Below are 518,205 nucleotides of genomic sequence, written 5' to 3'. Positions count from 1 at the left end.
AGTCTTGGGCTACAGGGTGACATGGCTGCTGACAAGGCGCACAGGGACGTAAAGAGGTGTTGGTGCATTGGTTGCCTTGTCCATCCTGGTAAGAATAAGTAAACCTACATGGCAACTTAATTCACCTCTGTACATTTCTCATTTATTGATTGTTGTTTTTACTTTTTTCCCAGTAAGAGGACATGGCCACACACCCGGCAGCCTGAAGATCATGTTCAAATTACTCTCACTCAATGTTAAGTACATTACCGGTACATGAAGACAGTCTTTTGTTTGTTTGTTTGTTTTTGAACCACAGTTTCTGTTATAGTGGACAAATAAAGGTTTGTGTTTTCACTATGTCCAATTACATCTTTTGACCTTTAAAAAAACACCACATTTGTATGCCTGAAATATCCAGGAGCTGGAGCTAATCCCAGCTAGCACAGGCCAAAGGTAGAAAATCCCCCTGAACAGGTGACCAGTCTGTCACAGAGATGACACACACAATATAGCCTCTAGTTCCTGATTAACTATACCTGCATGTGCGGAGGACACTGGTGAAACCCACAGCAACACTGGGGAAACTATCAATCAGGAAATATGAAGTCATTTGTAGTCTTACATAGTCATTTTTGAATGTAAGCCCATTGTGTGTGTACAGTATATATATATATATATATATATATATATATATATACTTGTCTATTCAGTAAATATATGGATATGAACAACCATATTCTCTCTAGACTAGAGACTAGATGTATATTATATTAGCACATAGACACAGATTGCTCCAAATGGGCCCAGTGAGTTGAGTCTAGAGAAAGTGAAGAACCACTACTGCATTAATGCATAAGAACATTTGGTAAATACCGTAGTAGAATTATCAAATATTTACCCTTGTATAGTCAAACAATGCTTTTAATAATACAAAACAGAGAAGTTTTTCAAATAATAGTGCTGACACATCCCTTCTGATCAAATTCAATTGGGTGACAAAAAGTTATAATGTATATTTAAGATGAGAGAAATTGTGGGAGGAAATAACTGTTTTGTAAAAATATTATTTGCAGTCTTATAACATTGTATGTTATTATAGTTTTTATATATGTTCATTATAGTTCAACTGGTGAGATAATAATGGAAAGGTTGAAGGGTTCATTTCCAGGAAACACAGAAGTGATTAAATGTATACCTTTAATACACTATAGATAGGCCTACACTAAATATTACAGAAGGACTTTGGTCAAGAAATTCTGCAACGCTTTAATAATTATCAGACTTTTTTTGTAAGGAAAGGGGAAAAAAAGTTCCACTGTAATCAACAAATCTTTTGCTGCATCAGGTTAAACCCACAATGCAATCTGTCGTTTTGATATTTAATATTTAGCAAGTTTATAGCTAACTGGGTAGCAATTGTGAACAGTTTTAATAGAGAATTCAACAATAATTTGGATTTCTTCACCACTACTACTAACCGGTTGGATGACGCATTAGTGATACTGAAAGCTGATTGGCCTTGATGGTTATATATGCGGAAAAGGGCCAAATTAATTCATTTATATGTCCAATTTATTCTCCCTTGTGGCATTTTCCACGGGTTTTAATAATAAAACTGGTATGAAATAATGAATATCATATTAAAGAAAACATCAACATTAAATTTGTAACTATTTAATAAATCAGAGTCGATGTGCGCGTGCATGCGTGATTCGAATTTTGGTTGCTATAATGACGCATTTTATGAATTCTGGAATCTGTATGTATCCGCACTTCACGATCGACCGCTGTCTGTTGGTTGAGAGACGAGGCGAATTAACAGACTTTTGCAGAGAATTTTCTGACACAAAACTTGAGACTTTGAAGCTGGTTTCTGACATTTCTGAGGAGACTTTTATTCTAGAAGGACATCGGAGAATATATCCTTACATTTTTGAAAGCATTATATAATTTCTGAGAGTATTTGTATTTGTTTGTTTGATATTTTTTTCAGGGGTGTAGCAGCTATTTCTGAGGAGATTTCTATTTTATTGTGTTGTGTTGTGTTGTGTTGTGTTGTATTGATTTTTGTTGCAGTTTGGAGGAGGATATCGATGGCTCGCATGATGGGCGAAAGAGGAGGTGAGTGCTTTAATTGTTAATTTATGGTTTATGGTATGATGTTGTACAATGACTGACTACATTAATTTGAAGAACCCATTTGATCACATTTATTTGATTCCTTGCATGCGAAATAAAGTTTTGAATTTGAGTAAGTCAAGTCAAGTCAAGTCAAGTTTATTTGTATAGCGCTTTTCACAATACAGATTGTATCAAAGCAGCTTCACAGTATTAAATTTAAATAATACAACAAAGTTTGTTTCAAGAGGAATTTATTGATTGATAAAATTTAATTAAATATCCCCAAAATATCCCCAAAATAACTTAACTGAAGTAAAAATTTGTAATTGACCACAGACATTGATTATTTATTATTATTATTAAAATATTACTAACTATGTGATATGTGAAATATCCATCCTAAGATCACTCCAGATCCAGGAGAGCTGCTTTCCCTCAGACGGCTGGTGGTCAGGAGGTTTGGAGACCCGATTCTGATGACCGTGATGATCAGGATCCGCTGCCCCGAGATGGACAAAGTAAGTTACACAATTTCCTTACTTGAGTGAAAGTAAGTTACAGATACTACTGGTCAAATATTACTCAGTTACAAGTAAAAGTTGAAAAGACTGATTTTTACTTAAGTAAAAGTACAGAAGTAACGTTACTTGTTTTTAAAAGTACTTAAGTATCAAAAGTAAATTAATGTCAATGCATTGTTTTATTATTGTTGTTTGTAATACTTACAGTACCTTATGCCTCTGAATCTATGCCTGCCTGCCCTCATATCAATATGAAATGTATTTCTAGAACACAGTTCCTGTAGTGGGATTGAATGAGAGATTGAATAAGTGCTCTCAATAACGTCCACAATAGTTTCGGACACCCTGTTTCGGGCTGTTCCCTCAAATAGTGCCCTATTTAAAGTTTTTTGGCTTTTAGTATGAATATGTCAGCCACTGTTATAAGCTAGTGTGCTCCAAAACAATGACATTTAGAAGACCAAACCCAACGTTGAAAATGAAAATCAGATTGATGTCAGAATCCAACTACTTTCTACTCAAGGACCTTGACAGAAATGTAGTGGAGTAAAAAGTACGATACTTTCAAGTGTAGTGAAGTTAAAGTAAAATGTTTCCAGAAAAAATAATACTCAAGTAAAGTACAGATGCTCAAAAAGTGTACTTAAGTACTCAAATAAATGTGCTTTGTTACTGTCCACCTCTGCCAGACCCGACCCAGACACAGAGTCAGGATCTTCCTGGATATCTGAGTTTTCTGTTTCTGTGTCCACAGGTCAGGCTCACGGGACGAAGGCGAAGGGGAACCCAGATGATGGACGTCCGTCCACTTCATCTAAACACACTCGCAGAGGTCAGAATAGGCTTTTAATAAAGAAGTTTAATGGCTTAGTTTGTATTTCTATTTTCAATGTCTGATTTGTCAACTAAAGTAACGGTAACACTTTATTTTGATGGTCCCTTTTGAACATTCTGTCGACTATAAGTAACTTTGCAACTACAGACGGGTCTAATAGTTGTTTTCATTCGTTTTTTCTTCATTTCACCAGGACGTTGGAAGAGGCCTGATTGTTTCCTCAGGTTCTGGAAGGCTTTTAAGGCTGTTTTCTGCTGCTGTTCCAGTAATGTTGTGGAGCCTTTTATTCCTCCAGCTGATCCTGTTCCTGAACCATCATCACCCGCTCCAGATCACTCCGGCGTCAAGCCAAATAATGGTAAATCATTATTTCTCCAACATTATTTTAAACAGTATTATCTTGTTTTCCACTCAAAATAAGGCTTGTTTTTACAGAATATTAAAATTATTTCCCCCATTATAAAATTATTTTCTCGACCTGCGCTGACAATTTTTAAATAAAACAATGAATCTAGCAACAGACGCTCTACTGACTATAAGTAACTTTTCAACTACATGTCAACTTATTCTAACCCTAACAGTCTACTCTACTAATGTACTAATACTCTACTAATGAGAGTTAGTAGGCATGTAGGTGCAATGTTACTTATAGACTTATAGAATGTCTTAAAGGGAATAAAATAAAGTGAAACCAAAGTAACTATTTGATGTGACCACTGACATTGATAATTAATATTATAAAAAATAAATAAAACAAAAACAGTTTTTGATGTCTGAAATGTTCCATCCGCAGGCCGCTCCAGATCCTGGAGAACTGCTTCCAGAGATTCTTCTCCGTGCTTCACGTCATCCTCAGCTTGGTCCTCACCCTGGTCCTCACCCCGCCCTGAGACCCATGTCGAGAGGATGTGTAGAGAGTCGCTGAGTCTGAGCAGCCGAGGCTCGTACTGCTCCGAGTGGAGGTGGAGTGGCGATGGATCGGAGAGCCCAAAGCAACAGGGTTTGTCCAGGTCCGACAGCCTCGAAGGGTTTCTGTGTCCTCCGCTGCCGGGTCAAGTTCCTGTCGAGCCAACAGAGACATCAACTGGCCGAACTGCTCAGGGTGCCGTGGAGGCTTCTCCAGTGAACAAGAGCTCAACAGGTGAGACTGAAATAAGGCCGGGCAGTGTAAAGTCTACAGATAGAGATTTTGCTATTTCATGCATAACTGAGTCAAGTTAAAACAATACAAATAACAATAAAACAATGGATCTAGCAAGCTAATAATTGTCTCACATTTTTCTGTTTGTTTTTCAGAGTCCTTTGAGTCTTTCTATAACGTGGAAAAGATGATTGGATCCGGAGGATATGGCAAGGTGTTCCTGGGAACACGCAAATTTGATGGCAAAAAGGTAAATCTTACTGAATTGTACAAACATTTTGCTCTTGCATGCATCAAAACACATTTAAAACAATTTACAGATGGTTTAATAAGATGGTTTTTGTGTGTGTGCAGGTTGCCATCAAGCGGATGTGCAAGATTGACAATGATCTTTATCTTAATATTGTAAGTTGGCCAAAACCTGAATGTGTATGGAGTTGTTTAAGTGCAGATTACTGTAGTTAATACACCCGTAGGAAGCATTAGGTATAAATGTGATCAACAAATAAGCCTAGAGGCACCAAATAACTTTGAGCTGAAAAGGCTCTTTTGAACGCATCTAAAAAGATCAAAGAAAAGTACATTTCAAAATGATGTTTTCTTCAGATTTTTACCCAGCTAACCTTCTGTCTGCTTCTTCTCTCTAGCCTGGGAATCCCGAACCTCTCGTTACAGAAGTGGCGCTGCTGATGATGATGAGGCGAGAATCCATAAGCCCCTTCGTCATACAACTGTACCAGTGGTTTGAAGAGCCTAGAGGATTCACTCTGGTTATGGAGTATCCGGAGCCCTGCGAGAGATTGCTGGACTCAATCACTCGTGATCCTTGGAATGACAGGTTCTCACAGGTCGTCATGAGACAGGCTGTGCAAGCAGTGCAACACTGCATCCATCATGGTGTTTTCCATAATGACATTCATTCACAGAATTTCCTGTTGAAGAAAGACACGCTAGAACTCAAGCTGATAGACTTTGGCTGCGGTCAGCTATTTAGCAGTGAAGGCTACGAGAGCAACATATACAGGGGTGAGCATTTTGGGAGTGTGGAAACCTGAAGCTAGTGACTTACTAATTATTTGATGATGCTTAAAAAAAAAAAGCTCTACGATGTGCAAATGTGTTTCTTACAGGAGTTCCGGATTACTGCCCACCTGAAGTCTTGACAGAACCTCGATTCCACGCCGTCCCTGCAAATGTCTGGTCTCTAGGAGTGTTGATGTACGAGGTGTCGAACGCATGTCTTCCTTTTCTTAATAGAACGGAAATCACACAAGCCAAAGTAACATTTGAGAACCGCAACTTTTCCAAATGTGAGTGAATAATGATGAGAACATTGATAAACACACACATAAAGCAAACGATTTGTATAGAAAGTTTAACGGCTGAAGTGTGTCAGAATTTTTATATATAGCTCAACGTATAGCGAAAATGCCAGGTCACATGGTCATGACTAACCAGCTCTCTCCTTATTAAAATGTGTACAGACTGCAGGGATTTGATTGGACAGTGTCTATCCCGGGATCCAACAAAACGCCCCAGCTTAGAGCAGATGTTACAACATCAGTGGTTTGATCGTGATCTACACTAGACTGGAGAAGCTGAGGAGATTCACTCGATCAGTTTCAGGTGTGTGGAAGTGTAACAGGCAGAGTAGGATTATTATCTTTTGTCTTAGATTCTGGATTATTTGTAGTGAGATTTTCAAATTTTGTTCATTGTAATGTTCTTGTTATAGTCAAATCACCTTCATTTATATAGCGCTTGATACTATACAGATTGTTTTAAAGCCGCATCCCTGTAGTAAACAGGAAAATAACAGAATCAGTAAACCAAACAGAATTCAATTCTGTTCTAGCTCTAAAAAAACATGCTATACTCTTTGTTTTGGATAGGAAATAACACACTTGCTGAGAGCTCTGAGCTGGAGACTTGATTCGAAGCCAGAAGTCCAACACCAACCTGACAGAAACTCAGAGCCTGTCCACGTCTGAGCAAGAATGTGTTTATTTTGTTTAACGTGTTTATATTTTATTTAACATTTGTATCTCTTGAATTGGAAATGTTGCATGTATATTTGTAATAAATGTTAAAGAAAATCGTAAATGGGCTTTTTCGTTGTGACTTGTTTTGGGATCCTTTATTAATTTGGATGTATTTTTTTTATTATTAATATGGATTTATTATTATGCAACAATAACAAATACAAAACAAGACAAAACAGTAACAAACAATAATAGACAAAATAGATACAAATTAAATGAAAACAATATCACAGGCAGAAAAATGACACATCTTTCACACTGTTTACATGTCTGACATTTATGTATATTGTGACATTTGTTAAACGCTATTTGTTTATTTGTCCATCCTTGGTTGTCAGTGATATATTGACTCACTCACTCACTCACTCACTCACTCACTCACTCATCGCCATCTACTGGTGTAATGATGGAACAGAGAGGAGAAGAAATCAGGAAAGGACTCTGAAATATGAGTGTTTTCGGTGCTAAACAGACACTGAAGAGGACATAACTGGACAACACTATTATATCACATAATAAACTATTATTTTAAGTCATTAGTGCAGTTCATGATAAGAATCATATTAATAAAAATGAGAGTTACACAACTGGCTACTCGTGCCCAGACTGCCCACACACAGATTGGCATTGGAGGAGTTTCACTTTTATATTTTATACACTTTTTTTATATTTAGTTTCAACAAAATATCCCTACAAAGATGACAGTATCGGAAATCCTTTTCCTGCTAGAACCATTTTTTGGTCCCCATGAGGAAAACAGCTTAAAGGCGTGGTATAATGGCCTTTTCACAAGATGTAAAATAAGTCTCTGATGTCCCCAGAGTGTGTATGTGACGTTTTAGCTCAAAATACCCCACAGATAAATTTATATAGCATGTTAAAGTCAAAAACCAAGCGGCAAACAACCTCCCTGTCCCAATTCGCCTACTTATACTCCGCCCTAAAAGTATGTACTCTTTTTGTGAAGAAAAAGTACATACTTTTGAGTGTGTAGCAAAAGAGTAGGCAAGCTTTGGGACATACTACTTCGTCATCTTTAACGGACAGATCTGTGTCGCGTGCGTCCTGTCACCGTAAACTGCCCTGTCAATCATCTTGTCACAATTAAAATCCTCCATTCAAGCTAATTTAATTTCTTATCGTTTCGGAGAGAAATGCAGTTGCACGTTGATCTGCCAGTCGTGGGTCTTTCATGCGGAGACTCTCCTCATGTGTTTGCAGTTTGAATATAATGATGCATTTAAAAGTTAATGCCTAAACGTATCTTTACAAAAGTTCACAATGCCGCTGCAGATGCAATATAATGTGGACAACATTGAAAAAAATACATTTTCTTCAGGTTAGATACCAGGGCCGTGCAGAGACCTCTGGAGGGGCAGGTGCTCAAAGTATAAAAGGGGGCACATGGAACAAGGCTTTAAATAGGGCTGTGCTCAAAATATCAATACAGCAATATATCAATATGGATGATTCTGCATCGATACGGCAGCAAATGCATTGATGCAGTTTTGAAAAAGAAGCAGAACAGCAAAGACAAATTTTAAGTTTAAAAGTTAAAAAAAAATTATAATTGTGTGCACCTATTAATAACTCTGGGATTAGAAACTGAAGTATCTTAAGTTGTCCCAATCTGATGGCTTTTCCTTCTCTGTTATAGCCTACAGAATAATAAAGAACAGCTGTAATAGTAAACTGTGTAGGACAAACTCAACGTGGCCCATGTTTCGTTCAGTACAGTATAGTTTTATTTAATGCCATGTCAGCATCTGTGGCTATTTTCATGGCATAAACTGATTTACAAAAATACAAGAGTTACATTTATACAATGAAAATAAAAACAAAGCTAACAGAAAAAAATACAGCAATTAATACTTTACAATATTTTTAACATTAATGTGATACCTGTTCTGGTAAATGCTTACTAAAGTCCTTAAGTGAGTTTGCTGCCTTTGCTGTTGTTGTTACTGCTGATGCTGATGATGAAGATACTGCTGGAGCTGATCTGAGACTGTAGACATTAAAACAAACAGGAGATATATTAGCTGATTAAAACATTTTTGTGTGACCATGACAAGATGTAAAGATAGCTGACAGTGTTTGGAACTGGCTCACTAGCTCACTGACCTGCTGTAAAGCTGCAGATTCTGCCCAGGCTGTTAGGGGAGATGTTCACAGAGGCTGCTGCACACAAAACATAAGATACTGGTAAGCCTTACCAGTGTTGTGATCATTTTTAAGGCACTCTACGTTTTTTAAATAAATATTGTAATAATAATAATAGTTTAAAGTATAAATAACATAAAAAGACCAGACCCCTCGACACCCGTGAAACTTTTCTCCCTAAACAGCAAGCTAACGTTACTTCTACAGCCTACACACAGCAATATAAACAACATTTCTGCATGCTCTCTTCACGTCGTTCTTGTAAAATAATAATAATAAGTAAACAAACATCATAAGCACTTCGCTGAGAATGAAACACCACTTACCAGCAGCCACAGAGCTGAAGATATAATCTGGTAGTGCGCGTAGCCGCGCGAAATTAAAAAAATGCGCGTGCAGTGTGAGGAATCGTCCCGGTTGAGTTCGTCAGGTGAAAGGTCATCATGTGGGTCATTTTATTTACGGCTAAATTATTATTCGTTAATTTTACTAATAGTTAGATTGGGCAGGCATCCACAAAAAGGCCTTTAATTACAAAAAAAGGAGAGGAAATTTTGCCTTGACAAAAGGGCACTTTGGGCACCAAGGGGCAAAAGGGCAGGTGCTCGAGTCACTTTAGACCGGACCGGGAAGAAGCCAAGTGTGACCCCTAAACGAAGAAGCCCAGAGGGTTAACCCTTCAGGTGCTCTTCGTCATTTCTGACCGGAAAATATTCTGTTTTGAATTTTTTTAAATCACAGCTTCATCGGAATGTTACGAAACTTGGTGACTTTTATGGCATTAGATATACGAGAAAAATCTGAGGTCATGATCCGAACATGCTAAGTGGTCGTAAAAAAATTGACAAAAAGTTTCTGAGAATTTTTGTGTGTACAATCTTCAAATCGGCCATGACGCAGAAAAGAAGTGCTCAACAATGAAGGAGTGACACTCTTAAACATCAAGAGTGCAAAACACACACACACACACGTCTCACACACACACACACACACACACACACACACACACACACACACACACACACACACACACACACACACACACACACACACACACACACACCAATGAATTGTGATAAAAAATAAATAAAAAATCTGTTTTGAATTTTTTTAAATCACAGCTTCATCGGAACGAAACTTGGTTACTTTTATGCCATTAGGAATGTGAACACACACAAAAAAAATGTAGGGCATGATTCGAGCAGGTTTAGTGGTTGTAAAAAAAAAATAGTCACACTTTTGGTCTTTGGTCAAAAATGACCGACCATAGGAAATGAATGGGAAATTGACAAAAACACAAAAATTCTCCACAAATCGGCCGCGATGCAGAAAAAAAAGTGCTCAGCAATGAAGGGGTCAAACTCTAAAACATCAATAGTGAAAAACATAACAATTAATAATTATAATTAATATATATATATATATATATATATATATATATATATATATATATATATATATATAATTAATATAATAATTGTTAAAATAATTAAAATAATAATTAATATAATGTTTACAAATAATAATAATAATATAAATAAACCTCTGATGTAGAAAAACTGGCCACGGGTTGTAATTCAAGCCCGAGTAGTAATTTATGTATTGTTGTCATTTATCCTGCCCATATAGCCAGCTGATGCAAAGCGTAGGTGAATTTATATACACAGAAGAAAGCCCCATCTAGTCTATTCCCCGGTACGGGTTGTGTCGAGACATTCGTTAGTCTGGTGGTTTGATGAGAAAAAGATTAAAGGTCCCGTTTTATGCCCCTTTTCACAAGATGTAAAATAAGTCTCTGATGTCCCCAGAGTGTGTATGTGAAGTTTGAGCTCAAAATACCCAACAGATCATTTTTTACAGCATGTTTAAATTGACATTTTTTGGGGCTCAGAAAAACGAGCTGTTTCAGTGTGTGCCCTTTAAATGCAAATGAGCTGCTTCTGGACGACACAGGGGGCGGAGCTTCATGAGCTCGCGCTCAGTCTGTCAGGAAAAATTCATCTCATGGAATGATGATAATATCAGAAACTCTCAGTAACGGCGTTCATTTCGAGTCGGACAATAATGCCTACAGAGTCAGAGTGCTGTATAGAGATGAAACAGGTATGGTTTAGTAGTTTAATTACGGTTATTATAACGTATTTGTCATCTGCTTGTAGGCTATGTATCCATTATTTATTAATAGCCTACAAGCCTACAAGTCTGCTGAATGATGATCAAACATGTACTGATGAGTTTAATAAAGTTTATTGTACATCACACAAAAGACGAAGCGTCAGTTTTACTTCAGAAAATCACCGTAAGAGCTGAGTAAACACAGTAGCCTAAGTTATAAGAAGTGTGCAAGTAGCCAGTAGAGTTGAGGGAGCATTCCTGTGGGCGGAGGTTAGTCAAAAAACGGTTCTAGTGACATCATTAAAGAAGGAAGTAGAGGGATGTAGTCCAATCGAGCCGTTTTTTGTAGTCAACTTCTGTTAAATAAAATATCTCGCTTGGCATTGAACTTTGAGCTTTATAATTTTACAGATATTATTTATGCTCTAACAGCAACATTACACACTAACTAAAGTTTGAAACATGGGATCACGCAGAACGGGACCTTTAAATGTAGTTGCAATAAATGCGTTAAGAATCCACACAACGGAGGACTCTTATTCTGCTGTGCAGAACTGATGACGGAACAGTTTGATCTTCGGCTGACAAATCAGAGGAAATGGGCGTTTAATTCCCGCCCACGTGTAGAAATCGAATATTCAAGCTGTTTATTCTTTTTTCTAACTGAGAACGAAAAACGAAAAATCCAGCTGAATTCTTGTTTTTCGGTTTTTGGAAAAAACGAAAAAGGAACTGTTTTCAAATTTTTCTACTTTCAATATTAATTCAAAAAACGACTGAACGAATGATACACGGATTGGCGCCGCTGAAACGTCCCTTTCATCTGATTGGTCAAACAGCTCCGCCTTCAGTAAGAATCAGGGTATCTTCCGTCCATTTCATTTCCTATTTGAAATGAAATAAGCAGAAACGAGAAACGGCGCCTTTATTCGTTTTTTCGTTTTTTCCAAAAAAATGAAAAAACGAGATTTCGGCTTGATTTTTCGTTTTTTAGTTCACGGGCAAAAAACGAATAAATGACTTAAAAATTCGTTTTGCACATGTGGACGGTCATGAGGCGCCCCTGTCAGCCGATTGGTCAAGAAAATCTGAGCATGTGACGTCATCGGTAGTTCCCCAGGTTTATTCAACAAAATAATAGTCCTATGGCTCTGCGTACCGCATATTAAACTGTTCAGGGCAGGTCCTGGGCTTACTTATGTGCAACTTAACGCGTTTCAGAGAAATATTTATATATCAGAAATATTAAATATTAATCTGCACCCAGACGGTTTTATTAGCTGTGCGGAGTTAAATCTGTGTGGTGAAGCACATACGCAGCAGTCATAACTCTTCTTTTAGACAATACGCTCAGTTTTGGACAAGGGGTGGTTATTGCAAATACTGTAATGCAAAACTGCTGATGGTGGTGGGTACCGCGATGATGGTAAATAAAATTGTACTGTAACTGTAGCTAATCATAGCTGCGAGAGCGAGATGATTGACAGGACGATAGCGGAGGAAAAAGCGCAAGATTTTGTTAGTAAAGAAGTGAGTTTGTCTTTGAAAACAACAACAACAACAACAAAAAGTTTTAATAACAGTGTTCATTTTAAAGGGACATTTCCAAATATATTTTATTTATTTGTTAGCCTATGCTGTTGTTATTCTGTCTTAATCGTTTTGTTAATTCAAGTTTAATACTATGCAGGAGTTTTTTTAATTTTTTTATTGTAGCCTACTATTTTATTGTTGTTGTGTTTTCATTAAAAAATAACAATGAACCGCATTCGTTTGAAAGGTTAATCCATAGGTCTTTCATTTACTTGTGTTATCTCATCCGTCTTATTCTCTTTGTTAATAACGAATAGGCTAATGTTAATTAAAATTGTTCAAAGAGTGGAGGAAGATGTTGTCAAACATTAAAAAAATCTAAAATAAGCGCTATATGCTGAACGTAGCCTCGTGCACTGTTCGATTTCCGTGTAGGCTACTTACGGAGCGGGTCCAATTGACAAATTTGGTCAAATTGTTTTTTTAACCATTTTTTAAAACCGTTTTCTTTTTATAAACAGTGTAGGCCTACTGACTTTTTTTTTTTGCATATTTTTTTTTTTTTTACGTTTTCATTTTTTCTTATACATTTTATGCTTATAACATCATAACTGAACAATTCAATGTAGCTGTATGAAAATAATGTTGACTTTTCCTAAGTTAACTTTCCCTTTAGTTTCCTATAGACATAGTTCCCTAGTTTCCCTAGTTTCATTCTTTTTCTGTATCTTAAACAACATTTTCCTCAATCTCTGAAGCATCCTCTAACTCGGAAACATCTTCATCTGTATCAGTATCATCAAAAACCTGTGAAATTACTTATTTAAATGTCAATTTTTGGGAGCTCATTTTTCCTGCTGTCTATGTCAAAGTCTTGTGCCACACTGAGCAAAATTGTGGGAAAGCTCATTATTCACTCACATGGGAGTGAGAAACAAAACATAACAAAAACATACATCAAATAAATGTTTTTTATTCATTAATTGGCTCTGTAAAGCTGCCTTTGAAAATCATAAAAGGTTAAAAGCTAGGTATTTCAGATATCTTGAATATAGAAATGAGAGCTTATTTGTCTGACAAAGATTTTCATCTGTAATTTGCAATTAATTCTGAACAACGTGATTTAGCTTTTTCATAGGGTTAGATCACTTTAAGACACTTGCACTTTAGAACTGGAGTTGAAGTGCCCTGTCATCCAAACACATGTGTCCGTACAGTTGCATTTTAATAGCTGAGGGACAAATTGACCCGGGCGGGAACATCACAAATGTAATAGTAATTTTGTTTGTATGTCAACACACATCAGCATGTAGAAACTTTGCATGCATGATCATGATGATAAATGAAAAAAAGTCACAAAATACCAACAAACAAAGGTTTAATATTATTTCAGGTAGATTGAAAAAATAAATGATGGCTCATTTTTACCATCTGTGGCTGACAAAATATTTTTCTGTATTAAAATAAGTGTGGAAAAGCTAATTTTAGCTTCATAAGGTTGTAAAAAAACAAACAAAATAACAAAATATAACCAAGCAATTTTATTATTTTGGGTCAGTAGCCTACAGTTGCATTAGAGTGTTAAAATGTTTGGGTCAAATTGGCCCGTGAACATCAGGAACGTAGCCTAGGCTACTATAGTAATTTTGTTTGTATAGGCTATGTCAAAACACATCAGCATGTTGAAACTTTGCATGTTCGTCATGATAAATGAGAAAGTCACAAAATATCAAGAAAAAAACCATAGGGTTAACAGTATTTCCAACAACTAGAAAATCTAAGGGTTCTTACTTCTTTCACACCTGCCTCATTTAGTTCTGTTGAATCGCACTAGAGTTCGTTTTCCCCCTTGGTGCGGTTTGCTTGGGCAGGTGTGAATGCAGCAATCGCACTCGGGTGCGCACCAAAAGCGGTACGCTTTCAAACGAACTCTGGAGCGGTTCGTTTGTGGTGAGAACGTGATCCGACCTCGAACAGACCCAACTGCCAAAGAACAGGCTATGATTAGCTACAGTTACAGTGCAATTTTATTTACCATCATCGCGGTACCCACCACCATCAGCAGTTTTGCATTACAGTATTTGCAATAACCACCCCTTGTCCAAAACTGAGCGTATTGTCTAAAAGAAGAGTTATGACTGCTGCGTATGTGCTTCACCACACAGATTTAACTCCGCACAGCTAATAAAACCGTCTGGGTGCAGATTCATATTTAATATTTCTGATATATAAATATTTCTCTGAAATGCGTTAAGTTGCACATAAGTAAGCCCAGGACCTGCCCTGAACAGTTTAATATGCGGTACGCAGAGCCATAGGACTATTATTTTGTTGAATAAACCTGGGGAACTACCGATGACATCACATGCTCAGATTTTCTTGACCAATCGGCTGACAGGGGCGCCTCATGACCGTCCACATGTGCAAAACGAATTTTGAAGTCATTTATTCGTTTTTTGCCCGTGAACTAAAAAACGAAAAATCAAGCCGAAATCTCGTTTTTTCGTTTTTTGGAAAAAACGAAAAAACAAATAAAGGCGCCGTTTCTCGTTTCTGCTTATTTCATTTCAAATAGGAAATGAAATGGACGGAGGATACCCTGATTCTGCTGTGGTCCGTGTAACGCTTCACAATTCAGTTTTCAGACCATACAATGCAAATGCAAAAATGAAAAATTGAAACCAGACATTCATTTTTCTTGTTTTTCCAGTTACATTATCAATGGATATTTGCCTTTTTCTCCCCTTTTTCAATTTTACTTTTGCTAAATTGTGACTTCAGAAACAAACATTCGAGTAAATGAAATCTAACCGATTTTCTATTTTCCCATTTTTCGTCTTGTAATTTGTGCCGTGGGCGGTACCATTAGCACGGGGGTGTGGCCGTGGACTAACTTTACTATCATTTCATTGATGTAACTGCTTTATTTACACTGCATGCACGTTTGAGGAGAAGTTTAAAAGACGGAACACAGGACGACATTTTTCACCCGAAGTGCCATCATTTTTAATATTAATAGTCTGTGCTAAATTATAAGGCAGTCTTGGACCGGCCATCGAGAGCAGCCGGGAAAAGTGAAATCCCGGTGGCCTGGGTATGATTTGGCACATTTCCCTTGTTCCCCGAAAAATTTCGTCCTGTGTTCCGTCTTTTAAATTTCTCCTCAAACGCAGTGTAAATAAAGCAGTTACATCAATGAAATGATAGTAGCCTAAAGTTAGTCCACGGCCACACCCCCGTGCTAATGGTACCGCCCACGGCACAAATTACAAGACGAAAAATGGAAAAATAGAAAATCGGTTAGATTTCATTTATTCGAATGTTTGTTTCTGAAGTCACAATTTAGCAAAAGTAAAATTGAAAAAAGGGGAGAAAAAGGCAAATATCCATTGATAATGTAAAAAAAAAAAAAAAGAATGGTTTCAATTTTGCATTTTTGCATTTGCATTGTATGGTGAAGCGTTACACGGCAGTGTTGTAGTCGAGTCACCAATTGTCGAGTCCGAGTCAAGTCTCGAGTCCCCGTGTTCGAGTCCGAGTCCAAGTCCGAGTCACCAAAGAAGAGACCGAGTCGAGTCACCATTACCTGAGTTCGAGTCCGAGTCGAGTCTCGAGTCCCCAGTGTTCGAGTCCGAGTCGAGTCATCAAGGTTGAGTCTGTGTTATATTTCAAGACTGCCAACATTTCTCTACTCTGGCACCTTTAAAGAGCTGATATAATTATAAAAGAGGGTCTACATTAAACAAAAATGACACCACTGTGTTGACAATTATAAATAATAAATACAATATAAATATATATAAATAAAAAAAAAATATTTCAATAATGTAGGCTATTAGTAGGCTAAATGTTGAAATTAACATTAACAATGCAGTAGAAGTGCAGTTTATTAATAGTAGCCTAAATGTTAACTAATGTAGTTAACTAGAGTTTAATAAATGGAACATATTGTAAAGTGTTACCGGTTTGTTATACACCGATTCAGACGTCTCGTGAGTTCGTTGTTGGACAGATGGTCAGTTGTTTTAACCATTCATTAAAGTGAATCGTTCAAAGGAGTCATTAGTTCGCGAATCGGACGTGTCATTAATGGACGTGTAGCCTATAGGCGGATCTTTTGTGACGTCATTGTTTATGTTTGTCGCGTTGCATCATGGGAATCGTGTGGCAGGAAACACCGCTAGATACCTCTAATTTGATTGTTTTGCACGTTTGGAGGAGGATTTAGAGAAGAGGATGGTTCACTCTTGCTGTGTGGTCGAGTACGGCTCGTTGGGGGCCTGATAAAAAGTTTTTTTCGAATTCCCTCCGAAAAGGATCGCGAAAAACGAAAGAAATGGTTGCGTGCAATTAGGCGATTGAACCTGGACGCTCCGAAGAAAGCCTGGATTCCTGCAGCTAACGTTACTGATCGAGTTTGTGAGGCTCATTTTGTTCATGGTAGGCCTAAGTCTTAGTGACTATGTATTTATAGAAGATTGAATAAAAAAAATAATAAAACTGAGTCAAATCAACCGAGTCATATGTTTTCGCGTTCTGATTCAGGTGTCCCAAACCGCGATCCACAGCACCCAGACTATGTTCCTCACATCAAAATGGGCTATTCTGGATCGCAAAACTTAAAAGCAAAAGAAAAGGCTGTTCTAACCTCTGCTTTTAGCACGATCACTGCTTTCTGTTTGGCAGAAAAGATCGGCCCAACTTTTTGAAAAAACAAAATAATCATAGGCCTCCAGACTTTTGAAAGCCTTTAATCTTTCATGAGTGAAGGGTCCAGGGGTTTCTATTAAATAAGAATAAATGTCTCCCCAGCAGATTGGTGGCCAAGACACGGGCAAGTCGGACCAACGTTTTTTGTCATCCCAGATCTCATATGGGCTTTGAATAACTTCGATTTTGTCACCAATACAAATTTTGAGCTTCTCTCCAAACCTCCTCCGGTCTTCAGATGTTAAAGTGCTTATATTGTGGATTTCGCCCGCTAACTCTCTTGAAAGTGCTCGTCGCGTCTTTACTGCCCGCAATACTGTTTGTTTTGTTGCCACACAACCACTCGCGCATGCGTATAAAGATGTCAACAAAGATCCTCCTATACGGCACGCCTTGTGTGATTATCTCGGCAGTTTAGGACAGGACAAGATTTGTGTCAACACAGAAAACATTTCATCACTAGATAGGTCTTTTCGTTTATTGAAATTGTGGCTAATGTCAGCTGAATGTGCGGAACGCTTTTCAGAGAAGATAAGGCAAACGTTTTTTGTTTTTTTTCAGCACAATTCACACCTCGCGGTAATTCAGGAGAAAAAAATCTCTGAATGATCTACGTGAAACTTCGGTCTTCCGACCTTTTACTATCGTGTCAATTGATTTTGATTAATATGCGTGAGGAGGGAGCACCGCTCGTGTTGTTTGAAGACGGTGAGAGCGCGCGCGCGGCTGGGGCTTTCTCTCTGCTCGTTCATATATGCAGGAAAAAAAGAGATCCCGTCCGGTCTTGGAGCCCAAAACAGGAAAAGTGTAACATCTTATATCAAATTTTAAATCCTATTTAGTCAGAAACTTCATCCAACGTCATTCATTTGATGAATGCTCAAGTCCGATTTTATATCCTCGAGTCCGAGTCCAAGAACGAGTCATCAGTCCGCGAGTCCAAGTCAAGTCACGAGTCCTGAGAATAGAGTCTCGAGTCGGACTCGAGTCCAGAGAATAGGGACTCGAGTCCGAGTCCAGGACTCGAGTACTCCATCACTGTTACACGGACCTTATTTCCACATGTGATGTGTGAAAGCAGACATTGTTCATTCAGTCCACAAGGGGGTGCTTTAGATTGATTGTTGTGTTGAGACTGCAGAAGTAGCAGAGAGAAGAAAAAGAGCTTTAACCAGGGGGGCAGGGTTTCATATTATTTTGAAGTTTCCCCGGGCGCCGCCATTGGCTAGCGGACCATCACCTGCTGTTAGCATCCCATTGACTCCCATTCATTTTGGCGTCACTTTGACAGCGAATAACTTTACATCTAAGGCGTTTAAAGACTCCATTTGTCCATTATTTATTTCTAAAGAAACACGAAAATGTATAAAAGGCTCCATTACCTTGTATCTTACGTTACGGCCCTGTAGAAGCAGTTTTTGTAAATATAGGCTAACGATTGCGTCATAACCACGCGACTCTCTGTCGCACAGTAGAGAGATTACCGTATGGACAGGAGGAGAAGCTCGCGGGCAGTCGGGGGGACGTGGAGGCAAAATGACAAAGTAATTAATCAGAATACTTAGCAAAAGTTTCTCCTGCTTCTAGCTCATAGACACCTCCTACTCACGATCTCCGTCTCTGCAAGTTTCGGAAGGGAATGATTCAGATTTCTCTTGGTACAGCTACTAGTAGATAGACGGGTTGCTCACGTCACATCTACGTCGTCAAGCTCAGTTTGAGTCTGTGCAGTACGGTCAGCCATCAGGAAGTGAGTGCTTCTAATTGACTTCACTTGTCTCCGTTGAATCCAATGGGGTCGCTGTGTCCAGTTTATATACTGTCTATGGCTTTAACCTATGGCTTTAACAGAAATGTAAACAATTGTAACGGAGATTTATAAGTTCACTAAAAGGTCTAAAAGCTGCTTTGCTGTGTCAGAGTTTTATTCAGAAACTTTACACTGTCAAAAAGAGAATGTGACAGAGATTGTAATAAAACAAGAATTAACATTGACATGGGTTCTCGGAGATAGTGATATTTGAGGGATTTGACATGTAAAAGCGACGTGGATATGCCGTTTTTATTACTGAACAGGTGATTAATAAGGTATTTTATTAAACAGATAAATTGCCATATGTAGCTCTCTAACAGAGTTCAATAAAGCATTATCTATTATGAAAGGTCATTTCATTATGGTTGCTGTAGCGCTGTGCGTGCTGGAATTTATTTTCAAGAAAGTACCCTGTCTATGGGTAAAGCTACAGCAACGTGTTTAGCTAGTCAGCATGAAATCTATTCCATATAAACTGGTTATGTCTCCTAAGCCTGGTAGTGAATGAATGTTTTATGAGCAGCAGGATAACTGTATTTATCCGCAGTCACACAGAGCCGAAGCTCTACCAAAACTATTCTTCCGCAAAATGCATGCAGTTTTAGTTTTTTTTAACCACAAGAGGGGCAAAAGTTACATGTTAACTATCAATTACTTTACTAACTTTCAATGACTAGTCAAGTTGTTTTTTGAGTGAGCACACATATACAATTTGTTTGTGATCAAAATTTATTCTTTAAAAGTGAATAACTACATTTGTAGTGTTCTCATTACAATGCAATCTGCACTTTATCAAACGCATATATATATATGTAAACACATTAAAGAAATATAATCTACAGACATTCCTAATACAATAAACATACATTTAAAATGTGTCTCCAAATATCTGTTGAGTTCTGCTACTGTGACAGTTGGTGAAAAAGAGGAAAATGTCTCCAAATGAAAACACACAACCTTACTTGAGTTTACAGTGCTTAAAAAAAGCTGTCATAACAGACAGGAAGTGCTGCTCAATTCAAACAGTCTCGCACAAACACACATGTGAGTTTAGGTTGGAAAAAAAACTACTTGTAGAGTAAATTGTGGTGATGAAGAACAAGCAACCAATGGAATGTGAGTAACATTAAAGGGATAGTTCACCCCAAAAAAAAGAAATTAGCCCATGATTTACTCACCCTCAAGCCATCCTAGGTGTATATGACATTCTTCTTTCAGACGAATACAATCGGAGTTATATTTAAAAATGTCCAGGCTCCCAAGCTTTATAATGGCAGTGAATGGCCGTTTCTGTTTTAAAGTCCATAAAAGTGCATCTATCCATCATTAAAGTGTATCAGTCCATCATAAAAGTGCATCTATCCATTATAAAAGTGCATCTATCCATCATAAAAGTGCTCCACACGGCTCCGGGGAGTTCATAAAGGCCTACTGAAGCGAATCGGTGCGTTTGTGTAAGAAAAAATATGAATATTTAACACGTTACAAAGTAAAATTCTAGCTTCCGGCCAAACGACCATACGCAGTCTACTTACGCCTAAAGCGCAACTTACACAACTTATGACGTCAGAAGTAGTGTAGTGCATCATGGCGTAGCGTAAATATCAGCTGTACGTCGCATTACTCGCACAAGTTGCACTTTACACTTAAGTGCAATCCATATGTTCGTTTGGCCGGAAGCTAGTTATTTTACTTGATAAAGTTTTAAATATGGATATTTTTCTTACACGAACGCATCGCATCACTTCACTTCAGAAGACCTTTATTAACCCCCCAGAGCTGTGTGGAGCACTTTTATGATGGATAGATGCACTTTTATGGACTTCAAAACAGCCATTCAATGCCATTATAAAGCTTGGAAGAGCCAGGACATTATTTTTTAAATATAACTCCGATTGTATTTGTCTGAAAGAAGAAAGTAATGTACACTTAGGCTAATTTTCATTTTTGGGTGAACTATCCCTTTAAAGCCATGTGATAAATAAATCTGATATCTGACTCTGGCTGTTGCATAAATACAAAAAAACAAACAAATTGGAAGTGCAATAAAGGAAATGCAGCAAAAGGTGATCAGAGGTCTTCATTATCCTCATCATCATTGTCATCATGTGGAAGTCCAAAAGACAGTGAGAATAAAAGCACCACGTGAAAAAGAAAGAAACATGGCAAAAGAGATTGTCTTCTATTCTTCCTCCTCCTCCTCCTCCTCCTCCTCCTCTCCACCCATCACTTCTACGATGAGTTCGGCGGTGCAGATGGCCTCCCCGATGCTGTTCATGGCCTTGCAGGTGTACTTTGCGTCATCATCACCGTTGACCTCAGAAATGACCAGACTGCAGTTTCCATCTTCATCATAATCAATCTGAAAATGGCGCGTCTCTTTTATCGGCTGGTCGTCCTTATACCACACCACCTCTGGGTCAGGATAACCTGTTTGTACACCATAAAAAATATACATAACTATTAAATAAAATATATGAATAACTTGACACAAAAAGCATGACTATTAAAAAATCTTAATTACTGCATTATTACTACTGTTAAAAGTTTGGGGTCAAAGGATGCATAAATTTATCAAAAGTGACAGTAAATTTCTGAAGGATCAGATAACACTGAAGACTGGTGTAATGATGCTGACCATTTAACTTTGCCATTACCTGAATATCATAAAGGGTTTGTTCAACCAAAAATGTTATATCCCATAATTTACTCAAGCTCAAGCCATCCTGGGTGTATATGACTGTGATACTAAAAAATATCCTGGCTCTTTCAAGCTTTATAATGGGAGCGAATGGTACCTTTTTTTTTGTGCATCCATCCCTCATAAAAGTAATCCATACGACTCCAGGGGGTTAATAAAGGCCTTCTGAAACGAATCCATGCGGTTTTTATAAAAAAAATCCATATTTATAACTTTATAAACAAACACTGGCTTCCGATAACGGCCGCACACAAGTCTAGATCCGGCGGAAGAGTGACATCTGACTCGACGACCTCTGACCCGACGCATGACGAGTCAGAGTGACCTCTGACCCGACGCATGACGAGTGACCTCTGACCCGACGCATGACGAGTGACCTCTGACCCGACGCATGACGTAGGATGTAGGAGTAGCGTAAGCTCAGGTGAGAGTCGACGACCTCTGGCCCGACGCATGACGTAGGAGTAGCGTAAGTAAAGTCAAATTTATTAAACCGTGATGTCATCGTCCAGCTCAGTTCAGTTCTGAGTAAGCACCTAAGTAAGCGCAGGTGAGAGTCGACGACCTCTGACCTGACGCATGACGTGGTTCAGACAAATAGAGCTGGGCAACAAACTCAAGCTCCTCCCACATTTCTCTTTAAAGGGGTCATATGATGGTTCTAAAAATAACATTATTTTGTGTATTTGGTTTAATGCAATGTGTTTACACGGTTTTAGATTAAAAAAAGTCATTATTTTACACATACCGTACATTATTGTTGCTCCTCTATGCCCCGCCTTTCTGAAACGTGCGGTGTGCTCTGATTGGCCAGCGATCCTGTGAATTGGGATTGGCCCGAATACCTTAAGCATGTGACGGAAATGTCACGGCCCTTACCATATATGGAACATGAGCTCCCAAAGCAATAATGACAGGTGAAAATGTCGGTTCAACCTATCAATTCGAGCCCGAATCTGATCCGGAAAATGCAGATGAACAACTTTGCCAGCGCGACTGGACCAGAACGTATCAGATTGGTAAAGTTTTATTTGTTGCATCCATTGGGGACATAATTACTGATTATAATGACTTATACTGTCTTTTTATGCGTAGCATCGCGCCGCGCTACAGGGGGGGAGAACACTATGTAAACATAAAACCACGTCTGCATTTGTGATCGTAGAAACGACAAACAAGCGCTACTCTATACTGGTCACAACTCGCGTTTGAATAGTCAGCAGCAAATTCTTAAAATATGAGAACATACTTACAGGCTGTGTTTGTGAGTCAGAAGCGCCACACTGTACTTGCAAAGATGGAATTGCCCCACTTTTTAGAATCAGCCTTTGTGCACAGCTGGCCTTGTACTCTCGCAGGTTCTGGAAACAGTCCTCCGAAAAATGTGCAGCACACAGTCGAATATTTAAGTTTTACTGTTCTGGAACAGTGTTGTAAATAAAGCTTAACCACTGTTTTCTAATTGTGTCCTCTTTTGGAAGGCCAAACAAAGTAGTTTGGCTTTCGCAACGAAAAACACAGCGTCTCCACGACATGGCGGCGCTGGCGGCAACAATACAGCGAGAATAAAAGTTACGCCTTCTTTCTTTGCGTATTCGTTTGGGTGGTGTTATGAAATTCTGCCCCCACACACTGATGTAGATTTGTAGATTTGAACGAAGCGTTTTAGGAAGGCATGGCTGAGCCTTAACTTTTACAAAGAATATCTCTTTGGGTGTGAGACTTTGAGCTTTGTAACTCTGCAGATCTTATACATGCACAGACAGCTACATAACACACTAAAGAAAAAGGAAAACAAGAAATCACATTATATGACCCCTTTAAAAATTCTCGTTTTAGGCTTCTAATTTTTGACCGGTGTTTTCTTTTGCTCTGTCCTCGTGAGTCGGGTCAGAGGTCGCTCTTCTGCCGGAACTCGACTTGCATACAGCTGTTACCAGAAGCCAGTGATTTTAAGTTATAAATATGGATTTTTCTCACAAAAACGCATAACTTTGCTTCAAAAGGCCTTTATAAACCCCCTGGAGCCATATTCATAAGTAAATGCTATTCATAATATTTATGGAACAGGAAAATTGGCTGTGGTAAACATTTCAACACATTGGGCACCCGGTATTAAGTCATCTTTAAACCTGTAATTTTATTTTACACCGTGTTTAATCAATGCACCATGTTTTATCCATAGACTGTTTCAGCATTATGTAACCATATAATTTTACCTTCAATTTTGCAGTCGAATCGAGCAGCGCTGCCCTCCACCACCTCGACGTCTTTAATAACAGAGCTGAACGTGGGTTTCATTAGCGTCTTCTGCTCCAATTCAGCAGAAAACTGTTTGTCCTCTATGATAGATAAACAGGAAGATTTTGGACATTAATAACAATGTTAACGACTTTAACATTTACTAACTCATTTGTATGAATTTAGTAATAAAGACAGAGGTTTGAAATAAGAAAGATTTTTACACATAAGGAGTAGTGCAGTATATCACCTTTAAGACAAGACATAGTACAGGTATGATAACACAATGTTTTTCTTTTTTCTCATCAAAGACAGCCTCAATTTATTTATTTGAAAAATACACATTTTCAATAAGCACACTTCTTTAGCACAGTGTCTGACTGTGTTAAAGAGGACCTAGCCTATATGCACTTTTAAACAAGGCTTGGTTTTGTCTTTTGGGTCTACTAGAATAGGTTTTCATATTTGAATGTTAAGAAAAAAACAAAATTCCCCACATATTTTACATTGTTGCAGCGCCTCTCTTCCCAATCTGTCAGTAACGCTCTGGGGTGTGTTTCCAGAAAGCATCGTTAGCCAACTATGGTCGCAAGTTCCGTCATTATCAACATAGTTCAACGATTTGCCATTTCCTGAAAACCATAGTTCCAACATTCAGTATATACTATATATTTTATTCTATTTAAATAGAGTAGGCATGTGTGTAAAATGCGCAAGAGAACTATGTTGTGTAAGGGAACCTGCAAGGAATCAAACATCAAATATATCAAAATAACATGGAACAAAAACAGTGAAATAGCACTGTCATGTTCATTACAGCTGCATCTCAGATCTCAAATAGATTAATTAGTAGAAATTACTGGTACTCCTCCACCTGTGCATGATGTCATTAACGACAGTCCTACTGTGTATTGTTGAACCAATATGGTTAAAACGAAAAGAGGTGCGACTATGTTACAGTTTCGGGAAACATTCAAGACTAGTTGATTCGTTTCTCAAACGATGTACTATGGTAGTTAATCAGCGAGTTACATCGTTGTACGGAAAACGCTCAACTTTTTAGTTTCTGCCTCTATGAAGCCCCTCCTCCTGAAAAGCATGTCCTTTGATTGGTTGGCTGGACCAGTGTGTTGAGATTGGTCAACCGCTTCGAGCGTGTCAGAAATGTCATGTCCCTTACCATAACTGCATTAGATCCAGGGTGGGGGAAAAAACAGCGTCTCTTGGACATGGCGACAACACACTACTAATGCAACTCCGCCCCTTTAATTTGCATATGCCTTAGCTGGGAAGTAATTAAATGGAATAAAACTCAAAACTACAGTCGAGGTCCTCCAGGGAGTTCAGAAACAGTGATACAGAGAATACTGTGACTCCCTTTGGAGTGACTTGGTGCTTTGGAACTTTGCAGACCATTTCAATGCTCAAACAGCAACATTACACACTAAAGAGCATTAAAATGTAAAAAAGCATATCATGTCCTCTTTAAAATTAACTAGCTGAATCACTACAAGTCTTTTATTTAAGGGTCGGTCATTCAGAAATGTTGTACCTTCAGTGGGGGAACCCTTTTTGGCATGAACCCCTGCCATCAATGCCATGTTAGACAGTCGACCAATAGCTCGTACCGCGTGTCCTGTTTTCTGGAGAAGAGATTGCAAAACTATCAGTTATCACTTTATTCACCAACAAATCAGTAACAGAACTGTGATAAACACACCGCAAGAAGATCTTTAGCTCGTTTTAATCAGACTTTCAATAATAGAAGAAACAAGGAGAAAACCAGCATTTTATGTCACATTATTATTATTATAGATCCTAACCTGCCACTTTCTTCTCAGAATATACTTCTTCATCCTCTCTTTAGAAAGCTTCTTGGCCTCCATGATGGAGGTGTCCTGTTTGAGCCATGGGTGCTGGAAACACTGATCACAGGTCAGACGAGCTCTGCAGACAAAAAACACAGACACTGATCTTTAACTGCTTAGAGAGAGAGAGCTTTGAGGGGAAAAAGTGTGAAAAAGAAAATGTATAGTGTCAGACAAAGATTTGTACCTCAGAGAGCACTGATGCATGATGCAAGACGGGGGAAATCAAGTAAATCAGACATTTAAAATTACTCACCGTATAAGGCAACAAATACACTTTCAAGTATTTTTCTGAATAAGGATTTGGCATTGTGAAAGTGAAGCAGAGATGTGCACTCACTTCTTGTCTTTCTTCAGCAGGCTACTGATAAAGTCTTTGGCCTCGTCTGAGATCTCATCAAATGCATCGTCTTCAAAGTCCCACGTCGCTGAGGTCACATTAGACAGCGTCTCATTATCATTGTCCCCCATGAAGGGAGACAAACCACTGACACTAAACACAACAAGAAACAATGAAAAAAATAAAATAAGTAGAGCTATAAAAATTTTCACACTAATGTGACAGAAAAAAATCTAAGTTGTTAAGTGTTCATCTTGAAATATTACTAACAATAATATAAGTTATTCTTACGTGTACTTTATACAAATTAGAAAAGATTTCACAGCAAAAAGACGTATACCATGACCTGAAAGCGGACATTTTTACAATTATACTAAAAGGCCTTTTACTTGCTTCTTGATGCCCAGATTAACACTGGAGAACTGAGGAGATCACAGAGAAACACAAAATATCTACAGCTCCATCTTTCTGTTACCAAAGATACTGTACACTCTTATCACATACATACTGTATAAACTCATACAACTCTGACAGATAGCTGATAAAACAGACAACAAAAAATACACGAGGGACTGTAGTATTCCTCTAGTTTCCAAAAGTAAAAATGCAAACACCATGCCGAAGTGTTTTCCATTTAAAACAGGAAAGACTGTTGAGCAACAAAATCTCACACATTCTTCCCAACAACAATAGTGTGGGACGATCACCCCTGTGGAAAAGAAGTGTGCTTAAGTGTACTGAATATGCACTTGTACTGTAGTTCAAATCTTAAAAGTATTACCATATTATTAAAGGGATACTTCACCTCTGGAAAGATGAATGTGTATTTAAAATAGGTCATTTGTGTAGAAGAAATGTGAAGAAATTTTTGAATTTGGAGCTTTCTAGACTGAGAAAAGCCAGAAAATGTATTTTTGGCTTATGTGGATGAAAGACAACAACTCCCAGAATGCACTTGCTTCGCTGCCCTAGGAGGCCACTCCCAAGCCACGCCTACCGGTAAGAGAGCGCAGTTGAAAACAAGGCTTGGCTACTATTTGAGACTCCGTGACGAGTTTGCCAGGGATTTCGAGATTGCCCAAAATGTCCGGGATTCGGCTTTTGCGTTCTACAGTCGCCATTCATTATATTTACTGTGGCGAGCAGGACGAGGCTGACGGCCGCGGGAGAACTCATTACTGAGACGCGCCGATCTCGTATCTCTCACGGAGGAGCGGGAATTTTCTTAGCAATGTTAAAACGCACATCAACCGATCACTTGTTTAGCGTTCATGTAAACACTACATTCACATTCACCAATCGGAATGAATTCAGTTAGATTGAAACAAAAGGTGTGCATGTAAACAATGAATGGCGACTGCAGAAAGCAAAAGCCGAATCCCGGACATTTTCAACGATCTCGCCCGCCGGACAAGTCCGGGAAAAAGAGGATGGTAACCCCTACTACTCAGCATTCTCCTACTACTCAGCTTTCTTCACAGAACAAAAGCCTGTTAGCTTAGCTTCCAAAGAAAGATGGCTGACACTGTGTGTACATTCTGTGAGTGAGATCCCACCTCCTGTGGGCGGCCTGAAAACATGCGGAACAACGCCTTCTACTGGCTGTAGTCTTTAGCCTCTGGCCAGAAAATCCTCAAATGACGCAAAATGACGATTTTTGCGTCATCGGAGGATTTTTTCCAGACAAAAAATACATAAATCTCTTGTCTCAGGGGGATATGAGGGTGGAAAGCACGGTAATTCGAAAATACTACAGGTTTTCTACTAATACAAAGCTTAATGCTAAATCCTGAAGTATCCCTTTAAGTGTCAGTACTAGGGTATATTCTTTTAAAGTATATTGTTTCTGTAATAGTCTTTTTAAAGAATGATAAAGTATACTTGATTTCCACAAAATTGGAACATGTCAATTATGAGGCTCAACAAATTGGGACCATAGGCAAGGACACACCCTGGACAATTATATACAGTCAAACCAAAAATTATTCAGACACCAGATAATTTTTTTTATATTTCTTTACTAGTGGGTGCAGGATACTTTAGTTAATTTATATAAGGATAGCAAAATAAAGTAAACTGTGACATATGATACCAAAAAATTCTTCATACAGTGGCTACCAGTAAAATGTATAAAAATTTGGGACCAAAAATTATTCCGACACTTTGACCTGACCATGTTTTGCTTAAGTGTTTTTTCTTTAATTGCTAATGTGACCTTTTTACACCACAGACTGAACAAAATTAAGCATTTCTTGGTAATTGGTTGACCTAAACTTGTGTAATCTAATTGTGTAGTTAAATCTAACAGCTGACAGCTATTCAACCTAATTCATTTGTGAGACAGTCTAACAGAAGGATGGCCAAAACCAGTGAAGTATCAACCGATTTGATATTAGTTCTTGTCATATTTTATTGCCATTTTCTAAACTATAGCAACTAAACGGTGATAATGTGAGAAATGTTGAAAGTGTCTGAATACATTTTAGTTTGACTGTAATTACTTAATTGTTTGGATAATTTAGGCTTCCATCAACCAATAAGAGTGTAGTACTTCTTAGCACGTTTACATTTATTCCATATTATTTTGCAGATTTTACACCAAGATCAGCACAGAAAATGGGAAAAAAAATCCATTGGCCATAAAGGTAATTTCTCTTCAGAATGGATGTGATATGTATTGAGCAAAACAACGACACTATTGCCTTCTGTAGCGCTGCTTTACAGCACAATTTGATGAAGTTTGCATCATTGATCATTATTTTCCTCTTTATTACTATGAAGCTTTCTTTAAACAATCTGAAACAATTGTATAAAGTACATAAACAAGGGTGACTTGACTTGTGTACTCACAGGATGTAGCAGATAACTCCTATACTCCACATGTCTGTAGTGTAACTGATGGCCTCATAATTAATCACCTCTGGAGCCACAAACTCTGGGGTGCCAAAAAGGACTTTCAGAGATCCAGCATTCTCTACAGTCATACACAAGACACAAACCAATTTCATGATTTAATTTTAAAACAATATGTGATATAAAAAAAAAAAAAACCAAATGACTATAAATGGCTGCTCAGTTGAAATTATAATTGAAAAGCATTGGAAAATGTCAAAATGATATACTGACCATCATTAAGTCTTAAATAAATTAAAGTCCAAATACAATCTTTTTTCTAATTATTATTCCTGAATTAAATTATTAATTAATAATTAAAAACATGCAATTACCCAGTCTGCGTGCCAGTCCAAAGTCAATTAGTTTGATTTTGCTGCCAGTCTTATTGACACACATGATGTTCTCAGGTTTGAGGTCCAGGTGGACGATGCCTTTCTTATGGATGAAATTTACTCCATCCACAATCTGGAGCATGTATTTGATCACCTCTCTCTCTGTCAGCTCAAAGTCCTCATCTATTATCCGATCAAACAGTTCCCCTCCAGAGATCCTGAAGAACATCAAAGTTCAGCCAATACACCAGACACATTATATTAAAAGCTTCAAACCCTGTAAGAGTTTATCTTTGAACTGTCCTTCACTTAACCTCTTCTTAACTTCTACTAAAAGCGACTTAAAACAAAGGGGACATATGGAATAATGCCTAAAATGTATTACATCCCAGTCTGACATACAGTGGCAAGAATGAGTTACAACAGCTTCCAATCTACTGGGAAGGCTTTCCACAAGATTTGGAAGTTTTTCTGAGGGGAATTGTTACCCATTCATCCAGTAGAGCATTTTTGAGGTCAAACACTATGTTTCCATCCACCTACTTTTATGCACATTTTGGGATATCCCATAAAAACATTGGACAGAAACGGCAATATGCGCATAAATAAATAAAATAAAAAAAACACACAAAAAACATGCGCTCAATTGAGTCGGATAAACTTTTTGTGCAAAACGTGCATAAACTACAATGGAAAAATGGATTGCGCATCAAAAAAGACATGTGACTTTGCGATGGGACAGCATAACTGGACTAACCAGTGGACCGATCTCATTGCACTACATCTGAAATGCTGCTTTGGTTGTTCTGAAATGCAAAGTCTATCGTCAAAGTGGTTCGGTATAATTACCTCCCAGAACTGTCTTACATGACTGTGTTCCCAAACAGCAGGTATCCACCTCCGAAAGCAAGATAACTTTATTGGCGTTTTGCCTACGCGCTCTGAGGCGCAAGTCATTTATTATATACAACATTATTATATACAGTGGCTTACTCTGCCTACTGTAGAAACATCCATTTACTGATATTTAGCGCCAGTTTATCAGGAAGTGATGGTTTTGTTATCTTCGGCTCACTGGACGAAAACATTGCTTTATTCTCAAATATTCTAAGTTTTATGCCATTTTCCAATTTTGCACCCAACTTAAATTCACAACTTTGTATGGAAACATACTGATGTTGGACCTCTTGGTGTGAGGATTGCATAAAGCGGCTTGGCCATGAAAACCCATTCCATGAAACTCCCGCCGCACAGCTTTTGTGCTGATATTAATGCTTTATATGGTCTTCCGATTCATGGTTGAGATTCTGCAGTTCCTAAACGCTTCCACTTTTAAATACCACTTACAGTTGACCGAGGAATAATATCAAACTGACTTATTGCATAGCTGGCATCCTATCATAGTACCACGCTTGAATTCACTGAGCTCTTTAGAACAACCCTTTTTTCCCACAAATGTTTGTACATGCGGACTGCATGGCTAGCTGCTTGATTTTGTACACCTGTGGCAATGGGTTTGATTGAAACACCTGAATTCAATAAATAAGAGGACTTGACTATTGAGGGGCTGTTTATACAACATCATTTTCAACTAAAAACGTAAAACTTGTTATGCGTTTTGGCTGTCATTTACATGACAATGGCGTTTTGGGTGCCTAAAAATACAAACTTTTGAAACCGGGTTTAAAAGTGCACGTTTTTGAAAACGGTCTCCGTGTGTACACAATAAAAACACAAATCTTTGAAGATGAGGACGCCAAGCACATACGTATTACGAGTTCAGTCTACAGTGTTTCATCGCCATCTAATGGCCTGGCAGCAGAATACAGGGGTTTTAGTCTTTTTCGCGGATCCGTGTGAATGGGGATCGTTTTGACAATGGTGTCGTCTTTACGCGGAAAACTCACAGGAAAAAACGTCTCCGTTTTAAGCATATCGTTGTCGTGTAAACGTACCCAATTTTTTTTAATTGAAGACAGTGAGTAATCATTCAGTGAAGGGTGGATAAAATAAGCAAACCTCTGTGTTATGAGTTTTCAAATTGGAGTCAGTTAAGGAGATGAGATTGGAAGTGTGTGTTGCACAGGTGCACTGCCCTTTACATAAAGACACACAAAGCCTAACAAATCTGGTCTTCTTGAGAAAGATTGGTTAGTGTGCATCATGCCTTGATCCCAAAAGCTTACACAGTACCTTACATTTTTTTTGTATTTTCCTTAAACAGGGCTGTGTTATCAAGAAAACTTATTGAAACTTATTGAACTTATTGAAGACATATTGATACATTAGAAGAGATTTGTGATGGTCCAAAATTGGTCAGAGAATCTACTGTACAAGTTACTAAATTCAAGAGTTTACTTTCTCCACCCTGCACTCGGAATAATGAAATAAAAATGTGAAAAAAGGTTGATTATTTGTGCCTTATTAGTTTAGTCAGATTGTGTATGACATTTTCAAAAGGTTCATAACTTATTGTTGCCACTGTAACTTGACAATGACAGTGCCAAGTAATTTCTGTTAAAACAATTGTGTTATAAAAATTGGTATACTTGAAAAATTATAAAACCGCTTTTCAAATCACTAATACTTGGGTTAACATTCTGTTGTGAGTTGATTACAGGCTTAGAAAACAGTCTCATTCTCTAATCTGAGAACTGCAATTAGAAGATTAAAGCTCATAAAACACATATCTACTTACATTTCCAGCACCATTACGATGTCTGTCTTTCCCTCAAAAGCGTCGACACACTGCACAAGCTTTGAGTGATGCAGGTCATTCATGATCGCAATTTCCTGTCTGACATTTTCTTTTTCTTTGGCAGAATATGCCTTTATGAATTTCCCAGCCCAAACCTTCTTAGTGGTCTTTTCTATCAGTTTGAAAACAGTCCCGAATTTCCCTCTGAAAAATGAAAATATTTTTTTTATATATCAAATGTTCCTTCATTGTACAATAATATACATTTTTTACACCATTTTATTGATCTGCTGTCATACTCACGTGCCCAGTCGTTCTTCCACATCATAAAGGTCCTTCACTTTTACATCTGTCTTGATCATCACGTCTCTGTAGTTCAATGCCTTCTCTTCTGTTGTGGAAAGAGGAAATAGATCCATATTATTCTGAATTGTCTATAATCAGTCATATTGCAATATTTAACACTTTTAAAAAAAAATGAAAATGAAAATAGCAAAAACCCTGATAGATATTCTTTTTGAAAACCTTCCTTTTGTTGTTCTCAGTCACTTTGGCACATTTTTTATCTTAAAATTATCTAAATTGTAAGTGCAGTTGTCACTACTGTTTGCTGCAACATCAGAACTCTATATGTCTCCGAAATGTAGTTGCTCACCAAACCATTGAATTAATCCTTCAAAACCTAGTTATTGTGTCAGTAAAATGGCCAATGCCACAAATTGACTGGGAAAAGTCAATACTGTAGTACACAAAAAGAAAATTAACATTTATATACAGTACATTTTTGTAGAAATGTTTTACATGTAAACTGAAAATTCACAGTTGTTTGGAGATATGTCTTCTCCTAACATCATCACACTTATAATTTACTATTGCTCTTCCATGGCATGCAACTATGAAATTTCAGTTTACGTGTAACACAAGTCAAAGCAATTGAGAAAAACTGTAATAATTCAGTAACACTTTACCTGATATTATCAGAAAATATCAGTAAATGCAGTTGAAGCATAAGGTAAATCATCTATGCATATTCTAACAGCACAAAACGTAGAAGCATGTGCATTTTACATGCATGTAATCTATGTCTCTGATTACTAGCATGAGAGAATCATATTTTCAAATATACATCAGACACCACAAATATGACACATACCATCATCTGAGGGCTCAACTTCATCTTCTTTATTTCCTGTAAAATCAACAGACTGTTTTTATAACACATTTTAAACTGAAATAACTAAAGTTAACAGCATAATCCATGCTTTGTTCCTAATACAATACTATTGATGTCCACCAGGTGGCGCTCACCCTCTTCGGCCTCCAGTCCCACCTGCACCGGCACAGACTCAGCACTAGGCTCCCCGACACCATAGATATTTACAGCTCTCACTCGAAACTTGTACTGTCTGTCTGGAAGCAGGTTCTGTACGTTATAAGAGGTGCTGTTACAGGACGCCAGATCTGTCCACTTCATGTCCACAGAGTTCCACAGCTCCACGTTGTAGGAATGGACAGCGCAGCCCCCGTCGTATGTCGGCCCATACCAGGACAGTGTGAGGCTGGACTTCCGGATGTCTGAGGTTGCTGGGACGCGGGCAGGGGGGTCAGGCTTATCTGTGAAGAAACAGACCAAGACTGACATCGACGTCCTAAAATTCATCAAAGAGTTCAGATTCACTACAAGTACACTACTTAACTGGCAAAATGACAGCCAGCATTTCAGCCCATCTATGTGTTTTTGTAACCGAGAAAACAGGCAATGTTCAATGATTATATTGTCTTTTTAATCTTTAAAGATGCACCTAATTCTGTCTTCAAATGGAATTGCAGTAAATATGACTTCAGGGGGCAAAACCTGATTCGCAATCGCAATCACGCCTGGGAAACTCAGCACTCTAAAAAATGCTGGGTTGTTACAACCCATGTTTGGGTCAAATATGGACAAACCCAACCATTACGTTACATTATATATATAAAATGGGAATGAAGGCTTTGTCGGGACAGCATTCCAGCAATGCACGGAGAAGAGCAATTACACAACATTTTAAGATGAACAAGCACACTTTGTGCTAACTAATGTGTTCACTCACAGAATCAGACACTGCTACTTTTTATATAACACATTTCCTGTTATGAATTATGATACTGTTTGATCCGTTGGGTCGGATAGCTTTCTCACCTAAACCGAACCACCCCAGAGTTTGTTTTCAATCGGACCGAGACCACCCCGTTCAGGTGATCTCGGAGCGATTGTTTTGGTGCAGATCTGAGTGCGATTGCCATGTTCAAATATGCCTAAATGAACCAAACTATGGGGGCACCAGGTTCCGAAACAAATGCTTCGAACGAGCCAAGTGTGAAAACTCTCTAAATGTGTTTGTCACTCCTGACATTTTTTAGTGTGCAGATGGCCTCAGTGGCTCATGGGGCCTGTACATTATTTAAATAAACTTATAGTCAATAAGTCAAATAAAAGTCATGTAATTTAGTTTCAGGTAAAACAAATAATTTCTGTATATTTCTACATTAATAGTAGAAATATAAATGTGCCCAACTGCTCTGTTTTTAAATAGTTTTAATAGTTTTTCTATGTAAACGTGCTGGACAGACAAGAACGTGTCCTGTGTGAATGGATCCTTATTTTAGTTTCCATTTTACAGGGTTCCTACACAGTTTCCATTTCCAAATTCGATTCTTATCCAGACTCAGATTTCCAATTCTGTCTGTAGATTTTTCAGACCATTTAAACTAATTGGTTCAATACAGCATTATTTTTAAGCTTTATATTTGGTATAGTACAGTCATCTGTACATTTTTTTTTTTGTGGTTTTCTTGAAGTGATAACATGTGTTTACTTGATGAGTAGAAGCCTAAAATGCATAATAACCTGCATTTCTCCAAACTCTGTTTTAATTTTTCCATTCTTATCCAGACCTGGAAATGAATCAAATCCAATTCCATAATTTTCGAAACTACGTAGGAACCCTGATTTTATAGTACACTTTGGGCGTCATCAGATGTTGTGAAACTCCTTTCATGTAATGACTTCCATATGCATATGGCCAGATGTTCAAGTTTTCACTAGTGTTCGCACTTACCGACTATAGTGAGGTTGAGGGCGTCCTGTCTCACGCCGTAGCTGTTCCTGATCTCGATGGTGTAGCATCCGCAGTGCTCCTGCTGTCCTTCTGTGATGGTCAGCTGACTGCTGCTGTCTGTGCTTAATACTGAGATGCCCTGACCTTCCTGAATCTGAAGAAGCAGAGGATGCGGGTAACCAACATGAACACAAGTGCTTGTTTCAGGCGTAGGCTACTTCAAGTGTTCAGTTCAAACAATTTAGAGTGGAAAGTCAACTAACTGAAATAAATGGCAGTAATAAAAAGTTTTTGTGTTTGAGCCATGTGTACAGAGGGGTATGCCAGTGCTTGCAATATTTAGTCATTGAGGATGATGGCTGTTTTGGAAAAGCTGTGAGCTGCCAACCTAGAAAGCATTTTTGGGCATCATAGCAACTCCCAATCCAAAGACCATATTAAATAGTAAAAACAAATGAATGTTTAAAGCATTTAAAAGGGACTGGCAAGTGAATTCATGTGCCATCTGTGAGTTAAAGAATCAAACATTTAGAAGTCTTTCTCTCTGGTTTTTACACGTTAAAAGGTGAAAAGACTCTTACTGGTTTGCGGAACTTGAGCCAGGTGCAGCTGATGGGCAGCGCTCCAGTGAACTTACACAGCAGACTGACCTCTTGGCCCGCCAAGATCTTCATATCATCAGGAAACTGCAGGATCTGAGGAGGAGCACCTAACACACAATCCACTTGTAGAATTTAGGCTAAATTTACAGTATGTTCGCCACAAGATCCATTTGCTCTCACAGGGGTTAAACATTTATTGAAATGGCACAACAGACTTTCTTGTCACTTCCTGGTATGTTTCCAAGGTGAAAAAAATTAGGGGAATTTATTTATTTATTATTAGCTTGTTATGGCATTAGCTATGTTTCCATACAGCTATTTTACATGCATTTTGGGGAAATTGCATAAAAACACTCTATGGAAATGCCAAGATGCACGTCATACATTTTAAAAATGGACATAAAAAAATAAACATTTGCACTCAATTGAGGTGGATACATTTATCCAATAAGAAGACATGCACATAAACTACGGTGGAAACCCATTAATTGAATAAATTAGTGATGGGTCGATCATGAACAGTTTGTTCATTTTAAACAAATCTTTATGACTCGGCAACAACGAGTTGTCTCAGAGAGTGATTCGTTCATTTTTTGTTGACCGCTTATGCGCAACATTCCATAGGTTCTGTACAGGAAACAGAAATGATTTGTTTCAAACAAGCACATATTTCCTTTTTTGCTTACAGTTACGTGATGCGTTTCTGGTCTAAAATTTCTTAGAAATTATATATTTGTGAATTTCTGTCATGATGGTTCTTTTCCAAAACTCGTGATGAACGAACGACTCAGACCCGAAGACTCGGGAGGTAAACTAATAATTTCTGTTTCCTGTACAGACAGCATACCTTCAGTCTATGGGGATGTGACGTGGCAAAAGAACAAATGACTCGGATCAGAAGGTGAGGTAAACTAACAGACTGAATATCCTGAAGATCCAGCTACGCAATGAATTAATCATTTCTGTTTGTCATACTTTGGCCTTGGATGCAGTATAGTTTTTTGTTATTCTAAATGTGATCAAAGTTTGCGTAAGTTGATGTGTTGGGGAATCTGGTTAACATGTAACATATACTGCTGAAATGAACGAAATTACTTTTAATTTTGATTTTGCTGGAAGAGACATTCACATGACTTTCCCTCAACAGTGGTTGTGATTGGATAACTTGGCTAACCATTGGATCAGTTTCATTACACAGCATCTCAAACGTTGGTTTGATCATACTGAAATGCCTAAACCAAAGTCTATCATTAGAATATTGTGGTTTAAAAAAAAGTTTGCACACTCTGAGGCGCAAGTCATTTATGATGGAGGAAAAAAGAGCCACTGTGGCTTCCATTTTTATTACAGATATTTTGCACCGATTTCCCAGGAAGTGACGATTTTGTTCTCTTGAACACATGGGATGGAATCACTGCTTTATTCGCAAACATTTTCATGCGATATTCCAATTTTTAAATCTGCACCTTGGATTTAAAGGTATTGATGACATGAGTTAAAAGATTGGATATAACTTTGTATTCTATCTCTCCCAGTCGCATGCAAAGTCCAAGATAAACTTTTTGCTACTTTTCCCCATGGAACGTATAAAGTAGTTAGCTATTGTTAACAAATTAAACTTTATTGTAAAGAGTTACCAAAATTTCTTAACAGCCATGAAATATCTTTACATTATTTTTATTATATATATTGTTTACCATGTGATTAGTTCTTCACTTTTCCTTGCCCCTCAATTGACAAAACGTAAATTAAAAAAAATTAAAATAAATGAATATAAAACATAAACCATGGTTATAGTTATACTTTCAAAACAGTGATATAGTTGCAGAATTTAAATGTTTAATCATGGTGCTGCACTTGCCTGCTAGACTTTCATTGTAAGTGTATTACTATACCACTGGGGTGCTCATTCCTGTTCCTGGAGATCTACCTATCTGGGGTGTGTTTCCCAAAAGCTTCGTTGGCCAACTATGATCGCAATTACCATTGAACTCTATTGGTAACGACGGAACTTGCGACCATAGTTGGCTTTGGGAAACGCACCCCTGCAGAGTTCAGATCCAGCCCTGATCTAACACACCTGTCTGTACTTATCAAGTGTTTGTAAAGATCTTAATTAGCTGGTTCAGTTGGACTTGGTCAGGGTTGGAGCTGAACTTTGGATTGGGCACCATATAAACTATATTTTCTTTGGTTGTACAAACTCGGGACACAATTATTATCTGTTGTAATCAACAACATGTCACATAAATAGCATGTGTACTGTTTATTTAACCCAACATGTATCTTTAAACTACGCAGATGATGACTGATTTGATCCTACCTTGTTTAGCCACTGTTTTGGGTGGGGGTTTCTTTATTTTAGCCTCACCTGAAGTGAAAGACACAGAAATAAAACACAGATGAGATACCACATGACTTTCAATTAACACAGAGAAAATGGGCTCAACATACAATCTCAGTCCAGAGAACTGATCATAAAACATCAGCCTAATATGTTGCAATTTCATACATTCTTTAGTTATGCTACTTTCATGTCTCTCGTATCGTTCCACACTCTCTTTCTTCTTACCCAATAAAATATTTCAAAATCAACTTCAATTGCATGTCCATTTCTAATTGGGGGATTGGCTGGCTGTACATTATCCCTTACTTATTTTATACCAAAATGGTTTTGTTGATGCTTCATATCAACTTTCAAGTCACACACACACACACACACACACACACACACACACACACACACACACACACACACACACACACACACACACACACACACACACACACACACACACACACACACACACACACACACACACACACACACACACACACACACACACACACACACACACACACACACACACACACGTTGGGTTACATGTTATGTATGGGAACAATCAACATTCTATAGACATAATGATTTTTATACTGTACAAACTGTATATTCTATCTTCTTACCCTAAACCTACCCATCACAGAAAACCTTCTGTATTTTTACACTTTAAAAAAACATCACTTAGTTTGATTTATAAGCTGTTTTCTTCATGGGGACCAAAAATGTCCCCACAAGGACAAGGATTTAATATATGGCCATTGTGGTGGGGTCGTTTTGTTCCCATAACGTAGGGTTTATCAGGACCACACACACACACGCACACACACGCACACACGCACACACGCACACACACACACACAAGCAAATGTTAACATCAGCCACCAGATCTACTCACAGAATCTAGTGTATTTGAGAGAACATGCACTCTCACGTTTACAGAATGGTAAAAGGGAGGGTGGAATGAGAGGAAAGGAGAGATGTTTTTCTCTGGATGTACTAGGAGAGATCAGCTGCTAAGGTTCTTTGCTCTTTGCCTTTTTTGGTCATACTAAAAATATCCCCAACAAGAATCCAGGAAATAGCTTTTGCCACTATTTATTTTACATCTGATCGCTGTCATGAAACAATGTGATGGCAAGGCCAACAAACACAAGCCTAGAGCTGCAGCACTGGCAATGAAGCTATTCTGATCTGAAGCAATGTCAAACTTCTGAGGAGTTTTTCTGTTGGTTGTAAGACATTCCAATCTCATCCCTCTCTGAGAGGCCATTCTCTCATTCCTCTCTCTTTTCCTCTGTAGCCGTGGAAATGAAAACATCCTCTTTCCAACACAAAACTATTTTTGTTTCATTGAGCATTCACCTGAATCCATAAAATTTGGACAAAACATCTCAAACTGAGTTTATAAACAGAGATTATAATGAAGCTGATCAGATCTTCCTATCTGTCCTTTCATTATAAATCAATTGTGTCGCAAGACATATATAGAACCTTCAACCCCCAATTGAGACTCACACAAGACGTTGCATAACCTGCTATTTAGGAAGACTAGCGGGCTTTGACATTTTAGGGCTGTTGAGGCAACATGATCATGTGTAACCTTATGGATTTTATGTAAAGTGTAGTTTTAGCACATGTTGGACACTAAAGTCTCACTTAAAATTGTCTACATTTTACTGAATTAGATATAAAATATCAAGCCAAGTGCATCTGTCAAAGTCAAGCCAATGTTCTTTATCCACTGTTTAACTCAAGATCTCTAATTAGTCTCAAGGTAATTTTTAGTGGATGTATGAAGTCAGTTCACACTACTGGTGAAGTTCATTGTATTACCTATAAACATGTTCCACAAAGTTTGACACCCAAAAAGTGTCCAGGACTTTTTGTCTTTACTTTGAACAATATATTTCATGTATCATATTTTAAATTTTTTTGTAAAATTGATTGGTTGACATCTGCACTTGTGCTATATTTCTTTAAAATAAATGCCACTTGGTTTGATATTTTGTTATACAATGTAAATTGATTTGTATAATTGCATTCTGGCTTAAGAGTCCAATATATTTGGGGCCATAATATATTTTTGTAAGTTTGTATAGACAGCTAAAATGTAAACCTTATTTGACAGCATCTAAAATTTAAGCATTTTACATATACATTTTTTTTAGAGATGTTTAGGTACACTGAATATTGGAATAACTGGATTTAATAGGTACATTTTATTGTAATCTACCTACCTATATGGGAACTTCAGGGCCCTAATTTCACCATCCTATGAAAATCCTATTTAACACCCCCTTAAAACTTCTAATAGGGAACAGTAGTCTATTATTCAACCTTACTAAACTCTCGTAAAGGGAGGACATTCACAAAACGACATTCACAAAATGGAGGCCTATCACCATAATAGCACGAAAGAGCACACTTACTACCAAACCCGACGCCAGACCTACAGAAGGGTTCCAAATTAAGTATTATAAAAATAAAGTATTATATTAGCAGATATGGAGCAGACAGACTAGTAATACTTTAAAGGGATAGTTCACCAGTGGAAAGATGAATGTGTATTTAAAATGGGTCATTTATGTAGAAGAAATGTGAAATTATTTTTGAATTTGGAGCTTTCTAGACTGAGAAAAGCCAGAAAATTTATTTTTGGCTTGTGTGGATGAAAGACAACAACTCCCAGAATGCACTTGCTTCGCTGCTCTATGAGGCCACTTCCAAGCCACGCCTACCGGTAAGAGAGCGCAGTTTAAAACAACAAGGCTAGGCTACTAGTGAGTCTCCATGACGAGTCAGCCCAGGATTTCGAAATCGCCCAAAATGTCCGGGATTCGGCTTTTGCGTTCTACAGTCGCCATTCATTATGTTTACTGTGGCGAGCAGGACGAGACTGAGGGCCGCGGGAGAACGCACCGGTCTCGTATCTCTCACGGAGGAGCGGGAATTTTCTTAATGTTAAAACGCACATCAACCATTCACTTGTTTAGCGTTCATGTAAACACTACATTCAGATTCACCAATCGGAATGAATTCAGTTAGATTGAAACAAAAGGTGTGCATGTAAACAATGAATGGTGACTGCAGAAAGCAAAAGCCGAATCCTGGACATTTTGGACGATCTCGACGGCCGGACATGTCCGGGAAAAAGAGTATGGTAACCCCTACTACTCAGCTTTCTCCTACTACTCAGCTTTCTCCACAGAACAAGAGCCTGCTAGCTTAGCTTCCAAAGAAAGACGGCTGACACTATGAGTAAATTCTTTGAGTGAGATCCCACCCTCTATGGGCGGGTTGAAAACATGCGGGACAGCGCCTCCTACTGGCTGTAGTCTTTAGCCTCTGGCCAAAAAATCCTCAGATGACACAAAATGAAAATTTTTTCGTCATCGGAGGATTTTTTCCAGACAAAAAAATACATAAATCTCTCCTATCAGGGGGATATGAGGGTGGAAAGCACGGTAATTCGAAAATACTACAGGTTTTCTACTAATACAAAGCTTAATGCTAAATCCTGAAGTTTCCCTTTAATGACTTGTAGTTGACATGTAGTAGCAATTCTACAACTGTAGTAGAAGTAGAATAGAGCTGTTAGTAGAATGTCTAAAAAGTGGACAATCATATAAAGTTACCAAACTAAAAAACTTGATGTATGATGAATGACAATAAGGCTTCAAGAATTGGAAGTATAGTCCAGTTGTACTGTTGTGCTCCTGGGTTTGACTGTTCCGCCAACAAATCATCAAAATACTTTCCAATAAATTCTAGTGGAAAAAAAATTTATAATAAAAAAACAGTCTACTCACTGTAAATGTGCAAAAGAAGATTTTCTTACATATTCTGCATGCCTGAGTTTATGGTAATGTTATGTTAGTAGCATAATAAACAAATGAACTCAGTGTAAGTTATTACACATGGTAGTAGAGGGTAATCCTGAGCTCAAATTAAGGTGTTTCTAATTTATTCTGCATGCTGAGCTACCCGTCTTAGGACCAGATTTACTAAACAGTGCAAATTAGCGTGAGAGCGCTATTCCAAAAAAGTGACAATGGGAGTGGAAAGTTCTGCATGTGATCTACTGACGACACACAAATCAAAGAACACAGATGCAGTCAGATCATTTCCATAACGACCAATGCAATTTACCAGTTAGCGTCTGGTTTAAGACGTGCTTTTTTTAGGCGGTAAATAATGGGTCAAACACCAGTAAATTGAAGAGCGCAAACCTTAGTAAATCACCTTGCATGATTCATTTAAATACTCTCCTCCCATAAATTTTGCGTCTGAAAGGGAAACACTACAAATGCATATGCAATAAGTTCAGCCGCAAAAAAAAACTGGGTCCACGCCTTTTCAGCGCAAATTTTTCACTGTGTCTTTAGTGAATCCTAGTTTTTTAAAGGCAAAAGAGGGTTTGCGCTGTCGCAAGCTGTCAGTAAATCTGGCCCATAGTATTAAAGCAAGTTCTTACACTCCCAACAATGCAACATTTCCAACAGTATGACATTGGCTGTTTAATTTAAAATGTTGGGAACATATGTTCACAATGCCCAAACAAACAATAAACATACAGATCCAAAAAAATAAATAAAAAAATAACCTTTGTGGTTAATAATAATAATAATTCATTACATTTATATAGCGCTTTTCTCGGCACTTGGGTTAGGTGTTTGTTTACTGTGTGACTGTGAACCAGACTTTTTTGAGCTTGCCTTGGTATGAAAGCATATTCTTTGGACATAAATTTAAATCACAGGATTATTAGACAAATATGGAACAAGTGAGTAAAGACAAAGGTAGAGCAAATGCTTTAGGATAATGCTGGAAATGCTGAAACATCACACAGACACACACATAGGCCACCCCACTTCCATATTTCATAATGTTTAGGCTTTAGGCCACAGGATCAAACGTATCTGTTTAAAAGCCTGACAACCTGAAGACACTTAGAACACAGATAATCTCTGCCCTCCACTGCTTCAACAAATCACACCACTTCACACTGTCAACCACTGCAGAAAATAACCAGACAAAAAGAAAGACAGAGAAAGCAGGAAACAGATCACTGTTGCTATCTTTAACATTGCTTCATCATGTTATAAATGATCGAAAAAAGCAGGTGAATTAATGGAATCACTGAAACATCTGCATGGTGATGTACTGTATAGAGAGACATAATAGAAATTAGAACTTTTATTTAAAAGTTCTGTATATGACATAGTAGAAGATATGAAAAGGGGAGAGCGTTTAATGACCAGAATTTCTTCACAGTACTTGAAGTGTCCTGTTATACTTATTACTAACATGGAAAGGTCTGCCGCAAAACGTTTACATGATTGATTTTATTGGCTTCCTATATCATCCTGCTGCTTAATTGCTTGCACTTGTGAAAAATAACTACACTTCTACAAATAAATTAAACATTATTATTGTTTAAATTTACATTGAATGCAATTAGCTGAACTTTAAAGTGCTTTTTTTTTTACCCACTTAGTTAAGACTTAAGTATATTTATACTGTATGTAATTTCATAATTACATAGTTTATTGTTTTTTTTTTAAATTTACTGTCAAATGCACAATACTGATGTGTACAATTTGTTGTACTAAAATGTCATTTTAATGTAATTTCTCTTGAAACTTGTAAATCGTGTTTTTAAATATATGGTCATATTTTATATTAGATGACTTTAACTGCTATGTACTTACGTCAAAAAAAAAAGTTTGATACAATGTACTTATTGCAATATCATGTATTGCAAAATACTTTTGATACTATTGAGGTTTAGGGACAGTATACTACAAGTGTAAATTAAGTAATAATACGTTTTATTTATATACCGCCTTTCCAGTGCTCGAGGATGCTTTACAATGTACAAGCAACAACGAAAGGATAACACCAATGTTACACATTATATAGACAAGGCAGCATACAACGAACACAACTTAAGAATGATAACATTCAGAAAATAAGTGAGTTTTGAGTAATGATTTAAATTCAGAAAGATTATTAATACAACAGAGTGATCGGGGGAGAGAATTCCATAGTTTAGGTGCAACAACAGACAACACTGAATGACCTGCCCCACATTGAGAGAGGCGATACCGAGCGAGAAAGAGAAGGCCAGAGTCAGAAGATCGCACTGACCGAGTCAGGGTGTAGGGGAGGAGCAGGTTACAAATATAGGGAGAGGCAAGCCGTGCAAAGATTTAAAAGTGAGCAGAAGAATTTTGTATTTAATACGGTAGGCCACTGGGAGCCAGAGGAGATTATACAAAACTGGGGTGATGCGAGCAGAACACTTGGTACGGGTAAGTATTCTAGCAGCAGAGTTTTGAATATATTGTAATCTGGAAATGGAGCTGGAAGTTAAACCAATGAAAAGGGCATTACAGTAATCAAGATGTGATGAGACAAATACATGGATAACAGTTTCAGCGTCTTTGACACTGATGAAGGGACAGAGCTGGGCAGTGCGACGTAGTTGAAAGAATGCAGATTGGGTGATAGAGTTAATATGAGCCTGAAAGGAGAGAGGAGTCAAAAATAATACCTATATTTTTAACAGTACTTGGTGGTTTGATGTGAGAACCATCAATCTCACAGGTGAAATCAGTAGGAATATTGCTAGTGAGTGACAGAGTTCAAATAAAAAATATCGTAGTTTTGTCCATGTTTAGTTTCAGAAAATTTGAATTGAGCCAATCTTTTTCATGCACACAAGCAGAGATTTTGTCAGTTTGGGCAGATAGAGCAGATAGAGAAGGTGTACAGATGTATATTTGGATGTGATAATCCAAAATGGATAAAAATCCATTCTAAAATGCAGTCTAAAAGTAATAATTAAAACAATGATATGTAAGATCTGACCCAGAGGTAGTATGTAAATTATGAATAATAATGGCCCGAGAACGGATCCCTGGGGGACACCTTGCTTCAGCGGGACAGTAGGTGATCGAAAATCCTGAACTGAAATGTAGAATTGTCTGTCAGAGAGATAGGAAGAAAACCAAGAAAGAGCAGCACCAGAAATACCCACATCCGAGAGGCGAGAAATAAGTAATTCATGGGAGACGGTTTCGAAGGCAGCGCTGAGGTCAAGTAGCAGAAGTATAGACAGAGAACTAGTCACCAGAAAGTAGTAGAACACTCACTACCTTAACAAGTGCAGTTTCAGTACTATGAAGTGGGCGAAAACCAGGATCAAAGAGATTATTTTCAACTAGAAAAGTACATTTGAAATAATTATAGAACTGATGGATCAAGGTTAGGTTTCTTGAGAACAGGGGTAACTGCAACAGTTTTGAGTGGCAGAGGGAATGAAGCAGAGGTAAGAGATGCATTGATAAAATGAGAAATAGGTGCAGAGATGACAGAATGGCAAAGTTTCAGGAGAGAACTAGGAGCAGGGTCAAGTCGACCGGATGAATTGGATCTCAAAATTAACTCAGAAACAGAAGATGGAGTAGTCAGAGAAAAGAAAGTCAGGGACTGACCAGATAGATTTGGCAAATAGCTAAGCTTTGTAGCATCATTAGAGAATCACCGGTGGAAGGCATCTGTCTTTTCTAGCAAGTGAATAAGGAAGGAACAGAAAAGCTCATCTGAAGCTAGAACATCATGGGATGGAGGCTTGGTGAGCTTGTCTATTGTGTTAAATAATGCTTTTGGCCTGTTGCTTGATTTGTTAATTGTGGCAGAGACAAAACTAGAATGAGCCCAGTTCAGAGCAGATTTGTATTTTATGAGATGTTCAATTAAAGCTAAATAGTGAACAGTGAGGCCAGTTTTCCTGTAAAGGCGCTCAAGCCGTCTACCAGTAGCCTTTAGGATACGAAGCTCAGGGGAGTACCAAGGAGAAGGGTGGGTGAAAGGGACACTTCTGGTCTTAACAGGAGCATGCTCCAGCAAAATTAAAAAAAAATATGGAGTGATAGTTAGATATTATCAGGGAGGGAGAAGAGAAATCAAAGACATCAGAAAGATTCAAAGAAACAATGGAGGTGCAAAATGATGCAGTATCAACAGCATTGAGATTGCGATAGGATATAACAGTCATAGGACATTTTTTATGCTTAGGCAAGCTTAGGCTAAAACAAATAAATGTATGATCAGAGATACCAGTGTCAGAAGAAGAGATGGAAGAGATATCAACCCCTGATGTACAGATCAAATCAAGGATATGACCATGCGTATGAGTAGGAAAATTAACATTCTGAGTCTGATTAAAACATTCAAAATTAGACAGTAATTGATAAGTGTTAAAGCAAACAGCATCAACATGAATATTGAAGTCATCAAAAAGGAGAAAGGGAAAGGAAAATGAACAGGCAAGGGTCAAAAGTTCCCTGGGTTCATAAAAAAAAAGTTAGACAAAGCCTTAGTAGGACGATAGACCAAGATAATTATGAGAGAGTCAGCCTTCACTACCATATAATTCAAATGTATTGGAGTCGTGAAAATCTAATTGTGTGAGTCGAAGGTTATCTTGATATATGACAGCGAGACCACTACTGTGCAGAGGTGGACAAAGAACACAACTTCCTTACTTGAGTGAAAGTACAGATGCTACTGGTCAAATATAACTCCATTACAAGTATAAGTTGTAAAGACAGATTTTTACTTAAGTAAAAGTACAGAAGTACTTGTTTTTAAAAGTACTTAAGTATCAAAAGTAAAAAGGAAATGTCAATGCATTGTTTTATTATTGTTGCATTGTTGTATGTAATACTTACAGTACCTTATATGCCTCTGAATCTATGCCTGCCTACCCTCATATCAATATCACATTTATTTCTAGAACACAGTTCCAGTATAGTGGGATTGAATGTGAGATTGAATAAGTGCACTCAATAACGTCCACAAAGGTTTCGGACACACAAATGGCTGATCCCTCAAATAGTGCCCTATTTAAAGTTTTTTTGGCTTTCAGTATGAATATGTTTGCCTTACTGTTATCTATAAGCTAGTGTGGTCCAAAACAATGACAAAATTCACATTAAGAAGACCAAACCCAACTTTGAAAATGAAAATCAGGTTGATGTCAGAATCCAACGCCAGACTGACATTAATCTCCAACGTTGGACAGACATTGTATTGTGGTTGATAATGAAAATTGGGTTGACGTCAGAAACCAACATCAGTCGTGTTCTGACGTCAATCCGACTTTCATTTTCAACCAAAATGCAACCCCTGCAACCAATGTCATCCCCTGACTGACGTTCTACATTCTACTCAAGGACCTTGGCATCACTGTAGTGGAGTAAAAAGTATGATATTTGTCTTTCAAATGTAGTGAAGTTAAAGTAAAAAGTTTCCAGAAAAAAACAAAAAAGTGTACTTAAATACAGTACTCAACTAAATGTACTTTGTTACTGTCCACCTCTGCCGTGCAGTCAAGTAGATTTAATTGCAGAAAATCGCCAAGAACTTGTCAGGTTTCAGAGAGAAGACAAATATCAAGCTTATTGTCAATGATAGTTTCATTAAGATAAGGGTCTTTGTCCAAGATTGATAGACAATTCAGAAGTGCAAAGTGAAGATGCAAGACATTCAAATTAAACAATGAGGTATGTTGCTGATCGCTACCAGTGAGATAGATTCAGAAAGCACTGCATGTTGTTACCGGCAGGCAATTGTCTGGGCAAGGACGACAATTTGTAGTTAGTCCAGATGCATGGAAGAGCATCAGGCTTAAAGCGAAAGGTACTCTTGAAGAACTCTTACAATTATGCACACTTCTTTACGTGTACCTATGAATATTAAAGAGACCATATTGAAAAACTAATGAGATCAAAAGAAAGAATAATTTATCGCAATTACATAATTTATGCACACAAAAGTGGCCTTATTTTTTTATTTATATTATATTATCTGCAAGTACAGTTTAAAAAAATATATATACTTTTAAGATATGTAGACTAAAAGTGCACATTCAAAACAATTGAGCACATTTTTAGCAGTGTTCTTTTACTTTCTTTGAGTTGACAGGTTTGTGGATTTTTTTTTATTTGACCTTTTTCGCCTTTATATAGAACTAAATTAGTAACTGTAGACTAAAAGTGCACATTCAAAACAATTGAGCACATTTCTTTTTCACAAGGGAGTATTTAGCAGTCTTCTTTTACTTTCTTTGAGTTGACAGGTTTGCGGATTTTTTAAAAACATTTTTCGCCTTTATATAGAACTAAATTAGTAACTGTAGAAACCATGATGGTTTTTTTCCTTAACGCTAAACTACACCCCCAATATAGATACAATGTCAACTGTATCTAATGTTTGTTTTTTATGACTTAAACAAAAAAATACTAACACAAAGCAGAGTGTTGCGACAGGATAAACAGGGAAAAATAAATGTAGCAACACAATAAACCCAGAAACAAAAGAAAAAATACATAAATATACATAGATCATACATACATAAATCCTATAGTAGATCTAGGCATGTGGAGCTGGGGAGGACTGACTAGCTTACAACAAACAATGACAAACTATCTTTGATGCCTGAAGTATTTGTACATGTTGGTACCATAAACATACGGGGTGAGGTGAGTTACAAGGCGAAGTTTAATATTTAGTTAGGTTAAGGATTCAACGCTAACAGAGATGCTTTCCTAACAAGCACAACTAATAACATAGAGATACAAATATAAGCCATTAGAACAGAGGAATGTAACAAGCATGACGTAAGTTGCAGTGGTTGTTTCTGAACTGGTCATGAAAGCACAGAGTCCTTAAGGACACCAATTGGGTTTTCAATTTCCACCAGCGATTCAGAGGTGCTTTGGAGGTTAGAATTTTCCATCATCCACGACACCACTGCTTATTTTTATAGCTTCATGATTTTTAATCACAGATTTTCCATGACTGCAAACAACTCAATGACGCAATGTAACCCCTTATAATGTAGGACCTACCTAAACCTTCAGTTGCTCCAAAATCACTATCAATCTTTTATTGTCAGCCTTGTTGATGTTCACGTGTGGACAAGAAGAAATGTACAACATTAAAAGCATATCTGCATGCTTTCAGTGCTGGTACAAATGCACTGCTGTATCTCTCCTTTGAGGAATCTGGTTCTGCAGGTCCATCCACAACAACTGCATGTGCATTACAACATAAATGCATGCAGGAATATTATATAAACATTCTGTTATTGTTTAAACAGATGGTTTCTGGAAAACTATTAATTTCACCCATTGCCAGCTCACTTGTGTATTCTCTTTTCATGACATAAGCTAATCAGCACAGAATACCCAGATAACTTGGACACAGTTTTGAATAGTTTCCTAATAAATGAGTAAAATCCACTGCCCCTCTAAAACAAAGCATCAAACTTGACTGACTGACTAATGGTTAACTATTAAAGTTGTAAAATTAGGGCTCAACATCGCTGTGTTCCAAATCTAGTGAGCTACCCCAATGTCTACTGTCTACACATTTTACCCCATTTTTACCATTTTGGAAACATCGTAAGTAACTGATTTGATATCAGGTCAATACTGATACTAGACAGCAGGTGCATTAAGACCAACTCAAGTTTGCCAGCCAAACATCCTCAAAAATAATTCTGATACACTTTGACTTTATATCGCATGTTACAAAACAAAACTAAAGTACCCTTCAAATGGTTTTCAAGTACGTACAGTATATGCATCATGCAACACTTTAACCTGCAAGTTAAATCACAAACAAATAATGTCATGGAAGAGTGATTTCCTTTTTTCTCAGCAGAATTTGCTTGTAACCTTTGAGAAAACCTTTGTAAATATACCTTTCTCACTTCTCCTTTCTTTTAAGAATAAAGAAAAACATATGGGACATTTCTCATGTGCACATATCAACAGTTTCAACAGTCTCAGTTTCAGCCATTTCGAAAGAGTCTGCTAAAAGAGTAGGCGAAAAGTAGACCCACTAGTATACAAAAGCTTCACAAAACATTCTGAAGAATGTCAGGCATGTTAAAAACATTGATGTTAGAAAACTCATACAACACTCCTCGTGGTCTGGAGAGTGAGAGAGAGTCTTGACTGAGCCCATACATGGAAATCTAAGTGGGTTTTGCCAAGCAGTCATGCAGTAAAAGTCATGATCTCTCTTGCTCTACTGTCAGAAATCTCCTTATAATCTCTCTTTATATCTCTCAAACACACTTTTGTTCACCCCTCATTCTCCTTTTTGCTCACTGAGTTTGTTTAACATTAAAAATCAGTCAAAGTCAGCTATCCAGCAGCCTTTGTCAAACAACTCAACTGATGAAGAGTGTGAGAAGTGAATGACTGGTTCACCAGTGAACACGGACCGTAGTTCATCTATAAAGTCGTATACCATACTACAACTAAAGACCATATGGCAACAATAGAAAATAGTGCAAAGGCTAAATCTTTAACAATAATAGTCCAGCTTAAAACGTTATTTAAAAAAAGTGTCGAGATAGAGAGTGGAAAACTATTCACTAGTTTTCATCTTTCCCTGAATCTACAGATATGTATGAACTAGGTTACATGCGGATGGATGTCTTTGTTTGTGTGTATTTTTAATCTGATTTTAAGCAAGATATATTTACAGCAAAAAGTAGCAACCTACTAAACAATCTCTAACAATTGAACAACTTTGCAGAAAATTGCAAAATTCACTCTAATTAACCTTATCAGAAATCAAATGGAGAGCTTCCTGCTAGGCTTTTGACAAGTGACCTTTCTCTTTCTTTCTTTCTTTCTTTCTTTCTTTCTTTCTTTCTTTCTTTCTTTCTTTCTTTCTCTTCTAAAACAAAGTAATTTAATAAGTAATTATTCTTAGTAAAATATATCCCGAGTTAAATTGTCTACAAAAGCTACAAGCAGCTTAAAAGTTTGTGTGTGTGTGTGTGTATGTGTATGTGTGTGTACAGCAGTGGGAAAGGTTCACATCTCCCACGCCACTCCATATTGGGATATAAAAAAGGAAGTACATATTTTGGAAACTCACTCTCTGTGGTCGGGGTAGAGGGCTTCCTGCTCCGCTTATCAGCTGGTGTGGAGACACTGGGATCTGAACACAGACAGTCAGAGAGAAAGAAATACAGAGAGCAAAATTAGAATCAAATTCATGTGAGCCCCATGAAAGCAGCATATTATGCCTCCTCTTCAACTTCTGCACACTAAAAAAGTTCCACAAATAATATAAGCTAATTAACTATTTTGAGAGTTTATTGTCATTCTTTCATTGCCACTTATTGCTAAGACCAAGACAAAGGTCAACATGACAAACCTGAGTTTAAAAAGAGGAATTTGACAGTTAAAATGACAGAAGCCACTTAAGCACAAGCTACATGAGATGTTTATGCAAGAAAATTATAACATTAAAGTATTTAAAGGGATAGTTCAGCCAAAAAATTGTATTATGTTATCAATTACTCACCCGCATGTCGTTCCAAACCAGTAAAACACAAATGAAGATCTTTTTGATGAAATATGAGAGCGTTATGTCCCTATACAACATCCATTTTGATGCTTCAAAAAGTTCATAAAGAGATTGTAAAACTAATCCAAATTAATTGAGCGGTTCAGTCCAAAATTGAACCTTGAAAATTGAAATTCAGAATACTTCAGATTACTTGATGAACATTGAATTTAGGCTTTAATTCACATATTAAACATTCATCAACTCATACATCAGTTGTGATAAACGGAAGCTCAAGCATGTTTGCCTGACGTGCGAGAACCAATGAAGTTCATTCTTGTGTTAAGCAGCACGTTTGAGCTTCTGCGAGAACCAATGAGGTTCATTCTTGTGCTCCAAGAACCAAGGAGGTTCATTCTTGTGTTACGCAGTATGCTTAAGCTTCCACAAGAGGTTTGTTATCGCTCGTCAAGCAGGTTCGGTTGAGCTTCTGTTTATGCTCACTGATCAATATTTATATTTGAATAAAAGCCTAAAATTCAATCTTTTTATCATTTAAAGTGATCATGTATATCTATCTATAAATTACAGAAACGTCTGTCTGTCTGTCTGTGTGTGTGTATGTCTGTTAACCACATATCTCTCGAACCGTTAGTCCGATGGATTTCAAACTTGACAGGTGTCTCGCTACGGTCACGAGTAAGTGCAGCGCCAAGTTTGACGTTGTTTGGATGAGAAATGCTAAAGATATTGTTAAATATATCATTTTTTAAAGGTCAGACTGATCTCATGAAATGGCGTATGTATGACACGCCAATTCGTATTTCCATTTTTGGCGTGTTATCAACACGCATAATTGATTTCCAGCGTGTTTATCAACGCCGGTGACTTAACGTTACATTACTGTATATATAAATATATATGACCTACCCCAACCGCGTCCCTAAACCTACCCGTCACTGGGGTTAATACCATTTATGAGTGTTCCCCTACCATCCTAGGAAAAAAAATATTGCTCCCCAGATGTAGATATACATTTTGCTCAGTTTCGCTCGGACATTTAACGGCGTACACATACACGCGGAATCACTCTGACGTTTAACGGCGTAGACATACACGCGGAAGATGACGGTTCGTTTCGGCGTGGACATACACGCGGATAGCTCAAAATGCGTATAAATAACACGCCACTTGACTTGAAAGTGGCGTGTATGTTTACGCAAAGTCATGATGTCATGTTGCAGAGGTTGTGGTTTAAAAATAAACATTCTGACATTAGAGGGTTGTATCGGTCAAAGAAGCCCCAAGAAGGTTGTGGTTTAAAAATAAACATAGTTTGGTTCCTTCTGAATATTATAGTTTGGTTCCAGAATGTGATAAATCCATTTTGATTAATTTGAGTAAAAATGTGTTTTCTTTACAAAGAAAGTGGCAAGATGAAAAACACTATTTTCTGGTTCCAGAATGTGATAAATCCATTTTGATTAATTTGAGTAAAAATGTGTTTTCTTTACCAAGAAAGTGGCAAGATGAAAAACACTATTTTCTGTTTAAAACTTTCACATAGTATCTTTAGGTTATAATATCATATAAAATTCAAATCCAGATTTGGATTTTCAAAGATCTATTATAAAAACGGATTATTTTCCCCAAAAAATGCAATAAATTCATGACACTTTTTTTTCAAAATGCTATCATATTGAAACTGTTGAAATCAGCCATCACTAAGAAATATCTCCTGAACTTTTTTGACGGCGATCAGCTCACAAAAACTGATTTTGCACGGGCACTTTGCACTGCTCCCTGAATCGACGCGTTTATTCATTTGTGGATGTTAACAGAATCTGTAAGTCAGCTATGCTGTTTACTTCTGAATATTATATTTCATTCTGGTGCGCTTAAAGTTATCGCTACTGTGTAACGATAGCCTATGCTATTCACCAACTAAACATATCCTATTCAATGTGTTCACAGTCTCTTTCACGGGCATCATTTGTAGTAGCCTATTCACAAGCTTCCTCAAGCATAGCGTTTTCTCGGAGTTCACTGTGTGCTTTCTACCATGCACAAATATGTGTGTAATTGTAACAATGAGCACTCAAACACACCAAACCAACAATTACTAAAAACACACTCAAAAACTGATTTTGCACGGGCATTTTGCACTAGCACTTAGAAGGTTGTGGTATTCATAAACACTCAGTCAGCTACACTGTTTACTTCTGAATATTATAGTTTATTCACAGCCATCATTTGTAGTAACCTAGCCTGCTCCCTGAATTCAATGCATTCACAGTCTCTTTCACGGGCACCAAACCAACAATTACTAAAAACACACACAAAAACTGATTTTGCACGGGCATTTTGCACTAGTTCAGAAAATTTGGAATAAACCATTTGATTCATATGGATTAATTTTACAATCTCTTCATGAACTTTTTGAAGTGTCGTTTGGCGCTTTTCCATTACCAGTACTACCAGCTCAACTCAACTCGACTCGGCTCGGCTCGCTTTTCGCTCCGTTTTCCATTGCAGATAGTACCTCCACAATAGTACCTGGTCGTCATAGCGACGCCGCAGGAAACTGCCGTGACTTAATCTTTTACGCGAGACGCGCAAGACACCCGCTACCCACACACACAGGACAATGGAGGAAATCGAGTGTATGCTGTTTTTGGATGTTTTTTTTTTGGATGTTTTTTATTCAGGATACTCCGTCTGGCGCATGCAATGATGACGCAGTGAATAGTGACGATTCTCTCTGACCAATCAGCAGTCTGCCGTGTTTTCACGTCACATTTTAGTATCGCCTCAGCTCGCTTAGAACCTCACCGGAGGTGGTACGAAAAAAAGTACCTGGAAGCAGGTACGGGTATAACTTTTACACAGTGGAAAACCAAACAGAGCCGAGTCGAGGCGAGGCGAGCCGAGGCGAGCTGGTACTGTGTAGTGGAAAAGCGCCAAAAGTGGTATTTGTGTAACTGTCAATGGAGGGACAGAAATCTCACAGATTTCACCAAAAAGATCTTCAGTTGTGTCCCGAAGATTTGGAACGACATGAGGGTGAGTAAATTATGACATAATTTTCATTTGTGGGTGAACTATCCCTTTAAATAAAACTAACATGCCACCTTTTGTCACTGTTAAGCAGGAAAGAGATGCCTAGAGTCAATGTTAATGACATATTCTATAACATAAGAGAAAGACATATCAAAAGATTTCTGTAGCAAAGATGTGTCCTGTAAAACTGGACGCAGAGATCTAGAGAAGCTATAGGGAGATGTCCTATTAAGCATGACCGAGATATCTAGATACAACAGTAGGGACATGCCCAGTAAAGCAGGACTGTGAAATCTGGACACAGCTTAATAAGGAACACATCCTTTAAAGTGGGACATAGAGTTCTATGAACAGCTGTAAATGCGTGTCCTGGAAACCACAACAAAGATTAAGAGATAGCTGTAGGGACTTGTTGACTGCAGGGGTATGTATTGGAAAGCAAGACACTAAGATCTAGAGATGGATGACAGAAACAGTACACAGGGATCTACAGTGGATAAAATGGAAAGAATATTGAAATTGGACATGGACATGACCCTGTTAAGCTGAACAGAATCAAGTCTTGTAAAGTGGGACACAATTATTATGAACAGCTGTAAGGACATAACATGGAAAGCAAAACAGTGACATAGAAAGAGCTGTAGGGACATGTTCATTAGTTAGGACAGAGAAATCTAGATATGACTGGTAAGACATGTCCTGTAAAGCAGAAAAGAAACAAGAAATCACTGTTTGAATATGCTATCCTGTCCAAATGGATCTAGAGATGGTTGTGGGAAGATGTCCTGTCAATTAAGACAGAGAGATCTTGAGATCTTTTCGAACTTGACAGGGAGATCTAGAAATGGCTTTATTGTCTTGTTAAATAGGATAAATACATCCAAAGACAGCTAAACACATCCTCTAAAGTGGAAAAGAGAGATCCATAAATGGTTGTAAAGACATATCCTGGAAACCAGAAGAGAGAGAAAGAGACATGTAATTTAATCAGGACGGAGGGATCTAGAGCCGACTGCAGGGACATGTCCAGCAAAGCAGGACACAGAAATCTAGAGATGGTCATTGGGACATGACCTGTAAAGTCAAACAGAGATCCAGAGATGATTGTCAAAACATGTTATGCAGGTCATAGAGATTTAGAGACAGCTGTAAAGACATATCCTACAAAGCGAAACGAGGAGATCTCAGGACATGGCATGTAAGGGATGCAATGCAGCCTGATCTGGTCAGTAATTACCGGAAGCTGCAGAACCCAGGCAGAGACTCTAGGGAGGGAGACATACTGCCCAGCCCAAAACAGACAGACTCAAACCATAATATTCTCAAAGAAACCAAGTGTTTTGACATAGTTCTCAAGTAGAGAGAGAAATAATTTTGTTGTGTTGCACAATTCAAAACTTTGAGTTGTAAAAAATAAATCACTAAACAAAAAAATACAGACACTCTTGACACATAGGGTTAGAGTACGCCTCATCTCTCAGAGATCCTATTGAGTTTCATAGAGTAGATACAGGAAAAGCATGCTGCAAACACATTTATTGTACTGGAGTGTTATAATACAAACTCACCGTCCACTAGGACCATACAGGAACATTCTGCCTTTCCCTCGTTGGTCTCTGCCCTGCACACATATTGTCCTTCATCCTCAGGTAGAGCTTTATCAATGGATAGAGAGCACTGACCACCTGCTTACATACACATATGAACACATATTAAACAGTTATGCTCAGAGGGTTGAAGAATCCCCTACTTTTACAGGAAAGTTAATCTACAGTATATTGATAGTATCTGCTGCATGCTGGAAATTACCACAGAAATCATTTGGACTGGTCCCTTAATCATAAAAGCAGTTGTGGTCTTATAATGAGTGTCTATGGGGCAAATGCACAATGACAGATGAGTTTGGTACTTCTAAACATGAATTTAACCTGGAATATTCCTGCAAACCACACATGCATATTCAATCAGATATTCTTCAGGAACACAGGTTAAGTATTTGTCACTACATTGATTATGAAAATCAGATTAAGAGTTTGTGAAACTCTTTTTCACTCGAGTTTGTGAATACATTAGCATGCTATTAAGAACACAGGAGGCCAAGCCACAGAGATATATCCCTCGCTGTACAGCTTCACACTACTTATTCATATCATTACTGATAGCCCTAATACATCATGAAACATCTTGAATAAACTTTCATCCTATCACAGTCCTGCCGGCTGAGTGTCATGTGACCACTGTTCAATGACAATAATGTAACAGTTGCTTCTGGTCCTCTTGTCTGATTGGATAAGTGGCATTCTAAAAGTGCTCATCTTTGTTTGTGGCGTTTCAGCCAACCACTGTGTTTCTCAGCAGAACAAAAAGTTGGTCCAGCATTGGCTTCATTTGGAGCTATTTTGGTTAGTGGACCAAAAGTCAACTGTCTGTAATGTCAGGTACTCAATATAAACGTATTGTTTGTATAAAATTAATGTCAAACTGTGATTACCTCTGGTCTGCTGATGCTTGAAACTTGTACACATGCATATAACATAATAGAGCCCCTGATAAACACCACAATAACAAACTTTATCAATGAGAGAATGCAACAAATTAGTCCTCTTACTTGGGTAATTTTAAATTGTAAATGCAACACTGACCCTCATTAGCAATAATGATGAATTTAGATGGTTTGATGAGTTTTCCATCAAGCGTCCATGTCACTTTAGCGGGAGACTCAGATGAAAGTTGGCACTGTAGATGCAAACGTTCCCCATCCAATACCGTCACGTCAATCAGTTTCTCTGTAAAAACGGGCTCTTTTTTCCCAACTGAATTTGTTTTCTCTTTTATCCCTCCATCCACACAATTCACGTCATTTTCCTTTTCTCTGGTGTCTTTATCACCGTGGCTTTCTCCATTCCTGTCCTGGCTTGGTTGTTTTTTCTTGTTGCCTAACACTGATCTAAAGTCAACAGCTTCATTTTTGTTGGGCTGTGTTTTCACTAAGGATCCAGGACCAGGTTTGGGGCCTGGGGTTCCTTTCTTTCCCAGCACTGCTCTGAAGTCCACCTGTTGTGGAGAGTTGACTTTACGTTCCTCTTCCGTCAGCGTCTTAGGCTTGATCTGCCGTTGAAGGTTCCCCCTGAAGTCCATCTGCTCGGCCGTGATCTCCTTCAGGTCTTCCTCAGAGACACTCTTAGTGTTGACCTTGCGGCCGAGCACAGTTCGGAAGTCAATCTGTTCAGCCTCCTGTTGTCGGATTTGGTCTTCTCTGTGTTCCTTTGTCTCTACACGCCGTTTGAGAAGCCCAAGGGTGGCACACCCCTCCTCTTCTTCCTGATCTGTCCGACTGTTGAAGTCCCAGAGTGGCTCAGAGCACGACGTTGCAGGGCTGGGAGTCTCTGGATGTCCTCCCCTGCCTGGTGCAGTCCTCTCCACCCCTCGGCTGCCACAGGAAGAGTGGAGAAAAAAAACATACAGAGACGTTTAAAGCCCCAGCTAGCTCAGCCCACACTGGAGAGCAGCTTAATCAAGAGGATAGTTAGTTCAACACGACAGAGTTGCATCAGAGATGACTTCAGAAGCCTTATAGGGAAATGAGACCAGAATGGGGCCCCTAGACTAACCCACACTCCTCTTTAGACAACAGCACAGCTGAGTGAGGAAGCATAAACAGAGCATTTGGTTATGTAGATATATTATGTAGATTTAGTGCAGGGGTTAAGGGGAAAAGGCTGTAAATATAGCTTCGGGGTAGAGGAGAGCAAGAATAGAAGGAAAACGTACTGCTTATGAGAATCGTCACCAGACAACATGGGGTCCTCGCTGACGTGCAGAGTGGCCACTGATCTGCACTCTCCTACTTTATTCCTGAGAGCAACAGAAGATTTATGAACACTGAAGTTCATTTATGGTAAACTGCAGAATTGAAAAAGTAAATGAAGAACTAAAAAAACAACCCTTTCTGATATGACAGAATGTCGCTTTACATGTACTTAAATGTGTGGATCTCATTAAAATTTTTTTTTTTTCATAAATAAACAATTAATTACAACATAATTACAATACTACCATGGTGTATCAATACTTTTTAATTTAACTATTTATATTTAAAATAAAATTCTTATTTTCATAGTTATATTATTTCATTATTTTTTGTAACATACAATATTATTCTATATGGAATTTTTGACCATTTCATAAAAATATTGATTGATTTTTTTTTATTTTGGGTAAAGTGTCATTTTCACATCTTTTCACGTAAACTATTATGGAGACTGAAATCGTTTTCGATTGATAAAGAATCAACAAAATAAAATCCATATTGTTCACCTTGAAAAAAGGAACTCTATAATTTATTTTGTTTTTTTTTATCACTAAGTGAAATAAAGCCTCTTGAGTACTATGTTTTAAGTAGGTACATTTTTTATTTTGTAATGTTCTCAAAGTGAGTCAACATTACCAAATAATTTACCAAAAATATAGAGAATGTATTGTAAACTATAAAGAATGTTTTTTGAATTAGTAAATTAGTAAATCTTTTTTGAAACAAGTGTAAAAACTCTTACTTCAGAAGAATCTCATAGTTTCCAGCATGATGTGTCTTCACTTCCCTGATGAGCAGTGAGACTACATCCTCCTTCTGTAGGATCTCAAAGTCACTGCCTCCAGATATTACCTGCCCTTCCTTCATCCAGAGGAATTCTGGGAAGGGGTCACCAGCGATGGCACAAGAGAGCAGAGCGTGTTGACCCAGGAAGGCGGCAGAAGACTTGGTTTTAGTGATGAACCAGGGCTGAACTCCATCTTGAGGCTCTGTGACCAAATAAACCAAAATATTATTTTACAATATTTAACTATTATATTATTATAAAAAGCTCTGGCAGTATCTATTTGCAGATCACACTATTTTGTAATGCTGTTAGTACTTAGTATGATTTGTACCTTGTACAGTCAGTGAGGCTTCAGTCCGAGCGTCTCCAGCTTCATTCCACACCTCACAGGTGTAGGTGCCTGTGTCTTCAGGAAACACTTCCTGTATGAAGAGAGTATACTGACAGCCCTTCTTCTCAAAGTGGAAATCCTCTGATTCTTGGATCTCTTTTCCATTATGCAGCCAGACCACCTCAGGGGCAGGATTACCTACATACAAAACACATCACACTTGCAAATGATTAAGCAAGTTTGGGTTAGAGAAAATGTATGGAAGACAGTGGGACAAAATAAAGAATACTGAACAGCGGAGCGTTCCAGTGCGTCACAGAGAGTTAAGAACAGTGTCTTACAAGCCACACTGCACACACTTTGTTGTGACTTCAGCAAGTTCATGTGTTGTTGAGGTCACATGTTCATGCAAATACACAGTCAAGAGACTCCTCAGATGCGGTCGTTACACAGGAAGTGCTCACCATTATATAATCACTAGAACTAAATCATCTGCACAAACATACTCTTGAGGGAGTACAAAGGAAATTCCATTCATTACAACTAAACACAGCAAAACACACAATCTATTGAAAAATAAGGATTTAGGAAATTGTGGCGCAATTTAAATTTTACAAACCTGCATTAGAACATGGTATGCTTAAATTAATCGCTCAGGGCAACAGTGGCATTGCAATCTTAGTGACCACTGGTTTTAAATAAATAGCTTGCAGAGAAGCCCTGACGGCCACCAACTGATGTATGTACACTATATATGTATATCATAGATGTTGTTGTTTGATGTTGGTCGTATTTGTAATGTGTGAATTTCCGAAAGGACAATAAACTACACTTAATCTTACTCTGCCTTCCTCCTAGATTGAAAAACTGAAGGTTGTTTCATACCTGTCACCTCCACGGTCATGGTCACCTGACTGCCGTCCATGACTCTGAGATCCTGCAGACCTTTGAGGAACACCGGGGCAGACGGTCTCCTCACATCAGTCACAGAATGAGCAGCAGACCTCTTAACACTTTGCTTAGCTGGCAAACCACATACAGATTACATGAATGATGCTAAATTGACTTCAAAAACATACAGACAAACACTATATGGAAAAGAGCTGCATTCCCTATTGTGTTTCACGGAAGAACAAATATCATACAATACAGGTTTTAAACAATATGAAGGTGACTAAAAGAAGGTAGAAGTTATTATTTTCAAATGGTGATCTATCCTTTCATAAACTGTATACAAAGACTAATGTGAAGTATTCTGCAATCAATAAACCGGGTGTATTTAAGAGACACAACCATTCATACTGTATCTTCAGTAGTCCACACACAGGAGCATCTGTGCTAACAGTGTCCTGCACTGCTCTTCAGTACCGCATCAGAATCAGTCACACATGATTATTTTACAGAGAAAAGTTGTGCGACATCGTGTGTCAAACATGTTAGAACTATTAGATGAAGCATCTGTAAGTTAATGGATGTTGCAGACCGTAGGAGCCTATGGAGATGCTGTATCATTAGGTCAATTGGAAATATTTATATGGTAACGCTTTAGATTACAGCCCGGAAAATACTACGTAATTAAATTGAAAGTACAGTGTAACTTTCGGTAATTACAGTGTACCTATAAAGTACTTACGTGTAAGTATAGGGGAACAATACGTAAAGTCTTGGGAATAAAGGTGTAACAACCAGGAAAATACTGCGTAATTAAAACGAAATTACAGTGTAACTTTTGGTAATTACAGTGTACCTATAAAGTACATAAGTGTAAGTATAGGGGAATAATATGTAAAGTTTTGGGAATAAAGGGGTAACAACCAGGAAAATAACAAATTATTTAGGCAAATTATTTAGACTGTAAGTATTCCATGTAGTTACAGGGTAAGTATGACATTGCGGGCTGTAAATTAAAGTGGTGTTTCTTACCCTCTTGTTTCATGTAGTTACAGGGTAAGTATGACATTGCGGGCTGTAAATTAAAGTGGTGCTTCTTACCCCCTTGTTTCATGTAGTTACAGGGTAAGTATGACATTGCGGGCTGTAAATTAAAGTGGTGTTTCTTACCCTCTTGTTTCATGTAGTTACAGGGTAAGTACAATAAAAACACATGTAGGCCTACACCAAGGGGCAACATTCTGATCTGAAAAATGAAGCCTACCCGGAAGTGCGAAAAACTGCAATACATCGAAAATCCGCTAGGGGAAGGTCCCAAAAGGGAGCAAATGTCCATAGCCCCCATGTTAAAATGTCCGTTTTCACAGCATAAAATCATGTTTTTACAGGTTGGTCCCATGGACTTTTATTGGATTTTTCGATAGGTTCCGAGTGCCTGACAACGGCGAGGGTAGTGAATTTTTTTCTAACTCGTTAGTTTAGATAGTATTTAGATATAAAATGTATGACAATAAGGGCGTGGTTAACTTTGATTGACAGCTTGATTGACAGCTGAAAGGCAGAATGACAACATAAGAAGCGCCATTTTTTAATACAGTTGACATATAATACTACTGTTTCTGTATCATGAAATGTAGTTTTAAGAGTTTTTCAGGCGAGAATGTAGTTGTTTAAAGCTCAAATCTGTGGTTTATTTATAAAGATTTATGAAAATTGTATCCAGTTGTGAGATCCAGCGATGACCGGGCGCTCGGCGCGATGTACCCCGCCTGGAGCAGCCTTTCATCGGCTAGACGTTTTGAGGTTTGCCGCTGACTCTGGCGTCTCTGTAGTGGTTAAACATGAGATATAATTCGTCTTGTCTATATCTAACGGGCGATTTTTGGTCTCGTGGGCAATCGTTTTGGCTGAGGGGAAGTTTCATAACTTTATAAGCTATATTTAACTTGTACCGTTGTATGGTTAGACTAGATCGAGCGCATGACTTTTTATGTTTGACTGAATTGTTTGCTTTATTTGTATAGCTTATTGTAACTTTACCTTTTACTTATACTTTTATAATAGCTAATATTGATAAAACTGAAATTTAACAAAAAGAGACTGGGTTGAGTTTTGTCATTTTAAATTTTAATACAACGAAGATGATCTGTAATGTTGTTTACTGCAACATCTGTTGTTTAGTACAAATGCACATATTGCCTGGACCATATTAAAATGTTTAATATTTTTATATTATATTTAAAACGAAAAGAGGCAGGTTTGTGTTTTATATTTCGTTTTGTTATAAATAGGCAAACGTTATGTGCAGTGAATATAATCAATACGCGTCGCCTGAACCACATTTGTGTGGCTATAATGTTTAAGATTTCTTTAAATGAAAACGAAAAGAGTTAGTATGGTGTTTTATAACATATTTCGTTGCCTAAAATATACACAGAGATAACCGGAGTAGCAGAGCGAGCTGAGTGACGCGCGCTGCGTCAGAAGGTGGGCGGGGTTAGGGTTTCCCAAGATTTTCCAAGATGGCGCCGCCCATACCCCCCATAAACGGCTTCAAACCCGTTCTTCAGAAAGTCTATGGGTGACGTCACAGACGCTTTGTCCATATTTTTTACAGTCTATGGCCTACACACACAATCTGACATCACTTGGAAAACCTTTATTTGAAAAACAACTTATTTCAAAACAGATTTACAACATATTACACTTCTTATTCTTTATACATTTTTTTTAAAATTAACTTTTCATTTCAAATACTAAAGTCCTGATAGAAAGTAGCATGTTTTGTCCTGTTTTGTTTCTCTTGCATGGCTTCCTCCTCCTCTTGGTCCTCCTCTTCTTTTTCTATCGTTCCACTGATTTGCCTAATCATAAGAAGGAGTATTTTTCTATTCTGTGTTATGTATTAAAAGAAAATACAGTACACCCAGAAATGTTCTCATAATTTACTCATCTTTTCGCTACCGACCAACTGTCACCAGCGAGTGCATGAGAGTCGGCTTGAATGGCTTCGCTTTTGCTGAAGCTTTAAGCGTCCATTGCATCCTCGCGGGAGTTTGATGTGAAACTCGCGCGAGAACTGGTGTCTCTGTTCTTCTGCATGGTTTGTTTTTCATTAGTATTATCTGTTATTGTTTGTATTTTGTTGTGAGCAATAATAAAAACATTAAAAAAAATAATAATAATTCGACATTCGGTTTTTCGGTGCGCTTACGTCAAGCTTTAAATTTTCAAGCGTAAACGTACTCAACCCTCTCATGAACGCGCAGGTGACAGTTGGTCGGAAGCGATAGTCTACAGTTTAACATTTTTAAATATTTGGTATTTTTCTTAAAAACGTTTATCGTTTCACTTCAGAAGACATTGATTCATCCATTGGGGTCGTATGGATTACTGTAGTTATTGTTGTATGTGCTGTTGTCAACTTTTAGGAACACATGAGCTTGCATTATATGCATTTACAGAGATTATTTATTTTTCTAAAAACTTTTGTTTGTGTTAATCTGAAGAAGGAAATTTGTATACATTTCGGATGACATCAGGGTAAAAGATGAGTAAATGGTGAGGACATTTCTGTAGCCTACTGTAGGCTATTTTCTTTTAACACATAATACAGAATAGCAAGAGACATGTCATGGGATTCCTTCTTAAGATTCATCAGTGGAAAGAAAGAAAAAGAAGAGGAACAAGAGGAGGAGGAAACCAAGCAAGCGAAAGTGCTGTAAATCCGTTTTGAAATATATAAAGTTATATAAAGTTTTCCGAGTGATATCAGATTGTGTGTGTGTACATGTGTTTTTATTGTACTTACCCTGTTACTACATGAAACAAGAGGGTAAGAAACACCACTTTAATTTACAGCCCGCAATGTCATACTTACCCTGTAACTACACGGAATACTTACAGTCTAAATAATTTGCCTAAATAATTTGTTATTTTCCTGGTTGTTACCCCTTTATTCCCAAAACTTTACATATTATTCCCCTATACTTACACTTATGTACTTTATAGGTACACTGTAATTACCGAAAGTTACACTGTAATTTCGTTTTAATTACGCAGTATTTTCCTGGTTGTTACCCCTTTATTCCCAAGACTTTACGTATTGTTCCCCTATACTTACACGTAAGTACTTTATAGGTACACTGTAATTACCGAACGTTACACTGTACTTTCATTTTAATTACGCAGTACTTTCCGGGCTGTAATCTAAAGCGTTACCATTTATATATATTTATATATTTGTTTTTTATTTTTATTTGTTTTTTATTTGTTAGTTTTTCCCATTTACACTACAATGAACGCCACAAATTAATGTAAAAAGGCTCATATTTTAACCATACAGTAGCTATGAACTACAGTTAAAACATATACAGTATGTGAATTCGTTTGGAAGATTTTGAAAATATGTATACTATAACAATGAGCAATGCAACAAGATTGTAGAAAAAAGGTAAGACAAGTGAAGTCGTATTGGAGTCTTTTTGTTGCTTGCATTGGATGAATCTAAGTATATTTGTATATATCTGTAAGTGCTTGTGGGTGTGTTTATGTGTACTAGCTGATTGATTTGATAAATAATCAACTGGGTGCATTTTCGTATCAAGGCATCAGTGTGTGTGGAGTTGCTGTGTATTCACTTATTTCACGTTCACTTTTTCTGTCTCTCACTAAAACCAAAAAGTAAATGACAGTTTATAGTTCTTTGAGAACAAATAAAATCATATTGGTAATATTAATAATGAATAAACAAGAATGTTCACAAAACATTAAAATTACAATGTATAGCTCTGTATTTTAGATTTTAAATGCTTCTTTCAACACCTAATGTCCATTGGACATTACACTTTAAAAAAATGGTGGTTCTACAACTCTGAAAGATCTTCTAATTAACTTTTAATATTATTCCTTGATACTATTACGATTATTATAGATGCAGCTTAGCATATACAAGGTAAAAATGGGTAATTCCTATAGAGTTGGTGAGCCATGCCTGTCTTATGTGATGCCTGAAGCTCAATTAGATTATTTAGGGGTCATACAGTATATTCATTGTGATTGGCTGATCAGGGACAAATCAGTGACCAAGCATTACTCATATTATTTAAAAAAAATTATACATATATTGGTTTAAACCAAAAAACATATGATGTCCATTCCAATGGACCCAGGGTCTGAAGGGGTTAAATTTAATAGATATTTATTTTATTTTATTAAAGTAATTATGGACTCATCTCTACATTTTAATAAGCAGATTCGTGCTGTTGTTAAGAGTAGCTTATTTGATTTGAGATCAATCACTGAAGTTAAACACCTTCTTACCAGGAAAAAAATGGAAATTGTGGTCCATTCACTTATCTCAAGGTTAGACTATTGTTACTCTTTGTACATTGGTCTCCCGTTAGCTCACCTGCAATTGGTGCATAATGCAGCAGCATGGCTTTTAACTGGGATGAGAAAAAGGGAGCCTTTTACTCCTATATTAGCACCTTTACATTGGCTTCCTGTGAAATTTAGGATTTATTTCATAATGATCCATTTTGTTACACTAGCAGGCCATGTGCTCCAGTATATTAGTTATCTCTTTCTTCAGTCTCGCTCTAGAACCCTTATAAGTGTGACAGCAAACACCAATCAGATTCTTATCCTGAACATGTACAAAACAAAATGTTTTACTTACATTTGTGTTCTGGGAGGACTTATTCTGGCTGCGCTCCCTGTTATCTCTGTCACGGCCAAGAACACCAAATATGAACTCTCTGCCTGCCCTGTTATAGCCAAGGAGGCCATCTATGAACTCTCTGACTGCCCTGTTATGGCCAAGGAGCCAATCTATGAATGCTCAGCCTACCCTGTCATAATCAAAGAGGCCATCTATGAACCCATTGTTTGCCCAGTCACAACCATGAAGACTGATTATGACCATTCTATGCTATCTGTTGATTCTGTTACAGCCACAGAAGCCGATTATGAACTCTCTAAACTTCCTGTAATGGCCATAGAAGCCGATTTTGAACTCTTTGAACTCTCTGTTATGGCCATTGAGGCCGTCAATAATCTCTCTGTGCTCTATGTTTCAGTTTTGCCGCGGTATCCAGCTCAGACAGTCCCGTCATGATTCCAGGCTCCAACGTGGCCTTCTGCTCTGTCGTGGGGGTCTTCAGTCTTGTCTGCTCTGCTGTGATGGTCTTCTACACCGCTGTGGTGATCTTCTGCTCCACCAAGGGGATCTTCAGTCCCATCTGCTCTGCTGTGGTGGTCTTCAGCTCCACCTTGGGGGTCTTTTGCTTCGCCTGTGCCACCACAGTGGTCTTCTACTCTGCCTGCTCCGCAGTAGTGGTCTCCTGCTCTGCCCTGGTGATCTTCTGCACCTTCAAATCCACCCTGGTGTTCCTCAACTTTATTTGCTCCGCTGTGGTGGTCTTCAGCTCCACTCAAGTCTTTTGTTTCTATTACTGCGTTATGCTGTTGTGATTTTGAACATGTGGGTCTTGCCCCTGAGGGGTACCAGCTCATAGATTCCGATTTCTCAACTGGGGTTGTTGAGACCATCCTAAAGGCTAGAGCTCCCTCAACTAGGAAACTTTATGCCCTAAAGTTACATCTATTGAGAGTCATAGTGTTTGTAGCACCATATATATCCAGTCCACTGCCCAGTTGGTTCAGTGCTGGAGATTTTGCAGGGGCATCAGAGCCCACTCTAATAGCAGTGTGGCATCATCTTAGCATCACCCGACCGCGCTGTTGGCCAATAAAAATGAGCAGGTCTTCACATGTGCTTCAGACACCGGCTCACGCAAAAATGTTTCAATAGCCTTAACGTCATGACTAAGGCCACATCCACACGAAGCCAGAGCTTTCCCTATCCGATATTTTTTTTCCCTGTTCCAAAAAAAAATTCCGTAAACACGGCGTCGTCTCAAGAAATATCTGCGTACACACGAAACCACTGAAACCGAGTCAAACCGATGTAGTATACATGCCAGACCAGTATGTGGCGCTGTAATTATGCCACAGACATACACTAAAAACGGAGAAGAAGACTTTGCATGCGCATAAACCAGGCATAAACCTTGCGCGCAGTATACAACAATAATATTAGGCACAGTAGCTTTTTTTTTCCCTTTTCTTTTTTTATCAAGAACTTTGTTGAACAATATGAAAAACCATAAATGGCCTGGTACAAAATATGAGTCACGATATTCGATAGTTAGCGGACGCGTAAAGCTTGCCACAAAGAACCGGCAAAAGTAATAATTCTGAATGTGTCAAACAGGGTGCGAACTACGGGGGAGCTAGGGGGAGCTCGGCTCCCCCTAATAAGAGATGGGCTCCCCTGAAAACGTGATTTGTGAAATTTTGGGGGGTCTCAAAAAATATTGACAATGTGTGATTTTGACGTGCAATTTCAGTTTTGTGTAATGTGATCATCGTGGACTATTATGTGTAAAATAGAAAAAAATATCATTAATTCATGCATGATGGCGATTTAAACCTAATTCACTTCAATAAAGATAACTATACATGCTATTCTTGTCATGAGCATCAAAGTGTGGTTGCGCTGCGGTGCAAATTCCAATCATGTTTAGCACATGTGTTATCTGCGCGCAAAGTCCTTAAAATCCATTCTGTGTTAAGGTAAGGCATCAGGGGCGGAGTGGGACCAAAAAATCTACCGGGAAATTTCGTAGACCACCGGCCCTAGGTGGTCAAAAATAAAATAAAATAATAATTTTCTCAAAAATAAAGTGGTGAATGAGAGAATATTAAATATAGGCTATATTTTTTATTCTCATTTGCTCAAATAGTTTTTTCACAACTTTCAAAAAGAGGAAAAAAATTGCTAGAGATGGGTAACGGCAGTCAGAACTCATAACAGAGAAATATGTCAATTTGTCATCACTCCCACAGACGCTGTATTAGAAACCCTCACAGCAGCATTAACTAGTTTTTTTTTTAAATTTTATAAAAAGGTAATAGGCCTATAATATAAAGTATAAAAAGGTAATAGGCCTATAATATAAAGTATGTTATAAATGTAAATACATATTTTTTTTAATTGAAAAAAAAAAACTTTCCAGGATTTATGCTGATGATGACCGTTAAAACGCGTCATCATCACCCTGTTGAAATTGGTCTATAGAGAGAAATCACATAATGGATTGATTACATAAGAGAGTGGCCTTTTTCTTTTCGTTTTGAATTATTTCGTTTAAAGACATTACGAGCTTTGTGTATTTGATGTATTTCTCGTGTCTGTGTGAGGCATACACTGAGTTTCATTAAGTTGCAATGCAAGTGACCACGCGGGCGCCTCCATGATTATATTGTCTGTTGTATATTTGCTTCTTATTTATTAAATCCAGGCAATTGGTTGATGAAAAATGGATTAAAATTAAGATACAATTTATACAAAACGAAATTCACTTTAAAGAAAGGTTTTATACAAAACAAAACTTAATGTGGTCAAAATTATCTCCCGATATATTGCGCATCTTATGATTAGCCTACATGCTGTTCACTTTTCATATAATCAACATAGATCAAATAAAAAAAATAACATATTATTCACACATAAATATGAAACTAAATACATTTTCTTTAATGGCTACAACACGTAGGCCCTACAGTACAGAGAAATTTAATGTCAGAGTGGAATTTGAGCGAACGCCGTTTTACCGGTGATCATGTGGGGCAGGGGTGCGTTTTTTGAATAATAATCAAATAATTCCCAGCGTTCGTCGAATATTATTTTTTCTTGAAACGCCCATCCCTACAAAATGTCTTAATCAGACAACAGACAAGCATCATAGCATAAGAAAGAAAATATAAATAGGCCTAAATAAAGAAGTAAAAACAAAAACAAACAAAAAAACATTAAAGTAGGCCTAAAATAAATTAAAGATGCTCAGTAGCTTCTGCAGCACGAACACAAGCATGTAGTCTGCAATTGTTGCTGTGACTTGGCGGTGTCTGACTAGTTGACACTTGGTGTGATGACATCATCGTTTCACAGAATGTACGGATTGGCCGTACACACGAAAACGCAAGGGCGGCGTTTTCAGTTTTATCCACCTTGGGACCCGGTTTAAAAAAATAGCGGTTTCAGTCTCCGAAAACGCCGGATCCGTGTGGACGAAACGCCAATACGATAAAAATTGTATACGTATACAGCGAAACGTGTCTTCGTGTGGGACGGGCCCTAAGCGTCTCTCTCGTTCCCTCTCAAGGAACCAGGTTACATACAGTATGTACTGTAAGCTGTGACAGTTTAGGGTTATGTTTGTTACTGATAAGAATGTAAATGTGTACCTTGAAATGCAATGTAAGTCACTTTGGATAAAAGCATCTGCCAAATGCATAAATGCGGTAGCTAATTTTAAATTATTATTAATTTTTTTTTTATTATTACTGAGTGTTTACTTGTCTTTAATAATGCTTGTAATTTATATTAGTTAGGCTAGTTGTTATTCTATGGTATTTTTTAACCACAGGCAAACATTATTTGTGTAAGTGTTCTTTAGCCTGTTAATTTTTGTTCATGATATTCAGCTAATATGAAATGTTTTGCAATAAGACTAAATGTGAATGATATCTAAGTTTTTTTTAATCTAATTGGAATCGAAATTAGGAATCGATAAGAATCAAAATCGATAAGCAGAATCGGAACTGTTAAAATTCAAATGATACCCAACCCTAATTATCGCCTACCTCTTTATATAATGTTGGATATATATTATATCCAACTTTATCCACATGCATACAGTATATATCATGTAGGGCGATATATACTCCATTGCAAATAGCAACTTTGTGATTGCTTGTATCATATTGTGAAGAGCACAATACAAATAAAATTGACTTGACTAAATAGTATGTACATGAGAACTGTAAAAATGAAATGCTACCGGGAATTTCTTTACTTCACTGTTAGGTACTGTATATATTTATCATATAAAATAATGTATATTGAATGCATATTTTCTGAAAATACAACAAAAAAGTCATGGAAAAGATTTCAGAGGGTAATTCTCTTCAAGTTGTCCTCTGAGACTCAGATGAGATCCAGCCACTGCAGTATGTGTATATGTCTGTGTGTGTGTGTGTGGGAAAAGACTGGTATTTTACATTTTTAACCCACTTGAATATGGAACCTCCGCCATTAGACAGCCTCACAGGCTGCAAAAGAGCAGATGTTTCTCTAATCCCATCCCGAGGATCTTAAAATAACTCTTCAAAAAAAACGTATAAATTCACTTATCAACGGAGCACATAGCAAACGCCTCCTACAGTGTATATGAGAGAAGTTAAAATTTACAAGAGTCTTTACGTTTTTGTGATTTAAATGCCCTCAGAGTTGACAAGCAGAGTCGAGGGGCAAAAAATGTAGGAGACTTTTGACAGAATAATATGAAAACACCAATTCAGTTTAATTTAGACTCTCACACTGAAAAGTCTAAAAGTCTATTCATACAAAAAGATTATGAAATTGAATTTGGGAATAAAAGTGGGATTAGGCCTACTAATTTTGAACATTTTGTAAATTGTATTAATCACTGCCAATACCTAATCAAATGTCATTTGTGCTCAAATGCTGCTAGAGCTTTTCCCAGAGCTAAGATTTTGCTCAATGACTTTTAATCAGTTGGCTTTTTAATGACTTTTAGACTTGAATTTAATATTCTTTTATCATTGAAAATCTCAAAAACAACTTTTTGTGAAACGGTTAGGTTGAAAAGTAAGTTTGAGCTTCTTTAAAAAAAAAAATAAAAAAAATCATCACTCTGGTTAGATAGGTTTTACAATCTAATGCAATGACATTCAGACATTTTTAAGTGTGACTTCAGCAACCAATACATAAAACATAAAACATAAAACCTGAACTGTACTGGCAAATAAGAATAGAAGAAAGAGATGTGTGTCTTACCTTTAACCAGCACACGAGCTGTACACACAGCTCTGCCATGATCATTCACTGCTACACATGAATACACTCCTGCATCCTCCAAAACAGCTGCCTTAACTTTCAGCTGAGCCTTACTATTCTCAAACATGGTGTGGGAATATGGAATGGGTTTATCTGAAAAGACAGAGACAGAAAAAAAAGACTGTATCTGTAATTTATAATAATTTTAATTGCTGAGAACTTCACTGAGAAAGGAATCTAAATGATTCTTAATCCATTATTTAAAAGATGAGATGGACAAGGTGGGGTTATCAAGACATACAGATACAATTACAGCTGAAATACTGACAAAGTTATCTTGGAGTGATCATAATAAGAAAATAGAGTGGTGCAGTGATGACAGTGATGATATTTTTATAGGCCAACCCAGAAGTGTTGTCCCTCCTCAACATAAACCCTTTATAGGATTGTTCTATTGGCTTTTAGATTATTGCAAAAGATAAGCTCTCTGACTAACAAAAGTTTGTTTAACGGTCATGTTCTTTTTTAAAATTTTGTTTTCACTGTTCTGATTGCCTTAAGCTGGGTTCACAATGTACGATTTTGGCAACAATTTGGCTGTCTGGGGCAAATTTGGTGTATCCTAAAAGATTCCTCAGATCTTAGATCAAAATCTGAAGTCTTTGATTGTTAGTTTGTCATGTTCACTGATAGCGGATTAATGACCATTGCGATCAAATTTTACCTCAGACAAAATTCCTGTAGTCCTGTAGCGTGACTTCTACGACAACCGTTAAATCAAAAACCAATAGGATTGCTGAATTTTGCTGATGATGCAATTAGTGAGACAGCAACAAACCACCACTTGCTCCACCCACATCGTCTTCGGGGTTTTTTTTTTTTTTTTTTTTTTTTTTCATGAGAAGCCATGATCAAAATTAACCCTAGAGATTGTTCTCACTGAACGTGTCACGGATTGATGATGTAAAACTCTGGACGAGTCTTCTTGCATACAGTCTGCCACAAAGTCTGGCATTAATGACAACTGAGATCCCACAGTGTGACATGGCTTACAGCGAGGATCATATTCGTACAGTCTGACAAGCAGCAGTCTTAAAGGACTATAATAAATCGTACAGTGTGCACCCGGCTGTAGTTCTTGTCCCAGTTTGTTATGGTTTCTGATTAGTTTCACACCTGTTCCTTGTTTTGTTAATTATCATTCACTGTGTCCATAAGTCCTAAGTTTTCCCAGTTCAAACATTCATTTTAGTCTAGGACTAGGCTTAAGCCTCGTCTGTGAAACTGGGGGTGTGATTCTTACACATTTAATTCATCATGATAATCTTTACAAATGAACACAGCTTTTATGAATTTTGAAGCCCAAATACAATCACAAGAAGTAAAAAGCTATACGTAGCCTATAAACGAACTACACCAGGGTTGCATGACTTCAAGATTATAACCATTATGCTTGAGAAAACTTTTTCAGACTTTATTTAAAACTATTTTCGCTGAAAGTTTGATTTAGAATTGTTTGCAAGAGTGCAATTATAAACATAATGAGGCTTTAAAAGCGATGTGATGACGTTTAATGTCCCTGACAAACTCTGTATGTAGTCCCATTTAGTAAAAGCTTAAAATTTTTTTTTTTTTTTTTTAAATCACAATGGCACTGGAAAGATTGCTGTGTGAATGTATCTGTCAAATGGGAAATGCATAAAATAGCACTTTGTTATGCATTGTTAAATGTTTTTGCTTGTAAATGGCTAAATGTTCTCGGCTAAATGTCCCTTGCAAAATGTCCCTGAGGGCCGAGACCAACAGGATTCAAAGAGCATTTTTCTCAAAATCATGAGGAAAAGCATATTCTTCTTCTTTTTCCGACTTTCCTTTCTTTTTGTACAACCCCCTACTTTTCCAGGGATTGTAAAATCAGCCTGTACAGATGCAGTAACCCCTCCCTCTCTCTCTCCCTCTCTCTCTCTCTGATATCTGACTTACCATGTCCATCTGTGTGAATATTTCAGGGTGAGTGATGCATGTTTTGCCTTTATATGGTTGTAAGGTCTCATATTTGCTCAAAGGCTCCTGCTGCGGCTCACAGTTTCTCGGGGAAACCCAGAGTCAAACTCAAGAGACTTTCAGCTAGTCTGTAAGAACACCACCATCAGTCTTACAGTCCGATTCTTATAGGACAACACACAGAATCAGTTTATCAGTACAGTTTATATAGAATTAAAACTGTTACACCAAAAGGTCCTTTAGCAATGATTGAAGAGTCAGTGTATAAAAACAGATTATGGAAATACACTACATTAATTTTGTCTCATTGAAGGGAATCATGAATAACATGAATCTTCCAGTGCAGTGCAATTTATATCATTATTAGTAGTATTAAATAAAGAAGAAGATGACCATCTCGGAGCTACGGTCGAGACTCTCATTCCTGCAAAGGGGTTGAAAAATTTCAAGATGTTTCCAACTCTAACTTTGAACCAATTCTGTAAAATGGCCCATATAGCCTATTTGAACAGGATTTGTTTCCAGGTATGACTATATATTTGGATTATATATATACACTCACCTAAAGGATTATTAGGAACACCATACTAATACTGTGTTTGACCCCCTTTCGCCTTCAGAACTGCCTTAATTCTACATGGCATCGATTCAACAAGGTGCTGAAAGCATTCTTTAGAAATGTTGGCCCATATTGATAGGATAGCATCTTGCAGTTGATGGAGATTTGTGGGATGCACATCCAGGGCACGAAGCTCCCGTTCCACCACATCCCAAAGATGCTCTATTGGGTTGAGATCTGGTGACTGTGGGGGCCATTTTAGTACAGTGAACTCATTGTCATGTTCAAGAAACCAATTTGAAATGATTCGAGCTTTGTGACATGGTGCATTATCCTGCTGGAAGTAGCCATCAGAGGATGGGTACATGGTGGTCATAAAGGGATGGACATGGTCAGAAACAATGCTCAGGTAGGCTGTGGCATTTAAACGATGCCCAATTGGCACTAAGGGGCCTAAAGTGTGCCAAGAAAACATCCCCCACACCATTACACCACCACCACCAGCCTGCACAGTGGTAACAAGGCATGATGGATCCATGTTCTCATTCTGTTTACGCCAAATTCTGACTCTACCATCTGAATGTCTCAACAGAAATCGAGACTCATCAGACCAGGCAACATTTTTCCAGTCTTCAACTGTCCAATTTTGGTGAGCTCGTGCAAATTGTAGCCTCTTTTTCCTATTTGTAGTGGAGATGAGTGGTACCCGGTGGGGTCTTCTGCTGTTGTAGCCCATCCGCCTCAAGGTTGTGCGTGTTGTGGCTTCACAAATGCTTTGCTGCGTACCTCGGTTGTAACGAGTGGTTATTTCAGTCAAAGTTGCTCTTCTATCAGCTTGAATCAGTCGGCCCATTCTCCTCTGACCTCTAGCATCAACAAGGCATTTTCGCCCACAGGACTGCCGCATACTGGATGTTTTTCCCTTTTCACACCATTTTTTGTAAACCCTCGAAATGGTTGTGCGTGAAAATCCCAGTAACTGAGCAGATTGTGAAATACTCAGACCGGCCCGTCTGGCACCAACAACCATGCCACGCTCAAAATTGCTTAAATCACCTTTCTTTCCCATTCTGACATTCAGTTTGGAGTTCAGGAGATTGTCTTGACCAGGACCACACCCCTAAATGCATTGAAGCAACTGCCATGTGATTGGTTGATTAGATAATTGCATTAATGAGAAATTGAACAGGTGTTCCTAATAATCCTTTATATATATATTTATATATATTGTCCTCGCATTCTTTCTTTTGGTACCCTCTCAGTGACATACCTGACTGAAAGGCTCATTATTCAGCTCATTATGTGGGTCATTGTCTTCTCAGTTGTGAACACAGCACTATTCATGATCATTCACTCCCCCACGCATATTGCCTTTCCAAACAAAAAGTGTCTTACAAAATTTAAAACAATGTATTGTTTTATGTGAATGATTAGGCAGGATGATTTTCAGATAATTTTGAAGCAAAAATTCTAGGCGACAACATCCATTAGTCAAAAGTCGCGTGGACACATATTTAGTATGTGTTTTGTGGCCTTATTTCAGAAACTTTAATTTCAAATTTTTTTCAATAACCATGCACACACATTTTTCAAAAATACAAACATGTACATACAAGTTGCTCACATATTATGGTAGCCCTGTTTGTGCTGAATAGAGTGTAATGACAGCTTTGCCATTAATATGTTTATAAGCAACTGAAAAAAAACACAAATGTCAGGGCATGCCAAAACATCTCAAGGACCCCAAAAACACCTTAGACCCCAGAGGGTTAAAGTAAGTGGCTGGTGAAGTGTGAGAAGAATAGAGTAAATTTTATAGTTACCTACACAATGTGTATCTAAACACGTCATTAATTTATAATTGAAAGGATTGTTATTGCCGCTTCCATAGACATCAGTGTGTATTTTACAAACTATAAATGTTTTGCTAGTAGCCTACTTATGTGTATTTAAATGTCTGAAACCTAAAGTAAACTTTATGTGGTTGAAAACACTGAATAGTTGTGATATAATATGCAGCGCTAAGAGCGTATGTCTCTGGCTCAGCGCCAGCCAACACACGAACGCAGATTTGAATTTAGCAGTTGATGATCACGCGATCTGAACGTTCTAATCAAAACAGTGAGAACGATTGTACGCGTGAAGTAGTTAAAGGTAGGGTCGGCAGTGTTTTTCAACCATTTTTTTTTCAAAATTTGTTTCAACTTTCTTTATATACCAATACATAATTAAAATGTAAGTACTCTGAAAAAGAGAGTATAAAAAATCGAGTGTCTGTAGTCCTCTCAGGGCGCAATAAACACAGCTACTTATTTCCATTCGGAACGAATGAAATGATTGGCTGGGCGACTGTCACTCTCCCTCGCTACCATGGCTACCACCCCTGCTGCTAAAGGAGCTGCCCACATGCGCGAACCCGTTTGACTCGAAGAGGGGAAGAGGCACGGAGAGAGGCACGGAAGCTAGGAAGAATCGCAATAATGGCAGAGAAAGAGCAGTCAAAATTCCCAGTACCTGCATATACAGTCAGCCAATGCAAAAAAAGGAACAAGTAATGTAGAAAGGTAGGCTACTTGTCAGGGGAGTGTAACGTTAGTCCTCATCAGAGCCAACAGTGCTTTCATTGTGGAAGCTCTTACATGCAAAACACCGTATATGTTATGAATCTTACATGAAATTCACCTTCATCACAGTGTAACTGATGGTAATGGGAAAACGTGCATCAATGCAACCTGTTTTTAGCTTTGCCTTATGTTACTAGCTCGTTACGAATCAAACTCAATATATTTTTAACTTTACCAGTATCGATATGCTAGCTTGATAGTGAGTACTAACAGCCATGTAAGTTGTTTATATTCATAATGATAAAGTTAGGTATTTTATTACATGTGATTCTGACATGATGTTACTACATGCACTGCACTCCTCTCCGCTCTGCGCTGGCAAACGCGTCCTCCAGCTGTGAGCGGTCGGCATCGCAAGTTCATGTGTTTTGGGGGTGTGGCTTTGGAAGGAGCCCAGAAGGGAGGGGGTGGGAGTGAATGGAATAAGTAGCTGTGTTTATTGCAGTCCTGAGAGGACTACAGACACTCGATTTTTATACTCTCTTTTTCAGAGTACTTACATTTTAATTATGTATTGGTATATAAAGACAGTTTAAACTAATTTGGGAAAAAGTTTTTTAGAAAAATCCTGCCTACCCTGCCTTTAACTAGCTATCACATGCGGTGATGATGCTTCTTACGTCTGTTTCGGAGAACCAGAGGGCAAATATTTCAACCGACAGATGAGGCATTTAAGTGGCACCGAAATGAGGCACCGAAGTCTGCGTTTTGATTTGGTCCGGTTACATACCAGTTACTTAGGTACCAGTTCCAAATCGGTGCCCGGATTCGGTACCCAACCCTACCTAAGGGTTACACGCGTATCCCACCAGTGGAGGGGACCACTGCTATGCAACTATGCCATAACTCCTCTTGGCACGGAGAACCGTGTCTCCCTTCCCGGGCCTGTAAGTACTCGTCGGACTTAACCGGCAAGGCTTACAAGGCCTGTGGGGGAGCTGCCTCTGCCATACACGCCATGGCGTTGTTGCAGGTCCATCAGGCCAAGGCACTGAAGGACCTGCACGAGGGTGGTCATGATCCTCCAAGAACTTTGTGTCGCTTCGGACCTTGCGCTTCATACGACAAAGGTGACCGCGCGGTCGTGCGATGTCCTCTATGGTGGTCCAGGAACGCCATCTCTGGCTGTGTCTGGCTGACATAAGGGAGACCGACAAAGTCAGGTTCCTTAACTCCCCCGTGTCCCAGACCGGCCTCTTCGGCAACGTGGTTGAGAACTTCGCCCAGCAGTTCTCGACTGTACAAAAGCAGACTGAGGTGATTAGACACATCCTGCCGCGGCAGTCAGTTGCTGCCTCCACCCCATCGCCTGCGGCCCCTTAGTCTGCTCGTCGCAGGGGGCGTCCTCCTGCATCTGCCCTAGCTCCCACGGCTCAGTAGCAGCCTCCACCTAAGTGGTGCTGAGGAGCCAGTCGCAGACAGGCTGCCCCGCCCGTCCAGGCCCCGGCCAAGAGGGGCAGCAAAGCCAGGGGTAAGCGACCCTAGGACGGGTGACCCGGAGATGGGACTGCTCTCCAGGAAATGGTGACCGCACCGCTCCCTCCCCCAGAAGAGGGCCGGGTGAAAAATCTTTTGTTCCCTTTTATTAGTGTTCCGCCGCTGGCCTTAAAACCAGCAGTACCCAGATTTTCAATAAAAAGAGCAGTTTCTTCCATCTCTGGGTCTGAAGAGGGCCCGGAGAGCAGTGGGAGGAGAGAATCCTCACCACTCTCATCCCTCCCTATCGCCAGTGGACAGCAGCGTGCAGTTCGAGAACGCATCCAAGCCGCCTCCTGCACCATGGAACCAGGTAAGTGTTGCACAGCACACTCAGACACCGATACGGGCCGCCTCCCAGAGAGAACCTCCTGAGCCACGTCTCTGCGTTCCACCTCGCTGCTCATTCGGACCATCAGGCTCGGCTATGCGATTGAGTTCTCCCGGGGTCCCCCAAGTTTCGGGCCATCCACTCCACTACAGTGAGAGCCGCCGATGCCCATGTCTTGCGGGCGGAGATCGCAGTCCTACTGGCGAAGGACGTGATAGAGCCGGTCCCTCCAGTCGATATGAGGTCAGGGTACTACAGTCCCTACTTCATTGTACCCAAGAAAGGCGGTGGGTTATGACCGATCTTGGACCTGCGAGTTTTGAATCTGTTCAACTGTTCTACTGTTCAAAAATTCGCACGCAGAAATAGTGTTGCTTTCATCAAAGAAAATTATGACGAAATATTGTCGTCAACGAACCGTTATCACCTGACGAAAACGAGACGAGACGTAAATGCTGGTCATGTGACGATGACTAAAATACATGTATAATGCAATATCGTTGACGAATAAAAACGAGACTAAATGTGGTTTACAAAATAAAAACTATGCTAAAATGTCTCTTCATTTTCGTTGACCAAAACGAGACGAGACGAAATGTTATAACGTCACGACGAATGAGAGAGTTGTGCGTGCCCATAGCTTTGTCGGGTTTAAATTCTGGTTTGCGATCTGGTCGATTATCAGCGAATTTAACAATATTACTCTAGTTATTCTATTAAAATGTCTCATTGATATGTTTGACACATTCATAATCATTACTTTTGCCGGTTCTTTGTGACAGCTGTATGTTATTGGCAGCGTCTTACATGAACGCGTCACCGCATCAGCACCAGAACATGGAGATTTTATTTTAGAGAATAATCGCACAACCTATTCGATATTCTATAATTAAATAAACTAATCGAATATCCAAAAATCGTGACTCATCCCTGCATGGAATCTCGTTTCTTTTCCCAAATCTTCACTCACGTCTCACCCATTTTCTAAAGGGATTATAAACGTTTCTTCATTGGCTCGCTTTTAATTAGAACTATTATATTCGTGTTCTTTACTGTGGTAAAGTAGAAAAACGCTGTAGGACAGATAGCCTACATTTGTACTTGCATGTCAAAATCTTTTTAACACAGTTTGTGCTTGTTATATTAGACGGCGCGTCAAGTTTAGTTGTAAAGCGCGTTTCACACGTGCGGGTGATTTTTAGTTTCACTTTCTCTGGCAGCGCAATCTCAAACATAGCCTAAATATCTCACCCTTGTGGAGGATAAAATTCGCTCTTCAGACCAATTCACATCAAGTAGAAAACACGAAGATATCATGAAGAGATCGATGGTCTCTTTCCTGCTCGTGTCCCACATCCCTCTCAGAGCGCAGAGTATAGGCTATATCACGCGTCTTTGTGTGGAAATATAAAACGATAAAAAAAAAATAAAATAAAAAAATAACCCCCCAACCACCGCCGGTAGTTGGTCCATTACCGCGGTGGTCAAAAAAACGACCACCGTCACAGCCCTAAATATACTAAATATAATAAGATAATCTTGTTTGAAATTCTATATTGACTGGGTTAAATAGAATTGCATTACTAAAAAGAGACTAAAATACAATTTTCATTGACTAAAACTAGACTAAAATGTCATCAGTTTTCGTTGACTAAAACTAGACTAAAATGTCATCAGTTTTCGTCGACTAAAACTTGACTAGACTAAAAAGAGTATGAACGTGACTAAAACTAATAAAAACTAAAACGACAGCTTGACACAAAGACTAAAACTAAAATTAAAACAGGCCACCAAAAACAACACTACGCAGAAACACATTTTCGAATGCAACCGTCCCGAGATTGGTTTGCTGCGATCGACCTGAAGGACGCGTACTTTCATGTCTCGATTCTTCCTTGACACAGGCCGTTTCTGTGCTTTGCGTTCGAGGGTCAAGCATATCAGTACAAGGTCCTGCCCTTCGGGCTGTCCCTGTCTCCCCGTGTCTTCACGAAAGTCACGGAGGGGGCCCTTGTTCCCATGAGAGAACAGGGTGTTCGCATCCTCAACTATCTCAGCGACTGGCTCATACTAGCACACTCTTGAGATCAGTTATGCAAATACAGGGACCTCGTGCTCAGGCACCTCAGCCAGTTGGGTCTTCAGGTCAACTGGGAAAAGAGCAAACTCTCCCCCAATGTGTGATGTTCACAGATGCCTCTCGGGTGCCACGTACAACAGGCATGCAGTGTCAGGGGTGTGGACGCGCCCCCAACTGCATTTGCACATCAACTGCCTCGAGTTGCTAGCAGTACGTCTCGCTCTGAGCCGCTTAAAAAGGCCACTACAGGGCAGGGACGTGCTGGTCCGTACGGACAACACTGCGACCGTTGCGTACATCAACCGACAAGGTGGTCTACGGTCCCGCCGCATGTCGCAACTCGCCCGCCATCTCCTCCTCTGGAGTCAGAAGCATCTGAGGTCGCTTAGCGCCATGTATGTCCCCCGGTGTGCTCAACCGTGTGGCCGACGTGCTATCACAAGCTGTGCTCCCGAGAGAATGGCGACTCCACCCCCAGGCAGTTCAGCTGATCTGGAGAGAGTTCAGGGAGGCTCAGGTAGACCTGTTTGCCTCCTCAGAGACCTCCCACTGCCAGCTGTTTTACTCCCTGACCGAGGGAACACTCAGCATGGACGCACTGGCACACAGCTGGCCCCGGGGCCTCCGCAAATATGCGCTTCCCCCAGTGAGCCTATTTGCACAGACTCTGTGCAAAGTCAGGGAGGACGAGGAGCAGGTCCTTCTGGAGGCTCCCTATTGGCCCACCCGGACCTGGTTCCCAGAACTCATGCTCCTCTTGACAGTACCTCCCTGGCACATTCCTCTGAGGAAGGACCTTCTGACTCAGAGAAGGGGCACCCTATGGCATCCATGACCGTGGCAACCAGCTCATCGGCTCGGCTTCTCAGCAAAAAACTGAAGGGCAATCGCACCTGGCACTCATTATATACCCACACTGCGTGGCTGAACAGCTGATGCAAATGATTGCACGCCAATGTGCATTGGCTCGTTTAGTTTCACTCAAAGTAGATTCGCCTCTCTAGCGAGATTCCTATTCGTCGGTTACAACATACATCTCCGTTCCCTCCTCCAGGGAACGAGGGTTACCATACGTGACCGAGACGTTTTCTATTCACCAGTAAATAACACTGTAGTAACTGCATAGCAACATGCTAAAAATAACTCCAAACTCCTTAGCAACTCTCTAGCAATCCCTTAGTAACGACCCAGAACACAGATCCAGCATTGACCTTGCAATATCCTAACAACCATTCAGAACACTTTAGCAACCACATAGCAACACCCTGCTAATCCCCCAGAAAACACTAGCATTTATGGGGTGAGTTTTTCACTGAGGTTTTCTTCATAACATGTAACAATTAAACAGAAGAATTGTGTTTGAGATATAACAGTAAAGATATATCACACAACATTTCCACACTTGTGGAATCTAAGATGTTTCTCTCGAGATGCTGGGATAGGCATAGGTCTAGCGATTTGGAAAAAGAATTGATGGACAGAACTTTTAGGATTGTTTTACATTGTGTTCAGACGCTGGGATAAATGTTATATTTTGGATTATTGCGGTGTTGTTTTAAAGGTGGTAGATTGGTTATCATTATTCAGGCTCTTTAAGAACCCAACAATTAAAATGTCAATACAATGCAAGTGTTGCTATGAAACTCAGCTGTAAGACTTAAGATGTAGTTGTATTTACAATTTCACATGGAAAACAGTTATAGGCTAACAATAAATACAGCCTATTTTAGCTTTACAGAGAACAAACACACACTTACTAACCTTTATAACCAGATATCTAGCAATTTATCACTCATGGCATGCCATAAAAAGAGAGTAAAGAGAGTAATAAAATGGTGAAAAGAGAGTAATTTTAATGCTTTTTTTGCCCAGTAGGCTACTTTCTCTTTTTATTTTTTGAAAACAGCACTAAAACAGCAACACTATTGCCCTCTACTGGTAATAAAGAAGCTGCATAAAGGGATAGTCATCATTCAAGGAATTCTGTCATCATTTACTCACCCTCAAGTTGTTCCAAACCTGTATGAATTATACTATGGAAGTCAAAGGTCCCATTTACTGTTTAATTACCCACATTCTTCAAAAATATCTCCTTTTGTGTTCAGCAGAAGAAATAAATTCAGTTTCACTTTATTTTGATGGTCCCTTTAACACATTCTGTTGACTATAAGTAACGTTGTACCTACATGTCTACCAATTCTCATTAGAGTGTTAGTTGAGTATTAGTAGACTGGTAGGGTTAGGGTTAGATTAAGTTGACATGTAGTTGCAAAATTACTTATAGTCAGTAGAGTGGAGTTTGGTGTTTGTTAGTGTTTGCAGATATTAAGCAGACAGTCTACTTATACTCTAATGAGAGTTAGTTGTCATATAGTTGCAAAGTTACTTATAGTCAACAGCATTTCAAATGTGAGAGTACATGGCCAGGTGTCTCTTGTAAAAGAGATAATTTGCTCTCAGTTGTACTCTTATTTAACTATATAAACCCTGGTTTTATGTGAAATTTAGGGGCGGATACATTTACATGTATTCATTTAGCAGATGCTTTTACATAAAGTGACTCACAAATGAGAATTACTGGTTAGATGATAATTGGATGTCTCGCTCAAACAGTGCGTCATCTTACCATTGTGCATCCAAGAGAGCTCAGGCAGTGGTCTGCCCTCTACTGAGCACTGCAGGATAAAGTCCTGTCCCTCTGATAGCGAACAGTCTTTCAGAGAAGAACTGAACACTGGGGCTTTAGCCTCCACTCTCGCACCTACAACACACGTACACGAACACACACATACAGTATAATTTGGCATTTAAAACCACAAAACATCTGAAAGCAATTGGTTCCACCAATAGGTGGCACTGTCAGACTAATAATAGCATTATTATCATTATTATTTGTAAATGACTGTTGACAAATAACATGTCCATAAACTTTTCCATCAAGACTTTCAATTAGGTTAAAATATAAAATATTTTAGTTTTTTTAAGAAATGAATACCTAACCCAATAAGAGTAAATTATGCATAGCTACAAGCAACTAACTCTAAACCAAACCATAACTCTAATTATATAGTAAGTGCATGCTTTTATTAATTTTACTTATTAATTTTTACTTTTACTTTATTTGTATAATTACACTGCAACAAGGGCACCTTAAAATAAAGTGTAACATTTTTATTCAGAAAGGACACATTAAATTGATCAAAAGAGATGGTAAAGACTTATGTTTCTAACAAAAGATTGATTTTCAAATAAATGCTGTTCTTGTGAACTTTCTAACCATCAAATAATCTTGGAAAAATGTATTGCGGTTTTCACAAAAACATTAAGTAGTAACTGTTTTCAACATTAAATAATACAAAATGTTTATTGAGCACCAAATCAGCATATTATAATGATTTCTGAAGAACCATGTTAATGTATAATCCATGTATGAATTAATGAGCTCATAAAATTGAGAATTATCTAAATTAGGAAAATCTAAAATCATGGCACAATACAGCACAGTGACGACACAACATAACATGTAATAATCTTATAAAGTTCAATAAATTGTTTTTGTTATTATACCTGTTAACCCGAACTGAGGAGTTCTGTTTACATTAGTTCAAAGTTACTGTTAATTTTAATGTAAAAGAATGCAATTAACTTGACAAAATATACATTATTAAAAAGATCTAATACTCAAGCTTCAATTTTTGTCCTTTGTTTTACTAAATTAATTTCATGGTAACCGTAATTTCTTAATTTGTGTCGATACCTTTAATATGAAATGAGCCTCAGCCACATCCATAAAAAAAAAAAAATGTAAAAAAAATCCTGTAAGTTCTCCATGAAAGCACTAAACAACATCCCTCTGAGCTTTTAGTTCAAAAGTGTGCATATTTAGGGAGATATTGATTAATTATGTGTTTATTTCAAATTAATATAGAAAGGAGAAATATTTATTTATTTTTTTTCCCAAAATGAGGCGATGTGAGCATTATGGAATGCTAAACCCTCTCATGTAATGTTTCATTCATACTGGAAGCCAGAGGGCACCCTCACGCAGAAAGTCCACAAGTGAGAGAGTCATAAATCTTATGTCCATTGTCACGAACTGGTCCGAGACAAGAAGGTTGAGGATCCAAATGCAGTATTTATTGAACTTGGTAATCTAAAGACGTAATCCAAAGTACAGGCAAGGGCAGGTAGTCCATACAAACAAACACAAGGCAGGGAACACGGGCAAAAGAGTAATCCACGGAACAGGCAAGAAATCCAAAAACCAAGAGACATGAAACCAAGGGAGAATTCTCGGAATTGCAGTGTAACACTAAACAAGACGTCACAGGGAATGAATGAGTGTACATGGTTTAAATAGGCTGAGGCTGACAAGGTAATGAGACACAGGTGGATGCAATCAGGGATGAGACTGGGCAGTGAGTTATGGGAAATGTAGTGTTATGAGGGACTGACAATAGTCTGATGTGGAGTGCCCTCTGGTGGCTCTCAAGGGCACTCCAGCTGGAGACCGTTACATAGCCCCCCCTCTAAGGAGCGGCTTCCGGATGCTCCTAAAATTGTCCAGGAGGGAGGTGGAGCGGAGGCAGACCCGGGGGCGGGATGAGACTCTGGAAGGGCGGCCAATGACGGGACAAGACTCTGAAAGGACGGCGGCCATCTTGGCCAAGGATTCACGGGCTAGAGCCGATGTGGGTACTGCCCACACACTCAAAAAAAAAACAAAAAAAAAAACACGCCGTGGTGACTATGATGAGTGCTGTCTTCTTCAGAACTGACTCAGGCTCGGCAGGCATGACGTGAAGAAGCTCAGGCCCGGCAGGCATGATGTGAAGAAGCTCAGGCTCACCAGGCATGAAGAGGCAGACCTGGGCATGCTGGTGACTGTGGTGGGCCATGCTCTGTGGCTATCGGAGTTTGATGCATGGTGCCCACCCCAAAGAAACTTAAGAGGAAGAGTCCTCCTCAGCTTCCCCAACAGTCAAGGAGGAACCAGTCAAATGAAGGGCATAATCTAGAAACTGAATGAGTGACCCTCGAGGACCATCATGGATTAGTGTGGATTGTAAAGTGTTGTTGAGTCCATAACAAAAGAAGTCAATCAGAGCATAGTCTGGGAGGTTAGTGAAATTGGCAATGTTCAAGAAGTCCTGGATATGGTCCTCGAGTGGTCGATTACCTTGATATAGGCGGATGATCTGAACTGCTGGATCCATAGTGGCGAAGTCTTCTGTCACAAACTGCTCCGAGACAAGAAGGTTGAGGATCTAAATGCAGTATTTATTGAACATGGTAATCCAAAGACATAATCCAAAGTACAGGCAGGCAGGCAGTCCATACAAACAAACACAACAAGGCAGGGAACACGGGCAAAAGATTAATCCATGGAACAGGCAAGAAATCCAAGAGACATGAAACCAAGGAGACTGCTCGGAATTGCAGTGTAACACTAAACAAGACTTCACAGGGATGAAATGAGTGTATATGGTTTAAATAGGCTGAGACTGACAAGGTAATGGGATACAGGTGGGTGCAATCAGGGATGATGAGACCGGGCAGTGAGTTATGAGAAATGTAGTTTATGAGGGAATGACAATAGTCTGATGTGGAGTGCCCTCTGATGGCTCTCAAGGGTGAGATGACTCCAGCTGGTGACCGTTAACACTATAAAATACTATATTTTCTGCCTCATTCTGTGAAGCACATGGGATCACAGAATGCCATTTCACTCAGCTGTTGTTATAAAGTTAAGAGCAAAAACCCTTTTTTAATCTCATAAATTGTTGTGTTTTGATGATGTGCTAAGCTAACATGCTAGCTAGCCCTTATGCACCTCTTAACAGGAGCGATTATGTTTTATGACTAATTTTGAAAAGTAAAGAATATTGGAATGTCTGAATCAATGTTCTTTTTTTAAGAAGGTCATTTGATACAAAGCCAAAGAAGGTGAAGTGAGAAGTTTGGTCAAAGAAACGAGGGATTAAAACAGTGTGAGTAGAAAGTCGTCAGTAAATATAATAAAGACAAAAGGAAAATAATTAGAGGTGATCAGGCCTGTGACTTTAGCTGCACTGCATTTCTAGACTGCAACAAGGCCAATTTGGTTTGTTTTTCCCCCATAAAGATATTTCATGCAAACTAATTTCCAGTAACTTTACGTTTAAGCCCTTGTGCCTTTGCCATTTCTTCTTTGTTTCAAAAGGTGTGTATATGTGTGTGGAGGAGGGCTAACAGGTTAAATGGCAATCCAGAAAATGTAGATGTAGAAAATGAGAACTCAATTCTTACGCTTGACAGTCAGACTCCAGTGGACTGCAGTCTTTCCTTTTTTGTTGGTAGCAGTGCAGCCATACTGTCCCGTGTCAGTAATGTGAGCATTCTCCAGACACAGGACATGCAGACTGCCCTCCTGGCGTGTGCTGACGCCTGATCTCTGTCTGAGAGGAGCACCATCTTTCACCCAGCTCACTGTTGGCACTGGAGACCCAGACACTGAGAGAGCAAAGAATGAGATCACTCATTTAACATCATGTACATAACTTTACACAACTTTGTGCAACATCTACAGTTCCTCTTACATATTTTAAGAGGTTAAGGGTAACTGCCGAATGTACTGATAAACATTTATTTTAAACTAAAATATACTTTAATGTCATTTCTATTGAAACGTATATGTTATGTTTTTTTAATACACAAAAGTAATGATGAAGTTGCAATTTAGTACATTTAATATATATATATTAACTTTAGTACATTTAATATATATATATATATATATATATATAATTATATATTAACTTTATATATATTAAATAACCCACTACAGTTAAAATTGTATTCAAGTACTTTACATGTGCATTAATACATTAGTCAACACATACAAATGAGTGTAATTTAAATCATACAACTTTTTTTTTTTTAAATAGAAAAAAAAATTCTTCAAATTTTTACTTTAAAACTTTTGAAAATAGCACATAGTGTGAAACATAGTCTATATGAGTAAAATTTTATTTAATGAATAATATATTATCTGCAAGTGCAGTTTATTTTTCCAAATATACTTAATATTTATTTGAACTACAACTGCATATTCAATACAATTAGGCGCACTTTATTTTTAAAAGGGAATTCATGAAGTGTCATTTTTCTTCCAGAAGATAAAGTCGAGACATGTGAACAGTGGTATAGACAGCAGCTGGTCAGATCATAGCAGCATTGATCAATCAGCCTTCAAGACCAGAACTAAATACTAATACTGACTAAACTCTAAATTTGATCCCAGTCACTTCAGTTCACTAGACTCACCTTGGCATCTGAAAGTGACCTTTTCTCCCTGCATGACCTCTTGGCTCTGAGGCTGATAGTCAAAACTGGGCAGAGTTTCTAAGACATCCATGTTGCTCTCTCTGGTTTGTTGGCTTTTGTCTCTGCTGGACTCCACCCGTGACGGTTCAGGCATCTGTCCTGGAGCTCTGAACCTATCCGAAACTCTCTTTGTGCCATGTGACTCAATCTTTACAATGTTTTGACTTCTTACATTGACAAAGTTTGATGTCTTGTCACTAGCTGGTGATCTTCCATCTGTGGATTTGCTGATGGGTTGTGAGGATAGGGTTGATGTTATTTTTGGTGTGTCAGTTCTGGTCATGGGGGGAACACTGGCTATAATGGTAGTGGACAGTGGTGTGCGTGTTTCTGTAGTTACGGTTTGGACAGATGTGCTAGAAGTTTTCTGTTCAATGTCAAGACCGTTGGTGCTGTGCTTGACCGGATCCTGAAATCGTTTGGGAACGCTAAGGAAAGAAAGATCCTAAAGTCAAGTGAACAGTCTTGTTGCTGTGTTTCCACCCACCCATTGTTATGTGCTTTTTGGGATATTGCATAAAGAAACAACTGGATGGAAACGCCAAGATGCGCATGAATTAAAAAAAATTCAATCGTTTGAGTTGGATTTTTATTAGATTAGGAAAACATGCTCATAAACTATGATGGAAACACATTTACCGAATAAAATAAAATAAATGTGCATAAAAAAAAACATGTGACTGTGCGATGGAACGGCATAACTGGACAAAACAGGGAACCGATTTTTTTGCACAGCATCTGAAATGCTGTTATGGTTGTTCTGAAATGCCTGAGCAAAATCTGTTGTCAAAGCGGTTCTGTATAATTACCTTCCAGAACAGTCTTACACGACTGTGTTCCCAAACAGCAGGGATCCGCTCCAGATTATTATTATTAGCCAGAGAAAAACTAATGTTTAAAAGTCAAGGGTCAGAAGCCCACCTAAAGCAAACACTAAATAAGTCACATAATGGTGACATCAAATCAAATATTTTCAATAAAACGTCAACATCTAAATATCTGTTAATTCTCAAGTCAAACTGGTTAGTAATAAGTGAAGCTGGTAATGCGGTTTGTGGAGTTCAATAGTCCACGTCCAGTACCTGCTGGGAAACTTCCCGCTTAATGTTTTTTGCTAAACATTTTTAGAATGTTTTTAGATAATGTTATCCTACCATTTAGGAAAACGTTCTGGGAACAAAAATTAAACTTGCCACTGAAAACATTACTAGAACAAAACATTTTCTAGCTGGGTGGTCAAAATTTAGATGATCAAGTCTCTTCTCGTCAACTAACGTTTAGTCGACTATTGGGGGAACTAGAACAAGTTTTTTTTTTTTTTTTTTACTGGACCAGGACCAGGGGTCCGCAAGGGATTACTTGGGGATCAGTGTAAATGTTTAGAAAAAAAGTGTACAAATAAAAATATACAAAAAATAGATATAAAGAATAAGTAAATAGACTAATACAAAAAATTTAAATAAACAAAAAACACAGCGATGCAAAGAAATTAAATATATTATATCTTGGCTGATATGACTGTAATCTTGGACTTTATACAGACACCTATTGCTCTAGATGTAGCATCACACAAAAGATACGCAAAAGATCTTGATGCTATAAAAATACTGCATTCAGCCAGTTATATGATTCAACATGTAGATTGAAACAGATTTTTCTAGGCCAAACACATGACAAGTCTTCAACTCATGTGCATGGACATTATTGTAGAAAGATTTATTAAAAGTACTATTCATTTCTTTTTAGATCTTAAAAGAAAAGAAAAGGTCAAAAAAGAAAAAAGAAGAAGTCTTTACTTACATGGCTGTCTCAGTGTCTCCATCTGCAACAGATCAATCAGAATTTCAGACTTTAAACTGTGACTTTTATTTATTTATTTATTTATTTTAGCTGGATAATATTAAGACATTAATGAAACACATATTGCTATAGTTACTGCCCTGACATCTGTGGAAAATTCTGTAACCAAAGACTGAATATGATCCAACAAGGATCCAGGGCACCAGCCTCATTGGTGGCTCTCATTTGTCGCAATATTGAAATATAATATTCATACAATGAGAATTATTTTAAAAATATGAGAAATAAAGTTGCAATTGTGAGCTATAAAGCTGCAATAATGCCAATGAATTCTGCATTTACAAAACACTTTGCCAAAGTATACGTTTTAAAATTTTACATGAGAAAAAATTTAGATAGATGGTGGTAGTTAGAGCCCATGGGGAAGTGGCCTACATTAGCCTGGTCTAGAATCCATTCGTAATCTGTTTCTGCACCCTTCTCTTACCTTGTACAATGAGTTCAGCAGTTGCAGAGGCTTTCCCAGCACTGTTGGCCACCAGACAGGTGTACACGCCAGCGTCCTCTGAGCACACATGGCGAATCTCCAGGAAATGCATTCCTGATCTCTCAAACATGTTATAGTGATCCGATGGCTGGATCTTATCTTCTCCCTGACAGAGGAAACACGGGGAATGAATATTCCCACACTACCTGCACTTGACCCAAACTGTGATTTCAAATATTGGTTAATCATGTCTCACCTTACACCACTGCACCAGTGGCTGGGGTCGCCCCGTGATCTTGGCAGAGAATTTGCCACTCTGTCCAACTTTGAGATACAGGCGAGAAGGTTTAGTCACAAACTTTGGGGGGCTTTCACCCCAGATACTGGGTCTATTCTCTACTGCAGGAACACCCATAGATCCGCTGGTGACAAAAGAGAGAAAATGTATGTAATGCTTCTGATTCACACGACTAAACCCAGGAACATACATTTATTGCATGCACATGCAGTTTTTTTTTCTTCAAATTAGCTCAATTATGTCCTCAGGTGGCAGGCAGCAATGGCCAAAATGTTGGCCAAATGTTAATTGAGAATGCATATTTGACAAAAATGTCATAGCTTATACATTTTTGTCAGGTGTATTTTCATTACCAACCAGCTCCAAGATAAAGTGCAACAATACATTTGATTTTAAGCTGAGAAAAATATGACTACGATACTTTTGTGAATCATATTCTTCACATGATGATAATTTAACAAAATGAATGAACAAAAACAGTAACAGAAAACAATGTATAACTAACTACCAAAATGATATGGCATGTTGTGTATTTCATATTCACGCATGAAATTTCCTTGTGTGGTGCTTTTCGGACAGTGTGTATGTATCTCACCCTGCTCTGTTGGAGGAAGGAAGATTGTATTTTTTCACAGCATTTCCTGTGTGGGATGGAAAAGGTTATTCATGAAGCTCCAAATACAATGTATACACTCATCCGTAAACACACAGAATTCATTAGAAACATAAAAAGCACATATTTCCCCTTTCCTCTTTCTCTCCTCCCTTCATAAACATGCAACAGCTGCTATTATCTGCTGCTAGTTGTAAAATATTTGAATGGCTCCATATGTTTGTGTTTTTGTGAAGTATGCTGGAGGAAGTTTATTAAGCATTTATTAGTCTATAAATCAGTACAGATGTAGTGCTGCATCTCTGTCTGTGAAGACTTTTACTGCAGGTAAAAAGTGGAAAATGAGAAATGCATTACACCGTAATGTAAACTTTTAAGTGCAGTTGTAATCAAAATTATTCAATCCCCATTGCGAATCAAGTTTATTGGCAGAATTTACAGACTTAAATAATTGCATAAACTTGAATATACCACCCAAGTCATGTTGACAACTTTTTTATGGTTCCTTTTGTGAACTTGACAGCCTCACCGTGTGTAATGGAAAAGAGCAGCTTGGACATTCTGCCTAACATCTTCAATCTCTAAAACACACCATCAGAACCAACTGCTCTTGTTTTTGAAAGATTATTTTCTTATTCACCATTTTTGTCAGTAAAAATGTCTAAGATTAGTTAAAAGGTTTTTTGTTGTCTTCTGATTGTATTTTATTTAATGTGTTTATATTTTTTACGCTGCATGTTTTCCTTAAATGCTTTCTTTTTATATGCTCAAAGTTTTATTGTACAGCACTTTGGCACAAATTAACTCTATTGCTTTTAAATGTGCTATAGAAATAACTTGTTTACTTTTTTGTGACTTTTTTGACTTGACTGATAGTAGACTTGCCAGTAGACGAGATGTACGCAGATGTGTAACATAGGGCCTGTTATATATTCTAGATATCCTGGCCATATATTCTCCAATTTACTTATTTTTCTTAATCTACAGCGTAGATTATCCCATAACCCAAACATTGATCACTGACCCTGATCTTTCTAGAACACTGTCTCAAAATGAGCCTCAAGCCCATTAAGATGATTATTTACCTTCCACAACGATCTCCACGGTAACCTGGCAGCTCCCAGCATCATTGACAGCTTCACAGGTGTAACGTCCTCTATCGTCATCCTGGACTTCCTGAACCACCAGACTAAAGGTTCCACGAGCAGTTTGTTCCATAGAATAATGATCCCCTGCTATCAGCAGCTTCCCATTCCTAAACCAGCAGACCTGGGGCTCTGGAAATCCACGTACCTGACAAAGATCACATATACACAGGAAGCTAAGAGATCAACACTCCAACAAATGTAAAATTAGTCAAACATACATAAAGAGAAATGAACGGCATTCTGGACATGCTTGAAAGCCAGTGAACAGAATCGGGAACAGCCTTAATTATTAGTTACTCAGTAACTGATTATCAGCGTTGCCCAGCTTATAGACCAAGAGGGAAAAAGCTCTCCTACTTATTTCCTGAGATTTCTGCATGTGTGTGTGGTGTGTGATGAACAAGAGAAACTTCATATCAGCCGCAGTACCTCTATTTCTGTCATTACTCTTTCTTGATTATAATAATTTATGATTTTGCCAGAAATTCAAACCAACAGCAAAAAAGTGCAAAAAAGGAGCCATTTTACTCATGTAAATCCAGGGGTTCCCAATCCTGCTCCTGGACAGTCAACTTTTTTGAGTTTTGCTCCCTTGCACACAAAGGTATCTCCTGAAAGGGCAGCATAATCTGATCTACAGCTAAAGTTGGTTATAACTGAATGGATATTTAATTACTAAAGTACTAATTACATTTCCTCTCTCCTGAGATTCCTTCAACTGATCGATTATTAAAGTCAGCATAGATGTATCCATCGCTGCCTTTGATATCCCACAATCCTGTGCTTTCCTTTCTGTGACAGTTGAGCTAAAAAAAAGAAGAGAGTGTCTAAAAGTTGCGGTTGGTGGTCAGTCTGTGTGTAAATGTACGTTTTTGACCAACATTTTCCATTTTGTGTATAATTTCTAGCGAGAAATTACTATATTAGTAATTAAATATTTGCTTTGTTTTCACTAAAGCTCTCTATTTTGCTGTAGATCATTAAACCATTGTGCTGCCTCACAAGTCTGTCTGAAATCAGTTTTGTGAGATACGTTTGGGCGCAAATGCTGCCTGCAAAGTTATTGCCTGATAGTCAGCTGCCAAGGTTTTCGGACACAGCCCTTTATTAGCTGGTTCAGGGGCTAACCTTAAACTTTGCAGGACGTTGGCCCTCCAGGAGCAGGATTGGGCACCTCTTTAAAGACTATGTTACTACTATGATAATACTATGGTTTTGGTCATGGAACAGTAGTACTAAACATATTTTCCTTGAATTACTTTGGAATACTGTTTAAATACCATGGTAAACAAATATGGCAATCATTTGGTTCCATTGTATATATCAAAGTTCCATGGTACCCATTTTCAGAAGAAATGTTTACCAACACATTGTTAAGGTAGTTGCCAGGTTGTTACACACTTACTAAGGTGTTTTTTTTATTCAAAACCTCCCCCCCAAAAAAACAGCAAACTAGCCTTCCGGATCAGCTTATTAACATCATGACTAAACTTGTCTTGCCTCAGCAAACACCATGCATTATTTTCATTTGCCCTGAGAATTCTTTTGTAGTAGTGAAATGTTTATCAGTTATAGATCAGCACAAAGAAAGGAGCACCTGATCCGTCTATAATACAATAAACACAAATGCCTGAGTCATTTTGATGGGAGCGGTACTACTGTGCTTCTTGTGAAGAGCTCATACTCACTCCTGTTCACTTCATTGATCTCTTTCTACTTGTTTCCTCTCGGTTCTATCAACCATTCCAAATCTGTGTGCTGACCATGTCTAATAAGGACACCATATGGATAATCTCCCCCATTCACCCTGTCTTTTACTAATGTTGGCCTGTCTTGTTTCTGCAGATCTCAGTGAGATTGTTTAACATTGTACATTGGAAGTGGACCAATCAAATCATGAAACACAATCTACCTCTCTGTCTGCAAACCAGCAGCGCCACACATCCACTTCACATGAAACTAAAATCAGAGGAAACTGCTAACTACTACAAGCTGCAACAGATTTCAGATCGAATACACAAATTTATACAGCTCGATAGCTAGTAGACAATAGATTGATTCCAGATGCCCTTCCAAAATTCCAAGGCTAAAATGAAAGCAAAAACTTTACCATACAGCAAAGGTTTCTAGGAGCGTGTCAAGACTGGCCTCTCTTCCTTTCAGGCAAACGGACCTCACAGTGACAGGTCCACTTCACTGCAGATTTGCCCAAAAATAGCAATATTAGCTCAGAATTCTTTATTAAATCAGTGCCGTGCTGGTATTTCCTCTATGTCGGCTGCTGTTTTTCTTGTGTACACTCTCTCGGTTTGAAGCCTTTACTCTGAGACATGTGGTCAAGAGCTCTACCTCAAAAATCCAGCAGGACTCACTTCCGATGCTGAGGGGAGGAAAAACACAGGGTTGTTTGCACAAAACATCTGCTTTTTTTCGTGTTTCTCTCACACAATTCATACTGACAGCACAAGTAGGGCACAAGTCTTAAGCAAGACCAGACAAAGAGAGGACTATTGTATTCACAGTCTATTGCCCTATAAAGAGAATTGGCCAAACAATGATAAATTGATACATTTTTGTACATGCTAAACTCCCCACCAACTGTTCTGGGGTGCATTCCTCGTAACTCTCTGCTTAACTACCATAGTACAATGCATCTATGGAGAAATTAACTAGCTAGTCACAAGTTTCCCAAAACCATAGTAACTTTTCTCATCTGTTTTTTTAACCTTGTTGGTTTAACTATACAGAACTCTCATTAACTCTTTCACCGCCATTGAAATTTCCGTATTTCCGTGTTTTCACTGTTGTACGGTAGGGCGCGCTACTAGGCATTTTCTGAAAGAGCACTGAATTTCCTGATCAAAACATGCGAAAAAGAAGCAGATATCATATGTACTGTAAGCAGATGCATATGTAAAATAACACAATCATCAAAATTAAACAGCATATAAATCAAAACTGCCTAATTTGAATGCATGAAATGTCGACCCAGGACGAGCTACAGGACTGTGAAGCTTTGGGGGTGTTGATGGACTCGATCTACTCCATCTGTGTTTTAATCATCATTCTGAATCCGATCTGGATGTAGTCTTTGAAAAAACGCGATTTTCTCAGCTTTTTGCTAAAACTGTTGCTTTTTTTAAAGAAACTTACCCATATTCAAGTGTTGATAAAAAAAAATTAAAAAAATTTTTTAAAAAAAAAGCATAAAATAATGCTTTTTTTTGTTTAAAGGTACAATATGTAAGAATTTTGTATCAAAATATCCAAAAACCACTTGCACAGTGTTATATATTTCTTTAAATTGTGTACTTACATTATCCTAAATGTTTCCAAGAATTAGTAAATTCAGAGAAATTCACAATTTTAAATAGTGCCCGTCACTTGCGACAGCGTGTTCCATGCACATTTTAGAGTGGCCTTTTATCTGCTTGACTGCAAACAGTACTAAATACACCCTTGGAACATATGAGTAGATGTACCGTGGCTAGTGAAATGACAGGAGTACTCTTCATTTTGGCTTTGGGGCACTGCGTGTGTACATACACAAAGAACAGCAACAACATGAGACAAAACCACATACCCAGCTTGTTCTAATACATCAATATTGTTTGTTATGCTACAAGATCACTAGCAATCAAAATGCACTCTTCTTTTAATGATTCCTTTAGACTGCTGCCCAGAACTCATTCCAGGGAACATCAGACTCCACAGACATGCTCTGAGGCGTCTCACAAGATTCCTCATCTAGAGGCCAAACTGAGACACAATGTAGAGTGGTTTTTTTTTATTTTTTTTTATTTTTTTTTATGTTTTTTATGTTATATAATTTGTTTTTTATGATGGCTTGTTTTTGTAATCTAAACATGATGACAGCGGCTCAACTGAAACAATGTTGACAAATTCTAGCGTCTGAGATGTTGATTTCCTAAATAAGAGTGCAGACTGATGGTACATGCAGAGTTCGGAGGTTCTCTGGCTGATCTGGAATCAGCACTGGGGATGTTCCACCTGGCTCTCATTATGGGGCCTCAGACAAATATTCACTAATGACCTGCTGTTGATGATATACAGCCAAAACTTTACATAGCACATACTTACATAGCTACTAACCACATTCTATAAAACAAGTTATATACTATATGCTCAATTTAGTGTATTCTGAGTTATCCATTCAGTAATGTACACATGCCACACACTCTAAAAAGCAATACACTCACAGACTTTAAGTGAAATCTGACTATCATGAGAATAAACTAGACTTGCATTTACTGAAACTTTTGCTGACTTGAACTAGCCCTAGTGAGAAAAAAAAGTATACTTTATTGTATTTGAAATATATTTCCTTTTTCAATAGTACATTCAATATACTAACACAAATTGTACTATCTTTAATATATTAATAGTATATTAGCATCATGCTTTTACCTATTTTCACAATACAACTTTTAACACACTTTAAAATAATTGTACTTTGGTATAATTTCTAAAAATATATTTTAGAAAAATATACTTGAAGTGAAAATGTAGTTTATTTGTATTTATTTGCACTTTATTAAAAATATATTTTATGTATATTTTAACTGTGTGCTGGAAATATATACTTTCAAAATACATTATAGTATACAATATTATTTTGTACAAATTATAGCTAAGTATTATTTGTCTATTAATGTGCATTTGTTATGAAGACAAAGTGTGCAATTTGAAGCGCCGTTGTGCTTCAGGCGACCCGAGTTCGAGTCCCGCCTCGCGGAGCTTTCCTGATCCCATCCCCCCTCTCTCTGTCCCACCTCACTTCCAGTCTAGCTACTGTCCTATCCTAATAAAAGGCAAAAATTAAAATGGCTCGGGTCTGGGACGACACTATGTTGCTGTCTGGGTGGTAGACATGTCACTTTGAAAAATCACAAAACATACAACAACCAGCATAATATTATTTTGCAGAAATATCTTCACAGGGAAATTTTTCTATGTTGCTGTCTGGGTAGTGAGTGGCATTAAAAGCCACGAAGACGAACGTGAATCTGGCAACATTTTATTCAGTTGGTTGTTGTACATATCGCAGCAGTTTTAAATGAAATCGTGTTTGATAGAGCGACCACATTTGCTGATAGAGCAAGAACACATTCGTTAAAGCAACCATGGCATTTTAGTTTCCTCCCACAAGTCTCTTTTTTCACAGGACTCATTCCCGAGTGCTCCGGCTCATGCAATTCTGGACCAGGTGAGGTGGAACTTTGCATTCGCCTGAAAAAATCTTTGCGTTCCCACATTTGCGAGAGAACGCAAAGGCAGTGCCAAATATTTTTTCCTCCCATATCATTTTTTTTTCTTTACCAAGTCCCTTTAAGGTCTCCATAGTTTTAGTAGTATAACCGCATGAAAATGTCATCATAATTTGCATCAACAGGAATAAAAGTTGTGTTTTTTGCTGCCACTACAGTGTTCATTTCAGCCGATATCTGCAGTGAATTTTAAAGGTAACTTTTTGGAGTTTACAAAAAAAAAACAAGTAGGGACAGTATAAGCACACTTTTCAAGGAGCCTATGTTGGTATTAGCCTTTAGTTTTATGTAGATGAAATGCTGAATCACCAACACATTACAGTATGTATGCAAAGCACACAATATGTCCTCGCTGTTGGTTACATTTAACAATATAATACCGCATTCATATTATGTTCTGTTTCTGTTTTTATCATTTAGACAGTAAATGATAAGTCCAACAATGTGAACAGCTCAGAGTACAATTTGTTGTCAATACGTAAGCATGCACAGTAGTTCCAACTTATGCATAAATGCAACATAAGTCTTGAGGAGATTCTTTCATTTTAATCAAAAAAAAAAAAAAAAGAAAGAAAGAAAAAAAAAGAAAGAAAGAAAGAAAGAAAAAGTTTTAATAGAGCATGTACATATACAGGTTTCTTATTGAGCAAGAAGCTAGTGAGTCTTTTTCTTTCTTCTACAAAGTTAATTATATATGTTTCAAGGTAAATCATTATATAATAGCCATTTAATATAATTAATAGTGTTAACTGATAGTAAAAACAAATACATGTCTGGTTTGGTGGGGGTTAAGTGGTATTGAGCATGACTGGTGAACTTTGATGAGAACAACAACAACAAAAAGAAAACACTACATTAAACGGTTTAAGTTGAAATAATTGTGAGGAAAGAGAACCAGAATTGAGATGAATTATAATGCAGTGCTCCCTTTCAAGCATTGTAAATAACTCTCCTAGCTCAAACGGGTGGCATACCGTCACTCATGGCCCTCAGGTCATGAAGGTTTATATAGTAAACTGATACACACCGCTCACATTCCACTGGGTAGTGGGCCGAAAAATCAGGCTGTTGTTTGACAGTGAACTCAACCTCATGTTTCTCCCTCTCTCTCTCTCTCTTTCCTGTTATCACTTTTTCCTGGCTTCACCTTCGCTGTTAAAACCTGGCGAGGTCACGCACCTGAAATACTGCGTACAATCAGTCTAGAGGCTCCCAGAGCCCTCAAACATTCTGATATCATTAACATATGCTCAGCTTCTCTGTTAAACACAACTCATTCTGCTTCCCTATATTCTTATCCACAGTGTCCATTTCTGTAGAAATATCACCAAAGTTTCATTAAAAAAAGCCTGTTTAATATACATGTAAAACATGGTTTTATACCTGGACACAACGATTTTTAGATGAATGCATTATCATGTATACTATATGTTTGAACATACAGATGTTGAGGATCTTAATCCTTTTGATCTTATGCTTAAAGGGACAGAAAGGAATAGGGATAGAAAAATTGAATTCTGTCATCATTTAGCCTACCCCTCAAGTTATTCCAAAATGAATTATGAAGTATTTTCTTTTCCATACTATGGAAGCCAACTGTTTGGTTACTCATATTCTTCAAAATATCTTCTTTTGTGTTCAGCAAATTCATACAGGTTTGGAACTACTTGAGGGCGAGTAAACGATGAAAGAATTTGTTTATTTTATAATTATCGTGTAAAACATTTCCGCCTCTTTCTCCCCTTATCAACAAACCTCTTTAAAACTGCATTCAAAGTTCTTTATTAAACTAGCATTTTAATGTTTAAATGGGATAACTGGAGGAGCAGACAGTAAAGAACAGCAGGCAACACATGTGGCAGAATACATGAGAACTTCTTCAATACTGTTTAAAAAGGCATCCTAGGACGCACTTAAAGGGATAGTTCACTTTGAAATTAAATTTTGGTATGTTTTAGCTTACCTCAAGGGCATCCAAGATGTAGGTGTCTTTTTTTCCGCAGTAGTTTCAATTTTGATATTTTTAGGTCAAACCGTTCTTGTCTGTCAGTCATATAATGCAGGTCTATGGTCACTGTCTCAAAGAGCATGCACAGAGTCCAAATTAAAACAATTTCCCATCGTCCAAATTAAACAATTCCCCATCGTAAGTACACATTGATGGCCTAAGACACGAAACGAGCGGTTTGTGTGAGAAAACGAACAGTATTTATATCGTTTTTACCTCTTGAATACAGCTGCGTCCAAGTGATCTGAGAGCGCGGGCGGGTATAGATATCTACACTAGATGTTGCCTTGGCTACTGCAGTTCATTGGAAACCGTAGCCAAGGCGACATCTAGTGTATAAATCTATACCCGCCAAAGTGGGAAATTAAAGTATATTTAATTTCAAAGTGAACTATCCCTTTAATGATGCACTTATTTGCATGCATTACTTTATGATTAAGTTGTTGCCTACTGACATGCATCCACATTTTTTTGTGTCCTTCCTTTGTTTTTTGTTTTTATTGTTTCCTAAAAATATAAATACTATAAATAAATACTGAAGAGAGAGATACTGCAACCTAAAAAAAAACAAAAAACAAAAAAGATATTTAGATGCCTGCTGAGTTTTCCAAATGTTGAGCAGTTATTAGTTGTGGAAGAACATTGTCTTGGCACAGCTTTTGAAGTGCCTGTTTATTTTCAAAAGTGCCTAATCATGTCAGTAGTGTGTAATTATTAATGTCACAATTGGACGCAAGCTTCACAAACACATTTAGTGAAAGATGGATGTGAACACCATGTTCATTCTAAAGCCTGATCTGTGATAAATGATTGCTTTGATATGCAAGGTTTCAGGGGTAGCGATGTCACAAAATGGTTCAATCCATCGACTGAACAGTCAATTTCACATTGTTTCTTTTAGTAGCATGAGAAACAACTGTTATCCCAATAGTTATTAAATTATTTACACAAAGAGATCAAAGAAAGCTCACTTTATAATCACTGGAGCTGTCAATAACTTTAGTTCAGTGCAAGTTCTGCTCTCCTGCCAAAACTCCTGTTTTAATTCATAAAACAGTTCATTAAAATTGTCTTAAAATTGAAGCGACGTAACTGACGCTGTTAGGTCACATGATAATGACAGCATGGCAAATGTAGTGTGTCCGGATTATATTCACACACACACTCATGCTATACAGAACGTACTTTAGCGGTCATGAAGTAATTACTTTTTCAAAATAAGTACCTACTCAAGAGAGTATACGATGTTGGACACAGCCAGTGTTTTCCTCTCGCTCGCTCGATTTCTGGGAGATTCACAGAACTTCTGGGAGAGGTGGGATATATCAGTGTAAAGATAATGCAGAATATGAGTATTGGAACCGTTTCAGATATTTCAGTATCCATATGTATTTTTTTTTTAAAACAATATTTTTGACAGCATTATTGAGTTGGCTCACCCGATTTATGTTTTGTGTTTCATAATTTCCGGTAAGGGAACATAGTGAGCATTAATGCTCCCTTGTTTTCACAGTGCATTGTGAGACTTTTTAGGGAGCAAACTTTTCAGTGCACTGGAAGGAATTTGCAATTGAGACTAGGAGCAGATCGACACGCACCCAGCGTTTGAACACTTATAAAAATGTCTCTTGCCTTAAAATGGTGTCTAGGTAGCCAGCTGACTTATGCCACAGAAATAACATTTATCTCTGTTTAAGAGATTTAAGAGATCTATTTAAGAGATCTATCCTTATCAATTCATTTATCAACATATTTTGGTACACATATACAGTATATATATAATGAAAAATTAGGGACAACAGATTTATTAGGACTGCTGGAAGTGGGAAGCATAAGGATGAATTGAGAGAGAGAAAAAAGTAAGAGGAAAAGCAGTAATTTTATGGAAGTGAAAGTTTACCACGTCTGCTTTCAATAAGCTCCTGTTCTGTACGATTTTGTAAGTCACAGAGAGAGAGAGAGAGAGAGAGAGAGAGAGAGAGAGAGAGAGAGAGAGAGAGAGAGAGAGAGAGAGAGAGAGAGAGAGAGAGAGAGAGAGAGAGAGTGAGTGTCATCATTACTTTTCCTATTGCTCATTCAGGTTAGCGATAAACCAATAACTTTAAGTATTTAACTTTAACAAGTAATTATTCTCGTACGTTACCCTAAAGACATGAATGATCCTCACATCATCTACCGTTTTCAGGATAGGTGTGCTGTTTTAAGTAATCACATCTACAATTAATGCATGCTGGATTATAAACATATGAAACCCAATATCTAACCCCCATATCTGAAGACAAGTATATTAGACACTTGGGGGTGTGCTCTTTTGACTTGGGTCAGCCCCTAAGCAACTAATGTAACAAAATCAACAAAACCAAACCAGTTTTTTTATAATAGACACCACTCCAAAAAACTTCCAGCATAATGATTGATATTGTATGTCAGAAGTCGCTTCTATACAATATGAGTGGAACAACTGCAGACACTTCAATCTTACAAAACTAAAATAAGGCGAACTCATGATATACCGATGCCACTGTAGCTCTTTCCAGCCATTAGAAATGAGATATGTGCTTCTGTGTCCCTGTGAGAGAGGTGTCTGACATTTTTATTGAGGATTCTCTTTCCTGATTAGATTCCTGCTGAACTGGATCGTGCTGAGGTCCTATAAAGAGTTTTAGAGCATGTCTTCCTTTACACTCCAAATGTTCTACTTCAGTTTGTAATGGTCTTTGTCCCTGTGTCTGTGTGTGGTCAGTTATCTGAAACAACATAGCCACAGGTTGCCTCCAATCTGTTTATGTACTGCTGATGCATATTGTAAAATATGGGGAACTTGCCAAAAGCACATGCTACAGTTAAATTTTTATCTTGATTACGGTTATATAATTAATTTCAGATAAACTAACCCCTATTGTAAAATACACACACTGTTGATCACTTTGCATGTCACTCAGACAGTCATTGCCTGTCTAATGGGTGGTTCTTCGACAGAATACACTGCAGTCTAAAAGTCTGTCTCTGTGAGACTATAGGTCATTGTGTTAGATCACACTGTAACATGTTCTCTCACACTCTTGTCTCATGAGAACCAGAGAAACTTCTCTGCACATGGTGCCCCTGAACCTTCACACTTCACAATAAATCTAGCAAATAGAGGTACAAGCATGTGCATGCATGTCTGTTTAAATCTATTTTATTATATGCAAGGTTTACCCAGTAAATATGCCTACTCCTTAAACCAAGAGTTCCCAAAGTACTCCAAAAAAACATTTACAAAATAGTGTAATCCTGTCACGCTGTAGTGTAGATCCAAAGCGCAAGACGAAGGGAGAAATCCAATGAAAACTTTATTTAAATTCACCCACTCAACTAAATATGACTAATACCAGACAAGGAGCTAACTGAAACTAAGGGCTTATATACACAGAGAACAAAGAGAGCTAATGAGACTAAATTAACAAGACACTCCTCAACAGAATACTAAAGCAATCAGAAACCATGGTGACAAACAGGTTTGGGACAGAGGGTGACAGAACTAGCTAGCAACCTAGATTAACAAAGAAACTCAGACTTGAACACACAAACTCAAATCGTGACAAATCCAAAGTGTATATAAATTGTCCAAACCTCATTTTAAAACATGAATCACTGCCCTTGTGAAAAAGAAGTGTGCTTAATTGTATTGAATGTGCACTTGTAGTGTACTTCAAATCTTTAAAGTTTATTTTTAAAAACCTGCACTAACAAGTATAAATTTATAAAATTATAAAATATAATATTAATTAAATAAAAGGCCATTTACGGAGCACACTTTGACTAAGACAATGGGCCCTATCTTGCACCCAGCGCAATTGACTTTGTACACCGACGCATGTATCATTCCTATTTTGCACCCGCACAAAGCGGACTTTTCCCTCCACAGAAGCACGTCGGTTAACTAAGAAATACACTTGCACTCCCCAGGGCGGTTCAGCGCAAAGAGGAGGCGTGTTCCGGCGCAAATGTTCCTTCATGCTATTTTGCAGGTTTAGAAAACAATTGCGCCACTAACCAGGAAAAAATAGTTTAAAGTCAGTGGCGCATGTTATTCATATGCTATTTTAAGGGCGCATGCTTGGCCATAATCAATGTAGCGTGTGCACAACGCGCACTTTGATTCTCTCATCTACACAGAAGCAGCAGTTTTCATTTTTGCAAATCATACATTATTACGATAGATAGATAGATAGATAGATAGATAGATAGATAGATAGATAGATAGATAGATAGATAGATAGATAGATAGACAATTTATTATAAAAGCATACATCTAACTTACACATTTACCCAAATTATCATACGCCTGTTTAACCGAAGTTAATTTGGGTGGGTTTCTCCATCCCCAATGTCCCTGACGAGAACGTCGGTCTCCTCGGCTGTGAACCGCTCCTGGCGCGCGCCTGGCAAATCCACCGTTATAATAGGAATCCGCTTTAGAACAAGCGCGCCTGCTCTTAAAGGGAATGTGAGATGTCGCTCAGATTGGTTTATTTCACGTTACGCCCAAACCACACCTATGAATAATGAAGCTACTTCAGACCAACCCCTTTTAGATTTGCGCCGGGCGCAAGAGGCATTTATCCCGCCGGGAAAATAGCAACAGCGCCCAAGACCCGCCCACAAAGTTACTTGCGCTTTGCGCTTGACACTTGCGTTTCAGATCGTTAAAATAGGGCCCTATGACTTGCATGACTACTTTTAAAAAGTGCCCTTTGTAATAATGTCAAAGTTTTACATTTTAAATAATTGATCTCATAATCTTTTGTCATGCTTTAAAGTACACTTTTGATGTGTTGACTAACATAAAGCACATGCAGAGTATTTGAATATCATTTTAACTGTGGTGTATTTGATGTTACATTTAAAGTTTAGTTTAATATATATATTAAAGTTTATATACAGTTATACATGTACTTAATTGCAACTTCATTACAAATGTGTAATTAAAAATATATTTAAAAACATTAAATATAAGCGTCAATAGAAATTAACATTAAATTGTATTTTAGTTTACCATAAATGTGCCAGTATATCTGGCAGTGCACTTTAACCAAAGACAACTTTATTTCAAAGACAATACATGTAATTCTGAAAATGTTCACAAGGGTGCACAAATAGTTTTGATTGGACATTATCTAAACAAGGGGGTTTGGGGTTTGGTAACCTTTTTCTAAAATTCTGCAGTGAAACCTCCACCATGCCTAACTGTTGATGCTTGACTTCACCTCTCAGTGCCCTGAAAGAAAACAGCAGTACAACAGGAAACTAGGAGTCACAAGACAAAGGTATTTTAATCCCTGTTTGTGCTGTCTCACAGAACGAATAGAACAGACCACAACATACTGAAAACTCACAACTTCAGAGTCAGTCAACCTTTTACTATGACAAATATTTCCTTCATCTGTTAAAGGGGTTATATGTAACAATTTTCATGTATTAATCACTTTTTATTGCCAATATGTGAACAACTTGTAACAAAACTTTAAAAATGGGTTCATAGACAGGTTGTCTATGATAACCTGCAAACTGAATTTGGTCTCAGTTACTACTGAGAATGGTCTGGTTTTAACCAGGCTAGTGTGAACCAGCCCTAAGAAGCAGAATTGGCCAAATAAGTATTTTCATCAGTTCTAGTTCTTATGCAAATACAGCTGTACCTTGATTCCAAGTAAGATAACCATCTCATGTGAAACTAAACAAGATACCACACATATTAGACAAGATACCACACTGAGCAGAAAACAGAAAAAAAAAAATTCCCCACTTTTACAAAGGTACGTCGAGAATGGCAGTATAGCGCGATTTGCCAATACTGCATAACCTGCACGAAACATATCATATGCCCGCTGCTTGTGTGAATGCACGAAACATATCATATGCCCGCTGCTTGTGTGAATGCACGAAACATATCATATGCCCGCTGCTTGTGTGAATGCACGAAACATATCATATGCTCGCTGCTTGTGTGAATGCAGTCAGTTTTGACCGCAAAAGATGAGGTGATTTGATCGGATGTCAAGTTGCCTATTTACAGCATTTTACCTGCTAGAAATAAATGCTAAGTTGTAATGTTTTAAACTTTAAACTTCGCGTCTTTTGCAGCATCTCGCGCATGACACAATGTTCTAAAAACGCGGCACTCAAGTTAAAATAAGTTCAACTTTTAAAAGATGCGTCTCGAGACCTTGCGCATTTTCCCCATTCCACATTTTTCAAAGCAAAGCCGCTTTCTGTGTGAACCAGCCCTAAGAAGCAGAAATGACCAAGTTCTAGACCTTATGCAAATACAGCTGTACCTTGATTCCAAGTAAGATAACCATCTCATGTGCAACTAAACAAGATACCACACATATTAGACAAGATACCACACTGAGCAGAAAACAGAAAAAAACAAATAGCCTAGCATGTCAACCCACAAATATACGTACATTTGAACACTTTAAAAAGTTGTACCAATAACAAGTGTTTCTGAATTCTACAGAAACCCCTTTTAAAACAAAGAGTTACTTGTTAACTCTAAGATGCTGCTATTTTAAATGCAAAGTTTTCTTCAGTCAACAGCTAAAAGCAAATTAAGTTCAGTGCATGAAAAGGCCTGTTAAAAATGAAGCTGGGTCATGTGTGTTGTTTTCAGGTGTTGTTCTCAGCCTAGGAATGTCAGCTAAGAGCAAAAACAGTTACTGTCTGTGTATGTAAAAATGTATGTGAATTCAGCTAGTGCTGATTCATGAAGATAGAGGAGATCCTGTCAGACTTTCCACTGACAGCCATAGCAAATTCACTCCAATCCAGCAGCTGTACCTGCGCTCAGGGCTTTCCTGTGTCTGCTAGAACACTTTACGCTTTAGGAGAAATTCTGAATTACTCGCATAAAACATGCCATAAGGAAGCACTGTAGGTAGCACACAGTTTTAAGACTCAGGTCTGTGTGACCTGAAATGGAATGTCTGTTATTCTGTGTGTCAATAAATTACACTAAATTACAAAGACAATTCAATATTTTATTTATATAATCTGAAAGAAATGTGAGTGGTGTTTGCCCTTCCAAAACTCGCTGGCACAATACTAGGGTGCTTGCTGAGATATTCTAAAAGGTTTTAATGCTGTGTAACTAACCTGGCATCAAAGAACTAGTGGCAATGAAAATGGTGTTGCCTCATTACCAGCAACTGTGAGAAAAGGTTGAACTTGAATACACTAAAAAAAAAACTAAAAAAAACCTTTAGGGGGGCGTTGTGGCCTAAGGTTAGAGAGTCAGACTTGTTCTCAGTATCGGCAGGAAATGTCGGTGTGGAAGTGAATGAACAGCGCTATCTTCCACTCTCATTACCCACAACTGTGGTTCCCTTGAGCAAGGCACTGAACCCCCAATCACTCCCCGGGCACCTTGGATGGGTGATATGCAGAGCACAATATCCGAGAATGGGACACCATATTTGGCTCCAGAGAGTTACACGTCACTTCACTTCACTTATAAACTACGGCTAATGGCCAGTTAGCAAGTATTTTGGAAATAACTCTCCATAACAGCAGGAGGCTGAATTTTTCATTAAAAAAGTGAAACCAGATGAACCAGGACCATGGATACACAGACAGCACTTCCACACCAATCTGACTCATCACAGACGGATTTATAATATAGCTTCTTTGAATACGTCTGATAAAGAGACTTCCATGTATTGTGCTGCCTTTAAAGGGGACCTATTATGCAAATTTCACTTTTATAAGGTGCTTGGACACCGATGTTTGTCCGCAGTGAGTGAGAACAACCAGGCTATAATGGTAAAAATCCACTCACTTATTTTAAAATAATTCCCATGAATCAAAAACAGCCTCTTTCTGATTCAGAGCTGATTCAGATCTCTTCAGCTCACAGTCTGTAAATTCTACCTTATTATATGTTGTTTGTTTGAATCCCTATTTGTTTGTATCTTTAACCTAGCTTTGTAAGTGACCTCTCTGTATTACTTTCTGCCCTTGATATGTGTATTGTGCTTTAATCTTGATTTTGTTCTATTCCTTAACCCAGTGGTTCTCTTAGAGTGTTGTACCCCCTGAGGCCTTTAACATCCTTCTGCGTACCCCCTCTCTGCAGTCACTCCTTTTTCAGTAGGGGACAATATTTGCCCCCTTAAATCAATATTTCCAGTGCATATTTTACCTTTATAAAATAAATAATGCTTTAAATAAAATAAAAATTCAATAGAGAAATATGCAATGATTGTAAAAAAGTGATGCTTTTAAATATTAAATTAAATCCGCCAGTAGGTGGCGGCAAGTGACGGTCTTTATGAGCGAGTCATCGAGTCATTCATTCATCAGTAATGAAGCAAGTGGCAGAAATTATGAATGAATCATTGACTCTCACTATTTGTTCAAAGCCGCAGATCCGTTCACAAACACTGCTGTGGCTCTCGTTGGAGCTATTGTTTTGTCGCAAAAAATACGGACAATACTGTGTATAAAATGAACTGTGTATGTGTCTATATTAGTTCATCGTGCTAGTAAGTGCTAAATCCCCACTTTTACAAAGGTACGCCAAGAACGGCAGTATAGCGCGATTTGCCAAGACCTTAACCATAACCTGCACGAAACATATCATATGCTCGCTGCTTGTGTGAATGCAGTCAGTTTTGAGCGCAAAAGATGAGGTAATTTGATCGGATGTCACGTAGCCTATTTACTACATTTTACCTGCTAGAAATACATGCTAAGTTTTAATGTTATTTTAAGGTGGAGTAGAATTGAATGAACGGCAAAATTCAGCATTGTTTGCCTAGGCTACCCCCTTCTGTCACCTCAAGTACCCCAGTTTGAGAACCACTGCCATTTGAAATTGAACTCAAACTGTGTAACATTAGTTACTTTCTCAGACAGGTGCTTCATATCCCTCAATCCGGTAACTGTCCATGCTGGATCTGTCCCCATTGTTTTAAAAAGTAAGAATGGAAAGCAAAATAAGGCATTAGCATGACCACATCCAGCTAGACAGGCCTTTCTAGTGTACCAGCTCAGAGAGAAACCTTGCACGCACTGCTTCCCTTTATCGCTAGCCTGAACACACACCAAGCCGACGGTCAGCCGTCGGGCAGTTTTTGTGCGTCGGCCGACTAAGTTTTCTCAGTGTGTTCCGCACCATCGGCAGAAATTGGTCCTCGTTGGCTTTTTTCCAGCCGATTCGACATGTTGAATTGGCGTCAGGCCGTCGGTGAAAGATGGAACTCTGATTGCCTGTTCAGCTTAGTGAACGAGTCAGTGCACGAGAATAATAGCAAAACAGCGAGCAAAGAAGTCAAAACGGTACAGATAGAAGGCTGTTCTAATGTTACGTCATCTAACCTTAGTGTTCCTTGGCGAATATTTAAATATTAACATGAGTGGAGTGGAATAAAGAAAGAGTTTAGCAGGATTGATATTCAAAACGGTAAGCATGCACTGCTTTGTTTATGGTTTGTGTATCTGCAGCCTGCAGCGTCGGTTTCCCTTTTTGAATGACAAATGTAGACGAATTATCTGCAGAAATAGACAGTTGTCTCATTTACACGCAGGGCGCAGAACGTGCATTCTAGCTAACAGTCGGCAATAGTTCTCTTGGTGTGTTCAAGTGCAGCTTTTTACCCCGATGCGAGGCAACAACACAGTCGGCTTTCATCAGCGCTAGTTCGTCGGCGTCGGTTTGGTGTGTTCCAGGCTATTCATGGATTTCATCCGGTCCCTTTCCACAGGTGTATTAATCAAGCACAATGCAGTCTGCATTCATAATCTAGGTGCTTGATTTTATACACCTGTGGAAAGGGACCTGATGAAACCCATGAATAGAGATTGGCGCACAGAGGCGTGGGCGCGCACTTGGGGCGCTAAAAGAATCACCCATAGAGACAGAGCGTATTTAGGCCACGCCCACACCCGGGGGGAAAACAATCAAACCGTCTCCATTGACTTTGCATTGCGAGAGGCTGCCTCCTTGTCATTTCTTGCTTCTAACAAAAGACAGAAAAATGCCTAAAAGCTGCTGTGTGACAAGGTGTACAGCAAACAAGCTAAAAAAAACAGAAATACGTTTGTATTAGCTCTCGACCCCAAAAAACGAGTGTTTTAGGACATAAAAGTGGATACAGGCAGTTGAGACAGAGCGTCACGTGTCTCATTACTCTGAGAACTAACGTACGCCACTGGAGGAGACCGTGATCGACAACACATGATAGTTTATCTTACAGAAATATAATATATAAAACTGACATTTGGATATTTGACTCACCAGTGACCAAATGTTTAACTTACTGCACACGTAGTGTATTTTTAGTGCATACTGAGTGTCAGGATCCCACAATTTACCCATTCGTTCCAGCCTGTATCCACTTTTATGTCCTCAAACGCTCGTTTTTTGGGGTCGACAGCTTATGAAAACTTATTTCTGGGTTTCTTAGCTTGTTTGCTGTACACCTTGTCACATAGAAGCTTTTAGGCATTATTCTGTCTTTTGTTAGAAGCAAGAAATGACAAGGAGGCAGCCTCTCGCAATGCAAAGTCAATGGAGACGGTTGCACCGTTTTCCCCCCCGGTGGGCGTGGTCTTCAGATTATGACGCGTTGCGCTCTGTCTCTATAGACTACATTTGAGCTCGCTGATTGGCAACAGTTTATGTCAAACATTTATTTAATCAGCAATTGGCTAAGCTGCTCCAAAGACCCGCCTCCCTGGGGCATTTCTCCAGCGCCCCAGAGCTGATGAGACGTGCACACAGAGGACGTGTAGAAAAAGCAGACATTTTGAATTTCTATCATATTTTTCACATATACCTGGGTGCATTTAATGTCTCAAACACACAAATATTGCCAATTTGTATTTACTTATTTATGCATGCTAATCAATGACTTGAAGATAGTGAAATCAACTACATAAATTCAACTATTAACCGTTCAGAAATGTCCTGTTGCATTCTACTGTATATGTTGTCACTTCTTCTTGAGTCTTTCCATCACTGTCCGACTTCAGTTCGAACATATAAGGCAGAACACTACTACTGACAGTTTCTAACATTTTCAGTGCGTGAGATTGTACTGTTTTGTTGTTGCTGGTATGCCGTAGTGTGGGGTCGGTCATGAATGATTCGTTCATTTTGAACATATGTTCACATTCATGGCACAATTCAAACGGGACCAGAAAATAATTATTTTCTCCCATTCAATTGCATTGACGATTTTTCAACCTAGAGGTCCACTTGGGGTTTTATGGGATGGGCGGGACTTACCAGCTCTATACATAAATTAGTTAATGATTCCCAGACTTCCTTACAAACAAGTGCGTAATCAGTTTTTTTTTTGATGATGCGTTTCTGGTGTCAGTCTCTTGTAGCTTTTTTATTTATTACAATTTATTTTTAGAATTTAGGTTAGTGCAACTTTTTCCCACGGGTTCTGAAACCCTGCTCAGGTTCATTTTGCCATGTTAACCCCACATTGCTCTGCTGAAAAATCCAGCATAAACCAGCATAAATTCCCTGTTGGTCCAGGCTAGTTTATGCTTTTTAGAGCTGGTATAGTGCTGGTCACTCCCGCTACCCATGCTGGTGACCAGCAAACCAGAAACCAGCATCTCATTCCGGTCTCAGCTTGCAAAACATACTTTATGCTGGTGATACAGCAGGCTGTATTTTTCAACTTGTACAAAGCGAAAAAATGTGGTGTTAGAATATAATAGCTAGATGATTAACAACAGACACCAAATCATATGCCAACCAAAACGCTGAGTTTAAACTATTTGGTAAGGAAGCTGGGTTCGGCCCAATTTCCATTTAAAATAAATAACTCATCAGTGCTGGGTTGGGAGTTTAAAGCGTAAATGGTTCTCTGTATACCGTTACCAATTTGCCTATCTGTGTTTCACGAGTTCACACTTACAAATAAGTCGGATAGAATAAATGGTATGCATATTTGGCGTGCTGTCCGAGGAGAGGGCTCCGGGCTCGGTATTCGGACCGAACCCAGAGTACTCCCCCCGTATTCCTGGCTGTGGAAGGAACAAGCCTAGAGTGAGGAGTCGGGGTGGTGGAGGGATGCTGAAAAACTGTCAAGGAATGTAGGTGAGTCGACTGAGTGAATATACATGTATGCTTCCTCTCATGCTGATAGGATAGACATGATGATTGTTGATGACAAGTTGATTGGATTGATTATTTGAATGTGATCCTCCTGAGCTTTGTTTAATGAAATATTATTTGTGGCGCATATGACAGGAATATTTGTGGAAAACAGAATAAAAATAATCGAAGCAGAGAGCTGAACATGAACATGAACATGAACATGAACAGACATGAACTCATTTTCATGTCTAAAGCACAAAAAGTGCTTTAATTCTGAAGTTTACTCTCTCAGACTCTCTTAAAATGTAAATTTTCTCTGGCCTCAGACAGCACAGCTTTAACAGACACTTTATTGGAGTATCTGCCTGCTGTGTCAGTCTGAGACTGCAAGTAAGTGTCCAAATGCACTGTCCTCAACACACTCTGAGAATGTAATAAAACACAGATGTTTGCCTGATAAAAAAATCTTCAAAAGAAAAACTAATCATATAAACTTACATAACATTTTATATTTCTTTGCTATCTCCTTAGGACATAGGATGAAGGCTTGACAAATCAAAAGAAGGGACACATATTTCTGTAAATTCTTAGAAAAACAGGGCCATCCATTCACAACTGTCAGCTGCCTATGCGTGCAGCAGACAGCAAGGCAGCACACTCGGTTTTGGAATAGAGCTAGTGTCTAAAATAGATTATTGTTGGGAGTCTTAAATGAAATTCATTGGCAGACACAGTGTCTGCTTCATTACACTATGAGGATCAGTTGAGGGTCTGGATCAGGATAGTTCTGAAGATTCTCTCTCACCTTCCCTTCAAGGCGTGCGGTACCCCCTTGGCAGATGCGGGTATTACGTGGCGGGAGTGTAAAAACGGGGGGCTCTTTGCTGGGGGAAGCTCGTCCCAGAGTCATAGTCGTCTTGGAGACATGAGATCCTGTAACAAACTGAACGTCACCCATCATTCTGTAAATACAAGAAAAACAGAAAAGTTTTGAGTTCCATGTCAAGTTCATTTAGCTTTTTGAAATTGTGGCTGATGCAATAGCTTTGAGCTAGAAAGGGGAAAAAAAGTTTTATATATATAGGGTTAACAGTGAATGGTCTGAAAATGAGAAAATATCCAGTGAGCTGCAGTTCTGTGGGCGAAAATGCCTTGTTTAAGCCAGAGGTCAGAGGAGAATGACCAGACTGGTTCGAGCTGATATAAGGCAACTGCAACTCAAGTAAAAGCAGATGAAGCAGATGAGCTACAGCAGCAGAAGACACACCAGGTGCCACTCATTTCAGATAAGAACAGGAAACTGAGGCTACAATTCACACAGGCTCACCAAAATTTGACAATAGAAGATTGTAAAAACGTTGCCTTCTCTGATGAGTTGATTTCTGCTGCGATGGTAGGGTCAGAATTTGGCGTAAACAAAATGAAAGCATGGATCCATCCTGCCTTGTATCAGTGGTTCAGGCTGCTGTTGTTGTAATGGTGTGAGGGATATTTTTCTTGCCACACTTTGGGCCTCTTAGTAATTGAGCATCATTTAAACGCCACAGCCTAGCTGAGTATTGTTGCTGACCATGTCCATTTCTTTATGACCCATGAGTGTTACCTATCTTCTAATGGATACTTCCAGTAGGATAACGTGCCATGTCACAAATCTCAAATCATCTCAATTGATTGAACATGACAATGAGTTCACTAAACTCAAATGGCCTCCACAGTCACAGTCCACAGTCCGATAGAGCAGCTTTGGGATGTGTTGTAATAGGAGATTCACACCATGGATGTGCAGCCGACAAATCTGCAGCAAATGCGTGATGCTATCATGTCAATATGGACCAAAATATCTGAGGAATGTTTCCTGCACCTTATTGAATCTATGCCATGAACAATTAAGGCAGTTCTGAAGGGGCCCAACCCAATACTAGCAAGATGTACCTAATGTACCTAAGTGGCCAATGAATGTCTATAATCAGGTTCAATCGATTTTTAAGCATGTATTTAAAAAAGGGTTATGCTCCCTCCAATGAGTTTCAGGATTTTCATATGACCTACAGTACACTAAATTCTTGTTCACATAAAATTTAGCACCATATATGTCCATGTTTTCAATCAGGCCTCTAGAGTGATATATGTTCCATAATGTCCTACACAATATTGTCTCAAAGCAGCTTTACAGAAAGTGCATTTCAGAAATGTACATAGAACATTAATAACATGCATTTACTCCAAACTCACTTCATAACGACAGCTGAGCTCCTCCTTCTGTGAGATGATGTGCCTTCTTACACAGAATAAGGCAGTCGTGTATTTATAAGTCATGTTTAATCAAAGCATTTCAATCTTATGTTTATTCAGCTACAGCGCTAGGGATTTCCTGGAATGATGCGCATTATTGTACTTCTGCGGCAGGGCATATTTATCGTGTTTGCGTGAGAGCGCCCTCTGGCGTTCAAATGGGGCAGTATTTACTACCGATCAGCCGCACTCCACCGACAAGCTGCGCCTGCGCATAAGATAATCGCAACGGTTTTGTTGCGATTAATCGTTCAGCCATCAAAAGATCCATGTTTAGATTTATTACAGTTCATCATTGAAACTGCTCATGAAGGAACACACTTTAAGCAGAAAATTCTCAAATGGAGATGGAGATCACTGAACTGCAGCTTTGTCAGTGTTTTCAGATCATCCGCTTCTTCCTCAGTGTAGAGAGAGCATGTGCAGACTGATTGGGGGGGATTTAAATTCTTGAAAACAGTCTGTAATATTTTGTCACTTTTATTCAACAAAAGAGTTATTCTTGTCAAGTATTTAGTCTCGTCTTTTTTTCGTCAACAACATTGTATGTTAATATAGACAGTTATTGTTTAATGACGTTGGTGTTGTCTTTTCATCGTATTGTAGTCATGGAAAAAAAGGTTGTCAACAAATATTTTTCGTCATACATTTCGTTAACGAAATTAACACTAACAATGACAAACAGGCTCAGCTTCACACCAAAAGCTCTAGTCTTGGGAACGCACCCTGAATCTGTCACTATGCATTAGTTATTATTGCATCTGGATCTGCCAAGAGGATGCTTTATATCTCCAATTAAATGGTTCAAATGTGACAGAGTGCAGCATGCATGCAAGGCATGCAACCTCACCAGATAGGTAAATACAGCTGAATGTTTGATGGGCCCTCCTCTTTTTCTCTCTCTGTCCAGACTTTTTACCATTATGCTTGTTTGCAGACTCTAGACAGGCTTTAACATGGTTGTTTCGAGTAATGGCTTCTTTTGTATCACTCTCACATACAGACCAGTGTTATACTGAACTCTTGATATGTAACGGTCGGCACCTTCAGTATATTCTCAGCTACTGTACTTAAAGCTTTTTCAATGTAATTTGTGGTAGTTATATTAATAATTTACATTAACCAGTGTCTCCTTATGGAACAGACAATGTCCAACATTCCCCAATTCCGGTGGTGGACAGTTAAAAAGTAATTTAAGTATCTGTACTTTTTCAGAATATTTTTATTTTGCGAAACTTTTACATCATAAATTCCAAAGCATAATTTTGTACTTTTTACTTCTTTACATGTTATGAAAACATATAGTTTATTCCTCATTATTTCGAACTGAAGAAATCTCCACCCCCTCTGAGCAATAGTATCCAACTGCAGAGCCGCAGCGCCATACATCACAGTAGTTTCAGGACAGCAGCGCCAGGCCAGCAGTCTCAGACCGATAGCCATGTCTGATTCATAAAGAGCTGATTCTTCTCAGTGAAACTGTTGAATTATTTCGCTATTCACACTGAGTGATTCATTCACGAATCAGACTGATCCGCTTGCAGCTTTTCTCGAGTCAACAACTCACTGATTCAATGATCTAGTCAGAGTGATTCTTCATGTCTCAAAGGCCCTGTCCCGAAGCCCTAAACCCTCACAATCTTCCTCCGAGTCCACACATTTGTGACGTAATGCCGCTTTGACTGTCAGGTAAAAATCTGCAGCGGAAACCGCGGGCTTGCAGGCTCTGCAAAAGTGTGCATCGAGGGCGCGTGCCGGCCGCAAAGGTGGCGTTCGCGAGCACCCTTCTGAAACCTAAAATGACAATTGGGACACCCCATGGCAGGGTTCCTCAAATCCCATCCTGGAGGGCCAATGCCCTGCAGAGTTTAGTTCCAACCCTAATCAAATGCACCTGAACAAGCTAGTCAAAGTCTTCAGAGTTACTAGAAAATTGCAGGTAAGTGAGTTTGATCATGGTTTGAACTAAACTCTGTAGGACAGTGGCCCTCCAGGGCTTGATTTGAGGAACCTTGCCCTACGGTCTTGTGCACTTAACGTACATGTGCACACGGCGGACATTGTAAGCCCACATGACCGCAAGTGCATATGAAGTGTGCCATTTGGGACAGGGCCAAAATGAGCCAAGAACCAGGGTACCTTCAGGGTGCACGCAACTGATGACACGAAAAGTTACTAATATTACATTTTAATTTTGGTTATTTTAAGTAAATCTCACAAATCAGTGCGAGCTGTTTAAGCACTTTGAAATGCTTGAATGTGGACATAGCTGCATTTATATGAATTAATCTGTACTAGACAGGCCATTTTAGTTAAAATAGCACAAATTATTGTCCGTGCATCTTCCCTGCTGCACAAGCAGTTTAAAAGAATATAAAACTAGTATGCTTGCACACCATTCCTCTTAAAATGTTTACTCATTTTGCCCCACAAGACATCTGCACATTGTATTTTCACCAAATATTTAGACAAATGTAGTTTTTCCTTATTTTTAGAATACTATATGAGAGCCTGTACTTGTTTTACTTGTTTGGACACTTGAATTATTAGTAAATTAATTCGATATTTTAGTATATTGAGTTATACAGTTAAAGTTTTTGATAGTGTATAATAAAATGTTTGCTTATTTGCAGATCAATGCATATTTTGCATACATGTCTATATATAAATCTTTCTTACTGACTGGTGCTGGAAAGAATAAATAATAAACATGGTTCATGTCACCAGTTGTGTTTTCTGTTTCATTTTTTAAGGACTTTAAGTCTGTTTATCATAATTTCCTGTGTTTGTCTTCAGTTCACTTCCGTTGCTATGGTCATTTATTGGGTGTTTCTCAAATGGAAGGCTGCATCCAACCGAGACTGTGTCCTTCCTAGTCCAGTCCTTCTGAGGCTTGTAGTCTAGTGTCCTCCTCAGTAATTAAACGCTAGAATGAGACGGTCTAGTAAGAGCGCATGGCTTCGTCGCACGAAAATACTATTAAAACTTAATTTTGGACAAATACTTGTATTACAAATGTTTATAGTAACTGTCTTTTTATCAATGCTATACAGTGAATGACAGCCGTCTGCGGTCTCCTAGTTGTTTACATTATTGTCAGTTTAGTGTTACTGATTAATTTACAGCAAAACAAAAGATAACAGATGCTTTCATGTCCAAAAACATAATTTTTGTCTTACATTTCATAATAAACTCAGACAAGCTTTTTTTCGTCAATTTTTTTTCGTGAATTGGAATGTGTACAAAGGATTTAAGGCCGCGAAGGATTCATCCGATGCATCCTTAAAACAGGCCGAACAAAGGACGTAAAATGAAGGCTGCCTTCCAAGGATCCATCAAATTGAGATGGCCTTCAGCAATGTTTGGCCTTCAGCCCTTCATTGGATTTCACACCTGTTCCTCATTTAATTATTAGTTATCTTAGTATACAGTATATTGCCTTCTGTTTAGCTATCTCATTGTCTGGTGTTGTTTTTGTGTATAGTACACAGTTGCATTATCTTTTTTGTTGTTTGGATTGTTGTATTCCATTGTTGTAATATACTCTTGATTTGTAAAAGTCTACGCTGAAATATAGATCAGCTTTGCACAGCCTCATCTCCATTCAAGCCGTGACTGTTCATCTATTAGTATTTTAATTTGACTTCTCAGACCCCATTTGAGTCCAATTCAAACAGTTCAGTTCTGTTCATTTTGAGCCATGTTTTCAAGATTTTCTTTACAGTAGTTGCAAAGCAAACACTCAAATGTTGTGTCAAGATAAAGTGTGAGCTCTTGGACCTGTTTACATCTGGTATTAAGATGCGTTTTGGTTGATCAGATCACAAGTAGACGAGGGAGACACATTCCCGTTTACACCTGGTGTTTTAATCTGTCTCTTTTGTCCACTTTCAACCACTTCTGTCCTGATTTCTTTGAGGGGAGGGACTATGACTATGAGGGGAGGGACTTTTGAACCAAGATGGCGGCGCGAGTACATCGCGAGGCTCGCGGTCTCTCCAGATTCTGCAATTTAGTAGTATTTTTCTTGCTCATTTCGGGTCTGTTCGTGCAGAACAGTTGTGCCTTAACATCGTACACCCAAGGTGAGCTTTTGGATATTGGTTTGCGAATTTCCGACAGTTTTATGGACAACCTTCGAAAACACCCGGGGCTATGCACTCTGCCCGGCCGGGCGGAAGTGCTCGCAGGCGGCGTTGAGATCGTAAACAAAGGCGGGGGAAGCGCGGAGGACTAAGAGCTAAGCTAAAGCTAACACCACACCGGCTCTCTTTACCCAGCATTTTCCTTGCCAATGTACGGTCGCTGTTGAACAAAATGGAGGAGATTCGACTCAACATCACATACAGCAAGAGACTTTTGAACTGTAATGTTCTAATTTTCACGGAAACATGGTTAAACAGCGGAATACCGGACAACGCTATTGAGCTAGCGGGACGCCATACATTCCGGGCGGATAGAACATTAGATGGCTCCGGTAAGACCAGAGGTGGTGGATTGTGCATTTACATTAACAAAGCTTGGTGCACAAACTCTGCTATTGTTGGGAGACATTGTTGAATTGAATTGAATAGACCTTTATTGCCCCAAGGGGAATTTGTTTTGCACTCATGGGAGCCACATTAAACATCAACACAGCCAACATGATATAGCAATAAGACAAGAAACAGAACATGTACAACAACAACAATAATAATACAACAAAGGCATGAATTCATCAGTTCAACAGCTTAAAAGAACCAATAAATAAATAAATATTCAATATTCAATAATACGCATTTAAAATATGTCTATGTGCCTATGGATGATCTATTTAGTAATTGAATGCTCCTCGGCAAAAATGATGTAATATATCGTTTAGTTTTTGTTCGGGGCATTCTAAATCTACGTCCAGAGGGGAGGGGAGAAAATTCTGAACAAAGTGGATGCAATGGATCCTCCAATATTCTCAGTGCCAAATTAAGGGTATACTGGTCAGTCAGATTTGTGATGCTTTTAGTGTCTGATCCAGTAATTTTTCTACCCATTTTTGTCACCTTGTCCAGCATGTTCCTGTTCTGGATAGAAAGACCCCCCCCCCCAACATTGGATGGCAAAAGACACCACACTCTGAATAAAGGTTAAATAAAACAATGTCAGAGTACTAGTCTCTGCATTAAAACTGCGCAATTTTCTTAAAAAAAAGAGCCGCTGCTGTGCTTTTGAGTATCTTGCTAATGTGTTGGCTGACCATGTGAGTTTGTGATCAATAATAGTGCCCAAATACTTGTACTCCTCCACAATCTCAATAACTGTCTCTTGAATAGTAACAGATTGCAGTGGAGGGGGCCTTCTCCTAAAGTCGATCACCATTTCTTTTGTTTTTGAAATGTTTAAAATTAGTGAGTTTTCACTACACCATTCATGGAAATGGTCAACCTCAGTCCTGTATTCCTGTTCGTTGTCTGTTAAAAACCCAACCAAGGCAGCATCATCTGCAAACTTAATCAATGAACATTTGGAATGGTGGCTGACACAGTCATTAGTATACAGAATAAATAACAACGATGATAAAACACATCCTTGTGGCACTCCTGTGTTTGTCATGATGATTTTTGACTGGCTGTGACCCGCTCTCACAAACTGTAGTCTGCCTGTTAGAAAATCCTGAATCCACTTTACCAGATTGAGATTTACACCCATGATTATCAGCTTCTCTATCAACATGTGTGACTGAACGGTGTTAAAAGCTGAAGAGAAATCTGCAAATAGGATGCGTACATAAGAGGCAGGTGTTTCAAGATGTTTATAAATTCCATTCAGGAGGGTTGTTACTGCATCTTCCACACCTCTTTTCTCTCTATAGGCAAACTGTAATGTATCCATGTGTTCTTTGGTTTGTTTTTTGAGATGAGTTAAAATGATCCGCTCAAAGCATTTCATAGCAACTGAAGTGAGCGCTATTGGTCTAAAATCATTCAGTCCATCTGGTTTGTGTTTCTTAGGAAGTGGTACAATTTCCGCAGTTTTCCATATCTTTGGGACTTTGTGTGTGTCAAGTGATTTCTGGTACAACCCTCTGAACACCGGGCTCAGTTGTTCTTTGCAGCTCTTTAGGATGGTGCCTTCCAGCCTGTCAGGGCCGGCAGCTTTCCGAGTCCTTACATGGGAGAAGATCCGCCCCACTTCCTCACAGCTTACCCTGATTGAGGCACTTGCTCTTCCTTCAAGGCTGATTGGATTAACTGGCGCGTCATTCTCCCATCTCGCAAAGTGTTCATTCAGGGCATTTGCTTGCTCGACTGTATGTACCGTACCGTTGGAGTGGTGATTTTGACCTATGATAGTTTTTATGCCCCTCCATGCCATACGCGAATTATTTTCCTGAAGTTGTCGCTCAATTTTATCTTTATATTGTCTTTTACCTTGTTTAATTTTCTTCTGTATTTCCTTCTGAATCAGCTTTCCTCCATACCGATAGCTTTTTACCGAAGTTTATATACCGAAGTTTTTTAATTTCGGTTGTAATCCATGGTTTTGAATTAGCAAATTGTTTCACGCGTTTTGTCGCGATCACATTATCCACACAAAAATTTATATATGACGTGACAACATCCGCATGCTCATCAAGATCTGCACACTCAAAAACGCTCCACTCTGTGCAGTCAAAACATCCCTGAAGAGCTGTCACACCGTCATCATCCCACACACGCACCGATGTCATTTTAGGTTTTTCCCTTTTCAGTTTTTGTCGGTAAGAGGGTAACAAAAAAACAGTATTATGATCAGATCCACCTATCGCTGCTTTGTTAACTGCTTTATAGGCATTTTTTATATTACCATAGCATAGATCAATTATTTTTGATCTGCGAGTGGCGCACTTCACATATTGCTGATATTGGGGTAATACAGATGACAGGGAGCAGCCATTAAAGTCACCCAGAATAAGTTTGGGAGTATCTGGGGACGCTGTCTCTAGTTCTTGTATGTGGTGATATATCGCATCTGCAGCCTCTTTGTAGTTTGCGTCAGGGGGAATATACACTAGACATACAAATAGTTGCCCAAACTCTCGCGGTAAATAAGTAGGTCTTAAGGAAACTGATAAGAGTTCTAAGTTTGGGGAATTGATGGTGTGTCTGATGATATGGTGTCTACACCACTTGTTGTTAATATACATACATAGTCCTCCGCCAATCGATTTCCCCGTGGCTTGTTTTTCTCTGTCAAGTCTTAACGGTGTACCAAAGCCAGGTAGGGAAAGACTGTCATCATTCACTGTTTGGTTTAACCAAGTCTCACTGAAACATAACAGACAACTGTCTCTGAATTCATACCGGTATTGCGTGGAGGCATGAAGTTCATCTAATTTGTTCCTTAGCGATCTCACATTAGAGAGGACTATAGTTGGAAGTGGGGGTTTAAATCCTCTTGCACGAACACGGCGTTTAATTCCTCCTCTCGAACCACGCTTTCTCTTTGTCCTGTCAAGTTGCTGTTCAGTTGGACGTAGGCATTCCAAAGGAAAGTCTGTTGGAGGTGTTGTTCAGCTAACCTTGAGTTTCTCATGGTTAAATGTAGACCGTTTTATCTACCGCGGGAGTTCACTTCCACTATTATAACTGCAGCCTATATTCCCCCGGATGCTGATGCCAAGTTTGCTATGAAAGAACTTCACGCAGCCATCAGTAAACAACAGACCGTTCACCCGGAAGCTGCGTTTATTGTTGCGGGTGATTTTAATCATTCAAACTTAAAGTCAGTGCTACCGAAATTTCACCAGCATGTTTCCTGTCACACCAGAGGAAACAAAACCTTAGACCATGTTTACACAAACATGGCTGGAGCTTACGTCGCGACACCCCTCCCCCACCTGGGACAGTCAGATCACCTTTCTTTGTTCCTCACCCCCAAATATGCACCTCTCATCAATCGCGTGAAGCCATCAGTGAAGACCATCAAGGTGTGGCCTGCGGGGGCAGATTCCTCACTCCAGGAAAGGTTTCTACACACAGACTGGAGTATGTTTGCTTCTCAAGCCACCAGTGGCTCTCACACGGACATTGACTGCTACACCTCCTCTGTACTGGATTATATCAATACCACCATTGACAGTGTTACAACCCAGAAGCAGATCACCACATACCCAAATCAGAAGCCATGGATGAACAGGGAAGTGCGACTCCTATTGAAGACACGCAACACTGCCTTCAGATCAGGAGATGCACAAGCCTATAGCACATCCAGAGCAAATCTGAAAAGGGGCATCAAAGAGGCCAAGCACTGCTACAAGCTTAAGATAGAGGGACACTTTTCCAACGCTGACCCTCGGCGCATGTGGCAGGGCATTCAGGCCATCAGTGACTACAAACCCTCTCACTCCACCCCCGCAGCCACTGATGTCAACTTCCTGAACGAGCTAAATGACTTTTATGCTCGCTTTGAAAGAGACAACAGAGAAACTGCCACCAAGCTCAAATCCTCAGCTGACCACCCGCCGATCACACTCTCCTCCACAGATGTCTGCAATGCACTGAGCAGGATCAGCGCGCACAAGGCTGCTGGACCAGACAACATCCCTGGACGCGTACTCAGGGCATGTGCGGAGCAGCTCGCTGGGGTTTTTACAGACATTTTCAACCTGTCTCTTGCCCAAGCAGCTGTACCAACATGCTTTAAATGCACTTCCATTGTGCCAGTGCCAAAACACTCCAGCCCGAAGTGCCTTAACGACTACCGCCCTGTAGCACTCACACCCATCGTAATGAAGTGCTTTGAGCGGCTGGTCCTGGCACACCTAAAAGACTCTCTTCCATCCACATTGGACTCACACCAGTTTGCCTACCGTAGCAATAGGAGCACAGAGGATGCAGTTTCCATGGCACTGCACTCTGTGCTCACACATCTGGACAATAAGAACACTTATGCACGCATGCTGTTTGTTGACTTCAGCTCAGCATTCAACACTGTCATCCCAACTAAGTTAATAGCCAAACTTGGAGACCTGGGCATCAACACCTCCATGTGCAACTGGATTTTGGACTTTTTGACCAACAGACCCCAGAATGTTCGATCAGGCTCCAACTGCTCCACGTCCATCACACTCAACACTGGTGTACCACAGGGCTGTGTGCTAAGCCCGTTTCTCTACTCCCTCTTCACCTCTGACTGCAAGCCTGTGTACGGATCTAATTCCATCGTCAAGTTTGCGGACGACACTACGGTGATTGGTCTCATCAGCAACAACGATGAGACTGCCTATAGGGAGGAGATCAAGCACCTGGCCACATGGTGCACTGAAAATAACCAGCTCCTCAACACCACCAAAACGAAGGAGCTCATCGTGGACTTCAGGAAAGTGTCAAGAGGCACACACGACACCATCCACATCAATGGAATGGCTGTTGAGCGTGTCTCCAGTTTCAAGTTCCTGGGGACCCACATCTCGGCGGACATGACCTGGACAACCAACACCTCCAGCCTGGTCAAGAAGGCTCACCAGCGCCTTTTCTTCCTGAGGACACTGAGGAAGAATCAGCTTTCCTCCACTATCCTGGTGAACTTCTATCGCTGTGCAATAGAAAGCATCCTGACCAACTGTGCTACAGTGTGGTATGGGAGCTGTTCTGTTGCAGAGCGCAAGGCACTGCAGCGGGTGGTGAAAACCGCCCAGCGCATCACTGGGACTCCACTACCTGCCATCGAGCACATCCAGAGGAAACGCTGTCTGCATCGAGCTCGCAGCATCCTTAAGGACTCCTCTCACCCAGCCCACAGACTGTTTTCTCTCCTGCCCTCCGGCAGGCGTTTCAGGTGCCTCCGGACCAGGACCAGCAGACTAAAGAACAGTTTTTTCCCCAGAGCTGTCTCTTTATTAAACTCTAACCCTCATTGATCCCACTCCCCTCATATACTGATTGACTCCTCTCCCTCCTCACACCTGCCTCCATTTTGTTATTTGTTATTTGCAATACTATAATGTTCATTTGCACTGCTGACTGTTATTACAGAAACAACTGTTTACATATGCATCTTGCACTACTACCTTGACTGGAATATGCTCAATTTGCACTGCCGACTGTTTATTTACAGTACCGACTGTTTACATATACATTTGCAATACCATACTTTAACTGTAATATGCAATTACTTCCACTGCACTTTCACTCGGATAGCTTCTGTCCAAACTTTATTTGCACTACTTTAAATCCATTGTTATACTGCTCATTTTAGCCTAACTTATACATATATCTATTTGTAAAATTCTGTTTATAGTAATAGCCATCTGTATATTATGCTCACATTCTGTTTATAGTAACACCCATCTGTATATATATATTCATAGTACATATCTATCTGTAAAATTCTGTTTATAGTAATAGCCATCTGTATATTATGCTCACATTCTGTTTATAGTAACACCCATCTGTATATATATTCAGTACATATCTATCTGTAAAAATTCTGTTTATAGTAATAGCCATCTGTATATTATATTCAGTACATATCTAGCTGTAAATTCTGTTCACAGTAATAGTTATCTGTATATTATATTCATAGGACAAATCTATCTGTAAATTTTTGTTTATAATAGTATTCAACTCTATATTTATTCAGTACATATCCATGTTCTGCACTTATGGAACCACTGTATATCCTGCACTTGCTGCTATTGCACTTCTGGTTAGACCTAAACTGCATTTCGTTGCCTTGTACCTGTACTTGTGTAATGACAATAAAGTTGAATCTAATCTAATCTAATCTAATGACATAGCCACCAGCCATATCACCATGTAGCCCAAGACTGGTTGCCCACTGAAGTTAAGCAGGGCTGAGCCTGGTTAGTACCTGGATGGGAGACCTCCTGAGAAAACCAGGTTGCTGCTGGAAGAGGTGTTAGTGAGGCCAGCAGGGGGTGCTCACCCTGTGGTCTGTGTGGGACCTAACGCCCCAGTGTAGTGATCAGGAAACTATACTGTCAAAGAGCACCGTCCTTCGGATGAGATGTTAATCCGAGGTCCTGACTCTCTGTGGTCATTAAAAATCCCAGGATTTCCTTCGTCCTTCGTCCCTGGCCAAATTTGCACCTTGGCCTCTGTCCATCATGGCCTCCTAATCATCCCCATATACTGATTGGCTTCATCACTGTCTCCTCTCCACCAGTAAGCTGGCGTGTGGTGGGTGTTCTGGCGCAATATGGCTGCCGCCACATCATCCAGGTGGATGCTGCACATTGGTGGTGGTTGAGGAGATTCCCCCTTCCATGTAAAGCGATTTGAGTACCCAGAAAAGTGCTATATAAATGTAACGAATTATTATTATTATTTATAATTATGGGCAGGTAAATCTTTCGATCTAATGGTTGTATTAGGTTGTATTAGGCTAGGGATGTCCAATCCTGCTCCTGGAGGGCAAATGTACTTCAGAGTTTAGGTCCAAAATGCCACAAACACATTTGCCTGGAAGTTTCTAGTTAATTCTGAAGACTTTTATCAGCTGATACAGGTGAGTTTAATTAGGATTTTAGCTCAAATCTGCAGGAAAGTGGCCCTCCAGGAGCGGGCCCCCCTGTATTAGATAGTCACTCTTAAACGGATATACAATGACATTTACAAAAAACCACTTTTCAAACCACTTTTCCTGTAGGGTCACAGGAATGCTGGAGTCCATCCCAGCATCTCTGTCCGTAGGCAGGGAAATATTTAATTATTTCTGGCAGCTCCAAAAGACATTAGCAATAAAGAAAACACACACAACCTTAAATTAGGGAATGGTTCCAAACAACCTTCACATGTATGGGTGTCCCAGTGGGCACAGCTAGTTCAATAATCAAGTAATGAGTTACAAGAAACGACCCAAATACTCTCTGCACTAACAAGACAGAGACTTGTAAAGGACCAATGAAGGTAAGTTACCAAGAAGCGCCACCAGTCAACCAAACTGAGAGTTTTGTATATTAAAAGAAAGTATTGCATGCTCTAGCTTGCTTAGCTTCTGTGGGCCACCAGCCTTGAGCTACAGGATGATATGGATGCCCAGTGTCTTGGCTACCTAATAAAGCTGGTCAAATCATATCAGCTCAAAACAAAGCCGAAAAACGAAGGAAGCTCTATGGAAATCAAGTTATACTTTTAATTGTCATTGCACAGGTATAAGATTATGTGAACAATGAGATTAATAAATGAATCAACATTAACTCCAGAAGTATCCACATACTTTAATATGTTACATATCAATCAGAATCAGAAGAGAAAACTTTAAAGTAAAAATTTTAATTTGCCATTATTACAAAGTGTACTTTGAGTAAAAGTTAAGAAACTAATGCCTGGTTTCACAGACAGTGCTTAGATTAAGCCAGGATTAGTTCAATAAGGCCATTTAAATGTACCTTAGAAAAAGACATTACTGGTGTGCATCTTTAAACAAAACGATGGCACTAACATATTATAAAGGCCCCCTGAAATAAAAATTTAAGTTTTTTAGCTTTTAGTATGAATATGCTAGCCTTAAGGTTATGAATAAGCTGGTGTGTTTCAAAACAATGAAAAATCTGCATTTAGGAGATATAAGCATTCAAAACTTACAATCTCTCACTTCTGCTAGAATGGATCACAGATTTTTATGACATCACCGCGGACTTCAGCTTCTCATCACATCTTCTGTCCAATCAAATGCTCTCGAGAATCTAAAGCGCCCCGCCCCCTATGCTATAAATACCACCTGGCTAAAGCGACCATTGACACGTTGTGTGTCCAGTGGCTCAAACACTCTAATTTTATTCTGTTTTCCAACTGTATGTTGGTTGAGTGTCTAGAATTTATTCACAATTCTACAACTGAATCCAACGTATCATCAGCACTCGGATTCGCTTCCATGGTGCTATCAAGTACGACTTGCAGTCTGAGGTAAACTAAATGCTATTGGCTATTTGAAAAGGGTGAGAAGCCATTCAGTATGTCCCACCTTAGCATATTTTTATCTGTAGCCTAACCATTTACAAAGTCAACAAATATATGATGCCCAGTGTTCTAAAATATGTTTATATTATATGTTTAGTTGCCTTTTATATACATTTATGATTGTATTTAGCTACAGTTCATGATGACCCTATCTGGTCACCCATCAATGTAGAGCCACAGCATACTAGCTCATGCATACTTATCAGGTACCACAAAAGACTTGATACTATCATGGATGGTGCATCTACAAATTGTGAATTTCTCATCATGCAATCAACACACTGGTAAAGTGTAGCACCATATATGGTGAGGTGTATTTATATGTGGCTGTAAACATGCCATTCTTTAGAAATAATGGTGTATTATCAGCACAGCTGCAGTCAGGCGTATGTTTTTGTTTCTGGGTGTCTGTTAAAGCACTGATAACATGAAAGGAGCCAAAGCTTTATCACATTATCACTACACAGTACATATTCCAGTGACTCTCAATGAGTGTGTGTGTTGAGCAGATGCTGTTTGAAATGGCTCCCAGTCAATAATGACCTGATTCAATAAACACACATTAATGTGTGAAGTAGCTTGTAAAGTCTGTGAGGCCAGGACTTTCAGGACAGGATAGTGTTTCACAAAACTTTATGATTGAGTTTTTATTTTTATTTTTATAACATAGTGTTGTCTACCTACTGGTGATATATTTACTGAATTCACTCTTCACTTGGTTACAAGTATTTCATCCAGACTGTAGTTAAACCGTAATGCAAATGCCATGTGAATAATCACTCTCAAGCAATCATGACAGCAGTGATTGACTAATGCTGCCAAGAACATGCACAGTCTCATACATTTCAAATGCAGCAGGACAGGGAAAATATAATTCTAGTTCACACTTTTAAGAGCCTTCCAAAACCAGTTAGGCTCTGGGAACACATGTACTATAGTATATTAAACTAATTGTGCTTTTATTGTCATTACTGAATTATGTTGCATAGCAGGACTAGCTACCAAAGCTAACTTTGCCAAACTGGCCAGACCTGGTCAGACCTGGTCACCCCCTTGCAGATAGCTGAATTTATTTTTTTGACCCACTTAAAAAAGACCTGAAGCTGCAGTAAGCGATTTCTGGTAAACACTGTTGATATTTGAAATCACCAAAACAAACATGCCCCTACCCAAAAGGATCACACCCCTATCTTGATGCCTCCGTTCCCACATTCACGCACACACTATCACAGCACGACTATCGTGGAATCTGATGTACCTGCCGCCCGAGGATATGATGTCATCAATAAGTAGGGTTACAAGACGTTCTGGTTTTCCCAGGACAGTCCCGTATTTCAACTCTATTTTTAATGTCCTGATTTTTTATAAAAAAACATATTTCTTCTTTCATAAATTATCTTTGCTAGATGATCATAAAATAGATATAAAATGCTCACATGAGAATAGCCTAATCTATGGTAGCCAATCTCATCCAATCACATTTCGTCATAGATTACCTTGCAATTAGTGAAGGTGGGATATTAGAGAGTGCAGAGATCAAGTCAGACACTAAGAAGTCAAAGAAGTGCGTGTACATTTTAAACTCAAAAAGAGTTGATCAAGTTATGCGCAGTAAGTTGAGAAAAAATAACCCAATGTGGTTTTGTGCTGAATGACACATACCAGAAGCGTGCTCTCACACAGGTCACAATCCCGAATTTAGTTCTCTTTGGGCCTGAATGGTCAAATACAGACACAGGTGTCAAAATGCCCATCATGTGGAGTATACACAGGATATGTAGCATTCAGGCTTAAAGTGACAGCAGCCTATACCCGTCTGTGTCATTAATGTTCAAGCAGGCGTGGCGAAAGGTCTTTACAATTGGAAAAAAATATAAAAAAAATAATACAAATATTCAAAAACAAATGACAATTATTATTTGAAGGATACAAATGTCTTAAAATAACACTATTAGAGTCAGTGCCATCTTCCAGTCTAAGGAATGACGTATAGGTATGGTTAACACTGATTGGCCAACTAGAAGCTCCTTTCATCACATGTCCATCCCGTCTCGTATTCAACCATGAGAAATCTGATCACCCTGTGAAGGCTATGATAATTCATGTCAAATGTCAAATTGTTATTTATCTCCTCTACTCCTTCGATGGAAAAGTCATCCCTTCCATCCAAAAAAAAACCCCCACCACTTTCATGAACAGCTCCCCACATAACACGATAGTCCAACTCACTAATATATTATAAATGTGACAAGATTAAGGGGATATAGCGATCACTAAAAGGGGAACCAAAAGAAAAAACAAATTAGGAGTATGTTATCTCACTTTTTGGACACACTTTGGGAGCAGATGCTTGAAACAGGCGGCTGATAAAGGTTTAGACATTCCAGGCTTATAATAATAAAGCAAATGAACAAGCAAAGATGACACACGAGTATATTCAAGCAAAATACACCGTAACCACAGCAAAACCAATGTTACACATGTATCGAGAATAAATAAAGCAACCTCTGCGTCCGTTTTCAGGCCTTCCCACTCCTCAAGAGCTCTCCAGCGCTGAAAAGCTTCTCTGATATTATCGCTGGTCCTACCTCTCGCCTGATCATAACCATCTTTTTAAAAAAAGTTATATTACCTGCATGGGTCTTTCCCTCTTTTGCATTTTCTCTGCCACCTCCCAGTTTCTACAGTCGTTCTGCTAATGTCTGTCTTGTGCATTGAGCTCTCTCCCCTCCCCATCATGAGCGGACACACCCCTTACTGCTAATTGGCTACAAGTGTGTTTTGGTGCTAGGTCTTTTCAACAGCATTTTTCAAAAAATGCTTACTGCTCCTTTAAATACATCTTTATAGTAATTTCATAATTACTATTGTTGTATTTGAAATATGTTTATCGTGTGCTGCTGAATGTACTGACAAGTATTTATGGTAAACTAAAATATACTTTAATGTCATGTCTATTTAAACTTGTCTATCATGCATTTAAATATATTTGTGATTATACATCTGTAATAATGAAGTTAAAATATTTGAACTTTCAACGTAATATCATAATCACATGCTTTACCTGTGCTTTCGAAGTACACCATAGTGCACATTCAATATAATTAAACACACTTCTTTGTGTAGGGCCAGCCTGACCCTAGATTAGAGTTGTAATGTGACATCAACAGAACAATTTCACAGACAGTTTCTAAAAATGTGGTCTCTGACATGCACTCTAGGCTGATTGATTCCTCCAAAAGCTTGTCAAATCTATTCTAAATGTATTTTCAGTGAGGTTTTCAATGATCGGCTGGTCATTTACCTCCCATAGCTGTGTTCATATAAGGTAAACTATTTACACACAGGTGTCTACTCATCCACACCACAGGTTAAATACCTGAACTGAGTGAGATCACTGTGAAAGAATGAGAGAACACACATACCACTTTCTTGCTGCTCTCTGTAACATATTGTTCTGAATGCCACATACTATCAGCAAGGGTTGTTGTAAAGCAAAGATTCATGCAAACAGTCTTTAATAAACTCCCAAGTTAAATCCAAGAACAGGTAATCATAGAAAACACAAACAAGACCAGACAAATGAGAAATGAAATGACTGCAACTTAAATGCATGGTAAATGAGGGTAAAATGACAAACACCTGTACAGATCAAATTAATCACTATGACAACTCATAAGTGGTGGGAAAAATAGACAAAGGAAATCAGGAAACGAATGAAAACAAACTAAAAGTCCATGAAAATGAAACTAAGGTCAAAATAACTAATTATCTGTGGCACAAACAGACACTCAGATGTCTCTAACTCTAAGTAAAATTCAATTATATCATGACATTTCTCAAAACAAATGACAGGAAGATGGCCTCATGTTAATTAAGTTCAAATCAATCCCAAAAGCATGAAAAAATTAATAATATCTTAAATCAGTGTTACACAAAAAGTCTTGCATCATGCAGAAGCCATCTCAAAAACGAAATACTTCAGTAGCTTGTAGAACTACTGTAGCTTTAGTAGCAACAACTCTAATAAAAACCATTTTAATCTTATTTTGCTGCGATTATCCTCTACTCTCTTATGGCAAATTCGTAACTATTTTATCCCTCAAATAGCGTATTGTCTAGTGTCCTTGGGATCATCAGTTTTGGCAATCAAACAGATGACATCATATTTGTCTCTTGGGTACTTTACGATAAAGAGGGAGTCCATGTGTGACTTGATGACAGCAAGGTCTTCTGGTCCTTTGGCAGCAAAACAAGGCTAAATCATCACTCCTCCATGCAGCAGAGTGTTTGACAGTAGGTTTTAGGTGTTTTTGGAGAGACATTTTGTGAGTATTATAACTACTTCAGTCTGTTCTAATGACATTATTCTACAAATATTGTAGCTTGTTTAAATTTAGCTTAACATTTGTCTCTTATGATTACCAAGGCTGCATTTATTTGATCAAAAACAGTACTACTGTAAAATATTATTACAATTTTAAAATAACTGTTTTCTATTTAAATATATTTTAGAATATAATTTATGCCTGTGACGGCAACGCTAAATTTACAGCATTATTATTGGAGTCTTCAGTGGCTATGCTTCCAAACAAAGTTGTGAATTTAACTTATGTCCAAAATTGGAATATCGCATAAAACATTTTTAGCGAATAAAGAAGCGTTTTTATCTTATGTGTTCAAGAGAAAAATATCACTTCCTTGGAAATGTATGCAAAATATCTGTAATAAAAGGGAAGTTGCTGGAATCGGCAAAGCCACTGTGGCTCTATTTTCCTACATCAGCACGCAAACAAAACACAATAAACGCTGTCATGTTACCTTGCATTTGGATGCTTGATGTTTGGTAACAAAATCATGTGAGACATTTCTGGGAGGGAATTAAACCAATTCATACTGATGACAGACTTTGGCTCAGGCATTTCAGAAGGACCAAACCAAATTCTGAGATGTTGTGCAAGGAAACTGATCTACTGGTTAGACCAGTTTATCCAATCACATCCACTGTTGAGGCAAACATGAGTTTTTTAGTTGCATGAGGGATTTTTTCAGTAAATGTGTTTCCATTGTAGTTTATGCGCATGTCTTCTTATCGGATAAAAAAAAAATCCACCTCAATTGAGCGCATACGTTTTTTAAGCGCATCTGTTATCTGAGAATATAGCGCTTTATAATTATATATCTGGTGAAGACAGATGATTGTTGTTTATGCTGTTTTTAAGGGTTAATTCACCCACAAATAAAAATGTATTTCATTGATTAAAGCTGCCGTCGGCAAGTCTGGCAGATTGGGTCGATTAGCCAAAATTTTGAATGTTTACAACTCTCATGCCCCTCCCCACTACCAGCGAGCACCTTCCCATCGAGGTCGTGCTCGTCAGTGCGTCACTGTGCGTGTGTACCTGATTTTCTGTGAACGCGTCCGTCTCTTCAGCATCTATCAACACCATGGACTCGGAGGTAGGCAGCCCTGGCTAATCTATCCATAGATAGCAATAACCGAGGAATTGGAAGCTTGTTAGTAGATTTTCTCTCCGCCATCATGCTTCATGCAATCTCCAGGCGAACTTCAGGCGTGGCGTGTGCATGTGATATTAACGTGCGCGAGTGAGGGGGGATCTGTGGCGTGTGCACGACCTGTGATTGACAGTCAGATATCACACCCCCCTGCGCTGATTGGACCTGATGAAGCGGGAGCGCTGGATTTTTGCAAAACAAATAACACGCTCCAGGTGGAGTTAGAAGCTCGGGTTTTTTTCTAAAACCACCTTATTTATGTTGTTCTGTCGGATTATAGTGTCGATTACACTGAATATGATCAAAAAAATGTTGCCGACGGCAGCTTTAACTGGTCTACAGCTTTCCTGTAGCTCAGTGGTTAGAGCATTGTGTTAACAACGCAAGATTGTGGGTTCGATCCCAGGGGATTGCACATACCTATATATAAATGTATAGGATAATGCAATGTAAGTCGCTTTGGATAAAAGTGTCTGCCAAATGTATAAATGTAATTACTGACCCGCATGTCGTTCAAAAACCTGTAAGACTTTTGTTCATCATCTTCATCTTTTTAATGAAATCTAAGAGATTTATGTCCCTCCATTGACTGCAACGCAACTACCACTTTGACTAGTTCATAAAGAAATTGTAAAACTAATCCATATGAATCGAGCGGTTTAGTCCAGAATTTCTAAAGAGACACGATCGCTTTATATGATGAACAGATTGAATTTAGGCTTTTATTCACATATAAACATCCATAACATCAGTTATGATAAAAGGAAGCTCAAGCATGTTTGCTTGACTTGCGAGAACCAATGAGGATCCTTCTTGTGTTACGCAGCACGTTTGAGCTTCTGCAATAACCAATGAGGCTCATTCTCGTGTTACACAGCATGTTTGAGCTTCAGCAAGAACCAATGAGGTTCCTTCTTGTGTTACGCAGCACGTTTGAGCTTCAGCAAGAACCAATGAGGTTCATTCTCGTGTTACACAGCATGTTTGAGCTTCAGCAAGAACCAATGAGGTTCCTTCTCGTGTTACGCAGCACGTTTGAGCTTCTGCATGAACCAATGAGGTTCATTCTCGTGTTAAGCAGCATGTTTTTTGCTTCAGCAAGAGGTTTGTTCTTGTGCGTCAAGAAGGTTCGGTTGAGCTTCTGTTTATGTTCGCTGATCAATGTTTAAATGTGAATTAAAACCCAAATTAAATCTGTTCATCATATAAAGCATTCAAGTCTATTCAGAAAATTTGGACTAAACTGTTCAATTCATATGGATTTGTTTTACCTTTACCTTCGTTTCTCTTTATGAACTTTTTGACGCGTCAAAGTAGTAGTTCCATAGCTGCCAATGGAGGGACAGAAATCTATACAAAGTGTTTGTGCTGCTGGCTGGAATTATGTTTAACAAGACGCCTCATCACTAGTGTGCGTTTTCTGACAGGATAAAGCATTTTTTTTAGCCTGATTACATTGTTTTACCTGAGGCAGAACCTATACATGGCATGTTTAACCGTCATCTTCAACTAGGCTATTTGTTGTCTCTAGAGGTAAAGTCATGTGAAACACCTTTTTTTCTCTTAAAGGGATAGTTAACCCAAAAATTTTAATTCTGTCATAATTTACTCACACTCCTGTCGTTCCAAACCTGTGTGACATTTGTCTTCTTCGGAACACAAATGAAGATCTGTTTGATGAAATCTGAGAGATTTGTCTACACAAAACAAAAGGAAACAATTGTGTCCATTGATTCACTCACAGGATTCTGAACAAACACAGATAAGACACAGAAGAGCCTGTCACTGTCCTCCGATCACACCAGCTCTAAAACACAATATAGCCAGTAAACAAGAGCATAACCTGCATGACCATTAAAGCAGTGAATCTAACACATCTGGAGGGTGGAGATGGAGGGAGGTATAAAAACTGATCTTAACAGTCATAGTTCAGGAAAAAAAACAGCATGTGAATCAGCATGAAGGGGCTTTATGGAAAGTAACGCCCTCTAATACACCTCACCCTTTATACATAATAAACATAATAAAGGGCAACCGTCGATTCATTAACCTCACAAACCCCAGGTTTCATTCATTCTCATGGGCATTGTTTGCTGTACATCATGCATTCACTAGGACACTTTTCCTGTTCTGGGAATTTAACCTCAAACCTTTGATCAAAGAGATCAAACCGAATAAACGTCACATTTATGATGATTAATAGTAATTATATGCATGCGACTGTGGAATAACTGGAAATGTTCCCACATGAAACACTTACAGTGTACTGTGTGTTTATGGACATCCTCAAATTTCATGTGTTCATCAAAATAAATATGAATTGTTTTGTCCTCAAATGCTTGAGTCAAACATGTATGATTGTCATTGCATGAAATACCAAATATCAAAGCAAGTGTGTATGTGTGTGTGTGCGTGCACTGCAGGACCTATTCTTCATCTCATTTGCTCAATGTCTTTTAATCAGCTGGTGATTTTAGTGGATGTATGAAGTGGACTTACTGAGAAACAATTTTCACTCAGATATTACAAGTAAATTTCACAAATAAATCACAAAGAAACTGCAAGTAACATTGAATTAAATGTGATATTTTGAAGTAGAAAGACGTTGAAGTTGAAGTTCTTATAAAACGTACCTTTAGTTTATTTACAAATAAAAATTAAAATAAAAAATCATCTTCTTTTTTTTACAGTGTAACCAAAGGTGTAGAGATTCACATTAACTATGACCATGATCCACTAACATTGAAAGTGTGTTCATTTTGATCAGTAACTATCATGCATTTGACATTTTTTTGTTAAGTGTGACTTTTGGGACCACTTTTGGGCAGTGTTGGGGGTAACGCTTTACGAGTTTCGTAATTACTTTTCACTAGTAAAGTCACCAAGTCACTAGTAAAGTAATGCATTACTTTTAAATTTACAAGAAAATATCTGAGTTACTTTTTCAAATAAGTAACACAAGTTACTTTGTTTTCCCATGAATTGACTGGCAGCTCTCCTGAGAAATCGGGAGTGAGATGCAGCATTGTGTGCGCTGTGTGAACATGATTGTAGTCCTAGAGTAGACTACATTTACTCACTGGCATGAAAAACAGATTCAGTATTAAAATTAAAAATAAGCTAAACAATATTAACAGCAAACTCATAATATTATAAAAACCAGCAATAATTAAATATGTTAAATAACACAAATATACTTTATGTATTTAATCAGGCTTATTCCTTTCACTTTGGGCTGCCTTTGCTATTAAGAAACAAACAAGCAATCCCAGCCCAGGTGAGAAAAAGTAATGTAACACAACTAAGTAATGCAATTTGTTACTGTTTTTAGGGAGAAAAGCAATATTGTATCGCATTACTTTTAAAAGTAACGTTCCCCAACACTGTATTTAGGGATAGTTATTTTAAAATGCATAATATATATTTTTTTTTTACATAAAACTGGTCTAGCATAATACACATTTGACTTTGTAATACAGAAGAACATATCTAAAACAAAAAAAATAACGTTTGCTTTCTGTTTTAATGCTAAACTTGATTAGAGAAAGTTCTCACTCTTCATTCAAAAAGTACATCAGATGTACCATCTGAACGAATAGCTGACTGAGTGTGAGATTAACATTTCTTACAGATGAACTCAAAATGCTTAAACATCTTCCCATATGAACCTGAGAACATACAGAGGCAGAGCAAACTCACCCAGACAGCCGAGTTGAACTCTGGAGAGATTAGTGTCCGTCTGCTGCACGTCTGTCATTCACAGGAGTTCAGACCCGCTGTCCTGACTCTGCTCTTAAAGTGTTTTCCCTGTCGGCACCGAACTTGCTGGCATGGATCCTAACATCACAGGCTGAGAGTTCCTCATTGGTCGCAGGGTTATAGGAGTTGAAGGGGGAGGACTGAACACTGCACAGACTAAAAATGAAATGTGTGCCTCACTGATTTCTGTTTTCCTTTAAAGCCAGAGGATTGCAAATCCAGTTTTTCATTGCTTACGTAATATTTTTACCTTTTACCTTATCCTCTTTTGGATATGTGTGTATAGCATAAAATGAGTTGGTATTATACTTAAACTATCTATCTATCTATCTATCTATCTATCTATCTATCTATCTATCTATCTATCTATCTATCTATCTATCTATCTATCTATCTATCTATCTATCTATCTATCTATCTATCTATCTATCTATCTATCTATCTATCTTACCATAAGGAAGACTTTTTAAGAAATTAACACTTTTATTCAGCATGGGTGCATTTAATTAATCAAACGTGACAGTAAGGGCTTTCACATTTAAATTTCTATTTCAAATAAATGTTGTTCTTTTGAACTTTCTATTGATCAAATAATAATAATAAAAATGTATCACAGTTTCCCTAAAAAAAATTAAGCGGCACAATTGTTTTTAACATTGATAATAATCAGAAATGTTTCTTGAGCAGCAAATCATCATATTAGAATGATTTCTGAAGGATCATGTGACACTGAAGACTGGAGTAATGATGCTGAAAATTCAGCTTTGATCACAGGAATAAATCATATTTTAAAATATATTACAATAGAAAAAAAAATCACAATATTACTGATTTTACTGTATTTTGATCAAATAAATGCAATTATTTTTTAAGTTTAAGTTAAGACCCCATCCTTGAAAAATATGTGAAATCCAGAGAAAATGTATAATCTCCTGTCAGCATGTTGGCACATATTAAAGCAAAGCTGCTGGACACATTACCAAATATACAAGAGTATTGCACATGTTCCAGTGTTGTGGCAAAGCAGAAACAGCTCATGAAGATGGATGCATGGCAAGTATTTAAAAAAAAGAAGACCTATATGCAAACCAGCTGCCCACTACACAAACCCAACATCTGGCTCTGCACCAGTGACACTGATTGGCTATCAGACTTTCAACAAAGCATAAACCAAGTCCTGCTGCATTTGAAAAGACTTTGAAAGAAATATTACTGTATATATGTTCTTGGACCCAGCACTTAGCAGTAGAGAAAGTGCCGGGCTATAGATCGCCTCTAACATGGAATGGCCATCTTGTGTATGTTTGGGTTTGTGTATGGATCTTGACTTAGTCCTTCCTGTCAACACAGAAAAAAACAGTGTCTGTGCATGTGTCATTTAACATAACACTCTGAACAACATCTTCAAAAAATCAGTATATACAAATTGATAAAACAGATCTGTGTTGTTGTGAAGGACCGGTCAGCCATTGATAATGAATAAATGACAATTAAAGGAATAGTTCATTCAAAAATTATGAGATTGCATGTGCATTTACAAGTACAATGGAGACATTCACAAATCTACTGATCATATGATCTAAAGTTAAAATATGGAATGCTTGAGGCTCTTTACTGAGAAAACTGTTGCGCCATCTAGAGGATCTGAAGAAATATTTGTATTCAAAGAGCACAGCAATAAAGAACCTGTAAAATGGAGCCTAAAAAATGTGATTTCACCAAATGTTTTCTTTTAAAAGTGTGTAGTATATGTTACTTGGGCGTTTATTGTAAACATCAGATGTGTGGGTCTTATCTGTCAATTTGTTCCAGTAAGAGGAGGTTCCCGGTGCATCGGCTGCACTTCGAGGGACACAAAGCGCCCACAGGAAACATGAAGTAAACACTCTCTGGAAGCACTGCCCTGAACCCTAGACAAAACATCTGCCTGACAGAGAGAGAAAGAGATGGACTGATAGAGGATTATTTAGTGTCAGTACATTTTCAGTACATTTTAACCATATTTCTATGAAGATAGAAGAAATTATGAAATTACATTTAAGTTCTACTTAAGTTGGACAAAAACGCACTCTTCAGCTAATTGCATTTAACATAAACTTTAACCTATACATTTTCATTGCATTGCAATTAGCGTGCACTTAAGCGTTCAAAAACATTCAGTTACGTTACGTTCACACGCTAGTTTATTCTTTAAAGTAAATGATTTTCATAAGACTTACACTTTTTTCAAGACATCAGTAAGGAGCAACTTTGTCAAGCTTATGATATAGAGTAGAATGGCTAAATGCCTACAGTTAAACTTCTTTTGAAAAAGCAGTCTACATTAGGCTACAAGTTAGTAATGAAAAGTAGATAAATACACTGAAGATACATAAGGGAGCAATATAGCCTACTGAATATGCCCTGTCTTAACAGCAATACCGGTTTTTTTTATTTAATAATCTCTATTAGAGTGAAAGTGTTACACCAGAATAGATATAGTAGATACTGAAAAACAGAATATTAAATAACAGTATCATAATGCTGCTATAAAAAGGAGCAGGGTCCCTGATGGGACTTCGGCGCACTGGGACTCCTTTCTTGTAACTTTAGGCTCCACAGTTCATATCTGATTGTCTTCCTGTTGGCTCTCAGTGTAGTTAGTGGTTTGATTCTCATTCATCTAGCCCTAGTTATCACTGCAGTGCCCACAGAGGGATTTCCAGCCTGAGTCAGCAGTGCTTCCAGACTCTACTGATAACAGCCATGGTAATTTGCTCATGTTACATTTAAATGTAAAAAATCTGCAATTATTTACTGACCCATGATGTGGGTTGCCAGAATAATTCTGTAAAATATACAGTAAAAAGTATAAAACTGTAATTAATAAACAATAAAATTGCAATGCTACACTGCACACTGCTACTAGTGATGGGCACTTTCAAAACACTGCTTCATGAAGATTTGAAACCTTTACAAATTTTATACTTGTTTATACTTCACCACAACGTCTACTATATCGTCCTGTTGCAGTTGATGATATTCGCTAACATTGTGTAGCACTGAGGATGTCAAAAGGGACAGATACATTTGCACCCCCTTTAAATTTTTAACTTGGTAAAGACATTATTGTTACATTTATTTGTATTACTGGATTGCACTTTGTTCATTTTGGTTAAACTCTGGATCGTCAGCAGGGGGCACCCAAGAGTTAGGCCCAATCCCAATTCTATTTTATACCCCTTCGCCTACCCCTAACCCTTGCCCCTTGAAACAGAGTGTCAAGGTGTAGGGGTGAAAATATTCCCCTAAGAAATGGGACACCACTACGACACCGTTACATGCCATTATACATCGTCGCTAGCGCCTACGTCACAGGAGATGCGCCAATGTTTATCACAAACTAAAGCCGCGTTTCCACCGCAGGAACTTTCCCCAGGAACTAGGGACTTTGGGCTGGTACTCGATGTGTTTACACCGCAGGAACCAGGGTCTAAATGAAGTTCCGGGTAAATATTTCCCCCTCCGATAGTCCCTGCTCATGAGGTAGTACTTTTTCAAAGTTCAGGAACTTTCAGGGGTGGGACTTGTGCGCTGCACAAGCTGATTGGTTGTGTTCACGCCGCATTTTGGTTGGATGATTCCACGCAGCATTTTATTTATTTTTAACCTCCCTTTTTAAAAAATCTATTGCGGTTCGTGTCGTGGCTTCATGCAGTAAGAGTTGTCTGTCTGCAAATATGGAATTTAATAAAAAAAACTGGTGGACTGGCGACGAGTTTCAGGCTTTATTAAGGGTATTTGTGGAAGAGTAAACTTTCTGCGCGTTCGTCCCAGCCATCTCACGTTCAATGTCCGCAATAGCTGATAACATACAAATTTTATATCTAACGTTAGCATTACGAGCTTACTGAACACGCTTTATCAGTGCTCGTCTCTTTTCTGCCACAGCTTTTATTATTAAGTCATTATGTTTACACATTGTCATCTATTGCAAGGCACTCCAAACCATGTTACAAATTTACTATAACAGGATTGAAATAGCGCTTTTGAGGTTAGTAACAAACAACTATTTACAAGATTGTCACTATTTATGATTGATAGACGGGGTTCGGGCTTTTTTTAAGCGTATTTGCGAAAGAGGAATTTTTTTTGCGCGTTCGTCCCAGGCATCTCACATGATAACACTGATAACATACGTTGTCTAATTTTATACGCATACGAGCTTTCTGAACACGCTTTAGTATCAGTGCTCGTCTATTTTGTTTTGTTAATTACCTCGTTAGTAAACCAATACATAACTGCAGCACAGTTTGAATCTCCTCCATAGCCTACTTATTATAAATGTGGCGCTCAAAACTGATTACTGTCCGTCGCAGACTGGGAGGAGCAGTTGCGCGCAGTTTACCTTCCCGGTACTTTAGACCGCGGTGTAAACGCATAAAGCAACCGGTCTGGGGCGAAAAAAGTTCCTGGGAAAAAAGTTCCTGGTACAAATTGTTCCGGGTAATTTCGGTGGAAACGCGGCTTAAGATGCCGTCGTCAGCTGTAGTCTTGCGTGAGTTACAGCTATTTTTTGTATTTTTCTTCTGAAGTTTGCAGAAAACAACGGAGATGACGATATCTTCGACGCCTAAAAGCTGCGTTCACACCAAACGCGAATAGAGCGTCTGGCGCGAGTGATTTCAATGTTAAGACGCGTTTACGCGCGTCTGGAGATCTTGCGGCGCGAATGAGGCGTTTAGTGTGGCGCCTCATTCGCGCGTCCACTTCGCTTCAAACTTTTGCTTTTTACACGCGTCATATTGTAGACGAACTTTAAAGATTTTTTTGCAACCGTTTCTTTGAAGAACATGACCATAAATATGAACACAAGATTGAATGTGACAAAGAAAATGAATTGGCAGTCATGTTGCCTGTAGCCGGTGTATGCAGGTACATTTCTCATACCCCTTCGTTTGAAGTGTGGTCCCGAAAAATCTTCGTTTCAAGGGCTATCTGGCCCTTTCCCTTACCCCTACCCCTCCAACCAAAAGAGAATTGAGACAGCCCTACCCCTTCACGTGCACACGCAAAACAGAGGGGAAGGGGAAAGTGAAGGGGTAAGGGGTAGAATTGGGATTGGCCCTTACGCATCAGTAGCTGACTAACAGAATAGAAGTAGCATTCAGTACGAGTACGTGATGAAGTGCGGTGTACGTGCAGAGAAAAGTGCTCCTTGTTTGACCTGTGTTTTCCATGTATTTTCTACAGGTAAGCTGACAATAATAGTAATTACTGCCTAACAGTATTGTATTTTTATAGAGCCGTAGTTCGTGCCTGAGACGTTAAGAAAAGTTACATTTTGACTGTGATTAAGAGTGTCGTACGTAAAATGGCGGACGAGAGTGTTAACAACTCAAGAGAAAAATTAGTCACTTTTGACGTGAGCAAAACGGAGGAATAAAGGCCTAAAAAGATATATACTCGAGATGTGAGTGCGAGACGAGGGATAATTAACCAAATAGATATGTACAAACATTGATTAATTCGTGTGTACCTCATTTAGCGTTACTTTGTCAGCCACATGTAAAAGCGCATTCAGTACTGTTAATAAGAACTCCAGTCAAATTCAGTGGTAAAATGCCTTTATTAATCATTTTGTGAGCTTATTATGAGAACATAGTAACTGGTGATTGGTTGAAATCTAGTTCATGACATAGTCAGTTTATTAGCATATTTCATTGAAGACTAAAAACAATTAAAACAGTGATTAGAAAGAGTATTAAAATACGTATGTGCAGTTATCAATGCTAGAGTAATGTGAATTTATACTAAATAGCTATTTACATGGTTATGTTTATTGAGTTTAAATGCATGACTCGCTTGTTTTCATTTTAAAAGAATTTGTGATACTTTAATGACGTTATTCATCAGACCTTTCCTTTATGCCATGTGAGAGCGGGCACAGCACATGTTCAGATCTATGTTTTGATGTTTAAGTATTTAGAGCATGTATTTCTTGAGAATTGAGTGTGGTATGAAGAGTAATGTGTCTAGTGCTATGTACCTGCTTAGACATTTGCATCAGACATGTGATTGTTTATGATAATCTGTTAAGGTATCACACAATAACAGAATAGAAGTAGCATTCAGTACGTGATGAAGTGCGGTGTACGTGCAGAGAAAAGTGCTCCTTGTTTGACTTGTGTTTTCCATGTATTTTCTACAGAAAAAAATGTGTTGCCCTAGGAAGTGACATCGCATCCTTCTTAAAAGTATAACAATTGCAATTTGATTTTGCTACATGGTGCTGTTCCTGAACATAAGTACTAAGAATTGCTGTAAGCTCGATTGAAATATGCAAATACAAAACCGAATGCCTATTTCAGTTTAAAGTCCCAGTGAACTGGAAGTTCCAAACGAATTTCCTTCAGTGTTGTGTAGCAAATTAGCTCAAAAATGGGAATATATAATTAATAATTAATCATAACCCAAAAAGGGGATACATAGCCCATGTATTTGTATCTAATTATATATATATATATATATATATATATATATATATATATATATATATATATATATATATATATATATATATATATATATATATATATATATATATATATATATATATATGGATTATTAATTACAACAAATTACAATCAATTATGAATATACAGATAGGCTAGAATAGATACATTTTCAGAATAGCCTTTAACAGAATTAATTCCACATCGAATAATCTGTTCGTCCTCCGAACCAACAGCACAATCTTCTTATCAACTCTCAAGGAAGATTCTTCTTCTTATCAACTTTCAAGAAAGGTAATTTTTTCTGGTCATGAAGACTAACTTTACTGTTCTATTAGATTACTATAAAGTACTCCACAATATAAAAGCTTGTAGCGTAAGATATCACATTTAAGATACTTTGTTAGGTGAGCAGCAGACAGAGACAATCAAGCGTATAATGGGTTTTATTAAATGAAACTACAACTACATACGACTATACTTAAAACAAAGAATACATAAACAGAATGACGAAAAGTAAAGAAAGAAAGAGAAAGTAAATCACAGAATGGAAAATGTCACAAACAGTTAACCTTTGAGAGCCAGCAAAGAATCAAATCATCTTAAAGCAGGGGCAATCAATCTTAAATGCATCTAAATCTCGCTATAAATAATACTTGCATGGATCCTTGGTGCGGAGCAAGAATGCATGTTTGTGTAATGATCCTCGCTGTGTCCGTGAGTTTGAAGCGTTCTTTCTGTTCTTCCGGAGAGCGCGTCGTTCGTGGGAAGTTTAAAAGGTTTAGCTACTTGAAAGCAAAGTTCCTGGAAATTCAGGCTAAGTCCATTTCACTCGGAGATAGAAATGAATGAGCACAAGACTAAAACAAGGCAAGAAGCCGGAGATAAGACTAATACAAAAAGCTAAGAAACAGAGGTAAGACAAAGAACTAAAACTCGGAGAAAAACTAAGAACCTCATCCTTTAAAGCAAACTTAGTCCACACCTACTTTGGGTGAATTGACCAATAACACTCAGAAAACTTTTAGCGATAGAGTTTCTTTGTCTCCTTCTGACAGCCTAATGTTGAGTTAAGATCTTTTTGAAGCTCACCAAGGAGTTTGGAGGTGTTTCTGTTTAACCTCTACCATGTCACTAAAGTGTCTATAGGGGAATTTGATCCAGACTCATTGGTGCTAGGACTCTGATTTACATGAATGAGTCCAGTGGGTTAAAAGCTTTCTGAAGCTTAGAATGAATAAGTCATTGTGATTTCGTCCATGTGGAGTTACAAATTTACGAATCTGTATAAGATCTCCTGATCTTATGTCCTTACATAACATAACATAACATGAAAAACTAAGGTAGCGCACACTGAATTTAGCATTTAAGGTTATGATGATAGCATCAGCTGTTAATCAATGTTTCCAGATAGAGATTCCTGCCAGTCCTGTTCTCTATTGTAAGTTAAATGAGTCAGATTACTGACTCTCACCCTTTGTCTTTATTAGCTCTTGGAGCCCCTGTCCCAGTCTTTGAATAGTTATGCTGATTGGATTAGGATTGGTAACACTCTAAAGTCTGGGCAGGTTCCTAAACATGTATACTTAATTTGCATGCTTTGTTTAAGGTCATCACCCAGGTGCTTTGTCTCCATATCTAAGCACTGCCCTCTAAATGTATATAAACTACAATGTACACTGCCTTAGTTAGACTTGATGACTGCAGCTACCGACAGCTCGTGTTCTCAATAAAGAATCCTTCTGAAGATACAACCAAGTCTCCTGGTCTTCGCTTCTGAGTTTCCAACAGTTTTTGGTGCCGTGACCCGGATAGAGCTCCTCACCTGAATCCAGATTGAAACTTCAAGCTCAACAAAGATCTGACTGTGTTCCAGACTGAATCTTTCTGTACAACCAAGGGTTGGTGAGTGCCACTCTATCCAAAAGAACCTTTAAGACCAGTACAAAATTTGTTATCCTCTGCGCCGTCAGAGAAGAGTTAACAGACAGCTGTTGGATTTGGTTAACTAAGTTATCCTCTAAAGTTTTCTTTTAGTTTCTTTTATCCTCTGTTCAGGCAGGGAAAATTAGCATTACGTGCTAATATTGGTTATCCTCTGTCTAATCAGGGAAGGTTGGTTAACAGACTAGTTATCCTCTACATTGCTAGAGAAGGTTATCCTCTGAAAAGTTAGGGGAAGATTTATCCTCTGCTTTACCAGGGAAGGTAATTTATCCTCTTTGTAGTCAGAGAAGATTCATCCTCTGTTCAACCAGGGAAGGTTAACAACAGCTACAGTGTGTTAACAGTAGTTTATCCTCTGCTTTGCCAGGGAAGGTGGTTGAGCCTCTGCTTTGCCAGAAGTGTTTCATCCTCTGTATAGTCAGGGAAGTTGGTTTATCCTCTGTCTAACCAGGGAAGGTTGTTTAATGGAATAGTTGTCCTCTGCTTTACCAGGGGAGGTGATATATCCTCTGTACAGTCATAGAAGATTAATCCTTTGTTCAACCAGGGAAGTTTAACAACAGTTAAAATGTGTTATCAGTAGTTTATCCTCTACTTTGCTTGAGAAGAATGTTCATCCTCTGTTTAATCAGGAAAGTTTAACAACTGTTAAAAGTGTGTTAGCAAATTGGTTCTCCTCTGCTTGCCAGGGAAGGTTGAATACATTATGATGAGTATTCATTAATAGCTATCCTTTTCTTTGTCAGAGAAGTTATTGGTTTATCCTCTGTTTTGTCAGGGAAGTACCGTGTCAGGAAAACATCACAAAATGGTTAGAATGAATTCTAGGCTGGTTCCAACAACTGAGAAAGGTGGACTAGCGACCCCTTTATGGACAGACAGTAAGTTCAAGTCATTGTTAGGAGAGCACATGGACTCCATAGTGACTGAGTCAGTCAGATTGGATTTGACAAAGAAATTTGGTATTCACCCTGAAAAAGTATGGTCTATTGAAGATTGCAAGAAGCTGTTGGGTGCATGTATCAGGAAGAAAAACATAAAAGGCATTATCTGCTGCCACAGAGAATTCAGCTTATCCATTGCACAAGAACAAGCTCTGTGTATTGGTAAGTTAAAAGAACAGAACAAACAATTGCACACTCAAGTGTCCTGTCTCACGAAAAAGGTGGGCCATAACAAGGCCTCAACCAAATGTGACTCAGAAAACCAACAGTTAGATATAAGTTGATTTACAATCTTTCTATAGAATAGAGGACAATGTCAATGCTGGATTGATGAATAAAGATGTAAATGCAGTTGAAGTGTGTGGAGCAAGACAAAAGGCTCAGAGTAGGGGAAAAGGGGTTGATACAGTTCCATCTGCAACCCCCATACTGCAGTTACAAGCAGTCAATACAACTTTAGGTCCTGAAGCCATAGAGAGACTTCTTGAGAGTTTGGCATCAGTGCATATACATTTTTCTGAGTTTAGGAGAGAGTTGTCCAGAAAAATGCGGCTCTATGATATGTCTCTAGCTGAAGTCACCCAGCTAATATCACAGATCTTGACTGAGTCAGAATTCAGTGATTTTGAAAGTGCTGTAAACAATTCTGATTTACAACATGCCAGAAAAGATGAATTGAGGGAGGGAGTTCTGAGAGTGTTAAAGAACATTGTTGGACCAAACATGGACTGGTCAAAGATCAGTTGTGAAAAAAAAAAATTGTGTTCAGAAGAAGGATGAAAATGTGTGTGAGTACACTAAAAGATTTTGTCAGTCAGCTGCAGCATACAGTGGGATAGCTGACACTTCGGAGAAGGTGCTAGATGGTAATGGTCCCCTAGTTCACACATGGTTTGATGGTCTTTTGTCAAAACATAGAAAGGCATTCCCTTTCTTAGACTTCACATGGTCCACTAGAACCCTGCAAAACAACTTGGACAGGTTAGCTACTTGGGAAAGAGACTCTGATGTCAAGGCAAGAGTAAAAATTGCAGCAGCATCCTTTAAGGTCAACACAGAGAATCAACAGAAACGCAAATGTCCTAAGAGAGAGGGCAGTTGTTATTACTGTGGTAAGCATGGACATTGGAGAAAAGAGTGTAGGAAAAACAAAAATAACTTTAGAGAAGTTAACAATGTTACTTGTTGAGGTGTTAACCATTTAGGCTGTGAGTGCTTAATTTCCCCAATTAACCCTCTGAGGTCGAGAAACGCGCCGACGCGTTTTGCTGGATTTTTTTCACATAGCAGCAACATAAACTTAAATTACTCCGTCATTTATGGTTATACAGAAAAAAGAAATATAAAAAAATAATCTGTGACATTTCTACTTTTGTATGTGTCCACTTACAATCAAATCAAAACATTGTGCTTTTGTAAAATAAAGAAAATAAACAGGGTGTGCGTTCTGCCTCTCCGTCGCGGTGAACTTTTTTTTCTTGAGCACGTCTATAAACTGAAACAAAACTCAGCGAATTCTTCTCACACATTTATGAGCCATATATACCTTTATACACATTTAAGTGTGTACTTTTAAATGATCGGATTCAAACTGAAAACAAATATTCTCTGTTTAAGTAATTTGTATAAAACCAACAGGATGTCCAGTATCTCAAATGCTTGCTAATTACTTTTTAATTCGACACGCCCACTCGCGCGAAAGAGATTCACATGCAAATCTCCACATGGGACGCGAACGCCCTCGTTACCTCAAACACAAAACACCAAAACACTTCACAAGTCTCTGCTTTTCGTCGAGTTTGGAAGACACGTCTGAGCTTACATTGGATTTACCTAAGAAGAAGAAGAACGCGATTTGAAGACAAGAAAGATGTAAGGTAAGAAATTCTTACTTATTAGTTTATGGTATTGTTGCATAAACTTCACATTACAGTTTAACTGTTGCTAGATATATGGTGAATATTATACTATTTAGACCCGTGTTTCCTGTTAAATACTGTTTGTGGATATCTGCTCAAACATAGATATGTATAACCATAATGTTTAATATTTTGGAGCGCGATGGCGTTTGAATGTATCATATTTTGGAGCGCGCTGTGGGTTTGAATGTATCATATTTTGGAGCGCGAGCGCGTTTGAAAGGAAAAATGCACCAAACATTAGGCTTTATGTTTTTACTATTATCTCATTTCATATCATCATAACGAATGGAAACATTTAGCGTAGTTGTTCTTGAAATCTTTTGGAAGATTTAATTTATTGTTATTATTATTTTATGCAGCACTGCGTAGCCTATGCCTACAAGGCAGGGATGGAACTTAGCACCCGCCACCAGCCAAATGCGGGTGATTTTGTGTTGTGGCGGGTAAACTCGCTTCACCTACCGGCCACCGTGGCGGGTAAATAAAAATAGCATACTGTTTCACACGGACGGCGGACACTTCTAGAGGAGGACACCTTCAAAGAAAATGTGGCGTTACATCGCAGGCTTTAAGAGCTGGTTAAGAGGTCTGCAGAGAAAACATCTTTGCATTGACTTAACATTGAAATCACTCGCGCGTCCGGTGTGAACGCACCGACGCGACGGTGGAGCGTTTTTAAGATTTCCACTCTGGAGGATGGTTTCACTTTTTTGCGTTTTTAAGCCCCAAAAACGCCGTCGCCGTCTAAACGAAAGGCACATCTGATCAAATATTTTTACGTTTTCACCCGCGAGCGTTCTCGTGTAAACAGGGCCTATTAGTTTCATTTTTGGGACTAAAAACGTAAAACTGGAAGCCATAAAATACCACGAATCATCCAAATGCCACATCCAGGTAAAAAAGAGAAATATTTATAAGAGAGAAAGCGTGTATAAGAGAGAAAGAGAAAATGTCAGTATTTCATTGAGACTTGAGATTAAATAAACTGCTTAAAGGGATACTCCACTTTAAAATGAAAATTCTGTCATCATATACTCACCCTCATGTTGTTTCAATCCTTTATGAATTTCTTTCTTCTGCTGAACAGAAAGGAAGATATTGAGAAAAATATCAGTAAACAGACAGTTTCTGGTTTCATTGACTTCCATAGTATATATTTTTTCCTACTATGGAAGTCAATGGTACCAGAAACTTTCTGGTTACTGACATTCTTCTAAATATCTTCCTTTCTGTTCAGCAGAAGAAAGAAATTCATACAGGTTTCAAACAACATGAGGGTGAGTATATGATGACAGAATTTTCATTTTAAAGTGGAGTATCCCTTTAAGTATTGTAGATCTTGTACTATTAATTTTCACATGCAGTTACATTGTCGGTTAAAAACAAGAAAGTGGCTGGTAAAAACATTGAGTGGCTGGTAGATTTTGAAATCCACCAGCCACAGTGGCCGGTGGACAAAAAAGTTAATTTCCATCCCTGCTACAAGGCACAACAAACCTGGTGTTCATTATATATTGTTGGAAACGTGTGTGTGTGTGTGTGTATTCTGTGAATTTTAAAAAGAAATTTTAACCAGAAAAATCTAAAATCTATTCCCAAAATCGTGCAGCCCTATAGTTTCTCTTGATATCAGTATGTTCACGGTTTTTTCTTTTTTTCTTTTCTTTCAGGGACCAGATGCAACTGAGTCCTGCTGACTTCAACATTCACATGAGTCTCTGTATATGAACATGGTAAAGTGAAAATCAAACACCTTGGAAATGAAAGGTATGTACAATGTTTTTAGGAATGGCACAAAGGTCTCTGTCTTTGGATCATTGTTTTCAATGTGCTCTTTTGTCATTTGTATTTTTGGATTGTGTTGTGTTGTAAATAAATCCAAACAATCTAAAAGCCATTCTTTTTTAAATCTCCTCATTCTTTGTGCAAGGTTGCTCTGAATGACAGGGCCTGATCGCTCCTAATAGGGCAGTTAGGGGAGTGTCTTTGTCTTTCTCAGGTGTTGAAGGCTTACATATTCATGAGATGATCACGCCTCTTCGCATATGGCTTTGTCACACAAAACACGTCTTAGAAATTTTAAATCAATATATTGTCTTATCTGAATGAGCAGTCAGGGTGATTTTCACATAGTTTTGGAGCAAATATTCTAGGCTATGTCATACAATTTTCAAAAGTCTTGTGAAGAAATAATCAGTATGGGTTTCATGGCCTTATTTCAGTGAGAATTTTTTTTTTGTATTTTCACAAACCACGCATAAATGTCATTATCTCAAAACTACAAACTTTTACATACATGCTGCTGATATATTATTGTAGCAGAGTTTGTGCTGAATACAGTGTAATTAGACTTTAGCCATGAAAATGTCACTAGTAACAGAAAAAACCACAAATGTCAGAGCATGTCAGAACACCTCCAGGGCCCAGAAAACAGCTCAGACCTCAGAGGGTTAAAACAAAGATTAAATCCCCCCCCCCCCCTCTCTTCAGGGAAGAACTGAAGTGCAACAGGCCTCGGGGGGCAACCCTGTGGTGAAGACTTCCTCATAGGTTTCCCCTTCTCAGTAGTTTATTCCCACCTTACTGGTCCATAGATGTCAACTCAATTAAGACTAGGTTAAGGAAAAACACTATATGATCAAACAAATTTATGTAATACGGTTATATGTGAAAACTATACGATCACCAGAAGCTTACTTTGATAAGAGTTAGACTTAAAACCACAATTCGATCAACAGACGTATGGAAGAATGAAGTCCATGCATGAATACTTCTGGCCTGCCGTTTCTTTGTTTTCTTGTGTTTCAGGTATATGTATATGCCGTGATGTCTTCACAAGCGGCAACCTGGTATAAAGCATCACCTCAGATATCCATGAACAAGCCTCATGAGGGACGAGTCATCGGAGCAACTCTACGTGGGAAATGGACTCTACAGGAAACAGACTTCACAGCTATTCAGGCGACATGGATTTTCAAGACTTCCACTACATGGATTTCTGTGTTCTCATGTAGTTCATATGACATGTTAACACCCTGCGTCGTATACATGTGTCAGTTTACTTTAAAGAACTACACTTACGTAAAACCAGGACACAACACAGAATAAGTGATTTGTGCCTGTAATTTTTTTTCAAGTTACATGATTAGAAGATCATGATGCTAACAAACATAAGCTACAGAATTAACTTATGAAGGTTTACATTTGTATTATGTGAGAGTTATTAGAGCTCTCAAAGGGGGTACTGTGGAGTTACAAATTTAAGAATCTGTTTAAGATCTGCTGATCTTATGTCCTTACATAACATAACATGACAAACCTAAGGTAGAGCACATTGAATTTAGCATTTAAGGTTATGATGATAATATCAGCTGTTATTCCAAGTTTCCAGCAAGAGATGCCTGCCAGTCCTGTTCTCTATTGTAAGTTAAATGAGTCAGATTACTGAGACTCTCACCCTTTGTCTTTAATAGCTCTTGGAGCCCCTGTCCCAGTCTTTGAATAGTTATGCTGATTGGATTAGGATTGGTAACACTCTAGAGTCTGGGCAGGTTCCTAAACCTGTATACTTCATTTGCATTAGGGCTGTAATCTCCCAGTCGATTAGTCGATTATTTGGTCGATACGTTCTGGTTCGACCAAAATTCTGATTGGTCGATTTTTTGCCGCGTTCAGTTAATCAGTTTTGCCGCGTTCATTTCATCAGGTGGAAAGCACTAATTGCTAATGGGGGTGTTTTCAGAGCACCGCTGTTTCACAGGTAACAGTCTGTCTTCAGAACACCCCCCTTGTTTTCACGTCTTTTGGATTAGCCCAACCCACTGGAGAAGAAAGACAGATTGAAGAAAGTAGGCTACTAGAAGGTTTGCTGAATATTATTACTTGATCTGGTTTGTTTAATAAATATAATTTTTGTTATTAAAGTGGACGTGCCTTTTGTGTTTAAGAGTAAAAGCTTTAAGTTAATAGTCTATCTATTCGTGTCTCAGCCGCGAAGCTGAGCTCCTATGTTCAGCCTCGCACAGAGCGGCTGAAATTATAGTGTCTGTCAGTTATTATAATACATATGAAAAAAACAATTGTCTAAATTATGTTACATATTCCTCAAAAGTTCTTGTCATGATATCACTAGTTGACAACATCGTACTATTTTCGGAAATCATAGGCTATGATATTGCGCAGGTGCACGTGATGCAACGCTGTCAGAGCCGACAGACTCGTGTGTCAGACTCATTTCAGTGCAAAATAATTACGTCAAAAACGATTTAATACTGCAAATAGCCTACTAGTTTTTTATGTTTATTTATAATTCATTTAGGCGGACAACAAGGCGCACAGTGCGCAGCTAATTAATTTAAAGGGACAATGTGTAGCTTTTTAGGTATTTTATTATCTAAAATCTATATTTTTATTCATAAATATGCCCTCAATGGTGTACAAATACCTATGCCAATGTTCAGACTAATCCTCGTAAACGAAGAATTTATTATCTTTATATACATGGGACGGGTAAGTCCACGGAGGCTTCCATGTAGTTCCGCCATCTTGAAAAACTATAATAGCAGAGAGGGACAAAAAGTACTAGGCCAACGCATTTCCACAACGCGTTTCGTTCAGAGCCAGCGTCACGTGACTGAAGCCAGCAGAAGGAGGAGCAGAGCAGTGAGAGGCGCTTGTCACTGCCGCGGCAAGTTTAAAAGGCTGCACTGCACGGTTATTTATACACCGTTCATTCATACATACATATGAGTCACAGGATAAGGAGTCCTCGTCGTCGAAAAAGTCCAAAATAGATCGTAAAAGGAAACGTGACCGGAGATTACAAAAACAAGGGTTACTGTCAGGATAGCTAATGCAGGAGAAAGCTTTCAAAAGAGACCCTGAAGTTGCCTGCTTTCTTCTCGACAGGTAAGTCAATGTTACAGTCTTAATTACAAGCTTTTTTTTCATTGCTTGGTTGTGTACTTTATTATATAGACAGTCGAACATTTATAGTTAAAAGTTAAACAGGCTCTTTGATGAATAGCAGCTATTGAGTAAAGTAACGTTAGAGAAGGCTCTGATGATGATGATATCTAACAATGCACATACTTCAAAAAATATAACGAGTAAAGAAGGCATTACTACTAATTACCATAGTTAATGTTTTTGACAGTCAGTAGTTCATACTGTAACATTCTTTTTTTCGTTGTTTCAAGTTTCAGTTTGTTTTAAATAACAAACATGTTCACCCGAAGAAAAACTCGAAGTGCTATTATAAGACATCCTGTCATAGCTTTTAGGTACATAACGGCTACCGTAGATGCAACGCGCATTTGAAAAAGTGAGGCGCTGGAGAGCATTATTCGTTTGAATGCAAAATACAATTTCACCACTAGATGGGAGAAATTCCTACACAATGTCCCTTTAAAGTTGTTGTTTTTTCCTAACGTAATTTTTAGTCGATTTTTTGTCGAAAATTTCAGGGCCCGTATTCATAAAGATTCTAAGAATCCTCTCAGAAAACTCTTAATTTAGCTTAAAAACTTTTACGTTGGACTCTTAGCTTAAGAGCAATTCGGGACTGATCTGAGAGCAACTCTGAGTAAGGAAAAGACAAAAACTTTCATCTCAGTAAGGAGGCGGGGTTGACCCCGTTGCTATGTATGACACAATCTTTTGAAGACTGTGATTGGTTGGTTGTCCAAGAAGGGAAAAAAAAGTGATTTTAAGTATAGGGTCTATTCTAAGCCTTCACTTTGAAATTACATGCGTAATTTTTATTTTTATTTTTATTTACCATTCTGTTAATTTCCTATAAGGTATTTGCTTGGCTTAGAATGATAAAAATTGTTCCACTCTTTCCAATTACACTGATTGCTGGCATGTCTATTTAAGTGGTGGTTTGAATGTTGGTTTTAATGTATCAAACATGGAATTTTCCCAGTTGCCAAATATCGTAATGTAGTGATTACTTTCATTTCTGGCGCTATGGCATTTCTGTGCTGTGTCGGAGATGTTAGCGTGTCTCTAATAAGATCAGTCACAAACATGATCCCTGCACGATCTAATCTATAGCGTCTTATTAACTCACTGTTATTCATTGTCTGCAACACATTTCTTCTCCCTCTTCGTCTTTCTGCCACATCTTTCTGCCACATTTCAGAACATCTGACTGTGTTAAATAGGAATCCATTGTAATAAAGTTATTCTCATTATTATGCAATAGGCTATTGCTCTACCTGCTCTCCTCTCTCATCTCCTTCTCTCGTTCTTCTTCTCTCAGTCTCTTTATCTTTACCTGTAAATCTCCCCTTCCTGAAGATGAGCTTAGATTGATACAGTCTTTGTAAAGTGATTATTTATGTCGGTCGTTTAAAATTTCTATCGTAAAACAGCTGTTTAGTTTAGCCACTTGCACCTTATCTCGTGAAAGCGTTGCGTTGGGATTCGCGCGCGGCTGCGGCTCGCGCTTCTGTGAACATAAATTCCACTTGCTTTGATCGGTCACATCAAACATTTTGCCATTGCCGACGAGCGGTGTTTGAGTGCTGAAGCAGCTCAGATGATGAGGTCGGTTATCGTCGCGATATGCGAATCATTGCAACAGTTAATATTAGGCAATTATTTCACAACGTACATTATACACTCAGGAAAAATTACCGAGGTCCGGACCTCGGAGACCTCAATGGTCGGTACGGCCCTGACTCGAAGGCTATTTGGCCGCTTGAGTTTCTAGAGATATTTTATTATTCTGGCCTTTTCAGCGCCGCCTTTGCGCCTATAGGCTATTATCCATGTTTTGTATCTCTTATTTTTTGTTCGCACATCTCTAACAAAGTGACTTTATTTATTTTTTTGTGGGGCTGCGATAAAATAATAATAAAAAAAATAGTGGGGCTGCGCTATGACTGGAGCCTATAAGGAAAGCATTCAACCCAGTGCCATGACAACACCGGCCCTCCAGGCCAATAAAACAGACCGGCCCACCGGGAATTCTCCCGATGCTCCCGATTAGCCAATCCGGGCCTGCTGCCCTCTAAATGTATACAAACTACAATGTACACTGCCTTAGTTAGACTTGATGACTGCAGCTACCGACAGCTTGTGTTCTCAATAAAGAATCCTGCTGAAGATACAACCAAGTCTCCTGGGCCCGTATTCATAAAGAATCTTAATGCAAAGAGTAGCTCCTAGTGACAAAATTCGAAGAAAATTCTTAGAAATGTGGGCGTTTACTCTTAAAATTAAAGAAAAAATCCTAGTAAAGAAAAAAGTAATTCAGAAAGCATCTTAACCCTTAAAAGAGGTCTTAAGGTCAAAATTGTTAGGAGCACGGACGAGGACTTTTAAGAGGCTTAAGAGTTTCTTTAGCAGAGGAGAAAATGGCAGAAATGGTAAATGGACTGCATTTATATAGCACTTTCACAGACCCAATGGCCACCAAAGCGCTTTACAATATTGCCTCACATTCACCCATTCACTCACTCATTCATACACCGACGGCGGTGTCAGCCATGCAAGGTGATCCAGCTCGTCGGGAGCAGCTGGGGTTAGGTGTCTTGCTCAAGGACACCTCGACACTTGGTCAGGTGGAACCGGGGATTGAACCACCAACCTTCCGGTTTGAAGACAATCTACATGAACCACTGAGCCACTGCCGCCCCGAAAGAAAGACGAAGAGGGAGAAGAAATGTGTTGCAGACAATGAATAACAGTGAGTTAATAAGACGCTATAGATTAGATTGTGCAGGGATCATGTTTGTGACTGATCTTATTAGAGACACGCTAACATCTCCGACACAGCACAGAAATGCCATAGCGCCAGAAATGAAAGTAATCACTACATTACGATATTTAGCAACTGGGAAAATTCCATGTTTGATACATTAAAACCAACATTCAAACCACCACTTAAATAGATATGCCAGCAATCAGTGTAATTGGAAAGAGTGGAACAATTTTTATCATTCTAAGCCAATCAAATACCTTATAGGAAATTAACAGCATGGTAAATAAAAAATAAAAAAAGGATGTATATACAAATATATAATGTGTGTGTGTGTGTGTGTATGTGTGTGTGTGTGTGTGAACGGTCAAATAGGAAAAATGACGCATGTAATTTCAAAGTGAAGGCTTAGAATAGACCCTATACTTAAAATCACTTTTTTTTTTTTCTTCTTGGACAACCAACCAATCACAGTCTTCAAAAGATTGTGTCATACATAGCAACGGGGTCAACCCCGCCTCCTTACTAAGATTAACGTTTTTGTCTTTTCCTTACTCAGAGTTGCTCTCAGATCGGTCCCGAATCGCTTTTAAGCCAAGACTCCTACGTAAAAGTTTTTAAGCTAAATTAAGAGTTTTCTTAGAGGATTCTTAGAATCTTTATGAATACGGGCCCTGGTCTTCGCTTCTGAGTTTCCTACACATACTCTACAGTTGTGACGTATTTCCCTAATATTGAATAGGGTTTTATTTTAGCCCTCGCTCATAGCAGACTGATGATGGCTGGAGGGGAGTGGTCGAGGATATTCAAACCAAGCCATCAAACTGACGTCATCAGAGAAAGAACACCATTCCAGAGTGGAAGTACATGTTCAGAATTTGATTAAAGATTACCATGACAAACACATTTTTTATGTGCATTAACAAAGTTAACTGACAACAAGAACATTCCAAACAAGAACATTCCAATGAACAAAAAATTTATAAAAAAAATCTCCCTACAAATAATCCAGAATTGAAGTCAAATGATAATAATCCTACTCTGTCTGTTACACTTCATCACACCTGAAATCACTGATCAAGTGAATCTCCTGAACTTCTCCAATCTACAGTAGATAATTTCTAATCCATTTATGTTGTAACATCTGCTCTAATGTCGGCCGTTTCGTTGGATCCCGGGCTAGACACTGGCTAATCAGATCACTGCATTCTGAACTTAAATTTTATTAAGAGAGAGCTGGTTAGTCATGACTGTATTGTTCAAGAGACATCAAATAAAGAGAAAAGGAATGACTGATACTGGCGTCTTTATTCCATGTGGAACACTCGGCATACATTACAACAACTCTCTTTCTTAGCAAATGCACAAATCATCTTATGCAATACATTACTGCCACCTGCTGGAGTAACTCAGTACTCATCACATAATAGATATACTCATTACATCTCTTTTCCTTGTCTTGTCTTTTTTTCTTTTTTTTTCTTTCTTTTTTTTTACACAATTATTTATATTAGTATAACATAATTACCAACAATTCACACCAGTCCAACCGTAAAAAAATCAGCAATCAATTAATCAAAAAAAATTTATTTTATTTTTTCGTTCAAACTATAAGTCCATTTGAACAGGTGGTTTTCGAACTCGATTAGATCTCCGTAAGACAGGAATGTCAGTCTTTGGCACAGATAAATCAAGTTCAGGAATTTGGCCTGCAGAGTAAAGCGTATCCGAACATAGCATTTCATTGCAGATCAACAGAGGGCATTTCACAAGACTGCATTTCTGGAGACAGCAGCTCCAAGGTTGGCTCAACCAAAGGACATTTCTCTGCAGTCTTAAGCAAACTCTGTCGATTTCTCTGTAAGGTCTGCCCATCTTCTGTTTGAACAAGATATGATCTTGGTTTTACCTCTTTTAGGACTGTAGCTTTCTTTCTCCATCCACTAGGCTCCTCAACTCTAACTACATCTCGTTCAGAAAGAGGTTTCAGTTGCCGAGCTCCCTTGTCATAGTATTCTTTCTGCTTCTCTTTAAGATGTTGCATCTCTTTCAATGACAAACTGTTGTTTTCTTTTTTCAGGGATGATTTTAGCAGTGTGTCACGCAGTTTACGATTCATCAATAAATCAGCAGGAGATAATCCACAACTGAGTGGAGAGGAACGGTAACTCAACAGAGACAGATTTTCATCAGAATTGCTTGCTGTGCTTTTTTCAAAACTCTTTTTACAATTTGTACCCCTTTTTCTGCTTTACCATTTGCCTTTGGATAAAGGGGGCTTGAAGTAGTATGCTTAAAGCCATACTGTTCTGCAAACAGTCTGAATTCACAACTATTATACTGAGGACCATTGTCACTTTGCACAATATGAGTAATTCCATGCCTTGCAAAAATGCATTTCATGCACTGAATCATGTCATTCGATGTTGTATGACGGAGCCGTTCAACTTCAGGATAATTGGAATAATAATCGATAACCACCAAATAATCCTTACCATTCAACTGGAAAAGATCAGTTCCTACTTTTTGCCACGGTTCAGTAGGATGAGCAGCTATCATCATAGGTTCTTTAGCCAGTTTATATTGATGACTCAGACAGACCTGATGATGAATTTCTCAATGTGCACATTAATTCCTGGCCAAAAAAACAGCTTGTCTAGCTCTTCTCTTGCATTTTTCAATGCCAAGATGCCCCTCATGAATTCGACGAAGCATATCTTGGCGCATTGACACTGGAATGACAATTCAGTTTTTTCTCAACAGCATGCTCTCAACCACACTCAGTTCTGCCCTTAATGGAAAATACTGTGGACACTTGCCTTTGATCCATCCATGACGAAGATGTGCAATAACCCTCTGTAGTTCAGCGTCCTTTGCAGTTTCCTCCGCAATGAGTCTTGACATCTCATCTGAGACATGGCTCGATGAAAAATCTTTGGGACTTGATCCCAAATGGAAGTTGAAGAAAACAAAATCGTCCAAAGGGAGTATTAAATGTACAATACTTGCTACTCTCAGAATCCAATCAGATCTGCCAGAACCCTTGAGATGCTCTAATTTACTAAAAAACTTAGCACCTGACATTTCACTAATGATCTCTTCACGGGTGGGCATCTGGTAATGTTCTCTTTTGATGCTATCATTGAGGTCTTTAGGGTCTAAGCACACTCTTAAGTCACCATTAGGCTTCTTTACACAAGTTATGGACTTCACCCAATCTGTAGGTTGTTCAATCCTTTGTATGACTCCTGATTGGGTCATGCAATCCAATTCCTGCTTCAAGGGACCTCGCAGAGGTGCAGGGACCCGCCGAGGAGCATGCATGACTGGTGTAGCATCATCTTTCAGTTGTTTTTTATAGGTAAATGGCAATGTGCCTTGACGTTCAAAAACAACTGGAAATTGTTTGACAATGTCAGTTACATTGTCACAGACAGTCTGTAAGACTGCAGTTTCCCTGTTGACTTGATACAGTCTTTTAACCAAATGAAGGTCTTCACAAGCTTTATCTCCTAGAAGAGATTCATGGCCATTGGGAACTACAACAAACATCAAACTTTCCATCTTTCCTTTTACTTGTAGTTTTAATCTACATACTCCTTGTGTCCATTGTAGGCTTTAAGGGGAACTGTATGATTTTTAATTAGAGGTTTTTATTTTAATGCTTTGACATCTCTGATGTTAATTAAATAAACTTTTGCACCCGTGTCTAATTTAAAAGGCACTATGGTCCCATTAGCCACAAGAGGAACAATCCACTTCGAAGACTTCACTGAATCCTCACTGGATACACATGTTGCAGCATCCTGATTTGTATTCTCTTCGGAAACCATGTTCACATAAAATGAATCACTCAAGGAGTCACTGTCATCTGCCTCCTCCACTACATACACTTTATTTTCCCTCTCCATGTCTTTTGAAAAACACATTTTTGCAAAGTGGTTCGGGTCATTACACTTCGAACACCTTTTACTGAAAGCTGGGCACTGTCTGAACTTATGTTTGGTCCCACAACGCTTGCAAGAGAATGTTTCATTGTCATTATCTCTGAAACTTCTTGAGTTACCTCTTTTCTTGTCTCTGAATTAAATGGTGTCTACTGCTGCACTCTGAAATGACATGGCTGACGAATTAGCCCCATCAAACTGCTTCACTTGCTGTCTCGCTACTTCACTGGACTGGCAAAATTTGACAGCATAATCCAAGGTGAGTTCTGATTCTTATAACAAACTTTCTCTCAGTTTCTTATCAAAGATACCAAAAACAATCTGATCACGAATCATTGAATCCCTCAATTCATTAAAATTACAAGTCTTTGCCTTTATCTTGAGATCTGTAAAAAAGTAATCAAAAGCCTCTCCTTCATGCTGCATTCACGTTCTGAATACATACCGTTCATATGTCTCGTTATTCCTTGACAAACAATGAGCATCACATTTTTCCAATACCTTGTCCAGTTTCTTCTTGTCTGCCTCTTCCTCAAATTTAAAGGTGTTATAGACCTCCACGGCATCAGCTCCAGCAATGGTAAGTAACAGGGGAATCTTTCTTTCATCCACAGCAGCTCCTTGTCCAACAGCGACAACATACAACTCGAACTGCTGTTTGAAAGTCCCCCAATTTGCATCAACATTTCCACACAGCTTCAATGACCCTGGTAGTTTAATGGCATCCATTGCACTTTTCTGACCCCACTCCTGGTACCATGTATTGTTCAAGAGACATCAAATAAAGAGAAAAGGAATGACTGATACTGGCATCTTTATTCCATGTGGAACACTCAGCATACATTACAACAACTCTCTTCCTTAGCAAATGCACTTCATCTTATACAACACATTACTGCCACCTGCTGGAGTAACTCAGTACTCATCACATAATAGATCTACTCATTACAATGTCCATGTAACTCTGCATCTATGAAAACATAATCTAAAACATGATTCATTTAATATATAATTTCCTTATCTTTACTTTTAAAGTGAAGTATGTAGTTTCTGCGACACTAGTGGCACCAAGTGGAATTACAAAATAAAGCATATTTTCAAAAAACCTTGCAAATACCCCTTTTGTGCATCGCATCTTTTTTCTCTAACGAGTGACGAATGTCATCTTGTCTTATTTCTGGCCCTGTTTTGACGTAAAGGAAATGGAGTCGATTCCTAAGAGATCTCAGTAAAACTAGAAGTGGGAGGGGTAACTTGATTTACGCACCGCCGTCACCCTCATGTCGTCTTTTTGATCTGAATGGTATGTGGAAAACACTTGAGTTTTGCCACAGACTTGTCCCACCGCCTAGAACGCAACTGTGCTTTTTCAAGCGTCTCCATACTTGAAAAACAGCGGAAAACTACTTTTAAACAGGAAATGACGGAATATTTACATATATATTTACACAGGGTCTTACGTACATATTTACAGAGGGTCTACTCGCACAGGATTTGTATTACCTGAGGTCATTTTTCCGGACCTTTTTACAGAAGGTACAAGTCGCTGTGACCTTTACTGACAATGTCCGTAATAATTACTGAGATGGCACATTCAGACAGGACTAAAATCACTGAGAAGCTCTGGTGATAATTACTTTACCCCACCTCTCCATGTTAAACTAGTCATGTCCGAATAGGGCTTAAGAAAAAAAGAGAATGTGTGAAAAAAATAAACCATGTTTTTGTCTTTTCCTGAATCACTACGGTATGTCTATAATAAGGAATAATTGACGACGGGCCGTTGAACTATTAGAAAAATAATGCACACCTGAGGTGGTAATGCCGTTAAACCTTGGTTACCTTTCAGAGCAATCCTATTGTTTACTATATTTATTTGCTGGATCAGTGTCGTTGTTGGCTTTTGTTCTTTTGCTGTTGTCAGCTAGCCTAGAAATCTAGACGCACCCTAGCGGCAGCAAAATTGATTTTGCAGCCAGTGTAGTCTAGCAACTCTCCATTGACTTTCGAGCTGGAAAAACCAAACTCTAGTCAGGCCAATCACATCGTGTATAGAGTCGGTGGGCGGGCTTTACATAATGACGGCAGAGTTGTGTCGGTTACGCGTGAATTCCCTGCTACTTGAAAACAAAGAAGAGCTGCTGCTGGCGAACAGCGGTCTTTCGAATCGGCTTTGTCCGTGACTCTGGAGGACTTGGAGTTAAGCTTTTCTTTGAGAAAAGAACAAAAAACTACACTTAAGTCATTCTTAAAACAGGAAGATGTGTTCGTAGTTTTGCTGGCCAGATACGGCAAAAGTTTAATCTAGCTCCTCTGTTGGGAAAATGCTCTGGTTGGTTGTAGCGCTGTCCTATTGCATGCAGAGCGAATTTGAAAGACAGCCGTTTATCCCGCCCCTCGGATTGAGCCGTGACAATGGTGAGTTGCCAGACCTAACATCTTGACGTAGGTCTGGTTTGCCAAGCTAGTTGTCAGCTGTAAAGACATTTGAAATAACTGTAATCATTTGGTGAAGTGATAGGGAACTGTAACTGTAAATGTACACTCAGGATGTTGGGGTTTCCAGAGACCCCAGACAATGAAATGTGATTTTGTGATATAATAATGTAATTAATTTTTTTTAAACAAATATAATAATAAACTCACTTTATTAAAGCTTTTACTTTACATTTGTGCAGTGCTGGGTGGGATTTAAGGTATTGTTTAAATTTATATAAATAAATTTAAAAAAAAATTTAAATAGGGTATGTATATATATATATACACATACATATCAACTTTTTATGTACAATACACTTTTAAAAAGATCTACATTTCTCATTGTCTCATTTGCGGTGTATGTGTGTGTGAACCCTAGGATGTGCTATAGGGTTGTGTTGTGGCTGATTTTGTTTTTTTATATATATATATATATATATATATATATATATATATATATATATATATATATATAAATAGTTTTCATTTCCCCAATTCATTTTAATCGAACATCCTGTGAGGGACTTTTTTTCATGCTAACATACAACCAGATATCATTCCAATTTATTTTTAATCACAACATCAAGTCTCATTTTATGTAGATGAAGGGGATTGTTTTTGTAAAAAAAAATTAAAGACCCCAAACAGTGCATAAGGGTTAACTGATTTAATTCACTTTGTTTATTAGACTGTGAGGACTGATTTTATTTTTATTGGGAGACAGCTAATCAGACAAGTTGCATTGAGCTGCTTGGAGTTGGAGTTCTGGACTTTTTAAGGCAAATCTTCATATCTCTTAATAACTATTACATGTTTTATTAATAATATTTGTATTTGTGAAGTAAACATTTATTTTAAAATCAACAACATCAGTAACACAATAGTTGAAAGAGTCCAGAAGGTAAATACAAACTCCTAAGCAGATATTTGAATTTTGAATCGTTATCCCAAAATCAAACATATCTCAAAAAAGATAACATATCTTATCTTGGATGTCTTGTTGTAACTATGAAGGTTAGACAGTTTAATAGGGATTGGTTTCCGCCAATAGAGGGCGCTTGTGCAACCAAAGCAACGACATACATCCGAGTCTAGAAGAAGAGAGAAGTGAGCGAGTGAAGGGAACATAAATGTGAAGTTGAACACAGCCGTTCATTCTGCTCTAAATCTAATGTTTTTCAGACTGTGAGTACATTCATTTTATCATTTATTCGGAGAAATCTTAATTCAAGCTAGCCTACTAAACGAGTGATTCATGGAAATGACGGAATATTTACGTATTACAGAGGGATTACCTTAGGTAATTTTTCCTGAACTTTTTACAGAAGGTAAAAGTCTCTGTAATCTTTACTGACATTGTCTGTAATGATTACCGAGATGGCACATTCGGACGGGACTAAAATCACCGAGAAGCTCTGGTGACCTCTCCATGTTAAACTATAGTCCCGTCCGAATAGGGCTTAAGAAAAAAAGAGAATGTGGGGAAAACAAACAAACAAACAAACAAATAAATATGTTTTTGTCTTTTCCTGAATCACTACGGTAAGTCTATAATAATTAAGGAATAACTGACGACGGGCCGTTGAACTATTAGAAAAATAATGCAGTCTAGAAGAAGAGATAAGTGAGCGAGGGAAGGGAACATAAACATGTGAAGTTGAACACAGCCGTTCATTCTGCTCTAAATTTAATGTTTTTCAGACTATGAGTACATTAATTTTATCATTTATTAGGAGAAATCTAAATTCAAGCTACTAAACGAGCCAGTTCATTGAGTGATTCACTCAGAAATGATCCGACTGATGTTGTACATTACTCGGCTTGTGAAACTTAAAGGTGCATTGCGCAAGTCTCTGAGTTTTTGCAGAACTATGCCCCCTCTGGCGGCAAGCGAAACTGCAGCCAGAAGTGTGCACGCTCACGGACAAAAGTTTTCTTTTTTTTATCTTACGTGGAGTTTGCGTTGGTGTTTGAAATGAACTACAAGCCGGTCTCTTAGAATCCCTCTTCTACGGAGAATGGCGGCGAATACACAAACCTGCCAGACAGCCAGGTGAGCGTGCCGTGAACGCGCATGACGTCACGCCCAGTCTAAAATTCCGGCCCGAATCCCTCTTATTTATTTTACTTTACAGGATTATAGAGACAATCTCAGTGATCAGAGAAGGGCTCATTCAGCCCATCAGGCAATTTTTTAAGCATGTATGGGTTAGAAAACGGGTATTTTTAACATGAAAAGTTATATATAATATATATATGTATACAAGGTTAAACATTGAAAGCAATCTTTGACTTTTCAAAGACTTTTTGTTTTTTATGCCCATCAAAGAAAAAAACATAGTAATTATAGTCTACTAGAAAAATAGACGGCAGTGGGATCTTGGCCAAAAATTTGCATTTGTGAATAACATTTTTACCAAGAATCATAAACAAATGAACAATGTACTGAATATGCGAATTTGGATTATGATAAAGAAAAATAATACTGAAGGTGTTAATACATATTTTGGCATTGTTTTTTTCTGAGAGATAGGTACACAACTCATTCCAAAAAACTTTAACACAAACACATTCACAAAAAAAGATGTACAATTGTCTCTTCAACATCACAGAAAGTGCATTTATCTTCTATGTTTTGGATATACTTATTGAGTACACTATCACAGGGGTAATATCTATGTAATATTTTAAATGTAACTTCTTTTATCTTGTTTGTTAACAAATATTTGTGTGGAAGAGACCAGACCACTCTCCAATTAATATTGTATAACGCCATCCACTTGAAAGATGATGCTGGAATAGAGTTGCTGTTCATAAGATTACGAACAAGATGGTTATTGAATTTGTCATCAGTAATCAAAATCCCTTCAATTGAAATAGAAGTGTTATACAAAGATATAGGACTATAAGTTTGCTCTACTTTCAAGAGAGTTTTTATACCACTAGGAATGGCGTTTAATACAATATTATATTCCTTTAACGAAGCCCCAAAAACAAATTTTCTGGAGAATTCTGGAAATGAATAAAACTGACCATTGTCATCCATCAGCTGAATAACAATATATATGTTATTTAAATACCTTCTCTCAAAAAAAACAATGATTTATTTCTGTAAATAATATTCTGATTATTCCAAATAAAACAACGGTGAGGTGAAAAATTATGTTTGTAAACCAGTAACCATGATAATAAAACCTGTTGGGGATGTTTTGCTCATTTAATGGGTAGTTTACCAAGTGAGAAGGGGCACTGTAACAAAAATTCAATACCTCCAATACCTCCAAGCAGGCGTAATGATATGACGCAGCGCCTGAAAATAGTCCCCAGCTCGATAACTTCCAACGTGACCGGGACTAAGTTTGTCTAACCTATTAGACCTATTTTCAGGCGCTGCGTCATATCATTACGCCTGCTGCACCCATGGCACGGCAGCAAAGTTTCTTGATTAGCCTATTACGCAGGAATGAGAGTATAGTTCCTAGCCATATCAGCCTAGAAAATCGCAACTTTTCATTTTCCGTCGGTCTTAGTACACGATATAACTACAGAAGAGTCAAGTTTTAGATAGGAAAAATATCAAAACTCTTTGGTCATTTTTTTGAGAGAGATGCTAATGGTCCTGTCCGATTCAATGATCTATGCTAAGCTATGCTAAAAGTGGTACCGCCAGACCCGGAGATTGGCTGAATGGATTCGAAAACGGTAAAACTCAACTGTTTAACTCTGGGGTAGTTGTAAAATGAGCCTATTTCCCCCAAAAGTGGAGTGTCCCTTTAAAGACCATATTTCACATTTTGAAATGTTGAGAGAGAGGCCAGAGATCTGAGAAAATTCTTGAATGGTCTCCAATGCTTTAGGAACTTTCGTTTAATCTTTTAGGAAAATGGTGGTGTCGTCTGCGAATTGGGAAATTTGTATTTCTTTATAATGAATTCTAATACCTTTAATCATATTATTCTAGTTGACCATTAAATTTAAAATCTGAGTAACTATCAAAAAAAGAAAGAGTGAGATAGGGAACCCCTGTCTTATTCTTCTGTGAATAGGAAATGTAGGTGTTGTTCCAGAAAAAAGTTTAACACAACTACTTCCTCTAACATATAATGTTCTCACTGCATTGATAAAATAATTATTAAAGTCAAAGAAATGTAATTCACTAAAATGAAATTATGGCTAACTGTATCGAAGGCTTTTTAGAAGTCTAAAAACATAATTAGAGCAGGATCCAAAACCAAATCACAATAATCATTCAGATCGTTTGATATGTGTCGTCCCTTCATAAATCCTGACTGGCACTCATCAATAAAATCATCCAGGCCATATTTGAGTAATTTTGCCAGAACAGATGCCAAAATTTTATAGTCGTTATTTAATAATGTGATTGGGCGCCAAAAGAGTGTCTTTATGGGATTTTGGTACTAGAGTAATAACACCCTCTCTCACTGATGGAGGAAGGCATCCATTGACAAATGATTCTTCATATTCTGCCAATAAATATTTAGATAAAGGGTCACAAAACTGAAGTTAACCCATCACTCCCTGGAGATTTGTTATTTTTCAAGTTATTAATCCCTTCTTTAACTTCTTCCAATTATATATTTTATGAACATATAGAATTAAAATCATTACTAACCGTTTTTATCGAAATAATAGAATTTAGAACAGGAAAAGGGAATCCATGATGTTTCTAAAATAAAAGGTTCTAAGTCTGAGGAAACCAACCAAAGGTCAATACGCGACTGTAATGAGAAATTTTTGTTGCTTCAAGTAAACTGTTTAGTTGAGGGTTTTTTTAACCTCCAGATATCAATCAAGTCAAGGCTGTAACTTAAACGTAAAAGATCACTGGATTCACTGTTTGCTCTAGGAGGAAATCTATCCATTGAACCATTCATGACCAAATTAAAATCACCACCAATTATTAATTTAGCCTTAGGGTTATTACCATAGACTGTAAAAAAATATGGACGTAGTGTCCGTGACGTCACCGCAAAAGTGGGCGGAGTCGGCTGTCGCCATCTTGGCCTCGTGTCACCTTGCGTCACTCTCGGATAACAGAAAATGGGCAAAGAGGCGGGGCGTGGTTGAAGCTGGAGGAGCCTGGCTATGAAACCACGCTCTCGCGGCTCACCGCTCGACGTGATTGAGTTAGCTCAGGCTTGGGAGGTAATGCTATATGCTACTGAAAGTACCCTATGGAAAGTACTAAGTCTGCGACTGCACAGGGCCTCGCACTAAAGTGACAGTTGATGATGTAAAGCCAATGAAAAGTTCCTTTTTTTGCCCTTCGAAATATTATTAAAAGACATGGCTACAAGTGAGACTGTGTATCGTGATTCTGTACTATTCTGCTAGTTGAAAATGTATTATGCAGTAACTTAACTATTATTCTGAGAGAGTGTGTCTGACAGTGATTTATGTGCATAACAGTTACATGTCAGTCATTCTTTTTTTATAGTCTATGGTCCGTCAGCGCGGAATCGCTCGTCAAGTTCGTAGAGAGCTTATTCAGTCCATTTTAAATTCTGATTTTGGCCGCCTCTCAAATGGGTTAAACCATAGATATATTACCTATGAAGTTCAAGTAAATGCGCTAGAAAATCCGCGCTCATTCAAGGATGTGCATTTATTGCATGGACGGAGAAAGCGCCGACACCTGCAGGATTTCATCTGACGGTACATAAACATGTTATAATCTATCTGTTCCGTGAGAGCAGAACAAACGAGCCTTTATATCTATAGACGTTTTTAAATCTGAAAACTCCAAAAACCAACGAAATTGTCAGACATCCATTAGTGCATGTTCACAGAGGAAAACAACTGAAATACAGCGCTGGTTGTTCTCTCGAACGATACTCGACGACAACAACGGAATCCTAAGTCGTGGGCGAAGTAATGGGTGTATTAAATTGTATGAAATAATCCCGAAAAAAAGCACATACACTGCAGAGATGGCAAGTTCAGCAGCTAAAATTTGCTGAGGTGAAGTGAGTAGTGACGCGGCTAACAGCAAACAAACGGCTAGCATTGACATCAGCGGCAATCCACCTGTCACTCAAAAGTGGACACACCCTTAATTATGCAGAACTTTAAATATTAATCAACTAAACGGATGAGTTATAAAAAAAATTCACCCCCCTCACAGTTGTTATGAAGGGCAAAATTAGCTGTATAGACCAAAGCCACATAGAGATCCAGGCTGTAAACATGTTTTTTTTCTGCTGTAAAGTTGGTAATTTTAACATGGGGGAGATACAGATTTGACTCACTTCTGCAGCCAGCCTCAAGCGGCCAGTCAATGAATTGCAGTTTAACTCACTTCCGTGTTGGTTTCAAGAGAGAGACGGGGAGGTTGCCGCTTGGTTATTACTCATGGCAGAATTGACACAGTCTTCAATTTCACCTAATAACAAAGTGTTTGCATCTTTTGAACAGTACCCATAAACATTAACAATAATGAATTTACAATCATTTATATCAATCAGTTGCATTATCCAATGACCTTTAGAGTCACCCTTGCTCCATACACATTTTCCATGGAAAGTACGTGACACAATTGCAACTCCACCAGAGTGACTTTACCCGTGAGCTAACCACATCTCACCTCCCCATTGGTTTTTCCAAAATTTAAAATCCTCAGGGCACGAATGAGACTCTTGAATGAAAATTAAGTCGCTTTTGCACTCTTTGCAAAAAAGAAAAAAAATCTTTTCTGTAGGCGATTTGTTCTTGAATTTTTTTCCGTTATGCTGGTTGAAAGTCTCTTCACATCCAGATAGCAATCAAGTTAATATGGAGCCAGATCAGTCTTTTTAATATTTCATGCAAAAACTTGCACTTGTAGCCAATTTCACACGCATTAAACCTAATTCACATGCCCGAAAAAATATATTTATTCACAAAAATCATATATTCATATATTATATTAATAAAATACATTTCACAAATGTAAAACTACTTTTACCTCACCTCCCGATCTGAGTCTTTCGTTCATCCCGTGACATCCTCATAAACTGAGCTATGCAGTCTGTAGTACCGGATACAGAATTGATTAGTTCACGTTTCGGGTCTATCGACTTTGGGTTCGAGTCGTTCGTTCATCACGTGACAGCCCCATTGGCTGAAGCTATGCAGTCGGTACCGGATACAGAATTGATTAGTTCATCTCTTGGGTTTGAGTCGTTCGTAATGTCACATAACTGCTGTATGTTGTTATTAGGCTAGGTATCTTTATCAAAGTTTTCCCCACCATAGATAAAGTTTAAAGCATTACCAACTCTTTAGTACACAGAGGTGAACTAATCATTTCTGTTTCCAGTACAGAACCTTTAGGATCTTGCGCATATGCAGTCAACACAAAATGAACGAATCACTCTCTGAAACAACTCGGTAGTCCAGAGTCATATTAAAATTTGTTCGTGAATCTTCCATAAAATAAAAATTTACTTTAGAGTTTCATATTTAAAATACTTTAAAAACTGAAGAAAACAAACAAGAAGACTTACGGTGTCTGGTGATTCTGTTATATGATCTGTATGCCTTATCGCTTGTGGCAAATAGTGAAGCTTAAAAAGCGAAGAAAGTGAAGCGGAAGAAGAGCACTAGTGATGACATCTGCAAATCCAGAGGGACGGGCTCTGATGACATTGCAAATGGCTGTTTCTTTATAGGGGCATAACTTGAGGTAGGGGGTGTAATTTGTAGGGGTTTGGTTTGTAGTACTGCAGGACGCAGTCTGAGACGTTCTTTTATTTGCTCCCTGCTGTCACAGTGTCTAGTTTGTGTTCCCTGGTTACCACTAGATGTCCTCCTTCCCCACGGTGTCTGTCACATTCTGAACTACATTCCCCACGATCCCTGTTTCCTCATTGCACACAGCTGTCCCTTGTCACTAATCATTGCACTCAGCCTATTCCCCATTAGCATTGTCATTTCCCTGTGTATATAAGCCTGTCTGTTTTAGTGTTTGTCACGGAGTCGTTATTATATGTCACAACATATAATAATGGGGATATTTTGGGGATATTTAATCTAATTTTATCAATCAATAAATTCCTCTTGAAACAAACTTTGTTGTATTATTTTAATTTAATACTGTGAAGCTGCTTTGATACAATCTGTATTGTGAAAAGCGCTATACAAATAAACTTGACTTGACTTGACTTGACTTCCGGGTCAAAGTGTCTGTTATCAGCGAATTCTTTTCATGTGTGCCCAGACATTTTTGAAATCCCAACCTGCTGTTGTTTTACGGCCATGTCCGGAATAAAGAGTAGGCCTATGTATGGTAAACCTATATACATACAGTAAAGATGATATAAAAGGACATAAACCGTGATATAAGGTTTTGGCCATATTGCCCATCTCTAAGTCATTTGTTCCCTGCGTGACCTATTGCCCATCTCTAAGTTATTTATTCCCTGCGTGACCTGAAAAGTCACGTCCACAAACCTCTTGCATATTGTTTGGTCACACCACAAGGTGTCACTGTGGCCTCAAAGCTTCAGCACTGCCACTCTGAGCTCGATTGCTATGTCTGAGGTAAAACACACCCCCTGCATTAGCATACAGAGCAATAAATGTATAAATAAATAAATATTTAAATAAATAAAGGTAGAAATAAATACATTTACATAAATGTGAAAATAAATAAATGTGGAAAAAATATATAATTATACATAAATAAGGAAATAAAAGTATAGTAATTTAGTTTTGTTTGTTTTTTTTACATTTCTTCGCATATTTATGTATGTATTTATTATTAAGTCAGGTTTGGCATTCCATAATATCTTTCCTATGTACCTGGAACCTAATTATCTGGGGCGTCTCCAATCGAGACCCAAGCGTCTGCAGTCGACACTTAATAAATATATCTGGGGCGTGACGCGTCTACAATCGACACCCAATAATCTTTATACTTTGGCTCTGTGTCTACGGTCGACAAATGGCTTCGAGTTCGACGACGTCTCTCCCTAACTTGCTGCGCACCAATAATAAACAGACAGACTTGTTGCCTTTGGCTTGCTCAGTTGGGGATATTTTGGGGATATTTTATTTTATTTTATCAATCAATAAATTCCTCTTGAAACAAACTTTGTTGTATTATTTTAATTTAATACTGTGAAGCTGCTTTGATACAATCTGTATTGTGAAAAGCGCTATACAAATAAACTTGACTTGACTTGACTTCTGTTCTGCGTTTCTGGTCTGTTCTTGTTTGTTTCTTTTGTATTTGGACTGCTATGATGGATTTTGACCCTTGCATGGACGACTATGAGTTGGATTGCCCTGATATTAAAAATACTGTTCATGGATCTCTCTGTTTCCCAAGTGTGTTCTGTGACAGAACGACTCCGTCCAAGCAGAGATCCAGCGGTATAGATTTTTGTGGCGCTTCTCCAACCACGAGGACAGAGAGGAGGCAGCAGAAATGGAATTCGCCAGTAGAAGAGGTCCCTGCTCAAATGAACATCTTTATTGTGAAAACAGCTAAGATGGCGGCGCACACAGTTGCAGCAGCTCAGTGTCTAACCGGTCGTTGCAATTTATACCTGTTTTTGTACATGACGTTTCTTTTTGCGGCTGAAGGCTTTCCTGGAGGCTTTGGAGGTTCGGCTGCAGGCTTTCCTGGAGGCTTCGGAGGTTCGGCTGCAGGCTTCGGGGGTTTGGCTGCAGGGTTCACTGGCAGTTCGTCTGAAGGCTCCGGCGGTTCGGTAGAAGGCTCCGGCAGTTCAGCAGAAGGCTCCGGTAGTTCGGTAGAAGGCTCCGGCAGTTCGGCGGAAGGCTTCACTGGAGGCTTAGGAGGTTCAGCTGCAGGCTTTCCTGGAGGCTTTCCTGGAGGCTTTGGAGGTTCGGCTGCAGGCTTTCCTGGAGGCTTTCCTGGAGGTTTGGCTGCAGGCTTTCCTGGAGGCTTTGGAGGTTCGGCTGCAGGCTTTCTTGGAGGCTTTCCTGGAGGTTCGGCTGCAGGCTTTCCTGGATGGATACAGATAGTCAACTTTAGTCAGTCCGTTAAGAGGCATTCAGTCTCAGAAACAGCACAAAACCCAAATACCAAGTTTTACTCCTCTTAATTATTAATCATGATCGTATTAATTAATTTTGTAAAGCCATCCTGTGCTTTAAACCATGCTATTGGGTGAATTTCTTTTACATTGATAACGATTAGTTATAAAACAAGACAAACTGAAATGAGGAAGCTGACCCAAACACTAATATAATAACATAAATACCTGCAAATGGATCCATACACTGATGTCCACATCCATTGTAGCAGCATTTCTCATTGTTCGGACAGTCACTGTCATAGGAACACAACTCTGCACACATTCCTGCTCCAAAATTTGTGCTTGGACACTCCCCTGCCTTTGCTGTTATAGAGACACATGACAGAAACCACGTTTAGTTCAATGTGTTACTTGCGGTTTCTTTGCAATTATTTGTAAAACTTACTAGCAATTCCTGAGTGAAAACATTTTTTCAGGGTTTTTTTCTGGAAGACGTATAGCATGCATCAATAATTAGAACTCACTGAAAACAGGCGGCACACAAGCGGGCCCACAGGGAAATTTACAGCATTTGTGTCCTCCAGAGCAGTCTCTATCAGAAGTGCATCCTCGTCGGGAGGGCACGACCGTCAGCGTCGCCGGACACTGACCAGACACTACAGAAGAGGATTCAAGAGGATCATTAGGGGAGACCAGGAAGTGCTGTAATAGTTTGCTTCAGCATTTGCAAGTCAGGGGTTTTGCAATGTGTGTCAAACTTTATAATAATATTCACACATTTATCTGCTTCAATTCAAGTAGCTTAGAAATCTACCATTTTTCACTAAACTGCATCAATCGGTTTCAAAGACTGAGAGTGCAGTTACAACCTACCCTACTGTAGTAGAGTGAGTAATAGTGCAATGCTGATAGAAAGCATGGACATTTATTCATTTAGCTGACGCTTTTATACAAAGCGACTTACAATTGCTATATGCATGGACATCGGTTAATATGTTGTATACAAATTTACTGGTGTACATCTTCAAAAATGATGCCATCCCCATGACCACCCTCTTTTCCTTAAGCATTTTAAGAAGCTACTCAACAGAAAACAAATTTAGAAACCCACTATGTATGTAAAATGCAGAGTTATCACTTATAATTAACTCCCCATGTTATATTGTAGGCTTATGCATTTCATAAAAAAAAAAAAAAAAAAAAATTTAGGCAAAAGTTTAAACTCAGGATTGATACAGTCCGGTAACAATTTTGTAGCCATATTATAACACTAATGTTCTTGTTTTACAGTAAACAAAAATGCCTATTAGTGATTATATGGGTTTTACTTGTACAATGAAAAATGCATAAACTTATGAGAGCTTGCATATTTATACTTTGCTTATTATTAAAACTAAACCAACATACAAAGATGAACTTCCACTTGACGTCTGTACTGTATTTTTGTAAGCAGATGTGTCTGAAATCAAATTTTGTAAGGCACTTTATTTATGCACTTCTTCGGGCTGCGTAATGAAGCTAAGAGAACTTCTCACCTACCCAGATAGCAATGAGTCGGCGGCCCACCGTCGGCGCTCCGGCGGCAGTAGAAGCGGCAGAACGGCGACATCGCAAACACGTTGGACGGCGCACCGCCGGCGGCAGCCGCTTTTTAAAAGCGGCAGCCGCCTTCCTACCGCCTTCGTTCCGCGGCCGGCCCGCGGGCCAACCGCCGTCCCGCCGCCTTTATATTGAAGGCGGCCCTTCCGCGGCCCGCCGGAGGCTAGCGCTATTTTCGAGCGATCTGCCGCCGCTTATTCTGGCTATATATAATATTTAATATTTATAGCATGCAGTTTATCAAGAATAATGATTGCTCAAACCAGACAAAAATCCATTTGGCATTTTTATTCCACATTTCAAAGTACATTAACTGTCACTTAAACAAGATGTGTCAGATCACTGAAACATAACAGAAAAATAAATAAATCAATATACTAACATGCAGGTTTCTTATTAAATTTTGGTAAAAAAACAAAACAAAAACAAAAAACAGCCTTACAAGCAAATTACAACTCTTACAATAATTGTTCATATAAAGAGGACAGCTCTAGGGTGAAAAATATTACCTGTAAACATTATGACAAGTAAAGAGAATACTTGATACGAAATAATGTGCAGGATACCAAATAAATCAAAGTATGACATCACATTTACAAGCCATTTCTAACAATAGGTTAAGTGGTAGTAATTTATAGTAAAGCTCTGGAGTAGAATAGACCATTATAGCTGCAATGCTGACCTGTGGCACAAGGACTTACAAGCATTATTTGAAAAAAGAAAAAAAAGAAAGTAATTTCCACAGTTAGTGAGTATAGTGTGACACTTCTGACTTCTTTAGGGGTCTTGATGTTACTGACTGCAAGATAAAGAAAGGATTCCAGTTGTCAGTGATTCTGGGGTGTCAGTAGTCAGCCTAAGTGGTCGGCTGTGGGTCCCTCTCAGCTGTGCGGTGCCTTTTTCTGCCTTCACGGTCAGATGCTCCTTTCAGGTAACGCGAAACGTTAACCTAGACCGCTTCATCAGTGGCATCCTGGGTTGCCAGGTTCTTCCGGATGGCTAATTTAGAATATACAGATCTGTCATTTCATTTGAATTGCATGAGGCCATACACATCTACTTAAATATAATAAAAAAAATATCCAACTTACTTTGAACAATGGTCTAAAGCAGTGGTTCTCAATTCCAGTCCTCGTGACCCACTGCTCTGCACATTTTGTATGTCTCCCTTATTTAACAGACCTGAACCAGATCATCAGCTCATTAGGAGAGACTCCATGAACTGAACTGAGTGTGTCAGATAAGAGAGACATACAAAAAGTGCAGAGCAGTGGGTCCCGAGGACTGGAATTGAGAACCACTGGTCTAAAGGAACATGTCTCTAAAACATTCTTTATCCCCTACACCGAGCTGAAAATCCAAAAAAGTGTTACAAATTACATTTCTCTGAAGCTTCTCATAAATAAATAAAAAATGTGAAAGGCTAAGGATTCAGACTGTAATATATGCAGTTTACAATCTTAAATTTTACTTTTTAGATTACTCTATGGCGTTATAATCAGCAAACTTACAAATTGTTCCTGGAGCTTTTTATCCTGCTTCAAACTGTTGTCAAGACACGGCAAATCTTCCTGGGTGTGTAGGGGGAGTAACAGATCCCCTGACAGGGATAACTCCAACATCGCCAAACTCTGCAAGACGTCACAGCATAAGGGTCTGATCTGCACCTACAGGGTTTCCCAGAATAAAATAGTCAGTCCTGGTCCCTCAACTACTAAACTATGACATTTATATCTAGGTCTACTACATGTACAGGTAGCCCCAGTGGGAATTAAACGTCTTCAACATTGTTTGTTGAACTTGCTTCACCTGCTCTTGAAGTGAGCCGCTGTCATCCAAAGCTACAAAATGAAAGGCATATGGTCATTTTGGACTTACATCACACACAAAAAAGTACAATTTAAGAAACAGTGCAAGTTCTCACCTGCTCGTGCATTGCTTTCCCTCAGGGCTTGGTTCTACATTTTAAAAATAAAACAAACAACTAAAGGCACTATTTGCAATACTGTTAAAACACTGGACATTAAGACATAGGGCTAGAATATACCTTCACAGCTGAAAACTTCATGCTTGACACGAGATGCCATTGGAGTACAAGGGCCAACAATAGAGCAATGACTTTCTCCCTCCTATTGATAATCATTGACATGTAAAAATATGTTTGAAGTTATTGCATACATTTAATGAATTGGACTTAAATGTAACACTTAGTTAAGCGCAACGTATTACATACCTCCAGAGTTTTCACCCATATGCTGCCAGGGTAAATTTGCTGCCGGGGGAGTAAAGCTTAGTACTTGATGAGCTGGGGGAGCAAACATAACAGCTTTCATTTCAATGCAGAGTATTGCATATTCAGTAATGAAACAATAATTGAACTGTGCAAAACTAATGGAATGTACAACACACCTCAACACCTTTCATCCAGAAACTGCTGCAGCGAATCCCATCAAGTGTCCTAGTGAAAAACAGATTATGATTAAAGGATTCATCATCTTAAAGTCAGCATGAAATCAAATTTTACAATTTGTATTTTTATATGTAATATTGTAGTGTTTATGTAAATGATTCATCTGTGCACTTCATTTTTTATTCATGTACCCTTATAATATTTAATCAAATACGTTACCCTTCCCTCCCCCCTCGAAACGACTTCTCTTCCGGTCATGTGCAATGGCGTGAGGGCGTAGCAACTCCCCTCAAACCATTAGTCTGCTATAAGCAGAGATGGAGAGGAGGAGCGCTAGAGTAAAACCCTGCTCCTCTATTCAATATTCCCTTTCACTTGGAAATACGTCACAACACTGGAGAAAAGTCGTTTGTAACTTCCAGTTCATGCCAACTTTAAATAGAAGCAATAGTTTCCAAGACAAAAAAACTTCACAAATAACATCACTTACTTGTACTCAAACTCTTGGCGGATTCTGGATTACTGGGGAGAAACCTGGTTCTAAGAAAGAGGAAACAGAAATTTGATGATAATAATAATAATAATAATAATAATAATGAATGAAAGATTCCGCTATCCACAATAAACAGACAAATAAATTACACAGATGAAATAAAGGAAAATCAAATGTACAAGTCAGACCCATTTACCTGCTCCCTTCATGAACTTAAAATGATGTTTCTCCCAGGTGCTGTGTGGAGGTGTGCAGCGGATGGCTAAATTGTTCCTTTGTCTTTTTTGCGGAGGTTAAATGGGGGCCAGTGGCACATGCCCTTCGCTGAGCCACTCTTGTGGAACCACTGCAAATGGCAGATCCTCCTTGTTGATAAACTGAACAATGTGAAGCATCTAAAATAGAAGAAACATTAGCATAAAGTATACTTTTTGATAAAAAAAATTTCAGGCAAAATCAACAACATTAAAATGCTCACACCTTCGAAAAAGCAGTAATTTTCACAAATGGATCAACAGAAAACCATGTTCAGACAAACAAAATCATATAAAAAACCTATATACATCGTTATTTTTGTAAGAAAACACCAAAAGTTAAACTATAGTCTTTCTAGATGTAAAGTTTGGCTACCTACTGTAGCTAGATACATTTAACATGTAACGTTAGAAAATGCTTGAACTCAGTGTGTAAAAAAGGTGAAACAGCATGTGGTAGCGAACACTGTAATATAGACTAGCAGCATAATCATGTTTAGTTAGAAAACAACACAAGTTATACTGATCAGTCTTTCTTGTCGTGAAGATTTTGCTAACGTTACCATTCCCACCGTAGTTCAGGAACTGTAACGTTAGTTAATTCGACTGACCAATACTATCTTAAACCACATGTACTCACACTTGTATAAACATACATAACAGTTAAACATACTTAGAAGAAGAAAAAAACTCAACGCCAGGAAGAAACTAAGTAACGTTAGCCTAGCTATGGCGGAAGCATGGCGGAAACTTTGCAAACAAGGCTAACTTACTTTAGCTTGACTAGTTAGGCAAGAACAGATTTTAAGAAGAAGAACTAAAAACAATGTAAAAAATGAACATAGTAATATTGCGTTAAACAAAAAGGAAAAATGTACTTACTTAAAAGATCGTATATTTCCTCTCTCCAAATACTGAAACCGTGTGACGAGACGAGTAAATCTGCTTCAGTTTTTTAGGTGCTGCCCCTCTCGACCGGTGGAGGTACTTCTCTGTTTGTGCTTTAACACTTTCTTAAACATTTGTACAGGTCGCAAAACTCGCAATTGCAAACTGCAAAGTAATCCCTTATACATGTAAAATGTAAAATAAATTAAAAATTGAGCTTGTAAAACAATGAAAGACATAACCACAATTTCCTGGAGTGACAGAGAGACAAAATATTTATAAATATTTCACTTTATCCTTCAGGTCAAAACAGGGATTTTCATGTTTCTCATAGACATTACCATGGTTGCAAATTAATAAAAAAAATATAAAGCAAACCCAAGATTTTGGCCAAGTTGCAGATGTCTTTCACTGTTCACTGATTTCAAGCATTGGTGAAAAATCTAACTTCATCCATTTATTCTGCTAAATTGTTCATACCATGAATGAAATATTTATTTTAAAAACTAATCAGAATCAGAAAGATATTTATTGCCAAGTAAGTTTTACAAAAGGAATTCTTTTTGGTCTATTGGTGCATCTCAAATTGTGCATAAATCAAAGAAATGTAAAGAATTGTCACCTTAAGTGAATAAAATAATTCTATATATTTTACATATTATCGCTTCAGAGTTTCAAAGTAATTTAAATGTAATTTCCTAAACCTTATCATGGAATCAGAGTAAAATCTGTTATAACCCCTAATGGCTTTGGAGCAACAACAAAAATGTATATAATTCACATAATAATTATAATCGCTTTAAATGTGAAAAGTAGTTAAGATGCTGTCAGTTTCACTCATGGCTGGTCGATTTCAAAGCGTCTTGCCGCCAGCCGGCCGCGGTTCATTTAGACGGCGGCAACCGCCAGAGAGAATGAAGTCGGCGGCCCGGCGGCTGTTCGCCGGCGGCATCTCGCAAGAAATGGGAGTGACGTATTCGGCGGCAAACGTTTCATCGCCGCCAGCGGGACGCACCTATAGCCGACAGCTTGGGGCCGGCGGCAAAAAGAAGCCGTGCCGATATTTTTTGCTATCTGGGTAGGACTCCAGCGTCTGTTGTGCTCAAACAAGCAGACAGACACAATAAAACAGCACTAAACGAGCAGTACACTTGAGCTGTCATCCTCTCGACCTGCAATCTCAAAATCAACTCTGCTGGAAGATGCACTGAATTAGTGAGTCAGGAGGGGCAGACAGCAAGTACCACAAAACTACAAAGAAAAACCCCTGTTGCTGCACAAAACATCAGCTGAGTCCCACAACAAACGCTATCAAAAGAGTTTAAAACACTTTTTGAAAATGCGTTTTTAAAGATCCAATTGGGGGCCTGGGTAACTCCAACCCTAATGAAAATCACTTGCCTGTAGCTTTCTAATATAGCCTAATCTTGAAGACCTTGATTAGCTTGTTCAGGTGTGTTTGATTAGGGTTGGATGTCGTAATAATTACCGTAATTAGGAGATGATTGGTTGTTTTTATGGCAACACTATCAACGGCAAATTAATCTGCAGTGGTCAGGTGGTACAGCGATCACGTGGTACAAGTCGGAGTTCTACCACAAGTTACAAGTTGTAATTATGGCTAAACTCCTACACCTAAACTCTCCAGGAAATGGATCTCTACTGGAGACTGGCATAAATCTGCATTGAACATCAAGAGACACAGGGGCATGTCTAGAATTTGAATCAGAATTTTTCAATTGCTGATTGATTTGCGATGTGAATCCATGCAAGTAATTATGAATGAAAACAATGTTTCCAGCCACTGTAGTGAAAATAGGGGGAATACACAGCCGTGGTTATATCATTGCCAATTTAATATTGGATGGTTTCATATGGATTGCATAATCAGATAATATTTGTTCACTCAAGCTTTCTATAGACATATTTCTTATCGTGACCGAGGCAAGTAGCCTATAGAGTTTTGGTTCATTTCTGTGACGGAGACCGAGACGGCAGAAAGCGCACCCTGTTTGTTTGCTTTATTTGACAAAAGTACAACATTTAATTGTTATTATGAGTGTACATAAATAAAAGTTTGTTCGCGTTTGTCGAACGCTAATTTAACATGCCCGAAATAAAATCAGATTTCAGAAGAATTCGTAGCGCCACTCGGACAGGTGTGCCAAAACACTTATTTATAAACTAACGACGTCTTCACCTACACAAAAACCTGCTCACTTCAGGCTTGAAAAGAGATGTGGGTTGCCCAATTTTCCGTGTTAGAGAAAAAAGCAGCTCGTACAAAGCTCCTGGATGTCACAAACAGACAAAGTGACAAGGAGCCACGTAGTCGGCAGGGTTCGAACCTGCGCGGGGAGACCCCAATGGATTTCGAGTCCATCGCCTTAACCTCTCGGCCACGACTACTCCTGCCAGTGAGTCACATGCTATTTTCATTTCTGGATTTGAGCATCAGAGAACACCGGGGCCAACCATCAATGTGGATGTGAGCAGCAGAGGATCAACCCGGCAAAAGTATTGTGTTGGCAAAAAGGAGTTCAACGACGTCTTCGCCTACACGAAAAGACTGCCATGATCCGGATTTGGACTGGGGATGCTGCGGGCATGTATCATTGTATCTTTAAATGCCAAAAGCAACCCTTCTCTTGCTTTTTGAAATCACTTCCTTTTTTTGTATTTTGTCTGATGATTAAATTACCCCTATGTAAGTTGCTCTTACATAGGGGTGTACCCTCTTACCCTCTTTACTGTTGCTTAGTGATTTTTGCGCTCTTTAGCTACGGCAGTTAACGCTTACTTCCGGCTGCCGTTGCCGTTCCATCAGCAGCTGTTTCTTAAAGTCCCTAGTAACAGCAGGCAAAACAACACCAAATGCTGTGAAATAACCCTGCCACATCTTATCTTGAAGAGGAAGACCACCTCCCTCAAAGGCTGGGAAGAGCACAGCAAGAGATTAGGGAAGGTCTGCAACAAACCTTCGCCCGGACAGGGGTCTTGATCCCTGGACCCTCAGATTTAAAGTCTGATGCTCTACCATTTGAGCTAGTCGGGCTTTTGCCGGGGAACAGCCACCCTAGGGATATAACAGCACTTTCTCCTTAAAGTGTTCATGCTTTGTCAGCTTAAAGTTTGTGGCATTAAAGGATGAAGACCACAATTTATAAAGGGACGAGAGAGATAGGCTGCTCCTTCCAAAGCTAGGAACACTGACATTGAAAGAGTGGAGTTTTTTTTTTTTTTTTTTTCATGGCATGTTGCTAACTCTAAGGTGGTTTAGACAAACGAGCAATTGGGACATAATGAGTAGGTTTCTGTTTGACTTTTCTAAGACAGAACGAATGCAACATTTCAAAACACTAATATCCAAGATTTTCCATAAAATATAATGCGGCGACTCTTGAGCTGCACAACGTGAAGGCCGTGAAGTTGTCGGGGGATGCCAAAGCCATTGCTCCGACAGCCTGAATAGAATGGCCAAAATCACAGATGATCTGGGCCTTTTGAAACGATGCCCACTTCAGGCTTGAAAAGAGCCCAATTTCCGTGTTAGAAAAAACTAAAAGCAGCTTGTATAAAGATCCTGGATGTCACAACTAGACACAGTGACAAGGAGCCACGTAGTCAGCAGGATTCGAACCTGCGCGGGGAGACCCCAATGGATTTCAAGTCCATCGCCTTAACCTCTCGGCCATGACTACTCCTGCCAGTATGTCAGATGCTGTTTTCTTTTCTGGATGTGAGCAGCAGAGGATGAACAGCCCCCTCAAATACTGGAAAGAGGACAACAAGTGATTAGGGGACGTCTGCAACAAACTGTCTGACCTTCACCCAAACAGGGACTTGAACCCTGGACCCTCAGATTAAAAGTCTAATGCTCTACCGACTGAGCTATCCTTGGCTTTTACCAGGGAATAACCAACATATATTTAGAAAGCCAACTCTTGACTGTTAACAGTTCAAGACTCAGAATTAATCAGACTCTTATTAATATTGAACTAAAATGCTTCAGAATGCAGAAGACTATTGGTCAATAGGCAATACTGGTTGAAACTTCACATCCTATAGCAATCAATAACAGAATTCTTCATCCAATCATTGCATTTGGATTCAGACGTTTCCATGTCAACACTACAACGCCGAAATGAATCTGCATCAGTCAGGTGGTACAACTAGAGCACTGCAAGTTGTAATGTTATGCATTTTAGACATGAGGCAATTTAGTGCAGTCTTTCGTCTCGTGACACTTTACAGACTCTGCTGTGTGTTCAAGCGTTTTGAAGGCGTTGCTTTGGAGGGTGGGATCTCATGCATTGATTCCAATGAGCCACTATGCGAGAAAACAGCCAAACTAACACTGGAATACAAAAATCTAATTCCTTGTTTTCCCACTTACAAAAAAAAAAGAAAAAAAAAAAGAGAGGAAGTGGTCTTACAAGTGTGAGATTTATTTGGTGATAAACAGGGAAAACACACCATACATCCAATGGTTAAATCAGCACAGTTAACTGCATGCATAGCCACATTACTTATGGCCAGGACATTGGCCATAAGGGTAAGCTGGCTTTGGCGGTTCGGCTGCAGGCTTCATTGGAGGCTTGGGCGGTTGGGCTGCAGGCTTCACAGGAGGCTTCGGGGGTTCGGCTGCAGGCTTCATTGGAGGCTTCGGGGGTTCGGCTGCAGGCTTCATTGGAGGCTTCGGGGGTTTGGCTGCAGGCTTCGGGGGTTCCACTGGCAGTTCGTCTGAAGGCTCTGGCTCAAGAGGTTCGGTAGAAGGCTCCGGCAGTTCTGTAGAAGGCTCCGGTAGTTCGGTAGAAGGCTCTGGCTCAGGTAGTTCGGCTGAAGGCTTTCCTGGAGGCTTTGGAGGTTTGGCTGCAGGCTTTCCTGGAGGTTCAGCTGCAGGCTTTCCTGGAGGCTTTGGAGGTTCGGCTGAAGGCTTTCCTGGAGGCTTTGGAGGTTCGGCTGAAGGCTTTCCTGGAGGCTTCGGCGGTTCGGCTGCAGGCTTTCCTGGAGGCTTCGGCGGTTCGGCTGCAGGCTTTCCTGGAGGCTTCGGCGGTTCGGCTGCAGGCTTCATTGGAGGCTTCGGGGGTTTGGCTGCAGGGTTCACTGGCAGTTCGTCTGAAGGCTCCGGCGGTTCGGTAGAAGGCTCCGGCAGTTCAGCAGAAGGCTCCGGTAGTTCGGTAGAAGGCTCCGGCAGTTCGGCGGAAGGCTTCACTGGAGGCTTAGGAGGTTCAGCTGCAGGCTTTCCTGGAGGCTTTCCTGGAGGCTTTGGAGGTTCGGCTGCAGGCTTTCCTGGAGGCTTTCCTGGAGGTTCGGCTGCAGGCTTTCCTGGAGGCTTTGGAGGTTCGGCTGCAGGCTTTCTTGGAGGCTTTCCTGGAGGTTCGGCTGCAGGCTTTCCTGGATGGATACAGATAGTCAACTTTAGTCAGTCCGTTAAGAGGCATTCAGTCTCAGAAACAGCACAAAACCCAAATACCAAGTTTTACTCCTCTTAATTATTAATCATGATCGTATTAATTAATTTTGTAAAGCCATCCTGTGCTTTAAACCATGCTATTGGGTGAATTTCTTTTACATTGATAACGATTAGTTATAAAACAAGACAAACTGAAATGAGGAAGCTGACCCAAACACTAATATAATAACATAAATACCTGCAAATGGATCCATACACTGATGTCCACATCCATTGTAGCAGCATTTCTCATTGTTCGGACAGTCACTGTCATAGGAACACAACTCTGCACACATTCCTGCTCCAAAATTTGTGCTTGGACACTCCCCTGCCTTTGCTGTTATAGAGACACATGACAGAAACCACGTTTAGTTCAATGTGTTACTTGCGGTTTCTTTGCAATTATTTGTAAAACTTACTAGCAATTCCTGAGTGAAAACATTTTTTCAGGGTTTTTTTCTGGAAGACGTATAGCATGCATCAATAATTAGAACTCACTGAAAACAGGCGGCACACAAGCGGGCCCACAGGGAAATTTACAGCATTTGTGTCCTCCAGAGCAGTCTCTATCAGAAGTGCATCCTCGTCGGGAGGGCACGACCGTCAGCGTCGCCGGACACTGACCAGACACTACAGAAGAGGATTCAAGAGGATCATTAGGGGAGACCAGGAAGTGCTGTAATAGTTTGCTTCAGCATTTGCAAGTCAGGGGTTTTGCAATGTGTGTCAAACTTTATAATAATATTCACACATTTATCTGCTTCAATTCAAGTACTGTAGCTTAGAAATCTACCATTTTTCACTAAACTGCATCAATCGGTTTCAAAGACTGAGAGTGCAGTTACAACCTACCCTACTGTAGTAGAGTGAGTAATAGTGCAATGCTGATAGAAAGCATGGACATTTATTCATTTAGCTGACGCTTTTATACAAAGCGACTTACAATTGCTATATGCATGGACATCGGTTAATATGTTGTATACAAATTTACTGGTGTACATCTTCAAAAATGATGCCATCCCCATGACCACCCTCTTTTCCTTAAGCATTTTAAGAAGCTACTCAACAGAAAACAAATTTGGAAACCCACTATGTATGTAAAATGCAGAGTTATCACTTATAATTAACTCCCCATGTTATATTGTAGGCTTATGCATTTCATAAAACAAACAAAAAAAAAAAAAACTTTAGGCAAAAGTTTAAACTCAGGATTGATACAGTCCGGTAACAATTTTGTAGCCATATTATAACACTAATGTTCTTGTTTTACAGTAAACAAAAATGCCTATTAGTGATTATATGGGTTTTACTTGTACAATGAAAAATGCATAAACTTATGAGAGCTTGCATATTTATACTTTGCTTATTATTAAAACTAAACCAACATACAAAGATGAACTTCCACTTGACGTCTGTACTGTATTTTTGTAAGCAGATGTGTCTGAAATCAAATTTTGTAAGGCACTTTATTTATGCACTTCTTCGGGCTGCGTAATGAAGCTAAGAGAACTTCTCACCTAGGACTCCAGCGTCTGTTGTGCTCAAACAAGCAGACAGACACAATAAAACAGCACTAAACGAGCAGTACACTTGAGCTGTCATCCTCTCGACCTGCAATCTCAAAATCAACTCTGCTGGAAGATGCACTGAATTAGTGAGTCAGGAGGGGCAGACAGCAAGTACCACAAAACTACAAAGAAAAACCCCTGTTGCTGCACAAAACATCAGCTGAGTCCCACAACAAACGCTATCAAAAGAGTTTAAAACACTTTTTGAAAATGCGTTTTTAAAGATCCAATTGGGGGCCTGGGTAACTCCAACCCTAATGAAAATCACTTGCCTGTAGCTTTCTAATATAGCCTAATCTTGAAGACCTTGATTAGCTTGTTCAGGTGTGTTTGATTAGGGTTGGATGTCGTAATAATTACCGTAATTAGGAGATGATTGGTTGTTTTTATGGCAACACTATCAACGGCAAATGAATCTGCAGTGGTCAGGTGGTACAGCGATCACGTGGTACAAGTCGGAGTTCTACCACAAGTTACAAGTTGTAATTATGGCTAAACTCCTACACCTAAACTCTCCAGGAAATGGATCTCTACTGGAGACTGGCATAAATCTGCATTGAACATCAAGAGACACAGGGGCATGTCTAGAATTTGAATCAGAATTTTTCAATTGCTGATTGATTTGCGATGTGAATCCATGCAAGTAATTATGAATGAAAACAATGTTTCCAGCCACTGTAGTGAAAATAGGGGGAATACACAGCCGTGGTTATATCATTGCCAATTTAATATTGGATGGTTTCATATGGATTGCATAATCAGATAATATTTGTTCACTCAAGCTTTCTATAGACATATTTCTTATCGTGACCGAGGCAAGTAGCCTATAGAGTTTTGGTTCATTTCTGTGACGGAGACCGAGACGGCAGAAAGCGCACCCTGTTTGTTTGCTTTATTTGACAAAAGTACAACATTTAATTGTTATTATGAGTGTACATAAATAAAAGTTTGTTCGCGTTTGTCGAACGCTAATTTAACATGCCCGAAATAAAATCAGATTTCAGAAGAATTCGTAGCGCCACTCGGACAGGTGTGCCAAAACACTTATTTATAAACTAACGACGTCTTCACCTACACAAAAACCTGCTCACTTCAGGCTTGAAAAGAGATGTGGGTTGCCCAATTTTCCGTGTTAGAGAAAAAAGCAGCTCGTACAAAGCTCCTGGATGTCACAAACAGACAAAGTGACAAGGAGCCACGTAGTCGGCAGGGTTCGAACCTGCGCGGGGAGACCCCAATGGATTTCGAGTCCATCGCCTTAACCTCTCGGCCACGACTACTCCTGCCAGTGAGTCACATGCTATTTTCATTTCTGGATTTGAGCATCAGAGAACACCGGGGCCAACCATCAATGTGGATGTGAGCAGCAGAGGATCAACCCGGCAAAAGTATTGTGTTGGCAAAAAGGAGTTCAACGACGTCTTCGCCTACACGAAAAGACTGCCATGATCCGGATTTGGACTGGGGATGCTGCGGGCATGTATCATTGTATCTTTAAATGCCAAAAGCAACCCTTCTCTTGCTTTTTGAAATCACTTCCTTTTTTTGTATTTTGTCTGATGATTAAATTACCCCTATGTAAGTTGCTCTTACATAGGGGTGTACCCTCTTACCCTCTTTACTGTTGCTTAGTGATTTTTGCGCTCTTTAGCTACGGCAGTTAACGCTTACTTCCGGCTGCCGTTGCCGTTCCATCAGCAGCTGTTTCTTAAAGTCCCTAGTAACAGCAGGCAAAACAACACCAAATGCTGTGAAATAACCCTGCCACATCTTATCTTGAAGAGGAAGACCACCTCCCTCAAAGGCTGGGAAGAGCACAGCAAGAGATTAGGGAAGGTCTGCAACAAACCTTCGCCCGGACAGGGGTCTTGATCCCTGGACCCTCAGATTTAAAGTCTGATGCTCTACCATTTGAGCTAGTCGGGCTTTTGCCGGGGAACAGCCACCCTAGGGATATAACAGCACTTTCTCCTTAAAGTGTTCATGCTTTGTCAGCTTAAAGTTTGTGGCATTAAAGGATGAAGACCACAATTTATAAAGGGACGAGAGAGATAGGCTGCTCCTTCCAAAGCTAGGAACACTGACATTGAAAGAGTGGAGTTTTTTTTTTTTTTTTTTTCATGGCATGTTGCTAACTCTAAGGTGGTTTAGACAAACGAGCAATTGGGACATAATGAGTAGGTTTCTGTTTGACTTTTCTAAGAGAGAACGAATGCAACATTTCAAAACACTAATATCCAAGATTTTCCATAAAATATAATGCGGCGACTCTTGAGCTGCACAACGTGAAGGCCGTGAAGTTGTCGGGGGATGCCAAAGCCATTGCTCCGACAGCCTGAATAGAATGGCCAAAATCACAGATGATCTGGGCCTTTTGAAACGATGCCCACTTCAGGCTTGAAAAGAGCCCAATTTCCGTGTTAGAAAAAACTAAAAGCAGCTTGTATAAAGATCCTGGATGTCACAACTAGACAAAGTGACAAGGAGCCACGTAGTCAGCAGGATTCGAACCTGCGCGGGGAGACCCCAATGGATTTCAAGTCCATCGCCTTAACCTCTCGGCCATGACTACTCCTGCCAGTATGTCAGATGCTGTTTTCTTTTCTGGATGTGAGCAGCAGAGGATGAACAGCCCCCTCAAATACTGGAAAGAGGACAACAAGTGATTAGGGGACGTCTGCAACAAACTGTCTGACCTTCACCCAAACAGGGACTTGAACCCTGGACCCTCAGATTAAAAGTCTAATGCTCTACCGACTGAGCTATCCTTGGCTTTTACCAGGGAATAACCAACATATATTTAGAAAGCCAACTCTTGACTGTTAACAGTTCAAGACTCAGAATTAATCAGACTCTTATTAATATTGAACTAAAATGCTTCAGAATGCAGAAGACTATTGGTCAATAGGCAATACTGGTTGAAACTTCACATCCTATAGCAATCAATAACAGAATTCTTCATCCAATCATTGCATTTGGATTCAGACGTTTCCATGTCAACACTACAACGCCGAAATGAATCTGCATCAGTCAGGTGGTACAACTAGAGCACTGCAAGTTGTAATGTTATGCATTTTAGACATGAGGCAATTTAGTGCAGTCTTTCGTCTCGTGACACTTTACAGACTCTGCTGTGTGTTCAAGCGTTTTGAAGGCGTTGCTTTGGAGGGTGGGATCTCATGCATTGATTCCAATGAGCCACTATGCGAGAAAACAGCCAAACTAACACTGGAATACAAAAATCTAATTCCTTGTTTTCCCACTTACAAAAAAAAAAGAAAAAAAAAAGAGAGGAAGTGGTCTTACAAGTGTGAGATTTATTTGGTGATAAACAGGGAAAACACACCATACATCCAATGGTTAAATCAGCACAGTTAACTGCATGCATAGCCACATTACTTATGGCCAGGACATTGGCCATAAGGGTAAGCTGGCTTTGGCGGTTCGGCTGCAGGCTTCATTGGAGGCTTGGGCGGTTGGGCTGCAGGCTTCACAGGAGGCTTCGGGGGTTCGGCTGCAGGCTTCATTGGAGGCTTCGGGGGTTCGGCTGCAGGCTTCATTGGAGGCTTCGGGGGTTCCACTGGCAGTTCGTCTGAAGGCTCTGGCTCAAGAGGTTCGGTAGAAGGCTCCGGCAGTTCTGTAGAAGGCTCCGGCAGTTCTGTAGAAGGCTCTGGCTCAGGTAGTTCGGCTGAAGGCTTTCCTGGAGGCTTTGGAGGTTTGGCTGCAGGCTTTCCTGGAGGTTCAGCTGCAGGCTTTCCTGGAGGCTTTGGAGGTTCGGCTGAAGGCTTTCCTGGAGGCTTTGGAGGTTCGGCTGAAGGCTTTCCTGGAGGCTTCGGCGGTTCAGCTGCAGGCTTTCCTGGAGGCTTCGGCGGTTCGGCTGCAGGCTTTCCTGGAGGCTTCGGCGGTTCGGCTGCAGGCTTCATTGGAGGCTTCGGGGGTTTGGCTGCAGGGTTCACTGGCAGTTCGTCTGAAGGCTCCGGCGGTTCGGTAGAAGGCTCCGGCAGTTCAGCAGAAGGCTCCGGTAGTTCGGTAGAAGGCTCCGGCAGTTCGGCGGAAGGCTTCACTGGAGGCTTAGGAGGTTCAGCTGCAGGCTTTCCTGGAGGCTTTCCTGGAGGCTTTGGAGGTTCGGCTGCAGGCTTTCCTGGAGGCTTTCCTGGATGTTCGGCTGCAGGCTTTCCTGGAGGCTTTGGAGGTTCGGCTGCAGGCTTTCTTGGAGGCTTTCCTGGAGGTTCGGCTGCAGGCTTTCCTGGATGGATACAGATAGTCAACTTTAGTCAGTCCGTTAAGAGGCATTCAGTCTCAGAAACAGCACAAAACCCAAATACCAAGTTTTACTCCTTTTAATTATTAATCATGATCGTATGAATTCATTTTGTAAAGCCATCCTGTGCTTTAAACCATGCTATTGGGTGAATTTCTTTTACATTGATAACGATTAGTTATAAAACAAGACAAACTGAAATGAGGAAGCTGACCCAAACACTAATATAATAACATAAATACCTGCAAATGGATCCATACACTGATGTCCACATCCATTGTAGCAGCATTTCTCATTTTTCGGACAGTCACTGTCATAGGAACACAACTCTGCACACATTCCTGCTCCAAAATTTGTGCTTGGACACTCCCCTGCCTTTGCTGTTATAGAGACACATGACAGAAACCACGTTTAGTTCAATGTGTTACTTGCGGTTTCTTTGCAATTATTTGTAAAACTTACTAGCAATTCCTGAGTGAAAACATTTTTTCAGGTTTTTTTTCTGGAAGACGTATAGCATGCATCAATAATTAGAACTCACTGAAAACAGGCGGCACACAAGCGGGCCCACAGGGAAATTTACAGCATTTGTGTCCTCCAGAGCAGTCTCTATCAGAAGTGCATCCTCGTCGGGAGGGCACGACCGTCAGCGTCGCCGGACACTGACCAGACACTACAGAAGAGGATTCAAGAGGATCATTAGGGGAGACCAGGAAGTGCTGTAATAGTTTGCTTCAGCATTTGCAAGTCAGGGGTTTTGCAATGTGTGTCAAACTTTATAATAATATTCACACATTTATCTGCTTCAATTCAAGTAGCTTAGAAATCTACCATTTTTCACTAAACTGCATCAATCGGTTTCAAAGACTGAGAGTGCAGTTACAACCTACCCTACTGTAGTAGAGTGAGTAATAGTGCAATGCTGATAGAAAGCATGGACATCGGTTAATATGTTGTATACAAATTTACTGGTGTACATCTTCAAAAATGATGCCATCCCCATGACCACCCTCTTTTCCTTAAGCATTTTAAGAAGCTACTCAACAGAAAACAAATTTAGAAACCCACTATGTATGTAAAATGCAGAGTTATCACTTATAATTAACTCCCCATGTTATATTGTAGGCTTATGCATTTCTTAAAAAAAAAATAAAAAAAACTTTAGGCAAAAGTTTAAACTCAGGATTGATACAGTCCGGTAACAATTTTGTAGCCATATTATAACACTAATGTTCTTGTTTTACAGTAAACAAAAATGCCTATTAGTGATTATATGGGTTTTACTTGTACAATGAAAAATGCATAAACTTATGAGAGCTTGCATATTTATACTTTGCTTATTATTAAAACTAAACCAACATACAAAGATGAACTTCCACTTGACGTCTGTACTGTATTTTTGTAAGCAGATGTGTCTGAAATCAAATTTTGTAAGGCACTTTATTTATGCACTTCTTCGGGCTGCGTAATGAAGCTAAGAGAACTTCTCACCTAGGACTCCAGCGTCTGTTGTGCTCAAACAAGCAGACAGACACAATAAAACAGCACTAAACGAGCAGTACACTTGAGCTGTCATCCTCTCGACCTGCAATCTCAAAATCAACTCTGCTGGAAGATGCACTGAATTAGTGAGTCAGGAGGGGCAGACAGCAAGTACCACAAAACTACAAAGAAAAACCCCTGTTGCTGCACAAAACATCAGCTGAGTCCCACAACAAACGCTATCAAAAGAGTTTAAAACACTTTTTGAAAATGCGTTTTTAAAGATCCAATTGGGGGCCTGGGTAACTCCAACCCTAATGAAAATCACTTGCCTGTAGCTTTCTAATATAGCCTAATCTTGAAGACCTTGATTAGCTTGTTCAGGTGTGTTTGATTAGGGTTGGATGTCGTAATAATTACCGTAATTAGGAGATGATTGGTTGTTTTTATGGCAACACTATCAACGGCAAATTAATCTGCAGTGGTCAGGTGGTACAGCGATCACGTGGTACAAGTCGGAGTTCTACCACAAGTTACAAGTTGTAATTATGGCTAAACTCCTACACCTAAACTCTCCAGGAAATGGATCTCTACTGGAGACTGGCATAAATCTGCATTGAACATCAAGAGACACAGGGGCATGTCTAGAATTTGAATCAGAATTTTTCAATTGCTGATTGATTTGCGATGTGAATCCATGCAAGTAATTATGAATGAAAACAATGTTTCCAGCCACTGTAGTGAAAATAGGGGGAATACACAGCCATGGTTATATCATTGCCAATTTAATATTGGATGGTTTCATATGGATTGCATAATCAGATAATATTTGTTCACTCAAGCTTTCTATAGACATATTTCTTATCGTGACCGAGGCAAGAAGCCTATAGAGTTTTGGTTCATTTCTGTGACGGAGACCGAGACGGCAGAAAGCGCACCCTGTTTGTTTGCTTTATTTGACAAAAGTACAACATTTAATTGTTATTATGAGTGTACATAAATAAAAGTTTGTTCGCGTTTGTCGAACGCTAATTTAACATGGCCGAAATAAAATCAGATTTCAGAAGAATTCGTAGCGCCACTCGGACAGGTGTGCCAAAACACTTATTTATAAACTAACGACGTCTTCACCTACACAAAAACCTGCTCACTTCAGGCTTGAAAAGAGATGTTGGTTGCCCAATTTTCCGTGTTAGAGAAAAAAGCAGCTCGTACAAAGCTCCTGGATGTCACAAACAGACAAAGTGACAAGGAGCCACGTAGTCGGCAGGGTTCGAACCTGCGCGGGGAGACCCCAATGGATTTCGAGTCCATCGCCTTAACCTCTCGGCCACGACTACTCCTGCCAGTGAGTCACATGCTATTTTCATTTCTGGATTTGATCATCAGAGAACACCGGGGCCAACCATCAATGTGGATGTGAGCAGCAGAGGATCAACCCGGCAAAAGTATTGTGTTGGCAAAAAGGAGTTCAACGACGTCTTCGCCTACACGAAAAGACTGCCATGATCCGGATTTGGACTGGGGATGCTGCGGGCATGTATCATTGTATCTTTAAATGCCAAAAGCAACCCTTCTCTTGCTTTTTGAAATCACTTCCTTTTTTTGTATTTTGTCTGATGATTAAATTACCCCTATGTAAGTTGCTCTTACATAGGGGTGTACCCTCTTACCCTCTTTACTGTTGCTTAGTGATTTTTGCGCTCTTTAGCTACGGCAGTTAACGCTTACTTCCGGCTGCCGTTGCCGTTCCATCAGCAGCTGTTTCTTAAAGTCCCTAGTAACAGCAGGCAAAACAACACCAAATGCTGTGAAATAACCCTGCCACATCTTATCTTGAAGAGGAAGACCACCTCCCTCAAAGGCTGGGAAGAGCACAGCAAGAGATTAGGGAAGATCAGTTTAGGGAAGAAGGAAGAAAGAAGGGGGAAGAAGGGGGAAGAAGGGGGAAGAAGGGGGAAGAAGGGGGAAGAAGGGGGAAGAAGGGGGAAGGAGAAGAGAAAAAAAGAGAGGAAAAATGAGAAAATCGCCGGTTCGAATCCCAATTGGAACATGCATCAATTAATGCAAACTCTTACAAAGTGCTATGAATCTATCAAATATAGCTTAAAAACTGATACAAATAGAATTGGTAATTGTTGCAATAATAAAAATAAGAATATGATACTACTACTACTACTACTACTACTGCTTATAATAATAATAATAATAAACCTTTATATCAAAGAAATGTTTCTGACAATCACTTATCACATCCTGTGGACCTGTCTACTATACAATTCTGTCCCTTTCTTGTAATTTTAATGCTTTGTTGCAATACAAATAATTAAAATAAGAATATGATACTACTACTGCTTATAATAAATAATAATAAACCTTTATATCAAATAAATGTTTCTGACAATCACTTCTCACACACTGTGGATTTGTCTGCAATACCATTCTGTCCCTTTCTTGTAATTTTAATGCTTTGTTGCAATAAGAATAATAAAAATAAGAATGTGATACTACTACTACTACTGCTTCTAATAATAATAAACCTTTATATCAAAGAAATGTTTCTGACAATCACTTCTCACACCCTGTAGATCTGTCTGGAATACCATTATGTCCCTTTCTTGTAATTTTAATATCTGTGTGAGTTTGTAAAAAGTTTTCCAGACAGGTTTGATAGAAAAAAGCCAAAGGATACTGTTGTAGAAATAAAGTTCTTTTTATTTTTTATTTACAAACACCTTCTCCTTCTCTCTCACATGAACACACCCTCACGAGCATACACACACACACGCACTCACACACACACTCACACGCACGCACGCACGCACGCACGCACGCACGCACGCACGCACGCACGCACACACACACACACACACACACACACACAGTATATAACAGGTTGTGGACTATTTACAAACAAAAAAGCTTTAAGCTTACATAGTCTCATATGGGGTAAATGAACAAATTTAAAAAGCAAATGAACAAATTAGCTTCATGGAGGGTGAACAAATGACCCTAACGGAGGCATACACGCACACACACACACACACACACATGTAGCATTTTGAAATAATACATTTTTCTTCTTCTTCATCTCCTCCATCCACTGGTCAAGTGGCATAACAGCAGTCTGGGGACAGTAAATGTGGCCATAATACTGGCTGTGGCCAGTATCTTTGTTGCGGGGCTGGTGGCACAGACTGCACTTGTTTTTGTCCACAGTGCGGACGTAGGGCCTCCGAGCAGGTGGTGGGGAGGGAATGGGGCCAGCAGGAGCAATCTGCCGGACGGCAGGAACTGGAGCTGGACACAAAAACACAAACGGGCCAAAGGCAGGACTGGGGTTGGGGATGACAGGTGAAGGAGCAGAAACAGGTGTTTGGACAATGGGGGCAAATGCAGGACTGGGGTTGGGGATGACAGGTGAAGGAGCAGAAACAGGTGTTTGGACAATGGGGGCAAATGCAGGACTGGGGTTGGGGACAACAGGTAAAGGGGCAGAATCAGCAGGGAACAACTGCCTTGGCCGGAAAACTTTTGGAGGAGGGGGGTGTGGAGCTGGAACTGCAGACTTTCGCTTGTCCACTGCCTTTCCCACTGTGCTTTCAGGCAAGTGGTAGCGGTGTTGGGGACCAGGCTGTAGGGGTGCTGCAGTGGGGCGAATCTGTCCAGGGGGGAGAGGCCTAGCAGCAATAGGAATGGGGGCTGGCAAGTTCACACCCTGAAGCAGGATGGCACATTCTTGCCTCTTCAGCCGCTTGTTGTGCCACTGAATTAAGGTTGTTTGATTCACCTCAAACAATTGCAGGGTGGCATTCTCCATCACAGTCCCATTGCCCAGGACCAACTGCCGGATCTTGCTGTAGTCCCTCAGAATTAGAGTCCATCTTGTTACGGCATGATTTCCCAATTTTTTGGGGCTCCTGTGAATATCACACAATTTAACAAAGATAGACTCTACCAGGCGGCAACAGTCTGGCCACTGGGCAGGGGATCCTGTTGACCCAAGGACGCAACGGGTCATGCTGTCCACACCAGGCGTGAATTCAGGCTTGGTTTTTGAGCACCTGAAGCGTCCTGTTGTAAGACGCACCTGGTGCCGGGCAGCGTACGCCACTCTCTGCTGGTCATACGGAAGCAGGCTTTGCCATAGGGCAATGATGGTACTGGCCTGCTGGTGGCTCAGAGTTTGCCCAGTTTCCACCCTAAGCCCCACCAAGTAGCCTGCCAGGTTGTCCACTCTCTCTATCCCTGGTACACTGCGCTCATCCACAGCCTGGTAAAATATAAGAGTAAATCAATGTTAAAAAGATACAATATCACAGGCAGAAGAACAACACAACCATCACAATGTACTTGTCACAAAAAGTCTTACCAGCGGTTGCTCAGGCACTGGTTGCACTGCTGGAGGAGCAGTGGCTGCAGCGACAGAGACAGTGAGGGTGGTCGGGAGAGGAAGGATAGAGGCGTAGGTGGTTGTGGCGGATGGACCAGAGGCGGTGTGGGTGGTCATGGCAGATGGACCAGAGGTGCCGTGGGAGGTCATGGTGGATGGACCAGAGGCGGCGTGGGTGGTCATGGCAGATGAACCAGAGGTGGCGTAGGTGGTCGTGGAGGATGGACCAGTCATGGCAGATGGACCAGAGGCGGCGTAGGTGGTCGTGGCAGAGGATGGACCAGTCATGGCAGATGGACCAGAGGCGGCATAGGTGGTCGTGGCAGAGGATGGACCAGAGGCGGCGTGGGTGGTCATGGTGGATGGACCAGAGGCGGCGTAGGTGGTCGTGGCAGAGGATGGACCAGAGGCGGCGTGGGTGGTCATGGTGGATGGACCAGAGGCGGCGTAGGTGGTTGTGGCAGATTGACCAGAGGGCACCCTGGTCATCCAGTTGAAAGACTGTAAAAAAAAGGGGGAAAAAAACATGTTTAAGGAATTTAATCTATCTTTTTTACTTTGCTTTTTTATTAATCTATTTACTCTTTAGATTGTATTAATGGTATTTAGTTTGTTTCTATTTTTCTTTTCATTGCGCTATACAAATAAAGTTAATAGTGCTATACAAATAATACTACTTGTACTGTTATTATTAAGAATAGTTACCAGTTGTTGATTAGGTGCTGCTGTGTCGGTGTTAGCAGACCCAGTCTGGACAGAGGCAGGAGTGCTGGCTACGCTGGTCGTGGTGGGTGATGAGCCAGGGGACAGGTCCAGCACCTCAATAGTGGGATCCAGGTTAAGGTCCAAACTGACATCTGCGAATCCCTCATCCTCCAACTCCTCCTCCGTGCCCACATCCTCCAACATCTGTTCTGTCGCCTCAGAGTCAGGATCCACGTCCTGCATGGCCTGCCCTGTTTGACTGTACAGGTAATTTATACCTATGAGTTCACCTGGGACAGACAGGAGAACACAGTAGAGGGAAATCAGTTTTCAGAAAAATAATATAAATATTCTATTTTTATGCAAAATAGAAAGCAATTTAAAGCTAAAACTCACCAGTATAGACAGATGGTGGCTGAAAAGATGGTACAAGCTGTCTTCCAAGTACCTAATCACTGTGGGTGTTGACACAGTGCACCAGGTCCCCGGAGTAGCTTAACAGGGACGGAGGTGTGCCTGCCAGAGATGCCATTTTACGGTCCTGATTCCACCTGTTCAGGCCTTCCAGGAGGTACAGCTGGAAATTTAAGCTGTTGGCGCTTGTTCCTTTAGATAAGATCAGTAATGTTACATTACTTTTTTTGTGCTATGCTATTTGAAAGACATTCATTGTGTCACCCTTAATATTTCTGATGAATAATGATTTATACTGACCTGGAATGAACCTGTTCAGGTGGAGATGAAAGGACTCCAGTGATGTGGAGCCCCTTGCGCATCTGTATTTTGGCAGCACAATGCCATCTTTGGTGGTGGTGCCAGTCTGTGTGTAGAGCAGCACACCTGGTTCATCCTGAATGCACTTTACGTGCCTCTTCTGGACTTGCCAGATGTGCTGCATCCTCTCCTGGTCCAAGAGAGGGACACCAAGAAGGTCTCGACCCTTTACCCCCATCAGCTCGCTGAGGAGGTGCTCGATCATCAGAATGGTCTGCTGCTCTCCTCTTGTCCACCTTCGGCAGTGCAGGGCCAATTCCTCCTTGGTGATCCGTTGGTCCACCATAGTGGACCAACCAGGGACACCTTCATGTTTCAGCTGCTCCCTCTTGGCCTGCCTCAGCAGAGACACATCCCCACTGTCCCATTCAAAAATGCAGCAAGACATGCGTGCCATGAAAATGGGGTAAAGAGGATGTGCATCTTTAGTGCACCCAGCTGCCAGTCGCCGCATGAAGTGGTAGATGTCCAGCTTCACCACCAAGTCTGGCCACCCACCAAATCGCTGCTTGAGCTTGGTCTGCCCAGTGCCCTCCCGACAGCAGTCGCAGTCCACATAGAGGAGCTGAGGCGGAGCCACACCCGCATCAGTGTACCTCCGGATGAGGCCAGCTGCCATTCGGTCCAGGGCTGGACCCTCCTGAGCTGTCAGAACACTAATGAGGATCTGGCCCACCTCATTGCTGACAGATGTTAGCCACAAAGCTGTCCCCTTTGCAAACCCCGACAGCTTCTTTGTGATCTGTAATCACACAGAAAAGACAGTGAGTGATGCTAAATTATTCATATATGGAACATTACTTACATACTACTGTACTACTACTAATGGTGTATTTTCAATTCTTTTGATTGAAATGTAAAAATAGTTACCTTTTTGGTGGAGTCCATCTTCAGGATGCAGCCATAAGTGGACGTTATGCTGGCTTTAATGTGGTCAATCCTGCACAAGATATCTCGCCCATAAACAGCCAGCATCCACCTGTGGGAGGGGATAGTTTCGGGCTCAGGTGGCTCCTGAAACCTCACAGGGAGCAGGCTTGGCTGGGAGATGAAGTCTGAGCAGGCACCAAGGTATTGGCAAAGACGCTTCAGCCACTCCTCGCTGTGGTTCTCCCGCAGCTGCCTCACTAAGCGAGAGGGGCTGTTGCCCAGGGCCCTCTCCCTCAGGAACCTTATGAACCGCATGTCACAGGCATACCTGAATAAAACAAAGGGAAAGAGAGACAGAAAGACACAAACATTAAAACTAGCTCATCTCAATTGTGTTTTAAATGACAAACATTTGTTACACAAGCTAAATAATCTCAGTATACTCACTTTCGAGTTAGGATCAGCCTAAATTCCAGTCTGTGGGTTAAGTCCAGCTGGTCCAAGATGGCCTTGCTGGTGGAAATTAAGGCCGTTTTGCACCCACTGCACCAGAGAGTCTCCGTGATCATCAGGTAGTACTGGTCCACATCCAGAACCTGACGGGCTCTCTTGTGTGCCCCATAGCCTGTGAGCTGTCTCCCACACACAGGACAGGACAGCCTGACCTTCCAGAGGTGGTATGGCATCCACAGTAGAAGCCTGTGTGTAAAGAAGCGCTCTGGAGCAGGGCCTTGGTGATAGATCAGAGCTGGCTCTGGTGGATCATACCACAGCTTCAGGTCAGTACGAAGCCGATGTTGCTTCCACAAAGCTGCTGAAATCCATTTCTGATCCTGTGGTGGTATGGTTTTCATCAACTTTGCGGGAAGCCATCCAGACTCTGAACCTGGAGCGGTCACCCTATCCTCGGCAGGTTGAACAGAGGATCCAGCCACAGATGGAGCAGCAGAGGGAACACAGGTGGAGCTGATCACAGGGGTGAGAGGAGCAGAGGACGTCCCAGAGGAGGCAGCGGCTGACACTTCCTAATGTATTAAAAAAGGCAAACACATACAGTAGATATGATTACAAGCCACTTATGAGGAATGTTTGTTCAAAATGTAGCATATTTATGTGATCCAACAATATTAGTGTGAAGAAAACGATTAAATTAAAGAGTTTCTCACAACTCTAGAAGCAGCTCCTGGAGCACAGGATGCAGAGGTGGCTTCAGACACAGAAGAAGGAGGAAGAGACAGGGGGGAGATGGTCTGAATATACAGCCTGGGACTGCGAGCAGGAGATGGTGTCCTAGATGCAGGGCTGGACAATGCAGAAGTGCTAATAGGCTGCAAGATTAAGAGAACACAGTTTACAATATTCAATGAAATAATCTATCATTATCAGGTATTGCAGTAACAATGATTAGATAAACTCAGCATATCTTTATGGAATGAAATTTCATTTTTTTGACTATATACCTTGGTTGCATGCGTCCTTGCCACACCTAGGTTTGGCTTTAAAGCTGCACCATGGGCCCCACCATACCGTGGCTTTGTAAACTGACAAAAAGAAATTAGTAACATTATGTGAAGCATTTTAAAATGCTATAACATATCATAACATAAATATCTGCAAAGACATGCATTTACCGATGCCAAAGTTAAAGCAGGCTTTAAAGGTGCCTTTCCAGATGTTGTTCCTGACTGCCCTGGTGTTACAGGTGGTGACGTGGATGGTGTGGATGACACAGGGGCCACAGGGGCCAAACTGGAAGGCTACAGTTTCACAGAAAAGGAAATTAAATTCAAAAATACACAATACACCATCAACACATCACAGTTTTATGAAACACTTCTTATACCTTTTTCGTATGGAAACCACAGTCACATGTCTGTGTCCCCCCAAACAGAGACATTTGCCCCCTGTGTTGCAGTGGACACTTCTCAATCTGTAACATATGACAGTGAATCATAACTATCTGCTCCCTCTATATATGACATAGCTTTCCTGTGTTTATATACATGCCCAAATTTACCTTCTGATACAGGTCATGCCATTTCTTCTGGCGTGGTGCCGGTCTGTTTCCCTCCTCAGAAGGCCAGACCCCCTGTGTGGCAAATCTGTGCAGGCGGGCCATCCATTCACCCTCACTCATAGCCCTGTGCTTCTTGTGCTTGGAAGCCATCTTCCAATAAAAGATAGCGTGTGGCAAAATACAAAGTTTATGACTATTCAGTAGAACTGAGTAGTTAATCAATTTCATACATTTACTTCACATAGCACATATTTCATCTCAGTGTTTTTGGACAAGGTTATAGTTTGATAGTTTGGGAGGAAGGGATATTGTGGTTTGTGGGTATAATAATATGCCATAACTCCATAAAAATCGGATTATTACATACCATTTCGATTACATAGGCTTACAATTAGCCCACATTATGATTATTATCGATTATAGCCCACTTAAACAACACAAGCCCCATATTACGTCATAAAACGTCATGTTAATGTTAATAAAGGCACAGTTTTATGGTTAGCCTATGTATTGAATTACAGCTGAAATGAACGGACAAAATTATTTAAAAAACTGGCGCCCAAAACTGTAGGCTAATTAACGTTAACGTTATGCATAATTCAGCCATATAGCGGTACGAGGTAATCTATATGATAGGCTAGCTATTTTTAGCCAACTTAATGTAAGCATAACAACGTAATAACATACATTATGCACGATAGTAATTATATTGATATAAACATGTAAAACTGTAAACATTCATTAAAAATAATGAAACTGGCCACTACCCTTGACCTCTACATAAATAAGACTTTCTTCTCTGTAACGTTAGTAAGTTACACGTAATACGTTAGCTAACTAGTGCTAGTCACTTAACTAAATATAACAACATTGTCGGTTTCTTACCTCGATGTAGTAACGTGAAATCCAAAGTAAATCCAGTACTTTGACACCTGTAAAGTTTGCTGGAAACCACTTAACCTCTGGCGATGCCCCGTCAGGTAGATGGAAAGTTTTTGGGAATGAAGGATAGTGATTGGTTGTCAACAAAGGCAAGGAGACGGAGATTTCGGAAATGGACTTTATTGATTGGCTGTAAGCTGTGAGGTAAAGATACACATACTGATATGTGATTGATGCATACGTATAAAAAAAAAAGTTGGAAATGGATCATAGTAATTGGAAGCTGGGAAACGGAGATGATGGGATTAGGCTTTATTGAGTGGCTGTGAACATAGATGGAAAGATGCAAATAGTGATACGTGATTGGATGGCAATTGACAGTCTCTCGTTCTCCCGGCAGAGCTAGTCGGGCTTTTGCCAGGGAACAGCCACCCTAGGGATATAACAGCACTTTCTCCTTAAAGTGTTCATGCTTTGTCAGCTTAAAGTTTGTGGCATTAAAGGATGAAGACCACAATTTATAAAGGGACGAGAGAGATAGGCTGCTCCTTCCAAAGCTAGGAACACTGACATTGAAAGAGTTGAGTTTTTTTTTTTATGGCATGTTGCTAACTCTAAGGTGGTTTAGACAAACGAGCAATTGGGACATAATGAGTAGGTTTCTGTTTGACTTTTCTAAGAGAGAACGAATGCAACATTACAAAACAATAATATCCAAGATTTTCCATAAAATATAATGTGGCCAGTGAGTCACATGCTATTTTCATTTCTGGATTTGAGCATCAAAGAACACCGGGGCCAACTATCAATGTGGATGTGAGCAACAGAGGATCTACCCGGCTAAAATATTGTGTTTGCAAAAAGGAGTTCAACGACGTCTTCACCTACACGAAAAGACTGCCATGATCCGGATTTGGACTGGGGATGCTGCCCGCACAACGCAGAGTACTAAATGCTATACAGAGAAAGCAATCTTTCTACTCGCCCCGGGCCTGCTCATACAGAGTCAACGGCAAGCTTCAGCTCAGTTCTCTCAAAGTCCCCCACCACCGCTTGCTTAGACAGTAGGGACTTTAAGAAACAGCCTCTGATGGAACAGCAACGGCATTCTGTCGTTCTATTGCACACGCGCGACATTAACTGCTACCTCGCGACGTTCTACTGTAACCGTTGTTGTGGCAATTTTTCACTAAACAATCATCTTTGGCATAAGAGACAGTCTGGAATCAAATAATCATTTCAAAAGTAATTTATTCTTGCAAGAAGGCCCAGTTGCCACACAGAAGTCACAAGTACAGTCTGTGGAACAAGTGAGACCAGGAGAGAGAGGCAGGCCAGTCTTTATACTGTAATTGTTATCTTCAAGGTTCTTTAAACACTCCATAGATGGATAAGACACTCCAGTGATCCTATTATACACTGAACTTTAGTTTAGCTTAACTTACAGCCTGCAAGTCCTAACTTGGACACCCTTTGACCTTAGGGGTCAGGGCTTCGGCCTTCAAAGCTCTCCCCCTCTTCTCCTGCCTCACAGAAGTTCCACATCAGTCATTATATCACATGGTCAGCAGCACACATAGAAGTCAATCCTGTGTATGTTAATGAAAATCAAAGTAAGTAATGAAAATCAAAACAGCTGATTTGCTGAGTAACAATATTAGCTCAAAGGGGAAATATTAATAATAACTAATATTTTCCAATTATGATTAATTATTAATATTTGGGTCAGTTAATTAGATTAACTTGAGGTAGCTAAATTAATATTACAATCAATTAATCAGCTCCAACGAACTCTTTTGATTATTCATTTATTCTAAGAAAAGTGTATCTTTCATGGCCACCGAAAAATAATTATTTCTTAGCATGTACAGCGCTTAGAGCATGTAACAAGATCAAGATCGTAAAATGGACTTTGTTGCAAGCAGAGAATCAGAAACCAAATACATATTGTGCACAAGTTTTATTAACTAACTCACAAACATAACTAACACTAAACAAACATACATACATTCATACATACATACATGCATAGGTAAAGTGGTGAGTGATATGGAACCGGAAACAGGAAATGGAACTATGGAAAAGGTCTATTTAACTATGAAAAGAACCATCACCTTATCATTTTCAGAGCACCTCATTAAATTGATACTTGCATGGTCTGTGCAGTGGACAATTCTTGAAGTGGTTGAAAATTGAGTTTGTTGATGGGTCCGTGAGTGTCAAATGTCACTGTACAAGTTGCAGTCGTTTTCTTCTCTGCTGGATGGAGAAGATATGATGTGATATGCATGGTGGTTTCACAACGCTGTTGTGGTTGAGAGTCCTTTTTCTCCTGAGGGAGCACATGGCTGTTGTGAGTCGAAGCCTGCAGCCCAGGCCTGCTGAGGCCACGCTGGACAGCACGGCATTCTGAAGTGCCGAGAATGCCAAGAGTTGATCTTTGCCCGTTCAGTGATAGTAAGGTTGCAGTTTTCTGGATTGAAGAAAAGGCAGTCTGACTCCCTTTGGGAGCATGAAGGCATGCCAGGCGGTGCTCAGGCTATGCTCAGCTATGTTGCATAGCTATTGGCATATCATGTAGCCTACACAATCATTTCGATCTTCAAAGTACCCATATATAGAGACCAAACATGGTATACGTGAGGTTATGTTAACTGTTGGTTCTATAATAAAATACATAGTATCAAGAGATAATAGTATCAACAGATAATAGTATAAAAAGACACAACACAAGACAGTAAATGATTCACAAAATGTGCATGTTAATTTCATGTTAATCAGTTCATCGATAAATGAATGCAGGAGAGTCTGTTCTAATATCTGTGGGTTTTGTAGCAGGGGCCTTGTTCACATTGCTAAGGGTCGTAAAACGAACTTATCTGATCATGGGACATTAAAAAAATGAACAAAAATCATTGGGACATTACTACAAAATGAAACTCAGTAAACAAAATATGGACAAGTGCAAGAGCTCTAAGTTGCACATTTTGATTACCTTGCTGCTGTTGGCTGGCGATGTTCATTTGAATCCTGGACCTAATATGGGTAAAAATATAAGCATAAGCGCGGCTGCAATTGAATCTACGAGCTCCGTGAATAATCACTTTTTTCCGGGCGTGCAAGATCTCACCGAAGGGGATCCTGCTGCAGCGAGAGCCGGTGTGTCTGGGGACCTTGATCTGCGGAGTTCACTACAGGTGGATGTGCTTTTGGAGCAGGATTGTGTCGCCGATGGGCTTGTTGTGTCTTGCGGCGAGGACGTGGGATTGATCCGGCGTGATCTGCGAGTGCAAGGGGCGATGGCGGGAGGAGTTCAAAGTGAGAACTGTGAGATGGTTGTCGGAGTGGATAACGGCTCCGATGAGCTAGGCGGGTGTGGTGTGAAAAAAGGTAAACACGCGGGACCGACTTCGACCCAGCAAAATCGACGAAGGAAGAAAGGAGTCCGCACGAGAGATCAGCTGCTTGACGACACTTACCAGGAGCTGAGGTCAGTTACGGATGAATGTAGATCGACGCTGAAACAGAAAGATCATCGTTTTTTTTCAAACTGTAAATCATGCCAAAATTGTATGGAACACTAAATCTAAGCTAAGAGGAATTCTAGGTGGACACTTAAAGATCCGGAGTCTGATGCCAAAGTTGGATCAAGTTCATATTCTTTTGAATGAATCAAATTTATATTACATTTGTATGAGTGAAACATGGCTTCAAGGTAATATCCCAACAATCATGGTAGATGTCCCTGGCTATGTCTGTTTTAGAAAAGACGTAGATCATCTGGTAAGGGTGGTGGGGTGTTGATCTATATTAGAGATACGTTTAAATGTATAAGAGTTGATCTAAATACAAAAATTGAATGTTTAGCCTTAAAAGTGATACTTTCTCCTCGAATGCAATTTAATATTGTTGTTTTATATAATCCTCCATCACACACTCTTTCTTTTTATGATGATATGAAGGAACTATTGGAAATGTTTGATCATTCTATTGAAACAATATTTTATGGTGATTTTAATATAAAAATGGGCAGATAAAAGTGGAAGACAAAAGTTAAAAATAATGATGTCCAAATTTAATTATGATCAGTTGATAAAAAAGCCAACAAGAGTAACTAGAACTAGTAAGACTTTGATAGATCTTATTTTTACTAATAGGTAAGAGCGTATTATAAAACATTATAATCTACTGACAGGTTTATCAGATCATAATATGGTATTAACAGTAAGGAAATTAACTTAACAACGACTAAAGCAATTCAAAAACCAGAGACCAGATAGAATTAAGTTTGGGATACCGAAATCTAAAGTAGGTCAATTTGAAATAGAGATCAACAATGCTGATTGGGATAATATACTACAGATAAATGAGGGGAACTTGTGTTGCACTTCCTTAACTGAAACTGTAACTATTTTGGTAAACAAATATTATATTCCTTTGAAATGCTCAAGGAAAAATTTATCATTACCATGGTTAAACAGTGATATTCGTAATCTTATGAAAAAAAGAGACCAAGCTTTAAAAACGGCATTATCTTCTAAATTAAATACAGATGATTTAATCTATAAAGGTCTCAGAAACAAAGTAGTACAATAATTACGGAAGTCAAAAGTATCACATTATACACAAATAATAGAGAGTGCCAAAGGTCAAAGTTCAACCCTATGGAAACAATTAAATAATTGAACAAATAAAACTCAAAAGCAGCAAACAATCAAAGAGGTACAAATAGATGGAAAAGTAATTGATGATAAAGGTTCTCTAGCATATGAGTTTAATACATATTTTATAAGTTCAGTAGATGAATTGGCTCAAAATTTTTAACTAATATCATTAAATAATAAGGTGGAGGATGAGCTACCAAATTCATTTTTTATTAAGGAGATTGAAGAAAATAGAATAACTGAAATTGTAAAGCTTCTACCGAATTCAACAGCAAAAGATGTTTACAATTTAGATATTAATTTGATAAAAAAAAATATAGCTTCGTGATGATAGCTCCGTTAACTCATTTGACAAATGTATCAATTAGAGACTGTGTTTTCCCTAATACATGGAAAAAGGCTGTAGTTACACCGCTCTTTAAATCAGGGGATCCAAGCCTGATTTCAAATTATCGACCAATATCAATCTTGCCGGTTATGTCAAAGGTTTTGGAGAAGGTTGTAGCTGAACAATTAATAAACTATCTAGAGAGTAATAACTTCCTACATAAACATCAATTTGGTTTTAGAGCCCAGCATTCCACAGAAACAGCTATATGTTATTTCTTGGAAAAAGCTAGACATTCTTTGAATCAGGGACATGTGATGGGAGCAGTATTCATTGACCTAAAAAAGGCATTTGACACAGTTAACCACACTATTCTTTTATCTAAATTAAGTGCATTTAATTTTAGTAAACGTTCAATTTAGTGGTTTACCTCTTATTTAAATCTAAGAGATCAGTGTGTTAAAATTGAGGATACAAAATCATCGTTTATGAGAAACAAAATTGGCTTACCACAAGGCTCAATTTTAGATCCCTTGCTTTTTAGTTTGTTTATAAATGACCTACCATGTTGTTGTCCAGACATTGAATGTCAGCTTTATGCTGATGACACAGTAATTTATACATCGGCTAAGTCATCTGCCAAGGTTGCTGCAGTTTTAAATGAACAAATGGAAAGGATATCTATATGGCTCCAGGAAAATCATCTTACTCTGAATGTTAAGAAAACTGTCTTTATGTGCTTTTCTAATAGAAAGCAAAAAGAAAAAGTAATAATTCGAGTAAATAATAAAGAAATAGAGGAGGTACATGAGTTTCATTTTCTAGGTATTGTTTTAGACTCACAACTTAAATTTGATAAACATATGAAAAAGCTCTCAAAAATGGTAAGGATTAATCTAAATTGTTTCAGACTTATTAGAAAATATATCTCAATTGAGGCAGCACATCTTTTTGTGCATGCAATGATCTTGTCCCGCATTTCATACTGTATTACAGTTTGGACTCAAACAAGTGATTCCTTAATTAAAAAAATGTAATGTTGTATAATCGAGCTCTAAAAATAATGGATAAAAAGCCAAATCGATGGCATCACTGCAACGTTTAAAACAAATTTAATATGCTAAATTTTACAAATTTTAAAAATCTGTCATATATAAAATTGATTTTTAAATGTTTGCACAATAAGGCACCATCTGTTTTATGTAAATTGATAAAGAGACAGGATGATACAAGTAGAATCACTAGGAGTTCGGCAGGTGGGAATTGTAGGATTCATTTTCGTAGGACTACACAAGGGCAAAGAGCCTTTTCTGTTGAGGGCTCCAAACTCTGGAACCTGTTGCCAAATGAGTTTAAGGCAATACTTGAAATAAAGGGGGATACACCACTCTACAGTAATTTGAAAGTGATTGCAGTACCAGTTTTGGCCACAATCTTACATACGGTTCCTTTAAACTATAACAAATACTTGTGTCTGACTTGTCTCAGTCGTTACACTGGCATTATGGCTTGGCCATCTACACTTCTTTCATCCCACTTTACATGAATAATCCAACTATTATTTTAAGTATTTAAAATCATCACGTGAGATGATTGACAGCTGTACAGCGAATGGGAGAGCGCTGAGATCATAACTGACGCAAACCAGGAAGAGGAGAGACAGAGCTTGCTCTGTAGGCTGTTTTAGCTCTTCAGATCGCATAATTCAGTTGAAAATAAATAGAAATGTATGAATAAAATATTTTACAAGGACGAGATAATAAATCAATATTTCTCCAAATATACGCACTTTTGAACTAAGAGCCCTATCTGTCGAACTGTCTAGTGCATGCACGTGAACACAGATAAACCGAAGAAGACATGACTGACTGCATATGAGTGAAGACATTCTATTCAAAATAACGAACGTTACAGATGAATTATTTTGCATTCCTGACATAAATTAAGAAATGAATGTCACTGCAAACCAGTTTTAACATAAACAGTGGTCAAATATCAAAGCTGGAATCTTAAATCTTTCTAATGTCACTCAGTTTGTCCAGATCAAGTAAGAGTGTGAAGTTTTAATGGGTAGTGAATGTTGAACAACAATAATCTGGGGCCGTCTGCGATCTTTGACGCGTAAGGGAATCGCTGCTGATTTGACCGTGGTGTGTTGGCGCCGGAGTGAAGGAGGGCTGGGATGATCGCGGCTAACATATTCAGCTCGACGGCTCTGGACAAGCTGTGATGTAAAAGAAACGCTATTGCCAATTTTAAAAAGGGGAGGAGCTGCTCAATATGTTCCGTCCTGTCTCCCTGTTTCAGTGGAAATGACGTCAACACACTGAAAAATGCTGCACGTTTCAAGGCACTTCAGTGGGTCTTTAAGTGCTCTTAAGTGGCCTTATATTGTATGATTTCATCTGTAAGTACAGTTTTTTTAAATAGATACTTTTTAACATTTGAATTACACTACACAATACAATTAAGTGCACTTATTTCACAAGAGATTGTATGTTAATATGACAGTGAGAAACTTTTTTTAATTTGATGATAAATCATTAGTTTATTACTGAAATAAAGGATGTTCTTTTGTTCAGTGTGCAAAGAAAATGTCAAAATCAAGAAAGGTGAGGATGTTCAAGAAATCAAGCACTTTCTACTTCTATTCCAGACTCTTACATTGTTTGCAATGAGCTAACTCTGGGTAATTAACGTCACTCATTTGAATTTGAAGGGCTGTTTTACGGGATCAGTGCCGAGTTCACACTGAACGATTTTCATTCGCAAATTGGTGCTCGTTCACGCGAGTGACAATCACGCAGAGAGAATCAGATCTGAGAGAATCGCAGATGAGTCGCCGACGCCCGTGAGATATTTGGCATGTTAAAGGTACTCTAAGCGATCCCGGGAGTCGTAACTTCTTGTTGACATTCGAATTGTTGTCAAACAAAACGGAGGCTAGCTAGACCCTCCCTCCTCCTCATCCCATCTCCTCCCTCCTCCCCTCCCTTCCGGCATAAAGGAAAGTCAAAATAGTCACTACAAACAAAGTTAAGTTTTACTGATACTTCATTCAATGTGTAATGTCGCCAAGTTAGATAAATGCTTTTATATATTGCAGAACAGAATGCAGAAAAAGAGAAACATTATCTTAATCGTTTCGCCACCTGAGGTTATAACTATAGCTCCCATACAAGGACGCAATAATGGCAAGATAACGTTAGCTTTGCGTTTCCCAGTGAGCATAAACAACGGCGGAGGCGTAAACAAATTTAGTCAAAGTTGTCAATAGCCTATAAATGAACATTCAAATTCATAACAAACCGTGGGTGAAAACAGTCATTCACACAAATTGTCGCCCTACTGTGAATTTGCTTGATCATTTACAATAGAGATTGAAACATGCTGAACATAGCTGAAACATATATGTTGTATTCACCAAAGTTAACGCTGACTGCATAGTTCTAGCTAATTACATCCTTGTGTTGGTTTGGCGAACATGAACGTCAGTTTAGAAAGAAAGATGGATTTACCTGTTCTGCAAAAACAGAGCAACTATGTCGGATTGGAGGCCCTTCTGCCGGCGGAGTTCTCGCCACCTTTCGAAGGTTTTTCCGATGTAAATTCGGGACTTCACACGTTCCTTATCCTTGTCCCTCTTCTTTGCAATTTGTTCATCGAAACGTCGTCTCTTTGGTCGTGTGTCGGCCATAATTCAAACTTCCCTCTTCATGCTTCTCTCTCCTCCACACACCCCCTTCATGTGTACGCGCACTAACCCCCCAAACCCCACCCTCCAATGCTTCTTGTCGGTGATTGGCTGGAGCACTGTTTGTTGTGTTTCGTGGTGCGGGTGAGCCCAGTTTGTTTTTGTTGCCGTTTGTGAAGCCTGTGGTGTCTAGAGAGACCGCGTTTTTTTACAGTGTGTTCGGGGGACAGGCAGCTAGCGGATAGTGAGGAGATGTTTGCTGTATGTGACAAAAAATGTTTGGGCCTAAAAAACGCGTCGCATCACTTAGAGCACCTTTAAATATCTGAACCTGTCTGCGATTCAAAATCCTGCTGTGGTAATGTGTTCTGACTGAGAACTACAGGACTGCGGGATGTTCGGGGAAGAGTTAGAGACCAGAATATCAGTATTTTAACAGAAACAAAGCACAAACATTTGCTTGACCAGCAGCAACAGTAGCACATTGTAAAATTATTTATTTACCCCCAACTCTCTTTGCACAACACACAATCCTTGCTCTCCTCATCTCTTCAACCATTTCCTCCAGCATAATCAGTTTTTTGTGTTTTTTTCTCCTTTTCGCTGCAAATCAGCGTACAGACAATTTGGATTGCAAATCTTCTTGCAGGCTATCGTTTTTAATAACTATTTAAGTCTCGCGTGAGAACTCCAGTCTTACACACGCGTGATCTTGCGTTATTTCCTTATCACTTCTCGCGTGGTTTGGTTTGGTTGGTGTCAGCGATTCTTTCTGTTGTCAAGTCATGCAGTGTGAAAGCCCCTGTCGTCGGTGCATCGTGCAGTATGCACACAGCAGCAACTGAGCGTTACCCCAGATAGTCGTGCAGTGTGAAAAGAACAGTGACCCGACTACTTTGAAAATTGTGCCGTGTGAACTCGGCATTACAGGCATTTGTGACAGATTGAAATATGTATTTGTGTGACAGATTGAAACATGTATTTTATAAATCCCTAAATCTGTGAAACATTAACAGCACTATAGTCACGCTTTGAATGTGTGTAAAAAGGTTTATAAAATGTAAATATTAATTTGTATATAATTTTTGGTTAACTGCGATCTATTAGTTTGGCACAATGCAATGTGCAGTCGATTACCCTTGTCTTGTTGAACACTAGGGGGAGAACTCGCGGGTTTTTCCATTCCACATAAAGTTCGCAGTGGGGAAACACCGAGTGAATTTTGTGGTTAATCTTCTCCCCCTCTATTCAGGTATTAATTCCAATGATTTGTTAATTTTATGTTGTATAATGTTTAAGAGTGTACAGATGTTGAGTTAAATGTTTTAAAGCTCATTATTCAGAGGTGCATGAGCTTGGAGCTCCATTTTGAGCATTAATGGCGTGAGACCACATATAGAGCTCGGGCGTAGACGTTATGGAACGGTGCATTGTGGGTAACGGCGACCATTTTAGAGGCAACACAAAGGTCAGTATAAGGTAATAGCGTAGCCGGCCGGTAAGAGTTATGGACCGTGACAAAAAAAAGTTGACTATACAGTATACTGACAAACTTAATAATGAAGCCAAACAACGCTACTTAATTTTTTTTTTGAGAATATAGGCGGAATCGATCCCTATGAACATAGAGTATGGTGTAAGAATTATGAAAGTTTACCAAGCCTCAGTTTCCCTGATGTTTTCTCCTACCTGGTCTGTGGAGTGAGCGCTTACAACTCCGATCAATTTAAAAACTTTAAGTCACTGGAGTCTCACCTGCAGTTCACAAATGGATGGGTGCAAGATCTGCAGATCTACAAAGTAAACGCTGAGAAAACAATCGTTCGCACTAAGGTAACGTTAACAAAGCATCAGTGGTGACACACACACTTGTCAGATTCTGTGAGCTACTATGAAGCTTGTCTATGTGGGTTTGTTACACTTCAGGAGTAATTACTCACCTATCATACGTACAATAATTCACTGTTTTCATCCGGTAGTTCTGTAATCCGGTATAATATTGATGAACATTCACCTCAGACACAACCCACCGTTCACCAAAGTCTCCTTGTGTTTTTTTCCAAGTAGGAAAATGGTGAAAACTAACATGATTTATGAGGCGTTTGCCCTGTCGATCGTGAGACCGATTACAGCAGTTCACAATACAGCAATACTGAACCATTTTCCTTAAAATAACCTAAATTAAACCTAATATTATCAAATGACCAATGTTACAATTTTAATTACCTACTACTGCATACTATACAGTACATCTACTTCCGTACCGTGATTCCCACAATGCATTGCGACGTGACGAAACGATCCCGAACTCTATAGAGAACATTTAGTGAGTATGTGGTAAGTATGTTTGTATTTAATGTTTAATTCTGTATATTTAGTGCTGATTGCTTGATTCACGGGTATTGAGAAATGTAAATGTAAAAAGTGAATGAGAAAGAGAATTTTAGAGATCTATGCATTTTCAGATAAAACAAATACTTAAAAGTGTGTATTTATTACATGTTTAGAATATGTTGGGACTAGTTTATGTATCCATCTAAGGAGTTGATATCCAGATCATTATAAAATGCCTTAAAAATACTTAATTGTATTTTTTGTACACTTTAAATAGTGTTATGGATTAGAAGTGCACATTATTAACAGCACGTGACCAACTGTTAAATGTGTATACGTTTTCAGAAAGAATGTGAATGATGCTGTTTTTGAAAGTTGTTCATTGTCAATTGCTACAAATCATTTCCACATAAAGTTTGCAGTGGGGAAACACAGAGCGAGTTTTGTGGTTAATTTTCTCCCCCTCTATTCAGGGGTACAACACATTCAGAACTCATTTGGTCGCAGGTAACTAAAGGGATCATCTGTTAATAGGCTTGAAGTTGCAACTTCCAAAAATGACCACTAGAAGACACAAATTCACTAAAATGCTTCAGAATGCAGAAGACTATTGGTCAATAGACAATACTGGTTGAAACTTCATATCCTATAGCAATCAATAATAGAATTGTTCGTCCAATCATTGCATTTGGATTCTCTAGGGTTGCCAACTCTCACGCATCTGGCGTGACACTCACGCTTTCAGCATCCATCTCACGCTCACACGCAAGAAATGTCACGCCAAAATCCATTTTTCTCCCGTCTCAATCCGTTAATTTTCTGTTGATGACTAGACTAGACCACAGCGTATTAATGACAGGAGAGGAGTTTAAGGCCCACAGCTGTAACATCTGCCTACAGCGTTCTCACTGCAGTATTCTCTGATCGTTGCTTCGCTGAAAACCTTGCACCTGATACGTCAGTTGCCTGTGAAAAGTTCAGAGAGAGTTCAGAGCATTGGTTCGGCGCATGGTTCGGAGTCGACGCCACTGACGCGCGTTTGAAAGTTTGGATGACAATCAAGGAAAGCAGATAATAAAATGGTGTGCCTTGTCAGTACAGACGTAGCCTTGCCTAATCAGTCTGTGTGCCAAGAGTTCAGACGTGCGTTATGGGCTAGCTAATTGCTCAATAAAAATAGGCTATTCATTGAAAGATGGACAGTGTGCCCTCCACCTGATACCTCACCACAACTCAAAATATGAACCTGTCTTACCAATTTTAGCACAGGAAAATCTAGACATGTAATTTGATTGGAGATGTCCTGGGTTATGATTAGGCTACCATGTCATTTTAAGGCAGCATGTTTTTAACCTAGCCTACCTTTTATATAGAGGAAAGAGGAGAGAAAGACATTGAAGAATTGGTGGTGTTGAATGAGGAGCAGGAGCAGGAGCAGGAGCAGGAAGATACAAGCACAGAGCCAACAGTCAAGCAGAATAAAAAGGCAAAATCAGGGGCCGCTGCTTACAATTCCAAATGTATCAGTGCCTGGACTAAAGAGTGGCCTTTCATTAAACCAGGAACAACTGAATTTCACTTTTGGTGTGAAGTCTGCAACAAACAAAAAAATCCTTGACAGTAGCCTACCAAAAAAATAGATCGATTTTTTTTTTTTTTTGAAGGCTGAAGAGATGAATCTGGACACTCAGGTGATAATTTGAATGCAATCTCTTCATACGTGTGCTTTGGCCATGCATTTGCACATATTCTATCTCAGATGTGAACTCATCATTTTTTTACTGGTTAGAAGGGCAGAGGTCAAAGTGGCAGTGACCCTGGTCAGCCACAATATCCCATTAGCCTTTGCAGATCCCCTCAGCCCGCTATTCAAAGAATGCTTTCCTGATTCTAAAATTGCCATGAAATATTGTTCCGCAAGAACAAAAACATCAGCCATTATCAACAAGGCAATAAGTCCTTATTTGCTGAACGAGCTGGTGAGCAACATGAGGAGTTAACTATTCAGTCTGTCGACAGATGCTGTGTGCTCAATTCTGAGTAAGTTGATTCTCACACACACTATGGAAAAAGATGTTTCTGATGAAACACTTCTCCATGCTCACTGCTCTGACCATCTCACCCAATAACACTAAACTCACCTAGGGAGCAATTTGGTACTGTCATTCCTCAACACCTGGTCATAAACATGTCATTGCTTCTGTTCACCAACGCTCATGTCTCACAGCGAACTTTTTTTTTTTTTTCTTAAAACAAACACAGTGTTACAATGTTTACAAAGGTTTGCTGAAGAAAACCAAAGTGGTAAAGAAAGAAAGGTAAGCACTAAAATTTTCATTTCATCCTTATAACTTTCCCAGAAGTCCATCGGCTTCAAAAAATATCTTTAATTTAAAAATAACATGTATATCACTCACACATTTTCCTTTTATTTGAACATTGCCGTCTTTTATCAGATATTTCGCCTCTAGTCCTCCAAGTGTATGACATAGTTGTGTAATTCTGGCAATTACATAGCTTAACCATCTGCTGAATATTTGAGTTGCAGGGGCCTGTAGGGTGGCCGAAGGAAGCTGGTATTGTGCCCGCTTAGAGTCCACTAACCACACACACACACCACATTCAACACACTGCCAAAAGAGTCCATGGTAACAGGAAGAACTGGAATCAAAATTCCAAGCAGAGATGTTTGCGGAGTAATCACAACGGGTTTCTCATTTTGGTCCTGATTTCTGTATGTATATTTAAATTAAGAAGACTGCATTTAATTACTTCAGGTGTTAAAGACATGATTATAAAACAGTTATGAAAAAGAATATCTTTTTTGGTTTAGTTTTCACTCTGTTTGCTCTGTTCCCATTGGCCTGTTCATATTAGTTCACGTTCTAGTTTGTTGCTATGGTTAATCACTGATTATTAGATTCTGTTCACCTGTGTTCATCTAGTTCCCTTTTTTGTTCCTTATGTTTATACCCTGAGTTTCATTTCTTCTTTTGTCCCATATTGTTTTGTTTTTTTGTGGTTGCGTTTCCAATGTTTTCCTGAGTATTTGTAAATAAAGATTATTCTAGTTCATTCTCTTTGTCTTGCATGACAGATATAATCAATAATAAAATATATATAAAAAAATTGTGACAGAGAAATAATAAAGGGAGACATAAATGGAAATAAATGAAGATAATTTATAGGTTCATATGCTCTCTAATTAAAGGTTTGGTGGATATAGCAAAAATTGGTTCAATATGAGAATTGTGTTTAATATTTTTCTACAAAGAGCTAAAAGCAGGACTTTTAATTATTTGTATTATCCATACACTTCATAAGTCTAAATGTCCTTGGAAACATTAAACAAACAAAAAAAAGAAGAAGAAGAAAAAGGTGCACAATGTCTCTGATAATGTATTTCTGCCTGTCAGAAGTCTGGGTCCATTATGAACCACTGAAAATATTTTATTTAAGTTGTGATATTGTGTGGCAGTCGCCAGGGGGCAGTAAATCCTCGATTTTCACCCCATAACCAATCTTTCTGTTTGTCATTTGGTTCGAAAGAATCTCAGAAGCAAACTGTATCACTAAATAATCAAAAATAACAAATTATATATTAAAATGTATTAAAGAAAATATTTTTAATTTATTTATATATTTTATTTATTGCACTACCAAAAATGGCTGCAGTTCTGTCAAACGGTCAAGGCTGATTAATGTAAAAACAAGGTAGATCACAGGGTACGAAATAAAAAGCATCCGAATATCACACTGGCAATATTATAATATTTCTCAAAAAAACATCCACTGCTTTATATCCAAAACATTTCCCTATAAGGACAAGTATTTCGGATATTGCCATCTATGTTTAAAAAGATATGGATACACACACGTGTGCTCTCTATTTACTGTATTATGAGAACAGGCAATATTGTCCCAGCAGCTTTGGGATTCTTTAATAGCCTAAAGACTGCATGAGTGATGAGGGCGTGATATGTCACAGAGGGAGGTCCCCCCCCCCCCCCCCCCCCCCCCCCCCCCCCACACACACACACACACACACACACACACTTAGGCTATGCTCTATTGTTAGAAAAATAGCCTACACTCCACACAGTCTCTGGCGCTCCGGGGGGGCATCTAAATGAGTGTGCTTATGTTTCTAAAATAACTCATTAACTTTTTAAAGAAAATATTTATAAGAGAGGGAAAGAATGACCAACAAGCCCAATACATTATGCAGAATTCATGACATCATCACCTTTCACTGTCAGGATAGCTCTCTCCATCCCCATCTGACACACACACACAGACGCGCGCGCACACACACACACACACACACACACACACACACACACACACACACACACACACACACACACACACACACACACACACGCACACGCACACGCACACGCACACGCACACGCACACGCACACACGCACACGCACACGCACACGCACACACACACACACACACACCGGCTGCGCGCCGCTTTGTGTTGAGCTGGTCCGACTCATTTACGCGAAACGGTTCTTTCGAACAGTTCATTTCAATGAGCCGGTTCCAAAACGATTCATCGGTTCGTTTACGTCACACCCACTCAATAATACCCTGACATTTTAAAAAGCTCTAAACATTTAAGTTGGCCTACATGGTAATATGCAACGTATTTATTTATACTGTTAAGTAACATTCATTCGTATGTATAGCATGTAGGCTATTGTATTGTGATGTGTTGTGTTCTAGTAGTTCACTTTGCTGCCCTACATAATGTTATTGCAACATGAAGTTCCTTTCATAGCCTACTTATCTTTGCAAGTTGGAAATACGACTGAGACAAACATTCTCTTATTGTTTACTTGTGCAGAAATAGCCTATAGGTCGTCTATTGCACATCTTTTGGATGTCTCTCATGTTTCCAATAAAATATTAAAACCAATCTCTTTGTCGTATGTCACATTATGTCATCATACGCACAAGTTGGAAACATGTTTCCTGCACACATTCGGCTACAATAAGGTTGGTAACTTTCCAACCCCACTGATCAAATCAACAGAAAACCCAATCACTGAGGATTGTGTTCACCGGCTCTAGGGCTCATTTCGAGTCGGACAAGACCGAAACTAGTCTCGAGAACCATCCAGACCAATTCGCGAACGAATCGATCAGTCCAATTGGCGAACCTATTCAAAAGAACCGACTCATAAGAAGTGAAAGGAGCGATCGCAGGAGGAGAGGCGCATCTGGAGACAATAGAAGGCAATGCAGAGCTGCGCTTTGTCGCTCTGATCGAGGGCTGTGCAGTCAAAACACAGAAATATAGAGATGATGGAGCGCTAAATCTGGATATATTTCTCGTTATTTTGATTTGTGAGATCTGAGAGGAAAGATGAATCCTGCTGAAGCGGCGGAGGACGGACCCACTGATTCGGACACGGATGCGTTCTTCAAAACAGGTACGATGAGAGGAGAGATGGAGAGACAGTGATCTCTATAGATAGGCCTGCGTTTGGTTAATTATTACAATTAATAGCGCACATATAGTTTCGCTTTCCATTCTTTCTTCATGAGGTTTATCTCTGTTACCTTCATAATTTATTAGGCTACTTTTTAATTTCCCAATTGATCATTTTAATGTCTTTGCACTGCAAATTTTCATTAGCTTTAATGTATTTTATTAGGTTAATAATTTTTTTTCAAATTTATTTTTATTTTGTATTTATTTGTAGCTTGGAAATGTAGTTTTTGTTTTGAAATTGAATTGAGAAAGAGATAGTCATCAATAGAAGATCAAAGAAAAATATGAAGGCTAATGGGATAAATCAGAGTATTATGGTTTAAGGATGCTTGAGGTCCAGGTTTGTGTGATGGGTGATGCTGAGCATTAGTGCCATTATCCTGCTTTGACTGACAGCTACACTGAGCTTTAGTCGTGTAGTCTGAAAAGCCAGCCCATCCCATCCCATATCTCCTGAACAGCACCACAGAACTGCTGGATAACTTCTCATGCCTTATTTATCAGGATTGTGGTAATTTGTTCTTTTGCACACAAAATGGCTGGTTTAAGTCTGTTAAGTGTCAAATCACGGTCATTTTCATGCTTAACTGGGCTTCATGCTGGGCTCATGGTACGGTGATTGGGAAGAAGCTAATTTCAAACACTCCACTCTTAATATACGTGTCATCTGTGTAACAGTGCTTGTGTTTGTCAGATGTGCCAAGAAGTTTGATGCATGTTTAACCCCAGTTTGAGGGAGGCTTTGATTGCTAAAATGCTTAAAAATCAACCTATTCTGTAAGCTGTTGGTCATTACATTTGGAAGTTTAGGTCATGGAGTCAGGAGTTGATTTTGGGTCTGGCGATTCAAAAATTATTGCCACATACACATTTGTAACAAGCAAATTACTTGTAACATGCATCCATACAATTGATGTTGTTCTTATTGTCTTTGCAGAGTGAACATAAATATTTAGAATGTGTATGTTGAGTTGAGTGCAGTTGTCATACGTAAACAATGATTTCACACCAACCTTTGACATTTAAAAGGGGACACTGGGTCAGCATAGTGGCAAGACCTTGTTTTATGTGCAGCACTTCTGGAGTTTTAGAGAGGAAATGGCTGGAAGAAATGCTAATGTTTAGGTAAGTGGTCCAGGCTGTGAGACCCCTGCTGAGGAGTGATGCATAAACCCTGCTGCTTTACACAGTGGGCTATAGGTCAGGATGCGGGTACACTATGCTCACTCTCTCATACGCACACACAAACAGCTAACACATGTACACATGGCATAACACAAAACACAAACTAGTTCTCCCACTTGTTAGCTCAACCTCACAGCTGTGCTGCCTTTCTTTCGGTCTTATCAATGTGAGGTTCAAGGTGAGGGTTTTTTTGGAGGAAGTGTGTGTACAATGTCTCAGTTTTTGATCTGAAGGTCACATCTGTAAAGACGGTCTGATAATTAACAACCATGTCTCAGAGTAAACCCACAAACAACTGAAATATAAACAGACTGAACTAGATTGTAGCAACACATTGGAAAAATGTGCCTCTGCCTACATTTTTGCAATACTCAAAACAGAAAACACATACCAATACATAAAAATCACTGCAGTTTCCAGCTGAAATTAGCATTATAGAGGCAATATCACAGAAAATTATGATTACAGAGGTAGATTATCGATTAATAAAGACGAAACGTAATATCATTTTGCAAAAATGTCACCACAGGCGTTTTTTTTCAATGAGTTGATATTTTACATTTTCTAAGATTTCCTTCATTCTTATGTGGATTCTACTTCCATAGAGTGTTGTTGTTGGTTGCCATAATGTTGCTGTGTGGTGTAAAGTGTGTTAGGTGGCCACATTTCATGGGGAAACAAAACTATTTTTACAATGTGGTGATTTCGTAGACAAAAATGTGGAAACATTTTTAGCTTTAGTGGTACAATGGGTTGTCACTGGGGCAGTAACCTTAAAAGTATATCTTTGTAACTTTTATACCCCTAAAAAACTGCATAATAGTACCTTAAAGTAGCAATTCTTACCTTATGACCCTTTTAGCCAGTGACAAGCCATTGTACCCCCCAAAGTTACAATTCTTGCACATTTTTTCTGAGAGTGTATTGATTCATTGTGCGACAACATGATTTTTAGTAAAAAAAAGTTAGCATGAAGGTCCACCTCTAAACATAACCATCACTGGGGTGTAAGCAGATCGTACGAAAATGTACAAATTCGAATTCACCACCAATTCAACAAAACGTAAAACAGTTATGATTTGCCATGAGATAATGAGTTGGATAATGAATATTCTGATCCCTCCATCAATATATGCATGTCGATGGGATTTTTCATCTGCTTGGAAAGTAAGTCCAACCACAAAGAAATAGCAAACCTCTTCAACAAGCTGCATGATTTAGATATCCTTCATGTCTGTTGCTGAATGAGTTCCATGCCGATGTATAAGCAATTCTGAGGCTTTCTTCTCACCTACAACTTCAGAGCAAATAAAGAACAAAGCAGGCTATTTTTAGGCATGATCATAAAGACATTGTTGAGTTGTGCAGAGTATTGGTTTTGAGATCTCCAGTGCCAATGATTTGCAGATGTTTGGAGGTCTGGTGTAGCAGAGGGGCTTTTTACTGTGGTTTTACCCAGTGGAAGTGAGGACATCTGCAGAACATGGCCATCGGCCATCATCAATGGACAGACAGATACATCCTGGCAGCCCCTGCCCCTAGGGCCAACAAAAAGTCAGGAGGATATAATGGAGGAAGACAGGGACAGAGTGAATAGGACCATAAATCCTCTTTCTTCTGCCATATCCAGTTGTAGTGGGTGTTTGCCCTCCTAGAGAAAAGACGTTATGTGGCTGAGTGAACAGTAATCCATTCACAAGCACCACACTCAGCAATCTGAAGAGGTTTTTATACCCTCGGCCACATGGCTCACTCGCTGTATGTGTATTCAGTATTTACGGTTGGATTAACCTCCATACTACATACTGCTGTGGATAGAGTGCTCTTGAGAGAACAAAATGAGAGAACAACCTCTTTCCTCTTATAATAATTGTGTTGATTGTCATATTTGGACCCCTCCTTTGTTATCCTTCCTGTTATAAGCTGTTACTTCCTTCTGAAGACCTCTTTAGCACTGCTTATTAAACAGTATATGACTGTGTGTAACTGGCTCACAATACCGGATCATTGAAATGCAACCGTTGTTTTTTTGGGAAGCATTTGGGTTCTGTTGTCCTCTCTAAGGTGTTTGTTAATTGATTACTTAATCAGTCATCTGATCAATACACTGGGTGGAGGTTGGCCAGGCTTTGAAGATTATTTGCAAATCCGGGTTGGAAGTGTCTGCTTTTGACTGGGTTTATTTAAGGCTTTGTTTAGTAGGCCGCAAAAGTCTGATTTCTTGGCATATACAACTCAAATCCGTTTAGTTGTTTGTTGTCTGAACTGAAACTGAAAGAAAAAAAATCGCACAAACCCGATCCAAACCACATTTGTATGTGGTTTGAAATCCGATTAACTGTGAATTTCCAGATTTTTGGAAATAAACAGTTCCAGATCCAATTTCAAGTAAATGTCTTTAACGTCATACACAAAGTGCAGTATTGTCTGTCTCAGTTCACTCATGTACACTCACATGTAGCTTTCACTATGTAATAAATTGTGATTAAGTGCATATGAGTGTATATATAAGTACAGATGCTTATGGTGTTGTACATTGTATAGTATGTTGTCTGCTTCTGTAGTTTAGCATCACAACAAGATGTCATGCTCTCTTACGTCTCTTGACATTGTTCTGATGCTTATGTCATTACTATGGAAACTGATGCAGATATTGACTAAACTGTCTGAACAAATGATCTGATTCATCACTGCAGACAGTGACCCCTGCAAAAACTTGTTGTTAATTCATGGTCAATGTCTGAAAGTTTGCTGCTCTTTTCCAGTACTGCGGATTTGCTGAAAACCTCTGGCAACAATGAACATTTTGCCACTAATGGCAAACATCTTTTTGGCAAATCTTTGGTAAATATGTGCCACTAATGGGGAAGATTTATGATGAACCCGTGACTATAATGGACAACCAACTATTGTTAAACTTTTCACTGAAGTAAAGTGTGTGTGTGTGTGTGTGTGTGTGTGTGTGTGTGTGTGTGTGTGTGTGTGGTCCTGGTACCAAATGTCCCCTCAAAGATAGTAATACCAGAATAGTGTTGGCCTTGTGTAATCATATCATACTAAGTGATATTTTTGGAAAAATGCAGAAAGTTTTCTGTGATGGGTAGGGTTAGTGTAAAGGGGGCCGAATATAACATTTTTGCAGTATAAAAATCATTATGTCTATGGAATGTCCCCATAAAACATGGAAACCCAACATGCCTCTCTTACAGACACACACAATGTAGATTATCCAGTTTACACTGATTTATCATTTCCTTATGATGTAATTGATGCAGTGCGTGACATGTAGATCATTATGAGCCCTATTACTCTATCTTTTTCTCCTATAGTATACTTTTATCTAGGGCAATAAGAACCATAAACAGCTGATGAATTGCAGGGATGGTATCTCCTAAGCAACATATTAAATGTGTTTTTGGAGTCTCTTACCATATGATTTGTTCCTAAAGCATTCATGAATCAGCCTCTATCCTCTAAACGTGATGCTGTACTCATGGTGCAGTCCTGGTTTGGTTTTTGGCAGATCGGGATCTGTTTCCACTCAGTGCAGTCAGAAGAGAGAAGTGGAAATTGGCTTTGGCAAGTAAATAAAGCGTACTCGCCAGTTGGCCAGTGACTTTTATAATGCTGCTATTGACATGATGTCTTGTTGCCAGAAATATACAAGGGCAGAAATAGCAACATAATTCCTTTGTTATATGAAAAAAATATATATACATTGCAATGTTAAGGTTTAGGTTAAATTGTTTTCATGTTTTTGAAAGAAGTCTCGTATGCTCACCAAGGCTGCATTTATTTGATTATAAATACAGTAAAACATTAGTATTGTGAAATATTATTACAATTACAATTTAAATGACTTCGCAGGCAGCGTTTGTGCACGAAGTTTCCTCACAAAACTGGTTTCGGACAGACTTCTTCTGAGGCAGTGTAATGGTTTAATGATCTACAGCAAAATAGAGTGAGCTTTGCTGAAAACTAAGCAAATGTTTAATTACTTCAATAGTAATTTCTCCTTAGGTCAAAAATGTACATCTACACTGTAAAAAAATTATATGATCAATAAGTTATGACATTGCTTTAACTCATCAAAGATAACTCATCAAAAATCAATCAGATGAAGGAATCTCAGGAGACAGGAAAGTGAAGCTAACATTGGATTTGGACGGGCCTTGATGCCTTCCTACCTTGCAATATTTCCTCCGAAGGCAGCATTTATCGGTTTTCTGACACAGCCATTGCCTGATTGGGCAACAAGGCAACAAATTAACTGAACAAGGAACAGGTGGATGTCACCATGACAACAAATGAACCCAAGCTAGAAACCATGACAATTGGAGGGAAACACAAGAAATATTGAGAAACAAACTAAAAGTCCATGAAAACGAAAATTAAGCAATTACAGAATGTGACAGAGATAGAGAGAGAACACAATTCTCAAAATAAATTGTAAAATGTATGCTTTGATTGAATGATTCTGGTTGTGCATGAGACAAGGCTGGAAACTGCTGATAAATCCTACAATGCCACAGTCTGATTCAGACTGATTAGACTGACACACAGCAAGAGACATGCACAGCCGGTGCTGGAAAAAGCCTTGGCTTTCTGCCAAAGTGTGTGTTTGTGCGTTCATTTGTGCACACCCCTCCCCCCTCTCTCTCTCTCACACACACACACACACACACACACACACACACCACGCTGTCTGTGCCCTGCTCGTGGGCTCCAGTGTGAGGAAGAACAATAGAGCATGATGCTCCAGCATCAGCTCACACAATACACTCCACTGACGGCCAGCGTGTGTCTGTCTGCCACATCACCTCTTTTGCCTTTCATTTCTTGTGGTTTTCCAGTTTGCATTTTCCATCCCTTTAATGTCTTTACCTCTCCACCTCTCTCATACACACTTGTGTGTAGCTGACAAACACACACACACACACACACACACACACACACTAGTCTTCTTGTTTTTATATAAACACTACAAAAATGATGATCTTACTTTTCCAGTACAAATATAAAAAAAAATCGAGATACATTTACTTGAGAAACAAAATGACTCAAGATATTAAGAAAAATAAACGTCTTTTCCCTTTGAATACAGATATTTTTTTCTTGTTTTAAGCATAAAAACAAGACTTATGTAATCTTACGTTATTTTCTTCTCAAGTAAATGTATCTTTATTTAAGAATGATTAGATATTTGTACTGAGAAAAAAAAAACCGAACCCAACCACAAACCCCGCCCACATTTTCCCAAATAGTGCGTCCCCAAACTCACTTCTGGGGATGCATTTGTCGTCAAACTTAAGCAATGAAATCACAAACATTGCTAAGTAATCACGCACTTTTTTCCAACTGGGGATGCCCCAAATGTCCCTGGGCAATTTTAAGTCACTTCTTGGGCAGCTTTATCTTTTTAGTTTTCCATTAACTCAAACTAAGTAACCCCCAACCCTTACACACACACAGTTGTAGTGTGGCAGATGGCTAATTGGCCGGTTTGAGGTGGTGGGTTTATGGTGCGAGTGAGAACAGATTTGAGTGGATTAAAGAGTCATGATATGACGTTGAGGGAGATGAGGTTTAGTGAGAGGGATCCCCATTTCCGCTGTCGGTTCCTGCGCTACGTAAGCATGGACGGACACTTAGCACTGCGGACTAATGGAGTCAGATCTCATTAGTTGATCCTCTGCTTTGAATGAGGCTTTTAGATGGATTGAGGGAACTATTCCCTGGAGACATGTGAGTCTGCATCTGCGCTCCACTGATAAAGATGCTGCTCCATTCACCATTCACGGCTAATTCTGTTTGTTTTTGATGCGTGATGGCAGATTACGCCTGCAAAGTTCAACTGCATTTCTCACCTACATGCTGGCTCAATGATAAATCAGACTTTCTTTAAAAGGTGATGTGTGTAATTTTTTGATGGTAAAACACTTTTTCCTATTTTAATATACACTCATTGTAAGCCAGTCGCCTATAAGTACTCACTAGAGCTGCAGCAAAATGACTTCATGGCTACTCTGATTTGCTGATAATTGGCTCAAGAACACATAATAGGTTTTCACATTATGCTTAACCCTGGGTTAACCCTATAAGGGCTTTTCATATTTTAAAGAATTAACCCTTGGTCATCCTAAACCCTAAACTCATTCATTACAGGGTTTCTGTGACTGTAAAAAAAAGCTTGAGATATGAACCATGCACTCTATAGAAGGTTTTCTTAACTCTGGGTAAAAAGTCCCAATTAGTCCCAATTCTGTGATGCTAATCTCATGAGAATTTGTATACATGTTTTATACAATTACAATTACTCATGTTTGCATAGCCATATTGTAATACCATATTGACATACTGACAGCATCTAAATTATTTATGTATCAGCAAATTTACAGACAAACAAATGTTTATGAATTCTTATTTAATGTAATACTGAAATCATGGAATTAATCGTCAGTTGATTATTTTGCATTTATGATAAATTATATTATTTAAAGTCCCCCTGTGGTGAATATCAAGCTTTTAATGTTGTTTATATGTCTATGTGGTGTTTAGACAAATCATGTGTAAATTCATAAGTCACCACCATTGCTGAGTATTTTCTCCTTAAAACTGCAGTGAACCAAAGACAGTCTCAAAAACACGGTTTGAAATCGCTTGTGTTTCTGACGTCACAAACAACCTTGTAACCAATCAGGTGTTTCCCGAAACCATCGTTCCAACGAACGTTCGCAAACAGCATCGCAAAACTTGTGTGGTTGGAACGACAGCTCTCGAGCTGTGGTTAGAAGCATAGTTTCTAGTTTACATGAGATGTAGACTGAATAAATCCTTATCTTTAGCAAAATAAGCAAGCTGACATTCAGTACAACCCGTGTTATTTATTTAGAATACATACAAATCTGTAACAAATGTAATTTATGTCTTTTAGTTTGTCAAGAGATTTAAAGCACCGTTTTTGAAGACTGCGCATGTGCGAACGTGCTCTACTACGTAAGAACGAGCCAAATATTGAGTCTGGTAATAAAGCAAAATAACTGAGAAAAATTAGAAATGGTCTTCAGATGCCATGTCTGTAACTTATATGACAAAATCTAGCGTTAATTCGATCTCAAACAGATTCATTAAAATAAGTTATTAGTCCACCACGTGCGAGACGTCATAAACCAACGTGTTTGAACGATACTTTGCGACATACGGTTTCGGGAAACAGTCGTGACTAGCGAGTTGATTTCTCCAACGATGCATCGTACTATTGTAGTTAAGCAGCGAGCTATATAGTTGTACGGGAAACGCACCCCAGATCAACGTGTGATCGTCAACGAGTGGATCTCTGAGCTGGTGTGAGTGAGTGGAGGCGGGGCTAATTTGCATATTCATAGCACCGCGTATTCTAAATGAGGCAAGGGTGTAGAGTTACATTTAATCTATTTTAAGGCATGAAGAATTTTTTTCCAAGGAAAAAAAATCAAAGAATTTTAAGGGATAACATTTTTGACTACAGGGGGACTTTAATGCATTTATTTAATGCAGCTGACTCAATTTGAAATTACCTATCATTCTGTTCTGTGTGATTCCTGGTGCTAATATGTTTCAAAGAATTAAATGATGTTAAACAAAAATAAACTTTAAAACCTTAAAATGAAAAACATTTCTGTAAATGTTTAACCATTACTTCATGGAATAATTATTTTGTTTGAGTGGGACAATAAAGGCATATAAATATGCTGTGAATCAAACAATGACTTTAAAAGACATAAAAAAAAAAAATTATTCTATGCTGTAATATCTTCAGAATCCATTTGAGGAACAGAACCAAATTCAAGCCTTTATTCAACGATCTCCATCCTCAGCAGTGATCTGACACGGGATGTGTCCGAAATCACCCCATACAACCTTAAATAGGGTAGTAGTTGTGGGCACAGCCATTTGTAGTGGTGTCCGAAAACATAGTGGACATTATTGAGTGCACTCACTCAATCCCACAATGCACCACAATTGCGAGTGTACAACCGGGGTGCTTCTCATTTTTTAGAATGCGAGGGAAAGGTACACCTGTGTATCCTCGCTCATGACTCCTCAGAAAGCTTCCTCGTTCCTCATTCCTCGCCTCATCGCTGTGCAATTAGGGAATTGAGATGTCCTTCAAGATGGCTGAATTCTATCGGTTTCCGGGTCACGAGCTAGAGGACCTAGGAGCGAGGAAACATCAATTGAGTATTGAGAAACACCCCTGATGTACTCTCAATGGCTATAGAATACCCATAATGCACCGTGAAAGTTGCGCACTGAATTAATTCCCACTTCTGACCAGAATATGGCACCCGCAACTAAATCATCCTTACATCCATTTTCCAAACGGCTGGTCCAATGTGGGTACAGCGTAATACTATACAGGTTAATTGATTATATTTAATTGATTAAAATTAAGATTTAATTAAGGTTTATAGATAGTTTCCATGACAGAGTTCAAGATAAATCGTAAAGTTTGATAAGTTTCCAAATTCGCTCACTCGTTTTCATTCACTCCCTTAAGCAAAATATATAAGTCGACTAATGTAGGGAATAGTGAATGATGGTATAGGGGGTGATTTCGGACACAGCCACAGTCTCACCAGCATCCATCGCCAGATTCTCACTCACCAGAATACTAAGCACCTGCACCTGTCCTTTGTCAGCACTCCAATCAACCCCTGCACATAAGCACACACCTCACATTTACTCTTATCTTGTCTCATCAACTTACCTTGTACTCCAGCGATCTCCTAACGAATCCTCCTACAATCTCCTTGTGAATCCTTTCTCATGCTCTCCTTGCAAACTCCCCGCGATCTCCAGTAAGTCAAGCCTGAATACATAATACTCACCTGGATACTCACTCTCTGCCTTCAACGAGGTGTGTGCTCATCCCATTCTCCATTTCATCAGTCTTCTCCCTGGTAAAAGACACATTGGCTGTGTCCGAAATATCATACTTTCTTGAGTAGATGCTTATTTTGAATAAGTAAGTAATCCACGCTAAAAAAAGTATGTTATATTTAGTATGAGAGAGTGTAGTATGAATGTAATCCAGATTACACATTTCTTTAGTAGGACTTGTTTCATGAGTTGGACTTGTGTTCCCTTATGACATATGAAGGTCTAGTCGGCCCCTTTATTTTAAAAAGTGCCTGCTGTTATAGAATTAGACGTAGATTATGAATGTAGGTTACATGATCTAACCAATCATCGGCATTACTTCTGATGGTACAACTTTTTATCATAGTAGTAAAACGCAGGTTTTGGCTGCCGCCATGCAACAAAATATTGTATACACTTTTTAACATTAAGGTTCATTCACATCAAAGAAGGTTGTTGTTGCATTGTATGTTTTTTCAAACATGTCTCGTAGAAATGGTAAGAGATTTGTGTTCCCCTATGACATTAGAACGTCTGTGGATCTGTGGATGTATTTTACATTTCATCAGAAAACCTGCTCTAGCTGTTTCTGATTTGATGCTTAGATTAATATGTGGTCAGTCAACTTTATTTCAGAGAAGTTTGAGAGCATATCTATGCTTTCATGATTTATGTTATGAATGAATTGAGACACCCAACACTTTGAAGCTGCTTCTCAGTTGCTCCCCATTGATCTTGAAAAGCATTAAGATGTGAGCACAGTGCCACAGTTGTACTTCAAACATATGTGCAGTCAAATGATGTGTGAAACGCACTATAATCCACATATCACATGAAATTGCATGACTGATCGTTATTTACCCCCCCCCCCCCCCCCCCCCCCCACACACACTTTTTACTGCTTCTCGTAAGAGGATCTTACATCAATCAGACAAATGAAAACCATTCAGAAATCTTCATCTGAACCTGTTATTGCTCAAAGGTTGCGCATTCAAAGCTCAGTTCTCAGATGTTTCTCATAAATTCCTTAGAAGAAATAAAAGGCACAAATTAGGAAATTGTTGAAATATAGTGAGAATACAGAGCTTTAAAAATTAATAGGATCATTCAGATCACTTGATCTGAGAAGAATTTCATTAGAAAAAGTCCTGTTGAGATCTCTTACTTTTAATTACAAATTTGAATAGCTGTACAACTGTACTTTTGATATTTGGCACATCTGAGCTTATTTTTGAGACACTGTTCAGATCTCTTTTGAAACTCTAGGGTTCAGCTGTGTTTAATTGGGGTTGGAGCTAAACTCTGCAGGACAGTGGCCCTCCAGGAGCAGGATTGGACATCCCTGGTCTAGTGAAACAATTGAGATATTAAAGAGATATCATTTGAGAGGTTTGTTTCTAATAAGTGTTTGAATCTGCCAGAATTCTCTGAAGGGTGCACAGCTTAGATAGAAAGAGGAAATTAAACCACCTATTGAAACAGTTCCAGTGGAAAGAACATGATTCCTTCTTTATTGTTTTCCACGGGTGGGTTGCCATGAGCTAACCTCACCTAGGCAGGACGCACACACTCACATGGCCACAGGCTCCATGAGGATTCATGCAGGGAACCAGAGAATGCTCATGCATATTTAATCTACTTCTAACTGAGAGAGATTTGAGAGACAGAGACAGTGAGAACAAGAGAGTCTCTTGCAGTCAGTGTTTGCTGAGATATAACCTTACTTGGAATTGAACTATAAATGATTCAACTTTGTCCTGTTAATAGGACAAACATGAATGATATATCATATTTAGTAAGTAGTTAATTGGTAAGCAACCAACCAACCCAGCACACCCAATGACCTGGAAGTAGCAACAGATCGTTTCTTCTGTATTGTGACGCATACGAGTGAAACAATTTATCGGAGAAAAAAAAAGAGAAGTCTTTAGTGGCTGTTTGAACACATTCGACCTCATGAGTGTTTACACTACGAAAGCAAACTGGATTGAATGCGTTTTCGACTACCTCTGGAAGTGGTCGAAAGTGAACAAGCTCAAAAAGATTTGAGTTTTCAAGACCTTGTTTACACCTGTATTTAGCATTGTCCATTTGTGACCCGATCGACCAAAACGCATCTTAATACCAGCTGTAAACAGGGCCAAAGTTCTGTCCATTGGTTGTTGATTGGATGGAGACGAATGCAAATGTGAGCTTGCAAGAAAGAAATTGTAAGAAAGGTGCGGAGTAAATGATTGAAGATCAAGTTATGACATATTGATTAAGATTTTATTAAATTAAAAAAATAAACATATATGCTCGAATGCATCGTTCACAATAATATCAAAAGCGTGGATTTAGAAAGTATATAGGAAGTATTTTCATTCCTTGACGATTTTTAAAACCACTCAGACCACCTTAGCAATTGCATTGCAATGCTCTGACAACCACCCACAACTAGTTAGCATTGTGCCGGGAGTTTACAAAGACAAGCGCCACTCATGTTTTCCTTAGAAAATGTGAAAATTTATTTTCTCTTATGTTGCATATGGGGATTTCTTCATCCTGCATTGTAATACAGGAATGTTGTGAAGTTCTCTGTTGTTGAGGTGAAATTTTGTTCTGCTCTGAGAGTTCACCACTGCAGGACAGGAGACTGCTGTGTTCAGCATACACACACACACACACACACACACACACACACACACACACACACACGGATGAAAGTGTAGGGTAAGCCAGCTAAGGCGAACAAACTGCTTGGTGCAAGAAGAGCTGCTTGGCTAATGCTTTTAGAGCGTTATATTTCATTGGGAGAGTGGGTAGTGGACAGAGGGATATAAACACAAATAAAGCTTGGTAATGTCTACGATCATGAAGCTCAAATCAATGGCTGCCCGTCAAAAAGAAGTACACTTTAGCATACTTATACAGAATTAAAGGGGTGGTTGATTATGATTTCCCTTTTTTAACTTTAGTTAGTGTGTAATGTCGCTGTTTGAGCATAGACATTCCTCCCGGGTTAGTGACATCACCAACCCTAGAATTTACATAAACCCCGCCCCTGGGAACACGCAGTCCATGTTGAGAAGAGGAAGAGTCATTGTAGTCGAGCACATTTGTGAGTCAGCTCAAACTATAGCATCCATCTTTTCACATGCAATAGAAAGTCACTCTGTGTGCATTTCACAACAGTTCCTATATGAGCGATTTATAGATTATCATGACAGAATATGCCAGTTGAAGATAGTTAACTCCACATCAGCAACATAAATTCATCAACTAACCATTCAGAGACGTCCTGTTGCATTCTACGTGTTGTCACTTCTTCTTGAGTCTCTCCATCTTTGTCTGACTCCGTTTAAACATAAAAGTCAAAACTGTTTCTGTCATTTTAATGTGTGTCTGCGTAATCGGAGCTGCTAACACACAAGCTCTTGAAACCCCGCCCTCTCTGTTGGGAGCAGCAGCATATTTGCATTTAAAGGGCCAGACAAAAAATGGTGCGTTTTTGCTCACCCTCAAAAAGTGACAACTTTAACATGCTATATAACAATATCTGTGGGGTATTTTGAGCTTAAACTTCACACACACACACTCTGGGGACATCAGGGAAAGTATTCAGACATTGTGAAAAGGGCATTATATCACCCCTTTAACTTTTAATGCGTCTGACCCACACTAACATTTGATATCCTGTCAATGCGACAGATTTTTTTATTTTATTTTTTGTAATGGAGAGGGGTTCTAATGTATTTTTCATCGTACTGGGAAAAACGCTGGTCAACTAATAAGATTTACGATTTCGGTCACATGCCCATAACCGCTGCTATTGGCGGTGGAATGCGTTCTCTTTTCTTGACTCGTCTCTCTTGTATTTGATGTTGTTTGATAAACACCATAGCAATGTCTAAAGCCACAGGCTGCACAAAGACATCATGAACTGAGATCAAAGACGAGACAATACTAGATAATAGATAATTGCTGTAATATGTGCACTCGCCACCAACTGCACAGCAGTGGGAATTACAGTTACAAGTTACAATAGATCCCCCTCAGTATAATCCATCAAAATGACAGACGGTCTTCAGATTTTTCCATCACTCCTAAAGAAATTCGGTCAATGACGTAAACTATTTGGTTAACGCGACCACTGATCTGCAGTATCAGCTACAAAGTCCACATATTCTGCTAATTTATTTATTATTGTATATACAACAATTCACAGAGACTGTTACAGCATTATTTGAATGAGCTATTGCAAAAAATATTTTGATATTGATATTATGTTCTTGACAGGTACATGTTGGTTATATGTGTAAGTGGGCAGTGTTTTAAGTGCTTCCAAAGCCCAGGAGTCGTCAACAAATCATGCAGGTATTGTTATGAAAGCCCTAAATGAGACATGAAGGCTCTGAGCAGGTGGACTGATGTGTAGAGAGGGTTGTAAATCTCTGCTTCTTCTCTCAGGGTGTTATAAAACACTGAGATGCGTTTGAGATGGTTTCTAATGATATCACCCTCCTCATGTCTGGATAGAGAGAGCAATGGGCCCCCCATTGAAAAGCTCTGCCAAAACTCTCATATATTTCTACTTTCTGGGAACATCTGGAAAAACTATCCATTCTAAGAGAGAGAGAGAGAGAAAGACCCTCTTGTTGAAATCCTGAGGGAAAAAGTCTTACAGATAAGTAACATGCAGCTGGTTTCCTACCAAAAACAAGTGTGTGTTTGTGGAACATGGGCTGCTGGAGATGGCTTGTGTGACATGATGTTTTACTCCTGCTTCACTCTTTCTCAAAGAAGCAAAGAAAATGACCAGCACTCTGGGATGATGAGGGTGTTTGGTGGAAAATGCTCTCGCTCCACTAAGAGCACTTTGGCTGTCGCTCATGTAATCGATGATGATCTGAGTTTGGATGGAGTCACTGCCATGGACCAGCCAATCTTTACTTCATACTCAGATGTGTGAATAGTGTGTGTATTTTTGGGATTGTGCTGGAGTGGAACACAGCTGGTGTATTAATGAACGCACCGGGAGCTTTGGCACAGTAAACCGTACGGCTGACAGCCAGTAAGAACTAACTGTAGCATTTAAGAATGGAGAGAAAGACAAAGAAGCTGTCAGGGCTTCATAGAACCTGATCCGTGTCCCTTTAGATGTTGGGTTAGAACTAATTCAGTGCCCTTATAAAGTTTGCCATGGTTACTATATAGTTTTTGCCAAAATGTTATAGTTAGTGGTGTCTGCTAAGACAGCAATGTTGCTCATACTCACCATTAGGATTTGATCTGCCTTTTTTTTCTGATCAAACGTGCACATGCCCACTTTTTTTTAAACAAATGCATTTTGAATGCAACTTCCAAATAACAAAAAAAATATATTTTTTTTTTCATCAAGTAAAAAATTAACGGTTCTAAATGTAAACTTTTGTTGAGTTTTGAAGCCAAATACTGTGATTCGTGCTAAACCAGAGAGTTTTTGTATGTTGTTGGTTGGGTCAATCAGTCCAAAATTCCACAAAATATTAATTTGTCAACACAACACAACCAAAGAGTTTTAGCATTTAATGAAACATCTATATACCAATTTAAATCGCACGCTAGGGAAAAACTACAGTGAGCGGTCTCTGATTCACAAAATGCAGAAATAAGGTGAAATTAGTCTTGCGGTTTCCAATGCATTTCGGTTCATAATTCACAATGTACAGTAGGGTCTGAAGACACTGCAGTAATTGTCAAAGTGAAAAAAGTAGTGTTTTATTATAAATAATCAATTTGAGGTTGGGTTTTTCCTATAAAACACAACCTGTGTTATCAAGAAGTCAACTCTTCCAGTTTATGATGACAATGGAACAAGGCCACATTTAGAGACCAAAATATCATTGAGACTTGGGTTGTTTCGATTCGGAACAGCAACTGCCTTATAATCGTGTCAGGTTTTGTACAGGTTAGCATCATTACATTTTCTTCTGAAAATGTAAGAATATTGTCTTAACGGTTACATTTTGCATACACATGTTAGCTAAGGGACCGTTCGGTATTTATGGAAGGGGCCACCGGAGGAAAATAGGGGAGGGTCATGTCTTTTTATTCTTTGTTGAGGGGAGGGTCATTCAACTTTTTTTAGTCTAGGGGGAGGGTCACCCAACTTTTATATACATGAAAACAGAAACATTTCAAAGTGGCTTGTTTGGTGATATTTTTTTCCATTTAGCTCCATGTTGATCTCGCGTTATCAGCCCCCCTTCGATATCAGATGGGTCTGACCCAACAAAAATCCAGTTTGGCGCTGTTTGACAGTGCGCGCGCACTTCAGTTCGCGCTTAGAAAAAATGCATCATGTCAGAACAGAATGCCAATGAAATGTTTACCCGGCAAAGCTTTAAAGCACGAGCAAATAATGAACTTTTGTGATTGCGAATAAGTGCACAGTGTCCTGTGAGTGTAACTCTACCACTGCATGCATTAACATGTGATGTGAACGTCGAGTTTTACAGTATTGCGACTGAGGCGCCAGAACTGCTGCTGATAGAATGTGCGCTGTAGCGCGATACTACCATATTTTAGTTCCATTCTTATTTTGTTTCCACGATGTGTAAGATGTAGGGCTACCACATCATTAAATTACTATTAGTATTATTTAAGTTAACATAATAAAATACGTAGACCTACACCACAAAAACTAGTTGAGGATAAATTCGTTAAAATTGGGCGATTCCAGTGTTATAGACGTAACATTTGCAGTCAAAACTTGAAATATAAATTCTCCGAAAATGCATTTAATACCAATATTTTGGAGTCAAGACATTAGAAAAATAAAGGAGTCAAGACATTAGAAAAATATCTGTCTACACATTCAATTTTATATTTAATATGAGGGAAATACACATGTGACGTGACGTGACGTGACAAAAAAATCTTTAACTTTTAGGTGGCAAAATATGTTTTAGTAATTCTTCTATAAATTACACTGTGCAAACCAAAAGATATATACCCACCGGATGAATAAAGATCGGCCTCCACAGAACATAAAATATTATTTTTATTTTATTTTTCGTGTTCGCATTTATGTGAAAAAACTAAACAAAACAAAACAATGTTACGGGCGTGACAGTTCTCCATTACGGACATGACTGCTCTGAAAGCGACTTTAAAAATTTCACAGAGACCTCAAACAGAAAGCACAAAGCCTTTCTTTAAAGTGAATTTCGTTTTTTTATTAATTGTATCTTAATTTTAATCAATGTTTCATCTGGATTTAATAAATAAGAAGTAAATATAGTAGAAAATAGATAATCACGGAGGCGCGGGCGAGTGAACTGGACTCTTGTCTCATAAATGAACCGAAACTCAGCGTAAGGTATGCTACTTGCCTCACAGACCTGAGAAATATATAGAAAGCTTGAAATGTCTACCTTTTAAACAGAACAATTCAAAAAACAGACTGCTTTCTGCTTATGAAATGTGCATTTCTCTCTGGCGCGTTCTGAGAAGATCGCGACGCATCGTCAACTTCATCTTTGCAGTCGACACAGAAAACACTTGTTTATTAATAAACAATTAAAATGTTTCCTTGCTATATTTGACATATTAATAATCATTACTTTTGCTGGTTCTTTGTGACAGCTTTTAGATGCTTTATTGGCAGCGCCACCCACATGTTCACCATCAGCACCGAAAACATGATTTTTTTCAAATCTAAAATCAAAAATCGTGATACGAACCGAATCGTAGGTTTGGTCTATCGTTACAGCCCTAGTAAGATGATAAAGCAAGAGTTTATGGTTTAAAAAAAAACACACAAAAAAAAACAATGGCTATCTGAACATCTTTGCCAAGCGCAAACCAGTACAGAAGTAGGCTAATCAATAAATTATCGGGGAGGGTCATGCCTTTTTTCACAAACATTTTGGAGGGTCATAGAAAAATGTATTGCTGGCGAAGGGAGGGTCATGTCTTTTTTGACAACAGATCTCAAAACTCCTCCGGTGGCCCCTTAAATAAAAAACAAACAGTCCCTAAAGGCTGGTTCACACGGGACGATTTTAAAATTGTCTGCCGATTTTCCAAACCTGAGAGACCCCACACACGGGGATAAAAAAATCACGGGTCTAACAGTTTTGGTCGTACAGTGTGTGGTGCGCAGCCTCACGGCAAAATCAACACATCACACACGAACCGATTTGACTCCCGAGCATTCCCAGATCAGACAGGAAATCGCGCAAAATACCTCGAGATCAAACGTGACTTCAGAGTAAACAATCATGGCGGACGAAGAGGATGCAGTGGCAATAGTTTGTAGTTTGTTTTTAACCGGAAAAAAACGTTATCAAAAGAAAAGGCGATGATCTCTGACGTCCACCGGACTTTCTGGTGGGCCATGCCGCCAGCTGTTTTGATTATATTTCCCGGTGTTTCCTCGCCGCCTCGTCACCTCGCTTTCTGATTGGCTACACTCCACAGTCCACAGGCTGCGTGCTCGGGGGACACCACACACGAGAAGAAATCGGGCCAAATAAATCCAACATGTTGGATATCCCCGATTTGAGATCGGAGCGGTCCCGACGTCCTTCCGAGCAGACGAGAGCAGCCTTAACACACCACACACGGCAGGAATATCTGATCAGATTATTTTACGATAATCGGAGCATCCTTAAGATTGTCGGAAGGGGTGAATCGGGGCTAAAATCGGCCTAATTATCCTGCCGTGTGAACCAGCCTTAACAGATAAAAATTTACCAGATTTTTATTATTGTAACAATAACTGTATTAACTATGGTATTTTGGAGGACAAAATGATTACCATGATCCATGACAGTCCTTAGAAACCACAAGAAACTGCAGATTTTGGAATTTGGTGTTTGATCGCATTCACGTTGTTCTTGGAAAACTATTAATATGACTTATTTGAGATTCTATACACGATACATGTGCAGTGCCTTGGGAAAGGGATAAAAATAAATTGCAACTCATAAAACCTGAAAACCCGGCAGTAACATGTACAGAGGTTCAATTAAGTACGTAGGATGATGTTTGCAAAGTGATTCAGCATATGTGGAAATGCATACACACATACAAACATTCAGACTGGCTTCTGTGATGCATTTAAAAACCTTCAGTGTCTGACATGTTGGAATTTGCGTCTTAAAAGGATGTGGCGAGAGCTTTGGACAGAGCTGCACTCCAGGACATATCAGAACTGATTTCATGAAGTACACACACACACACACACACACACACACACACACACACACACACACACACACACACACGCAGTTTGTAGTGACTATGACTGTCAAGCAGCAAAAAAAATTTAAAATAAATAGACAAATAAATAAATAGTATGGCCAAAGTTATATGAAAAATACAGTTAATATGGCTCTTTATCAAAATTCTAAACAGAGCAAATTTTTGTGAGAATATTTACTTAATTAAACGACATACGTGCGTGCGTGCGTGCGTGTGTACTAGTTTGAAAAAAATTAGGACATTTGACATTCATCTTGGACCTAAAGGAACTGAAATGCTGACTTGTATTAAGATGACATGGAAAAAAGTCTATTTTTGACAACAATTCAAGTCTAGTCATGTCTTATTGTGGTGGTCTGTGGCATTTTACTGCTGCTGCCCTACATTGTGTTGGCAAGCACTCGGCCAATTGAATTTTTCCTCTTTCTTAACTAAAGGGAAATGATGGATTTCTCAACTCCATTTTGTTTTAACAAGCGGCCCTTTAGCATTTGAGTGTTTTTAGCATGCATGAAATATATGTCTGGATTCTAAAAGTGTATTTAAAAACAGATGTCACCAGCAATTAAAGCTCATTTTCTCATATGTGGCCGTCTCCAGGGCAACCATGGATCTGAGTGCATGGAATGAGAAAGTTCATTGAGCCACAATTGACTAAACAGATTGTGCGCACAGTACCACTGTTTTTTTTTATTAGCAGAAGAAAGGAAAAGTTGGCTAATTGATTTTAAAGGTGCACTTAATACGTTTTATATTACGCAGGCTCTTCTTTGTCTCAGTGGTCTTGGACTCTATAGTGACACCTATTGGTGTGGATGCATGAAGTTTGTTTGTTTATCTTTTCTTTCAGTTCCTCAATGGATTCTGGTATTTTAGTGTTTCCCTTCCAAATGCTCTATAAAATCATAATTTATGCTGTTTGGAATGCAGTATAAATTCAAATAGAATGTCTGATGTGCAAAGCTGGCACGTACGCGTCACTGGCAAATCAAGGTTTAAATGAATTAGAATCTCACAATAGTTCAGCAAAGCACAAAACATCAACCTTAGGGGAGTTCGCCAGCTAAATTAGCTGGTAACATTTTACCATAAGTTCAGTTTGTTAACATGAGTGAATACTTTAGGTATCATGAAGTAACAATGTAAAATACTTTTAATTCATTTAAAGTTAATTTGTCAGAACACACAGCTACTTTTAAATGGCCGCAAATGGAGAAATATGTTCTTTGTGGCCAGATATTGTAGTTACTGCATCTACTAGCAGGGGCTAACAGGGCCACGCTAACCAGCCTAACCTTGACCTGACTGGGAGAAAAAGACAATCTTATAGAACAGAAGGAATCTGGATTGTACATATTTTCTAATTATGAGGTAATCTGAGGTTATGTTTCTTGCTCAAAAGTACAATTCTGTTCTTGAGTCAACCTTTGAGAGTTTTGATCCTACAACATTTTGGCAACAAGCCCAGATCCTTTCTATCCTAGATTCTATTGCGCTCTGTCTGTTTGACACTCCTTCAGTGAAGTTTAACAAAAAAGTACTGCCAGGATGAGCCTTTACGCAAAATGGAAATGCTCACGTGAATTTCTAATATTTACAGATAAGGATACAACCCAGATAGCAACATGGTGTGGGCCCAGATCCGGCCCACAGTAGACCTTCTGTTGGTTCGGTCCAGATAGGATAGCCTTCGTACATCAATGAGTACATCAATTTGGCCCTTGTCAGGGTCACTCTTTATTCCTGCCCATTTCTCCTGCATCCAACACGTCGATTACGAGAACTGATTGTTTGCTTACCATCTAATCTACTCAGACCTTAATATGTGGTCTTGTTAGGAGATGATCAATGATATTGGCTTCACCAGTGACTGGTCATAATGTTTTGGCTCATCTGTGTATATATTGTGTACTAATACTGTACTACTGTATATTGGCAATGTGTTATCACTGATTATGATGAGTGTTTGAGCGGAGAGGCTACACTGGACTTGACTGAGCCTTACCATGCAAAATTGTAGAGAGCGTGTCTGATTGGTTAAACAATAGTATCACAATAGTATCACAGAGTCAGATAATTTTTTTGCTCTTTACAGAGACAGTTATTTCTCAGGAAAATCATTTTAGGTGACCATTTGATGTGCGGTAACAATCACGATAACCCTTTCTGCCAGTATACAGTACATACACTATGGGATGTTGGAACATGCTAGAGGACAATAATTGTTGTGGTGGTTCTCATCTCCACTGTGCATGGTGCATTTACAGTACAGACAATGTTATTAGATTTATTTTGTCAGGAGAACAAGGGAATGTATTTTTAGATGTTTGCTCACTTCAACAGAACTTCTGCAACCTAGTTGAGTTTAATGGCTTTCCCTCCAGCGCTAAACTCTTCTAAAATGATTACTTTTATGGCTGGAGACTGCATCAGTAGTACCGAAAAAACACACACTGATTTCTTCTACACTGATTTCGCTTTTTGAGACATCAAGACAAAATGTTATGTTGCAACATTATTGAAAAAACTTCACTGTAAGTCATGATATAAGCACATATTGTGTGGTTCAGATTTGTTTTCGCAAATCTCGCATTAGTGGAGTTACTATTTTAGCTATTGTAGTTTGGTTTTTTTCAAGTATTATACTTTGGAGAGTAACTCATCCCACAATGTTTGTGCTACAGATGTGCATGAGACCCCCATATCCTGAGGCTTATTGAGGTGAGGTGAGGTGTGGTGTGCTATAAGTCTAAGAGATTAAACATTAAGCTTCACATGATGAGAAAAAACAAAAACAAAAAAAAACATGTAAAATAGTTTTGTAGGCGCACTGAAGGCACCTGGAATTTGAACATGCTAAAAAAAACTTAGAATAATCACATAGCAATGCTCTGGCAATCATCCAAAACACCCTATATCACAGAAGTGAGTTTTGTAGTGGTAGGTTTATTGCTGCAGTGAATCAACAGAAGAATAAGAGTAATGCGAGCAAATAATGGCGAGTGGGGATGTAGAGAGATTTGGTTGGTCTATACTTTGGTTGATGGGAGATCATGGACATTGAGCTGTTGATGGTGACCGAGATGAAGCAAACACCTTAGGTTGATGATGGCAAATATCCAGAAAGGGGACCACACACCAGATAGCCAAATCTGAGAGACACTTGACACAGGAAACCCATTGGAGAAGAAGACTTGGATAAACTCTGGCGATAATCACAGAGGCCAGGTAAGCAATCCATTGCTCAGTTTGAGACCAGACAAAGACTGGATGCAAGATGTGTGCTTATATGTGGTGGTTAGATTGGTGATTAATCCAGACCAGGTGTGAGTGATTAGAACTCAGGTGAAGGTGCTCGCTGTGACTGAGTAGTGAGGGAGCCTGGCTCATCTGTAACAACCATCAAGTTGTTCCAAACCTGTATGAATTTCTTTCTTCTGTTGAACACAAAAGAAGATTATTTTGAAGAATGTCAGTAACCAAATAGTTGACGTAGCCACTGACTTCCATGGTATATTTTTTTCTATACTATGGAAGCCAATGGGGCCCATCAACTGTTTGGTTACCCATATTCTTCAAAATAGATTAATTTGAGTCTGAATAATATTATATTATTCTGTATGCATAGATATCTATGCTGTTAAGGACCACTTACAAAAAAATCTATTTGTATTTATATGCTCATCTTCAGAAGTCTATTTAACTGAATAACTAATGTTTGTAATCATGACTCTTATGACATTAGTGAGATAAATTGATTGTCATCTATTAAAGAAATGCAGCAATCAGAAGCCTGTGAAAGCCATTCTCTCTAAAGAACCACCTTCACTTCCTGATTATATTACCATTGAAGCCCTAAACTCTCTTGCACTCAGCAGTACACTAGATATGTTATTAATAGCTTAGTTTGAGGTCTTCCTCTTTCATTTATTGTCTCTAGCCTAGTGTGCTTTAAGTGGCCTGGGTGCGTTTTTGTTGGCTCTTTGTATTCTCGAAATCTAGAACCCCAGTAAGGGATTGGCCGCTGACTCACGCTGCTCTCTGTGACATCATCCACAGGCACTGAGGTAATCACTCCAGCCACAGCATTAGCTGAGTGAGTGGGGGTGGAACGGAATAATGGAATTATATCCACCGCCAAAGAAAGGAGCTAGATATTGATGGCTTGCCTTTACTTACAACACATACTTACCAATGAGATTTGACGTCCCCGGGGACAAAAAGACCTGTATGGTTTGTATCTGTCATGCTCAAGACCATTTCTTTGTGTGTTGAAAAAGCTACATATGTGGCACAGCATGGAGTGAAATGCGTGTTTGTCACCCGGTGGTAATAGAGCAGGGTTGGTTGTTGGAAATAGATGTGATTTATTTGATTTATTTTCCTCAGCTGTGTATCATTTAGTGTAATGGCAGGAAAGAGATCTCTGTTAATGCCATGGAAACAATGGATTAGGTCTCTCACTTTAAAGCAATTATCCAAAAATGTGCGCTATGTGAAGCCTGAGTGTACGCTACCAAAAATAGCCCCTGCTCCAGCTCATGGAGGTAAAACAATCATTCAATCTCTTACCACAGGCCTCACAAACATACAGCATCCAAATGCTAGTGCTGCATTCTGTTTCAAAACCTGGTGAGCTTCCTACCAAGACAGCATTTTAAGGCATCATAACCCTCCCAACACAAAGACTGCCCCAAAAGGTTGGCAGAATAATTAAGCTACCTTTTAAGAGACCTTCATTTGGTCAAATTCGTAGGTAGCAATTTAACTAGGCTACATTAAAGAATAGTTCACCCAAAAATTTAAATTCTGACATTAATTACTCAACCTTATGTCGTTCCAAACCCATAAGACTTTCTATATCTTCGGAACACAAATGAAGATCTTTTTGATGAAATCTGAGAGCTGTCGTTCACTCCATATACGCAACTACCACTTTGACGCCTCAAAAAGTTCATACAGAGATGGTCAAACTAATCCATATGAATTGAGTGGTTTAGTCCAAATTTTCTGAAGAGACTCAATTGATTTATATGATGAACAGATTTAATTTGGCCTTTTATTCACATATAGACATTGATCAGCGAACATAAACAGAAGCTCAACCGAGAACAAACATCTTGCTGAAGCTCAAACGAGCTGCGTGACACAAGAATTAACCTCATTGGTTCTGAACAAATCTCTTGGTTTGAAGGTGTTTACCAGCCGAAGCAAACTTTTCCAGTATGTTCGTTTTGGAAGGCTGTTTTGAGCTCCAAACACAAACTTCGAACAAACTTTGTTTCGCCCTGATTATTATTATTTTTTTAAATGACTTCGCACCAGTTCTTTCTTTTATTTCGCTTTGAGTACACTGGGGCTTTTAGAAGGCACCCGCCTATGCAAGCAGTAGACAGCAAGACAGGGTTCGGAAAGAGTGAATGTTTCATCATGAAAACAATCCTGAAGGCTCTTCCTCAGGACTCGGTATTAGAAAGGCAAATACTGCGAAGAGTTTGGAGTAGGAACTGATGTGATGTGTCTATAGAAAGATTGTGAACGGGTTGTGTTTTGCATTGAAAAGAGTCTATTTCAGATTACATGCATTATGCATGAACCCCCTGATGGGCCTATGTCACTGATATTCTTGGGTGTTTTGTGTGTGTGTGCGATTAATGCTCTGGATAAGCCTCAGTGAGCCTGTTCTCATTTACGCTTCGGCCCTGAGCACTGCTAATTCCATTTTTCACTTTCAAGTGGTTCTGATGATGAAATTAGCCTATTTGGCATAGGTTTTAGGCCTGGCCTGCTCTCAAGCCTTGAACATGAGAGACAGAGAGGGCTGGACAAGAGAGTAATAAAAGTAATAATGTAGCCGTGTTTCTGAATTAGCTCCTGGTGAAAAGATGGAATTCTCATTTTGAGCTCCAGAGAGCCCGAAGACCTCAAACAGAGTGAAATTCCTTCACCTGCCTGGCAGACATCTGCATTAGATTTGTTTTCTCATTTACAGAAAATGCGCCTCAGCTTCAGAGATCAGGACATCTGGAAATAGAGAAAATTAATGAAGACTGATGTGAATGAGCACATCAACAACACTGAACCCCACTCGTTTAACACTAACCTATTCTGTCTGTCATAAACTTTTTTATCCCCAGATGGTTTGGTAAAAGCATTGAAATCTAATTAGCAAAAGTAATACCAAATTCATTTAGATAGGCTGCATTACCTATAACAGTTTCCTCTGTGCTGCAATAACTACAAAATCTGATCGTTGATGCTTAGATACCTTTGAGAGCTGTCAACGCCTGTGTAATGATAACATCAGTTTTTAGTCCTGACGTTTTAATACTGCATTTTCTTGTTTTGTTTAGTGTGTAAAATCAGATTTATTGAACACAACCCCAGTCTGCCATTGGCCAGACAAAACAGAAAGTCCCGCCCCAAACTCATACCATTGTTGAGCCAATGTTATTATGTCAAGTTGGGGTGCGCTTGCCGTACAACAACATACTGTAACTTGCTGCTTTAAATACCATAGTTATTATAGTTCATCGTTAGAGAACTTAACAAGCAAGAATATGGAATGAAAGATTGTACTGCATGTAAACTAGCTTGTTTTTCAAAGCATGTCGACATGCCATACTAACAAGAAACTATGCTACTAACCACAGACCGAGGGCTGTAGTTCCAACCCCACAAGTTTGTAATGCTGTTTGTAGATGTTTGTTGGAACTATGTTTTGAGAAACTCTGAATTGTTAAACTATTTGGGTAACAATGGAATTTGCGGCCATAGTTGAGTAACAATGCTTTTTGGGAAACTCACACCTGGTTGGCATCCTCCTCAAAGACTGAAAATGCCACAGAGTCACCATGTTCAACACTGTTCAGGACCTATAACCTATACATTTACGATATATGTCTAAATATTAAGCTGCATAATATTAAAAATAGTATTTAACATCATAAAAATTACACATAGCACATTTAAATGATAATTTTACATGCTAAAAAAAAACATCTCATAAATATATTGTTGTTCAGAAGTTCTCAAAAATATAATTTCACTCTGACTCAGTATCAGAAATCCAATGGTTTGCTTGTAAACTTGTTTAAATGTTAATTAGACATTGGTTGATCCCAGTATTCTACATTGGCCCAGTAAGTGTGTACTTCACTGGTGACACAGTACTAAAATTGCCTCTTGATACCACAGACGCTTTGTCACGAACTTTTTGTGCTTGTATAAAAGCTTAGCATCTAGCTAGCATTAATAAAGCTAACATGTATTACTTCGCAATGTATTATTAAAAAACTGTTTGGTTCATAAATTTAAAAAACTGCTGTGGCAGCTTTGCCATTCTTTTTCATTTTCATTTTTCAACAACTCAAAAAGACTTCCAAGATGTTGTGGGCTATATTAGTCCAAAAGCAACTTCCAAAATCCACTGGAAATAGTATACTATTCAAGCAATTTAGTGTACTGTTTCCAGCACACTCTCTAATTCTAATTAATGTACTCACATACTATGTAAGACAGATGTAAACTGTGAATTAGCCACGGGCTAAATGATGGATCCAGTCTTACTCTCTTTTAAAACAAAGACAGATTTAGTACCTGAGCTCATTAATCATAAAGATTTGAGCTCCTGCTGAAGGGCATCAGTCTCCTCTCCTGAGACCAGCAGTGGTCCAACTTTTCTCTACTGTGGTTTGTTTGACCATGTAATATTTAAGCTATTGAGGTTAAACGTATTTGGCTTGCTGTCCGTAATGGAGGGGCACGAGGAAGCGGCTTCAACTAAATCTTTGATTTCTTGGAAGATAAGCATGTGTGGCAAGACACCTACAAACTTGTAGCTTTAGGGGAAAAACAGCTTTTCACTAGTGCCCTTAAAGCAGGAGTTTTCCAACCCTGCTCCTGCAAGCTACCATCCTAGAGAGTTCAGGACCAACCCCAATCAAACACATTTAGACCAACTAATCAAGGTATTCAGGGTTACTTGACAATTACAAGCAGGTGTGTTGGAGCAGGGTTGGAACTGAAGTCTGCAGGATGGTAACTCTCTAGGAGCAGGGTTGGAGACACCTGCCTTAAAGGGAAATGTTTGTACCTTATGTACCCCTAAAAGGTTCATAGTAAAATGTACTAATATGCTTCTTTTAGGGGTAGATAAAGTACAAAGTTGTCCCTATAGGGTACTGCCGGAGTTGGGTAGGTTGAGGGATGCCAACACATTTGATGCCAGAGCAAAGTGTTACTCTGGAATTGAACTTGTGTGGTTTTTATTTTGGCCGTGGTGAAGAGGAAAGGTGTTTTTTATTCCGTTTGAATTGAGGGATCGATATATTTAAGTTGCCTCGATGGGGAACTTGAGAAATTATTTAGAAACTTTAGAGTTGTAAATGTAGATTCTGCATTGTTAGAAGGGGTCACGGACTGCATTTTTTAAATAATGTTCTCTGAGGTCGTTATCAAGATTTTTACATAAAAAACATCCTTATTTAGAAATAAGCTATTTTGGAATGAAATGACTCAATTGGAATTAAATAAATCTGGATCTCTGTGTTGAAGTCTCTGTATTATTCTTCCTAGCTGATGCTCGGGGAGGCTCTGATACCCATCAGCCAGCTAAAGGACTGTGCTGCAAGTGTCTCTCTGTGTGTCTTGGTGGCAGCTGAAAGGCTGTTATTTGAGTGTGTTTCTGTCTGCTGTTCTCAGCAGCTGAAACCCAACACACAGAGGAAGTCTCTCAACGCGTGTCTCTGCCACACTGCTGGACGGCAGACCCTTTTTAAGAGTCCACGTCTGACACAGGACCAGTCAAACGTGCCACTGTCAAGTTCAAGCGTGGGAGGAAGTTAACAGCTGAAACTGTTATACTTTTTTTTTTTTTTTTTATCTGGCTTGGAAGATATTGAGTAAATTCAGTTATCAGCTGCTTAGGCTTTTGCATGTTTATATCAACAGTGAGCGAGTGCATCCACTGCAATTATAGAGGGTATTACTATGAATTTATTATTTTTTTATTTGTTTAATTTCAAAACTATGGGAAGTTGCTTCTCTGTAACAGCTTCTACTCTTCTGGAAAGATTTTCTACTAGATGTTTGAACATGACTGTTGGGTTTTGCTCCCATTCAAGAGCATTAGTGAGGTTAGGCAGTGATGTTGGGTGATGGGGTCTGGCTCACTGTTTCACTGCATCCCAAATGTGTTCAGTGGGCTTTATTCAGGCCAATCATGTTTTCCATGCCATACACTGTAAATCATTTCTAAATGGACATTTTACACAGGGTTATTGTCATGCTGGAATAGAAAAACCAAAGTATAAGTAAAACCAAAAAATAAGTAAAAAGTGCACAATTCTCTAGAATGTGATTGTACTGGAATAACCAAACCTGCCAATTAGAAGGGGGTGATTTTGGCCTTATCGTGTACACCATGGAGAAAGAAAAGTTTGCATAAAATACATATCATCAATTTACACATCAAAAATGGGCAAATCACTTTAAGGACATCCACAAAAGTAAATCCTAGGAACATATATCAGTAATTTTGTCCCTAAAATATCTCTAGGTTAGAAACACACACACAAGCCAAAAGACTTGTGTCCAAATGGAATCTCAACTTTAATTCAAATGGCTCCCTTAATCCAGAGCTTGGCAAAACGAATTTGTGTGTGTGTTTTGACAGGGAGGCCGAAATCGCAACAACAGCTGAATAAGCACCCAACACACACCACACATGGTTTTGGTTTGCTTCATATTGTGTTGTACCTTTTGAAATGTTTTGAGTTAATGTCTTGGTTGAACAGGAGATATTGCATTTTAAATAAACAGATCAGTAACTCTAACTGCTTTAAATGTCTGCCTTGGGGAGAAATGTAAAATGTTTCTTGTTGAGAAATGTTGAGTATTGGTTGTGCTCAGGGCTGTTCCTGTAATGGCAAGCACAAATTTACACTGCTCAAGGTTTAATGGTCTGAGTGTGTTTTGAATTTAAGGTATTTTGTGGGACCTGTTTAAATGTTCTGTGTTTTTGGCCATTCATTTTGAGGCAGTAAGCATCGTTGAGCTAAAGCTGAATTTGAGACTCTGGTGTAAAACAGTTATATTGGTAAATTTAAAAAGGACCCCGCAAGGTATATATCTGAGATAACTCGGATGTGGGTAAAATAAGCTGTTTTATAATGAGCTTTTCAAACTCCATATGCCTCAGGCCATGGTTGTCTTACAAATATATTACTTTAAAAAGCCCATAAACTCTTTTGAAAATTTTAAAATCTCTGAAAGACTTTCATTTAGTTCCATCTTTAGAACATTTAAAATTGTTAACATGGAAAGTTGGCTGATAAACATGCCTGCTTGGCCGATTAAGAAGTGTTACTTTCCCTTTTTATAAATGTTTTTAGATTTTCTACTTAAAATGTTTTAGTCAATTTTGAATAATTAGTATGTAAAATGAATGTTAATTTCCTTTTCTGTCATTAACCTACTAAGTATTAGTTATCCGCCACACTGTACCCTAGATAACTGCATCGGCTACTCAACTACTGAAATCTTGCTTTGTCATTAATTAAAACCAGTTCATTTGTATGGTAACTCATGAAGCACTTTTTAGATTACTGGAAATAATTGTTTTGTAGGGGTGTTTTAGAAACCTTCGAGAAATGAAGTGACCTTTCATTGATCATAGTGAGGTATGTGGAGACCTCTGTTCATCTAACACAGAGAAACTATAGACCCTAGTGGATATAAGGAGGGTCAAAGGTTGTCTGTAGCAGCTGTCGCTGAGACATGACTCCTGAGCCACAAGTCCCACCTGCCTTTCCTCCTATCATTAATAAAGCCAAATGTGACAACTGACAAACCATACAGCGCGTGGTGTATGATATTTCTCAGTGACCATGGGATGGAAATAACCACCTCCATGGCTCCAAGAGATAAAGTATTAAAGATGGGGATGGTGCTTATCTGTGGTGGTTCACATATTCACTTTCATATATTTCGGAGAAAATCTCATAGGTCAGTTGTATTGCTCAGCGGTGGCTCTTGGTGGAGAGCGGTGGAGAGTTAATGAAGGGTTTAGTTATGTTGTATTTTGGAATCAACTTTGTCTCAGATGTTTCACCTAAAATTCTTCAGGAGGAATATAAATAGATACAAATGAGGCAATTGTTGCCAATGAAATTAATGTGGATAGCACAGCTCATAGATCATTTGGTTTTGGAGAAACTTGATTGGAGATGAGAATGACTTAATGAAATCCAAACATAAGTGGTCACTGGAGGCACATTTAAAATGCTTGCTAATAGCAGGTGGAAATGGTAATGCGTGATTGTTGAACACTTTTGAATGGATCGCCAAAAATGCATCTTAGTACCAGGTGGTTAACAGGGTCATTGAGATCTCTGACTTTTGTATTACAGACGTTGGTTTCTTGGCACATCTGAGCACAGTTTGAGACATTATTTAGATCACTTCTGAAATTTCTGAGGAGACTCCTATGAAATGCACTTTTTCAGGGGGGGAAAACATCTCAGGTTATGACTGTAACCATGGTTCCCTGAAATGTAAATGAGATCCTGCGCCCAGAGATGACGCTATGGGGAATGCCTCTGCGTGACAGCGTCTGAGGCACATGTGCAACTACTCCAGTCTTGATTGGTGTTGAGTCACCCCGTGACGCAACGTGTGACAACGTACCACGGAAGCCATAAAGGTTACCTGGAACAAAGCAGCGTCAGCTTCTGATTGGCTGAAGCAAGCCACCCACAGGCTTGCAGGAAGTATGGCAAGGAAACTCAGCGTCTCACTGGCTTCCAGCAACGGCTGTACGGGTGACGTAAGACGTAGCTCCTCAACGAAAGACGAAATCCTCCACCATTTTTCTTTAAAACTTCTCATTTTAGACTTCTAATTCATGACAAGCGTTTTGTTTTGCTCTATCCTTTGCGTTTCCGTGTTCGTTAGTTCTTACCTAAGCTTATGTTATGCCTACGTCATACGTCGGGTCAGAGGTCACCCTTCCAATGGAGCTCGACTCTCTCATGAGCGTCTTAAATATGGATATTTTTCTTACAAAAACCCATCCCTTTAGAAGGCATTTATTAACGCACTGGAGTCGTATGGATTACTTTTATGATAGATGGATGTGCTTTTTGGAGCTTCAAAAACTCTGACACTATTTAATGCCATTACAAAGCTGGGAAGAGCCAGGATATTATTTAGAGGGATGGTTCAGAGTAAAATCAACCAAGGGTCCTTTGCACCATGACCTCGAGCCAAACACCCCCCTAGAAGCTTTTTTTCCCTTGGTTGAACATTATTAAAGTTAGAGCTTATTTCGAGATATCAGCCGGATGGTTTAGTGCAGGCGCTAATGGATCCTATGATGTATCTCGTAAATTACCCCACTAATAATGCCCAAACAACTTTGTTTGGCTCGAAGTCATGGTGCAAAGGACCCTAGGTTGATTTACTCTGATCCATCCCTTTAATATAACTCCGATTGTGTTTGGCTAAAATAAGAAAGTCATATACACCTATAGGATGGCTTGAGGATGAGTAAATTAGGGTATAATTTATTTTTATTTTTGAGTGATCTATTCTTTTAAGTGAATGAAGGAATATTCCTGTAAGTTTGTTAGTTTAGCACGATTCGGAGGTCGATTCATCGTTTCGATCTTCAAGACTATTAAAATGCAATCTCATTTGTTACTGCCTCATTACAGATGTTGGCATTCGGTATTTTCTTGTTTGATTTCTTATCTTTCTAAACCGGATCTTGGAAGGAAGAGATTATTAACATCAGTAGTGAGTGTATGGAGCAGTGAGAAAGACAGTTGTAGATTTAATGAGATGGGGATGTATATTGAACTTAAAAGCGCAGATTGAATGTTATATTATTATGTTGCTGTTATAAATCAATTGTCTATCACACACAACTGTAGCTCTTGTTTTTTTCTGTGATCAGCAATTAAGGGAATTCTCATCAAATCATTTATTTGTCTTCTGTTGCAATAGCAGTCCCGGCTCTAGTGTGATCTGATTTCTGATCAGTCAGCAGGATGTCTCTGTGTTTCATTCTCTCATAGACTTTTATATGGAGTTGCATCATCTGTCAGAGCTTTTTCATGCTACTCTGTCTGGCTGATCTGTCATTTTCATGAATATGCCATCAAATAAGATCACTTATTAAAGGGATACTCAACCCAAAAATGTTCTCCTCATTTACTCATTCTCATGCCATCCCATGTATATGACTTTCTTTCTTCAGATAATAGTTCATTTTACAATTTAATTGGAGACATGGGTCTCAAACGCGTCACATGATCTACCTATCTATCTAGCTGCATCTGTAACGGCATGAGAGGATAATGTGTGTCCGTAAATTTCCCGCTGACAATGATTAGGATATTTTTCTACCTCACTATACCGGGAAATAACCTGATTTAGCCTATTAATAAAAACTCCACCTTGCTAGCAAAATAGAAGTAATAAAACAAGCAAATTAATGAGTAAATAAGCAAGTTAATAATGAAATAAATATGCCCCGCCCCCCTCACGATAATATCGCCGATCAATTGTTAACAATTGTATCGCCGATCTCACAGGCTGACGATAGGACGATATGAAAATGGAGCATATCGCCCAACACTAATTCATGGTCACTTTTCAGTGTGTGGAAGTATATGTGTATGTAGGCATTTAAGATGAGATGCGTCTGGGCTGTGATGAATGTCTTGTCTCGAAGAACCAGAAACCTCTGAGTCTGAGCTGCTCATATTTCTCTAAGTAAACTGCCTTTTTATGGGAATTTTTCACGCTCAATGTGACATATCTGCATATTTCATGGCTGTGATTATATGGTTGGGCAGCTGTGGCATTTATAAGACTGGCCATCTACAAACTGGATGAGAGTTCAACCGCACTCTCCGCAAAAGACAGTCCAGACAGACAGAGGCTACATTCACACAGCAGGAGGAAGCGGTTGCCAGCCTTGTTATAGAGTGCTAAATTTGGTTACAATCACACACGCCACTCTCGTGTTGCATTCTTTTTTTTTTTTTTTCATATGGGGTTCCGGTAATTCAGTGAGAGAGGGATATGAGTCATCTGAAGGTTTTAGATGCATACGCTGTCTTCAACCAGAACTGATCCCATTTTGTGTCCTTTCTATGACACAAATGCTGCACTCTACACTCAATTTGTTTTGTTTTTTAACCACTATCTAGTAATTCATATTTGACAGATAAACATGCTCCCGGCTAAAGAGAAAAGAGAAACTGGTTAGAGCTTGTCTCTCGGTAGGGGCTTTTAGAGACTCTAGTAGTATACCTCTAATAACTGTAATTACACCACATGTCATATCAGAGAGCATTCTGTCATACATAATACTGTGTTATCATGGCACATAATTCCAGTCTGAGGATACAGCAGTTTTCTGGACATATGATTAATTACAGTGAAAGTATACATTTATTTGTCTTCTATTTGTATCTGTACTATTTGTAGTGATTCATTTATGAATGAACCTTACATGGTTGTGAATGTGCATTAAAGGAATGGTGAGGAAAATCAAAAAAATGAATGTACTCTACTGGTCAAAAGTGCCAGTTGAATTTTCAGCCAGTTATGTGATAATTCAGAAATTATTATGCTGACTTGGTGCTCAGTTATTATCAATTATTATTGGTGCTCAATTATTTATAATGGTTCTTCAGGAAAACAGTTCTTGCTGCTTAAAATTCTTTGGTGAATTTAAAGCATTTTATTTTTAAATAGAACCCCTTTGTAACATTATATAAAAAAAAAATCATTTTAATTTGAGTTATTCCAAACTTTTGACCTGTAAGTATGTGGATAAAATGTCAATGAGTGTATTTATTCGCTTTTGACTTAATTTGTTCATTCATTCATTCGTTCATTTATGTTTATTTTTCATTGATGATGTGTCTTTGTATTTTGTAAGTAAGAATGATGTTTTGTTTCTGATCTGATGGATATTTTTGATAACTTGATTTACTGTATTTATTATAGTATGAAATAGCTTATGGCTGTTATACTGTATGCGGAATCCACTCGTTCCTCAGTCTTAAGTCTTATTAATGTGCTGCTAGCGTGGTATTTTGTGGTAGTAGTGTTGTGATCAACTGAAACAGATTTATACAGAACCATATGAATGTCTGTGATTATATGGTGTGTGAGGGAGCATGACGTGTGCAAATGAATAATGTGATGAGACAAAACTAGCCACACACTTGCAGTGTAGACAGCTTAATTTACTATAATGGGAAATTTTGACCAGTCACTTTCACTGTAGGTACATGTAAGTATTTCACAGATGGATTATTGATGCTCAGAGAGTGCATATCTTTCAGACGACAGCTGTACGGTGATTTATACACACACACGACTGTTGGGCAGACAGTGCTGAAAGCTTCAGGTGTCTGATAGAGAACTTGACTGCATTCATTTGCACTGAGGACTGAGTCCTACACACACACACACACACACACACACACACACACACACACACACACACACACACACACACACACACACACACACACACACACACACACACACACACTGTCTTTAGCAGCAGGGTGTTGAGTGAACACATCTTATCAGTTGCTTCCTGCTCTCTTTATAGAATCTGAGTTGCACTACAGTGGCTTCATGGCTGTTTTCCCAGTCAGACAGTGGTGAGGACCTGATGCTGTCTGTGTGTGTATTCGGTTGTCCTTCGGTTGTTGCTGTCATTCTCTTGCACATTTGTTTATGTGTGTTTGCACTGCAGAGTATGCAAGTGAAATATAGTTAGTGAGCCCCCAAAGTAGAAATGTAGTATACAACCTTGGTAATCCCTTGTGAAAAAGTGTCCTTAAAGGAACACTCCACCGTTTTTTGAAATAGGGCTTATTCACCTTCTTTCCTACATTTAGATAGGTGGGCAAATGCATTTTTGTCTCAGTGCATGCATTGTTTTAGTTTGACAGGGTCGGCGTGAGCTTAGCTTAGCATAATGAATGGAATCCTTTGTTGCCAGCTAGCATGTCCTGAGTAAAAGTGATATAAAAAACAAAACAAAAACACCTAATTACTTCTTGTGGCCTGCGTATTCACAACAAGTACAAATAGCGATGCAGATTAACACTAGGCGATTTCCTATGCAGATTTTGACTTGGGACTATATTAGGGGGAAGCACAGGCGAAGCACTGCTACTTGGGCGCAGAGATATCACGCCCAAGTAGCAGTGCTTCGCCTGTGCTTCCCCCTAATATAGTCCTTAATATATAAGTCAATATATTCCTAGGAAATCGTCTAGTGTTAATCTGCATCGCTATTTGTACTTGTTGTGAATACGCAGGCCACAAGAAGTAATTAGGTAGTTTTTTTTTTATTTTTTTTATCACTTTTATTCAGGACATGCTAGCTGGCAACAAAGGATTCCATTCATTATGCTAAGCTAAGCTCACGCCGACCCTGTCAAACTAAAACAATGCATGCACTGAGACAAAAATGCATTTGCCCACCTATCTAAATGTGGGAAAGAAGGTGAATAAGCCCTATTTCAAAAAACGGTGGAGTGTTCCTTTAAATTGTATTGAATGTGGACTTGTACTAGTGTACATCCTAAAGGTATATATATTAGGGCTGTCAAAGTTTAATAACGCGTTAACGCAAAATCATATTAACGGCACTAATTTTTTTAACGCGCGATTAACGCAGCGCGTATTTTCTGTTTGACCCGTGGCCTAACCTCTAGTTGGAGATATGGAGATACACAGTGTTGCCAACTTAGCGACATTGCAGACCCCTTTAGCGATTTTTTCCCTTCAACAAAGCGCCCAAACCTTATTTCGTTTCTGAGAATCTACCGGTACCGCCGGTACTGCTCTCCCAGCACGCGCGCGCACCTCTCTTTCTCTCTCTCTCTCTGTCTCTCTCTCTCTCTCTGCGTCTCGCGCGGAGGAGCAGCGCTTTAATTCAGTTAAGCACAGATATTATGTTGCTTCACTAATTTTACAAGTATAGCCGAAATCAGAGCACAGATATTGTCTTTATCTTATGTGAATTTGATTTCACCAGACGACGGCTCGATTATCAGAATTGTTGTGCAGATTAACTTAACATCTTGGAAGGGAGAGCTGGTTATGTCTTAATGGGTCGCGTTTCAGTCACCATTTCAAATTCATTCCGTTGTTTGACAACAGAAACAGTAAAATATACCAATGAAAACAGTTTTATTGAGAATTTAGCTTAATCAAAATGGGCACAGAGAGAGACAAACTACAATGTAATAATAAATAATAAATGTACATTTAGCATTTTCAGAAGAGCTGCCCTGTCATGCAAAATCTAAACATGTTTGTGTTAGTAAATTGCTCAGTGCAAAGAAAGAGAAGTAATGGTAACCTGGCATTTTTTTGTTCTTTCTACATGTCTAATAGACATGAACAAGTTCTTTGAAAAACATCTATGACCTTTGAAACATGTCTCGTCTTCATGCTCTATATTGACTATGGTTTCAATAATAAACATACTTTTGCATAAATCATCTATATTTATCCATGCCCAGGTTGATTAGAGTATTACAAACTTGAAAAGTATTAATTTAAGGTACATTTAGAACAAATTAAAAAATGTGTGATTAAATGCGATTAATCGCGAGTTAACTCATGACAACCATGCGATTAATCGCAATTAAAAATTTTAATAGATTGACAGCCCTAATATATATATATATATATATACATATATATGCGTGTGTGTGTGTGTGTGTATATATATAAACCACTCACAACACTTTAGCAGCCTCATAGCAACCACCCAGAACACCCTAGCATAGTGATGAGTTTTACATAAAACAACACCACTCACATTCTTCAGAGAATGTGAAAATCTAGTCTAATCTGCATCTGTATAATCCAATAGCCTTTTCCTTTCTCTCCTCTCTCATTGTGTTAATGTGTTCTGGGCTTCTATTGGTCTGGGACACTCACAGATGCATTAGGCTAATTTAACTGCCAGAACAGGAAATAATCCAATCTATCATTACAGGCAGTGCTCGTTTAAACTTAGTCTGAGAGCCCTTCTGAGTGTGTGTGTGTGTGTGTGTGTGTGTGTGTGTGTGTGTGTGTGTGTGTGTGTGTGTGTGTGTGTGTGTGTGTGTGTGTGTGTGTGTCCTGAGGGATTGGAGGAGAGAAGACTCACGATCTGTCCATCCTTTTGTTTCCACATCGATCTTCTTCTTTGGTGAATGGCTAAATGCCCCTCCAATGCCCTGTTCTCTACCCAGCATTCATCACTGTCACAGGCCTCTATATGTACACAAACGCTAATGTGTACCTGCACGTATCCCAGCATGCTCTCCTTATCACTGCGGAGCTTGTGAACCATATACTTTACAATGTTCTGTCTGTTTATCTCTTTTGCTTCATCTGTATCTCTGTTCCCAGTGGCGGCGCTAGACCGGAGCTCGCTGGGGCTGTAGCCCCACCAAATGGTTGGGGGGGTTAATAATCTCCGTTAATAATCTGTTACACGGAACTTTATTATATTAACGTTAAATGTTAATCAAAAATTATTCACACCTTCAGAAAATCCAAATATTCAGTGTAAGAGTAAAAAATGACATAACATTATTTATAGTAAGTTTATTTGATTCACAGCTTATTTAGAGTTTTGACCTCGACAACCAAACTGCATTTACCGCAAACAGTCAAACTAAAAGATTGTGTTGGTTGAATCGGTTCAAAGGAGTCATTAGTTCGCGAATCGGACGTGTCATTAGCGGACTTGTAGGCACACGCGTTGTGTGATTATCCCGGCAGTTAGGACATCGCACAAGATTTGTCAACACAGAAAACATTTCATCATAGTTTTGTTTTGTTTATTGAAAGTGTTTTTCATGTCAGCTGAATGGGCGGAACGCTTTTCAGAGAAGATAAGGTAACGTCATTTTTATTTTTTAGCATAACACCCAGCAGTAATTCAGGAAAAAAATACCCGAATGCTCCACGTGAAACTTCGGTCTTCCGATCTTTTACCATCGTGTCAATTCTCAATTGATTTTGATTAATATGCGCGAGGGAGCGAGAGAGAGCAAGATAGTTTGAAGACGGTGAGGGTGCGCGTGCGCGACCGGGCCTCTCTCTCTCTGCTCGTTCTTTCAGTAATATGTGTCAGTCATCTATTCTATACGGTGACGCATTGCTGCCACATACATATTATTTTTTTCCCCCAATTATGTCGTAATAACGAGATCTTATGTCGTTTTAACGACATCTTTTCTCGTAATAACGAGATCTTATGTCGTTTTAACGACATCTTTTCTCGTAATAACGAGATCTTATGTCGTTAAAACGACATCTTTTTCTCGTAATAACGAGATCTTATGTCGTTAAAACGACATATTTTTCTCGTAATAACGAGATGTTATGTCGTTAGAACGACATCTCTTTTTTGCCCTTATAAGGACATGTGTAGTCATGTACAAAATATGCCTTTATCCACATAAAATTGACAGCCTATCGCACCTTTATCACACGTTCAAAAAGCTTAAAGCTGCCGTCGGCAAGTCTGGCAGATTGGGTCGATTAGCCAAAATTTTGAATGTTTACAACTCTCATGCCCCTCCCCACTACCAGCGAGCACCCTCCCATCGAGGTCGTGCTCGTCAGTGCGTCACTGTGCGTGTGTACCTGATTTTCTGTGAACGTGTCCGTCTCTTCAGCATCTATCAACACCATGGACTCGGAGGTAGGCAGCCCTGGCTAATCTATCCATAGATAGCAATAACCGAGGAATTGGAAGCTTGTTAGTAGATTTTCTCTCCGCCATCACGCTTCATGCGAACTTCAGGCGTGGCGTGTGCATGTGATATTAACGTGCGCGACTCAGCGCGAGTGAGGGGGATCTGTGGCGTGTGCACGACCTGTGATTGACAGTCAGATATCACACCCCCCTGCGCTGATTGGACCTGATGAAGCGGGAGCGCTGGATTTTTGCTAAACAAATAACACGCTCCAGGTGGAGTTAGAAGCTCGGGTTTTTTTCTAAAACCACCTTATTTATGTTGTTCTGTCGGATTATAGTGTCGATTACACTGAATATGATCAAAAAAATGTTGCCGACCTTTAAGCAAATAGTAGCAGCCCCCAATCATGCAAAATTAATCAATGAGGCCCTTTTTTGAAAATATATTTTAAATAGGCCTATAAGTTTTTTTATATATAATATATATAAGATTTATTTTTGTTAATAGGCTATATCTTCATTCATTATAGAGATATAAGTAGTCAAAACACAACAGAACATTTTACAACATTGTGTTCTTATTTTGATTAATTAACGAAATGTCAATCTTCGTCTTTATAACAGAAGATACAATACAATACAAAAATCTTCAAGATGTATAACGGATTGTCACCTTATAAACAGTCCTTTTTTTAATGGAATAATACACCCTTATAATAAAGAAAAAGCTTCAGTGATAAAGAATATGAACGCAATGCATTTAATTATACGTTAAGCGTTTTCCTTCCATAGAAACCCTTTATTATAAAGAAAATAGGTGGCTCTTAACGTGTCTTTCTATGGGAGGATGGCATTGTGGTGCACAGCAAATCAATGCAAATATTCAATGGTATTCAATGCAAAACAAAAATGAAAAATACAAATAGCCAATAAAATAAACAAATTATTGTGGCATTAATTAGCCCATAAACAATATTTATTTTAAAGCCTAAACGAATTTGTTTAAAGAAAAACACTAGCGTAGGGCGTTTATCTGTATAGGCTAAGTGTTTCAGCCGCCCTTTTCAAACTGGCACAAACGCGCACTATGACATGGATGAAGGCGCCGGTGCCATCACTCGCATTTTCCTATCAACAGTGGAAACAACTTAAAATACTCCATCATTTCTGGTCATACAGAAAATAATAATACATCATCAGTCATAAACTCACAACAACAAGAAAACGGTGTGGTTTTGTAAAATAAAATAAAACGAACAGGGCGCGCTTTCATGATCTCTGTGAATTGGAGCGCGCCTCAAAAATGAACTGAAAAACAGTGTATAGACAAGCCTCACAGACATGAGAAATATAACTATAAAGTTTATACAAAAAAATGTCCACCAACGAAAAAAAATCCAATCGAAAGCAAATACGGTACCATCTGATTATGTAATCCTGTCCGTATGAAAGGCGCATCTAGGCTATACATTACAGCGGAGATGTATGGAGATATGTATGCAGGCAGCCTACACTGATTTAGGAAAGACTAGTTCATTAATAAACAATTAAAATGATCCACTTTGCGGCAAGTTTTATGCATGCGCTTGAGCGCGGAATATAGGAATATACTACATGCACTCAGGATTGAATATAAACGTGCGATTAGTCCTAATTGCTTAAATGAATGAATACTAGAAAAATCCTTTAGTCTATGGCAACTCTAATCAATAGCCTACATTTAATATTTGACATTATTTCATTAGTAATTAATATCCAGCACTTCACATTTAATTAGTTGAGTTAGCATAATTAATAAAATAATACAATAAAATTTACATTAAGATACTAACCATATATTTCTATATAGCATTGCTTATTCCACCACACAAAGGACTGTTTATAAGGTGACAATCCGTTATACATGTGAAGATTGTAGGCTGTATCTTGAAGATTTTTGTATTATATTGTATCTTCTGTTAAAGACAAAGATTGACATTTCGTTAATTAAACAAAATAAGAACACAATGTTGTAACATTTTCTGTTGTGTTTTGGCTACTCTCTAGGTAATGAATGGAGATATAGCCTATTAACAAAAATAAATCTTATATATATATATAAACGTATAGGCCTATTTAAAATATATTTTCAAAAAAGGGCCTCATTGATTAATTTTGCATGATTGGGGGCTGCTACTATTTGCTTAAGCTTTTTGAACGTGTGATAAAGGCGCGATAGGCTCCTAGTGATGAAAAAAATAAAGAGAAAATGTTGTTTTAGATCTAAACATATAGATTAATGCGTTAAAGGGGTCATATAATGTCATTTTTGCACAAGCTAATATGATTCTTTAGGGTCTAAATTAAAAGTTTGTAATATACTTTAATTAAAAATTCTCATTAGTATTGTAAGAAAACACTAATTTTACCTGGTCAAAAACAGCTCTGTTTTCAGCACGCCGTTTAAGTGCATGGGTCTTTAAATGATAATGAGCTTTGCTCACCCCACCCCTCTGTTCTGTGCGGACACCGTTTGTAACACAATAACACAATAACCATAACGCGTTGTTCATTATAAACATGGGATTATGAATTATATTGAGAACGTCATACATAGAAAACATGCTGTAATGTACCCTGAGTGTAAAAATAGCCGCATTCAGCGTGCAAGCGATTTGCAAAGATTAATATAAAGGTCAATAAAACGTTACACTCACTTCAGTTCTTCTGGAGGTGCAGCAGGAACACGAATAGTTGGTACTGATCCTTTTTTCAGGAGCAGCTTCTTAGCAAAATAACCAGCTTTACTGACCCTCGTTTGTAAAGCAGTCTGGTGTGTGAAATGATTCGCGCAAACATGAAAGCATTGACGTTGATCGTGGGGAATATTCCCTTCGAAAACAAACTCAGCCACTGCGTCTTCAGCTGTATGGATTTAGGAACATCAATATGACTGCTGTGTTCTTTATTACACCCAAGAACAGAACACCACAATCGCTTAGACGCCATTCTACTCAGACAGTGTTCCAGCTATCAACGGCGCGGGCTATGATTGACAGCTCGCTCACGAGGGCGCGAGGGCGGGTCTGTGTTGAAACGATCCTGTCAATCAACCATCGTGGGAGGGGCGTCGATTTTGTTACGTCACAAAATCGAACAGCTTGATTTGAGATGGGGGGAAACATATAAGATGATTTAAAAAAAAAAACACTGGATGGATTTTTATCATTTTATGATGGTTGTGTACAGGCACTGCCAACACACATTTCAGTACAATCAGCTTGTAAAAGTGCATGTGCCATTATATGACCCCTTTAAACAAGGGTGTTTGACCGTTATTGCAACTGCTTTTTCAGTTTCTCACGCCATGTTTTAAAACGCCTTGTCAAGTTAAAAGTTCAACTTTTGAAAACACGCCTCGACACCCACGCTCTTTTAAAAGCACAAGCGCATTCCTTAATTTAGCTTACTGCCGTTTTAAAGCCCTCACATGGACATAATAAATACGTAGCTACGCCTATAGGCTAGCCTATACAGAATGTCTATGGGACTGCAAGTCGACAAGTTTCAATAAACCGTTTTTGGTTCAAAGAGCCAATAAGGTAATATATAAAGGTGTTAAGCAAAATTGATTCTGTACTTAGTTCTGTGTACACTTTGCAATGTGACCTTAAGATAAAATGGAAAATTTATAAATAAAATGCAATAAATGCAGGGTATTGAAGTAATTGATGCAACGAATCCCTGTTGAAAAAAAAAAATATATATATATATGCTAAGTATACTTGCAACCAGACTTATTCAGTGTACTTCAAGTGTGTTTATGATTAGTTAACTTGAAGTGTGCTATTTTGGAACAACTAATTTTGTACTAAGTATATTTTAGTTGTAATTAAATTGTAGTAAAGCATAACTTTCATTGTATTTAGTGTACTTTTGTGTGCTAAATTGGAACAACTTCAAGTATACTTAGTATACTCTAAGTATATGTCTGTGCGGGACTAATTACATGCTTGATTGGTGATTAAAGTGTACTTTATTTGTGTTCCAAGTACATTACAAATTCATTACCAGTGTCTTCGAAACATACAAACAATATGCGATAAGTGTATTATATTGAGTAAAAAGTAAATGCTCAGTAATACCTTTGGCTTTTTCCAAATACCAAAAATTGCACACTTTGTCTTCAATAACAAATGCACATTAGTAAACAAATATTACTTAGCTATACATTGTAAAATATACTTTTGTATACTATAATGTATTTTGAAAGTATACTTCAATGCATTATTACAATGATCATTTCCAGCACAAAGTTAAAAATATACCTAAAATATATTTTTAAGTAAAGTGCAAATAATTACACTTTTAAAAAATGTCACCTCAAGTATATTTTTCTAAAATATATTTGTATGGAATGTACTAAAGTACAATTATTTTAAGTGTGTTAAAAGTTGTATTGTGAAAATAAGGAAAAGCATTATGCTAATATACTTTTAATATATTTAATTACATTTTTTTTGTATATTTGCAATGGGGAATATATTTCAGATAAAGTATCCTGGAGCCAGCACTGTCTGTTCCTCTGTATTCTATCCTCTCTCTCTCTCTCTCTCTCTCTCTCTCTCTCTCTCTCTCTCTCTCTCTCTCTCTCTCTCTCTCTCTCTCTCTCTCTCTCTCTTCTCCTCTGTGCTTCAGTAATAGAATAAATTGGCCTATTTCATCTTGATTATGTCTCTTAGCAACAGAGCTCCATCATTTATGTTTCAATCAGATGCAGGGAGAGCGAGCAGCACTTAAGCAGCAGCACTCCTGTTAGCTCTAATTTTCACCGTGCACGTCTGTGTGTTTGTGTATGATGTGTGATGGACTGCTCTGTAGAAGTGTGTGTGTGTGTGTGTGTGTGTGTGTGTGTGTGTGTGTGTGTGTGTGTGTGTGTGTGTGTGTGTGTGTGTGTGTGTGTGTGTGTGTGTGTGTGTGTGTGTGTGTGTGTGTGTGTGTGTGTGTGTGTGTGTGTGTGTGTGTGTGTGTGTGTGTGTGTGTGTTTGGTTCAGGTATACTCTACATTACGGGGACAAAATACCCCCACAAAGATGGCAATCCGTTTATATTTTTTGGTCCACATGAAGAAAAAAGCTCATAAAACATGTGTTTTTTAATAATGTTTTCTGTGATGTTTAGTTTTAGGGGATAGTGGATAAAAATCCATATGTTTATGGAATGTCCCCATAAAACATAAACCAACATGAAAAATAAGAAATTCATCATTTGCATGCCCTCATGTTGTTATAAACCTGTATTGTTGTTAGTAAAATGTCAGGAACATGTCCAGATTATATGTCATACCCAAATGAAAATATATTTTTTACAAAATCTGAAAAGAAATAAGTCCATAAGGACAATAAAGCTTATTTTAGGACTTTTTTTCTTTTCTTTTTTTTTTTTTTACATTCAAATCTCGTTAATCTGAAAATAACCTATTTCATTAATGTAATCCATAATGGTATAATGAATTGTTTAAACTGAAATAATAATAAAAATATACTTATTATACTTATTATTAGTAGTATAAAAAATTAAAATAAAATACTTTAATAATTGATAGTAATTTATGATATTCTTAATTGATGAATTGTACTCAATTCATTCATTGTACTCGTAAATGATAATATTAAAAGATTAGGAAAATTAGGATTTTTTTTTTATTAACAATTTGTTTTTAATGCTTAATCGACAACAATAATTATACAATGTATAATCCATGCATATATACTCTATATATTTATGTGATATCATCTAAATGTACTGGTTTTATTGAACTAAAAAAATTCATAAGACTGAATCAACTTTTTGTTGGTTATGCCAACACGGTTATTGTGCATCTCAGCAGTAATCCGTTTCATTTCTCTCGACTTGCAGAAATAATATGTAGTTCAGTCAGGCTCTTAATGAAAGTGCTGTATGAGGATTTTATCCAGACATCTTCAGTCAGCTCTGGAGGTTCGAGAGGTCAGTATGGATCTTCTAGCTGAGCTAACGCAAACATCTCTCCAGGGTTTCTCAGAGTCTGTCTTTACACAGCGTGATGTGCGCTAAATGAATGCAGCTCGACAGGGTTGTGAACGGTGGAATAATATTGTTGAAGTATATGCTGACACCCGTCTCATTGAGTGCATACTAGGATCAGTTTATCTTCCTTTGATATATTGTACATATGGCATTTGTGATGGCTAAACTTACCAGCACAGTCATATTTATGTTTAATTATCATTCATCCTCTATAGAATTACATTTCACTTCTAGAATAAATCTCTAAACTACTCTGCATGTAACATTATTATTAATGAATACAACACTGTTTAGAGTATAAATATACGTATTTGATGACACAGTAACATTATACGTGTGTAAAGCAGTGTGTGTGTGTGTGTGTGTGTGTGTGTGTGTGTGTGTGTGTGGCCTCACCTGGTACAGTCTGGTTTTGTTTGGCTAATGTGGGGTCAAACTATCCAGGAAACACTGGTCACAGCTGTGGTCTACAGACATACTTACAGCTGGGGCAGATTGAGATTTCTTCCTCAGCAATTCTACATAGCAAAATGTAGAAATAACACACACCTGTGACATACATTTGCTGACAACAACAAAAATGTGATTCCCTCCTATGCTGTTCTGTGGAGATTATATCAAACTCTTTATTTCCACATATGAGATTACAAGTCAGAAATATGTTTGTTCTCTCTTGATATATATTTACCTTGAGATAATATTTTGTTGTTTTTTTTCTGAGGTTTGGTGCTTTAGTACTAGCATGCTGTTATGCAAATGAGCTGTTACCTTGGTAATGAGTGACAGTGAATGGCAGGGTTGCGGTCTGAATGTAAATGAGCAGAGTAGGCGGGGCTTGTTTACGTGTAATGGCACTAGCTTGCTCTCTTCACTGCTGAAATGGATTTAATGGGGTCAATTTCAAATTCAACGGGCATTCAAAACAGAGTTTCTGGAAAACGGATCAAACTACTAGGTCAGTGGCTACATCAAAATTGTGATCATGCCGTTTTGTTGGTCTGTGCTATTATTTGGGAAAGATAATTTCAGTGTGCAAAACTATGTATTATGGATGTCTTAAATCTGAGAAATCTACTATAAAACACACATGGCAACATCTTAAAAATGAAAGACAGTATTCATGTTGGTCTCATACATAAAAATAAAAAAAATGTTGATTTAATTATAAATGTACAGCGATGGAAACATCAATTAAAAAGTACTAACATCATTTTCTTGTACCTTAAATATGCACAACTTGTAAATGAGTGTATAAAGCTTAATCATTATTTCATTAAGTCATGATTACCTTTTTTTTTTTTTTTTTTTTAGTTACTCAATTTGACCTTTTCATAAAAAGCTCAACATATCTGATATTTTTGTGGAAAACTGAATGGTCTTGACACAGTCATGCAGGCAAAAAGAGATCATCTCTGTTTCATGGTTTTCCTGTCATATTATGAACATATATTAAATATATGTATATATATATATATATATATATATATATATATATATATATATATATATATATATATATAAACAGCTTGTTGGTTATTCCGCATTTTTTATATTAGAAAAAGTTGTTATTAGTAAAGTTCATATTAGACAACTTTTTACAACTACTTACTATTTGTGCCAAAATGTTTTTTTTGAAGAATTTCATCCAGTTTTTTTTACTCAAAAACTGGATGAAATTCTTGAAAGAAGTTGTTTATATAGATATATTTACAATCTCCAGACAGTTACATTGTTACTTCAATATCAAAATTGTGTGTCAAAAACTATCGGCACCATAAACCATGATATGATTACATAATTCCAATGAAAGTAAAGCATTGTTCTTCTTAGTCATGTTAATTGGTTTGGTTGCACTTTATTTTGATTGTCCAGTTTAGACACTTGTCAACATGTCAACTAACTCTCATTAGAGTATTAGTAGACTGTTAGGTTAGGGACAGGTGTTCGGGTTAGTTGACATGTAGTTGTGAAGTTACTTACAGTCTGTTGGAGGAGCATCTAAATAAAGATTTAGTAGATATTAAGCAGACAGTGTAATACTCTACTAATACTCTAATGAGAGTTAGTTGACATCCTGTTGCAAAAGTTACTTATAGTTCTTATAGAATGTCTAAAGTGGACCATTGAAAAGAAGTGTTACCATTTGTTCTGCTTACAATGTTTAGAAGTGTGTCATTGTTTCTGTCACTCTGGTGTTTAATACAGAGCCTAATCCAGGACAAGAACCTGCTACGTTACTCCTTTTCCGGTTGTGTTCATCAGCAGGAGGATGCTATGGTGATGTGTTGTGATATTTGTGCTGGGAAAAATCCAGAGACCTTGAGTTAGATATTTCACGGCCACTGTATGCCGTTTATCACTGCATGTTTCCTGTAACTGATTGTAGGATGTGTCATGCATTTCCCTTTCTGCTATTATTCATGGGTCTAATTAGTGGAAGGGCTTCTTTGTTCTTCTATTTGTTCATTGTGTTCACTGAAGAAACACAGATGCTGAGTGTAGAATATAGGGCTATGGATTGTGTTAAGTTATAACCTCTTCCACACTGTTAATCAAATCCCAGTTTCAAAGCACAGTGCTTGATAGCTCTGTTCCCAAAACTAGTGATCTAACGACCCTTTTGAAAAAGAAGTGCAATTAGTTGTATTTAATGTGAACTTGTAGTGTACTTTGAATCTTAATATATATATACATATAACGGCCACTCGCTATTGCGCATGAGTAAGTAAGTGTTTTGAAACATTATCCATATAAAATGTACAGACAAAGCAGGAACAGGTTATGTTCAGAGGTTGCTATGGCTACTTGCATAACCTGAAAGTTACCCGGGTATGTCACATAACCTGCTTTCTTGAATACACCCCTGGTGTTGTCCTTTAATGGATGTTACTTGTGTGCTTGTTGTCATTTTTGATTGCCTTCTGTGCACGTGTCTGGATTTATCAGTTTTGCCTGGATTTACTTTTATTATGTTTGTTTGAATAAATGTTCGCTGCATCTGGATCCTACTCTCGTTCCTCTGAAACAGCCACCGTTACACATGCACAAAATATCCTCAGGCCATGAAAATTTTGTGAAAATTATAAATAATGCTGGTGGTGGTTGGGAACTTAAAAAAATAAATAAATAAAAACTGGCGGAGAGTTAAACAAGGTCAAAGCTAACGTTCCTTTATGCTTCCATTTACTTTTCCATTTGTCCTCTTGTCGGCAGACGCCAGTTGGCGGGGCCTATGGTGTGATGATGTAAGATTATTTGTCAATATCTTGCTCTGGAGGCAGGCATATGATGATATTTTTTTTTTTATCCTGAAGTGTAAATCTTTTTTACAAGTGCTTAGATAGCATGAGACAGGCAGTTATTCTAAACGCGTGGATCGCAACACAAAAATCCTGGAAAGAAAATGCTGAATTCAAATATATATAAATAGCTGTATGAGTTCATGGTAATAATAATACATTAAAAAATATATATATTTGAAAGACATTTTTGTTACTTTTGAATGATAAACAGTTATCAGGAAAAAAAAAATCGATCTAACTTTTCAATATTTAAAACATCAAATGTCACGCTGACGTCAAACTCATGTAGAGTTGCTTTCATGAGGTTGCATGACGCTCAGTGTTCTGTCATGTACAGTAGACAGTAGACAGCTCACTGTCGTCTGGAACAGAGCCAGCATCCGTTTGGGTAAGCGTGAGGGTTAAATGAAACGTTTCCTGGAGGACTGCTGGTCAGAGACGTCTTTATATGTGTGTATATGTGAGTGACACTATATCCTTCTCTCTCTGTCTCTCTCTGCTCTCTCAGTGATGGAGGGATGATGACAGATGAGGTATTGATTTCAGTGTCTGGAATGAGCACGCAGTCGGAAATATTCCTGCTTTCTCCACACCTCATTCTAAAGAAAAGCTTCACTACGGTAGTTTACTGAGAGAAAAGAAGTGACTATTAGGGAAAACAAACGAATGTTCGGTGTCTGAGTCTGTATTTTCTGTGCTGAATAGTTTGGGTTATAAAATGCACCCTGAGCTGATGATCATTTGACTTTGAGAAAAGCCTAAAATAAAGATTATTTATGTGTGTTTGTGTATTCCCCAATTAGGGAATGTGTATCATCATTACTAACAAAATAAAAATAATTTACATTTTTATGATTTTTCATATTCTAAATACTGGATGCAAAGCTTGTTATAAAAATGTCGCACCGCATCAGTCCAGACAAATGTGTAATATTCCACCAGGATTTATAACTGGGATAAAAACACAAACAGAAGACTGAACTCACTGTCAAAGATTTTTGTCCCAGACTCGTGAAGCACAGAGTGAAAGAAAACAAACACCACCGCCCATGAGAGAGAGAGAGAGAGAGAGAGAGAGAGAGAGAGAGAGAGAGAGAGAGAGAGAGAGAGAGAGAGAGAGAGAGAGAGAGAGAGAGAGAGAGAGAGAGAGAGAGAGAGAGAGAGAGAGAGAGAGAGAGAGAGAGAGAGAGAGAGAGAGAGAGAGAGAGAGAGAGAGAGAGAGAGAGAGAGAGAGAGAGAGAGACAGAGACAGACAGGGAGAAAGAAGATGGAAATGTTGGGTCGAATGAATTAATAATCCATGAAGGCATTCCCTTCTCTGTGATGACAAGGCAATACACTTCCACAAGACATGCACATTCAGCACACTCAAGCGCATTGTTGAATCTCTAATAGGCTGGCAAGTTCTTGACTGTGACAAGTGTGAAACTGTCTAATTAAGATTCTTGAAACTAACACGATTCTGTATAAAATGTCAGTTGTGCTTTCCTGTGTAAAACCCACTGGTATGATGCTAGTGGAAGTTTCCAGGGTTTGGCTGTAGGATTTCTAAGTTGTATTTTGTTGGTTTCCAACGAGGAAAACAGCTTATAGGTTCTTGGTTCAGCTTTTTTATTCTGCTATAAATCATACATAATTATGTTTTTTTGAAAATGTAAAATTGCAGAAAGTTTTCTGTGAGGGTTGGGTTAGGGGAGAGAAGATGCCGTTTAAAAAGCAATATGTCTATGGAATGTCCCCATAAAACATAGAAACCCAACATATACAGGTTCATAATTAATATGAATGATGTATTATTAATTCTAAAGTGAAGATCATGATAACTGTCTAGTAATGATTGAAGTCATTGTAAGCTTTTGAGGTTTTTGTAACTGCTTATGATGGATTTGGTAATACTTGAGTCATTACTAGTGGGTTACCATGGTCTTAACTTTAGAATTAATTATACTTATGTATGCATTATCACATTAATAATGAACATGTATATAGTTGTTCTTAGTAGTCCTCTGGGAGATATGAAAAAAAAAAGAGTTGTTATCGATTAGCTAATAGTGAACTACCACATTCAACTGAGTGCTATTACTTACTAATTTATTAATCAAAGTTTTTTTGTTTGTTAATAGTTGCTAGAGTGTTAATATTGCATTACTCATTTGTTCCTCTGTAGTTATTCATTAATGACGAAACTATACTACTATACTTGAAAATATACTTTAAAGTAGTAAAGTACTTTTTAAAAGTGTACTTAAGTGTATTAAAACAGTCTTGAAAGTGTACTCTCTCTATTTAAGTGGCCTTTTATTTAATTAATATTATCTGCAAGATAATACAGGTTTTGTACAGTACAGTTTTTTTAATTTATTTTTTTACTTTTAAGATTTGAAGTACACAGTGCACAGTCAGTACAATTAAGTACACTACTTTTTCACAGGCATTGACTAATATAATTTTTTTTTTTACAATTAGGATAAAGTCTGGTTCACTTTACAGTTTATTCTGGCCAAGAACAGGTCATTTCAACAGGAAAGGTTGCCTGACTGACATGTAAAGTGATCAAAGAGTTTGTTTTGTGGTTACTTAAAAAATCTGGAAAGACCGCTGTGAAATAATAATAATAATTATTATTACTTTTCCATTTTTGTGTGATTTGCATTAGACAGTTACTGGACGTACTGTGAGCAATCTATGGCAAACATTTATTGTTTTAAACATTTATTGTTATTTGATGTTTTAATTAAGGATTGAGTTAACCTCTTGGGGCATTTTTCAGCATTATTGCCCAATGTATGGCTAGGTTAGAAACACAAACACACACATGCTCATTTCTCAGTAGACGACACAGACCTCACAAAGGGAAACAGCCCGATGTGTGGAAGAATATGTCAGCATTTAACACATTTAAAACCCAAATCAACAACGTGCTAATTTCCCAGCAACACCTCTGGTTGACGCCTTCCCCTTTTCCCAAGTGGTTTTTCATAAGCTGTGTTTACATGGCCGCTGGAAACCGTTTAACTCAATTTTGAGAGGTTTGAAACGGTGGTCCAATCTGTGTCCTCACTTACCCCTCTCTCTCTCTCTCTCTCTCTCTCTCTCTCTCTCTCTCTCTCTCTCTCTCTCAGTGTCTCTTGTTCAGGTCTTGGCTGTTCAGGTCAGAGCCGATGTTAAGAGTTAAGGCTCTCTTGGGAAATCTGTCAGTGCTGTCATTAGATTGGCGTTTCTGGGTTTTTTCTCATCACGTGCACTTCAGTCACTCTCAGCTTTCACAACATTCCTCTGTTTGAGCATAATTTATAATCTCACTTCAGTAAAGATGACAGTTGGTGATATTACTCCCACACTGACTCACATCAACACGGTTCCCCTCCACCTCCTCTCTGTCATTCCAAACAGATACAGAGGACGAGACTTTGAAAGGTGCCTATTAGGGGGTTAATGGACATTCTGTGTTCCTCTGTGTGTTTCATATATGAGTATGAAAGTTTTAAACGACTCTCAGTGGGTCTGCTCACCCCCACACTGCTTCTGTTGCCAAGGTTCATTACTATTTAAATGAGTTTATTACTGTGGAAATGCAGCTTGACCAACCTGAACTCACTCATGACCTGAGACATTTAAAATGTCTCATTCATTATTTATATAGAGAAAACTGTAAAAAGTGAGAGAGATTGTTTATCTAAATTAAATGATGTCTCACCTGCTTACTCTGCATCTTCTGTATAGCTCTTCACCATGTTTTAATATAGTAATCTTTTTTTTTTCTTTTTTTTTTTTTACTAGAATAGCATAATTACTACAGTTATTGTTATGATAATCACTGTCAGTAATCATTGTCATAAACTGTGGTCTCAGTGTCAAAAGGCTGTAATTAACACAGAGCTGAAAGACAATGAGGGGCAACAGAGAGAGAAAAAACCCTCAATTCTTCACAGATAATTACAAAGCAGACAACAAGCAAGCAGAATGTTGACTTTGAACATTGTTTGTGATCTTACCCCACACTACAATGAATGTGCAACTGATGGTCTTGGAAGAGACTTAAAGACAGATGTTTCCCATGAGCTGACAGACAGACCTTTGCCCTTTGTTTTTTAACTTACAACAGTATGAAAGCTGCATCATGATTTCTAATTTCAAAACATCAGTGGAAAGCACAGTAAAATGATTGTCACAAAGTCCATCTGTTCATCATCAGCATTTTTCATTGGCAACTCTAGAATTGTGTTTTTGGAAGGGGATTTGAGGGATCTTCTGCTGAAGGAATCAAATATTACACAGACTAGATCAATTGAGTGCGCTTTTGATGTACGTATTAAAAGATAAGATCAGCTCTATCCAGTAGATACAGCTGATCTGAGAGAAAATGTAGAAAAAATAATGTCTGATTTAGGGTCGGTATCGTTTGAATTTTGACGATTCTGATTCCGATTCCGATTCTTATCGATTCCTAATTTTGATTCCAATAGGGTAAAAACAAAACAAAAAAACATTTAGTCTTGTTGCAAATAAAAACAAATAAAGAATTAGCAATCGCAACAAATAGATACAACTGAACAAAGATGTGATTGAAATGAACAGTGTTTTAAGATTTTCAGGAATTCAGGTACAGAAACTGTAATCAAATGTAAAATAACACTGCACTTTATAAATAAAATATACATTACAAATATAGTTATAAAAGTTATGTAAGAATGTACAAGAATTGAGTGAATTTTCTCTTTGTCTTTTGTTGTTTGATTAGTGTTATTACAGAGACGGCAGAAGGAAAATTAGGCTTCTGTCACTTTAAGAGTTGCACGGATCCCAAATAATTCCACATGCCTGCAGCACTGAAAACAGCGGATCGTCTCACGCTTGAATGGGTTAAAATCACATTAAAATCGTTTTTTTCTGTGAGCGCGCTTTGGATGTGTGCACAGCACAGAAAACAGCGAGCGAGTCGTCTTGGTCTTGAATGGTTTAAATTCATATTAAAATGTACACAAAGGAATCGATAAGAGGAATCAAAATTAAAACAGGTATCCGATTCCTGACCGCAAGTATTCGATTCCAGAATTTCAAACCCTAGTCTGAATAGACATTTTTTCATTTTCTTAATTTGAGTACGTCAACCACAAACAACCCACAATTTACACTACAATTGTGCATGAACAACATCAACTAAAAAAAAACAAACACTTGCTATAGTGAAGGAATAAATGGTTTTACCATCTAATTACATTGTTCTCATTATGAACACAGAAGTCTATTATACTAAAAATATGTGTCAGAGAAGTTTCTTACATTAAAGGTGGCTTTGTTGCTTCCTGTTGGCAATAACGTCCCTCAAGAGAGTTCGGAGTTCACTCCAGGGAGAACTAAAGCCTTTCTCCTCCCTAGACCGGGTTATGTGCAAGGTGCCAACTAATGTGGCACGATCTATTGTTCTCCAGGCCTTCCATCACCCTCCACCGCATGTGTCGGCGCATCTACAGAAGCTACACCTTGTGTGCCCGGTTAGGGCTCTTGAGGCCTATGTGCATAGGTCCTCCCCATGGGGGAAGTGTGACCAGCTGTTAGTGTTCTTTGGGTCTCCCAAGAAGGGATCCCTAGCGTCAAAGCAGACCACCAGCAAATGGATTGTCGAGGCAATCTCGACAGTGTATGAGGTGCGTGGTATGCCTTCGCCACTGCTGATCAGGGCACACTATACGAGGAGTCTTCGTGGATCTTTCTCCAATACCCCTTTTCCACCAACAAGAACCGGGTGCTGGTTCAGAGCTAGAGCTATTGCCAGTTCGGAGTTGGTTCGACTGACGAGCTTACTAAGAACCGGTTTGCGTTTCCACCGGCCAGAGAGCCACAACAGAGCTATATCTTACGTCACTGCATACGTATCATGTTGCCCAGCAACGCTAGTGCGGCAGCGCCAAACACAAACACACCAGACTTGTTCGAGATGCATCGGCTTCTCGCAGAACGATCAGCACATGAAATCAAAGCACTGCGAAAGCGATCAAAAAGCACAAGGAGTCGTATCATCTCCAAACACTCCCGCAGCTCTGATCGGTCCATGCTGCTCCGATGCATCTCGAACAAGGCATCAACAATAATAGACGTTGCGTTACTATGGATGCTCATGGGTTTGCGAAAATAAATCGGCATCCAAACACGGCGAATCCAACGCGTTCGTGCAGCTCGCCGTAACTTACATAGACGGATATTATAATCGAGCTGCTATTAGCTCGACTAGCTGCTATTTAAAAATGGCGGTCACAAGTTTCTCTTCAGTCTTGTTGGCCACGGTAACCCTGCCCCCAGCCTCTGACGCAAGCGGTTCTTTCTTGGCTCCGTTCTAGACCCTGCAATGATTTGGTGCTACTTAAGAACCAGTTTTACTGGTTCGGAGCTGGTGCTTTGGCGGTGGAAAAACAAAGAACCGATTTGAAACAAGGCTCTGGCTCCGAACCAGCACCAGCTCTGCCTTGGTGGAAAAGGGGTACAAGAGGTCTGTGATGCTGCGGGTTAGGCCTACCCACACACATTTATGAGATTTTACAGTTTGGACCGTACTTCCTTCGTCTCTTGAGTACTCTTGTCTGAGTTCTGCCCGGACAGGTTTCACACCAGGGCAGGCATTAGTCAGTGTGGCGCAGTGGGGCAATTCCACGCAAAACTGTCACATCCATAACGCCAACTAAATACCATGGCATTGTGTTGGCGTTATGGATGTGACAGTTTTGCGTGGAATTGCCCAGTGTGCATTTCGAGAGTGTCGTCATTCGACGCAGCGAAAGGAAACATCTCTGGTTATGAATGTAATCATTTTATTTTTTCCTGAGAAGGGAACAAGACGCTGCGTCCCCTTGCCACGCCTCCTAACCTATGGAAGTAAAATAATGACAAATGTTTTTGAAACAAAAAATCTTGTTGAACTGCACTACTTGAAAAATTCTATGCATTGCATTAACCCTGCTTGCATTATAGGGTTTGCATTTTTATGGGCTGAAATTCAACATGGTTGTATATTTAAGCTGTGAATATTTCAATTCAAAATATTTCACACGTTTACATTATTAAAAATTAAATAATACAAAAAAAATTCGACAGGCAATTTTCGGTCCATTTTATTTCGCTTTACAAATTCAGTGGTTCAAATTTGACAGAAAATTCAACATTTGACATCCGGGCACTTTTTTTTTAATGAGCCGGTTATTTTCTTCTTGTGATGGTACTGTGGAAGCAGTTTAAACATTAAATGAATACCCAGGTATCGTTTAGGGAATATGTAAGTATTTTTCTTTCTCTGTTTTATGCTCGCATCTCTCTTGAGAGTGGGTCTCCCTGTGAGACGCAAAATTTGTCTCAAATCTCAGTATGAACACCTTGCGGATGCAGTGGAGGATATACTAAACAGATGTTTCTCAATAAATCTGTCCTACAGCAATCCAGTAGCAGACCCCTCTCAGAGACCCACCTGTGCAACACAGCACTGGCAGAGAATCATACAACCAAATGCTACAAACGCAGTGGCTTTCACTTTGATATGGATGTGTGATAACTCAGTATATGTGAAACAGCCCAGGATTCCCCTCTGATTATTTTTAGAGATCCGTGTCTCTTTTAAATAAAGCAACACCTGCTGTCTTGTTGCAGTCATTTAACTCCCACGTTTGTCTCCGGGGATGGCTAGGGCTGCTGGAGAGATCAAGAGAGTCTCGTCTGTCGTAAGGAAGCTGCGAACAAGCATTTAACCACCTGGCCACTCTCAGTAATTACTGTAACAGTTTCAATGCTCCAGCTGGAATGAGGCCAGGATGTTGCAGTTGATGTTTTCATATGTTGTCTACAAACACTACAGATTTCTGTTTTAAAATGATTTCTACTTTTACCGTTTCTTACGGGGTTATAGTCACTTAATTGAATTGTTCACCCAAAGAGGAAAATTCTGTCATAAAATGTCCATCCATTTCTCCATTCACAGAGTTTTAACGTAAACAAACTAATGTGATGCATATTTGTCAGTCGCACATTAATCAAACAAGCATGATTTTTTGCAATAAAAAAATCATCCTGTTTTCAAAATGCATTTATTTGAATTGCTTAGAATCAGCATAAATGTATTCAGTTAAATGCCATGGAAATGGTTAAATATGGCTAGCTGTGGAATAAGCACTATTCACAGTCAGTTAAACATTACATTTATTAGTTTGTTTATGGAAAAACGGTCAAATTTTATTGGCAATATATATTTGGCCCTTGATAAGTGAAAAGAACCTGCATTTATATTCATATTCAAGACACGTCGCACCAGGTTAAGGGGAATTTGTGTAAACGATGACGTCATGCACATGCGTATATAGGCGCGTTGTGTTTCTTTACAAAGTCACATCGCCAACTACTGGCCTGGCAGCAGAATACAGCGTTTTTAGTCATTTTCGCGGATCCTGGTGAAAAGGGATCGTTTTGACAACATTGTTTCCTGACAACAAAAAACCTTTCCGTTTTAGTACATCATTGTCTTATAAACGTACCCTATGAAGCTAAATGCCAAAACTGGGGTGCGCCAACACCTGGGGGTTCATACGGGAGCTGCAGGGGGTCTGGGAGTTCATGAAAAGCTATAAAAAAGGCTAATTAAATCAATTAATTTAAGTAATCAAGTCATGCAAATGTAAAACAAATAAATTACCATTACCCAACATCAAAAACCATGATTATGCAAATGTGTTATTAAATTCTAGAAAGATTAACTGAAATTTTCAAGGTGTACTTCAAAGAGGTTCGGCTGACAAAACATGTTAGCAAAGAATCCCTGTTTAATGCTCCAGGTTCAAAACAAATCTTGAGCTCTTTCAACAGCATTTTTGTTCGTAAGAATTAATAAGTGCTATGAAAAATATGACACACATTTCTGCTTTTAAATTCCTCAGAAAACCTTGTCTCACAGACAATGAGGGACTGTTTTGAATCCAAACTGTTTTTTTAAAAGATGATCATTTTAGATGTATTTATGTAGATATAGAAATAGAATAATATATTTAAAGCCTTTAGTGGTAACATAAAGGCCAGCACTCTCTGTTCACTGCTATATGATCTCAGCCTCAGAGTCGAGCTGCCCTCAGATCAGTGCCTGCTTGTCTGGCAGCCGCTCGGCCAACAGATGGGCAGCAGACTGAGTTTCACAGAGAACACGTGTGTGCTGGAGGGAGAGTGTCACAATGGAGCCAGTTCCTGATCTCAGAGCAGGACTGTCACAACAGGGTTTGATCTTCAGTAATGGAGGAGAGGACTGTGATTATGCAAACCATTGCCCTGACAATGATGTCACACACACACACACACACACACACACACACACACACACACACACACACACACACACACACACACACACACACACACACACACACACACACACACACACACACACACACACACACACACACACACACACACACACACACACACACACACACACACAAAACAGCTTGAAACCATGTTGTTCAGTGCTGAATGATTTAGAGTAAGCTTTATTTTATTAAAGCACAAAATGTTGGATGTTGGTGTTCCGTTACAAAAGTGCTTAGATGAACGAACCACTAACTGCATTGTTTGCTGAATATATCATTGTCACATTTGGTCATGTTCGACCAATTGTAGTCAGTGATTTTTACAGTTATGAAGAAAATGTGTTGCAAAACGTGCTGCCACAATGGTGAGGTGTTGTGGATGGTTGCTCTGGTGTGGAGATTACTGTGCACTGACCTGAGAATCGTGTTCCTTGATCAAATTTCAGCAATCATATATTATATGGTTTCATTCAGCTGTTTAGAATCAGAACTACTGATCAGAACTACTGGTTTCTCAAACCAGAACAATATACTTTATAATCGGGGCTTGACGTTAACTTTTTCAGTGGCCACAATATTAGTATCGATACCACAAGGAAAAAAAAAACTGTCACAAAGATATTTTATAACATTATCTCATAATTTGGTAGCAGGTATATTAGGCTGCTGTCACTTTAAGACCTGACGCACGGATTTATTATACTGTTACTCATGCATTTTCTTTTTTAACTGTTTATGTTTCACTTAAAACATAACTGACTGCATTCACATGAATACTTGCCAAGACTGGCATTTTGACATTATTTAGTGTGATTACTGAAGCCAGGTGATTCCACACCTTAGCTGGCAAGATGGCTGGTTTACATGTACCTGGCTGGCCACAGTGCATATTTGCATTATATTATATAGCAATTAAAGAGACTACTCGCCAGAGTCCAGAACACAACTGTACAGCACAAATGATTAGCTAACAAATCCTGCAGGATCCACGTTTTTCCAGTGTTGAGAAAGAGGAAGTATAATGTCCTCCCGGTGAACGATATTTGAACTGCCTCCTCTCAGCCTGCTCAACATTTGAATTCACAATGAGCTCACAAATTGCTCACACTGGCTACGTTTACATGCACAACTTTTGTTTCAGTCGGGCTGAATAAATTCCGATTGATGAATCCGAACGTTGTGTTTACATGAACACTAAACATGATTGGGTTGATGTGCATGTTTATATATCACAAGCTTCAAATCAGAATAGATTTTTTGACATGCGCACATTGCATGAATATACAGAGTTTCCTGCTGTTTGTGCATAATAACCATTCTCCTACATTGGTTCTTTATTTGTTTTAAACAGCAGACATATTTATCCATTTCTGGTCATAATTTGGAGTCAATGTCGTTGTGCTGTGCTGCTTATATATTTATCACTCAGTAAAAACGCCCCTCCCCGCGTCCAAAACCAGTCGTCTGTGGATGAGTATCTGAAACAAGGAATGGTGGGACATTGTCCTGCTCCACTTCATAGACGCAGTGAAAGGAGAATTTTAGAATGAGAATAGTGTGACGTCACTGTGATCATCGCATGATCTCATGTGTTGACTGGGATATTATATATAAAATTCATCCCGCCAAAGTGGCTAGTAGGAGTGACTCATTATGAAATACACCCGCATTTGGTTGGCAGGCCCTGTTTATTAAACAGAAATCAAAAAGTGCAGTGCATGAGCTGAATTTATACCATTTCAAACCCATTAAGCTCACCTGTTTGAGCTACAGGAACACTACTTTGTTAAATGTTTTTGTGAAGTAGGCTTGTTGTCAGAGTTGATCTTCTGAGCTTTCTGAGGGATTTCTCCTCTCACAGTGGACGGCAGGTTTCTTCTGTTAGGGATAAAGGCCTGTATTCAAGGTTGTGACCCATGTATTTCTTGTAGACTCTCCCTCATATTCTCAGTCAGACAGCTCCAACATCTTTAACTAAATTGGAAAAACATGTCAACAGTGCTCAAGTGCAAATTCTACAAGACAACGATACAGATATTTTCACAGATATAAAACTAATCATCACATCCTGACACCAAAAGCAATTTTACGGAAAGACTCAACTCGCAACAAATAATTCAAGAGTTTGACGGTCTGGACTGGCATTTTCTGACACAACAGACTTTGACAATCCCATCAGGTCTTGATAGGGAAAGACTGCTGCTGTATCCTGGGAGACTTCCAGTATTCCATAAAGTGGGAGGAATTGGAAGATGATTGACTGGTTCTGAACGCTCTTTTGCCCTTTACCAGATGATTGACACCAATGGCGAAAGGCATAGTGGGTAAAATGTATTTTGTGAGGTGTGTGTGTGACATTTTTGATTTAGACACACACACACACACACACACACACACACACACACACACACACACACACACACACACACACACACACACACACACACACAGGCTCAATTTAACCTTGCCCCATTTCCCATCTGAGATTTATCCTCTAGGGCAGTGAAGTTAAGTGTCAGTGTGGGTAAATACATGCTCTCTCTTCTTTTATAAAATGTTCTGCATGTGTCCTCTCCCTCTGCGTTTGGTCAAGGCCCATTAACTCCACACAGCAAAGAGGCTTCAATATGACATTGCGTGAATAACAATAGCATTTCAGCTCATGCCTCAATGTCAGCTATATTTAGAGAGCCGCCTTCAACCTCTCACAGGCTTCCATTCTTGGCTTTTTCAAGGTGTGTTTATAAACTGATAGTTCCAGCTGTAAAATCATAATGGATGAGCTACGCCATGACATAACCAATAAAATCACTTTGTAAAAAGCCTAAAGATAAATCAATTAATTGTACTGACTTCACAAAAGAGCTTGTTAATGATAATTATTAATTTGTTTTTTTATGTATCTAGATTTTCAGAAGAGTGGCAACCTATGGGAGCTAGTTTCCGCCACTGAAAAATAATAATAATAATAATAATACTTTGCGACTTTTTATCTCACAATTCTGACTTTTTTCTCAGAATTGCGTGGTATGAAGTCGCAATTGCGAGTTATAGTCAGAATAGTCACAATTGTACGTTTTTATCTTGCAATTCTGACATTATAACTCACAATTGTGAGTTTAAATCTTCCAATTTGGAGAAAAAAAAGTCAGAATTGTGAGATTAATAGCTACAATTATCTACAATATTTTGTATTCCATGGCGGAAACGAGCTTCCATAGCAACCTGATCTCATTAGAAAACGATTGTTTTATGAGATGGTAATTTTGTACAGATTCCTACAATTTGAAAATGTACGATAAAAAAAAAAAATAAAAAAAACTCTGTGGGGCATGAGGTCATCATATGAAAATGTACTAATGAGATATTGCCACCAATTCACCAAAACATAACATTTTTACGAATACTCTGTTGGTTTTGTGTGGTTTGTTGTTATGTAGTCACCTAGATATGGCTCCTTTAATGTAAATTGATTGGATTTTTTATCATTTCCCAGCGCACATTTGTTAGTCTGAATACTTGGAAAAGTGATAGACCATCTTTCCTGAACAGGCTGCATGCAGGATCAGTTACACACCAAAGTTTAATCCTTATGATTAGAGTTTTTTTGTAAATAGCATGTTTAGTTGACCGATTTGAAGGATTTTTAGACTTGGCAACACTCAACAATTGAGGTAAAACCAGAGTAATGCATGACCTCTGATGGCTTATTGCTTCAGCAAGCTGTTTTGTGTCAGAGGTGTTGTGTTCTTGGCTGTACAGTGTTACCGCCAAATGACAAATTACTTCCTCTCCACTCTTGGGAGGTTTCCCCCTTAGTCAGGACTGCTGCCATCACACGTTTCACTATGCCTATGGTCGAATGTCCTGTGAGAGGTGGTGAATCTGATTAGTGTCTAATTAGTTTTCATGAAGACAGTGACATTTTGCACATGTGTAATTCCAGTAGTCAGCTTTTCCTGTCTCTCCAGTGGGCATCAGCTGTTATTACCATGGCAATAGAAGTGCTGTAGTGATAGTGGCCTTGGGAGCTACAGTACTTGGTTCCAGAATTCGCCCCTTTTATCTCTTTGACTTCCAAGGAGATCACCTGCATATTACATATGTATAAATTCATGACAGCTCAGCGCTCAATGATTTTAGATGAGTGAAATTATATTAAGCTTTATATTAAGGTGTTTTTATATATTTTTTAAATCATTATTAAATAAAAAAAATTATTCACTAAAAAAATTAATAATAATAACTGGCACATTTTTCAGTTGTCTTGGTACCGGGAAGTATTTTTCTTATCCGTTTTCTCCTTCATCCTGATTGGTTTGCCGCTAGTCTCTGATTAGTGGATCTTTATCTTTAGGATTCATTGGTATGCAGTTCTGCATCTGGAATTCGACTGATCAATTCAACATGTATCAAGGCATGTATCATTGATTAATAACCTCAGAGCTCACAGTAGGCCTGTCTTGAAAGACTGTGATGAAATCATTAAAAATCAATTACTCTATGGAGAAAATGAATGGGATTTTTACTGGAACCCGGCTGTTGTGTTTTGTTTGCTAAATTATTTATGCAAATCAGGTGATGGAGAAAAGAAAATAAACACTCAATTTATCTTCAAATGAGTTTTTGGAAGATGCGTTGTGCAGATTCTTTTCTTATTTTCCTATTTCATTTCATTATAAATACAAGGAAGATAATTGGAATATACACATATTGCCTGAACAACATATTAATTTGTTTCATATTTTAAAAATGAAGACAAAAAGAGGCAGGGTGGTATTTTATATTATATTTGGTTTTATTGTTAATATACAGCGAGGATAACTGGAGTAGCCAAAGCGAGGTTAGTGACGTAAGCTGATGTTCAATTTGCAGAATTATCGGACTTTCGTTCTCCTGTCCTCGGGAGTCCATACTCCTGAGTCGAACTGAGTCTGAACTACAGAGGTCTGAACTTTGCGTACTTGGTATTGAGAAACGCCTTAAGTTTGTTATGAATACAGCAAATTACCACAATCTGACATACTTTACTGGGACTGTACAGCATCACTAAACTACTGCTATACAGACACCTGAAATGCACTCAAGCTATCCTATAAGTTAGCATAATGTTGCGGCCTACCTTTTGGAACAGCCATCATGTTGACAGTGCAGCTATGATGCCTAAAATACAGCTAACTAGGTCTAGAGTCTGAGATGTGTGGTTTCTGAGTTGATCAAAAATGAAATATTACTGAGAGTCAAGGTAGAGCAGCCTTCCTATCCTGCAGTATATTCCCTCGCTATCTGGCATATTAAAGGTGGGATAACGCTGTTTGGATGTTAGTCGGACCAACACGCGTACAAACAACTACAAACATGTGTAGCCAATCAGCATTAGGGAGTGTATGACTGTGGACGAGAAGAACGAGCAAGAGGGATATTTGAAGAAAGACTGCAGAAATAGAGATGAGACACAATACAAAAGAGAAAAGTTTAGAAGAAATTACTGGAAAATTAAGGGTTATGACTGGGCAAGAGCTTTAGGACCCATGCTAATATTAGAAAAGCTTTCCAGCGCTGGAGAAACAGACGCGGAGGTTGCTTTGATTCGGATCAATGGGTTTGAGTGTCATTGTTATGATAAACTGCTATGATCCTCTCTTGGATTGCGTGTGTAACTGAGGCCAGAGTCACGCTGACGACTGTTAAAGAATGCGGTGTTTAGCGTCATTGTTAGTGAACTCGCCTCGCATGCCGGGGGATCGGAGTTTGAGACCAACTCGGAGCAGGGCAGTTAGGATTAGAGTGTGAGTTTTTTACCACCTTTAACATATCCTCAAAGCTTATGCATAGTGTTGGAGGAGAAGAAAACAGTGACGTTCTAGAATACATGTCCTGACATTTATCTCAATTAACATCAGTCATCATTTCTTAATAAATACTTGACATCTGGGAAACAGAGAATAATGCAGTATGGTTTTCAGTAGTTTTAGAGCGTGTATCAAACCTCAGAAATACGGTACCGCTAATGAGTGGTGACAGTGGCTCTGTGGATAACGAGCGTTCCCCGAGAGACTGATTCCCACTTGGGATATCAGGTTCCCTCAGGTAACTTCGCATCCGCTCTGCACCAGCAGGAAAAACTAATGAGGGGTGATCCGGCATTAGCATAGCATTCCATCTACTGTTGACAGTCCTGTTCGTGTAGCTACAGCATCCGCAGGGGAATCCCAATTTATTCAGTGTTACTGAGACCGTTAGGACAGACGGGAGCTGTTCATGACAGGTCAGAAATTTTTTGGGATGTTCCCTCAAATTATTCCTGGAATATTTTTGTTTCTGTTGAGTAGTAGCTCTATGGTTGGTGAACTTCAGATACTGGATACTACAAAATGCTAATGATATCAAAGTAATGCCGTATGATACTGACTGTACTTTTGTAAGGAGCATGTAGCAGACAATATATGAATGTATTTTTGCATGAGGTCACGTCACCATACCCATTATTCCATCTGAAGATCTGAGGGGAAATTTCAGATGTTTGAAATTGTTTTGGGGGTTTGGTGCAACAGCTGCAGTGAACTAATTTATTTGTTCCTGTGTTTCCTCTTGAGCAAGAACGGTTCTCTAAAACCCAGGAGAAAACACATGTCTGGCTAGTTCATTGAGATACTGTTTACACCTGGAAGTAACATCTGTCCCAGGTGGTCCGATCTCAAGTGGTCAGCAGATTGCAGTTTGCACCTGGTATTAACACACATCTCAAATGCTTCTCCTTTCACAAAATTTGGTCAAATGTTCTATGTTGAGTTTCTATGTTGAAAAGCATACTAAAGATCTGTTGTGTTTTGTGGATTGCATTTGCATGCCCTTGTAAAAAAGAAGTGTGCTTAAATCTGCTGAATGTGCACTTTGCAATGTACTTAAAATCTTAAAAGTATATATATTTTTTTTAAACTGTACTTCCAGATTAATTAACCATATTAATAAAGTAAAGGGAGTGAACTAATCACTTAAATGAATAGTTCACTTCAAAATGACTATTCTGTCATCATTTACTCACCCTCAAGTTATTTCAAACCTGTATGCATTTATTTCTTTTGCTGAACATAAAAGAAGATATTTTGAAGAATGTCGGTTACCAGACAGCTGATGGACCCCATTGACATCCATAGTAGGAAAAAAAATACCATGGAAGTCAATGGGGTCCATCAACTGTTTGGTAACCGACATTCTTCAAAATATCTTCTTTTTTAAGTGAACTGTTTCTTTAAGTTTATGTATAGAGAGAAAAAAATCATGTTTGGTAACACTTCATTTTACAGTGTCACTATCACACGTTACATGTAGTTCCTATAGTAATAACTATAAATTATGCACAATTACATGCAACTAAACCTAACCTATACCCATAACTTATCCCTAAAATCAGAGGGTAATGATAGGTTAATAACACTGATGTAGAAGCACCTAACCCTGGTTGTAAGCCTACACTTGACATAAACTGTAAACTTGTCACTCAAACCTGATTGGTTGATTGGATTATTGTTCCAGGATCAACAAAGATGTTGACCAAGGAGATCACCGTGTTTTTGCCAAGTAAGACATGTTCCTGGATTGACATATTTTGTTGATCCTGTAACAACATTATTGTCCAAAAAATGTAGTCCTAACCCTATCCCTACCCCTAACCTAACCCTACCCATAACTAATGAGGGAAATGATAGGTGGATAACACTGATGTAGAAGCACCTAACCCTGGTTGGAAGCCTGAACTTGACAGAAACTGTAAACTTGTACCTCAAATCTAATTGGTTGATTGGAATGTTGTTCCAGGATCAACAAAGATCCAGGAATATGTTTTACTCGGTGAAATCACGTTCACCCTATTGATCTAGATGTTTTTAAATAGCCTCTTTTTTTTGTTTTGTTACAATTGTATTCACAAATTTGTAAAGGATTAAAGCCAATCAAGCTCCATACTTTATCCATTAATCTTCAATCCTTTTTAAACTACCGCAGCAATAGTGTGCCCATAACTGCTGGCTAACTGTATTTCAGATGGTTTTCATGTAGAGAGGAAACACGGCTGTAGACGAAACAAAGAGATCCAGCTGGAGAAGTTGAGATGAAGACAATCAGAGAATTGACTGATTATTAATGAAAAGCATATGGATTTCTGTCATTCGTGTAATAGCTTGCAGACGCTCGGGTATCCCTTTGTTTTGAAGTTCACATACAATATGTGGTTACTTAAGTAATTTATACATTTTCTCCTGTTGGTCTAAACGGTGTCTCTCACGGTCATGAAAGCCTTTTCTCTGCAAATCAAGATGAAATCATCATATCAAAGCAAGTGAACTGCTGTGCGTCTTTTCCCTCATTAATTAGTAATTAACTGCGGTTTACGTTCTGGAGGGAGAGTAGTGTGTGTGTGTGTTCTGGCATAAAGTGAAGATGCAACTGTTGTGTTTTTGTCCTTATTCAGTCTAAACTGTGTGAATCGGCCAATGATACTAGCCTGTAGTGGTCTGTCTGGGTGAATTATGGGATAGCCATAAGAGTGTCTATCAAAGTCTTCGTTTGGATGTCTATTCAGGTCTAAAGGTACATTAGTGTGATGTATATTATGATGAGTGCATTTACACACAAACACACACCCATTAGTGCTGTTAGGTGATATTCAGAAGCTTTGTTTAACTCCAATTTAATGTGCTTGTAATGATGAACACAATATGGTGTGCATACATTATTGAATTGTATTCAATTATCCTTTTTCGTTCTATGCATGTACATGTTTTTATGCTTGGACGGACACTGATATATGTACAATATTAATTTATGTACAGCTTCTAAAGTTCAACCTGAGTATACCCTTGTGAAAAAGAAGTGCTCTTACAGTGCTCTTGTATAGTATACTTTAAATCTTCAAAGTATATATATATATATATATATATATATATATATATATTTTATTTTTTTATTTTTTTTTATTTTTTTTAAATGCACTTGCAGATAATATTAAATACAAGTTTACTTGAGTACACTTTACTGACTGTTTCTTAACACAATAATTAAAAGTTTTGTTTTAATGATCTTTATATAATGTTATATAATATATTTATATATTTTTTGTAATTTATATATATTTATATTTAAAGTAAAAAAAAATTAATTGCTCTAAATTGCAACTTCATTCTTGCAAATGTGTAGTTACAAATATATATTAAATTAAAAAAAATGTAATAGCAAATATATTTAAAATTTAGGACAAGAATTTGAGAGTTTTCGTAAAAAAAAAGTAAATCATTTATCAGTTTTGCATTGTCTTTTAAAATGTAAATAAAGTGTTTAAGACCTGCACTAAACTTAAATATCTACACATATTCAAATATTAAATCATAAGTCAATCATGTGTATGAAATATTCTGCGAGTGTGTCTCTGTATTAGAGTGGCTGTTTGAGTTTGTTTTATAGATGCATGCTCTGTTGTAATCTGAGTCACAGATTGATTATCAGTTTCTCTCCATCTGCTGTTATGTCATAGAATTTGGTCAGAGAGATTCCCAACACACATACGCACATGCGCTGTCTCATGGCCTCCTTCCCGCCATAATCCCTTAAACACTCCTGTCAATATGTTTTGAGCTCCTGATTGGTCAGTTTTAATTACTCACAGAGACAGATGATGTCTGATGATGTAAGAGAGAGACAGAGAGTTTGTGCATGTATGAGTGTGTATGTTCAGCCAAGAGTTGATGTCAGGTGAGGTCACCACATATGGACATCAGCAGAAAGCCAGGGCCACACACTCCTCTGGCTGTCTGTATGCTCTCTGCTCTGGGTTTGAACGTGGTGATTGATTGATTGATTGATTGATTGACACTAACACTATTTTAATATGTACGTTGTGCCTAATGGACCCTTTCCACAGATGCGTTATTAACATCGAAATCGCGGAAAGTTTTTGATATTGTAATTTTGTTTACAAAAAAAATATTTGTAACAACCGGACTGAAAGGGAGAACCTTGAAACCTTGAAGAACTTTGAAAGGGAACTCAGAATTTTCTTAGGGCTCTGACTTGTACCACCTGACTGCTGCAGATGCATTTCGCATTGAATGCAATGATTGGAGGAACATATTTTTTGGTCCTGAGACTTCAACAAAAGATATATATTATTATTTTTTCAACCACTTATATTATTGATTGCTATCAGGATGTGAAGAGACTTTCAACCAGTATAAAAGTTATACTTCAAAAAGGAGATTTACAGATGTCATGGTCTCAGTTAAAGCTATCAAAACATCCAGGCTTTTTTTTTTTTTTCAGCTTTATGACGGCATTTTTTTATTTATTTTTTGTTGTGTGTGGTTTATGACGAAAACAACTCATACTTTTATTACAATAGTATCTCAACTCCAAAAATGCAAACATAATAGATATTAACTACATAATGTTTTAGTTTCTTTATTCATTCATGTGGGTGTGATGTGGTTTGATTTTTGTACGTGTAATGTGCGTAATGCTGGTGTATTGGGTTTGACGTGTTTTTTTCCGTGACATTAGTTAGGTTTGTTCGCTGCAGGTCATACTGACGGTCCTGGTGGCACATTGATTCCCCTCTCAGCTTCTAATTAGTAGGGTTGCGTGCATTCTACATCAATACTTCATAGATTTTTCAGTGTTTTTGCATGTGACAAGTGAAGGAATGTCATGAGGTTTTGGTTAGAAAACTGTGGTGTGATAACTGTTGGTGAGAAAACATATGGTGCAGCTTTGTGTGTGTGTGTGTGTGTGTGTGTGTGTGTGTGTGTGTGTGTGTGTGTGTGTGTGTGTGTGTGTGTGTGTGTGTGTGTGTGTGTGTGTGTGTGTGTGTTTATTTTCATTGTCTGGTGGATTGTTAGATAGCAGGAGTCAGTGCTGTCAAGTGCCAAGCTCTCAGTCCATTGTGTGTGTGTGTGTGTGTGTAGGCCTGAGGGTAATCTTTGCCTGATTTCTTTTGAGTGTAATCATGCTTTTAATTAGTGGTGTTTGCTAAGGCAAGCGTTATGATTACCATTGCTCTCGGTTGGGGATTTAAGCTAACCGCTAAGCATTAAACCCATGGTAAGTCATAAACGATACCTCAGATCATAGGGCTTATTGGGAAGAGGTGTACTGTTACTTCTCTAAATGATCAGACTAAATGAACAGTTTGCCATGACGGAAGATAATATGGGAAACCTGATATACTTAAATTGAAAATGGGGACATGAGTCATTTCTAGAGACCAGAGTATAATAGAGATTTGGTAGCGAGTTATCAATGAGCAACCATGTCGCAATACCATAGCAACAACCCAGTACACGCTAACAACTGGACAGCAACACACTAACAATGATCTCACATTAAAGCAACAACACTACACTGCACTGACAAATACCAAAAACACTCTATCATTGTGGTGGTGAGTTTTACGAGGGCAAACAGCACTCACTATTTCTTCAGAAAATGTCATTTTTCTTCTGTACAAGAGCCAGGAACTCTCTTTTCACCCTTGTTTAAAAGAAGTACACTTTAGCATAAGTCTAAAAAAGCACTTACTATGTAAAAATATAATACTTAAGTAGACTTAATACTTAATAGACTTAAGTGAAAGTTTTCGAACACTTAACTGCATGTTAATTGCAATTAAATGAGAATTTATTATAGTTTAAATTTATATTAACTGCAATGCTGTTTTTTTTACCGACTGAAGTGGGACTTACGTACATCTTGTGATGATCAGGGCTTGACATGAACGTTATATTATTTCAATTGTGGCATTTTAAAAAGTCATCTGAATTCTGAAATAATTAACTAATTGCAATGTAGTGTTGTACAAAATATAAATGTTTTGATACATATGGATACTGAAATATCTGAAACGCTTCCAGTACTCATTTTCTGCTGAATAGATACACAATATAAGCTGCACTTTCTCTCTCTCTCATCTCTCCGACAGCGAGTGACACAAACCCGCCTCTGCTCACTCTTAATTTGATCTGGATGAATATGTTGGTGTTACATGGCTTGAATTTTGCTGTGGGATTTTGTGCTCACATCCAAAGTGCACATACATAAAGCCGCCTCTCAGTACTAAATTGAGATCTTTTTATATGCTTATTGTGCTTAAACAGTCAAATACGCAAAAAAGAATGTAAAAATTCCGGTCTAGGCGACTACTCCCGTAAACACAGTCAGTGATGTTTTAAGTGAACGTAAACAGTTGAGAAAGAAAACCCATGTGTATCAGTATAATAGAGCCATGCATCAGGTCTTAAAGTGACAGCAGCCTAATAATCCTGCTGCCAAATTATGAGATAATATTAAAAATATCTATATGGCAGTTTTTCTCCATGGTATCGATGCTAAAATTGTGGCCAGTGAAAATGCTGAGTGCTAGTAACTTTGGAAAACCACTAGCCACAGTGACTGGAGCAAAAAAGTTAATGTCAAGCCCTGTATGTGATGTACTGGATATGTATAGTTACAAAATATATTTGCATTTACACATTTGTAATGTTGAAGTTTCATTTAGTATATTAAAAATATATATTATAAATATAAATGTAATATAAAATAAATTATAATAAATTATAATAAAATATAAATGAAGTAGTCAATGCATCAAAATAAGTGTACTTCATGAAGATTTAAGATGTGCTTTACAGTAAAACTTGAACACTTAAGTGGCATTTTATTTTCTGCAATTACAGTTTATTTAAAAAATGTCAATGAAAAAAAAATAATGATTTGTTTTTGTTAAGTGAAATGTTTGGGACCTCAGAAAGGTGCTTTTTGGACAGAAATATTGTCATGTCAGAGATCCCTTTTTTACTTTGCACACTCACAGGAATGATCTTACAGGCTCTCTATTTGTTTGTACTGATGATCTCTTCTATTACAGAGCATTAGCAAACATGTGTGTCATTGACCTTATAGATGAGCCATGCAGGCATATTTCAGACATCAAGTACAGGACAGGATCCCCATGTGTCCACAACAGCTTGATTTACTGAGCCAATATGGGGGTCCGTTTAAATGGGATTTGTGTTTTGTTCAATCCAGTCTCTGGATCCTGTGTTGTGGATTACCTGAATCTCCGTTTTCCTTTTCTTTACGAGGACAGAAACAAAGCATCCAATCAGCATTTGGTTGCTGTACTCCATTGCTATAGGCAATATGCTAAAATTGCTTTGAAGATATCAGTGTTTGAGTGTGTGTTGTAATTCTGGTCTGCCCTGTTATAAATGTTTCAGCTGTACCAGAGTCATGCTGGAGAAAGCAGGCCAGAGCTTCTTTCAGTGGGATGGGCTTGACCTGGTTTTCTTTGTGGATGTGTTGCTGGGGGTTACGGTGTCCTTGACAACAGGAGGAGGGGGTTTGTGCAAATTGCTGTGTTGCTACTGTTATTTTTTTATTAGTGTTAATAAGAAGTATTCTGTCATTTTGTGGATCATTATAGTAACAGATAAATAGATTCCAGTGATGACAACACAGGGATGAATTGGTCATGGCGGACTATATCTGGTTACGCTGCTTTTGAGATTTATGGAGATTTCCTACAGCAAGAAATTAATTTATAAATGCTGCTGATGCACAAACATGCATAGACAAGATCCAAAGCAAACCAATCTGTGTGCACAAAATGCACAAGCACCCATAAAAAGCAATTTGTAGTTTATATTGTCACAAAGAGCGCTCGTTTGAATGATTGCGAGGCCTTCAGTTCTGTAGACAACCATGAAGAAACTAGAGGAACTAGGTTTTTGTCTGATACTGTTTCCTCTCAACACATTCAAGATGCTGAAAACACTAATGACAGTAAATGCTCACTGCAACCTACTAACATTCATTCAGCACTTACCAGCTGTCTCTTAACAAAGGATAAAACTATGCTGCCTGTAAATAGATGAAAATGAGTCCCTATTCAAGACACAAAACCTAGTGATGTCACATTCATTGCTATGTAGCCTTTCCTTCCTTCACTTTTTATCTAATGAAATCTTTGACCTTCTTTAAAGGGTCTAAGCTATTACACGCAGTAGGATCCTCCATTAAACTTCTCTGAGCACACTTTCAACTCATTTTAATGATACTTCCAGTTCACTCATCAGTGCACTGAAGACCAAAGTGAAAAGGAAATGAAGAGGCATTAAATGCCTGTGAAGAAATACTTAAAAATACTTATTCACAGCTCCTTGTCAAATATGTGATCCTTGATGGAGTGAAACAGATTACATATTTCAATCATGACAACTCTCTGAATAGTTTTAACATGTTATTGAATATGGCAATGCTAATTTATTTGGTTTTGGCAGACTGGATCTGCTATTCTACTTCTACTGCTGTTGATTATTGCTGCTGCTTCTTCAGAGCAAACTTGTTACTGCTAATAGATACTAATAAAGACATGCTGCTGCTGGATAAATAGAACATACATAAATCCCATAGCAGATCTAGGCAGGTGGAGCTGGGGAGGTGGAGAACTCGATTGCCTGCCTTTGTGGTATAATGTCAATCATCAAAAAAAGTTAAACACATACTATTTGAAAAGTAAAAGTATTTGAAAAGTATATAATATAAAGTTGTATAATGTTTCATTTCCAATGTTGTGATCATATTTAGGGCTGGGTTTCGATTCAAATTTCAAGAATCGATTCGATTCCGATTCTCAAGATCTTGAATCGATTATCATTATTCGATTCGATCTGATCTGATCTGATCCGATCTCCGGGATTTAGATAAGTGTTTTTGAAAAAAGCTTTTTTTTCCAGCTGTTACCTGAATTACAGGACTGTAGTTATGCAACATATCGATACTATTATTATAGACATTCAACTGCAAATAAATGGAGTATTGATGGTTGTAAAGAACAATCCCCCTTCCAGAGTGATACAACTGCTTTCACAAACTTGCACTGGTATAGACGACAGAGGACGCAGAGGTATATCAGCAGCAGTAGACCGATTATTTAGACGCGAACCTGATGTATTATTAAAAATGACATTAAGAATTAGGGCTGCACGATATTGGGAAAAAATGACATTGCGATATTTTATTTTTCTGCGATATATATTGCGATATGAAATCTAATCTAATTTTTTCTTACAAACAAAAATGGGGTGAGCACACTTACATTCTCATTTTAAATGATTTAAACATCAGAGTATTATTTAAATTAGAGTACATTATTTGTTTGTAACTTTAGGATATGGTTTGAATTGTTAACATATTAACTAACATGAACTTACCATGAGCAATACTTTTGTTACTGTATTTATTAATCTTTGTTTATCTTAGTTTATAAAAACACAGCTGTTCATTGTTTGGTAATGTTACTTCACAGTGCATTAACTATGTTAACAAATACAGTACAACTTTTGATTTCAACAATGAAGGCTATAGCCTAAATGTTGAAATTAACAATGTTGTAGTGCAGTTTAGTAATAGTAAATGTTAACTAATGTAGTTAAATAGTTTAATAAATAGAACATTATTGTAAAGTGTTACAGATTTTTTATACACCAATTCAGACGTCTCGTGAGTTCAGTGTTGGTGTTGGACAGATCAGTTGTTTAAACCATTCATTAAGTTGAATCGGTTCAAAGGAATCATTAGTTCGCGAATCGGACGTGTACGGCACGCGCTGTGTAATTATCTCTATGGTAATTATCTTGGCAGTTTAGGATATCGCACAAGATTTGACAACACAGAAAACATTTCATCACTGGATAGTTTTTTTTTTTTTTTGACACCATCGTGTCAATTTATTTTGATTAATATGCGCGAGGGAGAGAGCAACAGCGCTCGTGTTGTTTGAAGACGGTGAAGGTGAGCGCGCGCGCGGCCGGGGCAGGCTTTGCAAATTGCTTTGCTTTTGTCAAGCTCGTTCTCTGCATTGCTTCTGAACCCGAAATGGTGCCAGATCGCAGCTTTGCGCGTTTCTGGAGTTTTCAAAGCAACCGCTTGCTTAACGTTACTGACCGCCATATGTTCGTTGTTTTAATGTCCTTCCACCTCGCGCGCATGCGTGAATTCAATGACGCGGCAAGTTAAAGTTCACGGGGAAAATGTAGGCCTATTATTAAATCGATCCTCTGAGTTACGGATCGATCTTTAGAAATTAATATGAAAATCGATTCAGAATTGGTGAATCGATTTTTTCAACACAGCCCTAATCATATTGCAAAGTTATGTTTACACATGAAATACGTCTGTATAATTGAAAGGTATCCCCACCTTAAAAAGACATTAGGCAAATTAAAAGCTAAAATAAAATGTTTACTAAATAATTTATTTAAACGCATGAGGCTCAAGCATAATGTTTCTGCTTTTAAAATCCTCTGTTGCACTGAGCCCATAGACTTCCTCAGTAAGTATTTACTGTAAAGATGTTTTTTTGTTGTTGTTTTTTTTAAATGAAGGACAAGTCAAATACATTTTATGGACAAATAATGGACATTTTGCCACAGAAATGTTGTCAATATAGCTCAACTTATGTTGGACCTGCAGCATTGTATAGAATAGTAAATTAATACAGCTTTATTAGAATGAGGTGAGAATGGGAAAGAGCAAGTGGGAAGGAATTCAACCAAAATAAGTTATTGATGTTCTTCAAAACATTCATACTAATGAGGTGCTGCTAAAACAAGGCTCAATGGATAGAATATCAATGTCTTGCCCTGTATATCCAGAGAGAGAAAGCTAGAGGTACAGGGAAGTACACTCCCCTCTTCCCTTTATAAATTTTCCAGTCGCCCTCAAGGAGGACAGACAGATTGAGCACTAATGCAGGTGTTTAAGTGAGCTGAGCGCAGACAGACGGGCCGTTCTTTGATCTGATGCTGTCTCTCATATTAATGGGGCTGGAGATAGAGTAGCTTGAGCTCTCTGTCTGAGCTTTAGTCTTTCTGTAATCCAATCCCTCATTTCTTTCCCATTACTGCTCCTCTCAGTCCATTCCTCACTCTGTGCCTCCTGTGTTTCTCCTTGTTTTCTCATTTATTCCTTCATTCCACCTCTCTAACACCACTCACCCTGTTATTAGAGGTCCAGATAGAACAGATTTATTTCACATTGACTCACACCTGATTTAGCACACATTTTCAGTAGTTAGGGTCCGTGTACTAAAGTATTGTTAAGGTAGTGTGTAAAGAAGTATGCGGCACAGTGAACGTTTCAAACTGTTGCATCTACTGTATATCGATGTTTTAAATGTGGTAATTTGGTCAAATAATGTGGTAATTTAGTCAAGAATGAGACAGTAAAGAGCCTATGGAAGAGAGTTGGAGTTTTGTGCTTTTAGTCAATGTCTGGTAACCCTATTCCTAAATTCTGAGACAAATAATGTTTTAGCAAAAATACACATTTAAAACTTACAGGCTTCCAGTAATATGCTTCAGATAAATCAAGTTTTGCACATTTTTCGAAACAGATTAATGCAGCAACATATTATTATGTCAGTTGTTGTACATATCACGGCAGGAAAAAAATAAAAAAATAAATCAAAAGCCATACATATAAGTCTGATTATGTGAAGTGTTACCCCTCCGCTTCTAGTCGCACTGCTCCGAGTGGGATTCAAACCGGGATTTCCAGCATGAGAGGTGGGCGTGTTAACAAGGACCGCAGCCTCTTGCGTATCTCTTGAGGTTTACTCACACAGCTCTTACTAGCTGGCCTCCGTTACAACTCATCCCCCTAAACCTCACTCCCATCCGGGTCACGGCACCAATGCAACCAGTCCTACTCGACCCGCTCCAAGCAGGATTCGAACCAGCATCTCCAACATAGGAGGTGGGTGCTTTAACCAGGCCACTAAAGACAGTGCCTCTTAAGGCCAGGGGAGTGAGGTTTATCTGCACAGCTCTGTAGGCTACTAGCTGGCCTTCATTGTAAGGATGGATTTCTACTAAGACTGAATTCAAGAATTCGAACCTGCAATAAAACAATAAAACTCACTAATCTGAAGAAGAGATTTATGGGACAGAGAGCACAACACTCACCCCCTAAACCTCACTCCCATCCGGGTCATGGCACCATTGTGACTGGTCCTAAACGCTTTGCTCCAAGCAGGATTTGAACTGCCGTTTCCAGCATGGGAGGCAGGCACTTTAAAGACCACAGCCTCTAAAGGCTATGGGAGTAAGGTTTACTCCCACAACTCTTACTAGCTGGCCAGAAGCAAACATCAAAATGTATTCGTTTATGAACCATGCACTATGGTAACAGTGTTTTGAGGTCATAAGGACCTGTGCGAAAATACGACTTTATTAAATACATCTTTATCTATCAAGAATCCACCTCTGTAATAATATTTTTTTTAAAGGAATAAAAGTGTTGGTGTTTTATTGCCACTAGTGTTCATTTCAACTTGGAACCGCAGTGAAATGTATGTATAGCTACGTTTTTAGAGTTTCACATAAATATAGTTAGAGGTACGTTTTTCCAATGAGCCTACGGCAGATGAGAATGTTACACGCCAACTAATTAATTGTAACCACTGTTACTACTTCTAACTAGTAAATCATAGTACCAAATCATTGGTTAGGCAAATTTATCCATGTTATCCATGTTTTCAATCATCTGCTGAACTACATCTCCCTTGTATCTGATGCATAATCAGCCGGACTGCTGAAGCTCTTTCATTATCATCTTCCTCTCTGAACCTCTGTAATGTAGTCGTTCATTAGCAGGGTGCCTTTAATGTGAAGAATCAGCAGCATTGATCCACTCCTGAGAAGAGAGTCCTCAGGGAGGAGTGTAATAATGAGGAGACACCTCGCTCGCTTCAGACGGCTTCATCCTGTATTCTGAGTGTTTATGATGGCTCTTATCATCTCTCTCCGAGGGCTCTGCTGCTTTATGATAGTCAGATTAAAAAGTCCAGACTGAGAGATATAGGGTTGGTCATGATAAATACAGAGGAGATAGATGTGGACAGGAAGGAAGATGTTTGTGTGTGGAGGAGTTTACTGTAGACCCAGTGGAACATTTTATTGCTTAGGGGTTGCGTTTTCATTGCTCAGAAGATCTAATGGAGTTCTCGGTTATCTTTATGATATCTTGATGTTAAGAGCCATCTTAAATGTCTTAGACATTTCTCCTAAACCCAATTTCAGCTTCAACAATGTTCTTCAATTTTACCTGCCATTGGTTTAAAAAAATGCAACATTTCAATTTTTTAAACTAATCAGATTATCACTAAAAAAGGTCTTGATATATTAAAATATGGTGAAATTAGGAGATATAATTATGTATATTTAAACGAAAAACGAAGTAAATACTGCATTTAATACATGTCAGATGTGTTGACCACAGATGGCTGTCTTTCACTGTATTGCCATAATAGTTTGTTAATATAATGTATATTTAAAAAATGATGACGTAGCTGAGGAGGACATGGAAGCCTCAGAAGGACTAGTGTAAGGAGGATGCAGCTTTCCAATTTTGAACCACTCAGTAGCCTATGTGTATTTCATGTTTAAGATTATGTATTATGTTGGAATGTAATAAGTAAAAATTAGATTGAAAATGAAAATAATCATGCTTTTCTCTATTTTCATTAACAGGGTCTTTCAGAAGTGAAGGCATAGTGAAGGCGTCTGATGTCCTTCCTGTACTGAGAGAAAAAATAGCGTTTGTATCAGGTGAGTGTGATCTATTCTCATTTTCATTATGTTGTCTTTTACTCACTCTCATGTTTTGAGAATTAATTACGTTTGGCATTGGGATTTCATCGTTTGGCTCTGGTGTTGGTGGTGTACCAGCTGGTGGGGAACTTGTTTTTTTTGGCGGGGACTAAACCAAATGATGAATGCAGAATAATGGAATACAGAACATTTGAACATTAAAGGGGTCATGACATCTTTTGACATATAAGAGTTATTTGTACCATTAAAACATCCTGTCAGTTTCAGAGCTTAAATCATCCTCCTCCTTATATACAAAGCATTTTTTTAAGCAAGATCCAAAAATTACTCTTTTGGATAGTGTGGAATCTGTGATATCACACAGGCAAATACCTTTGCATATGCCTGCTTCCAGAGCAAAACCTTTACGAACAGTTATACATCATCACAAATAGGCCCCGCCCACTGGCGTTCAGTTGCTTAACGGCTGACATTTGCCTACACTTGGTATAAGTGTCACATCGCATCAAAAGCAAATAGAAACCATTATAATCACTGTCACTGTCTACACTGGATATAGTATACAGATGCACATTCACTTTCTGAAGTACTCGAGTCCATGCGCTTGAGTCTGCCTACAAGAGGACAAATGAAAGCTTAAAGGAAAGGGGTCATATGACGGTTCTAAAAATAACATTATTTTGTGTATTTGGTTTAACACAGTTTTAGGTAAAAAAAAAAATCATTATTTTACACATACCGTACATTATTGTTGCTCCTCTGTGCCCCGCTTTTCTGAAACGCATCGATTTTTACAAAGCTCATCGTTCTGAAAAGCGCGGTGTGCTCTGATTGGCCAGCGATCCAGTGTATTGTGATTGGCCCGAATACCTTAAGCATGTGACGGAAATGTCACGCCCCTTATCGTATTTGGAACATGAGCTCCCAAAGCAATAATGACAGGTAATAATGTGGGTACTACCTTATCATATCGTGCCCGAATCTGATCCGGAAAATGCAGATGAACAACTTTGCCAGCGCAACTGGACCAGAATGTATCAGATTGGAAAGGTTTTATTTGTCGCATCCATTGGGGACATAATTATTGATTATAATGACTTATACTGTCTTTTTACGCGTCGCGGCTCGCTATGGGGGGGAGAACACTATGTAAACATAAAACCACGTCTGCATTTGTGATCATTGAAACGACAAACAAGCGCTACTCTATACTGGTCACAACTCGCGTTTGAATAGTCAGTAGCAAATAATTAAAATATGAAAATATACTTACAGGCTGTGTTTGTGAGTCAGAAGCGCCAGACTGTACTTGCAAAGATGGAATTGCCCCACTTTTTAGAATCAGCCTTTGTGTTTGAATGAAGCGTTTTAGGAAGGCGTGGCTGAGCTTTAACTTACATATCTCTTTGGGTTTGAGACTTTGAGCTTTGTAACTCTGCAATTCTTATACATGCACAAACAGCTACATAACACACTAAAGAAAAAGGAAAACAAGAAATCGCATCATACGACCCCTTTAATGGTATGGATGACATTGGAGGATTATATGTTTGTTCGGAGCATTTGACTGCAGATTGTTTTGTAAATGAGGTAAAGTGTAATGGAGAGTTCGCAAAGAAACTTTTGTTGACAGATGAAGCAGTCAGTTGTATTGGATCTGATAGCAGCTGCATCACAAACAGAACATGATTTCATTATGCTGTGCCTGTAAATTAAGGTTTTATATGGATAATATTTTTTAAACTCTTATTCACGTGCAATAGCAAGTGGCCGTTGATACCGTTTCCTACACAGTGACATTAGCCAATCATAACAGTGGCCGTTTACTAACAAGCCTTAAAGGAGCCGCCCCTTAAAAATGGATCATTCCAGAGAGAGTCTCAGAATGAGGGATGAAAAGAACCGTTTTCCCATATTTATTTGTGCAAAAAACTTAAAGGTATAGCGGAGGATGTTTTACTTCCTGGTGGGTAGTCTAAACTATTGGTCCTCCTAATTGTCAATCATTCTGGTGAATCAATCAAACTTTTCAAAAAGTGGAGAGGGCGGGTCTTATCTAAAATTTGGAAAGATCCTCCGCTATACCTTTAATTAACATTATAAGTGAACTTCCAGGAAGCAGGAATAGATGTAAAAAAAAAAAAAAAAAAAATCACGTCATGACCCGTTTATTGCACTGGGAATTACTACATCCATAATAAGGTCTGTTATTGACTGATCCTGATGTGATGGGATTCTTCTATGAAATATATATCTCTGAGCTTGGGTGTAGAAGTGTTTACTCTAAACTTTACAGATTTTGACCTGCGGCTATTTCACATGCATTGACGTATTTACAGCTGTCCAAATTTACTGATTTTCTTCAAGCATGACATCCAAAGATCAAAATATTGTTGAGGTGCAGTGATTTGTGTGCCAGTTTCTCTTGTGAGATGTGAGATGAGCCAAAAATCCGTGAGTACAGTTTGCAAAACTGTGGGAGAAGATTGCAAAAGCTAAATTTATGAATTTGTGGGTACAGATTGAAAAACCAAAGGTACGTTTTACCAGAGGAGTCCAGGTTCAGAAAGTAAAAGTCCTCTTCAGTATTTTGTTTCAATCACCTGGATTTGCTAATTAGCACAGTTTTTTAGCCAGGAGATATAACTAATTAGTGAAATCAGCTGGCTGAGTTCATGGGTGGAATAAACATATGGCAGGACTTTTACTTTCTGACCCATGGACATTACAGCTCTGCGTTTTACAAATCTAAGTGCATAGATTGAAAATTCATCGGTATGGTTTATTATTCCATGGGTGTGATTTGTTAAACTGGGGGAACAATTTAAGAATCTGTGAGTACTGTTTTTAAACTGAGCGGATGAATTGCAAAAATCTGGCTTTTTTTTTGTGTGTGTGACTTCCCAGGCTCCTTACCTTTAGGCGCTCCATAAACATACTTTACCTCTACACCCAGAAATGCTGTTTTAGTTGCAAGCTCACTAGACATGCTCTGTTGTGAGTGTCGTGTGTGCAAGGCTTCATGTTCTCTCTGGGTCGTTTACAGGAGGTCGTGATAAGAGAGGTGGCCCCATCCTGACCTTTCCCGCTAGGAGTAACCATGACCGAATAAAACATGAGGACCTGAGACGACTTGTAACATACCTGTCAACTGTGCCCAGGTGAGCTTTATATTAATGTGTAGATTAACATCTCAGAATAAACTAACTGTAGAGCAGACATGAGCATTAAGGATGGTAATGTGTCTTTATCCTGTATAAACAGGTCTCTGCTTTACCCCCCGAGCTGTTTTCAGACAGCCTCAGTACTAGAGTTATAAGAAATCATTTCCTGTAGCTCAAGCACTAGAGCATCTGTAATGGAGGAGCTGGCCTGGTAAAGTGGCTGACTGACGCTAGATGCTGCGGTCTTTAGCGTCCTTGTTAGCGTGCCCGCCTCCCATACCGGAAATACCGGTTCGAATCCTGCTCGGAGTGGTACAAATAGAACTGGAGGTGTTACATTGGTGCTGTGACCCAGATTGAAGTGAGCTTTAGAGGGGTGAGTGTAATGTAAGTCAGCTAACAAGAGCTGTGCAAGTAAACCTCACTCCCCTGGTCTTAAGAGGTGCACTAGTGACTTTAGCGTCATTGTTAGCGTGCCCACCTCCTATGCCAGAAACGCCAGTTCGAATGGAGTGGGTCGAGTAGGGTTGGATGCTTTGGTGCCGTGACCCGGATGGGAGTGAGGTTTAGAGGGTGAGTGTAATGGAGGCCAGCTAGTAAGAGCTGTGTGAGTAAACCTCAAGAGGTACGCAAGAGGCAGCGGTCTTTAGTGTCCTTGTTAGCATATCCCATGAGTGAAATGCCGGTTCAAATCCCGCTTGGAGCGGTGCCAATAGATCTGGAGGGGTGCTAGCACTTTTGTTCATCTTTTTTTTATAAAATGTATAATTTATTATTTTAAGAGTAACACAAGCTTATAAATCATACAGAATGAGTTTTTTGGAAAATGTAAAAATGCAGAAAGTTTTATGTGATGGACACCAGCCCTGAAACACACACACGCACACGTGTGTGTTTGTGTGTGTGTGTGTGTGTGTGTGTGTGTGTGTGTGTGTGTGTGTGTGTGTGTGTGCGTGTGTGTTTCAGGGCTGGTGTTATGAATACAGCTGACCTGACTGGGCCACTGATCAATGTTGTCACTGCCCTCAGATGTCAGCATCAAAGTCTGTGAGCTAAGCTGTGAACAAAGATGGACTTAATACAAGTTTAATTAGGAGAAAGAGAGAAAGAAACTGAAAAAAGAAAAAGGAAGGGATGGAGTCCCCTGTCTCTAAGCCTTTCCCACAAGCCATGATTCATCATCAGAGCTCATAGTGTTTTGATGTGTCGGTGCCCACAGGCATCTGAGCTTCTGTCCCTTCAGCTGCTCTTTAACGCAAAACATCTTTAAACTTCATGCAGATGAAATGAAAAGTGCAATGCTGGTTCACTGAGAGGTATCAGTTACCCTGTTTCATGATGTGATGTGGTTAAGTCTCTGAAATGTGTGTGTTTAGTATAGGAGGGTCTGAATGAAAGTGTTGTTCCTCCATGCTTTGCATTAACTGGGCTTTCCATTTTGTCAACCAAAAGATATCCTCGTTAGCAAGAAGAACAAGTCATCCACATCCATTATGGATGTATAAATATCACACTAGACACAGAACCCGGCCCAGTTCGATTTCCACTCGGGAGCAGTGCTTGCATCATCAGTGTCGGATCAGTGTAAAGCAGTGCAGGCTGCTGGTTTGGTGAAGAGGGGAAATCAATGTTATTGAGTCAGCGTGCAAACCTCCCTTCAGGCTATGATTCATGCCCTGTGCTTCCTGCACTCTGTTTGTGACACGCTCTTTTGATTCTTGTCTGCGCTCGTGTTCACATTAAAATTAGTATTTCTATCATCATTTACTCACTCTCATGTCATTCCAATCCTGTATGACTTGACTTTCTTCTGTAGAGTACAAAAGGAAATGTTTTGAAGAGTGTGGCTCTTTTCCATTCAATGAAAGCATACTTTTGATAGGAGCTGTGAAGCTTGAAAAGGACAGAAAGCATCATAGAAGTATTATAAATGCCATCTTGTGCTGTACAAGTTCTGTATGAAACAAAAGGGTTTGGAACAATGGGTTTATTGGTGGCTAAACTGGATTCGAAATTAACACCAAATGTGAGTAAAAAGGGCTTTTCTTGATTATAAAAAAACAGAGCTACTAGTCAATTGACGAAATATAATATTGGAAAAATAAAACGTGCTGCATCTACAATCAAATATTTACAGTATGCGATTTCAGATGTAGCGATGTCAAAATTTTTGAAAAATAACCAAAAAACGTATTTCCTCAAGGAGAATGAATCAAATAAAAATGTTTTTTTAATGATCTGCTTAAGATAAAATCAGAGTCTGTTGCATGTCTTTATTTAATAAATACGGAGCCCCACACATGACGTGCAGATGCAAAATCATAGAAATAAAGAATTTGTTCCCCAAGTTAAGGGGCTTTCGCACCGGAGGAACCTTTTCATAGTTCCTAGAACTATTGGTGGAAGTACCCGCTTTTTGGCGTGTTCGCACCCCAGGAACTACGAACGATTTTAGTTCTAGGAACTCCTTTTGGAATAACTAATTTAGCTCCTACTTCAGAGTAGGGTCTAAACCAGAACAATAGGAACTATCCGTGACGTTAGTGTACGATGATTGGCCAAATACCAGCACCCACCATTTAAAAAACAAACAAAAAACAGTTAAACACTCAGATTATGGCCTATATATTTACTCCAGAAACTAACTCTACGAACATGGAAAACAATGATAGATGGACCTCTTAATCTTTACGCTGAGGAGAAAATCCAACACAACTTTGAGGGGACCAAGCAAAACATGATTATGTATTTCTGCTCAGCAAGCAACACTGGACATCAACCACACGGCATATGCTAATAACTTTTCATTACTGTCTACTTTCTATGTATAATAGTTCTATCTAATAACGTTTTAGACAGGACTGTTAGACAGATCGTAAACTAATGAACACGGAGACTGCGAGCACTGTGAGCCCAGGACCTGGCTGGCGTTCTCAGCTCTGTCAAAATAAAGATCCGCCATGCCGTCACAACAAGCGCGGCTTACGTCACTTCAGAGTTCCTACTGGCGGTGCGAATGCAACCAGGAAAATGTTCCTAGGGGAACAATTAGTTATCGGGGAACCACCCTCGTGGCTAGTTCCTAGAACAACCCAGTGCGAAAGCCCCAATTCGTGGCCTCGTTTTATTAATTAATTTAGTCATTTTAGGTCAATCTTTGCCATGTTGTACTAATTTGTTTTCTCTTTTAATTTAGTTCAGTCGCGACCACAATTTACGAGAAAACAAAATAGTACAACTTGGTCAAGATAACATTTTTTTTTTTTTTTATTAAATAAAAATGGGAACAAAGTAATGGGAACAAATTCTTAATTTGTGGGTATCATTTCTTGACCCCCCTCTCTGAACCAAATGCTTCTAACAGCAGATCTTCACACATTTTTGCCACAGCAACAACAATAATAGGTAGAAAATCATCTCTATCAAGTGTTTTTGTGATAAATAAAAAAATTATAATTAGGTCTGTGATGGCATTTGGTGAATGTGCAAGTTCTTTGTTTTTCTTAATTTAGATTGTGTGGGATGAAGACTCAAGGCTGTGTTGAGTGTTTATGTCTAGCTATTGAATTACTCAACACAAAGTCGACAGGGTGGCTTTGGCAATAGTTCGTCCCATCGCAGGAGTAAAGTGTTAGAATTTGCGGCTGTTGTTTTTGACAAGTTTCCCACTCAGATCTTAGAATGTCAGGAAATGAGAGAAGCTTATATGTGCCTTTATGTGGATCCTAATCACACAGCGTTTGTACTGACTTTCTGTCATCTTTATTTCCCCCTTTGAGGCGTACGGAAATCTGTTTTGTTAATTTTACCATCAATGAATCACTGGAGGGTTATTTTTATCTTCCAATCTCTGCGCGCTACCTCAAAAGCATGAGCCAGAAATAGAAGCTGTGCTGTTTCCGCTTAACATGATGAGAACAATCATCCAGGAACTCTTTAAAAGGTGCCTAAACAAATGACCCGGTTCTGTTCCAAGCTGATATTTGGTAGAAGAGATTCTGAGTGATATCATTTATATGGAAATTCAAGAACCAAAGTGGCTTAAATGCAATAATGAGGCAAAATGTGCAGCACATTCTGGTCTGAAGGACACACACTCACCCCTCTCTCTGGCTCTCTCTCTCTTTGTCCTTTTCTCTGGGTCAAGTGACTCATTTAATATGAGTCAGACAGGAATACTCATCAAAAGTGGTCCACACTCAAATTATATTATACTGTGTAAGAAATGCATAGAAGACAAAATTGAGCATTTCAAATTTTTTTTTTAAATGGTTCAACAACTTGTCGTGTTCATTTGATCAGTTCCACAGATTATGTGTGAAAGGTACCAGATGTATGTTCCCTTACACTTCAAAGGATTAGTTCACTTTCCTGATAATTTACTCTCCCCCACATCATCCAAGATGTTCATGTCTTTCTTTCTTCAGTCGAAAAGAAATGAAGGTTTTTGAGGAAAACATTCCAGGATTTTTCTCTATATAGTGGACTTCAATGGGGTCCAACGGTTTGAAGGTCCAAATGTCAGTTTCAGTGCAGCTTCAAAGTCTCTACACGATCCCAGCCGAGGAATAAGAGTCTAATCTAGACAAATCATCGGCCATTTTCACCCCCCCCAAAAATAAATAAATATATATATACTTTTTAACTACAAATGCTCGTCTTGCACTAATTCTGCGACGCACCACACATTACGTAATCACGTTTAAAGGTTGTTTTACGCTTTGTATATTTATTGGTAACACTTTATCATAAGTATACAATAATAAAGTAGTTACAAATAAATTGCTAACTATTTTGTTTATAGTAAATTATTATTCATATATTGTAGTCTCTACATTGTTAATATATATACTGTATATATATATATATATATATATATATATATATATATATTAATAGACTATATACAAATAGTGAGTTCTTCATTATTTGTCACTGTAATTAACCAAATTATGTTTTTTTATGCTTTGTTAGCAATATATTTACTCTAAATAGTTCTTGGGAAATTGGAAAATGTCATTAATTAAGTGCTTTAAGCCAATCTTTATCGCACATTAATTGCATTAGTATTAAGTGTTTCTTTAAAAAAAAAATGTGTGTGTGTGTGTGTGTGTTACTTTAATATTTGTAAACATTTGAAGGAAAACTCACTTCTTGTATGCAGCCTATTAATATATTAACAATTTAGAGACTACAGTATATTAAACGAATAGTTTGTTAATGATTTGTAAGTACTTTATTGTTGTATTTTTACTTATTATAAATTGTTAACATTTTTGTAAATAAATATAAATATTACAGTGATTTAATTTTAGGTAACAATAACACAACTGATTTGAACTGGTCTGCAACTGTTTTGCTAGTGTTGGATAGCTGACTTTTTTTCTGTGAAATAAATTTGACATGTCTTCAATACGCACTCACAACGTCAAAGTGACAATGAAAATTAAATGAAAGATTTCAAACAGTATTGTTATTATTATTATTATATTTAGTAGTCTAGTAAACTAATAATTACTTATTAATTGTTGCAGTCCTTCTGGTATGTTGCTATAAATCTCTCCTTCTCTGTCTGTTTCAGTGAGGACGTGTGTAAGAGAGGTTTCACTGTGATTATTGATATGCGCGGTTCTAAATGGGAACTGATAAAGCCGTTACTGAAGACCCTGCAGGAAGCGTTTCCAGCTGAGATCTGTGTCGCTCTCATCATCAAACCAGACAACTTCTGGCAGAAACAGAAGACTAACTTTGGCAGTGCCAAGTTCACCTTTGAGGTAAAAATGCAATTATTGAGTAGCTGTCTTCCCTATTCTAAACTATCATCCTCTGCTTGTCTGCACAGAGTTTGGTGTATTGATTTAGCTGTTAAAATGTCAAACTTTATGTTTCCATGTTAGAATTCATATTCATTCAAGTTACTTTCACCCTAAACTGACATGTCTATTTCTCTCTTCTCGCTGACAGACTAGCATGGTGTCTGTGGAGGGTTTGACCAAACTAGTGGACCCGTCTCAGTTAACGGACGACTTTGAGGGATCTCTGGAATATAATCATGAGGAATGGATTGAGCTCCGAGTCGCTCTCGAGGAGTTCCTGGCCAGTGCCGTTCACCTCCTCTCCCGCCTGGAAGATCTGCAGGAGATGTTGGCTAAGAAGGAGTTCCCGGTGGACGTGGAGGGATCTCGGAGACTCATCGATGAGCACACTCAGCTGAAGAAGAAGGTGATGAAGGCTCCAGTGGAAGAGCTGGACCACGAAGGGCAAAGACTGTTGCAGTGTATCCGCTCCAGTGACGGCTTCTCAGGGAGGAACTGTATTTCTGGAAGTGCCGACTTCCAGAGTGTGGTTCCGAAGATTGCCAGTCTGCTGGATAAACTCCACAGCACCAGACAGCACCTGCACCAGATGTGGCACCTAAGAAAACTGAAGCTGGATCAGTGTTTTCAGCTCCGACTGTTTGAACAGGATGCAGAGAAGGTCAGTGAGCACGGGTTTAACCTGGTGTGAATTGACAAAATTATGGCTGTTTATTGTGTGCGTGTGCGTGTGCGTGTGCGTGTGTGTGTGTGCGTAAGCTGGAGAAATTTGGAAAATTTACTTTTGGAAAAAATACACTGATGCTATTACTCTTTATTACTCTATATATTGCATTGGTGTGCTATTACTCCAGAGCGTTTCCAAAACTTTGGTTTATTCCATTCTTTCACAAATAGTTTGCAAATATGGGTAACACTTTACAATGTTAATGCATTAGTTAACATGAACTAAATTTGAGCAATATATTTTTACAGCATCTATTAACCTTTATTGATGTTAGTTAAAGGGATAGTTCACCCAAAAATGAAACAATGTCATTAAGATTTTCTTTCATCTTCGAAACACAAATGCAGTTATTTTAAATGAATTGATCACTGTCTCTTAAAGGGCACCTATTATGCAAAATTCACTTTTACATGGTGTTTGAACATAAATGTATGTTGGCAGTGTGTGAGCAAAACCACCCTAGAATGATAAAAATCCACCCAGTGGTTTTTTTACAATCTCAATAAATCATAAGCACTGTCTCAGAATGAGCTGTTCACAGATTCGGCGCAATGTGACGTAGAATTGTGCAGGCCCCTCCCACGACTGTTGAGTGATACTTCAGTTTGAGCATAGACCCACCCTGAGTGAGCTGGACACAGTCCGCCATTGTTCGATGCTTGAGCAGCTGTAGACAAGAATGTCTCCTAAGCGATTGAGGTGTGTTGTTGATGGATGTAAGAATGAACATATCAGTCTTCATTTACTCTCGTTGTTACTCGAGGATGGATCTGTACTGTTAGTGATCAAGCTTACACTCTCCGGAGCAACAGGCCTAACGTGACTGGACACGGAAGAAATGAAAGTGAGAGCGCGCGCTCTTTATGACAGCTCTTCGAGTCATTTTACGGATATAAGGTTTACCAGTTTATTTAGCACCCACTGAAAAGGTGTGTATATTTGTTTACTGTTAGTTGTAACGAGTGTTTTGTGTACTTCGCTGTGTATGTTGTTGATAATGAAAGGGAGCGAGAGAGAGTTTATGGATAAGACTTTAATGCGCACTTCTTATACTATGTTTATTCAGCTCTTACAGAGATTCTCTGGAGTAAAACTAACGCTCATCTTTTGTGTGATGTACAATAAACTTCACTGAACTCGTCAGTATATTTTGGTCATCATTCGGACGGGTTTTGCTACAGCAGGCTTGTATTAGTGGATAAAAGCAGATGACAAATAAGTTATAACCATAATTAAACTAAACTATACCTGTGCTATGTCCATACAGCATATATTCTCTGGCTCTGTGGGCATTATTGTCCGACTCCGAGTCGAAATGAACACCGCAACTGAGAGTTTCTGTTCTGAGATGAGATTGTCCTGACTGAAGCGCGAGCTCGTGAGGCTCCGCCCCCTGGGCCGGCAGCAGCAGTTAATTTGCATTTAAAGGGCACACACTAAAACAGCGCGTTTTTCTGAGCCCTAAAAAATTACAATTTAAACATGCTGTAAAAAAATGATCTGTTGGGTATTTTGAGCTAAAACTTCACATACATACTCTGGGGACATCAGAGACTTATTTTACATCTTGTGAAAAGAGTCATAATAGGTGCCCTTTAAATGACAGTCCATGCAACTATACCACTTCAAAAAGTTCATAAAGAGATCATAAATCGAATTAACATGAATAGAGAGAAAACCCAAATTTTCTGAAGAGACACGATCGCTTATATAATGAATAGATTCAATTAAGAATGTTATGCAAATATTAACATTGATCAGCGAACATAAAAAGAAGCTGAAACGAACCTTCCTGACACGAGAACAAACCTCATTGATTCTTGCTGAAGCTCAAACGTGCTGTGTAACACGAGAATGAACCTCATTGGTTCTTGCTGAAGCTCAAACGTGCTGTGTAACAGGAGAATGAACCTCATTGGTTCTTGCTGAAGCTCAAACGTGATGTGTAACACGAGAATGAACCTCATTGGTTCTTGCTGAAGCTCAAACGTGCTGTGTAACACGAGAATGAACCTCATTGGTTCTTGCTGAAGCTCAAACGTGATGTGTAACACGAGAATGAACCTCATTGGTTCTTGCTGAAGCTCAAACGTGCTGCGTAACACGAGAATGAACCTCATTGGTTCTTGCAGAAGCTCAAACGTGCTGCGTAACACGAGAATTAACCTCATCTATATATCTATCTGGCCAATAAAATGGCGTGATGGCATAAGGACTTCAGACTTTCGTCACTCCGAAGTTATTCTCATAGCGACGGCTTCCGCAGCATTGAGTGAACCAATGAAAGGTAATTGAAATTCACAGCATTTCAATTCAATTTCTGCTCACGTATTTGAAGGCTGCTTTTGGATCATCGAGGGTATATCGTAATATTATGTGACTACGCATTACTTTACGGAGAGCTTACGACCTATTAGCTACATTCTGCCTTATGAACAAATGGTGCAAAAAAGTAAAGTACAGTTAGCAAGTAGTTTTTGAGCCTCTTGTGTGGACTTTACTTTCCAATATAAGAAAGAACTTACGAACAGCTGGTGCAACCCTACCCTGGCGTTTAAAAAATGTGGCGCTCACTTTGAAAACAATTGGAAAAATACGACAGTAAGGAAAAACGCTTTGGTGGACACATTGCTTTATTGAAATGTTACCCAAATGGGTTTACAAAGTATATACTTGACATACAGTATACTTGGTATATTCAGTATCATTACTTTACTTGGTAATTAGAGGACTATGTGGTGCACTTTTTTTTTGCCGTTTTATATTAAAGACCTATCCAAAATAGGTAAATCGAAAAGGTGAGGAGCAAATGATAAAGGCTGGTTGGAAACGGCAAAAGTCCCAATCATGATTCAGGATATAAAACCATGAAACATATCTAGAGTGCAGAAAATGATATAGAGAATGGCAGGCATAGTATGATATTGTGAGAATATGGAGCTCATACTTAAGAACAAAAAAAGACACCTCACTTTTATTCCCAGGCAAAAACTGAGCAAAAATCTGCAATTTGGTGTACAGTAGATGTTGTTATTTATAAGGTCAAAGATTAAATTCTGATAGATTGTAATGCAAATCAATGAGATATTTATAACAGTACAACAGACTACTCAATTATATAAATATTGTAACTATTTATCCCAATAATATATCTTAGTTATTCCGGCGTTTAATCAGTAAAGATTTCTTACAAAAAAGACACAATCTGAAGTCCCTTTACTTTATAAAACGTATGCACAATCAGTCAGATGACAGAAGGCTGTAGTAGATTGTGTGCAACAGGTTTTCCAGTAAAGTTTGGATCATGTTGATAATTTAGAATGAATCAAATAAAATACAGGCTTTATATGGTTAAGATGTGACCTTGCACTAACTTCACCCCACTTCATGATAACAGTGAGTTTGAGATAATTGTTCAGACACAAGTTGAAGGGCCAGAGGGCCGCTCACATGGGCCCGTCTGATACTGAGTACACATAAGTGCTTTGTTCTGATGATTTTGTTTAGTTAAGAGCGCAGGCGTTTATTTTTAGCAACCGCCACACAACCTTTCACTCGTCGCGAGTGAACATGATTGAAAATCATTTGTCTGTCATTGTGCCAGGCCTCCTTATGTCAAAAGGTCAAGAGCAAGCAGTCATTCTGCTAATTAATACCTCTGTCCAACTTCTCTTACAACGAGCCCAGCCCTATTAGATTAAACCATCCATTTAATATAATAGGAATGCAGGCAGTCAACTAGATTATCAATTATCCTGTCTCTCAGCTCTTATCTTGATTACACGTGCAATTAATTTGCAGTTCTAATTAAATATTTATTTAGGATAGTTATTCGGTATAGAAGGATAAATTGTCTGTCACTCAGAAAGCAGTGGAGGCCATGGTGGTGAAACATGTGGACAAAATTTTAATGACTTTGGTATTTGCATCTTTGTTTATTATTCATTATGTAGCATTTTTATCTGTTAATTAAAGCATGTTTATGAATTAATCAATGCAATACATATTTCTCTAAAGCTTTGATGTATAAAACATGTATAGTCACAACAGTATATGATTTAGCATGGATTTCTGCATCAATTAGCCATCAAATTTGATTGATCGTCTCATTGTTTGGACTCCATCCTGACTCCAATTAGCTTCTTCAGAAGCCAGCTTAGAGATTTAGATACCTTTGAAAAAGCATTTAGAATTTGTAAATAATCTAGTCTTAAAATTTGGACTGATCTTTAAAGTGGAGAAAATATTTTTTTATTACTATTTTATACATCTTATATATATTTTTTTTATATATACGGTAAACCCTAAGGGTTCACATACTTTTTGTCTGCAAGTGTATGTAGCCTACAGTATATGATGTCACATACTTTTTGTCTGCAAGTGTATGTAGCCTACAGTATATGATGTCACAGATGGGAATGGTAAACTCTGACACTGACAAAAAGGCATTTAATGTTTAAAAAATATTGCTAGACGAATGTTCCAGACAGTGTAAATCCTTTAAAAGCTCCTACTACTGATATCTGTGTTTTAGCATAGCATTTTATCAACAAGTGGATTTTATCATAATTCATGACAAAACACCAGACTCCCCAGCAAACCTCTCTGATTGTACACAATCCGTCATTTTTTCTTACTAAAACACAAAACGCTGTTAATCCAGTGATGTCTCCCTAAGTTAACATGCTTATATGAATGGATTTCTTATCGCCTGCTAAAACTAAACGGTTGAATTTTTTACATTTGTCATTCTGTTATCTGTCCTGAGCCTGTCGTACGCTAGTCTGTGTGTTTGATTAATTATGTGTGCTGTCTGTTTAATATGAAACCCCCAACCGTAGTGATGTGTAAACTTCATAAAGCAATGGTCCAGGATTACATGTACTGACTTTCTATTGTCTTCTCTCTGTAGATGTTTGACTGGATCAGTCACAATAAGGAGTTGTTTCTTCAGAGCCACACAGAGATCGGTGTGAGCTACCAGCATGCTGTGGAGCTACAGACTCAGCACAACCACTTCGCCATGAACTCCATGGTACGTCATTCCATGGTGATTTTGTTTGCTTGGAGAAATTTTAGGTTTTGTAGAAAGTCAATACTTAAAATTCTGGGTTTTGTATGAGTTGGCGATTTCATATGAATTTGTACAATCTGACATTTGTAGGTAGAACGTCACCTTGAAGGTCCATCCTTAAAGTCCACCACTAAACACAACCCTATACAAATCATACCAATAGTAAAATACAGTCCTTGGGAACTATCATAAGAGTTTGGTAAAGGGGAAGTTCACTCAAAAATGAAAAGTATGTTATCATTTACTTACCCATAAGTCTTCTGTTCATCTTTTTAATATTCCCTCATCATTTTTGTCCATCCATTAAAAGTCCACACTAGAAAATGTTTCAAAAAGTTCATAAAGACATTGTAAAAGTAAACCATATGATTTGAACGGTTTAATCCAAGTCTTCTGAGTAGACTCAATCACTTTATAAACTGCAGCTTAAATGTGCTTGCTTGACGCACAAGAAACAATGAGGTTTTTCTCACGCGTCAAGCAAGCACGGTTGAGCTTCTGTTGAACATATTTAATGAACTCTATTGTTGTGTTTATATCGTACTTATGCAATGAATGCACATGAATGTCACTGCAAAGTCGTAATTATGAGTAGGAAACTCTGGATTCTCGAGTTTCCGAGTTGTCAGTGAGAGAACATGTCTGACGCAATAGATCCAGAATCTGTAGTACTGGTAAATTTGTTCAAATAAATGAAATGTTTGTCTTAGTTGTATAGGATACCTTTAGTATTTTACAATTATATTAGAATATATAGGCCTAACTGGTCAAATATACAAACAAAAACAAACCTGATGCACTTTCTTTATTCATTATTTTAAAGACGTAGAGTTAATAACTATTGTTGATTAGTTTATTTATTTTTTGTAGAAAAGGTACATTGTCATCTTGCTTTAACCTAAGTAATGTGAACACACCTGACGTCATAATTACAACTTTCCATCTCGTAAATCAACTTCCCTGGAGGACTTGAATGCATATGTATGTGCATCGATCAATGTTTATATTTGAAAAAAAGCATTCCTAAATTAAATATGTTCATATAAAACGATTGTTTCTCTTCAGAAGACTTGGATTAAACCGCTTTATTAATTTGGATTACGTTCACAATGTCTTTATCACATTTATATATAATGGATGGACAAATATTCAAAGTATCTTCATTTGTGTTCTGAGGTTAAACAAAAATCGTATGTCTTTGGAACAACATGAAGGTGAGTAAATGATGGCAGAATTCTTATTTTTAGGATAACTATCACTTAAGGGTGGTTGAGCTGGTCAACTGTTTCAAGTCGAATTGATGAGTAGAGTTAACTAGCTCAACCAGTTTCAACCAGCATAGCTAGGGTTATCTACCACTCTGTATGCAGCTAATGCTCCCTGATTGGTTCGTCAATGCACACAGTAGGCATGTCCTGAAACTCATTCTTCAGATCACTGTTTCTGTAATTCCTGCAGTCTTCTCAGCCAGCCAGAATTCCTCCTACCACTTTAATCAAGCTCCCAATAATCTGATCTCAGAGACACAAACACACTCATTCATCTCGTTCATTCATCCTCTTCTTCTTTATCCAAGCACGAATGTTGCTTTCTGCCTCATTAGGCTTTGGTTTTAATATGAGTCCATTTGTGTTCATGGTGTCATTAGTCTAATGTGGTTAAGAGGGCTCTTTCCCCCTTCAGATCTCTTGGTAGTTACAGTGAGAGAAAGAAGATGTATCTTGTTCATTCATAAAGCGGTAGATGGCACAGACTGATAGGTCCTTTACATGCAATCTACTAGCAATCACATTGGCTACGTTTACATGCAACCAAATAATATGTTAGTAATCGGATTGACGGCTCAATTGGACTAAATTTAGATTGGATTGAATGGATTGAATGGGTCTCTTTTCTAATCCGATCGAGAGAACATGTAAACACTTGATCGGATTTAAAACCGAAACTGAAAGGACCGCGCATGTGCAATGACGTTGAAATACCGTAATGACGTATGACGTGCGGAAAGAGCTGATCTTCCTGTTGAATAAAGTGTCATATAAATGAGTGTCCCGTCATTCTAAAATTCTCGTTTCCCTTAGCGTCTGTGAAGTGGAGCAGGACAACGTCCCACCAGTCCTTGTTTCGGATTCGCATCAACAAACACATACGCGGGAAGGGGCATTTTTACTGTGTGAATAAATATAAGCATCACGGTAGATATGCTCATTGACTCCAAATTATGACCAGAAATGGATAAATATTAAGTCTGCTGTTTAAAACAAATAAAGAACCAATTTAGGAGAATGGTTATTATGCGCAAACAGCGGGAAACTCTGTATATTCGTTCAGTGTGCGCATGTCAATGCATATTTAAATGGTATGGTTCAGTGTTCGCTGTAAGCTGGTCCTGCAATAGAGTTCCTCTGAAACCCTCTACCTCCCCCAGCTCCACCTGCCTAGATAGATCTAGTACACCAAGATCAAAACATTAACATTTGTCATATGTTAAAACTATTCAGAGACTTGTCATGATTTAAATACATTTAAAAAAAAAAAGAGAGAGTTCCGACTGGATGAGCAGCACTTACCACATATTCTACTGTATATGAATGTAGCAAAGTTATATGATGCTCAACATCTGTAAAGAGTTGTACCGTTTGTACAGCTGTGCAGTTCAACTAGTGAGTTATATTATTTGATGGATTGATTGTTTATTTCAATTATTACCAATAATAAACTGAATGAAGTAATAAACTAAACTTAAGGCTGGTTCACACGGCAGGATAATTAGGCCGATTTTAGCCCCGATTCACCCCTTCCGACAATCTTAAGGATGCTCCAATTATCGTAAAATAATCTGATCAGATATTCCTGCCGTGTGTGGTGTGTTAAGGCTGCTCTCGTCTGCTCGGAAGGACGTCGGGACCGCTCCGATCTCAAATCGGGGATATCCAACATGTTGGATTTATTTGGCCCGATTTCTTCTCGTGTGTGGTGTCCCCCGAGCACGCAGCCTGTGGACTGTGGAGTGTAGCCAATCAGAAAGCGAGGTGACGAGGCGGCGAGGAAACACCGGGAAATATAATCAAAACAGCTGGCGGCATGGCCCACCAGAAAGTCCGGTGGACGTCAGAGATCATCGCCTTTTCTTTTGATAATGTTTTTTTTCGGTTAAAAACAAACTACAAACTATTGCCACTGCATCCTCTTCGTCCGCCATGATTGTTTACTCTGAAGTCACGTTTGATCTCGAGGTATTTTGCGCGATTTCCCGTCTGATCTGGGAATGCTCGGGAGTCAAATCGGTTTGTGTGTGATGTGTTGATTTTGCCGTGTGGCTGCGCACCACACACTGTACGACCAAAACTGTTAGACCCGTGATTTTTTATCCCCGTGTGTGGGGTCTCTCAGGTTTGGAAAATCGTCCGACAATTTTAAAATCGTCCCGTGTGAACCAGCCTTTACTAGTGCCTAAGAACACCCCATATCAGCGGTAAACTCACTGTAGCACACAACCACCAGTGATTTATCCCTTGTGAGAAAGAAGTGTGATTAATTGTACTAAATGTGCACTTGTAGTGTACTTTAAATCTTACTAATACATTTAAAAAACTGTACTTGCAGAAAATACAATATTAATTAAATTAAATTAAATTAAATTAAAGAGAGTACACTTTCATGACTTTCTTAACACAATTAATTACACTTTTAAAAAGTGCACTTTGTAATAATGTCAAAGCACATTTTAAATAATTGGTTTAAGAATATAAGAAGTACACTTATTTTGATGTCTTTACTAACATTCTAAAGCACATATAAAGTACTTATAATTTTAACTTAAGCATGTTATTTGATATTGCAATAAAAGTGTATATGTTTTAAATGTACTAATTTTCATCCTTATCATTACAGGTGTGAAATTACAAATATGTAAAAAAATATGACATAAGTTTCAATAGAAATGACATTAAAGTATATTTTAGTTTACCATAAATCCTTGCCAGTGATATTCGGCAGTACACTTTAACCATATTTTAATTATGAAATTATAAAAATTGCATATGAAGATGATGTTTATGGATTCTCACTATTTTTTATGACATCTTGCCGTGTTTGTTTATTGCTCCCTCCTTCACACGTTGCAATGATTTCTAATCTCACATTTTCCAGAATGCATATGTGAACATAAACCGCATCATGTCAGTGGCGTCCCGGCTGTCGGAGGCTGGTCACTACGCGACTCAGCAGATCAAACAGATCAGCACTCAGCTCGATCAGGAGTGGAAGAGCTTTGCCGCTGCTCTTGATGAACGCAGCACCATCCTTGCCATGTCTGCTGTCTTCCATCAGAAATCTGAGCAGGTACCACATTTCTTATTTACTTCAACTGTAGCTCTCAGAACATGTAAATAGCTTTTATAAATATGATAAATCATTTTAAATAATGATGCAGTGGTGAAATAATTGGTCTGTATTTCTCTGTTTTTGCAGTTTCTATCTGGTGTGGAAGCGTGGTGTAAGATGTGCAGTGAAGGTGGGCTGCCATCAGAGATGCAGGATCTGGAATTGGCCATTCATCATCATCAGACGCTCTATGAACAGGTCACACAAGCTTATACAGAGGTGAGAACACAACTCGGAATACAATCCCATATATCAAATTATTATTAGACAAATAATATAATAGTTTGAATGAAAATGTATTAATTGATTGATTGATTGATTGATTGATTGATATGTGAAGTGACATGACGTGACATGAAATATAATATTTGAAAAGCATTTGTTCTTGAGTTATGACCGCAAGAAAGACAAATGATATGACTGTTTTAAAAACTCAGGGCTAGAAAACAATACATTTACTGTGTAAATTATGCTTATTTTTTATTTATAAAAAAAAAAAAAAACTATGCAGTTTTGTGTAATGGTATGCTTCATCAGACTGCAAAAAATTTCCAGCTGACTATCATCAGCATAACAGTCAACACTAACATCATGTTTTCTAATGATATCTCCCAAGGGTAGCATGTATAGGATGAAAAGCAACGGTCCTAGTACTGAGCCTTGCTGTTCTCCATAATGATTTTTATTAACCTCTTCATTTACTACAAATTTATGATGGTCAGATAATTACAAATTGAACCATGGCAATGCGGTTCCACTAATGCAAAATGTAATTTCCGAACCTATTCAAAAGAATGTTGGGGTTTGATAATGTCAAATGCAGCATTAAGGTCCAGTAACACTAATAGAGAGTTGCAATCATGATCGGATGATAAAGAGCAAGTAATTTGACTCTGATGAGAGCAGTCTCAGTACTATGATACAGTCTAAATCCTGACTGGAAATCCTTGCAGATACCATTTCTCTCTAAGAAGGAACATAGTTTTGAGGATACTGCCTATTCTTGTATTTTTGACTGGAAAAGGATATTCAAGATCAGTCTGTAGTTGACTAGTTCTCTAGGATCAAGTTGTGGTTTTTAACCAAGTTAACTTAACCAGGTGATGTGGGTCATGTCTAAAACTGTCCACTGAGGATGGCAAGTGTCTGTGCTTATGTTACACAATAAACCTACAGTTGTACTAATGTTTTTTGAACTAGAACAAATTAGTGAACCGGCCCTAATTAATCTGAAGACACAACAGGAAAACAATGCCACAATGTTATTGTGCTACTTTAGTTCACAGATCTCCACCCCTGATACTCAGACTGAAAATGTATCCCTGTGTTTCCAAGCTCTTTAGATGTTTACCCATGACTCTGTTTAAAGATCTGACATTAGAGAATGTGCTCTGTTGTAGATATTGTTTAAAACATGGAAACAAGTCATATTGACCTTGGTACACAATAAAACACTAAGGGTAGTTTTACAAAATCAAATATAATCCAGATCTCTAATGGAGGATCTCTGTTTCTATCACAGATACCTGACGTAACTAGCCTAGAAATCTAGACGCACCCTAGCGGCAGCAAAATGTATTTTGCAGCCAGGGCAGTCTAGCAACTCTCCATTGACTTTCGAGCTGCAAAAACCTAAATTGGGTCAGGCCAATCACGTCGTGTATAGAGTAGGCGGGGCGGGCTTAACATAATGACGACAGAGTTGCGACGGTTACCTGCCACTTGAAAACAAAGAAGAGCTGCTGCTGGCGAACATCTTTCGAATCGGCTTTGTCCGCGACTCTGGAGGACTTGGAGTTAGGTTTTTCTTTGAGAAAAGAGCAAAGAACGGCACTTAAGTCATTCTTAAAAAAAGGAAGGGGGGGGGGGGGGGTTGACTTGCTGCTCTCCCCGCTCTGTCCAGGCATAGCAGCATGGACAGGTGTAGGAGTTTTGCCCAGAACAGAACCACACCGCCAACACTAACTGTATGCTATAATTGTAATAAATGTATATAGGCTACTACTTGAAGTGGTCCTGACTGAAATTGTCATTTTAAGCCATTTCAGACAAATACACTTCCATTTGGGGTTTTGGATAAGTTTGGGGTCTTTATTTCTTTTTTAATTGTTATGTTTATGAAAGAAATCGCTTATGCTCACCAAAGCTGCTTTTATTTGAACAAAAATACAGTGACATTATTACAATTTCAACTGTTTTCTATTTGAATATATTTTAAACTGTAATTTATTCCTGTGATCAAAGCTGAATTTTCAGCATCATTACTCCAGTCTTCAGTGTCACATGATCCTTCAGAAATCATTCTAATATGTTTAATTTTTTTAATGTTGAAAACCTTTCAGCATTCTTTGATGATTAGAGAGATCAAAAGAACAGCATTTATTTAAATTACAAATATCTTGTCACATTATAAGTGTCTTTGCTGTCACTCTTTATCAATTTAATGGGGTGTTTCATTTAAAAAAATCTCACTGACCACATCTCTATCTGCAGGTGAGTCAGGATGGTAAGGCTTTGCTTGACGTTCTTCAGCGGCCGTTGAGTCCTGGTAACTCAGAGTCTCTGACTGCAACAGCTAACTACTCTAAAGCCGTGCACTGTATTCTGGACGTGGTCCATGAGGTCCTGCATCACCAGAGACGTCTGGAGAACATCTGGCAGCACCGTAAAGTTCGACTGCATCAGAGACTGCAGCTCTGTGTCTTCCAGCAGGACGTCCAACAGGTAGATAAATGTTCACATATGTTCACATACTCTCTCAGGCACTCTCACTGACAGAGTGTTCCTAACTAGTTGCCTACTTAGACTGAATATATATATACACATGGTACTTTTTTTGTACGGGAATAAAATAGTTATCATGTTTCTTTTCTTACATGTGCTTTAATTCATCCATAATTTTGAAGTGCAGAATGTTGAATGAGGAAATTTGTCAACAACAGTTCACCAAAATTCAGTGTTGTACAGTTATATTACACAGCATGTTTTTTTTTTTTTTTTTGAGTATTTTTTTAGTGTTGGATATGTGCCCAGAGGAGCAGTTAATATCTCTCCATTAGCCTCTTTCAGCGGGTCTGTGGCAGCTCTGGGCCTGGATTCAGCTCTGGTTTATCAGGCCGGGGTCAGCCCTGAAAAACAGCCAGCAGACCCGGCCAAATCAAGATCTGAACCAGAACCAAAGAGCTGAAGAGCCCAAACGGGGGCTGGACTCAGACCAGCCAGAGGCCAAACACAGTGCAGAGAACAATAAAACACATTGCCGTCAACAATAAAATTGACATTACTCAACTCCTGTATCAGTTTCAGGGATGATGAGCAGCATATTGGTTGTTTTTAATCTTCTCTATTCTCTCTTCTGAATTTTCTTTTTACAAAGTTATAAACTTTGTGTATTTGTAGTGCACTCCAAATCTTAATTTTTTTTAAAAAAAAACTGTACTTGCAGATAATGTAATATTAATTAAATAAAAAGCCCCTTAAATGTATTTGAAAAGTACACTTTCATGGCTACATTTCTTAACACACTTAAAAAGTGCACTTTGTAATATCATATTAAACGTTTTACTTTAAAGTACATTTTAAATCATAATGTTTCAATAATCTGCTTTTGTGCTTAAAATAATTACACTTATTTTGATGTGTTGACTAACATACTAAAAAACATGTAAAGTACTGGATTGTAAATTTAACTGTAGTCTGTTATTCAGTATTACATTTAAAGTTAATATTTTAAATGTACTAGATTGCAACTTCATCATTACAAATGTTACATTACGAATTACAAATACAAGTTTCAATAGAAATTACATTAAAGTATTTTTAGTTAATTTAGGTTTTTTTTTGTGAAATGCTTGTCAGTAAACTTTAAAGACAAAGATGTATGAAATTACATATAAAGATGTACTTAAATCCTTAAATCATTGTACTTAAATAGGGTGAAGAGGAACTGTAAAGCATTTAATCTAAATTTAAACTATAATACATTTTCAGTCAATTGCAATTAACATCCAATTAAGTGTCCGAAAACATTACAATCAGTTTGTCCTTAAGTATATTCTTTTAAAGTGTATTATTTAAATACTCTTTTTAAAACTAGGCTAAAGTGTACTTTTTCTCATGGGAATTTAGCATTGCTTTGAGTGATTTATTGCTTTTAAGAAACAGCTACTGCACAATAATAATATTAAGTATATCAGGGTGATGTAAAATCAGGTTAATAGACTTTATGGTCTCCGTACACAATATTTGTTGAATAGGTGTTTTACCTCATAGCTGTTTCTGTATTGTGTTTTTTGTAAGTTGACTGACTGGTCAATATGTCAACTGGAAAACTGTATTGACCAATCAGCATCCATGACCACAACTATTAGTTTTATTAAATACTTTTTATTTTATAGTTCTTTCTAAAACCCCATCTATTAACAATGTAGATAACCCAGAAACCGATGGGCTAATTTAAGAGAAGAATGTGATGTTTACGACCCTGAACTGATCTTCAGAATCTACAATCAGACATTTTTTTTGTAGAACCATAGATATAAAAATTGGTCAATTTAACAGGTGGTGGAATATGAATATGATTTGTAGATGTATAAAGAAAATAATTTAATTTACCTCTTGCATTAGATGAGTGTTTAGAGTTGATCTGACCTACTGATTTGTTAAAGCATCATGCACAGATTTTCTGATATGCATGAAACTCAATCTCTGATTGGTGGAGTTAGATTTCACCCTCCAAACACTGATCAGGTGGATGCAATAAAAAATGCTAAACTCTTTAAGCACAAACATACGGCTCTGATAAACTTGGATCATTGATTCGAATGAGATATCAACATACTGAATGTTTTCTGGGAGACAGATTGTTATTATTACCCATATTTGGTGATGTTAGTTTGCCTCACCCTGAAATGTTTGCAATTCTTGAGTAATGGAGGGTGAGATGTGGCCAAATATCTTCAAGTGTGTAGTTAAATACAGGTAATGAGTAGGTTGAGTTATTTAGAGTAAATGAACAGACCTCCCACACTCATACACATACAAGTCATATTTGTGTTCATTACAAGTTACAGTTACAAGAAATACTTCACCCAAAAATGAGAATGTGTATCCTGAAAATGTCATTTTTGAAGCTTGACAGCACCTATGCCAATTCACTGTCAACATTCTGTTGAAACATCTCTTTTTTTTTCCACATAAGAGAAATGCTCATTTCTGGGTGAGCTGTTTATTTAAAAACACTCTTGTGCCTCTCTACATTCAACACACTCTTCCCTAGAGTTCTCTATATGATATGTGCCTCAATCTGTGGCAGTCAGACACCCTTTTTGATAAGAACAGAGGGGTTCTGCTTTGTTATCTTTGCTTTTTTTTCTGAACTTAGTAATGAATTGGTTGTGGTCACCAGTGAGTCATGGGGTTATCAGCAGAGTTCACAAGTGGTCTTGACTCGGTTACTTGGGAAACCCTGATAACCAGAGTAAACAAGGGTTGTGAGTCATGGTGGGGGAGACTGGGGGAGGTGTGAGAGACAGCCTGCTTTATACACATGAGATTTCCATTTCATGGAGTTAGTGTTCTGTACCAGTCTGACATAAAATATCTAGTGTCTCTGTTTTTTTTACGCATATATTTTAGTTTTCCTGTGTTTGTCTGGTAAAGGTCAAAATGGTTCCTTGACCTTTATTTTAGACCATTGTGTGAGACAAGTTTCTTTGTAAAATGTCATTGTAAAACAAAAGACCTGAAAACAAGAACATGAACAAAACTCAAAACCAACTGTGACAGTCATCATTTAAAACATTCAGTTGCAATTATTAAGGAGTCCCTACGGGTAAATGGTGTGACATTTGTGTCCAATCAATCAATCAATCAATAAAATAAGTTTTACATTAATTTATTTATTTGGTTGGTTGGTTAAAAAATGTCAAGGTGGTGTAACTATCCACGACAAAGTTATTGCATTGTCACAATGTTTGAAAAAGATGAGGAAAAGTATTTTAATATACATAAAGAGCAATAGTATTACACATCACATCACAACGTTAAACGTTAACAAATAAACAAGAACTGAGAAAACTGAAGACTTAAAGATACAATATGTAAAAATTTTCGCCGCTAGGGGTCGCTAACCTCTTACAATAACAAAGGCGTAAGTTGATGACGCAAAATTTCCTGCGGAATTATGGAACTTGTCGTCAAGCCGATGGATCTAATAATGTTTATGGATGAGTGAATACATTGATGTTTTTATCATGATATCAGCGCCACACGCGAGTCCCACGGATATAAAGGAATGGAGATTTCATTCTACCAAACACAAGTGCTGTATTAGTGCTCACACAGGTCAGTGTATTAGACGTGTATTAGACGAATGAAGCTTGTGAGGTAACGCAGCGCTGTTTCACTTGCTCTACACTATCACACTAAACTGCATTTGAGTGTGTTAAAGTTATAATGTTATTCTATGTGTTAGTTTGTCTGTATGAGACTAGCAGTGAGCTAGATCAACATTAGAATAACACACTGATCATATTCTAACATTTCATCATGTTGAGCTATAAAACATTGATTCGTTTTATGTACATTTGCTCACCTGTTTAATAAAGTACATACAAGAGCTGCGTCTCTGTGAAGTCGTGACTCGTGAAGCGCTGTTAAGTCCAAGTTAGTCGCTGATATTGATCCTCGTTTTAGTTCTCCTTTTTTCCCAAAGTCTGCTTGCCATGGTCCATAATGTTTGAACGAAACAACAGCGTGCAGCCAGAGGTTACGCACTACACTCATTATGCACAATTGTCCACGCCTGTCGTCATGGATACTATGGCAGTACTTGAGCGGAAACCAGGGATAACGTTGATATTACGTCAGTGACAGGCGACAAGTGAACAGGTTTTCCGGGACGGCCAATTATTTAAAATTGGAATTTCTCTGAAATTAAAAATCTTTGGGAACTTTTGGGATATTGTAAGTACACAACTGCAGGAAATATATCACACTGTGCAAGTGATTTCTGGATATTTTATTACAAAATTCTTACATATTGTACCTTTAAATACACAGAGGGAATGATCAACAAAACAAGAAACAAGCTGTGCAACTAATCAGAAACCAAATTAACTAGAACACAGGCAACAACAACAAAAAATTGTGACAAAGAAAACTATGACTAGAAATTAAACAGAACAAGATAATGAAAATAAACAAGGCATGACTGTAACATTATGATGGGAGGAGCCAGAGTGGAGACAGGAGGAGCAAGAGGATGACTCAGAGCCAAATCCTGATTAAGGCCCACAGTGGTGTCGGTTCGATGGAGGGAGATGCCATGGTGGAGCCTTGTTGGAGAGGCAAGGCAGAACCAGGGAGACGACCGACTGAGATGGAGCCGGTGGAAATGGAGACCCAGGTGGAGCCAAAGAGCCGAAGACCCAGGTCGACACCACTAGTCCGGAGGGCCATGGCTAAGCCGCAGGTGGGCATGGCCGAGGTGGATATGTGGTCTTGGCAGACAAGGGCGGAGATAGTAGGAATGAGGACAATGGTGGAATCGGACGGAAGGAGGAGCCCGGCAGAGCCAGAGGGGTGCAGAGTTGAGGAGCAGCTGACGATTCGGAAGTTGACGATGGACCAAGGTGTTGCCAGAGGGATGAGGGAGCCCAGCGGAGCCTGAGGGATGACATACCATAGTGGAGCAGATGGATCGTTGAGCCAAGATGGAGCCGATGAGTCGGAGGGGCAATGTGGAACCTGGGGTTTGAAGGTTTGAGGTGGAACTGAGGGATCCACTGGCCAAGGCGACTGGGAAGCCTCAGGCAGAGACTGCTGAGGGGCTGAAGAGAGACCACAGAGATGAGGCTCAGGTACTGGATGGCTTTGGCAGAGGAGGAGGGAGAGGGATGCTGGATGGACTTGGAGCTGGGCAGAGGCAATGGTGGACAACTTGGTACTGAATGACTAAGGAGACTTGGTGCTGGAAGACAAAGACGAGGTGGGATGAAGAGATGAAGATGACTTGAGACTAGGCTTTACCAATGATGACTGGGACGACTTGGAACTGGGCTTAACCAGCAGAGATGAAAATGACTTGGGACTGGGCTTAATCAGTGATCACAAAGAGAACTTGGAATTGGGCGTTACCAGCGATGACTGAGATGACTTGGAACTGGATGGGACCAGTGGAGACTGTAGACCAGCAAATTCCTCAGAGATGACTTGGTACTGGGCTCAACCAGCGATGACTTGGAACTGTGCGTTTTCAGCGATGATTGAGATGACTTGGTACTGGGCTCAACCTGCGATGACTGGGACGATTTGGAACTGGGCTTAACCAGCGAAGACAAAGAGGACTTGGAACTGGTAGTTACCAGCGAGACTGAGATGACTTGGAACTGGCTTAACCAGCAGAGATGAAGATAACTTGGAACTGGATGGGACCAGTAGAGACTGTAGACCAGCAAACTCCTCTTCATCCAACTCATCCAACAGAGTATGCAACAGGACGTAAAATGTGAGTCCCACTGCACCAGCACCCACTCCAGATACTCGGCGAAGCTTCTTCTAGGACCATCTACGGGCAGGCATGCCTCTTATTTCTCATCGAGGCCAGTGTTATAGAGTTGGGGTAGTGGGTAAGGCATGACAGAGATGAGTGATGCTGAATGACAAATTATGATAATATTTATAAAACAGAGAGAGTGAAAAGAAACACTACACACATAAAATATTAACGTTAAATGTTAATATGGAAACCAGAAGTGAGAAAATTGAAGGCTTAAATACACAAAGCGAAGGATCAACAGAACAGGAAACACGTGTTTAACTAATAAGAAACCACGACAACTAATGATGAACTAGAACACAGGCAAAACAGTGACAAAGTGAACCATGACTACAAATTAAACAGAACAAAACAATGAAACTAAACAAGACATGACTGTGACAAGCAACGCCAAGGTCATGGGTTTAATTCCCGGGGAATGCAGAAACTGATAAAATGTATATCTTGAATGCAATGGAAGTCACTTTGGATAAAAGTGTCTGCCAAAAGAATAAAAGTTAAATCTTTTAAGAGAAAGGCACGTAAAATGAATACAACGATTGCACTTTTAAGAACTTGGCATTTTAAACCAATTTTTTTTCTACGATTTTTCCTTTTCATAATCTTAGACATCCTTATTTGTCACCGACCCCTAAAGCAGGAAAAATTGTAATAGCAGTTCTGACTGTTTACGAAACACTCAGTCTGCTCAGTTTATTATGTTTTTTCCTTGATTATTTCTTGTACTCGATTATTATCATAAGTTTGATTTGCTGAGGTTCTTTATGTAAACAGTCATTACAAAGTATAATCAATAGTTATGAACACACACATAACAGATTTTTTTAGTCAAACATCTTGCGAGTCACAATGACTGATAGTCAAACACAAATGCCTGATTGTTATTGAATCATGAGTTGATTTATTTGGCCAAACAGGTGTTTGGATTGAGTGGATGTAACCTGTGCCATCTGTGAACTCCAGATTGTGAGCAGCCGTATCTTCTGATTGACTCATCACGCAGGGCTATATTTATCTCATCAGCCTCTGTTAATGTGCGTGTGAAGGAAGGAAGCTGTTTTTAGAACATGAAGTGGACGCATTAATCAATGTAGAAGAAACAAGAACTCGTTGACGCAATTGTTTGCATGTTTGATTATCATTGTATAACTTGCAAACACGCAAGTGTAGCAGAAGAACCACATTTACCACGACTGTAACCAGAAAAAGGTGGTCAGATGATTGGTATTTGTTTCAAAATGAAATCAATTAAACCACAGATATGTATCGGTTTAGTATAGTCAGGCTATATTTCTCTCAAAATTGTATCATGTAATTGAGACATATTGAAAAAGTGTATAATTGAATAAAAATGCATTTAATATAATTTGGTAACCCTTTAAAATAAGGTTCCATTTGTTAAAAATTGTTTAAGTGCTGCAGCATTTAGTAATTTATTTTATATTAATTAAAATTTGTACTAATACATTATTTAAATCACAAGCTGTATCTGTTAATATTATTTAATGCAATTAACAATGAATATATATTTTTAATTAATGTTAACAGCATTTTTTATAAAACGTATTGTTCATTGTTAGTTAATGTTAGTTGCATTATGCATTAAATGACGTTAACTAATGAAAATAAAATGTTTAAAAAAAAAATGAATATGGTTTTTATGAAGGGACAGTGAAAACATGATGTTATGTCACCTGCCCATTTATTTTTACATTTTTATTTCTATATTTATGTTTTAAGGAATTTTGGGCGAAATATGCATGACAGAGTTGACACGTGAATGAATCAACTGACAACTCTATTAAAAGGTAGGGTAGGACATTTTTTTTATATAAAAACTTTTTTTTATTCTGGTTAAAACTCTCTTCACATCCTTATAGCAATCAATAAAAGAATTGGTGGAACCATCTGTGGAAGACTCAGGACCAAAAAAAAATTTGTCCAATCATTCCACTCGATCTGATGTCCTACCTGCCTGTCAGCATATGTAGTTCCATATCTCGACGCAGACATCACACGTCATCAGTGCGTTCCGTAAGGCTATGCAGAGTTGTAGACAGTCACTGAGCGCCGCAAACAAACAGCAGACACCTTTTACAGTTCCTCCTGAACCAAAACAATGAGCTTATGCTGCGTTCACGCCATGTCATAACCGCAATTACGAGATGGAAACCTTTAACATTCTACCCGGTGCCGTTCATGTCCGCAGACTCAGATTTTTGTTTCTGTCTAAACACTATCAACGCCGAAATGAATCTGCAGCAGTCAGGTGGTACAAGTAAGAGCTCTGTAAGTCGTTTATGTTCATTATTATTGTGGTGTTATGTGCTTTGAGACATGAGGTAATTTAACGTCGTCCCTGTGACGCTTTGCAGACTCTGCTGTGATCGTTCATGTGTTTTGAAGGAGGTGTGGCTTTGGAGACGCTCTGAAAGGAGGGTGGGATCTCATGCTTTCAAAGTTTAGTTTGGTTTAGTTTATTGATTTATCAAGCACATTTAAAATCAACAGATGTTGAAACCAAAGTGCTGTACAATAATATATAAAATAGAATTAATACAGATTTTCCTTCTTTTTTAAAAAGGAAAAGATTTTTGTTTCAAAGCTACCTTGCTATTGCTAGCTGCTCCGAAATCACCTACCCTACCTTTCAGTTTCCTCAGCTATAAAAGCTCTGAACATTACTTTGTTTGTTCTGTATATATAAACACAATTAATGCACATAGACAATAAGGGGAGTTTGTTCTGCACGTTTATATATGTTCGACATTTTTTCAGTGTAGTGTTAGTGTTTGTAGTGTTTGATTGTGTTGCCTAAGTCACATTTCACATCAGTCTAATCTAAAGATGTCGCTCGAGGAATGTTATTTGCAACACAGTGTCCCTAGGGATGATGAAAAAGAGTCTTTGGATCACTATTGGACAGAAAACCGATGCTGATTGATCACTCCTCTTTCATATGCCCATGAGAGTATGCGAGCAGTCACTGGCACTGATGTGTGTGTTATAACTGGCTTTCTATATGTAACATCAAATTGAATGGACTAGGGCAGTGGTTCTCAACTCCAGTCCTCGGGACCCACTGCTCTGCACATTTTGTATGTCTCCCTTATTTAACACACCTGAATCAGATCATCAGCTCGTCAGGAGAGACTCCATGAACTGAACTGAGTGTGTTAGATAAGAGAGACATACAAAATGTGCAGAGCAGCGGGTCCCGAGGACTGGAGTTGAGAACCACTGGACTAGGGGAAACAGAAGCTTGCTTGATAGACTCTCTTTCAGCTCTGTGTTGTGATGTTTTGTCAGTGCACTTAATGGATTGTGTGTGTTTGTGTGTTGCAGGTGATTGACTGGATAGAGAACCATGGAGAGGCTTTCCTCAGCAAACACACAGGAGTGGGCAAATCCCTGCACAGAGCCAGAGCCCTCCAGAAACGCCATGATGACTTTGAGGAGGTGGCACAGGTGAGACAACAGCTGTCAGATTAATACAAAACCATTGTACTAATCCACATCAATCTTATTTAAGCCACTTGTTTTCAAATCGAATCATTCAGTTATATCCATCAAAAACAGCCAATTAAAAAGTTTCTCAGAAAATATGTGCAATATTAGTTCTTAGTGCATGGCAGCACATCCAATAAACAAGGGCTTTATTAACATTTACAGTAATTGTCAGGCTTAATTGAGGGTTTTCACGTTCCAGTGTGATGCAACATAGATCCTACCCTTGCACCGCCACAATTTTTCATTTTAGTATGAAGACTGGATGACTCCAGCTTATTCTAGTCCAGTGGTTCAAACTGGGGTGTGTGAGGTAAGAGGGGGTACACGGACAAAAGTTTTGCCGTTTGTTTACTTCTACCCCACCTTAAAATAACATTAAAAGCAATTGTGTATTTCTAACAGGCAAAATGCCACCTCTAGTTTAAAAACAGGAAAATGGTAGTGCCATAAAATGTCAAATACATGACATCCAATCAAATTACCTCATATTTTGTGGTCAAAACTGACATGCAGCGTGACATGGGCGTAGAATATGCTTCCTCACACTTTTAATAAACATACATTTGTCCCCCGCACTTTTCTTGTGCTAGTGTGTTCACGTAGAGGTTTTCATCGGCCAATGTGAATAAAACTAGATTTCAATTCAAAGAGACAAGACAGTCTATGTATTATCTGGCGTTTTATTCTTATCCAAAACAATGCGATGTGAACATTAGGGAGTGTAATGTCAGTTTTATTCATACTGGAAGCCCTGGCGCAGAAAGTCCACAAGTGAGAATCATAGAAGTCATTACACTTGTGACTTTCCAGGAAATCCCTTATATGGACAAAGGCATCCAGCTAAAGCTGAAACATTTTGACTGATGAAACATGAAGACAATAAACACACGATTACGATAAAAAATATGTTCTGCTTTATTCTGTAAAAAAAAAAAAAAAAAAAAATGCACAAGTGTTTGCAGTAAATAAACCAATCATAAAGTTGTCATAAGGAAAATAAAGAAAACAAATATTATAGAATACAAATTTGTGGTTTGTTTTATTTCAGCAAATGAGCTGAAATCAACTAGACAAAGGTCAGAAAAAATTACACTTGATATTACACTTGACATTTGAAATGATTCATACGCCCCTGTCAGCGTGCATGAGTCCGCTGGCTTAACAAATCGTGCTGCATTACTGTTGTTCTCGACAATATACCTCTGTAAAAGAGGGGATTTCACAATTAATGGCATTAAATTAACAGAGGTTTAGATGTTCAAAGTTTGAAGTCACCATTGTGGTGATCAGTGTTTGCTTTAGTTGGGCTCTTGACCCTTGACCATTTAACATTATCACATTTGATACTCACATTTTAACATGATTTAAAAAAAGAAAAAAAATGATGTATTGATAAGTAAACCTACATTGCTTCAGTCCAGTAAGTGTTCATCGTGAAATAAAGAAGGCATGTGGTTGATTGTGTACAACATGTTTTTCAGCAAAGTTTTCATCATGTTGGCCTTTAAAAATTTGATTTATAAGTAGGGGTTATAAGGTTAATTATCTCAAACAAAAACCTCTTTCTAAGATTCACGAACCTTGCAAACCTTGGAAAATGTACTCATTGCACTAACATGACTTTGTTTCCATAAAGCATCCAGAAGTTGCAATTTCAGGCTGCTCTTGCCATTTTGTGTGCAAGCTGTAAATGGCCAGTGGCTATGCTGTTCGAGGCTGAGACTGTATAAATCGACTGTCACAATGTTTTAATGCCGAGCACTGTTGACAGTCATGGCTTGTTAGTACAAAAACTCAGACTAACATGGAAGAAATGTGATTTATCGCGTATCATGGTGAGCCTAGTTTGGTCCCAGTCTAACAGTACAATTAGAATCAGACGCTGACACATGTAGGACTGAGACTTGTGTGTCCCTAGCACACATCTGCTGTGTCTTCCTGCCATGCAAACAAAAAGCATTCTATCAGGAGCATTTCCCATACCGCACAAATCTCAAACAGACCCCACTAGCCACAAGGAGACAATCCTCTGGATAATTACAGGAAGATTTTTTTGGTGTCTGTCCCTTTAGAGACATTTAATCAAATGATATAATAAAGATGTCAACAAATGCAGTGGTGGTTGCACAGCAAACACAAACGCTTCAGAGAACGGGCTAATGGAAATGTTTTCAGGCCTCTGGAGCTCCATCAAATGAGCTTCACAGATGGTTTCCTTTACTGTATGGGCAATGAGTTCAGATATGTTCATAAAGCAATTTCTAAATGCTCCCAGTGTTGTAACTCATCCTAAATATTCATAATTAGTAACTTGAGGTTAAAAAATAATGGTTAGGTAGAAGTGTGAAAATTCACAGTCAATTTGTGTTGTTGTAAACTCCTCTCAGGAGAGAGCTGTGTGGTAATATTGGTCTCTTTTTTTGGAATCGGCATATGTGTCTTTTCAGGCTGTTGTTTCTACATTGCACACAAAACAAAAGTCAAATAAACATGATTGAATGTTGATATTATTGGAAAACTGCCACATTGAATGTGCCTCGCTCACACTGTATTATTGTAAAAACAAAGGACTTAACTACTGTACTCTATACATTGATATTCTCCTTATGAATGGTTATTACAGCAATATAATGGAATTAAGGTACAAATTAGGGGCATTCTTTTGTATATCTTTATATTAATCAAGCTTTGTAGCACTAAAAACAGCCATAATGCAGTGTTTAATGATTGTTTTACACCTTTCGCTAAACCAAATAGAAAAAAAAAAGCCAGATTTTCTAAACGGTAAATTAGCACAATCCCATAAAAGCACAGATGGGAGTGGAAAGTTCTGCGCGTGATCTACTGATGACGTGCAAATTAAAGAACACAGACTCAGCCGGATTGTTTCCATAATGACCAACGCAATCTACCAAGAGCAGCGCAAATTAGCGTCTGGTTTAAGACATGCTTTTTTGGGGCACTAAAAAACAATGGGTCAAATACCAGTAAATTGACGAGCGCAAACCTTAGTAGATCAGTTTGCATGATTCATTTAAATACTTTGCTCCCATAAATTGTGTGTCTGAAAGGGAAACTCCTACAAATGCATATGCAACAAGTTCAGCTGCAAAAACATCCGTCCACGCCTTTTCAGCGCTTATTTTTCTTACTCTTTAGTAAGTCCTGACAGTAGTTTTTTTTAACACCAAAAGAGAGTTTGCTGATGCAAGCTGTTAGTAAATCTGTTCCTAAGACTTCTGTATGTAAATAACGTCTGTTATAACTGGATAACCCTTTGTGGGAACATTTGAGTTCAACATTTGGGTTCCCAAAGTCAACATTTTTTACATGGTGACATTGATTTTTAGCCTTTCATGACAGACTTATGAGCTCTGACATAAAGTGGGGATGTACTGTACACTACTGTTCAAAAGTTTGGGGTCAGTATTGTTTTTTTAAAGAAATTAATACTTTTATTCAGCAAGTATGCATTAAATTGATCTAAAGTGACAGTAAAGAATTATATAATGTTACAAAAGTTATGTTAAATAAAAGCTGCTCTTTTGAACTGTCAATTCATCAAAGAATCCTGAAAAAAATGATCATGGTTTCTACAAAAATATGAAGCAGCTGAACTGGTTACAGCTGTGATAATACATGTTGGGGGTAAGGCTTTACAATTAATGTGAGTTAAAATTTAAAGTCATTTTAAATTGCAATAACATTTTTCAATATTATTGTATTTTTAAACAAATAAATGTGGCCTTTGCGAGCATTAGAGACTTCTTTCAGAAATATTGAAAAAATCTCACTGACTTCAAACCTTTGAACTGTATGTAATGTATGCTTCTTGAAATTGTAAGCCATGTTGGAACAACTAAATGACCCATAAGCTGGAATAGAAATCCTCATATCATGGACCAGCAGGCTTTTCTTTTTTTTTTTTTCTTTTTTTTGCCAGTAAGCAAGCAACCTAGCAACCACCTAGCAACGCCTTAGCAGTCACTCACAACACCTCATTAGCATGACAATGAGTATTGCAGGGGTAAGATACTAAATGCTGTCGTGTACAAACTAGACACATGAATTAAATTCACACTTTTTGTCATCTTAAAGGGTAACTAAACCCTAAACCAACTTTTTTTAGTTAATGGTCTGTAAGAATGGGGCTTTATTAGTGCTATTCATTGATTCAAGTAATTTTTTTGACATTTGTGTTTAAAGTGTTTTAATTTTACAAAATATGGTGTAAAAACGTCTGAGTGCTGCCCTCTTCAGGTTGAACAGTGGCTACTGCAGTTGAATTTTCCTATTGGAAGTTGTGGTACCCTCTGACATCAGAGGGTACCAGCTAACCACGCCCTTGCCTGCAGAGAGATATGTCACAGATGCACGCCCCCTCTCCACTGGGCTCTGCCTACTTTTCCAGCATTTTTCAAATATTGCCAGTGGGTGGAGTCAGGCTCTGACCAGGGGTTTAGTTACCCTTTAAATAGGATCAAGTCTTGCTGAACTGATATTTGTAAAACAAAGTGATGTTAAATAAATTGCGCAGTATTAATCTGACAGCACAAAGACGAGACAAGATCACTGTACACTAAGCCCTGCCTCTATCCACATAATTCCCCTGAGATGAATAATCCATAATAGTCCGGATGACAGATCATGAGTCTCAGTGTCATGAGAAGGGCCTGAGACAATCTGACTCCGTCTAAATAAGCGTAAGGGATTTGTTTTGGCTCAGCCATTATTGGTATCCAGTGAGACATATGCAGCTTTTGTTATTCTGAGTCTGACATCTGCTTATCAGACATATGATATCCAAGAACAGACTGATGAAGATGAAGAGATGAGACACAAACACCTCTAGACACTTTCAGGCCACATTCTGATGAAGTGATGGCTTCATGTGTCATTTGTCTTATGTATGTGTGTGTATGATCAAATCAGGAATGCAGGATATATGATGGATTTTTAGTGCTGCTAACCTTAAACAAATCCCAAATACATTTTACAGCAGCAATATATCACTCAGTGTGGTGAAAACAGTCAGCTAGTTCTCATGCGTTCTACTGTAATAACGTTAGACAAGTTTATGGATTACTTTATGCACAGAAATCGAAGAAAATAAACAGAACAGGGAAAATAAAGATTCACTTCAATCAAAGAAGTCACAGAAAGAAGATGATACTGATATTACAGGATTGCAGGTACAGTAATATTAATCGAAAATTTCCCAGGAATAGCTAAGATCCTGATCTTAAAGTCCATGTTAACATTTTTATTTGTATCTTAACAAAACATCTGTTAGATTTGGAGCACTGTCACGGATTCATCCAACACGCCATCAGCACCAGGAGAGGTTATTTGATTGAAAATTTACATTAAAAACAGCAATAATATGAAATATTATTATAATTGAAAGTAACTGTTTTCTGTTTGAAAATATTTCAAGTGTAAGATATTTCTGTGATGCAAAGCTGAATTTTCAGCATATTTCTCCAGTCTTCAAGTCTAAAATGTTCATTTAGAAAATTCAGCTTTGCCATCAATAAACTATAATATATCAAAATAGTTATAAATTGTAACATTAATTCACAATATCACTGTGTTACTTATTATTACTATTTGTGATTAAATAACTGCAGCCTTATTGATCACAAGGGACTTATTTTTGAAAATATATATTTTTGAAAATCATAATTATTCCAAACTTTTGACCGGTAGTGTATCTAAACATTCATTCCACTTCATTGTAAGAAGTCATTATAGAAAAGGAAAAATCTGGAAATTTCACTTCAGATTTATTTTTGACTGTAGATCCACTATAACATGCAACTCTTTATAATAACTGTAATTTATAACTCATTAGCAAATGTTAAATAATGTAAAACATCAGTAATTTATTCAAACATGAATGTATATGAAATTTGCCATTTTTCTTGCAATTTTTTATGCTTCTTGACACTCCACTGATTAACCATCTGAGTGTACATTAGTTAATGATCTGTTTTGCAGTCAAAACAAAGACAAAAAAAAAATCTATTTGAATAACCAATTTCAAAGAACCTTTCAATAAAAAATAAATAAGAATTTACAATGTCAAGTTTGGAGAGTTGGGTTAAACTAACAGGCTGCTGAGCACGCTCACTTTGACCACTGATCACCCATAATCCCTTGCACTTGAATCATTTGTGTTTTTTGTTCAAAGCATGGGGACTTATTAGCAGCTAGCTAACTTGCAGCTAGTTGGTATTTTAAAAAGATATGTTATGTTTCAAGTCACCATTATGCTTGGTACACACTGCACGATTTTTGCCCCTGATTTTCACTTTACATCAATATTTGTGTAAATCACAGACAAATGCCCAGCATCGCAGCTTTAGATTTGACTGGAAATTACACCGGCGATGACCAACAGCCAATTAGAGAGCAAGATACAGGACAAGGAAAAGTTCAGGGGGAGGAGTCATAGATAAAACATCAATAAGCAAAACATCAATAAGCAAGCAACCATTTTCTCCTTCAAATTCATCTTTTTTTGGTTTTTGGTTTTCACTGCAAATCGGCACAGAGAAGTTGTATCGTAAGCTTCTTCTGGTTCTTTCTGATTTTCTAAAGTGCTTTTATATAAGAACTCCTAGTGATAAGAAAACAGGCCCTGGTCTGTTTATTAATAATGTCTCCTAGATTGTTAAGAGAAATGGCTGAGCAGCTTATAGATGGAAAAGATGAAAATAGTAAAATAAAGATTCTTCCCTTTATAGCTCATTGTTACTCTCCTGTAAAAACAAGTGTGTGTTGCTGGACTGCTGTGTGTTTGGTGTTCACCATTGACAGCTTCCTGTCTCAGGGCTCTGTAATGTCCTAACTGTGTGTTTAATGAAGGATTGAAGCCCTCTGGAGCTGTAAATGTGTTCTTGTTCTCCAGTCACAGCAGGTGAATACACATGTAATTATCTCATGTTAATTAGCCGGCCTCTCGTTAAAGCATCTTACCTTATGTCTGACAGTGAGGAACAGTGTGGACTGGGGGGGAAATGCTCTCGTCTCAGCAGCCAGTGGGCCACTGTTCCTCTGTTTTTGGCTATGTTAGGGCCACAAGGTGATAATCCGTGATAACTGCTGCTTCTGACGGGGTTCGTGCTGAGTGTAACGGGGTGATGTGTGCCAGGCTGGGATAACCGGCTGCATTCGTTCTACGGATGGATATGCAATTTTACATGTGAGGAAAATGTTTTATCACCATAAGAGTAATTAATCATTCATTTAGTTGATTGTCTTTTGAGGTAGCTTGTGCAGTGTGCTCTGGCATTTCTGTTGGGATATTGTCTATTTAATTTCCTTATTTTTTATGCCAGAAGGCTTTAAACAGGACATAATATACACTATATTGCCAAAAGTATTGGGACACGCCTCCAAATATTGAATTCAGGTGTTCCAATCACTTCCATGGCCACAGTTGTATAAAATCAAGCACCTAGGCATGCAGACGCTTCTACAAACGTTTGTTAAAGAATGGGTCGCTCTCAGGACCTCAGTGAATTCAAGCGTGTTACCTTGATGGGTCCATTCGTGAAATATCCTTACTACTAAATATTCCACGGTCAACTGTTAGTGGTATTATAACAAAGTGGAAGCAATTGGGAACAACAGGCCATGTAAAATCAGAGAGCGGGTCATGCTGAGGTGCACAGTGTACAGAAGTCACCAACTTTCTGCAGAGTCAATAGCTACAGACCTCCAAACTTCGTGTGGCCTTCAGATTAGCTCAAGAACAGTGCGTAGAGAGCTTCGTGGAATGAGTTTCCATGGCTGAGCAGCTGCATCCAAGCCTTACATCACCAAGTGCAATGCAAAGCGTCTGATGTAAAGGATGCCGCCACTGGACTCTAGAAGTTCTCTGGAGTGACGAATCACGCTTCTCTGTCTGGCAATCTGATGGACGAGTCTGGGTTTGGCGGTTGCCAGGAGAACGGTACTTGCCTGACTGCAGTTTTTCAGGGGTTGGGCTTGGCCCCTTAGTTCCAGTGAAAGGAACTGCTAATGCTTCATTTTCATGCTCCCAACTTTGTGGGAACAGTTTGAGGATGACCCCTTCCTGTTCCAACATGACTGCGCACCAGTGCACAAAGCAAGGTCCATAAAGACATGGATGAGGAGTTTGGTGTGGAGGAACTTGACTGGCCTGCACAGGGTCCTGACCTCAACCCGACAGAACACCTTTGGGATGAATAAGAGCAGAGACTGCGAGCCAGGCCTTCTCGTCCACCATCAGTGCCTGACCTCACAAATGCGCTTCTAGAAGAATGGTCCAAAATTCCCATAAACACCTAAACCTTGTGGAAAGTTTTCCCAGAAGAGGGTTTATAGCTGCAAAGGGTGGGCCAACTCCATATTAAACCCTACGGATTAAGAATGGGATGCCATTAAAGTTCATGTACATGTAAGGCAGACGTCCCAAAACTTTTGGCAATTAAGTGTATATGTGTATGAATTAGATTGTCGGAGCTGTTACAATCCCAAAATTATCTGTATTCGGATAAAACCAGAAGTGAACTTTGGCCGGAAGTTCATAAAATTATGCAAACAGGAAACTTCTAACCACAGGTCCAGAGCCCTCGTTCCAACCACACAACTTTGCGATGCTGGTTGTGTTTGTCTTGAACGATGCTGATAACGACGGAATTTAGTTGGCTAATAATGCTTTCGGGAAAACACCCCAGGATGATGACCCTAACTTTGCAACATTTACTATGTTATTGAACAGAATTGAATCAACAATGAACTGACTTGAGCAGAATAATGATGCTGTTGTCTTCTGTAGAGCTGCTTTACAGATGAAACCGAATTTGTTTCATAATTGGTTTATTTTACAACAGTAAGATGGTTATTTTCTTTGTTTTTTAATGCAAAGCTGCTTTGAAACAATCTATATTATATACAGTGCGATACAAATAAATACATTTGTCAATATCTGGATCTCAACCTTCATTTGAAATGCACATTGATTGATTGAGCTTTGCCATGTTTTCTTGTTTTCTCTGCCCCGGATCAGAACACTTACACTAATGCAGATAAACTCCTGGAAGCAGCTGAGCAGTTGGCCCAGACGGGCGAGTGTGACCCTGAGGAGATCTATAAGGCGGCGCGACACCTGGAGGTCAGGATCCAGGACTTCGTGAGGAGAGTGGAGCAGAGAAAACTACTGCTGGACATGTCCGTCTCCTTCCACACACACACTAAAGAGGTAAGACTGCTCACTCACACACATACCAGGTGGACTGCCGAGGAATGCTGCGAGGTTTTGCTGAGCAGTGCCAGATGTGCTCGAAGAACATGCTGTTTACCTCTCCAGCTGCCAATCAGACACTTGTGTGAAAGCTAAATCCTTTTGCCATTACGTAACTCATTACATGTTTAAGGCTCATTGCTGCAGCAGTCAATAGCAGTGATTATTAGTGATTTATTACGCAGTAATGTGACATAACGCTACATCCATCACCTCATGCACCCTGCGTTTGAGAAGGACAGAGAGAGTAAATATGTTGGAGGGTTAAGTGGCACAATCCATCTTTCTGGGGCTGTTTGGTGCTGTGCTTGTCTCATGGAGCTTTACCATGAGCTATAGTTTTGTTGATGTATGGGGATTGTAGGAATGTGGTTTTCTCACGATTGCCTCTGATGTTCTGATCAGCTCTCTCGCTCTCTCTCTCTCTCTCTCTCTCTCTCTCTCTCTCTCTCTCTCTCTCTCTCTGGAGACTAAAGGCTGGTTCACACGGGACGATTTTAAAATTGTCGGCCGATTTTCCAAACCTGAGAGACCCCACACACGGGGATAAAAAAATCACGGGTCTAACAGTTTTGGTCGTACAGTGTGTGGTGCGCAGCCACACGGCAAAATCAACACATCACACACGAGCCGATTTGACTCCCGAGCATTCCCAGATCAGACGGGAAATCGCGCAAAATACCTCGAGATCAAATGTGACTTCAGAGTAAACAATCATGGCGGACGAAGAGGATGCAGTGGCAATAGTTTGTAGTTTGTTTTTAACCGGAAAAAAACGTTATCAAAAGAAAAGGCGATGATCTCTGACGTCCACCGGACTTTCTGGTGGGCCATGCCGCCAGCTGTTTTGATTATATTTCCCGGTGTTTCCTCGCCGCCTCGTCACCTCGCTTTCTGATTGGCTACACTCCACAGTCCACAGGCTGCGTGCTCGGGGGACACCACACACGAGAAGAAATCGGGCCAAATAAATCCAACATGTTGGATATCCCCGATTTGAGATCGGAGCGGTCCGGACGTCCTTCCGAGCAGACGAGAGCAGTCTTAACACAACACACACGGCAGGAATATCTGATCAGATTATTTTACGATAATCGGAGCATCCTTAAGATTGTCGGAAGGGGTGAATCGGGGCTAAAATCGTCCTAATTATCCTGCCGTGTGAACCAGCCTTAAGATAAACACACATTTATTTCAAGATGAAAAACGACATGCTTAATGTTAGTTTTGTTGAAATGCTAACCAAAGCTAATTACCATTATTCGATAAAAAGTACATCAAAAAATATCATTAGTAAAATTGGGTAAACATTATTACAATTTCAAATAACTGTTTTCTATTTTCATTAGGACTTTTCAACGATTAATCGCAATTAATCACATCCAAAATACAAGTTTATGTTTACATAATATGTGTGTGCACTGTGTATAATTATTTTATTTGTATAAATACACACACATGCATATATTTAAGAACATTTATATAATATATAATATATTCATATATTCATATATAATATATATATATATACAGGCAAATATTTCTTAAATATATACATGCATGTGTGTGTATTTATATTTACAAAATAATTATACACAGTACACACACATATATTTGTCACGGGTGGAGTGGCTGTAATCAAGCGCACAACGACTGGGATACTAAGCACAAGTTACAAAAGTTACAAAGCAGAAAGTTACTCCAAAGTGAGTTATTCTCTATATCAGGTAAGAGCATTACTGACAGACTGGGAAGAGAGGAGCTGCAACAATGGAGAATATGGGGAAAATACTGTTTTTTGTTTGTTTTTGTTTTTTTCATTCAGGCATGAAAATCTATTCTAGTAGACCCCAAAACAAAATCAAGACTTTGTAAAAGGGCATAATAGGGCCTCTTTAAGATATCTAATTTTCTGATTTGTATTTCAAATGGAGTAGCATGTATTTATAAATAAATAAACAAAGTTTTTGGTAGTACTTGCATTTTCAAAAATGTGTTATTAACATGTAATAAAACAAATAGCTGTGGTTCTGGTAAGTGATATTATGTAAGACTCAGAGTTAACTGTGTGGATGTTTTGTTTGGTTGAATGTGTTACAGTACAGCACATTCAATTTCACGTGTGTGTTTGTGTTGAGGCTGAAAAGAGCTACATTATGTGAGCTGAGACTAACATCAGCGGTTCTTGGCAAAAGGAGGTTTTCCTGCAGGCCAAAGTTTTACAATGTTTCACAATGGCCTGGAGAGTTTCTGGAGCGTCCTACTGAAAGAGGCTCCTGCATCCAGAGGTCACCACACAAGCCCTTGAATGAGCTCAGGTTTAGCAGCACTCCAGAAACACTTCATTTCAGGCTGAACACACACACACACATACTTAAGAATGAGGAGAATCTAGCCACTGTAAATGGTTTAGACAGAGAACAAACTCAACAGGAAAAATATTCTCAATTCTACAGTTCAATATCACTCATACTTCAACATTTGTATAATTTACCTTGATAGCACACATGCGAATCTGGAATACTTCAAATTGAACTGAAAAATGAACCAACACGGATCAAAGACATGTAAACGAACCAAAAACAGGACATTATGTCACAAGATGCGACCCTAAAAAGGACAGATGTCCTTCTCGTCATAGTCGTGATGTTGGCCCTCACAGTTCAGTACAGGCATCAGAACCGTGTCTCCTCACAGCAGAGCTTACGTTGTGTGTGTGATGGAGGGATTCCTGCCAGTGTTTTGACTCTTTCACACATTAAAAACTCTTCACGAGTTCTCAGCTGGTCAAAATAGCATCATAGCTACGCACATACAACAAGCTCATTTAGTCCAGAACACAGCGTTGTTTTGGATGTTCGGTATGTTCCGTCGCGAAATATACATAATAAAAGCCAACAATTCAGGTTTTCTAATATATGTGAACGCTAAGCGGACCAGGATTAAATGTTGTTTTTTGGTCTGGACGAAACAAACCAAGTGAACTGAACTACAAGTGTGAACACACCCTAAGAGAGCCATGTCATGTTGACTATGTCTGAAGTAAATGTAAAGAAAAAAATGCACTCTTGAAGAGGCACGTAGGCCGTGTTTGTTTCCGTAAGGAATATCTGTATGTCTTTGCGGTGTGGTTTGGGTAAATGCATCCATTCTGTTTAGCTTTTCCCTAATGTGGGTGATTTCCTGTATTGTAAAACTTGTCATATGTGTTGCTGTTCAGAGCTCTTGTGTGTGATTAATATGAGTAATATTCCTGAGTGTGTTTCAAACCCCTGCTGAGGGAATCATCTATCTTGAATATCACATCCTCCTGTAGAGCTCCTCTACGCCTGCAACATGTTCGAGTTAAACCACACCAGCTTCCTCACTGTAGATTGGGAAACGCCTTATTTATGTCTCTCACTTGCATCTGGCAGAGTTAGGGTTCCCACGGTCATGGAAAATCTGGAAATGTCAGGGATTCATTATAAATTCTTAAAAAGTCATGGGAATTCCTATAGCATTTTTTTTTGTTTCTGGTCTTGATCAGTTATGATCATCAAACTGCTCTGTGATTGTTTTAGTTTTTTCTCGAAACCCTTATCAAATAATCACAGAGGTCATAGCAAATCATCGTTCAAAAGGTGGAAACACTGCAAGGTCTTACAAAGAGGGATTTATGTTTATCAAACATGCCTGTGTGACTGATATTCTCTGATCTTGTTAATTCATCAGCAAGATTGGCTCCATGAATTGTTTCTCACAAGTGAATTAGTTATGAACAGATTTAATTATTTTCCTTCTCACAGAACAGTGAGGATGCATTAACAGAGATGTTTTAATGCTGCACAAATATGACATAAGTTTATTTGCGGAGGAACAGTAAATGTAGGACAAACCGAATCAGTTGTTTTTCATTTTCTTGCACAGATGGTAAGGCAAGGCAAGGCAAGTTTATTTATATAGCACATTTCATACACTATGGCAATTCAAAGTGCTTTACATAGAAAGGAATAAAAATAATCACAAAATAAAAGCAAGGAAAATTAAAACAGTTATTCAAAATGCTTTACATAGAAAGGAATTAAAATATCACACTATGGCAATTCAAGCCCCTGCCCCTTTTGTCTCAAAATGTATTGTGCCCCTCTCTGATAATTGTAAATAATAATAATAATAATTTATCATATATCACAGTCAGTGCATTAACTAATGTTAACAAAATACAACTTTTGATTTTAATAATATTTCAGTAAATGCTGAAATTAATATTAGCTCAGATTAATAAATTATGTAGAAGTACAGGTCAATATTAGTTCATGTTAACAAATTTAACTAATGAAACCTTATTGGAAAGTGTTACTGATTTCATGATAGCTAACACTTTAATGCATATACATAAAATGTACAACATCAACAAAACTAAACATGAATTCCTCATAATTACCTTCTTGATTCTCACTGTTTTATTTGGTAAAGTAAATAATATTTAGTAATATTATCATTATTTCCCTATTTTCGTTTGATGTGTTATGCATTCTAATTATCAACATCTTTTCATAGAATGCCAAGGAAATAAAGGATAAAAAGAAAAAAGAAAATATCAAATAAATACTGTTCTTTTCAACTTTTATTAATCAAAGAGTCATGAAAGAAAATGCAAATTACATTTTGAAAAACTATTAAAACCGAAAACATTTTATTTTAGATTGTAATAATATTTCACAATATTACTATTTTTACTACTGTTTTAATCCAATAAATGCAACCGTATAAGAGACTTCTTTCAAAAACATTAAAAAAAAAACTTTGACCGGTAATGTAATGTAATTGTTTCTGTGGATTTTATGTATTATGATTATAAACGTAAGATTCAGTCCCTCTTGAGAAACCTGATGTTAAATGTCTTTTTGGTGCTCAAACCGGCACAGACCTTTAAACACTACACCACACAGCACTCCAGTGTTTGGGGGATCATTTACTTCTAAGTTTTAATAAAACCGTCTGAATCATTTCTATACTGTTTAATCTTTTACACTGAAATGTTAAAAATGGAAGCAGCATGAGAAATGAGAGCGAGAGCACACATTTCTGGCTGCTTTCTAATATTGGATTCAGGGCAGATTATTGTTAGATGAGAGTAATAATCTGTGCAGACAGGTCACTCCATCTCTGAGTCTGTAGAAAACTTTAGAAACTTTTTTTAGGTCTTTACTGGAGTAAGTATGTTACTGTGCTTGTATGTGGGTCAGGTTTTGGCTCCATTGTGGGGAATACATGTTGATTATTAAGTTACTTAGTAAAATGTAAAAGTGCAGTAAAGTATGAATATCATGAGGAAACATCATCAGAAGCTATCACTGAAAGAGTTTGTGTGTGTGTTTCAGTTGTGGACGTGGATGGAGGACCTGCAGAAGGAGCTGCTGGAGGACGTTTGCTCGGACTCGGTTGATTCGGTTCAGGAGCTGATCAAACAGTTTCAGCAGCAGCAGACGGCCACACTGGAGGCCACACTCAACGTCATTAAAGAGGGAGAAGACCTTATGCAACAGCTCAGGTATCAACACGTGCTCAAGTTTACATACTTTTCAAAATCTCATAAATGCTGCATAACAGGTATTTACATTACACAGACAAAATTCACTTGATATAACACAAATTATCCTGTTCAAATGTTTACATACCCTTGATATTTAAACTTCCAAACATTCCAAAAAACAGACACTGGTGAAACATAAAATACGATGATGAATCTAAAGGCTGGTTCACACGGCAGGATAATTAGGCCGATTTTAGCCCCGATTCACCCCTTCCGACAATCTTAAGGATGCTCCGATTATCGTAAAATAATCTGATCAGATATTCCTGCCGTGTGTGGTGTGTTAAGGCTGCTCTCGTCTGCTCGGAAGGACGTCGGGACCGCTCCGATCTCAAATCGGGGATATCCAACATGTTGGATTTATTTGGCCCGATTTCTTCTCGTGTGTGGTGTCCCCCGAGCACGCAGCCTGTGGACTGTGGAGTGTAGCCAATCAGAAAGCGAGGTGACGAGGCGGCGAGGAAACACCGGGAAATATAATCAAAACAGCTGGCGGCATGGCGCACCAGAAAGTCCGGTGGACGTCAGAGATCACATTTGGGAAAAGCACGTAAAAGTCCTGGTAGAAAGCGATGCATAAGGATGTAGTGTAACGACGCCCAGTTCCAGGAATGCACTAATATTTTGTTGGTAGTACCAGTTTGCAACAATTATTGGTTAACACTAAGTTGTTAACACTTCGGAAAAAAACATAATTCGTCGTTACACTACATCCTCATGCATCGCTTTCTGACAGGACTTTTACATGATTTTCTCAACTCATTGAAGTGACGTCGACATCTGGGTGTTTGGCTCGAGGTCATGGTGCAAAGGACCCTTGGTTGATTTTACTCCGAACCATCCCTTTAAATACTGAATAATAATAATTATCTGCATGTACTTACTATAGGGTTAGGGTTTGAATTGGGTTAGTCGCATGTAATTATGTATAATTTGTAGTTATTAATACAGTAACTACATGTAACACCTCACAACTCTGAGGCTTACAGAACTATCACAGGCTCAGCTCCCTCCTACTTTCACTCACTCCTACGAGTCTACATCCCTACCAGACACCTACGATCGGTCAACGAGCGACGTCTCGTGGTTCCATCACAGAAAGCCACAAAATCACTTTCCAGAACATTCTCATTCACAGTTCCATGCTGGTGGAACGCTCTCCCCACCCTCATCCGGAATGCAGAATCCCTGACAACATTCAAAAGACAGCTGAAAACCAATCTCTTCCGTGAGCACTTAACCTTATATAAAAAAAAAAAAAAAAAAAATTTCCTTTCCCTTTGAAACATCACTTATCAGGCTTATGCTACTCTGAATAATACCTGAACTTCGTATTTTGAGCACTTCTTGCGTTGTTGTTGCTTTTGCCTCTTTATGATGACTCGCTGAATTTTGTCCTAATTTGTAAGTCGCTTTGGACAAAGGCGTCTGCTAAATGACTAAATGTAAATGTAAATGTAACATGTAACAAGGACACTGTAAAAACAGTGTTACCAAATACTTTTTTGGCAACTTAATGGTATATTACAGCAGCAGCTTAGGGGACCATGCTCACCAGCCAAATCTTGACAACTGGAATGGTGTTTTTACAGTAAATACACATAATGGAAGTCTAACAGTCACACTCTTAAGGAAAGTCCGTAAAAACAGATCTCAATGTACTAATATCACAGTTATAGACTCTTATTTTGATTTCTGTTTTGTTTCCTTTAGTTCCTGTTTCTCTGCTCTGTTTAGTTTCAGTTATTGATTATGTCCTCGTTTGTTTCTATGGTTACCTATAATTTGCACCTGTCTTCATTATGTTCGCCTTGTATTTGTACTTCCTGTTATGTTCAGTCCCTTGTCAGTCTCGTTTATGATTTATGTAGTTAGCGTTTCTCATGTGATCTCATGTTCATGTGATCCCCTGAGTATTTTGCATCGTTTATAACGACTGTCTATTTGTATCTTCTTCATGCGTACTGACTACACATTACAACTATCTTAATTTGATGTAATTTTCACTGAATTATGATGGTGTTTTACCCCTATTTTGAAGTATGCATTGCATTGTGTTATGTTATAGGGTTAAATGAAATGTCCATGAACTTAACGGATAATGTCCTGGCACAAAAATGACCAGAACATTGAATGCAGCTCTGAATAAGTGTTTTATAATATATGCAGCCATAACACTGTTTTGAAAGTACACCCATAACACTAAAACATTACATGTGTTGGCTTAATACTGGTGTGACTACTTACCAAAGCCATCTGTGTAAAGTTGTATTAAGGCCCACAGAAAATTCCAGAGATTTAAAAAATAAGTGTGTCTGTGAAAAATCTGTCATACATCAATTGTAAGTGTACTAGTGTAAACGTGTTTCTAATTTTATTTTACAAACTGGAGTTAAAATAATTGTCTGTAATTCACAGAATGCCACAGATATGTTACTTTACCCAGAATATTCCTTTAATATGAGCAAATTGTAATGGTTCTAGACTAACCCTTACTTACACTCTTAACACATTAGTTGTGTGTTTCTCAGAGACTCAGCGATGAGCAGTAACAAGATGCCTCACACGAGCTCTATCGCTCACATCGAGGGCGTCCTACAGCAGCTAGAGGAGGCCCAGGGCCACATGGAGGAACTTTTCCATGAGAGGAAGATCAAACTTGACATCTTCCTGCAACTGCGCATCTTTGAGCAGTACACCATTGAGGTGAAGACAGTGTGTTTGCATGCTAGATAGTGTTTCAATCATTTTCTCAATAGAGATTTCGTCAGTAAACAGTTCTTGACCTTGAACCAAAACAACCGGCTCTGAGATGAATTTTAAAATCTCATGATCTCATTGTTCATCATAAATGCCTGAAGTGATTGATTTATAATTGCTATGAGAATGTCATCAGGCCAGGTGCAGAGGTGTTGAACTATCCGTCCTGTCCTGCAGGTAACAGCAGAGTTAGACGCGTGGAACGAGGACCTGGTTCGACAGGTAAACGACTTCAGCGCAGAAGAACCCAGTCTGGCCGAACAGAGACTCCAGCGGCACGCAGAGAGAAAACTGGCCATGAACAACATGACCTATGAGGTTATGCAGCAGGGTCAAGACCTGCATCAGTACATCATGGAGGTCCAAGCCTCAGGTGAGAGAGAGAGAGAGAGAGAGGAAGATGAAAAAGAGTACAGGTGTTTTCACGCTGACAGAGATTAAATCGCTGGTGATTCACAGGTTGTTGTACTCTTGGTACCTCCAGGTTCTCGCCCACAGTCTGTTCACTGAATACCTGATGCATATTGCACACACAAAATTACCAGGGGCTGCAAAAATCCTCTTAAGAAAGAAGTTTAAAAAACTCAAATAAGTACTAAATGCAATTCTAGAATTTTTTTTTAAGTTATGCTAGTTCATTATGCTATTTTAAAGGTTCCTATTTTTTTCTCTTACAATAGTTTTACATGCATCCAAAGTAAAAAAATGCTAATATTTCTGTCTGAATTGTCTGAAAACGGTTAGTTTGAAGATTCAGTCTCTCTAAACCCGCTTTTCCGCGAGCCTACTCTACTCTGATTGGTCAGATGGCCCAGTCTATTGTGATTGGTCGACCGCTTACAGCGCGTGTTGCAAACTAAACATCCGTTACAATATCTGAATTTCAGCTCCAGAGGCTTCCTCAGGCGTGCTTCTCGACATGTCAACAACACAAACAAAACTCTTCCAGGACTTGGCTACAACGACAGTGTTTGAGGGCGGGTCAAAGTAGACGCTGTTGGCGTGCAGCCAATGAAGACCATAGTCTGGCATTATGCAAATTTGTTACATTGTTTTGTAGGTATGGAACAGGAAGTGAGACTGGAATTGCTGACGACTCGTTACAGAAGTTCAGAATCTAATCGTTTTTTTAGGAGACAATTACAATTTTTCTTGCACTTTGATCTTAAAAACTTTTCAGACCTTTTACATTCACAAACAGTAATATTCGAAAAAGTATAATAGGGGCAATTCTGAAATATTTTAAAATTAAAATTAAAGTCTTGTGTTAAATTTGTTATTATGGCGGTCCTCGATGATCAACTCAATAAAAAAACACCTCATATGGGCATCTTTTTGGGCTGCCTGCAGATTACTATAATAATCATAACAAGCATGCACACTATTATCATTGAAACTGGCTTGACGGGAGTTCAGAACTCTGCATCACTTTTTTTATGCGTCGTAGTTATTTTTAAAGAGACTGTCTCAAAGTGTCCTGTATCTGTGTGTGTGAGTGTGTGTGCACTATAGAGTGAACACGTCTAAATGATATTTATCATTGTGAGAGGCTGAGAGAGATCTCTTGATCATGGCAAACTTATTTGGCAAACGTTTTTTTGTGAATTGGTTGCGAAATTATGATTTAGTACAATTCATACAATCTAATTTGTATGTTTCTACTCATGCTGGTGATCAGTTTACCTTCCTGATAACGTTTTACCTACAAATCGTACGCTTTTGTACAAGTCAGATCATCCATTTGAATGCAAACTCACACAATACCCATTCAATTCTCATGAGATCTAGTTGGATTTAATAGAGCAATAGATGCAGAGATACAGAGAGAGGAGAGCAGCACAGAAGAAGTGTCAGGTGACAGAGTGTCAATAATATATGGCAGTCTTCAGAGACAGCAATATGGACCAATGAGATTCAGACTCCTCTGTGCTGTGATCTCCAGTCCGCAGTCACATGACGCTCAGTAAAGCTTTCGTTTCAATATAAAGAACTGAGTAAAAACAATCAAGCCTAAACACTCAATTCTTATGTCAGCCATCTCTTCAACTGTCTGTGTCTTCAACACACATTACTCTTCCTCTCTGCTTTTATCTTCATATCGTCCCAATGTCCAGCTCTGTTCCTCACAGATATTTTTAACACTGGAAACAGACTTCCTCTCCTCAAACTGCTGACCCATCTCTCACCCCCCTCTCTCTCACATATGGGTCTTGGCTGAGGACACTCTTGTGTTCGAGGTTTGGACACCGTCTGTTCCAGACATTACTGTGACCATCTCTCACACATGCCTGCGTGTCCGATGGAGGGGTGTGTGTGATTTTGCTGGGACAACATAGAAAATGACTAAATTAAGCTTTAGTTGACGGTTTATAAACATATCACTGTGCTTTATTTATGTAGTTATTACTTTAGTTTAGTTAAATAAACTTCCCAATTTTATATTTGAGCTCTAATTAGTAGTTAAGTAACTGACCAAATTGATTTATTTGGATTATTCTTTCAGTAAACTAGCTAAAAACACTAATTAACCTATTATGGGTTATATTTCACCCCAAAATCTAAAGAAATACAAATTTAGAAAGTTTAATATTTATTTTTTATTATTATTTTTTGTGGCAGTTATGCATATTTAACTCATTTAATAATTTTTTATTCATTCCCTGATACAATTGATTCTGACTGATTTGTTTTATTTATTTTTTTGTATAATGATGCTAAATTGTTTAATTGATATTACATTTTGTTCCTGGTTATACTCCCCATCACTTCACACACGTTGGGCTCTATTTTGCTGACTGTAAATGATCCTTTACTTAAACTGCCCTTGAATGCAGATCTATGATTAGCCTAATCAGGTTACGGAAAATAAGAGCGATCTGTAGCTGTCATACTGCCACCTGGTGGTGTTGAGCTGTGAACATGTTCTCTCAGACCAGATACTGTAGATTCAGCAGGAGTATAAACAGAAGTGTGTATTTGTGTGTAATATGCAGGTATTGAGTTGACCGGTGAGAAGGAGGTGGATCTGGCCACTCAAGTTCAGGAGTTGTTGGAGTTTCTTCATGAGAAACAGCATGAGCTGGACTTGAGTGCTGAACATACACAGAAACACCTGGAGCAGGTTGTGCAGCTACGCCACCTACAGGCTGAGGTTAAACAGGTAAAACACACTCTCTTGCATGTACTGTATCTGTCTGTATATCTGCTTATCCATCTCAGGGACAGAAGTGAAACTTTATCGATGAAAATGTATTGTTGCTGTCTGGCTGTCTTCTGTTTTCTTCATATTCTTACTGTGGTATTTGGGATAAAGAGCAATCAGATATTAGCTGTTCAGAACCACAGCTGCAAATTATATCCCAAAGATATATGTCCATATTTTATAGCAGTGTTTCCCATCCTTGACTTTGGAGTACTCCGACACGGCACATGTTGTACTGTATGTGTTCCTGATTCAACTCATCAGCTGATTGGTAGAGACTCTAAGACCTGAAATAAGTGTTTAATGAACTGTTTACTCCTGGTATTAAGATGCACTTTGATCGATCGATCAAGTGGACGATGCTAAATACAGGTGTAAACGGGGTCTAAAACCTTTTGAGCTTGTCCACTTTCAACCACTTCCAGAGGTAGACAAAAACCCATCTGACCGGATTGCTTTCATAGTGTAAACACTCATGTGGTTCAATGTGTTCAAACAGCCACAAAACACCGTCTGCTCTCCTTGTACTGACCTGATGAGTGAACATTATGGGAAGAGCGCTAGCCAGACGAGATTTAAACTTTGTTAGCTGGAGACCCAAGTTTGGCTTGAAGATGAAAAACTTACCAAGCACAATGTTCTCTCACCATTCCTTATTTCTAACACACACACACACTTAAGCAGAAACTAAAACTGCTGCTCTCCATGTTTTTCTGTCGTGTTCATATGTAAATTACACAAGCTTATTTTGTCCATTAGATTGAAAGATCTAATAAAAAAAAAACATACATTTACCCACCCCAGACCCATCACAGTCCTGGGCTCTAGTACACACTCTAGTCTCATGTGTCTCTCTCTTGTCTCTGTCACTGGCGCTTCCTCTGATTGATAATCAATGGAGATGCAAGCGGCTGTGATGGCTGATTCAGTGTGTCTCTCAGAGCTAATCTCATTCAGAGCGTAAGTGAGGGCCAAAGTGCTGTCGCCAGGGACGGCCCTAAAGTGTCTGCCGCTACAAGCGCTAATGGAGAGAAATGAGCAGAGGGAATTATGAATTCTGCTGAGTCTCCTCAGGATATCACTCCACACTGGGGGTCAATATTCAGATCAGTTTGACAGCTATATCAGTTTGGTATTTCATACAGATGATTCCTGGATTTAATTGCAAATATCAAAATATCCTGTTTTGTGTTCAACTCAATGTGTTTTACCCAACACTTGTTTCTGCTAGAGCATAGATAGATAGATGGATAGATAGATCACATTCTACTCAATTAAGCACACTTCTTTTTCACAAGGGTAATGTGCCATTAAAACACATTTTTATAGCAACTTAAGTGTCTTTTAGCGTATATAATTTCTGATAAGTACTCTTTTTAAAAGTATGCTAAAGTGTTCTACTTTTACACAAGGTGGTTAGATAGATGTATTGAAAACGGTTATATGGATACTGTGCGTTTCAGTGCTAAAGAAGCTTTTGTTGTATCTGTTGTTGTTTAGGTCCTGGGTTGGATCCGTAACGGCGAGTCTATGTTGGATGCCAGTATGGTGAACGCAAGCTCACTGTCAGAGGCTGAACAACTACAGAGAGAACATGAGCAGTTCCAGCTCGCGATAGAGGTAAACACACAACACAGGCTCTAGTCAATGCATCTTGAACTTGTGTTTTTTGTTGGATCTGGCAGGTTTGATCAGGTTGTTCTTATCCACTATGTGTCTAGATGAAGTCTTGGTTTTAATGAATTTTCATGAGCTCCTCACCGATTCATTTGCTCCATCTAGTGTTCATTTTGTCAACAATTTCTCCTGTGTTAAATGTACTTTTAAGTTTTTGAAATATGTAGTCAAACTTGTTCTGTTTTTGTTTAGTCGTGTTTTAGTCGACAATCCCCCGGTTTCAAAGGCGAGGCTTAAATTAGTCCCAGACTAAAATGCATGTTTGAGCTGTTTTGACTGAAAGCAACTCGCACTGTCTGACATATCTTAAAATATGTCAGTGCTGTTGTTTTGACGTTTATAAAAGCTACTTAAATGTCCTAATTAAACTAAGGCCTAATCCTGGCTTAATCTAAACCCTGTCTGTGAAACCAGGCCTAAATGTCTGGCCATTTTAGTCTAGTTTTAGTCAATGAAAAATGTTTTGTGTCACATTTTCGCCATGCTGCATAATGGTTAAACTGATAATCACTATTATTTTGCTCAAAATTATAATCACAATGATCGTCATTTGAGACTTTTATTTGTACATTTCTTCAGAATTATGGCAATTTCACCAATAAGCACAAATCAAGAGAATGTCAAATCATATGCATGGTTTATTTCACCACATAGTTTCCTTATTTATTATAGGCTATATTTATCGAATAAATGAACACACTCTCTAATAAAATAATAATGCAACATGAAATGGTGTATTAATTACCGAAACATGGCGCTAAAGCTTAAAATTACTTACCTTCGAGCTCCATTTGCAAAATTGGCATATCAAGTTGGCCTCTTTTCCCAAGCAATGACCGCATCCATATTCTCCTCTTTCGCTTCCTCTTCTTTTTTTTTCAGCACACATGAAAACCACAAAGTGCGAGTCATCTTGCTCTATTTGTTTAAAGAGTCATTGTCATCAGAGTCAGTAATCATCGTCTCATCTTAGTCATAGAATTTTTTTTTTTTTTTTTTAAGTGTCCCAATCAACCTAAATTCATCCTAATTCACCCACCTCTCTGGTCTCTCTTCACTTTTAGTCAAAAACAGATATGCGCTTCCTTCTCTTTGCTCTCAGCATACATGTTAACACTGCTAGATGTATGGAAGTGATTACTCTGAGAATATTTCAAACAGATCCAACAGAACTGTTCATTCATAAAAATTCACACAGGGATCATAACATTCTCCTGAAGGGTTTATGACCCACAGACTCCTTCCCAGTGGAGCTGCTCCACTGTTTTTACTGCAGTTCACAGCTTTTTCTTTTGAGTGCACTAGGTAACCTCAGCGCAGTATATTTAAGGACCAGATTCTGACAAACAATACTCATTCTCAATACAATTTTAGCATTAAGGTATTTTTTGCCTGAGGAAAGTGAAATGTGCTGTTTGCTATGAATGTCTTGCTCTTAGTACAGTAGTCATGTCATTTATCACAGGATTTGGTATCAGACTGTTTCCTGCTTTGGACAAAGCTCTACCTGCTCGACTCTGCTCGTAAATGTCTGTCGCTGACTTTTAAAGTTAGATTTATTTTTTCCTTCATCATGACAATGCCAGTAGATAGAAAACAGACCCGTGTTTGGCTGTAGAAACCCTTAAGCTGTCAGCAGTCTCGGGTAGGAGGGCTGCTCGATAATGTCCTGTTAAAGATGCTCAAATGATCTTCTCTAATAGATGTTTACTTTTAATGATCTGTCTGTTTTGATGTGTGGGATTTAAGAGTTTGTTAAATTAAAGGCAGAGGTATCCTCCTTTTTGTAGAACATGTAGAATTATTGGCTATGTTCAGAATGGAACATTAGCTTATAGTGCTGTTTACTACATGCTGCACAGTATGTACTGTATACTAGTTTAAAAAATAGATTGTGCACTGTGATTTGTTGAACATTGTTGTCACATGACTACACTATGTTACAGCTATCCTTACACATAAAGTTTTGCAATTAGCAGTGGTGGACGAAGTTCACAAATCAAGTACTTGAGTAAAAGTACAGAACAAAAGTACATTATGCTTTGGAATGTAGTGACTTAAAGGGATAGTTCACCCAAAAATGAAAATTAGCCCATGATTTACTCACCCTCAAGTCATCCTAGGTGTATATGACATTCTTCTTTCAGAGGAATACAATCGGAGTTATATTTAAAAATGTCCTGGCTCTTCCAAGCTTTATAATGGGAGTGAATGGCTGTTTCTGTTTAGAAGTCCATAAAAGTGCATCTATCCATCATAAAAATGCATCTATCCATCATAAAATCGCATCTATCCATTATAAAAGTGCATCTATCCATCATAAAAGTGTATCTATCCATCATAAAAGTGCATCTATCCATCATAAAAGTGCATCTATCCATCATAAAAGTGCATCTATCCATCATAAAAGTGTATCTATCCATCATAAAAGTATATCTATCCATCATAAAAGTGTATCTATCCATCATAAAAGTGTATCTATCCATCATAAAAGTGCTCCACATGGCTCAGGAGGGTTAATAAAGACATTCTGAAGCGAAGCGGTGCGTTTGTGTAAGAAAAATATTCATATTTAAAACTTTATAAAGTAAAGTAACTAGCTTACGGCCAAACGAACATACAGATTCGACTAAGTCTAAAGCGCAACTTATGCGAGTAATGCGACGTACAGTTGATATTTACACTATGCCATGACGCACTACACTACTTCTGACGTCATAAGTTGTGTAAGTTGCGCTTTAGGCGTAAGTAGACTGCGTATGGCCGTTTGGCCGGAATCTAGAATTGTACTCTGTAACGTGTTAAATATTCATATTTTTCTTACACTAACTAACAGAAGGCCTTTATTAACCTCCCAGAGCTGTGTGGAGCATTTTTATGATGGATAAATGCAATTTTTTTTTTACTTCAAAACAGAAACAGCCATTCACTGCCATTATAAAGTTTGGAAGAGAAGGATATTTTGCAATATAACTCTGAAAGAGTTAATGTCATAAACACCTAGGCTTGACTTGAGGGTGAGTAAATCATGGACTAATTTAAATTTTTGTTTGAACTATCCCTTTAAAAGTAAAAGTTTCACAAAATATAAATATTGTGATACAGTACAGATCCTGGAGAGAGAAAAAGACGTGGTTACTGTCCACCACTGTATGATAGTGGTTAGGTAGTGTCGTACCGAACATAATCATAGTTACCATTCTTTGATTTTGTTGTCATCATCCGAGCTAAGGTATGTTTGTTCTCTCTCTTTCTCTCTCTTTCTCTCCCTGCAGTCTTTGTTCCATGCTAACTCTCTCCAGAAGACCCATCAGAGCGCCCTCCAGGTGCAGCAGAAGGCTGAGATCCTGTTACAGGCGGGACACTTCGACCCCGAGGCCATCCGCAGCTGTGCTGAGAAGGTGGCTATACACTGGCAGCAGCTCATGCTGAAGATGGAGGACAGACTCAAGCTGGTTAATGCCTCCGTGGCCTTCTACAAGACATCAGAACAGGTGCTGAGAAACACTCTATAAGATGACCCCAAGAAGACTTACTACAAAAGACAGTCAAGGGCCCTAAGATTTTAATGCCACATTACCCTTGTGAAAAAGAAGTGTGTATATTATTTTATTTTTTTTATAATCTTTTGTCATGCCTTTTAGTACATACTAACATACTAAGACTTATTTAAAGTACTTGATATTAATTTTAACTGTAGTATGTTATTTTATGTTACATTAAAAGTCAGTATATTTACAAAGAAACATTACAAATGTGTTAAATTAGTGCTGTCAAATCAATTAATCAAAGGTTTGTTTATATAATAAATGTATGTATATATATATATATATATATATATATATATATATATATTACAATATTAATATATATTATGCGTAATATATATCAATATATAAAAAAATATACACACACACAAACATATGTATGTGTGTATATATACCGGTATATATATATATATATATATATATATATATATATATATATATATATATATATACTACACTGTAAAAAATCCAACTTACGTTTTGTATGACAAATTCAGTTTTTAAAGTTTATTCAACTATTTAACATAAAAAAAGTTGAGAAAAGTTGAGATAACTCAAACACGTAAGTTGAGAAAACTCAAAAATGTCCTGCACCTGGTTGCCTTAAACTTTTAAGTTTTCTCAACTTGTTTTTTTTTTTACAGTGTACCGGTCAAAGGTTTTAGATCGGTAAGATTTTTAATGTTTTTAAAAGAAGTATCTTCTGCTCACCAAGGCTGCATTTATTTGATTAAAAATACATACAAAAACAGTCATATTGTGAAATATTATTACAATTTAAAACAGCTGTTTTCTATGTGAATATGTAAGTGTACAGTGTATGTTAAGTGTAATTTATTCCTGTGATCAAAGCTGAATTTTCAGCATCATTACTCCAGTCTTCAGTGTCACATGATCCTTCAGAAATCATTCTGATATGATGATTTGATGCTCAAGAAACATAAGAATTTTATTTTTATTTTTGGGGGACAGAAATAAAATAAATCAATACTTTTATTCATCAAGGATGAGTTAAACTGATCAAAAGTTGCAGTAAAGACATTTATAATGTGAGAAAATATTCTCTTTTAAATAAATGCTGTTCTTTTGAACTTTCTATTCATCAAAGAATTTCGAGGAAAAAATTACACAACTGTTTTCAACATTGAAAATAATGATGAATGTTTTTTGAGCATAAAATCAGCATATTAGAATGATTTCTGAAGGATCATGTGACACTGAAGACTGGAGTAATGATGTTGAAAATTCAGCTTTGATCTGAGGAATATATTACAATTAAAATATATTAAAATAGAAAACAGTCATTTTAAATTGTCATTATATTTCACAATATTACTGTTCTTTTTTTTATTTTTATTGTTTTTTATCAAAGAAATGCAGCCTTGGTGAGCAGAAGAGACTTCTTTTAAAAACATAAAAAATCTTACCGATCTAAAACTTTTGACCAGTAGTGTATATATATATATACACTACTGCATATATATATATATATATATGCATACATTATATAAACAAACTTTTATGTTAGATATGATTAACCGCGATTAATCGGTTTGACAGCACTCATTTAAATAGATGACATAATTTTCAACAGTAATGACATTAATTTTTATTTATTTTTCAATTGACATTCATTGAAAGATTTTCATTTAATTTTAGCCATACCATAATTGCTTGTCAGTACAGTTGTCAGTACACTGTAATTATAACACATTTTCATTTTCAGTAATTGTAAATAGCATGCATTTAAGTGTCTGAAAACATTACTTCCAGTTATACTTCCAAGTATATTATATCTATATTGAGTACTCTTTTTAAAAGTTTGCTAACGTGTACTTCTTTTTCAAAAGGGTTGGCAATTTTACTAGCTAGTAAGTGTTGACTATGAGATGCAAAGTGATCTTCTTCTAGGGGACGCTTGATGGTTTAAAACTCCTCCACTGAACAAGTGCTTGCTATATTTTGCTACAACAGCAGTCTGGAAAATAATTTCATAATGTAAATATAATTTCAAATAAATACTGTATATAAAATCTAAATAATTTAACTAATAATAACACCTAGAAACTGCAATAAACATTCAATTGAAAATACTCATTATTATTATTTAGACATATCATATCTAACCAGCTAGTGACAACATTCAAATCTCTAAATCCTGCTTATCTTCACAAACCCTGTACATACTAATTCCTTATTCACAGGTGTGTAGTGTGCTGGAGAGTCTGGAGCAGGAGTACCGTCGAGATGAGGACTGGTGTGGAGCTCATGATAAACTGGGATCTTCAGCAGAGACGGATCATGTTCTGCCTCTCATCAGCAAACATCTGGAGCAGAAAGAGGCTTTTCTCAAGGTCACTACTGAACGAACAGCGAACTCATAAACTCTTTATCAGTCTCACATAAGCCCAGATGAATGTATCAACTTCATAATAACAATCGCAGAAGTTTCTCCTGCATCTTACAGAGGAGCAGGCACAATATATTATATTTATACAAAGCTAATATTCAAGAACCTTTAGATCAAAAGCTTTCTAGGATCATGAGAAATAAATTCAGTCTAAACTTTTGACTTTGTAATGTGAGGGTCTGTTTTGAATCTAAAGTCTGCTGTGTTTTCAGGCATGTACTCTGGCCAGGCGAAACGCAGAGGTTTTCCTGAAATACATCCATCGGAATAACGTCAGCACTCAGGGGTCATCTACCAACACCCGCGGTCCTGAGCAACAGGTCAAAGGTCAGAGATTGTACTCTGTGTTGTCACATTTAATTATGTCAGAATCTGATCTGATATCTTAAGCAGTTGTTTTAGCTTTGAATTTATGCTTTTCTCTCACAAAACACTTTTCATTTGTCCAGTCGTTTGTTTATTCATGTTAAGGATTTGTCATGTGTTTGTTCAGCCATCCTGAATGAACTGCTACAGAGGGAAAACAGAGTTCTGCATTTCTGGACCATGAAGAAGCGGCGTTTGGATCAGTGTCAGCAGTATGTGGTGTTTGAACACAGTGCCAAACAGGTGACAACACTGAACTACACTCATATTGTGTGTGTGTGTGTGTGTGTGTGTGTGTGTGTGTGTGTGTGTGTTAATATACTCCAGTAACTGTATACTCCAGTAACATTTTTTGGGTGTGTGTGTTTGTGTTGTACTTTTGTGGGCATGCATGTTTTGTGCTCTGCAAATGTGTGTCTGAGTTTTTGTTGTTAGTATGTTTTATGATGAAAGAATGCTCCTGAAAAGGAAAGAAGAGATAATGTATCTTAAATTTTTTGATTTTAGTAGAAAGCTATTGAAAACAGTGTGTCACATCTGGGCAGGCAATGAAGAAAAGATCTAAATGCAGCTCTTTTTATCACTTGGCAGGAAAAACAACACAAAACAAACAACTGAACACACTAGGCACACTTACACTAACACACTTCCATTACAGATTTGCGCAAAACTTTTGCGATTTTTTTCTAAATATCGATAAAAAACTATTGCGAAATGATGGCGTTTCCATTAACCGATGTTATGCGGCTAAAACGTCATTTTTTTCCTCATCACACCAAAAAACATGGCAACGGACGTTGGTAGGTTTATATATATCACAGCCACGTACCGCACTAGACATTATTATTATTAATGAAAGGAAACGTAGGCGTGTTATCCAAGCATTAAGGAAAGACCCTTATACTGTGAGCGGCACATATGAGGTGTTTCTGGGTGTTTCTCACTCCTTTCTGCTCCGAGGTCTTGATTGTGGCATTTCTTTGAGGTTTAGAATCCAGTATTTTTTAGAACTCTGTCTCGTATTCTGTCCAAACACACCGCGTCTTCTAAGTCAGGTGACTGTAAATGCGCAAAAACTATTTCCATTGCAGTTTTGCGAAATACTTTTTTGGATTGCCTGAAAAACCACCTCATGCGAGCGTTAAAACTTTTTTGCGATAAATGGGAGTTTTTGCGAAATTTATGTTTCCATTTGGCGTATTTTCAATTCGCAATTTCAATTTGTGCAATTTGAAGGGTAATGGAAACGCGGCTACTGACGCCTTATATACACAGCATAGCTAATCAACATAACTAGAGACAGGTGATTAACATAATCAGTAACCATGGAAACAAACTAGGATTGGGAACACAGGCAAATAGGAACAGAACCAAACCAAAACACACTAAACCTAACATACCCTGACACAGTACTGCAATCCTTGTTTACATTTTACACACGTTTACATTTCATAACAAAATAGGGATGTCAATCAGTTATTTAAATTGAAATCATTAGAATTTGCTAATTAATCAGATTCATATGAGATATACATCAATATTTGCTGAGCAAAGCCCCCAAATTAAGACAATTTACATGAATTATGTTCACAAAGACATGACATTATTGTGGTAGAAATAAGCATTACAGTCTATAGACGTTACAAAAAGAGACTATACAAATCTGAATATTTAACTGTTTTATTTTCGTATCATCAAGTCTATCACTGGCCTATAGTCCACAGCAATTCATTTTGGAACAGAGTTTGTCAGTCTATCCAATGTAGACCTTTTAGACAGGACACATTCTTGTATTCTGTATGCAATAATTTTTCATAATTGGTCACATGTGTTTGACTGCAAAGTACAGAGTTGTTTTTCATTGACATGCACAATGAATGCCGTGTTTTTAAGACTGCGAGACACAAAGTAACACACTGTGTCAAATTAAAAGTTGTTCAGCTTTTAAACGTGTCTTAAGACATCTGCATTATTTTCTATCGTGTTGTGATCCATCTAGCAGTATTTGAACACAACAATATGACTCCTTACTAACTGCAGAATTTGCAAAAATATTCTTTGAATTATGGTACTTCAAGGTTGAATTGTTAATTTGCTTAAATGTAGCAATTAGTGTACCCAATTAACATTGAATTGACAACCTTAAAAATGATAGTGAAATGATATTTAAAGGTGCTCTAAGTGATGCTGGGAGTGTTGACATTCGAATTGTTGTCAAACAAAACGGAGGCTAGCTAGACCCTCCCTCCTCCTCATCCCGTCTCCTCCCTCCTCCCCTCCCCTCCCTTCCGGCATAAAGGAAAGTCAAAGTAGTCACTAAAAACAAAGTTAAGTTTTACTGATACTTCATTCAATGTGTAATGTCACCAAGTTAGATAAATGCTTTTATATATTGCAGAACAGAATGCAGAAAAAGAGAAACATTATCTTAATCGTTTCGCCACCTGAGGTTATAACTATAGCTCCCATACAAGGACGCAATAATAGCAAGATAACGTTAGCTTTGCGTTTCCCAGTGAGCATAAACAACGGCGGCGGCGTAAACAAATTGAGTCAAAGTTGTCAATAGCCTATAAATGAACATTCAAGTCCATAACAAACAGTGGGTGAAAAATGGATTTACCTGTTCTGCAAAAACAGAGCAACTGAATGTCTGATTGGAAGCCCTTCTGCCGGCGGAGTTCTCGCCACATTTCGAGGGTTTTTCCGATGTAAATTCGGGACTTCGCGCGTTCCTTATCCTTGTCCCTCTTCTTTACAATTTGTTCATCGGAACGTCGTCTCTTTAGTCGTGTGTCGGCCATAATTCAAACTTCCCTCTTCATGCTTCTCTCTCGTCTCTCCTCCACACACCCCCTTCATGTGCACGCGCACTAACCCCCAAACCACACCCCTCAAATACTTCTTGTCGGTGATTGGCTGGAGCACTGTTTGTTGTGTTTCGTGGTGCGTGTGAGCCCAGTTTGTTTTTGTTGCCGTTTGTGAAGCCTGTGGTGTCTAGAGAGACTGCGTTTTTTTACAGTGTGTTCAGGGGACAGGCAGCTAGCGGATAGTGAGGAGATGTTTGCTGTATGTGACAAAAAATGTTTGGCCTAAAAAACACGTGGCATCACTTAGAGCACCTTTAAATGATATAGTCAAATTATTTATATGATAGTGAATTTATACTAAATATAATCTAGAGAGTAGATTAGATATATGGATATATTGCGACTTTTAATCTCTCAATTTTGACATTTTCTTGCAATTGCGAGTTTATATCTCACAATTCTGACTGAATTCTGACATTATTTCTCACAATTGTGAGAATAAGGCCAGAATTATGAGATATAAACTGGCAATTGCGAGAAGAAAAATACCTTTTTTATTTTGTATTCTGTCGTGGAAACAAACTTCCATACTTGTTTTTTGGAAGAAAAAAAAAGAAAAAAATGTCCAAAGATTTCCTAAAAAATATACTTAAAAAAAAGTTGTGTAACAAATGTTGCATATGTGGCCATTCTAAGTAAATTTTCACACTCCCAATTGCGTGTTATAAAGTCAGAATTGTGAGATATAAACATGCAATTCTGAGGAAAAAAGTCACAATTCTGACTTTATATCTGATTATAACACACAATTGCGACTTTATATCACGCAATTCTGACTTTATTACTCGCAATTGCAACTTTATATCATGCAATTCTGAGCTAAAAAGTCAGAATTGTGAGATAAAAAGTTGCAATTAACTTTTTAATTTTTTATTCTGTGGCCGAAACAAGCTTCCATAGTTTAGTGTTACAACCTTCCCTTTGTCATAACTCACTAATTTATAACTATAAAAATATTTATTTTGTATAAAAAAAACATTAAGCTGTGAAATTTATGGAAGCCTTTACATTACATTCAAATAATTTGTTCAGACATTCACTTTTTAGAATATACTCACCAAGTCTTTGTTGGGTTTGTGATTTGGTGAATGTTTCGGTGTGTTTGAATCCCGGACGTCACATTCACAGAGACTGAGTGGAGTGTTGAATTGCATGATTTGATGGAGTCTGTGTGTGTCTGTGTCAGGCATTAGAGTGGATACAGGAGGCAGGAGAGGTCTATCTCAGCACTCACACGTCCCCCGGAGACTCTGTGGAGAAATCTCAGGAACTGCTGAAAGAATATGATGAATTCCGCATCTCTGCCAAGGTACAGAGACACAAACACTTCCCCTCACCTCTTTCTCGTCCATTTCATATTAGTGTGTGTCACATACATCCACATGAACTCTTCAAACAAGTCATTCACTCTGAGGGACATTTATAAATGCATCTTGTTACATGATAACATTGCGCATAAATGATCAAATCACACACTCACACGCATAATGTTCACGTGTGATGCAGCAAACTAAGGACAAAGTGAAGATGTTGATCCAGCTGGCAGATAACTTCGTGGAGAAGGGACACATGCACGTCACGGAGCTGAAGAAGTGTGTGACGGCAGTGGACAAGCGCTACAGAGACTTCTCCCTGCGCATGGGCAAATACCGCTGCAGTCTGGAGAGCGCGCTGGGCATCAGCTCGGAGGTACTGGACCTGTACAGAGCTTATTACACCTTCCTAACAACGCTTTACCTCATCCAAATGTATAATAATGTGGATTTTATTTTCTGATTGTGTGTGTGTGTGTTTCAGGATAATAAGGATCTGGAGTTGGATATTATTCCAGCCAGTCTGACCGACCCAGAGGTCAAACTGCGTGACCCCAACCATGAGGTGAACGAGGAAAAGAGGAAATCAGCCCGGAAGAAAGAGTAAGTGATCACACACCGCCTCCAGCCAGCCGTTCCACACACACTTCACAAGTTCAGACCCTTATACAGTATATACTCCATCTCTGGTTTGTTTTGTTGCAGGTTTATTATAGCAGAGCTGTTACAGACAGAAAAGGCTTATGTGAGGGACATACATGAATGTTTAGAGGTAAGTGTTTCTGTTTTATTAATGATAATAAGTCATAATAAATCATTCAATCACCCTTTTCTGACCCTTAGATTTAAAGTCCCCCTGCAGTCAATAATTGTATCCCTTAAAACTCATCCTTGATCACCAAAATTACATATTTAAAAATGTTTCCTTGAAAAAATTTCTTCACACCTTTTAAATATCTTGAATGTAACTCGACACCCTTGCCTCATTTAGTATACGCGGTTCTATGACTATACGAATGAGCCCCGCCTCCACTCACTCACAGCAGCTCAGAGATCCACTCGTTGACGATCACACGTTGATCTGATTGGTTACAAGGTAGTTTGTGACGTCAGAAACACCAGCGATTTCAAACCGTGTTTTTGAGACTGTCTTTGGTTCACTGCAGTTTTAAGGAGAAAATACTCAGCAATTATGTTGACTTATAAATGTACACATGGTTTGTCTTAAAGCATTAAAAACATGGACATATAAACAACATTAAAAACTTGATTTTTACCACAGTGGGACTTTAATTTTTTTTTGATACTCTACCTTTTAGAGCCAGATTTACTAACAGCTTGTGCCAACACAAACCCTCTTTTGGTGTTAAAAACTACTGTCAGGATTTACTAAAGACACGCAGTGAAAAATAAGCGCTGAAAACTTATTGCATATGCATTTGTAAGAGTTTCCCTTTTTTGAATCCCATTGCAAAATTTATGGGAGGAAAGTATTTGAATGAATCATGTAAGGTGATTCATTAATGTTTGCGCTCGTTAATTTACTGGTATTTGACCCATTATTTTTTAGCGCCCCAAAAAAGCTTGTCTTAAACCAGACACTAATTTGCTCTGCTCCTGGTAGATTGCGTTGGTCATTATGGAAATGATCCGGCTGTGTCTGTGTTCTTTAATTTGTGTGTCTTTAACTTTCCACTCCCATCGGCGCTTTTATGGGATTGTGCTAATTTTCCCCTATTTATTAAATCTGGCCTTAAGTCTTCTATATGTAAATCACCTCAGTGTTGATTGGCTAAGTTCAGTGTTCATCAGGCTCAGTAGGTACTGAGTGAACCGGGATGGAGTTTTCTCTGCATAGTAAATCAAACTCCCTTATTTCAAAAGAACAAGAAAATCCTGTTTTCCTTGAGATGACACAGTAGGATGCTAAAGGTCTTTACTGTACTGTGAATGTACTGTACATAGAGATACTGCATTCCAATGATGGTTGACAGTCATTTCCTGTGTAATTTATTTTTTAGACATATTTGTGGGAGATGACCAATGGTGTCGAGGAAATCCCTTCAGGAATCGCCAACAAAGAGCACATCATTTTCGGAAACATTCAGGAGATTTATGACTTCCACAATAAGTGAGTTTATCTCATTAAATCAAGTATTAATGACATTATTAGGCCATAAGCCATCAAGCTTTTTATCATCGTATACACAGTTTTCATATTTATTTGCAGATGAAAGAAGGGAATAATATGCTTTCCAATTAAAATGATACTTATGCAAATTTTGTATCCCATGTGATATGGAAATGTAGTGATTATGATTCATTTGCATGTTGTTTTGTTTGTGTTGTAGTATATTCCTGAAAGAGCTGATCAATTATGAGCAGTTACCCGAGGATGTGGGGCATTGCTTTGTTACATGGGTGAGTGTTTTTCACATTCATGTCATTAAATTCATTCAGGAAAGGATTTATGTCGCTGTGCACCTAACTTTTTCTTTTTTCTAAAGAACATTTGATATAAACTGTGCATGTATGTATGTATTTAAATAAATAAATACAGTAAATTGTGCATAATTACAAGCAACTAACCTTAAATCAAAACCAAGCCCTAGTATGTATCTGCTTGTTATTTAATATTACTCAGAGTCAGGAGTTAATTGTATAATTAGACTGTAACATTGAGACCTTAATATAAAATGTAACATTCAAACATTCATTCATTTTATTTAATTTTATTGCTGCCCATATGCACCAATTATTACGACAGACTTACAATATTCAGACCAGCTAAATGGTTTTATCCGAGCAAGAATTATAACAGACATGCTATTGGTCGATTAACATTGTGAATATTCACTGGAATTAGATATGGCAGATTAAGATTGTGTTTGTGTTTCAGGCTGACAAGTTTAATATTTATGTGACGTACTGCAAAAACAAACCAGATTCCAGTCAGCTCATCCTGGAGCATGCTGGGAGTTTTTTTGACGTAAGTACACATCGTTTCCTAAATCGTTCATCTAATTTTATAGACGGAGCCACATAATTGAGACCAGCGTGGAATTCTCTCACTCAAACCAATGCCTCCGCCCTTGATATCTTATCTAGGATCTGTTTTCTCCATGATAATAGCATACTGGCGAAACAGATTTGGCAAACGCTTCAAAGGTTTCAATTTATAATGTATTTTTGCAGCGTTGAGCAGTGTAGCCAATCATAAACATGCATGTTGATTTCTTTAACACAATAGCCAATCAGAGGTGTTTAAGTTGAGTCCACTCATTTCAGTTCAGTGCTGAGTTCTGCACGCTTGTGAATCCTCTTATTATAACAAGCAAAGTGTAGACATTATGTAAATAAGAGATTCATTGTGTCGACAGCTTCATTGATTTTAACAGAACTTTGTGGGATCATGATTTACTAAGATGAGTGACAGCTTTTTACTGATTATAAAGGGAGCGATCTTTGCATGCTTTCTTTCATAAACCATGCATGCAGTAGCCTATGCTTGCGTTTCTGTTCAAATGAACAGTGGTTTGTGAACAGATGTTTTAATAACTAATCATTTATCGGCAGTGTTTATGCTGGGGTGTGTGGGTGACATGAAACTTGTATAAATATGGAAACTTATATTTAATGGAAATCTATTTAAATGTCTTCTTATCCCTAGAGTTGGTTCACCATCTGTCTGTCTAATTGAATTAACTCCAAAAATTATTTTTTTTATCTTCAGCAATTTGCCTATGCGTTGGATTTGTTTTGTTTTATATTATTGAAATAAAGTAAAATCACCTGAAATACAATTTACTTGAAATGAAATGACCTCATGCATGTTCACCAGAGCACTATAAATTGATCAGTAGATTGACTCAGTGAGTCACTGAACACGTGTTACTGTTACAATCACCACAGTGAGAGAGTCGTTTTAGCAGTTGTCAGTGTGAATGAATTATGCTTTTTTATATATATAATGATTCTTTTTGTCTGTTCTGAACAGGAGATTCAGAAGAGACACAGTCTGACCAACTCTATATCATCATACCTCATCAAACCTGTGCAGAGAATCACCAAATACCAGCTTCTGCTCAAGGTACAGTGTGTTTCCCAGGCATTCAGTGAAGATCAGGTGTGGTGTTTAGTGCACTGTGTAGTGTGCAGTGTGCAGTGTGCAGTACAGTGTGTGTGCTTACAGGAGCTGCTGTCCTGCTGTGAAGAAGGCAAAGGTGAAATTAAAGATGGGCTGGAGGTCATGCTGAGCGTCCCAAAGAGAGCCAACGACGCCATGCACGTCAGCATGCTGGAGGGTACAACACTACTGAACACACACACACACACACACACACACACACACACACACACACACACACACACACACACACACACACACGTTTACTTAGCTATCTAAATTCAGACATTCCTTAGACATAATGGTTTTTATACTGTACAAACTGTATATTATGTCCCCTTACACTAACCCGAACCTTAAACCTACCCATCACACAAAATTTGTGCATTTTTACATTTTTACATTTTCCCCAAAAAATTTATTCGTTTATTTTTATACCAGATTTACAAATGAGGATGTTCCTAAAAGGAGGTTTTTGGCAATTTTGTCAGGTTTTGGTCACTTTTGGGTACAAATTTGTCCCCAAAATATAATTAAGTAGGTACACACACACATACATGTTGGGTTTTCATGTTTTATGGAGACATTCCATGTATTTTCTATTCCCTAAACCTACCCTTCACAGAAAACTCTCTGCATTTTTACATTTTCAAAAATATCATTTAGTGTGATTAATTAGCTGTTCCTCATGGGGACTAAAATATGTCCCCTCAAGATAAAAAATGACTGGTATTACTATCTTTGTGAGGACCAGGACCACACACACACACACACACACACTTTATTTGTCATTTCTACTGATATCCTTAAATAAGCCATCAACCTCTGACATGATGTTTTCTGCCCTCTGTCCCACGTCAGGTTTTGATGAGAATCTGGATGTTCAGGGTGAACTCATCCTGCAGGACACCTTCCAGGTGTGGGACCCCAAATCTCTGATCCGTAAGGGACGAGACCGCCACCTCTTCCTCTTCGAGATCTCCCTCGTCTTCAGCAAAGAGATCAAAGACTCTGCGGGACGATCCAAATACATCTACAAGAACAAACTACTGGTATTGGTTATATCACTCCATCTACACACACACAGTATCACACACACAGGGATCACCAGTAAGGATGGGCCACACGATGGTTACTTGTTCGGTAAGATATTTTAGAGAGAGGTCTCTTATGCTTGTTACGCTTTCGCTCACCAAGACTGCATTTGCTTGGTCCAAAATCCAGTAAAATAAGTAATATTGTAAAATATTGTTACAATTTAACTGTTTTCTATTATGAATTTTCAATTTATGAAGCATCATTACTCCAGTCTTCAGTCTCACATGATCCTTCAGAAATCATTTTAATATGCTGATTTGCTGCTCAAGAAACATTTCTAATTATTATCTATGATGAAAACAGTTAAAAACATAATTTTGTGGAAACCATGATACATTTTTAGGATTATTTGATGAATTGAAATTGAAATATTTTGTATTATTATAAAAGTCTTTAATTTAGCTTTTGATCAATTTAATGCAACCTTGCTGAATAAAAGTATTGATTTCTTTTACAAAAAACATAATTACCCCAAAATGTTTGAGACATTTGTTACTCTGTTGTTTATTGAACGCTGTTGCAAATATGGCGTAAACATAGATGAGGTTTTGTTCAAATTTCCCTTACAAAACTGTTTAATTAGTTATGATCAATTTTTAAATGAACTGCCGTGATGTAACATTATAAGTTCTAGATATTTTTCTAAATCAAAAAGCGAATTAATTATTATAAATTATTTAAAAGAAAACTCCAGGTTTTATTATAATATTATTTAAATAGTAAATACCTGTATAATAAATATTAAAAATATATATATATATTTCTGACACAAAAAAAAAAAAATTGAAATGAAATGAAATGAAAATTATGGGGTCATTGAAAATATAGCCAGTGCAATCAGAACAAATCTGAGCTGACCAGGACAACAGAAAAAAAATCCTTATGAGTCCTGCTTCAGATTATTTCAATGACATAAACTAAAGGAAAGCCCCATGGGAAGGTCAGTTAGTGCACACACACGAACACAGTCATGTCTGAGTTTTACATTTTCCATCTGTTTTACCACATTGTGTAACTCTGTTAAGTGTTTCCACACATACCTGGAAGCAGCCAGCGCAGGTGTGCGGACCAGATGGGGCGTTTGTCACCCCTCGCTGTGTTCAATATGCCTGTGAACAGAGCCAGATGTGCCTTTGGTTTTCTTCCGGTCATCTGGAATTGTCTCACAAACACTATTTAAGCATCTACTTAAGATTTACTAAGGAAATGCTTTCAATTTTGTCAGACACAATTTTTAAAGTTCCGCTTTCAGTTAAGTTCACTCTTAGGTTATCTCACTCTTAAAGGGATAGTTCACCCAAAAATTACAATTATCCCATGATTTACTCACCCTCAAGCCATCCTAGGTGTATATGACATTCTTCTTTCAGCCAAACACAATCTGAGTTATATTAATAAATATCCTGGCTCTTCCAAGCTTTATAATGGGAGTGAATGGTACCTTAGAAGCCCAAAAAAGCGCATCCATCAAAAGTGATCCATACGGCTCCAGGGGGTTAATAAAGCACAGAGGACAGAGCAAAACAAAACACCACGGTCACAAATTAGAAATCTAAAGCGAGAATTTTTAAAGAGAAATGTGGGAGGAGCCTGATCTTAGTTTGAACCGCGAGACGCGTCAAAGCTTGCGTTACTCCTACATCCTATGTCATGCGTCGGGTCAGAGGTCACTCGTCATGTGTCGGGTCAGAGGTCGTCGACTCTCACCTGAGCTTACGCTACTCCTACATCATGTGTCAGGTCAGAGGTCACTCGTCATGTGTCGGGTCAGAGGTCGTCGACTCTCACCTGAGCTTACGCTACTCCTACATCATGTGTCAGGTCAGAGGTCACTCGTCAAGTGTCAGGTCAGAGGTCGTCGACTCTCACCTGAGCTTACGCTCCTCCTACATCATGTGTCAGGTCAGAGGTCACTCGTCATGTGTCGGGTCAGAGGTCACTCGTCATGTGTCGGGTCAGAGGTCGTCGACTCTCACCTGAGCTTACGCTACTCCTACATCATATGTCAGGTCAGAGGTCACTCGTCAAGTGTCAGGTCAGAGGTCGTCGACTCTCACCTGAGCTTACGCTCCTCCTACATCATGTGTCAGGTCAGAGGTCACTCGTCATGTGTCGGGTCAGAGGTCGTCGACTCTCACCTGAGCTTACGCTACTCCTACATCATGTGTCAGGTCAGAGGTCACTCGTCATGTGTCGGGTCAGAGGTCGTCGACTCTCACCTGAGCTTACGCTCCTCCTACATCATGTGTCAGGTCAGAGGTCACTCGTCATGTGGCGGGTCAGAGGTCATTCGTAATGCGTCATGCGTTGGGTCAGAGGTCACTCGTCATGTGTCGGTCAGAGGTCACTCGTCATGCGTTGGGTCAGAGGTCACTCGTCATGTGTCGGTCAGAGTTCACTCGTCATGCGTTGGGTCAGATGTCACTCGTCATGTGTCAGGTCAGTGGTCACTCGTGATGCGTCGGGTCAGTGGTCATGTGTCGGGTCAGAGGTCACTCTTCCGCTGGAATGAGACTCGTGTACGGCCGTTACCGGAAGCCAGTGATTATAGTTTATAAAGTTATAAATAGGGATATTGTTCTTACAAAAAACGCTTGGCTTCGCTTCTGGAGCCGTATGGATCACTTTTATGATGGATGGATGGATGTGCTTTTTTGGGCTTCAAAAACTAAAGGTACCATTCACTCCCATTATAAAGCTTGGAAGAGCCAGAATATTTTTTAATATAACTCTGTGTTCGGCTGAAAGAAGAAAGCCAAATACTGTACACCTAGGATGATTTGAGGTTGAGTAAATTATGGGAGAATTAAAAATTTTGGGTTTATGTACTGTGTACTTTTATGCTGTTAAACACATTTTCCATCAACATTAAATTTATGTAAATATCTGTGTGTGATGTTCTGGTTTTTATGTGTTTACAGACATCTGAATTGGGGGTGACAGAGCATGTGGAGGGAGACCCGTGTAAATTTGCCCTGTGGGTGGGACGCACACCCTCGTCTGACAACAAGACCGTCCTCAAGGTACATCATGCTCTCTGTTTATCATTAATCAATTACTTTTAGAGTAGTAAGTATTTGTAAACATGTTCCAATCAGTGAAATTTCTTGTGAACAAAGATCAGGTCCTACATTTTAAACACGGATCTTGTGTTGTAAATGCATGACTGTGTCTGTTTCAGGCATCCAGTATTGAGGTGAAGCAAGAATGGATTAAAAACATCCGAGAGGTCATCCAGGAGAGAATCATTCACCTGAAGGGGGCGCTAAAGGAACCGATCCACGTTCCCAAAAGACCAGCCAAACCCCGCAACAACAGCAAGAGGTCAGGCACACTTTACTATTGCGTACTGTACACCAGTCCTAAAAAAGAAGAAACTAAATTCATTCATATAATCATAATCTCAGCTCTCATAATGCTTCTCAAAATATACCGGACTTGTAAATCTTTTAATTGTAGATTCTGCTTTGTTTGTTGTTATCAAATCATTTGCATGTCGCTTTGGATACAAGTATCTGCGAAGTGACTAAATGAAAATCTGTAGAAAGACTGAGACAAAACTCTACATCCATGAATATTTATATGCATCATAATGTATGCATAACAATGCAGGAGGCTTGTGTTAATTTGAAATATGTTTGCCATATTGTCTCTCTTCAAGCAAACTGCATTCGTTAGCTATAAATTGTACATAGGGACTAAGAGTTTGCAGCAAAGCCAATATTTGTAAATGGATCTATTGCAATGGCGAAACTATTTGTATCTTTATCTGGATAAAACCAGATATCTGTGGGGCTTAAATCAGAAAGTTTGTCCAAAAACCATTATATTAACATAGAAGAATTTCTGGAAAAAAAAAGAAAATCTGTAACTGGGACGCAACTACTTGTATATGCAACTCAACTCAACTTTTACAATGTGGCGATTTCATATGAATTTTTATGATATGATTTGTATAAAAATGTATGATTTTTAGATCTTACGAAAAGGTGCAAATGAAATTGTATGAATTCATACAAATTAGTCACCAACTCGCCAAAAACTTAACAGTTGCCATGTGATTGTGATTCATTTTCATGACTGATTGTTTCATTCATTTTAAAATATTATGCTGTCACCTGGCTCGCCTGTTCTCCAGCAAGAACAAGAAGAGTTTGTGTCTAATGAATGTTATTATTTGTTTGAATTTTGGAGTCATTTTCCATGCCCTTCCGAATAAAGTTTTCAGCTTTTGGGCACATGCCTAATCGGGACTCTTATTTGTGTGTTTGGTTGCAGGGACACGGGAGACGATGCTGACAGTCAGGGAGATGGCAGCAGTCAGCCGGACACCATCTCCATCGCATCTAGAACCTCACAGAACACTGTGGACAGTGACAAGGTACAAACACACAGATCTGACCTCTGACCTCTGGAGCTGCTCTCGCTAGGTGCACTGAAGTCACTGACATCACACAGGGGAACGTTTACCTTCAGGTGCTAAAGGAGCCATGATAACTAGCCAAACCATGAGTCATTTAGGTATTCTTTATGCTTTCATCATAACTAACAGTGCAAACATGATGTAATTAAGAGATTCGTTGATTAAAACGTGAGTTTTGGCGAGAATCCAGAACTCAGTCACTGATAAACTCTGGATGTTTGATTGACAGCTCCAGCGATTTCAAAGGGAGTGTCATTTGATCCCTTCCTATAGGCTATATAATTTAATCAAAGTTTAAATAACAGATTATTTTCATCCTACTAAGAGAAACAATGTCAAGTTGACAGTTTAGTCACTGGTTTGATTTACTGACACATAGCCAAAAAGAACTTTAGACTGTACATGAATCATTACATATCAGAAATCACTGGTCACAGATCTGGCATTAGAATCAACACGGTTACTTACATGTCGTGGTGGCATTACTGTCGAGTCCATATCGTAAAAGTCTGTTTGCAAATCCTGCGCCGAAATTGCAACTGATTTACAAAATAATCCACAGTGAAATGTACCGAATACAAATAAATAATGCTCAACTGAGACATTGACATTGTTGAAAATAAATAACCACATTCCTAGCATTAGGATCCTTTAAAGGGTGATGTTATTTTTAGTCCAGTGATCCTGTATTGCTCTTCTCTCCTCGTCATCCGATATATTGAAGGGCTAAATTATCATTAAAATATGTAAATTATTATATTAAAAAATCTGTTTTTAACTGTTGCACACTATTGCTGAATTAGGAACTGCATACTGATATACTACTCTTAATATATGGCATAAATAGAGTAGTATGTGGTTCCAAAATTTTGCATATTGTTCTACTAAAAACTCAGAGCCAAACTCCAGACTCCACCCAGAGAAGGGTCAGGTGATCAGTGATTGACAGGTGTATGTCACACACACACACAGGGTTTCCCTGCTTTAGTTATGATGGAGCAGGGGCTGTCATGCTCCAGCACAGATGATGAGAACAGTGGTCATGAGCAGTAAACAGATGTACAGCCATGAAATGTCTCTTCAGACTGTGTGTTGGATTCTGTCCTCATAGGAACTATGAGCCACCCTATCAAATCAAAGTAAGACACATTTAACACAAGTCCTCCTAACAACACGTGTTTGTGCTGGTGTTTTAGGCAGCTTTATACTGGCTTGTTGTGTTTTTATTTCTGGTGTGAGGTTTGTTTGGTTTGGAGATGACCACATCACTGTGACTTGCTTGAGGATGTTTTTGTATGAGTTTTACCAACTCTTGATTCGATTTGAAGGAGTATCATTTCCTTTAAGGGCAGAAGATCCTGCTAGGATCTTAAAGTACTCTGTGTAATGCGATTACTCTGCTCTGATTGAATTTTACACAACTAAATGTTGAAAATGCTCTGCACTGACTCTTGTGAGAGGAAGCACCAGAACATATGTATGCCTTAGTAGTGTCTGGTGGAGTCCCTTAATGCAGGAAGGGTTTTGGGATGGGTCATTATGGCTGACTTCTTGAATAGTCATCCAAAAAACAACTAGTTGGTCATTGTTGTTGACAACTGAGTTTAGTTTTAGACTGTCAGCATGCTAAAACTCTCTCATCCCCTTTAACCCTCCGAGACTGTTCGATTTAAATGTGTTTAATGGTTTCCTCAATCAGAGTGGTTAAAAAATGTGGTATTTTTATTTTTAGAAATGCAGTATTTAAAAAAATATATTCAATGAGTCTAAGTGGTCAAACTTGGTCATGGTTTCATGGTCAGATTTGACCTACTGTATTGCTTTCCTCCAAGAAACTTTTCGTTCTCTCGTGGAAGTATTGTGTTCCCCGTAGAAATGTTTCACTCTCTCGCACAAGTATTGCATTATCCTGAGAATTGTTCAAATCTAGTTTTGTTCCCAACTTTTTTTATTTCTAGCACAAAGGCTTTGCGAGTGACCATTAAAGTTTCTTGGGTAAACACAAAAGTTTTGAAAGTGACCGCAAAAGCATCAAAATGTATTTATTTTTTTCCTCCCTTCAGTTTTCTTTTACCCATCACCAGGTGTCTTTAGGGGCTCTGTAGCAAGACCCTAACAAGAAACAATTTTAGAATTGTGTTGAATAATATATATGAATGTGTATATATGGAAACATATAACTTAAAAGCATCAAATCTAGAATTCTTACACATTTGGTAGCAGCAAAGAACACTTCAGCCATCTACTGGTCATTATTGTCATTGCATGATTTTTTTACCTGACATAAATTCGTATTAGTTTTCTTTTCTTTTCTGTTTTTTAAACCAGATGGCATTAATCTGACCCAATACATGATACATTATCATGTTTTATTAATGTTTTAACTTTAAATAATTTAATTGTTTGCGGGATGTTAGTGTTATTTCATAAAAAAAAACAGCCAAGCACAATTATTAAGCAACTAAGGAGAGGTAAATTAGATCAAAAGTGTGTGAACCGCATAAGTATGACCATTTTTGAACAGCCCTGGAGGGTTATAGTTCCACTTTTGTGAAAAATGTTTTTAGTGTCTGTTAGGTGAAAGACTTTGCTTGGCATCAATATGCCGCTAAAAAAACCATCAGATTGGTATATGCTGAAAAAGACCCTAAACTAGCCTAATTATACAGGGCTTCCTTAAAGGAATAGTTCACTTAAAAAAGAAAATTCTGTCATCATATACTCACCCTCAAGTTGTTTCAAACCTGAATGAATTTCTTTCTTCTGCTGAACACAAAATAATATATTTTGAAGAATGTCGATAACCAGACAGTTGATGGACCCCATTGACTTGCATAGTATTTTTTTCCCCTACTATGGAAATCAATGGGGTCCATTAAGTAAACTGAGTAAATGATTTGTAAATTAATTTTCATTTTGAAGTGAAATATTCCTTTAAGACCTTCTAATCATTCAGACAACCCACTGACTACACCCAATGTTGATTATATAAATGTGTAGTTTTTCACATCCCTAGTTCTTGCCTCATCTCTGAAACACGTATTTTAGAAATACACAATGACACCAATAGGGTTATTCACACACACACACACACACACACACACACACACACACACACACACACACACACACACACACACACACACACACACACACACACACACACACACACACACACACACTGAGTGAACACCGAGACAATGTGTTTCTATTGCTGCCTGTTTATTGTCTTTTACGAGCCTGGTTGTGTCCGTTGGTCTTGGTTTCCACTTGTTGTGTGCTTGTAAATGGTTATTTTATTGAGATTTTGAAAGTCTTTTAAAGCGGCACCGTGTTTTCTGCACTGCTGGTACCTCAAACAATGACTATTCCCACACAGGTTTCTTTAATGTTCCTGTGCAGTACTGAGCTGAAGTCCGTTCTCTGCTGTTTTCAGGCTGATGTGAGCTGAGGACACAGTGTGTGTGTGTGTGTGTGTGGTGTGCGTCTCTCTGGAATAAGAGTTTCCTTCATTCACCCACAACAGCTCAGGGACTGTGTATTACTGTACACTGTGGAAATCACATTCATCATACTGCATAATGATGCTTTTATCTGTTCAGCTCAGTGCGGAGCGCATGTCACAAGACCATCACACCATTTCATAGTCTCGCTGGCTTTGTCTTGAAGATAAAACTGTATTCATTTAGACCATGTTTCATTAAATCGTGAGCTTAGAATTATAAGGTTCTATCTCCGTTTAGGGTAGTTCTGAGATATTGAGCATCAAAGTTTTTACATCCCAGCTGGCAATGGAGAGATGGAACCTTTTTATTTTATTAATAACTACTAACAAAATATTTTTTTACAAAAATAACACCACACAGGCATTAATAAACACCTAATGGATCAGATTATGTCAAAAACTCAATTTGACCAAAAGTGGAGATAGAACCTTATAATTCTAAGCTCACGAAATATATATTTTTGTTCCATGGCCATGGAATTATTTTAAAAGCAAATGTAAGTCTAGTAAGAGGTTTTCTTTAGTAGACGGTCCATGTGTCTTTGATTTAAATCACTCACAACAACAAGGTTCAAGCAGTCATTCTTACATTGCGATTCAAACCATATGTTGTGGGTTTCAAGGTAGTCACATGCTAACTATTCATGTCAAATGAAAGTGATGCTGCTCGTACTGTACGTATCATGTAACAGGGCCTGAACAGGGGAAGTGCGGGATTCTTTTGCATACAATTTTAAAAGTTCCTGAAAGTTCCACCATCACAACACAGTAGTTCCATCATACACACCTGACCTACACCACATGTGGGAAAGTATGACTTTCAACTTTTGCAGAAAGCACATATTTGTCTAAAATAATAAGCCTAATTAGGGAAAGTAAATATCTATTTTGATTACTGATTTATTCAATCTAATATTAATTACTTTATACAGTATATTCAGTTTGTGAACATGAAAACATTAAATGCAATGATATGAAAATATGTTGTTGTTGTTAAGTAGTGCTGTCAAATCGATTTATCGCATCTAATATAAAAGTTTGTTTACATAATATACTATGTGTATTATTACATTTATCTAGATATGTCTGTGAATATGTACATATACACACATTTATACAGTATATGTGTATAAATGTGTGTGTATATAGTATAATATACTATATAAATGTAATAATATACATGCATATACAGACATATATATGTATTATGTAAACACAAACTTTTATGTTAGATGCGATAAATCGATTTGACTATTTTTAAGTTATAATTTTAACAATAACAATACTCTTGGATCTGTGTTTTATTTGCAGTGATTTCAATTTACTATTTTTCAATGTGTGATTTATTTATTTATTTATTTTTAATTGTATTTAAACCGGTTAGGATCATCATAATTCATTATTAATTAAAATAATTTAATAATTAAAAAGGAAAATGTAAAACAATTAGTGTCCCTATTTGTTTTATTATAATTATAATAACGAATTAAAATTCAATAATTTTTTGACCACTGCACTAGTAATCTGTAGCCTGTTTTAGTTGACAATTTAGTCATCTAATTTTTTTTCTTTAAGACTGGTACATAAATCCGTTGATTGGTCTGATTTGAATCCGAAAATTAAGTTTTTGCAACTTGCCACAAGTCACCTTAACAACAGGCGTGAGGACAGGTGGACGACAGAGACAAATACAGACACAACCAAAGTGTCCTGGTGTTCACCCATGAGAAGAGCTGCACTACTGAGAAGAGCTGAACTAAACCAATCAGAGTCGCTTTAGAGAGAGAGAAACAGAGGGAGGGAGGGAGGAGAGAGAGAGAGAAAGCAGAGATCCTCGCAGAAGGAGGACAGAGAAGTCGTCATGCCAAAGTGGATGAGTTTTAAACTTTTCAAAGAGAGCAGTCGAGTAAGTGACATTCATGTTTATTTCTATTTCTTTCTTAACTCCATAAGCCAAGTGTTGTGTAAAGTGTGTGTGTGAGAGAGACAGAGGGATATCAGGGTTGTATTGACAGACTGTGAGAGCCGGTTGTCTGTGATCATGCTGGTTAAAGGTGTGGAGACTAGTTATTTCTGTGAACTCTGAATAAACTGTGTTAACTGTTTTTTGGATACTTTTCCCATGTTGTTTGTATTGTTTTTAGTGTTATAAGGTGTGATAGTGTAGTATGTGAAATTAGATTTATCGAAGCACGTCCCTCAGATATGTCCATATATGTGTGTCAGTCAGTCCTATAGCATTCCATAAGGAGATTTACGTGTTGAACTGAGGTTGATAGCAGTGGCAGGAAACAGATTGTTAACTCAGTCAACTCAGACTGACATAATCTCCCTCACACACCCTCTTTTTACTTTCGCATTTAAAGGGATAGTTCATCCTGAAATGAAAATTCTGCTATTATTTTCTCTTTCTCATGTCGTTACAAACCGATATGACTTTCTTTCTTCTGTGGAACACAAAAGGAGATGTTTTGAAGAATGTACAAACTTCTGTTTTAAAAAAAAGAAAGAAAAGGAATCAGAGTAATATCAGGAATTATAAAACACATAAATACGCAGTAGTCAATGTGATTTGTCAGACAATAGATTTGTCTGAGGAACAGACTGCAATTTCATCTGTTATTTAATTGCTTTCAAATATTAATCAAGGTCAAATATGTGTAAAACTACATGATACTATTTGTTCTCACATGTCTCATTACATGATATGAATTACGTGACTGAAGTGGATAATGTATTCTGGATATAATATTTTTGAAGCTTCATGAGAAATCATTTGCAGTTGTATCTGCTTTGCTGTGTGTTTTGCGCCTCTGAATCCTCTGATCTCAAACGATAAAGCCCTGCGATCCTCGAGACCTTTCACATGAAGCCCGTGTGACGTTTATGTCCTTTCTGACGTGTGATATTCTCCATCTGAGACCCCACATTACCTAGCAACCCGCCTTTCCTCTCGATCACTGCGGTGACCTGATAGTCTGCCGAGCAGATGGTGTGAGGACACGGACGAGGAAGCAGACTGAACCAAGATGCTCAGTGACATTAAAAAAAGCTTGTTGTATGTGTCTAATAAAGTACAGTGCTTAACAGTAGAGTTCCCTTTCTGGGTTCCCGCGGATCACTCTTAAAAAGTTTTATATTTACTTATGAGAGGTCTTAAATTTTAGATGACAATTTGACCTAGTTTTAATCTGGTAAAGTATTTTGATATGTCTAATTAGCGGTATATGATTTTTAATATTCTTTCTTTGTGGATTTGCTTGTTCATGTGACAATTCAAAGCATGTATGACAGCATATTAAGTACTAAAAGAAGAGAGAAGGGGTAGACAATGGGTAAATGTAAGTTCAATTGTTCATTCTTTATGTGCGTAGGGGTGTGATATGTATCGTCTTATGATGATATCATAATTATTGTTTTAACGATGTGCAAGCTGTTTGTCATTCACACTGTCACGGCGTGATGTATGAAGTTAATATGCCCCCAAAATTCAAGATACATAGGCAATTTTGTCCCGATGAGTTTGTCTTATATTTTTATCATTTGATGTTTCCCAAATATCAGCACATTAGCAAATGTGATATTTATTTTATACAACCGTTAAATATACAATAAGTTAATGTTGTGAGTTATATTTTAGACACAATATTGTAAATATTTTTTGGTTTTACTTTATTTTTCACCAATGAAAATTTCTAAATGAACCCACAGCAGAACCGAGTCTCAGAGCAACACACAGCCGTGATTCGTTACTGGATTAATGCACATTTTGAATGAATCAGTTTAATTAATGATTCAATGACCCATTTAATAAAGACTGTCACTTGCTTGGTTCCTGAATGAATCAGCCGTTTGGACGAATCTGATGAATGAAGACATGAAGACAGTGACGTGACGCCACCTACTGGCGGTTTTAGTTTCGTATTTAAAGGACCTTTTAATTAAAAAGTTAAAATTAGAAATCATTGTATAGGCCGATTTAAATATTGAATAAAAAAATCTCATAGTATTATTTATGTAATTGTAAATGCAGTGTAAATATATTAATGCCGCTTCTGTGTCACTTCTGCACTGCATAGATGGGTTTTGTTGATAATGATTTCATTTCATCAGCCTTATACTTTGTTATTTTTCTAATCGAATTTTGTTTGAATTTGAATTTGACATAAAAGGTGATGCGTACTTCTGAGTTTAGAAAAAACGTAAATATGCTGTGAACTGACCACCGCATTGAATATGAATAATCTGAATGTCTTTGTGAGTCAGCCGTCCACAACAGGCCTAAACCAGCCATGGCACCAGCACAAAAACACACTCGGCAAAATATCATCTAATTATTGTTATCAACAAAATCTTTGGAAATATTGAGAGAATCTTTTTAGTCAATATTGCACAGCCCTAATGTACAGTATTAATTTGTATTTCCTCAGGTCTTAAAAAGTTACATTTTACTTAAAAAAATGTGCAGCAACCCTGCCTTTAATGGCATTCAAGAGGTTTTGAATGGTTTCTGAACTGCTTCTTTAGAAAATAAATTGTATGGATTGGAATGGGAGCGTTAGTAGCGTTACTGCACTCTTTTGTGCAGTCAAATGTACCTTTTAATATATTCCAGAGAAACAAAATAACATCATTTACTAGAGGTTCTGACAAAATGTTAATTGCGGCAGTCTATTTAAAAAAATATTTAATCAATTAAAAACAATTCTGTTTGAATGAATGATTCAATGACTCGCTCATAACGACTTCACTTCTTTCATTACTGGATAAATCCACGTTTTGGAATGAATTTCTTGAATGAATTCAATGATAAATAAATGTTTTAAGTCACTTGTCGCCACCTACTGGTGTAATGATGTAATTGATACAATGTTTATTGTTTAATTGTTGTCATTTAGGAGTAAGATCGCGTGGGTGTTTGAACAGTGATCGTGATCTTTAAACGATTAATCGTGCAGCTCTACTTACTCGGTTAAAACAGCCCCTGTACGTAATGAACAGCAGTAATTCATGGCTTGTGTTTTCATGTTTTGTTTGGTTTTGTTTGTTTTTGTTCGGTTTTGTTTGTTTTTGTTTTGTTTATTTGTTTTGTTTTGTTTGTTTTTTGTTTTTGTGTGCGTTTTGTTTTTGTTTTGTACACTGATTTGCAGCACAGTTCAGAGTAAGTTTAAGTGGTATTTTGTTGTGTTTCATGCTATTGTTCTGCAGGTCGACACATCTTTCCACTGCAAAAGTTTTAATAAGTTATAAAGAGTTCTTTTTTTTTTTTATACCTTTATTCACAACCTTGCAGCACAACCCTGCTAGGTCAAAAGTGCCTTCTGAAATAATCTAAACGCGTGGTTATTTGTGGAGAATATATGGACTGTTTTTATTGCATTGACTCATTCTGGTGTCTCTGAATGCTAGTTCTGTAATCTTCACACATCCTGGAGGAAAATTAACTCTAAATAAACATTGACCAATGACCTTCTGTGACTCTGAGAACCGTCATCTGGGAACACTTTGAATATTTACTCCTTTACTCGTTTTGCAGTTGGTGTGGATCTAGCCGTTGTGTTTGCACTGCACTGGGACTCTGTTGACAGTGTGTGTGTGTGTGTGTGGTTCTGTCAGCTGACGCCATGTTGAGTAATATCAGCAGGAGTTCATCTCAGTTAAACAACACCTGCTATAGTTTTCTGCATTCTCCTTTAACAATGTGCCATGTGATGTCTGCATGACGTAATGTCCTAGTTTTTCATTTGTACATTTTGTGTTTTGAAAGTTTGTTTTGACCTGACTCATTTATTGTGGACACAGGTGTCCTAACTGGGTAATCAAGGGTCTACTTTATTACACGAACAAAATCCATTAACAATTCCTTCATTCATTCAATCATTCATTCATTCATTCAAATGACGCTTTCTTTAATTTTTCGATATGTTATTTTATTAACAGGATAATAAATACTACTTTAACTACTTTAATTTTATTCTATTCTATTTTTTCTTTTCTTTTTTCTTTACAGTATGACTGAAAGTCCACAGCACCTTGAATTAAGTATGGTTATAGTTTAGTTATGTTTTGTGTGGATTTTGTGCTTGTCTTAGAAGTTACTCGTAAAGTCTCATTGAGCTGTTTCTCTGAATGGCTGTAAGCCAGGGAAAGCAGGTGTTTTATATGTGAAGAGTTCAGATGCAAAAGCCTCTAAATGCCATCTGAAATTTTCTTATAGAATGATCATGTTTATCAAGCTTGTATATTTAAGTTCAGTAATTTCACTTAAATGACAATTAATAGGTAATCTTCATTGCCATTTAAGGGAAATTATTGAATTTAAATATACAAGCTTGATAAAAATGATCATTCTATAAGAAAATTTCAGATGGCATTTAGAGGCTTTTGCATCTGAACTCTTCATGTATTGTTTAAGGTGCAGGATTTGATCCTAGAACATTTTCTACTGTTTTATCTGATTTGCCGGCAACTCTATAACATGTGACAGTAGTCCGTCATTACATAACCCACATTCAAGTTCTGTAAAAACCTCAGTGCATTCAATAAGACTTGTCTTTATTGCACTTGTATAAGTATCATTAATTTTTTCATTCTTTTTTTTATTTTTTTTTCTTACGGGTGTCTCACAGATCTTTTTTTCTTAAATTCAAATTCAAGTGAGCATTATTGGCATGACAAATTGTACATTGTATCACCAAATCATTTATAGAATTCTTTTTTGTATTTCTATATTATATTTATATTAAGCATTCTTTTATCTGTCCCTCTCTCCATTAAATACACACATTTTAATCTTTTTAGCTTTTGGTCTCTTCAAAATATTATTATTATTTAATTTTTTATGATTGAATGCAGTGATCAAGCAGTGTATTGGAATGATAGTTGTTCTTTTGGTGTGAATCTGCAGATCCGAGTGGGACAATCTTCACTAGTTTATTTTTAAAGAGCTTTGATTGCTTCTGCTCTTAAGCCATGCGTCTCAGAAGTGGTAGGCGGAGGAAAGAGGGACCGGTGGTCTGAAGCCTCTATTGGCTGCATGTCTCAGAGAGATTAGAGGAGATTGTGTGTGTGTTTGACGGAGAGGTTCAGTCACCTGTCTCTAAGTCTGTGTGGTTATTGAAGAGTTCTTCATGATTTGCTGGCTCATTCAGCAGATGTCTGAGTGTTAATGCATGTGATTAACACCTGTTTGTGCCTCCATCTGTTTCATCCAGTCTTCGAGCAGATCCTCTGGTGATGTTTTATTATTAGATTTCAGCAAACCCCTAACACGCATTACAATTCATCATTCATGATTGCATGCCCTTATGATTTTTGCCTGGTGTATGTGTGAAAAAAGAGGAGACCAGAATATCATAGAGACAAAGGGATGGACTCTTTTAACTTGAACTAGTAATCAATCTCTCAGAACACCCTAGCCTTACCTTAGCAACACCCTAGCAACCACCCAGAGCACCTTAGCAACAGCTTAGAAAATTAGAACACCCTTGCAATGCATTAACAACCACTAAGAAACTGCAACCACTAAGAAAACCATAACAATCAATTAGCAACCACGCAGATCACCTTAGAAACATCTTAGCAACTCAGAACGCCCTAGCAACCACTCAGAACACCTTAGATATTCCCTAGCAATCACTAAAAACACCGTAACAACCACCCAGATCACCTTAGCAACTCAGAACATAATTGCGATGCGCTAGCAACCAAATAGAACACCTTGGCAACCACTTAGCAACACCCCAGCAATAATCCAGAACACTCTAGCTTTATTAGGGATACTTCAGGATTTAGCATTAAGCTTTGTATTAGTAGAAAACCTGTAGTATTTTCGAATTACCGTGCTTTCCACCCTCATGTCCCCCTGAGACGAGAGATTTATGTATTTTTTGTCTGGAAAAAATCCTCCATCGGATTTTTTGGCCAGAGGCTAAAGACTACAGCCAGTAGTAGGGGCTGTCCCGCATGTTTTCAACCTGCCCATAGAGGGTGGGATCTCACTCACAGAATGTACACATAGTGCCAGCCATCTTTTATTGATAGCTAAGCTAGCAGGCTCTTGTTCTGTGGAGAAAGCTGAGTAGTAGGAGAAAGCTGAGTAGTAGGGGTTACCATACTCTTTTTCCGGCCGTCGAGATCGGCCTTTCTGCGGTCGCCATTCATTGTTTACATGCACACCTTTTGTTTCAATCTAACTGAATTCATTCCGATTGGTGAATCTGAATGTAGTGTTTACATGAACGCTAAACAAGTGATCGGTTGTTGACGTGCGTTTTAACATTGCTAAGAAAATTCCCGCTCCTCTGCGAGAGATACGAGACCGGTGCGTCTCAGTAATCACGCCACCGGCCTCGTGCCGTTCTCCCGCGGCCCTCAGCCTCGTCCTGCTCGCCACAGTAAACATAATGAATGGCGACTGTAGAACGCAAAAGCCGAATCCCGGACATTTTGGGCGATCTCGAAATCCCGAGCAAACTCGTCACAGAGTCTCACTAGTAGCCTAGCCTTGTTGTTTTAAACTGCGCTCTCTTACCGGTAGGCGTGGCTTGGGAGTGGCCTCGTAGGGCAGCGAAGCAAGTGCATTCTGGGAGTTGTTGTCTATCATCCACGTAAGCCACAAATACATTTTCTGGCTTTTCTCAGTCTAGAAAGCTCCAAATTCAAAGATAATTTCACATTTCTTCTACATAAATGATCTATTTTAAATACACATTCATCTTTCCAGAGGTGAAGTATCCCTTTAATAACCACTCACAGTGATTAGATAGATTTTTATTTGTCCTCGAGAGGAAATTTGTTTCCACCGTAGATGCGTACATAACACAAACACGCATAACATATCATAATACCATTAAAAATAGTTGCTGACATAAAAAAAAAAACACACAAAAAAACATACATAACGTATCAATGGCTGATTTCCTGTGTATTTAGAGCTCGTATAGATACAGGAACAAAACTCTTACTATACCTGGCCTTTCTACACATCGGTAACCTATACCTACGGCCAGACGGCAGGGGGAAAAAATATTTATAAAGTGGGTGGTTTGAGTCATTTAAGATTTTTGTGCCTTTTGCAACGTGAATGTAGAGACACTATCCTATAAATTAGAGGTAGGGATACCAATAATTTTACTTGCTAAATAAGTTATCTTTAAGAATTTGTTCTTGTTGGTAACTGTTAGCATATGACAAAAACTAATGTTTTGGCACCACAAGGAAGGACTGGCTCAATAAACCTGCGATACAAAAGAAGATGTTGCTGAACAGACGTCCAAGTTTACGAATAGCTGTCAGTCTTTGTTGACAGCACTTGTAAACCCCTAGCTGGTTGAAGTTGAGATTTTGATCCAAAGTAATGCCGAGGTATTTGAAATACTCTACCCTTTCAACATGTTATGTTTTACATGCAATCACCACTATTTTCTTCAAAAAAAAAAAAAAAAAGTTAAAATAAAGTACTACAAATGCTCTCACTGTTTATTCGTGGGTTGGTGTCCGACTAATATTTTGCATAAACTGAACAGAGATTATCGAACTGTCGAAACGTTTGTCAGTGATTTAGAGCAAAGAAGAATTCGGTCAGATAAAGGCTTAAGGAAAGTTTTTGTCAAACAAATTAATTGTATTAAAAGGGCAGCTATTCCATATTCTGATTTTCATTAATTCTACACACATTCATACTATATAGAACATACATTTTTAATGGTTGCAGAGCAAGTTTCCAACCAAATGTAGTACCTTCTATACAGTATGCAATTTCAGACGCAGCACATGTCTATGCCTAAATGTTGCTGCCATGTGATTGACTGATTAGATATTTGCATTAATGAACAGGTGTACATAATAAAGTGGCCATATATTATTTAGCTTTATATGTAACTCTTGCTTTTGGCAAAATTAAACAATAAATAAAAAAATGTATATATTTTTTTTAACTACAGCCCAATATCCAGGGCCTAGTCACAGCTCAGACCTTATTCATGACACCTTTACTGCTGTCTTGAGATCTGTGTCAAACCAATAATGATAAAACGCATGGGTTTGCAAAAAACAATATTGTACATGTGAAGCATGTTTTCAGGCTAGTCTTTTTGCTGTTAATATTTGAGAGCTTGAGAAGTAAAGCTGTAAAACTGATAACAGATGCACACTCTGACCAGAGTTCATGTTCTATAATGTCCTCAGCAGCCATAATGTCCCCTAACACTATCACACACACACTCACACTCACACACACACACACACACACAGTTTTTTCTTGAATCATTACCGAAATGCCACATCTGATCAGGAATCAGTTTCTGGTCTATAACAGTGCAATATGATAAAAATCTTATATCTCGAAATGAGTAATTTTACTTCATGATAACGATTGATATTACAATATAGTTATTTTTTAAATAAGAGTTTTATACTATATTTTTATAATACTAGCTTAAAGTAAAAATAAAAAAAACTTACATTTTACTGAAGTAAACAGTCAGTGAGAAAATAAGAACAGAGAAACTAATTACAAGCAATAAGACAAAACTACAATAGAACAAAGACACAAATGAAATAGACCTACCTGAAAAATGTCAAGGACTAAAAATAATAAATACTACATAAATTGTAAAAACTAATTAAATGTACAAAAAAAAAAAAACACTGTATAGTCTTCACTGTGTAAATGAAATATAAATGAATGTAAGTTATTCTTATTAAAGTTACAAAAGGGATTCAGTAAAGAGCAGTGAGTAGACTTTAAGATTGACTGCACTGATCTAATAAACACATGCTTTCTTTCTCAACTGTTTACATTCACTTAAAGTCTCCCTGTTGGCAATCATTTCATCCCTTTAAACTCATCTTTGATCACCAATCATCATTTTTTTCCTTGAAACATTTTCTTCATGCCTTAAAATATCTTGAATGTAACTCTACACCCTTGTCTCATTTAGTATACGTGGTTCTATGAATATGCAAATGAGCCCCGCCTCCACTCACTCACTCAGCTCAGAGATCCACTCGTTGACGATCACACGTTGATCTGATTGGTTACAAGGTAGTTTGTGACGTCAGAAACACCAGCGATTTCAAACCGTGTTTTTGAGACTGTCTTTGGTTCACTGCAGTTTTAAAGGGATAGTTCACCCAAAAATGAAAATTAGCCCATGATTTACTCACCCTCAAGTCATCCTAGGTGTATATGACTTTCTTCTTTTAGATGAATACAATCGGAGTTATATTTAAAAAAAAAAAAATGTCCTGGATCTTCCAAGCTTTATAATGGCAGTGAATTGGCTATTTAAAGGGATACTTTACCGTTTTTTCATATTAAACTATGTTATTCCCTTAACTAAGACGAGTTGATACATACCTCTATCGTCTCAGTGCGTGCACTAAATCCCTCTGTCTTGCGGCGAAACTTTGTTAGCCCAGTTCATTTAATATGGGCCAAGCAGAGAAGCTACCAAACACCTCCACGTTTTCCCTATTTAAATACAGTTACTCGCGAAGTGTAACTCGACCTAGAACGGTGACACAAAACAAAACGTTGCGCTTTTCTAAGCGTGTAAAATGGATAACTATTTTGTATGGCGGAATACCATAGCAAGTGCTTGTAAGCACTTCGACTTGGCGCAGTAATATCTTCACTAGAGGGAGCGGGGGCCGGTGAGAGGATTTTTCCACGAGTGAAGATATTACTGCGCCAAGTCGAAGTGCTTACAAGCACTTGCTATGGTATTCCGCCATACAAAATAGTTATCCATTTTACACGCTTAGAAAAGCGCAACGTTTTGTTTTGTGTCACCGTTCTAGGTCGAGTTACACTTCGCGAGTAACTGTATTTAAATAGGGAAAACGTGGAGGTGTTTGGTAGCTTCTCTGCTTGGCCCATATTAAATGAACTGGGCTAACAAAGTTTCGCCGCAAGACAGAGGGATTTAGTGCACGCACTGAGACGAGAGAGGTATGTATCAACTCGTCTTAGTTAAGGGAATAACATAGTTTAATATGAAAAAACGGTAAAGTATCCCTTCAAGTCTCATAGTCCATCAAAGTGCATCTATCCATCATAAAGGTGCATCTATCCATCATAAAAGTGCATCTATCCATCATAAAGGTGCATCTATCCATCATAAAAGTGCATCTATCCATCATAAAGGTGCATCTATCCATCATAAAAGTGCATCTATCCATCATAAAGGTGCATCTATCCATCATAAAAGTGCATCTATCCATCATTAACGTGCATCTATCCATCATAAAAGTGCATCTATCCATCATAAAGGTGCATCTATCCATCATTAAAGTGCATCTATCCATCATAAAAGTGCTCCACACGGCCCCGGGGGAGTTAAAGTCCCCGTGAACCGGAAGTTACAAACGACTTTTCTCCAGTGCTGTGACGTATTTCCAAGTGAAACGGAATATTGAACAGAGGGCAGGGTTTTACTCTAGCGCTCCTCCTCTCCATCTCTCGCTCATAGCAGACTAACGGTTTGAGGGGAAGGTTAAGCGTTTTCAACCCAAGCCGTCAAACTGACGTCATCAGAAAAGGAACGCCATTCCAGACCGGAAGTAACTTTTCAGATTTTGATGAAAGATTTCCACACCAAACTATTTTTTTTCTGTGTATTAACTTGCATGGATTAATTGTTCACCACAAGACTAGTAATATGCGCTAACAAAGTAAATAGGGTCAATTTTGATTTCATGTCGACTTTAATAAAGGCCGTCTGAAGTGAAGCGATGTGTTTGTGTAAGAAAAATATTCATATTTAACACGTTACAAAGTAAAATTCTAGCTTCTAGCTCCACTATGCGTCATGGCATAGTGTAAATATCAACTGTACGTCGCATTACTCGCATAAGTTGCGCTTTAGACTTAAGTGGAATCCAAATGTTTGTTTGGCCGGAAGCTAGTTATTTTACTTTATAAAGTTTTAAATATGAATATTTTTCCTATTCAAACGCACTGCTTCGATTCAGAAGGCCTCTATTGAGTTTGTTTATGATGGATGGATAGATGCATTTTTATGATGGATAGATGCATTTTTATGATGGATAGACGCACTTTTAGGATGGATAGATACACTTTTATGATGGATAGATACACTTTAATGATGGATAGATACACTTTTAGGATGGATAGATACACGTTAATGATGGATAGATACACTTTTAGGATGGATAGATGCACATTTAGGATGGATAGATGCACTTTTAGGATGGATAGATGCACTTTTAGGATGGATAGATACACTTTTATGATGGATAGATACACTTTTAGGATGGATAGATGCACTTTTATGATGGATAGATGCACTTTTATGATGGATAGATGCACTTTTAGGATGGATAGATACACTTTTAGGATGGATAGATGCACTTTTAGGATGGATAGATGCACTTTTATGATGGATAGATACACTTTTATGATGGATAGATTAGGGGTGGGCGATATGGTAAAAATATCATATGATTTTTTTCAGGAAAATCACGATTAACGATTTTATCACGATTCTTTTTTATGTTCGTTTTACTATTTTGTGACTGAGCATTACAGCCAAACTAATATTTTATTTTATTTTAAAAACAAAGCCTTAGGTAACAAAATATAAAATAAAAAAGAATGGCAGACGGGGTGAAGATAAAAAAATATTTGTCATTATTTTCTTTGTTATTAAATATTAAGATCAAAGATACACATTACACACACAACTTAATATACAAATTAAATAAACAGTGCTTTGTTTTCAGCTACAGTAGGTGTATTTAACAGTAGCATTGAAGAAAGTAATTAAAAGAACAAATATAAAAATAAAACAAAACATAGACTTCACTGTATAAATTATAAATTGATACTTATTAAAGCTACTATTAAAGTTATCAGTCAAGAGCAGTGAGTGATTTTCTCTTTGCATTTTGTTGTTTTATTAACAATAAAGTGATAGTTCTCCTAAAAATTCAAATTGTCATCATTTGCTCTCTCAAGTTGTTTTAAACTCGAATAAGTTTCTTTCTTCTGTTGAAAATAAAAGTTATTTGGAAGAATGTGACTTCCATAGTATATGTTTCTCCTATGGAAGTCAATGGGGACCAGCTACTGTTTGTATAGCCACATTCTTCAAAATATTAATATTAGAAAAATGTTAGAAAATATTAGAAGGAAATTAATACAGGCTTGGAACAACATTATAGTGCGTAAATAATGAGATCATTTTTATTTTTGGGTGAACTATCCCTTTAAGGACAAGCGGCAGCGTGTTTACTATTGCTACTGTCTCTTTAAGAGCTGCACGCGACGCGTCTAATATACACGCATTTGACAAGCAGATTTTCTCTCAATTTTCTCAAGTTTGCTTTCACTTTAGACATAACCGACTTTGTTTATGTAAACCTTGTGTGTATTTAACAGTATAAGCACAATAAGACTCGAAAGATAACTTAGTCCATTATCAAGGCACTGGTAGACAGGCTTTTAGTGCATGTGAGCTTCACATGTACGCGCTGAGAAACGCACACGTTAGAACAGCGCATCAGCACGCGAATTAAATGTTTAACCGACAAGGCATTAAAGAACATGCAAATTATGAACTTTTGTGAACTGTAGTGTCCCGTTCCGCTGCGTTAACATTTTATGTGAATATAGGCCTACGTCGCGTTGTTCAGTATGTTGGGACAGAGGCGCCAGAACAGCAACTGAGAATGCGCGATACTACGATATTTCTTCAAAAGCAGATTGTGGAGACATTTTAATCGTCCACGATCAAAAATCGTCATATCGCACACCCCTAGGATAGATACACTTTTAGGATGGATAGATGCACTTTTAGGATGGATAGATGCACTTTTAGGATGGATAGATACACTTTAATGATGGATAGATACACTTTTAGGATGGATAGATGCACTTTTATGATGGATAGATGCACTTTTATGATGGATAGATGCACTTTTATGATGGATAGATACACTTTAATGATGGATAGATACACTTTTGTGATGGATAGATGCACTTTTGTGATGGATAGATGCACTTTTGTGATGGATAGATGCACTTTTGTGATGGATAGATGCACTTTTGTGATGGATAGATGCACTTTTGTGATGGATAGATGCACTTTTGTGATGGATAGATACACTTTTGTGATGGATAGATACACTTTTGTGATGGATAGATACACTTTTATGATGGATAGGTGCACTTTAATGATGGATAGATACACTTTTATGATGGATAGATGCACTTTTATGGACTTCAAAACAGAAACAGCCATTCACTGCCATTATAAAGCATGGAAGAGCCAGGATTTTTTTTTTTTTAAATAACTCTGATTGTATTCGCCTGAAAGAAGAATGTCATATACACCTAGGAAGGCTTGAGGGTGAGTAAATCATGGGCTAAATTTCATTTTTGGGTGAACTATGCTATTAATCTCCCAGACAGAGCGCATATACTGAAATGAGCTCTCGTTCACTGCTTATTGCGCTTCAGCGCTTTAAAATGACTTGTTTTGTGATATGTAACCGCTCACCGTTATACTTTAATGGTGTCTGCCTCTGCCGGTATATCGCCAAGCCCTAAATCACATGTTTTCCAGTCCATTAAAAGCAGTGTGTTCCTCTGTGTGTGCAGCTCTCTGGAGGGTGTGAGCTGACGGTGGTCCTGCAGGACTTCGTGTCGAGCAGCGCGTCTGAGCTCAGCATCCAGACCGGTCAGACGGTGGAGCTGTTGGAGCGTCCCGGAGACCGGCCGGGATGGTGTCTGGTCCGGACCACAGACAAGACCCCGTCTCAGGAGGGACTGGTACCCAGCAGCGCTCTCTGCATCTCGCACTCGCGCAGCAGTGTGGAGATGGACTGCTTTTTCCCAGCGGGCAAAGGTAAGAAAGAGCAGGCTTTTCTGAACCAGCTGGAGATTCTCTGTTCTGCTTATGTGTTTAGTTGAAGTTGAGTATGTGATATATGTTCATAAACATTCCCTGACGTTTTTGGTTATTTTGGGGAATTGCATACTACTGTTTTTAGGGTCTTTGGTCATGTTTATGCTTAAGTCTCTTATGTTCACCAAGGCTGCATTTATTTGATCACAAATAGAATAAAACATTCATACTGTGAAATGTTATTACATTTTAAAATGTTTTCTATTTTCATATATTATAAAATTGTAATTTATTCCTGTGATCGAAGCTGAATTTTCAGCATTATAACTCCAGTCTTCGGTGTCACATGATCCTTCAGAAATCATTCTAATATGATGATTTGTTGCTCAAACATTTATTATTATCATTGTTGAAAACAGTTTAATGTTTTTGATACATTTTCAAAGTTTAAAAGAACTGTATTTATTTGGTTCCCACTTGTCTTTAACTATGTATTGTAAAAACATTTAAATGATTAATTTGATACAATGCACTTATTATATACATATGTATTTTTTACATTGTACTTGTTTAAAAACTATACCTGCATGTATTATTTTCTGTACATACATCTGTAATTATACAGTTGACCTTCCCTAACACCTTAACACACCCTTAAACCTAACCTTACCCGTATCACCTCAATAGCAGAAAAATAGTTTTGCAATACAACATCAACACAATAAGTACAGCGTACCTAACATGTGTACCTTTAAGTATAGTAAATCAGGACACCTAATATAAAGTTACACAATCTTTTATAACATATAAATGTATTTTCCTTCATTTTTGATCAATTCAATACGTGCTTGCTGAATAAAAGTATTAATTCCTTTAAAAATATATATATTATTGACCCCAAACTATTAAACGTAGTGTATAAAGGTTGTATAGGTTTTAATAAAAAAAAAAAATACAGTTATATAAAAACATATTTTGACAGTCTGATCAAATAATGAGTCAAGGAGGAGATGTTGAAATTGCTTTTGATATTAACTCCAATTTGTTTGTTGAGTGCAATGCCTTTTCCTGTCATAGTACAGAGACTGCAGTGACACTACACACTTTGTCCTCTAGATGGCACCATATCTTTGGTATTAGATAGAAATGGAATTGACTCCCAAAGAGCTCTTAATGTTTCTCACAGCATTAGCATGTTTGTCTGCGCTAGTGACATGATGCCCCGATGCCCTTATTAAACGCATGATGCTGGGTAGACTTGCTGTTTGTTCCCAGTGACATGAGTGGCCTCTCCATGGCCTTTTACTTAGACAGATACTTTGAGGCCGTTTACCCCAAACAGTGATGTGCTCTTGTTTAACATTAGCATGATCTCCAGCTCACAGGATAAAGCTGTAAAGATTTGTTTGATGTCAAACTGGAAAGCGTTCATATCACTTTTATAATGTGGAATATTTCAGAGTGAATCAGGATCAGGAAATAACATAGGGCGGGACTTGACTGGATTTGTTTTAATTGCATGCAACACTGAATCACGCACAGTAATATGAAAAACAAAAAATAAGGAAATAAATAGTCTTTACTGATCTACTGATTGTAGAACTACACCCCGATAGACCAGTGGTTCTCAACCAGAGGGCTTTAAGATTGCTTAAATGTGATGCCTCCACTGCTATAGACTTTTCCCCATTGTGTTCAATAAATGAACAAAGTAAAGTGTCATCGTTATTGACTAAAAAACATGTGACTCACACTGAAACACCCTAAAAATAGAAAGCAATAAAACTTCTCTGTGGAATGTGGGATATTCCATTTTCTTTGTGTGTTGCATTTTCCAATCAGCACATCTTTTATTTTCTGTTAATCTGTTTTATTTTCTGGAAATGTCAGGGTTTTATTATATAGCTTCCTGAAGCCTCGAGATAAAGAATAATTCATGAAATATCATTTATACGTTTTTATATGGAGTGACCCAGTTTACAGAAATCTGTTCTAAGAACGTTTTGCGAACCGTTAAGTTAAGCTCAATGTTCACATTTTTCTAAAAATGATTTTAAACTTTTTCTTGGTGATGTGAACATTACAGCAAACATTCTGTTTGATCATTTTAGGAACTTTACATTAGAATTTTCTCTAAAAAGTGCCATTAGTAACATTTACAGACTAAACAACTAAAAAACATTTTTCAGAAAAATAATGAAAAACATTATTTGAACATTGTATAAATAACTTTTAGGAAGTTATAAAAGACCAGATAACTTTAATGGAACATTCTATTAACATTACTGGAAGAATGTTTGTTCATAACTTTGAGAAACCCAACGTTCTGAGAATGTTGCCTGTTTAAGTTCAGATCTTAGGGGTGTGTTTAGCATTAGATGTGACAGTTTCCCTCTGCATTCATTCATTAGTCTGTTGAATTTGAGGTCAGGCTAGTCAGATAAGTGGTTTCATTGTGTTGCCGTGCAGAGGTGTGCGAAAGAGATATATTTGTGCTGCGCTTTTAAATATTGAGTCTATTTTAGCATCTGAGACTGATTTGCATAACTCCTCCTGTCTGATGTGGTAGAAGACTGTGTCATTACCATAAAGATTCCGCTGCAAAATGCAAAAAGGGCCTAACGTAGAATACCTGCCGAGATGGCTCATATGGAAATGAAGGCAGTGTCCATGCAGAACTGAAACATATTACAACTTTAGCTGAATTCTGTTTAATTCTCTATTTCATGAAGCTTTCCTAAGACTGAAATGTGTAGGGCTGGATGTCATTCTGAAGACTACGCAGCTGAAATAAGACACATCCCAGACCAGCACATGTAGTCTGAGATGCTGATCTAGATGTTGACTTTGATTCAAGATGTTTCCTGTATAAGTGTAATGCATCTCACGGTCAGCAGAAGGTTTGGGTTTCATTCTGTTGCCGTCTGAGTGGACGTTTAATGAACCAGCAGACCAGCTCTGAGCTTTAACCACCACACTTGTGAAAACTAAGAATCATGCACCCGAATACTTTAAAAAAGATGCTTAAAGGTGAAGTATATACGATTTGTTTGTTAAAATACACTCTCTTAGCCAAGTTTATTGTTCATTTCATGCATTTATCTCCCCCAAAAGTGTAAACGCTGAGCCTCCCAGGCACCATCAAAATAGTGAGAGCGGTCCGCTCAGATCCGTCAATCTCTTTCCAGCTCAACCTACAGGGCACTATCATAACGCCGGCGCAATGCAGCGCAAGTGTTTTTTGCTAGTTTCAGCCCGACACAATTATCATTTTCACGTCCTGCGTCACGTTGTTTAAATAGCAAATGCATTTGCGCCCATTTGTGGACCCATGGGCTGCTCTGACAACAAGGTGTGTTAAAGAGCTTGTTATAGGCAGGTCCACAATGCGCGTACACTCTGCTTATTACACACACAGGGACGCGCAGCACACAAACCAGCCAAATATTAAAAATAAAAGGATTACAATGTAAAAGATTATTATTGTGTACATAAAGATATGGTGAAATCCGGCTTGTCCCGTAGAGTGTCTGCTTGCTCGCTTCAACCTCGCGCACGAGCAGATCCATTTCCTCGCTAGAGAAGCGTTCAGTTTTCTGTTTGCAAATTCTGCCATGTAAATAGCAAATCCGCCATGGCACGAGCGCAACTGGCTTTTAAAGGGATTGGTAGATGAGACTCTGATTGGTTTATTGCACGTTACGCCCAAAACACACCCATTACTCATTAAAAGAATAGGGACAACCTATTTTTGTCAAATTTTTCCCTTCGTTAAACCAGCAAAAGTGGATTCAGACACGCCCTAAGTGCACTTGCGCCGTGTGCTTTAGATCATGAGCTTAGATCGCTAAAATAGGGCCTGTAGTGTGAGTTTGGGGCGTGGCCTCAGCAGGCGGAGCCAGAGAGTGTTTATGCAGTACTGGACCATGGCTGATGCATTAAACATTCAGCTTTGGTAGCAAGAGAAACACTCGCTCTAGACAGTGTTAGCATACTCAGTTGCTTACTCATGACACACAGCAACACAGCTAAAAAGGACTCCTAATATGTAGGATACTTTTATTGAAAGTAGCCTACTTTTACCTGTTGAGACGCCTTCACAAGCACAAGTGTTTGTGATGTTTGAGTTGGAGGAGGCATGACATGTGAAGGGGCGTTTGCAGTGTTGTTTTTGTAGTTCTGCTAGGTGCCACTAGTGTCACAGAAAATACTTCACTTTTAAGGGAATAATATATTTAAAAAGAAAATACTTTGGTGCAAACTGCATGTGATTTTTTTCTGACTCTAAATTGCATGGTAATTGCAATTAAATTAAAATGTGTTAGTTTAAATTTATATTAAATATCATTAGCTGAACTGAGGAGTGTTTTTTTTATTTATTATTATTATTATGTTTTTTTTTTTTTTTTTTTACCACTTCCAAAAATTGTCTTGCATCCCACAATGTACACTGTCTCACATCAATACATGTCAATACCACACAAATACAATGCATTACAATAAAATAAACACCAACAGTACTAATGACAGTACACAAGTACAGTACATGGTTGCATTGCATCAATTTGAACACTTCCTTCCTCTTTTCTGCAACCTTGAGGCTTGCTTAGACCCCCTACTCTTATTTAATAATTTGACAGACTGGTGAACAAAGTCACCAGTAGAACATAAGTGCATCGTGTATATTTGTAATTGCACATTTCTAATAATGAAGTTGCAATTTAGTACATTCAAAATATATCAACATGATCCACATGTAGTTTAGATGTTTAGTTTTTGGGGGCTACTGCATATAATGACTGTTGCACTTATTAGTTCTTTAAATCTTTCTGACCTAAATATTTAGTTTATTACTTTGAAACAGGTATGTCTGGTACGTTTTTTTTTTTTTATGTTGATTCCAGTTATTCCAGAAATGCAGTATTGCGACACATAAAGCAGGTGACAGGTCTCCTGATAACACAGTTTAACCTGCAAACAAATGTCCAGCCATTCTGTATTAATTTCATGTAATCTTCACTTATTCTGAGATGAACTTTAAGCATCAGTGAATCGTTTCTCTCTGATCCAGTTCAGAAGTTCAGCTCACGTTATCTGCATGGGAATGTGTGCTTTCTTTTCCACGAGCTTCTCATTTAAGTGCTTGAGAGAGAAAAGAGAAAGGGAGCGTAGCGACCCCTGTGGTGTCCCGTAAGCGTACTACAGCAGGACACATTGTCATGGGTTCATGTTATCACATACAGCATACTGACTGTGGCTTTTGTCTGGTCAGAAAGTGAAACATGAGAGCGAGTTCTGTCGCTCCGCCCCCTTCTCTCTGTTGTGGATGAGGTAAAGTCAGGCTGAATGAGAGTAATTACTCAGTCCTCCCGGAACATCTCTCTGTGTTGAGGCATGCGTCTCTGAGCGGTCATGAGGAGTGATAAGGGTGTGCACTCCTGCTGTGGCTGGATTCTCGAGAAATGTTGCTGCTGCTGTAATGCGGGAGGTGGGTTTCATAGATGCTGTTCTAGAACTGATCTGTGCTGAACTAATGTAGAGAGTCAGTGCAAGTTTGCTGCACAACAGTTGCTTTATACATATGATGTATATATTTTGCATTGAGCTAGTTTACTTTTGTGACTTGTTTCTTTAGTTTATGAATCCCTAGTTTATTAAAAAAGTTCACTTAAATGTATTGAATTTGCACTTGAATTGTACTTGAGAAGCTTAAAAAACGTACTTGCAGATAATATAGTATTAATGAAGTTAAAGGCCTCTTAAGTGAACTTGGAGTGCACTTTTTAAAATGTACTTTGAAGTACATTAAGTACATTGTTTTAATAATCTTTTGTTGTGCTTTAAATACACTTAATTTGATGTGTTGATTAGCATAGCACATGTAAATTACTTGATTATATATTTTTATTTGCAGTGTGTTATTTGAAGTTAAATGTTAAAGTTTAAAGTTCATTTTAAATGTACCAGCTTTGTTACAAATATGTAAATACAAATATTTTTAAATACATGACATAGAAGTGTCGGTAGAAATAACAATATGAAACAAGTTTAATAGAAAAAGTATAAAGTATTAAATTAAATTTGCCCTAAATGCTTGTCAATACATTTGCCGGTTCATTTTAAGCATCTTTCAAAAAGTAGTTTTAAGTACTACTTAAGTGGGTTAAAAACACTCTTAAGTTCGACAATGCATCTTATTTAAAATGAAATGAAAATGTAGTTCGCACAAGTATCTTATTTAAAATGAAATGAAAATGTAGTTCGCACAAGTATGTTATTTTAAAGTATATTATTTCCGTAACAAGTACTCTTTTAAAAGTATGCTAAAGTGTACCATTTTTTCACAAACAATAAGTATATTTTTTCAACATCGGCTCATTGGATAAACATACCTCTACTTACATTTTTGCAAAACACGTATAAATACATACAAATCACTGCGGTTTCCAGCTGAAATGAACACTAGAGGCAATAAAACAGCAACAACTATAATTCACCAGTCATTAAATCTGTTTCAGATAAAACTGAACACACTTCTAGCGTCACTTTTTTTTTCTTTTCTTTTTTTTTTCTTTTTTTTTCTTTTTTTTTCTTTTTTTTCCAATGAGCCTGGGTTGTATATTTTAGTTGTTGTGTTGTTTAGTTGTTTAGTAGTCAAGTTTTTCACCATTTTAATAAAATACAGTACTTGCAGTTCATTTACATAGTCCTGCGTTGAGACAAATGAAATGATAAATGAAAGTCAAATATTCCGTACAGTCCCTCAACTGATATGAGCTCATAAAACTGGTAATAATAAATACAAAATGGTTTTAGATTAAATATCTAAATGGTTTTAGTGAAATACAGCAATTCTCACTACAGAAACCGATGACACTGCTGGACAATGTCAATGTGCAGTGCACTTTTTGGGATTGATCTGAAACATAATTAGTTTTATCTTGCACGCGTTTCATATCTCTGGCTGGTGGTTTGAAATGATATTGACTGTAGGGCCGCAGTGCTCTGGGATGTTTACTCTGTCTTGTGTCATGGGTAGATGAGGCTTGTTGGTGTGTGTGTGTGTGTGTGTGCGTGTGTGTGTGTGTGTGTGTGTGTGTGTGTGTGTTGATGACAGGGTGAAGTGCCTCTCTTCTCCTCTCTAACGTGGACTAAAGTGCTCTTTCTCTCTCTCCCTCTCCATACTGATTAACTCAGAAACAGACAGGCCTCAAAATAGGGTTTATGGAGTAATGGTTTTGGTTTGTATGGGGTTTCAGCTTTAAATCGAACGGAGGAAGTTGAAATGCTTATCTTGCCATTTCTAGAAAGTATATAGTCAATTAGCAGTGTGTTTATAGGTGCATTCTCGCAATGTTTGAATTACCATGTTTATGGGATTTTGACTTTCACATCCTTGTAAAACTCATAATACAACTTATAAACTGAATTTACTTAGAGCTCCAACTTGTACCACCTGACAGCAACACAGGTCTGTGCAGGACGGTTTTTCAGATCACACTCCCACCATACGCGCCGACAAAATGTTGTCTTGCATGTATGTGTCCCAATTCAGACGCTGCGTCCTTCGAAGGATGCAGACTTCAAAGGCCATGTCTTCGAAGTCCATGAAGGTCGAAGCGGGCGTAGGATTGCTCTTGTTGTCTAGCAACTGTGACAGCTGTCGTTGATGAGTGACCGTGACGTTTGTAGACTTTTTTGAAAGTTATATTCAACTGTCTGTAAACAAAACGGGGATGAAAATATGTCCACCTAGGCCCATTTATGTACATAATAAAGAGTCTAATCTATCTATAAAATCACATCTTGGTATGATAAAAGTCAACATTTGAACCGCTTTAATGTTGTTTGTATTTTGTGCATTTGTATCATTAGATATTTGTGTAAATTGAACACCAAATACACATTTAAAAGCATAATCCGCCATTTTCTCTCAAAAAGTCCAGTCGTCACCTGCACGCAATGAATCTTGGGATAGGCAAGGCTGTGAAGGATCCACTCGATTGATCCTTCGCAGTCCAGGAAACTAAAGATGCATTTGTAGGCCGTATTCGAAGGAGCCTTTGAATTGGGACAGCCTTCACCACGCTGCTGGGATGGAGTCGGCCTTCGAAGGCGGATGCATATGTATATTTTTCAGCTCCATTCCAGTGAGATCTCACCAGTCTCGCTCTGGTGTCATAGGCTATTTTTTTCCACATCTCACACTTCAGACCTCGCTTTGTTACATTTGCCATAATGTAGAAGGATGCTGAAAATCGGAAAATAAATAAAAGACATACATATAGTTACACGTAGATGGAGACATATAGTTTAATGTAGAGTTGAATAACTGTGAAGTCCTACTAAATTAACTAATTAATAAACCCTTTATTAATGATCTGTTTATTATATAATGATACTTGTTTTTTCTTTCTGGTTTTGTCTATTAATTCAAATTACACATTCGTTTTGGTGTTAGTAGTGTTGCCGCAGTAACGTATAATTGCGAGTCCGAGGACGAGAACAGCTTTGAGTGAAACATTCGAGTTGTCATCTAGTAATTATGGTAATTATGGCGTGAATGCACCATTGCATTGCACTTATTACAGGTTCAGCCCCCTGTGGTAATCTGAGATTCTCTTCGATTGCACAATGGGTCATATTTTTGTCATGTTTAAGGTTTGCTCCTGGTGAAACCTTTTGATTGTCGGCCCTGAGATTTACCCATTATATGCCACAGCACCCCAGACTAACTCTCTAACTAGTGTGTGCAGTTCTAATCGCTTTTGCTTAATGACTAGTCAGGGCGACCAGGGGGACCCATCAAATGTTTCTGAGTGTATGGGGGCTTAAAATCTTGTTTTGAGTCCTACAAATGGTTATCAAGAAAAATAGTTGACTAGACTGAGTCAGTATTTACAGATTCATGCTGCTCGTGTTGTCAACTTAAGTCACATGATCAAGTAGTCGACAAGGAGCAGATTGCATGCTTTACATGCTTTGTAAGCTTTGCATGCTTTACAGTCTTACAAATGACAAAGTTATGTGGATAAATTGGAAAATCAAGCACGTCTCAAACAAGACACTTGTAAGAAACACCCTCTCACTTTCAACTGTTCAACTTTCAGCTTCTTATCACGTGTAAATATTTGTATGAACACAAAAATATAAGAAAACTGAGACACAACCTGACATTTTTTTTACAAACTTTTGACAAACAGAAGTGGAATAATTAACCCCCGAACAAAGAAGGGGTCAATATCAAAAGTATCATTCAGGATCTGGTGTTTCCATCTCCTCCCCATGGACCACACCAGAATCGCCAGTTCTTGTTACTCCACTCTTCCACATAAGCCCCTTTCACACAGAGATTCCGGAAAATACACGGATGATATGTCCCGGGATCATTTGATTTTGGTTCATTCACACTGCCAGTGATGTTCTGGAATCTGTGAGTGTGTTCACACACATCCCGTAAAGATCCTGTAAAGACACGTGACGTCAGGATGTGACGTGTAACGTACGCGTCGAAATTTCCGGATTCGGTCGTTCCACAAAGCTGGCGAACGATATCAGCATCAGACAGTGCAGATAGGAAGGAGCTCCCTGGTCTCTGCTTCATTCCAGTTTGCAGATTTTTTTCATTCTTTCTTTGTTGATGACGAACACAAACTTTCTTTTAAGAGCAACAGAGTCGCACAATAACTACGTCATTGCGATGACACGTGCGTGATCACTACGACACACCCCTTACAGCATTGATCCTGGCTTTTGTTCACAAAGGGCACGTTCCGGGACTTATCCCGGCAATGTTACTATAGGTCCCCATCCCAGCATCAATCTCGGGACGTGTTTGCGTTCACACAGAAGGCACTCTAGCAATTTTACGGCAATTTCCCGGGATCAACGCGCTGTGTGGAAGGGGCTTAAGGCACTTGCAAGCAATGTTGTTTTCGTCAACGATGACGATAACGAAATTATTTCGTTGACGCATCTTTTTTTTATGACGATAACGCGACGATGACTAGCTAAAAATGGCTCTAAGGTGACTAAAACATGACGAGACGTTTTCGAGAGAGACCGAGTGTGTCCGAGCATTAGTTTAGTAGGCTAATTGGTACAAAGTAATATATAATTATTATATAACTTAGATTATAACATAAATTATATCATAAATTATTATTTAACTAATTATATAATAAAGCCACAATTGCCAAAGTAAGAATGTTTTTGGAGTAAAACAGTGAGTCCACTGTTACCACTTTATCTGTGTGTAATGTTGTAGTAGCTCAAATTGAATTGAGTTACAACACTCGAATTGCAACACTTGCTAGTACAACCTGTCAAACCTAAGCCCATTTCCAATACTTTTTAACCTAAATTAATGTGTTAAAGACTACTTTTGTTTTTCTTTTTTTTTACTAAAATTGACTAAATCTTGACTAAACCCTTTTTGTTTTCGTCGACTAAAACTTGACTAAAACTATCAAGTTTATAAGTGACTAAAATGTGACTAAAACTAAAAAGCATTTTCGTCCAAAAGACTAAGACTAAAACTAAAAGGGCTGCCAAAAACAACACTGCTTCCAAGTTCTCAATCAACTGTCTTCCTGTCTTAGGCTTCTTGCATCACAGATACTGCTGTTTATTGCTCTGTTCACATCTGCAGTCCTCATGCCTCCTGGACAATGGCATGTTCACAAAGGTGATCAGAGACACTGGGCATCTCTCTCCTGGTGTTTGTCAGAGTCAGTAGAATGGTCTCTTTAGTGTCCTAAATTATTGGAACTGTGGTCTTAATTGTCTACCACCTGTAAACTGTTAGTGTCTTAAAGTCCCCCTGAGGTTAATATCCAGCTTTTAATGTTGTTTATAGAAGTCTATGTGGTGTTTTTAATATGCTTTAAGACAAACCATGTGTAAATTCATAAGTCAACATCATTGCTGAGTATTTTCTCTTTAAAACTGCAGTGAACCAAAGACAGTCTCAAAAACACGGTTTGAAATCGCTGGTGTTTCTGACGTCACAAACTACCTTGTAACCAATCAGATCAACGTGTGATCGTCAACGAGTGGATTTCTTTAAAGGAAAAATATGTAACTGCATATGACTGCAGGGGGACTTTAAGGGCTGTTGAACAGGTGCATGTGCAATTATTGTTTATGGTTCACTGAACAAGCATGACAAATATTCTTTAAACCCTTTCCAATAATGATCTGCACAGATTATTTGGATTTTACAAAGTTTTCTTTAAAATACAGTATCCTGAAAGGGGGACATCTTTTTATTTATGTATTTATTTGCAACATAAATTATTTTTAACTATTTAACATTAGTCTATCAAGCACTATATATCATACAGTGGCTTCTAACACACACAGCTCATCCAATCAGATATATTTTAGTGACGAAACTGTCCATTTTATAAAATTAGTTATTATTAGTTAAAATTAGTTACGATTTGTCAAACCTCCCATCCTTGCTAGTTAGATTTAGTTCTAGCTATGATTTATTGAGACACTCTCTGTATTGTTTTAGTTTTTTTACTGTCAGATTTGCTAGCAGGATGTCCCTTACTGACTCTTTATTATAGCAGGTGTAATGTTACATGATCTGTAAATGTGCAGCCTGGCCTGTCTGTCCAGGGCTGATGTTTGAACATGACTCCTTCAGTCTTTGAAGACTAAATTAGTCCAAATCCTCTTTTCATCAGAAGAGCTTTAGTGGCTCTTTGAAGACGGCTCTGTGAGAGATAAAGTGGGAGCATGGGAATTATCCCCTTGTTCTTCCTCCTGAACTCTTGGGACATTAGTTTAGTAATGTACAGTCAGCAGAAATGAAGCGGCAGGCGTTGTCACTTTAAATCATGTGAAACTCCTCACCTATGAATGGAATGCCGCCTGTCTCGACTTTCCGTGTGTTTCTGAACCGGTCCGCCTCCGAAGAACCCCAGTCTGGGACGGATAAATCATGCCTTGGTTTCTATTGACAGCGAGTCAGGAATGTCAGAGCAAAGACACAACAGCAGATAAAGGAGGACACAACTGCCTGTTTACTTCAATGAAGACTAAACCGTACAGGCGCACCTCTGTGTTTCAGAAAGTTGTGTAAATCTGAAGGAGATTATGAATGGAACGTGCATACTTTCAGTTTTTAGGAATGAAAGCCTTTGTTGTGAATAGTCACAACTAAAAGCCAAAGTAAATTCCATCATTCATTAGTTCTCAATGCTACGGAAGCCCTGAACCGCAAGGTAAAAAAAAAAAAAAACGACATAAGTCGTTATTTCGACATATCTCGTTATTTTGACATATTGCATGTGCAAATTATGATCACTGATACAAAATAAAACATTTTATTTACAAAAATGTCTCTATTTGTACAAATTGCTGCACATTCGTTGAATTCAAAATTTTACACACATAAGTTGAAAGCAATTTGTTTGTGGATAGTAGCCTAAAACATATCTGCAACATTTATCAAGTGTTAATTGTGCGTGCATTTATGAATCATTACGATACTAAAATCATAATAAAGTATACTACAAAAAAATCAGATGAGTCCAGAATATGAACGCAACGCATTTAATTTCACGTTAAGCATGTTCCTCCCTTAGAAAACCATTATAAGAACACTAAATGTGGCTTAATGCATATTAGAATGTCCCCTTATAATATCGAAATAACAAGTTATTATGTCGAAATAACATGATATTTATGTCAAAATAACGAGATATTGTGTCGAAATAACGACTTATGTTGAAATAACAACTTATGTCGAAATAACGAGATATGTCGAAATTACGCAATATTTATGTGGAATTAACGAGATGTCGAAATAACGACTTAATATCTTGAAATATCGACTTATGTCGAAATAAAGAGATATTGTGTCGAAATGACTTAATATTTATGTTGAAATAACGAGATATTATGTCAAAATAACGAGATATTATGTCGAAATAACGAGATATGTCGAAATGACTTAATATTTATGTAGAATTAACTAGATATTTTGTCAAAATATCGATTTAATATCTTGAAATAACGACTTCTGTTGAAATAACGAGATATTGTGTCGAAATGACTTAATATTTATGTCGAAATAACGAGATATGTCGAAATAACGACTTACTATCTCAAAATAACGACTTATTATGTTGAAATACCGAGATATTGTGTCGAAATGATGCAATATTTATGTAGAAATAACGACTTAATATCTCGAATGACGAGAAGGTTGTTTTTTTTACCTTGCGGTTCAGGGCTTCCGTACTATGCATATCAAGTTGAGTTAGGATACATTATTTAAACTGTGAAAAAATGAAAAAGCTAGTGAAAATTTATTTTATATCATTGCTTTTTTGCTTGACTGAAATTCTGGAAAGCACAGCTGGAACCACGATCAGCATCCAGGACAGAACGGACAGTTTTATAGCTGTTGTTGAGTGTAAATCATAGTGCGTCCTAGTCTCCAGAGCATATGCTTCTAAAAATGATAGCTTGTTTGCTGTTGTTGTTTCATGGTCTTATTGTTCATCTCAAATTAAAGACCATGACATCGTCACTTTTTTTTTTGTCTTTTTGTGAAAAGTATGAGGGAGAATCAGTCACTGGGAACTCTGACTCATCGTGAATCATGTTAAATGTGTTCAAACTAAAAATAAGACACAGTGGCCTCAAAGTATTTGGACACTTAAAAATGTCTTAAATGGCACTGAATTAGATGCAAAATATCAAAGCAGGTGACAATTATTTTAAGTTTATGAGCACAGGTTTTTAAATGGCAACACTATGAAGAAGTGTGAATCAAGTGTCAAGTGTTGAAATACTTTTGGGGACGTGTTTTCCCACTCTGTGTCTTTCAGAGGAGTTGCTGTGCCACCCAAACACTCAAAAGAAGCCATGTGTGGTATTTTTACAGCACAGATCCACTGGAATGAGTTTCAATAGGCCAGTGAAGTACCTGTGTGCAACAAACACACAACATGAAGGAAGTGATGTCACAGTTAGTCATTTATTATGATTATATATTATAGATGGGAATCTGGAAAACATTCTCTACTGTCAGACATTCTGAGCTGTAAGAATTGAAAACAATGGAAAACAACTTGCATATTGCAACACCACAAACCCGTGAGTCATATTGCCTCTGAGCAAAACCGTGAAGAGACATTGTGCTCTTCCTCATATTTTAGTTTTTGGTGGCTTAATGCAAGAAATATTTAGAAGAAAAAAGAGGAAAGAGCATGTATGTCTTCCGTTTGAATTGTTCAGGTCACTTTCATCAGTGCAGGTCAGACTTATGCTTATGATATGTTAACTATGTAATATTGCAGCCAGCCAACTGGAGAGTTACACACATGTCAAATTATATTCACAATTTATGCATTTTTATCAGGGTTGTTGCACATTTTTAAAAGTAAACATTTTAAGACATTTTTAAGACCTGAAGAAATAAAAATTAATGCTTTACATTAGGGGTGTGTAATATTGACGAATTATATCTCAATACTTTCAAAGATTTTGTTGATGATAATATTTAGATGATATTTTGCAGAGTGTGTTTTTGTGCTGGTGCCATGGCTGGTTCAGGCCTGTTGTGGACGGCTGACTCACGAAGACATTCACATTATTCATATTCTCAATGCTGTGAACTGACCACAGCATACAGAAATGGACTCTTTTTTATTTTTTATTAAGGGGCAATATTTGCCACATTAAATTGAAATTTCAATATTTGCCACATTAAATGGACTTCCAGGGGCATTTTTACCTATTTAAGTTTTTCTTTTTTTTTTCTAAACTTAATAGATGTATGCATCACCTTTCACCTGTCATTTTCTAACATTCAAATTAAATTAAATTAGAATAATAACAGTATATAGAGCTGTTGAATCAAATGAAATCATTATTAAAAAAATATTCTTTGCAGTGCAGAAGTGACACAGAAGCGGCATCAGAAGTGGCATTAATATATTTACACTGCATTTACAATTACATGCATAATGCTATGAGATTGTTTTTTTATTCAATATTTAAATATTAAAATGATTTCTAATTTTAACTTCTTAATTAAAAGGTCCTTTAAATATGAAACTAAAACCGCCAGTAGGTGGCGTCACATCACTGTCTTAATGAGCAAGTCGTTCTTTCATCCGATTCGTTCAATCAGCTGAATCATTCAGGAACGAAGCAAGTGACCGTCTTTATTGAATGGGTCATTTAATCATTAATTAATCTGATTCATTCAAAACGCGCATTTATTCAGTTACGAATCACCACTGTGTGTTGCTCTGAGACTCGGTTCTGCTCTGCGTTCATTTAGAAATGTTTGTTAGAGAAATAAAGGACAAACCAACGTTTATTTGTGTCTAAAATGTAACTCTATATTTGGGGAAAACTACATATGATATTATAAGACAAAAACTCATCAGGGCAAAAATGCCTATGTATCTTGAATTTTGGGGGCATATTGATTGGGGACAAAGATTGTTCAGTACAGACGTTTCTGTGATTACAGTACATCTACTGCAACATTTCTTGCAGTAGAGCTCTATTAGCAGTAATCTGATGCATGTCAATAGGAGTTCCATGGGAGTTAGTTTTGGTTTGTAGTAAAATTAGTCATATGATCCAGATGCTGCTTTCTGATGTGACCACTTAAAAGAACAAAGAACTCTCTCTGTCTGTCTCCCGGCCAACTGAGGCAGCAGCAGGAGAAGTGTGTGTGTGCGTGTGTGTGTGCGTGTGTGTGTGCGTGTGTGTGTGTGTGTGTGTGTGTGTGTCTGTGTGTGTGTGTGTGTGCGTGTGCGTGTGTGTAAAGGGCAGTGCTTAATGACTGCTCTCATCAAACCCTCTCTTCACTCCACACATAATCACTCGCACACAAGACTGTACGTTGTCGTCAGTCAGTCTGTTTGTTACGCAGGTTCGCTCTTCAAAAAGCACTGCAGCACTCGACAGGGACACACTCCTGTGATGGCTGGTACTCATGAATTGCTTACAAGTGTACCGTCAAACCAGTCCAGACAAACACAGAACAGTGTGTATGTGTCAAGAACAGCGTTAGTTCCGTCAAAGAGCTGTTTCAGGACTCAGTTTCAGTTCGATGCTCAGTTAAGACAGCTGTGATTTCTGCAGTATCGGTGTGCTTTAGGAGAAGATACGCTTATGTTTTCATCACATTCTTTATGATCAACTCTAACAAGGTCACTTCCTCTAATAAGTCAGCCATTAAAGCCCGTTGTCAACACACACAGATGTCATCAACACACAGGACGCTTGGAGAACAAGTTCTTATGCTGGCAATGGTACTTGATAATCTTATCATGAATCAGGGTCTGTAAGTGCAAAAGACAAAAAATACATAGAACAGGTTCGGTGATGCCTCAATGAGATATAATGCAAAATTGTTTGAGATTTCAACCTTTATATTACAGTGCTGCTGATATTAAAAACCTGCTAATATTAGATTTGTACCTTATTTTAACTGTCACAGTGTGTACTGTAAATGTTGTTTTTTTCCAGCATGGTTAGAAAAGAATTTCCGAAAATTATTATGATTCAGGGATTACCAATCAAATTGTCTAACCCACACGCTCAGCATAACACAGAAGAAAAGGCTATGTATCTGTTAAAATAATCAAAAAATTATTTTTAATGATATAACAATATCGTTTAACTTGGTTCCGAGGTCAAAGAGTTAGATGTAATGTGCTTTGTCTAATAATCTGTGTAATGTCTGTTTGAGTTTCTACACAAGAAGAATATTAACTTTGTTAGGTGTGTGTGGTTTGCATTTGTGGAAGGTGATCAATATGTCTGTGTGTGTAGTTACTTCAGAAGAGAATAGCAGTACTGTGAAGCTCTGTAGATGTTTGTCATTATTTCCTGTGAATTGTGATATCTGGTATCTAGTTAACAGAGTTGGTCTGGAATGTTGTTACATTTGAAATTTTTTAGCTCTGTGGACAGCATCTGTTAGTTAGTTAGTTAGTTTAGCTTTATTGTCCCCCATGGGGCAATTTGGTTTACAGCAGCAGTTACATAAAACATACAGAACACATAATAATACAATATATTTACTCAATCATTTAAAAAACTAATTGCTCTTGGGATCATAGACTTTTTAAATCTGTTAGTCTTACACCGTGGAACATTATAACGGCGCCCAGAATTGAGCATTAAAAACTCTTGACACAAGGGGTGGGAAGGATCAGCGATAATAGCCTTAGCCTTCTTCACACATCTAACCTTGTACACCTCACTGAGGTCGTTTAAGGCAGTTCCAGCTATTTTCCTACACACTTTGACTACAGCAGTCAGACTGTTCTTTTGCTTCTCCAAGAGGGAACCATACCAACAAATAAATGAAAAAGTAAGAATTGATTCAATAAAACAAGAGTAAAACATTTTCATAAAAACAGTATCCAAGTTAAAATTTCTAAGTTTACGGAGAAAATACATACGTTGATGAGCCTTTTTGCAAACTGCATCTACTTGTGACTCAAAGCGCAACTTATTATCAATGACTATCCCCAGGTATTTGTAGGTCTCTACCTACAATTTGTAGGTCTCTATCTGTGGCATGATTTTGATTTCTACAGAAATAGAAACTGGATGATATTGCTGTGCATATTGAGAAGAGAAGAGGGCCAAACACCGAACCCTGAGGCACCCCTCTGGAAAGTTGAAAGATCTAATTTAAGATCAAGATAGGAGAGAAGAGTATGATCTACAGATCGTTGTCAAAACCAGTGGAGTGCAGCTTCCAAGTAGCCAAGAGTCAAGATAATACACATGAGTATCTGGTTGTCTGGTGTCGAAGGCTAGGAGATTGAGAACTGATGATTTGGAGGCAGCTCTCGCCAGTAACAGAGCTTCAGTTATGGATCGCAAGTCTCCATTCAATGTCCTCTTTTTCAGCCTGACGAATTGTTGAGCTTTTTTTTTCTGTCAGAAGGAAATATGAGAAGTGATTAAACTTGTTCAAGTGTTTTTGAATGGGAATGGGAGGAGACCAATTTTCCATTTGTGTAGTATGTGTGAATTCTTGGGGTGGGGATACCCAAGCCTGATTAAATGTGGTGAAGAAAGTACCAGCGAGGAGTGATGTGTTAATGACATATGACCAACTTAACATCAGCAATGCTTAAGCAGAAGTTCCCCCACCTAGAAAAGTAGTCCCACCACAAAAGAACAATTAACAACTAAAACAATAAACATGTTTACTAAAGAACTCGCATGAAGTCTGTTAGACTTCCATTGTAAGTTCATGACTGTAAATGTATTTTATGTTTTTTTTTTGAGGGCAAGTCTGTGGAATATTGTCTGTGGTAATCAACAGCATGCCACAGATACTGTCCATAGTGTGTAAGTTCCCTGAAAAGCGCTGTTGCTTTGTTCTGTTTAAGTATCCCAGTGCGTCAGAGGTGTGAGGTTGGGTTGGGACGGTCTGTTTTTCTGACCATTGGGCTTATGGGTGGAGTGTTTGAGAATCCCATTTTCCCCAACTAGTAGTTTTGCAATTCCATTTAGTGATGCAGAAATTATACACTTAACCTTTAAGTTGTATGTAACCATTATTTTAGGTCTGATCTTTACCTGTCGTGATCTTTACATTCATTCACCCTTCTCTCTCTTCGTCCTACAGAAAACTATGCAGTTAGCGGCCCTGAAGGGAAGACAGAGTCCGTGACCACACTGCAGCCACAGCCATCCCTGAACTCCCTGCAGAGTAGCTCCCCTGGACCCAAGCGCTCTGGGAATACACTGAAGAAATGGTTGACCAGCCCTGTCCGGCGTCTCAGTCATGGCAGCAACATCAAGAAGATTCCTAGCAAACAGAAGCAGAAACGTGATGGACGCAAGAGCATTGATCTGGGGCCACCCGAACTACAGGATGACACTCTGGAAGAGGTATTGCACTGTAAATTATTTATTTTTCATACTACATTGAGGAAAAACGCGGATGAAATGGTGATACTATGGTCCAAAATGATTACCATATTTTTATACCATGGTATTCCAAGGTACTTTCAAACAATACTTTATTATATCACAATGGTAGGCTATACAGTATGTCCACAAAACCATAATGGTAAGTACTCTCTGAAATACAATGGTGATTTATACTGTTTTTTTGTTCTCTAGTTCTCACACATTCAGACCAGAAAATTTCTTCTATCCTTTTTCGTCTTTTAGGTTCACCATTTACATTTGTTTATTTTCAGAATATTTTTACATTGTCATAAGATATTGATGATATTTTACATCTCGTCTAACAGCATGTGGTGACAGTGGACAGCAGATTTACGTCAGAGGGTTTAATAACCTCATCACTTTTTTTTTTTTAAGCAACCATGACCATAGAGAGAAAAGTAGCCCTCTTGTTCTGTGTGCTGTATAAATGCTGTATTAAAGGGCTGATATGGCCCTTCAGATCGGAGGGTGATGATTAGCCTGACTTTTTAAAGCTGTGTGCCATATAATGTGCTGGTACAAAAGGGCCTCTGTATTTTTGAAGCAGGGTATGTGAACCCCACCACAATGGCCCATGTTAACCATGCCTGCTGTCTTCCAGAGCAACAGCAAATTCTTCAACAATCATTTCAGAGCATTTAAACTTGTGCAATAGAAGCCAAATAAGAAAGCAATAAACCACTTGAGGCTGTGTGTTACGGTGATTTCATCACAGGTAAAAGGTTTTGTTAGGTGATAATTTCACTGCAATTCATTGTCTTGTGGTGTTTATTTTTATTTTATCATTTTTTTGAATAAAATTTCAGTAATATGACACCAGTGTTCAATATATACTGTAAAGTAACAACTATCAATGATTGTTCTATAAGCTATATTTTAAGGGGTGCATACCTATGCAAAACTTACAACCATTGCACAGATCTCCTCAATTTGTACAGTTTGATGTATTATTCATGTCTGATAATTATTCTAGCAAGTTACATATATTTGTACTGTAGTAAATAAGCCACTCTAGACTCTGACAATCAAAGACATTTCTGTAAATGGCTGACCATTTGATAGTTTAAAAGTACATTTTAGCATTTTTTAATTTTTGTTGTTTTTTTGTATGTATTAGTGAAATAATATGCTTTAACAGAATATACTTAAGTGTGAACTGAATGTAATGTTTCGAGCACTTAATTGCATGTTATTGACAATTCATTGTTTGGCCCACGTAATAGGACTTAAAGTACATCTTTATATGCCATTTAATTACTTCTGTTATCTTTAAAATATGGTTAAAGTGTATGCCGAATATACTGACAAGCATTTATGGTCAATTAAAATATCCTTTAATATCTGTTGAAACTTATGCCATCTACTTAAATATATTTGTAATTACACATTTGTGATAATGAAGTTGTACATGTAAAATATATAAGCTATTAATGTAATATAAAATAACATGCCTTAAATAAAATAAAATAATATTCCATTTAATATTATGAAATAGTTTTTTTTTTTAAATATACTTTTAAGATTTTAAGTACACTACAATTGCACATTAAATACATTTAAGCTAACTTATTTTCCACAAGGTGAGACAGAATTTAACTGGGGTGTCTGAGAACTTTTAACATGCACTATGAATTTGCTTAATGACTTGTTCTTGTGTTTTCAGAGAGTGCGTAAAGAAGAGGGAACACTCTCCAAATCTTCATCAGGAATGCACAGTGGAGGGGAGGAAGAGCCAGAGGACGAGTCGCACACTCCCCTCCCTCCTCCAATGGAGATCATCAAAGACCCCTCTGCTCAGGAAGAGAAGGTACACTGACAGTAAAGAGGGGGAGGAGCTTTGAGAGAGTGATGTCAGAGGTTAACAAAGGGTTAGTTCACCCAAAAAAAAAAAAAAAACAGTCATTAATTACTCACCCTCGTGACTTCCAAATCCTTAAGACTTCTGCTTGCCTTCAAAACACGTGAGGATATGAAGATATTTTACATGAAATCTGAGTGATTTCTGGCCCTCCTTTGACAGTCCAAACGAACTACCACTGATACTTTAAAAAGTTCAGATCATAAAAGAGACTGTAAAACTAGTCCATATGAATTGAGGGGGTTTAATACAAATTTTCGGAAGAGACTTGATCACTTTATATGATGAACAGATTGAATTTAGGCTTTTTTTCACATTGGTTCATGCAGAAGCTCAAACATGCTGCACAACGCGAGAATGAACCTTATTGGTTCTTGCTGAAGCTCAAACATGCTGCGCAACACAAGAATAAACCTCATTGGTCCATGCAGAAGCTCAAACATGCTGTGTAACACATGAGAATGAACCTCATTGGTTCATGCAGAAGCTCAAATGTGCTGCGTAACACATGAGAATGAACCTCATTGGTTCTCCCATGTGAGCTTCCGTTTACCACAACTGATGTGTGAGTTGCTGAATGTATCTATGTGAATAAAAGGCTCAATTAAAGCGATCGAGTCTCTTCAAAAAATATGGACTAAACCGCTCAATTCATATGTGTTAATCTTACAATCTCTTTATTAACTTTTTGAAGCATCAAAGTGGTAGTTGCGTAGCTGTCAATGGAAGGATAGAAATCTTTCAGATTCCATTATAAAGATCTTCATTTGTGTTCCGAAGATGAATGAAAGTCTCACAGGTTTGGAACGACATGAGGGTGAGTAATTTTTGTGTGAACTAACCCTTTAACCCTTTAGGTTCATTAAATACTGTGTCACTCATCATGTGTTCATAACTATCTCCACCTGCCTCCCCCATATTCTCACACACACACACACACACACACACCCACACACAGTGGCTTTACTAACACAGTTTTCCCTCCCTGATGTGAACGTCGCCCATAACTGCTCGGGTGGAGGCTCCCTGTCTCAGTCAACTAACCACAAATCCACCCTATTGTTTCAATGAAGCTTAAATTGTGAAACTTTTACTGTTCCAGTCAACTGTGGCTGTTTTACACGCTGTGCCTTGGGACTGCAGTGGTAATGTGTTTACAACCCAAAGCTGGCGGACAGGGTGAATCTCACAAATAACATGTTCATGCCTTTTTCCCCTAAAACCAAAAGGATTTTTTTTTTTTTTTATTCATAAAGAAACTGAAGACATTATTATTATTATTCATTGTAACATTGATTATTATGACAATTAAGCACTATTATTATCATCACCATTATTATTAAATGATCTGAACTATAATCCATTACTTTAAGTTTTTTACTTAAATTTTTGGGGTCAGTATTTATTTATTTTTTAATTTTATTTTTTAAAGAAATCATCATTTTTATTCAGAACGTTTGCATTAAATCTAACAAAAGTGACAGTAAAGGCATTTAAGATTATTTATTTCAAATAAATGCTGTTCTTTTGAACTTTGTATTCTTCAAAGAATCCACAAAAAATATTAAGCAGCAAAATTGGTTTCAACAGTAATAGTAAGGAATAATATAATATAATAAAATAGTAACAAGAAATGTTTCTTGGGCATCAAATCAGCAAATCAGAATGATTTCTGAAGGATCATGTACACTGAAGACTGGAGTAATGATGATCACAGGAATAAATTACAGTTTAAAATATATTGCAATAGAAAACAGTTCATTTAAATAGTAAGAAAATGTCAAAATACTACTGTATTTACTGTATCTTTGATCAAATAAATGCAACCTTGGTGAAAATAAAAACAATCTTACAAACCCCAAACTTTTGAACAGTAATGTATGCAATAAATCATGATATTCAAATGATATACATAACATCTTGTTACCTGTTACATCAATGAGCATTTGGGGAGAAACTATTAATTGTCCTGAACATAATGTCACCATGAAACAATTTCAATGGTCATAAAAGTAGGCCCCGTTTTCTTAAAGCAAAATCTAATATTTAGTTTTTCCTTTTGACTTGGAGGTGAAATGTTTGGCATGTTCGGGTGTGAGATTGGCACGGCCTTTGCTTCTCTTCTCCCCAAAGCAAAGCTTGATAAACTGGCTTATCCCGAGCACTCCCTCTCCTGTTCTACTTGTGTTGTTTCCTCCTGCTAATGTCTCTCTCCTCCTGTCCTCCTGTCCTCCTGCTGTCATGTAGTCTTCTGTGCTGATGGCTTCACGGCAGAGCTCGGCTGATGTCCCCAGCGCTGCTGAGCTTGTCAGTGCTATAGAAAAACTGGTCAAAACTAAGATGGTAAGTGTGACACTGAACCCATCCTGGCACAAGCAGGATGATTCGATCCACTAACCTCCTGGTTTTCCTCTTTTCCTTTCTGTTTTCTCTTGCTCTAAGACAATCACTAACTCTTGAGCGTACTGAGATCATCTGCATTAGTCTCACATGCACCAATAAAACGTGAATGTGCTGTAATTTCTTTTGTTTATTGTTTTAATATTTCTGCACTTGACCTCATTTGGTTTGGTTGTTAACATGCTAATCTGTGCTGTGTCGTGCTGTCATTGTGTTTAAGAGCATGTTTCTGTCATTGGACATCAGTTTGATCTACTCAAAGATTCAGTTCCCTTTAAAGCTGCTGTATGTATAAAATGTCCCTACTTTCCGATGGATTCTGAAACGGATGTACAGAGAAATCACATTAGGGTTTGATTGGGTCACATGTTAGGCTATGAGATTATTAGATTATATTGTTTGTCCACACCTGTGTGTTTTTAGTTATTTTTATCAGGGAATATTCCTAGTTCAGTACAAGTTAAGCTCAATCGACAGCATTTGTTGCATATTGTTGATTTACTGCAAAAATGTATTTCAACTTGTTCCTCTTTTTCTTTGTTAATGTTAAAATATGTTATATATATATATATATAATATAAAAAATAAAATAAACCTGAGGGATATGGTAAAAAATAATAATTGGTCCCCATTATGTCACAAATGCTATTGATTGACTTGTTTTGCACACAAATTATTCCTTTAATTTGCTCCACAGCACAAATGTGGATCGAGCACATCCAGAACTTGATCTGGAACCTGTTTTAGAGGTATTCTAAAAAATTTAATGTGGTTTAAAAAATCCAATGCAAATCACATATCTGGAAATGCGTTTCAGTCTGGCTCTGATCGGAATATTCTTGTCTTATTTACAACATGACGTGTAGCCGCCGCGCTGAACTACTGCGTCTTCTGAGGCAGCGGCAGAAAAATAGAAGGCTGGCATGAGTGGCTTTTTTTATGGTAATGAAGTAATAAAAGCCTTCCAAACTTGCCAAAGTGCTGGATATCATGGCTCACTCTGTGGGCTGGAGTGGTGCTTTTCTCCCCTCTGAATCTCTTGAGCAGCTCTGATGGTGATGAAGTTTAGGGCCGTGTCACACATAAACCGTTCAATTGCTGTGTTTGTTCTCCCACATCAGGCCTGGCATTTCCATATACAGACTGTCAAACTGACTGGAGTCTCTTGTAATTGTGTTTGTCTGTAGACGCTGGAGCCAGGATCATACCCAGGATTCAGTTCCGTGAACCCAGCGGAGCAAAGCCCCTTGCCACCCAGAAACCCTGAGCTGGAGCAGAAAGCCAAAGCACTGCGTGGACGAATGTAAGAGACACACGCTCTACACTCTTGGGTTGTGCTTGGAGTAAATCCACAAAACATTACAGGTCTGATTCCAGGTCACAGTGGCCAAATCACTGGTGTTTGTGGGGTCTAGTTCCTGCTGCTAATGTAATGTAAAATTCCCCCTTTATTTATTTGTTTGATAGTTTTAAATATTTCTTTTCATTCTTTTTTAATTGATATAGTTGGGCTTCCAGATTGGCTTTAAGCCATTATATAACTCATGTGTTCTTACTCAAAAGGGCTTTTCACACTGCGCTTAACCCCAGATTATTGTCGTTCTAAACCCCTCTTTTAACCTCTGGTACTTTTCACACTTGTCATTTAGAAGTGGGATTAGCCCTAACCCTGCTCTGGAGCTGCTGACTACCACTTTTGTGCTGTTATTGTCGTGCCAAACATGTAGAGAGTGAAATGAAGTGGTGTTAGAATGTCACGATGCTTAGCAACCGGCAGCCAATCACGTGCCTCATATTCATGTGCTTTGGACTGTCATTGAATAAAATGGTAGTTTCAGCGTTTGAGGGGATAAATTACATATGGTGACATAAAATTGGAGTGAAGAAGAGACTGTTGCATTCTTACTTTAGTAGTCAGCATTTGAAGTGGATCAAAACCTTTCATCAAAGTGATACATGATTTTTGAGCAATGCCAGTTCTTGTCTTAGGACAACTTTGATGAACTTGTTTTATCCACTTCAAATGTTGACTATTGTATTTCATTCAATTCAGGATAAACTTGATAATACACACAGTTGACAATATATAATATGAGGATGCACAATGCCAGAGCCTTTATATAAATAGATCCTGTTCAGCGTTCATCCAATCAATGACAATGAAACAGCAAATATGCAAATAAGAATATTAACCCAGAGTTTAGGAATGTAGTGTGAAAAGGCAGTTTATTAATACCCAGGATTGATTGTTAACCCCGGGTAAATTATGAGCAGTGTGAAATGTGAAGCAAGATAACCCCATTTACAATTTTTTTTTTTTTAGAATGATCCAGGTTAACTAAAGCCCTAAAGTCTGCACAGAACTCCCGGCATTGCATTTTACATGTTTTAAAATGCTTTTGTAGGGAAAAATTAATCGTGTTAATTATTAAGGGTGTATTCACACTTGGCATGTTTGGTTCGATTAAAATGAACCCTGGTGTGCACCAAACAAGAGGACCGAGAACGCTGAAAAGATGGGTCTCTGTCCGCTTCCAAACAATCTCTGGTGCGGTTCGAGTGCAACACAGACCAAAGACATGTAAACAAACCAAAAACAGGACATGATGTCACAAGAAAAGGACAGAGTGCTCAAGCATACCTGTTTTTTTCTCATCATAGTCGTGATGTTGCCCATTACAGTTTGGTTCAGGCATCAGAACCGCGTCTCCTCACAGCAGATCTTCAGTTGTGTGTGTGACAGAGGGATTCCTGATGCTGTTTTGACTCCTTTAATCATTTTATAAACTCTTAGCTGGTCAAAAATCATATGTAGCTAAGCACACACCTGACAACGAGCGCATTTAGCTCAGAACACAGCATTGTTTTGTATGTTCGGGAAGTTCCGTCATGAAACAAACGAATGAATGAGTCAGTCAGTCAGTCAATCAATCACCAGTGCAAAAAATATATTTTTTTTCCCTACTGTGACTAATGTTAGTGGTTTTAATGGGGCAAAAACTCTGGTTACATCTAAGGCAGTTGAGTCTTTTAGAGCCACGAGAGCTGGGTTCAGTGTAGCAGGAAGTATTGAGAAAGCATCTCTCTGAATGATAAGGCTCTCATTAAAGATCCATGGTATTTATGGGGAAGTTCATCCGTTGTAGGCATTTTATCTTTTTATTCAAATTTTCTCTATCGTTCTGTAACACCCTCAAAAGGGAAGTGTGATGTGCCTTTACCTGACACATATTTTTTAGATTAGTTGTTTTGTTATTGTTCAAAAATCTTTAATAACTATTTTTTTATTTATTTTTTGTAGGTTTGTTCTGAATGAATTAATCCAGACAGAAAAAGACTACGTGAAAGATTTGGGTATCGTGGTTGAGGTAAGAACATCACAGTATAACACACCGTAATAATACAGTGCTGTGACTAAAGGTATACTTTGGCTTTAGCATGAAAATATCATCTTAAAGCACTCTAGTGTCGTTTATCCTTCTTCATTTGACTTTGTTCTGTCTGTCTGAACATATCAAAACCATTTGCATATTCCTTATTTCTCATTTGCATTTTCATTACATCATCAGTGTTTCAGTATTTACTTGATCGGATATGTGCAATCATCACAGTGTTCATTTATCATAATTTACAGCCGCTGTAGACGGACATGTGAATTACTGTTGCTTTTATCAACTTTGTGTGTTTTGGGTGGTGACTCATATGAATATGAAATGATTTTCTACAGGGGTTTATGAAGAGAATAGAGGAGAAAGGAATTCCTGATCATATGAAAGGAAAAGAAAAGATCGTCTTTGGAAACATTCACCAAATCTACGACTGGCACAAAGAGTAAGTGTCTCGCATAAGCTCCTCTTATTAGAAAATATTACTGAAATGAAACTAATTCTATGTTAATATTGCTGTATGAAGCTTTTTTGTTGGTGAACTGGAGAAATGTCTTGAAGATCAAGAAAAACTGCCTGAGCTGTTCAGTAAACATGTAAGTATGTGACTGACATCAGGTCTGATGCTCTAACAGTGTAAAGGTCATGAGGTCATAAAGGTTATATGTGCTCATGAAGTGTTTTCTCTGTCTGTGTGTGTAGGAGAGAAGGCTCCACATGTATGTGGTTTACTGTCAGAACAAACCCAAATCTGAATTCATCGTTGCAGAATACGATTCATACTTTGAGGTAAGACCCACTTTACTGCAATATAGAGTGCAGCAGGGATGGCATATTTTTGTAGACCAACCCAAAAGTTATGCTGTCTTCACATGCTATCAGAATTATTGTAAATACCAGTTTTATGGCGTTTTCACACCTTTGGTGCGTTTGTTTCGGAACCTGGTCCATTTTCTCATGAACATGGCAACTGCACTCAGATCCAGAGAACCAGGCTGTATCACTTTATATGATGGGTAATTACATACAGTACGTTGCATGAAAAGCAGCAGTGTTTGTTTTGCTAATGCCTCTCGAAAATGAATCATGGGTTAAACTGGAGCAAAGACGAAGTGAAATGCATTATTGAAATTTGGTTGGACAAACATATTTCAGAACTGTCCAAATACATAACAATACAGACGAAGCCTTGATTCTTGCTAAAATGATAAAGTAAAATAATGACAGCTACAAAGAAAGCCACAATCAGAGGGTTTACTCGCACTCGACTCGTATTAACTCAACCAAGAAGAAATCGCAACATTGTAACAATTTTAACCATTGTTTTGAAACAAAGTAAAGGATCTACAGGTGTGAAAACGCCCATGGTCATAAATTGGACATGAACACCCTCGCATGTGATATTTACTTTTGGGAAACTTGGAGATAATTTTGATACCAGAGTTTCCGAGTTGGGTGGGCCATAAACTTTAAACATGGTGGAATGGAGAACTATGACTGGTATTCTTCATTAGCTTTCTCCACAACAGATACAGTACATCACCTTGTCTTGTCATTAAAGTAGTGCATATTTACAAATATAAATAACCATTTGAAGCATTTTGTATGTTCTATACACAGCGAAAATAGCCTGTATTTGAATGAAATTCCAGAATCGTAAGCAAGCTGACTATCTAGATTGTGTGGTGAATGCTTATGTAGTTGTCAACGAATGGGACTATACTGTATTTTATTCATAATGAAATATCTTCAATACATTTTGGCATTAATATAAATTTTTCGGCTTGATGACATTTAATGTCCCTGACAACCTCTGTAGTCCCATTTAGCCACTTGTTTGCAACCGCATTTTTCAAGACACATAAACATGAAATTAGTGACATTGACATTAGTGTCAACCACAGACCTTATATCAAGCATTTACCAAAAAAACATTCCAAAAACTCAAAGACTTTGAGATGATGCATCCAGAAGTAAAAAAAATGCAATCTTGTTTCCAGGTTTTCGGACTCGTTTCTGCAGCACTCTGTACAATTGCTTCTAAATTTTTTTTTTTTTTTTTTTATTAATCATTGCAAGTTTATATTCTTGTGTCTGTTTTGGCTCACAGGGGATTCAGCAAGACGTCAACTCGAGACTGGGCATCAGTGATTTTCTCATTAAACCCATTCAGAGAATTACTAAATACCAACTTTTATTAAAGGTACAATAGAAAAGAAGTCTTTGATGCTGCGATTGATACCAGTAATAAAGTTGTATTAATGTATATCATTTATTTTATTGCTTAAGGACTTCTTGAAGTACAGCATCAAGGCAGGGTTGGATTGTCAGGATATAGAGGTAAGAAATGAAGCTAAAGTGCTTACTTACCTTTTTTTTTTTTTTTTTTTTTATAAAATGAGGTGATTGCATTTTAGATATTTGTAAAAAAAAAAAAAAGAAGCTGAAGCAGACAGTTTATATTCAAGAGGTTTTTGAATATAGAGTCATAGAGGTTTTTGTTGGTTTTCTCTGTAACAGAAAGCAGTAGACCTGATGTCCCAGGTGCCCAAGCTGTGCAATGACATGATGAATCTGGGAAGACTGCAGGGATATGAGGTATTCTGATAACAGCTTCACTATACTCATTCTTAAATTTCATCAAACAACAGTTTTCTGAAAGACATTGTCCAAGCTTACAGTTATTTTACTGTGATTAAGGGGTGTTCTTCTGTCGTCAATTACTCACCCTCATGTTGTTCCTAACCATAAGACTTTCGTTCATCTTTAAAAAACAAATGAAGATATTTTAATTAAACCTGAGAAGTTTGATTGTCAAGATTTGGCACATACATAGAGCTCATCAAATATGGTAAATAGAAGCTCAAACATGCTTGCTCATAACATGCATGTTTGAGTTTCCGCAAGAAAAACCAATGAGCTTTGTTCTTGTTCGTCAAGCAAGAATGGTTGAGATTTCATTTATCATAACTGCTCAATTCATATGGATCCACTTTTACAATGTCTTTATGAACTTTTTAAAGCATCAAAGTTTTGGTGGAACAGACTTTCAGAGGAGGGACAGTAATCTCTCAGGTTTATCTTATCCACATATTTTTGGTACGTAGATGTACGAAAGTCCAATGGGTTTGGAACTACGTAAGGGTGAGTAAATAATGACAGAATCTTCATTTTTGGGTGAACTAGAGACCTGCGCAGGACGGATTTTTCCATGAAATAGTTTCAAATTACGTGTTGTATAGCCACCACCTACACATCCCAACATAAACGGTCCCGATAAAATATTTGTTATTAAAGCATCTACATTCACAAACTACTGTTAATTTGAACAGAAATGCAAGCAATTTGGCATGACAAAGATCGCTCCCCTTTATAATCACTAAAAAGCTGTCACTCCTCTCAGTTCATTGCAATCTCACAAAGTTTCGTTATAATCAATGTAGCGGTCTACACTACACAATTTTATTTACATTGTGTCTACACATCGTTTGTTATAATGAGAGGATTTGTGAGCGTGCAGAACTATTATGGAGAAAACTGATCCTGGACCAGCAGTTATGGGCAGCTTTTCCCTCTAAAAGTAATCAGAAGCAGCAGCAACCTAAAGCCCAGGACACACCAAGCCAACGTCAAAGAAGTAGAGGCGACGAAAGCTGACTGTGTTGTCGTCTCTCGTCGGCTGAGTCTGAACCAAAAAGCTGCGCTTGAACACACCAAAATGACTACTGGCGTCTGTCAACTAGCACGTGTGTTCTGCGCTTGCGTGTCAGGAAATAACCAGCAGGGATCAATAGTCTATTTTAATCATTCACAAAGGAAATCCGAAACTAGGACTGCAGATATACAAACCATAAACAAAGCAGCGCTTGCTAACCATTTTGAATATCAATCATGTTGATCAAGTTTTTCATTCCATTCGGCTCATGTTATGAGAATATTTAAAACTAGTGAGTTCATTGAAACCTTAACTATCCCAGACTGATGAGTTTGTATGTTTCAGGGGAAGTTGACGAGTCAGGGAAAGCTCTTGCAGCAGGAGACGTTTTTTGTGACGGAGCAGGATTCTGGCGTCCTGTCCCGCAGTAAAGAGCGCAGGGTGTTCCTGTTTGAACAGATCGTCATCTTCAGCGAGCTCTTACGAAAAGGCTCGTCCATACCAGGATACCAGTTTAAAAAGAGCATCAAGGTAACTGCGCAACTGTTAGTCATGGAGTTTGTTCACTGTTATTTTAAGCCCAAAGTTTATTACGTGTATGCTAGGGTATGTGTACAATGCTTGCGAAGCAAATGTTATCATCTGCACAGTATACATGCAGTATAGTTTTTTCTAATTAGTTGTTTATTGGACACTTGCAAGTGCAAATACAGTACCATATAATTACATCTTTATTCACATGTTTCCATGAGCAAATGATGAATGGGTTTAGCAAGGTGACACATACACAGACACAACAAATGCCCCTTAAAACATTGTAAGATGATCATTACTCAATAATTAATTATACATGTTAGTTTTTCAAGAGTACTGTATTTCTCTCCGTGTTCAATTAAGTTATTACACGGACTGCAAATACATTACCAAACAAACAAAAATACATATTCTTTCCATGAGTGCTGTTGCGAGTTGGATTGGATAAAATGATCCTATGTTAAAGGACCCAGTATACTTCGAGAGAAATTGAAGACAAACTGGTGTGAAGTCATTTCAAACTAAATCAGGCCAAATTAAGTTTGTTTGGAGTTCATTTCAGGAGTTCAAATCAGATTTCTAAAGACTGGAAAACACCTTCGACCTACTATTGGTTTGTTATGTAATAGGTATGTTGCTCTGTATGTTGCTCTGCCTTCTTTGACATGGAAATCTTTTCAGCCCATAACATTACATATTCACCTAAACACCGCTCCCACTAGAGTTATTTTTACCCCTAAGCGAAGAACAAAAAATAACTTTGACGTGAGTATATCTTGGCCCTAAGAGATACCCTCAACTGGAGATTAAAGTAAAAAGACATTTTTATTGGTCATTAAAAATAGCACAGACACTGAACAAAGATGAAACTTAGTCGTGACTCGTGCACATGTGCCGAGCGCTTGTGTTTTGCATATTTCAAATGGAGTATACTTTGAAAGGCAGTGCATTTGGATGTATGCATATGCTAAGCGTTTGTGTTGAAACTTAATTAAACTTTGGGATATAGTATTTGGAAGTTCTGAAAATGACAATGCTGGTATCTTGGCAGCTGAAGCCAGGTGTGAAACTGACTTGTGTGTGTGCAGGTGAACCTCCTCGGCCTGGAAGAGCATGTTGAAAACGATCCGTGTAAGTTTGTGCTGTGGTGTCGTGGGTCATCTGAACGTTTTACCCTGCAAGCGGCAAACACGGACATAAAACAGGTCTGGGTTCAGCATATCACCGATCTACTAGACTTACAGAGCAACTTCTTGTCAGGTAAGAAGATGCAACGTCCATGTGAATCGTAAATGTGTTGTTGAACTCTCCTCATGTTGAGCTATTGAAACCATTGCTGCATCTATCTACTGTTTCTACAGCTCTGCAGTCACCCATCGAGTATCAGAAGGAGCGCAGCGGCTCTCAATCTCTGACCCGAAACTCCTCCAGCAGTGGGCGAGTGGGTCCCAGGCCCAGCTCCACTGTGTCACTCGGAGCAGAGAAACCCTCTCTGTCTGGACGGAGCTCCACCCCGATAAAGCTATCTACCTCCAACGGTGGTCCGTGCCACGACTCGGACAGATACCAAAGGGTGAGGACACAGCACCTCTGCTAACATTAAACATGTGCACGCTAGAGTTGATAGTGGCTCATGAATCTCCGAGCTGAATTCAAACTGGCGTCTCCGGCATGGGAGGTGGGTGTTCTAACAAGGACGCTAAAGACCACAGCCTCTAGCGTCAGTCGCTAGCGCGCCTTATGAGACCAGGGGAGTGAGGCTTACACGCACAACTCTAACCGGCCTACGATACACTCCCCTCCCAAAACCTCACTCCCACCCGGGTCACGGCACCAAATGTAACCTCTCCTACGCGACCCGCTCAGGAGTGTGTTTTCTGTACAACAACTTAACTTGCTGCTTAACTACCATAGTACGATGCATCGTTGAAGAAATCAACTAGCTAGTTACGACTGTTTCCTGAGACCATACTGTCGCAAACTGGTCGTTCAACCACGTTGGTTAATGATGTCACGCAGGTGATGGAGTAATAACTACTTTTAATGAATCTGTTTGAGATTGAATTAATGCTAGATGTTTTGCTCGTTTTGGTCATTAGAACTATGTTTTCGGGAAACACCGACTCGTTGAACTATGCTGATAACAACGGAACTTGCGAACATAGTTGGCTAACAATGCTTTTGGGAAACGCACCCCAGAGCGGGACTCGAACTGACGTCTCCAGTATGGGAGACAGGCGCTAACAAGGACGCTAAAGACCGCAGTCGCTAGCTTCAGTCGCCAGTGCGTCCTATGAGGCCAGGGGAGTGAGGTTTACATGCACATTTGCAGAAATGACCAAACTCACTCTAACGTACTGTAGATGTTTCAGCGTGCTCTGGGAATATTTTTAAACTTTGCATTTGTTGAAACACAAATCCCTACGTGTCTATATAAGAATATTTTCCTGACTCATCCACTATTTTTGGATGTCAGTTGATTCGCAGAGTACACAAGAGCGTCTACTCTAGCGACCCTTTTATTAGTCACATATTCCAAAATGATGCTAAGGGACCATCACCGTCCATTGGCCCATTTTGACAGCTTACTTGATAGGACATTTGCCCGCTGAAAGAAACCTCCATTGTACACATTCCCATCAGCACACAAGTGTTGTCAAAAAGATTTTTTAAATCGCAACAGTTCACTAGTCGAAAGTGTAAATAAAACAAGTCGAATTGGAAGTAGCGACAGATCTTTTCTTGCGTATTGTGACGCACATCCAAGTGTAACGGATTATCAAAACCAGCTTGCCAGATTGGAAAAATCCTGCGTTGGTCACCAGAGAGAAGATACAGTTATGACATTTTGATTAGTTTTACGAGGACAAAAAGTCTTCTTAAAAATGAAACGCATGCAAACGTCCTCATGTTACACCCCCACTCACTGTCAAAATAGACTTTTGAAATATTCATGAAATTAGATTGTGAAAATGGCCTGCAAATACTATTTCATGTTGACTTCACGCAGTAATATAAATCACAATTCATGGCATTTCACACCTCATAGAGGTTAAAGTGAAAGTGTTTGACAGGATCCGGGATAATCATAGTTTCCATAGTCCCATCATCAGTATTACTGACACACGCACTGTTGTCCAGTGTCTAGAAACGTACTGTCCCTCAGTGGGAAGCTTGTCATCCTTGACATTTGAGAAACAACCCACTGAACATTCAGCATGTGCTTTGCATTACACAACTCCATAACCTAAGCATCCTTTAAAAGATGCGTTAGTGTTCTTAACTACTGAAGATTAAGGTTTGGTTGACATATTAAGTGTTTTAACCATATATGTCTTTTTTGTGTGCGTGTGTGTGTGTCTTTCCTACAGCAGTTTGACGGTGTGGGCTGTAACGGAACGTCGTCCTCCTTGATGGTGACTCAGGACTATAACGCACTGAAAGAGAACGAGATCTGTGTCACGCAGGGTGAGACAGTGCAGATACTGGCCACAAACCAGCAGAACATGTACCTGGTGTTTCGACCCGCGAACAGCCAATCACCAGCTGCGGAGGGCTGGGTCCCGGGACACATCTTGGGCCCCCTCACTAAACCCCTCATAGACACTGCTGCAGACTCAAACATCAAGTAAGTGTCAGTCAATACTAACTGGAACTATGATTGGATTATATTTTTTTTCTTAAACTGCACGCCCGTTTTTGAACACCCTCCCCCACCCCATTCTGTTGGAACTAACCCGGATGCTTTGGACCATTTTGCACGGGAAGATTTGATTTTCTTCTTGAGCTTTTTTTCTGGGCTAGAAGTTAAACACAAACAGATAAATGTTGAAAGGACTTTAGCGAAGCACGTCGTTGTTATTTTGTAGACTGAGGATTTGCCAAGAATCTTACATCAGTGTGGAAATGGACACGTCTGGACACTTATTTCATTTGCTAACACCATTTTCGTTGTTTATTTGTTTATTTGTTGATATGATTTTTCTTTTTGTTTGTGTGTGTGTGAAAAGAAAAAAGAAAAAGTGAAAGGAAGGCCGTCTGAAGGATTTGGCCTGTTTCTCCTGGCGGAGAACATTATACTGTTGTCTATGGCAATTTTTTATAGATTGTGTATTTGTTTTAAGTATTTGTATTTTTGTATAGACTTTTCTTTTGTTTTCTTCTACAGGATCACATGTTGGCCATTTACTGTACATACTGTTGGTTTGTTTACTGTTTGTAGCACATTCCTGTAAAGAGCCTTTTGCACTATTTAAGTGAATCTTTATTAATGAAGTCAGGTTTGTGCAATAGAACTACAGTTGCAATGTTGTAGTGTAACTAATGATTTGAAATGTATTATATTAAATATGTAAAATAAAACTTTGACATGCGCATGACTTAACACGGCCTAGTCAAATAGACTGCTTTTGTTTTAATATAAAATAAAAGTGCCAAGTGAATGCTAATAGTACATTTGAAGGATTTCTTCATTGTGTTTGCAGTGTAGAAGTGGTGCATCTTGTTTTTATTGTCTTTCATTTGTTTTATTTCGTAATGTAGTGTGTAGAACACTTATTTTGCGTTTGTACTAACCTCCGTGGTCCTTGACAGTGTGACAGGTTTGTGTGTGAAGCAGGATTTGCAGTGAATGATATGAATGATTGCTGTTCTCACACAAACCGTGTGTCCACCATGGTGTAAGGATGTAGATTTATATACACTATCCTTCCAAAAAATTTTTTTTAATGTTTTTGAAAGAAGTCTCTTCTGCTCACCAAGGCTGCATTTACTTGATCAGAAATACAGTACAAAACATTCATATTATGGAATAGTATTACTATTTTAAATGAACTTTTTCTATTTGAAAATATTGTAAAATGTAATGTATTCCTTTGATGGTAAAGCTGAATTTTCAGCAACATTACTCCAGTCTTCAGTGTCACATTATCCTTTAGAAATGAATGCTCAAGAAACATTTTTATTGTCATCAACGTCGAAAACAGTTGTGCTGCGTAATGATTTTGTGGAAACTGTAAGACATTTTTTCAGGATTCTTTGAATAGAGAGTAAAAAAAACCTGAAACATTGTCAAATGTCAAAAACAATGTATTTACTGCCACTTTTGATCAATTTATTGGATCCTTGTTGAATAGAAGTATTAATTTAATATATATAATATTAACTGCCCCCAAACTTTTGTTAATATAATAATAAAATGAAGAATGAACTGTACAAGATTATGCTTGTGTAATGCTGAAATACAGTGTATGAGAATATTTGGGCACACTTAAGAACATTTGAATACTGTACTAAAGTGTCCAAAAACTTTTTTTAAGCTTCTATAAATGGAACTGGATGATGATAAAAATAGGTTAACAATAGTGAGCGTCTCGCTGTTTGCTGTTTCTTTTTTTGGCCCTCCCTATTTCCCTCCTGAAATAATTTCCCCCCTCCAGCACTTTAATTTGCTTTTCCCCGCTGTTAGATTTGCATTTCCACCAGCGTGTGTGGGTTTGACAACTTGATGTTTTGACACAACAGGAAATCTCTGTCGTGGAACACGCTTCGCGCTCGCAAGCGTGCAGAGAAGGAAAGTGCGCCCCTCAAAAGTGACATAAAAGTTGAGAATGGACTGCGTAAGCCAAAGGAAATTCTCAGCAGCAAGGTCACTGAGAAAGTGAGTAGGAGGATGAGGTGTGTGTGCGTGTGTGTGTGTGTGTGTGTGTGTGTGTGTGTGTGTGTGTGCGTGTGCGCGCTGCATCCTCACCTGTGTGGAAATAAACACTGAACACGTCACTCACCCCACTTGCGTTTGTACAGTGACACTGACAGAAACACACATTGTTTCAAATATTAGCTTTTGTTCCTTTTTTTTAAAAGCCATTATATATTGTAATTAGAAAAGTTGAATGATTACGACATAATCTGCTAACAACTGCATGACTATAAATGCATAATTATATATATATATATATATTAGATCCCAATACTTCTCAATAAATTAATAAACATTTGTTTTTTAAACTTTTTATCATTATTAATATGATTTGGTAAAATACTACTATATAAAAACTACAATATTTCTCAATTTTCCTATTTTGTTATTAACGATTTGACTAAGTAGTTCATTTCAATGTAAGGATTGTTGTATTCCTGTCATTTTGGCCCGGGTTCCTTTCAGACTGTAAACTCCGTCCCGCTGTATTCCTGTGTCTGTGAGTGTGTAACATGTTTCTCTCTCGACCCGAACCACAGGAGTCCCGCAGCTCAGACGAGTCCGATTGTGAGGATGATCTAGACCCCAAAACTAGTATGGAGGTAGAGATCCTGATCTCAATGCATGCTGCCCTGTAGATTTATATATTTTTATTTATTTATTGGTAGTATTATTTTTTAATAAACTGAATTGAATAGTAAATAGGTACAGCTTTTGAAGCTCTAAGTTGTTAATGACGTTGTAACCCCTTTTGCATTTTATTTGGCCTAAGTTGTTGTTGGTAATTTATTATTTGAACTAATTGTGTGGAGTGACTGGTATAAAGGGCCGTTCACACCACAGATGATAACTATAACGTTAACTGTAACTATAAAGTTTTAACAATCATTCTAATTCTTTCAAAATAGTGAAGTCAACAGCACAACCATAACAACACAGAGGAATGATATTGTTGAAATCACTTTCAGAACAACTTTTTTACAGCTTATTAATGATAAAACATTGACATCCAATCCAAATTCACCCGACTTTAAAGAGCTTGAGCATTTGAATGTCAGACGACAGAACCACATGAGCTTATAACAAACAGAACGTTATTGTCAGCTGGTGTGGATGCTAATATAGTTATTGTTATAGTGATCTGCCCTGATGTGAACGGGCCTCAACCCTAGTGAAAAGCTTTTGCAATGTCTCAAAGAGTACAGCTGTCACATGATCTCAGTGAGTGTATGTTAAATTCATTAAGAGTTCTTACTGGAGAAAGTGTGTTCAGTCAGTGGCCAATCTGCAAAAATCTGACAGAAGTATCATACATTTTTCTTCTTTACCTCAAATCAGGCTAAAATTATTTGTTGTCACTGTTCTGGAGCAGAAAGACCAGGTGATGTCTCTATCAGAGAGGCTATTGGCTCTTATAACTGAGAGGCGGGGCCTTCGTTCCGACAGCCAGTGTGTGTTGCAGTTCAAATAAAAGAGATATTTGTGTGTGATATTACTCATTAATACATCTCACCAGAAATCCTAAATCAGTTGGAGTGCATTGGGTTTTGGAAATCTCAAGCAGTGTGCTTTAGTTGTATACTGTACTTCTCATTTAGGCCAATGTATTTTGGTCTGAATTGATTATTTCACATTCTACACGACACAGCACACTGCAGAATCTGTACCAATGGTATGGTAGTGTGCTATTCTGAACATACACAATAGCAGAATACCAAATAGCATTCATAATGTTAATATTTCTCCCATATAATTATATAGTGTTGGGGGAAACACCTTACAAGTAATGCGAGTTACATAATCAGATTACTTTTTTCAAGTAACTAGTAAAGTAATGCATTACTTTTAAATTTGCAACAAAATATCAGTTACTTTTTTAAGTAAGTTACTTTGTTTTCCCATGCCAAGTCAAGTCACCTTTATTTATAAAGCACTTTTTACAATACAGATTGTTTCAAAGCAGCTTTACGGTGATAACAGGAAAATAATGCAACGACGTTTGTTGTTTCAAGAAGAAAATAGCGTCACAGTCCAGCTTAAGTAAGTTCAGTGATGGTTCATTTTTGTTGTAAAAAAAGTTATTAATTCATGTATTGACTGACAGCTCTGATGAGAGAAATCGGGAGTAAGTGCAGAGGCGTTATTGTAGCTCTACACTATATGTGAGCATGCGTTTACTCGTCTCATAGCATAAAAACAGATTCAGTTTTCCTCAAAATGAATAAAAACAGTAAAACGCAAACCTGCAATAATTAAATGTTAAATTACACACATACTTTATGTATTTAATCTCACTTTATTAATCAATGCCTTTGCTGCTGACCTTTTATGATCCAGTTCAGCCATGTTAATATGGAAAAATTTACTTTTGATAAAAATCACATTTGTGTTTCTTTCTTTGTTTCTTTCTTTCTGAGCTAAGGGTGTTAGGCTGTGTCTGAAATCACCCCCTATACCCTTAAATAGGACACTATTTGAGGGGGCAGCCATTTGTAGTGGTGTCCAAAACCATAGTGGACGTTATCGAGTGCACTCATTCAATCCCATAATGCACTGCAATAACGAGTGTACAACTGATGTATGCTCAGTGGCTACATACCCATAATGCACTGTGAGAGTCACACGTCGAATGAATTCCCGCGTCTGACCAGAAGATGACTGAATCATCCATCCATTTTCCAAACCACTGGTCCAATGGGGGTACAGCGTAATATCATACAGGTATAAATTCCTTTTAATTGATTAGCATACATAAACCGTCATCAAAAAGTCGAATAGTTTCAATGACAGATATCAAGATAAATCTTTTCATTACTACTGGAGCTGCTAGTTTGCTGTTTCAAATGACACAGCACAAACTATGCAAAAGTGCAGCTCTTCCAGCGCACTCAGTGTCTGAACTCACTAGTTTTCATTCACTCCTTCAGTGGACTATATTAGTGGAGTAATGTAGGGAATATTGAATGAGGGTATAGGGCTTGATTTCGAACACTGCATTAAACTTTCTTCTCCTGGGTCCAATTCTTCTGTATTCCAGAATGACAGCAGCTGAAAGGTTTGTTTGAGCGGCGCCCTCTACTGTACAGGAGTCAATGTGCATTTCATTCAGCCTGAGGCTTATTCATTTCACTTTTGGTGTAAAAGGGCCTTTGTATTTGGCAAAAATATAACTTCTGTTTGTTTTTTATTATTATAAAACAAACAAGCAAGCCCAGCCCAGGTGAGAAAAAGTAAGGCAAAAGTAACGTAATGCATTACTTTCCATAAAAAGAAATCAAACACATTACTCGAAAAATGAACTTCCCCCAACACTGTGTATAAGGCAGAAATAGTATGAGTAGTGTATCATTTCAAATCCAGCCAGTGTCTGTGTCTCTCGTGCGATGGCACTGCCCTCTGCTGGCTTGTGCTGAGGTGACACAACATAAAGCTTTCCTTCTGTATTTGTGTGTAGAAAATATGAGCCTCTGAAATGCTGCATCTGTGTATGCGTGTGTAACACTCATCTGTCTGTTTTGCAGTTGTTGAACCCTAATTTCATCCAAGAGGGTGAGTTTATGAATGTACAGATGCTGTGATGTTTGTCTGTATTTTTCACAGGGTAAGATGGGGGAGATGCCCCCATTAGACACAATGTGTCTACTTAAAATTATAACACATTTAGATATGCAGATAATTATATGCAGGACAATGAGAAATGCATGAGCCAATGTGTTATTAAAGGTAAAAAATAAACATATGCCCATTCAGTTCTTATAGCACAAAATGTAACCTATACTTCTGATCACAAACTTTTGACGGGTACACACAGTAGGCTACACACAGTGTGTGTGTGTGTGTGTGTGTTTGTGTGTGTATATATATATATATATATATATATATATATATATATATATATATATATATATATATATATATATATATATAAAATATATATATATATATATAGGGCATTTTAATTTATACAGTACATATTCAACACACCATATTTTAATTGAAGATGTGTCATAAAAGCATCACTGTAAATTAAAATTGAATAATTTAACCCAATTAGCTTATACATTTTAATGCATAGCGAAAATCAATAATAAAAAAACAAACTTTATTTATAAAGCATTTTAAAACAACCGAAGTGGACCAAAGTGCTGTACAGAAAAATAAACAAAAGGCATAAAATACATACTTTATACAGGGCATATAATACAAATATAACAAATCAAGAGACATAAAAGATATCTTAAATGTACATCTAACTCATGGAAATATTAAACAATAACCCCATAAATATGTCGCCAGCTGTAGCTTGTTTTAGACTTTGAATTAGCCGTGTGAAATTCTATATTATTATTTTGTAAAAAAATAAAATAAATAAAAATACAGTCCAAGTGTATGTGAATGTGTGGTATGCTATAAGTGTGTTTTAATGAATGACCAGTGCAGTGTGATCTGAATGATGTGTTGGCTCTGTAACGCAGTGTCTCCAGAGTTCCTGACGCCTCTGGCGGACGTGTCGTGTGCTCTGGGGGAGACGGTGGTTCTGTGCTGTAAAGTGTGTGCTCGACCCAAGCCCACCATCACCCTGAAGGGACCCGATCAGAGTCTGCTGGTCAACAATAACCGATTCACTATCGACATCAGGTACAAGTCCACAGTCATCACCACACAGACTAAGCACATGAGTTGAGCTGAAACTCTTAAAGAGGCTGTGTGTTTTCCATTCCTTTAGTGTAATGCATCTGTTTGTTACGGTGGCCGAAGTGCACAGGTACAAAACTCATAGTTTCCCACAAAAGGGATTGAAAACTGATGAAATTAGGAATCAGTTGTTAAGATGTATTTATAACACTGTTCCTGAGCTGTACATCCCAAAAGTTTGCTTGAGTTCAGCACATTTAATGGAGGACACTTTCCTGACCCTGGGAGAGGACAAGGCCGGCTATACACAAGTTGTGCTTGCAAAGTTGACTCTGATCAATCCACATCGTCATAATCGGATTCAGGCTTAGACTGATATGGTAAAACAGAGAACATGAACTGTTTGTTTACAATCGCTTTAGAGGCATTTGAAGCTTAAGCTTGCGATTTTGGTAAAGGGTGTAACTTTCCAGACAAATGCTTAATGTGTTTGGCCAATCACAGTGCACTGGGTCAGCTGGCCAATCAGAGCACTCTGAGTATTTCGGAAGGAGGGGCTTAGTAGAACCCAGACCTCAGTCAGAGCGTTTCAGACAGACTGGGAATAGAGGTGCTGCAAGACTGTACTGTATGTGGAAAAGTAATGTGTTTTTTTAACTTTAAAGCATGTTAACCTATTCTAATACACCCAATAAACTAAACAAAATAAAGAACTTTTAAAATAGGGGTTATGCGCAACATACTTCCGGGTTCTACAAAACAGATATAACTACTTCCGGTCGTCAGCTACTGAGGTAAACACAGCGTAGGAATGGCGACCTTTTATAGCCGGTGTTTACAGGAGCTACCCATTCTATCCATTTCAGATGTACATCGTTTTGCTAAACGGACTTCCAGAGCCCCGAGTACTCCGTTAGATAAAGGATTTAAGTTTTACGCCTCCTCATTTATTCATGATTATGAAGGTATGTAAGTTAATATGTAGCTTTTGCTAATGGCACCCGATGTAGAGTTAGCTAACTATCAGCAAGTTAGTTTAGACTTGTATGCTATCATAGTAGTTTAACCTTTTATATTTGCTTGCAGACGATTAAAACAATCAAATGAAGACTGCATTTGAATTTTTTTATAAAAAAAAATTGTTTCTGATACTTAAGCATTCGTGACATTTTAATTAAAACAGAAATAAGAATTGTTTTCTAAAAAAGCGAAAAATAAGTTACCTCAGAGATCACCTACTGCTGCAGATGCGTACGGTAGTGCAAACCGGAAATGCTTATACCTGTTTTCCGGTTCGAACGTTGGGCGTTCCGCATAACCCCTATTGCATCCTATAACCCTGTTAAACCACTTGTTCTCCTGGTATAATGTGGATTATTGAAATTCTATATTGAAACATCTTTATTTGAGTCTAAGACACTGATTGGTTTCAGGATATTCAATTTCAGATCATGTAATCTGAGTCCGTCTGTGGGAAAACTGTACCCATGTGACCTCACAAGTCTCACTGTTATGTAACTGTCCCATGACTCCTCAGGTTTCTTCTTCTTATTCTCCACTGCACCACTGACTGTGGCTCTTAACTCACTTACACAAGAGCACTATACAACCCAAAGACATATTTGTGATTTGTTTCCCTACTCCCCAGCCACTGCTACAAAGATCTGTTTATTATTACATCACATCTTTAACTCTCTATGGAGAACATAAACAAGTTCAAACACATCCCTAAATCTGATACTCAAGTTTGTTTTATGACTTACTGTATGACTTTTGACCTATTCCTGTTATATATGCAGAATGTTGATTTTTATATTTTTCAATAGCATGTTGTTTTTGTACTGAATAAACTATTTTATATGACAGATGCTTGTCATATGTAAACCGATTTGTTAATATAATTGGCTTAATTGTGGCATTTGTTTGTTTATCTGAAAATAACTTTCTCACTCTGTGTGTGCTGCGCCTGATCCACTTTAGGGATACGGGTGATATAGTGTTGAAGATCTGTAATCTAATGCCACAGGACACTGGCATCTACACGTGTGTGGCTGTGAATGACCATGGCACAGCCTCTTCATCTGCATCCATTAAAGTACAAGGTGAGAAGACACAAAGAGAAATGACGATGTGTGTTGTAGATCTGGATCCTCTGTAATGGCAGTTGTTCTGTGGTCCAGGTATCCCAGCAGCCCCTGCTCGACCTGTGGCTCAGGAGGCCAGCAGCACTGCAGTGATTGTCCACTGGCTTCCTCCGGTCAGCTCGGGGAACTCTACCATCTCCAGCTACACTGTGGAGTACAGGCAGGAGGGTAAACCATTACACTGACAAACCTCCACTGAGAGAACCACTGCCTGAGATTTCTGTTGTAATGAGAGACACTTAATGGGGTCATGTTGCTCTTTTGAAATAAAAGACTTTGATGGACTATGTAGAAATAAAACGCTCTACTCTCACGTTCGCATCCCTCCCCAATCCACCAACAACACTGGTTGAAACTAAACAGCTCTGTGCTGTCACAACTCTGAGCACATTAATATATGATTGCCCACATTTACATATGTGACCCTGGACCACAAAACCAGTCACATGGGTCATTTTTTTGAAATTGTTTTGTTAGGATACGACAATATTTGGCCGAGATACAACTATTTAAAAATCTGGAATCTGAGGGTGCAAACAAATCTAATCATTGACAAAATCACCTTTGAAGTTGTTCGTTTATGTTCGCGATTGTGGTGCATTCACTCACAAAAATAAATGTTTTATATATTTACGGTAGGAAATTTACTAAATATCTTCATGGAACATGATCTTTACTTAATATCCTAATGATTTTTGACATAAAAGAAAAAACGATAATTTTGACCCATACAACAATGTATTGTTAGCTATTGCCACAAATACTGTATACCTGTGCTACTTGTGACTGGATTTGTGATCCAGGGTCACCTATCATCACCTATTCTGTGTTCAGATATTTAAAGGTGCAGTAAGTAATTTCTGAGAATCACTGTTGATATTTGAAATCACCCCTACACGTCTCTCCTTTCATTGCTCCGCCCCCATAATTCACGAATACACAATGCACGAGTGGATGTCTCTTTATCATACAGCTGAAGCGAAGCAAAATAATGCTTCATGAAAAAATAATGGGAAGATGACAAACAAATGGCAAGGAAGAGCAAAAACATGAATATGCAGTATACACAAGAGTATATACGAGCTAGAGTTTGTTGTTAGTCACCAGTAATGCTAGCCTGGAAATCCAGACCTAAATCTGAAAGATTAAGGGTCTGGCATCGACTAATGAAAATTAGCCAGCTCGAGGGGCGGCACCAAGCATGCATTTGAAAATCTCACTGCACGCAATTGGATAACACTACGACCAATCACAACAATAAACCCCCAACGCTTAGCTACCAGCGGTGCTAACTGGTAGATTATACTCTTGCCGTATCTGGTCGGCAAAACAGCAAAAACGTCATTCTTGCAAAGGAACGATTCGAGAGCAGTCTTCTGTTCCTGTTTTAGATTAAAAAGCCAAGCCTAACTCCTTCATTGTAGCGGCCAAAGCCGTTTCACACAACTGGTGTTCATCCATAGCCATCTTGCAATGTTTACTAATGACTTCGACGTCGCAGCGCTGTCGCCATCTCGCCTCTGGCCCGCCTCGACGCCAGAGTAACTCGCTGAGCAAATTCAACTTGTGATCTTGCGAGAACTCTGGATTACCAGGGTACAGTAATGTTACAATAACTGTCAAAACTGTCCTGTTACTATAGCTAACAACAACAGCATATCTTGGTTCTATGAAACATAGCAAAACTAATGATAATCATGAATTGTGAGCTCTTGCCCTTCTTTTCCCAGTGATATTCCTCTGATCTTTTCTCTTTTGTCATGTCTTTCAGCCATTTCTCTTTCTACAGTCTTTCTTCAAATCTCCCCCTCTCTCTCTCTCTCTCTCTCTCTCTCTCTCTCTCTCTCTCTCTCTCTCTCTCCCTCTCTCTCCTCCCCTATCATGAGTGTATCGCCCCCTACTGTTGATTGGCTATAAGTCTGTTATGGTTCTCGGTCTGATCCACTTTCAACAGTGTTTCTCATCTTAAACCTTAAAACCTTAAACCTGCCCTGTTGAACAATAGTGTGAATCATCTGCGAAAAGTTACCAGTCTTAACATAAAACATTTACACTATCGCACAAATGTTTGGAGTCTGTAAAATCTTTTTATGTTTTTGAAAAAAATATTGTATGGTCACCAAAGCTGCATTAATTTGATCAAACAAACAGTAAAAAAATATGTTAAATATTGTTACAATTTATACAGTTATAAATATAGTTACAATATATTTTAAAATGTAATTTATTAATATGATGGCAAAGCTGAATTTTCAGCAGAAGACTCCAGTCTTCAGTCACAAAAATAGCTAATTAAGATTTTGTAGAAATTGTGATTAGAAATTTAATTAGAAAGTTTAAAAGTGGTAGTGGCGCAGTGGATAAGACACATGCCTTTGGTGTGAGAGACCCGGGTTCGAATCCACTGTGAGACACCAATGTGTCCCTGAGCAAGACACTTAACCCCTAGTTGCTCCAGAGGCGTGCGACCTCTGACATATATAGCAATTGTAAGTCGCTTTGGATAAAAAGCGTCAGCTAAATGAATAAATGTAAATGTAAATGTAAAAGAGCAGAATTTCTGAAATGGAAACCTTTTCTAACAATGTAAAAGTCTTTACTGTCATGTTTGCTCAGTTTAATGCATCCTTGCTAAATAAAAGTTTTAATTTCTTTAAAAAAAAATATCTGACCCTTAACTTTTGAACAGTTGTGTACATAAAAAAATTCTTAAAGGTACAGTACTTTTTTTTTTTTTGTGCAAAGAACTTTGACAGGAATAAATACATTTCTACAGAAGTATATGATATAGCATCTTTATCCAGGTCCATGCATACTTTTTTGTCTGCAAAGTTAATCTTATGACATGGATGTGTGTCATATGCATGTTTTAATCATCCAGCTTTGGGTTCACAAATGTGTGTGTCTGATCTTGTGTGCAGACTCTCTGGTGTGGCAGAAGTCGGTGGTCTCCACTGCAGACGTGTGTGTGAAGATTGAGAATCTGATTCCTGGTGGGCACTATCAGTTCAGAGTCAGTGCCAGTAACCCGTGGGGCATCAGCCCACCCAGTGAACCCTCAAACATGGTGACTTTACCCAGCACAGGTGAGGACGAAGTGCTTCACCAAAGTCAACTACCTTCCTTTCTCATACACATTCACACAGATCTGTAAGGTCGCATAAATCATGACAATTTTTCATTTTCGGGTGAACAATACACTCTTACATACAGTATCTTAACGATTCTATCAAACCACACTCCAGTTGCCTCTGTACCATCAGTTGTGCCATTTTAATATCAGTCACTTTAATATTTTTAGAAACATTTTAGAATTTGTTAGCCATTTATTAATAAAATGTACTTGTACATTTGATGCTTCAGTAGTATAAATATCAGTCGCTTTAATACTTTTAGAAATATTAATTTGAATTATTTTTTTATAGTATTTTTTATTGCTACTTTGTATGATGGATACTTTACACAACTCATAAAAAAGATGGATGAAACAAGATACATTTACTTGAGAAGTAACACTACATAAGATATTAAGGTTTGCTTTCAATACAGATTCTAAAATATACAGAATCTAAAATTTAAAAAATCCCTTAATACAACTAATAAATTAAGATGTTCATTTACATTAAAAAGAAGAGAAAATCTGACAGTTTAATAAGACAAAATATACCGGAACTTATATTCAAGAAATAATATATGAAACAATTGAATATTTTAGGGATTGTTGCTTCTCACAAAAATACTCATTAAGAATATGATTTTTTTTGTAGTGCAGTTGATATCAGTAGAGTTTCATAATCACAAATATAATGTAAGCAACACACACAAATATTGGGTAAAATGATGGCTTTAATTCATTTGCACCATTTTAAGTATTTTTATCTATACCTTTCAGTTTAGAATGGAATGCATATATTAAATAAATGTAAAAATCACTGAGCTTGTCACATTGCAATCTGAGATCGACTTCTCAGCATACATGCGATGCTGCCTTCCATTTTAGTAAAGTATCCATAGAAAGAAGCATAATTATGCTGCTAATATCTCAACATATATGATGCCTGTATTGTTTTGGTCGGCAGTACTGGGTTTAAGAACAGAACTGAGTTTTCTGTTCCAAACACATTTCCAAACTAATTTTTTTTCTATTTCTCTCTTTCATCAAGCCTCAACATATGACGGCACTGGAATCCAGTGGAAAGACAACTTTGAATCTGCGTTCACAGAAATATGTGAAATTGGACGGTAAATATATAAATTTTACCTTCGTTAAAAAGCAGTCTAGCACCATTCATCCTGTCAGTAACAAACTTTTGTTTCACATCTCCTCTGTTTCAGGGGTCGTTTCTCAGTGGTGAGGAAGTGTCTCAGTAAGGCCAGTAAGAAGGAGGTTGCTGTGAAATGTGTCAATAAGAAGATGCAGAAGAAAGAGCAGGTTGCCCATGAGGCCGATATCCTGCGTCATGTCCAGCATCCCCAGCTGGTGGCGCTGATTGACACCTATGAGTCGCCCACGGCCTACATGCTGGTTCTTGAGCTGTGAGTAAATCCATTTGGAAAGCTCTTCCATTGACACAACAGTTATGGGCCTAGACTAGACAAATCACGTATGTCTAGACAACAATTTGGCCAATGCTAATGAACAGCAGAGTGACCTATGGCAGTATGAAGGTAGCCAATCTTATCAAATACATGTAGAAGTATTGATGGTACAAACAGCTTGTTCTAATGTTCTAATAAAATGATGGCGTACAGTAAATTATGACTGTTTTAGTATTTAAAAAAAAAAACTTGACAAGCATGATGACAGTTGAACTTCAAGGAAAAAGATGCTACAGAAGTGTAGAATATGAGAGATTATCTTAAAAATGATCAATATCTTTAAAGCGAGATCTTCAACCCTGCTCCTGGGAATTTCCAGCCTGCTTCAGCACACCTGCCCTCATTCAATCCCATAATGCACCGCAATAATGAGTGTACAACTGATGTACACTCAACAGCTAGAGAATACCCATAATGCACTGTGAGAGTCACGCGTCAAATGAATTCCCGCGTCTGACCAGAAGATGGCTGAATCATCCATTTTCCAAACCGCTGGTTCAATGTGGGTACAGCGTAATATCATATAGTTATAAATTCCTTTTAATTGATTTGTAAATTGTTTACTTAAGTTTCTGTTTCCATGACAGAGTTTAATATAAACCTTTTCATTTCTACTCGAGCCATTTTAAATGATTATTAAACATCAATCACAAAGCATGCAAAAGTGGCAGCTCTTCCGGCGCACTCAGTGTCCGAATTCACTCACAGGGGTTGAGTTGAACCTCTGCTTTAAAGGGATAGTTCACCCATTAACAAACATTGTGTCACATTTTCACACTCATGCCATTCCAAAACTGTATGACAAGTATAACACAAAATAAGATGTTTTGAAGAATATTCATGCCTGGCTTTTCCAGACCATAAAAGAATAAGAGTGTAGCAGACATGAGTCCTAAAACTCAGATACAAGTTTTTTAGAATTGGCATTAAAAAATAAAGAAAGACATGCATTGATGTGATCATGTTTATGTGTTCAGTGTTGAAGATGGACGTCTGCTGGACTATCTAGTGGCTCACGATGAGCTGATGGAGGAGAAGGTGGCGTTCTTCATTAAAGACACACTGGAAGCTCTGCAGCACCTGCACACCTGCAGAGTAGCTCATCTGGACCTCAAGGTGAAACATTATACCCCCACATCAGCATATTTAGACTATTTAGAAGTTTAGCAGACACGTATCCAAAGCAGCACCTTAGCAACACTCTAACCGTGCAGCAGCGTGCTAAAAACCTAAATAAAACCAAAGACTGCATATACCAAGACTGTTCACTTATATTACTATGAATGGGAGAAACTGCAATGCAAAAAATATGATGAATCCAATACAGAAAGTCCTGAATACTAAATAAAAGAGTCAATTGACAAAGCTCCTGAGACTGCACATTGGGACCAACCTGAAAGATACACTTCTTAATGTTATTTGAGCATAAGAGACAACATTTAAGAGACGGCTCATGTCAGATGTTTTTGAGTTTTCAGTATTTCCACATTTAAGTTAATTGGAGTTGGTCTTGCATAACCAAAGTAGCTTCCAACATGGCGGCCAAGTGAACGGACTTTCTTTGCGAGGGACTTATCTAGCAGCAGCCAAATACCAACATCCTTGCAACCATCCACGTCACGCTAGCATTTCGAGTTTTGTACAAGCAAAGACCAAGTATGTAGGTCTGTGACCACTAAAACAGAGTTTAAAAATCTAGTGCAGAGTCTTGAAAGTCTATTTCTTGTTCCTCAGCCTGAAAATCTGCTGGTGGACCTCCACGTGCCGGTGCCTTGCGTGAAGCTCTCGGACCTAGGTGACGCAGTGCAGGTTTCGGGTCACCGCTACGTGCATCTCCTCTTGGGGAACCCTGAGTTTGCCGCTCCAGAGCTCGTCCAGGGCACCCCGGTGTCCCTGTCTACAGATGTGTGGAGCGTAGGGGTGCTGGCCTACGTCCTGCTCAGCGGAGTCTCCCCGTTCCTGGACGAGAGTCTGGAGGAGACCTGTGTCAACATCTGCAGGCTGGACTTCTGCTTCCCAGAGGAGTACTTCTGCGGCGTCAGCCAGGCCGCCAAAGACTTCATCGTGTCAACGCTCAACCAGGACCCCAGAAAGAGGCCGAGCTCCGCCTCGTGCCTGCAGCACCCGTGGGTCAGCGCTCATAGTGGAGATTACTCCAAAACACCACTGGACACCGTCAGACTTGCCGCGTTTATCGACAGACGCAAACAGCTGCATGGAGTCAGACCAGTGACAAACGTTAAAGGACTGGTCAGCAGCAGTATGGGACATACCTTATGAGACGATGCATTCTTCAACATTAAATATCATTTACATTATATCATATCATTTGGAATGTGCACTTACTGTACACAGTGTTTCCTGTAGAGATAATCGGCCCGCTCTGATGACTTGTGACCCGGGGAGATCAACACTTTTCAGACCATTAGTGATTAATAAGGACACTGGAATAGCTAGGAGTAGTGACATCACTGATTGTCATATGTGTGGGAGTGTCTTAGGGTGATTTGTTTTAGACCTTTGAGAGTCTTAAACAGACCAGTAGTTGGGTGTTGTTGTAAGTTCAGTTGTATTGAGAGGGTTTACCGGAAAAGTTCAACCAAAAATGAGAATTCTGTCATCATTTACTTGTTGTTCCAGACCTGCAAAAAAAGGGAAGTTTTGACGAAGTAAAAAAAAAAAAAAAAAAAAAACTCATTTGTGTTCACATATTCACATATGGCACATCAGGTGTGTCATCTATGAGCCTGTTCACATGTGGTCACGTGTTTTTACTGATGGGATAGCTATCTGATTTGTTCAAACAGTTCCTATTACACTTGGCAACATAAATGTGTCTTCACAAAACGAATATAAATCTGATCTTCAATTCCCACCCTAGACACAAATTTAACAGAGTTCATGTCAACATATGAACTGCGTTTTATTTATCAGCTAATTTCACAATTAAAGACTGCACAAAATGCACAAATATGTAATGCTATTGATAAAATAAAATAAATCTTCCACCAAGCAATATAATTCTTCAGAAGCTGAATAGTTGGCAAGCAACAGACACAGTAGCACATAATACTGATGTAATGTGGTCACAGGTGTATGTTTGTAGAGTAATTTACAATGGCTTCAAACGCGGAGCAACTATTCATAATCAAGGACCGGAACAATCTGTTTTATATGACTTAAGAACGACAGAATGGTCTTCAAATGTATGATACGTTTAGCTCATATTTGGAGCTCAATAAGTACCAATACTTCTCAAATTGAAATACTGGTTTGGAGCGACATGAGAGTAAATAAACGATGACAGAATGTGGTTGGGTGTGAAGAGAAATGTAGTTGTCCATCATCTTGCAGCAGATATATTTTTCATGGATTCATTAAGATGAATGAAAGAATGTAGAATATTTGACAGGTTATTGTACAAATACATGCATGTAGAAATAACAGAACATCCACCCGTTAAAATGTATTATATTCAGTTTTCATAGTATAGGGTCATGAGTGTCATCACTGATGTCATTTAGCATAATGAGGATGATTTTGAATGTCTTAAAATTGAAAAAAAAATATGAATTGAACAAATTCATATTCAAAACTGTTTTCTTATTTGTCAGCAAAGTATTGTCATTTCAGTTATTAAACCTCAGCAGTTCAGCACTTATTTACATTGCCGTTCAAGATTTGGCGTTGATGAGATTTTTTATTGTTTTTGAAAGTCTCTTTTGCTCACCAAGGTTGCATTTTTTTTTATAAAAAATACAGTAAAAACAGTATTATAGTGCAATATTAAAACAATTCAAAATAACTCTTTTTCTATTTTAATATATATTAAAATGTAATTTATTCCTTTGATGCAAAGATGATTTTTCAGCATCATCACTCCAGTGTCACATAACGCTGATTTAGTGCTCAAGAAACATTTCTTATTATTATCAATGTACAAAACATTTTTACAGGATTCTTTTATGAATGGAAAGTTTAAAAAATAACAGCTTTTATTTTAAATAGAATTGTTTCTTGCTGAAATTATTATTTTTTATTTTTTTTTTAAAAATCTTACTGACCCCAAACGTTTGAACAGTTCTGTAATTGTTTTTATTTTTTTTTTATTTTTTTTTAAATGCCCACACATTGTCAAAGAAGGAACCACCAGAAGCCTTTTACTCCCATTTATTTAACACAAATGTATTATAGGAATGTCCAACTATTTCATGTTACGTTTATGTTTGACTACATAATTGTTCTGTGTGTTGTATGTGCAGTTAGATTTGTAATATGTCAAACTGTCACAGCAGTCACATATCAGAAGCACATAGTCTGTAAACACTTTCAGTTGATAATGTGACGATATCAGTGAATACACTCTAAATACACATTTGCCATCAATAAGGAAGCCTAATAGAGAGGTTCAGTGAGTTATCACACAGCGGGGCAGTATAAAGACTTTACAGCATGATCGCCTGTGAAAACTGCACTGGGACAATCGCTACATCTCATGTTTAACCTCATCAGCTCCTGCTGTTTAAAGCTTCTGCACTGTATTAATAACCTCTGTAATATCATCATCATCATCGTCATCATCAGGGATGGGCCATGTTTCATTTCAGCACATCTGAAACAAACAACATAAAAATAATCGGAATGTAATTTGATTTCAGTCATCAGTAGCTGTCACCCAAACAAGTTCCTTTGGAAAGCATCTCAGGAGATCTCTGAAGAATAAAGCCAGATCTGCTCGTTGCATCTCTATTTCATGCATTTACCCCTGCAAAAGGATTGTATAGAAGCCTGTGTGTAAAATCTGCGGAAATATTGTTTTAATTGATTCATATGGGCTGTTTGTTTGTTACTGAATGTTTAATAAACCGTGCTTTGTTTTTAGAGAAACTGTTTTCTTGTTTTGTTTTGTTTTTCTTTTTTTGAAGTTCATCTGGAGGTGGTTTTATAAACATTAACATGCAGTCTTTATTATTTTGGTGTACTAATTATTATTTTATATTATAATGTTAATATTAGGCTACATCTACACAATATGAAAGTACAAGTAGTTTATTTCCAATTACATACCGTGCATAACTCAATTCAATTATATGAGATTTATACAATAATTAATAACATGCCTTCGTTCTAATAGGAGGGGCGGCTGGCCAACAACCTGCTTAGGGTGCTTTGCTACTGATGAACAAATGACTCGCTCAAAAAGACTGTGACTTGCCGCCACCTACTGGCGGTTTAAACGCATCACTTCGTTTTTACAATCTTTGCATATTTCTCTATTGATTTTTTTAAAAATACAAAATTTAAAGCATTATTTACTTTATAAAGGTAAAAAAATGCACTGGAAATATCGATTTAATGGGGCAAATATTGTCCCTTACTGAAAAGGTAGTGACTTCAGAGAGGGCGTACACAGAAGGATGTTAAAAGCCTCAGGGGGTACAACACTCTAAAGGCCTATTTATACTTCTGCGTCGAACTGCCGCCGTAGCTACGTCGTAGGCTCTGTGTAGCGCGCGTACCCTTCGGCGTTCCCTGACGTGCACCTCTCCAAAAATGTAACAACGCGTCAATTCTACGCGGACATTTTTGGAGAGGTGCACGTCAGGGTACGCCGAAGGGTACGCGCGCTACACACAGCCTACGACGTAGCTACGGCGGCAGTTCGACGCAGAAGTATAAATAGGCCTTTAAGAGAACCACTGGGTTAAAGGGATATTCCACTTTAAAATGAAAATTCTGTCATCATATACTCACCCTCATGTTGTTTCAAACCTGTATGAATTTCTTTCTTCTGCTGAACAGAAAGGAAGATATTTAGAAGAATGTCAGTAACCAGACAGTTTCTGGTACCATTGACTTCCATAATAGGAAAAAATATATACTATGGAAGTCAATGGTACCAGAAACTGTCTGGTTACTGACATTCTTCTAAATATCTTCCTTTCTGTTCAGCAGAAGAAAGAAATTCATACAGGTTTGAAACAACATGAGGGTGAGTATATGATGACAGAATTTTCATTTTAAAGTGGAGTATCCCTTTAAGGAATAGAACAAAATCAACATCAAAGCACAATACACATATCAAGGGCAGAAAGTAATACAGAGAGGTCACTTACAAAGCTAGGTTAAAGATACAAACAAAGAGGGATTCAAACATCCATCCATCCATCCATCTTCTTCCGCTTATCCGGGGCTGGGTCGCGGGGGCAGCAGTCTAAGCAGGGATGCCCAGACTTCCCTCTCCCTAGACACTTCCTCCAGCTCTTCCGGGGGGACACCGAGGCGTTCCCAGGCCAGCCGGGAGACATAGTGCCTCCAGCGTGTCCTAGGTCTTCCCCGGGGTCTCCTCCCGGTGGGACATGCCCGGAACACCTTCCCGGGAAGGCGTACAGGAGGCATCCGGAAAAGATGCCCGAGCCACCTCAGCTGGCCCCTCTCGATGTGGAGGAGCAGCGGCTCTACTCTGAGCTCCTCCCGAGTGACTGAGCTTCTCACCCTATCTCTAAGGGATCGCCCAGCCACCCTGCGGAGAAAGCTCATTTCGGCCGCCTGTATCCGGGATCTTGTCCTTTCGGTCATAACCCACAGCTCATGACCCTAGGTGAGAGTAGGAACGTAGATTGACCGGTAAATCGAGAGCTTCGCCTTACGGCTCAGCTCCTTCTTCACCACGACAGACCGGTACAGCGACCGCATTACTGCAGAAGCTGCACCGATCCGTCTGTCAATCTCCCGTTCCATCCTTCCCTCACTCGTGAACAAGACCCCAAGATACTTGAACTCCTCCACTTGAGGCAGGAACTCTCCACCAACCTGAAGCGGGCAAACCACCCTTTTCCGACTGAGAACCATGGCCTCGGATTTGGAGGTGCTGATTCTCATCCCAGCCGCTTCACACTCGGCTGCAAACCGTCCCAGTGCATGTTGAAGGTCCTGGTCTGATGGGGCCAACACGACAACATCATCCGCAAAGAGCAGAGATGAAATTGTGTGGTCCCCAAACCTGACCCCCTCCGGCCCCTGGCTGCGCCTAGAAATTCTGTCCATAAAAGTTATGAACAGAACCGGCGACAAAGGGCAGCCCTGCCGGAGTCCAACATGCACCGGGAACAAGTATGACTTACTGCCGGCAATGCGAACCAAGCTCCTGCTCCGGTCGTACAGGGACCGGGTAGCCCTTAGCAAAGGGCCCCGGACCCCATACTCCCAGAGCACCCTCCACAAGATGCCACGAGGGACACAGTCGAATGCCTTCTCCAAATCCACAAAGCACATGTGGATTGGTTGGGCAAACTCCCATGAACCCTCCAGCACCCTGTAGAGGGTATAGAGCTGGTCCAGTGTTCCACGACCAGGACGAAAACCACACTGTTCCTCCTGAATCCGAGGTTCTACTATCGGCCGGATTCTCCTCTCCAGTACCCTGGAATAGACTTTCCCGGGGAGGCTGAGAAACAACATATAATAAGGTAGAATGTGAGCTGAAGAGTAACATTCAGAGAAAAAAAAAAGTTTTGATTGAGAGAAGGGTGGATGCTTGACGGATGAGGAAGAGCCACAACGCTAAAATACTTGATGGCTCCTATGATTACCAGACTATTAAAACTGACTGAATATGGCACAGCCCCACCTAAGATATTTTTCATCAGCCGGCACTGCCCACTGCTTATTTCCTTCATGGTTTTATCCGACCACGGTACGGTATCCACTGCGCAAATATCAGTTATGATATCAGTTCAGTTTGAGCTATACTCCGCGTGAAGTATTCAATGATGTACATAAGAAAATATCTACATTGTGTTTTAGACATGTGAAGAAGGACACTAAAAGTGAGAGTAAGCCTGACGAGATTACAGCCATCAAAATGCAGCTGCTTTTTTATGATGAAGGACAATCTTCATTATGAGTCCTAATCATAAATACAGTGCATGTTCACAATTACAGTTTAAATAAAAATTAAAATTATTTAAACCATGTTTTACATCTGATATGAAATATGCATTTCTCATTAATGGAGTTAAACACTTAAATTACATGAAATCATTACTGAAAAGTTACAGCATTTTTTTTATATTCTAATAAATAGAAATATTTATCAGAATATCATATGGATGCAGTGCTTTTGAACACTTTTCCTGTAGTATGCTGTGTTTTAATGTTTAATTACAGAGAGGATTGCTTACCATGATAATAACAGATTGTCTGAGAAAATATATTCGTGCAAATAATGCACAATAAGGCCTATCTGTTTCCATTAAAAATATAAATCCATTAAAATAATACTATTTGGCCAATGGAAAAGATTGAGAAACTTTCTCTGAAATGTCTTTTATACTATTTTATTTATTTATTCAAAAACAAGACAGTTTATGTCCCCACAAGGACAAGGATTTTGGATATTGCCATCTTTGTAGAGACATTTTGTCCCCATAATGTAGAGTTTACCCGGACACACAGACCCCACACACACACACACACACACACACACACACACACACACACACACACACACACACACACACACACACACACTTTGAACATAGTGGTTATAATCTAAGAAAAATCACTTATAATGTAAAAATAATTCATTACATTTGGTTGTATTATTATACAATAATTCATTACAAATTGCAAACAAAGCAGAAACTATATCTATAGAATCTGTATATGTAGAAATATATAGGTGTACCAAATGATTAATTGATTCACCATTAAGATCAGTTAGATTAAATAATAGACAAATGTATTAAACTGAACAAAATGCAATAGATGCAAATCATAAGTTTGATAGCAATGGCATTATGAAATGCAGCTACTGTGAATGAAACATTTGTATAGATGAAACAGTTATTTTGTTTTGTGAAAAGGATGCTTTGTTATTTTGAGTATTGTACTAACACAATGGAAAACATGATTAAATGTTTGAAAAAAGTGCACTTTTGATGATCTGTTGTGATATTAGCAGTAAGTGTTTTGAAAATGTACACCTTACTTGTCAAAATAGTACCAAAGCAATAAATAAAAAAACTGAGGTAGAGAAAGGTTCAATTGGCTATGAGCCTGGGCTATGGCCCTATGTTATCTATGTTATGAGTAGCAGAGATATAAAAGACAGAGGGAGCCTCCCCTCCGTGCGCGCACTCTCACATTCTGCTGACTGACTGTGTGCCTTTCTTGCAAGAAATAAACCATTGTAATCACTGATTGACCATTTGTCTCTTAGTCAGAATTGTTTATTTGCCACAACAATTTGGTGTCAGAAGTGTGATTCCTTGGATGTGCCTTTTGGACCCGAGAGCGGACGGTGACTGATCATCCTGAAATCGCGAGATTCAGTCCTACCCCGAATAGATTGAGGGAGAGGAGCCGACCGCCGGGGCCCGGGAGGGACACCATTGGAATCGTAAAATAACTCAAGTGGCACTGAGAACTGGGTAAGAGACAAACATAAATTATTCAAAAAAAAATATTGGGGAAATAGAGAGATGAAACCATGCTGATGACCTGGGTCTGTGGTAGAGTAGTGATTTTGACGTGTTATCAATCTCGAGGTCGGGAACCAAATCGGTTTATGTAGGCTGTGGACTGGATCGATTCCATTTCTAGAGCTTCTAAACAAATCTTTGGGGTGCGGACTGGTGGGGAAGTGAATCCGAGTCAGTCCTAGAGCTCCTCCTGTCCGATTTTAGGGAAAAATCTGGTCTATTGGAGACGTCCAATAGGCGCACCGAAAGAACACCACAGACACAGTGTAATCAGCATGGGAAAATCTCAAAGTAAAAATGGGAGCTGTGAAAAATATGATACACCGGTGTTTAACCATATGAGAAAGTTGTATGGGAACAAGTGTATGCGAGACATAGATAAGCTAATAAAACATCATGATTTCCCTAGAGAGGGAACGCTGAGCACTACGAGACTGAAGGTCGTTAGAGAGTGTGTAGAAGAGTGGAATGATAAACAAAGAGGTTGTTATTTCAGACATGTGTGTGTGTCCTGTAAGAGGACCATTGATTGTTGGGTGGAACAGGGAGAGGAAAGAGAGAGAAGGTCAATGCAGAAAAATTTGCCATTTAGGGATGGGGAAAACACAAAAAGGGAAACAAAAGTGGCATCTGCCCCATGTGCACCTATAAACACATCTAGGGCCCTATTTTAACGATCTGAAACGCAAGTGTCAAGCGCAAAGCGCAAGTAACTTTGTGGGCGGGTCTCGGCGCTGTTGCTATTTTCCCGGCGGGATAAATGACTCTTGCGCCAGGCGCAAATCTAAAATGGGTTGGTCTGAAGTAGCTTCATTATTCATAGGTGTGGTTTGGGCGTAACGTGAAATAAACCAATCAGAGCGTCAGCTCACATTTCCTTTAAGAGCAGATGCGCTTTTTCCATAGCGGATTGCTATTGTAACGGCGGATTTGCCAGACGCGCGCCAGGAGCGCTTCACAGCCAAGGAGAGCAACGCTCTCGTCACGGCCGTAAAAGAGAGAAGTTACATTGAAATGGAGAAACCCACCCAAATTAACTTCGGTTAAACAGGCGTATGAAAATTTGGGTAAATGTGTAAGCTAGATGTATGCTTTTATAATAAATTATCTATCTATCTATCTATCTATCTATCTATCTATCTATCTATCTATCTATCTATCTATCTATCTATCGTAATAATGTATGATTTGCAAAAATGAAAACTGCCGCTTCTGTGTAGATGAGAGAATCAAAGTGTATGCGCGTTGTGCACACGCTACATTGATTATGGCCAAGCATGCGCCCTTAAAATAGCATCTGAATAACATGCGCAACGCGCCACTGATTTTAAACTATTTTTTCCTGGTTAGTGGCGCAATTGTTTTCTAAACCTGCAAAATAGCAAGAAGGAACGTTTGCGCCGGAACACGCCTCCTCTTTGCGCTGAACCGCCCCCGGGAGCGCAAGTGTATTTCCTAACTTACCGACGTGCTTCTGTGGAGGGAAAAGTCCGCTTTGCGCGGGTGCAAAATAGGAATGATACATGCGTCGGTGTACAAAGTCACTTGCGCTGGGTGCAAGATAGGGCCCCTAATGTTTCTGTCTGTTCACATGCATCTCCACCCCCATATCATCACTACCCCACGGCTGAGCTGCAAGCCCTTAAAGTGGACCCTGACCTCTACTGCTCTCCACCAAGAAGACCACACCAACTACCACCAGTCATCGATAAGGGAGCCTCGGGGGGAGGCCAGAGCTCCCAGGGGAAATCCAGATACAAATCCTCCATCAGACATACCCCTGTGCAGACAAGATCTCAGGGTCAGAAGCAAGACCAAGGGCAGAAACAAAGGAAAGAAGATGAAGAACTTCTGGCTCCAATGATCAAGGTTTCGGGACCGAAGGGTCCAACTGTGGTTTACAGGCCATGGACAGTGAAAGACATGAAGAAAGCAATGGCTCACCTGCCGAGCCCTGATGACTCAGGAGACAAGTTCTCCACCGAACTGATCGTATTCTGCCAAGAATTCAGCCCCACCGTGTCAGAACTACGCAGACTCCTGGCAGTGAAGCTGGGGGCAGCTAACTGGCACAAGGTCAGCGGACGCCTGCCACGGGAAGATCGGCGGAGAGCACACAGAAACTGGGAGGATGAGTCCAACGCCCCATATCGCCAGGCGGTCACAGACCTGGCCACAGCCATGAAAACTGCATTCCCACCACGAGTGCACACTACAAAGTTTGACAATTGTTGCCAGAAAAGAGAAGAGTCCGTCCAGGACTATTATGTTCGACTGCATGAGACATTCAAAAAACACAGCGGCTTGGATGAACCCTCTGAAAGAGGGCCGGAATCGGACACTTGGGAATGTCACCTGCGAAGGTATTTCCTGAATGGATTGAGGCCAGAAATTGCCCAAGCAGTGAAGGCCAGTTACATCAAATGGAAAAATGGCTGAATAGCCACAGTTTTAACTCATGCACTGCATGCAGAAGAACAACAGACATCAAAGAAGGAGAAGGCCAATGCCAAGTCAGAGAAAGATCTGCAGCTGGCCCTGTTGCAGGCAGTAACGAAACCGGGAGATCGCCCCTCTAGGGTAAGGGGACGGGGAAGAGGACAATTTAATCGAGGAAGCGAAAATTTCAGCGGAAGAGAATGCTTGATTTGTGGGGACGACACTCACACAAGCAGAAAATCCACTAAATGCAGATGGTGCAAGCAAGATGGACACTGGGCTTCTCAATGTCCAAATAAAAAAGCTTCCACCCACGCCATCGAAGTGCCCATACTGAGAAGAAGAGGGAGAGCAGGAGGGAGGGGTTCCGGCCAGACAGCCAGCTGCCAAAAAACAGGGAAGTGAAAACTGCAACACACACACTGTCACGGATTCAATCATCAATGACACCACTCCATCAATTTCAACTCAGCGCACCTGGTCCCGCTCGTCATCCCTGGAATTCTAATCGCTCCCACCTGCTCTTCATCATCACTCACCCTGATGCACGCTGTTCTTAAACCTCAGTCAACCTTCACTCAACGTCCGGTCTCGTCTTTCGTTACCTGACTCTCTGGTTCCTGGAGCTCATTGTCCGGATTCAGATTTAGCATTCCTTCAAGTGGTTTACACCTTATCCTAACGTCCTGTTTATATCTCCTCTGCAGCGTCCGTGAAGTGGGTTTCCAGAGATTCACAATCACCTTCCTGTGTTTCTCCTGCACTGATCACAGACACTTCAAGTATCCTACAGTAAGACCCAGCGGATACATTCAAGCTCTTCCATTATCACTCCTTCACACGTATCCCCGGGGACTTTGGATCTCCGTGTGACATCACGAGCCTTCAAGTATTCTGAAGTTGCTGATGCTTGTTAAATAAACATTGTCACTCTACCTTGGTGTCTTCGTTCCTCAGTACAAACGTGACACACACATACACTGATAACTTTGCTCTCTGCAATAAAAACTCAGCTTGCTTTCCCACTGCGGACTCTATAAGTGATGTTTCTTCTCATGACTGTTTAATGATGTACAATAGTGAGGTTTTTTTATGTATGCCCACTATTGGTGGAGGGAACGTGCAGGGCCTGTCAATCCACATTACGACCATGTGATCTGCCGTGCAAACCATTATTGTCTGAAACCACATTGAAAACTCGTTCTGCCTCAGGGCACCAAATTATGGACAAGTTTACTGTCCGTTTACAATGTGAAACTGAGATGGGCCAATGCCAACTACATGCTTTCCTTTTTTCACCAACATGCCCTACGCCCCTTATGGGTAGAGATTTGATGTGTATATTAAATGGAACACTCGTTTTAGACTCGTCTGGTATTAAAGTGATGGAGAAGCAGATATGTTGCCCTCTAATTGAGTCGAAAAAGCCCCGATGGGCATATGAATGGCATATTGAAAATACGGATTGGGCTCAAACCATGTGTGAACTGGCAAAAAATCTAACCATGCCATGTGACAACGAGATTATGATACCAGCTGACCTGCATTGCACATCACATGTCGTGGGGGAGTGGGATGAGGAATATGAGGACTGGTTGAAAATAGCAGGGGGAGAAAAGTTGACACTTAGTCGAATGTTTTGGACTAGACATGTGCCGGTATTCGGTAATGTGATAAATCGCGGTAATGAATATGCACGATATTGTTATCGCGGGCACTTCAGAATACCGTGAAAAATAATAGATCAGAATTTATATTTATAGAACGCGCATTAGCTTATTTTCCATCAACCGCTTAAACACTGCGTATATTCTGCGCGAAACACGTGCGCACTCTGATGTAAACAATCCCCACATGTAGAAGCACTGTGTGCATGCGGCGCAGGGCGCACCCTAGTCTAATGTAATGAATCCTCACATGGAGAAGAAGTATGGCGGAAGGAGGAACGCTGCCGACGATTTATCCATAGACAGTAAAATAAAGGATTTATCCCTCTTCTAAAAGCAGGGCTGCCATCTCTACGCATTCAGCGTGAGACTCTTTTCACACGCTCTCGAGCCACACATCCATTTTCTCACGCAGAGATAAATCACGGAGCAAAGAGGACACTGACACCGACAGACTAGACAGAGCAGGTTACTTTTGATATGAAAAAAAATCTCATCTATCAGATTCTGTCCATTTTATTACGAAATTCAGACAATAAATACCGTTTTGGTGCTTGTAAATGTGACGTGACGATCGCTGTAACGCCTCAGTTCAAGTAAACTTTTTTATTTAAAGATACAGTACAACTTACCTAAAGGTATTATGTCTCATACATAATATCGATCAATCAGTGTTTTTCAACCACGAAAAGATCAATAAAACTGCAGGTGAACAATTATGTCACAGAACGTTACATTTACCTCAGGAAAGCCATTTAATGACCAACACGTTAGTTGACTAGAAAAAATAGCTATAGAGGAGTATTTTGCTAAATATGTGCACTATATCACATTTGTATTATATTTTTACTTGTGTCATAATTGTTATTATAATGAAATCCAAATTATATTTAATTTAATTTGTTAATTTTTAACCTTTAATAATACCAGCTGACAGGGCTCTCTGTATGTTTACAGCATTATGTGAGATATATTTTTTCTTGAGAAAAATTACCATGTAGCCTACCTAATATTTATCCAAAGAGTCAATATTGAATCAAGATTGAAATCAAATCCCAAGAATTGAATTGAAATCGTGAAAATTGTGTAAAATTCTGTTTAGTTACCAAATGTTTTGACAATTACAATTACACCTATTGTGATGCAAGTAGTTTTTTTTCTACATCCCCCCCCAATCCATCCGTTTCTCTTGGGCAATTAAAATATCGTGATAATACCGTATACCGTGATAAAAGCTCAATCAATTAATCGCAGCATGAAAATTTGATACCGGCACATGCCTATTTTGGACTAAACATATGTGTGCTATATCAGTTAGCTTAATGGAGATACAACTGCCTTTTTATCTAGCAGAGTCTGTTCCACATTTATCTCTGTCTAAAGCCTTGAATCAATCGTGGGCGTCACTGGGCCTGTTTGTGAAAAACTGAGTTGAATCAACAGACAGGTGTGATGTGGGGGCTAGTGTAAAATACAGCAAAAAGCTGGGGGTGTTCATGATTGCCGATATGAAGTGCTGGCACAGAGAATTGTGACCCCCATTGATGAGATTCCACAGAAGAATTATTGCATGGCAAATGTTTCTGCCTCAGATATTCACCCTGCGTTGGCGAGGTGCCTTCCAAATTGTGGGCTAAACACAAATATGATGTGGGGTTAATCAGGGGATGTGAACCAGTCATAATCACCCCAAAGTCTGATTACAGGCTATGCCAACCACAGTATCCTCTAAAACCAGAGGCGATACTGGGCATAACACCAGTGTGAATCATTATTAAAGGAAGGTGTCATTTAAATTCAAATTTCAAAGTTTCAAAATCACGAGATTGTGCCAGGGGTATTGTGAGTACCCTACTATTTATAACGAAGCTCTTAGACACAGCCTAGAGCCTTTGGTACTGACACCTGACACCGCCTTATTGCAGTATGTGGATGATCTTTTGGTTTGTGCTCACGATGTGTGGCTGATTCTGTGGCTCTCCTGAAGCACTTGGCGCAGGAGGGCCACAAGGTCAGTTGATCAAAAAAGCAGTTTGTTAAACAACAAGTTACATTTCTAGGTCATGTCATAACACCTAACAGTAAGTCTCTATCTGAGAAAAGGGTCCAGGCCATAAGAGAGAGTAGTTGATACCCTACGGCAACTGTCAAAAAATGATTGATTGACAGGTGCCCCGCCCCTTCCGGTGTCCCGCCCCTTCCGGTGACAGGTGTCCCGCCCCTTTTGGCATAGGATCAAAGGGATCAAAGGGCTTTTGACAGCTAGTTTTGACTTTTGATTGACAGGTTGACAGTTAGTATGACTTTTAATCATGTTTTGACAGCTAGTTTTGACTTTTGATTGACAGTTTGACAGCTTTTGATCATGTTTTGACAGCTAGTTTTGACTTTTGATGTCTTTTGAAGTCTTTTGAAGGCTTTTGAAGCCTTTTGATATTGACAGAAAGTGTTATAACAATATGTCATGGTATCTGACAGCTAGTTTGATGCCTTTTGAACATGACAGTTAGTGTTTTTTGAAGCCTTTTGATCGTTTGAAGACACTGTGATTAAATAATACGTCATGGCTATATGACAGCTAGTTTTAATTGTTTGAAGCCTATTGAAGCCTTTTGAACATGACAGTTAGAGTGTGTGTTTTTGAAGTTGGTATCACACACACGATCCTCCCTACATATTCCTGAGCGTATCCGGGCTGTACTGTGAAACTGATAAGAAAAAACTGTGGAAGTTTATCTCACACAAATGTTGAAAAACCATTCAGTTCTTTTAAAAGAATATAAAATAAAGATCTTACTAAAACCTCACACCAAAAGTTTAAATAAAATGGAGTCACAAAAACAATTGCAATCAGTTAAATGTTTATAGAGTTAAAAAACAAACAAAAAACAAACAAAAAAACATACAGGTTATGAAACAATCAGTTAAATGTTTAGAGAGTTGAAGAAAAAACATATAGCTTATGAAACAACGCAATAAATGAAACGGGTTCACGAAAAAAATAAAATAAAAAATCATCTCACATGTTTAGATAACTAAAGCGCCTCTCCAGCACAGCCCCGGCCTGAGTGGTGCGCGCGCCCTCCGCATTCTGACATCCCCCTCCTTCTGCTCCTCCACATTCCAGAGCACAGTGATAGTGAGAAACAGAGATTTTATAAAATAATGTCTATTTCACACAAATAATATAATATACAATAATATAAAATATCATCTTACATAAAACATTCTGTTCTTTAAAAGAATATAAATGATTATAAATAATATAAAATAAAGATCTTACTAAAACCTCACACAAAAAGTTGAAATAAATGTAGAACTATCCAGTTTAAATAAAATGGATTCATAAAAAATTGCAATGAGTTAAATGTTTATAGAGTTGAAGAAAAAAAGAAAACAAACAAAACAAAAACAACATAGGCCTACATGTTATGAAACAATCAGTTAAATGTTTAGAGAGTGGAAGAAAAAACATACAGCTTATGAAACAACGCAATAAATGAAACGGGTTCACAAAAATAAAAAAATATCTTTATTAGAAATCAGGGCCCTCTGGCCTCTTTACACCAGCGTTTGACCTGCGGAGCTTTCAAAAAGCACCAGCCAAAGGGTGTGTGTGTGTGTGTGTGTGTGTGTGTGTGTGTGTGTGTGTGTGTGTGTGTGTGTGTCAGAGAGTCACACAAATTCAGTGATCAGGATATCAGGTGCTGAGTTTATAAGAAGTATAATCTTAAAAGTTTAAATTATATCTTTTAAAAATACAAGATTGTTTAAATGAAATCTTTAAAGTTTGAATAAATACACATCTTCTATGTATCTTTTAGAAGATTACTGTAATGATTTTGTTTAACGGTTATTAAACAATGTCTGTTCAAAAACTGTACTTAGTCGTCTTAAATCTCATTTATATGAAAAGATTTTGTCCGTGTGGAGTTCAATTTTGATGGCTTTCCATAGCCATGATGATTTTTGTACCGTAACTGCATATTCGATCATGTACACCTAAACACGCTGATCTTTCTGAATTTATTTCAAAGTATAATCTTAAAAGTTTAAATGATATCTTTTAAAATTAAAAGACTGTTTAAATAAAATCTTTAAAGTTTGAATACATACGCATCTTCTATTTACCTTTTAGAAGATTACTGTGACCTAAAGTATTATTTTTACTAAACAATATCTGTTCAAAAACTTTAGATTGTTGAAAAACTGAAAAACTCGGGGAGATAATGTCACAGTAAATCTAGTCTGCGTTCCAGAGCATACTACATCCAGAGTTTTACACTAAATTCATTTAAAAGCATAACCTTAAAAGTTTAAATTAGATATTTTAAAAATGAAAGATTGTTTTAGTTTGAAGTTTAAAGTTCTTAACTTTCTTTCTCGAAAAAATCTTTAAAGATTTATTAAAATCATATCTTCTATTCATCTTCTTAGAAGACTTATGTAATGATTTTGTCTAACGGTGAACCTGTACTTAGTCGTCTTAGATCTTATTTATACAAAAAAATTTGTCCATACAACATGTTGTCAAAGTCTGTCACAATGTTTTGTTGTTTTTAAGACATCCGAGGACTCTACATTGCTCTTACTTAGACTAAGTTGTATCATTTGGAAAATCACCACACAATTATATTTTCATCTGTGGGTGGCTGAAGGATTTCCTTGTAGTTTATGAGTCTCTGAGCTGATGTGTTTAAATTATGTGTCGATCTGCCAGATCTCATGTTCTCTATTGATGGGGTCAGTCTCATCATTGATGATAAACAGTTCAGTGTAGATCTTGTTTAGAGAGACCGACTGTGGTGCACTTCCCTCCAAAGTCCTCTCATTCCTTACATTCTGAAGAATTTCTAAAAATCAGGACAAAGTTGGATAGTCATATTATTAACAGGAGCATCACGCTTATGAATGCACAGTGTTCTACAACAAGAGATCTTACCATGTTCGTTTACCGAGGTAGAGTGAGACACCTGAAAAACAAAACAAAAAATACTCATACATAAATATATATATATATAACATACACAAATCATTTCTTAACTAAGCAACTGTTTCTTAAATTTTCAGACACTCACCACACTGATGTTAACATCACCATATATTGTCTTGTCTACCATGATTGGAGCAAATATTGACCCACCATTCCTCTGGACAATTGTTAAGTTAAGCTGTCCGAATGATGTAGAATTATTATTATGCTCTCGTTGTGGAAGGTTGTTAGGCTGTTGATTTGTCATGTTTCCAGAATGTGCACCATCTGTTAAAAAATTAACAATTAAATACACAACCAAAACCATGTAAAGCTTATTGAAGATTGAGAAACATATTGACTACTAACAAAGTAAATTATAAATCTTTTCCTACATTTGATATTCTTTTTTCTGATTTTTTTCACAATGTACTTGATCCTTTTTAATGCTGTTTTCTCTCCATATTTATTCTGTAGTTCCTCTACTGTGTCTTCCAACCTCCCTGTTGTTCTTCTCCAGCTGTGTTAACCAAAGACAAACAATTAGAAGAATAAAATGTATGTACAATAGCAAAAATAAAGTTGGTCATTAGTTGTTAGGGTTAGATACACCTGCAGACACATTCATACACCTGTTCACCTGTTTTCATTTAGCATACACCAGAGTTCAAACATTCACTTTTTCAAAGGCCAGATTAGCTCATAAATATGGCAACCAAAGCCACATGGACAGTGAACAGATGTACAGCAGGTTAAAACAATAGTCTATGTTAGGACAATAACAATAATAGTCTATGTTAGGACAATAGTATGTTCACAGGAGCCGCTGAGAGCGAGTTCCTGCTGACAACGGTCATAAAGTGCGAGATAAGGTGCAAGTAGCTAAACTAAACATTTCAAATTTGACAGAAAAGTTTTGAGAAATGTTAAACAACGAAAAAAATAATCAAGGCAAACTAATCAACTTTTTTTCTAATTTCACCATTTTGAACTTAAAATAGGCCTATATAATACATGTGATTTAATGTGAGAGGAGAAGAAACAAATAACAGCCTTTTTCATCATATTAGGCATAAGATTAATAATGAATGTGTACATATTGTGAATTAATTTAATAAACATTTACCTAAAATCCATAGCCTTCAGTAAATTAAGGCTAGACAAGAACAACAAAGTTCCTTTTTAACTCTGCCCCCTGCTCTAGTTAGAACTTTGGAGCGCTTAAAATTGTGGGGCTCAAAAATAAGTGTCATTTGGAACTCTTTTATAGTTATTTTTATCAAAAAATATGTTGATAATGATTAAAAACTTTAGTGCCCTTCGAAGGCACCATTTTAGATAGTTTGGCATGCATGGGATTGTGTGTCCATATGCTAGTGAGAGCGAGCGTCTGGTGCTCAGAAATACATTCTACAATGATATCAAATATATCTTCATTAAATGCCTATTTTGTCTATTCTACTAATGTCTATTCTTTAATCCACACATAAATCGTAAGCGCATAATATCACCTGCTCAAGTACTTCTTGATGAGTTTCTTCTGTATTAAACAGCGAATCTTCTCAGTCAGATCGTCGCAAGATCTCAGGAATCCTCTCACACTGCTCGTGTTCACGCGCTCCATCGCTGCACTTGTGTGTATGACTCCAACGATTCAAACTTCCATAAAGCGCGCCAAAACAGCAGCGCGGAGATGTGACGTCACGTGTCGAGCGGGCGTTCGTAAAAAGCACAAAAATAAATAAATAAATTACATTACCTTCCGTCTTCAGCATCTGATGATTCCCGATATTATAGTTACTTTATTCCTTTATGACTCTGTTTTTCGGTTCAGCATTTAATATCAAATTAGAGGTTATGGTTTTATTGTTTTACACTTCTCAAGCGATTACTGTTTGCTTTAAACAAGCGACTTTTTATTTAAATTTTTAGATTTGATAGAGTATTTTATATTACAGCGAATTTTGTCCAACTGTTTAATACAGATGTGAATTTGTTTGATCATTTCAATGCTAAAAACTCGAGTTTTTATTAAACCAATGTGCTTCGACATTAAGTAGGCTAATTGTTGAGTATGATCTGAAATATTTAATCTTTTAAATCATGTTTTTAAAAAAAAAATGATTCTAAATATTATTATTATGTATACTATTATAATACTATTTTTATGTGTTGCAACTGCGGTAGCCGTTATGTGCCAAGAAGCTATGACAACATGTCTTCCAATAGCAGTTTAATTGTACTTGTTCTACTGTTATGCTGCCTATATAATGATATAATGATATAATGATTTACACAACCAAGCAATGAAAAAAGCTTGTCATTTAGACCGTAACTTTGACTTACCTGTCGAGAAGAAAGCAGGCAACTTCAGCATCCCTTTCAAAGTAAATGGTAAATGGACTGCATTTATATAGCACTTTCACAGACCTATGGCCACCAAAGTGCTTTACATAGCCTCACATTCACCCATTCACACACCGACGGCGGTGTCAGCCATGCAAGGCGCCATCCAGCAAAGTCTTTCTCCTTCATTAGCTCTTTCCACCTGTGAAAAGCTATCCCGATATTTACCCTCGTTTTGAATTCGCCGGTCACGTTTCCTTTTAAATAAATGTTTTGCTTTTTGGCGACGAGGATTCCTTCTCCTGTGGCTCTGCATAACTATGATCCTGCATTATATTGTACCGTGCAGTGCAGCCTTTCAAATGTGCCGGGGCAGTATCAACGCCTCCCATAATGTCTAACGGTTAGGATTCCTGGTTTTCACCCAGGCTGCCCGGGTTCGACTCCCGTTATGGGAAGGCAATTTTTTTTTTATATTGCCAACAAAATTCAAGTTATTCAAGTTCATCAATAATCATTTTTAGTTATTCATAGTCTTAGAGGCCTACACGAACTGCAGAAACAAGCAGAAGATCTGTAAAAACTCATAAATGCTGTTTCAGTACTGAATCATTTTCACAAATACAATTATACTAAATTCAGAAAATTTCACTATGGAATATTTTACTTTATCTATCATAATTTCAATTTAGTATGTCATCATTTAAACTTTTCATCTCATAATTATGACGCATAGTCATCATTTTAATTTCAACTTTTTAAGTCATAATTTCGACTTTTTGTCATAATTATTACTTAATTCAGAATTACAATCTTTGTCAATTACGCCTTTTTAATGTAATACTTAAAACGTTTTTAAGTCATCATTTGGTAGCAGTTGCTGTTGACTATAGTAGTGTTGCACCTGCATGCCCACTAACTCGCTTGTGAGAGTCAGAGTGTGTAAAGTAAACTCTCATTAGTGTTAGTAGAGTATTAGTGGACTGGTAGGGTTAGGGTTAGAATAAGTTGAGATATAGTTGAGTTACTTATAGTCAGTAGAATATCTGTTGGGGAGCATCACAATAAAGAGTTAGCAGATATTAAGCACAGTCTATTTTTTCAGATGTTTAAATGACAAAATACCATTTTTTCAACCGAGTGAATCTAGGCCTTCAGAAGTCATAACTTCAGGGGTCAACGGTTTAGGTCAGTTGGCGAAAACACTGCGTGTGTAAAAATCAAATACTGTATTACACTTTTCAAAGGATAATCTAGCTTTAAAGTTAGAATAAAAAGTAAATAAAAACCAGACATATCTTCATACCTGTTGTGTTCTGACACAAGGCCATTAACTTGTTCTTTTTTGTTTTATAAATGTATTTCTACAAATATCAACCTGATGGACTGAATACACGATTAAACAAGATAATCATGCTACCAAATACGTCTGACACAACATTTTTAAGAAAAAACAGTGTTTTAAAATACAACTAAACCATGATAACAGATGATTTTTGACAGTCCTACAGTTTTTGACAGTCCTACATAAATGCATGTTGATTACTGAGTTTCAGGCATAGTGCAATGTTCGAGAAATCTAATATTGGCGTAATCTTTGCGAGGTCTCACTCACAACGCACAACTTTGTGTTGGGCATACCTTTACTAAAATAAAATATTATGGAAGTCATTTTCAAACTGTAATTATACCATATTTTATTTATTAATATTATGGCTTCATGTTGATTTTAAGTTTTTTATTTGTTTGTTATTAACTAATACCTTCATCTTTTAACTAACATCCAGCACAAAATTAAAGAGATGTATGAGCTAAGGATGTTCTCTGACCCCAAATAAACTGCAATGTTCACAATCTACAATATACAGTTAGATATTCTCCTACATAGTATGTGTGTAAATAGTTGTGCTTAAATCTTTGGGTGTATTTTTACACACCATAGTGATGCAAAGTTCCACACCCTATGGACTAACTTTAAAACATCATCTTATTCTTTATCTTTAAGATTCAAAAGACCGAATCCCTAAGAAAAGAGGATTGAAAAGCTCCGTTTATAATAAAAAGTATCCAAATGATGGTTTTGTTACTCCGCTAGATTTAGTCATCTTGTTCAGACGACACTGTTTCACATTTTGTATGTTGGACTGTGTGTGTGTGTTTTAGGTGAAGACGTTTCTTTGAGAGCCGTCAACATTCAGTTTTTATATAAATAAATGACCATTAAGAATTTAAGTGAAATTTTAAGAAGAAACTTTCCCTCTATCTACGAATCACACAAAGCGCATGCTGTTTTACACTTAAACTATTACAACAGAATCACATTTGACTATGGCACTGAGAGAGGCATATTCATCAAAGCTTGAGGCTGTTAAACAAAGTTCCACACTTTGGTAAAATTGCACAAAAGTAAATTCTAGAGGTCAACTAGGTTAAAAGTAAATGAGCCATTTAAAACAAATACAGAAAAGCCACTATAGTGATCAGTTTTAGCTTTTGACTGTCTGTAATTGATCTTGTTTTTGTACAGTTTGCAAAAAGTATATAGTCTCCGAGCGTGGTCAAACATGTTCATATAGGAATGTATGAAAAACATGAACAAATATTGCATAAAGAGAATTAAATAACGGTCCTTCTAGTATGAGAGTGTTTAAGACTAAACAAATCATATTTATTTTAGAACATCTTTCTGCTATGTCTACGAAACATCGACGTGAAAGATGAGTATTGCTGTTTTTTCTGTTACCTACTATTACGCTTCAAACTTGTCTAACTATTACACTTATTTTGTTATTATTACACAGTTATTTTGTGTATGTCGCTAAACAACAGTTAAGCTAATGAATCACAGTTGATACGTGAAAGGAGGGTTGATTCATTTTATTACATCCCCACCAATACTTTGAGTTTTAGGCATCTGTCTTTTAGGCCCGATCCAGAAAACAGACGTTGTGTTTATGTCTTAATAATTGTTCTTCTTTTTATGATCTTCTTTTTATTCGGCATAATGCTGAATGTTTTAACATATCATAAATTTCAATGGTTAGAAAAATCATCTAACTATTATATCTAACAATCAACAGTTATATGTGAAACAAGCTCAGTCGCATTAGAGTCGGATTCTTGTTTATATTGAACATTGTTATTGAAGCGCATGTTTAACAGCGCTATTGTTCTCGGCCTCATCAAAGTTTTCACCGGAGCATACCGATAAATTTATATTTTATATTTTAACCCTTTATGCGGATATAGAATACCACACAAGGTTCTCTGTTCTCTGGTTCTATGTTTTTAAAAATACAACAAAACACATGTAGGTGTACTATGATTTATCAGAAAATTACCTTTGTTTGAAGAAAAACTTCAATCAGCTGGTGCTTGATAACTATTGAAGTTATTAAACAATAGTCTATGTTAGGACAATAACAATAATAGTCTATGTTAGGAACACCCGTGAATTCAGTAATGATGCGTTTAATGGGATATCACGTTTTCATTTTAACTCAATACGCTAAAGGTCTATGAACTTTAACATCTTCATAGTTGGTAAAATTAACTTAAAGCATGCACAAAATGAAATACATCCTAACTACTTTCTAAATGTTTGTTACAGAACTTATGGTGAACAATTCACCCATGCATATGTTTTAAACGTTTTTTTAATTTTCAGATTTAAAAAAATCTGATTTTAAAAAATCTGATTTTGTAACTGGATTGAGTGAAAATAATAATAAACTTCTCTCTGGTGGCATATGCATAACTTCTCCATGATGCTACTTCTGTTGCATCGTGACTATAATTTACATAGGCTTCCCTGATGACGACACCCTATTCAACCCCTCCAGTGGGGCGAGGGGGCGGACCCCAATCGCTGTCCTGATAAATATTTCAGGACATCGCACGCTCTAGCTCTACTCTAGCTCTACTAGCCACAGACTGCTGTGCTACTGCATCATCTCATTGATCAAAAGCCGCTTCAGCATTCCTGTTTGCCTGAACCTGACGCAAACTACGCTTCTACGACTCACGCTTCTGACCCAAAAACACAAACTTCCGCACATTAACGCACAAACCCTGGACGATTGTGCCGCAAGGACTCACTCAGGAGATTCCAGGAAGATTCCAGGAACGAAAAGCATCTTTCATCATCGAAAAGTGGACTATTCGGAAAGTTGGAAAAAATGGCGACGCAAAAACGGATGGAGAACAAGTATCATCCGGCGTGTAAGTGCGCCACGGGCAAAGAGTGTCCTTTAAGAGCTACGCTAGACTCTATGTTTAAAGATCATTTTAGAGGTCAGATGGTTGGCTTGATGCACAGGATCATTGATGCTGCGTGTGGTATGAAAAACGATTGTGCGCAGGATACCAAACGTGTGACAAATCTCAAAAAATGAAATGGATGTCGTAAGAGGCTTGACAAAGCCATGGCCTGATGTAACGCCCATGTTTTTCAACGGCAAAGAGCCGAACGGCGTAATCCTCAGAAAAGTTCTGGATGTGTTGCGTGAATGTTGTGACGAATTCGAAATCACCGAGATACTCGCTATATGGACTTTTGTAACAGATCTCTGCGTGTCACTGGTGTCAAAAAATGCAAAAACTGACGTTGGTGAATTAGTTGAAAGTCTGGTCAACTATACCCTAGAGCAAAACATGATAGCCTGCAGAGATTTTCTATTCTGGTTAGACCATCTGTAAACGTCGTTTTACTTTATGTACTGCCGGTCTATCATTTTCTTCACTACTTCAATGTATACTCGAAAGTATAATGTTGAAATAAAAAAATTACAAAAATGACTATTGTGGTAATGTCTGAGCTCATAATAATAGTATTATAATAGTATACATAATAATAATAATAATAATAATAATATTTAGAATAATTAAAAAAAAAACATGATTTAAAAGATTAAATATTTAAATATTTGTTTTCTGCATTTTAATTACTGTATTCCCGAGGTGGCAACCATTTCCAAGATGTGAATACCTGAAATTGTGTGGTGATTTTTTAATTTTTGAAATTGTGGTGTTTGATTTTGTTTTTAGCATCGGTTCCTGCATCATAGAGGGTATTTAATAAGTTTAATAAGATTATGTGTTCTGTCATGGACGACTAGACACTAGTCATGGGATGTCCAGCAGAGAGAAGGGCTTGAGTGGACACACCCTGTGGTCACATTTTTACCCGCCACCGCAAACCTCCTGTCGTCCTCTCACTCTGCCTTTTCCCCCGCTTCGCAACGTAGCCATCTTACAGCTTTCCAACCCTGCGACAGCCGTAACATCAACCACCACGGCATCTTTTTCAGGCCAAATGGAGGAGCAGGTGGGTTACTTAAACACGGCATTCAGCAACCTGGCCCTCTCCAGCCCCATTTCCTCCTGTGGAGTTGAGGATATGTCTCACCAGCGACCTCCGACTTGTCACAATCCTGGCATGCGTCGGGAACTGGAACGCCTTGACACCTTTCAGAATTGGACTCTTGCTACATTAGCTCCAGCTGAGCTTGCCAAAAGTGGTTTCTACTACGTTGGCCAGGGCGACAGAGTGGCTTGCTTCAGTTGTGGAGGCCAGCTTAGCAACTGGGAACCGGGAGATCGGGCAGCATCAGAGCACCAGAGGCATTACCCCAACTGCCGCTTTGTTCAAGGTGACCGTGCAGATAATGTACCTTTATCTGGTGGCGGCCTTTCCAATGGATCGGCAATGCAACAGTGTGAAGAAAGGTTGCTCACATTTGTCAACTGGCCCTCAAGAATAACTGTTCGACCAGACCATTTGGCTAAGGCTGGTTTTTACTATGTTGGTCGTAATGATGACGTGAAGTGCTTTTGTTGTGATGGTGGACTCAGATGTTGGGAGTCTGGTGATGATCCATGGAGAGAACATGCTAAGTGGTTTCCAAGATGTGAATACCTGTTGCAAGAAAAGGGGCAAGAGTTTGTTCATCAGATTCAAGCAAGATTTCCTTTTGTGTTTGAACAGCTATTGACTAATGGAGACAGCGACTCAAGAGAATTTGTTGATCCAGCTGTTGTACACCTGGGTCCTGGAGAAGATGCAGTGATGATGAACAATCCTGTGGTGAAGCAAACCGTTCAAAGCAAAATTCTCGCAAGTGCACTGTAAAAAATCCAACTTGCAAAATGTTAACTCAGTTTAAAATTTTAAGTTGAGTGGGCAAATTTTTGACTGCAATGTTGACTTTACTTATGAAAACTATTTAACTGCAAGTGTACTACTATTTTGTCCAATGAACACAAACAATTAAGTTGAGAAAACTTAATATTTTGATTTCATAGTTCGAACGTTTAACTTCCCGTCATCGCGCATGCGCAGTCTGTCTCGCTGTACGTTACTCTCGGGGTTTCCTCCTTCAACCACGCTATCGAAGGGACTGGATTTCATCTGATTGAGGTAAGTTTTCTTTAAGCTTTATACATGGAAATAGGCTATAAATTGCACACATATGTTGATAAAATATAGTATTATGTTAAAAGATATATTTTGTGGTGACGATAAGTTTCTATTGTTAGAGATTATCCACGTAGCACATTGCTACTAACGTGCTAACGTTAAGTTACCCAGACTAACGTTAGAGTGAGGAAACATGCTTGAATGAGAAAAGAAGGACAAGGACGTGCATGGTGTTTAAAATATGTTAAAATTGTTAAGCTCAGTAAGTCGTGAATAAAGACTTACATGCGGTGCTTGCGTTGATTGAGAGACAGAATGCTGCTTCTCTCGGACTCGGACAGAATCTGAGTGCGAATTCATCTATCTTTCGTGGCGTATTGCGATTTAATAGTGACATACACATACAATTATGTCAATAACAAAAAAGCAAAATAAAAAAAGTATTCAAGTAAACACGGTCGGCAATGTCTTAAATGAACATAACCAATTTGGTGAAACCTAGATGTTTCAGTATTAGATCCATGAGCTCTTAAAGTGACCGCAGTCCGTTCAATTTAATTTCAAGTTTATTTGTCACGTATACAAATTTCAGTTACAGTTTGTACATGCTTAGGTTGAGGCTCAGTCATTCTACAGTGCAATATAATTAAAGGTATAGCGGAGGATCTTTCCAAATTTTAGATAAGACCCGCCCTCTCCACTTTTTGAAAAGTTTGATTGATTCACCAGAATGATTGACAATTAGGAGGACCAATAGTTTAGACTACCCACCAGGAAGTAAAACATCCTCCGCTATACCTTTAAATACAATACAATTTAGAGGAAAAATTTAATAATATTGGCCTATATATGCAAAACGAATGTGTTATGTTAAAAATATGTATGTTAACTTTGCATATTAAATAATAGAATGGGTAGTATGTGTGCAGTATGTTTTAAAGTGAATAGGATACAAATATTGTGTATCCTTAAACAAATATTAGGCTATAAAAGACAAAATAGCTCACTGCTCTTATAATAACTTTTGTATCTTTAATATCTGTCATATTTAATAAATACAGTGAAAACTATGCATTGATTCTTTTTCACATTTGATTATTCAATTTCTTTATTATTTTTACTACATGTTAAATTAACTTACTGTAACTGATTTTTGTTGTTGTTGTTTTGTTTAATAAAATTATGTATCTTTGTTCTGTTGTATTTGTCCTTTTTAGACTAAAGAACATCAGTACAGTGACAAGATCCTTGGATGTGCTAAAACAGTGGCCTTTATTTTTGAAAAGATCAGGTGAGTTGAACTGAATTTACTTGTGTTGGTCTACACTTAATTCTTACTGTTTCAACAATGTTTTTTAGGGTCTCTGCTCTCTGCTGAGTATTACAGGATCACACAAACTGATCCGAAGAGCACCTTTTTCTCTTGGTTAAATGAATACACATCTAGTCGTACAAAGCAAGTGGTGGAGCGTATGGAGATGAGATGAAGATCCTCCTAGAGTCTAGACCAACTTGATCATCAAGTAATTATTTGATCATATCTCTCTGGTTAAAGGCTAAATGGTGCCATCTCTTTTTCAAGGTAATTCCCATGCTTCTCTTTGTATATAACTTGTTCCATATTTGTTTTTCTGTCTTTCAGACACAGAAACTCCAATGTGCTTCCTCAAAGAAAGTCTACAACTCTTAAAGGTCTGCCTTTGTTTATGAGGGAAAAGTCTGGAAACATTCTGAAGACTTGCCTGGTAAGAAGATCATCAGCATATACACTCACACCTGATATATTTCACCTATTTACCAGATGCTGTTAAGAGATAGGTTTTGTGTGATATACAAAACTTATCATCAACAGACAAAGTCATGGTAAAAAATACTTTATTAAATAATCGTAGTTGAAACTTTCTCAGTGATCAGTTTGACTTCACCTGATAGCACAAATTCAACAAGTTGTTATTTTATCAAAGCAAAGACAGTCGAAAATTACTGTTTCACAACACTGTCTGGAGACATTCCCTCTGATATCTAACCTGTTAAAACAATACAGTGCACAATCATAAGGTTAAACATGACCGTGTTTCAAGTGAAGTTACATGAGCAGACCTTTAGGGACACTCTGGTCTAACATAATTCAATAAAATAAAATAAAAATGACCCTAATTTTATGCTGATTTATTTTCTACTGCAGGACACAGAGCCAGAAGACATTCACAAGGGGAGAAGATGAGGATCTTAACTATCGTTGAAGATGATGTTGCCACTCAAACCCAAATATAAGGTGCCTCTCTGTAGTACTATAAGAGCAGATTGGGCCAGATAATGTGCAAGACCTTTGCCACAGTTGTTACTCTCCTCTTTGGCTTGATTTATGGCCCCAATGGACTATCCTAAAGTATTAAAATACACCAGTAGTAACTGGTGGTTAAGAAAAAATTTGTTTAGTTTGTTTAGAAAAAAAAAACGTTTATTTATCTTGACCTAAAGTGCTCCGCAAGGCTGATTTATTTTGCATAGTCCTTCAAAAGATTGTCCAAGTAGCTGCAATCCATATGGATAATTGTAAGGTTGAGCATTTATTTATTCCAGTTTGTACTCTAATTTTGTGCATTTATTTTTTATTTTTATTAATCTTGAAGAGTGGAATAGAACTTCATCACCTTAAAATATGTGTACCTAATGCAAATAGAAAATGTGTTGTTTTGCAGAATATTTGTCAATAAATAAGTTCTGTAATGATAGCAATGTCTTTTGTATTGTGTTGTATTTACAGTGTGGTTTACTCCCTGCATTTGGATTCTTAATGTGAAGGCTATACAAGTATCTGGGTGAGATATTTGAAAAAGTTGAATTAACTTAAAAAAGTAAAAAAGTTTAATCAACTTAAAAAAGTAAAAAATTGAATCAACTTAAAAAAGTAAAAAATTGAATCAACTAAAAAAAGTAAAAAATTGAATCAACTTAAAAAAGTAAAGCAACCAGCTGCAAAGCTTTTTTGAGTTTACTCAACTTCAGGACCTCAGTAGTTGTGCTAACTCATTTCTTTGAGTTGGACTGGTAGTTGGATGAACTTCGACCACTGAAGTTGAGTAAACTCAAAAATGCTTTGCAGCTGGTTGCTTTACTTTTTTAAGTTTACTCAACTTTTTATTTTTTACAGTGTGGAGAAAATTACAAAACCGTTCAAGAATTGGTGTCTGATTTACTACGTGCGGAAGATGAGAAGAGAGAGGAGGAGCGAGAAAGTAAGTTTCTTACTTTTCTTAAGAAACATCATCTTGCCGTGTCACAGCGCCTAAAAAGTGTGCAGAGCTTAATGGACCATCTTCTAGAGGAGAACGTCATCTCACAGAAAGAGTATGACATTATTCGTAACTGCACTACAGTCAAGCAGCAGACAGGGCAGCTCATTGAGTTAGTCCTGTCGAAAGGAAATGCAGCAGGAGAGGTCTTCCGCAACTGGATCAAGAAGAATGATGTCTGCCTGCTGAGAAAACTGATGGCCCAGACAAATGAAGCTGCATCACTGAGTCAAGATCTTTCAGACTTGCCTATGGAGGAACAGTTAAGAAGACTTCAAGAGGAGCGCACATGCAAAGTTTGCATGGATAAGGAAGTGAACATTGTCTTCATCCCCTGTGGTCACCTAGTTGTGTGCAAAGAATGTGCATCTTCTCTGCGCAAGTGCCCCATATGTAGAGGCTTGGTCAAAGGCGCTGTCCGTACTTTCCTATCATAAAGTTTTCCTATCATTTGGATTTGCAAATTTACATTTAACTTGATGAATAAAAACAATGTAACCAATATATATATATATATATATATATATATATATATATATATATATATATATATATATATATATATATATATATATATATACAACTTAGTCTAAGTAAGAGCAATGTAGAGTCCTCGGATGTCTTAAAAACAACGCAACAACAAAACATTGTGACAGACTTTGACAACATGTTGTATGGATAAAATACTGTTTGAAATATTTTTGTATAAATAAGATCTAAGACGCCTAAGTACAGTTTTTTCAACCATCTAAAGTTTTTGAACAGACGCTGTTTAGTAAAAATAATACATAAGTCTTCTAAGAAGATAAATAGAAGATATGATTTTAATAAAACTTTTATTGACATATATAAATATCTAATTTAAACTTTTAAGGTTATGCTTTTAAATGAATTTAGTATAAAACTCTGGATGTACTCTGGAACGCGGACTAGATTTACTGTGACATTGTCCCCCGAGACTCATCTGGTCTGTTACCCTATATCCTGAAGCTTCAGTTCACACTGTAGTTTATCTCTGAAGGATCTGGGGGTGTTTTGTTTGACAACTTAAACTATTTGCTTTTTGGATTGTTTTTTTATCGTTGCATAAAGAACTACTTCACCTCTCTGGAAATGTAAGGTACTTTTTTTTACATTTTATTTAATTATTTATTTATTTATTTATTTCATTTTTGAAAATGTAGTTTTCTGTGATGGTCGTGTTTAGGTGTAAGGGATAGAATATGCAGTTACGGTACAAAAATCATTATGGCTATGGAAAGCCATAAAAATTGAAACCCCGCATGGACAAAAAATTATGATTGAATCTTTACATATAAATGAGATTTAAGACGACTAAGTACAGTTTTTCAACCATCTAAAGTTTTTGAACAGACATTGTTTAATAACAATTATACCTTAGGTTCAATTTAAACAAAATCATTACAGTAATCTTCTAAAAGATAAATAGAAGATATGAATGTATTCAAACTTTAAAGATTTTTTCAAGCAAGAAAGTTAAGAAATTTAAACTTCAAACTAAAACAGTCTTTTACTTTTAAAAGATCATATTTAAACTTTTACGATTATGCTTTGAAATAAATTCAGAAAGATCAGCGTGTTTAGGTGTAAGGGATAGAATATGCAGTTAAGGTACAAAAATCAATTATGGCTGTGGAAAGCCACAAAAATTTAAACTCCGCATGGACAAAAAATTATGATTGAATCTTTTTATATAAATGAGATTTAAGACGACTAAGTAAAGTTTTTCAACCATCTAAAGTTTTTGAACAGACATTGTTTAATTAATAACAATAATACTTTAGGTCACAGTAATACTTTAGGTCACAGTAATCTTCTAAAAGATAAATAGAAGATGTGTAGCCTATGTATTCAAACTTTAAAGATTTTATTTAAACAATCTTTCATTTTTAAAATATCTAATTTAAACTTTTAAGGTTATGCTTTTAAATGAATTTAGTGTAAAACTCTGGATGTAGTATGCTCTGGAACGCAGACTAGATTTACTGTGACATTATCTCCCCGAGTTTTTCAGTTTTTCAACAATCTAAAGTTTTTGAACAGATATTGTTTAGTAAAAATAATACTTTAGGTCACAGTAATCTTCTAAAAGGTAAATAGAAGATGCGTATGTATTCAAACTTTAAAGATTTTATTTAAACAGTCTTTTAATTTTAAAAGATATCATTTAAACTTTTAAGATTATACTTTGAAATAAATTCAGAAAGATCAGCGTGTTTAGGTGTACATGATCGAATATGCAGTTACGGTACAAAAATCATCATGGCTATGGAAAGCCATCAAAATTGAAACTCCACACGGACAAAATCTTTTCATATAAATGAGATTTAAGACGACTAAGTACAGTTTTTGAACAGACATTGTTTAATAACCGTTAAACAAAATCATTACAGTAATCTTCTAAAAGATAAATAGAAGATGTGTATTTATTCAAACTTTAAAGATTTCATTTAAACAATCTTGTATTTTTAAAAGATATAATTTAAACTTTTAAGATTATACTTCTTATAAACTCAGCACCTGATATCCTGATCACTGAATTTGTGTGACTCTCTGACACACACACACACACACACACACACACACACACACACACACACACACACACACACACACACACACACACACACACACACCCTTTGGCTGGTGCTTTTTGAAAGCTCCGCAGGTCAAACGCTGGTGTAAAGAGGCCAGAGGGCCCTGATTTCTAATAAAGATATTTTTTTATTTTTGTGAACCCGTTTCATTTATTGCGTTGTTTCATAAGCTGTATGTTTTTTCTTCAACTCTCTAAACATTTAACTGATTGTTTCATAACATGTAGGCCTATGTTGTTTTTGTTCTGTTTGTTTTCTTTTTTTCTTCAACTCTATAAACATTTAACTCATTGCAATTTTTTGTGAATCCATTTTATTTAAACTGGATAGTTCTACATTTATTTCAACTTTTTGTGTGAGGTTTTAGTAAGATCTTTATTTTATATTATTTATAATCATTTATATTCTTTTAAAGAACAGAATGTTTTATGTAAGATGATATTTTATATTATTGTATATTATATTATTTGTGTGAAATAGACATTATTTTATAAAATCTCTGTTTCTCACTATCACTGTGCTCTGGAATGTGGAGGAGCAGAAGGAGGGGGATGTCAGAATGCGGAGGGCGCGCGCACCACTCAGGCCGGGGCTGTGCTGGAGAGGCGCTTTACTTATCTAAACATGTGAGATGATTTTTTTTTTTTTTTTTTTTGTGAACCTGTTTCATTTATTGCGTTGTTTCATAAGCTATATGTTTTTTCTTCAACTCTCTAAACATTTAACTGATTGTTTCATAACCTGTATGTTTTTTTGTTTGTTTTTTGTTTGTTTTTTAACTCTATAAACATTTAACTGATTGCAATTGTTTTTGTGACTCCATTTTATTTAAACTTTTGGTGTGAGGTTTTAGTAAGATCTTTATTTTATATTCTTTTAAAAGAACTGAATGGTTTTTCAACATTTGTGTGAGATAAACTTCCACAGTTTTTTCTTATCAGTTTCACAGTACAGCCCGGATACGCTCAGGAATATGTAGGGAGGATCGTGTGTGTGATACCAACTTCAAAAACACACACTGTCATGTTCAAAAGGCTTCAATAGGCTTCAAACAATTAAAACTAGCTGTCATATAGCCATGACGTATTATTTAATCACAGTGTCTTCAAACGATCAAAAGGCTTCAAAAACACTAACTGTCATGTTGAAAAGGCATCAAACTAGCTGTCAGATACCATCACGTATTGTTATAACACTTACTGTCAATATCAAAAGACTTCAAAAGCCTTCAAAAGACTTCAAAAGACATCAAAAGTCAAAACTAGCTGTCAAAACATGATCAAAAGCTGTCAAACTGTCAATCAAAAGTCAAAACTAGCTGTCAAAACATGATCAAAAGTCATACTAACTGTCAACCTGTCAATCAAAAGTCAAAACTAGCTGTCAAACTGTCAATCAAAAGTCAAAAGGGGCGGGACACCTGTCACCGGAAGGGGCGGGACACCGGAAGGGGTGGGACCTGTCACCGGAAGGGGCGGGGCCTGTCACCGGAAGGGGCGTGGCACCTGTCAATCAATCATTTTTTGACAGTTGCCGTAGGGTATCAACTACTAGAGAGGTACCAAAACCTATTACTTAAAAACAAATGCTGTCATTTTTGGGAATGTGCTCATACTGCCGAGCATTTATTTCCAATTATGCAATTCTAATTTGAAATCATGTGACAAACTTGAGTGGACAATTGAAGCAAATGAGGCTTTTGAAAACATGAAGGCCGAATTGTCCATGGCCCCCACTCTGGGTCTGCCGACCGGTGAAAAGCCCTTCACTCAGATGGTAGATGAGAAAAATGGGTTTATGACCTCAGTTCTGCTGCAGCATCATGGAGACAGGCTGCGACCTGTGGCATATTTTTCAAGCAAATTTGATCCAGTAGCTGCAGGGTTGCCATGCTGTTTGAGAGCGGTGGCGGCAGCTGAAAAGGGCTTGATGGCCTCCAGAGAGTTTGTAGGGTATTCTGACTTGAAATGAATGGTCCCACGTGCCGTGTCCATGATCCTGCAGGAACAGAAAACATCTCATCTATTGACAGCATGCTGGCTGAGATACAATACAATCCTCCTGGACAGGCCAAACATAACTGTCAAATGTTGTACAACTTTAAGTCCTGCCACCCTCCTCCCAACAGAGGAGGATGGAGAGGAATGGATGGATCGAGCAGGTGTGCACTTCTCGTTGTGATTATTAGACACACCTCTTGAGAACTGCGAGAATATCCTCTTTGTGGATGGCTCAGCTTTTAGAGATCCACAAACAGGTCAAAACAAAGCTGGTTACGCGATAATGACTGAATTTGAAATTGTGGCTTCCGGCGCGTTGCCATCAAATCACTCGAGATGTGGAGCTTGTGGCCCTAACCGAGGCATGCAAACTCATATCAAACAAATGTGTTACGATTTACACAGATTCACGTTATGCTTTTGTTTTTTTATCATGACTTTGGTGCATTATGGAAACACAGAAACATTTTTAAATCAGATGGATGGCCTATTCTACATGCTTCTCTTGTTTCTGCACTTTTGGAAGCCATTCTTCTCCCTGACAAGATTGCTGTCTGTAAATGTGCCACACACACTTCTGATAAAAAATCTGTTTCAATAGGGAATGGGAGAGGCGGCAGCTACGCACACACAGGACCTTGAGTGCACACTGTCCAAAGATAACATTGATGTTTTTTCTTCTTTACAGAGCATGCAGTCTTTTGCTACAGGGGCAGAAAAGAACATCTGGAGACGGTCCGGATGCACTGTTGACAATGGTGTTTGATTAAGCTCAGATGGCAAGCCTTGTTTACCCCGAAATTTTTTCACAAATTATGCCAAATTGACACATGGGTTGGATCATGCGTCAAAAAGGGGGGATGGTAGCACAATTGAACAATTTATGGTTCACAAAAGGATTTACAACATTTGCTGAATTTTTTTTCTTAAAGATGAGTTATTTGCACCACCCACAATGTGGCAAGAGGAATAAAAATGCCCCAAGCATCTCACCCAGCACCAGCAGGGCCATTTCACCATTTAATGATGGATTTCATTGAATTAAGCCCCTATGAGGGGAAAAAGCAATGTTTGGTGTTTGTTGATATGTGGTCAAAATGGGTGGAAGCTTTCCCCACGTCCAAATAGGATGCAGCAGCAGTAGCAAAGGCTCTGCTCACTGAAATAGCCCCATGATGGGGAGTGCCACGAAAAATCAGCTCTGATAATGGAACACATTTTTTCAATGAGGCAATAAAACAAATGGGTAAATTTCAGGGGATAGATACGAAAACGCATTGCTCCTACCATCCTGAGTCATCGGGGGCAGTAGAGAAAGAGAACTCTACAATTAAGACCAAATTGGCCAAATGTTGTGAGGAAACTGGACTCACGTTAAAGGATTTCCAATTGTTTTAATGTACATGATAATGAGAAAAAGATCAAATGCAAACTTGAGCCCATTCAATATTCTATTCAGTAGACCACCAAATAGAGGGGGGCAAACAACAGCTGCCATCCACAGAACTGTGCGAACATGATATGTTGAATTTCTGCAAAGAAATGTCGTCTTTGTTGTCTAATGTCTGTGTTCAGGTGAAAGCAGTGCAGGGGAAGGCTGCTGAGAATCCTCTGCACAACATCTCTCCAGGTGACTTTGTGGTGATACGAGACCTGAGGAGGAAAAGCTGGAGGGCTAAGAGGTGGCTGGGACCGTTTCAAGTGCTTCTCACCACACACAGCTGTGAAGGTCGCAGAGCGTGCCACTGCAGAAGGGTGCCTTCTAACACACAAGAGTAGAGCAGCTGATGTCTCTTAATGCTAACACCTGCTTCCAACATCAACTTCCATTATCCGAGGAGGAACAGGGACATCGGAGAGGAAGTAACCTGACACAACCGGTTTTTGAACCCAAACCCAGCAGCAGACCACAAGCTCGGGTGATACCCAGCTGAAAAGGGCGGGGTATGCAAGATGTTGGGAACTTTGTGTTGGTGTTACTGGTTATGTCACACACTTTTGCCAGTGGTAATGATAGGGCTCCTGGTATTGATATGTCTACCATGCCATGTCTATTCCAATGTGTATCAAGGCTAGTGAAGAGAATAGTGAAATCTAGTATTGGAGTATCAAATTGTTCAGTTTTCACATTATGATGAATTTCCAGACTTATATCCAAGGCCCCCTCAGGGACCCCATGACAAAGAAATCAACAATTATGACAGTAGTCTTTCTGAGGGCGATGATATGTAAAGAGGGTTGCAAGCAGCAGTCATCCATGTTACGAGATGGCGTACAAGGACAGGGTTTGAAATGAGGGATTTTATTTTACTTTTTATTATTTGTATTTTTATAGCTTGCTGAATCAACCAGAGATGTCTATGTCTTATTAAAACAGCTAAATGCATTTCTTCTTCCTACAGGGTGACGATATGTTTTGAAACCGAGACGATTAACATGTCTGATGTAATATGTATGGAAGACTGTATTATATTTGAGAGCGATTAAGATAATAATAGGGGGGGTTGTCATGGAAATTGTTTTTATTCATTATATTTTTCAGATTAATGATATTTTCCTATAAGAAATAATGTATTTTCCTAATAAGGTAGAGTAAGGTTGAATTGGCTATGAGCCTGGGCTATGGCCCTGTGTTATTATGAGTAGCAGATATAAAAGAGAGAGGGAGCCTCCCCTCTGCGCACCTTTTTTTGCAAGAAATAAACCATTTTAATCCCTGATTGACCATTTGTTTCTTATTCAGAATTGTCTATTGTTTATTTGCACAACATCTCCTCATTTGTAAGTTACTTTGGATAAAAGCATCTGCTAAATGATTAAATGTAAATGGACATGGAAAACAAAAATATTCCAGGATATATATATATTTTTTAAATATAACTCTGATTGTGTTTGGCTAAAGGAAGAAAGTCATATACACCTAGAATGGCTTGAGGGTGGGTAAATTATGGGATCATTTTTGGGTGAACTAACCCTTTAATACTTTCTATATATTTGCAGTATTCAGAAAAGTTTAGCAAATTGTACAGAAATAAAGGGAAAATAAACTTATTTTGGAATGTGAAAATTGGCTTTATGAGTGTTTTACAGACTTTGTGACAGAAATTTTCTCTTTCTCGTGACCGACCCCAGGGCAGCGGCTCGGCAGTGACAAAATAAGCTCACACAAAGTTCCGGGTTGGACTAGTAGTGACGTCATGCTAGCGCCAGTCAATAACGATTATTGATTGGATAAGCTTTCAGACACCGGTTCTTTTTTTATTTTATTTTTATTTTTTTATTTACAGACAAAATAGGTACTGAACATACAATATTAATTACAAATATAAATACAAACATAATTACAAATTATAATAAGTAACAAATATACAATCAAGAAAGACAATATACAAAAAAAATAAGTAAATAAAATGATAAAATAAATAAATAAATAATAAACAAACAAATAACATTTACATGAAGGTAGGTCCTTGCAAGGGGTAAGGATCTAAAGTGCAATTAGCTCATTGAGGAAATTTGCTACTGTGGAAGCTTTTACATTTGAAAGGGTGCAGAGTGAGGCAGCAAAAGCTTTAAGTTCATTAGCAAAGTGAGGAAAGGATGGGGGGGTTTTCAAAAATCTGCATTTATGAATGAAATATTTAGCAAATTCAAAAAGATTATTAACTAAGTAGTACTGTGGACAATCTTTCTTAAGTACACCTAACTTAATTTGTTTGTATTCAAGGGGATTTACACATGTAATAATGCATGACATTTTACTGTACAATTGAGACCAAAACAATTTTGAGTGATTACAAAGATAAAAGATATGTTCAGTGGTTTCAATACTCGTTTCACAAAATTGACAAGAGTTTTCTCCGATATCAAATTTAGATTTTAAGAATTCTTTAGATGGGTATATGTCATTTATCATTTTAAAATGAACTTCTTTCATTTTAGGAAGACTTGGAAAGGTAAGATAATTCATTCTCAATTCCATCACCTCCTCCGGGCTAAAATCTTTGAAAATATAGTAACATTTAATTCTATTTGGATGAAGTATATCAATAAAAACACTTCTGATATATTTGTTGTTGCATTTATGATCTCTAATAGATAATTCACCCAGAGAAGGAGAAGGGAGAGAGAATGTCACAGAATAGTGTGAAAGAATACTCTTTACTAGTAACACCATGTTTTGGGGTATGGCATTTACAATTGTGTAAAACTCTTTAGGATGACATACAAATCCATGTTTCAAACAAAAATCATTGTAATTTAAAACATTACCATAGCTGTCCATCATGTCCAACAGGGAAAAAAATATTATATTGAATCCAATTTTCATAAAATAAAGATTTGTTATGGTGTAAGATAAAGCGATTGTTCCAAATACATGTTTTGTGTGGACTAAAATTGTGGGAAAAAGCTAACTTCCAATAAAGGAGAACTTGTTGATGGAATGCGGACAATTTAAGAGGTAATTTGTTCAACTCAAAATCACATCTAATCAAAAATTCCAAACCACCTACTTTCTGAAATATTGAAGAAGAAACAGTAAACCATAAGCCGTTTGCATTACAAAGAAAAGATTTTAACCACTGAGTTTTTAAAACAGTATTCATTATTTCTAAGTCAATAACATTTAATCCTCCTTCTTCGTAACTGTGAACTAAATCATTTTCGTTAATATAGTGATGCTTCAGACACCGGTTCACATGGAGGAGGGTGTTCCCCATAGCGTCATCCACGCAGTGCGAGTTCACTGAAAAAAACAATAAGTAAAATTTACTTAATTTTTCTTTGGCAAGTTTTTGCACGAATATATTTTAAGTAAATTTCACAAGCATATTTTTAAAGTAAATTTCACATATGGAAGTAAGTAAACTCTACTTAACTAAGGGCCTGTCCACACGGAGACGCGTTTCGCTGTATACGTATACATTTTTTATCATATTGGCGTTTCGTCCACACGGATCCGGCGTTTTCAGAGACTGAAACCGCTATTTTTTAAAATCGGGTCCCAAGGTGGATAAATCTGAAAACGCCGCCCTTGCGTTTTCGTGTGTACGGCCAATCCGTAAATTTTGTGAAACGATGATGTCATCACACCAAGTGTCAACTAGTCAGACACCGCTAAGTCACAGCAACTACATTTATGGTTTTTCATATTGTTCAACAAGTTCTTGTTTAAAAAAGAAAAAAGAAAAAAGAAAAGAAAAAAAGAAGCTACTGTGCCTAATTGTTGTATACAGCCATAGTATACAGAGCGCAAGGTTTATGCGCATGCTTTAAGTCTTCTTCTCCCTTTTTAGTGTATGTCTGTGGCAGAATTACAGCGCCACATACTGGTCTGGCATGTATACTACATCGTTTTGAGTCGGTTTCAGTGGTTTCGTGTGTACGCAGATATTTCTTGAGAAGACGCCGTGTTTACGGAATTTTTTTTTTGAACGGGAAAAAAAATATATCGGATAGGGAAAGCTCTGGCTTCGTGTGGATGTGGCCTAAGTTAAGTGAAAGTAACAAAGAAAATAAGTAAATTTAACTTGGCTAGTAAAGGTTAAGTAATATTTAGTTTCCTTTGCAATACATTTCACTCTAACAATATAATAGTTAATTAAGCCACATTTTCAAAGTATAAGCTTTACTTAAAAATATCTAAACGATTAATACAATAGATATTGTGTAAGACAGCATATCAACTTATCAAATGTTAAATGTTATGTGAACGCAGAAAACTCAATACTTGGAAGACAATACACAATGATAGGTAACTTCCTGCTCAGCTACTGTTCGGACGCTCTTGCTTACTGCTCCGCGTTTTGCTCTATCGCTTTTACATTTTATCTCCTATTTTTTCTATATTTTATTTCCTTTATTTTATTTCCTTTTATCACCTAATTTTAACTTCAGCAAATCAGCACAGTGCTCATACGACAAAGTTTGGATTACTACAAAAACTGAGAATTCTTTTACCCGACCAGCTTACATACCGGGAAAGGAAAACACAACTGCCTACAAGGATAAGAGAAAATGCCTCTTCTGGAATCTACTTGCTGCACTAACTGCCACAGACTTTTACAAAGGATTGCAGTTCTAGAAACAAAGTTACTTACGGGACCACCAAACCAGACGGAGCACACAACAGAGCTTCGTCATGGACACCCTCAGCATATAACCGGTGAGTCCCATGAAACTAGTACTCCTCGACAGGTAGAGAAACAAGCCGATCGACTTACTAATCGATGGCACAAACAGGGAGCTAAACCCAAAGGCACTCGAGACATCAGATTGTCACGAGCATCACATATTACCGCAGTAGCATCCTCTACCCCAGATACAGCTCTGACAAGGATGGCAAACACTGGTCTGCTACCACTGCCTATACATCTTGAGAACAGATTTGAAGTACTAATGAATGTAAATGAGAAATCCACAAATGTGATGAATGTGATCGAACACAGACTGAATAGGCCAGTAGCTAACACTGATGCTAACTGGCGCTCAAGGTCGAGCAGACAGCGGCACTCAGCTCAGAGCACAGCCGAGCCCAGGACTCTGATAGTGGGGGACTCCATAATCAGAAACATTAGCAGCAGGGATACAACTACGTGCTGCCTTCCACAAGCAACAACTTCTGATATAAACAGGGAACTTCAGAACATTCTGATGAAACATAAGACTGCTAATCGACTCATCATACATGTGGGGAAGAATGATATTCATAAAGAGCAGTCAGAACTCCTTAAGAAGGATTTCAATAAACTTTTTGAAACACTTAAAAGACTGAAAGTTCAAACATTCATCAGTGGACCACTACCAGCAAGAGGAACAAACAGGTTTTCACGGTTGCTTGGGCTAAATACATGGCTGCAAAAAACCTGCAATATAAAAGCAGTGAACTTCATTGACAATTTCAATCTTTTCTGGAGTCAACGACAACTGTTTCATCGGGATGGCCATCACCCAAACAAACTTGGTTCAAGAGTGTTAAAGGACAATATCTACTTCTCCCTAAATCATCCTTCTGCGGTTTGTGCCAATCCACTCAATCTGAATGGCACACACACACCTGGACACAGTATGAATGACCACGGGACTTCACTTCAGCAGCAAAATGGACATGATAACACCACTCCGCCACAACAACCTCTGCTCACGGACACAATCTCAGCTGAGCCCTGCACACAGAGCTCACCACAGACAGCCATATCAGAACTGCTTGAAGATTCAGCACCCAAGGACGACTTCCTGGAAAACAGCCAGGGAAGCCAGGACAGCATATTACAGCCTCCTATAACACCAGAGCAACAGCCCCTTTCACCAGATACTTTCTCCCTCTCCCCTGCTACGCCACTACTGTGCTTCTCACAGAAAATGGAAGAACTGGTGCATGCTGGAACCAGACTATCCCACTCTTTTGCTGCAAGCCCCCAGATACCAACTAAAAAAAGACAGGCACCACTACCACCAAAGCCTGCGGGCCCAGCTCGCCCTCCCCCTCCTCCTGTGAGAGCTCTTCGGCCTCTGCCACAACGCCAGGGCCCACACCCTCCTCCTTCTGCTCGAGGTGAACCAAAAACAACTGATACCAGCTCTCAGTGATATGTGTCGGGTCCCCGTTTTGATAACAGTAACTTTCTCAAATGTTTACAAAACAAGCGGGAACCCAGTGTGCCTGTATCTTTCTCTATTGCTGTTCTATTACATGATAGAAAGTCTAAGGCCTTCAATAGCCGTACAGCAAAGCCAACTAATCTGGTGCCTATTACACGTCAAACTAATATTGCTGTGGGGAAAAGTAAGTCTGTTAAGTTAGACTTATTGGTGCCACCTTGCCAACCCTCCAGGACCTGTACTCTTCCAGAGTGAGGAAGAGAGCAGGTAAAATCATCACAGACTCCACTCACCCTGGACACCCCCTGTTTGAACTGTTACCGTCAGGACGGCGACACAGATCACTGGCCACAAGAACATCCAGGCACAGGAACAGTTTCTTTCCACAGGCCATTTCCCTTCTGAACACTTAACATGCCCCCCAATGCATATGCCTGTAAGTGCAATACTCCCACTGTCTAGTGCAATATTCTATTCTCTAAGTCAGGTGATATTTATATTTATATTATTCATACTACTCAAAATACTGTAAATATGTTCATAATCTGTAACATGCACTAGACTCCCACTGTCTAGTGTAATATTCTCTAACTCAGGTGATATTTATATTTATATTATAATTCATATTACTCAACATACTGTAAATATGTTCATAATCTGTAAATGTTTATTCAGACTAAACCCAACTGTGACCCCTTTTTTGACTTTTTATACTATTTTTATTTTTTTTATATATTTTATTCTTAGAATTTGTATTACTATGTTTCTTGTTGTATTTGTATTTGTATATGTGCACTGGAAGCTTCAGTACCAAGAAAAATTCCTTGTGGGTGCAAGCACACTTGGCAATAAAGCTCTTTCTGATTCTGATTCTGATTCTGATTAGCTCTTTTAAACATTCGCTCACTTAAAAATAAATCACTTCTAGTCAACGACTTAATAACCACAAACAACCTGGATTTTATGCTTCTAAATGAAACCTGGCTAGAAGACAGCTGCAGTGCAACAATCCTCAATGAAGCAGCCCCTCCTAACTTTACTTTTATGAGTGTCTGCAGAGCTGTTAAGAGAGGTGGGGGTCTAGCTGCTCTTTTTAAAGATATCTATCAATGTAAGCAAATATCATTTGGGAATTACTTGTCTTTCGAATATCTGGGTATTGTGTTAAAAGGTGCTCCACGCATTTTACTTTTCATTATTTACAGGCCTCCAAAATACTCTCCAGCCTTTGCTGAGGACTTTACAGAACTGTTATCAACAATTACCTCAGAGTTTGACTGTTTTGCCATTGCTGGAGATTTTAACATCCATATAGATAATGCAGAAAACAATATGGCAAAAGAAATCAAAACTGTTTTAAAAACTTTTGATCTGACTCAGCATGTACATGGACCCACACACAATCGTGGACACACTTTAGATTTACTTATCAGTAAGGGTCTAAACATTTCATCGATTGTTATTAAGGATGTAGCACTGTCTGATCATTTCTGTATTTTCTTTGATATATTGATCTCTCCTGCCACTGAAGCTAGATCTGAGTCTGTCAAGAAGAGATGCTTAAATGAGAACACTAGTGTCCTATTTATGAAGGCTATATCTTTAACACCAAGCATATCTGCAGACTCTGTTGATTTTATCCTTGATTCTTTTAACTCAAAAGTTAAAGGTGTAATTGATGATATTGCTCCTGTGAAAGTAAGGAAGAAGAGTGGCAGACAAAAGGCACCTTGGAGAAACTCAACAGCAGTGCAAAAAATGAAAAGACAATGCAGAAAAGCAGAGCGCATGTGGCGGAAGACAAAACTTGTAGTCCATTATAACATCTACAAAGACAGCCTTCATGCTTTCAATATGGAACTAGGCAAAGCTAGACAGACTTTCTTCTCAAATATTATAAACAGTAATTTAAACAACACACGCACTCTTTTTGCTACTGTAGAGAGACTGACAAACCCCCCAAGCCAGATTCCCAGTGAAATGCTCTCAGACAACAAGTGCAGTGAGTTTGCTTCTTTCTTCTCTGAGAAAATCAATAATATCAGAAAGGTGATCAGCACATCCTTGAGTTGCACTGAGGTCAGACAGATCAGACCACCTGAGAAAGTAGTTACTATGTCTGACTTCAAAGAAATTGATGGCAAAATTTTGGAAGAAACCGTACAGCACCTTAAAACATCAACCTGCGCTCTTGACACACTTCCCACATCGTTTTTCAAAAGTGTGTTAAACAGTTTAGAAGCAGATCTTCTAGAAGTGGTAAATGCTTCACTTCTCTCTGGGAGTTTTCCAAACTCCCTAAAAACTGCAGTTGTCAAGCCCCTCCTGAAAAAGAGCAATCTGGATAAGACCATATTAAGCAACTATAGACCAATCTCAAATCTTCCTTTCATAGGTAAGATCATTGAAAAAGTTGTCTTCAATCAGCTGAACAAATTCTTATGCTCGAATGGATACTTTGACAATTTTCAATCTGGTTTCCGACCGCACCACAGCACAGAGACAGCGCTCATAAAGATAATAAACGATATTCGCTTAAATACTGACTCAGGCAAATTATCAGTGCTGGTACTACTCGACCTCAGTGCTGCATTTGACACTGTCGATCACAACATACTTCTGGACAGGCTGGAAAACTGGGTGGGGCTTTCTGGGATAGTCCTAAAATGGTTCAGGTCATACTTAGATGGGAGAGGTTATTATGTGAGTATAGGAGACCATAAGTCTGAGTGGACATCCATGACATGCGGAGTCCCTCAAGGCTCAATTCTTGCGCCACTCCTGTTCAACCTGTATATGCTCCCAATGAGCCAAATAATGAGAAAGAACCAAATTGCTTACCACAGCTATGCAGACGACACACAGCTCTACTTAGCCCTATCGCCCAACGATTATAGCCCCATTGACTCCCTGTGCCAATGCATTGATGAAGTCAACAGTTGGATGTGTCAAAACTTTCTTCAGTTAAACAAAGACAAAACTGAAGTCATTGCGTTTGGAAACAAAGATGAAGTTCTCAAGGTGAACGCATACCTTCACTCTAGGGGTCAAACAACCAAAAATCAAGTCAGGAATCTTGGTGTGACACTAGAGTCAGAGCTTAGTTTCAGTAGTCATGTCAAAGCAATAACTAAATCAGCATACTATCATCTGAAAAATATTGCAAGAATTAGATGCTTTGTTTCCAGACAAGACTTAGAGAAACTTGTGCATGCTTTCATCACCAGCAGGGTGGATTATTGTAATGGACTCCTCACTGGCCTTCCCAAAAAGACCATAAGACAGTTGCAGCTCATACAGAACGCTGCCGCCAGGATTCTGAGCAGAACCAGAAAATATGAACATATCACACCAGTCCTCAGGTCTTTACACTGGCTCCCAGTTAAACTTAGGATTGATTTTAAAGTATTATTACTGGTATATAAATCATTCAATGGCCTAGGACCTCAATACATTGCAGATATGCTCACTGAATATAAACCCAACAGATCACTCAGATCATTAGGATCATATCAGCTTGAAATACCAAGGGTTCACTCTAAGCATGGTGAGTCTGCTTTTAGCTATTATGCCAGCCGCAGCTGGAACCAGCTTCCAGAGGAGATCAGATGTGCTCCTACTGTAGTCACATTCAAATCCAGACTCAAAACACATCTGTTTAACTATGCATTTACTGAATGAGCACTGTGCCACTGTTCGTCCGACTGTTTGTACTGTATTTTATTTTTTATTTTTCTAAACTGTTTTAATTATTCTTATTTCTTTTTATTATTTTAATTTCTTCTATGTAAAGCACTTTGAATTGCCATTGTGTATGAAATGTGCTATATAAATAAACTTGCCTTGCCTTGCCTTGCCTAACATTTGATGGATCGTTTTTGTGTTTGAATGTGTCATTTTGAGTAGAAAATGAACTCCAAATGTCACAAAATGGCACGTTACTAATCCTAACAACAAAAGCAATGATGAAACAGTGTAAATACAGCTGGAAAACAGTGAAAAATCAACCTCATTAATTATTCAAGGCCCAGTGCATGATGGGAACACCAGTATCAGAAAAGTTGAGTAATTTTACTTAATTTTATAAAGTTGATATATACGCTTTCATTTCTACAGGCTTGAATTGAGTACTAATATATAATTTACTTTTTTTTTTTTTTACTCTTGCCTGAACTAACTTTTTCATGTAAATTACATAGTTTTTTTCTGTAGTATTTACTTTACCACAAAATCATTTTTATCAGTTAACTACAGGGTTTGACATGTCTAGGACAAGTGTTTTTTTTTTTGAAGGGTCAAGTGAAAGAGAATTTTACTCGGCCGACCGGATAAGTAGCCTGATTAAAACTTAAATGGGTTCTTTACCCCTCTTTTTTGTGGCTTATTTTATCTCTAAAAGAAAACTTGCCTAATAATTATGCATACCTAAATACACGGCGTTTCATTTCCAGCTTTCATGAACAATTATATATCACTTATAAATGATTCAATACAAAATTAATAGTAGTTATTAAGATTAATGTGGTTTGGAATTGGTCAAATGTGCCTGGAGAAAAAAAATATGATCAGAAAATCAACGTGCCTATTTATTCTGCTCCGTATTTATTTATTTTTTTAAACGCATGTGACTTGAGGCTGAGCTCTAATTGGTTTGTTTCATATTGGCCTTGTTTATTTCAGCGAATCAAAGTTGTTTTTTTATATTTTGGCCTTGTGTGATTGGACCATTCTCGACTTTCAAGGTAAAGCCAGCTGCAATATCTCTTTCAAGATGAATTTAAAATCGGTTTTAACTTTACAAAATCCTTTCTCAGGGCGTTCAAACGAAGAAAAAATAAGGATGATGGAGCTTGGACGGAGTTGGCTAGCTGGATGCGATTAGATTGATTTAGTCATTCAATTCAACATATTCTGTACAACTGTGTCTTCAAATTGCTGATATAGCCTAACTAATTTAGCTGATTCCTTCTGTCGTCATTGGCGTTTGTTATGAATAACAAAAGCAGGTTAATATAGTTTGGTCTGTTTTTGTTTAGCCTAAGTTAACTTAGCTTACTACAGGTGCCCTCATTCTCTCAAATACCGTTTTAAAGCCATTTACTGGTCAATAAATATTAATTATGTTGTAAATAATCAGCTTTGTTCTTTTGTTTCCCCAGAACTACCAGTACATTTCTAAAATAATCTGAACATTTCAGTGGCAACATTGAATTACAGTAAGTTTCCTGCACCACATGCAAGTACTTTATTACTATGAACTTTCTCTGTGTGAAATTGAACTGTTTGACTGTGTACTTGTGTTTTTTAATCAGTTATTCTCTGAAAATCTTCCCTCATGCTCTCAAATGTGTCTCATTCATGTTACTCAGAAAAATAATATCACAGGTTCGGCGCCAATAATGCTATGCATTTTTTCTTATATCTTTATCATTTGCATTTGAATATAAGACATTTTAACTCTGAATTATAACTTTAAGTTTAGTCTTTTTCGACAAAAAAAAAAAGGAAAAAGGCTTCAGAAGACTTACAACACAACCCATAACACATGAGTTGTGAACTTATTGATTATTTTTATGATCTTTTCTGGGACATTTTTGGAGCTTAAGCATTTTTATATAAATTATTGCATTGAATTGAACTAGACAAGTGCACATAAGTATGGTTTCATAAATGATTTACAAAAAATATTTCTGTTTGTGTCTTGCAGTTAAATTGAATGGTGACTGGGGTTGCATTATGCCTGAGATCTGCTTTTGGGTTCCACAGACCGAAAGTCAAACAGGTTTGGAACGTTAGGGAATTATTTAAATTTCACAACTATCACTTTAATAACCTTACTAACAGTAAATGTTGTACTTTGCAGGGATCTCGGTAAGCTGAAATACAAGTTTGAACAAGAATAAAAATCCTCCTGTAGACCTGAAAATCACTGAAGTGCCTGGACCACATTTACATTTACATTTAGTCATTTAGCAGACGCTTTTGTCCAAAGTAACTTACAAATTGGGACTAAATTAAGCAAGTCATCGTGAAGAGGCAAAAAACAACGCAAAAAGTGCTCAAAATACGAAGTTCAGGCATTATTCAGAGTAGCATAAGCCCGATAAGCGAGAATTTACAGGTATATATATATATATATATATATCTTTTTTTTTTTTTTTTTTTTTATGAGGTTAAGTGCTCACGGAAGAGAAGAGTTTTCAGCTCTTTTTTGAATGTTGTCATGGATTCTGCATTCCGGATGCCGGTGGGGAGATCATTCCACCAGCATGGAACTGTGAATGAGAATGTTCTGGAAAGTGATTTTTTGGCTCTCTGTGATGGGACCACGAGACGTCGCTCGTTGACCGATCGAAGGCTTCTGGTAGGGATGTAGACTTGTAGGAGTGAGTGAAAGTAGGAGGGAGCTGAGCCTGTGACAGATCTGTAAGCAAGCGTCAGTGCCTTGAACTTGATGCGAGGAGAGAGAGGTAGCCAGTGCAGTGAGATGAGTGATGTGGGCCCTCTTGGGCTCGTTGAAGACAAGACGAGCTGCAGCGTTCTGAATCATTTGTAGAGGTTTAGTTGCACATGATGGAAGTCCAGCCAGAAGAGCATTGCAGTAGTCAAGCCTAGTAATGACCAGGGCCTGGACGAGAAGTTGTGTTGCATGCTTAGTTAGGAAAGGCCTGATCTTCCTGATGTTGTGCAGTGCAAACCTGCATGATCGAGCTGTCTTTGAAATCAAGTCATCAACTGTTACTCCAAGATTTCTGACCGACCTTGATGGGGTGATTGATGATGAGTCTAGCTGGATAGTGAAGTCGTGTTGCAGAGACGGATTGGCAGGGAGGACGAGAAGCTCAGTCTTTGCCAGGTTGAGCTGCAGGTGATGTTCCTTCATCCATGTCGAGATGTCCGCCAGACAGCTTGAGATCCGTGCAGCTACTGTGGGATCATCTGGTTGAAATGAGAGGAAGAGCTGTGTGTCATCAGTATAGCAGTGGTAGGAGAAACCATGTGCCTGTATGATGTGTCCCAGTGATGTGGTGTAGATGGAGAAGAGGAGGGGACCAAGAACTGAACCCTGAGGAACCCCTGTGGTCAGATGATGTGCTCTGGATGCCTCGCCTCTCCATGCGACCCTGAAGGACCTACCTGTGAGATAGGACTCAAACCAGTGGAGGGAGGTTCCTGTGATGCCCAGTGCTGAGAGGCTGGACATAAGGATCTGATGATTCACAGTGTCGAAGGCAGCAGACAGATCCAGAAGAATGAGAACTGAGGATTTGGAAGCAGCTTTTGCGATCCGTAGGGCTTCTGTGACCGACAGTAATGCAGTCTCAGTTGAGTGTTCTTTCTTGAAGCCGGATTGATTGGCGTCCAGCTGGTTGTTCAGAGACAGGAATGATGTTACTTGGTTGAAAACAGCTCTTTCAAGTGTTTTTGCAATGAATGGTAGGAGAGAGATAGGTCTGTAATTGTCTACAAATGATGTGTTTAGTGTTGTTTTTTTAAGCAGTGGGGTTACCCGAGCCTGCTTGAATGCAGTAGGGAAAGTGCCAGTATGGAGGGATGAGTTGATGATGTGTGTGAGTGCTGGTAGAAGTACGGGAGAGATGGCTTGTAAAAGGTGTGAGGGGATAGGGTCTAGAGGGCAGGTGGTAGGATGACTGGACATAATAAGTTTAGATACTTCTTCCTTGGTTAGCGGAGAGAAGGAGGAGAGAAGGTTATTGGCTGTGGGAGAGGTTGGTCTGGGTTCCTGTGTGTGTGGAACTGAGAACTGACTGCTGATAGTTGTTGTTTTGTCGGTGAAGAAGTTAGCAAAATCGTCAGCAGTTAAAGAGGAGGTTGGTGGTGGTGGGGGTGGACAGAGGAGAGAGTTGAATGTCTTGAAGAGTGATCGTGAGTTAGAGGCGCTTTTGATCTTGTTGTGGAAGTGGGAAGATTTTGCAGCATGAATATCAACAGAAAATGAAGAGAGGAGAGATTGATACATACTCAGGTCAGATGTGTCTTTTGATTTGCGCCATTTCCTCTCTGCTGCCCTGAGTTCGGTCCGATGTTCACGAAGAACCTCAGATAACCAGGGGTTAGAGGGAGTAGCACGTGCAGGCCTGGAGGAGAGAGGGCAGATTTTGTCTAGAGAAGAGGTTAAGAGTGGAGAATAAGGTATCCGTTGCGGTATTCACATCCAAAGATGAGAATTGTGAGGGTGAGGGAAGAGAAGATGACACGGCAGAGGAAAGAATGGCGGGAGAAAGTGAGCGCAGGTTTCGTCTGAAAGTGTCTGGTGGGAGGATTGGTGGTGCAGGGGTAGAGAGTTGTAGACTGAAAGTTATGAGGAAATGATCTGAAACATGGAGAGGTGTCACCAAAATGTTGTCTGTGATACAGTTGCGTGTGTAAACCAGGTCCAGTTGGTTGCCTGATTTGTGAGTACCTGTGGTGATGAGCCGTTTGAGATCGAAAGACGCTAGGAGAGAAATGAAGTCTGTTGCATGTGGCTTTTCAAGATGAATGTTGAAGTCACCAAAGACTACAAGTGGGGTGCCGTCCTCAGGAAAAGAGGAAAAACAAACGGAAAACGAATCTGCTGTACCTTTTCTAACTCTTTAAGTACCTCACATGTCCCTTGTGAAGATTTTATTATTCATTGCATTTTATGTTGAAGCGAGTAAAGGTGCGGTCACATTTTTGAATTTCGTGAAATTACACAGGCAAAAAAGTCCATTGACCATTGTCAGCAGTGTAGCGATGTAATGTATGAAGCACAGCTCACACAGGAGTCACTTTCACACAGCTTTCTGTTGGTCAAATCTAGCGAATTCTAGTGACCAACTTGGTCCCATAGTGAAATTTTTGATCACACACGAAATTGCTGATCGTGTGGATTCTTATTGAAATGACTGGAATTCACCAGTGAACATTCACAGAACAACAGATAATTTTACTGCACCTTAATACTGTTTCCGGGTCGAAGCCTCTACTTCCTCTATCTTGTTTAATGAGAATACTCAACAACCATTTTTGAACACTGTTGATTCAAGTCACACATTTAAGCTTTTCAAAAGACATAGTGTACATTACAGTCTCCAGTCTAACGGCATCCCAGACTTCAACATTTTATGATTCAAAATAGCTGAATAACTAACCATCAGAGATTTCGGTATGGAGATAAAGGTTAGGATCATAATTTTCAGGAATATTACAGCACAATGTCCTGTACCAGATAAACAGTAACAGACGCGACTGAAGAAGTAAGTGTGTCCTCTTTCTTTTGTGAAATAGACCTAACGGTAATTTATTTCTGAGTGACTAATGTGCAATTTTGACATAAATTAATTCGTTATGATCAATGTATCACTTTTTATTGTAAATCTGTGGTAAAACATCGATGCTTGGGTTTCAAATATTCAAGTAAACAACAAAAATGCCAGCAAACGGCCGCTTTTATCATGTTTGTTTTCAACGCTGTTTCCAGTGATTTCTGATTAGTTTTCTGATAAAACTTCCATTTGTTGGTGAAATGATGGGTTAGTGTGACGTTGTTCCAGAGAGGCGTGTTACGGGCGTGTTTTAGTGAAGCGCTGTGGAGCTTCTGGCCCGACAGTGGAAACGCAGGCCCGGTGCTATTAGCCCGAGGCTATTAGCCCGGCACAGCCCGTTTAAAGCCCTGGCTCGCACTGGCCCGACAGTGGAAACGCAGGCCCGGTGCTATTAGCCCAAGGCTATTAGCCCGGCATGGCCGTTTAAAGCCCTGGCTCGCACTGGCCCGACAGTGGAAACGCAGGCCCGGTGCTATTAGCCCGAGGCTATTAGCCCGGCACGGCCCGTTTAAAACCCTGGCTTGCGGGGGGCGCTAGTGCGCATGTTTGAGGTATAGACGTGTTTGTTTAGGGCTCCTCTCTGAGGCCTCTATAAAGTTATTATTTTGCCGTGTTTTATTCTGTTTTGAGCTATTATAGTGTGTTTACATATTTCCCTCAAGTAAACTCGTGTTGTGACTCGATAATGCCGAAGCCGAGTACCTCTAAAGTTAAGAACGCTGATGACCAAGTCACCGCAGCTACTGCTAAAGCTAACAGCTCACCCGACAAAGCTGAGAAATTACCGGACACTGCTTACGCTATGTGTAAGGAGATCTGCAAAGAGATGTCCGAGTCCATATTGCGGGGAGTAAACGCCCGTTTTGATGCTTTTGAGCTCAATTTTCAGAAACTTGTGACATCGCAGTCTGAGCTGCAGGCCCGGGTGGCTAACCAAGAGTTGGCTATTACTGACTTTGAGGCGCGAATAACCGTGTTGGAAACCAAGTATTCAGAGCTGTCTCAGCAAAACAATCAGCTCCGCGCTAAAGTTCTAGACCTTGAGGCTCGGTCTCGAAGGCACAACATTAAGATTGTGGGGATACAAGAGGGCGAAGAGGATGGTAAACCCACCAAATTTGTCTCCAGGCTGATTCCTCAACTGCTCGGGGAAGAGCATTTCCCTCACCCGGTTAAGGTGGATCGAGCACATCGTTCTCTCCAGCCTAAGCCTGCAGCTGGTGAGAAGTACTATCTTGGCGCGCATCCATCATTTCCAAGTGAAGGAGCTGATTCTGCGTCGCGGTAGAATGCAACCATTAGAATACAAGGGTAAAAGGGTGCTGATCTTTCCCGATTATACCGCCGAGGTGATGTCGCAACGGAACGCCTTTCGGGACGTAATGCAAGCCCTGCGCAAAAAAGGAATTAAGTTTACATTGCGGTACCCGGCTAGGCTGCAGATTCACCAGCATGGAGAGAGGCCGCCAACAGTCTTTGATGATCCGGAGAAGGCAGCGCGATTCGTGGAAAAATGTGGTGAGAATTCCGGAGAGTAGACTCGAGTATGGTCGATTGCAATTTCCTTGTGCTGTTGCGTACTTGAGACTGACAGCTAACGTTAGTAGAGTCGCTCCCACAGCGGATGAGTCGCTGTGAGCGTACAATGCACTAAACTCATGACTAAACAATTACGATTGTGCTGCGTGCCCAATCTGTTATATGGTTTGTTCTCTTAACGGTTTTATGAATGCTTAATTTCAGTTTTGGGGGTAACTTAGTACTACTTTCAGCCCCTTTTTTTTTTTTTTTTTTTTTTTTTTTTGATGAAAAATAAATAAATAATTCTGTACCTCCTTTCTAATTTTTTATTATTTTTTTTAATTTAATTAATTCATTTTATGTATTGATATTTACCCATTTGTTTATTTTAATTTCCACTTTTTTATTTATTTATTTATTTTTCATAAAAAAAATTGTATTTATTTATTTTTTTTAAATGTTTTTTTTAAATGTTTTTTTTTTTGGCAATATTCTGTTTGTGATCACATAATTGAGGCCTTGGGGAGGTGTTCTTTTTTCTCCGGAGGTGTTGTTTTTTGATAACTGCCCGGCAGCTCCTTTCTGGATGGAACTGGGAATTTTGTGTCTGGTTCGGGTAGACACGAAGGCGGGTGGGGTAAGTTGGGGGTTGTTGTTCTTTCTGGCTCGGACTTGTTTATTTTTGGTTAGTTTTTTACAATGTATTCTTCAGATGCTGCTAGTCATGTTATGTTTTCAAAGGTGGATGCCCATTCTAAGATTTAATTTTTTTTTCTTTGAGTATGCCTAGGCACTCTGATAAGGCATTGATTGGGGGGAAAAACGTGACATTGGTCTCTTGGAACGTTAAGGGGCTTGGACATGCTATAAAAAGAGAAAAAGTATTTAGACACCTTAAATCATTATCAGCGGATGTGATTTTTCTGCAAGAGACCCATATTAAAACGACAGAGCAGCGTAGATTAAGGTGCAGTTGGATATCACAGGTCTATCAATCACCGTTCACTTCCCATGCTCGTGGGGTGGCCATTCTTTTTAGGAAAAGCATTCCATTTAAACTTTCCTCTATGGTCACTGATCCTTACGGCAGATATATTATTGTATCTGGAACCATAAACTCGTTCCCTCTGACTTTTTTAAACATCTATGGTCCAAACACTGACGACCCTAATTTTTTCAAGAAGGTTTTTGACTTAATCCCTGATGGGAGTAATTCCAATATAATAATCGGGGGAGATCTGAATTGTTATTTAGACCCTTACTTGGATAGACTATCCACTCGCCCTCCCCCCGGAATTGCGTCCGTACAGGTTTTAAACAACCTGCTTAAATGCAGGAATTTGGTGGACATTTGGAGAGTTCAGCACCCTGCTGATAGGGACTATTCTTACTACTCTCATGTCCACAAATCGTATAGTAGAATAGATAATTTTTTGGTTGATTCCCAGTTAATTTCGCAGGTTATTGATACCAAATACCACAGTATATTGATATCTGATCACAGTCCCCTGACCATGTCTGTTGACTTCTCTCTTCCTAAGCGGTCTTATTCCTGGCGTTTTAATCCATCTCTGCTTACTGATGGTAAATTTGTAGAATATATTAATGTCAAGCTGAAAGATTTTAAAGAGTTTAATGATAATGGGGAGGTGTCAGATTCTACTCTTTGGGAGACTTTAAAAGTGGTTATACGTGGGCATATCATTTCTTATGAATCTGCTTCTAAAAAGGAAAAAGATAGGCGGCTTTTAGAGATACAAACTATTCTTCCTATGCTTGAATTGGCATATCAGAAGTCAAAATCATCTGACGATTATAACAAAATAATGAAGCTTAAGTATGAGTACAGCGGCATTCTTGGTGGTCAAATAAATAACCTTTTCTTGAAAATGAGGCAGAGACACTTTGAAACAGGGGATAAGCCTGATAGGCTCTTGGCGCGACAGCTCAAAGGGATTCAGGCTTCCAGGTCGATTTATAACATTAAGTCTAAAGAGGGAATCCTGTTAACTAACCCCAAGGACATTAATGCTCGCTTTAAGGATTTTTACAATCAACTTTATACTTCTGATAATATAGCCACTCATTCTGATCTAACGAATTTTTTCGACTCTCTTGAAATTCCTAAGCTTGACGACGATGCTAGGGCCGACTTGGATTCTGACTTTACTTTGGAGGAGATAATCAATGCTGTGAAGTCATTTCCAAATGGGAAGGCGGCTGGGCCAGATGGATTCTGTGCTGAATTTTTAAAACGATTTTGTGATATCCTTGCCCCGCTCCTCCTAAGAATGATAATCTGTTCTAAAAAAGAAAAAAAATTGCCTAGTTCATTGTACGAAGCCAATATCTCTCTTATTCTAAAGAAAAATAAGGATGAAACTGACCCAGCCAGCTATAGGCCAATTGCACTTCAGAATTTTGATAGAAAAGTAATTACTAAAGCGTTAGCTATTCGGCTTAACAAACATCTACCCTCTATCATTCACCCTGAGCAGACTGGATTTATCCCTGGCAGATTCTCTTTCTCGAATGTACGTCGCCTTCTCAACACAATATACGGCAATCATACAAAAGCAAATGGGGCAGCTATCCTGTCCTTGGATGCGCAGAAAGCTTTTGATCAGGTCGAATGGCCTTATATGTTTGCGTCATTACAGCGTTTTGGGTTTGGCGAGGCATTTATATCTTGGGTCAGATTAATATACGCCAGGCCAATGTGTTCAGTTTTAACTAACACAGACAGGTCGCCTAGATTTCCCTTGCAGCGTTCAGTGCAACAGGGTTGTCCCCTCTCACCTGCACTTTTTGCCATTGCGATAGAGCCTCTCGCCCTAAGTATAAGGCGTCATACAGATATTACAGGTCTTGAAGTGGGGGGCAGGGAAGCTCTTATTAGCCTGTATGCTGACGATATAATATTATATTTGCGGAACTCTGAGAGATCAGTTCCCATTCTCTTAGATTTAATTACTTCTTTCGGGAGACTATCGGGATATACCATTAATTGGTCAAAGAGTAACTTTATGCCTCTCTCTGACACTTACAGCCCTGGTTTTTTGGAGAATATGCCATTTAAGATAGTTAGGGATCATTTCACGTATCTTGGACTGACAATCCCCAAAGATCCCAAATTAATATTTAAGTTAAATTTTGTGGAGTTTCTTTCTAAGCTCAAAAGTAACATAGGGAATTGGAAAATTTTACCTTTGTCTATGATTGGCCGTATAAATTCAATTAAAATGGTTTCTCTTCCTAGATTCCTATATCTGTGTCAAAATCTCCCTATTTTTCTTAACTCTGCTTTCTTTAAGGAACTGGATTCTATAATCCTGTCTTATTTTTGGAATAAGGATTTCTAAGAGTCATCTACAAAAATCCAAGTCTTTGGGTGGTCTGGGTATGCCAGTATTTAAAAATTATTATTGGGCTGCCAATATTAGGGCTTTAATGTTCTGGCTGAAGGAGGTACCGGGTAATCAGACCCCTGAGTCCCCCTTGTGGGTACAAATGGAGACCAACCTGGCTGTTGGCACCTCCTTAACGGCACTACTGTTCTCCAAATTGGATAAGCCAAAGAGCTGAATAAATTAAGCTTTGTTTTGAAAAATTCTGTCAAAATTTTAAATCAAGTGAGAAAAGTTTTGGCCCTGCCGGAGACCTCTGTTCATGCGCCAATTTGTTACAATCAGTCCTTTTTACCCCCATGGTCTGATAGAACTTATCATGTCTGGAGGGAAAAAGGTTTGGGTTCCATTAAAGATCTTTATATTGAGGGACGGTTTGCATCTTTTAATCAGTTAAGAGAGAAATTTGATGTGCCTAATGCACATTTTTTTCGTTATTTACAAATCCGACATTACGTGAAGTCCAAAATTTGTAATTTTGAACTCCTCCCAGAGAAACATGTCTTTTTCGATGTTTTTTTCAATCCTCCTGGCTCTGTACGTCTTATTTCTAAATTTGTTTCTTTATTTGGAAGTTGTCTCTCAGCCCCTACTGTAAGATTTAAGGAGGCCTGGGAGGAAGATCTAGGAGTTGAGCTCTCCGATGACACGTGGGACAGGTGCTTGGCTACGATACATGCTTGTTCAGTCAATAGCAGACACCAACTGATCCAGTTCAAAGTTATTCACCGCTTACATTACACCAAAGCTAAATTGCATAAAATTTTCCCCTCCGTTTCACCAATATGTGATAGGTGTAAGGTGGCAGAGGATACAGCTTCTCATGCTTTTTGGTTTTGCCCTTTATTGTCTGGATTTTGGTCAAGCATTTTTGACTGGTACTCCAAGGCTTACAATAAGCCTCTTCCACCGGATACTGAACTTGCCATCTTCGGCCTCTCACAGCGCACCTCTTGCCTTTCAGGTGCATTGAAACAGTCCTTAATGCTGGGTATGGTCGTGGCTAAGAGACTTGTGCTTAAGAACTGGAAGTCACCCTCACCCCCTTCCTTCCAGATGTGGATTATGGATATGATCTCTGTCATACAGATGGAAAGACTTCGACTTTTGAGGATTGATTCTATTGAAAACTTTTCTGCTGTTTGGGGTCCATTTCTTGGGTATTTGGACAAGTTAACAGCTCAGTCGGCCCCCAAAGACTTCTCTAAGGTCTAGGCTGCATATCCTTTCTGGGCACCTAGTCTGCTGTGCAGCTTTTTATTAATATACCTTTATGTAGTTTATTTTTTTATTTTTTTTTATTTTTTTTTTGTGTGTGTGTGTGTAGTCCGAGCCAGTGTTGTTTGTTCTGTGTTTTTACTTGAAAAATCCTTTAAAATAAAGTATTAAAAAAAAAAAAAAAAAAAAAAAAAACCTGGCTCGCACTGGCCCGACAGTGGAAACGCGGCTAATGAGTGCATATTAGCACTGTTTGTTTGTTTTTGGCATCTGATAGAGCTTTTGGACTTGGAAACAGTGATGTCAGACTTACCAATGGACTGAAACACAAATGTTTTAAAGTTAAGTGAAGATGGACATTTTTAATTAGTCAATTTAATTTATTTACATTGATTTATTTCGTGGAACATAACATTTTGTTGAAATGTATTTTCTTGTATAGCCTATTGTATAGACATGGTTGATTATTCATGTTTCTTATGTATTATACAATTTTTTTGTGTATTCATTGATATTAATCTATAGTTAGCTTTGTTTCCCATGTGCATGGAAGTGGATGTATAAAAATGAATATAAAATATGTAATAAACAATTCTTATTTTGTATTTGGTTCAATTTGTTTATTATAATAGAAGTCAAAGGTAACCATAGTAACAACATGAAATTAAATATTTAAAAAAAATGAAATTTGGTTCCTGGAGGCACCCAAAGTGGTTCCACACAGTGCCTAATATAAGAGTTCCTCAGGAAACCGGTGTGGTTCCTCAGAGAACCGCCCCTTTTAAAGGGTGCCTAGAGGATCTACAGACGGTTCCGCCGGTGTGGCAAAGTGAAGAACCCCAAAAGGTTCCTCCAGCACCTTTTATTTTACAGTGTGCTGTCTATAACCACAGAGAATAATGTACAAATGGACCGAAAGTATGTTAACAACAATGATCTGACTTTATCTAACTTGGTGTGGTCTCATTTGAGTAAGGACTCACTTCCCCGTCTCTCTTCCCTTTCAACAATTGATGTTTAAGTGTGATTGTCTACCGTCCTGAGTATCCAAAGTCTCCTTCATCTTCCTGGTTCCAGTCATCATCCAGCTACTTACCTCTCTCCGTTCCATTGTGTGTAGTCCAGCGATCTCTCACCACAGCATCCACGACCTCCTAAGGGGCTAATGCCACAAACTTTAAGCTGACAAAGCACGAACACTTTAAGGAGAAAATTATACCTGTTATATCCCCAGGGTGGCTGTTCCCTGGCAAAAGCCAAGGATAGCTCAGTTGGTAGAGCATCAGACTTTTAATTTGAGGGTCCAGGGTTCAAGTCCCTGTTTGGGTGAAGGTCAGACAGTTTGTTGCAGACGTCCCCTAATCACTTGTTGTCCTCTTTCCAGCATTTGAGGGTGCTGTTCATCCTCTGCTGCTCACATCCAGAAAAGAATACAGCATCTGACATACTGGCAGGAGTAGTCATGGCCGAGAGGTTAAGGCGATGGACTTGAAATCAATTGGGGTCTCCCCGCGCAGGTTCAAACCCTGCTGACTACGTGGCTCCTGGTTGCGACAGGAGTTGTGACATCCAGGATCTTTATACAAGCTGCTTTTTTTTTCTTTCTAATACGGAAATTGGGCTCTTTTCAAGGCTGAAGTGGGCATCGTTTCAAAAGGCCCAGATCATCTGTGATTTTGGCCATTCTATTCAGGCTGTCGGAGCAATGGCTTTGGCATCCCCCGACAACTTCACGGCCTTCACGGCCTTCACGTTGTGCAGCTCAAGAGTCGCCGCATTATATTTTATGGAAAATCTTGGATATTAGTGTTTTGAAATGTTGCATTCGTTCTCTCTTAGAAAAGTTAAACAGAAACCTACTCATTATGTCCCAATTGCTCGTTTGTCTAAACCACCTTAGAGTTAGCAACATGCCATGATAAAAAAAAAAAAAAAAACTCCACTCTTTCAATGTCAGTGTTCCTAGCTTTGGAAGGAGCAGCCTATCTCTCTCGTCCCTTTATAAATTGTGGTCTTCATCCTTTAATGCCACAAACTTTAAGCTGACAAAGCATGAACACTTTAAGGAGAAAGTGCTGTTATATCCCTAGGGTGGCTGTTCCCCGGCAAAAGCCCGACTAGCTCAAATGGTAGAGCATCAGACTTTAAATCTGAGGGTCCAGGGATCAAGACCCTGTCCGGGCGAAGGTTTGTTGCAGACCTTCCCTAATCTCTTGCTGTGCTCTTCCCAGCCTTTGAGGGAGGTGGTCTTCCTCTTCAAGATAAGATGTGGCAGGGTTATTTCACAGCATTTGGTGTTGTTTTGCCTGCTGTTACTAGGGACTTTAAGAAACAGCTGCTGATGGAACGGCAACGGCAGCCGGAAGTAAGCGTTAACTGCCGTAGCTAAAGAGCGCAAAAATCACTAAGCAACAGTAAAGAGGGTAAGAGGGTAAACCCCTATGTAAGAGCAACTTACATAGGGGTAATTTAATCATCAGAAAAAAAATACAAAAAAAGGAAGTGATTTCAAAAAGCAAGAGAAGGGTTGCTTTTGGCATTTAATGATACAATGATACATGCCCGCAGCATCCCCAGTCCAAATCCGGATCATGGCAGTCTTTTCGTGTAGGCGAAGACGTCGTTGAACTCCTTTTTGCCAACACAATACTTTTGCTGGGTTGATCCTCTGCTGCTCACATCCACATTGATGGTTGGCCCCGGTGTTCTCTGATGCTCAAATCCAGAAATCAAAATAGCATGTGACTCACTGGCAGGAGTAGTCGTGGCCGAGAGGTTAAGGCGATGGACTCGAAATCTATTGGGGTCTCCCCGCGCAGGTTCGAACCCTGCCGACTACGTGGCTCCTTGTCACTTTGTCTGTTTGTGACATCCAGGAGCTTTGTACGAGCTGCTTTTTTCTCTAACACGGAAAATTGGGCAACCCACATCTCTTTTCAAGCCTGAAGTGAGCAGGTTTTTGTGTAGGTGAAGACGTCGTTAGTTTATAAATAAGTGTTTTGGCACACCTGTCCGAGTGGCGCTACGAATTCTTCTGAAATCTGATTTTATTTCGGGCATGTTAAATTAGCGTTCGACAAACGCGAACAAACTTTTATTTATGTACACTCACAATAACAATTAAATGTTGTACTTTTGTCAAATAAAGCAAACAAACAGGGTGCGCTTTCTGCCGTCTCGGTCTCCGTCACAGAAATGAACCAAAACTCTATAGGCTACTTGCCTCGGTCACGATAAGAAATATGTCTATAGAAAGCTTGAGTGAACAAATATTATCTGATTATGCAATCCATATGAAACCATCCAATATTAAATTGGCAATGATATAACCATGGCTGTGTATTCCCCCTATTTTCACTACAGTGGCTGGAAACATTGTTTTCATTCATAATTACTTGCATGGATTCACATCGCAAATCAATCAGCAATTGAAAAATTCAGATTCAAATTCTAGACATGCCCCTGTGTCTCTTGATGTTCAATGCAGATTTATGCCAGTCTCCAGTAGAGATCCATTTCCTGGAGAGTTTAGGTGTAGGAGTTTAGCCATAATTACAACTTGTAACTTGTGGTAGAACTCCGACTTGTACCACGTGATCGCTGTACCACCTGACCACTGCAGATTCATATGCCGTTGATAGTGTTGCCATAAAAACAACCAATCATCTCCTAATTACGGTAATTATTACGACATCCAACCCTAATCAAACACACCTGAACAAGCTAATCAAGGTCTTCAAGATTAGGCTATATTAGAAAGCTACAGGCAAGTGATTTTCATTAGGGTTGGAGTTACCCAGGCCCCCAATTGGATCTTTAAAAACGCATTTTCAAAAAGTGTTTTAAACTCTTTAGATAGCGTTTGTTGTGGGACTCAGCTGATGTTTTGATGCAGCAACAGGGGTTTTTCTTTGTAGTTTTGTGGTACTTGCTGTCTGCCCCTCCTGACTCACTAATTCAGTGCATCTTCCAGCAGAGTTGATTTTGAGATTGCAGGTCGAGAGGATGTCAGCTCAAGTGTACTGCTCGTTTAGTGCTGTTTTATTGTGTCTGTCTGCTTGTTTGAGCACAACAGACGCTGGAGTCCTAGGTGAGAAGTTCTCTTAGCTTCATTACGCAGCCCGAAGAAGTGCATAAATAAAGTGCCTTACAAAATTTGATTTCAGACACATCTGCTTACAAAAATACAGTACCGACGTCAAGTGGAAGTTCATCTTTGTATGTTGGTTTAGTTTTAATAATAAGCAAAGTATAAATATGCAAGCTCTCATAAGTTTATGCATTTTTCATTGTACAAGTAAAACGTACTCGGTTACTAACGTAACCTCGGTTCTCTCTAGAAGAGGGAACGAGTACTGCGTAAGATATCTTACGCTAGGGGAAAATCCTTTTCCGCGAGATATTGAAGCCAAAAATTATCCTTAATTTTGTAATAATGCAAAACGCGTTGCAGCAGCAATGCAGACATAGGCGAGACAGCTCGCGCGCCTATTGGCTGCTCTGCGGCAACTGCAGCAGCCTATCGAGCGAGGCCTGGCGTGACGTCAGACCCAATCAGGGCACTTCGCGCCCGCTGCGTCACGTCCCGCCGAAATGGGCGTGGTCTAGGCCTATAAATATCGCTCGCAGGCAGCTATTATCTGGTTTTTCATCATCGAAGCAACCAGAGCGTGTGCGTGCACGGCAAGATACGCAGTACTCGTTCCCTCTTCTAGAGAGAACCGAGGTTACGTTAGTAACCGAGTACGTTCTCTTACGAGAGGTCTCTCGTACTGCGTAAGATATCTTACGCTAGGGGACCCAATGTAAAACGCCGTGCATGCTGAGATCTGACACCAAAGACCCAAGGGCGAAAGCCCGGGGTACATATAGTGCACAATCACTCAGTGAACTCACAGAGAGTCCGGGAAGAAGGAGGGGTGCAGCCTCACTTTTCCACATAAAGTAGCGTCGATGGGACGCGAATTTCATCATACAGACAGGGCGGGGTACGGCCTGAACTGATGGGGAAAAATGTGGGTCTTACACAGTTTGCCCAGCTTTAAACTGTCGAACATTGAGCTGTGCTCAGCAAACGCAGCATTCTGAGCTGAACGCATCAGGTCAGATAATACTGGTAGTTTAGACCGACAGCAGCCTGGCCTGCAGGGCGGGAACCTCTAGGTTATAAAACCTTATAAATGTAGACGGGGAGGCCCAGCCTGCCGCCATACAAATATCTTGCAAGGCAATCCCACTTGACCAGGCCCACGAAGAGGCCATGCCTCTCGTGGAATGCGCTCTGACACCCAAAGGGCACTGCATGCCCTTGGAGGCGTATGCCAGCGCTATAGCATCAACTATCCATCTGGATAGGCTCTGTTTCGACGCGGCTAGTCCCTTAGAACGTCCGCTAAACGAAACAAAGAGCTGTTCCGTCTGTCTGAAAACAGACGAGCGAGACCACATAAGCTCGTAATGCCCTGACTGGGCAAAGGAGGCTCGCGTCTTTCCTCATCAGGGACCGGTAGGGCTGACAGAGAGATAATCTGCGCCCTAAACGGTGTGTTGAGGGATTTTGGAACATAACCGTGCTTAGGTTTGAGTATAACTTTTGAGTCATTGGGCCCAAACTCCACTCACAGAGAGCGCGTGCAGATCCCCTATGCGCTTCACTGAAGCGAGAGCCAGTAAAAACACCGTTTTGAAAGACAGGTGTTTCAAATCGATTGACTGTAAAGGCTCAAATGGCGCACCTTTCATGGCTTCCAGAACCGTAGAAAGGTCCCATACGGGGACTGAGGGAGGTCTGGGAGGATTCAGTCTCTTAGCTCCTCTAAGGAAGCGGATGACTAAATCGTTCCTTCCTATTGACTGACCAAGCGTTGTTTCTGAGAACGCTGCTATAGCCGCCACATAAACTTTGAGCGTGGAGGGGGCCCTGCCCCCATCCAACAGCTCTTGTAGGAAGGAAAGCACCTCCGTCACATCACAGTTTGTGGGTGACACACCACGGGCTGTGCACCAGCCCGAAAACACTGACCATTTCGAAGAATAGAGTCGTCTTGTAGACGGAGCTCTAGCCTGCGTGATCGTGTTTAATACTCCTTTAGGGAGTCCAACATGTACCCGTTGATGGCCCAGACATGAAGGGACCATAGTTCCGGGTGAGGATGCCAGATCGAGCCGCGGGCCTGTGAGAGGAGATCTCTCCTCACTGGTACTGGCCACGGGGCAGTACTTGCTAACTGCATCACGGCTGGGAACCAAGGTTGGTTTTTCCAGAACGGTGCTACCAGCAGTACTGAGCATCCTTCTTCCCTGATCCGTTCTATCACCTGAGGCAGGAGAGAGACGGGGGGAAAAGCATAGAGCGGGCGGCGGGGCCACACATGGGCCAGCGCGCTCCTGCTCTTGGAGAAAAATTCTTGACAGTGAGCGTTTTCTTGAGACGCAAACAGGTCCACTTCTGCTCTGCCGAATTTCTTCCACAGCAGTTGGACTGTCTGTGGGTGTAGAGACCATTCGCCTGCCGGAACATTGTTCCTGGACAGTCTGTCTGGTCCTATATTCATGATCCCTGGCACGTGCGCTGCTCTGAGCGAGCGCAGGTTGCACTGAGCCCATACCAGGAGGCGTTCTGCCAGCCTGTACAGTTTCTCGGATCTGATGCCGCCCTGGCGATTTATGTAGGACACCACAGACATGTTGTCCGAACGGACCAAGACGTGGTGACCTTTTATTTGGGGACAAAAACGCATCAGCGCGTTGTCTACTGCCAGCATTTCGAGGCAGTTTATGTGCAGGAGCTTCTCCCGTTCTGACCACTGGCCGAAGAACGGTCTGCCCTCGAGCAGCGCTCCCCATCCCGAGGTGGACGCGTCCGTGGACACCACTTTCACCCTCGAGGAAGTCCCCAGGCTTACACCTGATTGGTACCAGTCGTTCGCTTTCCAGGGTTTCAGAGCTGTAACTCATTTCTGATTGACCCTGAGGCGAAGCAAACCGGGTGCCCACGCTTCGCGTGGGACTCGCGCTTTCAGCCAAAACTGCAGCGGGCGCATGCGGAGCAGACCCAGCTGGAGCACTGACGATGCTGAGGCCATGAGACCTAGCATCTTCTGAAATCTCTTGAGCGGGACAGACGCGCCGCAGCGAAAAGAGTTCGCTGTGCGTCGAATGTCTACCGCGCGCTGTTGTGATAGTCGCGCTATCATGGATAGTGAGTCCAGTTCTGTGCCCAGGAAAGATATTTTCTGACTGGGTGACAGGGAGCTCTTCGCCCAATTGACACTCAGACCCAAATCCTCGAGGTGATCGAGTAAAATGGTCGTGTGTTCTATGAGCACTGCGCGAGATTGCGCTAGAATCAGCCAATCGTCCAAATAGTTCAGCACTCGCATGCCTCTCATTCTGAGGGGTGCGAGCGCCGCATCCATGCACTTCGTAAATGTACGGGGTGCTAGGGACAAACCGAACGGCAGGACTGTGTACTGATATGCCTGGCCCTCGAAGGCGAATCTCAAATATCGCCTGTGACGTGACGCTATCTGTATTTGAAAATACGCGTCTTTCAGATCTATTGACACAAACCAATCTCCTTGGCGAATCTGCACAAGGATTTGCCTGGTCGTGAGCATCCTGAACTGTCGCTTCACAAGCACTTTGTTCAGTTGCCTTAGATCTAGTATGGGTCTGAGACCCCCGTCTTTTTTCGGTACCAGGAAGTATCTGCTGTATAGCCCTCCCTCGCTCTGATCTTGAGAGAGAGGTTCTATGGCCCCTTTGCTCAATAGTTTCGTCACTTCGGCTCGAAGTAGATGTGCTACTTCTGTTTTTACCGTGGTCTCGACGCGCGCCACATAGCGGCGAGGGCGTCGGCGAAACTGCAGCGAATAGCCTCTTTTTATAATGTTCAGCACCCACTAGGGGTAGCTTTGCCCATGCGTCTGCATGGATAGCTAGGGGTCGAATACGAAGCGCGCTCCGCTCGCTCAGCGATGGAGAAGCTTCGGTGTGCTGTAACACAAGCGTGTCGCTCGTGACATTTGAGGCATGGGGCGCGCTGATGACAGCGGGCAGATTGCCCGCGCTCGACTCCTCTGCGGTGGTTAACCGCGAGGGGGAGGGCTGGGCGGTTCCCGTGGGAACTGTCATGTCTATGTGTGGATGTGGGCGCGGGACAGCGGGCACATTTATCACACCGAAAGCATCGTTCGCTTGCGTGAAGCGAGTGCACGTTGGTTTCGTTTTTACAGAAACCGTGAGACATGCATAACGTGGTGTTAGTTGGCACTGGGTAGTGGGCACGTTCACCATGTTTGAAGCGCAACCGATCTGAGTCGGTTTTATGTGCGCGAGCCCTGTGTGACAGGCTGTGCTTATGTGTAGGGATGGGCACTGGGCAGTGGGCATTCTTACTACACACGAAACACCATCGGCCGTGGCCGGGACACCAGAAAATACACTCTTTTGGGGATTTATCTGGGTAGCCGTGAAAACGGCATTTGTGTGCAGGCAAGCGGGTGACAGAACCGACTTGTTGGCTGCAGAAAACACTGGAACAGTCACATTTTCTGGAACTGGACGAGCGAATAGCTTTGGTGTGAGTCCGGCCGCAGCGGGACTGGAACACCGTCGTTTTCCTAGCTGTGCTAGGACGACTTCGGGGCCTCGGGCTTCACCGTGATCCTAGGTCGCGAGCCGCGTCCTGCGGGGCGGCGACCGGATGAGCGGGAGCGCGGTCTCGCGCTTCTGGCCTGGCGGCGCTGTGAAGTGGAGGCAGTGGACGGTGGCTGTGGCTGTGAGCTCTGAGCAGACGGTTTCGCACGGCCTGCTGCAGAGCTGGAGCGCTTCGGGAGGAAGTGCTTCATAGCCTGAGACGCTTTCTGTACCTCTGCGAATCTCTCCGCGAAATCCTTGACGGAGGATCCAAAGAGGCCTGTGGCGGAAAGCGGGGCGTCGAGGAACGCGGTGCGTTCAGACTCGGCCATTTCCGAGAGCGTCAGCCAGAGATTTCTCTCAGACACGGTGAGAGAAGCCATAGTCCGTCCAATGGCTTGTGCTGCGGACTTAGTAGCACGAAGAGCGAGGTCCGTGGCACTCCTTAAGTCCGGCACGCAGATCGCGTCAGGTCCTTCCTCATCCAGCTTACGGAGGAGATCGGCCTGGAAGATCTGGAGCGTTGCCATGGTCTGCAACGCTGACGCAGCTTGCCCGGCGGCGGAGAAAGCGCGGTGGAGCAAGCTTGACGTCGTGCGGCAAGCTTTAGAGGGAAGGGCCGGCTTAGCGCGCCGTCCAGCGGAGGGCGGGCATAAGTGGGCCGCTATCGCCTCTTCAACCGGCGGCAGCGAGAGGTATCCTTTGTTCTTGGCATCGTCAACGGCGGAGAATGCCAAAGAAACAGCAGGACGCACTCTAGCAGAATAGCGGCCCACTCGAGGCTCCAGGACTTGGCGACTTCTTCGTGTAACTCAGGAAGAAAAGGCGCCGGTCTGGACACAGGCGAAGCGCGCTCCCCAGGCAGGAAAAATCCAACCAGCCGGTTGTGAGCGGGCTGCTCAGGCGAAGACCACTCGAGGCCGAGGCTCGCCGCGGCCTGTGCGAGTACTCGCATGAGTTCCGTCTCAATGGAAGCTCTCTTGCCTGACGAAGTGCAGGCAGGGGGTGCGGGGTCCTCAGAGCCCGCCCAATCCTCACTGCCTGACGCCAGGATAGAGCAGGAATCATCCTCTCCCAGCAGGGCTTCCTCATCCGCGATATCAACGGAAGCGGCGGCAGACGGCGGCCGCTGTCCGTCAGGAAGCGAAACAGAAGAAGCCGGGGAAGCAAGCGGGCGAACCGGCGAGCTTTGGCGGCTGAGGGAGGGTTCCGGGGCCCGCTGGGCACGGCGCTTTTTACGGCGCGACGCCGCGGCGGGCGGGGGAGCAGTCTCGGTGAAGACGGCTAGGCGAGTCCTCAGAGTCGCCATTGCCATCAGCTCGCAGTGAGGGCATCCGCCGTCAGCGAGCGCGAGAGCTGCATGTTCCTCACCCAGGCAGGAAACGCAGATCACGTGGCGGTCCCCGTCGCTGAGTGTGGCTCTGCACGAGCCGCAGGAAGGCATCTTTAAAAAGACGCTAGCTCTTTTAGAAATGTGTGTCGGCGGCGACACACACACACAGGCGGCGACACACACACACACAGAAATACAGTGTAATTAAAAGAGAAGGATATAAGCGCCGGAAAGCGCAGCAGGAAGGCAGGAAGGCGGCGCGGCCAGCGACTTCAGTGACTCGTCCCGCTGAAAGTGCTCTCTCTCGACGGCGCGGCTTCTAATCCAGCTCCAGCGATGCGTGTGCTTCGCTTGAAGGATGAAAAATCAGATAATAGCTGCCTGCGAGCGATATTTATAGGCCTAGACCACGCCCATTTCGGCGGGACGTGACGCAGCGGGCGCGAAGTGCCCTGATTGGGTCTGACGTCACGCCAGGCCTCGCTCGATAGGCTGCTGCAGTTGCCGCAGAGCAGCCAATAGGCGCGCGAGCTGTCTCGCCTATGTCTGCATTGCTGCTGCAACGCGTTTTGCATTATTACAAAATTAAGGATAATTTTTGGCTTCAATATCTCGCGGAAAAGGATTTTCCCCTAGCGTAAGATATCTTACGCAGTACGAGAGACCTCTCGTAAGAGAACCCATATAATCACTAATAGGCATTTTTGTTTACTGTAAAACAAGAACATTAGTGTTATAAAATGGCTACAAAATTGTTACCGGACTGTATCAATCCTGAGTTTAAACTTTTGCCTACATTTTTTTTTATTTTAAGAAATGCATAAGCCTACAATATAACATGGGGAGTTAATTATAAGTGATAACTCTGCATTTTACATATATAGTGGGTTTCTAAATTTGTTTTCTGTTGAGTAGCTTCTTAAAATGCTTAAAGAAAAGAGGGTGGTCATGGGGATGGCATCATTTTTGAAGATGTACACCAGTAAATTTGTATACAACATATTAACCGATGTCCATGCTTTCTATCAGCATTGCACTATTACTCACTCTACTACAGTAGGGTAGGTTGTAACTGCACTCTCAGTCTTTGAAACCGATTGATGCAGTTTAGTGAAAAATGGTAGATTTCTAAGCTACTTGAATTGAAGCAGATAAATGTGTGAATATTATTATAAAGTTTGAGACTCATTGCAAAACCCCTGACTTGCAAATGCTGAAGCAAACTATTACAGCACTTCCTGGTCTCCCCTAATGATCCTCTTGAATCCTCTTCTGTAGTGCCTGGTCAGTGTCCGGCGACGCTGACGGTCGTGCCCTCCCGACGAGGATGCACTTCTGATAGAGACTGCTCTGGAGGACACAAATGCTGTAAATTTCCCTGTGGGCCCGCTTGTGTGCCGCCTGTTTTCAGTGAGTTTTAATTATTGATGCATGCTATACGTCTTCCAGAAAAAAACCCTGAAAAAATGTTTTCACTCAGGAATTGCTAGTAAGTTTCACAAATAATTGCAAAGAAACCGCAAGTAACACATTGAACTAAATGTGGTTTCTCTGTCATGTGTCTCTATAACAGCAAAGGCAGGGGAGTGTCCAAGCACAGATTTTGGAGCAGGAATGTGTGCAGAGTTGTGTTCCTATGACAGTGACTGTCCGAACAATGAGAAATGCTGCTGCAATGGATGTGGACATCAGTGTATGGATCCATTTGCAGGTATTTATGTTATTATATTAGTGTTTGGGTCAGCTTCTTCACTTCAGTTTGTCTTGTTTTATAACTAATCGTTATCAATGTAAAAGAAATTCACCCAATAGCATGGTTTAAAGCACAGGATGGCTTTACAAAATGAATTCATACGATTAATTAATACGATCATGATTAATAATTAAGAGGAGTAAAACTTGGTATTTGGGTTTTGTGCTGTTTCTGAGACTGAATGCCTCTTAACGGACTGACTAAAGTTGACTATCTGTATCCATCCAGGAAAGCCTGCAGCCGAACCTCCAGGAAAGCCTCCAAGAAAGCCTGCAGCCGAACCTCCAAAGCCTCCAGGAAAGCCTGCAGCCGAACCTCCAGGAAAGCCTTCAGGAAAGCCTGCAGCCGAACCTCCAAAGCCTCCAGGAAAGCCTGCAGCCGAACCTCCAGGAAAGCCTCCAGGAAAGCCTCCAGGAAAGCCTGCAGCTGAGCCTCCAGTGAAGCCTTCCGCCGAACTGCCGGAGCCTTCTACCGAAGAGCCGGAGCCTTCTGACGAACTACCGGAGCCTTCTGCTGAACTGCCGGAGCCTTCTACCGAACCTCCTGAGCCGGAGCCTTCAGACGAACTGCCAGTGAACCCTGCAGCCAAACCCCCGAAGCCTCCAGGAAAGCCTGCAGCCGAACCTCCGAAGCCTCCAGGAAAGCCTGCAGCCGAACCTCCGAAGCCTCCAGGAAAGCCTGCAGCCGAACCTCCGAAGCCTCCAGGAAAGCCTGCAGCCAAGCCTCCAGGAAAGCCTTCAGCCGAACCTCCAAAGCCTCCAGGAAAGCCTGCAGCTGAACCTCCAGGAAAGCCTGCAGCCAAACCTCCAAAGCCTCCAGGAAAGCCTTCAGCCGAACTACCTGAGCCAGAGCCTTCTACCGAACTACCGGAGCCTTCTACAGAACTGCCGGAGCCTTCTACCGAACCTCTTGAGCCAGAGCCTTCAGACGAACTGCCAGTGGAACCCCCGAAGCCTCCTGTGAAGCCTGCAGCCAAACCCCCGAAGCCTCCAATGAAGCCTGCAGTCGAACCCCCGAAGCCTCCAATGAAGCCTGCAGCCGAACCCCCGAAGCCTCCTGTGAAGCCTGCAGCCCAACCTCCCAAGCCTCCAATGAAGCCTGCAGCCGAACCGCCCAAGCCTGCAGCCGAACCGCCAAAGCCAGCTTACCCTTATGGCCAATGTCCTGGCCATAAGTAATGTGGCTATGCATGCAGTTAACTGTGCTGATTTAACCATTGGATGTATGGTGTGTTTTCCCTGTTTATCACCAAATAAATCTCACACTTGTAAGACCACTTCCTCTTTTTTTTTTCTCTTTTTTTTGTATGTGGGAAAACAAGGAATTAGATTTTTGTATTCCAGTGTTAGTTTGGCTGTTTTCTCGCATAGTGGCTCATTGGAATCAATGCATGAGATCCCACCCTCCAAAGCAACGCCTTCAAAACGCTTGAACACACAGCGGAGTCTGTAAAGTGTCACGAGACGAAAGACTGCACTAAATTGCCTCATGTCTAAAATGCATAACATTACAACTTGCAGTGCTCTAGTTGTACCACCTGACTGATGCAGATTCATTTCGGCGTTGTAGTGTTGACATGGAAACGTCTGAATCCAAATGCAATGATTGGACGAAGAATTCTGTTATTGATTGCTATAGGATGTGAAGTTTCAACCAGTATTGCCTATTGACCAATAGTCTTCTGCATTCTGAAGCATTTTAGTTCAATATTAATAAGAGTCTGATTAATTGAGTCTTGAACTGTTAACTGTCAAGAGTTGGCTTTCTAAATATATGTTGGTTATTCCCTGGCAAAAGCCAAGGATAGCTCAGTCGGTAGAGCATTAGACTTTTAATCTGAGGGTCCAGGGTTCAAGTCCCTGTTTGGGTGAAGGTCAGACAGTTTGTTGCAGACGTCCCCTAATCACTTGTTGTCCTCTTTCCAGTATTTGAGGGGGCTGTTCATCCTCTGCTGCTCACATCCAGAAAAGAAAACAGCATCTGACATACTGGCAGGAGTAGTCATGGCCGAGAGGTTAAGGCGATGGACTTGAAATCCATTGGGGTCTCCCCGCGCAGGTTCGAATCCTGCTGACTACGTGGCTCCTTGTCACTTTGTCTGGTTGCGACAGGAGTTGTGACATCCAGGATCTTTATACAAGCTGCTTTTAGTTTTTTCTAACACGGAAATTGGGCTCTTTTCAATCCTGAAGTGGGCATCGTTTCAAAAGGCCCAGATCATCTGTGATTTTGGCCATTCTATTCAGGCTGTCGGAGCAATGGCTTTGGCATCCCCCGACAACTTCACGGCCTTCACGTTGTGCAGCTCAAGAGTCGCCGCATTATATTTTATGGAAAATCTTGGATATTAGTGTTTTGAAATGTTGCATTCGTTCTCTCTTAGAAAAGTCAAACAGAAACCTACTCATTATGTCCCAATTGCTTGTTTGTCTAAACCACCTTAGAGTTAGCAACATGCCATGATAAAAAAAATAAAAAAAACTCCACTCTTTCAATGTCAGTGTTCCTAGCTTTGGCAGGAGCAGCCTATCTCTCTCGTCCCTTTATAAATTGTGGTCTTCATCCTTTAATGCCACAAACTTTAAGCTGACAAAGCATGAACACTTTAAGGAGAAAGTGCTGTTATATCCCTAGGGTGGCTGTTCCCCAGCAAAAGCCCGACTAGCTCAAATGGTAGAGCATCAGACTTTAAATCTGAGGGTCCAGGGATCAAGACCCTGTCCGGGCGAAGGTTTGTTGCAGACCTTCCCTAATCTCTTACTGTGCTCTTCCCAGCCTTTGAGGGAGGTGGTCTTCCTCTTCAAGATAAGATGTGGCAGGGTTATTTCACAGCATTTGGTGTTGTTTTGCCTGCTGTTACTAGGGACTTTAAGAAACAGCTGCTGATGGAACGGCAACGGCAGCCGGAAGTAAGCGTTAACTGCCGTAGCTAAAGAGCGCAAAAATCACTAAGCAACAGTAAAGAGGGTAAGAGGGTAAACCCCTATGTAAGAGCAACTTACATAGGGGTAATTTAATCATCAGACAAAATACAAAAAAAGGAAGTGATTTCAAAAAGCAAGAGAAGGGTTGCTTTTGGCATTTAATGATACAATGATACATGCCCGCAGCATCCCCAGTCCAAATCCGGATCATGGCAGTCTTTTCGTGTAGGCGAAGACGTCGTTGAACTCCTTTTTGCCAACACAATACTTTTGCCGGGTTGATCCTCTGCTGCTCACATCCACATTGATGGTTGGCCCCGGTGTTCTCTGATGCTCAAATCCAGAAATCAAAATAGCATGTGACTCACTGGCAGGAGTAGTCGTGGCCGAGAGGTTAAGGCGATGGACTCGAAATCCATTGGGGTCTCCCCGCGCAGGTTCGAACCCTGCCGACTACGTGGCTCCTTGTCGCTTTGTCTGTTTGCGACAGGAATTGTGACATCCAGGAGCTTTGTACGAGCTGATTTTTTCTCTAACACGGAAAATTGGGCAACCCACATCTCTTTTCAAGCCTGAAGTGAGCAGGTTTTTGTGTAGGTGAAGACGTCGTTAGTTTATAAATAAGTGTTTTGGCACACCTGTCCGAGTGGCGCTACGAATTCTTCGGAAATCTGATTTTATTTCGGCATGTTAAATTAGCGTTCGACAAACGCGAACAAACTTTTATTTATGTACACTCACAATAACAATTAAATGTTGTACTTTTGTCAAATAAAGCAAACAAACAGGGTGCGCTTTCTGCCGTCTCGGTCTCCGTCACAGAAATGAACCAAAACTCTATAGGCCGTGCCACGTGACCGTGCCTCGGTCACGATAAGAAATATGTCTATAGAAAGCTTGAGTGAACAAATATTATCTGATTATGCAATCCATATGAAACCATCCAATATTAAATTGGCAATGATATAACCATGGCTGTGTATTCCCCCTATTTTCACTACAGTGGCTGGAAACATTGTTTTCATTCATAATTACTTGCATGGATTCACATCGCAAATCAATCAGCAATTGAAAAATTCAGATTCAAATTCTAGACATGCCCCTGTGTCTCTTGATGTTCAATGCAGATTTATGCCAGTCTCCAGTAGAGATCCATTTCCTGGAGAGTTTAGGTGTAGGAGTTTAGCCATAATTACAACTTGTAACTTGTGGTAGAACTCCGACTTGTACCACGTGATCGCTGTACCACCTGACCACTGCAGATTCATATGCCGTTGATAGTGTTGCCATAAAAAACAACCAATCATCTCCTAATTACGGTAATTATTACGACATCCAACCCTAATCAAACACACCTGAACAAGCTAATCAAGGTCTTCAAGATTAGGCTATATTAGAAAGCTACAGGCAAGTGATTTTCATTAGGGTTGGAGTTACCCAGGCCCCCAATTGGATCTTTAAAAACGCATTTTCAAAAAGTGTTTTAAGCTCTTTTGATAGCGTTTGTTGTGGGACTCAGCTGATGTTTTGATGCAGCAACAGGGGTTTTTCTTTGTAGTTTTGTGGTACTTGCTGTCTGCCCCTCCTGACTCACTAATTCAGTGCATCTTCCAGCAGAGTTGATTTTGAGATTGCAGGTCGAGAGGATGACAGCTCAAGTGTACTGCTCGTTTAGTGCTGTTTTATTGTGTCTGTCTGCTTGTTTGAGCACAACAGACGCTGGAGTCCTAGGTGAGAAGTTCTCTTAGCTTCATTACGCAGCCCGAAGAAGTGCATAAATAAAGTGCCTTACAAAATTTGATTTCAGACACATCTGCTTACAAAAATACAGTACCGACGTCAAGTGGAAGTTCATCTTTGTATGTTGGTTTAGTTTTAATAATAAGCAAAGTATAAATATGCAAGCTCTCATAAGTTTATGCATTTTTCATTGTACAAGTAAAACCCATATAATCACTAATAGGCATTTTTGTTTACTGTAAAACAAGAACATTAGTGTTATAAAATGGCTACAAAATTGTTACCGGACTGTATCAATCCTGAGTTTAAACTTTTGCCTACATTTTTTTTTATTTTAAGAAATGCATAAGCCTACAATATAACATGGGGAGTTAATTATAAGTGATAACTCTGCATTTTACATATATAGTGGGTTTCTAAATTTGTTTTCTGTTGAGTAGCTTCTTAAAATGCTTAAAGAAAAGAGGGTGGTCATGGGGATGGCATCATTTTTGAAGATGTACACCAGTAAATTTGTATACAACATATTAACCGATGTCCATGCTTTCTATCAGCATTGCACTATTACTCACTCTACTACAGTAGGGTAGGTTGTAACTGCACTCTCAGTCTTTGAAACCGATTGATGCAGTTTAGTGAAAAATGGTAGATTTCTAAGCTACTTGAATTGAAGCAGATAAATGTGTGAATATTATTATAAAGTTTGAGACTCATTGCAAAACCCCTGACTTGCAAATGCTGAAGCAAACTATTACAGCACTTCCTGGTCTCCCCTAATGATCCTCTTGAATCCTCTTCTGTAGTGCCTGGTCAGTGTCCGGCGACGCTGACGGTCGTGCCCTCCCGACGAGGATGCACTTCTGATAGAGACTGCTCTGGAGGACACAAATGCTGTAAATTTCCCTGTGGGCCCGCTTGTGTGCCGCCTGTTTTCAGTGAGTTTTAATTATTGATGCATGCTATACGTCTTCCAGAAAAAAACCCTGAAAAAATGTTTTCACTCAGGAATTGCTAGTAAGTTTCACAAATAATTGCAAAGAAACCGCAAGTAACACATTGAACTAAATGTGGTTTCTCTGTCATGTGTCTCTATAACAGCAAAGGCAGGGGAGTGTCCAAGCACAGATTTTGGAGCAGGAATGTGTGCAGAGTTGTGTTCCTATGACAGTGACTGTCCGAACAATGAGAAATGCTGCTGCAATGGATGTGGACATCAGTGTATGGATCCATTTGCAGGTATTTGTTATTATATTAGTGTTTGGGTCAGCTTCTTCACTTCAGTTTGTCTTGTTTTATAACTAATCGTTATCAATGTAAAAGAAATTCACCCAATAGCATGGTTTAAAGCACAGGATGGCTTTACAAAATGAATTCATACGATTAATTGATACGATCATGATTAATAGTTAAGAGGAGTAAAACTTGGTATTTGGGTTTTGTGCTGTTTCTGAGACTGAATGCCTCTTAACGGACTGAATAAATCGGACTATCTGTATCCATCCAGGAAAGCCTGCAGCCGAACCTCCAGGAAAGCCTCCAAGAAAGCCTGCAGCCGAACCTCCAAAGCCTCCAGGAAAGCCTGCAGCCGAACCTCCAGGAAAGCCTTCAGGAAAGCCTGCAGCCGAACCTCCAAAGCCTCCAGGAAAGCCTGCAGCCGAACCTCCAGGAAAGCCTCCAGGAAAGCCTCCAGGAAAGCCTCCAGGAAAGCCTCCAGGAAAGCCTCCAGGAAAGCCTGCAGCTGAGCCTCCAGTGAAGCCTTCCGCCGAACTGCCGGAGCCTTCTACCGAAGAGCCGGAGCCTTCTGACGAACTACCGGAGCCTTCTGCTGAACTGCCGGAGCCTTCTACCGAACCTCCTGAGCCGGAGCCTTCAGACGAACTGCCAGTGAACCCTGCAGCCAAACCCCCGAAGCCTCCAGGAAAGCCTGCAGCCGAACCTCCGAAGCCTCCAGGAAAGCCTGCAGCCGAACCTCCGAAGCCTCCAGGAAAGCCTGCAGCCAAGCCTCCAGGAAAGCCTTCAGCCGAACCTCCAAAGCCTCCAGGAAAGCCTGCAGCTGAACCTCCAGGAAAGCCTGCAGCCAAACCTCCAAAGCCTCCAGGAAAGCCTTCAGCCGAACTACCTGAGCCAGAGCCTTCTACCGAACTACCGGAGCCTTCTACAGAACTGCCGGAGCCTTCTACCGAACCTCTTGAGCCAGAGCCTTCAGACGAACTGCCAGTGGAACCCCCGAAGCCTCCTGTGAAGCCTGCAGCCAAACCCCCGAAGCCTCCAATGAAGCCTGCAGTCGAACCCCTGAAGCCTCCAATGAAGCCTGCAGCCGAACCCCCGAAGCCTCCTGTGAAGCCTGCAGCCCAACCTCCCAAGCCTCCAATGAAGCCTGCAGCCGAACCGCCCAAGCCTGCAGCCGAACCGCCAAAGCCAGCTTACCCTTATGGCCAATGTCCTGGCCATAAGTAATGTGGCTATGCATGCAGTTAACTGTGCTGATTTAACCATTGGATGTATGGTGTGTTTTCCCTGTTTATCACCAAATAAATCTCACACTTGTAAGACCACTTCCTCTTTTTTTTTTTTTTTTTGTAAGTGGGAAAACAAGGAATTAGATTTTTGTATTCCAGTGTTAGTTTGGCTGTTTTCTCGCATAGTGGCTCATTGGAATCAATGCATGAGATCCCACCCTCCAAAGCAACGCCTTCAAAACGCTTGAACACACAGCGGAGTCTGTAAAGTGTCACGAGATGAAAGACTGCACTAAATTGCCTCATGTCTAAAATGCATAACATTACAACTTGCAGTGCTCTAGTTGTACCACCTGACTGATGCAGATTCATTTCGGCGTTGTAGTGTTGACATGGAAACGTCTGAATCCAAATGCAATGATTGGACGAAGAATTCTGTTATTGATTGCTATAGGATGTGAAGTTTCAACCAGTATTGCCTATTGACCAATAGTCTTCTGCATTCTGAAGCATTTTAGTTCAATATTAATAAGAGTCTGATTAATTTTGAGTCTTGAACTGTTAACTGTCAAGAGTTGGCTTTCTAAATATATGTTGGTTATTCCCTGGCAAAAGCCAAGGATAGCTCAGACGGTAGAGCATTAGACTTTTAATCTGAGGGTCCAGGGTTCAAGTCCCTGTTTGGGTGAAGGTCAGACAGTTTGTTGCAGACGTCCCCTAATCACTTGTTGTCCTCTTTCCATTATTTGAGGGGGCTGTTCATCCTCTGCTGCTCACATCCAGAAAAGAAAACAGCATCTGACATACTGGCAGGAGTAGTCATGGCCGAGAGGTTAAGGCGATGGACTTGAAATCCATTGGGGTCTCCCCGCGCAGGTTCGAATCCTGCTGACTACGTGGCTCCTTGTCACTTTGTCTGGTTGCGACAGGAGTTGTGACATCCAGGATCTTTATACAAGCTGCTTTTAGTTTTTTCTAACACGGAAATTGGGCTCTTTTCAATCCTGAAGTGGGCATCGTTTCAAAAGGCCCAGATCATCTGTGATTTTGGCCATTCTATTCAGGCTGTCGGAGCAATGGCTTTGGCATCCCCCGACAACTTCACGGCCTTCACGTTGTGCAGCTCAAGAGTCGCCGCATTATATTTTATGGAAAATCTTGGATATTAGTGTTTTGAAATGTTGCATTCGTTCTCTCTTAGAAAAGTCAAACAGAAACCTACTCATTATGTCCCAATTGCTCGTTTGTCTAAACCACCTTAGAGTTAGCAACATGCCATGATAAAAAAAATAAAAAAAACTCCACTCTTTCAATGTCAGTGTTCCTAGCTTTGGCAGGAGCAGCCTATCTCTCTCGTCCCTTTATAAATTGTGGTCTTCATCCTTTAATGCCACAAACTTTAAGCTGACAAAGCATGAACACTTTAAGGAGAAAGTGCTGTTATATCCCTAGGGTGGCTGTTCCCCGTCAAAAGCCCGACTAGCTCAAATGGTAGAGCATCAGACTTTAAATCTGAGGGTCCAGGGATCAAGACCCTGTCCGGGCGAAGGTTTGTTGCAGACCTTCCCTAATCTCTTACTGTGCTCTTCCCAGCCTTTGAGGGAGGTGGTCTTCCTCTTCAAGATAAGATGTGGCAGGGTTATTTCACAGCATTTGGTGTTGTTTTGCCTGCTGTTACTAGGGACTTTAAGAAACAGCTGCTGATGGAACGGCAACGGCAGCCGGAAGTAAGCGTTAACTGCCGTAGCTAAAGAGCGCAAAAATCACTAAGCAACAGTAAAGAGGGTAAGAGGGTAAACCCCTATGTAAGAGCAACTTACATAGGGGTAATTTAATCATCAGACAAAATACAAAAAAAGGAAGTGATTTCAAAAAGCAAGAGAAGGGTTGCTTTTGGCATTTAATGATACAATGATACATGCCCGCAGCATCCCCAGTCCAAATCCGGATCATGGCAGTCTTTTCGTGTAGGCGAAGACGTCGTTGAACTCCTTTTTGCCAACACAATACTTTTGCCGGGTTGATCCTCTGCTGCTCACATCCACATTGATGGTTGGCCCCGGTGTTCTCTGATGCTCAAATCCAGAAATCAAAATAGCATGTGACTCACTGGCAGGAGTAGTCGTGGCCGAGAGGTTAAGGCGATGGACTCGAAATCCATTGGGGTCTCCCCGCGCAGGTTCGAACCCTGCCGACTACGTGGCTCCTTGTCGCTTTGTCTGTTTGCGACAGGAATTGTGACATCCAGGAGCTTTGTACGAGCTGATTTTTTCTCTAACACGGAAAATTGGGCAACCCACATCTCTTTTCAAGCCTGAAGTGAGCAGGTTTTTGTGTAGGTGAAGACGTCGTTAGTTTATAAATAAGTGTTTTGGCACACCTGTCCGAGTGGCGCTACGAATTCTTCGGAAATCTGATTTTATTTCGGCATGTTAAATTAGCGTTCGACAAACGCGAACAAACTTTTATTTATGTACACTCACAATAACAATTAAATGTTGTACTTTTGTCAAATAAAGCAAACAAACAGGGTGCGCTTTCTGCCGTCTCGGTCTCCGTCACAGAAATGAACCAAAACTCTATACGCTACTTGCCTCGGTCACGATAAGAAATATGTCTATAGAAAGCTTGAGTGAACAAATATTATCTGATTATGCAATCCATATGAAACCATCCAATATTAAATTGGCAATGATATAACCATGGCTGTGTATTCCCCCTATTTTCACTACAGTGGCTGGAAACATTGTTTTCATTCATAATTACTTGCATGGATTCACATCGCAAATCAATCAGCAATTGAAAAATTCAGATTCAAATTCTAGACATGCCCCTGTGTCTCTTGATGTTCAATGCAGATTTATGCCAGTCTCCAGTAGAGATCCATTTCCTGGAGAGTTTAGGTGTAGGAGTTTAGCCATAATTACAACTTGTAACTTGTGGTAGAACTCCGACTTGTACCACGTGATCGCTGTACCACCTGACCACTGCAGATTCATATGCCGTTGATAGTGTTGCCATAAAAAACAACCAATCATCTCCTAATTACGGTAATTATTACGACATCCAACCCTAATCAAACACACCTGAACAAGCTAATCAAGGTCTTCAAGATTAGGCTATATTAGAAAGCTACAGGCAAGTGATTTTCATTAGGGTTGGAGTTACCCAGGCCCCCAATTGGATCTTTAAAAACGCATTTTCAAAAAGTGTTTTAAACTCTTTTGATAGCGTTTGTTGTGGGACTCAGCTGATGTTTTGATGCAGCAACAGGGGTTTTTCTTTGTAGTTTTGTGGTACTTGCTGTCTGCCCCTCCTGACTCACTAATTCAGTGCATCTTCCAGCAGAGTTGATTTTGAGATTGCAGGTCGAGAGGATGACAGCTCAAGTGTACTGCTCGTTTAGTGCTGTTTTATTGTGTCTGTCTGCTTGTTTGAGCACAACAGACGCTGGAGTCCTAGGTGAGAAGTTCTCTTAGCTTCATTACGCAGCCCGAAGAAGTGCATAAATAAAGTGCCTTACAAAATTTGATTTCAGACACATCTGCTTACAAAAATACAGTACCGACGTCAAGTGGAAGTTCATCTTTGTATGTTGGTTTAGTTTTAATAATAAGCAAAGTATAAATATGCAAGCTCTCATAAGTTTATGCATTTTTCATTGTACAAGTAAAACCCATATAATCACTAATAGGCATTTTTGTTTACTGTAAAACAAGAACATTAGTGTTATAAAATGGCTACAAAATTGTTACCGGACTGTATCAATCCTGAGTTTAAACTTTTGCCTACATTTTTTTTTATTTTAAGAAATGCATAAGCCTACAATATAACATGGGGAGTTAATTATAAGTGATAACTCTGCATTTTACATATATAGTGGGTTTCTAAATTTGTTTTCTGTTGAGTAGCTTCTTAAAATGCTTAAAGAAAAGAGGGTGGTCATGGGGATGGCATCATTTTTGAAGATGTACACCAGTAAATTTGTATACAACATATTAACCGATGTCCATGCTTTCTATCAGCATTGCACTATTACTCACTCTACTACAGTAGGGTAGGTTGTAACTGCACTCTCAGTCTTTGAAACCGATTGATGCAGTTTAGTGAAAAATGGTAGATTTCTAAGCTACTTGAATTGAAGCAGATAAATGTGTGAATATTATTATAAAGTTTGAGACTCATTGCAAAACCCCTGACTTGCAAATGCTGAAGCAAACTATTACAGCACTTCCTGGTCTCCCCTAATGATCCTCTTGAATCCTCTTCTGTAGTGCCTGGTCAGTGTCCGGCGACGCTGACGGTCGTGCCCTCCCGACGAGGATGCACTTCTGATAGAGACTGCTCTGGAGGACACAAATGCTGTAAATTTCCCTGTGGGCCCGCTTGTGTGCCGCCTGTTTTCAGTGAGTTTTAATTATTGATGCATGCTATACGTCTTCCAGAAAAAAACCCTGAAAAAATGTTTTCACTCAGGAATTGCTAGTAAGTTTCACAAATAATTGCAAAGAAACCGCAAGTAACACATTGAACTAAATGTGGTTTCTCTGTCATGTGTCTCTATAACAGCAAAGGCAGGGGAGTGTCCAAGCACAGATTTTGGAGCAGGAATGTGTGCAGAGTTGTGTTCCTATGACAGTGACTGTCCGAACAATGAGAAATGCTGCTGCAATGGATGTGGACATCAGTGTATGGATCCATTTGCAGGTATTTATGTTATTATATTAGTGTTTGGGTCAGCTTCTTCACTTCAGTTTGTCTTGTTTTATAACTAATCGTTATCAATGTAAAAGAAATTCACCCAATAGCATGGTTTAAAGCACAGGATGGCTTTACAAAATGAATTCATACGATTAATTGATACGATCATGATTAATAGTTAAGAGGAGTAAAACTTGGTATTTGGGTTTTGTGCTGTTTCTGAGACTGAATGCCTCTTAACGGACTGAATAAATCGGACTATCTGTATCCATCCAGGAAAGCCTGCAGCCGAACCTCCAGGAAAGCCTCCAAGAAAGCCTGCAGCCGAACCTCCAAAGCCTCCAGGAAAGCCTGCAGCCGAACCTCCAGGAAAGCCTTCAGGAAAGCCTGCAGCCGAACCTCCAAAGCCTCCAGGAAAGCCTGCAGCCGAACCTCCAGGAAAGCCTCCAGGAAAGCCTCCAGGAAAGCCTGCAGCTGAGCCTCCAGTGAAGCCTTCCGCCGAACTGCCGGAGCCTTCTACCGAAGAGCCGGAGCCTTCTGACGAACTACCGGAGCCTTCTGCTGAACTGCCGGAGCCTTCTACCGAACCTCCTGAGCCGGAGCCTTCAGACGAACTGCCAGTGAACCCTGCAGCCAAACCCCCGAAGCCTCCAGGAAAGCCTGCAGCCGAACCTCCGAAGCCTCCAGGAAAGCCTGCAGCCGAACCTCCGAAGCCTCCAGGAAAGCCTGCAGCCGAACCTCCGAAGCCTCCAGGAAAGCCTGCAGCCAAGCCTCCAGGAAAGCCTTCAGCCGAACCTCCAAAGCCTCCAGGAAAGCCTGCAGCTGAACCTCCAGGAAAGCCTGCAGCCAAACCTCCAAAGCCTCCAGGAAAGCCTTCAGCCGAACTACCTGAGCCAGAGCCTTCTACCGAACTACCGGAGCCTTCTACAGAACTGCCGGAGCCTTCTACCGAACCTCTTGAGCCAGAGCCTTCAGACGAACTGCCAGTGGAACCCCCGAAGCCTCCTGTGAAGCCTGCAGCCAAACCCCCGAAGCCTCCAATGAAGCCTGCAGTCGAACCCCCGAAGCCTCCAATGAAGCCTGCAGCCGAACCCCCGAAGCCTCCTGTGAAGCCTGCAGCCCAACCTCCCAAGCCTCCAATGAAGCCTGCAGCCGAACCGCCCAAGCCTGCAGCCGAACCGCCAAAGCCAGCTTACCCTTATGGCCAATGTCCTGGCCATAAGTAATGTGGCTATGCATGCAGTTAACTGTGCTGATTTAACCATTGGATGTATGGTGTGTTTTCCCTGTTTATCACCAAATAAATCTCACACTTGTAAGACCACTTCCTCTTTTTTTTTTTTTTTTTTTTTTGTAAGTGGGAAAACAAGGAATTAGATTTTTGTATTCCAGTGTTAGTTTGGCTGTTTTCTCGCATAGTGGCTCATTGGAATCAATGCATGAGATCCCACCCTCCAAAGCAACGCCTTCAAAACGCTTGAACACACAGCGGAGTCTGTAAAGTGTCACGAGATGAAAGACTGCACTAAATTGCCTCATGTCTAAAATGCATAACATTACAACTTGCAGTGCTCTAGTTGTACCACCTGACTGATGCAGATTCATTTCGGCGTTGTAGTGTTGACATGGAAACGTCTGAATCCAAATGCAATGATTGGACGAAGAATTCTGTTATTGATTGCTATAGGATGTGAAGTTTCAACCAGTATTGCCTATTGACCAATAGTCTTCTGCATTCTGAAGCATTTTAGTTCAATATTAATAAGAGTCTGATTAATTTTGAGTCTTGAACTGTTAACTGTCAAGAG

The 518,205-nt window shown here is 38.7% G+C and overlaps 4 protein-coding genes and 6 long non-coding RNA genes across 17 annotated transcripts; 5 read left to right on the top strand and 5 right to left on the bottom strand.

The window, feature by feature from the left end:
* Positions 1 to 2,977: 2,977 nt before the first annotated feature.
* On the top strand, positions 2,978 to 50,834 carry LOC309503545. Its single transcript, XR_014207714.1, has 2 exons — positions 2,978 to 3,008; positions 47,012 to 50,834. It is a non-coding gene; the product is annotated as an uncharacterized lncRNA (long non-coding RNA).
* LOC309502555 (serine/threonine-protein kinase pim-2-like) lies at positions 4,934 to 6,188 on the top strand (the record flags this gene model as incomplete). The annotated part of the gene is made up of 4 exons (XM_082174958.1): positions 4,934 to 5,005; positions 5,248 to 5,626; positions 5,731 to 5,910; positions 6,085 to 6,188. The coding sequence occupies 4 exons, from the start codon at positions 4,934 to 4,936 to the stop codon at positions 6,186 to 6,188; spliced, it is 735 nt and encodes a 244-aa protein (XP_082031084.1).
* mylka (myosin, light chain kinase a) lies at positions 19,688 to 136,109 on the bottom strand. Of its 2 annotated transcripts, XM_082176030.1 has the most exons (32): positions 135,919 to 136,109; positions 112,278 to 112,434; positions 92,005 to 92,212; positions 90,902 to 90,947; positions 90,265 to 90,430; positions 90,009 to 90,174; positions 89,522 to 89,543; positions 87,662 to 88,149; positions 86,645 to 86,848; positions 82,983 to 83,117; positions 71,283 to 71,435; positions 60,350 to 60,487; positions 59,465 to 59,662; positions 59,089 to 59,335; positions 58,307 to 58,390; positions 57,178 to 57,965; positions 56,104 to 56,220; positions 51,062 to 51,124; positions 38,075 to 38,122; positions 35,731 to 35,858; positions 35,150 to 35,303; positions 33,360 to 33,665; positions 33,205 to 33,240; positions 32,355 to 32,442; positions 32,052 to 32,255; positions 29,354 to 29,571; positions 28,977 to 29,100; positions 26,127 to 26,279; positions 25,742 to 25,865; positions 25,471 to 25,561; positions 23,897 to 24,019; positions 19,688 to 21,406 (listed from the first exon to the last, which is right to left on the bottom strand). In XM_082176030.1, the coding sequence occupies exons 2-32, from the start codon at positions 112,431 to 112,433 to the stop codon at positions 21,159 to 21,161; spliced, it is 5,424 nt and encodes a 1,807-aa protein (XP_082032156.1). In that variant the 5' UTR covers position 112,434; positions 135,919 to 136,109; the 3' UTR covers positions 19,688 to 21,158. The 2 variants fall into 2 exon arrangements, with proteins under 2 accessions (XP_082032156.1, XP_082032157.1); XM_082176031.1 differs by lacking the exons at positions 112,278 to 112,434; positions 135,919 to 136,109 and adding an exon at positions 94,178 to 94,373.
* On the top strand, positions 64,132 to 69,237 carry LOC309503597. The gene is made up of 2 exons (XR_014207768.1): positions 64,132 to 68,328; positions 68,360 to 69,237. It is a non-coding gene; the product is annotated as an uncharacterized lncRNA (long non-coding RNA).
* An 11,919-nt stretch (positions 136,110 to 148,028) lies between the features above and the next one.
* LOC309503582 lies at positions 148,029 to 170,724 on the bottom strand. Its single transcript, XR_014207753.1, has 2 exons — positions 170,418 to 170,724; positions 148,029 to 148,342 (listed from the first exon to the last, which is right to left on the bottom strand). It is a non-coding gene; the product is annotated as an uncharacterized lncRNA (long non-coding RNA).
* A 3,070-nt stretch (positions 170,725 to 173,794) lies between these two features.
* LOC309502693 lies at positions 173,795 to 174,792 on the bottom strand. The gene is made up of 2 exons (XR_014207374.1): positions 174,533 to 174,792; positions 173,795 to 174,020 (listed from the first exon to the last, which is right to left on the bottom strand). It is a non-coding gene; the product is annotated as an uncharacterized lncRNA (long non-coding RNA).
* Positions 174,793 to 174,794: 2 nt separating this feature from the next.
* Positions 174,795 to 177,790, bottom strand: LOC309502692. Its single transcript, XR_014207373.1, has 8 exons — positions 177,061 to 177,790; positions 176,121 to 176,319; positions 175,922 to 175,971; positions 175,431 to 175,479; positions 175,255 to 175,326; positions 175,069 to 175,150; positions 174,946 to 174,979; positions 174,795 to 174,862 (listed from the first exon to the last, which is right to left on the bottom strand). It is a non-coding gene; the product is annotated as an uncharacterized lncRNA (long non-coding RNA).
* A 37,910-nt stretch (positions 177,791 to 215,700) lies between these two features.
* On the top strand, positions 215,701 to 439,434 carry kalrna (kalirin RhoGEF kinase a). Of its 7 annotated transcripts, none has more exons than XM_082176019.1 (60): positions 215,701 to 215,938; positions 293,330 to 293,407; positions 296,457 to 296,571; positions 302,156 to 302,348; positions 302,539 to 303,051; positions 308,030 to 308,152; positions 312,344 to 312,535; positions 312,665 to 312,796; positions 315,071 to 315,301; positions 324,483 to 324,605; positions 333,688 to 333,879; positions 339,288 to 339,457; positions 342,031 to 342,205; positions 342,437 to 342,632; positions 345,253 to 345,419; positions 346,962 to 347,081; positions 350,414 to 350,632; positions 352,891 to 353,040; positions 353,309 to 353,423; positions 353,590 to 353,705; positions 357,519 to 357,641; positions 357,839 to 358,021; positions 358,130 to 358,248; positions 358,351 to 358,417; positions 359,667 to 359,776; positions 359,997 to 360,066; positions 360,545 to 360,634; positions 361,643 to 361,735; positions 361,838 to 361,949; positions 362,633 to 362,823; positions 365,791 to 365,892; positions 366,051 to 366,193; positions 367,148 to 367,250; positions 386,426 to 386,672; positions 405,310 to 405,575; positions 407,302 to 407,445; positions 409,744 to 409,839; positions 411,084 to 411,199; positions 413,198 to 413,264; positions 413,624 to 413,727; positions 413,809 to 413,878; positions 413,985 to 414,071; positions 415,393 to 415,485; positions 415,572 to 415,622; positions 415,803 to 415,880; positions 417,283 to 417,468; positions 418,560 to 418,731; positions 418,833 to 419,044; positions 420,846 to 421,099; positions 422,995 to 423,130; positions 423,709 to 423,771; positions 426,691 to 426,718; positions 427,645 to 427,807; positions 429,785 to 429,906; positions 429,985 to 430,116; positions 432,870 to 433,034; positions 434,112 to 434,190; positions 434,284 to 434,484; positions 435,525 to 435,663; positions 436,282 to 439,434. In XM_082176019.1, exons 1-60 carry the CDS (start codon positions 215,872 to 215,874, stop codon positions 436,825 to 436,827), a joined length of 8,910 nt encoding a protein of 2,969 aa, XP_082032145.1. In that variant the 5' UTR covers positions 215,701 to 215,871; the 3' UTR covers positions 436,828 to 439,434. The 7 variants fall into 7 exon arrangements, with proteins under 7 accessions (XP_082032145.1, XP_082032144.1, XP_082032148.1 ...); XM_082176018.1 differs by having other exon boundaries at positions 420,843 to 421,099; XM_082176017.1 differs by lacking the exon at positions 215,701 to 215,938 and adding an exon at positions 261,989 to 262,070.
* Positions 439,435 to 452,601: 13,167 nt separating this feature from the next.
* On the bottom strand, positions 452,602 to 454,971 carry LOC309503814 (uncharacterized protein). The gene is made up of 5 exons (XM_082176621.1): positions 454,622 to 454,971; positions 453,506 to 453,630; positions 453,217 to 453,398; positions 453,081 to 453,111; positions 452,602 to 452,991 (listed from the first exon to the last, which is right to left on the bottom strand). Exons 1-5 carry the CDS (start codon positions 454,732 to 454,734, stop codon positions 452,840 to 452,842), a joined length of 603 nt encoding a protein of 200 aa, XP_082032747.1. The 5' UTR covers positions 454,735 to 454,971; the 3' UTR covers positions 452,602 to 452,839.
* A 6,611-nt stretch (positions 454,972 to 461,582) lies between these two features.
* Positions 461,583 to 463,366, top strand: LOC309503810. The gene is made up of 3 exons (XR_014207877.1): positions 461,583 to 461,874; positions 463,092 to 463,165; positions 463,234 to 463,366. It is a non-coding gene; the product is annotated as an uncharacterized lncRNA (long non-coding RNA).
* The last annotated feature ends 54,839 nt before the right edge of the window (positions 463,367 to 518,205 follow it).

This window comes from Leuciscus leuciscus (assembly GCF_965113295.1).
Source record: "Leuciscus leuciscus genome assembly, chromosome: 7".
Taxonomy (NCBI): Eukaryota; Metazoa; Chordata; class Actinopteri; order Cypriniformes; family Leuciscidae; genus Leuciscus; species Leuciscus leuciscus.
The sequence above is the reverse complement of the archived record's forward strand: the minus strand, read 5'-3'. Positions and strand labels throughout refer to the sequence as shown.

What these genes read in the sequence shown, in the direction of transcription:
- mylka (XM_082176030.1), bottom strand. Translation starts at nt 112,433, where the DNA reads ATGATGGGTGACGTTCAGTTTGTTACAGGATCTCATGTCTCCAAGACG. An exon ending in CCTCAACCTCACTATAGTCG is followed by an intron (nt 33,666 to 35,149) that starts GTAAGTGCGAAC and finishes GTTTCTTCACAG; the next exon opens with ATAAGCCTGACCCCCCTGCC. An exon ending in AGTTGAGCCCTCAGATGATG is followed by an intron (nt 32,443 to 33,204) that starts GTATGTGTCATA and finishes TTTCCACAACAG; the next exon opens with AAGAGAAGGCATTGAACTAC.
- kalrna (XM_082176016.1), top strand. Translation starts at nt 261,995, where the DNA reads ATGGATTTAATGGGGTCAATTTCAAATTCAACGGGCATTCAAAACAGA. An exon ending in GCACGTCAGCATGCTGGAGG is followed by an intron (nt 361,950 to 362,632) that starts GTACAACACTAC and finishes GTCCCACGTCAG; the next exon opens with GTTTTGATGAGAATCTGGAT. An exon ending in AATACGATTCATACTTTGAG is followed by an intron (nt 414,072 to 415,392) that starts GTAAGACCCACT and finishes TTTGGCTCACAG; the next exon opens with GGGATTCAGCAAGACGTCAA.
- LOC309503814 (XM_082176621.1), bottom strand. Translation starts at nt 454,734, where the DNA reads ATGGAGCGCGTGAACACGAGCAGTGTGAGAGGATTCCTGAGATCTTGC. An exon ending in ATCAAGAAGTACTTGAGCAG is followed by an intron (nt 453,631 to 454,621) that starts GTGATATTATGC and finishes TGGTTAACACAG; the next exon opens with CTGGAGAAGAACAACAGGGA. An exon ending in TACCTCGGTAAACGAACATG is followed by an intron (nt 452,992 to 453,080) that starts GTAAGATCTCTT and finishes CCTGATTTTTAG; the next exon opens with AAATTCTTCAGAATGTAAGG.